This window comes from Ochlerotatus camptorhynchus, unplaced genomic scaffold, assembly GCF_037179485.1.
Source record: "Ochlerotatus camptorhynchus isolate MF236.1 unplaced genomic scaffold, CSIRO-AGI_Acam_v1.1 ptg000442l, whole genome shotgun sequence".
Taxonomy (NCBI): Eukaryota; Metazoa; Arthropoda; class Insecta; order Diptera; family Culicidae; genus Ochlerotatus; species Ochlerotatus camptorhynchus.
In genome coordinates this window covers 15,314-592,029 of record NW_027040928.1, presented here as the reverse complement: position 1 = coordinate 592,029, position 576,716 = coordinate 15,314, and the positions used below count along the sequence as shown (strand labels likewise).

The following is a 576,716-nucleotide window of genomic DNA, read 5'->3' as shown; positions in this document are numbered from 1 at the left end:
CTGACGAGTGACTGTTGACGATAAATGAAGAAAAATTCATCGTAGGCGATTTGTCGATCGTAAATATCGCCTTCCATAGCGCCCACCTTAGCAAGTGAGTCAGCCATCTCATTGCCCGGAATCGAGCAATGAGATGGGACCCATGCAAAGGTGATGACAAAAGATCTTAAAGATAAAGCACTTAAAAGCTCTCGTATTTTCATGAGAAAATACGAGGAGTGCTTTACCGGCCTCATAGAGCGAATAGCCTCGACAGAACTGAGACTATCCGTAAAAATAAAATAGTGATCTGGTGGAAGTGAGGCGATCGTTTCTAGCGTATAATGTATTGCCGCCAGCTCAGCAACATATACGGAACAAGGAGCTTGAAGCATTCGAGAGGCGCTATGAAATTCGTTAAAAATACCAAAACCAGCGAACGACTCTATTAGTGATCCATCTGTGAAGAACGATCTTGCGGAATCAACTTGGCCAAACTTTGCAGCGTAAATTGACGGAACAATCATGGAACGATGATGTTCTGGGATCCCACGAATCTCCCGCGTCATAGATAAATCAAAACTAACTGAATTGCCGAAGTCGGAGAAGCATACACGATGAGGATTATGCTGTGAAGGGCTGACATCCTGTGTTATGTACACGTAGTACAATGACATAAAACGAGTTTGAGGGTTCAGCTCAAGAAGCTTTTCAAAGTTTTCGATTACCAGTGGGTTCATAACTTCGCAACGGGTGAGGAGCCTGAGGGACAATTCCGAGAACCGATCCGATAGTGGCAACATGCCCGCCAACACTTCTAGACTCATCGTATGAGTCGAGTGCATGCATCCTAACGCGATACGAAGACAACGATACTGGATACGTTCCAGTTTGATGATGTGAGTTTTAGCCGCCGACTGGAAACAAAAACTACCGTATTCTAAAACCGATAAAATCGTTGTCCGGTACAACGTTAGAAGATCTTGCGGATGGGCTCCCCACCACGTTCCGGTAATTGTTCGGAGAAAATTTATCCTTTGTTGGCATTTTCGTCTCAGATACTCAATGTGGGATCTCCAGGTGCATTTTGAATCGAACCAGACCCCAAGATATTTGAAGGACATAGAATGAGTGATCGGTTTACCCAAAAGTTGAAGCTTTGGTTGTGCTGGGCTATGCTTCCTAGAAAAAACGACCAACTCAGTTTTCTCCGTGGAGAATTCGATACCTAGCTGAATAGCCCAAGTAGACAAATTGTCTAAGGTATCCTGTAAGGGTCCTTGCAGGTCGACCCCTTTGGGCCCTGTCATAGACACTACGCCGTCATCTGCAAGTTGTCTCAACGTGCAGTTGTCACTTAGACAATTGTCAATTTCTCTGACGTAGAAATTATACAAAAGGGGGCTTAAACATGAGCCCTGGGGGAGACCCATGTAACTAAATCGAGAAGCTGTAGAGTTTCCATGAGAAAAGCTCATATGTTTCTCTGACAGCAAATTGTACAAAAAGTTATTTATTAATGGAGAAAGGCCACAAGCGTGGAGTTTGTCTGAAAGGACTTCAACGGAAACTGAATCAAAAGCCCCCTTGATATCCAAGAATACAGAAGCCATTTGCTCTTTTTTAGCAAAAGCCAACTGAATTTCTGTGGAAAGCAACGCGAGACAGTCGTTCGTTCCCTTGCCCCTACGGAATCCAAATTGAGTATCTGAGAGTAGGTGGTTCGTCTCAACCCATTTGTCCAAGCGAAAAAGGATCATTTTCTCCAACAATTTTCGAATGCACGATAACATCGCGATGGGACGATACGAGTTATGATCTGATGCGGGTTTTCCAGGCTTTTTAATGGCTATAACTCTCACTTGCCTCCAATCATCCGGAACAATATTGAGCTCCAGGAACTGACAAAACAAGTTCAACATGCGCCTCTTAGCGACGTCTGGGAGGTTCTTCAACAAGTTGAACTTGATTCTATCAGCCCCCGGAGCCGAACTGCCACACGAAAGAAGCGCGAGTGAGAGTTCCAGCATTGAAAAAGGCTGGCTGATCTCGTCTACAGAATTCGTCGTTCCGCGAGGAATCATCTGTGCCGGCACGGAATCAGGACATACTTTTCGCGCGAACTTGAGAATCCAACTATCGGAGTACTCCTCGCTCTCGTTGTTTGAAGACCGGTTACGCATCCTTCGCGCCGCGTTCCAAAGCGTATTCATCGACGTTTCGCGCGATAATCCGTCCACGAATTGCCGCCAGTATCCGCGTTTCTTGGCTTTGATGAGGCTCTTGAGTTCGCGTTCAAGAGCCGAGTACGCTTCGAAATACACGGGTGTTCCACGTTTCCGGAAAAGCTTAAACGCGTCGGACTTTTTACGATAAACCTCAGTGCATTGCTGGTCCCACCAAGGGGAAGGAGGTTTCCTACGGAAAGACGTTCCTGGAACCGGCCGAGTTTGAGCTTGGAGCGCGCTGTCCAAGATCAGATTGGAGAGGAAGTTATATTCCTCCAACGGTGGAAGCCCTTCTACCGACGTTAGGGCATCTTCTATCACATTCTTGAACTTTGTCCAATCGATATTACGGGTAAGATCGTACGGGACGTTAACGGATTCCGACGGATTGAACCCACTGGCAATCGAAATTTTGATCGGCAAGTGATCACTACCGTGGGGATCCTGGATCACATTCCACGTGCAATCCAACGATAATGAGTTAGAGCAAAGTGTGAGGTCTAATTTACTTCCATTCGAAGATGGTCCAGCCAAACGTGTTACTTCTCCATTGTTAAGAATTGTCATATTGAAGTTATCACAGAGGTCATATATAAAAGTAGAACGGTTGTCATCATACAGTTCCCCCCAGCCTGTACCGTGGGAATTAAAATCTCCCATAATCAACCGTGGAGCAGGAAGTACTGAACATATATCTGAAAGTTGTTTTCGATTAACAACGGCTCTAGGAGGAATATAAACAGAAGCAATACAAAGGCTCTTACCTTTAATAATAGCCTGACATGCGACAACTTCAATACCTGTAAATTGTGGAAGATTCACTCTATAGAAAGAATGGCACTTTTTGATCCCCAAAAGTACCCCTCCTCCACGCGAATCCTCACGATCCAGTCGAATAATGTTAAAATCATAAAAAGGAAGATCTATATCTGAAGAGAGCCAAGTTTCACAAAGAGCAAATGCATCACAATCATTATTGTGAACTAAAAACTTAAAAGAGTCTAATTTAGGAATAAGACTTCGACAATTCCACTGTAGAATAGTGATCAAATCCCCGACCTCGTTTGGAAAATTATCCATCGAAGGAAATGATTGCTGCAATGAGGGGCCACTTCAATGTCAATTGCTTCAAGAGGGTCTTCACAGTAGGAAGCATTGCCAGAACAATGCTTTTGAGAGGATCAGAAATATTCAGGTACTTGAGAATATCGTCCACAATTTTATCAAATGAGAACAACCCAGATGAAGAAGGGGCTTCTGTTCTTAAAAATGGGACATCAGGGGTTTTGGATGTCCCCGGGAGAGGTGGAAAATCCTGGGTATAGTCAGTTCTTCTGAATCCAGGAGGAGTAGAAACTTCCTTTTTTCCACCACTCCTTGATTTGGGCAAGCTGATTTGGGGTTCTTCATTCTCAACTTTCCGCGAACGGATGCGTTTTCGTTTCCGTGCTGAAAAACAGAAAGAAGTTCCCTCCTCAGCCAAGTCAGAGTCAGTCTCGTCATCTGACAAAAGAGAAAAGGGATTTTTGTCGTTGGTCGATGGCGTGGCCGTCTTAAGCATTTCTGCAAAAGACTGCCGGGAACGTTCCTTAAGTGAGCGTTGTAATTTCTCCCCGCGTTGTTTGTACACCGGGCATGACGAGATACCATGAGGAGTTCCCTTACAGTACACGCATTTTGGTGCGGTAGCTGCACAGGTGTCATCCCCATGCTTCTCTCCGCATTTGGAACAGCGTGCCTTGCTGCCACAGTGGGAGGCCGTATGTCCCAACTGCTTACAGTTTTGGCAGTTCATGACCCGGGGAACGAACAAACGCACAGGTAGTCGAAGTTTTCCCAGCTCGATGTAGTGAGGAAGGGCTGAACCAGAAAAGGTCACACGGAACGAGTCTGTGGGGGTAAAACTCTTTTTACCCTCGCTGACAGATACTGAGCCCAGTTTTTGGACATCCAGTATCTTCACCGGAGGAAGCAAACGGTTCTTGAAACGGCCAACCGCCTGCTTCTCCAAGATCTCGGGGGTCAGACTCGCTTCGGTGACCACACCTTCGATCTCCACATCACGAGCTGGGATGTAAACTCTGTACTCGAGCGTGAAGAGCTGGGAGGCAGCAATCTCGTTAGCCTGCTTCAGGTTAGAGACGGAGACACGAAGTTTATTGTGCCTAACCTTCGTGATTTCAGTCACGGCCGAGTATCGCTTCGTCAGATCATTAGTAATTTGCATTACATTCAAAGGTTTGTTTCTGGGCTGAAAGTAGACAACCCATGGGCCAGTCGAGTCATCTGGATAGGCTCGCGATCGGGGGTTTATCTGAGCCTGTCCTTTGCCAGACTGAGACGATGAACCAGGGAGAGATGACGTACGTTTTCGACCCTTCTTGCCATCGCGTGGCAAAGTGGTGTCATCTTCCGACAAAACGTCCATTTCGTCTTGCGACAAAATGTCCATTTTGCCGTACTAGTGGTAGCGAAAAACGCTCTACCACTGATACGATAATCACTGGGACACAATACACAAAAAAAAAACTACAAACACAGAACACAAACTTAAAATTTAACTGTGGGCGAAAGAGAGAAACAAGAACAAAAACTTATCTGATAATCCTATACTACTACCACCGAGCGTTTAAACGGCAGCAGCGGAGCGACGCGCAGCGTGGATGATCTTCGATCAGCGTGTGCGGGCGGTCTTCGTTGGTGTGTGCTTATGTGAGGGTCGGCACTCAGCTGAACACACGATGATAGATGAGCGGTGTAAATGCGGAGGCAGATGCTGACACTCGATGACGATGATCCGTGTGCAGGTATGCGTTACCACGCACCGATGGTGCGCAAAATGGTTGGCGAATTGGCAATCGTAAAAACAATTTTCCTTCCGATGATGCCGAAAACACACTTTCTTCTCAGAAAAAAAACTCACTTTTAGTTAATTATTTATTTGGGAACTCTAAGCGAGAAAAAACTGACAATTTAAATCAAGCGAATAGCGAGAAAACTTCCAAAATAGCGGAGCGCGAACTAAGTCGACCGTACTTCTTGCTAGGACGCAGTGGGAGTGAGAAACTGACTTGGCACAAACCATTTGAAGTTTATATGGGAATTTCTATGGAGAAACCATAATTTCGGTTCACATCGTTTTAAAAATTCACCAGTTCACTCTACATTAGAAAATGATAGCTGAGATTGTTGAAAATTTTCTCAGCTACAACTTTGTTCAAGACCACTTTTTCAAGTCACTGATGTCTTATGATTATGCTCAATCAACTGTTCAGCAGGCAACATTGGTGTTTATGGCGCGTAGAATAGAGGACAAAAATCATGGCTACTGTGTCACACTGCAGAATACAGTGTTGCCCACAATACAGTTGCTTAATCTTGCCATAAGATTATCAATCTCTTAAACAATTAATAACTATATAATTTGACGTTTGGCTGAAAACCGATTTTCTGCATAGTTGTAGCTGATAAAAATTCCCATAAGAATAGAAATAGAATTTGTTAACAGTACAATATATAAAAAGGCTAGAAGACTTCAAATGGTTTGTGCCAAGTCAGTTTCTTATCAAATGAGTTTAAACTTTCGGAGGCTAATCAGGACCCGATTTGAAACCGTTTGAACACAGTGGAGTGAAAATTTCAAATTTTGCATCAGTCTACTGGCCACCGGTTTGTGAATCGACGGGGTATGGTGCGGAAGATATTCTCGGACAACGGAACAAATTTCGTTGGTGCATTCAAGTCAGCTACGTGCATTGTTCAATGATGCTACGTCGAGAAGTGGAATGGAAATTTATCCCACCGAGATCACCGAACATTGGAGTATTGTGGGAGGCTGGAGTAAAGGTGGTAAAATTGCATCTGGCAAAAACTCTGTGCTGACTAGCATTGAATCGATTGTAAACTCCCGGCCATTGTATGCTTCGTCAGATGACCCGAACGATCCACAACCGCTGCCTTCGGCTCATCTGATGCTTGGAAGACCTCTGGAACCGATACTAAAATCATCTTACGAGGACGTTTCTATCAATCGTCTGACAAGATGGCAGTATCTGAATCAGCTGCGGGACCATTTTTGGAAAAGGTGGTTTCGAGAGTACCTGTCAACACTCCAATCAAGAGCAAAGTGGACCAAGAAACAATCAAATATTGACGTCGACACAGTTGTTCTACTGGCAGAGGACAACCAACCAGTGCAAGTTCACCCAGGGAAGGACGGTATCGTGCGAGTTGCTGATATACAAACAACGTCAAGCAGTAAGCAAGAAGCTAGCTCCGTTGCCGCTACAGGATAACCACCAGAATCTTCAGTTAGAATTGGAATCGCATTTTAACGGGAGCAGAATGTACGAGATGAGCACTTTCTAATGCGTTCCAAGTCAGCAACGCTTTTAGGAACAACAACGAGCAAACAACGTTGTTAGGTTAACAACAGTAACAACGTCGTTAGGAACAGGCTTGTTTCGATCGTTCTTGGTATAAATATGGGACCCCTAAACCGAGCATGTGCGCACGACGACAGTCTCAGTCATTCAAGCGGCACGTTCGGACGTGTTTTTCGCCCGCTCTGAAAACTTCGCGCGCATCGGAAGGAGATGGACATAGATGAGACGCCGCTCGACGCGGCTGGTTTCCACACGGGCACCAAGCCAAAGCGGAAGAAAACCGAAATGCAAACTGCCGTAGACAACGACAAGTTGCAGCAACAGTTGTTGAATAACAACTCATTCATCACCCTGGATCATCAATAGCAGACCACCAAAAGTCAGCCGACCCCGTAAAGGGAAAGGGAAAGGGAAAGGGAAGGCAACCACCCCTGGTGGTTAAGAACATCGATTTCGCAACCCTCGTCGAAAAAATGCACTCGTGCAACGTCACGCCGACGTACAAAATCACCCGACTTGGTACCAAAATCAACTGCACCTCTGCAGAGGATTTCAACCAGGTACAAAAACATCTGAAGCGGAGCGGTTATGAATATTACACGCACGACAAACCAAATGAACAACCCTACCGGGTTGTGCTCCGTGGTCTTCCGCTGGTTGACCCAAAAGAGCTTCTGGAACGTTTGAAGAAGGAACAAAACCTCATCGGCCAGGCGGCTCACATCATCAAAAGGAAGGGGGACTGTACAAACCTCGATGAATCGTTTTACTTGGTGTACTTTGCCAAGGGATACACCAACCTCAAGAAACTGAGAGACGGGAAGCACGTTGCGCACATCATCGTACGGTGGGAAGCCTACCGCAACAAGCGAGCCGACGTAACGCAGTGCATGAACTGCCTTTACCACGGCCACGGAACCCGAAACTGCCACCTGAAGAGCAGATGTAACAACTGTGGCGAAACCCACGCTACCGAGAAGTGCTCGACAAAGAGTGCACCAACTGCAACAAAAACGGTGCCCTCCTGGCAGACCACCTCAGCTCAGGTACGTGTACCATCCACTTTACGGACGAACCTGGCACTCTCGAAACCAGTCACCTACCACGAACTGAGCTCTGACCACTACCCGGTAGTGTGTGAACTAAATTTCAACCCAACAACAGCGCCGGTGACGATGAGACGAGATTACCATCGGACCAACTGGGTGGGTTTCAGACGCCTGGTGGACTCACGACTTCCCGAAAATATGGATCTGCCATCCATCGAAGCCATCGACAACAAACTGGAAGTATTCGAGGAAATCGTGCACACTGCAGAAGAAGCTAGCATCCGCTGGATACCGGTTAGGCAACAATTCACCATGATTGATACCTACACCCGGCAGCTTATACAGCAACGAAACACAGTCAGAAGAATTTTCCAGCGATCCAGATGCCTCCTGAAAAAACAACAAGTCTCTCTCCTCAGCTGCCTGATTAGGGATCGAATGATGTTGATCAGGAACCAGCACCAACAGCATCGAACAACTGAGCGACTACTCGAGGCCGTTCTGGAAGGTGGCCAAAATCATGAAGAAAAGGTCAACAGTAGTTCCTCCACTGAAAGACGACGCCGGAGGTATATCGGTGTTCCCATCGGAGAAGGCCAACGCTATCGCCAACAAACTCATCGAAACACACAACATCGGTGCAGGCATGGTTAGTCCCCACGAAGATACAGTGCAACAAACAATCAACCACCTTGACGAGCAAGTCGACGATGCTCAGTTCGTCGGTTAAGTGACCGAAAATGACGTACGTGCAGCAGTGATGCGCAGCAAGAATATGAAGGCCCCCGGCAACGACGCTATCTTCAATCTGGTTCTGAAGAAGCTCTCCAGCAAAGCATTCCGATTCCTGGGTGCAATATTTAATTGATGCTTCCAGCTAAGCTACTTCCCGACCAGATGGAAGACAGGGAAAGTCATCCCTATTCCTAAACCTGGAAAGGATACAACTGCTCCATCAAGCTACAGGCCCATCACGCTGCTATCAGCAGTCAGCAAAATATTCGAACGGCTCATTCTCCAGCATCTGATGGAACACGTCGAGGAACACCACGTCATCATACCGGAGCAATTCGGCTTTCGGAAGGGGCATTCTACCGTCCATCAACTAGTCCGAGTTGAGAACACCATTCAGCGGAACAAGTCACTCTCTAACAACACAGCCATGGTACTCCTGGATGTGGAAGAGGCCTTCGACAACGTGTGGCACGATGGACTTGTCCATAAGATGGTGCAGGCGAACTTCCCAAAATACCTCACGAGAATGGTAAGAAATTATTTGAGAAATCGAACGTTTCGAGTACATTTTTCAGGTGCCACCTCAGAGCTCCACGAAGGCAGCCTCATCGGTCCCATCCTATATAACATTTACACCTCCGACGTTCCACAACTCCCTGCTGGCTGCAGACTGGCGCTATACGCAAATGACAGTGCAATCATGGCCAACGGTCGAACTCCCATGCACTACCGGTCACGGCTTCAACAAGGTGTAACGGCGTACGTCTCGTACCTGACCAGCTGGAAAATCAAAGTGAACGAAACCAAGAGTCAAGCCATCCTCTTCCGACATCGACCATCACCTAATCTACTACCTCCAGCGGACTGCTTCATCCGAGTGAACAGCAGCCCCGTTGACTGGTCAAATGAAGTCAACTACCTTGGTGTTACCATCGACGACAAGCGACTCTATCGTGCCCACACCGACAAGCTTAAAAACAGGTGTATTGGGCTACTGAAATCGTTGTACCCGTTGATATCCCGACGATCCCGACTGTCGCAACGAAACAAATTGGCAGTATACAATGTGATTATCGCTCCGGTAGTCAATTATGCTATGCCGGTGTGGGGTACGTGTGCTGAGACCCACAAGAAGAAGCTGCAAGTGGTTCAAAACCGGCTGCTGAGGTCTATCCTGGATGCCCCGTCCGACACGAGGATAAGCGAGCTGCATCGTACCGCAGGGTGCAAGACGATTCAGGAGCGCATCGAAGATTCGATCGAAAATTTCATCCAGGGTGCTACATACTCCGAGCACACGCTCATTAGAGCGCTGGTAAACTAGGTTATCAAATTAAACGATGATTCAATTATCATATAAAGGCACAAATAATTCTACACGAAACACAGAAATATACATCATTGATGTAAAATAAATAGGAATTAAAGGATGAAAAAGGTTAACCTGTACCACTTAAAGTGCAAACTTGTAATACTAACAAAAAGATATGAATAAAGAAATACGTTACTACTACTACCGAAGATGTTCAGAATAAAATTGGAAGTCAACCAGTGAACTACAAAGAATTAAAGAATAGAATAAAAAATAACTTGCTAATAGCATCAGTATGTGAATTGTTTGGATTATCCCTGCCTATCCTGCCCTGGAGTTGGTACCCGGTGATGAACCTTGTGCTGTCCGTATCTCCCAGTCCACCGTTCCGCCTATATCGTCGTTGTGTTCGAGGCCGAATACAAAACAGTACCTTTTCAATTGTTGGTTGAATTGGTTCCGCTTTTTGATAGATCGAAATTCTATCCGCCAGACTATGAATTTAGCGACTATAGGGCCCGCGGAAAGCACTATCTCGTGTTTGGCACGAAGAATGCCCAGGTGAACTCCGGTCGGGTAAGCAAACGAACGCTGCAAAATCATGTGATGATGCCAGCTTGGACTTTTCTGAGCGACGCCACCGATTTGTCGCTGAAGGAATGGAAGTCGAATTTTAACAATATGGTGAGTTGTGATAGACATTTTAAACCTTTTAGAAATAACACAAAATTTCCTTTTTTTTAATTCTCGGCGCTGTCTGCGTCTCTTCCGGAGAATATCAACCTGTTGATATTTGAGCACTGGAAGCAACCTCCGACGTACCTGGTGCGATTTTAGCACCTTTTCGAGAAGAACGAAAATCCATAGCATTCGGCTGCCGTAGGTTCTAATCTCAAGGACATCATCAGCGTTCGGGAAACTACCTTGGCTGCAAATCAGTGGAAGTTTTTCAGGAAAGGTGATTCAGTGTCAGATCCGACCATCGCCCATGATTGGTGACAAACTGAAAATCACTATGAATCCGATGGAAATTCGCACGTTTGCTAATCAAATGAATCCGAAGTGATGAGACAAAATAAACACCAACATATCATAATTCGGGAATCAATACAGTCAAAACATTTGTGAAATGCACTCCAAACTGCACACGACCCTTACCATCCATCCATTGCAGTATGGGTTATTAGCCCATAATAGCGTCGATCATAATAATCTTCCTTCCTGAGTCAGCCAATGTATCACATTACGTAAAACGGTCCGAGCTCACTTATCGCAATCGGTCACAGTTTGCAGTTCTGGAATTAACCACTGAGTGGGGTACGCGGCGCAAGATGGACACCCTATGGTTGACAACATTTTTGTATGTAAGAATTGCAATTAATACAGTCAATAATTGTCTAGCCTAGATCTTTAATGGCTGTTCTAGTAACTACGCATTGATACAGATCAATGCATTAAATTTTTGACCCGGGTGCTCATCTTGCCCCGTCTACCACTCAAGAGGTAGGTACCTATGCCTTGCATTTTTTAATTTAAGCAGTGACAGCAATTTGACAAATTAAAATCGGAAAAATAACAACGCACTCATTATCTTTGTAAAGCCATCGTCATCGTCGTCGAAGCCTGAATATTGCGCATTTTGCACCACTTTGGACTCACTCCTGTGCAATTAATTGCTCTGTAAAATTTTCGCACAAGTCAGAACATGGAACAATCAACTTATTTAAAAGTAGTAGCAGCTATTGACATGGGCCTTCCTTAGCTCAGTCGTTAAAGCCGCAGCTACAAAGCATGATATTGGAGGTGGCTGAGTTCGATTTCCGGTCTGGTTTAGGAATTTTTCGGGTTGGAAAATTTCTCGACTTTCCTGGGCATAGAGAATGCCACACAATTACTAATGCAACTTATGCAAACATAGTACATACATCGAAAGCTCTCAATTGATAACTGTGGAAGTGCGTCTAGAACACTAAGTTAGTTGAGAGTACGCAATAAGTTAATATGCAATAAGCAATAAGCTAGAAATGCAAATAATAAGAAGAAGCAGTCATTGGCAAGCTACAGTAATGAATTAGAGCTCTGGAAAACTTTAAGAAGGTCAACATTTGGGTTTTATAACCAGCTCAAAAATCTTACTGCGTACTAATTTTTAACGCAAGAGTCTAACGAAGTGCGAAAGCTGCAATACTTACTTTGAATCATTCATGATAGGGGATGCGGGTATCAGTTCAAGAAGAAAGAGCATCACAACACAATTGATTTGAATTGAAGGAACAATCGCTCGCGAAAAGGGAGAAAGAAGCGAAGCAGGTATCGGCAAAATACTAACGGCCCACCCACCCGCGCAACAGACGTGGATGCTACAGAGCAGTATAATTTCTTTGAAGAGGTCACAAATTACTCAGTTACGATCGAAGGCTCGCCTGGAGTGGTCCTACTCGGGTGTAACATTGGTTTCAAGTGGTTGGAAACAGTAGTGCTATAGTTAAGTCGGACTTTAAACACTTGAGAATTGACGAGGAAGCAGCCGAATGTGCTGCGTATTGAGCGCAATTTTGCTGATCTTTGAACTAAAGAACTCTAGTTGATAGTGAGCGGTATGTGGTGTTTACGTTCGTCGTTGTTGTTATTTGCGTGTTTGCTGGCGGTAGCAGCAGCCCGTCCAGGCCGCCATCATGGTAGTGGATTCATGCTGGAAGCCCGCAATCACTGGAGACATAACGAGCTTCGCGAGGAAGCCAAGTGTGGATATGAGGTGAGAAGATGAATGTGGTTTTGGATAGCTAGAACCCCTTCTACAGCTGGTGTATAGCTGAAATAAAGTTTACAAGCTAATACCTACCTTATATTGTGAATTGGCGGTCTTAGCATGGGTTGTTCTTTGCTTTGGAATTAATTTGATTTCGTTAATGTTTCGTTAAGCAGCAATCTGGACACTAAGTCCATAAATCCAGACACTTTTAAAAGTTGATTATCAATGCGTATTTTTTTTTTTATTAAATCTAAAAGGCCATAAACATCCAAAATGTGTTTCAAAGTGAGTGGAAGTCATAGATAATGTAAGCTTTGTCAATTGGATCTGTTTTGCTTAGAATTCGTAGCTCATAAAGTCCATTACCAACCCGAGCACAGAAATTACCGGAATCCGAATCGGTTATGGAGTCCGTGAGCTTCTGAATTCAAAATAAAACAGATCCAATTGACTTATTTTACTTTATTTAAGTAGAAAAATTTTTCCTTCCAAACCCGTAAAAAATATAATTTTACTAAAAAGAATAGTTTTTCGATTATGTATGACCAGAGTTGCGACCTATCACAATAACGATCGTCAAACAGCTGATGGTAGTAACCACTAGCGTGCACAGGAATCTTGTTAAGGAGGGGCAATTTTTTTTTCTTGGTGCATTTAATCTGGGGATGGTGAATACTCCAAAGTACGTGGTGCACACCCACGAATGTTTCCGTCGACGGATCATTATCAATATACCTGATGACAATCGCAAACTGCTCGTGGTGGCCACAATCGCTCGTCACCTCTGCTGGTTTTCTTCGCAATGCTCCGTAGTTCTAATTTTTTTTTTTAATTTTGACGTAAATGCCAAGGATCATTAAAAAAAATTAAAAAATATGTAACGATTGGACGAAAAACGCACAAAATTATTTTGATAAGCGTGTACATGATTGTTAACGCAATGACGACTTGTGCGAAGGATTGAGCATGTGAACCCTGTCCATAAGTACCGCCAGTCAGGGTGACATAAAATGATGCCGACCATTCAACATGTTTTCAAGATGATATAAAGGACAAACCCGAATTTATTGCAACACATAAACATCTGACCCTTTTAACACCGTAACAAACGACTTGAAATTTTCAGAGAAGATTCTTAGACAAATTCTTAATAAGACAACAATCGACCAAGGTTCAATGGCAAACTAATAGGGTAGAGAACTACTTCACTTAATCACCCATTTTGGGCCTATCGAGCAGAAAACTTCAAATAAATCCATGATTTCAGAGTTAACAAGTCAATTATGCGTTTGGTACGATACTTTAGTTAATAAGCTACCGAATGAAGTCAATGAGAACGCGTGGTATTAAAGTTTGCACCCATTATTCCCAAAAACAAAAGAAGCGCTCCGACCGAATCAATTTTTATCTTCATCCGATAGGCCGAAGTGAACTCACTGGCGTTTCAATGGCGTTTCAATGCGTTAGGCCGAGTTTAGAATCCGTAGGCCGAGTTTGGCGTCAAGAAGCAGTGTTAGACTTTTGACAATATCTCAACGATTGGTTTCTCTTTATCAAATCTTACGGTACGTTCGGAAAGGTAAATAAATTTGGAAGCCATGAGTAATAAGAACATTCCGTTTGGTGCTAAACTGCGCTAGATTAAGAAAGACTATGTGCGGGTTGTGCTTAATAGTCCGGAAATGGGGTAGTTAACCCTACTTACTTTTCAATCAGGGAATCCAAGAGCTGTCTTTAAACTTTGTACAGTTGAGAAAAAGTCCATCCTCAGAATTCCTTGAGGTTCTTTTCGAATTTTTTGGAACTCTATGAGCTCTTTTGAGATTCTTCTCAGAAGTCCTCTGGAATTATTTTTAGAACGCTTCTTGACTTTTACTCAGAACACCTTGGAACTGAAATTCCCTTAGAGCTTCAGAAGAATTTCCTCAGTATTTTCTAGAAATTATTCCCGGAATGAGCTAGAGATTATCGCTACTCCCTTGAAATTTTCCTCAAAATCCCTTTGGAACTCAAAGTTTAATTTTCTCGTTATTCTTTTCGGAATTATCTTGAAACTATCTTGGAATACTCTCCAGAAATCTTTTTGAACTGTTCTCAGAATTCAATATCCTTGAGGATCTTCTCGGATTTTTTTAGAACTCTCCTAAGATCTCTTTTGAAATTCTTCTCAGAAGTCCACTGGAATTATATTTATAACTCTTCATGATTTTTTTCTCAGAACACATTGGAACTGAATGAGCTAGAAATTATCCTCGGAATTCGCTTGAAATTTTGCTTGGAATTTCATTCAAAATTTGATTCTCTAGAAATTATTCGCAGAATTTTCATGAAATCATCACCAGAAATCATTTCTTTTGGAACATGTCTTCAGATTTCAATACCCTTGAGGTTCTTCTCGGAAGTCAAGTTTAATTTGTCCGTCCATTCACCAAAACGTTGTAATTTTTCTAACAGAAATGTGCAATAAAGCTTGCCCCTCCATTTACCAGCAGCATTTGCAGCAGATTGTTGCAAATCTTACACCAGAAATTTTCAAAACAATCTTGCCCCCAGAAAATTTCAATTGACCAGAACGATGCTAATTTTCCACCGTTTAATGTTCAATAAAAAATGGTTCTCCAATCTTCTGATTGGTGCAGATTTCCTTTTTCCATTTTCTACCAGACATTTTCAATATATTTCAGATTTTTCATCATAAATTTTCAGTAAAGCAGCTTCCCTCTAATAATCAGAAAGGTGCAATTTTTACACCAGAAATTATTATTAAAGTTTAATGAGAGAGAAGGATTAGTAATTTCCATTTAATTCCACTACCTTATTTGCTTATCCTTGACAGATACGCGTATTTTGTTTACAATGTGCAGACCTCTTCAGTGTCTTGTACTAATACTCGAGTATTAGTACAAGGCACTGAAGAAGTCTGCATATTGTAGACGAAATACGCGTATCTGTCAAGGATAAGCAAATAAGGTAGTGGAATTAAATGGAAATTACTAATCCTTCTCTCTCTCATTATACAGGTATTCCACTAAGGCGCCCATATGCATCAGGATATTAAAGTTTGTTCATCTATTGAGCTTAAGGATGCAAATTTAATGCCAAACATTTTCCGAAAAGCTTGCCCATCCGTTCCCCAGAACGGTGCAGATTTTCCTCCAGAAGTTTTCAATGTAGCTTAATTTTAAATAAAGCTTATGCCTTCATTTACCAGACCAGTGCAAGTTTTCCACCAGAAATTTTCTGTTCATTTCATTAACCAGAGCAATACAAATTAAGCACCAAAAATTTTCTATAAAACATGCTCCTCCATTCACCAGAACGGTGCACCAAAAATTGTCGGTGAAGTTTGTTTCCCTATGCACCTTTGTGGTGCAATCCCCAGGCACCAGAATGGTGCAAATTTTCCACCATAAATTTTCAATGAAGCTTGCATTCATCAGGACGATGCTAATTATGCACCAGAAAAATTAATTAACCTTGCTTCTACATTCACCACAGTAATGCGAACGTTCCACCAGAAATATTCAGTTAAATGTGCACCTCCAAATTTTTAGCGTGATTCATTTTTTCCACCAGAGTTATTCATTTTGATTAGTCCCTCCATGATTGGTGATATTTTTACACCAGAAATATTCAATAAAAAGCTTTCTCTTCGATTTACCACCACGAAGGTGAATTTTTTCAACCTTAAACTCTTCTTTTATTCCTCCATGAACCACCTTGAAAAAAAAAATTACACCAGAATTTTTTGACCAAAAAACTTCATTGAAGTTTGTCCCTTCATGCACCTTTGTGGTGAAATTTTCAGACACCATCTCAAAGGAATTGACGCAATAAAAGGTTTCCAGTGCCCTTATAGTATGAAATGAAGCTATTTTACCTTCAAATCAAGTTCTCAAGAAATGAAGTTATTTTATATCATAATTTGGAAATGTGGAAATAAACATCTTCCACCTCCCACCTTGCCCCACCCTGTGCACGCCAGTGGTAGTAACGCCTGGTACATTCCTATCAATATGCTTGTCGAAGCACTCTCCATGACAATCCATCAAGTTGACGAAAGAAGTAAAAACTACAAGGGACAGCCCAATGGGGTTGTACGAACAGTTGACGTAGGACTACGCTCACATATGTTAACTATTTTGAACGAACGTTATTTAAAATTCCCGATATTATTATGACATTCGTGAATTTCTTCCGAAGTGTAATAATTGGTCAGTGTCCATTTTTCGTTTAATACTAATAAGATTCATTCTCAGTTCATGTGAAATTATTCTTGTGTTAGAAAACATTCCAAACTAACTCTTTCTTTGAAAATTGTGGTGGCCCTGAAAAGGGTCATTTTGATGGTTTGTGGCTCTGAAAAGAGCCGTTTTGATGTTGCATGGCCCTCAAAAGGACCGTTTCTGGTTCCTCTATATATGCATTTCGATCAACATCCGAAGTCCCTCCTTTTTTACATATTCTACACAAAGTATGCTGTGCAAAATATGTAAAAAGGGAGGGACTTTGGATGTATTTTTTGTACAGAATTCCTAAAAGCGAGGGACTTCGAATGTTAATCTAAATGCATATATAGAGGTACCAGGACAACTGCACTGTCCTCTGTGAACAATTAATGGAGTGAACAATTACGTAGTTTCAAACAACAGCATTGACATATGATGGAAAATTAATGCAGAAGCTTGACAAAATAGTTACTTATCAAAATCAACTCTTTGGTGGTAAAATTAATATTGGCGCCCCGAAAAAGACGATTTTGTGTGAATTTTGTTCAGGCGTTTACTTCCAGAAAACTTATGAAAATTAACTCTTTAAGTGGAATTATTTGTGTCGCCCTGATACGCATCGTCGTCTGTCGAGTGACAAGCAAATTACCCGGCTGTTTGCCGATGAATAACACGCACTAAATCGTGACGCCACTTATCACAGCTTCGTATTCCATCCCAAGGACAAGCGCGACTCCGGGGAAAAAGGCCCTTCATTGGTGGTCCCCAAGTGTCAATTCGGCCATTAAAGCCAGGAGAAAGGCCCTTCGGGCAGCCAACAGACTACCTGTCAACCATCCGGACAAGGAAACAGCACTACAACACTACCGAACGAAGAGGAATGACTGCAGGGATATCATCCGTGAAGCTAAAAAGGGGAGCTGGGAGTCCTTCCTAGACGAGGTTAACCCCAACCAAACAACAGCTAAGCAAAGTCATGGCGATAAGCGGTAAAAGGAGAGCCCGTGGTATCGCCATCGAGCACGACGGAACGACCACACGAAATCCAGCTGAAATCGTCGACATCCTCGGCAGCTACTTCGCGTCGCTGTCATCGATCGACAGGTACGACCCAGCATTCCGCCGGAAGAATTGCCCGACTATCCACTCGATAGGAAACCCTTCCGCATGGATGAACTCGCCCTTGCTTTATCTAAAGCTAGAGGCGCATCTGCTGGACCTGATGAAGTGGGGCTAGAGTTGGTGAACCAGGAATGGATGGGTGACACTTTCCCCGACCAGTGGAAACACAGCTTGACCATCTCAATTCCCAAACCAAACTCCACAGGGCACGAGGTGGACAAATTTAAACCCATTTCAATGACCAGCTGTGCGTCTAAGCAGGTTGAAAGAATGTTAAACAGGAGATTAATCCTGTACCTGGAGGAAGGGAAACACCTGGACCACCGACAGCATGCTTTTAGACCAGGTCACGGGACCAGCACATACCTCGGCTCCCTCAGCGAAGCTTTATCGTCAATGTCCGCAAATAACCATCCCGCTGGATTGGTTGCGCTTGACCTATCGAAGGCCTACAACCGGGCATGGTGGGCCTCATAGCCTAGTCAGTAAAGGCACGGTATTACCAAGCCGGAGGCGGCGGGCTCGATTCCCGGTCCGGTCGAGGGAATCTTTCGGGTTGGAAATTTTCTCGACTTCCCTGGGCATAGAGTATCATTGTGCTTGCCACACAATATACAAATTCATGCATTGGTATTGGCATCGAAAGCTCTCAATTAATAACTGTGGAAGTGCATTTAGAACACTAAGTTGAGAGCACGCAATAAGCTAATATGCGCTAAGCAATAAGCTTGAAATGCGAATAAGAAGAAGAAGACAACCGGGCATGGATGCCAGGTGTTTTGGACCAGTTGATAGCCTGGGGCCTGAAAGGACACGTGTTGAAGTTCATCCAGAACTTCCTCTCGCACCGGACCTTCCAGGTTGTCCTGGGAAACTGTCGATCCAAGTATTCACGAGGTTGCCGGTAGGAATCTTCATTTTCGTGTATGCAGACGACATCGTCCTTATGGCAATTAAGGAGACTGTCAAAGCGCTTCGAAGAAAAAATTTTCAAGCCACGGCCTACATCTCGAATTGGGCATCAAACGTGGGATTCCAGATGTCCGCAGCAAAAAGCGGGTACACTCATATTTGTCCGTCGAATCACCGGATCCTCAGCACGAAGATCAGCATCCAGGACGAAGTAATTCCGTTCAGAAAAACCCTTTGGATACTTGGTGTGCAGTTCGACTGCTCTCTTACATTCAACACGTACATGAATGAGGTAAAGAGTGCCTGCAAACAGCGCCTAAACATCCTGAGGACACTAGCAGGCCGACATCCTAACGCCAACCGGACCTCACGCTTCAATGTTGCGAAGGCTATAGTAAACTCGCGGCTGACCTATGGCATCGAGGCTACGTACCTTGCCAAACCGCGCCTTTTTTTTTCATACAGGGGGGAATCTGCTCACAGACACCTGAGATGGAACTCAGGGTGTGGGGATGGGAGAATTTCACTCCCGACCCACTAAACCTTACCCTGTGCGCTTGGGCCTTGACCTCCCCGGAACCGCCCGAAGGCATTACTTCGTGGGAGGGGCCGCTGTAGCGCTATGGCGCCTCTCTAGCAATACTCTAACGATCTAGTCGGGCAGTAGGTAACTGCTGCTCGGCTCGCCACTGTTGTTGTAATACCGAAACTCGGTGGTACCACACATCCTAGAAACGATGTTATCCGGACTGGTATCCGCTCCGCATATCGCTAGCATAGCGCTCGATACTGGCTTGAAACGTGGACAGGCGAACACAACGTGTTCGGCGGTCTCCTCGACACCAGCACATGTGGGGCAGATGGGAGTACTTGCATGTCCGAACCTATGCAGGTAGCTCCTAAAGCAGCCATGGCCTGACAGGAACTGTGTCAGGTGGAAGCTTACTTCCCCATGGCGCCTGTTGGCCCAGCTTCATACGGAAGCTATCAAGCGGTAAGTCCACCTCCCCTTTGTGGAGTTTTCTCACTCAGATTGCCATCTCGCGGTCGACACAACTCGCGTGTTGTTGCGCACCCCTCGAACGGTCCTCGCGTCATAGCACACCACATCCTCCTTAATGATAAGGCTGATTGGCATCTTTCCTGCTATGACACAACGGCCTCTCTCGAGATAGTGCGGTATGCACTGGCCACCCTCAAGCACATTAGCCTGTGTGTGCCCTCTAATTTCTGCCTGTGGCAGTCAATGTCCAGTACCGCAGCCCATGCAGGGCCGCCGTATCTGAGGATAGATACTACGACCCCAGCGAGGAGCCTGCGCTTACTGGCATTCACTGCCGAGCTGTTTGACATCATACGGGATAATGCCCCCACAGCCATAGACGCTCTCTTGCAGGCGTACTCGACGTGGCAGCCGTAGCTGAGCTTATCGTCGAGCATCACCCCCAAGAGTTTTAGAGAGCGCACAGACCTAATTGTGCTTCCGCCGACTGTCAACGTCGCATGCTGTACTGACATGCGATTGTTGACTACGACCACTTCCGTCTTGTGATGGGCGAGCTCCAGTTTCCTGGTTCTCATCCATTCCTCCACAAGCCTGACGCAGTGGGCCGCTGTCAGCTCTACCTACTCGAGGGATTCCCCGCAGACTACCAGCGTGACATCGTCGGCAAAACCTACAATTTTCACGCCTACCGGGAATTTTATCCTCAACAGTTCATCGTACATGACGTTCCATAACACCGGGCCCAGGATGGAGCCTTGTGGCAATCCTGCGGTGACTCTAACGCATTTTTCGCCATCTTCTGTGTCGTACGTCAACACACGATTCTGGAAGTAGCTTTCCAGAATCTTTTACAGCCCTCCGGGAATTTGGAGCTGGTGTAACGAGCGGGCTATCGCCCCCCCCCCCCCCCCCAGCACGCGCTGTTGAACGCTTTCTTCACATTTAAGGCTAGCACCGCGGAATAGCGAATGCCCCTTCGTTTCCGATGGACCACCTCTCTGTTCCTCCCGAGATTCAGTCGTACGAGCTCGTTGCATCCTCCTTCTTGACGGGAGGCAAGACGCTCTGAGGATAGAAATCGACTCGCTCCACCAGTACACCGGTCTATGGCTATGCCTGGGATAGGCTCTCCTAGGCATGGTTGTATCGCACGCCCTTGTCAGTGCTGCTACCAGTTCTTCCCCCGTCAGATCCGGGGTTATTCGCTCCCGCCTCAGTGCTTCGCCAAAGACCTCTTCCTCGAAGAACGCTACCCCACTCCACCGCCCATGCGTTAAAGTCGCCCACAATGACCACCGGTCTTAGGTCGACAAGTACCGCAGTGACTCTGTCCACCATCTGCGAGAATTGCTCGAACCGTGCCTGGTGAAAAGGCTTACACCAGTCTACCAGCAAGCACTTCGGATTTCTTCCGGACTCCTTCCTGGTACCCCCGGGATCGCCACCTGCATTGAGGGAGGAGTACTCCCCTTCGACCGCCTGATTACCGGGACTATATGCAAACACGCCATCGGGCTGAATGAGATAACGTCAGGTACAGACGAGGAAGGTTCCCTCCTAAAGGAGGCCAACAAGTTCCTCAGGGAAATCTCCAACCGAGCTCTCCCCCCCCGTGTGCAAGACACATTGGGTTGGAGCCAGAGGCTGGAACAAACCGCCAATCAAGACCGACCACACCATCAAACGACACTTCAAGGCTGGTTCCAATCCCTCTGTGGTAAATCAGACGGTATTGGACTTGCAGAGAAGGAAGTACGCTGGATACGCCATCCGTTACTCGGACGGTTCCGTAGCCCAGAAAAGGGTGGGCATCGGCATCTCCAGTGACCTCCTAAAGGAGTGTCACAGGCTCCCGGATGAGTGCTCTATTTTTTCCGCCGAGGCGGCCGCAGCTTTTATCGTAGTTACTACCCCGGATACACGGCCAATCGCACTTTTCACAGACTCTGCTAGTGTAGTCACTGCACTTGAATCCGCAACCAGCAGGCACCCCTGCATACAGGCCATCCAAGAGTACGCGCCACCCAACACGGTATTCATTTGGTTGCCTGGACACTTCGGTGTAAAAGGGAATGAGGAAGCTGATCACCTCGCCGGATCAGGCCGTCGTATGACCTAATATACCCGGAAGGTCCCCGGTCAGGATCTGAAGAAGTGGGTCACCAAGACCGTAGACCAATCCTGGAGCCGGAAGTATACTGTTTATACGGAAGATAAAAGGGGACACCAGCAGATGGGAGGATCCACCCGGTGACTCCGGTCTGGCCACACAAACGTCTCCCACAACTATAAGAGGGACGGACCCTTCCGGAGGATATGCGACCACTGCCACATCCCACAGACCGTCGAGCACTTCATCTGCATATGCCCGAAATACGATGGAACCAGGAGAAGCTACGACATTTCCGGCAACATCCGGGATGTCCTCTCCGATGATCCCCGTTCGGACTGCTACGCTGTTCATCTTCCTGAAGGAAACCGGACTCTTCAATATGATTTAAATTACTCGACCCACGCAACCCTCAATGACTAGCTCCAACTACCGGCATACACCACGATACGTTTCAACCCTGAACCCTGATGACAACTTACCGCAATCCAATTGGAAATCCAACTGAATTAACGCAGATGTACCACGCCAGTTCTTATTTTAATATGTCCTTTATGTTTATACTGATTTGTGATTTATGTTAATGGAGTTAATGGTTATACAAACACTGTAGCAGCTCTTACAAACCTTTTGGAACTCCCTTCTGGAGTTCCCAAGGCGAACCAGCCAATGGCTGAAAGCCTTGTAAAAAAAAAAAAAAAAAAAAAAAAAAAAAAAACGGTTCGTATTCTTCTAGACGCGGCAGGATTGATACACATTACCGGGTTTATCGATCTTTGTCGTGGTTGGAGAATTCTGAGACTTCCACGGATACGGTGAGTTAGTTTGAGCTTGGGTGAGCTTTGACATGACGATAACGTGCTTGATGACGGTGGCCCAAAATACTTTCTCACGATGAGCAACTGTACCCAAACAGTGACTGTGTGGCTTCATCACTGCTTCTCTGTCTAGAGCGCTCTTGCAGGCAGCTTTGGCAGCAAGCTGCTTGTGGAGCCTTTTGAACACGTCTGAAGTTCGAAAGGAAATGCGGCAACGGCTTGATTCGTTTGGAACCAACTATGTGATGTCTTTGTTAGGAAATACACCTTATGATGTAAGCAAATGTATGGGAAATTTTGATGCTACAAAATTGCTGGAGTAAGCTCCCTTCGAATGACATATTTCACACTAATGCTTTGGAGATATATGCGTTCAAAACCTGACCCTTTCGTTACATGCTCATTTTTCGTACTCGCAAAGTGTACCCCCATATAGAAAACAAAGACGTAGTCCTACGTCAAAAGCAACTAGTGAATGTCGTCTGCGGTGGTGATCCATCACCGATCTGGTCATTCCCGACAATCACGACACTCATCTGTGTTCGTTTTGAAGCAGTTGCTGCTCTGCTTGCTTATGTGAGTGTGTTGGAGGGTGAGCCCAACAGCTTGCGTTCAATTTTACCAGCTTTGTTTGTAACTCACACAGTCGCGCCTGCCGAGACAAACTTGGAATGCATAGGCATTGTTTTCATTTTCTTCTGTCGTTTCGCTTCTTCTCGTCGTCGTACTGCAGAAGTTTTCACTGTTTCCGTTGTGCTACATCAAAATTCGGTCAAATCAATATCAACATCAATTCGGACAATTCAACATTCGAACAAAACCAAATGTTGACGATAATTATAAATTTGGGTCAATGCAAAATTCAAAATTCCAAATTCCTCATATAAGCTCCTATTTTAAAATCGTACAAAAATTGTTAGATGCCCCTGGGTTACTTAAAAACACCTTCAAAACGCAATCAATAAATATCATGAAAAGAGATAAGATCTCAACTGTCAGTATGCAGAAGACCACCAGCGAAAGCTGTCCATACAAACAAATATTAAATAACGGTGGATTATCAAACACACCAATTGTTCTCAACTTCTCCTGATAAACAAGAATAGACACTCTTCTCGAGAGCAGATATCTCTATCAGCGAATTGCAAATATTGTTGTCCCACTGAATGACACACTTCAAGATAACCATTTTTCATTAGTCACATTTTGATTGACAATCTTTTTTTTTTGTCCACAGTCATGCCCGGTGCCAAAGGACGATATGCTCAACATCCATCTGGTTCCGCACAGCCACGATGACGTCGGTTGGCTCAAGACCGTAGACCAGTACTACTACGGTAGCAAGAGCAACCATCAGTACGCTGGAGTGCAGTACATCCTGGATTCGGTGGTGGAAGCCCTGCTGAAGAACCCCGATCGGAAGTTCATCTACGTCGAGTCGGCATTCTTCTTCAAGTGGTGGGACGAGCAGACGCCGGAACTACAGAAGGCGGTTCACAAACTGGTACGGGAAGGTCGGTTGGAGTTTGCCGGAGGAGCTTGGAGCATGAACGATGAGGCTGCATCGCACTATCAAAGCTTGATCGATCAGTTCACTTGGGGCCTGAGGCTGTTGAACGATACCTTCGGAGAATGCGGACGGCCTCGGGCCGGATGGCAGATTGATCCGTTTGGGCATTCGAGAGAGCAAGCCTCGCTGTTCGCTCAGATGGGTTTCGATGGAATGTTCTTCGCTCGGTTGGACTGGCGTGACAACACCAAGAGGCTGCAGGACAAGACTGCAGAGATGCTTTGGAAGTCGAGTGCAAATTTGGAGGATAGTGATATGTTTACGTCGGTGCTGTACAATCACTACAGTGCACCGCCAGGATTCTGCTTTGATATACTGTGTAGGGATGATCCGTTCGTGGATGGACAGTATAGTGTCGAGAACAATGTGAAGCAGAAGGTTGATGATTTCTTGGCATTTGTTACGAACATGTCTGCACGTTACCGATCGAACAACTTGATCATCACCATGGGAGATGACTTCAACTACATGGATGCCAACATGAATTTCGTAAATATGGATAAGCTTATTAAGTGAGTGTTTTTTTTTTAATATTGAAATCGCGTTGATCATAAATTTAACTGTCTTCCAGGTACACCAACGCCCGCCAATCTGCTGGATCCAAAGTCAACGTATTTTACTCAACCCCGACTTGCTATCTAAAAGCCGTTCACGACACTCAACTAACCTGGCCGACCAAGACCGATGACTTCTTCCCATATGCCTCGGATCCACATGCCTACTGGACTGGATACTTCACGTCCCGGCCGACCTCGAAACGCATGGAACGCCACGGCAATCATTTTCTTCAGGTCTGCAAACAGCTGACCGCTCTGAGTCCATCTAAGGGTGGTGAAGAACACCTGACCGTCCTGCGGGAAGCGATTGGTGTGATGCAACATCACGATGCCATTACCGGAACGGAGAAACAGCACGTTACCGATGACTACTCGCGAATGCTCCACGTTGCGATCGAAGCTTGTGGGGCAAACACCAATGCCGCCTTGCAGAGTATGACTAAGAATCCCGCGACATTCGAATCGTGCCATCTGCTGAACATCACTCAGTGTGAAATTTCCGAGACCAAGGAGAACTTTGTGGTCACATTGTACAATCCACTAGCCCATGCCAACTACCAATACGTACGTCTACCGGTTACAGGAAACAGCTACTTAGTCCGAGATCATTCAGGACAAGAACTATCTTCGCAAATGGTTTCCATTCCCGAACCGGTTGCTAACCTTTTCTACCGAGTTGGCCTATCCACTCAAGAGCTGGTGTTCCTAGCAAATGATATCCCTCCCATGGGTTATCGATCGTACTACGTATCGGAAACGTATGACGATAGTCATACTCAGAATGATGAACATCCATCCAAGAAGAAAACCGTGTCCATTGCAAACAATCGCTTGACATTGAACTTTGACGAAAATGGTTTCCTGAGCACTATCAACTTTGGAGAGGAAAGTCATCGATTGCAGCAGGATTTCCTGTATTACGAAGGAGCCTACGGTAATAACGAAATCTTCGAGAATCGTTCTTCTGGGGCTTACATATTCCGACCGAATAGTACCGAAAAGCACGCAACTTCTTTGGTTCGATTGACCGTCATCAAGGGTGACCAAGTCCAGGAGGTTCACCAGCAGTTCAACGAATGGGTCAGTCAGGTGATTCGTCTTCATGACAATGAAATGCACGTGGAGTTTGAGTGGATGGTGGGACCGATTCCGATCGATGACGGTAAGGGTAAGGAGATCATTTCCAGGTTCTACACGGATATCCAGTCGGATGGAGTGTTCTGGACGGATTCGAATGGCCGGGAGATGATAAAGCGAGTGAGGGATCAGCGGGAAACTTGGGATTTGGAATTGGTGGAACCGGTTGCTGGGAATTATTACCCGGTGACTACGAAGATTGCCTTGGAAGACGATAACCTGCGGATGGCTGTGTTGAACGACCGAGCTCAGGGCGGAACCAGCATGCAGGATGGAGTTGTCGAGCTTATGGTTCACCGAAGACTGTTGCGAGACGACGCATTTGGGGTTGGTGAAGCTTTGAATGAGACTTCTTACGGAACTGGGTTGATTGCTAGGGGAAAACATTTCTTGGTGTTTGGAACGAAGGGTCCTCAGATGATGCCCGTTCAAGTGAGGGAACGCGTCATGCAGAATCACGTCATGATGCCGGCATGGATGTTCCTGAGCGATGCCACCGATTTGTCATTCGATGAGTGGCAGTCCAACTACATCAATATGGTAAGAATAGTTTGACTGTTTAAGCTAAATAAATCAACCCAAACTTTCTGTTTCACAGTTCTCGGCGATGGCGGCATCACTTCCGGTAAACGTTAACCTCTTAACATTCGAACCTTGGAAGCAACCCTCGACCTACCTGGTGCGATTTGAACACCTTTTCGAGAAGAATGAAGATTCACTGTACTCATCACCCATCACCTTCAACCTCGAAGAGGTCTTCTCCAAATTTAGCATCTCCAGCATTCAGGAAACTACTCTGGCGGCAAACCAGTGGAAGGAGGACATGTCGCGGCTTAAGTTCTACGCAGATCCGGTCCCAGTGCCCGAGCAAACCTCCAATCAGATCATGGCCAAATCCGGCGACGTCATGGAAATCATATTGAACCCAATGGAAATTCGCACTTTTGTCATTCAAATGGATTTTAAGTAGAGAATAGAACTTTTTCAAAATACACAAATCCATTGCTTTATTAAGAGTGGTTTTAAACCGTGCGACTACTCTACCATCAACTTGAGAAATATAACAGCTCCTACATACATAGTCTAAGGCCTTGAAGTTTCTACACTCTACTGATCACTATTTCACTAGAAAATTTGGATAAAGCTCATCATTTACTGCGTGTTGCGTCATCGTCGCGCTATTATTGCTCATCGATTTTGTTTTGCTTGGTGCGTTTAGAAATCTCCATCCCATCCGGACAGTTCATCCGGCGGGATGTGCGTGTCCTCAGGGAATATGTCAAAGTTAGACAAATCAAGCGGTCCCCTCAGTTTCGGTAGCAAGGGAGATTTGAGCGTTTGGTTTGCTAGACCCTCCCAGTCGAAGCCTTGGAACCATCTGGAAAAGGAAAATGGACGATTGATCAGATCTTCCAATCGAGCATGACCTTGCCGCGGAGGAGCTTACTTGTGTTTCTTAATATCCTGAATGCCACCCCGTTGGTAGCCCAATCGTTCGGAGGGAACATCCCGGCAGAGTCGTTTGATCAGGCTGACCGCCCCACGGGACATGTGTTTCGGGAAGTTGACCATGTCGATGCCCTTCAAAATGATGTTGTACGTTTTCATCGGGTCGGCTGCGGTGAATGGAGGTCTGTAAAAACACAATGTGAACAATCTATTAGGGCTTGCATTGCGATGGGCTCCGGGATAATCGTTATTTAGTTCTCAAGATATTTCTGGGAAATCTGGGGTTTGCAGACTCAAAACGCAGTCTCAAAACTCAAAAGATCTGGCAACGATCCACAGAAAAGTTTAACGGACCTTGGAATAAGGATCTCAATTGCCTAGTTAGTAAAGGCACAGGAAAACCAAGCCAGAGGCAGTGAATTCGATTCCCAATTCAGTCCAGATCCTTCTCATTGTTCTTCATCAGCAGTTCGTTCGTTCGATCGATGCCTCGTCGACTTTGGAAAGTAATCGTTTCGTGATGAGTGTGTGATGACTGACCACGTTTTTCGTCCACTGCTGCAATGGAAGCGTTCTGCCCCCCGTTGGTGATACTGCCATACAATGAAATCACTGGAAGCGGCTCCCATTATGATGGAGGAGGCTTATTGGATAGCGGAAGATAAAATGTTTATTGTGTTGTACTTTTGGACTATATAATATAGTGAACAATAATCCTCGGCTCTGTAAAGTTAATTCGGTTGAGCCTCGCCAAATAAATTAATAAACAACAAAACCTTCAAGACAAGTTCAGAAGATCATTTAGAAAAAATTTGCTACTAGGGTATGCTATGTAAACCTCAGGAGTAATTTCAAGGCTTGTCTTAAAATAATCCAAAGCCCCCTTAAAAAATGCCAAGGAGATCTAGGATCATGTGTAATTGGACAATCTAATGGTACTTAATGGTACATCCGAAGTGGTCAAATTAGTAGCAGTTAACAGGACTCCAAAATACTACAAGGGACAGCCCTATAGGTGACCTAGGACTACGTGTTCTTATATAATTAATCTTATTTGTTAACTGCAGCATGAGCTTGTGTTTTGTAAAGGAATAGGATTTTGAGCGGGGTTCTCTCTGTTTATACGCTTTAGTTTGACGCGCTTGACATAGATGGCCCACAGCGACTAAAGAAGAGCTACTGATTTCGATCAATAGCGGTGCGGTTTCTCCATCCTTCTATGGATGCTCATGTGGGCTGCAGCTCGCTGCTTGTAGGCAGCCTTTCGTTGTGTACTGGAGAGCAATGTTTAACGCCACGCGCCGAAAGCACTGCTGCTGCTGCTGCTGATGCCCACGACCAGACACCAGCACACACGGTGATTGGAACTGAATCCGATCAGCGGTTGTGGGCAGCCCAGCTAGATGCTTGCGGGGAGCCATTCGTAGTGTACTGGAGAATACCACCACTGATTGAATAAACACCGTTTGGTGAGACCGGATGAAATTCAACTTTGAAATCTGTGTAAAGGAAATCGCTGTTCGCAGGCAATCGGTGATAATTTTAATTATCATGGCAACAGTTGCACATTCGTGTAATTTTCAATAGTGACATTTTGAAAACGGATGAAGTATTAAACTTAACCGATGCGTTGAAGTATTTCCGATCGATTGGTGATAAAATTATTGAAATTGGTCCAGGGGCAGCTGAGTTATTAACGTTCAAAATATTTCATAATGTTGTTACATGTTTCATTTTCAGTTTTCACAAAGTGTTCCCCCATATAGAAATTACAGACGTAGTCCTACGTCAAAACAAATTCACCCTGATACGACCGATGTTATGTCCGAAGGACTTCTGGAGATAATTTCGTATGAAAACCCTACCTGATCTTGCTCCTATAAGATCTTCTGACTGGCTTACGAATCCTTTAAACATTAATCTGTTATATTGATCCAGAGCTATAATTTCATCGGAATTCCGACTGGGATTTATCGGAATCCCAACTGGGATTCACCAGAATCTCGACTGGGATTCACCAAAATATCACCGAAATACAACAGAATCCAGGCTAAATTATAAATGCTTCCCTCTAGGATTAAAATCCTGTTTAAGAGTAATCTGAATACAACCTGAAATTAACCTTAATCCAACCCGGCCAACTTAGGATTCATAAGATTAATAAATCTAGCCTATCTCAAATAACCAAAAGTTCTGATAAAAGGCTATTTGTGGCTTACGCAGTTTGGTTGAAGGTGGTCTATAGAATTCTAAGCAGCCTTATTTTTAAGTCGTTATTAGAACTTGAAAGTTCCGGTACCATAATTGAAGGGCAGCTTCTGGTGGAACTTGAACGGAACTTTTAGAAGATAATTTAAAAAAAAGGTTTATGTCCTTTACATCAATTCTATATTTCTCGATTACTTTTTCGAAGGGACGTATCAGCTTTTGCAAACAATGCCTACTAGATCCGTCAATCGACGATCAAATGCTTACCTTACCTTACCAATCAGGCTAAGGCCTTGTTGTCCTCTGCTGTCCGAAGAAGTCGTCTCCACTCTACTCGATCCATGGCCACAGTTCGCCAGCCTCGTAGTCTGCGAAGGGTCCGCAGGTCGCCTTCTACTTGGTCGATCCACCTTGCCCGCTGCGCGCCTCTTCTTCTTGTTCCTGTTGGGTCGCTTTCTAGAACCATTTTCACTGGGTCGTCGTGCGGCATTCTTACGACGTGCCCAGCCCACCGTAGTCGCCCAATTTTTGCAATGTGGACGATGGATGGTTCTCCCAGCAGCTGGTGCAATTCGTGGTTCATTCGCCTCCTCCACGTTCCGTCATCCATCTGCACTCCACCGTAGATGGTACGCAACACCTTCCGTTCGAAAACACCAAGGGCGCGTTGGTCCTCCACGAGCATAGTCCAGGTCTCGTGGCCGTAAAGGACCACCGGTCTAATCAGCGTCTTGTAGACAGTCAACTTCGTGCGGCGGCGAATTTTATTCGACCGGAGCGTCCTCCGGAGTCCAAAGTAGGCACGATTCCCTGCCATAATGCGTCTTTGAATTTCTCTGCTGGTATCATTTTCGGCGGTCACCAGTGAGCCCAAATACACGAACTCATCGACCACCTCGATTTCGTCACCGTCAATCTGAACTCGGGGTGGGAGGCTAACATTGTCTTCCCTAGAACCTCTTGCTTTCATATATTTTGTCTTTGATGCGTTGATGGCAAGTCCAATCCGTCTAGCTTCAGCCTTCAGTCTGATGTACGTTTCCGCCATCATCTCAAAGTTCCGTGCCATAATGTCAATGTCATCGGCGAAACCAAGGAGCTGGATGGACTTCCTGAATATCGTGCCACTCGTGTCTATCCCAGCTCTTCTGATCACACCTTCTAACGCGATGTTGAACAGCAGACACGAAAGTCCATCACCCTGCCGTAACCCCCTTCGAGATTCAAAGGGACTCGAGAGTGTCCCCGATACTCGAACAACGCACGTCACTCGATCCATCGTCGCCTTGACCAAACGCGTCAGTTTATCCGGAAATCCGTACTCGTGCATAATCTGCCATAGCTGATCTCGATCGATTGTGTCGTATGCGGATTTGAAATCGATGAACAAATGATGTGTGGGCACGTTGTATTCGCGGCATTTCTGCAGAACCTGCCGAATCGCGAAAATTTGGTCCGTGGTAGCGCGGGCACCCATGAATCCCGCCTGGTATTGCCCCACGAACTCTCTTGCATATGGTGACAGACGGCGGCATAGAATTTGGGAGAGTACCTTGTAGGCGGCGCTCAGCAGTGTGATCGCGCGGTAGTTGCAGCAATCCAACTTGTCGCCCTTTTTGTAGATTGGGCATACGACACCTTCCATCCACTCCTCCGGTAATATCTCCTCCTCCCAAATCTTGGCAATTACCCAGTGCAGCGCTCTAGCCAGTGCTTCACCACCGTATTTCAATAGCTCACTTGGTAGTTGATCTACACCAGTTGCTTTGTTGTTCTTCAGCCGACCGATCTCCTCCTCAACTTCTTGAAGATCAGGGGCCGGTAGCCTGTCGTCTTCTGCGCGTGCTCCAAGGTCTGTTGCCGTGCCACCTTCGTTTTCTGCTGCTTCACCGTTGAGGTGCTCGTCATAGTACTGCTTCCACCTCTCAATCACCTCACACTCGTTCGTGAGAAGGTTACCGTCCAAGTCCTTGCACATATCGGCTTGCGGCACGTAGCCTTTGCGCGAACTATTTAGCTTCTCGTAGAACTTCCGTGTGTCGTTTACGCGGTACAGATTTTCCATCGCCTCGCGATCTCGATCTTCCTGCTGACGCTTCTTCCTTCGGAAAACCGAGTTTTGTCTGTTCCGCTCCACATTCAATCTCGTGCGGTGTTGCAGCATTCTCGCCCGTGCTGCATTCTTCTCCTCTACTAACAGTTTGCATTCGCCGTCAAACCAGTCATTTCTTCGGTCCGGGATTGCAGTACCTAGTGCCGCTACAGCAGTACTACCTATGGCTGAACGGATGTCCCTCCAGCCATCTTCAAGAGAAGCTGCGCCAAGCTGCTCTTCCGTGGGTAGTGCAACTTCCAGCTGCTGCGCGTAGTCCTGGGCAACTCCGGTGTCCCGTAGTTGCTCAATGTTGGGTCGTGGCGTTCGACTTCGACGTGTTTTATGCACCGTCGAGAGTTTTGAGCGCATGCATACTGCAACTAGGTAGTGGTCCGAATCTATGTTCGCACTGCGGTACGTGCGGACGTTGATAATGTCGGAGAAGAATTTCCCGTCGATTAGAACGTGATCGATTTGGTTTTCTGTGTGTTGGTCAGGTGATCTCCAGGTGGCTTTGTGGATATCCTTGCGGGGGAAAAAGGTATTTCGAACTACCATACCCCGAGAGACTGCAAAGTTCACGCATCGTTGGCCGTTTTCGTTCGATACGGCATGCAGACTTATTGGCCCGATTGCCGGTCTATACATTGCCTCCCGTCCTACCTGAGCGTTCATGTCGCCGATGACGATTTTGACGTCCCGTTGCGAACAGCCGTCGTACACCTGCTCCAGCTGCGCATAGAACGCTTCTTTCTCGTCGTCGGGTCTCCCTTCGTGTGGGCATAGCACGTTGATGATGCTGTAGTTGAAGAAACGGCCCTTAATCCTCAACTTGCACATCCTCGCGTTGATCGGCTGCCAACCAATCACGCGTTGGCGCATCTTACCCAGCACTACAAAGCCGGTTCCCAGCTCGTTGGTGGTGCCACAGCTCTGGTAGAAAGTAGCCGCTCGATGCCCGCTTTTCCATACCTTTTGTCCCGTCCAGCAAAGTTCCTGCAGTGCTACGACTTCGAAGTTGCGTGGTTGAAGTTCGTCATAGATTAACCTATCGCAACCCGGGAAGCCGAGCGATTTGCAGTTCCATGTTCCGAGTTTCCAATCGTAGTCCTTATTTCGTCGCGTAGGTCTGTGCCGATTGTTCCGATCCGTATTTCTTTCTTCGGTATTTGCAACTTTGTTTTTTTCCAGGGCGGCTTGTTGGGCCTGCCCCAACCCCCTGTCTCGCCGGGGGACCATCGCGTCGCACCTCTTCACTTTGCTATTGCCGGACTGGCAACATTGCCCAGGCTACGCCAACCAGCTGTGTCCATGTTTCAGCTGGTAGTCTTTTGTTATCATATGACTCGAGGAGGCGTGAAGTAGGAACTTGTGAGGACCAGGGCTAGGTATTCCGCTCCTTCCAGGTTGTCAACTCACCATTTTGTAGCCCAAATGCATTGTTTACAAATAAGCTGATACGTCCCTTTGAAAAAGTAATCGAGATTTAGTGCACCCTTTTATGAAAGTACATTTCTAAAGTCAGGTCATTATGAAAGTTATTTCTAAAGTCAGGTATTATTGTGTATTGATTTATCAACATTAGTAGTAGCATTGAATCTGTTCGAAGAATTGAACCCAGTTCTTGGTATTTGCCCACGTGGTATTCCAACACGTTAGTAGATAATATGTCGAATACACGGGTTCGAATCCAGGAAATTGCTCTTTATTTTTTATGTTTAGATAGAATGTTGATGCGCTGCATAAATATAAGAATTATGATTTATTTGAGCCACTGATCATTTGATATTTACATACATTTAATTTTGTTACAAATAAAGACTTGTGTGGATTGCTTCATGTGGGCTATGACGGACTTATTTAGAAACTTTGAAGTTGGCAAGAAGTTGCGCAGGGAACTTTTAAAATACTTGAAAGTTGCTAAGAAGTTCCGCTGGGAACTTGTTCGGAACTTTGTTGTGGCCATGTTTTCAGCCTTGCCTGAAGTTCCTAAGAAGTGCTTAGGGATGCTTTTTGGAACTTGTTTTGAACTTCAAGTTGCTAGGAGTACGCATCGGAACTTCTTAGAGCCTGAAGTTCCTCGTGTGCTTTCTATAGCTTCTAAAGTAACCTGAATTTTGTGTTGATACTTTATATGCACTTTATGGAACTTGAAAGTGGGTTTTATCGTTGAATGCGAAACTTTTGGTTGCTTGGGAAGAAAGTTCTGCCGGAACTTTCTTTGAACTTTATGGAACTTGAAAGTTCTGTCAGAACTTCATTCAAACTTTATGGAACTTGAAGGTTCTTTCGGAACTTTATTTGAACTTTATGGATCTAAGAAGTGAGTTTTATCGTTGAATGCAGAACTCGTCTGGGATTTGACAGAATCCTGGACTTTAAAACGAAAACCACAGAATCCTGCGTTTGAGTGTACAGAATCGTTGCTGCTATTTAACTGCATTTTGCTTGCAATTTAACAAAACCCTAGCAAAGATTCACCTCAATTCAGCATGGGATTCACCCAGGGTGGCCAGATTAAGATGGCTTTCCCGATACTTGAAACTTGTGTGACCCTGGGGGGGGGGGGGGAGAGACTCTGCTCCAGAACAATACACTGTCCTTCAGTTCTTCTGCTTTAAACGTATCTAAATCAATATTTCTAATTCTAATGCTAATTCTGACTACAAGGAAAACAAAACATTTTTTCAATATTACTAAAAATCTATGATTCTCGGTAGGAAAACTGAAAAATCGTTAGTTTTTAACGTTTCGTCTGTGAATCGGTAGGCATCCTGAAAATCGGTAGGACTACCCATAAATCGTTAGGTCGGGCCACCCTGGATTCACCTGAATCTAACCTGGGACTGGGATTTTCATAAGAGTTCTGCCTAAGATTCATCAGAATACCACCTTGAATTCATCATAATTTGTCTGACTGGGATTAATTTGAGTACCGCTTGGGATTCAATAGAAACCGACTTAAGAATCTCATCTGGAATTCGAAAGTATTCCGTCAGGGAGTCAAACATACTCTGGGAATCAACAGAATCCTGTCCGCGATTCGTAAATTTCCCGTCTGGGATTTATCTGAATACAGGTTGACTGAAGTTTACTAGAATTCTGCCTGTATCTGAACTTTTCAGATACCTCTTGGGACTTATCAGAATTTCACTTGTATCCCGCTTGAATCCCTCTGAATCCCACAACAGAATCTCTCCTGGGAGGACTTAAAAGAAATTCTCAGGGGTGTTCGTAAGCATTTCACCAGGGACTCATCATAATCTTTCCTCGGGTTCAATAGAATCCCGCTTGAGCTTCAATAAAAGGTTGCTTAAGATTCATCAAAAGCCCGCCTCAGACTCGTTAAAATCACACTTCGGATTCAACAAACACCTAGCATTCAGCAGAATTCCGGCTGCAATTCAGTAAACACACATCTGTGACACGCTTCAAAATCCCGCCTTTGATTAAAAACTACAAGGGACAGCCTTATGGGGTTGTACGCAATGGTGACGTAGGACTACGTGATCTTATATAATGGATCTTATTTGTTAACAGCATCAGGAGCTTGTGTTTTGTGTAGGAATAGGAATTTGAGCGGGGTTCTCTCTGTTTATACTCTTTAGTATGACGCGCTTGACATAGATGGCCCAGTTCCAATCACCGTGTGTGGTGGTGTCCGGTCATCGGCATCAGCAGCAGTACTTTCGGCGCGTGGCGTTGAACATTGTTCTCCAGTACACAATGATAGGCTGCCTGCAAACAGCGTGCTGCAGCCCACATGAGCGTCCATAGAAAGAGGAAGAAGCTGCACCGCTATTGATCGGAATCAGTAGCTCTTCGTGAGTCGATCAATAGTGGTGCAGCTTCTTCCTCTTTCTATGGACGCTCATGTGGGCTGCAGCACGCTGTTTGCAGGCAGCCTATCATTGTGTACTGGAGAACAATGTTAAACGCCACGCGCCGAAAGTACTGCTGCTGATGCCGACGACCGGACACCACCACACACGGTGATTGGAACTGAATCCGATCAGCGGTTGAGGCCAGCCTTGGTAGCTAGCTGTTTGCGGGGAGCCTTTCGTTATGTACTGGAGAACACCACCACTTACCACGCAGTGATTGAATAAATACCGTTTGGTGATACCGGATAGAATTCAACTTTGAAATATGTGTTAGAGAAATCACTTTTCGCAGGCAATCGGTGATAATTTTATTTACCAAAGTAACAGTTGCACATTCGTGCAATTTTCAATAGTGACAAAGTCTTAATTTTAACAGATTATTAAGAATTAAAATCCATCATCTCTGGAACAAAATCAGACCAGTTTCATGTTGTTAGATTTAAACATATCTAGATAGAGCTAGAATTACGCGTAACAGCTTTTGTAAACAATGACTTCTCTCGATGATTTTTAGGAATTCAAGGCACGCTCACGCAAACCAACATTCCTGTCAGGTAGGGGAAGTCTCACTCTACCTGATGGTGATGTTGATTTGCGTGGGCGAGCCTTGACTTTCAAGACATCATCGAAAGAAGTTATTGTTAACAAAAGCTGTTACGCTCTAATTCCAGCTCTATCTTGATATGGGAACTGACATCCGATTGACAAATGTCAAAAAATACTCTTTCACAGATTTATGAAAAAGACCGTTTTATCGTGATGGTTGAGGAATGCTGAGCTATTAGGTTGTTAAACACAGATTGGGCTGGTAAGCTGTATGTTGTTTGCAGTGTTGGGAAAATATCAAAAAATCAAATCTCCCCAATGCCCATGATCACGCTTGATTTTCGTAGACAAACATCAACAAGCATACAGCTGCGGTTGATTTTGCAAGCTGTGATATCGCAGCTCGGAATATCAAGCTAACGAAACTCACCAGCTGCAAATCTCAACAAACTGTGGTGAGATTGAGTTTAATGATTTTTGCTTAAAACCCGAACGCAACCGAAACTTCCATAACGGCTGATAGCAGTCACTTCGTGTCTGCCATTGGTGAACAGTTAAAAGAGATAGCATACTCTCTTTCTAAGAAAACGATGTGCAACGGAATGGTTTTTGTGTCTAGTCAACTCTCCGCTTGATTTTTGCACGTTGTGAATAGTCGAATATCGAAGGAGCTTGTAAAATCAATATCAAGCATGACATTTTGTTCCATGAACGTATGAGAGCGGAAAAATATAAGTTGATTCATGATTTTGCCAACACTGGTTGTTTGGAACGACGGTGAAGCGCTTGGCATCGATGGCCCACAGCGACTCACCAAGAGCTACTGATTGCGATCAATAGCTGTGAGGCTTCTTTATCTTTCTCAATATGCTCATGTGGGCTGCAGCTCACTGTTTGCAGGCAGCCTTTCATTGTATACCGGAAAACACCACCACTCACCACGCGGTGATTGAATAAATACCGTTTGGTGAGACCGGATGGAATTCGACTTTGAAATCTGTGTTAGGGAAATCGCAATTTTGAAAAAATGATAAAGTTTTAAATTTAACAAATGCATAGAAATATATCTGATGGATTGGCGATAAAAATAATGAAATTGGTCCAGTGGCAGCTGAGTTATTAACGTTCAAAATCTTTCATAATTTTGTTACATGTTCCATTTTCGGTTTTCACAAAGTGTACCCCCATATAGAAATCACAAACGTAGTCCTACGTAAAAAAAACTCCACTAACTTAAAAGAATCCCGCTAGGTGATTCTGCCGAATTCCACATGGGGCTCAACCAAATTTTCCTTGGGAATTCAAAAAAATCTTTACTGTGATGCATCAAAATCTAACCTGAGCATAATTCCGCCTGGGATTAACACCAACGCAGCAAAAGAGGTTAGGTTCGCTAAATTGAAATTATTTGAAACAAACTAGAATCACTTCACTTACATCCCCGTCAGCAGCTCGTGGATCAACACTCCCAACGCCCAGTAGTCCACCGAGCGGTCGTGACCTCTGTTCAGCACTATCTCCGGTGCCACGTATTCCGGCGTTCCGCAGAAGGTCCACGTCTTGTTGCTGTAGCCGATGAATTTGGCAAACCCAAAGTCAACCTAAAATCAAATTTCGTTACTGCTCCGCACCCAGCAATACTTCATCCCCATGCCCATACCAATTTCACATATCCTCTCGAGTCAAGCAGCAGATTTTCCGGTTTCAGATCTCGGTACACGATCCCCCGCACGTGCAGAAATTCAAATGCCTTCAGCACACAGCCGACGATGAATTTTGTCGTTCCATCCTCGAAGCTGGACCTATCCCGGAGAATCGTCCAAACCTCCCCACCCAGGCAAGCCTCCAGCAGCATATATACGAACTTATCATCCCGATAGGTCCGGTACAATCGACAGATGAACGGACTGTGGCAAGCAAGCATAATCTTCCTCTCGCTAAATACGTGCTCCTGCTGTTTGGTGTCAACGATATGCTTCTTTTTCATGCACTTCAGAGCAAACACCTGCACCACTCCATTTCGCTCCAGTTTGACTAGTTCCACTCGTCCGAATCCACCCACTCCCAGCGTTCCAACTACATTCAGATCGGACATCTCCACGTCCATCAGTTCTGCAAAAAAAGACAAAACTCGTCATAAATCCCTTCCAATTAATCTCATCCGAAGCTCAAACCAACCGGGTTTAACTGCATCCAACGACGACGGAAGGTTGTTATTTTCCAAATTGCGGAACGCCAGCACCCGCTGCTCGTCGCCATAGTCCTTCTCGTGCAGTTCGCACAAATCCCCAATGTGTTTGGTGAAGGACTCTCGGTCCAACGTGAGGCACTCCACTCCCGGTGACATTGCTATGATGTTGGCCGTCCGTTTGTCCTCCTTGATGAGGGCCTTCTCGCCAAAGTACTCCCCACGGCCGAGGATTCGTATCTCCTCCTCGATGGAGCATCCTTGTGGAAAAAAAAGAAAAGAAAAGAAGTGAATCGTGGTTAATTAGGCGACACTTGTAATGAAGGAAAAGTTGACACCACATACCTGGTAAACGTTGGGTCACCTTCACCGTGCCTTGGCTGATGAGGAAGAATGAATCACCGGCTGCTCCCTGGCGGATAATATACGCTCCCGCTGGGTAGAATTCCTGAGATGATAATGTTGAATTAGGGTGATCGATATAAATGCATAACTTTAGAACGGAAGAATAAAAACTGTGTAGCAGAGCCCATCGGTCGGTTATAAAATAACCAAAAAATATAAACAAACCAAGGTGATTATTTAATTAGCTTCCGTAACTATCGTGGTTGGAAGAAAATCATGTTCTAGAAAACACTCCTCCAAACACCTCCACACTCAAACGAGCAGAATAAACACGTCACTGATTGGCGCTGAACAGCATGACACCACTCTCTCACTCTAGCACTAGTGGCCACTACTCACCACTTCCAGCACGTCGGCAATCTTGGTAAGTACGTCATTACTCAGATTCTTCAGCAACGGCACCGACCGAAGAAAGTTGACATTCTCCTCTATCCGTTGCATCCCGGTTCGCATCATTATCTGCTGGAAGACCCGTCGGTCCAACACCCACACCCGCGAGTCGCTTAGCACTGTGAGATAGGAAAAAGAGAGACACCGTCATAAATCATTCACTCACAATTCTCAATTCAATCACCTTACCTCGAATCGAAGCCGTGCGGGTGCAATTGTACAGGATGGCCAGTTCGCCGAACGCCTTCCCGGGGCCCATCAATCCGAGGAACTTGTCGTCCTTGAGCACCTCGAACTCTCCGGCAGCCGAAACGTACAGATGCGATCCGGCCTGTCCCTCGTGGATCACGTACTCCCCGGCACGGAACTCGCGACTGTACATCGAGTCGACGATTTCGCGAATCTGCAGCGAGTCGATGTTCTTGAAGAAGTCATTCTCCAGAATGGCATCCTTAATGAGCTGCTTCGCACTGTTTCGTGGTGGGGTAGAATGGTAATCATCGGGTGCATGGTTTCTAACAAAGACTGACTGAGCTTACCTGTAGTCTTTTTCGTATTTCGGAATCTTGATGTCCGAATGGCTGCCCATCAATTCGCAACTCTCACCGGAAACACCCTGTTTCTTCATGGCCATCAGCGTGACCCCTTTGTTAGACCGGAAAGAACCATCGTTGGTTCCGATTCCGGCCGTATTGCTCGAAGGGGACAGTTTGAAGCCCTTGCCTGTTATGCCGTACAATTCGGACATGAGAAGCTGCTGTCCGGCCATTACGTAGTTCGTCTGAATACTGGACAGCAAATCGCCCTCGACCGTTTGCTGTTGTACCTTGGGACTGGACATGGGTGCCATTGTACCCGGACCACCTCCTCCTCCTCCTCCTCCGCCTCCTCCACCTCCTCCAGCATACTGTGACCGGTCTAAACTGCTCGTTGCCGTCTGCTGGAGTACGCTCTGTCACCGGCAAGAAGGAAGAGAACGAGAAACAAAAGAATTATGAACAAACTTGTCGTAAACCTCAATTGCGTCTGAGTTGAAATTAGTGATTCTCATCACGCAACTACTATTGCAGTTAGCGCCGTTGATGGTCCTTGATGAGCCGAGCACACCCCACGCTAGCGTCCAGCTGCCGTGCATCATTATGAATGCAAACACGAATCGATCACCTTTAAGTTCCATCGATTGATTGGTGTGCCCCCAAACTCAAAAACTCACAACCCACCTCCCCTCGCCTTCCGGCAGGCCTTACCTTCAGCTTATCGATCTCCCGTTTGAGTTTACTGATTTCCTCATCGCGAGCTTTGAGCTGTTGTCGTAGGTAGTGGATTTCGTCTTCGAGCGTTTTGCTCTTGGTGCCACTGCCGAGAGTCGGTGTGCTTCCGTACGATTGGAAACTATCACAGTTGTTTTCCGGTGGGATGGACTTGCGCCGATCGTTGCCCAGCAGGTTCGTGCGTTTGCCGAACAGCATTTTGGAGTTTTTGCGAATCTGCGAATGGAAAAAAGGGGGAGGATCAATAAGGAAAGCAGTCAACTGGCTCAGAACCAGGTGCGATGATGCCGGTTGGGTTGAGGAATCTCAGGTGTGAATTAAATAATGCTGAGTGCAATGCTAACGTAATTTAAAATGGAGTCCGGCCATTTGGTCGTTTAGTTGAATACTTTTCTCTCTTTATTTACTCTGATACTAACGAGCCAAGGGATGGCACAGCGAATGAGCTATATTGCCAACTATTATAGTTTTGAGTCGTTTCAACTTTTCCTGCTAGCTTTCTGTCTAGCCGAATACTTGAAACGAATTCTCCAAATTTACATTTAATTTATTTGGAAGGCTCAATCGCGTAAGTTTAACGGGGCCAATACAACAATTCTTCAATTTTCGAACAAAACTCGGTTTGAAGAAATTTTACCGTTACGTTTTTACTGCAATTTTGAAGAATTTCATTATCCAAGATTAAGAGGAATATTTAATATATTTGATTATATAATTCTTAAATTTTGTCAGATTCTAGAGCTTGTAATACAATCAAAGATATTCTATAACTCGATATTTTCTATAACTCGATGGATTCTGCAGCCCCATCATTTTCATTTTCGTACTTTCCATAAATCGATGCCTCCTTTGGTCGATGAATGAATGTAGTGTTATTTTGATTCTTTAACTGTATGTCATGGTATGGTATGGTATGTCATAGATAGAGCTTCTGATTTATGTGATGTTGATGTTAAAATCAATGGAACTTTAAATATACGATAACTGGTGGTCATATTGAGTATGAAGGACCCATCGACCACATCAGAACATGTTCCTGGTGTTTCGGGGAAATGGCCCGTACCTTTAATTTATACCAGGACCTATTGAACCACTTATGTATTGGTAACTGAACCACTTCAGAAAAGGTAGGATTCCGGTTGGAAAATTTAAGCTAAAAAAAGTGTCGGTATCCTTCGGGTAACTTTCTACAATTTAAGGAAAGCTAGATGACCTAAACAAGATTGTATTCTTGCCAAATGCCAAAGAATTTAACAAAAATCTGGGCACTTCAGGAGAGCTTTGACAACTTTAAAAAGGATTGAATAACATAACAGAAATGTTTAGACTCAATTAGAAAAATGTTGATGACTTATTCGAAAATTTGAACTCACTTGACAAAAGAAAAACTTGATATTTGTTCCGGCCTTATTGAACATCAATGTTTTGACGTAGGACATACGTGATTTATATATGGGGGTACCGTTTGTGAAAACCGAAAATGGAACATGTAACAAAATTATGAAAGATTTTGAACATTAATAACTCAGCTGTCCCTGAACCTACTTCAATAATTTTATCACCATTCGATAAGAAATATTTATACGCATCAATAACAATGCTTCTGACTGATGATTTTTAACAAGAAACTATTGAAAAAGTCGTAATGTCAAGCATTGTCCAATGTACAATAAACTGAAGAAGTCAGCACATTGTAGACGAAATACGCGTATCTGTCAAGGATAAGCAAATAAAGTAGTGGCATTAAATGGAAATTTCTGATCCTACTCTCTCTTTTTAAAAAGGTGATAATTTTATCACTGTTTTCATGGAATAAACGTTTTTTTTTCCCAAACCCAGTCGTCATAATCGAATACCACTTGGTTGCACATCATTCTGGTTTAACCTGAAAAGATATAAAAGAGCGCTACTGTCTAGCCTCAACTCATGCGAGATGGAACATCAGCTGCCGGCTACTACCAAGCTTCCAGCTGAAAACTATCGAAGCCATCGGAGTTTAGGTGAGCACATCGTTTGGTCCAATCACCATCATCGCGGTCTACTGCCCCAAGCAAACTAACATTAGGGACGGCTCGGCCGCAGACCCCCGAAGAGACATCATCAAGCTACTAAGACGGCGACAAAATGTCATCATCGTTGGCGACCTGAACGCGGCGAAACCAGAATGGCACAATCTTGTACAACGATCTGCAGGAAGCCAACTACAACATCCTGTGTCCGGACACTCCCACCCGGTTGAGTCGATCCGAAGCTCATGCCACCATCGACATCTTCATCAGCAACATTGGCGATAATATCTCTCAACCTATCGTCTATCAGGAACTGAGCTCGGACCACACTCCGGTGGTGGCCGAAGTAGGTTCCTCGACCAATAGGTTTCAAGTTTCCCAGCGAAATTACCATCGTGTCAACTGGCAGCAGTACCAGCGCTGTGTGGACACAGCAATCAACTACGACGTCCTACTGGAGTCGTTCGAAGAAGTCGATCGGTGTCTGCAAACCATTGAAGAGACGATATCCCATGCCAAGGAACAACACGTACCAGCATTCAGACAGGCGAGTCATACTCTGAACCTTGACAGCCCAACCAAAGATCTTATCAGGCTCCGTTACACCAGTCGTAGGCAGTTCCAGCATTCTGGGCGGCCCCATTAGAAGACCAATGTCAATAGACTAACCAAAATTATCCAGGCCAGGATGGTGGAACTCAGAAATAACGATTTTGCCAACAGGATTCGCTCTCTCCCAGATTGTGCAAAACGATTTTGGAAGATGACCAAAATTTTGAAAAAATAAGTCGAGACCGATCCCTCTGCTTTCTTCTGTTGACCAGAACTTGGACCCATCCCTACTCATAACCTCTGTTGAAAAGATCAATGCTCTTGGCCAACATTTTGTGATTTCACATAATCTTGGCCAAACCATGGTGAGCCCCCATGGGCCTGGTGTACTGCAGTCAATGTCTAGAGTCGGTGACACCCCCGTAGTAGTGCATGATGATAGTAGAATATCGGCTGATGAGGTGATAGCAGCTGTTAGAAGCACTAAAAACATCAATGCCGCGGGTATGGATGGTGTAGTCAACCTCGAGTTGAAAAACTTGAATATTGACTTATTCAACCATCTTACCGTTATCTTCAACAAAGGTTTGGAGTTTGGCTACTTCCCTGAATACTGGCCCGTTCAGCCTCTTGTCACAGGAGTGGAACTTCAAATCAGAAAGTGGCTCCACTGGTCATTTGCGAACACTAGCGCACCTAGCGGTAGAAGGCATCTTCGGCCTGTAGTTAAGATAGGCAGCATGCTATGATAGTGTGAGTGCACATAGAAAGCCTATGTGGAACGCTACCACATCACATCGCTCGTTGAGCAGAAAAACGAGCACTTTTTGATTCACCGATTTGTTTGCACTTCCCCTTCTGTTCTGTGCTCTTGTCCTCCATCTCGAAGCTATTCGAAAAGTTGATACTCAGCCGTTTGCTGGTGTTTTCAAATGATAATAACATCTTTCTCAAAGAGCAATTCGGGTTTAGGAAAGGCCACTCTACCATCCACCAACTCGCACGGGTTACTAACATCATCAAGCGGAACAAGTCCGTTTCCAAGACATCTGCCATGGCATTGTTGGACGTCGAGATGGCGATCGACAATGTCTAGCATGATGGTCTAGTGTACAAGCTGTATCGATACAACTTTCCGATCTACCTTGTGAAGATCATCAAAAACTACTTGTCGGGCAGATCATTCCAGGTCGACTTGAACAATGTCCCCTCTGATACGTTCAACGTTGATGCAGGGGTCCCTCAGGGTAGCCTGCTTGGGCCTATCCTATTCAACATTTTCACGTCAGACGTTCCGCCCCTGCTGGGTGGTGGTATCCTGTCAATGTTCGCAGATGACACCTTCATCATCTATAAGGGTCGAGTGATCCGTGCTCTGGCGAGTAAACTACAATCAGCCCTGGATGTTCTGTCCGACTATTTCAAGAGCTGGAAGATTTGTATCAATGCAGCTAAAACACAAACCCTTCTGTTTCCACACTCGAAATCACCTCGGCTTGTTCCACCTGCTAACGTCAAGATCCATCTTGATAGCACCATTGAATGGTCGTTAGACTGATGCAAAATTTGAAATTTTCGCTCCACATTGCTTAAACGGTTCCAAATTGGTACCTGCTGAGCCTCCCAAAATTTGAACTACTCTAGTTAGAAACTGACTTGGCACAAACCATTTCAAGTTTATCTGGGAATTACTATGGGAAAACTTATGTTTTTGTTCAGATCTACCGTGCCGATTCAAATTTCAGACACTTAAACTCGAATTTCGGACACTTTTAAAAGTTGATTATCTCGGTCGAATATGATCCACATGTCTTGTAAATTTTAAATTTTTTTGACCAGTGCCCTCCACGATCATCTAACATTATTACTTTGTTTCTAACTGGATGTAATATTTAATTAAAAATGAAAGTGTCCGAAATTTGAATCGTCCGAAATTTGAATCGGAACGGTATCTAACAATTCACCACACCACTATGCTTTTGAAAGTGATAGCAGTGGTTGTAGAACATTTTCTCAGCTACAACTGTGTTGAAAGCCACTTTTCAATCAAATGCAAGGAACAAAAGTTATTATTGATTCAAGTCACTGATGTCTTATGATTATGCTCATTCAACTGTTCAGCAGGCAGCATTGGTGTTTCTGGTGCGAAGAATAGAACACAAATAGGGTAAATTATGCCTTCGGCACCCATTGACTGTGTTCGGCAACCGAAATTGAAACGTTTATTTCACTGTATTTGCCCATCAAAACTCTTCGCTGAATGTATTAAGCCGATTCCTTACCTTTTCAGCTTCAATCTGATTACATTTTTACGACTGTGAATTCCTGTTATACCATATTTTTCTTTAAATGAAATATACATACTACAAAATACGGCTGATTTCGAGTTGCCGATAATAGAACAGCTGGTTAACACGCAGTTCAAATGGAAAGAGTGCCGAAGAAAAAGAGACTGCCGACAATAGTCACTCTCACCTGAGAAGTTTGGAGCGTTGTAAAAACATGTTCAACCCGTTTTGATCAATTCTGTCGGTTGGAATTGGTAGAACAGTAAGCAGCAGATAAATGTCAACAAACAAACCTGTCATGTATGTGTGTGACGCTGAAAAATTGCTAAAAGAAGTTCGGACGCTGCTTAGATTGACGAGAATACGTAAATTCCCCTATCATGGCTACTATTTCACACTGCAAAATGCAGTGTTGCCCACATAACAGCTGCTTTATCGTGCCATAAGATTATAAATCTCTTAAACAATTAATATCATTTTAATTTGACATTTGGCTAAAAAACGATGTAACGCAAAGTTGTAGCTTAGAAAATTTCCCGTAGGAATAGTTTTCGAAAAAGCAATATGGAAAATGGGTAGAAGACAATGCACAAAAAGTTTGGTTTTCTTATAGTAATTTCCATAGTTGTGACCTTCTGAAAGCAACATTGACAAATTGTATGTGTCATATACAAACTTTACCACCTTTTCTTTTATCTTACAAATAAAAATTATCATTATAGTATCCCATTGTTTCATAATACCGAAAAATAGCATTTTAGCTGTAATGAGCAATTGCAAGCCTGTTTTTGTCTATATGGAAATCTTTTAAATATTTCCTGCTGTCTAGGAAGGATGTCTGAAAGAATATCCTGTAACTTATGCAACGTTTCCTGGAAATCTACAAAACTCTCTTCAGTAAATTTCCTCAACTTCTACGAAGTTCCCTGAATTTATTCCAAATTCGATATTTTGTCAATCTTTCTTAATTTTACGAAGATCTCTGAACATCTTTGAACTACTGGAAAGGCACCTATCATCTACAAATATTAGTAAAGTTCTCTGATTATTTTTTCAGGACTTCAGGTTGATCAAGTGCTGAGGATCTCCAACTGTTTAAAAGTTCAATGTTCTTTCAATATTGTAGGTTGTTCAGGAAGTACCAAAATCCGGGCGAAAACTGATCACCGGGTGAAATTGATCATAATGCGTTGTACTTTTAATTGCCACGTCGGTCAGTGATAGATATCAAGAGAAATCTTAAAAGTATATCATCAAGAGATTCCAATGATTCCTAGCAAAAAAATGATTGCATCAATTTAAATTTTATAGAGCTGACGTTAAGTAGTATACATTATCAACATCAAACAAACGATCATAGGACTGGAACGATTGATGTCATTACCATTCAAGTATCATGTTTTAATGAATTGCGGTAAAACGTTTCAAATATCACGAAATCTAGGGCTTTTCGTAAAATGACCACAGTTTTGAATGGAATTGCCTACATTTAGGCGCAACTGTGCATTTAAGACATCTTTTTTGGCCTGAAAGCATTTTTCACACATGGGTTTTAGAATCTGAATCGGACTCAAGGAACCAACATTTAATAAGAACAATTACTAGAAATCCCAAGTAACATTGCAAGTTTTATTAAAAAACCGGCCACTACAAGTCTAAATCACGGTCTTCCGAACCCTTATAAAACCATAATTGTTACTTTGGATGCACTGGGAAGCCATTTGAGGGGTTGATCAATTTCAACCCATATCGATATTTTCAAATTTAATATTTCAAAAATTTCCTAAAAATTAAAAATAATATTATAAGAAATCATGCAGGACGATGGAGCCCTCATAGCTACTGATTTAAATACCATTAGTTTTTCAACTTATTTTATTGTAGAAATTTATTTATTTACTTTAAATAGTGATCAATTTATCCCCGGATAACGGTATTCAAAAGTTTTACAGCTAATGGAATCTGATGGAATCTTGAAGGATGAATCTAGATTTTATGGACATGTTTGTACATTCTCTATAGGGAAGACCCGTGCCTTGGTGATTTAGCTATATTGTTAAGAATTAGCACTCCAGCAGCTGAATTCTGGGCATACATTTTAACGAAGAGATAGAAATTTCTACATATACACTCCCGATCATAAGTTTAAGGACACCCCCAAAAAAACATGACAAATTTGTTATGTTCATATCTCTGTCATGTTACGTCCAATTTTCGTTCTCTTTAGATCATTTGAAAGGTATTGAATGGAACTTTTCTCGTAGGTAAATTGTTCAATATAATTTTCAAATTTTGTGTGCTAAAAGCTCACCCAAAGTTACAATATTTTTCAAAATTTACTCTGAAGAATCGTGATTGATTTTCTCAGAATTGGGTTGCCCAAATTTTGAAATAAAAGTAGTAGTAGAACACTTATGCTATACCATTCATACCATTCAAATAACCTTTGGAGATCATTGAACAACACATATTTGCATGGTTTTTTGGGGGTGTCCATAAACTTATGATCGGTAGTGTATCTAATATGTATAAATTTCTCTCTTTTCGATGAAATTTATGGCCGGAATTCAGCTGCAGGATAGTTTGAATGCTTAGCACAAAAAAAAATCCATGTGGTAAAATAAATCAAGAACACTGAAAAAGTGCGTGTAAATAATTAATTGGTTCCAAATGGGTGTAACCAAAACAAAATTCATCTATAATAAAAAAAAAATCCAACACTTGAAAACAATAAATAAAATAATTATCTAGTTACAAACAGGGACACAATCATTCAAGTTTCAAGTTTATTCCTTTTGATTAGAATTAAAGATAAATCTTTATTGACTCCGTAAGTCCGAAGCATCGAATAAAAAAATGTTCTGAATAAATGCTTTATTACTTTCTTTTCTCTTCAAATATCAGAATTATGACAAATTATAACCAGACTTTCAATATTTTTCGAAATTTTTGAAGCTTAAACTTGATCATTTTTAAGTCCAAAATGTATGAAATTTATTCTGTGTGTACTTTACTTCAAACTCCTAGAATTTAATTATGGTTCCTTTACCTGAGATTTAACTGATGATGAAATTTTCAGTATTTTAAAAAATACTAGATTCAAAATTTATGGAATTACCTTACTCTGAGCATTTTATTAAGTTTAAGATGCTTAAATTTGGGATCCGGATGCTATGTTATTTCATTACAAAAAGCATGAACAAAGGATCATTGCTTGTTCAAATTCAGTAAGCTCTAGAGGCTCCCCCAATCAAGGTCCCAATCATTGCTATGAAATAAATATAATCAAGTTTATTGTTTCACCATTAAAATAAAAGCAACCCTCAATGTCATATTATTGGTCACAGAAAAATGTACCCAAAAACAAGCATCTTCGCGAGTTTTTATTTAACCGTAGTTTGGCAAAATTAAAAAGAAAATCAACACGCCCCCTCCAGGTAAATTCTCTAGTTACGCCAATGAGCACCCAACGTAAAATTGGTTTGAAATATGAAGTTATAATTTTTCACTACTTTTCGGAAATCACCTATTCGACCAAAAGCTATAAAGTTGAGTAATTAAGAAATGTGAATGATTGAAAAATACCCGTTGAAACAATTTTGAGCATCTCGAACTTCAAATGTGTTTCAGATTCTAAATCTTTGAAAACCTATCAAAATTGAAATCTCAAAAAACTAGAATTTGAAAAATTCTCAAGGTTCAATTGTTAAAAACAATTAATTAGAGTCCTGCCAACAAACAACAGCTTGTAGGGGAAATTAGGGTAAATTACCCATAACAGGTAAAATGCAACCTCCTTATATCTCAGTTGCTAGTTAATATGGTGATTGCTGCTATACGTTGAACTTTAAACGTAATATTGAATGGAAACAACAAAACTTTTATGATAAGAGCTTTTAAGAAAAACCATGCAAAAATAGTTATTTCTTGAAACAGTTGGTATCTATGTATATTTTAAAAGATAAAGATGTAATTAATACAAGTTGTTATAAACATTCTTCTTCTTTCGGGTCAATAGGTCGAATGGCATGTTTATTCAAAAAATAGGCTTTTCAATTTTACCAATTTAAACAATCAATCCAACAAATAGATGGTATTGCACTTAAATATCAATTTACTTTGTGGAATAATTAGGAAATTTTACCCCGTCTCCTCTACAGGCAAACATTATCTTGTGCAGCTAGTTTTTGCTTGCATATTCTTGCTATTCTAAAACTAATATTGATTGTTGGGTCCATCCTAGCTTCAGCATTCATAAAACATCAACAGCACTTCGATCTAAACATTTCGAAATCACCTCCTCACCGTCAATTCATTTACCAAAGCTCTAGCTATTGGTACAGTGATTGGCTCATACATAATGGGATCGATCCGGTTTGTCATACCGGCCTGAATGACTTGCTAACGACACATAACGAAAGGGAATTTGGTATTCCACATTTCAACATCAACAGAAACATTTAAACGTTCAATGTTTATCTGTGCCCGCAACGCAATCAACAACGACGCAGTTGTACTGCTAATTGTTGACGTGATCTCGAGGGAATTCTGATCCCCACCGCCGAAACGAACCTAATTTGTCTCAATTCGAATCAATCTATCGATATCACGCGTATGCTCACGAGTCGCTTTAAACGGTTAAAGATTCATTCGAAAGAGCCCCACACCATCATCATCATCATCATCATCGATTAGTCGAACGCTGACTGCCACTGACTGTATTGAACAAGTCAATTAGCGCCGTGGCGATACATTTACATGGCTATGGAAATTTCGCTCGCGGTCACTCAAAACTTACCCTCTCCTTGACCGGTCCATCCACGTTCGGCACGATCTTGGAGGTCTTTCGCATAAGCACCGACGATCCATTGCCCATTGGTCCGAGAATGCCCGACTGGATGAAGAATTCCTGCGCCGAGCGATCAACTACCGCCTGCGGTGGCGATGTGGTCACAGATCTCGGTGCTGGGGAGCCAAGTACCCGAGTCAACTGCTGCAGCAAAGATGGGGGACTTTTGGGACTGCTCCCGGAGCTATTGCTAGGATTACTAGAATTGTCACTATCACAAGCACTGTCACTACAGCATTGGTTATTCTTATTGCAATTGTTTTCCTGCAACTGAACGTCACATTCACTGACGATGTCTTCAGGCTTTGTTAGAGGTTTATCGACTTCCTGGTCGTTGTTTGTACTGCCACTGATGCCGGCATATTTGAGCGAAAGTTGCCGGATATTGCTATTGCTAAACGATTCCCGAGGTGGTTCTGTGTTTGCACTAAACGATATGTACGACAAGTCCTGAGAACTGGCTAGCTCTTCACTACTTCGGCGGGTTCCGAGCTCTTCCTCTTCGGTGACTTCGTCTACACTGGAAGAGGCGGAATGATTGTGCGCTAGGGATGTGCCGATCGAGTCTACGCTACTTCTGGAAGGGGACAATCCCGGGTAACTCTTGGAGCTTTTCTTCAGAACCGCCCTCCTCGACGATGGAATGCTGATGGAGGGTGTCTGTCCCTCCTGACTGAGTCCGTTGGATCTCGGTGAAACCTTCTTGAGCACAAATTCCGGATGAAAAGCGGCACAGTCGGTGCTAAAGTTCGGCGTTGACAGCCGCTTGGAATGTGTCGAATGGAGGATTTCGAACTCCCCGGATTGGGCGGACGTTATCAGAGCTCGCGTCGGCGATTCGCTGATGTTATTCGCGTATTTGTTTTCATCGGTAAACACGGTAGTCGTGTCCGGATGAGAGAACGCATGCAAAACCTTAATCTTCCGAATGTCCTTCTCTGAGGTCGAAATGGGCCTAGTGCGATGATGCTGACTGTGCCGTGAGCTAGCGATGCCTTTGGCAGTTCCGTCCCCTGGCGCTGCCCCCGATACCGGCGATCCACTCGACGAGACTTCGTTACTACAGCTACACTTCACGTACAAACTGCCACAAGTGTTCGATTTGCGGAACCACGCGCGTAATCCTCCCGAGCTGTTTGACGACTGTGATGGCTGCGAGTGAACTGATTTTTCGTTTTGGGACGTCTCGTCTCGCACCTCGAGAGGGGTGCCCATCGTCATCGTCACCGCCGTTGCCATCGGCGCTAGTGGATGTATTAGTGCGGCAGCTGCTGCGACGGCGGCGGCCACCGTCGTCTTCGTCTTTGGTCCACCATTATCACTTATTTGTATATTTTCATTCTTAATCGTTGCCATTCTGATGCGTGTTGTGTTGTGTTACGTTGTATATCGTGCCCTTTTTCTACAGTACTACAGAACTACTTTGGTGTGAATTGAGTAGTGATTGAGCTTTCGGTGCTGGGTGACCCGTTTTCTTTTCTTTTGAGGGTGGTGATTTTACGTCCTTGTTGCCTTCTTGGTTCCCCAAAAGGTGATGACTTTGTTTTGGTCTAGATTTGCCCGATAATAACCATCACCTACGGCTGATGAGGGGGTGGTGGTGCTGCTGGTGGCGCGGTGCAGGTCAATGTGGAGCACACTCAGTGGCGGGTGGTTTCCTGAAAGTAGAGAACACACAGCGAGGGTTGTGGTTAGCGATGGTGGACAAAGAGGAATCTTGATTTGATTGTAGAATGGATCATGTCGGAATGTTAAGGAGCGTCTATGAGTGCGGACTAGGGTTGCTTAAAATGTTGTAATATGTTGTGATGGAGTTTTTTTTTTTTTTTTTTTTTTATTTCAACTGCTTATTTCTCATTACATGTTTGTGGGTAAGGAAACGTACATAAATGAGGTAACTTTATGGGAGGGGGTTTTCAGATGTTGTGACTGACCATGTACAAAGTATAGCAAATTACGCTACGAGAGATAGTCTAAAATAGTTCAAACATATACTACGCATACTTTAACTTCAATCATGTGGACTTTTACACTAAAGGATGTTCCAAATTTTGCATTACTGGTTAAGTATCTCCATCGTGATACAATAATTGATATTTTGCGATTTTTTAACGGACATTGAAATTTGTTTACATATCTTATATTCTAATAAATAATATGGTACGTGTATGTCACATCTTCGCGCATTAACCACCGAATTGAAAATTGAATTCTTCCAACTTTTTTCTTTCGTTTGTTGATAATTTAGGTAATGTCCTGCGGGATAATGCAGCACAAAAAGAGACATATTTAAGCTATAAATAATTAAAGGGTTCGATAACAGATTACGCATGGCTATTCAGGCTTTTTTTAAAGGCTTTATTAAAGAGATTTTTAGCCTTAGGCTAGTTCATCTCTAAGGCTATTCAGGCTTGCAACTGCTCATTACAGCTAAAATCCTATTTTTCGTTATTATGAAACAATGGGATACTATAATGATAATTTTTATTTGTAAGATGCAAGAAGAGGTGGTAAAGATTGTATATGACATATAAAATTTGTCAATTTTGCTTTCAGAAGGTCACAACTAGCGATTAGCTGTAACGATGAGCAACGCGATGAGCGAGCAATCAGTGATCATAAAATCGCTAGTTGTGACCTTCTGAAAGCAAAATTGACAAATTTTATATGTCATATACAATCTTTACCACCTCTTCTTGCATCTTACAAACAAAAATTATCATTACAGTATCCCATTGTTTCATAATAACGAAAAATAGGATTTTAGCTGTAATTAGTAATTGCAAGCCTGTGGCTGTTAGAGGGTCCTGTTTCCCGGGTTTGGAAAAATCCAGGGATTGAGGATTTTATTTTTACAAACCACGGGCAGTCTTGGGATCCCGGGAAAAATTTCAAGATGCTTAAAATTGACCATACTTCCAAAAATTAATACATATATATTCAATATTGAAGCTTGAGAAAAAGTATTAAGTATTATTGGACATATTTCTCTTAGAAGCCAGTTTTCAGAGCGATATTAAGAAGCAGCATTGATTTTTGCTTTAATCGTCATGTCATTTAAGAGCAAATTTTCGGGGAATTCGATAACATAAACTCTCTTACTATCCGATAACGCAGGCTTCATACCAGATAACACGATTTTCAAGCCGTGTGTCAAGCCTCCAATCAACTCATATAGAGCTTTTTTTTAATAAACTGCATCTACCGTTTATATTTAACTAGCCCCAGTAGATTATGGGTGGATAACTAGTCCTCGTAAATTGATGTGGTTCTTGTTCAGTTTAATAGCTTTTTATCGTTTTTGTTTGTCGGAAGTCAATGAGTTGACAGATTTTTTTTTTGTGAACTAGAACCAGCCAAATCTTCCATTGTTCCAGTCAATCCATCCATTGTTAAATATCAGGTAACATAGCAGAACTCAGGGTGGCCAACGAACCACAAAATTCGGGAAACCTAAAAAAAAAATCAATAAAACTCAATATACGGTAAAACTGTTATGCCATATATTCAGATTATAAATTCTCAATTTTGGGAGAATCCCGGGATTCGGGATTTTTGTCCTGGAATTTTCCAGGAAGGACTTTGTAATGGCTATATCAAGCTGATAAGTTTTGTATTTTTAACTCAATTTTCTTTTTAATTAATGGCTGACTTTGTTTATTCAATTCAATTCCGGACATTTAAAAAAAAAATCATGTCTTGAAAATGTATCGTTCTGAGAAGTTTTAAGCTTATTCATTGAAAATTATCCAGAAAGTACAGGTACAAATCTGGCCATGAGTTTGTATTGTCAAAAACGGGAAGGTACTGTAAATGAATTCCCCCAAATTACTACATAGGTCTTGCACCCCAAAATGGTGAGGACCATAGGGGAAAGAGCGTCCAACATAACTCTGCTCTTCACAAGCTCCTACCTCACGCTTCCACGTGTCGGATGATGACAGCCAGTATCTGCCCCGTAACGTGGGTAGATCACCTTTTCGTGGTACGTTACGGGATGTAAGATCTACCACCGATTCCTAGTCCTGACTACTTCAAACTAGGGGAACAGGATTTTTTAGTAATCCAAGGAACACATCTTAGTCCTTGTTACTTTTTATGCCTTGTTGGTAGTGACAAGACTCGGCTTTGTCTACCGAGGATGATCTTGAAACAAGGAAAAAAAAATGAGTTAGTTGTCTTCATCTATGTGATTACTAATCTTCTATTCGTTGTTCCCTAGTTTGAAGTGGTTAAGACTAGGGTTCTGATGCATGGTCATTATCGGTGTCATACCTTAATTTTGTTGCTAAGGAATTCAATTTTGACTGACAAAGGGGCGCGCCTTTGGAGGGTGTTTCAACACTCCGAAGGGTATAAATAGCGGGACCTTTCAATTAGAGTCGCATCCTTGCGATAAATGCGAGAGTGGCAACTGTAAAAAATCGAATACTTCATCATTTCACAATAGCGATGGAGTAATACGACATGCACTAAACTAAGGACACGGGATATACTACAATAGATCAATTTACTGGTCGCAGTAGTGTTAGGTCCCGAACAAAGGAAAAAAAATGCCCATATATGTGCCGATAACCCATATCGTGAAGATAGAAAGGCTGAGGAGGTGCAAATCGTCGAGCGTCTGTCCACCAGGAGGTGCGGCTCGAACAGCGTCTGTCTGGGATCGAGCGGCTGAAACAAGAAATGTTGAATCGTGAACCATATCAATATGGATGTCAAACTTCATGTTTTTGCTTGCCAATAACTATGGAAGGTCGATCAGATCCACAGCTTGCTCTGGTTATCTTGGAGCATGTTTTGGGTGCCCCGGGGGATGTGGTCAATTGGGGCCATGACCGAAGCCATATCAATATGGGTGTCAAAATTCATGGCTTTGCTTGTCCATGTCAATGGAAGTTCGATCAGATCCACGACTTGCTCTGGTTATCTTGGAGCAGGTTCTGGGTGCCCCTAGGGATGAGGTCAATTGGGGCCATGACCAGAACCATATCAATATGGGTGTCAAACTTCATGGTTTTGCTTGCCTATGACAATGGAAGTTCGATCAGGTCCACGAATTGCTCTGGTTATCTTGGAGCATGTTCTGGGCAGTGCTGATATTTGTCATTATCATTGACAAACTTTCGGCTGATATTGACAAAATTGTTCATCACATAGTCACTGACAGACTTGATCTTCCAAAAAACCTCTGTCAAAATCTCATTCATTTTTTCGACAATGTCAGAGATTAGCCTGGTAACAAGAAGTATAATTTCGGGCATTCTGAGTCACATTATTGTTATCGAAACAATTCAGGACGTAGATGCTTCCGCACTTTAATGGCTCCATGGAAGTGTTTTGCTCAAGTCATTTTTTTTTACTCTTTATTTGTTCCAAATTCAAAATAAATTACATTTCATTTTAACCTAGGTGCTCCAGCTACTGCAGTAACGTACCAGCCTTAATTGTTATGATATATATCTAAGTGTTTTTACATTGTTCATGTCTTGGCAATTCAGTATTTTAAACAGGTTTTTTGATGATTACAACGATTTTTGCCTGAAGTTATTAATTATTTTGTTGGACATTTGTTCTAAAGTCTCAACATTCGAAATTCTATGTACTTCGGTAGTACTGTACCAGGGAGGCAACTTCAAAATCATTTTCAGAACTTTGTTCTGAATCCTTTGAAGTGCTTTTTTCCTGGTAGTGCAACAACAAGACCATATTGGCACAGCGTAAAGCATGGCCGGTCTAAAAACTTGTTTAAATATTAGAAGTTTATTCGTCAGGCAAAGTTTGGATTTCCTGTTTATAAGAGGATACAAACATTTTATATATTTGTTACATTTGGCTTGAATGCCCTCAATGTGATCTTTAAAAGTTAATTTTTGGTCAAGTATGTTGTATGTATGTATGACAAGATATTTCACTTGCTTTAACCAGGAAATTGGAACTCCGTTCATAGTGACTATGTGACTACTACTAGGTTTCAAAAAGGAAGCTCTAGGCTTATGTGGAAATATTATAAGTTGAGTTTTGGAAGCGTTGGGAGAAATCTTCCATTTTTGTAAATAAGAAGAGAAAATATCTAAACTTTTCTGCAGTCTGCTGCAAATAACACGAAGACTTCTTCCTTTAGCGGAAATGCCTGTGTCATCAGCGAACAAAGATTTGTAGCAACCCTGAGGCAAATCAGTGAGGTCCGAAGTGAATATGTTATACAATATAGGCCCAAGAATGCTACCCTGAGGAACTCCTGCTCTAACAGGTAGTCGATTAGATTTGAAATTTTGATAATTTACCTGCAGAGTTCTTTCAGTTAAATAATTTTGAACTAATTTCATAATTTTAATTTAGCAATCAAACCTTCATGCCAAACACTGTCGAATGCTTTTTCTATGTCTAGAAGAGCAACTCCAGTTGAGTGGCTTTCAGATTTGTTAGAACGAATTAAATTGGTACCTCTTAAGAGTTGATGAGTAGTTGAATGCCCATGGCGAAATCCAAACTGCTCATCTGCAAAAATTGAGTTCGTATAGATGTGAAGCATCATTCTATTCAAAATTATCTTTTCAAAAAGTTTACTTATTGAAGAAAGCAAACTTATTGGACGGTAGCTAGAAGCTTCAGCTGGAATTTTATCCGGCTTCAAAATTGGAACAACTTTTGCATTTTTCCATTTATCAGGAAAGTATGCCAAATGGAAACATCTGTTAATTAATTTTACCAAGAAAGACAAGGTACTCTCTGGGAGTTTTTTGATGAGGATATAGAAAATTCCATCATCACCTGGAGCTTTCATATTTTAAAACTTTTTAGTTATAGACCTTACTTCGTCCAAATCAGTCCCCGAGGAATCATCAAAAATATTTTCCTGAGAGAAAATATTCAGAAAATCCCGAGCAACCTGATTCTCAATAGGACTAGTAAGACCCAAACTGAAATTATGGGAACTCTCGAATTGCTTAGCAAGTTTCTGAGCTTTTTCCAAATTTGTGATCAAAATTTTACCACCTTCTTTAAGCGCTGGAATTGGCTTTTGAGGTTTTTTCAAAATTTTTGTGAGTTTCCAAAAGGGTTTGGAACTCGGGTCTAATTTAGAAACATTATTTTCAAAAGTTTTGTTCCTCAGGGCAGAGAATCGCTTTTTAATTTGTTTTTGCAAATCCCGCCAGATAACTTTCATGACAGGATCGCGTGTTCTTTGAAATTGTCTCCTACGGACATTTTTAAGACGGATCAAAAGCTGAAGATCATCGTCTATTATAATTGAATCGAATTTAACCTCGCATTTTGGTACTGAGGCAGCTCTTGCTTCAACTATAGAAGTAGTCAGAGATTCAAGAGCAGAATTAATTTCATCTTTGGTTTGCAAAGGAATGTTTGGATCGAAGTTATATTCCATAAATGTTCGATATTGCTCCCAATCAGCCCTATGGTAATTGAAAGTAAAGCTGTTGGGATTAGAAATTATTTCTTGGGATATTTCAAAAGTTACTGGAAGGTGATCAGAACCGAAGTCAGCATGGGTAACCAATTGGTTACAAAGATGACATGAATCAGTTAAGACCAAATCAATAGTTGAGGGATTTCTTGCAGAAGAAAAGCATGTTGGGCTGTTTGGATATTGAATAGTGTAATAACCTGCAGAACAATCATCAAACAGAATATTACCATTGGAATTGCTTTGAGCATTATTCCATGAGCGGTGTTTTGCATTAAAATCACCAATAATGAAGAATTTAGACCTATGACGGGTAAGTTTCTGAAGGTCACCCTTGAGAAAATGCTTTTGCTGGCCTACGCATTGAAATGGCAAATAGGCAGCTATAAACGTAAGTTGTCCAAATTTTGTTTCAACAGAAACTCCCAAAGTTTCAACTTTGGTTTCAAATGAAGAAAGAATTTTATGTTTGATTCGTCTATGAATAATGATGGCAACGCCACCACAGGGTCCATCAAGACGATCATTTCTATAAATCAAGTAATTTGCGTCCTTCTTAACCTTATGGTCAGGTATAAGGAACGTTTCAGTTATAACGGCAATATGCACGTTATGAACTCTCAAAAAGTTAAATAACTCGTCTTCATTATCTTTAAGAGATCGAGCATCCCAGTTTACAATATTTAATGCTTTAAAATCCATTACTGAATTTTAAAGTCATGACAATATTATTTGCAAATTTTACTCCAGTTTGAATAGCATCAAACATGGAGTTAGATTTAAGCTTATCAGAAATCATGTCAATTAATGATTTCTGTAAAAATTCCATTTTAGGGGCAGTAATGCTTCCTAAGTCAAAATTGTCAAAATTTCCGTTAGAACGTTGGTTAGTATTTTGATTTCTACCCGCTGCAATAGCAGCATAGGTAGCTCCATTAACTCGCTGAACATTGTTAGCAGCGAGGGGAGTAGGTACAGATGAAACATTTGAAGCAGGGGAGATATTTGTACCTACGGGTCCGAATGTAGAATTTGTTCCTCGCTGACCGTTGTTAACAGCGTGGAGCGCTTCCTACCTGACGGTTAGAACGAAATTGTAGGATCGCTTTGTGAGTCTTACATTCCCAAAAATTGGATTTGTGGTTTTCACCACAATTTGAACATTTAAATTTCTTAGGATTTTCCTTCACAGGACAGTCGTCCTTTGCGTGAGAGGAATCACCACAATTCATGCATTTAGCTGGCATGTAGCAATTTTTAGTTCCGTGACCCCATCCCTGGCACTTACGGCACTGGGTGAGGTTTTGGAAATTTCCTCCAGTCTTCCTGAAGTGTTCCCACTTCACTCGGACATGGAGCATAAGGCTAGCTTTTTCTAAGGCCTTAAGGTTGTTTAGTTCACTAGACTTGAAGTGAACTAAATAAAAATCATTAGAAATCCCGTTGCGCGAATCGCCAGGACGGGATTTCATTTTCATTTTGATTACTTGGAGTGGCACAACTCCAAGTAATTTTGCCAGTTCATCTTTGATCTGATCCAGGGATTCACCACTGGGCAGTCCTTTCATGACAACCTTGAACACACGTTCAGTTTTGGTGTCGTAAGTAAAAAATTTGTGCTTCTTTTCAGTAAGATACTTGAGAAGACATTTAAATCCGTCCAAGGTTTCAGCCAATACACGGCATTCACCCCGACGTCCAATTTGTAGTGAAAACTTAACTTTCACGAAATTCAAAAGTTCCATGCGAAGTGCATGGAAATCGGAAGTGGTTAACACAATAGGGGGAATCTTTTCCTTCTCGGCATTAATCCGGGAAAGTTTACTAGAATTTTTCTTGGATGATGGATCATTCTCATCATCCGTGAGCAAATCAAATTGATTACTCAAATTAATTTCATCAGAAGGGGGGTCAAGAGTTTGCCCCTTTCTTTTGCGTTTAGGCGCCATGGCGGCAGTAAATTTTTATCCAAATCGACTTCCAAGCAGATTACTATAAGAATCTTAAGGATCGAAGAGGAATTTTCCAAATCGATATCCAAGAAGGATTACCTCGGGTAGGGTCCAAACAAGGATCGAAGAGGAATAAGAGTTGAACAAGGTAGAAATTTTTTTACAAGTTGAGCACTGAAAAGTGCTGTTTAAATTTGTTGTAGCTTTAGGTAGTAGTAACACTTCCTTCAGCAAAAAGCAAATAGATCCGCACGGCAAGAGAGCACGATGCGGACTGGAGCTCAAGTCATTTAATTTCGTTTCAAATTTAGCTAATGAAAAAAAATTGCACATGTTTGTCACTGATAATTGACATCGTTTGCCTTGACGATGACTGTAAGCTAAAATGAGTGACCGAAGCAGAATTTTGAATATCGCCGTGTACTGTCGAGATTTCACAGCATTGGTTCTGGGTACCCGAGGGATGTGGTCAATTGGGGCCATGACCAGAACCATATCAATATGAGTGTAAATTTCTTGATTTTGCAAGCTCATGTCAATGGAAGTTCGATTTTGTCCACAGCTTGCTGGGATCACCCTAAAGCAGGGTCTGATTGCCTCAATGAAATAGGCCAATGAATATGGATGTCAAATTTAAACACCATACAACACCAATGCACAGTTGTCCAGAATGCAGATTTAGGTGGAAGGATATGTTTTGAGTCTGGAATTGAAACTTTAGATTGAAAATCTCTTCTTCAAAATTGTTCCTTATAGTTAGGCCCTCATTTTTATTACAATGAATTCTAGGCTGGTTTTTATTATCATTGAAATCAGAAATCTAGCTTTTTTGTTTGAAGATATTAAGGTATACATTTTCAGCAAAATTATACTGCCCATAAATGCATAACTGTCCCATATGAATAGGAAATCAAGCAAAGATGGGACAAATATGCGAGTATCGGCAGTATAGCTGTGTGCTAATTTCAAGCAACTTTTTTAAACGGACTTTTTTGTATCTCTTAAATTGACCAGTTTTGAGCTATTTTCCTGAATTCTGTTAGGGTGTCTCTAAAAACAGTTGTTTTGCTCTAGTTTTCTTATTTCAAATTTCTCAGCAAAGTTGTCATCAAATAACTTTTAGATTTTTTGAAGGGGCACATTTTTACTGCACAAAGCTTGTCGACATCTTTTGCTTTTCGGATATGAAGGTGATAATTCAGTTAATTAGGGAGAAGCATTTTATTAATAAGGAGTGGGTCCACCATCTGCCTAAGAACGGCCTGAATCCTTCGTGGTATAGAGTCGTAAAGGTTCTGGATGTGGTCCTGTGGTATTTTGTGCCACTCATCAACTAGAGTTTTCTCTAATTGTTTGAGTGACGAGGATCAACCAGAGTTCCCGGTAAAGTAGGAAATGCCACTATATATCGACATAATTTTACACTTTACTTAAAGTATATTACTGGAAATTGATAGTACTAAGTATATATGATATAAAGACACCATATACGTCCTCAGGGAAACTCTACTGGCCTAAAGGAGGATCCGGAACGATCGATAAAGTGGCCACATTAAAAAAAATGTCCTAGAACCTTGTAATTTTTTTAGAATCAAGAAATCAAAGCGTGTTTAATATGGAAACTATATGTTGGGTTATAATTGCCATGTTCCGGTTCTCCGGATAATCTGGATTGACCGATGAAGTGGCCACATTATAAAAATTGTGCTAGAACCTTGCGATTTTTTCGATGTTTGTTCAGAATCATGAGATCAAAGCGTATTTAACTTGGAATAAATATTTTGGAATAAAGTGGCCATATCCTGGTTCCCCGGATAATCTGGATTGACCGATAAAGTGAATTTCGTTCAGTGGGCCATCCGCTCAGCAGCCAAAAAATCAGTACGAGGACATCCTGCCCTCACTCACCCGGAAGTGAAGTTGGAAGCCAGGTGAACTGCAGACTGCCTTGAACAACATTTCAAAGTACAGGTTAACCGTCCAAAACCAGGAGGAAGCGGTACTTTCAATAACGACAACCTTGCCGACCGTTTGCTTTCAGAGCCTGAAAGATTTGCCAATATTTTAAAAATTAGTAAGAATATGATGCAACATTTGAGACTGATCAGCAATTTGGCGCTTTCGTCACGGAAGCTGAATGCTGAAAAGGTGAATTTGCTGTACGAACGATTGGAAAAAAAGTGTTTTGGAGGAGTTCCCGTTCATTAAAGCATTACCACCTTCTTTGCACAAATACAAACATTTAGCAGATTATATCGATCAATTAGTAAGGTAAACTAACTAAGCTATTCCTAAAAATCAAATTTATCATTTATTATTTTTCAGCCATACACCATGAATTTTGTGGATGAGCAGGCTGGAGAGCGAATGCACAAGCGCTATAAACTTTACAGGTCAAACCTTGCTAGAAAAATGTCTCCCGAGGCAAATTTATCAGATATGATGGCAACGGCATTAGCATGGTCCGATCCGAAGCTATCGTATCTAACATACCACAATGAAGGTTCGAAAGTAGCATTTGGTAGTTAGGACGTGAAATACATGGAGGAAGTGGCACAATATTATATGGATAGTCTTTTAATTTTACACGTATCACAATATCTAAATTGATTTTTTTTTTCCCAACTGAAACCGTCTGGCAGCCGAGATATTCAATTAAGTCGCGGTTTTGTAAATGTTTGCCCAGTGTGCAGTGATTGGAAACAGCGTTGCGTTTATCTGCGGACCATAGTTTTTTTTTATTGAGTACGCAGGAGGATGGGGTTCTTAAATTTCTAGTATATACGTAGTTTGTGAACAGCCCATTCTAAGGCAGATTCAATTTTTTTTTTTTTAAAAGGCAAAGAAAACAGCAATATTCAAAACAGTTTTTTAAATTACACTAACATGCGTTGTAACCATGTTGTCTAGCCGCATAGGAGTATTGAGCGAAATCCCAAAAATTTTTAACTCCATAATTCAAAAACAAAGAAAAACCACATCGCTGATTTTTTAATATGTTGTGTAAATGGTTCAAAAGTTATGAATTTTTCAAAAATAAAATTAAAAAAAAACTCGATTTTGTTGGACCAGTTTAACATGAAAACAACGACAACAAAAAATAACTGTGAAAGTGCATCTAGAACACCAAGTTGAGAGCACGCACAAAGCTAATATGAGATAAGCAATAAGCTTGAAAAGCGAAGAAGAAGAAGAAGAAGAAGAAAAAGAAGAAGAAGGACATACAATTAAGATATGATTTGCATCAACCTAACTAACCCTTAACATGTTATTTTGTGTTGCTTAATTTTATTTTATTTTTCAGATCGAAGGTAATATTTATCCAGACATAGGGGAAAGGATGTTATGTCGGCCTCAATGCCCCTAATTTGGGCTCATACATAAATTCAGCAATCGACTAAATTTTCAATAGCGACAAAAATAACCGTTAGTACCGTCCCAATGACGCGTTCATCTACACACCAAAAAATTATGAATTTTACTAGCGATGTAAACAACCATGCATGCAAACATTCATATATGTAAACTTCCTTTTCATGTAAACTAGCAGCTTGCAAGAAATGTTGCAAACAAAAGTGGACAGTTGCATACAATATATGGAATATTGCATGACATGTCTCATAAATTTACACGATCTATAATCTAAACTTGTATGATATATGACGCTCCATTTATGTGCATCATAGTAACGGAAATTTACACTACTTTTTTTTAGCTGTGTAGATAAAATTGATAAATAGCAGATGGGTCCAATCTTATATCCATAGGCCAACATTAGAGCTATTTCCTCTTAATTAATTCGGTTAATTTCCAGTGCAAAATTTATCATTCTAGAGCGGCTACTGAATTCTAGAATATGAATCTTGAAAAGAGTTTTCAATTGATAGCAGAATCCGAACCATTTGCGTTTACGCGGCAATCTCTGACACTTACAAGTTCTCCAGAATTACACTGGAAGACAAAACGGTAACTGTTTTTGTGCTTCTAGGATAATTATCAACCATCTGTAGTTTTACAAAGAGCCATTCACAAAAGAGGCCATATATAACCAAACCGTCGTGATTGGACTAAACAAGGTTTATTAATTTAAATGTTAAATCGGAAGTGTGTTTTCAAAATTATACCGCGAGACAAACAGAATCTACTATAATTCCTGTAAAAATTCGGAATTGCTAGCATGACCTGAATTCAGTCAATTCGATGACAAATTACAATTCCAATGACCGTTACCGAGAAACGATGATCTCTCACTTCCCGGCAGCAAACAATCGGAAGTAAACGTTTACCATGCATTCGTCAAATCAACCATGCAAGCGAACAACGACGACCGCTCTCAACTTTCAAATCAATACGGTCCACAACGTTGCACACAAATTCACACAAATCGCATCGAGTCGAGAACATACGATCTCGACCGTGCTGCGAAAAAAAAAAAATTGCTGGCACAAATCGCACATCCTCGTATTTTGATTGATAATTTGCAGATCAATAATTGAATTAGCACCGAGCCCTAACCTTATGTTTACGGTTGCATGCGGTTACCCTCACATCCACATAGTGATACTCAATCGACGAAAGAATTAGAGCGAGAGAACACGTTCATCTGCTCCGGGGAACTCACCAAGTTTGTTATCTTATCAATTTCATCTTTCCGTGGCATGCGTTGAGCCTACCTTCAGGATGATGAGCAACCCTAGCGTAGGGTACGCAATCAAACTTGGATTGACCACATGCGACCACTTTCGTGCCATCAAAGCACTTCTCAACCGACAGCGTTCCGACCCGAATACAATGACGTAGTAAAAAAGGGTGTTTTTCTTATTATCTTAGAGTGTAACGTAAAAGTCAGCTTTACGACAGTTTTGCGTGTCAGAGGTGAGTTTCTGACGATCGGACGTAGTTTCGAACGTACTACTACTGCTGGTCAGCAGCATTCGTGGGTGATGGAAGATAAGCAGAGCAAAACGTAGACAGACGCTTTTGTGACATTATGATTTTGAATAAATTCAAAACCGTTGTTATCTTGCATGGGGAGTACCTATCAACAACAAAGGTGCAAGCTCGTGGGTCGATGTAAGACTCTGCTCTTATCAATGTCTCATTTGCATGATAATGCAATCCCTGCTTGTGCCTGGACAAAGAGTATGTAAACTTGAAATGATTTTAATATAAATTGCTCAGCTGACTACAGGAGCATTTGCAAACAACCAGAAGATGACGACAAAGTTGTGAACTGCTGAAAAGAATTTGCGTCATTTCGTAGTCACTGTCAATGAATCTCGCGGGCAATGAATTTTGGATTTTTATCTCTTCCATGAACCACGTGAAGATATAGAATCCGGAAGAAACTGGTAGGATGTGAGATAATATTTGCTTTGTTTGATGACAGTGGCTGCTCTGCAAATGGTTTGAATTTACAACTGCCGCAAAAACATACATGAGAGATGCTGTATCAGTGTTGACAGAGGCAACAGTACGGTTGAATTTTATATAATGCGAGGGTGTAGGCTAGAACTCATTGGGATAAATGGGTCATTCATCTGGATGAGAGAAAGTGGAAGAGTGAACGTGAAAATTCGTTTGGAAAACTTGAATTTGAAACAAATTAAGCAACTAAAATTATGTCTCATACTTACATAAAATCATACATAGGATAGAGCGTTACTTCGTCGTAATCGTCCATTTCCGTTCTAACAAGCAGAAAACATCAGTATAATCAACGATTTCACCGTGCACAAATCAATTATACGTTTGTACCGGTGCGTTAATTCACAAGCTACAGCACAAAGCCTATTAGAGCTGTAAATATTTACACCCATTGTTCTCAAATCAAAAGAAGTGCTCCTATCGAACTCACTTGTTCTACCTTCATCCGTAGGACGAAGAAAATCCATTGGTGTTTCAATGCGTTTGGACGGAATTGAAACTCGTAGGCCGAATTTGGAATTCAGAAACAGTGTCAGAATATCTCAACTATGTGTGGGTCTTTATCAAATTCAACGGTACTTATGAAAAGGGGAATAAATTTAGAAGTCATCTTTGGTAGAAAAATTTCATTTATTGCTAAAACCCGTTTAATAAAGAGAAGTAAAACGTGGGTTGTGCTTAGTAGAACGAAAATTAGATCAAAACCCCTATTAATTTTTCATGAGATTGCATCAATTGAGAAAAAAAGGTTTCATTTTCCTTAAGATCCTGGGATACTCGAAATTCAAAGTCACACAGAACATCATAGAGATCTCAAACGTATTCCAGGTTCTGGCATTATTTTAATGAGTCCATAAGTTTGAAAAATTGTACAGGCTCTGAAAAATATTCCGTAGGTAAAATGATGATGATGATAGCGGTCTATCACCCGTTGTAGCACGGATACTAAGTTCAGCTCTCTGATTGTCTTGATCAAGCTTAATAACCTCTGATTGCCCTGATCGATAGGCAAAGTCGCCTATTCGCATATACGGGAGAGTAAAGAATCTACTTCCAGCAACATGATCGCACAATTGGTCAAAAAAACGACCTCCAAACAGGTGGATGCCCCAATGAGTGGGGAGAAGAGCCCACTCTTTATCCACGAAATGTTATCAACAGGGAGTTGGCATTCCCACTCTTCCCGTCCAACTCGCTTCAATCGGGTGCTCTGATGATCCGTCCCAGTCCCACCGCCCGTCGAAAACCCAGCAACGATATCTTCATAGCAGCGCCAGTGGTGTAGTGGTAAGCGTGATTAACTCTCACCCCTGCAGGCCTGGGTTCAATCCCAGTTGGCGCCACCGGGATGTTCTGAGGCATAACATCTCTGATCACGCCTTCCTTCGGAAGGGAAGCAAATGTCCTCGGCTCATGAGTTAATGGGTCGATAGGTAGGGTCTATGTGTGGGAACTGCCTCCCTGGCGTCAGTAGCATTGGTGCTCAGCACGAAAAACAAGATCGACGGAAAAACAAATCAAGGAAAAAAACAACGATTTCTTCATCGACCGCGCAGCTGTACCGAGAACGAATCAACTGGAAGTTGTTGGCGGCAACCTTGTCAAGATACACAGCTAAAAAAAAGTAGTGTAAATTTCCGTTGGAGCGTCATATTTCACACAAGTTCAGATTATAGATCGTGTAAATTTATGAGACATGTAATGCAATATTCCATATATTGGATGCAACTGTCCTCTTTTGTTTGCAACATTTCTTGCAAGCTGCTAGTTTACGTGAAAAGGAAGTTTACATGTATGAATGTTTGCATGCATGGATGTTTACATCGTCAGTAAAATTCAGAATTTTTTGGTGTATAGTCAAAACCACGTGCAACTCTAGGCTGCGGATCTTGAAGATGCTCGAAGATTAACTTCCGCGAGGGCAACGCGATTCTCTGAAGTGTATCGAATCGGCAATCGTCTCGCCGCGACTTATCTACGGTATCGGGCTCTTCATTAGAACGAAGGATTCGGTGGTGCAAACTCTAGCACCCATTTACAACCGGATGGTCCGGTTTGCCTCAGAGGCGTACGTCACTAGTCCAATTCCAGCGATCATGGATGAAGCAGACACATTGGCATTCGATCTAATTTTTTTTTTTTAACTTGTTCGTTTATTTACTAGGCTCAGTCGTGTGTGACACTTTGCGGAGCCAAATTCAGTAATGTTTGATTTACATTTTGAATAGCAGTATTTCTAAGTTAGTATTGGGTACCAATTACTCGTGGCGGGCTCGAGGTTAATAGGTAACAATTTCAATTGGAAGGATCTAGGTAGGAAACTGGTTTCTGAAGCCTCCTTCAGATACTACTCTCGGACGGTTGACCAAATCCTGGCTGGGCAGGGGCAAGTAGCACAGGAACAGGAGGATAATAAGACTGGGACACAATGGCGGGAAATTGTTTAGAAAGGAGGGGATAGTCACATCAAACTCTAACATCAGACAAACAAAGGAATTCGTAGATCGCTTGCATGTAGGGAAGATCACGTGTTCCCAATACATCTCTTACTTCACGGAAGGGTTGTCTACCTCGGGCCACTAGGGTATCCAATAGTCGTGCTCTGGAGGCGTCATTACCCGGGCAATACCAAACTGCGTGATCGATGTCATCATAACCGGTTCTGCACCTACATATATTGCTGTCAATGAGGTTTATTCTATAGAGATGTGTGTCTAGCGAGTAGTGGTTGGACATAAGTCTTGACATCACTCGAATGAATCCCCGACTTACATCCAGACCTTTGAACCACGCTCTCGAAGAAACATTTGGAGTAATGGAATGTAACCACCGCCCAAGAGAATTATTTGTCCAATCGTTTTGCCAACTTAAAAGAGAACTCTGACGTACTAATAAGAAAAATTCATCATGTGAAATTCTTCTATCATAAATCTCGCCTTGTTGTGCGCCCACCTTTGCGAGAGAGTCTGCCTTCTCATTGCCTGGGATTGAGCAATGTGAGGGGACCCATACAAAGGTAATCATATATGATCTTTCGACCAGCAAACTCATCTGTTCCCTTACCTTTGAAAGGAAATAAGATGAGTGCCTACCTTGTTTCATCGACCGAATAGCCTCAATCGAACTGAGACTATCCGAGAAGATGAAGTAATGGTCTATGGGCATATCGGAAATCATCCCCAATGCGAAGTTGATTGCTGCTAGCTCAGCAACATAAACGGAACAAGGTTCCTGAAGTTTCCGAAAGGCGGTTGAGTATTCATTGAAGACGCCGAAGCCAGTGGATCCATCAATGCGTGATCCATCAGTGAAAAATCTTCTATTGCAATTGACTTGTTGGTACTTCTCAGCAAAAATGCGGGGATCTAATGACCAAGCTATAATTCGTGTTGCAATATATCGATCTTTCAGTTATGGAACGAGCTTCCGAGGCTCTAGGTGCGAGAACATAGTTGGAGCAGGTGTATTTAGCAACAGCATTCAGCAAGCAATAGGTCTTCCGTCACAGTGTAGCGTGTTTTCGGCGGAGGCCTTTGCAATCAACGTGTTATCATTCTGTCTGATTCTACCAGCTGTCTTTCGACCAGAGTTTGCAGATCGCAGCATCCGTGGATCCAGGAAATCGAGCGCTTATTACATAGACGGCCAATCCACTTTTGTTGGATCCCTGGTCATGCCGGAATCAGCGGTAACGAAGGAGCAGACCGACTGGCTAGTGAAGCACGAAACAGTCCACAAATAAACGTCACCGTACCAAGAAATGATGCCTTCAAGAACACGTTGGGCACAATTGACCGATGTCAAGCTGAAGGAGGTCAAAAGAGAAACGAAGAAGTGGATCGATCAGTACAGTTTGACTCACTCGTCTGCGCATCGGTCATACTAGCCTTACGTATGAGTTTCTACTGAAGAAAACATCTCCGCCAGCATGAGAATGTTGTGGGACTGTTGTTGACGTTCTTTAAATTATTCTGCACTGCAGTAAATTTGAAGCAGCCACGATGAAATAGGAAATCGATTCCACAAGCCTTACGGCGTTACGAAACGACGAAAATACTGAGAATCCGTTGCTTGCTGAAGTTCCTGCATGAAACCAATGTTTATCGAAAACTTTGAAGGGCGAGGATAGAAAGGAAAGGAAAGTGCAGGATGTAGGAAGAAAACGAAGCGGAGGAAGGCTGCTGAAATCATGAATGAAGACAATGAAGACGCGGATCCAGATAAAGAAAAAGCAAGCGATGCAGAAGAAGAAAGAAAGTATGTGTAATGAATGAAAGAAGATGCCGGGGAGGAAATCGAAGAAGATAGAGTGAAACATGATGAAGATGAAGCAGAAGCGGAAAGTGCGACAGCAGGCGTGAACGAGTATGAAGATGCAGAAAGATGAAAATAAAGATGGAGCGGGGAATCAAAGGATCAAGAGAAGCATAAATCCGAGAAGACGATTAACGCTGCTTTTATGAGCAGAAGACGACGGAAAATAATGAATGTACTAGAAGCAGGAAACGAGAAGATGATGGTGAAAAAACAGAAGAAGGTGAAGATGGAAAAAAGTTGAAGATATATGGAAAAGAAGATGAGAAAGTGAAAAAGGGAGGCAAAATTACCAAAAGTGTGAAAGACTAGAAGTAGAAAGAAGAACAAAATGCAGCAGAAGTGCAATGAAGAACGAAATGACAATATCTGGCCTGGCCAGCAGAGAGCTAGGAGACGAAAGCTAACAACAACAACAACAACAACAACAACAACAACAACAACAACAACAACAACAACAACAACAACAACAACAACAACAACAACAACAACAACAACAACAACAACAACAACAACAACAACAACAACAACAACAACAACAACAACAACAACAACAACAACAACAACAACAACAACAACAACAACAACAACAACAACAACAACAACAACAACAACAACAACAACAACAACAACAACAACAACAACAACAACAACAACAACAACAACAACAACAACAACAACAACAACAACAACAACAACAACAACAACAACAACAACAACAACAACAACAACAACAACAACAACAACAACAACAACAACAACAACAACAACAACAACAACAACAACAACAACAACAACAACAACAACAACAACAACAACAACAACAACAACAACAACAACAACAACAACAACAACAACAACAACAACAACAACAACAACAACAACAACAACAACAACAACAACAACAACAACAACAACAACAACAACAACAACAACAACAACAACAACAACAACAACAACAACAACAACAACAACAACAACAACAACAACAACAACAACAACAACAACAACAACAACAACAACAACAACAACAACAACAACAACAACAACAACAACAACAACAACAACAACAACAACAACAACAACAACAACAACAACAACAACAACAACAACAACAACAACAACAACAACAACAACAACAACAACAACAACAACAACAACAACAACAACAACAACAACAACAACAACAACAACAACAACAACAACAACAACAACAACAACAACAACAACAACAACAACAACAACAACAACAACAACAACAACAACAACAACAACAACAACAACAACAACAACAACAACAACAACAACAACAACAACAACAACAACAACAACAACAACAACAACAACAACAACAACAACAACAACAACAACAACAACAACAACAACAACAACAACAACAACAACAACAACAACAACAACAACAACAACAACAACAACAACAACAACAACAACAACAACAACAACAACAACAACAACAACAACAACAACAACAACAACAACAACAACAACAACAACAACAACAACAACAACAACAACAACAACAACAACAACAACAACAACAACAACAACAACAACAACAACAACAACAACAACAACAACAACAACAACAACAACAACAACAACAACAACAACAACAACAACAACAACAACAACAACAACAACAACAACAACAACAACAACAACAACAACAACAACAACAACAACAACAACAACAACAACAACAACAACAACAACAACAACAACAACAACAACAACAACAACAACAACAACAACAACAACAACAACAACAACAACAACAACAACAACAACAACAACAACAACAACAACAACAACAACAACAACAACAACAACAACAACAACAACAACAACAACAACAACAACAACAACAACAACAACAACAACAACAACAACAACAACAACAACAACAACAACAACAACAACAACAACAACAACAACAACAACAACAACAACAACAACAACAACAACAACAACAACAACAACAACAACAACAACAACAACAACAACAACAACAACAACAACAAATAACTTCAAATAATAATAAAGACTGTACTCGAAAAAAATGCAACAGACAAAAATGATCACCAAACATTAATGTTAGGCCAGATATTTTTAAAACTCTCACGGAATAAATAATCACACATATTTGCTATGTTTTTGCAAAGTTGGTTTATACAACTTCTTCTCCTAGGTTCAATGTCCGCATATTGGACATATCGCTACCAAACAAATCCTCTGCAACACTGGCGCCATTTTTCTTACACACTTTCATCTACTTTTTCTTCAAATCCTTGTCGTTTCCGACATAATCACCCAGAATTTTTCTATTGAGTGAAGTTCTGGCGAGTTTGCTGCACCCACGGCGATATGTACTAAGTACTAAGTACTTCTTGGTAAATTTGTCGACCTTCTTCTTCCAGAACATCTCCGGAACATCAAGCCGGGACTTTCCGAAGAAAAACTCCAGGCCGGGGATCTGCTTGGCGTCCGCTTTAATGTACGTCTCGTCGTCCATTACGATGCATTTCGGCTGCCCTCGCGGTGCAGCTTCCTGGCGCGGAATTTGGCTACCGTATCCTGTTTATCGGTTCGGTTTGGCGCCTTCCTTACCTTGAAGACATGAAGTCCGGTCCGCTTCATTGTCTGCTGGACAAACCAGACGGAAGAATTGACCTTCTTGGTCACGACCCGAATCGAAAGGTTCGGATTGCGCTTGAAGTAATACCTCACCATCCTTGCGTTCACGGGGTCAGTCGTCTTCGTTCTTTTCCACTGCCAGCTCGCCGCTGGGTCGTCTGGGTCTCCTTGAACGAATCAACCACACGGAACACGATCGAATTGTCGATTCCAAACTATTTCGCGATCCACCTGTGTGGCTGGCCTGGATTTTCCACAACAGCTTCCATAATTGTTTGTCAAAGCACTTCTTGCTTGGCAGCCATCTCGATAACCGCTTGACAGATTGTGACGAGATTTTGCACATGTTAACATTACATTCTAAACCAGTTTTACTCAAAATTTCATCCATTTTTTACCCATTCAATAAAAAATTATACACAAAAGAAAGTGTTGAATTTTTTTTCGAGTAAAATCTTTAGTTAAGGAATAATTGATAATGGAAAAAAATAAATCATTAAATCTGAAAATATATTTAAAAAAAGCTGAAGTAAAAAATTTATGAATTATATAAAAATTTAAACGAAATTAAAAGTTAGACAAAGATCATACATATTCACAACAACCATTGGAAAAACACAAAATTTATTTAGGTGCTTCCTTTCTTTATCCAATGTTTTGATGGTGATACTCTGACCTCTTACCCCTTCAATGGTTTGAGCTGACAGTTTTATCTATTAGTTAACAAAGTAAAATATCTCAACTAGATTAGCAAACAAAACAAACTGGTAACAGTTACAGATACAAATTTCCTATACAGTTTACAGTTGCTTCTCAGGAGAAAAAAGGCGGAAGTGAAGAACAAACCCGAGTCCTTGAGAAATATCCATTGGCGCAAATTTGAAATGCCAAGCCTCAAATCTATTCATAGCTCAACCCAAAGAAGGAAATTGTGCCACATTCTGATAAATAATGGCCTCAATCGCGTATGCAGGGGCAGGGCCATGGCAGTCACTAGCTGCTTTCTACTTTTGTTTCAAAGAATTTATGTGTATCCTTAAATAGCTAAGCATACCAATACCAGAAGAAAAGGAAAACATGGTTCCTTCAATTCACCACTAACCACTCAGTATGCATTGGGGACAAATTTCGGTTTCCACTACTCCCATACAGAAACCGCCTAGCTTCATTTCCGATGCACGATGATGATTGATTAATGATTCCGCTCCGATTTGTTTCATTGATGTAGTTGAATTACACACGTATTCACAGGACCAGGTGGGCAGCAGCAGCAGGTGCACGTGGCGCCCCGAACCTATTCGTTGGGACAAAGTCCATATTTACACAACGGTCTAGCGTGGCGTGGATGGATTAACTAACCTCTGATATCACCGTACGGTTTATTTACCATATTGTGCCGGGATTTTCTCAACCTTGCCGGTGACCGACAGCGGGTGGTGCTAGCGATCGGCCTTCACCTCTGCACATGCAGGGCTCACTCTAGCACCACCAGCTATGTCGCCAATCTGTCATCATAAATTTGGACAAAGCATACCGTATTGGTATTAGACTGGTCAACTGGTTCGCAAAACATAATTTACTGCATTAAAGGTTCATGAATCGTGTTTTTTTTTCCTTGATTTGTTTTCCGTCGATCTTGTTTTCCGTGCTGAGCAGCAATGCTATCGACCCATCAGCTCATGAACCGGGGACCAACGGCTTTTCTTCGTGATCACATTAATAGTGTTGCAAATGACCACCCTAGGTACCTTGTCAAATCGATCCACTTGGTCTGTCAATCGCTGACTGTTTCTAAATTGTGATTGATTTATGCACAACCAACGCCACTTACACACACACACACTCACACAGCCAGCGGAGCATATTGGCTTCTCATCGGTTATCGCCATCGGAAGGTGTTTTGCTGATAACCCTAATCAGTCAATGAATAGAGTAACGGTGGTAAAGCGCGTTCGGAATCCGCTTCGGAACCTTCTGGCGGCATATCGCCATTCCTAATTAATTCGCAAACAGTTTGCCAACGGTCGGAAGTATTTTTAACAGTGACGGATGTTGCGATAGGTCCCACAATCTTTTGCTTTTCACACTCGCAACCCGAGTCGGGCAGTTTGCTTTAACGTCCGTTTTGTGAGGATGAAACACAAAACTCGGAACAGGTTGTTATTTATTTTTTATCGCGGATAAGAAGTCAACAAGGAATCAGAAGATTTCAATTTCAGCAAACCACACTGGGTGTGATTTACAAGGTGTAATGCGTTGCGCGGAAAAACGATGTGGCGAAAAACAAAGCAGAGGTTTAAATCGGTCAAGGTTGTGAATCATTGCGAACTGTAAACATATGATATGCGTGAACGTTTACGGGATTTTCGCTCGTTAAGACGTTTATGGTGGAATGTTTCAATGGGGATTATGTTTTATCAGCCCCGTCTAGCTGAAATTAGAATAATTTAGTTTAGCAAATTACATCCAATGTGGCGGAAGTCTTCATTTTACTTCAATCCACGGTTCACTTATACCATAAGGAATAATCTCAATACGATCAAAAATAGAGCAGGAAAAAAATCGCCTAGAAACAAAATTGAGAGGAAAACTATTTTTTTAAATCAGATTCTCTCATAATGTCAACTCGTTAAGGGTCAGAGACCTTCAGAAGATCGACAACGAGTTCGAATTATGGAAGAATCTATATATAAAAATGAATTTCTATCTGTCTCGGAAACTACTGAACCGATCGGCGTGAAAATTTGTATGCAGGGTTTTTGGGGCAGGGAAAGGTTCTTATGATGGTTCGAGACCCCTCCCTTCTCTGTAAAGAGGGGCTCTCAAACAAATGGAACGGAAATTTCTGCATAACTCGAGAACTGATCAAGCAAATGGAACCAAATTTGGCATGTGGAGGTCATACAGTCTGGAACGCGCAAAAATTGGTCAACTTCAAATTGGTGTTTTCTGAAATGCTGCATTTGGAAGTTGAATGTATATTCACTGGTTGCTATGATGAGTTTTCACCGTTTTCTCTCCAGTTTTCAAAAGGACATCCAAGCAAGAGGATCAGCGTGTCAAAATTTTGCTCGCGCAGCAAGAGAATCCGACCGTGACAAACGTTTTAAAAGTGTTCGGGGAGCGTCTGTCGACCGCCAGGAAGCCTGGAAGCAGCGGAAATCGTAATCCGGACGTGGCAGCAACGACGAAGAAGGTGGCGGTGAAATATAAGCGGAATCCTAACCTCTACATCCAGGACGTCACTGGAAAGCTCAATGTCTCCCATACTACTGTGCAGCGGGCCAAGAAACGAGCTGGGTTGTCAAAGTTTAAGAAGGTGAAGGTGACGAACCGAGATTACAAACAAAAAACGTCGGCAAAGCAGTGGTACCAAAAGCTGTATACGAATCTGCTCACAAAGTTTGACTGTATCGTCATGGACGACGAAAGTTATGTGAAGGCGGATTTCAAGCAGCTTCCGGGACAGGAGTTTTATACCACATCAGTCGCGTTCCAGTCTTTAGGGGATAGCCCTTTAGATAAGAGGGGGGGTACGTACAATATAGCATGCTTTTGACATAGGACTACGTCTGTGATTTCTGTATTTGTGAAAACCAAAAAAAAAATAGCTCAGCTGTCCCTGGACCAACTACAATAATATTATCACCAATCGATAATAAATATTTCTACGCATCAATAACAACGCTTCTGACTGATGATTTTCAACAAAAAACTTTAGAAAAAATGGTAATGTCAAGCATTGTCCAATGTACAAATAAAAGGTGATAATTTTATCACTGTTCTCATGAAATAAACGTTCTTCCCAAACCCCAGGGCTGGCTGCTGTCAAAAATAGTGATTTTAGTGACCATGTTGAAAACAAAAAAAGTTGCCAAATAGTGACTTATAGTTGTAAAAATAGTGACTAAAAAGTGACCTAAGAGAAAATAAATGTTTGATGTTTGAGACTTATTCAACATATGAACATACGATATGAACCTTTAAACGCAAGATTCATTAGAAAGCTTATTGCCAAACCCACGGTATTAGTCAGGGCGTCTACTAACTTCAAAACCCTGGAAAACCGGGAATCTTCAGGAAATTTATTTTTTGTTTAAAATATCTGGAAGGCTCAGAGAATTTAATAATTATCTTATCAAGGATATTTAAATAAAATAATGAATTTTAAAATAAAATCATTTGATGGTTCTCGTTATTTACATTCACACTTTGAACTTTACAGATCCACAGTGGACTAATATTCAGTAACAAATAAATTTAAAAAAACAGAGGCTTGATTTTTTTTTTGTTTGTAACATGCTTGTTTTCTAGAAATTTTAAATGTGAACTAGTTCTGGACTTAAAAGCTATAATACTTATAGACATTTTCAAGAATCTGGAGGCAAAATCCATGCACAGTTTTAAAAGCTTGTGAAATTTTATTACAATTTCTAAGGTCCTTATTTCAAGGAAGTTCTGGGAAAAAAATCTTTCAGAAAAAAATCAAATGAAGGAATTTTAGATTTATTGTGAAGCCAGAAAGATTTGAGTAGAATTTCAAGAAACCCTGAATTAATTTCTAATTTTTGCTAATTTTAATGAAAACTCAGAAAATTTCGGAGGAGCACAACTCCTTCAGAACAAAATTTCAAGGGCCTTTTGAGGAATATTTTATAAAGTTGTGGGAGAAAACAAATCCGGAGCATAAGTCCTTGGAATCTTTTTGAAAATACTAAAAGGAGGATTACAATTAAATCTGAGAATAACTCCAGAACAGGTTCAAAGGAATTCGGAAAATAAATTCAGGAGGGTTTGCCATACAAATTATGAGAATAAATCTAAGGAATTTGTGAGAAGAAATGCCACCGAATTCTTAGGAGACTTTCAATGTGAGCAAAATTCCAAGGAGTGAGACTCAAAAAGAGAATTTCAAGATAATTCCGAGGAAAACAAAAAGAAAATTGAATTAGGAGGATAGTTTTATTGAAATGTTGAGGAATATTTCCCTAATTTTTCCTGAAGTTAATGTAGTTTTGTAGTTTGAGAAACTAGCCGGACACTCACAATACTTCTCATCAAATTCTTAAACTTCCTAGAACTTTATAGAACTTCCTAAAGATTCCTCAATGTTTCTAACATTGCCTTGAAGTTTCGACAATTTTCTTTAAGTATTATAAGCATTATAAACGCTCACTTATTTTCCCTGAAGATTTCTATGGTTACCTGAAGTTCTCTAAATTTGTTTAATGATCCGGCAAATTTTCTGATAAATATATTCATAATTCCCTGACGTTTCTGACGTTTTCGGATCAATCATAGAATTTATGGAACACCCCATAATTCCTTGGAACTCCTTGTAAGTCGCTGCAAATTTGCTTAAGTTAATGGGATTATTCTGAAGCTATCTGATCGTCCTAGAAGTACTCGGAACTTCGCTGAATATCATGAAACTTTCTAAATTTATAAGAAGTTCTCTGGAATTTCCTGAAGATATCACTGCTTGCTAAAAGTTCTCGCATTTTTTTAATTAATTGAACTTCGTTGATTTTCTCTAATAAATTTAACTAAAGTTTTGCATTTTTTAAGTTCTTGAAATCTCCATAGTATAACACGCTTAAAATACTCTCTCGTTTTCCAGATGTTCATATAATTTTTATCACGTTCAAGAATTTTTTCCGAAGCTTTGCTGAAGTTTCTGGAAACTCCTTAAGTTTTTCGCAACTTCTCTAAGGTTTCTACAATTTCCTTGAAATTATTTGAACTGCCCTTTGATTCTCTAATCTGCCTTGATGTTCTCGATGCTTTCCTAAAGCTCCCAATTCTATTTAAGATCTCAGTTCTGCTCGGAAATAAATGGAATTCCCGTCAACACCTTCTGTTAGAGTTAATACATTAGAAATTTGAATTTATACATAGTAACAGTTTCAAATGACATGGATTGTAGTTTTAATTGAATTTGTGAGCACAGAGAGGGAGAGTGTATTATAACGACGATTGCCGATGGTCAACATTTGGATAGGTAGATAAGGGGTCTGCACAATTTGTAAATAATCCAGTAACAATATACACGTTGAAGAGCACAGTACGGCCGGTTTGGTGTCTCATTTTTTCTTTGGTCCTTCGATGACTGAATCGGTGTGTTTGAACGACAAAGTCCTCCCGTAAAAAGGGACTTGGAAGAATTTTGTGTGGTTAGTGAAGCATTTCTAGAGAGTGCATTTTTCGGTGCTAGTTCACTTGGCTAGTGAAGAAAGACCTTCGAGTACGGCAAGGCGAGTATCGTCAACACCTTCAAATTTCCCTGAAATTCTCTGGACTTCTGTGAAGTATCTGGAAAATTTCTGAAGTTTTCATAAATTTTCTGAAATTCTTGGAACATCTTGAGGGTTCCGATTTTTTTCAGCACATCATGAAACTATCTTGATTTCCACTTTTTTATTTCTGCTCCAAAAGTCTGGACTAAAGCTTCAGAAACTGCTCTTAAGATCTGAAATTCCCCAAAAATCTCTAGCTTTTTTGAGGTACTTAGAACTTTTTAAAAAAATTGCCTATACCCCTCATGTTTTATATATTTATCAAGTTCGCTTGACACCTGTGAAGTTCTCTGAAATTCTACGAACTTCATAATAGTTCCCGAAAATTTTCGGATGCTTAAAGAACTGCTTTGAGGTTCTTGAAGCTTCCAGTAAGTTCCCCATATTTTCAGCGTATTAACTTCTCTCATGTTCCTGCAGTTTGTTTATGGAGCTTTACTGAAATTCTCAGCATTTCTTTTTATTACTTAACTTCTCCAAAGTTCCTACACTTACGAACGTTAAAAAAATCATTTATTTTTTTCTTGATTCTGGAGCTTTCAAAATTTGTAATATCTTGAACATGTAATACGAAACTTCAAGATATTGAAAAATTTTAGATCGTAGACTTACTCAAATTAAGTAAGTTTTTTTTTAACTTTATTAAGTGAGAAATTAAGTAAATGTTAAACTTCAACATTCAATGGATTTGTTTGAAAAGCTGTTTCTTTGACACTGATTTCCATGTCTTAAAACAGTTAATGTGAATTGCTGTTGTTTTTGATCTACAAAAAAAAACATATTTTTAACGCATTTAAAGAATAGCTTTCTTATTATAAACATGGATTTTATCCGGTAAAGTACTAGAAAAACCTGGAAAACTCAGGTAAGTCTGTTTAGAAAAATGAGTATACACCCTGTAGATAGAGAAAGACGATTAAACGCCACAAAACAAAGAATGATCAATCTTGAATAAATTCACGCTAAAAAAGTTGGAAATAGCGACATATTACAATAAAAAGTGACTTTAGTGACTTGGCCTTAAAAAAAGAGACTTTTTAGTGACTGGCTTGAAAAAAGTGACCAAGTCACTAAAAAGTGACTCGCTACCAGCCCTGCAGTCGTCATAATCGAGTACCACTTGGTCATTCTGCTTTAACTTGAAAAGATATAAAAGAGCGCTCCTGTCTAGTCTCAACTCATTCCAGATTGTGCAAAGCCCTTTTGGAAACTAACCAAAATTCTTAAAAATAAGCCAAAACCCATTCCACCACGGACCCCTCTGGATAGTCACGGTGACCCACTGGTTCATCTGATAACTCCTGAAGAGAAGGCTGCCATGATAGGTCAACACTTCGTCAGCCCTCATAATCTAGGACAAAACATCGTCAGCCCTTACGAAGCTGAGGTTGCTGAAAACGTAACCAACCTCCATCAGATTCCCAATATTTTTTCCGAGGAATCCTAGATTACGGCTGACGAACTGTTAGCCTTATATCAAATCATGTATTTAATGAAGGCCCCAGGTTTCGACAGCATCCTCAATCTGGAACTCAAACACTTGAGTTCCAGATTCTACAACCATCTGGCACTGTTTTTTAATCAGCACCTCAGACTTGGCTACTTCCCCTCGTGTTGGAAGTCAGCTAAAGTCATACCCATCCGGAAACCTGGGAAGGATCCGTCCTCTTCTTCAAGTTATCGACCAATCAGCCTTCTCGCAGGGTTATCAAAACTGTTCGAAAGAGCAGTCTCCACCGGCTCCTAACATCTGCCGAAGAAAACAACTTGTTACTCGAGTAACAAACATTCTCAGACGGAACAAGTCTGTTTCGAAAACATCTGCCATCGCGTTGTTGGACGTTGAAAAAGCGTTAGACAATGTCTGGCATGATGGCTTGGTGTTCAAATTGCAGCACTACGGTCATCCAATCTTCCTAGTGAAGATAATTAACAACTACCTTTCGAACAGGACGTTCCGAGTCTCTCTGAATGGCATCACATCGGATGCTTTCAACATCGGTGCTGGGGTTCCACAAGGAAGCATCCTTGGTCCCATTTTATTCAACCTGTTCACCTCCGATATGCCGGCTCTCCCTGATGGTGGATCGTTGTTCACAGATGACGCATCCATTGTCTACAAGGGTAGGTTAATCGGAGCTCTGACTGCCAAACTTCAGAGAGGCCAGGACGTGGAAGGCTGGAAGATACGTATCAACGCGGCAAAGACCCTAGTCATCATATTTCCACACTCTAAATCTCCCAGACTTATTCCGTCGGTGAATAATAAGATCTGCCTGCACGGCACAGTGGTGGAATGGTCGAAAGAGGTAGTCTACCTTGGTTTAACACTAGACAGCAAGCTGATTTTCACTTGCTGTTTACAAACAAATCATCCTTCCCGTGATAGAATACGGGATGCAATCTGGGAGAGCCATCACCTTAAACTCCGCAGGATCCAGAAAAAGATCCTTAGGATGGTCCTAAACAGTCCCCGGCGGACTAGAAATTTTGAGATCCACTTCCTGGCTGGAGTTCATACATTAGAAGAACAGAGAGTATTCATCCTGGAAAGGTTCAGGGACACCTGTCTGAGATCAAATCATCAGATCATAAGATCACGTATGCACGTTAAGTTAAGTTAGGCTAATCAATTAAAATGTTAAATCAATGTACTAGGGGAAATGACGGCTTCGGCATGCCAGACTATTTTCGGCAACCCAAATTGAAACACTATTTTCACTGGATTTTCTTACGAAAACACTTCGCTGAATGCATGCAAGCCATTATTTATGCTTTCAGCTTCAATTTGACTATATTTTTACCACTGAGAAAAAGCAATTTAGCAAGGTTTTCTTGAAATGAAACACGCGCACTAGAAATTGTAGCTGATTTCGAGTTGCCGATAATAAAACAGCAGATTTACATGCAGTTCAAATGGAACGGTTGCCAAAGAAAAACTGGTTGCCGACAATACTCGCTCTCACTTGAGAAGATTGGAGCTTTGTAAAAGCGTTTCAAAACAGTTTTTGACAATTCTTTCGACTGAAATTGTTAGAGCAGCTGGCTGCAAAAGATTGTAAACAAACCAATACTGCATAAGTGTGCGTTCCTTAGAGAAAAAGGCTATAGAAAGAAGGTTGCTGCTTATGTTGCCGAGAATACGTAAATTCCCCTACCATAATCAACAAAAATAAACATAATTTTACTACTAAGTAGTAGTAAAATTATGTTTATTTTTGTTGATTATGGTAGGGGAATTTACGTATTCTCGGCAACATAAGCAGCAACCTTCTTTCTATAGCCTTTTTCTCTAAGGAACGCACATACTACTAGTACTAGCCTCAACTCATTTTCGCTGCGGACGGCGTGGTGAGCGGGCAGCAGATGCAGCAGTAAGAAAGTGGTGGCAGGTTAGGTATTTCACTCTTCTACCTAACAAGCAACAATGCAATGACTGGTCGTGGCAAAGGAGGAAAAGGTCCTGGTAAAAGAGGCACCAAGCGTTATCGCAAGGTTCTTTCCCAAGCAGGATACTTCCATCGAAATAAGTTGCTGCAACTTGATTGTGACTGGAATAAGTTGCACACAAGTAACCACAATTGTTCAGTGACATGTGTGCTGCTAGGGTCGTAAGAACCGACATCCGTCGTCTGTTTCGCTGTGGTGTTGTCAAACGTATCTCCGGTCTGATCTACGAGGTGTGCTGATGGTGTTCCTGGAAAATGAGATCCGTGATGCTGCCACCTACACTGAACACGCCAAGCGTAAGCAGCCATGGATGTCGTCTATGCTTTGAAGCGACAGATACGCAATGTGTACGGTTTCGGAGGTTAAAACATCACCAACTTTGGCAACAAAACGACCCTTTTCATGGCCAATAAACTTATTACAGTAAAGAGTTTGTTCCGTCCACTAGTGGTCCTACGTCAAGCTTTCGTTCGTGCCCCTAGGCACAGGCCCTTCTACTTTTTCTTTTAATCGGCGCACAAACAAGCTAATATTGAATCCCGAGCAAGGTCGGGCACACTCAGCTAGTATAATATAAAACAAAGTTTGTGCACTCTATGCTGTTTATTCGTATTTTTTCTGGAAGCTGTACCGAGTGTGGCTGACGGAACAGAGATGCGTTGTGATGGACGACGAGACTTACATCAAGGCGGACACAAAGCTGTTGCCCGTGCAAGAGTTTTACTTTACCACATCACGGGTTGGCCGTTCCTGAGGAGGTGAGGATGAAGAAGGTGGGTAAATTCGCCAAAAAGTTCTTGATTTGGCAGTCCAGCTGTGGATGCGGCAAGATGAGCCAAGGGTACCATTAACGGGTAAATCTACCGGAACGAGTGCCTCCAGTAGCGCCTCCTACCCTTCCTACGGATTTGGCATCCTGCCACTACGCGCGGCCGACGTTAGACTGGTACAGAGACAACAATGTTGTTTTTGTACCAAAAGTTAACCCACCGAACTCGCCGGAACTTCACCCGATTGAGAAGTTTTGGGTCATCATGAAGGCCAGACTTCGTAAAACACCTTAGGTGTTGGAGATTTTTTATTTTTTTTTTTTCAAATTAAAGCACCCTTCTATGGAGTCGGGTCGGTGTCGGAGGCATCTTAGAAGTATCAGAAATATTCTTACTATTCCACTGGTAAAAGCGCTACCGTAATGCACCAAATGCCAAACGGTTCGTTAATCGAGACATTTAATTTTTAATCAATTATTAAATCTACTTTGCAACACAATAGACATGTGTGACGATTTTGTATGATGACAGAAAGTGCATTGATAATCATCTTTAACGAGTGTCTGGAGTCAGATTTAATCGAAAATGCTTCCATCTCCAACCCGTCTCGGCAGCCTTGGAAAGATCCCAAAAATACCGTTGGTATTCTCCTCTAAATTTGCCTCAAAATTATGTTGTAATTCTCATGGAATTCTCCCCATACTACAGGATTTCATAGAGGCTTTCAGTTTGAGGTTGGTTCATTCTGCAGGAATTCTTCCAAAAATTTAAATTCTACTTGGAATTCTATTGAAACTCTGTTCAGATTCAGATCACCTTGGAATAAATCGCAATTCTCATGGAATTCATGTCACCCGAATTGTGGGCAGAAATTCGCTTAAAATTGTAATCTGAATTCTCCTGAGACTTTCTTTGAGATTTTGCTCCTTTGGAATACCACTGGCCCTGAGTTTTTCCAAGCAATTCCAATAGAATTCTCCTCATAATTACCATGTACTTTTACTCATACCATCTTTTTTTGACGTAGGATAACGTCTTTCGGCGACATATTGGGGGTGCAATTTCAAAAAACCCAATTCGTCGCATTACGAAAAGTGGTCAGGTTTTGACCACTTAAAGCTCTGTCAATAGCGGATGGATTTGAATTCTAAACCTGCCAATCGATTGGAAATTTTTCAACAAATCTGGCAGAATCAGTTTTCAATAAGTCACTAATGAAAATTACACAAATGTCCAACTATTGCAATGGTGACACAGTTTTCAAAATCGAATTCCATCCAGTCTCGCCCAACGGTGCTTATTCAATCGCCGTGTGTGGTGGTGTCCTGTCGATCAGCAGCAGCAGCAACAGTGCTTTCGGCACATTGCGTTGTACATTTTTCTCCAGTGCACAGCGAAAAGCTCCCCGCAAGCAGCTAGCTATCAAGGCTGCCCACAAGAGCGCTTGATTCACCGAAGAACGAAGAAGAAACCGCAATGCTACTGATCGGATTCAGTTGCTCGTCGCACGGAGGGGTATTTGTTCTACGCTAGCTGGACAAAAGTCGATTTCTCAAAATGAGCCAAAACAGATTCTGAATGCATGTATTTTATACTTCGGAGAGAGGGTAACATTGCCCTGTACTCATTATTTCTTTTTTCTAAACTGACCACGTTGTGGCATCAGGTCAAACTTTCCTATTGTTGAATCGTGTTGGTTTGGTAGAAAAAATCGTTGCGCAGTGCCATTGTTTTCGTGTCTCTACTTATTGTTGGGATAATCACATTAGTTTGCAAAAATGGATAGTGATCAAGCAGGTATTGAAATATGTATTCCACATGACATCAGCTGATTTCACTTAGTTTTGACTTCGTAGAAACAGTTTATGAAAATCTTGTCTTCAAGTGCTATTTAAACTATAAAATAAATGTATCGTGATAAAAAAGTTGACTTATCCTGTAATATCCTGTAAAGCCGTATATGAGGCATTATATGTACATGTGTATAGAAGATTATAGCAAAAAATCAGCTGCGATTATTTGCGATCTTTCGAGACATTGGAAAATGAAGATGGCGTGTCCATATAGGTGAATTTATCAAAAAAAGTACACAAATGCAAGTTATTGATATTTTCATTCATCATATGGCGTTGAAGGCGGCAACCTAGGCGGTCAAGGCCTTGTTTTGGATGGGGGAAGGGGGGAGGGGTTGCCTTTCAGGTATATTTTTCTTGTTTCATAATTCCATCAGGTGCGTGTGTATATGGATTCTGATACGAGTGTGTTCCACAGTTGAGAATAGTTTGTGGATCCAATGCAAACATAGTTTGGCAAAACACAACTCCATCTTCACTTCGCTACTGTCGCCCAATCCGCATAAGGTTTATCAAGGAATCATCTGAGGTAATTAATGAAGACATCAGATATAATGATATAGTAAAATGGCAAGTAATTCACTATTAGACATACTTTTATGCTCACTTTGGTTGGTGGGAATGCGTGTAATGCTGCAGCTGAAATGACATTAACAATGAAATGTTATATATGTGGCGCAAATTCAAAGCAATACAATAATCTTTCAAAGGAAATCAACACAGATTCTTGAAGGTCTCGTTCGGATTTTCCATTTTTCAGGCCAGGATTCGTACTTTCGAGACAATTTTACATCTTTCTTACAAGTTGCCGATCAAAAAATGGCGGTTAACTGGCAATGAAAAGCAAATCGTTAAAGAAAGAAAAGAACACATTCAAGAAAACTTCAGAAAAAAATTGGGACTCCTTGTGGATTTTACAAAATCAGGCTTTGGAAATTCGGATGGCAACACTAGTCTAAGATTCTTTGCTGATCCGGAAACCGCTGCTCAAATAACAGGTTTGGTTTTAATTTGATCTACCGTCTTAAAGTTACATTGGAGACACTAGCTAGTGGTTTTAAAATTGATACGGAAAAGTTTGAAACATTTACTCAAGTAACAGCGGAGACATACATAAAATTTTAATCCACAGTTATAGAATATGCACTACTACCAATAGGGCAGTTGTCAGGAGAAGCTATACAACATGGATGTACTGAATAGACTGCTGCTTAGTTCTGATCCTAAAATCACAGGTAAACAACGTTATTATTATCATACGTGAAAGTAAATAAATATTCTTCAAGGATTAATAAAAATCCCGCGAAAAAAGTCAAGGGTTTCGACGACTGAAACATTGCAAATGTTACTCTCAGAGGACTTCATGCAAGAAAGCGAAGATAGGCTGGAAAAAATTAGAGATGAAAGAAACATATGAAACAGACGTTTCTAATGAACAAGAAAATGTCTTCTCAAATTCGGAATGAGGTTTTTTTTTCGTCTAATTTCATTTGTTTTTTTACTTGTTGCTTTGGAATTGTTAAATATGTTGTTCTGTGTAATACTAGTGGTAATATAATTACTTTCTTAAGGTGGAAGTTGATGGAATCCACAAATGGCCGATATTTTGTTTATTTTGCCTTACCACTTCGAATTTTTGGCACCTCGAATCTCAGAAACTACAAAGTTACCGTGCATGAAATTGTAATGCAGTTCAGTAAAAGAGTGATTATAATTTGGCACACGAAATTCTTTTAGCTTCTGAGATCTGTGCCGCCAAAAATTCTAAGTGGCAAGCCAAAATAAAAAAAATAGTGGCCATTTGTGGATTCCATCGACTTTCACCTTAAATCTTAAATCTTAATATAAATATCTTGTTCTTTTTTAGCTGAACTTATTTTACAATTACTGATTGTAAAACGTCAAAAAAATCTTCAATATTTTATTTTCTTATAAATTTTTACACCTGCAGCCAAAAAAATAGCAGCATAGGCGGATTTTCATGTAAATTAGCCAAATTTTGTGTAATTTTGTTTTGTTATATTCAATTAAGCTAATATTGTTATGCAGAACCAAAGTATGGTGAATTTTGCGTGTACGAAAAATAATTTAATATAAGGATCTTGACATATTTCGAATATCAAAAACGCTATTATTTTAAACATTTATAACCATATCGCCAATTTCTCCAGGAGTTTCATAAAGTTTAATCTTTTGTTCACGGAAAATTCAGCATATTGGTGGTTCCGTGTCAAAATGTCAGGTCAATTGATCATAACAGAACAAAGTTACAACATGTCGAATTCGGCAAATTTGTAAACAAAGTTCAGCCTTTCGTGCTTTTTTATTGACCGCAGGTGTAAGTGTATTTTTTATATTTTTTGTTTAAAGTATTATTTGTTCCCAACATTTCATCCTTTGACGGTAACTAAATCCGCAGAATACTTAACGACTTACAAGTTTAAAAAAAAACATCATTGTAACATGACCCTACCCCCCTCCAAAACATGACTTCACCCTTTTTTGACCAAACAATTTTATTATCCTTGAATAATAAGATGTATGTGACAAGATAGAGTGGTTTAATATTTTTGGCCAGCTAGAATTAATAAATACCCCACTGTGCGTCGTGAGCCGCTGTGGGTCATCTATGCCAAGCCATCTATACAGCTCACCAGCCTCACCCGTGTTGAACACCCTTATAGCCCAGCATTACATCACGACAAAACGGTTCTTTTCAGGACCACCATAAATTGTTGTTGTTCAAGAGTTAATTTTAATTAAACTTTCGCTCGCTTTGCTGCCAGCCACATCATCCCCAAAGCTCTTTGATAATGTACTCAGCAACCAAACCTTTATGGTCAAATGCGTTCAATACTGTTACATACAAATTCTCGCGATGACCGAATACCGCATGGCCTTGTCATTCTCCGTGCGTTTTGTACACGAGATGCGTTATTTTGTCAAGACAAGACGTTTCCGTGATGGGAAAAAGGGGTTTCCCTAACACAGTCGCCGAACATTGATGCCGAGCACGTAATCCTACGTAAAATCTACGGTCGTGGCTTGAATACAAACTCTTACTTTTTTCCTCTGTTCGGGACCTAACACCACTGCGACCAGTAATTTGACCTATTGTAGTATATCCCGTGCCCTTAGTTTAGTGCATGTCGTATTACTTCATCACTATTGAAAAATGATGAAGTATTCGGTTTTGATACAGTTGTCATTCTTGCCTTCATTGCAAGGAATCGATTCTAATTGAAAGGTCCCGCTATTTATACCCTTAGGAGTGATGGAACACCCCTTCATCAGTCAAAATTTTTGATTCTTAAGAAACAAAAATAGGCAAGGACACCGATAAAGACCATGCATCAGAACGCAAGTCTTAACCACTTCAAACAAGGGAACAACGAATAAAAGATTAGGAATCACATAGGTGAAGACTAACTATTTCATTTTTTTCTTGTTTTAAGATCATCCTCGGTCCAGATAACTCGAGGACTTATCACTATCAACAATGCATAAAAAAGTAAAAAGGACTGAGATGTGTTCCTTTGATTACTGAAAAATTCTGTTCCCCTTGTTTGAAGTAGTCAAGACTAGGAATCGGTGGTAGATCTTACATCCCGTAACGTACCACGAAAAGGTGATCTGCCCACGATTTAAATTATCCAAATAATTTACCTGAAGTTCTCAGAGTTGGTTGGAAACGCTATATTTATATCAACATGAAGCTTTAGTGTGATAATTTATTAACTAGAGAAAGTTCTGAAGAGGATAGGTTGATAATTCCGAAAATAGAATAGAAGTAGAAATTGAGCGAAGGGCCATTTTAATGCGACAGTACTAGTCAAACGCATACCTCTTTAACTCATACATTGATGACGAAGTTCTCCTCTCAAAGCCCATGGAAGAATAACCTTGAAGTTATCGATGGATTTCCAAAAGAATACTTTCCAAAATACCCGTGGAGTTCTCTACCGAAAGCCCTTGAAATTACGCTCATTGGCCGTTTCCTCACTACGGCGCTGGTCTTATTCAGCCTTCCTCCTATTTAAATGTTGCGGAAACCTAGCTAAGATGCACACCTTAACATAAGAAACAAAAATCTCGTTTGGTCAAATCCCTTAGATTTTTTAAAAATATTATAAGATTTATAAAAAAAACCCCTCTATTTCAAACATTGTGCAAGCTGTTACCGCCCCATGGAAACTACTTAGCAAGAAGTTCTAGCATTGTCATCCTCCTAGGCTGTGATCTCCCAGCTGGCCAGCAAAATAAAAGTGCACTTTACAAAAACGGAAATGCTTGTCAGCGTCAATTGGCTCTCAACGCAAGCATGCGTCGGTTTCTTAACTCACCTAGCGACAGACTAGGTATATCATCGTTTCACCCGGTGCAGGGTGGGTGTATTTCATTGCATCGTTGCTCTAAACAAGCGTTATCAAAAGAACCTACTGAGCAATGTCCAATGACCCGTCCGCGGCCCATTGTGGTTGCCCAGCGCACGGGTGTAATTGATGATCCCACCCCCGCACTCTCTCTCTATTTTGCCGGACACCGACTGCCCGAGATGAATGGGTTCAACAAAACTGATCTCATTTTGCTTTCTATCGGGCTGAGCAGTTTTGCGCAAGTACCCAATCGTGCAAAGTGACATACGTCTGTCCTCAGGGTTGACGACCAATTTTGTGACACGCGTCTGACATTACATACCGCCACGGAATGTATTTACGAAAGTTGGATTTGGCTAGACGAAATGTTTCGTTTCTTTTGACAGAAGAGTTTTTTTTTTTTTTTTTCGCCGGAAAATAGCACCGACGCCAATGGACTGCATACTCGCTTCAGTTTATATTTAACGACCACAATGTATTTTCTGAATGGAGCTAAAAATATCCAGAACATATTTTTGCCCATTCGAGGAGAGGTTAATTGTTCGAACGCTTTGATCTCCGCCAGACCAGATGATCAGCGTATCATCCTGGCCACACGTGGTTTATCCCAAACTACATTACGAGGCAATGAAAGTGCGATCGTTTAGTTTAACGATCCAATCCATTTGCATGTTGTTTCAAAACATGCAAATACCGATGTTTGAACAACTTGTGCTTTCCACTGGATAACGTGACAAGATGCTGCCTGTAATTGCAATCGATCGATGAAAAAAAGCACCACCGCCTTAGTAGGATACCTCGAATGAATTAGCGTCAATTAAAGCATCTTAATGTACGAATGGCGGCGGCGGCGATCGGTAATGTCTGTCACCACATGGCAGCACATCAAATAGCTATTTATTGAAAATGTAAACAGCTCGTACGTGATCGATAAAGGGTGCGGGCAGAATTCTACTTTTCGTGGCGATCGTGGTGAGGGGAACGGGTAACGTGGTGAAATAAACAAAGCATACAGACACCTGTTAAAAGAGATATCAAAAAGTGTGATGTCTGATGTTCCGTTTATCTGTTAAGAAAGGAAGTCCGTCACTGAATTATATTTTGAGTCGTTAAAATTGTTTGCGATTGTGTCTCTGCTGTTAGGGACCATGCATAAATTACGTACATTTAAAAAGGAACTGCAAAAGCTGTGAATGGACATGTATTAGACGTAGGAAAATTTGCTTTCATGTGTGGAGAATCTTTTAAAAAAAAATGGAACGTCAATTAAGCATGACCCCTGAAGGTGATTTATTACAGCACGCGAAGAAGCAACCACATGGATGACAGTAGTAAGAAAAAAATTTCACTTTGTGTTTCATTATCAGTGTCAAACCGGGAGACGACCCATGCTTAGGTTGAAAATCTCGATAATAAAAAAAACAACAACAAATAAAAAGTATCCATCCGGATGTGAGATTACACGCAGTAGCACTAAAGTTTCGCGACAAACATGAAGATTGAGTAATTTATTTTGGCTGTCCAATAGACATTAGCAAGGTTTGATTTTATAACCCATTAAAAGACTCTGAATGTTTTCGAATGTAAATACGCTATATCAATGATTCAAACAACAGGACTTCAGACCAACGTCACACGGTTTTAAAAGTTTCTGAAAACATTATCTGAATTTAAAATCTGGATGAAAAAATCTAACTTGAGCGATCCACCATTTGGAGGACTGGCGAGAGGATGCAGCATGGAGAAACAAGGTTCGGACGTACCTTTTTTTTGGGAGGGGAGTAAAACCACTGTGTCCATTATTTGAACTTTTGTGGTACCCCTGTTTGCCCTATCCTATTTTTGGTACCCTTATACATCTTTTCCCAGTCCGGTATAATATGGTTTATAAAATCAACTTCCTTTCCAGGATTTGCAGACCAAATTTAACTAGGTTGTAAGCGAATACTTCCAAGAAATTTAGATCTATGCTTGTGTAATGCACCACAACTGCAGAGCAGATGTTCCGAGGTTTCACGTTCCAAATTACAGAAACGACAGATATCACTCTGAACCCGACCAATGTTTTTCATGTGATATCTACTAAGACAGTGCCCAGTTACTAGGCCAGTGTATATACTAAGAGCTCTTTTATTGAGCTCTAAGAGCTTTTTGGTGTATGTTATATTAGGAGTTATAAATCTTTTCGACTGGGTGCAGTTTGTGACAGTAGTCCAATTGGCCATCACCCTTTGCTCTTTCCAGCATTTGAGTTCCACTTTTACCGTACAGTATGATATTCCACAGTATGGTTCTGGGACGGTATATTTTGGCTTGACGCGATCTGGAGTTTATGCAACTCATATATGTTTTCTTTAAGAATATTAACCATATATTGTAAGTTTGATTAACCTTGTGTTTAGTTTGTATTTTGTCTGTGTGTGTGTGTTTTTTTTTTTGTTTATTTGTTTCTGTAATAATTGTATAATAACAGAGTTGATATAATGTCGATAGGATTAAGTATATTTTTTAGAAATAGTGAATTTTTTTAATCATAAATCATAATCCAAATCTCCTTTTCCCTCTCCCGATCCAAACCATTTTCATCCACTTACCTCGAGAAGACTGCGAGTAATCGGTCAAATCCTTTAATTTTAGATTTAAGACATTTATAATGTATAAAGAAAATGATAACTTGGCTCTGTAAAGTTTATTCGATTGAGCCTGTACAAATAAAGCAATTAACAAAAAAAAAAGGATGGTTTTGGGCCAAAAAACTGTGAATTGGAACCTAACTTTGCTAGGTCATCAGTGCCAAGTACTCAACACCACTGAAGAATCCAGTGTTGAGTACTTGGCACTGATTTTTTTTTTTAACCAACGGGTTCATTCGCCTCTTTAGAGAAAATTCGATTATATCTTATCATATAGCTTACATTTTTTTCAGAAATTTTAAAGCCTTTTTTCTTCGTTCCAATTGTTTCCTAATGTAATGCTTAGGTCATTTTTGATTCCTATTTCTTCGCGAATAAGATCGTATTTTACACACTGCAATAAGATATGCTCGATTGTTAATTTGGTTTTACATACGTCGCAGTACTTTGAAACATTTTTGTTGAATAAGTGCTCTTTAGTTAGTATAGTATGACCTAATCTTAGTCTAGTTAATACGCGTTGCTCGCAAGGATCTTTTCTATCCATCCACTTTTCAGTCGATGCCTTGCATCGTTTGAGAAATGTTGGACGATGGAAGTCCCAAGCGGCTTGTAACAGTTTTCTAACCCAGTTGAGGATATCGGATGCAGGAATAACATTTGCAATTCGACGGGTGAGCTTTCCCCGATCTGCAGCACGATCAGCATCTTCATTTCCAGTAATTCCGGAATGTCCAGGAATCCAGCAAAAGGTGATATCTTTGCAAGCTGCCTCTTTTTCGATCGTTTGAATGAATGGGTGTTTTGGTTTCCCTCTATCTAGGGCTGAAATGCAGCTTGCGGAGTCAGAGAGTATGATGGTAGGGTTTTGTGTTGCGATGTTAGCAGCAGAGGCTAAGGCAACTGCCTCAGCGGAGAATACGCTACACTGAGGTGGGAGACTGCCTTCCAATATTATATTCGGCCCAATTACTCCCAAGCCTACCTTACCGTTATTGTTAGAACCATCAGTATACAACTTCAACTGTTTACTGTATTTGGTATTGAGATGATCGCGAACGATAATCTGTGCGTTTTTGATGTTTTGTCCTTTTTTAAATGCTTGCTTAATCGACCAATCCGCTTTGATTTCTCCGTTGTGCCACGGTTGATTAGCAACACGATGAAGCTTGGTTTCGTCGAGAAGTGCTGAATTCGGTGCTTCGCGAAGGTTTCCATGGTTTAACTTTGATTTCTCTGCTATTCGGGAATATCTGCGTATGAGTGTTTCAGTCGTACGCAGATTGAGTGGTAGTTCCCCTGCTTCAACAACCAGGCTGGTAACTGGTGACGACTGTATTGCTCCTAACGATTTGATTGAAGGTTGTTTTAAAAGAGTCGCACAGCTTGAGACCGAACAGTTCAATTCCATATAGTAGTTTGGACATGCATGTGGATTCTACGATCTTCCACAACGATGATCTAGTGGCTTTTGGTGCTATGGCTTTTATGTATTGTATCCGATTTTGTAGAGCCATCTTTGTCTTCGCTGCGTGGGCCGAAAAATCTCCCTTACGATTGATCCAGACGCCAATGAATCGTGCAAGGTTGACTTCCGGAATGGTTTCATCGCCGATTTTGATATCCTCGCGAGAGTTGCGCCATCGATGCCTTTTTCTCGTACATATGTGTATAATTCAAGATTTTGGAGCAGACAATGAGAAGCGAACACTTTTAGCCCAAGCATTGATAGAGTCAACCGCATTTTTAAGAGCATTTCGGACCCTGGGGAGATGCTTTGACGTTGCCACTAAAACGATATCGTCGGCGTAGACGAGGACGCGGACGTTGTTCGTCAAACATTGGATTAATGGCCAGCAGGAACAGTGTTACAGCGAGAACAGATCCTTGAGGAACTCAATTTTCCTGGATTCGTTCAGTTGATGAAGATCATCCGTAACTAACGCGAAAGCGACGATTATCGAGGAAGTTAGTGATACAGTTTCGCATTCGGTGTCCAATGTTGAGCTCACCAATATGTTTAAGGATATTTGGCCTTCTTGGCACTGATGAAGTCTGCAAGTAGTAGACGACATACGCGTATCTGTCAAAAGATAAGCAATTATAACGGAATTTAAAGGAAATAAACCAACCCACTCAAAGCGCTTCATAAAGGGATTCCGTTAAGAGGTTCGACAAATTTAAAGGGTTTGCTAGGTCGTCTGCCCTTTCATTCCCTTCAATGCCACAGTGTCCTGGTACCCAATATAAGTTTACTAAGTTCCGTTGGCACAGTTGCCGAAGCGAGAGAATACATTCCCAGACGATCTTTGATGTACATTTGTAAGCACTCAGTGCTCTCAGCGCTGCTTGACTATCAGAAAAAAAAATATAAATATTTACACATCTCTATTTCCTCCTCAGACAAACATGTACACATTCAAGTATGGCTACAATTTCCGCTTGAAACACCGTTGGAAAATGTCTAATCGCATCTGAAATATTTGTCCCTGGGCCAAAGATTCCTGCACCAGGTCGTATTCCAATTTTTGAGCCATCTGTGAAAAATATGATTGAGCCTTGACGAACGTTAGGACCACCAGTTTCCCAATCCGAACGTGCCGTTTCACATACGTTGAAGGAATTTCATAGTTGTCCTCTGGTTTCATCCAGCCTCCATTCATACTCATCACTAGTCCACTTTGGAAGTATTATTTTGAGCCTTAGAGCACTTCTTTCCGCTTCTAGTTGCACACGTTCATGCAAGGGCAGCAGATTGAGGATTGCTTCTAATGCTTTTGATGGGGTGCTACGCACCGCACCAGTTATTGCAATGCATGCTTGACGTTGAAGTTTTGCTAGTTTCCTCTGTGCAGTAGCCTCTTTTGATTTTGGCCACCACACTAACGAAGCATACGTTACTTTCGGACGGATTATTGATGTGTAAATCCACATTGTCATTTTTGGTTTCAAACCCCACTTTCTTCCAATAGTTGTTGTGTTTACGACTTCTGAGCGGGTGCAAAAACTCAGACAGTCTCGGATAGCTCAAGGGCAATGCGCCAAATTTGTGTTTCTTTTCCCCACCGATCAGCAAAAGAACCCATTCATTGTGAGAGTAGTGTATTGATTACGTTTATATATTCTCGGTCCATAGTGACCACCTGACCTGTCCTCCTACCATCCTGTGGATTTCTTTCCTGTGCTACCTCAAGGTTCTTAACGACTAGTACTCAGAGATTTTCACGGGGCCCGACTTACATTCCCTTCGCATTTCATTCGCATTGCTAGTGCTGCAGCACACCAACTCCTTTGGGCCACACCGAACCTCGCATGGGCTGGTCGAAACCACCACGCCTTCACGCCGCTCCTACGATGTACACCACTGCACTGAATGTGCACCGACGTTTGATGCTGGATGATCCGTCCTACGGTGTGCTACCGAACGGCTGGGTAGCCTCCGAATCCAGACGTAGTGGAGAAAAAACGCCCTATGAACAAATTCTTATAAGAAACGATATCACGGTGGTGGACTAGGTTTACTCACTCCTGTTGGGAGGTGTTTTCGCTCGACTCTTGCTTGATCGGGTACCTACGATCGTTACCCGTGGGGTGGGTTCTATCGTGCAAATGTCTTCTTCTCAGCCGTTCGTTTTCGGTGCATCGATCTGATGAAGGCCACGGTTCAAACAAAGTGATGGTTTTGCATGCAATTCGACAGTGAGCATGCATAAGGGCGAATACGCGATGATCGATTCTCTTCATCGATTTTCTCTTTGCATTACTACAGCTAAGCGAAACAAAGCGGTAGCTCGTTCAGTTGACCAAATCGTCCCCTTTGCTCTCAATGAAGATGTCCACGATTGCAGCTCGTGCGGAGGAATATAGCGGTCGTTCGTGTGAACGGAAAAAAACGTTTCACGTGCCCTCCGCTTCTACTCGTCGGTTCCCGGGCGTATGATCGATATGTTGGCTCTTTTCCACTGTCAACTGTTCACGCACGAACACGCCCGAAGTACACGCACAAACACACCACGTCACGTCACTAGTTCTATTCTCTGGGAAGTTTCGTTGCAAATTTCTTTGCCTAAACGAGTTTGCACGCGACCGCGGCAATTTTCACCGTCCGATCCTACGACACGTTCTTCCCGGAGTGATGGCGGTGAGTCTGTCTGCTTTTGTGTTTCTCGCCGTCTGCTTCTGCCTGAACGTTTTCAAGCTAACTGTCAAACGTTCTTATGCGCAGGGTTGGTTTGAATGCGGGCGGTGTGGCCTGTTCTACTATACCTACACACGGTTACAAGTGTCTACTCATTTTTCACTTAACTAACTGGATTCAGGAAAACTACTCATACTTATTATTTTAAACGTAACATAGTTTTGAAGCATGCCCACAGGGCACTGGTTGCTTTTTTAATCACACAATCAAGCTGAGCATTCCAATTCAACATGGTGGCCAAAATAACTCCTAGGTATTTGACCTGGATGGATCTGCTCTCCTCCAAGATTGAATTCTTTTAGGTTAATCTTCCTCTTTTTAGTAAAGGGAATGATACGACTTTTGATGGATTAATACTTAAGCCCTCTTTAATGCACCAAAACTGGGTAAACTTTAAGACCTCTTGCATTCTTTCAGAAATGTTAACGTCAAACTTTCCTCTTACTATAATGACTATGTCATCCGCAAAGTCCACAACTTCGAAACCTTTTGCTTCCAGGCTTCTTAGAAGATCATCTGCAACTAAAGACCACAGCAGTGGTGAGAGAACTCCTCCTTGAGGACAGCCTTTCGTTGCCTTTACTGTTATAGATCAGCTCAGAAGTGATTTCCCATTTTGCAAGCGTAGTCTGAATCCAGTTGACGATGCGCCTATCGAAGTTCCTTGCCTTCATGGTGTAAAACATAGAGGAATACGATGCGTTATCAAAAGCTCCTACAATATCCAAGAAAGAGCAGAGTGCAATTTCTTTAACTGAAAGGAGAGCAGTAACTGTTGACTTTCCGCATTGATATGCAAACTGAAAATTAGAAGATGTAAGTTGAATTGATGAAATCATTCAACACCTTTTCCATAGTCTTTAACAAAATTGATGAAAGGTTGATGGGCCTGAATGATTTTGGATGCGTTTTGTCGCGCCTCCTATTTTTTCGTATGAATATAACTCTTACCAATCTCCATTTTGATGGAATATAATGTAACCTTATACTTGCCTTAAAAATCTTTTTGAAGTAGCGCCGGGAATATTCCGTCAACACCTGCAAATTTAAAGGGCTGAAAAGATCTCACCGCACTTTCTACTCTACTCTGGCCTCGGTGATGATTTCATCAGCTATATCTGGTGTGGTGTATCCTGTTCGTTGAGACTCCAAAGAGGTTTCCGTAGAACATATTTTATCCACAAAATCAAAGTTAGTTGATTTCTCACACAAGTCTGATCCTGGAAAATGTGTTTCCATCACTAAATCTAAAGTTTCAGAAGTTGATTTGGTGAAACCTCCATCAAGACCTTTAAGATTACCAAGTTCTGTCGTATGATCTTTCGAAAGAGTTTTTTGTAACCTTGCCACTTCCGGAATACTGTTTATGCTTTCACACATTCGAATCCAACACCGCCTCTTAGATTTCCTTATTTCTTGTACTGTGTCCAATCAGAAGTGATTTTCGCCTTATTGAACATCTTACAAGAAGTTTTCCGAAGGCGTTCCAAATTCGAATTCCACCACGGTACATCCCTGCCAGAGATAATCCTGATAATCCTTTCGTTTACCTTTTGATTCCAACTGTTGAATCGATTCAATTTTAATATCATTTGTAAATATGTCAGAATTCAAGCCACTGTGCATAATGATCCCAGTTTGTTTTCCTGTCCACGTAAAGTTATTAACCTTTTACGTTGGACCTGCTCCTCACATACCTACAGCCTTATGAGTTTGTAAAAAAAACAAAAGTGTGGGGATGTAGCTCAGATGGTAGAGCGCTCGCTTAGCATGTGAGAGAGAGGTACGGGGATCGATGCCCCGCATCTCCAGGAAATTTTATTTTATCCTTGGATCTGTGACCAATCCACACAGGGTGCGATATCAAATCATTTAACTTCACTTTGATTCGGCGCACACCTTGCGGGACTAAAATCCGTAGAATTCTTGATTTTATTGTGCCTTACGAAAAAAAACATCCGTGAGTAAAAGTCTTGGACAATTCGTAATTTTTTTTAGGTGTCACCTTTGCAACGAATTGGTATATTATTCAAAATTTTAGTCATTTACTGTCAATCTAAGCATGGGAAATTATTGTAAAGAAAAGACCAATTATAGAAAATAAATCAAGAAGCATTTATCTAGAACATTTGAAATCGCTATTTCGATGGTTCTCCCCTCATTTCGGTGATATTTGTCACCACCGTATTGCAAGCTCGCTAGCCTTGTTCACGCCCGCAGGACGGTACAGCTTCATAAAGAGAGCAGTACATACCAACAAAACGTGAAGTGTTGGAGCAAAAGAATCTTCTACTTATTAGGGTAAAACGCTAAAAAATGATTGTGCTAGAAAGTTGCGTTGCACAGTATTACTTATTTACTTTTACTTATTTATTTCGTCAACCAACGTAGACTAGTACAACTAATACAGTTTTGGCTTCCTTAAATATATATTTATATAAAAAAAGTAGTGTCAGCTTTCTGGTCTTTTCTTTTATGAGTTGTTATTTCTTATGGAATAAAAATATTGCTTTAGTTTATGCCGAGACATTGTAAAGTCAATGGTTTCGCAGTATTTATTGTAAGAGGCCATCATGCGGTTTAATGGCCCATATTTTGCATAATTTGTGCGATGATGTTTTATGGCAAATAAATTCCGATTTCGGAGTTGCCGAGTGGGTGCATGGAAATTTAATTTTGATAAAAGTTCTGTTGAGTCAATTCGCTGCGAAACGATATCATTTACAAATGAAACCATTGCATATTCACGACGCTCTTTTAATGTTTGTATGTTTATAAGCATGCAGCGTGGTTCATATGATGGAAGAGGAAATGAAGTCCAACCTAATTTACGAAGAGCGTATAATAGAATTTGTTTTTGTACTGATTCTAATCTTTCTTCGTGCGTGATTGAAAATGGAGACCATACAATGCTGCAATATTCCAGTATTGACCTCACATAGGCAATATATAGAATATATTATGTGTAACAAGTTTTGTCAGTTTATGAAAAGTTATTGTCCAAAGATAAACAAAACGTCGAAAGTGTAGATACACAGGACACCAATCATATAAATCAACGCTAATCGATTTACATCATTGGTGCCCAACCCCTATCCATCAATCCCGTCCAAGTCTCCATCTATCAATCCTGCATGATAAACCTACGAAAAAGTTTTGTAAATGTCATGTTCCCTTAGTGTATAAAACATAACACGAAATCTCATGACCTTGCACCGCGTAAAAGTTTGACCTTGTAGTAGCAAACAAAGCACTCTGATTTCCAATTCACCCCAACCGAGCGGATACAACAAAAAAAGCACAACAAACAAGGCAGTAAATCCACAACAAGCATATAGGGTATGTGTACCACTTATGGCCATACGTTCCTAATATGGTTATTATTCCCATATGGAATACTTGGACCACCCCATAATACGAACGTAGAGCCAAAACTGGAACACCTACCCTACCTACTCCAGTTCCATGCCTTTCCTTTTCCCGCGCACCCCACCGAGAGTGACTGGCGGCTATCAATCGTTTACGCCGGGACGAGACCGCCACCTATTTTTAGCCCCATACTAATGCAGAGAGAATAGATAAACAAGCAACTCACAATTTTATTCAATCGGCGTAATGTTGCACTCTTTTGTTTCGTTCTCCTCGCTTCTACATTCGGAAGCATTGCCAGGTTGTGGGACACTTTTACTCGATTCTTGAACGAATACATAAATTAGAGTTATGACAAATGACTAATAAAAGTAGCTTGAATTTCTTTTGGCTTTCCAACTTCCTACTTCCTGGCTGCTCGTGATGAGTCGATGTCATTTACTTTATGCTATTTACCCTTGGTTTAGTCACCGCAACGCGCTCACAAACAGACGGACGATTGTTTGTTTCTTGTAATGTTTGCCCATTACTATCATTGCATTGTGCTCTGAACCGGCCGGATGTACTTATGCATGTCGCGGGTGGCGCATGCATACGGTTTTGAACAGCAAACAACAACTGCGCCGCACCATTATCATCAATACAACAGTAATAGGAGGCCAAATAGAGTCTCGTGTGAATCATAAATGCATGGGATCGGATTTGGTTTTTATTCTGGCCAAAGGTAGGCAGCAGGTGCACTTCTGTCTGGTCTAAGACTTATCTGAATTGAGACTGGGTTTGCAATGGAAGTGTGTCTCGAGGGTGTGTTCAAATACAGTAATGACCCGATTTTGTCAGCCACATCAGATTTTTATTTTTCAATTAGCTTATGCAACCGTCGTACCAAATAATTCTCATTCATCCTCAAGCTCGTTGTTCAAGGTATATTTGGGTGCAACAAGACCACTGAAAACGCGCATGGGTTTCGGAGAACCACAGATAAACAGACGTGACTCTTAATTATGGAGCATCGTTCACGCATTTAACGATTGATTTGAACATAATTATTTCCGGGAACTGCTCATCGCAGCGCTGGCATCGGATCACTCTAACGTTTCTATAAATATATTCTGTTTAGACCTGTGCGGCGCCGCGCCACAAACCCCGCCGCCGCACACTGGGGCAGATCAGTGATTTTCTCGGAAAAAATTAATAACTTTTGTACAAAGCATCTAATCAGAATACTGTCTTCGGTAAAGTTGTTTGTATTAGTTATGCGCTACTTCTGAATAAATTAATTAGTTCGCAACTTGGTCGTAGAGATGGCGCGTGAATCTAACTTTTGAATAAAGCATCCTAGACGAATGGTGTTTTGAACAAAGTTTTTTATCTATTAAAATGAAGGAAAGTTGCAGAAGACATAAAACTTCCATAACCTTTAGTTTCAGAGATATAGGGTGTATTGAAAAATATGATGCCAAAATTCTTATTTGTAATTTTTTTGTATATTTTCATATGTTTGCTCTGGTTTCTGCATTTATTCCAACGAAAACAAACTAGGTGCGAATTTTCATTGAACTATTTGTGGAATTTATAGTGGTTTTAGTGAAATATTCTCGAAAAACATGATATTTTGCCTCTATTTTAGGTGGGTGGGATTCTCGAAAGGGCAGCTAAGGGCAACTGGACTTTGTCTCTTTTGCTAGCTCATGTCATTGTCTAACATATACCAGAAAACTGAAGACATGATATTCGATGATTTTTTTAAATTTCACTTTATATATACCGATAAAAACATCCTGTACATTGAAATGAACTGTTTCACATAATGAAAAACATTATATAAATTTTTGACATGTCACCATTTTTAAATACTGTGCTGAATTTTGAGATTGTTTACTTATTATGAGCTGCCAGCGAACCAGGGGCCTGGCTGGCGGCCATGTTTTTGGTGCTATCATCTGCTTTTGACTCTCTGCTTACTACACGATTATCCGTCCCTTTCCACCATGTATACGTAATCAGCTGCATTACCCAGGTAAAGTTGTATATGTGACATCATCGTACAAGCTGTGTGCTGCCATGCCAACGTGATCGTGTACAACGTACAATTATCGATTACTTTTTCGAAGAGACGTATCAGCTTTTGTAAACAATGCATTTGATCGTCGGTTTGGTGTAACTGGTAGCTCATTCACGCATACTAACACCACTATCATGGTGGTAGTGTTAGTATCTGATGGTAGTGTTAGTATACGTGATACGGTATCCATAAGCGTGAATTTTTTTCTCGTCTCAGTTCAGTGATCAATTTCCGGTGTTGAGCAATAATCCACAAAGTTGCTATAATGGATTCACCTTCAATGTAAATTTTCAACAGTTGTTTATTCTATGCCATATGCTCAACATGCATTTCGTTTCGTGGTGTCTCAAAATTAATTTTAGTAAAGATAATAGATCACACAAGCACATCAAACTATTTTTAAACCAGATCCATTAATTACAAGTCTGCGAAAAAGACCGAAGAAAAATTCAGCCCATTTAATAAAAAAATAGCGAGGTATTGGCATTATTACAACCACCGAATTCATTTAACAAATAGTGACAATTAAGGACAACTGATTTCTAAATACTTCAACTTAAGTGATAGTTTAATCTTTAAACCATTACTGCTTCTACAATTTAAAAAGTTTAACGAATAAAAATTATACATAACTGACAGGTTTCCTTATTAGTAAAGATACTTGTAACGGTTTACAAAAGGTGAAATAAAAAAAAATCATCGAATATCATGTCTTCAGTTTTCTGGTATATGTTAGACAATGACATGAGCTAGCAAAAGAGACAAAGTCCAGCTGCCCTTAGCTGCCCCTACGAGAATCCCACTTACCTAAAATAGAGGCAAAATATCATGTTTTTCGAGAATATTTCACTAAAACCACTATAAATTCCACAAATAGTGCAATGAAAATTTGCACCTAGTTTATTTTCGTTGGAATAAATGCAGAAACCAGAGCAAACATATGAAAATATACAAAAAAATTACAAATAAGAATTTTGGCATCATATTTTTCAATACACCCTATATCTCCGAAACTAAAGGTTATGGAAGTTTTATGTCTTCTGCAACTTTCCTTCATTTTAATAGATAAAAAACTTTGTTGAAAACACCATTCGTCTAGGATGCTTTATTCAAAAGTTAGATTCGCGCGCCATCTCTACGACCAAGTTGCGAACTAATTAATATATTCAAAAGAAGCACTTAACTAATACAAACATCTTTACCCAAGACAGTATACTGATTGGATGCTTTGTTCAAAAGTTATTAATTTTTTCCGAGAAAATCACTGATCTGCCCCAGTGTGCGCCGACACTTTTACACTCGCTGCCGCCGCTGTCGATTTTGAGTCGGCGCGCAACCATTGATACGCCACCGTTAAAATATTTGACACACCGGCAATAAAAATATGTGTTTTTTACTTCAAAATTTTAGAAGACGTGTTTCTTGGCAACCACTGCACAGAATTATACAAAAAGGACTAAATTAATTGTATTTTAACTATGTACCAGATTTTAAGAATCGGTCAACTGGTTGCGGAGATACGGACAGAACATGTTCAGGTTAGTATGTATCCAAAAACTTTAATATGTCACATGAGAATTCAAACACAAGATTAATGGAATTCATAATGAGTATCCAAAACTACTTTGTTCATATTCAGATATGTTGCTGGTACCTTTGAGCATGTGGTCAGACTTCCTAAAGAATAGTATAGTAAATCCACCGTCTTCGGCTTGATGATACCGTGCCTTAACTAATTAAGCTATTTAATTCAGGCTAATTATAATTACTGTAAAAACCACCGGTTACGAAAGATAGAAAACGTTGCAATATAACCATCATAGTAAAGGCTACTTCACACTGGTGCAATTTATTCGCGATGGCAGTGGTAGCGAATAAATCGAGTTTATCGCCAGCGTTGCCAGAATGTTTTAAAGCTTATTGGTACCACAGGTTTTAAAAAATCGGTATATATCGGTATGTACTATTTTACTTAATTTTATAGTTTTGCTGTTTTTGAAAGCGAAAATCTTGACTTTTGGACTATGATCGGAAAATTGAGGAAGAAAACTCCGGGGAATGTTTGAATTAGCTTCTGGAGGAAGCTGAAACAACTTCCTGAGAAAGAAGAAAGAAGCTCTCCTGGAGAAAATTTTAGGAAAGTTCTGAGAGAAGTCGGAAAAACATCCGCGGAACTTCCAAGACAAAAATTGAGAAACTTTAAAGAAACTTTCAGGAAAAAAAATCGGATTTCACAGTCAAAAGAAGGCTGAAAAGTTTCGGAATTCGGAAGTATCCAGAAGTAGCCATTTCCAGGGGAAGTCAGAAGAAGCTCGGAAAAACCTTGCAATAGAAGTCAAAAAATCAACTGGACAAAATTCCAGAGCTAGACGAAAGAAATTTCTGGGATAAGTTTAATTGAACTTCCTGGAGAAGACGGAAGAAACTTTCTGGAGTCGCTGGCAGAAACTTCCTAAGGTAGATTGGAAAAAAAAAATCTAGAGGAAGTCGGAAGCCAGAGCACTAACGGAACATTCCAAAGAAACAAGGGCATCACTCCGGAAGAAAGAGCTCTTGGAGGGTGTTCAAATGAACCGGAAAATTTCCAAATGGTCATAAAACATCCCTGAGGACCCCGCAATGTCCTGAAGTTTTTGGAACATTCCTGAAATGTACTTAGGAATATTCCATATTTCCTCGGAATTCCATAAAAGTTCTTGTTATTTTCCTTAAGTAAATAGGGCTATTTTTTAGTACTCTGATCATTTTTGAAATACTTGGAACTTCCCTGATTATAATGAATACTACCGGAATATCTCCAATCAACTTAGAAGGTCTAGAGACTTCCTTTAAAATTACGAAATTTCTTAACATCAGCATTGAAGTTCTCTGATCTTCCCGATTTTTTCTAATTTTTAAAAGTTATCGACACTTCCATTAATAAGCACGGAACTAACGATAAAATGTTCTCACAATGTGCTAATGTTCATGTAACTTCCCTTACGTTTCTTAAAATTGCATGCGCCCCTCGGAACTCCTTTAAAATTTCAGCAATTTCCTTGAAATTTATTGAGCTGTCCTGATGTTCTCGGAACTTCCAAAAGTTCTCTCAATTCTCCTGAAACTTAACTGTCCTGAAAACCATTAAATTTTCCAGAAGTTCTTTGGACTTGTGAAGTATCCAAAATATTTATGATATTCCCTTAAGTTCACTGGAGTTCACTGGAGTTTCCTGAAATTTCTAAAATTTTAACAGAAGTTATTCAAACACTCTTTAATTTATCGGAACTTACTCAAAAGTCTGGACTTTTCTGAAGTTTCAAAACTTCTTGAAAGTTCCTTCAGATCTGCAATCAAAATCTGGAAGCATCTCTGAAGTTCCGGGAAAGTTGAAAAAAAATGCCGGAGAAGATGGAAGAATCAGTCAAGCGAAGGCAGTGAAATATGTTTCCGAGAGGAATCAAAAAATAATTTACGATGTAAGGTGGAAGAAAATTCAGGAAGTTAAATAATGTTTAAAAAGATTTCCCGATTCCCCCAGAATTACCAGAAATAGCCATCGACTGTACATAGATTCATGGGTAGCCAAAAACGGTTAGGAAATTGAAACATTAATCGAAAGTTTAATGGATACATAAGACATTTTTTTGTTAGACAACAAAAAGTTACAAGTCTTTAACAATAATTTTCTCTGAAATTCGAGTGCGGGCAGGCAAGTATCATTTCGATTATTTAATAAATTCGGTATTCTGAAGAACCTTATCTGTGTATCGGTATCTAGTTAGGAAATCGGTAAAATTACCGATAAATCGGTATATCTGGCAACGCTGATTGCCGCAGCAGTGAAATTCACGCAGGTACCCACATCTGGGCCAGCACATGACCAGGTGTAGCCAATGTAGATTGATGTGTCGCATGATAGATTTTGGCTCATGTCAGATTTTGGCCACATCCAGAATAGCACCTGGAACACAGGGCCTTGTTAACGTCCCCAGTTAACCAAAGCCAATTTTTTACAGTTTTTAAACCCTGTTCAACCATTCACAACAATCACGTCTTTCAGATATTCCCTCATGATACCAGGTTACTCAGAAAATATTTTGAAGATTCAGGTGATCAAAGTTCTCCATAGATTCCTCTAGATATTTTTGTAAGACATTCCCCTGCAAGGATATCCACAAAGCCTGGAAATACCTGGAGATCACCTGACCAACACACAGAAAACCAAATCGATCACGTTCTAATCGACGGGAAATTCTTCTTCGACATTATCAACGTCCGCACGTACCGCAGTGCGAACATAGATTCGGACCTCTACCTAGTTGCAGTATGTATGCGCTCAAAACTCTCGACAGTGCAAGTCGAACGCCGCGACCCAACATTGAGCAACTACGGGACGCCGGAGTTGCCCAGGACTACGCGCAGCAGCTGGAAGTTGCACCTACCCACGGAAGAGCAGTTTGGCGCAGATACTCTTGAAGATGGCTGGAGGGACATCCGTTCCGCCATAATTAGTACTACTGCAGCGGCACTAGATACTGTGATCCCGGACCGGAAAAATGACTGGTTTGACGGCGAGTGCAAACTGTTAGTAGAGGAGAAGAATGCAGCAGGGGGCGAGAATGACAAAACTCGGTTTTCCGAAGGAAGTAGTGTCAGCAGGAAGACCGAGATCGCGAGGCGATGGAAAATTTGTACCGCGTACACGACACACGGAAGTTCTACGAGAAGCTAAATAGACGACAGGCTACCGGCCCCTGATCTTCTACTACTACGGTACCAAGTGAACTATTAAAATACGGTGGTGTAGCACTGGCTACAGCGCTGCACTGGGTCATTGCCAAGATTTGGGAGGAAGAGATATTACCGGAGGAGTAGATGAAAGGTGTCGTATGCCCAATCTACAAAAAGGGCGACAAGTTGGATTGCTGCATCTACCGCGCGACCTCACTGCTGAGCACCGCCTTCAAGGTACTCTCCCAAATTCTTTGCCGCCGTCTGTCACCATTTGCAAGAGAGTTCGTGGGGCAATACCAGGCGGGATTCATGGGTGCCCGTGCTTCCATGGACCAAATTTTCGCGATTCGGCAGGTTCTGCAGAAATGTCGCGAATACAACGTGCCCACACATCATTTGTTCATCGATTTCAAATCCGCATACGACACAATCGATCGAGATCAGCTATGGCAGATTATGCACGAGTACGGAATTCCGGATAAACTGACGTGATTGATCAAGGCGTCGATGGATCGAGTTGTTCGAGTATCAGGGACACTCTCGAGTCCCTTTGAATCTCGAAGGGGGTTACGGCAAGGTGATGGACTTTCGTGTCTGCTATTCAACATCGCGTTAGAAGGTGTGATCAGAAGAGCTGGGATAGACACGAGTGGCACGATCTTCAGGAAGTCCATCCAGCTTCTTGGATTCGCCGATGACATCGATATCATGGCACGGAACTTTGAGACGATGGCGGAAACGTACATCAGACTTAAGGCTGAAGCTAGGCGGATTGGACTTGCCATCAACGCATCAAAGACAAAATACATGAAAGCAAGAGGTTCTAGAGAAGACAATGTTAACCTCCCACCCCGAGTTCAGATTGACGGTGTCGAAATCGAGGTGGTCGATGAGTTCGTGTATTTGGGCTCACTGGTGACCGCCGATAATGATACCAGCAGAGAAATTCAAAGACGCATTATGACAGGGAATCGTGTCTACTTTGGACTCCGGAGGACGCTCCGGTCGAATAAAATTCGCCGCCGCACGAAGTTGACTGTCTATAAGGCGCTGATTAGACCGGTGGTCCTCTACAGCCACGAGACCTAAACTATGCTCGTGGAGGACCAACGCGCCCTTGGTGTTTTCGAACGGAAGGTGTTGCGTACCATCTACGGTGGAGTGCAGATGGATGACGGAACGTGGAGGAGGTGAATGAACCACGAATTACACCAGCTGCTGGGAGAACCATCCATCGTCCACATTGCAAAAATTGGGCGACTACGGTGGGCTGGGCACGTCGTAAGAATGCCGCACGACGACCCAGTGAAAATGGTTCTAGAAAGCGACCCAACAGGAACAAGAAGAAGAGGCACGCAGCGGGCAAGGTGGATCGACCAAGTAGAAGGTGACCTGCGGACACTTCGCAGACTACGAGGCTGGCGAACTGTGGCCATGGATCGAATAGAGTGGAGACGACTTCTTGAACAGGAATTATTCTAATGTCCTTCAGTTGGTTAAATACCTGCATAATGTTCTCTGGATATTTTGGCAATTCTTCTAGTTGATTAATGATAATCTTGTCATGTCTCTTAGATATTCTTGCAAGATAGCAGGTTGATAAAGAATCATTCCAAAAACGTTCAATTGATCAATGATCTTCATAAAGTCCTCTGGATAATTATTAAAGACTACTAGTTTATCAGGTATTATTTTGAAGATTTTCAACTATTCTGTCAACTGAATAATTCTTCTGGATATTTTGTCAAGTCATCAGGTTGATCAGGAATTATTTTAAGACCTTCAGTTAATCATTGATCTCCCAGAAGTTCTTTGGATATTTTGTCAAGAGTTCAGGTTGATAAGGAATTATTCTGAAGATCTTCAATTGTTCAATAGCTCAAATAAGAGACATCTCTTAGATATTTTTGTAAAATAGCAGAATAGTCAGAAATTATTCCATAAGCCTTCAATTTTTCAAAGGTCTGTGCAAAGTACTTTGGATATTTTGTCAAAACAATGAATGGCCAGGTATTATTCTGACGATCTACAACTGGTCAATAATTCAAATCATGTTTCTCACCCAATTTCTCTGGATTACAGGTTCATCAGCTATTTTTTCACAGACTTTTGACCAAAGACCTGCATTAAGTCCTTTGAATATTTTGTGGAGACTTTTGGTTCATCATGTTTTATTCTGAAGATCTTGAACTATACGAACATATCAAATCATGTTTCTTAGAAAGTATCACAAGATAACAGTTTAATCAGGAATTATTTGGATATTTGGTCATGACATCAAGTGGATCAGGAATTATTCTGAAGATCTCCATCTGTCCAGTTTTTCAAATGTTCCTAAGGTATTTCTTTCAGAAAGCAGGTTGTTCAGGATTTGGTTTGCACAGATCAAAATACACAGTGGCACTGTCCTCTAAATCTTATGGCAAGCAAGACTTCATGATTTTCATGTTGACCAGACAATATTCTGAAGATATATATTGTTCAATATCTACAATAACGGCGCCGGTGGTGTAGTGGTAAGCATGATTACCTCTCACCCCAGCAGGCCTGGGTTCAATCCCAGTCGGCGCCGCCGGGATGTTCTGAGGCATAACATCTCTGATCACGCCTTCCTTCGGATGGGAAGTAAAGCCGTTGGTCCCCGGTTCATGAGTTGATGGGTCGATAGGTAGGGTCCAGGTGTGGGAGCTGCCTTCCTGGCACGTCGGTAGCATTGGTACTCAGCACGGAAATTTAGATCGACGGAAAAAACAAACCAAAGGAAAAAAGAGACCTTTAATTGATTAACCATTTCCATAAAGTTTTTTGAATAAATACAGAATTCAGGTTGATAACATATTATTTTTAAGATCTAGATCTATCCAGTTATTCAAATCATGTATCGCAAACATTATGTCAAGATAGCGTGTTGATCCTCAGTTATGCCAATGGCCTTCAGTTGATCAATAATCTTTTTCAATTATTCATGTTGCACTAGTACTGTTCTGAAGATCTTCAATTGATTAAAATGAAAATAAAGATTTTAAGATATTATTTCAGACCTTGCTTGTTGATTAGGGCTTATTCAGAGGTTTTTCAGCTGATCAATGAAGACTATTGGCACGGATCGACAAAGCATAGCAGTCAAAGAACAAATACCACGCTTTTTGGCAATGCACATCATCAAAACATCAGAACAGATACCTCACTTCTTCGACGGCAAAAACGCCGCGTTGTTTTGAGTACTCCTATAAGCCGCCATGCATTTAAAACGCAGTGAATTTTCCGCCGCGAATAAATCACGCCAGTTTGGGGGAGCTTTAATACGCCAATGCAAGCCACCGCCGCCGCTGATCAAGGTCAACGGCGTCACGCCACTACCCCACCGCCGCCGAGGCAAAAAAGGTTTCCAGGTCGCCGCCACCGATGAATGGACCGGTGCACAGGTCTTATTCAGTTTACCTTGCATGCAACATTGTTAGCAATTTAGCGAGCAAGCTTGTTTTTCGCAAGAAGCTCGAGAGATGTCGTTACTGATGTCCTGTTTATTGAGGAATAATGTTTTCAAGAAAATGAGATAAGATTAGAAAAGATTTCCAAAAAAGGGGGCTGAAAAATCGGGTCATTACTGTATATAGATTTTTTATGATCCTTATTCAACTGATAAATATTTGGTGAAGTTAAAATTGTTTACCATTGGAGATAGCAACCAACCAATATGGTTGACGTTCGCACTTTATTGTTAACCTAACTGACATTCAGTTGTGCAATCATAGTCATTAATATTGACTCGCTCAATGCTTAGTGGCTACACTGGTTTAAAAGATCTCCAAATATGCCTGCACCATCAAGGGATCATTTCTCGCCTACTTCTTCTATAAATGATCGATATACCTACGTTTGGTTTAAATTCATTCGAAGCCCCCTTTTCCTTCAACTATACAGTGGATCAAATCCCCAACCTTTGGAGAATTTGTTCAAGGTAGCGACCAAAAGGCACAAAATGTTTTCACACCTACGACTCCCCGAGTCAAACCACTTTGCGATTGCTTTATCCCACGCTTCGTATCGATAATAACCCGTATCAATAAGCAGGTAGATGTGTATTTTTTTATATTCATCAATTTCCTGCTCGTTGCACGTGATCGACGTGACTTTGATGCGACTGATTGCGAAAAAATCACCCTCTCCCAGCCCCCATTAGGTTAAATGAGTGGCAGCGAGGGGTCAGACTGCGCAACATGGACGACACCTTGAAGTGACCAAGAATCGCTCCTCGGGTGCAATCCACTTGTAGCAAGATGAACGCGATATTCTTTGGATGACAAATCGGAGAAAAGATACGGACACCCGAACAAGCTGATTGTGTGTACTTTATCAATTGATACTGCGAACGGGGTGTTGATAAACAAGATTGCCTACTACAATGTTCTTGTCGGTTTGACGAATGTTCAAAAGTGCTACACTACAAGACTATTATCAAAATAATTGCTTGGGAATTACCTAATTAAGGTGAATATCAAAGTCTAAATTGTGGAATAACAACATCGCATGAAAGAATAGTTGGTTAAATATTGTCAAATCAATGCATCCATTTAGGTAATTACATTATAGAGCAAATCGTGAAATACTCGCTCAGCAAGAGATGCACTTGCCGATCAATATTCATGTCACATGGTCCGATTCAAATTGGCTGAGTCCACACAAACACGTCGCTGGCGATGATGGTTTGATTTTTCTCCCCTCAATTGCATTATGACCAATGTTGTCTGCTGATTTGATTGTTTGATTTCACTTACTCCAGTCAATAGTGTCGAGCTATGATTTGTTCTTATAGCAAACCCATTAACTGATTAGATGTCAGTAGGGATGTCCAATTACTTCTAGATTTGTCGAGCTTATTGAGTTTTTTTTTGAAAAACTCGAATATGCCGATGCAAATATTATTTTCATTTTATGTCTGGCGTCACTCAAATAGTTCAAAGGGCATACAATTAAAAACAAGCAACGAGAACATTTATCCATTTAATAATATACTCATATAAATCAGCCATAATACAATAATTTGTGTAGTTTTTGGATTAAACCGAAGACAATAAATCAAGAAGACTCTGCCATTTTCTCGCAACTCTTTCATTTTCTCGTACGTTGAGATGAACTAGCCTTAGGATAAAAATCTCTATAATAAAGAATTTAAAAAAATATCTCGTAAGAACGCTACACGCTAACTTCAAAGTACCCATTAATGAGTAAAATTTTACCCATTTCGAAGAAAATTACTCATCAATGAGTATTCGACTAGTACTTCATAAAATGGGTATTTTTTAGCCTTCGTGTTTTTTTGGCAATGAATAAAAAGTACCCATTATTTTAATCACTTCATAGGGCTCTTAACTAACAGTAATAAATACGTCAGAGGTCAACTTAAGTTCAACAAAACACTTTATTTATTTGAATGATGAAACAATGGCACATTCAAAACTCCAAAGCATTAAATAAAGTCAACCGCTTGTGCTGAGCTGGAAATTATTAAGGGATTTTTGTATCGGTAACTTTTGCATCCTATTCTTCTACTGTTATTTTGGCTTACTGATGTATATTGGCATGAAATCCTGCAAAATCATCTCGTACAGCTATCCAGGGATGACAAATTAGGATGGGGGCCATCACAGCTATAAATCATTGAGCCACATAATTGCGGTTTAGAAATAGGATAGCCTGTAACGAACAAGAGCATCATATGATTTTCAGAAAAATAAAAATAAACTAAAAATATTCTTACCTTCTATTTTTTCGGATTGAAAGTTTCACTTCCGCACTGAGCTTGCTTCTAGCTTCTGCTCTTTGAAAATATTTCCCATTTTAACTGCATTTTAACATATCAAAAATGAATCAAAATTACCCGCTCTTCATTTTATGAAAATACCCCTTTTTTGACAGCTCGGAATGAATACAAAAAATGAGTACAAGATACTCATTTAATGGGTACTTTGAAGTTAGCGTTTATGAGACAGGTACAATCGCGTCATCTGCCGCTCAAAGGTAAACGGCTTCGAACGAATTTGATAGCAAAGATTGCATCCTCAGAAGAAGGGTTTGTGTATTTGCTCATTTTTCTATGCGTTGCTTCGACCTTCACTCAAGCGCAGCGCTATTGTATCTGTCGCTTGGATTCTGGCAAAGTTGCCAGTCTTCTTGATATGATGTCTTCGATTAAACGCAAAGTAACTGTTTGGAATTAGGGAATTTTGTAATATTTGAGAATAAAATTTACACCAGCCTTAAGGGCTGTTCATAAACTACGTAGACATTTGGGGGGGGGGGGTTGACAATTATCCACGGCCCACACAAATTAAAAAAAAATATTTGGAAAATTGTCTACGCAAGGAAGGGGGGGGGGGTCAATAATCCCAAATAACTGTCTACGTAGTTAATGAACAGCCCCTTATTAGATTATCAATAAACATGTCTTCAATTTCATTCGATTGTGTTACTGATTGATTGATTATCGCTGCTGAACCCATTAACGCCCAGTGATATATTTATAGATCGGTCACATTTTGGATTACTGTCGAGAAATTTGAGCTCAAATGTTATACATCTCTTCACCAATATTGTTCTACAAACCAATCTCTTGAAAACGGTTTGCAATTTACCGCGGAATTGACTCACTAAGTGGTGTTAGTTTCTGTATAAAACATCGTTTTATCAACTTTTATAGAATAAAGTTCTCATGATACGTGTCAGATAGAAGGATGCGGTCTTCTGCAATGTTATTGAGATTACAAAGGCCAACATTACAGGGTATTTTTTCGTTCAGAATTATCTCACTAGGTGACTCTAATACTCATGTGAAATGTGTGTACATGTAATATCTCATGATCCAGGCTATACATAAAGTTGCTGGTTTCTGCAATATTGTTCAGGAGTCCAAGATCTCTTGAATCATGGACAGTTTAGTTCAGAATTATCTCACTAGGTGGCACCAATGTTCTTATGTTATGTACAGCTGTTTTCTGAAATGTTGTTCATGAGGCTAAGACCTGTTGAATTGCGGACAGTTTAGTTTGAAGTTCTCTTAGTAAGCGACACTAGTGTTCTTATGAATTTTGAGTAAATGCTGGGTCGATATCTCGAGATCCTAGCACCATACAAAGTTGTGATTTTCTGCATTGTTGTTCAGGAGGTCAAGCATTAGCATTAGCATAGAACAAGTTGTACAATATCACATAACATATGTGGAACTCGGTCATAAAAAATCGACCCCATTTCAGTGATTTCAAGTGGTATAGTAGGACATCGATCTGTCAAACTGATTATACCAGCTTTAAAATAGAGATTGTTGACGTTTATAGTACGCACACTACATCACGTATACGTGTACACAAAATGTTTTCATCAGAAAAAAAGCTTCATAGTGGAAATTTTTCCCGTTTAAATCTCTATGAGAAAGGAGATCAAGGGAGTAGTCAATTCTATTAAAATATTTCTAATGTTGTTTATAATTCTATGTCTTCATAGCGCTCTTGAACTCATGTCTTTGTATTGCCATAATAATTAACGTTCTTTATTTTTAATTATGTAGCTTAATTTATAATTATAAATTATCGTTTGCATAAAAAAGGAAACATTTTTTGAAGATATTTTAAGCGCTGCCACCTAAAAAATGTAATTTTAAGCTGCCTTAATCCTGTTTACAATTCAATTATGATAGCGATGCGTATTGGAGAAACTCCAAGCAAATACTTGTTTATTTCTTTAAATTTGCGTGGGTAATTTTTTCAATTTTCTTTCTCTATGATAAACTTAGACAATAAATGTATACACTTTTTCTGGTTGGATTTCATTTCATAACATATAAGGAAAAAACGACCGCACAAATTTGGAGTTTGATGCATACAGTTTAAAGCAGCAACATTTTGCAACAAGTGTCCTGGTTTATATATAAGTATTGCAAATCGTAAGAAGCTGTCAAAGTTCTACCGCCAGTATAAAAAAGAGCTGAATATTGGAAATAAAAAAAAAAAACATAGTTTTTTTTTTTGTATATTAATTTATTTGATAAGGCTCAACCGAATTAACTTAACAGAGCCGAGGATTCATGGTCACTATACAATAAATCTTAAAGCTATAGTCAAAAGGTACAACACAATAAACACTTTATCTTCCGCTATCCAAAAAGCCTCCTCCATCAGAACTGGAGCCGCTTCCAGTAGTTTCATTGTATGGCAAATTGTTGTACGCCAACGAGGGTCAGAGCGCGTCCATTGCAGCAATGGACGTAAAACGTGGTCAGCACTCACACAATCATCACGAAACGGTTGCTTTCCAAAGTCGACGACGCATCGACCGAAAGAACTGCTGATGAAGAACAATGAGGAGGACCACACAATGGTTGCTGCCGAGTAAACAGACGATCGCGTAGCACACATCGAGAGTGGCCTGCTTTTGTCGACAGCCGAGTGAACACCTAAAAAAAAAAAAAAAAAAAAAAAAAAAAAAAAAAAAAAAAAAAAAAAAAAACATAGTGTGCGTTGAAAAATTGAAGTATATTTTCTGGCGATTCTTTGAAGCCTTGTTCATTTGATAGCTGTAGTGGAACTCCTTCTTCTTGGAATTAATACGAAAAACAGACATAAATCTCTTCATATTGTGGAAAATATGCAGTGTTTTCAGCTAACCTTGCATCTTTCCATTCATAAGAATTTTGCAAGAAGGATGACAAATGAAATCGAGTGCTTATCGATACCTGTAACACCCAAGGTTTCAACCCTTTCTATGTTTCTCAATAGCGTAAAATTGAATGTTTCTGTTCAAATCTCAACAAAAAAAATCTACTGACTGGTTATCTACAGTATGACTGGTTAACAATGCGCTTGATTGACTTCTGATCGACTTGAAAACACGCGTTAATAAATCCTTTGATAGGCCTCCTGTGCCCCAGACAGAGCTAGTCTAAAAAAGAATGGCCGCATTACCTTGACAATTAGCCTTTTCGGTCACTCTGTAACTCTTAACTCCCATGGTAAAATCCCATAAGCAAACGTCAGTCTGTGCGAGAAACATGTTAGACATTACCTTACCCTTTCACTCCAGTGAAAAATCTCATAAGATCCTGTCAATCTTTGCATGAAGAGACGGTGGCTCGCTGGTGATAAGACAACATCCGCTAGACTTCGGGATTTTACCATAGGAGTAAAGAGCTAGAAAGCCACCGTCAAAGTCAATACTTACACGTTATTTCAAAACTACTCCAATTTGGATAGAATCCTCCCAGATCGGTCACAACTGAACCTACTCAAAAATGGGTATACTATGTTGGAGTGACAAGCTGACACACGAGCAACATTGGCATGGATCTGACCGACGTTGTTCAATTGTTAAACTGTCACTCCCAACATAGTTTATCCACTTTTTGATAGATTCAGTTTTGACCGATCAGGGTGGATTTTACTCAAATTTGTGTAGTTTTCAAATAGCGTGTACTGAGCATGCAACCAAATATCTGAATTTCTTTTATAAGGGCCAATGTCACAAACGTTAACACTGACATTTCCACGAATTTCTTGAGAATGAAAACTCGCTCAAGTAAGCCACCACGATGTTTGTGTATAGAGAAAGTCCCCATAGCTGCTAGAATTGCTGAGTTACATGGATTGACTTTGAATTACAAGATATTTACGAAAGAAGCCATTGTTTACGTTTCCGACATTGGCCCATGTAAAGACTCAGTGTCGAATCACGAAAATTTAGAATTGATGTCCAACTACATATACCAGTTATACCACTGAGGAAACACAAAAAAGGGGTCAACTTTTAGTCAGCAGTTTTGCATGAAGTTCCACATATGTTATGTGACAATATCGTAGGTGGTAAGAATTCAAAACTATTTAGAGCAAGACATATATCTATTACTGGACAAATAGTAAGTAGGAAATAATTACTATCCAATGTTGTTCAGGGGGTCAAGGTCTTTTAAACTGTTGACAGTTTTGTTTGGAATCCGCTCGCAAGGTGGCACTAGTGTTCTTATGAATTCCATGTACATGCAGGATTGACATCTCGAGATCTTTGCTATATACAAAGCTACTGTTTTCTGCATTGTTTTTCAGAAGGTCAAGACTTTATGAATTGTCGACAGTTTAGTTCGGAAACCTTTCGCTAGGTGGTACTAGAGATCTAATGAATTTCATGTAAATTATGGGTTGACACCTCAAGATTTGCTATATGCAAAATTGCTGTTTCCTTTATTGTTGCTGAGGAGGCTAAGGCCTTTTGAATTGATAGCAGTTTAGTTTGGAATTCTCTCGCTAGGTGGTTGTATTTTTAAAAACTTCGTGTACATTTAGGTTGACATCCCTGTTGGATACAAAGTTTCTGTTTGCTGCAATCTTGTTCAGGAGGTCAAGGCCTATTAAATTGTTGACAGTATAATTCGGAATCCACACGCTAGGTAGCACTAGTGTTCTAGTAAATTTTGCGTAAATGCTGGGTCAACATTTCGAGATCTATGCTTAATATAAAGTTGCAATTTTTTGCATTGTTGTTCAAAAGGCCATGACCTTTTGAATTCTGGACAGTTTAGTTCGGAATTATCAAGCTATGCAGCTCTAGTGCTTTTTAATACTTTCTGTAGTAGATATGGTTAGTGTGGAATAAAGAATGAGTAGAATCTAGTGAGCGTGAAGCGTGATTGACCGTATGTAGACAAAATCTCATTGGTTCGAGCATTTTAGCAGGTATAAATATGAGGTACCTTAGCTCGTGGACAGTGATAACATCACTGTATCCACTCATTAACAGTAGGTCTACCCTGTCCCTGCAAAACAAGCTTGCTGTCTTCAAACAAATCATCCTTCCCGTAATAGAATACGGTATGCCAATCTGGGAGAGTTGCACCAAATGTCATCACCTTAAGCTCCACAGGATCCAGAACAAGATCCTTAGGAAGATCCTAAACAGTCCCCCACGAACTAGAAATTCTGAGATCCATCTTCTGGCTGGAATTCAGGCATTAGAAGAACGGAGAGATTTTATCCTGGAAAGGTTCAGAGACATCTGTCTGAGATCAACTCATCAGATCATACGTGATCTAACACGTAAGGTTAAGTTGTACTCGTAGTTAGGTAGGTTATCACTTTTTTTCAATTCTAACATAACACATAAGGGGTATTCTGTAGACTAGTAGAAAAACGTGAATACGTAAATTAGAATAATAAATTAAACAAAGATGAAGAGCCTGATAGGCTGATCAATTAAAATGTTACAACAATGTAAAAACATAAATAACAGAAATAAACTTAATTTTACTACTTTACTGCTCGTGGACGGCATTCTTGTAACGAATTTTGGAGGAGACAGCCGTGCAGAAGGAACAGCAGCATCAACAGCTGCAGAATTGGAAGCAGCCGTAGTGGTGGGTGCTGCAACATTAATTCGTGTAATCGTGGCCGAGGTTAGAAACCTCGGTCCGGTCACGACAGCTGATCTTTTGCGAGCATTTATGAAAGACCAGAACGACAATGGGTTTTCTTTGAAGCCAAGGTGCATCAATCACACCGAGCTTCAATTCAGGTAACATTCACAGCGTGGAAAACTACCGACCTATCTCGATCCTTAATTGTCTGGCCAAAGTTCTAGAAAGTCTTCTGCATGACAAGTTGTATACAGCTGTGCAATCTATTATCTTGGAGTTCCAGCATGGATTCATAAAAAAGCGCTTGACGATCTCCAACTTGATGCCCTGCAACAACACTCGTATTGGTAGCATAGAAAAGCGTCAAAGCTTTCTTTTCCGTACGTGAATTCGGGGTTTCTTCGGCGTCTTCTCCACTACAGCGTTACATGCTTTCTCCGTGGCAACTTTCAGTGCATTTTCGGCTTTTTGATCCCGGTCCGTCGCTTCTACCTGATTTGATACCTGGCAATAGTGACCTGATCTTATGATGTACGGTGTGTTTATTCATATGAGTTCAGTTCAATTTTCTTTTTGACCTCCATTTGTTCTCCCAAACTGCAGTTTTTGTTGCTCGTCTTGAGGTTTGCACATCTGGCTGAAACCAGGGTTAGCTGCTCTGCTTCAACTAGAACTCTTCGTCACCACCTGATTCGACACTGGTGAACTCTATAACGTCCTGCTTTTTGCTTCAGTATTCAATGTCCAGCGTATGGCCGTCGTCATTAACCTGAATTGTATTATTTTTCTCTCTATCTGTGTGTGAATGTGTGTATGTGTATGTGGACAAAGGGTTGAACGAAAGTTCAGGGTATAATAGGTTGAATGGATAAAATAAATAAATGGGTGAAATGAACAAAAGGTCGGCAAAAGTTCTTAATGAACTGAAAGGTTGAATAAACGCTGAGACCACAAAAGGTTTCATGGAAAACATAGACAAAAAGTCGAAATGGACAAATTGTTGAATTAAAACTTAGAACACAGAAGATCGAATGGAACAAATATATACAAAAAGTCAAAATAGGCATAAGGTCGAATAAAAGCTAGGAGGACAAAAGGTCGAATGGACAAAGCAGACAAACGGTATAATTGAAAAAAAACGTCGAATGAAAGCCAGAAATACTATTAAAAATTTGCATGGGCAAATGATCAAGTTGACCAAATATGAATAAACTGCCCTATTTATAACAAGAAGTTCTTTCGGAAGCTTTGTCGATTTTAGTTGTCTTTTAAAACATTTCTGCCAAGCCACTTTTAGTTACTGTCGACTTTCACTTCATTTTGACCCATTGTCTCTTTAAATTTTCTTTGACCTTTGTTCATTTTGACTTTTTTCCATCTCAACCTTTTCTCCATTCGATCAATCAACCCATTTCGACCTTTTGTCCTTTCGATATTTTGGCCCTTCGATCTGTTGTCCTTTTGACCTTTTGTTTGTTTTTGCTCCACTAACATTTATTCGAGCTTCGGTCCCTTCGACCTTCTATCCTTGCAATATTTTGACCTACAAGCTGACGTAGTAGGGAAAATGGCTCTAATGTTGGCCTATGGATCTAAGATTGGGCCCATCGCTAAAAGTCTGCTATTTATCAATTGTATCTAGATGATCGCGTCATTGGGACGGTACTAATGGATATTTTTGGTTGCTATTGAAAATTTAGTCGATTGCTGAATTTATGTATGGGCCCAAATTAGGGACACTTAGGCCGACATTACATAAATTTCCCCTATCAGTTAAAACTATACTCAGACCATGTATTACCCTATAAAGACCTGTTAAGCATCATTCGTTAATACTACGACTGATATTGTGTTCTATTATATAATGTTATTCCTAAAAATAATTCCAAACATCTATTTTCCCTTAATTCGAAACGTGTCTTCCAGCTTAACACAACACAATCACGCTAATTCAATCGGCCATCCTAACAAAAAAAAAAGACTCCAAATCTTGTTGTGATCATTTCTGGGCAAAAGTGAATGGAATTTTCTCTTGGTAAAAATTATTCTTCCATTAGTCTACGTTACCTTACCTTGTTAGCGCTCAACGATCCGACTGAGGAAGAGTGATAATGTGTTACCATAAGTGAGTGTATGTCACGAAACTGGATCGGATAAGACAAACAAGGTCTCGAAAGTGCAGCTGGGCAGAGCAAGCAACAAATGCGCTCTGTCTATTAATACTCCTGAATGGGTCATCTCTCTTCGTCAGTGGTTTTAAAATAGCTTGTTTGGATCATTGGGGGTAACAATGAAACTACAGTGTTGTCCCAGTTAGGTCAGCATAGTTTTACATTTTTGTTGTGCGGACTTCGTTGGTCACTTTTCAGGTGTATTTCAACATGATTGTGGAAATCTGATTTAGAATAAAAATAAAGGTTTAGTCCAAAAGATTATTTTTGCTGCTCCATTAAATAATATAAATATATTATTAATTAATAACAAACTAAATGGTTTAGAAATTTAGCTCCGAAATGAACAATTCATTATATTTTTTTTAATTAGGCGGTTGCTGAATAAATCCTAGGATGAAGATTCAATTTTTGAAACAATAAATATGGAAAACCACCGGTCGGATCGGATGATATTGGGTAGGAGCGGATAGCTTAATACAAGAACAGGTCGTTGAAGAAGTGAGCCTCCATCCACCTCTATCGCTGGTTCTAAAGGTGATCACGCCGTCCGCCGCGAGGAAAATGATTCTGCACGATGGCAGAGGGAAAAATTTCACCTTTTACCGTTGACTTGCTGCTGGTACCACGCCATCCGATGCAAAAACGAGCACAGGGCATAGTAATTAGTAGTAAAATTATGTTTATTTCTGTTGATTATGATAGTACATTGATTTAACAGTTTAATTGTTTGGCCTACCTGGCTCTTCATCCATGTTTAATTTGATATTCTAATTTATGTTTTTGGCGTTTTTCAACTAGTTTTCAGAATACCCCTTTGGAGGTGTGTTTTGTTTGAATTGAAAAAAGTGGAAACCTACCTAACTACGATTATAACTTAACCTAACGTTCTAGATCACGTACGATCTGATGATTTGATCTCAGACAGATGTCTCTGAACCTTTCCAGGATGAATACTCTCCGTTCTTCTAATGTCTGAATTACAGCCAGGAGATGGATCTCAGAATTTCTAGTCCGCGGGGGACTGTTTAGGACCATCCTAAGGATCTTGTTCTGGATCCTGCGGAGTTTAAGGTGATGGCATTTGGCGCAACTCTCCCAGATTGGCATCCCGTATTCTATTACGGGAAGGATAATTTATTTGTAGACAGCAAGCTTAGTTTTCAGGGATAGAGTAGACCTCCTGTTGATGAGTGGATACAGTGATCTTATCAAGATGTTACACTTGGTTTTGGTTTTATAAACGTGCTCTCTGAAAATCAGCTTGCTGTCTAGTGTTAAGCCGAGGTAGACTACCTCTTTCGACCATTCCACCACTGTGCCGTTCAGGCAGATCTTATTATTCACCGACGGAACAAGTCCGGGAGATTTAGAGTGTGGGAATATGATGACCTGGGTCTTTGCCACGTTGATACGGATCTTCAAACTGTTGAAATATCCAGACAGGACGTCCAGGCCTTTCTTAAATTTTGTTGGCAGAGCTCCGATGACCCTACCCTTGTAGACGATGGATGTGTCATCTGCGAACAGAGACAACGATCCACCATCAGGGAGAGCCGGCATATCGGAGCTGAACAGGTTGAATAGACTGGGGCCAAGGATGCTTCCTTGTGGAACCCCTGCACCGATGTTGAAAGCATCCGATGTGATGCCATTCAGAGCGACTCGGAATGTCCTGCTCGATAAATAGTTGTTAACTATCTTCACTAGGAAGATTGGAAGACCGTAGTGCTGCAATTTACAGACCAGGCCATCATGCCAGACATTGTCGAACGCTTTTTCAACGTCCATCAACGCCATGGCAGATGTTTTCGAAACAGACTTGTTCCGTCTGAGAATGTTTGTTACTCGAGTCAGCTGGTGAAGGGTCGAACGACCTTTCCGAAAACCAAACTGTTCCTCGAGTAACAAGTTGTTTTCTTCGGCAGCTGTTAGGAGCCGGCTCTTTCGAACAGTATTGATAACCCTGAGAGAAGGCTGATTGGTCGATAACTTAAAGAGCATAGTAACGAGAGCAGCGCTCTTCAAATACGCCCGCCTGCGAGAGAATGTTCAGCACGACGGCAGAGAGAGGGAGAAAATCCACCTTTAACCGCTGACTTGCTCCTCCTTGCTACTTGTCACGCCGTCCAAAACGGAAATATGCAGAGGCATGACAGCAGCGCTGTTTTATAATTTTTCAGGTTCAAGCAGAACGATGTGCAACCAAGAGGTACTCGATTATGACGACTGGGTTTAAAAAAAAAGTTGACAAAAGCTAGTTAAACTAAAAATTTAGCCTTTTTTCTAGATACAAGAAACCTGAAAAAATGTATTTTGCGGCTACCTTCTAGCTACGCTTATGCCGTGTAGGGTAACCATTGATATATTAGGGTGATCCAAAATTCGATTTATTTCAAATAGGACATTTTACAAAAAAATCCTATCTTTTGAACCACTGACCAGAATTCAAAAATCAAAAAATCAAATGAAAGGTTATTAAAAATTGTTTTAAGAAAAAATTATAGAAATGTTAAAAAATTGCCATTTTTTGAAAACAAACAGATTTTTCTACAAATTAAACAGTCCATTGGCATGGTGAGAAAAGTTGGCACTATTTTCGTATCCAATCGGACAATCGGATCAAGAACCGCTTCAAAGCAGGGGATGCATCCGTGATTTTGCGCAAATCGGTCGCCGAGTTACTTGGGTCTAACTATGCCGACCACATACACCGGTACACCAAATGGCACCCGATCGATAAACGGAGTAGGTATCGGGATTTTCTGAGACGGTATTGCTGAAAGCAGCAGTCTTCCTCCACATTGCTCGGTTTTCTCGGCCGAGGCTGCAGTGATTTTCCGTGCCTCTACGACGCCAGCCAACAAACCGATACTTATATTAACAGGCTCACACAGCGTCGTTCAAGCGATCACCTCGGAAGCACCAAAATACCCATGGACCCAGGCGATTATAAAGTACACCCCACCGAACACCGTGTACACATGGATTCCCGGACACTGCGGAGTGCCAGGTAACGAGTCTGGTGACCACCTTGCCGGAGCCGGTACATCGAGTCCCAGACTCACCGACAAGATACCCCTACAGGACGTCAGACGGTGGATCATGCGGACCATTCGAGCGGCATGGGAGGCCGAGTGGTTCCGCAACAGAACTGCCTTCATCCGCAAAGTCAAAGGATCAACTGAACCATGGAGCGAACTGGACAACCTGAGGGATCAACGCGTGATTTCGCGGCTTCGGACCGGGCACACCAAACTCTACTATAACTATGGTGGCCTGCCGTTCCGCAGAAGCTGCATCATCTGTGGGGTACCCTACACCGTCGAACACATCTTGGGCAACTGCGCGGAGTTTAAAAATCTTCGGGAGTCACTCTGTCTAACTTCCAGCATCAGCGATCTGCTCGGGAATGATACTTCGGCCTCGGCACCACTAGTAACCTTCATAAAAGAAGCCAAAATCTACCACCTTGGTATAGCAGGAATTTTTTTTCGGCCGTCGGGACATCTCAGCTGGATGGACTTTCATTATTGGACCCATGCCTGAGCTCTGTTTTGTTTGGATTATTCGTTTGTAGCTATTCACTGTTTTATATATATATATTTTTTTCTATTTCACTATTTTATATATTGTTATTTTTCTATATAAGTTGAAGAGCCAGCAATCAAAGTTATTTACAAAATGTTAATATACCATGTATTTAGAGGTTACTCACCATGAGGCCTCTCCTTTCTCCGGAGATGAACTAGCCTTAGGCTAAAAATCTCCATAATAAAGAATAAAAAAAATCAAACATGAAAATGGTCACCCTAATGACAAAATAAAAAGTACAGGTCTAATATTTTGCGATAAGAAGCAAAACTACAAATTTTTACGAAATTCTTAGAACCACTAAAGGGTGATACGGTCAAAATTTGGTCAAGGGAAAACGCGTGTAAATCGGTGAAATCGTTTATTTAAAAAATCAAATTAAATTTCTTTTTCAAGTTCAATTAGTATAAAATTCAGGAAAAATATTCAGTTAGGCTTCCGCTTTTCCAAATCCGAATTGCCGGGCCTTACGCTTGACCCCTGCCATCAGATTTTGTACAGCCACCTTGTCCATCTTCTTCGCCGCAGAAAGCCAGTTTGCCTTGAACTGCTGCTCGCCCTTAGCAGTTTTTTTGGTCTTCTTTAGGTTCCGCTTGACAATAGCCCAGTATTTCTCAATTGGGCGGAGCTCTGGCGTGTTGGGAGGGTTCTTGTCCTTGGGAACCACCTGCACGTTGTTGGCGGCGTACCACTCCATGGCCTTTTTACCGTAATGGCAAGATGCCAAATCCGGCCAAAACAGTACGGAACAACCGTGTTTCTTCAGGAAAGGCAGCAGACGTTTATTCAAACACTCTTTCACGTAAATTTCTTGGTTGACAGTCCCGGAAGCTATGAAAATGCTGCTTTTCAAGCCACAGGTACAGATGGCTTGCCAAACCAGATATTTCTTTGCGAACTTTGACAGTTTCATGTGCTTGAAAACATCTGCTACCTTTCCCCTTCCTTTTGTCGTATAAAACTCCTGTCCCGGAAGCTGCTTGTAGTCGGCTTTGACGTAGGTTTCGTCGTCCATTACCACGCAGTCAAACTTCGTCAGCATCGTCGTGTACAGCCTCCGGGATCGCGCTTTGGCCGTCGTATTTTGTTTATCATCGCGATTTGGAGTCACTACCTTCTTGTAAGTCGATAGTCCGGCTCGTTTTTTGGCTCGATGCACGGTTGTAGACGATACACCCAGCTTATTTGCGGCATCTCGGAGAGAGAGGTTAGGGTTTCGCTTGAAACTACCGGCAACTCTCTTTGTCGTCTCAGCGGCTTCCGGTTTTCGATTTCCCCCCGATCCAGACTTCCTGGCTGTCGACAAACGTTCCCCAAACACTTTAATTACATTTGTAACGGTTGATTTGGCAACTTTTAGCGATTTTGCCAACTTTGCGTGCGAGTAGCTCGGATTTTTTCGCGATGCGCGAGCAAAATTTTGATACGCTGCTCTTCTTGCTTGGACGGCATTTTGACAACTGAAGAGTGAATTCCAAAATCAAAATAGGAGCAACATTCTACACACACACACCTTCAAAATGAGGGGTGTTCAGGTTTTTTAAATGCAAAATTGAAAGAAATACGTCAAGTTGATATTGACCAAATTTTGACCGTATCACCCTTTATATCGTTTTGCTATGGAATTGCTCATTAGGGTAGGTGTTCCAATAATAGTGATGTAGTGAAAACTCATAATTGCGGTATGGGGTTTATGGCAGAACAATGATGGAAAACCAGATAAATGTATGTTTTATAGGTAATTCTCGTTAAATAAAGTATATTTGCATACTTGAATCTTGAAATTAGCCCAAAAATGACGGAAAACAATTAATTTTCTTTAAGATTTTGACTCCTTTGCGACTATGTGGCAGTGTTACTATAATAGTGTAATCCATTGGAAAACAATGCGTTCCACTGCTATAGGAACCAAAGTTAGCAACTACCACAACTACTGGAACAGTGTTCCTATTAATGGAGGACGAGTTTAAAAAAAAGCTTATACAATTTAATTACAATGTCATCTTTTTCTAGAAAAATAGCTATTTGAAATTGAAAGCTATAGATTGACGCCTAACGTATTCGTAGCGGACCTAGTGGTTTGTAGGCAATAAAATTAGGGGTACGATGACGTAGTGGCGATCGTTTCGATTTTTGAACTGGAGTTCAATAGCTCAATCCGAGACTAATTTGTTTCAAAGAGGTGTCCAATCTTTTGGTTCGAAACATGACTACATGATCAATTTATTAATTCCATTTGGATACCGTGGTGAAAGATTTGGCTCACTATGTAGATGATCGTGGATTTTAGCCCATGCTTCTTAATATTATTGAGTTGAAAGGGTCCCATAATTTGCTAATCAAGTCTCAAAAGATCGCAAATCATATTCGCGTAAATATCGGATAGCAATTTATCCAAACTATAATCACCATCTCGGCAGCTCCATCCACCTAGTTGTACTGGTGTCGAACAACTGTGGGTGTCCATTAGACTGTTGCAAAATTTGAAATTTTCGCTCCACAGTGCTTAAACGGTTCCAAATTGGGTCCTGCTAAGCGTCCAAAATTTGAACTACTTTAGTAAGGAACTGACTTGGCACAAAGCATTTCAAGTTTATACGGAAATTACTATGGAAAAACTTATGTTTTTGTTCATATCTATCTAACAATTCACCACATCCTTATGCTTTTAAAAATTATAACAATGATTGTAGAAGATTTTCTCAGCTACAACTTTGTTCAAGACCACTTTTCAATTAAATGTAAGGAACAAAAGTTATTAATGATTCAAGTCACTGATGTGAGTGTTCACTCGGCTGTCGACAGAAGCAGACCACTCTCAATGTGTGTCACGTGATCGTCTGTTTACTCGGCAGCAACCATTGTGTGGTCCTTCTCATTGTTCTTCATCAGCAGTTCTTTCGGTCGATGCGTCGTCGACTTTGGAAAGCAACCGTTTCGTGATGAATGTGAGAGTACTGACCACGTTTTGCGTCCATTGCTGCAATGGAAGCGCTCTGACTCTCGTTGGTGAATCTGCCATAGAATGAAACCACTGGAAGCGGCTTCCGTTCTGGTGAAGGAGGCTTATTGGACAGCGGAAGATAAAATGTTTATTGTGTTGTACCTTTTGACTATAGTTTTAAGATGTATTGAATAGTGAACAAGAATCCTCGGCTCTGTAAAGTTAATTTGGTTGAGCCTTATCAAATAAATTAATAAAAAAAAAGTCACTGATGCCTTATGATTATGCTCTTTCAACTGTTTAGAAGGCAACATTGATGTTTCTGGTGCGAAGAATAGAGCACAAATATCATGGCTACTATGTCACACTGCAGAATACAGTGTTGCCAACAGAACAGCTGCTTGATCATGCCATAAGATTATCAATCTCTTAAACAATTAATAACAATTTAATTTGACATTTGGCTAAAAAACGATTTGGAGCAAAGTTGTAGCTTAGAAAATTTCCCGTAAGAATAGTTATAGAAATTTTCGAAAAAGCAATATGGAAAATGGGTAGAAGACAATAAACAAAAAGTTTGGTTTTCCCATAGTAATTTCCATATAAACTTCGAATAGTTTGTGCCAAGACAGTTTCTTATCAAATGAGTTTAGATTTTGTAAGGCTTTCGTCTGTGTACTGTATCTGCCCCCGGGCCGCCTTGGAGATTCCGAGTTGATTGATCAACACTTAAACTCTCTCTTGTGGATCATATCCTAGATGAATGCAAATGACGACATCCTCGTAATTGGTGATTTCAATCTATTGTCTATCAAATGGTCCTGGCACTGGCGTCCCGGAGCCTCACTTTTTACCTGTGCACCAACTTTCAAAACCAAATTTAATGACATACGCCACTGGGTCCTGGAATGAGGCCGAGTTCCTCCATCCTCAAGCCAGTTGCTCAAACATTGCACCCTTGGCAGCAGCTCTTCTGGACAGCTACAGTACGGCTGATCTAGGGGGCTGTTCATAAACTACGTAGACATTTTTTTTTGGGATTCTTGACCCCCCCTCCCCCTGCGTAGACAATTGACCATACAAAAAAATTAAAATTTGTATGGGCCGTGGATAATTGTCAACCCCCCCCCCCCCTAAACTGTCTACGTAGTTTATGGACAGCCCCTAGGTTACTTCTAGTTGCTCGATTTATGAGGCGCCTGTGCCACTAGTTATGTGTTGTAGGCAATATCCACCTCTGCAGATATCATTGAAATTAAGCCAGGCATTTCGTAACACTATGGATAGCATTCCATATGACTACTGGAAGACTGACTTCGATGGAATGACTGCCTTTTTCGAGAGCATAAACTGAGATGAAGAACTGCGTGATCATGACGTAATTATTTCCTCGACTATTTTTACGAATATTGTTGTATCGTACTGAAGAAAACCCCAGTCATACCAACTCACCCTCCATGGTCAAACCCTCGTTTGAAGCGTCTTAAATAATCTAAACCGCCTTGAAAAAGTTTTGCAAACTCCAAACTGACGTATCGAGAAAGAAATCCATATGCATTAACAAGCAGTACAAGCAGCTCCACAAGCAACTCTACCTAGAACACCAGCGTCAACTACAAAATAAGCTCAAAACTAATTCTTAAAGCTTATGGAATGACGTGAAAGATCAACGAAAGGAATCAGGTCTAACCTGCACGATTTTTTTTTCCTTGATTTGTTTTTCGTCGATCTTGTTTTCCGTGCTGAGCACCAATGCTACCGACGCCAGGGAGGCAGCTCCCACACCTGGACCCTACCTTTCGACCCATCAACTCATGAACCGGGGACCAACGGCTTTACTACTTCGGCGGAGCCGACTGGGATTAAACCCAGGCCTGCAAGTGTAAGAGATAATCACGCTTACCACTACACCACCGGCGCCGCTACCCTGCACGATGTTCAACGGGGATCGAGAAATGTCTAATGTGGATGGTATCGCGGATCTATTCAGGTCACATTTCTGCAGTGTTTTCGTCAACGAGGAACTCTCTGACGAACACGTTTCAGATGCAGCAATTGAGGTTCCCAAACGATCAGCTGTTGAATCTCATCCACCTTTATCGAGAGATGACGTCCAAAGAGCAGATCTTCGCTTAAAAAATCTTCCGGTATTGGCCCTGATGGAATTCCATCCGTGGTGATTAAAAACTATATAGGAGTCTTGAGCACACCACTAGCATTGATAGACAACCTCTCGTTGAATGCTGGAATCTTCCCTGAGACGTTTTTCCTGTCTTCAAGAAAGGCGATAAACAGTCAGTAATCAACTATCGAGGCAATGCGGCTTTGTGCGCAGTTTCGAAACTTTCTGAGCTGATAGTTTTGCAGTATTTTAAACACACTTGCTCTATTTACGTTGCCTCCGAACAACATGGATTTAAGCAGAAGAGATCCACTGCATCAAATCTTGTGCAATGCACATCTTTTATAATTCGCGAGTCTGAACAAGGCGAACAAGTTGATGCTATCTACACGGATCTCTCTGCTGCGTTTGATCAAATGAACCACAAGATTGCTGTTGCCTAATTAGAGCGATTAGGCTTCCATGGTCCCCTTCACCGGTCATCAAATGTCAGTGAAAATAGGTGACCGTATTTCTCAGTCGTTTCCGGTTCTTTCTGGTGTACTCCAAGGTAGTCATATTCGGCCGATTGTATTTTTGCTGTATTTGAATGACATTCACTACACAGCAAAAAAATAATTTTGATATCACATCAAAGTGGATGCACTACAATCATGTCGAAAATTTCATGTAATTTTTATGACCACATAAATAAACAAATGCAGTAAAAGCAGCGTAATGTCAGTTCATGCATTGTATTAATGATAATTTTGTCCTTTTTAGCAAGTAATATTACACCATGATTGTAGTGCATCCACTTTGACGTGATATCAAAATTATTTTTTTGCTGTGTATTCAATCAGTTGTCCGAAGCTATCTAATGCGGATGATTTTAAACTGTATTTTGTCGTAAAGGATTGTAGTGATTCAGTTTTCCTTCAACAACAGCTGGACGTTTTTGCTATTTGGTGTCGCAAGAGTAGGATGGTATTGAATGCTTCCAAATGCACCAAATGCACCCAATGCTTTACGCACAGCCTTCATGGTCAGACACTGAATCGGAAGACTACAGTCAAAGACTTAGGAGTCATGTTAGATTGTCAACTAACCTTCAAGGAGCATGTGTCATATGTCGCCAGTAAAGCATCTTCTCAGCTTGGCTTTATTTTTCGCTTTGCTAAAGATTTCAGAGACACTTCGTGCTTGAAAACGCTTTATTGTTCACTAGTCCGTTCGACACTGGAATACTGTTCAGTAGTTTGGATGCCGTTTTACAACAATGCCACGAATCGACTTGAGTCTATTAAAAGGAGATACTCTGGAAAGACCCTGTAAACCTCTCTAATTATGAAAATCGATGTAACTTGCTGAGCCTACAACTTCTCAGTGTTCGCCGTGACGTCGCTAAGGCTGTTTTCATCGCCGATCTCCTACGGTCGTACATCGACAGCAGTCCACTTTTACAACAGCTTAACATTAATATAAGACGAGTCAACTTGCGAACCCACTCTTCCTTTACGATCCCGACTTTTCGCACAAGCTATGGTGCAAACGAAAATTTTAAATAGATATTATAACTTTTTTGACTTCAATGTTTCCCGTGCTAGCCTTAAGTATTTATTCTATGATGTTTTATCATCCTGATTAAGTAAAGATTAATGATTCCTGATTTAGTTTAAGTATAAATGTATCTGTAGGATTTTATGTTATCTGATGATGATAATGATGGTCCCACCTCTTACCCCTACAAAGGTTTGAGCTGGACGATTTATCTTCAAGATTCTTAAATATGACATTTTAACCAGGTTAGCAAACAAAATCGAACTGCAGCAAACCGTTAACTACTTAAAAAATGAACACCATATTCAAATATACGATTCTTTGCTTCACCGACAACCATTGTAAGGCGTCTAGCATCAAAGTTGAGGAAGTGAATCTATTACATCTCAAAATCAAACGCATTATTTTATCCGTTGTAATCTCGATATTTGTGTTTCATTGGCCAGAAATAAAATGGATGGGCAAAAGTCTAGATGAGGAGAGATGATTGATTTGTATAGCTGTATTTACTGGCAATAGTTAAATCGTTTTTCAGTCGACATAGAATTCCAAACTTCTTGGCAATTTTCTTGATGACATTGTCAATGTGAGAGTTGAACTTAAGTTTGTCATCAATAATCACGCCAAGATATTTAATCTCCCGAACGCAATCAATAGTCTCAAATCTTCATTCAAGTGTAAAACGGCATCTAAATCATTAGCTGCAATGAATAACACAGTATCGTCTGCAAAAAATTAATGTCGCAAAATCGTAAAACACGTCGCAAGTCATTAATATACATAATAAATAACAGTGGCCCTAATACACTTCCCTGGGGCACTCCAAGGGTATTCCCCACGGGACTGGAAACAGAATCATTAAAAACAGTCCGTTGAGTTCTGTCAGACAAATAGCTTTCAAACCATTTATATGCAGCACTCGTAATTCCAAAGCGTTTGATTGATTTCAACAATAAGGGCCTAGAAATTGCTTCAAAAGCGCGTTTTAGATCAAAAAAAAAAACAGCAACAATCGTATTTTTATACTCCAAGTTATTTTTCCACTTCGTTAATAACAAATTTTACGTGGTTTCACAAGAATGACTTCCCGATACCTCGATTGTTCTGGTATCAACAAACTATAATTATTTAATTACTCCAAAAGCTGGCCTTTAACAACAAGTTCTAAAATTTTCATCTAAGCTACCAGCCGCGATTGCAACGCTCCTCTCAGCAAGATTCGAAACAACTTGGTTCGAATATTACCTCCAGCACTTCAATTTTACAAAATTTTCGTTATCGTTAACATGGTCTAAGACATTAACCACTAAGGTCTCATGATCGGTTTTTTTCAAATCAGTATCCGTAACTGAACAAATGGAATGAAAATTGGAATAAACGTGGTCAATTAAAATTCTACTGTGCCTGGAAATACGCGTCAACTCATTTACCGTTTGCTTTAAATTAAAAAAAAAACTCAGCTAAACGCTTCAAATGATTCGAATTATGGTTATCACGCCAATTAATATTAAAATCACCAGCCAATATATTTAATTTACTAGAATGTTGATACGAATGTTGATACGAATGTTGATACGAATGTTGATACGAATGTTGATACGAATGTTGATACGAATGTTGATACGAAAAGAAGAAGTTTTCCACCCACTTGAGAAGGGGCAAGGTAAGTCCTTCTAAAGTGGGCGTTTCCCTCTCAAATAAATAAATAAATAAATCACATAGGGGAAATGACGGCTTCGGCATGCCAGACTATTTTCGGCAACTCAAAATGAAACATTATTTTCACTGGATTTCCTTACGAAAACACTTCGCTGAATGCATGCAAGCCATTATTTATGCTTTCAGCTTCAATTTGACTATATTTTTACCACTGAGAAAAAGCAATCTAGCAAGGTTTTATTGAAATGAAACACGCGCACTAGAAATTGTAGCTGATTTCGAGTTGCCGATAATAAAACAGCAGATTTACATGCAGTTCAAATGGAACGGTTGCCGAAGAAAAACTGGTTGCCGACAATACTCGCTCTCACTAGAGAAGATTGGAGCTTTGTAAAAGCGTTTCAAAACAGTTTTTGACAATTCTTTCGACTGAAATTGTTAGAGCAGCTGGCAGCAAAAGATTGTAAACAAACCAATACTGCATATGTGTGCGTTCCTTAGAGAAAAAGGCTATAGAAAGAAGGTTGCTGCTTAGGTTGCCGAGAATACGTAAATTCCCCTATAAAGGTGAATTTTTTCTTTTTTTTTCTGCTTCTAGGCTTCTTACGCTTCTGTAGCGAGCGATTTTCTGGCTCTCAACGTGGTGTTCTAGACGCCAACCAAAGGATGAATTTGTGTATTGTGTAGCAAGCAAAGACAGGGAAGTCGAGAACTCTTCCAACCCGTAAGATGTTCTAGACTGGACCAGGAATCGAACCCGCCACCTCCGGCTTGGTAATAGCAACAATCAATTCGAAACTAACGATTTTAAATTGGCTCACTACTTGACTAGCCTATTGGTCCCAAGCAAATCGATTAACGTATCCCATTCTAGTATAAATTCCAGTACTACACTACGTTTGTTTTGATTCGCTATGAAAGCTTAACAGATAAAATGAGGGGTTCGTGGATTTTCCAATGTTTTGAGGGGTGCATCGATCAGCTTGGGACCGAAGATAGTACCAGAGCTGAACCAAAATGTTGAGCTCGTTTCTTTGGGACCTTCCGGTCTTACCTTGTCTTTACTGACTAACCTAAAAAGAAATTTTTGATTTCAGAGCTGCATCGAATGTTTGTGGCGAAATCACGATCGGAGTTCATGAATTTAATCATCAGCACAGGGAGAAGAATCTTTCCCAAACAAACTGCGGTCAAGGCTTCCAACTATTGCCACCAGGTGCGCTGCAATAATCAACTGGCTCCGTTCAGATTCTAGGTGGATCAGATTCAGCTGTCGCACTCGTTGCATCATATGTTTTTTTGCAATAACCCCAATGGAAATAGGAAAAAGCAATCACATACTCGTTTGTTGATTCTGGTTATTAGCGGAAAGTACTGAAAACGTAATGGATAAAGTTAATCCCAAGTGATCCAATTCGTAAAAATAAAAAAATAACATAAAATACAGAGCAACTGAAGGTGTGAAAAAGCATTTCCGAAAATGAGCAAATATACTGTGTCGTTGCAAGTACGCCGACATTGTATTCACTCAAACGGAATAGTTTTTGTAGTTCGAAGCTTATGAGAAAAGATAGATGCCTAAATTTTCTAGGAGATTCACCATACACCATACCATGATTTATTTGATTACAGAGATTCTAGACACTACTGTGCAATATGAAACTGTAAGCACTACATAAACTGCTTTCTAAATCATGGAAGTAGGTTGAACGCACAATCAAATTAACAATACACTTACCTTAATCGTCTCAAATCACTGAATCATTTGAAGGCTACAGATGATCTCCAGCAGCATGATACGCCAAGAAAGAACACTCTGTTTTCATGTCATCTGGTTTCAACCGTCATATTACACTCTTCCACAAGCGAATATGTTGCAATGTCAACGCATTGAATACCACCTTCGCCGCCGGATCGTTCACTTTTTTATCTTGACATCCACTGCTTGGCTGCGAAGGTTGGATTAAAATCTTCCTCATTCAGTACGCCTCTTCCTACGGCAAATTCACCGACCACTGAAAAGGGGGTCACTTCCTCTCTAGACACTCGTTGTTTCTTCTTGACAGTTCAATTAATCACTTCCTATCATATACACATGCATGCCTACCCCGTTCACAATGTCTTCACGTTTGTTCTTCTCTCGGCACAAGGTTTTCTCTAGTAGTACAATAACTCTTATTTTCCCTTTGATCTAATACACTTACTTTGTGATCTCACCTTGCTTCAATTTGACACCGCCGAAACAGAACTGCCTTTCTTCCACCCACACCGCCGCAAAATCCAACAACGAAATTTATGCTGAATTGATCCGTTGCTCGTTGTTGCCCGGTACACTTGACATTGAGATGCGTACCGATGGATGCGACATTGTTTTTATGAGACTTTCGTACGCGCACCTTCTAGTGCCGGCCGATAATCCACGCGTCGCCAATTTCACGCTGCGTTACCGTTCCGGTCTGACTTCGACAGTCAACTAAGAGCCCTGGTGGAGCGGTGCGCTCTGCTCCGGGCACGCAGATAGCTCGCATGTAGTAAGACCAAGTCGAGGCTGTGTGTGCGGTCGGTCGGCAGTGTGATAAGTAATAACAGAAATTGGTCTGAGCTTTGTCGAGCCAGTCGGAGTAGGTATGTAGGTACTACACCTTGCCCGATGATGCGGTCGCCCGTTCTCCATGTGTGGATATGGCGACTCGGCGCTACTGTATCGTGCGAGGGAGTACGAACCTACTCTAGGGGCACTGTTTTTAACGAGCGAGTCAAACAAGCGGAAAATGAACACATGCTGCGCGGAGCTTGCCATGTGCTGTCGGCGAAGAAAGTGTTTTTGGAAGAGGTGCCAGATTAATTTAAAGGAAATTGAATGTTCTTACTTGTGAATGCCTAGTTAATTTCTGTTTTCTCTTTAAAGTACTAACTTGTTTTTTTTTATATATTCTACTATTTCTTGCTTCTTGTATCTTGTTTCTTAATTACGGATTAGTTACTTTATTAGGCCCTTGATTCTTATATGTTGTTTCTATTGTAAGTGTCTCAAATTTCTGGTAAGGTACACCGGGGGAAGTGGATACAAGAAAATGCATAGTTCAACTTCAACTTGATGTGTAACTCTTAAAAATGCATCGATTTTTATTCTGTTGATTTTAAAATGAATGTGGAAGTGTTGTGCATAACACAATATAAAAACAAAATCATTAAGATTACTCGCTAGTGCTCACCAAAGATTTAAAAAATTGACTCGATGGTCCACTTACCCCGGTGGTTCGGGGTAAGTGGAACAGCGATATGTTTGTAATCATAATTGAGAAATAACGATTGTGATTGATATAAAATGCATTCAGAATATCTCAAACACGCTTAAATGACTTATTTCTTATGAAATCATTTATAAGCACGTAATAAAAATTAAAATAAAGAAAGAAAACCCAGTTCTTAAGATTTTTTTTTTAGACTTTATTAACGAGATTTTTAGCCCTTAGTTCTTAAGAAGTACACCGATGAAATTGGAAAAAAATACAATACAAAGTTCGACTTCTACTTGATGTGCAACCGTCAAAATTGCAATATTTTAGGTTTCTTTACTGTAAAATTAATGTGTGACTGTTACATATAACATACACACAATATCTCAATGATTGCATTAGGGTCTGCTCACATATTACGTAACGCAAGAGCGTGTAGCTGTAGAAGGGTATCTGACAACGGGGTATATGTCATGAATTAGCTGATATGAAAAAAGTGACGAGCGAGTATGGGAAGTATTCAAAATCTCACCTTTCAACGTTAAATAGTTTATGAACAAGCCTTTATACACAAAAAATACGAGATTTTTAAAAGCTGACTTGCTCATGCATTTACATTGACGATATGGGGTAATTGGTTCATCGGGAGTTTGTTATCATTGAGATTGTGGAAGAAATAATATACAATTAGAATTAAAATATCTCCAAACACCTTTATTGACTTTTAGCAAATCAAATTATTTTTCTAGTCGATAAGCAACTTGACAATAAAAAAAATCCTATCCTTAAATCAAATGTTCTTCAAAGGGAGACCGCAATAGTGTGCCGATTATTATTTGAACGTTCCAATACGCTTCTTCGCAGAATCTTTGATAGTCTTCTTTGAGTTTTTCAATGTCTCCAAAGCATCTGATGAGGTGATTACTTCGGCTCCCGCGCAGATCTTTCGTCGTTTTTCTTTCGAGGCTGATGAACTCTGCTTAACATATTCCAATAAAACTTTTTCAAAAGATTCATCAGCTGCAGATGCGTTTTCTACCTGCACACTGGCATGTTGTATGTTTACTTGGCATGTTAATTCGTTCGTAGCAGATGTTGTGGCACGTTGAAGTCGATTAAACCTTTCAAGTGCTCCTGGTTCGTACTTCTCATCAGGAATGACTTTGTCAGAGAATGGGAAAATCCCTGCTTTCTTGAACCCGCTGATAATGTTCGTCTTATCGAATTGGTTCCACGCTTGAGAAATAAGTGTAGAAAATACTGATTTTGAAGCCTTAACTCCGCAGTTTTTGCGCTGCCAAGCAATTAAGAGTTCGTCAAACCTTTGCTTAAGGGATTTGAAAACGGAAAGATTCATGGGTTGAAGCAAATGGCTTGTGTGAGGTGGAAGTTTCAATATCACCACTTGCTCTTGCAACGCTTTTTCAATCAGCCTGAGACTGGTGTGGGACGAATGGCCGTCATAGATTAGAACAACGGGTCGTTCTTTCGGGATCGCATTTAAAAATTGACGCTCGAAGTAATTGTTAAATGTCTCAGTATCCATCCATCCGTTCGGCGTAGATGCGTAACTTAGGCCGGGAAACTCGTCCTTTTTCGAGGCCATCCAGCTGGTCCAAACGTTTTTCGCTTTAAATATGATCAGCGGAGGCAGTTTCCCACCTACTGCATTGGCACCCATCAATACAGAAATATTCTCCTTAGCAGGTCCTGCTGTAACGCGATGTGCTGCTGTCCCCTTTGCTCCAACAACTTTCACGCGCGTTGGGTCAAGACAGAAGCTTGACTCATCCAAATTGTAAATACGATCGGGAGGCACTCCCCGAGTTATCTTCTGGAGCAATTGAAAATAATCAGCCATGATAAAAGGATCAATGCATCTCTTGCGGGCGACCTCGACAGCTTGAGGCTTCTTTTGAGACAAACCATGGCGTTTCTTGAAGCTGTAAAAGTATTCGTCTCCAGGCATCGAATTCTTAAAGGGGTTTGGAACATCATTTTCTTTTAAGTACCGTGCAATAGCCTGCAGTACTTCAGACTTGGATAAGCCAAACCCCCACTTCTCCATGGTTTTAATGCATGAGGCAATTTTGGCTTCTTCGTCTATCGGAATCGCAGTGGATCTACCTCCCGTAGTACTTTTTACGCCTCTTTGGCCATTCACTCGCTTGTATAGGGTTGATCTTGGGATTCCATAGCATCTTGCAGCATGTGACAAAGTCATTTGTTTATTTTTCACAGATTGAATGGCAGCATCTAACGTAACTTTAGAATATGTAGATACTGGCCTTTTTCTAACGTATGTCCGGGTCATTGTCGCTGAAATAAGATAAACAATAAAATAAATAATCAATTACAACAATTAGCATGAGAAAAACCCACAGACAATGGTCCATTTTTATGTAAACACAGCATGTCCCACTTCCCCCAGGGCTATCAAACATTGGGGGAAGTGTATCATTGCAAATTTAATTTCTTTGATAGTTTGAAGCACTGAATATTTGTAGTGATCCCAACAACCACATCATAATAGTTACCAGCAATACGAAACAACTGCAAAAACTGGTGGTTGAAAACTATACGAAGCTTTTTATTACGATGTGAGCCAACTTTTTGCGGAACTGAGAATGGCGTATCAAGGAATTAGCTACGTTAGTGTACGTATGCTCTCGATATTATCGTAGTGTTGGTGTTAGTAGGTCACTAGGATCCAATACATCTTTATTATGCAATTATTAGTACAAAATTTCAACAGTAGATTTTTATAAAATGAAATGTTCCACTTACCCCGATGGTACACTTCCCCCGTTGTACCTTATTTGTTTAATGTTACAAACATTATAAGGTTATTTTAATCCAACATAATTAGTCCCCAATTTTTCCGCCCACACTGTCGGCCACGCCATGAATCATGCTTTGAAAAGCTACTGTTCCAAACTATCGTTCGTTCGTTCGTTGATACACCTGCATAGAATAAATACCTACTTCACGCTTGCTCTTCTCTAGCGAACCATTCATTCGAATAAAAGAGAAAGAGCGAGAGATGGCGCGCAAAAATTTGAATTTCGCGTTCCCTCAATTCACCGAGAATTATCGCCCATCCGCTACAATCTAATGAACTCTACCTCACGTGGATGGCTGACCGTTTTTCTTCACTCTCCGCATTGGATACAATTCATAAACAACAACAAAATTCATTCTACTCAATCCAGGCAAGGTTGTATACGACGAATGAGAGTGCAAAATAAAAAAAAACATTCCTCAGCGGAAATGAACATATTCGAGCGGAATAATTTTCGTAATGACAACGGAGCGGGAAAAAGTATAGCGACTGGAATTCTACCGTGTCAAGCTACTACCCCAATTTGTGTAAATGGGGTGGCATGGTGGGTGGTGATCGGAAGCAGACCCTCTGTTGGGGGTGCAAGGTGAAGGCGAATAGAAAAACGTCGGTGGTTGAATACAATAAAAACAAATCATGCAAATGTGGCGCGGAGTTCTCCGGACCGGATGGGGGCGGACATGAGATATATGAGGAAGGTGTAGAAAAAGCGACTAAAATGCTGCAGGGGGGATTCCCAGTGTGCCATATAGGTAGCTCGTCGAACAAAACTGCTTGTCATTGTGGATACTTTAGGTGATGTCCGGTGGAAGGGTGACACAATGTAGGTACATAGCGATGAAGTTCGTTTAGGTATTTAAGCTCAGAAGTTTGTTTTGAAATTGAACGAAAACACACTCGCCGATCAATCATCTTATAATGGTGTGCATTTTTCTATGGATGGATTTTTGATAGCAATAATAGTTATGCATTGGGCGGTACCATTTTTCGAACACACATTTACCTTGACATTTCGAGGAAACTTCATGGAAAAATGTCCAGATTGGGGCGCTTTTAAAATGTAGAAATTTATATTCCTTCGATGAAAGTATGCCCGAAATTCAGCGGGAGGTGTGAAATTGGCTTCCCCTGCACCGGTGATTGGCATTGGCTTGAGAAACAGAGACTTACGTTAATCAAAGGGTGCATTCCTGGGAGACATAGCTGTGGAGTCCGATGTGAAGCCGGGTCTGACTATTCTGATTTGGAATCAACGGACTTTGACTTCGATTCAAGTAAAATACAATTATTTCAAGCACATACCTTTAAGAATAAAAAGAGTTTGTAACCAAGATACGATCGTAGATTTGACGTAGGATTACGAAAGGTAGTTTTGATGTCACGGCAAAAGTATTGAAAATATTAAATTGATTTCACCTCGTTTTCAGATGAATAAGTTGCGTATTTTCATGCACAAAACGCAAGAATTTTTTTGGCTTATCCAATAGATAATAAGAAAAGCGAAAATTGATTGGAGGAAGTTCTTTGCTAAATTTTTCAAATATTATTCGATTTCGAATGTTTTGCTTTTTTCTGGCGTCCTAGAGAAAGCCTTACCTTAATTTGAAGTGTTTCTGGCCAATTGACATGGTCATGTGGTATTCGGTTTTTATGGACCACTTCAATACTGTTACGCATTTGACTACAAACTTGTGATTGCTGGGTAAATTATCAAAGAGCTTTGGAGGTGATGTGGTTGGCAGCAAAGCGACTGAACGTTCAATGCACATTAACTCTTAAACTATTCAACACAGATGAGGCTGATGAGCTGTATGTTGTTTGGAACGAGGGTGACGCGCTCGGCATAGATGGCCCGCAGCGGCTCACGACGAGCAACTGAATCCGATCAGCGGTTGGGGGCAGCCTTGATAGCTAGCTGCTTGCGGGAAGCCTTTAGTTGTGTACTGGAGAAAACCACTCACCACACGCCGTGATTGAATGAACAGCGTTCGTTGAGACCGGATCGAATTCTATTTTGTTCGGGAAAGCGGGAATTTCCTATCGACTTGCGTATTCAGAATTAAAATCCATCATCTCTGGATCAAAATTAGACCTCTTTCATGCCGCGACCTATTTTGGTTTTTTTGACGTAGGACTACGTCTTTGATTTCTATATGGGGGTACACTTTGTGAAAACCTAAAATGGAACATGTAACAAATTAAGAAAGATTTTGAACGTTAATAACTCAGCTGCCCCTGGTCCAATTTCAATAATTTTATCACCAATCAATCAGAAATATGGTTACGCATCGATAACAATGCTTATAAATGTATATTTTCAACAAGAAGCTATTGATAAACTGGTAAATGTCCAGCATTGTCCAAAAGCGTCGAATTAACTAACAAATCCACCAATTACCTACATGCATATGCTGCTTCCCCAGCACAGTCGTCAGTGAGTAGTAAGTAGACGAATAGGGAGTAGACGATCCTCGGGCGCGTGCGAATAGGGAGGATGGAATTGCGTAATATTTTGCAAACTCATCGCAATATTCAGAACCAAACGCAAATTCTTCAAGACAACCACCATCCGTCGTCTGGCTTGCCGTGGCGGTGTCTGACGTATCTCCGGTCTGATTTACGAGGTGTGCTGAAGGTGTTCCTAAAAAATGAGATCCGTGATGCTGTCACCTACACTAAACACGCCAAGCGTAAGCGGCCATGGATGTCATCTACGTTTTTAAGTGACAGAGACGCACTCTGTTTGGTTTCGGAGGTCAAATCATCACCAACTTTGGCAACAAAACGGCTCTTTTCAGGGCCACCAAGCTTGCCACACAATCATATCAATGCAAGAATGGTACAGGCATCGAAAGCTCTCAATTAATAACTGTGGAAGTGCATCTAGAACACTAAGTTGAGAGCACGCAATAAGCTAATATGCGATATGCAATAAGCTTGAAATGCGAAGAAGAAGAAGAAGAAGAAGACCACACAAAATGCTCATGTAATCAAACTGGAAGCAGGGCTACAAATTATTTTGATCAACCTTGATCAACTTTGAATCGCCACGGCCGGATATTTTCGATGGAAGAAGAAAGAATCTAGCATCTAATTCGACGAAGACGGCAGGAAAAATTTGTGAAGCCGAGTTATTTACGAAAGAGAGTGTCGATGAAGAGAATCGATCAATGTAGATAGGACCTATTGAAAAGTGACGCGAGATTTGTTTTGCGTACTGAGCTCCAAAGCTACCGACGCCAGGGAGGCAGCTCTCACACCTGGACCCTACCAATCAACCCATCAACTCAACCGGGGACTAACGCCTTTACTTCCCGAAGGAAGGCGTGATCAGAGATGTTATGCCTTAGAACATGCCGGCGGCGCCGACTGAGATTGGACCCAGGCCTGCTGGGGTGAGAGGTAATCACGCTAACCACCGGCGCCGATACCTTTCAAGGTGATATCACGGCGAATGAGATCGACCCAAGTTTGAGTTTATTTATCTCAGAAATAAGAAATAAAGTGCAGGAACTCAGCGATGAGTAAATTTGCCTCATGTTTTCCCAGGTTTTTCCAGGATTTTCCAGGGAAAAATTTCCGAATTTGAGAAAAGTAAAGATTGGATTCACTCAGTCTATTGGTTCTACTCCGAGACTGAATAAAATTTTCGTCAATTTCCTCATTTTCCGACAGATTTTTTAGGTTTTCCACAGGAAACCATGAGACAAATTTACTCATCGCTGAGTTCCTGCACTTTTGGCTATTATGAGTGAACTAAACTCAAATTTGGGTCGTTCTCATTCACCGTGTACGCAAAAGGAAGAGAGCCAGTATCGCTACTTGATAGAAAACTACTCATAATGGGAGGAGTCTTTGTAGTTTGTATACCATTTGGTTGCACATCATTCTCCTTTAACATGAAAAGATATAAAAGAGCGCTGCTGTATGGCATTAGCTCATTTTCGCTTCGGACGGCGTGGTGAACAGCAATAGCAGCAGTAGGAAGGTGGTGGCTAGTCCACTCCTTCACACCTAACAAGCAACAATTGACTGGTCGTGGCAAAGGAGGAAAAGGTCTGGTAAAGGAGGCGCCAAGCGTCATTGCGAAGTTCTTCGAGATAACCGCCATCAGCCGTCTGGCTCGCGTGGTGGTGTCAAACGTATCTCCGGTCTGATCTAGGAGGTGTGCTGAAGGTGTTCCTGGAAAATGAGGTCCGTGATGCTGTCACCTACACTAAACACGCCAAGCGTAAGTGGCCATGGATGTCCTCTTCAATAAAACGGCCCTTTTCAGGGCCATCAAACTTAGATCAGTAAAGAGTTGGAATAGAATTTATCTGTGCTTGATTGTCCATATTCAGAACCACAAGCCCCCAACGACCACACAAAATGCTCTCCAGAGTTGTAATCTTGTAACCAAACTTGGAAGCAGGGGTGCAAGTGATTTTGATTGATTCTCTTAATCAACTTTCTCTTTAAAAAAAATTACTACAAATTTGGTACGCCTACAATTCAAAAACGGAAAGAGTTGAAATAATAGATAATTGATCAATTAAACTGCTCTTCACATTTATTCCGTCCACTAGCGGTCCTACGTCAAGCTTCCGTTCGTGCCCCTAGACACAGACCCTACTACTTTTTTTTTTTGAAATTGCACTATGGGGGCACTATGTTGCCAAAAGACGTAATCCTACTTCAAAATATCTTTTAAATGAACCTTCAATTTTCTAAAGTTAGTGGTACCTGTTGATATTGGTTTGAATAGAAGTTGGAAATTGAAATATAATGAGTTATCTTTTGAAATGATGAACATATTTAAAGTTTAAAGTCAATGTTACCTGCAATACCGGACCAAAGAGCTTTAGTTCCGCTATGCTGCAATCCTCGCTGGCATATGAGCACGTATATTCGGAGCAATAAATTCAAAATTATGATGCCTCGCATGTATACGTGTTTAAATCTAATTCGATTTGGCGTATTATATGATATCATTACTCCGCTAGCTGAAACTGCTTAGAGTAGTGCAGATTGCACTATTCAATCTTGTTCTGCATGATATATGACTTATTCGGTTCCTTAGTGCAAATAATTTCAAGGGCGATAGAAGATCATCTTTGAAGTAAAAAATTGTCCTTCTCATATGATCAAATCTCAAAGATAACTGAGTTATTGAACTGTTTCTGTTTTGCGGCCATAAATTGGCTCTAACTGAAAAACTATGCCATTTAGCACAAACCTCTTGCCTGCATTGGACAGCTTGGTAAACTTCCGACTTAAAAGTGTCATTTTTACTTTAAGTAAGCTGCATTAAGACACATTTTAGGGATAAACGAGTCTAAAACTTGTGTTTCCCTACGGGTTTTCTCTTATTATATAAAAAATACGTATTAAATTGTATTGTTTTATTCAACCAAAAGATGCCTCTCAATGAGCTCTACAACTCTCTCTTTGATATAAATTTTCTATCTTATTTAGTTTTGTCGCAATTTTGTACTAAATATATCATGTTGGGTCGTTAATTAACGGCTGAGATTAATTGACTCAGAAAATTTTCTTCCCATACGAAATTTACTCAGATTTGGAATAAACTGCAGTTACTCATAGCTTGTGAGTAACTGCAGTTTATTCCAAATCTGAGTAAATGTCGTATGGAAAGAAAATTCTCTGAGTCAATTAATCTCAGGCGCTGAGTTGGTATGATTGGCCAGCACGGCCAAATTTGTGGTTACTCTCGATTTTTTCTTGTGCTTTGCAGCAATCGGCTGTATTCTCCATTTTTTTTTTCGAATACGTGTCATTTTATTTTTAATCACAAAGGTATACATTTGGCTGTTACTGTTTCTTTTGTTATGGTCCAATATATTGTTTTGACAACTAACGATATAACTGAAACTGATCTTATTTACACATATAAATGATCATCAACATTTTTACAATAGAACGCGTTAAGCAATTTTAACCAATTTGGAATTGCATCTTATGAAACTTCAACTTGATTTGGATATTTATACGATTTTAAACGAACATTCTTATACGATTTGTGGTTTTCTGGGGCCTTTTTGAAAGTTAACGCGAGAAGTGTCTAGAAAATACTCTTTAAAAAAATTATGGTGGTCCTGAAAAGGACCGTTTTGTCGTGATGGTTGAGTAATGCCGAGCTATTAAGGTGTTAAACACAGATAAATCTTGCGAGCTGTATGTTGCTCACGACGAGCAACTGAAATCCGATCAGTGGCGGTGCAACTTCTTCCTCCTTGTTCGGCGAATGAACCGGTCAGTGGGCTGCAGCTCGAGCTTTTCATCGTGTACTGGAGAACATTCTATAACGCCACGCGCCAAAAACACTGCTGCCGTTCGGTGCGATCGGAGTGAATTCGATTTTTAAATCTGCGTTAGGGAAAGCGCTTTTCGCAGTCAATCGGTGATAATTTTCATTATTATAGCAACAGTTGCCCAATCGTGCCATTTTTAATAGTGACTTTTTGAAAATTGATAAAGTGTTCATTTTAGCAGATTCGTAGATGACATTCCAATCGATTGGCTTGTTCAGAATTAATATCCATCCGCTATTGACAGAGCTATAAGTGGTCAAAACCTGACCATTTTTCGTAACGCGGTCGATTTTGGTTTTTTGAACTTGCACCTCCAATATGTTGCCGAAAGACAAAATCCTACGTCAAAAATCATGGACATTCATTTGGAAATTTATTTATTGATTTTTAAAAGATATTTCAGACATTCTTGATCACTGATTTAAATATTTGCTGTAAGACTATAAACTGATACAATTTTACTTCAAATAAATACAGTAATCCATTCAACGCATTTAAGAATATCATGAGAAGATGTTTCAATAGTTTTGTTCCATGGATATTGCTAAAAACCTTGTTCACAAGTGAACATGATATTTTTATGTGTATGTGTGTATTCCTTCTAACCCCCACTGGCCGGCAGTGTTATTACGGAAGAACTCTCTCTACAATGCCGCATTTATGGTCATTGTAGACAGCTTTAGTCCGGGAGTTAGAAGGTGATAGCTCTATTGCAGATCTAGCAAACCCATTTCAAAATGTCTGGAGAATCACACTCATTCCGAAAAATATTCTTTTCAAACCTAGCGCGTATTTAGATTAATTTGATGTTTAATTCATAAATAATAATTGGATTGGTCTCACAATTTTCCTCTGGTCTGCCGCCATTAATTGCTTCTTTTTTAATCCCTTGTACTTTTTCTCTAACGCTTCGTATCTCATTCCGCGCTTTACCGGCAATTTCCTTCCATAGATCGTCCTTGTTCGGTTCAGACATTATTCCGTCTTTTTCGGGTTTTTCTTGTTTTCCGAGGGTGATAAATCCGCACTAATTTCCGTACCTGGTTCGATGTTTATTCTTCCTCGCTGGTTGTTGTGGTCGATCTCATGTCCACCATCTGTTACTGTATTGGCATGGCCATCTGGCATAAGGCTCGCGTCTTAAGTCGCTGCCCAGGTAACAAATTGATGCTTAACAAGTGTTCTTTCAACGATTTTAATTCAGACTTAGTTTTAATAATTGTTGTACATAGACCATTTTAACCTTTGTTCAGCTTTTAAACATCTAAATCTGGTGATTTTAATCAGCCCAAAGCTTAACAGCAATCTAAATTATAAGCTAATCAAGGCATTAACCAACAGTCTTTTCCAACCCTTGTTCAGCCTTCATTTTTTTTATTAAAAAAATATAATGGAAGACCGCTTCATATCTTATATTTTTTATGAGACTGCTTTAGAATGTTGCTGATTAATTGGATTTACATATTTATATTGTTATTAAATATCTAAAAATTACCTTTACATTTCGGGATTCAAACCAGCAGTCACTGATTCACAGGCGTCAACTATACCCACTCAACCACATAAGCATATATGAGGCCGAAGGTAGGATCATTAACATGAAGCACGTCAAAATTAAGTTGAATAATAGCAACCGGAAGAGTATTATACAGCAATGCAGAATTGTAAACAATAAATTGTGACAGTAAAACATTCTTCTCATTTCAAGTGCAGTAAACGCAATGTGGACACAAGTGCGTGATGTATTTCAATGCTATTTTAGTGCTATAATTGAATTCTACTTTTGACATGCGGTATGAATGGTTTCGTTTGTGAACGATATAGTATCGCATCGAATTGACTCAGTAGAACTGTTATCAAAGCTTAATTTTTACATACCTTCTCGGCAACTGCGAACTCGAAATATATTTACCACAAATCACTATCGCACAAATTATGCCAAATTTGATCCACTAAATCAAATTATGACTGCTTACAATAAACATAGTGAAGCAATTGATTTTATAATGACAAAAACCAGATTAAAGCAGTACGTTAATTCTATTCGTAATTTTAATACATGACTTGTAACTTGTAAAAAATGTTCTACATATGATTGACGACAAAATAAAATAAATAAATAAATAAAATTAAATGCAATTTAAAATGCTGAACAGACAAAACACAGGAATACTAATGTTAATACTTCCGACGTCGTCGCAGTCCACTTCTAGGTGGAGCTATCCTAAAAAAAAATCCTCTTCCTTGTCTCTACTGCTGGTGCTGCTTGGGATTAGAAAGGTAGGCAGTGAAATAAGAATAACTAAAATGTTGGAAATGCAACAAGTCATATTATTCTATCAGCCTATTTGAAGCGCATTGCTGGTTTGTGGAGTAGTATTAAGCTTAAATAAGTCTTGTTCAGTCTTTATATCAGCTAACATACAGAGGTTGAATTATGGGGATACAATTCGCTTCATGCACTACTAACCAACTGTATATTCAGCCTGGTGTTAATCAGCTTCGTACACCTTAAATCAACCAGTAATCAACTTTTTGTTCTTACAATTCAGCTTTAATTGTTACTTGGGTGGTCCAACGAATTCTCGGGATGAGTCATTGAATCAATGTATAGTCAATAATATGAGATGATGTTATATGCAAAGTGCGAAAAGAAAATGAATGGAATACGAAAGGGATTAGTTTCAAAAAAAATTGTTTCATCAGATTCCCCTACCAACCATACTGAAGCAATTAAGTAAATACAAGCTATATCACGACTTAATGGTACTTGGGTACTCATATGGCCGTCAGAATAGTTCATCGGTTGTGAAATGAAGAATCCTGAAAGTGATGCGTTATATTTCTCAATGTTTTGATTTTATCCTAACGTTTCCTCAATGTTATATCACAAACAAACAGACACAACACATTAAACATTTATTATTGTTAACCCTACCGCTATCTGTCATATACACTGTGATGGGCAATACACTAAACAGATGGCTGTAGTGTGTAAACGTCAAACGCAAGGAAATTGATTATGTGCGCCACAAGTGGCGGTACTATCAACTAAGAAACATTTAAATTGACTGTTATTTGCCTGACTATTTCGATGAACATCTTAAGCACGTTGTGTCTGCTTGTCTGTGATCATACTTTCACTATCGCAACTCCGGGTAATCCGCGAAAGTGCTTGCTTGATCTAAATGCAATCACTCTCTCATACTCGAAATGTGCCACGACCAAATTGGCACAACGACGCCCTATACGCTCTCTGACCAAAGTGCAGGAAAGTGAACTTGATATTCCTATGTGCACTGTTAATGGCCTCTAGGATGATTGGCAAAGATTCTCTCTTAACAATGCTGAAGATATCGACTAGGTACATATCTTCACCATCATTTTGGAAGCAATCCCGTTTCCTTAAAATCACTCTCTAGTTCACACAAGAAAGGAGATACAATGTTACCCATCGGTGCTCCTTTCGTTTTTTTTTTTTTTTTTTTTTTTTTTTTTTTAACTCTTTATTTGTTCCAAATTCAAAATAAATTACATTTCATTTTAACCTAGGTGCTGGTGCTCCTTTCGTTTGTTTATAATAGTCACCTCTGAATGTAAAGTAATTCGCTTCCATACACAGTCTAGTCAATTTTATGTATGTCCGTAGTTAAGTTTTCCATGTTGCATCACAGTGTTGTCGAAGTAACAAGTATTCTATTAGATGTATGGCTTCTTTGACTGGTTCACTGGGAAAAGTAAAACAAATCATAATTTCGTTGTCTTTAATGTGACCTGAATCTTGTAGTTTTTCTGTGGATTCAAACTATCGAAGTTCCCGAAAAAATATTTCATCTGACAGGCCATATGGTCTAACAAGCGGCATTTTCATTACAACGGGAACCATCTATCAAGAGATCTACGTCCAGGAGTGCCTGAGAAAACCGGCTGCTACCATTCCTAAAGCAACATAATAGACGTGTGCTGTTCTGGCCGGACTTGGCGAGCTGCCACTATGAGAAAAAGGCAATCGAGTGGTACGATACAAACAACGTGGTTGTGATACCCAAAGACCTCAACCCTTCCAACAGCTCAGAACTCCACCCTATCGAACGATATTGGGCCTTGGTCAAACGGAATCTAAAAAACAAAAAACTTATAAATCCATGGAAAACGAGCAGCAGTTTAAATCTAACGGGCGTTCGGCGGCGAATAAGGTCGATGAGACCACTGTGCAAAATTTAATGGAAGGGGCTAAGCGGAAGGCACGGCAGTTCAGATTTGGCAAACCAAAAGAATAAATGAGCATTTTTTCCATTAAATATATGAATTGAACTACCAAAAGAAAAAAAAAAAATAAAAAAATTATATGAATTTTGACTGAAAGAAACGATTTTTTTGTTGAACAATTTTTGCGCGTTCCAGTCTTTACTTGTCTTGAATCTGTTTCTGGACGTAGGACGTGGACGTTTCACTATTTCTGATAATGGGTCTTTTCTTAGTTTTCTGTATACTCTGTTGTTGAGTTTCTCTGTCATTGTGTTGTCATAGTCTGTCTTGTCTACAATGACTATTGCGTTTCCTTTATCTACTTTTGTGTAGTATACTGATTTGAATTTTAATCTTTATTGATTTAATTTTTGTTAGGTAAACACATTTTTATAACAAATGATCAATTGGTGCAATGGTCAAAAAAAGTCGTCTAATTTGGCATGCTTTAATATCTACTTCGGCACTTTGGTTCTCGCAACTTATGTTCTCTCGTGGACGTTCAAAATGAACCATAAACTAAAGAAATTAATCCAAGTTTGAGCACTAAAAAATATACAATTTAATATAATATAATATGCTAATTAGTTGGTCATTTTCAACCAGTCCGTCAATTTCTAGCAAGCGCTTCCAATAATTTGATATTTCGTACACGCAAAACTCAGCATATTTGTAGTTCTGTGTCAAAATTTTAGCTCATTTGATCATAACAAAACATAGTTGCAACATGCCAAAGTAGGCTAGTTTGTATAAAAATTCGCCTATTGTGCTAATTTAAAGGCCATCACTGTAGGTATGATCAATAAATTTGACATATATTTTTCGTATTCAACTATATTTTGGATTTTGGATCCATACATATTGGAAAATTGCTCCTTTATTGCGTAGCTACTCACATTTACTGTCCTGTCTGTGTTTTTTAGTCAGAAGCTTCCAAAAGTGCGTAACCCCATTTTCAAAGAAATCCTACTCAATTATGAGTTAGGGCAGATGTACCGTATTATGGCTATAGTCTTATAATGTTTTCCAATACGAATAACCACAACTGATACATCTATCCTAGTCAGATCGACCGTGTGAGCATTGTAGATAAAATACTTGTATGTCTCAAGGATAAGCAACATTTGATAAATTGTCTCTAAATGTTTCTTAAATTATTACTGATTTACTATCAACCTAAGTGGCAAAAAATATCAGCGAGGGGGCACCCGGGTTTGAACCGGGGACCTCTCGATCTGCAGTCGAATGCTCTACCACTGAGCTATACCCCCTTCGGTATAAATTGACCAAGCGCACATCTTCGAAACAAATTTACTGCTGCTAAGAAGCCACACATTCAAAAAATGAACAACAACCAACCGGATCGCAGCAACAACAACAACCATGTATAAAAGCAGAGGTAGGCAAGACAACGTAAAACGGCCGACATGGCGTCATCATCATCACATTTTGACTGCGACGCGGAACGCGAGGCACAAATAGAACGCGAGAATGTGGGCAGCGCGCCGACGACGGCGACAGCAATACTATACATCCCAAGAGTGATGAACGTTTTATACAGTGTCATCGAATTACATCGCACCGCGACGGGACCATTAGCTAAGAAGCGCATTAATTAACTTGATCTATTACTACTGAAGTATGGTCATTTCGCTGTAAAATTGTTTGATGAGCAATTCATATTGGATGTGATTGACTAGTTGTCACTCACACTGCGACGGGGTTTTGTTCTCTAGAAATTTCCTCCGATTTCCCAATGGAGGTCAAACTTTTTCAGGATGAAGGAAAATCAATCCGTATTGATTTCTGTCCAACCGCAAGAACACACCTGACCCTAGTGCGACGAAAGCGAGCCTAGGCTTTAGGTGAGTTAGCGTAGTTCGTAGTAAATTCCTTTCGATGAGTGGTTGGCATTTCGCTGTGGGGAGCGAGATTCCACAACAACAAAAGGGCAGTGATGTATTATTAAGTTTTCAATTAAAGCATAAACCCCTCTCGCCGAAGCTTCGGTTTATTGATACGCATATCAATTGATTGCGGCTCGTCAGGTGCGTTTTGAAATCTGTAGGCAATTAATGGTTCACTAGACCAAATGGCACCTGGATTCGGGTGAAATGGCTTCGCTAATTGAGAGGTATTTAATTCAGCAACCAGTTTCCTATTGATTCAAGGCTATCATCAGTTATCTACTTCAATTGGAAGATAATTTGAGCACTACGGGTATGCTTTCTGCTATCTATGTCGCGAAAAGGTATCGACATTATTGGCAGCAAGCTTTATGGCACCTAATTCGAATTCGGCCAGACTGCGTTATTAACCTACATTCTGAAAGCTGTTCGATTTGGTCGAGCTGTTTGAGGTGGAAACTGGTTGTTAAAATCTCGCAGAGTTAATTTTTAAATGATATGATCTTCATTCTTATAGCGTAGAACATGAGTAATTAAATTAAACATGTGATACATACATAAACTCAAACATAAGTGTTCCTTGTTTCATCAGGGAACAGGGGCAGCCGCACATAATATGGCGATTTGAACATTTGTGCCACAACATTTCGAGAACATTACATTTACACTCAAACCAATTTTCAGGGGATTTTCTTAATGCATCTTGTTTACACAAATCTCACATCAAAGAGAGATATGGTGGTATTTAAAATTATGTTGACAGTAAATTCCGTAAACTCAGAACGAGAAACGAGAGTTAACAGATTCCATGATCTGACTTTACTTCTTTGTAAACGGCTTTGATGTTTATTTTTTATTTTTATTTTTTATTATGGGAACCTCATCTCAAGTGGCTCAATGGTCTAGGGGCATGATTCTCGCTTTGGGTGCGAGAGGTCCCGGGTTCAAATCCCGGTTGAGCCCAGATTTTGTTTTTTGGACTTTTCGGATACATTTATAATAAAATATAGTACAGCTTTTGTTAATGGCACATTTAGAACAGTCAGAACACTTAATTGCAGCTAAGTTTGATGATTATTTCGTAGACAGTGTTTCATTGATTAATCAATCTATTGAATTGGTCGATGAACCTGACAAAATAAAACAGCCAGTTAATAGTAGTTGTAGATTTGAAGTTTTTCACCCAATCACATTAGATGAACTTAGAGTTAATTGGTTTTCATTAGGAAAATCAGCTGGAGTAGATAATGTTAACGCTAGAGTTATTCAAGATTGCTTTCATGTCATTGACCACATCTTGCTGGACCATATTAAAGAATCATTGCAAACTGTACATGTGCCATACATTTGGAAGGAATCCTTAGTGTTGTACACAAAAAAGAAAATTTTAGAACTTGTTGTTAAAGCCAGCTGTTGGAGTACTTAAATAGTAAAAGTTTGTTGATACCAGAACAATCGGGATATCGGGATGGTCATTATTGAGAAACCGCGTTGAATTTGGTATTAGCGAAATGTTGAAGCGTAAAGATACGATTGTTGCTGTTTTTTTGGATCGAAAACGCGCTATTGAAACAATTTCTAGGCCCTTATTGTTAAGATCAATCAAGCGCTTTGGAATTACGAGCACTGCATATACATGGTTCGAAAGCTATTTGTCTGACAGAACTCAACGGACTGTTTTTCATGATTCTGTTTCCAGTCCCGTGGGAAATAACCTTGGAGTGCCCCAAGGAAGTGTATTAGAGCCACCGTTATTTATTATGTATATTAATGACTTGTGACTAGTTTTACGATTTTGCGACATTAATCCTTTTGCAGACGAAACTGTTTTATTCATTGCAGCTAAGGATTCAGATGATGCCGTTTTATACTTGAATTAAGATTTGCGTTACCTAAGTAGATGGTTGAAGTAAAGGAGTTGAAATTGAGTCAAAGTAAAATTAAATTTATTGTAATTTCGCGGAATCGAGTAAATGAGAACGTCTCTGTTGTAATTGATGATGAGACTATTGATTGCGTTCGGGAGATTTAATATCTTGGCGTGATTATTGATGACAAACTTAAATTCAACTCTAACATTGACAATGTCATCAAGAAAACTTCCAAGAGGTATGGACTTCTATGTCGATTGAAAAACGATTTAACTTTTGCCAATAAAATCCAGCTATACAAATCAATCATCTCTCCTCATCTATACTTTTGCCCTTCCATTTTATTTCTGGCCAATGCAACACAATTATCGAGATTACAGCGCTTGCAGGGTAAAATAATGCGTTTGATTTTGAGATGTAATAGATTCACTTCCTCAACTTTGATGTTAGACGGCTAACAATGGTTGTCGGTGAAGCAAAGAATTGTATATTTGACTATGGTGTTCATTTTTAAAGTAGTTAACGGTTTGCTGCCTCGATATTTGTGTGGTCGAATTGAAAGAGGAAGTGACTTTCATAGATATAATACTAGAAACGCGGCTTAAATAGGAACACCACATTTCTTGACTTGTGCTTCACAAAATTCATTATATTATAAAGGAATAAATGTTTTCAATTCGATGCCTAGACATATCAAACGGTCAGCAACACTTACAGAATTTAAAAGACACTGCATTTCACACGTTAAAACTGTCTTTTGAACAGTTATCCAGTGATTTTTTTTATGAATTGACAAATTATGTATCTTGACGAAGTTATCTCTAACGGATTATTTTATATGGATAGCTGTCATATCGACTTTTTAATAATTATTGTAGCACTGCAAAAACTATTTTGCTCGCCACGATGGTGATGATGGATTTTTGATATTTGATTTAATAGTAGATTAATTTATAAAAAAAAAAGGTAGCCTACAAAGGTTTGACCCTCGCGCGCGTATTACGGATATAGAGGACTGATAAAAAAAAAAAAAATGCAATTTTGAAGCTTATTTGGAAAATACCTTGACTTAGTAGTAAGTTTTCTGGCAAATGTTGGGGGTTCGTGAGCATTCCTGACATTGCTGAAAAGTATGATAGCATCAGATTGCGGGGTTGCTAGTGTAATAGGATGCTTTGTTGATTGTTCATTAACTCTTGATTGCTTGTAATACTTATGAATATTTTAGGTGGACAAAAAGGCGAACTAAGAGGTGGACGCCTGAGCTTTTCCACATTTATATCGCTGTGAAGCAACTGTAAACTCTAGAGGGAATTTATATCTGTAACTGAAACCAGTTCGATTTTGTTTACCAACCTGGTTAAAATGTCATATTCAACTATCTTAAAGATAAATCGTCCAGCTCAAACCTTTGTAGGGGAAAGGTGGGACCATCATCATCATCATCATATGTATTGTGAAGAAAAAAACCTACTAAGATTTTGATTTTTCATATTCTAAAATATATAAAATAAATCGGAATCTGATGTCAATCGCCACGAGGGCCTCAGGCAAGTTTTTTATTCTTACATAAATTCAATTAAATTAGCACCCTTTCATCTGATGCAGTCACCACCACCGATCGAAACACGGGGTTCGATTCATCCTGTCTGTTCACCAACAGAGGTCACTGAGAAGTCACCCGTCCACCAACATTCACGTTGAAGCAACAACGTCTTAGCAGCAATTGGAAGTCCAACCCTGGCCCTTCGCTCATTTTCAACTTCCATTTAATTTTCATACTGCCGTACTCTAACGAAACATCTACCTACCCTCTTCTAAGACCATTCTCTGGCTAATAAATTATCACACTAAAGCTTTATGTTAGATAGCATTTCCAACCAACTTTGTATAGATCCGCTATTCGAATGCCAGAAGAGACAACCAATGGTGGTTAAAAAGGCACTGCTAACACATTTCAATAGGATTCTATTGGGGTAGCATGTTAATATAACGATCGTGTGAACTTACCTAAATCGTCGGTTGACTGCACGCTCCTTCAATGTTACTCAAAAGTGAGTAAACATCTACTCTCTTTCGGTAAAAGTGGAACTACTCTAAAGAGAGTAAACCTATAGCTACTCACTTTTGAGTTGTGCTAGCATTTGTCAAAATCAGAGTAACTTGCACTCAGTTCTGATATGCGGTAAAACAGCATATCTGAGTAAATGTTACTCAGTTCATGAAAATTGACCGTTTTTCAAAATGAGTAATAAATTGTTTTAATATTAATAATATTTATATGAAAAATCAAAACGATAGAACAAATAATTTTATTAAAAGACAAAAGAATCTGCATTTCAATTATGTCCACGACGTCCGATGTATCATCCCATCACATTTTCTAGATAACCCTCTTGTTCCTGTTCCAATTCCGGAGGATGGTTCATAATGATGTTCAGCTTCAATGTTTTGAACCGGGTGTGTAAAGATCCACATTTGGAGTATTGGAACGGTAAATCAGCACTACTGGTATTGAAATAATGATCATGTTGATTGTGGGATTTTAGTTCTGCTACATATCCTGGAACAAATCTTTGACACACGGGGAGATGGTAACCAAAACGTTCTAAAAGGATTCAATTAGGTGCTTTAATTTTCAAGTGCTTCATTATCTTACCTTTTTAACTTAGAGAACGAATCCTAACCTTCAACCACTTGATCCATTCCTTTCTCCTAAATTTACAATCATGAATGGGAAATCGGAAGTTCCATCACCGACGAGATTTTTCACTTTTGTCCAAGCTTTTGTCACAAGCATTTTACATAAGCACAGTGAGGCAAATTTGTGCAGGATTACTCAAAAGTGAGTAAACATTGTTTTTAAACAAACAGAGTAGTAGGGTAGTAGTTACTCACTTTGCTAAATCAATGTTACTCAGATTTTGACATTTTGTACAAAAATACCAAATTGAGTAGAAGTTACTCACTTTTGAGTAACATTGAGCGAGCGTGTGGGGGTGCTTTGTGGGTTGTTATTGTCGTTGCCTCGGACCGACTTCGTCGCCAGAATCTAACTGAATTCGGAGAAGTCTGAAGGAACTAGGTCTTCTGTTTCACTATCCCAGTCAGAGTCGCTGCTAGTCTCAAATTCCAACTCCACCATGCTACTATACAGAATTTTAGTGGTTTGTTTGAACTTGCTCCTTTCTTGTGCTATATCCTGCCATACTTCAATGGGAATTTTGCTCTTCTCCACGTCCTGTCGAATACATGTTTTCCAAGTATATGCCGGTCTTCCAATTTTCTTGGGTTCTGGTATTCTGTACTTGAGTGCCGTTTTAAAAATTCAGCCTGGATCCCTCCTAAGGATGTGCCCGTACTAGTTGAGCCTTGACATTCTTATCTTGTTGTTTATTGTATATCCACCCAGCCACTCTGGAAAAACATGGCCACTACTACTACTCTCTTGTGGATGCTCTTCGTGATTATTGTTCCAGAAAGTGAATGGATCATGCCCTCCCCATGGACATGGAGATTGACGGTACTGAAGCAAAGGGTTATGTTTAATTTCTTTATGTTTGCAACAATGATGATTTCCTATAGTGACACATATCACCTTCTTAATGCTTCAGCTTTCCCAGTTTGATTAGAAGTTTCCAAGCTAACGCATGTCTACAGACCTAATAGAAAGATAGGCAGAAAAAGTGTATCATGAAGAATGATAGCATGCAGGGTTGCTTCCACTCCCTTGCTATAGATGAGTGATTTTCGGAGTTTTATTCGTTGGATGTTGTAGTGGAGATTTGTGTTGTTGGATGCGGGAGGAGATTGGAGGGCGGGTGTTTGACGCATAGAGCCTGTCAATTTCGCTTTCAGAGTGGCGCAGTCAGCGTTTTTATGATTCGTGAGCGTTCGCGACTCGTAGAATCGTTGATTGTGACTGCAAGTGGATTTGGTGGGTTTTGTGTGACGGACGCTTGCTTTTTGGCCTCTTCTTGTGTCTATCATGTGCAGAGTATCATTATAGCGTCTAATGGTTTTGAGATTCCTGGTTGCGTGAAATATATTTGTAAGAATATCTTTTTAAAATTTTAGTAGTCACGTTTTGTTTGTAGTTTATATTTTAATTCTTTCATGTAATTATCGTAAATAAAGGGTTATACGGTCAAAATTTGGTCAAGGGAAAACGCGTGTAAATCGGTGAAATCATTTATTTAAAAAATCAAATTAAATTTCTTTTTCAAGTTCAATTAGTATAAAATTCAGGAAAAATATTCAGTTAGGCTTCCGCTTTTCCAAATCCGAATTGCCGGGCCTTACGCTTGACCCCTGCCATCAGATTTTGTACAGCCACCTTGTCCACCTTCTTCGCCGCAGAAAGCCAGTTTGCCTTGAACTGCTGCTCGCCCTTAGCAGTTTTTTTGGTCTTCTTTAGGTTCCGCTTGACAATAGCCCAGTATTTCTCAATTGGGCGGAGCTCTGGCGTGTTGGGAGGGTTCTTGTCCTTGGGAACCACCTGCACGTTGTTGGCAGCGTACCACTCCATGGCCTTTTTACCGTAATGGCAAGATGCCAAATCCGGCCAAAACAGTACGGAACAACCGTGTTTCTTCAGGAAAGGCAGCAGACGTTTATTCAAACACTCTTTCACGTAAATTTCTTGGTTGACAGTCCCGGAAGCTATGAAAATGCTGCTTTTCAAGCCACAGGTACAGATGGCTTGCCAAACCAGATATTTCTTTGCGAACTTTGACAGTTTCATGTGCTTGAAAACATCTGCTACCTTTCCCCTTCCTTTTGCCGTATAAAACTCCTGTCCCGGAAGCTGCTTGTAGTCGGCTTTGACGTAGGTTTCGTCGTCCATTACCACGCAGTCAAACTTCGTCAGCATCGTCGTGTACAGCCTCCGGGATCGCGCTTTGGCCGTCGTATTTTGTTTATCATCGCGATTTGGAGTCACTACCTTCTTGTAAGTCGATAGTCCGGCTCGTTTTTTGGCTCGATGCACGGTTGTAGACGATACACCCAGCTTATTTGCGGCATCTCGGAGAGAGAGGTTAGGGTTTCGCTTGAAACTACCGGCAACTCTCTTTGTCGTCTCAGCGGCTTCCGGTTTTCGATTTCCCCCCGATCCAGACTTCCTGGCTGTCGACAAACGTTCCCCAAACACTTTAATTACATTTGTAACGGTTGATTTGGCAACTTTTAGCGATTTTGCCAACTTTGCGTGCGAGTAGCTCGGATTTTCGCGATGCGCGAGCAAAATTTTGATACGCTGCTCTTCTTGCTTGGACGGCATTTTGACAACTGAAGAGTGAATTCCAAAATCAAAATAGGAGCAACATTCTACACACACACCTTCAAAATGAGGGGTGTTCAGGTTTTTTAAATGCAAAATTGAACGAAATACGTCAAGTTGATATTGACCAAATTTTGACCGTATCACCCTTTAATAGTTACACAGCTAAAAAAAAGTAGTGTAAATTTCCGTTACTATGATGCACATAAATGGAGCGTCATATTTCACACAAGTTCAGATTATAGATCGTGTAAATTTATGAGACATGTAATGCAATATTCCATATATTGGATGCAACTGTCCTCTTTTGTTTGCAACATTTCTTGCAAGCTGCTAGTTTACGTGAAAAGGAAGTTTACATGTATGAATGTTTGCATGCATGGATGTTTACATCGTCAGTAAAATTCAGAATTTTTTGGTGTGTATAAGTAGATAGTTCATCCCTATATTCGTACTTTGACGCGAAGTGCTGTGGACTATGAGATGCTCGATGTCCCTGGAGGGATTGATTTTGCTTACTGAGCAGAAAATCATGGGTTTAATCTCAAGCTCTCCATCTTAAAATTCATGATCACTAAACAAAATCAATATGTTCTTTCGATAGCCGGCTATCGAGAGATTAAATAAACAACATACATACTTTTGGTTGCATCACCAACTTGAGGTAAATCCTAACCGAATACCCTACCCAACCCTCCAACTCCGTAGCACTTATGAGGGTGTCGCTAAGTCGGTGGCCTCTCGTTAAGTAAGTACTACATCATCATTTCCGTCCCTATCCCTAGTTATGATAAAGATGGGCGAGGCCGGGAATAGTGACAGTCATGCTTCTGTTACTCTTGTTTAGATTGGAACCAATGTTTACTCTCCAGCATTATTCCTGAAAGTGAGCGGTTCCACGAACAAGTGGGAAATTTTTCCAGTTTTTATTTTTTGTATTTTTTGATTTGCATGAAACCTTGCATACAAGTTTTTGGGGAAGAAAAACGCCGTTTTGCATACTTGGTTCGCCATTTTGAATCTAGCCTTACTTATGAGAAGGGCCTATGAAAAATGCACATGATATCTTCAAAAAATTGTATCTCGGAAACGGTTTGTCCAATTGGTTTGGTGTCTTGGGCGAAGTTTTAGACAATTGTTGGTGTTATATGGAGAAAATATGCACGGTAAAAAAAAAGTTTGGTATTTGTGTTTTGAACTAAAATATAAATTTTCCCTTTAAAGTGACATGTCAATAATTTTTTTATTATCCTTATGTTATAGCTGACTAAAAATGCAATCTAGTACACAGTAGGTTGTTCTGGAGAAAAATAGGTTACGATGAAAAAAATTGTTTTTTAAAAAAATACAATTTTCAAAAAAGCTATTAAGAAAAGTCAAAAAAGTTTGTCACCCTAATTTTATGAAAGTACATCAAATTTGCAAACAAAAAGTACTTCGGTAACATTTTTCTAAGATGCACCGTTTAGAAGATATTACTGATTTAATATTGTTTTTTTTTATAACTTAATAAGTTTTGGCCCTTTTCGGATGTACTCCGTGTTTTTCCAGTTTCAAAAGTATTTTTTTCGGAAAGATTGGGAAATTTTAAGTAAAATGACACTGACAGCTTAAAGATTCGAGTGAAATTCTCTGCCTTAATAGTATTTTGAAAAACAAGTTACAAAATCCCACTATCAGGAACAATGATTTCTTCAAATGATTTTTGGTGCGTTGTGCTGAAAACGTGCTAACAAGTATTAGATACAGGTAATCAGATACCAGTTAGCTGTACTACGTACAGTTGGTGATTGTAAACATGGTCTTTGTTGGAACTAGTCCACCATGGCCACGCTGGCCATAACGAGGCTAGCTCCGTCGTTGACCGTTCCTTAATAATAAATAAAAAGAACGCAGTAGTCACCTTCCATCAAACTAGAGGGATGCCGACTGATACCTCAATCAACAACCGCCGCACTCTTTATTCATTCCAGGTATATACAATTTACAATCTTCTTCAATAACAATATACCTACGCCAGCAAATCTACCTCGCTCCAACTCTCCAAACTCGTACCTGAAGGTTCGACGATACCTGAGCGTTCAACTCTACCTATCTTCCAACAGTCTTTACCCAGCATTCTATGATTTCTACCCGTGAGCTGTATAATAATGTCTGACTCGGTTCTGAATTCATCCAGTATCTACTAGGGAAAACCAAACAGTAAATGCAGAAAGGTTGCTAGTAGCATAGTGATTATAGTAATTTCAGCTCATAATCCTGTGTTTTTGAACGAGATCCAGTGTTGTTTGATAACATAATAATTGTAAAGGAAAGTGTAACACGTTTTGGTGCAAAGGTAAGTTTTAAATACACATTTTAATTATATGTTTTGTGATATTTTCGTACAAAACTAACAATTGGAAAATATTTTCTATGTTACAGATTACAAAATGAGTAAAATAAGATGTATTCGCCCATTCAAAGACATTCAGTGTTCGAAAGAGCTGCGATAACTCACGGATGGTATCATCCAAAAACTAAAATCAATTGGATTTTCCAAGGTATCCACACTGAACACCAAGGATTTTCGTGTTTGTTCGTCTTGCCGTCTACATATTGATTCAAGAGCTCACCCAAAACGAGGAACAAAGCGTAGCCGGCGGCTCAAGGATGCCAACTGTTCAGACCATACCTGATGTACCTGATTCGCAAAGCTATGAAAGTTTGGTCACAATACCATCAGAGTCAACGCTAAGCACAATTAAATCAAATGAAGACTTCACGATGCCTGTAGACGTCAAAATATTCAACCGAGGAATAGCAGCTATTCGTGTTTCGCCTATAGATTTAGGTAAGGTTAAAAATGTTCACTATCCTGAAAAAAAGTGCGCTGAAATCGTCAAAGGTGTACGAAGAAATCTTTTTAAATTAGACGCTAAAACAGAAAAAGCAAACGAGTTTGATGAAGTCATAGAAAATATGAAAATTAAATTTTTAAATTCAGCCACAAGGCAAGAAAAACTATCAATTTTATCATTGTTGCCAAAATCATGGTCAGTACAAAAAATTGTAGACGAATTTAAAACCAGTAGAAATATGGCATCAGATGCAAGAAAGGAAAGAGATAATGTATTTGATTCATCTCAAGGTTCAAGCTCTGGAAAAGCTTTGAGTAATGAAACAAAAGAACTGGTTTTGAATTTTTTTGAGGACGATGATATAAACCGTGCAATGCCAGGCCAAAGAGATTTTGTTAGCGTAAAGACAGGAAATAAGAGATTAGCTGTTCAGAAAAGATTGTTAATGATGACATTGAGAGAAGCTTTTAATCGCTTTAATGAAATGTACGTCAATGTAAAAATAGGGTTTTCATCATTTGCAAGCCTCCGGCCAAGGCAATGTAAACTATTGACTATCACACGAACACATAATGTTTGCGTTTGCACTACGCATGAAAATGTCAATTTAATTCTACATAGCTTAAAAAAATACAATGTCTTGAATGATCTAAAAACATTAACGAATAGATTACTTTGCGAAAATAAGACAACTCATTGCCATCTACGAAGATGTAAAAACTGCCCAGATACCTCAGTTTTAGAAGACAGTTTATTGAAACAACTGGAAGAAAACTTTGTTGAAAAGCTTTCATTCGAACAATGGGTTACCACTGACAGATGTGATTTAGAAACTATTGTAAAGCAAACCGATGAGTTTGTTTCATTTTTCAGCTCAAAATTAGAAAGTTTGATTCTGCATGATTTTGTAAAAACCGAACAATCCAATTTTTTGAAAACTACACAACAAAACTTGCAAGATGGTGAATTTTTAGCTATTTGTGACTTTTCTGAAAATTACAGCTTCGTTTTGCAGGATGAAGTTCAATCACACCATTGGAACGTGCAACAGGCCACAATCCATCCTTTCGTAATATATTATACTGAAAATATGCAAATTAAACATTTTAGCTTCATTATAATTTCTGAAGAACTAAGACATGATTCAGTCGCTGTCAATTTGTTTATTGGTAAAATGATAAACTTTTTACAAATTGATCAAAATAAAAACATAAAAAAAAATTATTTTATGTCAGATGGTGCTGCTTCACAGTATAAAAACCGAAAAAACTTTTCTAGCCTTTGTAAATTTAAGTCAAAGTATGGTATTGACGCTGAATGGCATTTCTTCGCAACATCGCACGGAAAAGGTCCATGCGATGCTATTGGAGGTACGATAAAACGCATGGCTACCAGAGCAAGTTTAGCCAAAGAACGCGAACACCCGATAAAGACTGCAAGAGAGTTGTTTAATTGGGCAAACAAACGAAAAGAAGAAGAACTTACAAAGTTGTCATTTTGTTATTCTACTACAGAAGAATACGAAAATATGTCTTTGCAGCTAAATAATCAATATAATAATGCAAAAACAATTCAAGGAACTCTAAAATTCCACTCATTTCTTCCTCTATCAGAAAATACAATAAAGGCAAAGCTTTATTCAAACTGTCCTGACAATGATGCCAAAATATTCAATATTGTTAAGAAAGTTGTGTAAACAATAATTTTATAAAAATACAGGAATAAAAATAAACTGATGATATCCACCATATAATGTTATTTTTTATTGCGCACAATCACCATCCCTGAAAAATAAGCTTAATTCGCTCTTTTGAATCTTGCTAATTGAGGAGCTCACATTTGCAGTTCTCAAAAAGGTGTATCTCGAAATCGAGTTGTCTCATCGGTTTGATGTCTGTGGCGATGTTCGGCAATAGAGAGAAAATATGCACAGTATAAACACATCCAGTTTAAATGGATTAAACTGTTAGGCGATATGCAAGAGTTGAATGCACATTTTCAGCACAACGCACCAAAAATCACTTGAAGAAATCATTGTTCCTGATAGTGGGATTTTGTAACTTGTTTTTCAAAATACTTTTAAGGCAGAGAATTTCACTCAAATCTTTAAGCTGTCAGTGTCATTTTAACTCAAAATTTTCCAATCTTTCCGAAAAAAATACTTTTGAAACTGGAAAAACACGGAGTACATCCGAAAAGGGCCAAAACTTATTAAGTTATCAAAAAAAACAATATTAAATCAGTAATATCTTCTAAACGGTGCATCTTAGAAAAATGTTACCGAAGTACTGTTTGTTTGAAAATTTGATGTACTTTCGTAAAATTAGGGTGACAAACTTTTTTGACTTTTCTTAATAGCTTTTTTGAAAATTGTATTTTTTTAAAAAACAATTTTTTTCATCGTAACCTATTTTTCTCCAGAACAACCTACTGTGTACTAGATTGCATTTTTAGTCAGCTATAACATAAGGATAATAAAAAAATTATTGACATGTCACTTTAAAGGGAAAATTTATATTTTAGTTCAAAACACAAATACCAAACTTTTTTTTACCGTGCATATTTTTTTCCATATAACACCAACAATTGTCTAAAACTTCGCCAAAGACACCAAACCAATCGGACAAACCGTTTCCGAGATACAATTTTTTGAAGATATCATGTGCATTTTTCATAGGCCCTTCTCATAAGTAAGGCTAGATTCAAAATGGCGAACCAAGTATGCAAAACGGCGTTTTTCTTCCCCAAAAACTTGTATGCAAGGTTTCATGCAAATCAAAAAAGATGAAAATTACTCGTTGCTTTAATGATATGGAACCGCTCAAGTAGTCTAACTGAGAATTTCAGAAGAGACATGAGTGTCGCTAGTATCCAATCTACGCTAACGCTAACGATAGAATTTCCAACCAACTTTGAAAATAGCAAACTTCGCGTATGAAGTAACATGAAAACACTTTGAATTTCATCAGGTTTCTAAAAAAAATTCTGATCTTGTAGAAATTTCTTATAACTTAAACGCAAACACTAAAGCTTCATGTTAGGTAGCATTTCCAACCAACTCCTAAACGCAATGTTTCCTGAACATCTGCAAGATTCCCATAGCTTCTAGAAAATTACCTCAACTTCTACAAAGCTCCCTGAACATCTTCTGCGCTCCATTTTTTAAGCTTTCTTAATTCTACCAAAACCACAGAACATATTTGAACTTTTCCGAGCTTCAAATATACCCTCAAGTTATTCTACGAGAAAATCTTGGGTTCTGGAAAATTTTCTGAAATTATATAAAGTTCCCAAAACTTCCAGAACGATCTTCGCGTTTTTTTTTTAAATAAAGTTCCTGAAAAACTGCTATAAAATTAAAAAAAAAACAGAAGCGGAGATCGCTGAAATTCGAAGAAGAGCTTTAAATACAAATTCTTAGTACCTCAAAATGTTTGCTGAGCATTTAGTTGGATTATTAGGATTGTTGGTAAAATTGTTGTAATTGGAAAACGTATAAATTTGTGTTAGTAGAGCTTAGGTTGAAATCGATATTTCTATAAACAAAACTGGGCGAGACAGAATCGAAAGGGTGTTGTGATCAACTGTGAGAGAAAACTTAACAGGAGAAGGAGATGATATGGATGGGTGGTGACAAGCTACAAGGAAGGACAATGGAGGAAATAGTGAACGGATTGAAAACTGGATGAGAAAAAGAGGGCTTTTGATATCTGGGCTAGTCAAACATTGCTCACAAGTTATCCGGCGTTCGTGCCTACAAGACATGATTTAAAATAAGTCAGTACAAAAAATGAACCGAACAAAGTGCCGCAAAGTGCAGTGAACGACCTTTTTCTGTTCCTGGTGTTCGTTTAGGTAACTGAGTTTGACCAAATTGGATTTGGACCTTCCACTCTCCGCCTTGATAATCGCCAGAAAGGAGAGCATCCTCGGACTCGGATGTCCTAATCGATAAAGAGGAAAGCCCTTCTCGGCTCGACCAAGGTGGCCTTGTCACGGTCAGCCTATATTCGCCAACGAAGGGAGACGCCGTTGACCCAGAAAGGCTACTTCGGCAGATGCACAGGGATCGCTACATTCCCTGGTTGCAAACCGCTATTGCAACGCGCAAACCCAAGCCTCCAATCCGCCATTGTTGTGACCACAGCTCCAGTCACCAGGAGCCATCTTCCAGACCAGTCGAAACCACGGATCAACCATTTTCCATGGACTGATCAAGCCACGGACCGCCATCGCGGCCTCCACACAAGCACCATCCGCGAGCGCCATGGCGACATCGTCCAGCAAACACCACCGGTACGTACCAAAGCAGCAGAAACCCATAGAACACCCCACAATAGCCCTATAATTCCTCAAAATCCGCACTTTTTCCACCCACACTTTAGCTTTCAATTCATTTCACCATCGCAATAGAAATTCCACAGTTTCTGCACACTTTGCTCCGCGTAGCCCCTCCGAATTACCCAGTTGACACAGTTCAGGGGTCTCATGTTATTGAGCTAGTTACTCGGAAGTTTTGGTCTCGTCTCGTCTAGTCTCAAAACTAAACAGTGTCCCCTAAACATCTACGAAGTTTCCCAATTTTGATGAAAGTTCTCATTGATGTTTTCTGAGCGTTTGCAGAGTTGCCTAATTTTAACAGAAGTTTCCTGATCTTCGATCAATTTTCCCGAAATTCTTTAAAACCCACTAATTTTCTAATAAAGGGTGATACGGTCAAAATTTGGTCAAGGGAAAACGCGTGTAAATCGGTGAAATCGTTTATTTAAAAAATCAAATTAAATTTCTTTTTCAAGTTCAATTAGTATAAAATTCAGGAAAAATATTCAGTTAGGCTTCCGCTTTTCCAAATCCGAATTGCCGGGCCTTACGCTTGACCCCTGCCATCAGATTTTGTACAGCCACCTTGTCCACCTTCTTCGCCGCAGAAAGCCAGTTTGCCTTGAACTGCTGCTCGCCCTTAGCAGTTTTTTTGGTCTTCTTTAGGTTCCGCTTGACAATAGCCCAGTATTTCTCAATTGGGCGGAGCTCTGGCGTGTTGGGAGGGTTCTTGTCCTTGGGAACCACCTGCACGTTGTTGGCGGCGTACCACTCCATGGCCTTTTTACCGTAATGGCAAGATGCCAAATCCGGCCAAAACAGTACGGAACAACCGTGTTTCTTCAGGAAAGTCAGCAGACGTTTATTCAAACACTCTTTCACGTAAATTTCTTGGTTGACAGTCCCGGAAGCTATGAAAATGCTGCTTTTCAAGCCACAGGTACAGATGGCTTGCCAAACCAGATATTTCTTTGCGAACTTTGACAGTTCCATGTGCTTGAAAACATCTGCTACCTTTCCCCTTCCTTTTGCCGTATAAAACTCCTGTCCCGGAAGCTGCTTGTAGTCGGCTTTGACGTAGGTTTCGTCGTCCATTACCACGCAGTCAAACTTCGTCAGCATCGTCGTGTACAGCCTCCGGGATCGCGCTTTGGCCGTCGTATTTTGTTTATCATCGCGATTTGGAGTCACTACCTTCTTGTAAGTCGATAGTCCGGCTCGTTTTTTGGCTCGATGCACGGTTGTAGACGATACACCCAGCTTATTTGCGGCATCTCGGAGAGAGAGGTTAGGGTTTCGCTTGAAACTACCGGCAACTCTCTTTGTCGTCTCAGCGGCTTCCGGTCGTTTTCCCCCCGATCCAGACTTCCTGGCTGTCGACAAACGTTCCCCAAACACTTTAATTACATTTGTAACGGTTGATTTGGCAACTTTTAGCGATTTTGCCAACTTTGCGTGCGAGTAGCTCGGATTTTCACGATGCGCGAGCAAAATTTTGATACGCTGCTCTTCTTGCTTGGACGGCATTTTGACAACTGAAGAGTGAATTCCAAAATCAAAATAGAAGCAACATTCTACACACACACACCTTCAAAATCAGGGGTGTTCAGGTTTTTTAAATGCAAAATTGAAAGAAATACGTCAAGTTGATATTGACCAAATTTTGACCGTATCACCCTTTAAGTTCAATACTAAGATTTACAAAGTTCACTAATCTTTTGCAATTTTCGTTGAACTTTTTCCAAATTATTTGCACTGCTACAAAGTTCACTGAAACTCCATCAAGATCGCTGAGCTTCTACAAAGTAAACTGAACTTCTATAACATTTGCTGCAGCTCTGGAATGTTTCCAGATTTTCTGCTCAATTCCCTGAGCTTCTATGTAGTTTTACGAACATAAGTCTACTCATCACGCGAATGAATCAGAAAAAGCCTTGAACAAGATCTAGAAAATGTCTTCACCGCCGGGTGAGAGGGGGCATTCCATCTTAAAAATAAATTTACAGGACTTTGAAATTTTCAAAAGTTTCGGAAACTACCAAGAAAACAATTTACCAAATAAGAGGTCTCATCAGAATTTTCAAAAACTGGTGTAGTTAAAAATTGGCGTATACAGTTAAAATGGTTTGTTAAGTTGTGTACAGCCAAAAGTGCAATTTAACTTTCAAATGGTAACTTGGGTAAGGGACAATCCAAAAACTAAGATGACAATTTAGGAAGGGTGGAGGTTTGGCTAGTATCAGCGTAGTTTATGCACTCTTCTTAAGATCACAGCAAATTAGTTTAAATGAAATGGCGTTGTTCTGTGTTATATTTATACTTGGGTGAATTGCTCGGTTCTGGGTCGCCACTAAAACCGAGATTCAAGATGTTATTTTGACGAGCAGCTCAATTCCTGGCGCAAATGGCCATCATCAGCAACGGAAGATCATCCATTCGGAACTCAGCGAGTGTAGGTACATCGACGATGTGCAGGACCTACAATATCTCCCAGCTTGTTCCTGGGGCCGCTGTCAAGCCACCAAACCCTCAACGTCCCATCGTTCAGTGCGATCATGTTGCCGAGGTAGGACTTTCAAGTGTCAAGTGTTTCAAGTGCCAGAAGCTTACAGCTGACAAACGTCGAATGGAAATCATTGAGATCATTCCATTACACTATATTTTATGTAAAGGGTGTCCACGATGAAATTGCCACACACAAAATTGATTCGCAAAATTCGAGTTTTCATCCGATTGCCATCAAATTTTCAGGGATTGAGAAATAACTATTAAACTTCATTTTACCATTTTACTCGTATTTTATTTACAGTCCATACGCAAATGCCCGCACCTTGGCCATAAGATTCTGCACAACCTGTGAATCAACCGTTTTTTGCATGTAAACCCATACTTTCTTCAGTTCCTCGACTGTCTTCACTACCTTAGGTCGTTTAAGAAGGTGCTGCTTCATAATCGCCCAGTACTTCTCGATGGGGCGGAGCTCCGGAGTGTTGGGAGGGTTGAACATTTTCGGCACGAAATTGACCTTATTGTCCGCATACCACTTCAGCACGTCCTTGGAGTAGTGGCATGAGGCCAAATCCGGCCAGAAGATTGTTGGGACGTTGTGGGCCTTCAGGAGAGGAAGCAGCCGCTTCTGGAGGCACTCTTTTATGTACACCTGTCCGTTCATCGTGTCCTGGGTCACGAAAGGTGCACTCCGCTTCCCGCACGTGCAGATGGTTTGCCAAACCAGGAATTTCTTCGCAAATTTGGACATCTTCTGAGTGCGGACATGCTCCGGAACGCTGAACTTATCCTTGGCCGTGAAAAACAGGTTGCCGGGGATCTGTTTGAAGTCGGCCTTCACATATGTTTCGTCGTCCATGATGCAGCATTCAACTTTCGTCAGCATGTTGAGGTACAACTTCCTGGCACGGGTTTTGGCGGACTTGTTCTGCTTCTCGTCGCGATTAGGGGCCTTTTGTACCTTGAACGTTCGAAGCCCAGCCTTAGTTTTGGCCTTCTGGAGGTGCAGCTTCTTAGCCACATCCCTAACGGAGGCGTTCGGATTTCGGTTGAAGGCCCCAACTACGCGGTTGTGATTTTTGGTGTTGTACGGAATACTTTTTCCTTCACTTCTGGGCTTCCGATCGGTGGTCAACCGTTCTTCAAACCGCTTAATCACTCACGACACCGTGGAATTCGCGATTCCCAACGTTTTAGCGATGGAACGATGCGAGAGATCCTTGTTCTCGTGATGAATGCGCAAGATTTTATCACGCACGAGCTGTTCTTTCAACTCCATTTCCACGAGTTTTGATCACAGGACTTTAAAACTTGCAGGATGTAAATAATGCACTATGAACTAAATCCACCCAAATTTTCATTAAATTCTACCCAACGGTTAAAAAGTTAGAGCAATTTCATAGTGTGGCAATTTCATCGTGGACACCCTTTACCATTCATTACGTTACATATTACTGCTACATTCACTCATAACCTAACTCGGAGCGTTTGGTACGGTGTGTCCACGCATCCTTACTCCCCTGAAGATTCACGAAATGCATCGCTGTTTAGATATACCATGCTAGGAACCATATAAGACGCGTTCATAATGATGACTCACTCGTCTTTTTTGACAAGATATTTTTTTAAACCTTGCAACACCATCATCCTTAGGCACTGAAACTAATATTTGCCGAAGTAACATTTCAAAAATAATTATTTAACATAGTCGAACGTTATGGAGTGCGTCAATTTAGGAACTGCTTCGAATATGGTACGGTTTATTTAAACTCGAATCAATTCACAGAATCATCTTTACGGCAAATGCAACGCAGTACATAGGCCTGGCCGTTTTGATGTTTGTGTCATATTTCGTTCGCTGCTGGGATACTACCAGAACGTCGGTGGCATCAACACCTCCATAGTAGACTATCAGCTTGCCTGTTCTGATGCCTGCTACGACTGGTATGCCTTCACCGAAACTTGGCTGAATAGTAGCACAACCTCTCGGCAGATTTTTGACGACTCGTTTACCGTCTACCGTCAAGACCGTTCCCCGCTCAACAGCCATAAGCGTACTGGTGGAGGTGTTCTGCTAGCGGTTCGCTCCAGCTTGAAAAGTCACCAGCTGTATCCACCCAGCACATCTGAAATCGAGCAAGTGTGGGTGCAACTATCGTTCGAGGGCATGTGCATTTTCGTCTGTGTCGTTTACTTCCCTCCGGACCGCATCAACGATGATGAACTTATCGACAAACATCTTTGCGCGATTGATTGGGTCGTCTCACGTATGGACGCTAGAGACAATATTCTCATCCTCGGCGACTTCAATCTGCGTGAAATCAGCTGGCGAGTCGATTCGAATGGATTTTCGTACCCCGATTGCCGTTATTTGAATTTTGGACGAACAACCACATGTCTTCTGGATGGATACAGCACCGCTAACCTGCAGCAGATAAATGTGGTACCTAATAGCAACAACCGCATGTTAGACCTCGCATTTGTCAGTGAAGACCTCCGACCCAATTGCTCTGTAACACAAGCTCCTCATCCTCTAGTCAAAGACTGCATGCATCATCCAGCTCTACTGCTGTCTCTGAACAACTGCACTAATTGCCAGTTTCAGGATACTACCGAAGAGGTGCTTTTGGATTTCAACAAAGCTGATTTCGATGGCATGAATCTTTTCCTATCGAGTATAGACTGGAACACTACGTTTCGTGATTGTGACACCGATTTGGCGGCGTCGACCCTTTCGAACATCGTATTCTACGCTATTGACCAGTACGTGCCGACAAAGACCAACCCTGAGAAGGCTTTCCCAATCTGGAGCAACACACGCTTGAAACGTCTCAAAACGGCTAAAAGGCGTGCCTTAAGGAAGTTCATTCGACACCGAACCGCAAGAAACAGAGCACGCTACACCAAAGCAAACAAACGCTACAAGATCCTTAACAAACGCCTATTCAATTCTTATCAAGAGAGGTTGGAGCGAAGTCTCAAACTCAATCCTAAAAGCTTTTGGAAATACGTAGATGGCCAGCGGAAAGAAGTGGGACTTCCCTCCACTATGCGTAATGGTGACACAGAAGCTTCTGCCCTTGACGACATCGCTGACTTGTTTAGGAAACAATTTAGCGGAGTTTTTTGCAATGACCCAACTAGCCCGCAGGATATTGTTGATGCCGTGAGTAATGTGCCTGTACTTCCTCCGCTTGGTGAACTTCCTCCGATATCAAGTGACACGGTGCTTTCCGCTAGCAGACGATTGAAAAATACTACCGGAGTCGGCCCAGACGGTATCCCGTCTATAGTGCTGAATAAATGCATCCACTCTCTTTCAGCACCTCTCGCTACTGTGTTCAACCTCTCATTGGAATCAGGCGTGTTCCCGACTATTTGGAAGGAATCGTACGTGTTTCCTGTACATAAGAAAGGTTGTAAGCAAACAGTTTCAAACTACCGTGGCATAGCCGCTCTATGTGCAACCTCAAAACTCTTCGAGCTGATTGTTCTGGACTTCCTTTCACACGGCTGCTCGCACTACATCTCGGAAGATCAACACGGCTTTATGCCCAAGCGCTCTACTACCACAAACTTAACCACGTTCACTTCATTTCTTGCTCGCTCGATAGAGCGTGGCTGCCAAATTGACGCAATCTACATGGATTTGTCAGCAGCTTTTGACAAGATGAACCACGAAATCGCTCTGGCCAAGTATGATAAATTAGGCGCTGATGCTAGGCTACTCAAATGGCTACGTTCATATCTGATGGGGCGTAACATGCGTGTACGGCTCGGCAACCAGTTTTCAACTTCGTTTCCTGTTACATCCGGTGTACCGCAAGGAAGTCATCTGGGGCCATTTCTGTTTTTGTTGTTTATGAACGACGTCAACTCAGTTCTAAGGTGTCACAAGAAATCCTATGCAGACGACTTCAAGATTTATGCGATCATCGAGAAACTAGACGATGCCGAGTTCTTACAACATCAGTTCGAAACGTTTGCTGATTGGTGCAGAAGAAATCGTATGGTATTAAACACATCCAAGTGCTCAGTGATTTCCTTCACTCGCAAACGTTCACCGCTCATCCATAACTACAGCTTGTCCGGAGTGTCTCTAGCACGAGAATCCTTGGTTAAAGACCTGGGAGTGCTTTTGGACTCGAAGCTAACGTTTAACGCTCATCTGACATACATCATCTCGAAAGCATCTTCCCAGCTAGGCTTCATATTTCGCTTTGCCAAGCACTTCAAAGATGTATACTGCTTAAAGGCCTTGTACTGCAGCTTGGTGCGACCCATACTTGAATACTCCTCCGTTGTTTGGAGTCCATACTACCAAAATGGAATTCAACGCGTTGAGAAGATTCAACGGAAATTCATCCGTTATGCTCTACGACACCTTCCCTGGACTGACCGTCTGGATCTTCCTAGTTACGAGAGTCGTTGCAAACTCATTCATCTGGACCTACTCAGTGTTAGACGTGATGTTGCAAAAGCTTGCTTTGTCAGTGATCTGTTAACGTCTCTCATCGACTGCCCTTCGCTACTTACACAGCTAAACATAAACATTAGGAGACGTCAGCTACGTACACACGCCTTTTTGTTCATCGATACTTCCAGGACAAATTATGGTTTGAATGAGCCAGTTCGTAGCATGTGCCGTGTGTTCAATCATTGTCAACATGTATTTGACTTTAGTTTTTCACGTGCGTCCAATAGGCAGAATTTCTTGAGATTTATGTCACAGTAGCAATAGTGCGATAGTTCTAAGTTTTAATTGTCATTTGGGTATTTTAACCTGTTGACTGTAACAAACTACAAATAAATAAATAAATAAACAAATATTTCAGATATGCTGCAAACATCAATGTTGACCAGAAAAATGATTAGGTCTTATCTAACCTAATGACTTTCCAGAATTCTTTCTTGTACTGGCTGCGATTGTGTTAGATTAGATTAAATAAGATTAGATTAGTTCTTAAGATCGCAGCAAATTATCCCAGTAGGAGAAATGGATGTAATATCGGCCTAAATGCCCCTAATTTGTGCCCAAACAAAAATTCTGCAATCGACTAAATTTACAATAGCGACCAAAAATATCCATTATTACCGTCCCAGTGACGCGTTCATCTAGATAGCGGATTTTTAGCGATGGGCCCAATCTTATAATCATAGATCCATAGGCCAACATTAGAGCCAATTCCCCTAGCATCATATGTTTTTTATATATTAGATTTCAAAGCTTTAAAATATTTCTCAATTTAAAATTAAGTTTACTTATTGGATCATCGAATTTTGTTGAAACTGATGAACGTTATTTACCAATTTGGGCCATTTAAGGAAGAATAAAATGTAATTGCATTTTTTTTAAAGAACTTTTTAACTACAATTAATTGAGGTCACGAAAAGATGAAACTGCGGAACTCATCAAAAACTAAAATTCTGTGGTTTAATATGCACACAAATGTTGAATGTTGCAAAATCCCTAAATGTAGACCATTCTGCAAGAATCCAAGCCTGGATACATTTTCAAGGTGCTGACGAACGAAGATTCAAATTTTGGATTTTGTAAGTTTTCCGGGAACACAGATTTGAAAACAGAATTACAATTTATTAGGGCTGATTGAAGTAGTTTGCACTGGAATGTTGACGCGTTTTTGGTCTGCTGCTGAGTATCATTTTGTGATTTTAACCATTTTAACCATGTTTAAACGAACTTCCGATTGTTCAAAATCTCTCATGCAACGGATCGAAATAGATCAGACTAAGGCGGATGATAAGTGAAAGAAGGAAGATTCAGGATCGGTGATTGTTGGGAGCTGTGTTAGCTCATGGGCAACAAATAACCCAATGTGATCGCGATGGTGTGAATCCAGCAGGCCAACGACCAGCGGCTTATAGTAATATTGAGAGATGCCGGACTGTTGTTTTCGATACATCTCTTTTCGACGGCTGGCAACGGGTAGCAGTTTTCCTTAGTCAAGATCAAAGATATCTTTCGGACCATTAACTGCATTCGGGAGCTTGAAGGATTATTCCGGTGAGATCTTTCCTTTTTATTTATTTAGTTCGGGACATTATGTTCATTAATACAGTACTAAGAAAACAAATTGAGGACCTCAGTTAGCAAAACGGCAGCCGCTTTTGCTTATTGATCTGAAGATCGTAAGTTTATTTTCAAGTTCCACCCAAAAACAATCATATGTTTTTGGACGTATCGCCAGCTGGAGGTGTATCCTGACCTAATACCGTATACAATTCTGGAACTCCGTAGTACTTATGAGGGTGTCACTAACATGCTTGGCATACACAGTTGTACACACCACCTGCTCATTTGTTAATAACTTTACACAGAGTTGACGAAACATAGTTCTTTTTGAAGCAGTAGATAGAATATAGTTTATGCGTGTTAGATACATAAAACAAAGTAGAATTTAATTCTAGTAATAAATTGTATTTGTTTTTGCGTTGTAAAAATGAAGTGAGAAATGCTCGCTGCACATCTCGGACTGTAAGAATGAAAATTCATTGGTGTTGTTTCAAATGTTAAGATGTATCTACTTTTTGCATATCTATAGTAAGCTATGATCCTAATCTATCAATTACTTTAAAGAAAAACAAATTTCAACAACTGAGTAAAAAGTTATTAACAAATGAGTTGGTGTGTACAACTGTGTATGCCAAACATGGTCACTAAGTCAGTGATCTCTCGTTAAGTAAGTACTACATCATATTTTCATTCCCTATCCCTAGTTACGGTAAAGATGGGTGGGACTGGCAGTAGCGACTGTCATTCTTTTGGTATTCTTGTATCGATTGAAAATAATTTTTACTCCCCAGCATTATTTCTGAAAGCGATCTGACTAAGAATGTCAAAATATCCGTGAGTGTCACTAGTATCCACTCTACGAAGTATACCGTGACAACGCTGACGTTATTTTTTTTAAATTTATTTATTTATTTGGATGGAAAAGCCAACACAAGTGGACGCAAAACCGCATAATTTCAGTACCAATAGATGAAATCCTACAGATACATTTGCTTGAACTAAGTCCTAAACATAGAAAACGATAATAATGATAACACAAGGGATTGGTCACTCTACACAGTGTGCCATAATCAAACTTGGGCACACCTGGGTGCAGTCATTGGCGCTGTTTGGCACCCATGGTTACAATTTGTATGATCTTTAAAGTTACTGGCAACACCGAACTTTTCTGCGCCTGCGCAGTGTACATGTGTCAACATTTGATATTGATGTTGCCAAAATACAATCCAATTTTTACAAACCACAACCGTGAATCTCCATCAAGTCCCAAAATCGAATCCACAAAGTACAGTCAGCGCACATCCTATTGCCTGTCCGAAGATGTAGGTTCATGAAAAAATCAGGTCAATCGCTTGCATAGCAACACCACTCAATCAATCTCAACATTACCAGCTCCAGCTCCGTTATTCAAAACTATGGATTCAGTCCGAGCGGGACAGCTGTTCCGACCGAATAACTTCGTTTTCGGACAGTCCGGTGCTGGTAACAACTGGGTCAAACGACACTACACCAAGGGTGCCGAACTGGTGGATGTTATCCGTAAGCAATCCGAGGGTTGCCATTGCCTGCAGGGCTTTCAGCTCGGCTCGCTCGGTGGTGAAACTGGTTCAGGTAAATTATAAATGTTTTGTATCGTTGGTGGAATTCAGTAGCAAAATACCTTTCTCGATACTGATCTCGAAGATTCGAGAAGAATACCCAGATCGTATCATGAACCCGTCGATCCATCGCACAAAGTTGCTTCTACCGTCGTAGAGCCATACATACGTTTGAAAGTGTCGTCCACCTTCATTGCCGATTCAGGAAATTTTCAAACACATCGTCGAACAATTTACGGCCATGTTCCGCCGCAAGGTCTTCTTACACTGGTACACCGGCTAGGGAACGGACGACATGGAGTTCACCGAAGCCGAGAGCAACATGAACGACCTGGTTTCGGAGTACCAGCCAGCAGTACCAGGAGACGACGATTGACGAGGAAGGAGAGTTCGACGAAGAAAAGGAAGGTGCCGACGAGTGGTAATAGATGCACTTGGTTAAAATGGTTGTTTTCATTATGCTACCATATACTACTGTTAATAATTGCTGTAATAAAATATGGTTATATAAAAAAAATACCACTATTATGTTTCAAAAAAAGTGCAGCAGCATGCACCACAAACACAACGCGATTGGCATTTTTTTTTCATCGAAAGCCCCCTTTTAGCATCCCACTAGGCAAAGAATACATTGACTGTTTGTCCAATGCTTCCGCCCGTAAGATGGCACAGGAAATGTGCCCTCTTCATGTGAGTTAAGGAAATTAAGTTGAGGTAATCTGCCTTCCGGAAAAACTTGCCCGGAATCTCCAGCAGTAAATCTGCTTTCAGTGGCTTGCCATAAGATGTTCCCAAATGACTGGATCCAATATGGTGCACGATCCGTAGCTGAACGAATTTGAAGCTTTCCTTAACGAGAACATGCGACCCATGATGTCCGCATCTTTTACCGTCCTTAAAATCTTCCGGAAATCGCCCAATCTTGAATTTCACCTTCACCTCGCTTAGCATCTCTTCCACCTGCAGCCGGAACTAATTCGAGTGGTAGACATATTCCGTTTCCTTCAACCGATTGATTTCCTCTACCGTCGGCGGTTCGTACACCTGCTTCATGGCTTTGATCTTCCGTTGGTGTTCTTCGTCTGTTCGTCGCTTGGAATGGCGACCGCTGTCGCTTTCGTCGTCGTCAAATGAGTTCTCAGGTTTCGAAAAACAAAACAAAATCAAGAGTTGTCAAAATAACGGGTTGCCAAACAATTCATTATTCACAAGCAAACAAAAGTCAGTACAATTACTTCTCGACACTGCCGTGCCAGCTGCGGCACACTGCGGTACACTAAGAAAAAAGTTGGCACAAAACAAGTGTGTAGTGACCACCCCATGTGATAACATAATTTACTGAATTGAAGTACAGAAAACATAAACCGTCAGGAAGTTAAAAGTGCATTATATAACAGATTCTTGCACATGCTAGTTAACGGCTCATTAGCGCCGTAGTTTGTGTGAGAAGCCGTTATGTTGAAAAAATAACAAGAACGTAAGTTTACTCGTCTGATATTGATATTCAACTGCTGCAGAAGTGAACCGCAATTAATGTCCGATCATAGAAGATCAGCGGTGAAGGTAGCCTTAGAGACGCCTCGGCGAACACTAAGTAATTGTAGGGACATCAAATTACAGCGACTTTCATAACTAGGGAGGTTAAAAGGATCACTCCAGTGTAGCCAACGAACAGCGAAACGTACAAACCTTTGCTGAATGGCCTTCAATAATATTCACCCCGTTGCTGTGAAAAGGAGCCTGTACTACGGAACATTACTCTAATGAGGAGCGGACTAACGAACAAAAGAGTGTTTTTAAACAGAAAATATCCCTAAAGACTTTGGCTAACGTGTTGATCGAAAATCTATATAAAATCCTTCTTAATAGCAGTTGTTGTTGTCGTCGGTGAGGTTGCCTCCGGGATCGAAATCTAGTGATAGCAAGTTGAACGGGGACTTGATCGTAATTGTTTTGTGATATAAGGAGCTCGGTGGCTTTGTGGTGACTAATTTTGCTTACTGAGCAGAACATCATGGGTTTGAACCTCAAAATCTCTCACATTATAGAGTTTAAATGTAAATCGTTATTTTGTATTAATGAATATCAGTTAGAGGAACGAGTACGTAAAAGAAGTAATATTATATTCTTAGGAAAGTCGTGTTGATTAAACATCCATAAGAAATCCTTCTCAAGAGCACCCTAATTAAAATTCGACTGGTTATCATCCACACCATGTGAGGATTAGCTCTATCATTTGGATTATCGTTCGGGTATGGTATTTTTTAATAGGGTCGTTGCTATCGTCATCGGTGAAGTCGCCGCTGGGATCAAAACCTAGTAACAATAAGTTAAACGGAAAATTGATCGTAATTTGTTTGTGCTATAAGGAGCTTGGTGGTCTAGTGACGACTGATATTGCTTACTGAGCAGAAGACCGTCGGTTCGAACACAAGCTCCTTTGCGCTATTTTAATCTTCAGGACATCCATTCAGCATATCGTTTACCAAAACGAATCCTGCTGCAATCCCAACTCTTTTATCCAACATCCCAATGATTTCTCGTGGAAGTGCAGAGGTGTTCTCTGCTTTAATTAAAGCGAGTATTACGTCAACATATTCCTACCCATTCCTTTCTTGGTCAATATTCGGACGTGACCGGCGCTAGTTTTAGATCTCCAGTATTTACACATTGAGGATGATTGCTAGCCCCAGCCAACGTTTATTGGTTATCTGTGTATTTAAAGCTGATCTGGCAATAACATAGTAGCAACCGTGGGAGGTCAATCATGTTCAACACAGATTTGAAAACAGAATTATAATTTATTTTAAATATTTTGACCAGCTGTATCGTGGTCGCCCTGAAGACAGATCTTGGAGGCGGCCATGGCTCGAGTGCACGGGAGCTGACTTCATATCCTGAATGGTAAGATGAGTACATTTTTAATCAACCCAAAGGGACCGTAGAATGAAACACTTGTCATCGAATTTTCTCATCTTTTATTGTATATTTTTTCTTCTCGCATTCTCCACTCAGAAACAGGGTCTTGACTTTTTTTTTATTATTTTCGACTTTTCATATATTTTCATCAGTTTTCCTTGTTCAGTTTTGGTAATTACAAAATTTGTCAAAATTATGTACTAAATAGAATTTGGCTAGTTTTTACTTTTCATCAAATGCAACATGTTCTTTTTTTTTTTTTTGTTTACCAGTGTGTTTTTCTTTCTGTTCTTAAACCTTTCATATTAAATTCAAATATTCACAAAAACTTAACTTAAACAACGCGTGGGCTTTGCCATTTTGCACTTTCGCCGGTTGAAGGAATGAATTTACGGTTGAGAAAACGTCAACATAGGATAAATCTCTTGATCGCTGATAAACAAAATGTACAGTACCGCTATGCATCGAAAGGATCTAAGAGTGATTCGATCTAGATTTTGCGTGGGTGTGTGTGTGTCTTTTTTTTTACTTGTTCGACTGAAATTTGCTAGTTTGCTATACTCTTCCATTCGTTTGCCATCCATTTTACTGAGTGATAACTGATAATTTGATAATTTTGTTTATCTATTTTGCTAGGCAAAAGTTTGTTTTGGATTGTGGGTGTGAGTGTGACTGCTGTAATTGCTGTTTCTTTTTGTTTTAGTTATTCTATTCTTCCATCCTGCTCTATCTGTATTCGGTATTGATCTCGATTAGTGTTTATCTATTTATAATGTACTTTTTTTTTGTTTACTATTCGAAAAAACTTATGAATCTCTGCTTTCATGGAACTGACGACTTCTAGATTTCTTTCACGTTCTATATGTTGCTTGTTTGTTTCGTTTATGAGGAACAGTACAAATCAGTTGCTGACTTCTTTCACTTTTGGCTTTTCTCTCTGTTGCTCTCGAGCAGCTTTCAAAAAATCGGGAAAATAACGACGAAAATCGATGCTTGATGAAATGGGTTCGATAATTTAACTATTACCTTTCAATTAAATACTATCAAGTGCTCCGATTTCTTCTTTTCCTAAAGTTAAATTTCAATATTTACACAATCACAATTATTTCTCTGGGTTTTCTCAATTTGAGTTTCAGAAAATTGCCATTTGCTTTTAGATTTTCTTCTGTTTTCATTGTTTTTTTTTTCTTCTTTATTCATTTATTTATCTCGTTGCAACACGAGGGCTGTGAGAATCTAGAGCTAAGACGAGAAATTACTTGCTTGCTTATTGTTCTCTTCTTCGGGGGAATTTTGTGTGAATGGGTAGGCGTTTATTAGAATTTGGAATGTGATAAAAGTTTTGAGAATGTGATTTTCAATCCGCTAAGTTTTTTTTTGTTTTCGATCTAGTTTAAAGTGTGGGTGGCATGTGATTTAGTAAATGAAAGGAAGGTGCATCGCGAATATTTTGTGATTTTTTTTTGCTTTCTAGATCAGTCCAAGCTGATTCTGTTCTCTCAATTAGATTTTTTTTTGTCGTTATGGAATGGTGTGGAATTGTGTTAGGATGACTTTCTCATTTGTTTACTTTTAATTATTTTTATTATATTTTGCTTTAAATTTGAATTTTATAAATGCTATATATCTACAGATGTCACTAGCAATGGTTTGACGATAATGGGATGAGAATGCATAATGTTCAAATTTGAATTTGCTATTATTGCTTAGTAAGAGTTTCTCAGATGAGGTGGAAATCAGTGTAAAGGTGACATAAACTAGGTTCCTATCAAGATGGAAATGGATATAATGGTGAATAGAATCTCATGGGTACTGTAGAGTTGACGCCACTAGATAGAAAGATTTGATGTTTTATTCTGCATTGTCATACTGTGGAAATGACAGCTATGGAAATGTACATATCAGAAGTGCATCAAAATGTTACGGCTTCAGAAATACCTTTACCTTTAATCGTATGGGGATAAAGGAATTCCTTGATGTTTTAGAGTATGATCGTTTGATCAAAATTGAGCGCCTAAAGGTATTTCAAATGCCATAAATTACCCTATGAATCTCATGGACGAATGCCGCTTCCATGGATAGAATAAGCTATTGGAATTAATTCAGACACTTCACTAACAATAAACTATTCAGTTTATAAAAAATTCTGAAAAGTATGCTCAGTGTATTCAAAGGTATTGAACACTGACACAAAAGTAGAAGGGTCTGTGCCTACGGGCACGAACGGAAGCTTGACGTAGGACCGCTAGTGGACGGAATAAATGTGAAGAGCATTAAGTTCTTTTAATTGATCAAATCAGGCATAACATTTGATAACGGCACAAAAGGATTTGTAAACAAACATTCTAAGGCCCTTTACACGCGAACTAAAGTACGCCGGTTTTGAATTGTAGGCGATCCAAATTTGTAGTAATCTTTTTCAAAAAGAAAGTTGATTACGAGAATCAATCAGGGTGGCCAGTGAATTTTCATTTTGAAAATCCCGGTTTTCCCGGTTCAAATCTTAAAAATTCCCGGTTGTTAATATGCAACAAAAAAAAAAAAACAAAATTTACTGATAGGATAAAAAAAATGTGATTTAAGAAGATTCCCAAGATTCTGGAGCTTTGAAATTTGTGTAGAGTCTGAAACTAGAACTTTTCTTCAAAATTTGTGATTAATAACATGCTTCGTGATGCAAGATTTGGAAAAACAATAATTAAAATGTGAAATTTTGATTTTTTTTCAAGAACACAGATTTATAAAAAAAAAAAAAAACATCATACTTATGAGTCGTGGAGTCATAATTGTCACGCTCTGAGACTTGGAAGCATTTTAAGGGTAATAACAAATTACATAGCAATCTGTAGAATCTGGCGGACAAACCCTGGAATTTTTAGTAAAATTTAAAAGAATTCAAAGTGTTGATTAAAAACAAATATTGAGAAGGATTCCCACACAGTTTTCGAAGGAGAAGAGCAGATTTCCAGAATTATTCTTAGAATTATTTATGAAATCCATAGAAATTGTTAAATGAATTTGGAAGGATTTCTTTGGAGAAGAATGCAAGTTCTAAATTAAACTGTTAGGTAATTTTATTAGATTTAAAAAAGAATTGTGAAAATAAAAATAAAACATTGCAGAAAATTCCTACGTGGTTCTGATGAGATTTGTATGCGCATCGTGAGGAACATGACAGATGAATTTTAATAAGAATTCCAAGAGAATTATGATCGGAATTCAACAAGAAACAGAGTTCTTAAAATGTTCTGGCAATAATTTCAACCCTAGTGCGAATGATTCCAAAAAATTTGCTGATAATTAGAAAGAAATTCTTTAAAATACTCCAAGGGGTTTATAAATTAATTTTCGAAAGATTTCTTTTGTTTTGAATAGAGTTAAAAGAAATGTTTGAAAAGATTTTTAAAGGAATCAAAGTCTCCTGATAGGCGGGAACGGAAATTATATGAAGGATTCCAATAAATTCTTAGAAGGGGTTGGAAAAAAATTCCTAAAAGAATTCAACAGTAATTATTACGCGGAGTGTTTTCTGGTTTATTTCAGAACAATTTCAAGATAATTCAGAGCAGAATTCCAAGTTAATTCTGGAATTCATCATGAGAATTTTGAACAACGAAAAATTAAAACCCCGGAAAAGAATAATTCAGTTTCGGTTTTTACAAATATTTGTTTCCAAACTCCAGCATCTTCAATATTTTCTTTAGAGGACCATGCACTTTACACCTGAAATTGAAACGACAAAAATCAATTTGCAATATTGCTGAGTGATTAAATTCTAAAAACAATAAGACGGTATACTGAAGAAAATTATGCAACAAATAGACCAAGACATTCATTTGCTAAAGAATCACTCTGTTTTAATGGTTTATTCTGAAATTCTGATGTAAAAATTTGTTCCTGATATGGTTAATTTATTTTCCCGGTTCTCTTGCAGAATTCACGGGTTTTTCCCGGTTACTTTGCAAATTCCTGGATATTTCCCGGTATTCCCGGATTTCCCGGTTTGCTGGCCACCATGAATCAATCAATCAGAATCACTTGCACCCCTGCTTCCAAGTTTGTGTGGTCGTTGGGGGCTTGTGGTTCTGAATATGGACAAACAAGCATAGATAAATTCTATTCCAACTCTTTACTGATGTAAGCTTGATGGCCCTGAAAAGAGCCGTTTTATTGAAGAGGACATCCATGGCCACTTACGCTTGGCGTGTTTAGTGTAGGTGACAGCACCACGGACCTCATTTTCCACGAAAACCTTCAGCACACCTCGTAGATCAGACCGGAGATACGTCAGACACTGCGACGGCGAGCCAGACGACGGATGGTGGTTACCTCGAAGAATTTGCGATGACGATTGGCACCTCCTTTGCCACGACCAGCCACGACCTACTGCTACTGTTGCTCACCACGCCGTCCGAAGCGAAAATGAGCTGATACCACACAGCAGCGCTGCTTTATATCTTTTTAGGTTAAAGCAGAATGATGTGGTATAAAAGCTACAAAGACTCCTCCCATTATGTGTAGTTTGCTATCAAGTAGCGACACTGGCTATTTTCTTTTTGCGTACACGGCGAATGAGAACGACCCAAATTTGAGTTTAGTCGCCAAAAGTGTAGGAGCTCAGCGACGAGAAAATTTATCCCATGGTTTCCTGTGGAAAACCTAAAAATCTGCCAGAAAATGAGGAAATTGACGAAAATTTTATCCAGTCTCGGAGTAGTACCAATAGACTGAGTGAATCCAATCTTTACTTTTCTCAAATTCGGGAATTTTTTCCTGGAAAATCCTGGAAAAACTTGGGAAAACATGAGGCAAATTTACTCATCGCTGAGTTCCTGCACTTTAATTCTTATTTCTGAGATAAGTAAACTCAAATTTGGGTCGTTCTCATTCGCCGTGATAGATATCGGCACCGGTGGTTAGCGTGATTAACTCTCATCCCAGCAGGCCTGGGTCCAATCTCAGTCGGTAGCATTGGAGCTCAGTACGGAAAACAAATCTCGCGTCACTTTTCAATAGGTCCTATCTACATTGATCGATTCTCTTCATAGACACTCTCTTTTGTAAATAACTTGGCTTCACAAATCTGGATCACCAATAGAAAAGGGCCCATCAGCATTTGTAAACAAACCGTTCCAAAGCCCATTCCTCATAAAGCGAAGGCCACCCACACAAACCAACACCATCATCGGATAGGGGAAACTTCTACCTACACGATGATGGTGTTGGTTTGTGTGAGCGGCCTTCGATTTGTTAGGAATGGGCTTTGGAACGGTTTGTTTACAAATGCTGATGGACCCTTTTCTATTGTTGATCCAGAAATGTTTCCTGCCGTCTTCGTCGAATTAGATGCTAGATTGTTGCTTCTTCCATCGAAAATATCCGGCCGTGGCGATTCAAAGATGATCAAGGTTGATCAAAATAATTTGTACCCCTGCTTCCAGTTTGATTACACGAGCATTTTGTGTGATCGTTGGTTCTGAATATGGACAAACAGGCAGAAGAATTCTATTCCTACTCTTTTTTGTAATAAGCTTGGTGGCCCTGAAAAGAGCCGTTTTGTTGCCAAAGATGATTTAACCTCCGAAACCAAACAGAGTGCGTTTCTGTCACTTCAAAAACGTAGATGACATCCATGGCCGCTTACGCTTGGCGTGTGTACGTCAGACACCGCCATGGCAATCCAGACAACGGATGGTGGTTATCTTGAAGAATTTGCGTTTGGTTCTGAATATGGTGATGAGTGTGCAAAATATTACGCAATTCCATCTTCCCTATTCGCACGCGCCCGAGGATCGGAGGCGAATGCCACTTCGACTTGTTTCGTCTACTTACTACTCTCTGACGACTGTGCTGGGGAAACAGCATATGCATGTAGGTAATTGGTCAATTTGATAGTTAATTTGACGGTTTTGGACAATGCTGGACATTTACCAGTTTTTCAATAGTTTCTTGTTGAAAATCAACATTTAGAGGCATTGTTTTCGATGCGTAGCCATATTTCTGATCGATTGGTGATAAAATTATTGAAATTGGACCTGGGGCAGCTGAGTTATTAACGTTCAAAATCTTTCTAAATTTGTTACATGTTCCATTTTCAGTTTTCACAAAGTGTACCCCCATATAGAAATCAAAGACGTAGTCCTACGTCAAAAACTATCTGTCTGAGATCGATTTTTGAAACAACGAGTCATTGGTGAACTGTCAGCTAATATAGGAACAACTTGCTCTGCGAACTCATATCGATTGCAGTAGTGAGCTTCAGTATTCACGATCCAACCCGCTATCTCCATGATTCTTGCTTTTTTGTGGACTCCCGGGCAGTGATGTAAAACATCATGACTCTCACGTGACACTCGTTTACGCATCAACCGACTATCGCTGACAGAAAGTTTTGTCACGCAGTGAGAGGTAGAGCAAACATGGCAAACAACAATCACCAGCAATGGTCGCTGCTCACAAGCAAAACGTTACACTCGCTGCTGATGTTGAAAAGCACAACGAAAACAGTGAAGACTTCTGCAGTTCGATCATCCCAATGCCTACGTATTCCAAGTTCGTCTCGGCAGACGCGGCTATGTGAGTTACAAACAAAGTAGGCAACATTAAACGGAAGCTGTTGGGCTCACTCACCAACACACTCAAATAAGCAAGCAAAGCAGCAACTGCATTAAAACGAACACAGATGAGTATCGTGATTGTCGGGAATGACCAAATCGGTGATGATTCACAACCGAAGACGACATTCACCAGTTGCTTTTCACTTCATTCGTCAACTTGATGAATGGTCTTGGAGAGAGCTTCAACGAGCACATCGCTGGAATGTACAAAGCGTTACTACAGCTGTTTGATGATCGTGATTGTGATCGGTCGCAACTCTGCTCCCGGGCAACTCACCGCTTTCGGTTGAAATAATCCTCTTGATTTTCATTACAATAGTAGTAGATTTGTTTAAAAAAAATGTACCAGTACAGTCTGTATGGCAAGTACAGTATGGATAATCTGTCAATGATGGTGAATCAAATAAAATATATTTTAGGGTTGGTAATAAAAGTAAATGACTTTTGAAAGAAAACTGATCTTGATCTTGCTCATATATATGACTGTATGTGAAATGTGGTACGAATGAAGAATTTTTTTTTTTTTTAGAAGTTTACCTATTTTAACCCTTATGTGGGTGACGGGGTAGTTGTCTCATTTTGATGTTTGAAGTGAAATAAAATCATGTGATGTTTATCGCTATGAAGCTTTCTGACATCTTGTAAAATGCTAACACAAACGATCTGGTGAAATTTCAAGAGATGTGGGTGAAGGAGAGGCTGAACATGGTCCATGTACTGTTTATATACCTTAAACGGGTGATGGGGTACACGCTTTTTATGAAGCTCAGACAATAAGATTGAACCAAACAATGTTCTACAAAGTAGTAGGTTTGATAAGAACTGAAAAATGGCGTACATGAATTCCAGAATGGACCACCCAAAGTCCCTGGAACCGGTTCCGGAAACCTTGGAAAAAATGGCCAATCTTTGATTTCTACAGAACCAGACATGCAGTTCATCCAAATTTTCAGAAATTGATGAACATTCCATTAGACACCATCTGTAATGGCGTGATCATTAGCAAATTGATACTTTTCCGCTCTCATACGCTCTCAATATCAAGCGCTTGATATTGATTTTACAAGCTCCTTTGCTATTGCGAGACTATTCACAACGGGTAAAGTTTAAGCTGACAGTTTAATCGACGCAAAAATGATTCCGTTGCTCCTCGTTTTCTTAGAAAGTGAAAGTATAATAATGCCATCTCTTTTTTCTCTTCACCGCTGGCAGACACGAAGCGGCTGCTGGCAGCCGTTATGGAAGTTTCGGTTGCGTTCGGGTGTAAAGCAAAACTCATGAAACTCAATCTCACCACAGTTTGGTGAGATTTGCAGCTGGTGAGTTTTGTTAGCTTGATATTCCGAGCTGCGATATCACAGCTTGCAATATCAACTGCATTGCATGTTGATTTTTGTCTAAGAAAATCAACCGTGATCTTGTTTTTTGGTGAGATTTGATGTATTGATATTTTCCCAATACTGGACAGCACGCTAATTGCCTAGAGTGACAATGGCCACGCAATGTCCCTGAAAGCCTCGGAGGAAGTGGCCATCCTCTAATTTCAACAAAAACTAACCATGCGACATATCAAAATTTTCAGAATTTGATGGATATTTCATTAGAGACTATACCAAATGACAAGAGTGATGGCCACCCTATGTCCATGGAACAGGTTCCGGTAGCCCCGGTAGAAGTGGCTGATCTCTGATATCAACAAAGCCAGGTGCGCGGTATATCAAAATTTTCAGAATATGATGGACATCGCATTAGAGACCATGCCAATTAACTGGATTTATAATGGCCACCCCTTGTCTCTGGAACAGATTCCGGAAGGTCCACAAGAAGTGGCCAACCTCTAATTTCATCAAAAACTAGTCGTGCGGACATCCAAATTTTTATCCTTGGAACAGATTCCGGAAGCCTTGAATCATGTGGCCAATCTCTAATTTCAACAAAAACTAGTAATGCGGCATATCATAATATTCAGAATTTTATGGACATGTCATCAGAGACCATATCAATTGACAAGAGTGACAAAGGCCATCCTAAGTCCCTGGAACAAATTCTGGAAGCCCCGGAGGAAGTGACCATCCTCTAATTTCATCAAAAACTAGTCATGCGGCATAACAAAATTTTCAGAATTATATGGACATGTCATTATAGACCATGCAAATCGACAAGAGAGACAATGACCACCCAATATCCCTGGAACAGGTTTTGGAAGTCCTGGAGGATGTGGCCGACCTCTAATTTGAACAAAAACTAGTCATGTGGCATATCAGTATTTCCAGAATATTATGGAAATGTCATTAGAGACCATGTCAATCGCCAAAAAATACAATGACTAAACAATATCCATTGAACAGGTTCCCGATGCCCCGGAGGATGTGGCCAATCTATGATTTCAACAAAGCCAGGCGTGCGGCATATCAAAATTTTCAGAATATGATGGACATCGCATTAGAGACAATGTCAGTTAACTGGATTTATAATGGCCACCCATTGTCTCTGGAACAGATTCCGGAAGCTCCGGAGGAAGTGGCCAACCTCTAATTTCATAAAAAATAGTCATGCGGTATATCAAAAATTTTCTTAATTATATGGACATGTCATCAGAGACCATGCCAATTGACAAGAGAGACAATGACCACCCAATGTCCCTGAAACAGGTTCCGGATGCCAAGGAGGATGTGGCCAATCTCTGATTTCAACAAACCATATCAAAATTTTCAGAACATGATGGACATGGCATTAGAGACCATGTCAATAAACTGGATTTATAATGGCCACCCATTGTCTCTGGAACATATTCCGGAAGCCGTGGGGATGTGGCCAACCTCTCATTTAATCAAAAACTAGTCATGCAGCATATCGAAATTTTCAGAATTTTACGGACATGTCATGCCAATTGACAAGAGAGACAATGACCACCCAATGTAACTGGAATAGGTTCAGGAAGCCAACCTCTAATTTCAACAAAAACTAGTCATTCGGAATATCAAAATTTCTAGAAATGCATGCATAATTCATTACAGACCATGCTAATTTACTAGAGTAACAATGGCCTCACTATGTCTTTTAAACATGTTCCGGAAGCCCCAGGGAATATGTATGCAATATGCCACAAGTGAATTTCCATTTTAAAATTCATAGGTTTTCCCGGTTTTTTGGTCAATAATTAAAAAAATTGTGTCTTTAGAATATAATAGATTTTTAAAAATATTGAATTTTATGGAGATTCCTTGCTCCATAATTTTTCGCATTACACATCAAATTTTCAAAAGCCACAAATATTAAAGTTTTTGAGAATGTTCGTAGCTGAAATCACTGCTTGTTGTTTGTTCCGAAGATGCAAGTAATTTCTGAAATACACAGTTTTATAAACCTCTTCAATCTTACGGATTGAGTTTCAGAAATTGTGAAGTGTTATATGATTTAGCCTGGTTGTAAAAAGCACAGTTTCTTATATAAGCACAATTGTGATCACAACATGATTTTAATGTCAGCTAATTTTTAAGATATTTTTAAATATTTTTTTTAAACTGTGATGTGATGTGAATGGACCCACCATCAGCGCAAGGATTACCAATGCCTGCACCAATGTCTGGCCATCTGTTATCACGTGACAAGGGACTGGCAAATCCTCGAACCCTCGTCCAGTCAACAAATCCTTTGATTCCCTTTGGCTGCCCACCCAACCCAGTATATATGATTTACAGTAAAGTTCCACCACATGCTCAAAAATGTACAGACAATCCATTTGGCTTTCAAAGATGATTTCAAAACACAAAAAAAGGGATGGATCCTCCGGCTTGGGATAAAATATGATCGGCTGTAGTCGATTGCTGGATCCGAGTGTAGGGAACCAAGCAACATGCGATTCCTTGACGCAAATACGACGAACAATGGAATAACTTGGTTCCAATAAAGTTTCCTGTGGGGGCGACCCCGGCGTAGTGGTTAACATCCATATCTCTCACGCCAAAGTCACGAGTTCAAATCTCACCCCCGGACGAGTCACGAATGACCCAAGAGTGTTAAAGTGACTATAATAAAAAAAAAAAAAAAAAAAAAAAAAAAAAAAAAGTTTCCTGTTCGTTTTCGAAAACGTATGTCAGCGGCAAATCGCAGCCAATACAGCAGCAAGACATACAGCCAGTATCTCTTGAGGGATGGGATGCAGTTCTCGCAAGGCTTCTTCTGCATAGATGATGTGATACCTTTTGAAATGGATAATCACGTTCTTGGCCATCTTCGAAAATGTTAACTGGATTAATAATCAAAAAAGCATAAAATACTCCGAGAAAAACAAAACGAACGTCATGTTCATTCACATGCGCAGCCTACTCTGTTAATTTTTTTAACTCATGAAAAAATCAAACTTTTCTTAAATTTTGAAATTGTCAATAAAAATCGTAAAATATAAAATTTTGGAGAATTTTTTAAATTTTATTTTCTTTGTCGAAACATTTGAAATTTTTCGTAGAAAACGAGTTTAATGACTTATTTGAAATTTTAAGAACTCATGCTTGTGAGTTCGGGTGACTATTACGGTGCTGAGACTGGCCATTTCCTCGGAGCTTCCCAAATCTGTTCCGCCCTTTGTTACTCTTGTCAGTTGGCATGGTCTCTAATGACATGTTCATGACATTATGAAAATTTTGAAAAGTCGCATGACTAGTTTATGTTACAATCCGAAAATAGCAACTTCCCCGTGGGCTTATGGAACCTGTTCTGGGGTCATCGCAATGCCATTTGTATACAACGCAAAAATGTTGTACGAAAGACTATGTGTGATTGTGTGCGATAAGAAGACATTTCCTTTCAAAGAGCTTTTATATCTAAGAACACAACCTGCTCATCTGCTAAAGGGAGAGCTCAATTCTATCACCTGAAAGGTGTACTGCGCGTCGGATTTTGTGTGAGAACGTTATTTTCGGAGGCCACAACATTGGTGCCGTGACCAGGATAGCGTTTCTTTGGAACTTACCGACGCCAAGAAGTCATTGGAACCAGGGGTTGAAACTGTTGACGTTTTTTACGACACTCGCTTCGTTGTCATGCGTGACAGTCTGTTTTTATTCATACTCTCATGTTCTACCGTCGTCTCTCGACCACTTATAAGACTGATTGGAACATCGGACAATTGGATTGGCCCCATTCTCGATCGCTACAAAGGTATGAGGCGCCATCACGATCATTGAGCACGTGATTTCACTGGGCGCGAATTTCGTACACATGGATAACTGGGCACAGCCATAACGTTTTTTGGAATTGAAATCAAGGAGAGATTGAATCATTATACAAGGCTTATTAGACCCTACCTTCCGCTTCATCTCTACTCTCCTCATCGACGGAGGATTCGGTGGCCGTAAAGTTTTTTTTTTTTCTGAAATTCCTTCGTCCAATTGGACCACGGGTGGCCTCGGTAGATTACCTTGAGGACCAACTTGGTGGAAACTAAGCGCTATAGACCATACGTGGAAGGTACTGGACTGACTGGGGTACGCAAAACTAAAAATATAAGCACCAGCCATGAGAGGCAAGCAGATACCACGATAATTAAATACAAGGCCTGATTGACAGGCTCACCAGGTGAGTCACTGTCCAAACATCTTATTATCTGTTGGAAGGTGCTTCTCTTGTTGTCGTTTCACAGAATAGTGTATTCACTACCGGGTCCGTGCTGCATGACGTCATCACAGACTGGATCATATCGTACCTTTACGGCACGGTGGACGATTCTAGGGTCGAGGAAAGCCTCTACGTATTCTTCCCTACTAACGGTAGCTGTCGCTGCTCCAGAGACATAATTTTGAATACAAGGCCTATTTGACAGGCTCACCAAGTGAGTTCCTGTCCATCAATCCATTTCATTCTCTGGAAGGTGCTTTGCTGGTTGTTCTTTGCAGTTTATGTCGGTTAGCAGAGTGGCATTTCATTACGATAGTGTGGCCTGCTCTTCGTCTTGTTTGAGGACCATGTCGACGTCGAAGAAATACAAGAATCTTGTACGCAGCAGGGACAGCATCTTCAAGTTCATAGAATTGATTGAACGATTCCTAAAAATACCAAGGAGTTCGATAAGCAACCAGTCAAAATTCGATTTGAGAAACTTGAGCAAAAATGGAACGAATTCGAGGATCTACAGAGTGACATCGAAGGCATGGAGGACAACGAAGAGAGCATGCCAGAACATCAACAATTAAGGGCTGATTTCGAAGAGAAATATTTCGAGGTAAGGGCAGGGTTGGTGAAAAAATTACCCCAAATGCATGCGACACCAAACACTTCTACTGCACACACAAGTCACGCTTCAAATATAGAAGCTTCCGTACGACTTCCTCAAATAAATCTACCAGAGTTTGACGGTAACTTCCAAAAGTGGTTGCCGTTTCACGACACTTACGTGACCTTAATCGATTCTTCAACAGAACTAACCGACATACAGAAGTTCCACTATTTGCGTGCTTCCCTGAAAGGCGATGTTCTGAAGTTGATCGATTCTTATTCAATGAGTGAGGTGAATTATAGGGTTGCTTGGGATGCTTTGGTAGATCGGTTCTCTAACAGCTATCTTCTCAAGAAACGTCATTTGAATGCCTTGTTCGAGTACCCCAGGGTAAAGAGGGAGTCAGCAACTGGCTTACACGAACTCATAGATTGTTTTGAGCGCAACACGAAGATCCTGGACCAATTAGGAGAAAAGACAAGCGGTTGGGGATCGATGCTAGTGCATTTGATGGTTCCGAAACTGGACAAGCGGTGGGAGGAGAATGTAGTACCAGAAAGGAACCGTCGTTTGAATCATTGGTCGATTTCCTCAAAAAGCAAACTCGAGTCTTGGATGCGGTATCGGTCGATCAACATATGTTCTCAACGACAACGTCGTCTAGTGGTAGTAAAGTCCATCCAGCTAAAGTTTCGGTCAACATTCCCTCAAACTGCTTCGTTCGAAGAAACATAATTCGTTGCTGCATCCTGGTTTCCCGGGTTCTGGTTCTAATCCCACTCCTACCTCCACTCTAGCTGCGAATGAAAACGTCAATACTTCTGCTCCATCAACAACCGGCGGTGCTTCGAACTCTGGTGAATCGGTTTCTAGTTCAGTGGCATCGGTTTCATCTAATGTGGCGGTGAGGCAATCAAGTTTTCTGCTTAGTTAATATGACCTTTAATTAATTGTCTATGAAATTATGAAAATTTTGATACGTCGCACGACTTTTTTTTATAATAAGAGACTGGCTACTTCCCCGGGGCTTCCAGGGCCATCGGATGGTGTTTGTCGCTCTTGTCAGATGAAATGTCCATGAAATTATGAAAATTTGTATATGTCGCATGACTAGTTTGTGTTAAAATCAGAGATTGACCTCTTGGCTTCGGAACCTGCTCCAGGGCCATGGGGTAGACTTTGTCACTTTTGTTGGTTGACATGGTATCTAATGACATGTCCATGAAATTCTGTACATTTTTAAATGTTGCATTGTTAGCTTATGTTACAATGAGCAATTAGCCACTTCCCCGGGAGCTTCTGGAACCCGTTCCAACGACTGTCTATGTCACTTGCCTGGGGGCTTCTGGAACCTGTTCCGGGGTCATCGCGTTACCATTGTTATTCTGCTTAGCTGGTATGGTCTCTAAATAATAGTCTATGAAATTCTGAAAATTTTGATACGTCGACTGATTTCCGATGCAATAAGAGACTGGCCACTTCCCCGGGGCTTCCGGAATGTGTTCCTCCTTCTTGTCAGTTCACATGGTCTCTAATGACATTTCCATGAAATTCTGAACATTTTGATATGCTGCATGACTAGTTTTTGTTAAAATCAGAGTTTGACCGCTCCCCCGAGGCGTCCGGAACCTGCGCTTGGGACAATGAGCGTTCCATTCCAAAATTTATGGTAGGCCATATTTTAGTTCTTATCTAAACCTACAACTTTGATTCGAAATAAGCTTGGGTGCCAGGGTACCCCGTCGCCCTTTTACGGGTGGAATAGTCGTCATGCCCATAAGGGTTAATATCTTAACGGAATTTTACTGTTTCTATGTGCTTTCTATCGAAGACTTCAAATCAAGAAGACTGGCAACTGTTCCCTTCTCCCATAAAAATGTCAAACGTCGCTGATAACAGCGCCTCTGGCAATCAAAGGTGGAACTTTGAAGCACAAGTGTTAGTGAGACTTCTCATTGACAGTGACTGTGTGAATAATCAATAATCGTAACACGGTACTCGTTGTTGTTTTTGTTTTGCTCTACAAAATTTCATGGCAATTTGTATCCTGATCACAGCAAGCCGGTGGTTTTCCAACTCCAAACCGAAAAACTTGTCATGGTGGATCAAGTAGAGGATTGAAACTCGGATCGTGTACGGACTTGTGTACGATGAACCGAAATATTGTTTACTTTGCCTGTAGGAAGCAATCAAATATAAGGAATTGGCGGCTTCCACCTCTGTTGAGTGAACTACCGTCATTCGAAAGCTGCTGAAAATTCAAGGATTCAAAAAGAAGAACGATCCGGTACCTACATCACGGTCCAACGGAGGATCTAATGTTGGAGAAAATTAAAATGAAAGGTTGAAGGACTACAATCCCAAACGGTACGTATTAATAAAGAATATATTTCAATTTTAGATGTTGTCAGAACATGAAATCACCGGATAGTGATCCTCTGTATGCTTTAACAATTCTTGGAATCGACCAACCCCTTGCAGATAATGATAACAACAGTGTCGGATTGGCCAGTGACATTCAAATGGTCAGCGAGTACTGTGCCAAGTTGCCGAGCGTCACAACTTAACTCCCCCGTTGTGGCCAGGAGCCAAAGCCATGCGGAACGGGCATGCATTTTACTAATACACCATACGAATGCCCATAAATGCATCACTAGAGGGCTTATTAGGAAAATTTTACTCGTGAATTAACATTACTCGTGAATTAATACACACCATCACACACAGATTCCACTTTTGTCCAGAAGAGGCGTTGCCGTTACAGTCTACTGATTTTTGGCAGAGTAGCCAGTCTTTTTGATTTGTAGTCTTCGATTATATGTAAGTGAATTTTTCATCGGAAAATTTCAACCTTATCGTTCAAGAAAATTTTTGTTAAAAATAAATGAAATAATGCTGAAAGTAGCGATAACGAGTAAGTGAAGACGTAGTCTTCCTTTGTATTAATTACTTACACTGCCTATAATCCCATATCAGTCCCATATGGAAAAAAGTAGGCATTGAGGAAATGGCAGTTAAAGTTACGAAGTTCAATTCCCATGTAAATATTTGAAACATCATAGTAAATTAAAAGAATTTTTTAAAGTTAAAATCAGTTACAATGAAGTTTTCATGTTTTGTTATATCAGTGAAAAATATTGCGATCCAAAAAGCATAACTGTAACTTGACCGCTAGATGACCGAATGTCATGATGGGACTGATAAGTGATTACTTTGCTTAATGGGACAAACTGACTTGATGTTGTTTTCACATTTTGCATGATCGAAATTCTTAGTTTTATCACGTAATATGAAAGTAGATGCCAATTGATAATGGATAACGTTATTATCTTAAAATTGACGAAATTTCCATATAGGACTGCTATGCGATAATACACCACTCAATTACAATTGAGCCTTGCTGCACATTACTTGCAAGCTTACTTCACAACTCATATTTGAACACTTTCATATAGCTTCTTATTACTCATTTCGCTCAACTATTCATGTTTTTAAGACGAATATTAATCTAATTTACCATCAGTGGTTAGCATTAGTGTCACTGAGAGTGTCAAGTTTCAATCCACGGCAAGTGGCGCTCATTAGTGAAAAATTTCGCTCTACATAATACTTACGCACTACAACTATGCTGAAATGGTGATCAAACACAGATCAGTGTAATGTCATGATGGCCATCATGCGTTGAGTGACTTCTCCTAATTCCAAAGACCGTCAAGCAGCAAGAACCGTCAAAGCGATAGAGAACATGCATGAAAATTTACACGTGCGTGTATCAGTACATATACTTCAGTGCAACATGGAAAATGACAGTGATTTAACCATCGCGTGAAAAATGAAAATCAATAACGAATGAGATAATCATCCCTACGCTTTCGTTTCAGATGCTTGGTTTTCCATCTGGATCAGGATCCCTGGTCGAAAATGCACGGCACTGGACAGATTGAAATGAAAATCGCATCAACCGGATTGAATCATGCGCTATATCCATCAGTCAAATTGTTGACCGAAAATGTACGGGTGTTTCTCATTCTCTCATCCTGGAATTCTCACTAGATGTTTTCTTAGTTCATTTTCTCATTCTCCCACTGTATCACTAACTTCAATTTCCTATTTCGATCGAAACGGATTTCTTACTTACTTATCCATCACAATGTTACGCCAATTCATTAGGTCCGTGGCTGCTTGTCTCCAATATCTTGACCGTCCCACACTTCCAAGATCCTGCTCCCTTTGGTCTAACCACCTTGCTCGCTGTGCTCCTCTTCGTCTTGTACCGGTCGGATTCGAGGCAAACACCATTTTTGCGGGATTGTTGTCCGGCATTCTTAAAACGTGTACCGCCCATCGTACCCGTCCAGTTTTTGCAACTTTCTGGATACAGGGTCCGCCATTGAGTTGCGCCAGCTCGTGGTTCATCCTTCGCCTCCATACACCGTTCTTACATACCCCGCCAAAGATGGTCCTAAGCACTCGTCGTTCGAAAACACCCAGTGCTTGCAGGTCCTCCTCGAGCATCGTCCACGTCTCGTGCCCGTAGAGAACTACCGGTCTTATCAGCGTCTTGTACATGGTACATGTAGTACGGAGGTAAAGTTTACCCGACCTCATTTTCTTGTGGAGTCCGTAGTAAGCACGACTTCCAGCAATAATACGCTGACGAATTTCTCTGCTGCAGTTGTTATCCGACGTCACCAATGATCCGAGGTACACACATTCATCCACCACCTCGAATTCATCTCCGTCGATTGTCACGGATTTCTTACTGTATGGAAAATTTGATTTGATCAAAATAGGAAATAGGGGAGACCAGCTCAAAAACGGATATCGCATTAATTACCCTTATTTCCCTGGCCTGCAACGAACAAATCGTTAAGGCAAAAACAGTCCATAATACACCCATGGGCGGTTTTTGCTGCTTTTCCATGACTATGGGCCAACATTCTAGTTCAAATACTGAACATGCAATACTGCCCGTTAAGTTCACGAATTTATAATGGGAAAACTATGAAATACCACGCGGGGTCATTTTACCCTTCAGACAGTTCTACCATATTAGCATTTGACGCACAGCCAATGACGGCTTCAGCAGAAACAAAACATCAAATCTGACCGTGTCGTGGTCCGCATCTATAGTCTGATTAAGTGAACTGTGGACAGCAAGTTACGCAAGCATGGAAAGTGAAGCAATGGCAAAACGACATTCAAAAATCGATGACAGATAAAACGGGAAGGGCTGGAAAGGTTCAATCACATAAAAGGTATATAGACGTTTCACTCCTATAGGATGTTGTCTTCGGTTTTAGTCTAAGTGTGTATGTGTGTGTGTGTGTGTGTGTGTGTGTAGATGAGTTGAGTAGTTCTGTGTGTTTGTGTAAGTGTGTTATTCTGCGAAATTCTCCCTGTTTCGATAATTCTTCTATTGTGTATTCTTCTTCCATTTGTGTGTGAGTGAGAATGTATGTGTGTGTGTGAATGTTCTCGTTTTAAGTAGGAATCTATTTAGTGTCTTTTTTTAAGGTGTACTTCTGTTTTAAACCTTCACTTGTCGACGTTTCCGTCGACTTTTGCGTCGCATTTTATTTATTTATTTATTTTTTTGTTAAATATTCTCTTGTTTTTTACTGGTTTGGCTTCACTAATTAAAATATTCACATTTATCAAATTGATGTAAATTGCGTAGAAAATTTTCCATTCCCGTTTGTTTTAGGTTCTTTCATGTATTTTCTTTTGTTTTTTTATTAAGGATTATTCTCACAAAACAGTGGAATTAATGTACAGGGTTAATACCTTTTACTCGTTTTTTTTTCACCATCTTCTTGTTTTAATTCAACGTATTTAAATTTCGTCGATGCTACTGCGATTCCGCTTTCAGCTAGGGGCTACTTTTGTTCGGTGCCTGTGTGTGGGTGTGTTTCGGTATTAGTGTGTAAGTGTGTGTTTGTTTGTGTGAGGGATAGAATTCGTACTGTTAAGATTGGCTCACTCAACGGTTAAAACGAATACAAATACATTTGGCGGGATATCGGTTTTTCGATAACATCAATCAAAAAATAGTTTCGTTCAGCGCATTTTCTGGTGGTTGGGTCAGTGTGAAGTGGGATTCAGTGTTCGGCGGTATTTATGCGTTTAAAATTAATCTAATCGTTCGCTTTTCACTTAATTCGTTGGGGTGGTGAAATTAACACATTCGCAGTCTCTACGGACAGTGGCTGTTTGTGTAAGTCTGTCTATGTGTGGGTGTGGTCGATTGCGTACGTTCGGTGTCAGATTGTAGGGAGCTTGTTTGCCGATTTGAAGGGACGAGAGATTCAACCAAAAAGTTCTAACCGAAATGCTCTAGAAGCAATTTTTCGCCGGCTTTTATCGCTCGATCAATTTAGTTAGTTGGTTTGTTCTTTAGACTCTGATATGGTACATTTTAAGTATCTCTCCATGATAGGTTTAATGATGCAATTTCGCTTCGCTTCGTTTCATTTGTGGTTTATTTAAGTTTCGATTTTTTAGGTGCACTGACTTTGGCAACGTGACGAATTTTTTTAAGATTTTTCTTTTAATTTCTCGGGATTGAACATTTTCCTCGCTTGACCGCCTTTGAATTTTTAGTTCTCTTTTTTTTAAGTTCCTTTCGAAAAATTCGCTCACTCAATTATGGTTTCTGATTTCTCTCGCGCTCTCTGTCGTTCTCGTGTTGTAATTGATTAATAATAATTAAATTGTTTACCTCTTATCGTATAGTCAACTTTACAATTCGATTTACTGTGTACTATTTGAAAATTCATAGAATTTCGTAAATACTTCCTCAGCGACGCTTTTCCCGGAAGTCCCATCCAGCGGCGACAGCAGTTGCCGTTCGGGACTCCCTTGATCGTAAAAGCTCCTGTTGCGCTGATTTGTTTATTTTTTTTTGTGATGTCATACTCCTTACAAGGGGGGGTTGGCAAAATATTATCCTTTTTTATCTAATCGCTTACTGTCTTATTTGGTTTCAATTAACTACCACTTACTTATTAATTGATTTAAATTGTATCTTCTTTTTTTGTGCTCAATTGTTTTCAATCATTGAATGTCTCATCCGTTTTACCTGTGGTTTCTGGTTGCCGCAGCCTGCGGGTGCATTTCATCCGGGAGATGGTTTATTATTTGCTGTTCTGCTGCTACATTACGATTAGTTAAACTATCCGAGAAAATCAATCGAAAGTTAGTCTCTAGTCACATTTCGCGAAGAAAAATCAAATCTGCTCACAAACAATTAAATCACCATTACAAATCAACGCGGGAAACTTCTGCTCTGTTTTCTTCTTGGCATTTGTCTCTGCTGCTAACGTTTGTGTGTGTGAGTGGGTTGAATGTGTAAGTGTACTTGCCAGTTTTAAGTCAATTTTGTGTACGTTTTTTTTTTCGTGTTTGCTTTGTCACCTTATCCCAATGAGTTCCGTTTTTTTTTTCTTATAATTTGTTTACATTTAATAAGAAATGCGACTTTTTTTGTTTCGTTTATTTTGCTTTTCTTTTTTCCGCTAGCTTCAGTAGTAAACAAGCGCGGCTGAGTGGGATCTCGGAAAGTAGGTCGGAACGAATTGGCTGCTAAGAATGGAGCTGACAGGGATGGAATTGGTTGGTCAATCATGGAAATCGGAATCTTTTATGAAGAGGCACAAATTTACATGATATTCCAGGTAAATTTTTCGCAAAATATCACTTCGGTTGACACTTTTGTGTTCAAATTGCAAATAAACTTTTATACCATAGGGTAGAGCGCTATTTCGTCGTAATCACCCATTTCCGTTCTATCGATCAGAAAAGATCAATAATATCAATTATTTCGAATTGTACGAATAACTCCTTGTAAATTCTAAGGAGAATCCCAAGTAAATTATTGAGAAGAATTGCAAGATAGCTCTGAGGGATTGTGTGGAGGATTCCAGTGGAATTTTTAAGTTAAATTGATGGGAATTATGAGTATAATTCAAAATTCCTACAAGAAGTACATGTAAATTTTAAGATCAGTAAAATCTGAGAAGAACTTAATTTAAATTCTGGTGAATGTTTCAATAGAATTCAGATAATAATTTCAAATATGTTATGAAGATAGATCGAGATGAATTATCAAAGGAAACTTCAAAGGAACGTCTGAGAGAATGCCAAAACCTACCATGAGCATTTAGGGAATCCTGAAGAAAATTATTTTATACAATGAATAATTATAACTTAAACTACATAACACATCAAGTGTTTTTAAGACAAGTTAACACAAAGTAGTAGAAGAATGCTAGGTTGATTCTGGAAGAGTAAACCAATGAAATTCTATAGAGTATTTGGTCAGTTTACAGAGTTAGTTGAAAATGTTAGATAGCTTAGCTGTAGTATGATAATTTATTAGCTAGAGAATGGTCTAAGAAGAGGGTAGGTAGATAGTTCCGTTAGAGTACGGCAGTATGAGAATTGAATAGAAGTTGAAAATGAGCGAAGGGCCATTAATGCGACAGTACAAAGTCAAACGCAAACTTCTTTGCCTAACCCGTACGATGTACGCGGAGATTTGACGTATGTCTTCCAATCTACAGGCAAAAAAGTGCGCGCCCGCCTTTGCTCATATACTGTCTGCCAACATGGTAATCTCAGAGAGAAAGTTGGTGGTAAACAGTGGTAGATTCTGTTCGCTCTGGTTCATCATGCATAAGAGATACAGGTTTGAGTTAGTTAGAAAAGATGTAGCCAACATCAAAACCTACAAAAGATTTTTATGTCATTTTACAAAATTCTGTTGTAGAAAAAAGATAGAGGTAAATGAATGCACGAAATGGATGTAAATGATTTTCCATGCCTGCTGGTAGTCATTGAAAACACAGCAATTAAATTGGTGTTTATTTGGTAATTTCAGAACATTGAAGAATTTTCCAGGCCGGATTTCCCTGAAACCGACCTGGCAATGCTGAGTACAAGAGTGTTAAGGACTATACATAAATGACGTAGCATATTTTTGACCGATTTTAAACACCCCCTTCCCCTTCGTAGCGTATTTTGCTATACCTAATACATGGCTGGTCACAACTTCTGCAGACACTCCTTTCCACCGCCCCCCCCCCCCCCAACAAATTCTGCGTCATTTATGAATGTTAGTAAGCGCTCAACTTTCGAGCCGATCAGTTGATGTTTTCGGACGAGCAGATCTCGGAAGTCGTTCACAGACTATATAGTACACGGTAAGAAAAAAGTACCCAACGGAAAGTTCACTTTTACCTACTTTTGACTAGTTTGTCTCCTTTTCTCCTTCTAATGTTGTCAAAAATGGAGGAGCAAAACCACCCAACACGGGTAGTAAAGTGTGGGAACCCAACGTTGGGTATAATAATATTTACCTACTGTTGGGTACAACTAACTTACTTTTGGTTAAAAAGCTAGTGGAAAATTCCATACGAACTGCACACAAGTAAATGAAAATTACTTTGACCCGCTTTACCTCCTTTTGGGTTCCTGCACTATAGTGCCGAGATGAGTGAAAAGAACTTAATATTGGGTACTTTTTTTTCTAACCGTGTACGCTTTTTGTCAGTTTTCTTTTTCGACGTGTCAAGTATCGCGTTCGCGCTCGTCACGACGTCATATTCCACGATGCCTCGCCGCGAGAATACGTTTCACGTCGATTGCTCACAGTTTCCGAAGCTTCTCTCCCATGACGAGATCCATAAGTTCATCGCGAAAGAACTCGGTCTTACTCGCGAAAACGTGGTTCTACTCCAGCCAAGCAGACGGCTAGGATGTACCTTCGTGAAGGTTATCAACCTCGAACTAGCCGAGAATATCGTGGAGCAACACGACGGAAAGCACGAATTCGTGTTTGATGGGAAGTCCTTCAAGCTACGGATTACGATGGAGGATAGAGCGGTGGAGGTGAAGTTTTTCGAGCTACCCGAAGGCGTCACCAACGATCAGATTGCAGTTTTCCTTGCCGAATACGGAGAAGTTCGTGACCTACTGTGGGAGTGTTCGTGACCTACTGTGGGATGACCGATACGGATCTACGAAAACCGCATTCTGGGCAGAATAAGGCTTCGTTTGTATCCGAACAACTTGGCGCTTCGGGTCTGTCTTCAAATCTCCTTGGTACAAGTGAGTCACGTACTGTAGCAACACAACAGAAAAACACGATGCAGCCCCCGCTGTACCTGTTACAATGCAAAAAAATCCTCCACAGCGCAAGCTGTCATCCAGCTTTCACCAATTTCCATCCCAATCGGCACCATCACATCACATTGTAGGACTAATGGGAACGAAACGGACAGCTCGCAGACTTCAAACAGCAGCCGACGCTCGCGTAGACAACCGCCAGGCAAGAAAATGCGACACGAAGAAACCAACACCAGCACCGAACACGAACACGAACACGTCCAAATTTCCGATGAAAACATGCAACAATAATGGAGTACGTCTGCTGTAACATCGAAACCATCAATATCAACACGATCACCAACCAGACCAAGCTAAACGCCCTCCGCACGTTTGTTCGCACGATGGAGCTTGATATCGTTTTCCTGCAGAAGGTTGAAAACGAGCAACTCACCTTGTCCGGTTATAACGTTATCTGCAACGTTGACCATGCAAGGAGAGGAACGGCAATCGCTCTTAAAAACCATATCTGACTGTTGTCTACATGAAATATCTTAAAAACTATACCATTCATGCGTTTCTAATACGAGTCAAAAAGCGACCAGAAGGTTCCCCAAATTCAAACAATTCTTCAACAGCCGTGAACGTACGCATCATAGTTGTTAGTGGTTCGTTGTAACCGAATGCTGTTCGATGGTATCGTGGTTGGAGTTTCCAAGGGTTTCCAAACTCAGCAAATTGCAGCGATCAGAATACAGTGGGAGATTTTGAGGATCGCGCCACTGTAGGTTACGCAATGCCATTCTGATAAACTTTCGCTGAACACCTTCGATCCTCAAGTTCAAGGTCAACTGATGAAGAAACCAGACCAAGGAGGCGTATTACAGGATAGGTCGAACAAGGGAGCAATAAAGAGCTTTCAAGCAGTGTGGGTCAGAGAAGTCTTTTGATATTTTCGACACGAATCCTAACTGACGGTTAGCCTTGGTGATCACAGCAGTACGGTGGAGGTTAAACGATAATTTATTATCTAGTAGAACGCCTAGATCGCTGAACTGGTCGGTTCTTTGCAGTATAACACCGTTGATGGCATAATCGAAAATAATCGGCTGCTTGATGCGGTAAAACGACATTACCATGCATTTTGGTATGCTCACGGTAAGCCTATTCCGATTGCACCAACTAACGAATAGATCCAATAGCGATTGAAGACGAATACAATCCTCAGTACATCGCACAACGAAATACAGCTTTAGGTCATCGGCATACGCAAGCCTGCAACCATCTCCAAGTACAAGCAATACGTCGTTGAAGAATAAAAGAAACAACAACGGGCCAAGATTGCTACCCTGTGGTACACCCGACGGGTTCGTAAAAGACGAGGAAGTACTGGAATCAAGTTTAACCCTGACCTGCAAGTCAGGTACGAGCAAAACCACGATGTCAACCGATTTGATGTGCCGAGTTTGGATAGCTTAGCCAACAGAATATCATGGTTGACCGTATCAAACGCTGCTTTTAAGTCCGTATAGATGACGTCTACTTGCGCCCCATTCTCGAGTTGTTCGAAACACGTCGTGGTAAAATCCAGGAAATTTGTAGTAATCGAACGTCCTGGCATGAAGCCATGTTGGTCGCAGGAGATGTAAAATTTATACGCTCAAGAATTACCCCACTCACAATTATCTCAAACAGTAGTAGTAGCAACATCAATACGAAACTAACGATTTTAAATTGGCTCACTACATGACTAGCCTATTGGTCCCAAGCAAACCATTAATGTATCCCATTCTAGTCGAAATTCTAGTACTACGCAATGTTTGTTTTGATTTGCTATGAATGTTTGACAGAGAAAATGAGGGGTTATTGGTTTTTCCTATGTTTCGAGGGGTGAATCGATTAGCTTGGGACCGAAGAGAGTACCAGAACTTAGCCAAAAAGTTGAGCACGTTTCTTCGGGACCTACTTGTCTTAGAGTTACCTCTATGGTAGTAGTCTCTGTAGTTTTTAACATCACGTTTGTCTCCTTTCTTGTGTACTGGAACCATCCTGGAAACATACTATTAAAAAAAACATTTGCTGAGTTGGATTGCCTGCAGGGACGAGGGGGACGACTCTATCTACGATGCAAAAAAGATTGTAATTTGCTGTGGCTAGCTGCGCGCACGCTGAGTAGATAGAAAGAAGATTGATGACGATTCTAAAGATTTCCTGCAAAAAATTGATGAGCGATGCAAGTACATAGATGCGACAAATGAAAGAAAACCGGCGTTGGTTAAAATTTACTCAACTATTGAGTAATAATAAATGAAGTCAAATATAAGTTTATTTTCATTGACGTTGCTCTTATGCGCCTTTAACATTCCTCACAAGCGTGATAGACGAGTGGTCAACACACGGGCCCTGTAATCTCAACGTCCATGGTTCGGTTGCAGTCTGCTCCGTTTTATTATTTTTTTTGTCAACTTGGTCAACGTGGATTCATGATCAGGATTACTCAAAATTGACTTTTCTTCTTTAACTTAATATTACCTAGCTCCACGGAAGCCACGTGATGAGTGAAAGGAACTCAATTTTGGGTACTTTTTTCTTACCGTTCTATAGAGAACGGCTCACAGCACAGACAAATAAAAACAAAAATAGGAGTTTTTGGTTTGCACGCTACTTAAAGACTACCCAAAAATGGGTAAACATGACTTTTCCCTAAATCTGGGTAAACGAACTTGCGACAGAAACTGGGTATCGGTGACTCAGATGTTGACATATTAACATGACATGTTAATAGAATTTTGTTGATATAATCGCTGCAGCAGCTCTATCAAACATAACTTTACCCGACTATAGCTCATCTCTCGGCTCATCTAGCCTGTTAATGATGGTCGCAAAAATGTATTACTTTGAAATTTGAAATTGATTTTACATAAGTTTTATAAACATCATAAACATTTGTCATCGAGAAGAGAGGCACAGAATTTCTGGATAACCTAGAATAATAATGAAGTTCAAAGTTCAGAAACTAACAGTTCCGCAGCTGTATCATTTTGTCCGTCAGAATTGTATATTTTGAACAGAATACATTTCACTGGCAGCACAACAATCTCCTTTTCAAATCTGCGCCATGTTTAAGTTTGGGAAAATTTCAATTAGAACCATTTACCCAGAATCTGGGTAGATTCTACTCATCTGAACAAAACTAGTTTACCCAGATTTTGACAACTCTTTACTGGCTACAAGACTGGGTGCCATCTACCCAGTTACCGGGCGGATTCAAAATAGTGTGTGCTCTTTGCGGTTTTCGCTCTTAAAAAAAATCTTGAACAAGCAGCGTTGGCAGTATTCCAGATTTATCTGGTTTTTCAAAGTTTTTTGTCAACTTGTCAGACACACAGACAGATAACTTAAATTTCCATATTTTTTAATGTTCCAGATATTCTGGGATTTTTAAAACATCTTGTTTTCAAAATTTCACTGCTATTGATTCACCCTCTTATTCAAGGAAAAATACACAAACTGAAACTAAAATGCTTAAAAATTAGATGACTAAGTGGCGAAACCACTTCTAACTTCCTTTAGAAAAAATCCTATACAATATTGCAACATCGTTCTTGAAGTATCTACCCAATGAATAACAGCAAACGTTGGTTGGAAATGCTATCTAACATGAAGCTTAAGTTTGATAATTATTAGCTAGAGAAAGGTCTGAAGAGGGTAGGTAGATGGTTTCGCTAGAGTACGCAGTATGAAAATTGAATAGAAGTTGAAAATGAGCGATGGGCCATTAATGCGACAGTACTAGTTAAACGCACTCTTCTTAACCTAACTCATACATTAATGGATGAGACGACTTGAAGTATTTCTGTAGATTTGAAGAATGTTTTAATGTTGTATGCTTCGTGGGAGCTGATATCTGCGCTTTTTATGTTTGGAAATGATCAATACATCAATCAGAAATTAGGTCTCCTCGACGATTCACCTTTAAATGTTTGTTTGGTTTGAACAGACCATAGCTTTAGGTATCAAAAACTGAAGAGGTTTTGCGCAATGATGACTACGTGGTCTTATAAAATAAATCTTATTTGTTAACTGCAGCAGGAGCTTGTGTTTTGTGTAGGAATAGGAATTTGAGCGGGGTTCTCTCTGTTTGTACTCTATAGTATGACGCGCTTCACATAGATGGCCCACAGCGACTCACGAAGAACTACTGATTCCAATCAATAGCGGTGCGGCTTCTTCCTCCTTCTATGCATGCTCATGTGGGCTGCAGCTCGCTGCTTGCAGGCAGCCTTTCGTTGGGTACTGGAGTACAATATTGAAAACCCCGCGCCGGAAGCACTACTGATGTCGACAACCAGACACCACCACACACGGTGACTGAATCCGATCAGCGGTTGAGGATAGCCTTGATAGCTAGCTGCTTGCGGAGAGCCTTTCTTTGTGTACTGGAGAACACCACCACTCACCACGTGGTGTTTGAATAAACACCGTTTGGTGAGAGCGGATCGAATTCAACTTTGAAATCTGTGCTAGGGAAATCGCTTTTCCCAGGCAATCGGTGATAATTTTAATTATCATAGGAACAGTTGCATATTCGTGCAGTTTTCAATAGTGACATTTTCAAAAATGATAAAATCTTGAATTAAACAGATGCGTGGAAATATTTCTGATCGGTTGGTGATAAAATTATTGAAATTGGTCCAGGGACAGCTGAGTTATTAACGTTCAAAATCTTTCATAATTTTGTTACACGGTCCATTTCGGGTTTCACAAAGTAAACCCCCATATAGAAATCACAGACGTAGTCCTACGTCAAAAAATGATACTCGAGTAATTGTTAGGAATTATTCTATAATTTTAAACACGTAAAATCTACTCGAATGGTATGTATTATTGCTTTAAATTATATGAGCGTAGCCAGAGAGGTAGGAGCGTCTTCATAATTTTGATATTTTTCTCAACCGTAAAAATTTGTTTAGATTGAAGAAGGTAACTATTTTTCTTAAAAAAATCTCTAAAAATTTACATCCCGATGAATATAAAAAAACGCAACTCTTGAGTTAAAGTACCACGCAAAATCAAAAATTAAACTATTTAAGGAATCTTGAACCGTTCGGTTTGTTTGACAGCGTTCGGTAATTTTTGAGTAAACCGATGTTCGGTTATTCCTGCTTTAATTTATTTTTCGTCAACCGAGATTTTCGGTAACTTTGACAGATTGTGGGTAGCAAAAAGAACTAACGACAGCTCGGTTATTCCTCTTTGAACCGAACAGACTACCGAGCGTTCAGCAGATAAAAACTCGTTTGAAATCAAACCGGTAATATTTTCTAAGTGTGTATGAAAAGAGAAGGTCGGTGAAGAGAATCGAATAAAGTAGATAGGACCATTTGAAATGTTCATCGAGCAATGGTTCATACACACTTAATCTAGCTCGGTAAAATCACCAACAGCCGATTACCTCGGTATTTACTTTGGCTGATATATCTGCAAAATATCTGTTTGTTAGCTGAAATCTCAGCAAAATGATATTTGTTAGCTGAGTCTCGGCAATTGTTTTACTCAATTTCAGCAAAATAAATTGCAGAACTACTCGGCTGTTGGAATCTCGGCGAAAAAAATTAAGTGTGTAGAGCCAGCGTGAATGCTTGCTTTTGTTTTTAACTGGGATTAGCTCAAATTCTCAAGTCGACCCTACACGATTACTTTTATTAATAATAATCGTATTGTCAATACATTCTATATTTATACCAATACATCGATATTGACAATATTTCTGCATTCAGATCTCCAATATTATTGTCAATAATTCCCCTTCACGTCAATATATGATACGTGTTGGGTTCGTTTCAAGCAAACCCATCAAGCATCAATATATTGACGCGAAGGGGAATTATTGACAATAATATTGATGATGTGAATTCAGAAATATTGTCAATCTCGATGTATTGACGTCAATATAGAATGTATTGACAATACGATTATTGTCAATAAAAGCAATCGTGTAGGGTCCACTTCACCGATTGCTTCAATTTATCTCTTAAAGCTCCGTCACCACGATCCTCTCGGCCCACCGCTCGATGCTATTTCCTTCCGAATTCCAATCCAGCGCTTGCCTACAGATTTCGTTTCACGCTCTTTTGCTGTGTGTGGTCGACCCCACTCCAATAACGTACCCTAGCTTCTGTATGAAATCAGTTTCTGATAACATCGCGGACGGATCTCAGCATTCGGGATCCAGTTGAAAGGCCACCAAATTCGAATCATACACCACAGGCATCAGTTGATGAACACCTGCAGCTATTGAGCGTTCTCCTCTGATATGAACTAAGTTTCGCTGGACTATGACAGCCCAGATTTCACATTGGAATTGCAAATTGCGATTTTGATGCTTTTACCAATCTGATTTGATCGCCATATATTTCGTTAACCAGCAAAGGAAGACCCAGACTTCTTGATTCGAGCACCTATGTCACTCTTGGTCCCATCGTCTGCCTCTATCTGGCTGTCAAGATATTGGAAACATTTGTGTGATTTGCATTCCAAAATATTGTGATGACTGCCATTATCATTACCGTAACCATTCATTTAAACTCTCTCGGGCACCACAACAATACAGTATTCTCTTCCAACTGTTATCTACTCCCTAATAGGCACCACCTCTACCAAACCAGAAACAGCCTGCACCTTATTCAAATGTTGGGAAAAGTCTTACCAATGTCAATCCCATATAGCAAACGATCATGTTGAATGTTGCTTGAGTAAATGGTGCCTCCGAAATTATGCTCCGAACTGCAGTCCATTGAGCCCAAATGGACTGTAGTTAACGCCCGATAATAGCAGAACCCCATTAAATGTTGTGCCCCTTACATGCTACTATTTACATTTTTTTTTAAATTTGTCAATCATGAAATATTTCATCCGTTTATCATTCCTTGGTACATCTATCTGGAAATGGCGAGAGATACTTGATTCGGTGTTGGTTTCAGTTGGAAGAGTTGATCGAGATGTGGCCCATGTGTGACTTCCTAAGCAATTAGATCATCTGCTGCCAAGCATTCAAAATATGTTGATGTGCAAATCACACGACAGTTTCCAAAATCTTGACAGCCAGAGAGCTGCAAACGATGGAACCAAGAACGACATTGTTGCGTGAATCAAAAAGGCTAGGGCTACCTTTGCAAGTTTTCGAAATATTTGGAGATCAATCCAAATAAGTCAACGCACCAAACTCCGAATATCCAACTCCAACGTAAAATCTGCACTTTTATACACCGGCGAAACAAGGTGCGTATCAGCGGAGAACACTTAAAAGCTAGAGGACTTCACCAAACGATACCTGTGGTATATAGTTCGTACTTGTTGGCCTCACAACGGAATTTCGAATGCTGAGCTCGATCGACGATGTGACCGGAAGCCGATATCAACAGAAATTCGAAAGCGTGAGTGTAGGTGGGTCGACCACACACACCGAACGGGTGGAAATGAAAACTAAATTGGAACCCGGTAGGACTTCACAGCAGATATAAACCAAGGGGATCACGAAGGAGGAGCCTCAACAAATAAATTGAAGCAGTTGATGGAAAAATCGACCTAGGAGCCTACCCAATCTTAGCTGCAGCTTAGGCTGTACAGGCTAAAAATAGCTGCATAATACAATTCAAAGCAAAGGGCAGCAATTGCCCCTGGATGGAAATCTTACACATTGGTCTTAGGTAGCACCAGGGGTCCAGAAGTGATGGGCTTATTGGCTTCTTTTAGGCAACCATTTTTCAAAATCAAAATATCATTATCATTGAAAATAATGAATTGGTCTTCTTTTTCATAAAATCTTGCACCCATACTTTATATGGAGGTACTCATCTGTTTTTATGCCAGTTTATTATTTCAATATCTTTCATATGAATGGTGTGTACAGCACTTTTTATAACATCGTATATTTCTTTGACTATTTTTGTGAAATTTTAAAACAATTTCCGGCAACACTTTTTTATGCTGTACTTGTATTTTTGTTTTGACCTGCATTAAATTTGATTTCTCTTCGTTGCAAACGTGCCCGTAATAACCGAAAGCTAGTGCCATTTGCCCACTTGCACCTGTTTGCCATTAAATCTAGGCAGGTAGAAATAAAGAATTTTGAGAAGTTCTGAGTTGGCTTGAAAGTGGTTCGTTATTTCGCACATCAACAATACGTCACCGCTCTGCCGTTCCACGGCAAAGTCTCGCCGCAAGTTTTCTTGTCCGAAGTTTATGCTGAATATACAGCATACCTACCAAGTCTATCTGATCCTGCACCATCCGTACGACAAGAAACAATATTCCAGCATTCCAACTGGTTACCGCCCAATTTCATCATCATTGCAACATCCATAGCTCGATCGCCTGCGCTGTTCACAGTATGCATCGCTGACAGGTGAGGCATTATAGTGTGGTGCAGAGACGATGCTAAAGAGACGCGCGAAGACTGAAGCCAAAAGTTCCAATCGAACCGTCAAACGTGGTTCCAATCAGCGTTGCCAGGTCATTTTCAGAAAAATCTGGACCAGGTAAAATATAAAAATCTCTAAAAATCTGGAATGCTCTAAAAAATCCTCTTTTTAACATTATGCTATTTAAATCAAAGTGATGTACCAATCTTCCGTGAAAATAGGTCAGTATGATCATCTGGAATTTATTTAAAGTATTGCGCATTTCACACCAAACTGGACTAATAAGTGCGTTTTCATTTATTAAAAAGTGTGATTAAAGTGCGAGCTTCCGTCTAATCGTATTGGTGTCTTCGGTGTACTTATTTCTTAAGATGCAAGCAATAAGTGCTCCGAAGACATCAAAACGATTTGACGCAAAGGTGCACTTTTATCACACTTTTTGCATTTTTGGGGCAGTCCAGTTTCAGATGCAAACAGCAATACTAGAATGGTTAAATAAATTAAATAAAGCAAATAACTAGTTAGCATTGCTAAAATCATCCAAAAGTTGAAAAGTATGGACACGGTGTGCCCAAAAAGTTCAAATAACCATTACGCAGCATTTCAAATATTGAGTTTAATGTGGGTAAAAACAGCAGAAAATAAGGTTAGAATTGTTTTTTAAACTGTAACTTTTTTTTAAAAAGAATGAGAAGCAAAGAATCAAGGAAATTTAATGGGATGGACTTTTTGAACTAACAGTCGATGTAGTCCTTACTATTTTAAGCAGTACCAGAATTTAAAGATTTTATTAGTTCTTAATAATTCTAATATTACTCTGAAATTGATCAGATTAACAGTTTAATTGATGACATCCTATAACACACAACACCCAGCAGACCAGTAGGTAATTTTATTTTGAAGCCAAATTCACCTGGCTGAAGTTGGAATCAAAGCCTAACATCGTGGAACTAACACACAGTTTACCTAAACTACGGGTAACTGCACTATTCGCATGACCATTATGCCAAAGAATATTTTTATTATATTACTAAAATGAAAGTCTTATAGCTTCAGGATCAGTCTCAGGATCTTGCAATGATTCTAAATTCTGGAATTTATATTTTTCCTACGTCCCAGATCATGAATTTTTTTGTTAGTCTGAACATACTTGGAATTCTTCAAAGGATATCTTCGCCTTTTTTTTAGTTCAATTCGAATCATCCTAGAATTCCATCATATTCTGAGAGTTCTTAGCATTACCTCTTGAAATCTCTTATTAATCACTCTCCAATTCCACAACTCCCTCAAATTGGTAATAATTCCCAAGAATTGGCTCAATGTTGTGTTCATTTTTTTTTCTATGAAATTTTTAAAATATTCTTGACTAATTCCTTGGTACACTTCAGAATGACCGTCACACTCTTTTCAGACTTATCCGATAGTTTTCTGTAACTGCTTTGTAGGTAAGGTTAGAATTGATTTGAAATCCTTTTCAGTATTACCTAAATACTCAAGTACTTTGCCAAAATGGTTTTGAAAGTCTTCCAGAAATTGCACTTAAAATTTTATTAAAATTAATCTCCATAGAAACATTAGACAGAATTCCATTGAAATTATTCTCACGATTCGTATCAGCATACTCCTTATGTTTCATCATAAGAATTTTCTATGATTTCTCTTCCGGATTGTATTTCCTTTATTGACAAAATCTCCACCAGAGTTGACGACACAATTGACACCGTCTTCAACCAGAGGTTGCACAGACTGAATACTTAACACGGGCAACACACCACACCCATTAGATCAGTAGGAACATTTTCAGGTTGCCAAAATTTGCACCGACTGGAGCGGGAATCGAACCCTCACGTCGTGGCACTCACAATACGCCTAAATGATGGGTGACGCCACACGACCCCGAAGCCCACAAAGATGGATGTAATTCTACTCAGAAGTAGCTTGAATCTCCTTTGATTTTATAAAGAATATATTTTCAGAATTACCTTAAAATTCCAATAATGTCCAACGTTGTTGGCCTTTAATAATTAAAGTAACAAGTTTGGCTTTTTATTTTTTCATTAGAGGGTAAAAGTGATATTTTTTAAGCTACATGTTTAAAAAATCTGGGAAAATCAGGAACATATTTTAAAAAATCTGGAAATAAACGTGGTCTGTCTGTGTATCTGGCAAGACGACTAAAAATCTGGAAAATCCAGATAAATCTGGAATACTGGCAACGCTGGTTCCAATCGAGCAATGTAAATAAACACGAGCTGTATTATCGTTATGTTCTCACGAAATATTAGCTCCAGCACAACGAAATACATCTACACAGGCTCTGTAAAGGCCCAAGCGCAATGCGGAACGGCAACGGCAGCGGAAAAGCCCGATCTGAGTAGCTCAACTTGTCGGATTGAAAACTTGTTGGAACCAAATCGACTACGGTTAGGCATCTTGATGTCATTTGTGACAACTGTCAAATTTTATGTTTCCGTTTCGCTTCCGTCCTCATTGATTTTGGGCCTTAACAAAGATCAAGGCGTTTCCGGTGCAATTTTTCAAGATAGTAAAATTTGTGAAACACTTAAAAAGAGATTTCACTTGTACATGATAGGAAGCAACAATTGCAGATTGAATAATTTTGTGCAACGCTCTGTAGAATATACCCTCCAATGTGGTATATTTGGTTTCACTCAGAGTTGTTAAAAATTGAGTCTTCAAATACTTCCATTGAATAGCGATACTACCGATACGGTTAAAAAAGTATTCATTTTACTGTCATGCTGAAGCAGACGACAGTCGTTCAAATTAAAAGTCATTTGAAGTAAACACAAAACTGCGGGTTGCCAAATCTTGCAGAAAAATAAATTAGTTGGCCGTGCAACCAGATTAACGTTTATTCTCTCCGCGCGCCTCCTATATAACATCGTCTCTGGTGTGGTGAGACCTTTGCATAGTGATGATACACAAACACGTCACTCAGCGTTGCCAGATTGTTTTAATGCTTACCGGTATCAAAGGTATTAAAAAATCGGTATTTACCGGTATTTACTATTTAATTAATTTTATATTTTTGCCGTTTTATGAAAGTGAAAATTTTAATGATGGTGACGACTGGGATTTGGGGGAAATTATTTTGTTTAACGGCTTTCTCAGTCTTAAAACACTCTATGATTTTTAAATTTAATTTTTTAAATTATCGTTGTCCTCAAGTGGTGATCAAAATTTACCTGATATTCATAAAACATCACTGAAGACTCCGCAATTCCCCAATTCCGGAACATTCCTGAAATGCTCTTTGGAATATTCCATAATTCCTCGAAATTCCTTAAAAGTTCTTGTAATTTTCCTGAAATCAATCTTCTTAAAATCTTCTTTCATTTCTCGCATCTACTTACATCGCGCATCATCTTTTTGCAGGAATGCTTCAGGATCGTCATCAATCCTCTTTCTATCTACTCAGCGTACGCGCAGCTAGTCACAGCAAACCACAATCTTTCCTGCATCGTAGATAGAGTCGTCCCCCTCGTTCTGAGGAACCTTATCAGTATATCGGTATCTAGTTCGGAAATCGGTATAAATACCGATAAATCGGTATATCCGGCAACGCTGCCGTCACTATCCCGTCATCGACACCGTTGGTGGTGCCATCTGTTTGTTAAAACCTGGACTACATTAAGAGCATCTCCACCGGTGGTTCATTTCCAGCTGAACCGATAAACCTTGCTGCATCGGAAGTTTGTCACGCAGCATGACCGCTATAGAAGTTGTTTGCGGCGGTTTCTACAAGGTTGTATTTCACTGCAGCTGTGCAAAAATAACGGAGGAACTGTAGCCCAGCCTGATTGACGAGAATAAACAGGAGAACCAAACAGGGTTTAACAAGCTTTTCCCAGTGCTACTATCTCCTCTTCCTCGGATTTTCAAGATTGGTAAATCCAACACGCCAACAAGAAACCGTGATGATGAAATCACTTCATCTGATCAACCAGCCAAAATTCTACTTGGCATCGGTCCAACGGCGGTCAACGTGTCATCAGCCCCTCTAGATAAATCGGCAGACAAGTTCTGGGTCTCCCTACCAAAATATCACCCGACGTTTCACAGTCAGACATCGAGAAACTCAGCAAGGAATCTTTGAATGTGGATGAAGTTGTTGTGAAATCGCTGATACCAAGAGGTCGGCCATTGTCAACACTGTCTTTCGTATTATATAAGGTTGGAATCAGCCTCGAATATGGATCCTTTATCTTGGCCACAAGGAATCGAATTACGGGAGTTTATTGAGGATGATACAAGGACCCGGCATTTTTGGAAGCCGGTGCTGAACGCAGATCCGGGTCCGTCGAACAGTAATTAGCGCCAGCCGTAACAATTACCTCTTATCCTGCTCTCGCCAACACTCGTGCTCATTTGGCCGTGTACTGTCAAAACGTCCGTGGTTTGTGGACTAAAACGAATGCTCTGTGGTTTTCACAGAAACGTGGCTTCATACTGACATCGCGAATGCTGAACTGTCACACTTTCTACCGCTGTGACCGGAATTACCGCACAGGTGTACTACGACGTGGTGGTCGTGTCTTAAATTTCGTGAAATCCGTGCTGAATTGTAAAGCCGTGCATCCGGTCAACTCGACATTTATACCAAGCACGCCGAATTCGTACCACAGCTCCTTGAAATGCTGCAGCATGCTCATGATACGAATATAGTTATAGGTGATTACAACCTGCCGAATCTAGCTTGAGACTTTGATGAGGATGTCCAAGGATTCTTACCTCTCAATGCTTCATCTGAACAGGAATTTGCTGTAGTCGAGACCTTACTATCTGCAAGACTTAAGCTAATCAGCGATCTGGTCAACGCGAATGGTAAACTTCTCTTCCTGGGGCTCGTCAGTGATTCAGATCCTAATGAGCTGTATGAACCACCATCTGCCATTCTGAAAGTTGGTCGCCTTCATAAGCCGTTAGTTTTGAAAGTTGACATCCGTTCGAGCGAACATCCTTCATCGTATCCAGTAGCACGCTATGAGTACAATTTCGCACGGTTTGATTTCGATGCTATTAATGCGAGCATCTCAGTGTTGGATTGGGTGCAATTACTTAACTTACCTACCATTGATGCCGCCGTGTCCGAATTCTATGACAATATTTATCAAGTAATCCATAATACTGTTCCAATAGTGGCTCGTAGACCTTCTATGCATTCGCCCATAACCGTGGTGGAATCCGCAATTGCGTAATCTGCGTAACCGTCTGCGTAAGGCCCGTAAACGATACTTTCGCTCCAGGACTGCTGAACACAAGTATGGTGCGCAGCTTGCAGAAGCCAAGTATATCGATAACATCCAGAGTGGCTTCAAAGAAAACCCATCGTCGTTCTGGTCTTTCGTAAACGCTCGCTGGTATTCCGACATACGTCACCTACTGTAATTGAAGCTCCTTCACCGATGCGCTACACTTCTGCAAACCTCTTCGCTGGTTTCTTCGAAAGCGTTTTCGAACTCGATCAAACTCCTCCGCAGCAGCAGTACATCGACCAGTTACCGAACTACAACATTCGGCTGCAGCAGCTTAGCTTCAGTCATGACGCTATGTTCAAACCCCTTTGCTCGGTTGATGCATCGAATGGCCCAGGTCCGGATCATACAATCAGCAACGTTGGCCACACCCGTTATGTCTATCTTCAACCGTTCACTCCTTACCTTACCTTACAAATCAGTCTAAGGCCTTGTTGTCCTTTGCTATTCGAAGAAGTCGTCTCCACTCTACTGGATCTATGGCCACACTTCGCCAGCCTCGTAGTCTGCGAATGGTCCGCAGGTCGCAGGGTCGATCTACCTTGCCGGCTGCGGGCCTCTTCTTCTTGCTCCTGTTGGGTCGCTTTCTAGAACCATTTTCACTGGGTCGTCGTGCGGCATTCTTACGACGTGTCCAGCCCATCATAGTCGCCCAATTTTTGCAATGTGGACGATGGATGGTTCTCCCAGCAGCTGCTGCAATTCGCAGTTCATTCGCTTCCTCCGTCATCCATCTGCACTCCACCGTAGATGGTACGCAACACCTTCCGTTCGAAAACACCAAGGGCGCGTTGGTCCTCCACGAGCATAGTTCAGGTCTCGTGGCCGTAGAGGACCACCGGTCTAATCAGCGTCTTGTAATCAGTCAACCTCGTGCGGCGGCGAATTTTATTCGACCGGAGCGTCCTTCGGAGTCCAAAGTAGCCACGATTCCCTGCCATAATGCGTCTTTGAATGTCTCTGCTGGTATCATTTTCGGCGGTCACCAGTGAGTTTAAATACACAAACTCATCGACCACCTCGATTTCGTCACCGTCAATTTAAACTCGGGGTGGGAGGCTAACATTGTCTTCTCTAGAACCTCTTCCTCTCATGTATTTTGTCTTCGACGGGTTGATAGCAAGTCCAAGCCGCCTAGCTTCAGCCGTTTCCGCCATCGTTTCGATGTTCCGTGCCATGATGTAGATGTCATCGGCGAAGCTAAGAAGCTGGATGGACTTCCTGAAGATCGTGCCACTCGTGTCTATACCAGCTCTTCTGATCACACCTTCTAACGCGATGTTGAATAGCAGACACGAAAGTCTATCACCTTGCCGTAACCCCCTTTGAGATTCAGGCAAATTCCTTGCATGGATTCCTGTGTCGCAACGCTGTGCAATTCGATGATGTGCACGCTTTGAAAACATTGTACTGCTCCTTGGTTCGTAGTGTTGTTGAATATGGAGTACAAATCTGGGGTCCATATCTTGTCCAGATTCGCCTTACGATAGCTTCCATGGACCAATGCCAATAACCTATCACCATTCGAACACAGATGTGCGCTTATTGGACTGCAAACACTATCGAGTCGCTGAATCTTCCTGCAGAGACTATTTATTATTGACATGATTAGTAATCATATTGACTGCAGTAGTGTGCTCCGGGATATCAACTTCCACGCTCCAGTCCGTCGTCTCCGCAATGCATACCTCTTGTAAACTCTTGGACACCGTACTGGCTTTAACAATCCACTCAAAAAATGTTGCAGACTGTTCAATGATGTGTGTGATGCTTTTGATTTTAATATTTGTAAACTATTTTTTTTTTTTAATTAGAATTAATTCCAAAGATGGCGATTCTAAATAAACACAGCGATATTATCCGCCAATGGAACAACGCTGGATGTAAGCTGTAAGGTTGCATTAAATTTGGTATCAATTTGAGATCTCACGATGAAAAATAGAGGCGAAAAAAATCGCGTCAAAACAGAAACGGAAGACCCAATCCCATTCCTCTCAATCGCAAACATTCCGCAGCTTTCCGAACAGATCCGAATGTCCCGAACCAGCGAGACCCCATTCAGCAATAGCGCGCTCTCGATGATGCGCTAGCTCTCCGGGAGAGAGGAAAACCACCCGAACGGCTCTCCCAATTTTACCCAAAACGCTCGCGTGGTGGCTGTTGTTGCATTTTGTCTTATTCTCCTTCCCTAACGTGTTCGCTCTCTCATCTTTCTCTCTTCTCACCGCACCACACTAATCAATAATTACAGTACGTTTAATCAATAATTATTTAATAATTAATAATAATAATTTAAATATACTTTTTTTTTATTATATATCACAGTCGTGCTGCTGTTGATAAATTTTTTACTTGACTTTCAATATTTTCCTCCTTTGCTAATTTTGCTCCTTCAACTTCGATTTTTTTTTGTTCTTTGCTTTCAGTTTGCTGCACTATCCTGCATGGGTCCTTCGGATGTTTGATCCACTTGTGTGTCCTAAAATTTATCGCTATCGCTTCCTGCTATCCGCTTTTCAATTAATAACGCTACTACACAAACTCGAAAGAAGCTACCAAATACAGGATTGTTCTCCCTCCTCGCTCGTCCGTTACTCTTGCTCTCTTTCTTTCGTGTTCGCCTCTGTATTGGTACAGGATTCTTCTCTGTTTTTTTCTTAAATGATTTTCTGACTTAGATTTCCAGTAAGAGATTCGCAACTTTTTCTTTTTTTTTTAATTTCTTACCATTTGAGCGAAGATTTCTCTATTTCAATCACTCTCGCGTCGATTACTCCCGCTCGCACCCTGGCGCGTGCGAGTGAGTCTTTGTCTCTTGCTCTCTGATTTATTAATTTAGAAATTTCACTTTACTCGCTTGCATCCTTTCGGCCGAACCTGCCGCTTCCGATTTCAAGTTCGCTCGCCACTCGGGCCGGAATTCGAAGCCGGATGCCGTTCTTGAAAAGGTTGCAATTCAATAATAATCGCTTCAACTAAAACAGAATGAGAACGATAAAGATTTATGTAACCTCTTAATACGACGATCGCATGCGACTTAGTTTTTTTTTTGGTTTAATTTTTTTTTTCAATCTTCGTTTTTATCAAATAATAACTGAAAAAGTTTACTTTTGTTCAATTTCTTAAACATCTTAAATTTAGTTTTTTTTTCATGCTTTTTCTGTCTTATTTTTTTTTGCTAGAGAAAAGATTTTGGTTTCTTCGTTTTGTTCACCTAGAAATTTACTTCTTTGAAATTGGAAGTTTTAGCTACGTTTTGCCTTTGTTTGACAGTTTTGCGCGGGCGTCGGTATCGTCTGTGGTCGGCGTTGACGATAGACTCTGTGTTTTTTTTCATGTGATGTTCTTTTAAGGGCTATGCCTTGCTCTAATGTACAGTGCGTTAGATGTGTTGGAATGTTTTTGGCTTTCATATGCAAACACTATTAGACGGGCACAATTGCGACATCTGCTGCTCAGTGGTCAAAACTCCGAACGAATTTGATAGCGAAGACATCAAGCACAAAAAAGAGTTTATCGTATTTGCTAATTTGTATATGTCTAAGTGTGGTTACTTACCCGTCCATTCAGAATAAATCATGATGTAAATTTCTCATACAACTGAGTAGAAGTGATTCTCTCCCTCTCTGAGTTACTCTCATTGATCGAGTATATGTCCCTAGAACTATGGACGAGTTACCAATCTTTTTAATAAGTTGTCTTGTATTGAGTGAGAGAGAAGTATTAGTAGTTTCCATTTAATTCCACTACCTTATTTGCTCATCCTTGACAGATACGCGTATTTCGTCTACAATGTACAGACTGTTTCTGTGTCTTGTACTAATACTTGAAGTTGTCTTGGCATAAATTCTAATACAGCCCACTGATTTTCAATCAGTCACAACTGTCAGGGTATTTCAAGAGGAAATTTTTGTAATTCTTGGGAATATTCTCAGATTTTTTAGAGTACTCCTGTTCATCCTGGATTGCTCTCATAATTCCATTAAAACAATGTAAAGAACATCAGATCAGAGTTGTTGTTGTGTTGTTCTTCAAAGTAACTGCTCCCGAAATTTCTGGTGCAACACATCCAACAAGATAATCCATGAAACAAATTGTGACCATTCTAATTCTCGGTGACACGTTTTTGGAAAAGACATCTGAGTTAATTAAAATTTTCAGAATTTTGTTAAGCTTTTTGAACCTCGTGAAACAGTTTCCACTTAGCAAACCTCAAATAATCCAAGACATACAACGCAAACTGCAATCCGCATCCAGCTGCATCCTCTGACGTCTCCGATGGTTCGTTTCCTGTGTCTCTGTTAGTATAGAGTTGGGCTGCATACTGCTTGCGTCTTATTGCTTTTGACGATCCTGACTCTAGACTGCTAGCAAAATTTCTACGTCCCGAAAAAAATATATAACCGCCCCAAACAAACTCGACGATTTTCCGTTTGCGCTTAAATTAATACTCACTAGCGATGGGAACTTATCAGCAGCTATATTGGTTTTTCGCGATTTTTTAAACTCCATAAACGAAAGATTGATCTGAAGTGTATTCTGATTTTCTAACTCCCTATGGATGGGAGATTTTCGGTGGAAATGACTCGATCGAATAAATGGAATGCTAGACGCAATAATTGTCAAAAAACTTTGCCTTTTCCTTGTTTCGATTTTTTTTTTTACTTTCGGTTGTTGTGCTTGTTTGTTTTGTTTTACCGATTTTCTTCACTTTTCTAGCGTTTTTTTTCTTATTTTTTTTTATTTTTTTTTTCTGTATTTTCGTTCTAACGCAGCACCATTTCGCTGTTCCGCTTTTGTTTGCTTCAATGTTTCCTTAATAATCTTTTCTCCATTTTTTTTTGCGTTTCCTCCAATTTTCTCTGATTACACACTACCCCTTTTGTTTTGCTTAATGTTGTTCACTTGTTGGTTTGAAATTTATTTAAAAAGTCTCGACAATAATTTAATGAATAACAAATTGATTTTATGATAAAACCAATAACAATAACCTTTTCCATGTGGCTACGAAACGATGATGTGTGGTGCCGAAAATAGAACAGCTACGGTTGCCACTATTGTGAAAAACGTGAAAATTATAAGGCACAATCTATCAACTACCATTGCTGCGAATTTCCATTCCTTGGCGACGTCGCTGTCCTCGTCCTCTTTTCGTATCTAAAAATAGAGAATAGAGTGGATGAGAACTACCGGAATAGGTGCAATCGGAAATAGAATTAGTTCAAGTTTGTCGGCTGGCAATGCAAACTTGAGTCACAACTCGAAAACAGTGCCAACACCGCCGGTTCAGAACAAAACCTATTGTTCTGCCTTCTTTGCTCGTAGGCTTGCCGAAGACGACGACGATGGCGACGGAGACGAGAAAGACGCAGGAGACTTTGAAGAATGGTTTCTGAAAACAGAGAAGACCGTTTGTTGGAGTGCAGAAGAGGCACAGCCATACTCAATTTAATTGCCCACGGGTAGTACACGTGTAATTGTGCACAGGAGGAGGCAGTTATTCTATGATGTCGTGTGATGTGTGTGTGTGTGTGTGTGTGTGTGTGCTCAAGGTATGAAAGCAAATCAGAGGACTTAAATCGTTCGATCCTGGGAGCTAGGCTAGGGTTGGTGTATCAGTTATGGCTATAGAGCAGTTCCAGCAAAATAACAAAAACAACATTTTTGACTCGATCTTCTCCGCATTGCATGAAGCTTTGCATAAGCGATTGTAACATTTTGTACTTAATTTTGGCCATTTTAGATCTTGTTTACTTTTTCAAAATGGTATCTTTACCATTTTTCTTTAAATTGTAGCTCGAAAACATCTCTTCTGATCGAAATGCTTAGTAAGTTGGGTGTAGAGTAGAGCACAACAAGAATCAAATCTAACCGAATTTGTATTATAGCCGTAGATGGACGCCATAATTAATCAAAGACAGATTTATGTAAAACCACGCATACACTTAACAAAAAAAAACGTAGCCTCTGTAAGCTATACAACCAGTACCTATCCAATTTTCTAAATCCTCTTAATTGTAGAAATCCTTGAAAATGATGAAATATATCACCGAAACGTCGGAGAGTTGAAGCAATACAACGTTTTTGCTGCAGTAAAAAGACTGAAAGAGCCGTTAAACCCTTCAATCAATCCCTATAACACACCTGTCGCAAGCTCTCAAACTTTCGTTTTAAACAAAGTTTTAGGGAGAAACAAATTCTTTTTAGGAAAATATGCACCAACTTTTTTTTAAATCAATTTATTGTTTTAACTAAAAAAATAATTTAAAATTTAATAACTCAACATATCTTGGTTTAATTTTCATATTTCGATTTTTTTTTTTTGATGCTGGATTCAAAGGGAAAATTCACCGACAATTTTTTTTTTCAGTAGAGGGGTGATGCACGTTTAATATCTAATCACCCCCCATTTAAATTCTCTCAGCTGTCAACCAGCGTTGCCAGATATACCAATTTATCGGTATTTATACCGATTTACAAACTAGATACCGATATACAGATAAGGTTCCTCAGAATACCGATTTTTAAGATTTTATACCGATTTATACCGTTTTTTTTTAAATAATCAAAATTATCATCGCCTGCCCGCGCTCGAATTCCGGGGAAATTTTTTGTGAGAGACTTGTATCTTTTTGAATACCTCATATTTTATGAGCCTTCAAAATTCTAAACAATCATCTCTAAAGTTGCCTTATGCTTGATAAAGGGTGTCCACGATGAAATTGCCACACACAAAATTGATTCGCAAAATTTGAGTTTTCATCCGATTGCCATCAAATTTTCAGGGATTGAGAAATAACTATTAAACTTCATTTTACCATTTTACTCGTATTTTATTTACAGTCCATACGCAAATGCCCGCACCTTGGCCTTAACCCCGGCCATAAGATTCTGCAAAACCTGTGAATCAACCGTTTTTTGCATGTAAACCCATACTTTCTTCAGTTCCTCGACTGTCTTCACTACCTTAGGTCGTTTAAGAAGGTGCTGCTTCATAATCGCCCAGTACTTCTCGATGGGGCGGAGCTCCGGAGTGTTGGGAGGGTTGAACATTTTCGGCACGAAATTGACCTTATTGTCCGCATACCACTCCACGTCCTTGGAGTAGTGGCATGAGGCCAAATCCGGCCAGAAGATTGTTGGGACGTTGTGGGCCTTCAGGAGAGGAAGCAGCCGCTTCTGGAGGCACTCTTTTATGTACACCTGTCCGTTAATCGTGTCCTGGGTCACGAAAGGTGCACTCCGCTTCCCGCACGTGCAGATGGCTTGCCAAACCAGGAATTTCTTCGCAAATTTGGACATCTTCTGAGTGCGGACATGCTCCGGAACGCTGAACTTATCCTTGGCCGTGAAAAACAGGTTGCCGGGGATCTGTTTGAAGTCGGCCTTAACATATGTTTCGTCGTCCATGATGCAGCATTCAACTTTCGTCAGCATGTTGAGGTACAACTTCCTGGCACGGGTTTTGGCGGACTTGTTCTGCTTCTCGTCGCGATTAGGGGCCTTTTGTACCTTGAACGTTCGAAGCCCAGCCTTAGTTTTGGCCTTCTGGACAAAACTTCGGCTTAGGTGCAGCTTCTTAGCCACATCCCTAACGGAGGATTTCGGATTTCGGTTGAAGGCCCCAACTACGCGGTTGTGATTTTTGGTGTTGTACGGAATACTTTTTCCTTCACTTCTGGGCTTCCGATCGGTGGTCAACCGTTCCTCGAACCGCTTAATCACTCGCGACACCGTGGAATTCGCGATTCCCAACGTTTTAGCGATGGAACGATGCGAGAGATCCTTGTTCTCGTGATGAATGCGCAAGATTTTATCACGCACGAGCTGTTCTTTCGACTCCATTTCCGCGAGTTTTGATCACAAGACTTTAAAACTTGCAGGATGTAAATAATGCACTATGAACTAAATCCACCCAAATTTTCATTAAATTCTACCCAACGGTTAAAAAGTTAGAGCAATTTCATAGTGTGGCAATTTCATCGTGGACACCCTTTACTCTTTCGACTAATGTTTGCATTTCCTCACCGTTTGGCTACCCATCAATCAAGAAATAGTCGATGGCTCTTTCCACATTTTTTGAACATTATACATCTTCCGGAAGTTTTTATTCATTTTTAAACTTCCTGAAGTTTTGTCCAACTTTACCCTGGAATTTTCTTCCACCTTACCTTGGAAGCTTCTTCAGCCTTCGTTCGAATGATTCTTTCATCTTCTCCCGTCAGTTTTCAAGGATGCTATCAGATTTTTATTGCGGATCCACACTAGCTGCAGGTATATTTAAGAAGTTCTGAAACTTCAGAAAAGTTCAGACTTTTGTGTAAGTTACGATAAATTAAAGACAATTTCATTAACTTCTGTTAAAATTTGAAAGCCCAGAAGTTTCAGAAAAGTCCAGCAAGCTCCAGTGAACTTAAAGAAACATCATAAATATTTTGAAAACATCACAAGTCAAAAGAAGTTCAGGAAAATTTAATGGTATGCTTTGCTTTGCTTTTTAATGGCAGTGTCGATTAACTTTTTAAAATTAAAAAAATCGGGAAGATCATTGAACTTCAATGCTGATGTTACAATAAATTCATGAAAATTGTGAGAGCACTTATGAGTTTTCGTAATCTTCAAGAAAGTCCACAGACCTTCTAAGATGATTAGAAATATTCTGGTAATCTTATTATAATCAAGGAAGTTCCGAGCGCTTCGAGGATGACCAATAAAATTCAAAACAGTCCCTAATTTCAGAAAATTTACAAGAACTTTTAAGGAATTTCGAAGAATTATGGAATATTCCAATTTCCGAAAACTTCAGGGAAATTTTGGAGTCTTCAGGGATGTTTTTTGAACATCAGGAAAATTTTCAGGATCATTAGAACATCCCCCAGGAATCTCTTTCATTCGGAATGTCCTTGTTTATTTCGACTGTTCCGAAAACGCTCTGGCTTCCGACTTTCTTCAGATGGTTCTTCCAATCTACCTTAGGAAGTTTCTGCCACCGTCTCCAAGAAGTTTCATTCGTCTTCTCCAGGAACTTCAATTAATTCACCTATAAATTTCTTTCGTCTTCTTCTGGAAGTTTGACCATAAGCCAAAGGTTTTTTGTTCGACTTCTATTGGAAGGTTTTTCCGAGCTTCTTCTGGCTTTTCCTGGAAATGGCTACTTTTGGAAATTTACTTCTGGTTTCCGAAACTTTTCTGGATTCCTTTGGATGTGACATCCGATTTTTTCCGATAGTTTATTTAAATTTTTGCCACTAATTTCTCAATTCGTGTCCTGGAAGTTTCCCGGAGGTTTTTCCAGCTTTTCTCGAACTTCATCCAGGAGAGCTTCTTTGGTCTTTCTCTGGATGTTTTTTAACTCCATTCAGAAGCTAATTCAAACATTCCCTGGAATTTCTTCCGGAGTTTTCTTCCAAAATTTTGCTTTGATGAACAGCTTTCTCAGTCTTAAAACACTGCAACGACTACGATGTAATCTACCCGACATTTCAGCCATAGGCTTTTTTCAATGGAAAATATTGTTTTAGTCGTTATTGTCAATAGTTTAGTCGTTGTTGTGGCTGATTATCCATATTTTGGTTTCGTTTAGTGATATTCAATTGAAAAAACTACTTGGTCACAATTTCGATCACCACTTGAGGACAATGATAATTTTAAAAATTAAATAAAAAACATTAAAGAGTGTTTAAGACTGAGAAAGCCGTCAAAAAAAGCAATTACCCTCAAATCCCAGTCGCCACAATCGTTAAAATTTTCGCTTTCAAAAACGGCAATAATATAAAATTAAATAAATAGTAAATACCGATAAATACCGATTTTGTAATACATTTGATACCGATAAGCTTTAAAACAATCTAGCAACGCTGCTGTCAACTCACATTCAAAACAAAAACAAATTTCACGATCAGATTCTGTTTTGTGTTTCGCTCTGAGTAGTTGTATGCGAAATTACCTGATATAATATTGATTATAAAGGTAATTATAATACAATTTTGATTATAATCAGCTCGTATTAAATTGAATTTTCCTGATTGCAGCATGTGTGATGAGCGAATTGAAAGAAACGAGCAGACTTCCGAAAAGGATCAAGCCAGCAATGACCCGGATGACATACATTTCGTGGATGTTGAGTTCCTGGATCAGAAATCGCCGAGTTTTGAAGATGGAACACCCAACTCAACCCACGACGATAGAACATCTGAAGGTTCCCAGGATGCTAGCACTGCACCTTGCTCCGAGCCTGGTTCAAGTAAACATGGGATTGGCGAAGACAGATCACGAATGAACGTCACCATCAACTTATCGGCCAACGAGTTTAAAAATGCTCAGTTTCACTTCACCGGAATACTGTTTGTCGGATCTTTCAAGAAGCAGCATCTGGCAGACCCTGTGTGTTCAACGAACAGCTCCATGACGGGCTTACTCAAGTGCCTTTGGGAGAATGTTGAGTATTATATCTCCTTAGAGGTCCTGGAAAGATTCTCCTGACTTGGTGAAATTCATTCTATTGAAGCACGGGAAGTCTAAGAAGATCTACACGATGGACGAGTTACAAGAAAACTCTAAGCTGCTACCAAGTTGGCGAGGAAAGGAAATACAGGTACACATTTTCAAGTACTCTACTTCGATTACGTCCCATTTTCTGTAGCAAATCGTCAACAAACAATTGCTACATCCAGGAAGTAAAGACAGGGCTGGAGCGCCATTGACGGAGGAACTTGTGGGTTGTGTGAACCACTTGAAAGATACACACTCGCATTACACAGCTCTGTGGTCATCGTGGGAAAAATGGGCTAATTTCATCTTGGCAAAGCCTGGTGATCAGAGAGACAAGCTGATGACTGAAGCCCCACCAGACGATTATCTTCACTTGTTCCGATCACCAGCAGTGCCTGAAGCTAACCAACTTCAAGTTACTCGCCTAACAAAAAAGAAAAAACTGAAACCAATTTGCGAAATAAAACAGCAAAAAAGTTTATCTTCCATTTAATTCCACTTAATTAATTTTGGTATCCATGACAGATACGTATTTCGACTACAATGTGCAGTCTTCATCAGTGTCATTCCCACTAAAGAACTTATCAAAATCTAACCCCCTTAAGTACTCATCCCCTAGGTCCCCAGTACTTAAGGGGGTTAGATTTTGATAAGTTCTTTAGTGGGAATGACACTGATGAAGACTGCACATTGTAGTCGAAATACGTATCTGTCATGGATACCAAAATTAATTAAGTGGAATTAAATGGAAGATAAACTTTTTTGCTGTTTTATTTAGCATTCCGCTAACAACCCAATTTCATTACTTCATTACTTCAATTTGCGAAACTATCACAACTTATGCAACCAATTAAATACAGCCATCAACTCTAATCTTCTAGAATATGTATCTTTCATTATTAAAGCGTTGGACAGTGGCAAGCACGTTGAAGCGCTATACACCGACTTCAGTAAAGCATTTGACCGCATCGACATACCATTATTAATCCTCAAATTGCAGAAAATAGGAATGGAGCCTAGACTTTTGAATTGGCTTCAATCATACCTAACACATCGTATTTCAGTCACCTCTGGGGTACCCCAGGGTTCTCATTTAGGCCCACTTCTTTTTATTTTGTACATAAACGACATTTCCTACATAGGGGAATTTACGTATTCTCGTCAATCTAAGCAGCGTCTGCACTTCTACTAGCATTTTCTCAGCGTCACGCACATATATGATGTGTCTGTTTGTTTACATTCATCTGCTGCTTGCTTCTCTATCCATTCCAATCGACAGAATTTTTCAAAACGTTTTGAAAGCGTTTTTACAAGGCTCCAAACTTCTCAGGTGAGTGTGACTATAGTCGGCAGCCTCTTTTCCTTCGGCAACCTTCCCATTAGAACTGCGTGTTAACCAGCTGTTCTATTATCGGCAACTCGAAATCAACCCCATTTTGTAGTGCGTATGCTTTATTTGAAGAAACATGTAGCATTACTGGATTGCTCGATCGTTCAAATATAATCAGATTGAAGCTGAAAGGCTAAACAATCGTTTGGATACATTCAGGGAAGTGCGTTGATGGGAAAACATAGTGAAATTAACGTTTAAATTTTGGTTGCCGAAAACAGTCAATGGGTGCCGAAGCCAACATTTACCCTACTCAAAAAAATAAAATTGCTTGTATATGCAGACGACATGAAGTTCTTTATGGAAATAAGTAATTCTAGCGATGCAGAAGAATTCCAGAATGAAATCAATATATTCCACACCTGGTGTAGTAAAAGTCTACATCAACTGAACGTAAAAAAATGTACTGCAATAGCATTTAGCAGAAAAATTGAATCACCGCATATTGAAATATCATTAGGCAACCAAATAGTAGAAAAAAGCAAAATTGTAAGAGATCTAGGTGTAATCCTAGACTCCAAACTAACTTTTATAGAACATTATAATACTATCATTAGTAAAGCAAACAGAATGCTAGGCTTCATCAAAAGGTTCAGTCATAATTTCGAAGACCCATACACTATTAAGCTATTATATACCACATATGTAAGGCCAATTCTGGAATACTGCCACCTAGTATGGAATCCATACATTTCCATACACGAAGAACGCATAGAATCTGTCCAAAAACAATTCCTTTTATATGCTTTACGTAAATTGAATTGGACTGCATTTCCATTACCATCTTATGAAGCGCGCTGCATGCTAATCAATATACAAACACTTAAGGAGCGCCGCCAATTTGCAATGCTTTTCTTCATCAACGACATTATTTCAATGCGCATAGATTCGGCAGAAATGCTCGCACAATTAAACTTTTACACACCTTGTCGATATCTTAGAACACGGAATTTATTTTCAGAAACATCGTACAGAACAAACTATGCAAAAAATAGCCCAATCAATCGAATGATGCGCCTATATAATTTGCATTGCGGAACTATTGACATCACTATGTCCAAGCAGCAAATAAAAACAAAGCTAAAACAGAATAGAATTAATGCATAGTACCTATGTAAGTAAACATTATAATAATCATTGTATGTAGTCTACACTGGCTTGACGAAATGGAAATAAAAGATTGCATACAACATCAATGACAGTCTGCTGGTGACAGTAAACAAGTTATGTGAGAAAGTTAATTCTTTGGTAAAAGGTGTATCTGATATTCAAATTCAGGTGCACGAGTTGAAGGCGGAAATTTGCAACTCAAGATCGCTCTTGGATGCAATGCAAACTTCTTTTCCACTTGAAGAAACAGAATACAGCCGTAGGCTTGCCTCTCGAGTAACCGATTTGGCTGACGTCGATAATGCAGATTGATTGGAGTGTAGCTGTATGGTTTGTTATACCTTCAAGGATCAACGATATGATGATAGGGATGATAGACGACGAGTTCGGATTTTGAATAATCGTTTAAATATCTGATTTGTTTCTTTATTCCTTGTAATAAAACCACATACATTCGACCTACATTCAGAATCAATTACTTCAATTATTCACTGGTTTGTTCTTACTTGTGCATCAAACTTTCCGTTTGGGAAATAGCCGCATTCTTTGAATAAGTTTGAGCAATTATAATTCGTAAATTTAGTTAGAGCTGCTCCAGCCACAATAGGTAGGGGAAAAGTTGGCTTCGGCAATACCTTAACCTATTATCGTCAGGGGGGTAAACAAAGTCCTAGAGCACTCAAATTTGGCCAATAATTGCTTTGAAACACAATGTAACCACATGCCAAAATTGAGCTCTCAATGACGTTGTTTACCCCCCTGACGATAATAGGTTAGGTATTGCCGAAGCCAACTTTTCCCCTAGAAGCGTTTTACCACAGACAAACAGACGTAACTCTTTGACAAAGTTTTTCTTGAAAACATAGTATCTCAAAACACAGGACCTCAGTACCGACATCTCTCGGGCTTCTCGCGGAAAACAAGCTTGCTCGCTAACTCGCAAACAATATTGCATAAAAGTTCTACAGAATGTATAGAAACGTCAAAGTGATCCGATGCCAGCGCTGCGGCGAGTAGTTCGCGCAACTGATAATATTCAAATCAACCGTTAATTGCGTGAACGAAGATACACAATGAAGTGTTACGTCTGTTTGTCTGTGGTTTTACCTTCTTCCACATAATGTCGCTTAAGATATCGCTTAACCAATCCAAAAACGATCTCGATGGGATTATAGAAGGGGCAATACGCTGACAAAATTTTTGTATGATTCCCAATGATCTTAAATACAAAATTATGTTCTTATCACAATGAATGCGTGCCTCATCCATAATCCACACCGAGTATCAACCAGGATAGTTTTCCACAACACCACTTAGAAGAGCCATTTTGCGGCAGCACTCAAAAAACTTATGTCTCGAAAAAGTTCCCTCAGTTTCGAACGACTCAACAATGCCTGCTTGTCCCAGAATTCATAGATTGGAGACCCGTGGTTTTCTTCTAAACTCGCCACGATAAATTAGGCTCTTTCCCACCATCCCGTAGCCACGATCACGTAACATTTCACGGTTTGCAAAGGCAACTTCGTCCAGAAACAAAAGCTGTTCAAATCCCCACATAAAGCTAGCCATCTCACTTGAATAACGAAGCATATCATCCTCACGGATCTGAAGAGCTCGCCGTTCCAGAGCTTTCCTGGACATTTCGTATGCATGTAGGATGTTACATATGGAGCAGGCACTGATGGACACACCGAAATGGTTAGTAAACCGCTGGCGGGCTTCATCCAAATATAATATCGGGCACTTTCTGTACAATTACGGCAAGTGGACTTCGAGATAGGCCCAGAAAGTAATGCCCGTAAAGGCAAAGATATTTAGTGTTGATACTAGCTCGTTTTTGCAGGACATTTTCCAGTATGGTGTTGTTCCATCCATTGTAGATTGAAAGATGAATAAATACGTGAATGGCAATCAACTTCTTGTAAATAAAAAAAAATCGTTTGAATAAATAACAAAAACCGCTGAAAGCTCCTATATGACCGATCCAGTTTGACAGATTTTAATGACGTTCAATCGAATGGCTATTTGAACCGAGGGGGGCGACACATCTAAATCTCAATTCTAGATGCTCAAAAAATCTCCCACTAGCGAATCAATCTTCGAAAAATCATCTTTCATTTCTCGCATCTACTTGCATCGTACTTCATATTTTTGCAGGAAATCTTCAAAATCGACATAAATCTTCCATCTATCTACTCAACGTGCGTGCAGCTACCCACAGCAAAACACAATCTTTTCTGCATCGTAGATAGAGTCGTTCCCCTCGATTTGAACGACCGTTCTAGCGAACGGCGATTTCGAACGCCCGGGTCCATTAATGAAATCCACGCACAATACATTTTCTTTTTTGAAAAAAGCTCATGAAAAATGCAAACTTTTGATACATTGAAAACCTTGGACACTTGAAAATTGATGATAAAGCTTCGAGCAACTGCTTTTGGTCATGTAGCAGCTGTCACCTACCTCATGTACTCGCTGAACGCTTTCAAATCGACCACAGGCAGGTTCTCTTGATGCAGCGCCCAGCCGGCAGTTTATGCACGAGCTCTTGTAGAAGGATGAGATTGAAGAGGTAGTTGTCCATTCCAACAGCTTGCAGGTGGCCACACAAGTTTTGGACCGCCAAACCAAAATGGATCAACGTCTGAAGCCTTTCTACTTTGGTAGCGGATGTACCTCGAACTTTGGCGACTTGGTTGTGCATGATCTGATCTGGTCTTCCGTACAGCGTGTGCAGGGTTGACAGAACTTGCGGCACGGTGGATGGATGGAGAAGAAAACTGCTGACGGCTTCCTTAGCGACTCCTTTAAGCGACCGTTGCAAACTAAACAGATTTTCTGAGTCGGTGTAGCCACACGCCATGGTGGAATGGTTGTAGCTACTAATAAAGACTGGCCATTCGATGGGATCGCCACTGAACATCGGAAGCTTTCTGGAGATAACTTGTCTCGGTGCCGACTGTTGAGGCGTCGGTCCCTACTACAGAACTTGATACTAATACAATTTTTACAGAACATATGACCGACTACCTACGAAGGATGTGAATAGGCCTAGGGCTATAAATACATATTATAATATAATAATGAATAACTACTGCTCACAACTAGGCTCACTAATCATTACTAAGTAATAATAGGAATATTTAATCAATATCACCAAGCTCTCAATTTGTGTTCATAATTTCACAGCCAAATAAAAATCAACCCGTAGACGATCCTTTCTCTTAACATATAAATTATTGTAAAATAGCAGAGCAGTGATTTATTCTTGCTTTGGCAACCGAACCTGAGGATGCACTGCTCATGCATTAGTCAGTTTCGTACTTTCTGGAACTCCATATGACAACCACAGATATGGCAAAATAATTTAAGTTTAATTATCATTAACATTAACAGTGAGTTTACATTACAACGAGATATTGAAAGTTGAATATGTGTTTATTTTCATTTTCGGATTACTTTTAAAAATGTTTATCATTAGAGCAGAACAATTTTCGCCTGCAAACTCTCGGCTTCTTTTTGAGCATCTTGAGTTTTCGGAATCGAGAGCTTCTTTCATACGACGATCCTTGTCTACATGGAAAGCAAATGCGATTTTTCGAACTCGCTGAATAAGTTTATTCAAAATTTGTAAGTTTTCCAACCCGCCTGCATGAGTAACACCATCATAGATCTAACGTCGCGCTACGACTGAAGGCCCAAACGCAATGTGGGCGGAAGCGGAACGGAAACGGAAAGTTTGAAAATTGTCACAAATGACATCAAGATGCCTAACCGCAGTCGATTTGATTCTAACTAGTTTTCAATCCGACAAATAGGCTTACTCAGATCGGGCTTTTCCGCTACCACTTCCGTTCCGCTGTCATTGCGCTTGGGCCTTGACTCTTCCCTATGTTTTCAAAAAGATATTCTGCATTTACCGAAAAACCTCTCTCTGCATTGGCGTTGCCATGCAATAAGCAGCTAATCATTATCACAACCAACAATAGTTCTGAATACGCCGACCAATAACCTGTGCCAAAAAACGTCCAGTCGTTCCTTTTTGCGATCTTATTGATCAAATTGAACCTAAGACCTAACACTTATGTACGATATGAACCTTTAAAGCGACATATTTAATAGAAAGTTTATAACCAAACCCACGGCATTAGTCACGGTGTCTATTAATTTCAAAAAATCTGGAAAACCGGGAATCTTCAGGAAATTTTTTGTTTCCTTAAAATACCTGGAAGTCTCAAAGAATTTAAAAAATTCTTACTAAGGAAAATTTAAAGAAAATAATTAATTTTAAAATACAACCATATATTTAATCTCGATATTTTCATTCCCACTTTGAACTTTTAAGATTCACAGTGGATTAATCTTCAGTAAGAAATAAATTTAAAAAAATAAATATATTTTTTTTTGGTTTCTGAAGACCACCGTTTTTCTGTAACGTTTCCGAAATTTTTCTAAATTTATGGAACTTTTGTGCTCCCGAAATTTTCATGGAATTAGAACGAAATTATAATAATATATTTCTCTGATTTTCACTGAAGTTCTCAAGATTTTTCTGAAGTTCATAAAAGTTCCCTTAAATTATCGACACTAATTTAAAACTTCTTCAATAGTCTAGACTTTCTTGGTGCCTAAACGATAACTGATTTTCTTTAAAGTTCTCTAGACTACCCTGAATTTATCAGTATTTTTAAGAACCCGGAACTTTACTGAAATTAATTAATTTGCCTTGAAGTTTCGACAATGTTCCTTAAGTATTATAACCATTATTAACACTCGCTTTTCCCTGAACTTATCTATGCTTACCTGAAGTTCTCTAAATTTGTTTAATAATCCAGCAAATTTTCTGATACATATTCATAATTCCCTGACGTTTCTGACGTTTTAGGATCAAGCATAGAATTCTTGAAATACCCTATAATTCCACGGAACTCCTTGTAAGTTGCTGCAAATTTGCTTAAGTTAATGGGATTATTCTGAAGCTATCTGATCATCCTCGAAGTACTCGTCGGAACTTTACTGAATATCATTAAACTATCTAGAAATATCTAAATTTAGTTCTCTGGAATTTCTAGAATATATCACTTCTTGCTAAAAGTTCTCGCTTTTTTATTAATGGAACTTCGTTCGAACTAACCAACTAAGCTAAATTTTCACATTTTAAAAAATTCTCACGTTTTCCGGATGTCCATAAAATTTCCAGAAATTCTCTAGGAGCTTTGCTGAAGTTTTCGGAAATTCACTAAGCTTCTCGAAACTTTTTTAAGGTTTCTAATATTTCCTTGAAATTATTGGAACGGCCCTTTGATTCTCTGATCTGTCTTGATGTTCTCGAAGCTCAAATTCGTACATGGAATACGAAACTTCAAGACATTGAATATTTTTAGACTTTGGACATACTCACTTGGAAAACTGAGGTAATTTTATCCAGAAAAATGAATAGACATCCATACATAGAGAAAGACGATTAAACTTCACAACGTAAAGAATAATCAATCTTGAAATAAATTTACGCTAAAAAAGTTGAAAATAGTTACTTATTACAAGAAAAACTTTAGACTTTAGTGACTTGGCCTTAAAAAAAGAGCTAAAAAGTCTAACTGACTTGAAACAAACGACCAAGTCACTAAAAAGTGACTCGCTACCAGCCCTGCCTCTGAACAGCAGCACTATATTTATTCCAACCATTCGGTGACCGCAAAACTTTAACGGGAACATGGTAGATCCAGAATACATCGTGATAAACGCTCGTCTTGCTGGTACATCTTTGAAGATATTGTAGATACCACGCAAATATTGGACAACATCCCAACTGATACTGCGAACACTATCCTTGAATGCATTATGCAAAATATACAGCCCACAGCTTCCCAGATCTACCAGCTTCTCGCCACCTTTTTGTACCTCTAGCTTCAATTCACATTGGGCCCATCCATGGACACTTGCAGCAACTTGTTCGAAGAGATACCGGCAAGGGCGTCCATAAACGCAGCAAGTAGATCTGATGCCCGGGATCTTCCCAAAAAGATTGACGTCATGCACTGATAAAATTTCAAAGATTGTTTTTATGAGTTCCACACATGATTTTTTGCAATGTGATCAACATAATTTTTTTCCCTCACCTACACTAAAATTCCCTGACATTCCCTGACTTTCCAGATCATAAATAGAATTCCCTGACATTCCCTGACTTTCCAGGTTTTTTTTTCCAGGTAGTCGACACCCTGTCCCAAGTTGTTCCGCTGAAGCGCGCAGGTTCACCACCGAGTGATGATTGTCTGCCGCAGAATGCAGTTGCGCCGCCTGACGCTCTTCTACGCTTACCCGCTGTTCCTAACGGTAGAAGAGGGACATTCGCTTGAGAATCGGCACGCCGTTGTTGCTGTCCGAATGGTTCCTTCGCGAAATCGTCTTCGATCCCCGGACTGTCCCCAATTCAAATACTGCCCGTGGTGCGAGGGATCGATTCCGTAATTCCACTTCCAACCACTTTCTGTTGGCTGCTTGTCTGACTCCGACTGCTTCGTCCACTTCGCACGCTTGCCAAATTATTGTCGTGTTGGCGCAGTGGCTCGTGCTTCCGTACCAAATATTCTTTTTCTCGTTGCAGCTTCTCGTTCATCGTCCTCTCGATTAGCAGTTTTTCCTTTTGCAGCCGCTCTTCTTCCAGCTGTTCCGGTAAACACATTTCAAGAGCCACATGTGAAAAGGGCATACAAGCTTTTTGTAAACAAACCTTTTTAGGCCTTTGTCACTATCGCTTTTGGGTCGTTCGTGACTTGTCCCGGGGTGTAGTTTAAATTTGAAATGGCTAGAATTTCTGATAAACATTTTCAGGGGAAAAAATGATTAAAATCGTAAAATTTGGAGCTACTAGTGAAATCACTTCAGAAAAGTTTGGACTCACTTTGAAAAATGCTGAACAACTTAAGGTTCAATTTACTTTGATGCTTTTTGGAAATTTTCAAAAGCAGTTTTTTTCGACGCATTGTTTCAGATTGCAAAAAGCTCGCGTCATTTTGTGTGAAATATCAAAAGGAATCGAATAGTGCGAGCTTTTTGCAATTTGAAATAATGCATCGGAAAAAACTGCTTTTGAAATTTTCCAAAAAGCATAAAAGTAAATTGAACCTTAAGAAATGTTTTCAATCACTTCGGAAAATTCTGAATCACTTCCAAATGTATTAGAAATGTTCAAAGTCACTTCGAAACGCATTGAATCGATTGAACATAGATTGGAATCACTTAAGAAAGTACTGAATCACTTTAGAAATGTTAGGAGTCACGTCACAAAGCACTGAATAAGTTCAGGAAAGATCAAAAACACTTCAGAAACATTCTGAATCACTTTGGAAAGTACTGAATCATTGCGGAAAGTTCACTTCGGAAATAATTGAATCACTTCGGGAAATGTTGCATAACTTCAATCACTTCCGCAAGTACTGAATTACTTTGGAAAGAGCTGAATCACTTATGAAAAGTTTGCAATCAATTCTGAAAGTACTGAACCTCTTCAGAAATCCTCGGAATTTCTTCGGATAGTATTCGAACAGAATCACTGCACAAAACCTCGGCAAGTACTGTATCGATCAAGAACTGAATCACTTTGTAAAAACGGAACCACTTCGGAATAGTTTGAAATCTCTTCAGAAAATATTATATCACTTCAGAAGAATCCGAATCACTTTGTGGAGCACAGAATCTTTCATAAAAAGTTGGAAATCTCTTCGGAAAGTACAGAAATATTTTAGAAAATCACGGAATCTGTAGTACTGAATTACTGCATAAAAGCTTGAACGCACTTCAGAAAGTGCTGAATCGCTTCGGTACTTATAGATGTAAGCAAGCATGTGGTTGATACTCCGTTATTGTGTTAGACAGAGAAGCAACAAACGATGCTTGGAACTAGCATGCATCTGCGATGTGTAAAAACTGGTGATCTCACACTTTACAATAGGCAATCACACCACCGGCCGAGTCCAAATGTAGGTCAATCAGGGAATGGAAAGGAATGTGTTGACATGATTCTTTTCATTTTAATTTCAACAGGATTCACTTAAGAGAGTATTGATTCTTATCATTAAGCCATATTAACACTCAATTGTGATACATCGAAATAGATCTTGATTTTAGCAACATAGATGAAGTATAGCCAAATCTCCACAACTCGATGTCCACTAACTCGATATTGAGTTGTAGAACTGTAGTAAACATGAATATCAGGGGTACTGGGATAGCGAATTTGTATGGGATTGTTATTCTATAACTCAATTATTCTATAATTAGATGGCCCCTTCAAGATCGAGTTGCAGAGAGTGCACTGTAGTCATGTTTCCAAAAATGAGGTCTATCTGTACTGACATTACATTACATTAGGAAAGCTTAGAATCAATTTGGAAAAGTTCAGAATCACTTCAGAAAGTACTGAATAACTTGAGAAAAGCTGATCACTTTGAAAAGTACCGAACCATTTCAGACAAGCTAAGCACGTACAGAATCACTTTGAAGAGTACTAAACTTTGCAAAAGTTTGGAATCACTTCGGGAAAAATTGGAAACACTGGATCCATGTATTCAGCTCAGACATTGCTTAATAACTTCAGAAAAGCTTGAGTTCAGTAGGTTTAATATTGAATCCCTCAAGGATAGACTCACTTCCCAAAGTGTTACATTTTTTGGACTGATTTAACACTTAAGGCAGTAATACCAAACCATGGTTACTCCCATGAGGTCTTGAGAACTTCTGAAACAAGAACCTGGAATAAACGGAAAAACCTGGCACTGAATCAGTAAACGTATTGATTATTAAGGTTTCCAACGGTTACATCACAAACATCAAAGAATATGGGGTTTTTCAGAACTTTGTTTTGCCCGAGGGGGACGACTCTACCTACGATGCAGGAAATATTGTGTTTTGCTGTGGCTAGCTGCGCGTACGCTGAGTAGATACACAGAAAAAAAAAGTTGTTGAATATTACATCCAAACTGCTGCAACCAGGTCAATCCATCGGTTGTGTAATATAACGTTGTACGATGTACATCGATTTTGCGAACAAAATTACATCCATTGATGTAATATTGTATCTACTTTTTGCTATTACATCATTATTTCATACATCAGCTTGAATTACATTGATCGATATTACATTTTTTTTTGCTGTGTAAAAAGAAAATTTATCATGATTTTGAAGATTTCCTGCAAAAAGATAATGCGCGACGCAAGTAGATGCAAGAAATGAAAGAAGATTTTTCGAAGATTAATTCACTAGTGTGAGATTTTTTGAGCATCTAGAATTGAGATTTAGATGTGTCGCCCCCCTCGGTTTTGCCCACGAAAAATTTCTTGAAATTAATCACATTTTTACCCTTCTTACAAAGAAGGGTATAGATATCACTTGAAAAACCGACTATCGATCCGAGGCCCGGAGGGCCGAGTGTCATATACCTTTCGACTCAGCTCGACGAGATCGGAACATGTCTGTGTGTGTGTGTGTGTGTGTACGTGTGTATGTGTGTATGTAACGAAATGAATGCGCTCACGTTTCTCAGCAACCGCTCAACCGATATGGACAAACTCGGCGCCAAATGATAGGTCTTGGGGTCCCATTGAACGCTATTGAACGGTTTTGGAATCGGTGAACCGGTTCCGGAGATATGGCCGGAATAAGATCCGGTGAATATGGACCTTCACGCTGGATTTAACGGAAAACGTATCAAAACCATCATGCGACACATCAAATTACTACAGAATTCAAAAATAAGATCAATGCAAGTCGTGTTAAGTGTTCCAGACCACATTGGACACACTTGGACATGTTCCGGGTACCCCGGGGAAGTTGCTTGAATATGAATTGAATTAAAACCCCTTAAATCACATTAAAATACGATGATAAGGTGATTCGTAGTCTCACCAAATAGACTACACCCGGATATATTCCGGGTACCCCCAGGCAGTGGCGTAGCGTCACTGGATGACACGGGGGTGAGGGGCTTGGTCACTGATAATGACAATAAAATAAATAAACTTGAATAAGTAAGAAGGGTCTGATCACACCATAGGTGGATAAATTCGGGTTTTTTTTCTGAAATTAGAAGAAAATCGAGTATGATATGAGATAAATAAGAAAACAAAAATGATGTTGCTTGGAAAATTTTGAAGGAACTTTTAGAAATTAAGATTAATTTCAAGGAGGATAAAGAAACTTTGAAGATGTTAAAGGAACCGAATTCCACCTTGTATGGTGCTGCTTATCGTGCAACAACGGTAAAGCGCAAATGTTTTGCAAAGTACCATATCAACTAGATAGTACACTATTTTAAACAACGTCATCATTGTTATTTTAAGCAGATTTTCATTTCAAGGGCGCAGAGTGGGTTGGGTGCGACTGCTTAGCTCAAATTTTAGGAACGCAACACTGGGCATGATAGAATAACAAAGTTAACTTACATTTGGTCTCGTAATTGGTAATTTAATTTCAAACTTTGTTTATACTAGTGTAATTTAGGATTTAAGCTGTTATTAGTTGGCAAAACAAACAAATTTTAATTTACTTCAAATCCAAGTTGCTTTAAAAACAATAATATTCTTATCAATGCTTATCACCGACTTTGACCATTCGTATTCGCATGTATATAGCATTGGGCGATCTTGAGGCAAGAATCGATCTTAGTGAATTGATTCATTTTTCAAAATGGCACCTAAATGTTTCAAATATAACGGATCATAGGAAAGTTGGTGAAAATTAAGCCAAGTTCAGTCTAGAGTTGATATAACGTTACATAAGCTATCTTTTTATGACATTTCACCTATAATAGTCTCACCCAGATATCATATAGACATAAATTGTATAGTACGTACGCAGGGAATGTTGTGAGTGCAACATCACTGCTGGTCATTAAAATAAGTGTACGCAAAATAAATGCGAAATTTTAGGTTGTGTTCATTCAACTTCATTTTATTCGACTTTATAGTTGAGCATTAGGTAGTGTAACAAAAATTAAGTAATTGCACGATAAAACTCAAAATTAAAACACTGAACGACTCACTCATTAAAATCATATATAAAATATGCCTGATCAGTGAAATAGGTGTGTTGCATAAAACTATAGTATAGGAATCTTGAAAATAATCGCATACGTTTTATTAGACTAATGACGCTTAGTAACCGCTGTGCCCTCCATTGGTAAGTAGAACCTTGTTCAATCTTTTTGGCACTGACTCAACCAAGCACTGAAAAGTTTCCCTTTGGTATAGCATACTACTCTTTTTGAACTGTGGTCCATATTTGATCCTTATTTGAAAATGCTTGACTAGATAACTTTCTTTTAAGCTCGTTCCATTAATTTTCCATGGGGTTGATGTCAGGATATTGGCTAGGCCATTAAATAATCGACACTTTGTTTAAACGAAACCATTCCTTTACATACTTAGAAGTGTGTTTCGGATCGTTGCCTTACTGAAAATGTCATATAAGAGACATGTTCTTTTCGGTATAAGGGAGCATAAGGTATAAAATGTTCTCCATGATTTCTTTGTATTCAAATTTGATCATGATGGAATTAAAACACAAAATGGGACCTACTCCATACCAAGAGAAACAGCCCCAAACCATGATGCTACCACCTCCATGCTTTACCGTGTACCGCGGATCGTACTCTTTACCGGATGGTCTACGTGAGAATATAGTAAATTACTATTTTGATTTCATTTGACATGTGGAAGTTTTTGCTCCGGATTCTTGATTAGGTAAGTGATTTAACAGGTTATAATATTCGTTTTATTGGTATTAAATAAACTATTTAAAAACCGAAAGATTTATATATGAAACAAAACGATTAGATGGTCGGAGTGTAAAAGCAGGTAAGTACTTAAGGGGGTATTCCCAATCTTTTGCCTTTTTTCGGCCTGTTTTTCAATTAATTTTTTTTTCAAGGAAAATGAATAGTAATGTGCCTAACTCTTTGGGATTCTTGTTTATTGAACATTAAAGTTTACAAATAATTTTTTTTCGACATAAAAAAAGACACAAAAATGGCGGCAAACAGACCCCTGTTCGCCGAAAACGCCTGGACGGGCAAAGATTTTTCTCTGGAACGGCTTCATCTGAAACCGATTTCGTGATGAAATTAATAATCTGCATAAGATTCTCTGGAGCTTCTCCCGTTGGCAGCAAAAAATCTTGCAAATTAACAAAATGGCGGCCATATGAAAAAAAACAGGCGATTTTTAGCCCGCTTTTTTGCAGCTTTAAGGTGCTTCAAACAATGTTAAATGTTAATATTTTTGGCTGAAAGTGGGAGAAGCTCCAAAGAATTTAATAAGGAACAAAATGCGCAAAATTCAAGTCAATATCTCTTATAGTTTCTGAGAAAAATCTTCGCCCGATAAAAAAAAATGTGGTTTCGAGAAAAACGCGTTTAAAGTTTTGACTTTATTTAAAACCATTTTGGGGGTTCTTACCATTAGTTAGCTATGCCTGGACACCAAATTCACTGATCGGAAAACGGCTTGGGGGGATGAAAGTATATAGTCTAAAGTACAAAAAAACGTGAAAAAAAAATTTGATTTTTTGAAAAAAAAAGATCGGGAATACCCCCTTAATTCAGATATCCCAAAACTAATCGGAGAGGGATCCCAAGAAAGCTAATTGAGCCATGCGTTTTTCATTGAGCCGATATCGATTCTGGGTGGTTTCAACAGTTTTGATGGAACACTTGTTACCATTCTTGATAAATAGTCTCGAGCAATGGGGTTTTCATGGCGATATATACTACGGATTTTTTCCCATCATAGAGAAAGATCGACAGAACGTGGGAAAACAGGCTGATGCAAGAAATTTTGTAATCCTGCCGATATGCCCCCATGGCGATCCAGTTCTGACATAGCAGATGACTGATGAACCTGAAATATGTCATAAGAAGTGAATGTTTGTACATATGTAGATTAAAAACTTTCTTTGCCATTTCGTCATGAATATCCTACAGGCCTCCGGTTGGTTTTGGTGGGGGGACAGATGTGTGCAATCATCGTAGAATCTTTCGGTACTATAGATCTGCTCAGACACAATTTTAACTGCCCGAGCGTGAGCTGAAGACTCCAGGTACAGGTCAATTATTGAATTTCAAATGCAAATGCACTGACATTTTTTCGTTGTTTGATGGAAACAAAAATCGAATGAAAAGGAACGGTCCAGTCGATTTTTGTCGGGTTTGAGATCGATTCAAAAAATCGATTAATCGAACCAAAAGAATCGATCTTGTGTTTCGATCCAAGATCGCCCATTGCTAATGTATACGTCCTCACTGAACCAAAACATCCGCAATACTTCGAATGATTATTGCATTGTTCGAGCCCTTTAACAATATGCATTCGAATTTCGGATGATTTTCTTATGGTTGAATTCGTCGTCAGATGATGAACATCCATATGATTGTCATCCAAATACAGGATGATTTTCGTTTGAAAATTAGCTATAAAACATACGGCACTCAGATGACAAACATTTAAGAACAGTGTGACATGCAAGTGGTTTTAATTAGATTTATAATTTGATTATGTACAATTCCATACTGAATAGCCATAATAAGTCATTCCATCATGGATACCAAAAAATTTCGTGGTGGAGGAAACCTCCTCCACCACAAATTAGCTAAACATTGGTTTTCATCCTTTACCTTTGTTCGTAACAGCTCTGATAGCGATGCATATGCTTCCACCTCGTTTGTCAGCTCAGATCAGCAAATGACGTTCGATAGAATTATTTACATCATCGTTTTGAATGATTTGCGTTATGGGGCTGAACCAATACCATATGCATTTCCATTTAGTATGACAGCCTTTCTGCAGAGAGCATTACACATTTCAACAGAAGGCCCTATCCCTTCTCATAACAAGTTTCATCCAGTATTCGGAGGAAAATCATCTGATTTCAAAACATCCGGTCATCCGGTTGCAGCTATCATTCGAAAAAGCGATTTCGGTCTTTTGTTTTGAATGGTCTGAGGTTTCATTCGGTCAGAGGATGATGTTTGTGTACAGTATACTCACACTGTCGTGTCCAAACGGTTGAAGCTTTCGGGGGGCGCATCGATACACGCATTCGTCGCAACAAATGGCACCAAAAATGTGCAAAATATTGCGCGTTTCACACCAAATTGGACTAATAAGCGCGTTTTGACTTATTAAAAAGTGTGATAAAACTGCAAGTTTACGTCTAATCGTCTTGGTGTCTTGGGTACACTTATTCCTTATGATGCAAGCAATGAGTGCTCCGAAGATATCAAAACGATTTGACGGAAACGTGCACTTTTATCACACTTTTTGCATTTTTGGGACAGTCCAGTTTCAGATTCAATCAGCAATTATGATTATTATTTTGCATTTTAATCTAATCAAAAATAAACGTCATGTGAAATGCTAGCTTCTAGTAAGGGTTGGGTATAAATCCCTGCTGCCGAATTGTATTTTGTTTTCTCCGCCCATCTCTCCCTCTGAGTATTTCTAGTGCTTACCGAGTAGGGTATTAAAATTTAATCTAGATATATGAAAATCTGGATTAAATCGCGTATCATCTTCAATGAAATTACAGAAACATTTTGAAAACATTGGAAACTTTCAAAAAATTCCGTCAAACAACTCATTACTGAATACTATTTGCAATGTTTATGGATAGCAATGTCTGTATGAATCTTTATTTTATCCCCAATGTCTGTAAAGTTTTTGTTGTAAACAAGTGAGCGAGTACAACATGCAATGTTGAACGATTTTTCCCATGCCTGGATCTAGCTCTCTCTTCCATAACCATGCTTTCGCTCTTGTTTGATATTGAATTTTCAAGATTCAAAACAACTTCCCTCGTTGCAAATCTTACAAACCGAGCAAAAGCTATCAGAGCTCACGTTTCCCCATCTTGGTTGGATTAAGGATTTTAGTGACGCTCCAGCAACCAAACGAAGCACAGAGAATAGTTTTTTTTACAATCAGCTACGGTGAGTCTCAGCGCACAAAGTAATGGAATTATCGTGCTGGATTTCTTTTTCCCCGGCTTCTAATTCAACGGAAGTAACGTGATATATGTGAATAGCCCCCGCACCGCTGCTGCAGCTGGTGGAATGATGGTGGACCATCTGTGGGGGTGGTCGGTGGCAAAGGAAAGGATTTACTTTTTTGTGAGCTCCCGGTATAGTTACTTTCTGGCGCCGCCACCATTCGGTTTTTATCTACTTCAAACCGGAAAGTGGATTTCCTTCTGGAAATGAGGATGGTTTTTCTCGCCCTCGCCTACGCTATCTCTGAGAGGGCGCGCGCGTTGCGTCACCATTTTACTGGGTACTAAAAACCGGCAACGAGTGAATTTTCCAACAAGTGCGCGCTTTTTACGACGATGCTACTAAGTCTGCATCACACGAGAATTGGAGCAAAGATCATCCCCCTCTGATAGTGCGGGCCAGGGAAGTCATTGTATGATTGCAATTCCGAAAATTCCATCGACTTCAATCTCGAACTCAGAATCAGAAGAAGCCAAACACAAGCAAAACTATGCGGTCAGCAAAAGTTTCTCGTCCATCCGCTCTAATGATGGAAACCGCAAACACATTTCCTCGTCGGATTCAGTCACATATAATGGCGGAGGTCGTGAGTGACTTGGCCGGAGGAAAATTCTCTTTCTGTTTTCACAAACAAAGGTCTCATCGTATCTGGTATGAACGAACTGGCGTGATTTTTTTTTTCGTTATAATTCAGTTCTCGTCTTTTGCTCTTAATTAGTGCTAAAATAAACACTTGCGAATCCATGGTTGTTTGGCCAGGATTTGTGCAGGCAAACAGTCGGTCTTACAGATCCCGATGGAACTACCAGAAGAGGATTACGGTCTCTATTGGAAACAACTGCACCACACTGTCCCAGCCACCCACTCACACTGTCCAGTGGGATTGATTCAATTTAAAGAAAAACGCGAGGCAATTAGTGTGAATTATTAAACCGAAGGATCTCAATGGTTCGAGCTTCGAGAAAGTCGGCTACCTAATGAATGAATCTTGAATAATAAACAAACCTCGGGCGGTACCTATTCCACTTCGACGAATTTCTGCTGGTCAAATCGTTTCTTTTCAAGCTCCCCAAGGCCGGTGACCACACCAGCACCGGGAAAACTCGAGGAGGAGCCAAATGTATCAAGCTGACAGGCAGTAGACTGTGTAATGAATTCTGCCTTCCACCGTCTCCAACATCGTCTCGGTTATCTCATTGTCTTCGAATTAAGTGTACTTAATGACAGGCCGGAACAATGGAGGCGTACGCAGTTTGTATCCTGAAGGCGTGGGAAATACTCTGAATCGTGGTCAAAGAGAGTAGATCCTTCTTTTCGTAGGAAAACACCATCGCTGAATGTGATCCGTGCAATTTGTTGTTGCGATCATGATCCTCTGGAAACATCGCATTTCCCTCCCCCTATATTCCCGGTCCTGACTCCGTAACTGTTTCAGACACCATCCCTGATAAATTTTCGCCACGTCTCCTTTGCCGACGTCGTATTCGTCGTCGCCGTCGTCGTCATCGTCGTTTCAAGTAATTAGCTACTTAATAATTTAGCGTGTTGACCGACCCGAACATGCACCGAAGTAGATACAAGCTTGTAAAAGAACGATGACGAGATGAAACTGGCAGAAATTAATTACCTGATCGGTGATAAAACGTATCTCTTTTAATATTAAAGCTAGTTCGTAATCAGCGGATGATGTGAAACACGTGTGTGGTGGCGCAATTGCATCTGGCATTCGATTGCTTCCGATCGGTCCCATACTCCCATCATCGCTACTGCCGCCGCCGGAGAACGGATGGTGAACGGGTGGATGACCAGAGATGAGAATAGAAAAAAAAAAAAAAAAACGGAGTTAGTGAGTGAGTGATGTGGGGGCATTTTATGATGAAAGTGTGCTAACACGTTCGCTAGATTCATGATCGGGGTTTTTACGGGAGGATGAGCTGTCGAGATTAGTTCCGTGTTCGATACGGAAGATGTAAGAAATATGCTAGTGCTTTTACGTACCTATAAACAGTCCTGAAATATGTTGGATTATGTGGCAGTGTACCTCCGGGGGTTAGTGGTCTACAGTTGTGACGAAAGTCATCGTCTATATCTAATACGTTCGCTAGTAACGACTTCGATGATCTGTTTTTTTACCGGGGGAGTTGAAGATTATTATTATAGCCCCGTAAAGTTTGCGTGGTAGTAAAATGGAATAATCAATTAATCAATAGTTTTAACCAGCCATCAGATGAACCAACTTACCGCTCTTTCAGTTCGACGTCCTGTATGTGCGTTTTCCGTTCGGAACTATCCGACGTTGGCGTTGTCGGATATTCCTCCGATAATGCTCTACCCGGTCGGCTCATTCTTAAAATACATGGCAGCCAATATAAAAATATGATTCTAACCTGTTGGGGTGAAGGAGATAATACAATTGTTAAAATGATATGATTGCCTAGTGATTAAAATGACATATCCGGTGATCCAGGCAAGTTTGTAAGTTTTGTTAAATATGATATTTACCACTAAGTGTTTCTTTGTAGAGTCAATTTTTCCATCACACCTCGCAATCTCAAGAGCACACAACTCAAGATATACGAGGTTTATGCATCTGCAAATGTCAGACGTTGCTTGCTTCGTCGCAGCAAACAACAAGTAGAGTTCACTACCCCATTTCCGGCCTATTAATCACAGCCCGCACTTAGTCTTTCTTAATCTAGCGCAGTTTAGCACCAAACGGAATGTTAATATTACTGATGGCTTCCAAATTTATTTACCTTTCCGTACGTACCGTAAGATTTGATAAAGAGATACCAATCGTTGAGATATTGTCAAAAGTCTAACACTGCTTCTTGACGCCAAACTCTGCCTACGGATTCTAAACTCGGTCTAACGCATTGAAACGCCATTGAAACGCCAATTAATTCACTTCGGCCTATCGGATGAAGATAAAAATTGATTCGGTCGGAGCGCTTCTTTTGTTTTTGGGAATAATGGGTGCAAACCTTCATATCACGCGTTTTCATTGACTTCGTTCGGTAGTATCGTACCAAACGCATAATTAACTTGTTTACTCTGAAATCATGGATTTATTTGAAGTTGTCTGCTCGATAGACCCAAAATGGGAGATTAGGCCGAAGTAGTTCTCTACCCTAGTAGTGTCAACTACGTGCATTCACTGAAACCTTATTATTTTTACATGTGAAATTGCGAAGTGTAACATGAAAGAGGACGCAACAGGGAATCAGCTTAACAACGATGAGCAGATTTTTTTGGAAATTAAATATAAAAACTACAAGAGTTGTACGCAATGGTGACGTAGGACTAAGTGATCTTATCTAATAAATCTTATTTGTTAACTGCAGCTGTTTTTTGTGTAGAAATAGGAATTTGAGCAGGGTTCTCTCCGTTTATACTCTTTAGTATGACGCGCTTGGCATAGATGGCCCACAGCGACTCACGAAGAGCTACTGATTCCGATCAACAGCGGTGCGGCTTCTCCTTCCTTCCATGGATGCTCATGTGGACTGCAGCTCGCTGCTTGCAGGCAGCCTTTCGTTGTGTATTGGAGAGCAACACCACTCACCACGCGGTGATTGAATGAACACCGTTTGGTGAGACCGGATGTTATTCAACTTTGAAATCTGTGTTAGCGAAATCGCTTTTGGCAGGCAATCGGTGTTAATTTTAATTATTATAGCAACAGTTGCACCTTCGTGCAATTTTCAATAGAGACAAGTCTCAATTTTAACAGATTCGTAGAAAAAAATCGTATCGATTGGCGTATTATGAATTAAAATCCATCATCTCTGTATCAAAATCAGACCACTTTCATGCCGCGACCGACTTTGGTTTTTGAAATTGCACCCCCAATGTTGCCTTAAAGTACATGGTATGTTTGATTTAAATATGTCTTAATAGATCTGGAATTATGCTTAACAGCTTTTGTAAACAATGACTTCTCTCGCTGATTTTTAGGAATTCAAGGCACGCCCACGCATACTAACATTACCGTCGGGGTCGTGCCCAGGGCTGAAAGTCTCTTTAATAAAGATATAAAAAAAATACCGTCGGGTAGAGGAGGTCTTACCTGATGGTGATGTTAATTTGCATAGGCGAGCCTTGACTTTCAAGACATCATCGAAAGAAGTCATTGTTTACAAAAGTTGCGACACCCTAATTCCAGCTCTATTTTGAGATGGGAGCTGACATCCGATTGATGACCTTGACAAATGGCCCAAAAAAACCTTTTACAAATTTATGGTGGTCCTCAAAAGGACCGTTTTGTCGTGATGGTTGAGTAATGCTGAGCTATTATGGTGTTAACCGGGGTGTGCGGCTTCTTACTCCTTCTAGGTATGCTCATGTGGGCCACAGCTTTCGTTGTGTACTGGAGAACAATGTTCAACGCTACGCGTCGAAAGCACTAGCTGCTTGCGGGAAGCCTTTTGTTGTGTGCTGGAGAACACCACCACTAACCACGCGGTGATCGAATAAACACTGGATTACTCAATATGGCGCGTCATGAAGGCCAACGCCTGTTCTAAACGCCTCCCTAGTACAGCAAGCCTCAGACAAACATTGACTGGTACCTGGAGAGAAATGGATGCAGACTACATTATTAGAACTTGCCATGCATTCCGGAAGCGTGTGGAGGCCTTAATTGCAGCAAGTGGAAACTCAATCGATTATTCACATAGTTTAAGACTCTGAGAAAAATCCCCTTTAAATAAATTAAAAAAAAACTCGAAAACGAAATTTTTGAGAATTTTTTTAATTTTGACATTGTTCAATGGTGCAAACATTATCACGCATACGGTAATGCATAACAGAAGCCTACTTTATTATGTGTAACACTCGGCTTATCAACCAGACATTTCTCGCATAAGTTTTTGTATCCTCTTATGGAAAGACATTGGTAAAATTGTAGATGAGTAGGATCAAAGCAACTGATTTTTGAATTTTGATAAATTCCGGGTAAACCATCATGCGGAATACTACAAACGTAATAGTTCTTTTAAAAAACGTTCTGTTTTCGAAAGTTCCTCCTTATCCAAATATAAGAGGTCTCCAAGCCTAATATTCAAAGGAAGGAGCCAAAATCCATCTTGGCTGAACATAAAAACCAAATTTTAACAAAACTACGTACTTTTATCAATTTAAACCTGAATTCAGTAAGGTCCATTCAATAAAATACAAGCATAACTTTCAAATGATGGTATCAAAATCGAACCAGGCAGAAAAGGAAACCCAAATTTCTAAAAATATTCTTTTCGAATTACACAGCCGGTTCAACATTCACCTATGGATTCAGCAAGGTCCATTCAATAAAATACAAGCTTATTTTCAAAGATATGAGCCGAAATGCAATTTGGCAGAACCGAAAAACCAAATTTCTATGAAAATGCAGACTTCCTGCACACGCACATCAGTTTCAAGTGACGAGAACATTTTTACTCTATCTCGCCACTTTTCTCTCTATTAACGTTGCGCCCGGGCATATCACATACGAGTTGTTTTTTGCTCTTTTGCTTCTCATTCGTAAATAATTGTGAGGTGTTCGAGAATGTCTCGTCGCTTTCCGACACGAGAGAGGTATTTGTGCTGCATGCATGGTGAACTATGTGAAGTAAACGAACGAGGCACAAGGGAAATGAGTGAGCCTTGTATACAAGGCTCGCTCATTTCCCTTGTGCCTCGTTCGTTTACTTCACATAGTTCACCATAATTGAGATACATAGGTACGAGATTAGGTAGCGCAAAGCACACTGTCTCTTCTCTGTGCTCACGAGATTTCAGGAAGTCTGCTTTTGAGAATTTAAACCCAGTACCATCACGTATGGATTCAGCAAGGTCCACCCTATAACATCTAAGCCTATTTTTCAAAGGACGGAGCTAAAATCCAGCTTCGCTGAACAGGAAACCCGAACTTCCATCAAAATATGTATTTTTGTGAATTTAAACTCGGTTTTCAGAGATTTTGGGTGTCTTTTTTTTTGACAAGTTACTTTTTATTTTTATTGATTTTTAAGAATGTCTAATTTTCATTTTCACTAGAAGAAAAAATTTCTAGAATTTATATTTAATTGAAATTTAACCGATAGAATTATAATGCTCGATTCAAAGTAAATCTGGACGCACGGTTTAATACACCACCGCGCGCTCCTGGTGGTTGGAACAAAAAATATTTGACAGGCATTTGTTGATGTGTCATTGACGAAGAAATTGGTGAAAAGTTTTCTCGATTGATCAACGCATCCCGAAATTACGGATCATGGAACTTGAGAAAAGAAAATTAATTGTGCACAAACATCTAGAAAACCCTTCGTGGTCTGCCTCAAAAATAGCAAAAGTGTTAAAATTCCCAAAGTCAACGGTGAGTCTTGTAATCAAACGTTACAAGGATACTCTGAGTGTGGATAGAGCACAGCGCATCTATCATAAAAGTGGCACTAGGGACAAAGAGCTGAGGAGAAAGGTGTTGAGGTACGTGAAAAGCAACCCAGGTGTCTCCATACGTGATTTGGCAAAGAAATACGATTCCAACTTTTCCACCATGCGTAACATCCTTTCAAGAGAAGGATATAAGTCTTTTTGTGCCTGTTAACATCCGAATCGCTCCCTGAAACAAAGTTTAGTGGCCAAAAAGCGAGCACGATTACTATACGAACGAGTTTTGACGAAATAGGATGGCTGTATTTTAATGGATGACGAAATATATGTCAAAATGGATTATAAACAAATCCCCGCACAAAAATTTTACCTGGCAACTGGTCGTGGGGATTTCCCTTCCAGGTATATATTTGTTTTTGCTGATAAGTTTCCTCGGAAACTAATGATTTGGCAAGGAATCTGCAGTTGTGGCCTTAAAACCAAGGTTTTCATCACATCTCACACAATGACGTCGAAGGTTTACATTAAACAGTGTCTGAAAAAGCGGATTTTACCCTTCATTCGGCAACACAAGACCAACTTTATATTTTGGTCCTATCTAGCCAGCTGCCACTACTCTAAGAAGGTACTAGAATGGTATGCTGCAAACAATGTTAATTTTGTCGCCAAAGAGATTAATCCTCCGAATTGCCCTGAGTTCAGACCGATCGAAAAATATTGGGCAATTGCCAAGCGAAAACTTCGAGGTTGCGGTAAAGAAGTGACAAATGCACAACAAATGCGTTTAAAGTGGAATAAGTTCGCCGGTACAGTGTCACCAGCGACTGTGCAGATCATGATGGCATCGATCACAAGTAAAGTGCGACAGTTCGTTCGAAACGGTGAAACGTAAAAACTTGTTATATATCATTTGAAAGCTGTATAAATACCCTTTTGTTTGACGTTTTGATCAACCGCGTATGTTGTTTAATTCTTGAGTTATGATCACTTGAATGCGTTCAAATTTACTTTCAATCGGGCTTTATGACGTCTTCGAGCTCTTCAAATTGTCCAAGAGTTCGGGATTTATCTTTAACCTCAGGGAAATTCGTGAAACTTCAAGGACTTCTAAGAACTTCAGAGAAAATCGAAAAAAAAAAACGAAACGTTGTAGAAATTCTGGGAACTTCATAGAGCCTCAAAAAACTCAGAGAGCTTTGGAAAAGTTCAGAAAACTGTGTAGAAGTGGAAACGCTCTTTAAGTTTTGGGGTCTTCAAAGAAGTTTAACATTATTTAATTTCAGAGAGCCTCATTATTGTTAATATATAATTTCAGAACACTTTTTTGACGTAGGAAAACGTCTTTCGGCAACTTAATGGAGGTGAAATTTCAAAAATCCAAAATCGACCGCGTTACGAAAAGTGGTCAGGTTTCAATAGCGGATGTATTTTAATTCTAAACACACCAATCGATTGGAAATTTTTCTACAAATCTGCTAAAATGAACACTATATCATTTTTACAAATTACACAAATGTCCAACTGTTGCAATGGTGATCAAAATTATCACCGATTGCCTGCAAAAAGCGCTTTCTTTAACACAGATTTCAAAATAAAATTCCATCCGGTCTCGCCGAACGGTGCTTATTGAATCAACGAGTGTGGCTGCCCGCATTAAAGGGGCCTCATAGCTTAGTCAGTAAAGGCACGGTATTACCAAGCCGGAGACGGCGGGTTCGTTTCCCCGGTCTGGACGAGGGAATCTTTCGGGTTGGAAATTTTCTCTACTTCCCTGGGCATATAGAGTATCATTGTGCTTGCCACACAATATAAAAATTCATGCATTGGTATTGGTATTGGCATCGAAAGCTCTCAATTAATAACTGTGAAAGTGCATTTAGAACACTATGTTGAGAGCACGTAAAAAACTAATATGCACTAAGCAATAAGCTTGAAATACGAATAAGAAGATGAAGGTTGCCCACATGCAGCGAGCTGCAACCCACATGATCACCGAAGAAGGAGGAAGAAGCCGCACCGCTACTGATCGGATTCAGTAGCTCTTCGTGAGTCGCTGTGGGCCATCCATGCCAAGCGCGGCACCCTCGTTCCAAACAACATACAGCTCGCCAGCCTCATCTGTGTTGAACAACCTAACAGCATTACTCAACCATCATGACAAAACGGTCTTTTCAGGACCACCATAAATTTGTTAAAGGGTATTTTCTGCACATTTGTTAAGGTCATCAATTGGATGTCAATTCCCATAAGTAACCATGTATTTTCAAGGCAACATTTGGGTCAAAACCAAAGTCGGTCGTGGCATGAAAGTGGTCTGATTTTGATCCAGAGATGATGGATTATAATTCCTAATACAGCAATCGATAAGAATGGTTTTTTCAAATCTGTTAAAATTAATGCTTTATAAATTTTTAAAAGGTCACTATTGAAAATCTAATGAATATGCAACTGTTGCTATGATAATTAAAATTATCACCGATTGCCTGCGAAAAGCGCTTCATCCGTGTTGAACACCCGCTTAGCTCAGCGTTACTCAACCATCACGACAAAATGGCTCTTTTCACTATCACCATAAATTATAATTGTTTAAGAGCTAATTTTCATTGAACTTTCACTCGCGTTGCTGCTCGCGACATCACCCCCCAAAGCTCTTTAATAATGTAACGTTTGGTTGCTACGTTTGTGGTCAAATGCGTAACAGTATTGAAGTGGTAGGTACATAACAATTCTCGCAATTACCGGATACCACATAACCTTGTCAATTAACTAGAAACACTTCGAATTAAGGTAAGGTTTTCTGCAGGATGCTAGAAAAAAGTAAAGCAATTTTGAATTTATATGAATGACAACGAATATCTCGGGAATGGAAAATTTCAGCAATCATTTCCTCCAATCAATTTTCACTTTTTTATTATCTATTGAATAAACTAAAAAATCCCGTGCGTTTTATGCACTAAAATGCGTAATTTTGTCATCAGAACAAGGCGTTTCCGTGATGGAAAAAAGTGGTTTCCCTCACACAGTCGCCATAATCCTGCGTCATAGCTACGGTCGTGTCTTAGATACAACCCCTTTCTTTTTCTCAAAAACAAAAGAAGCGCTCCGACCGAATCAATTTTTACCCTCATCCGATAGGCCGAAATGAATTCGATGGCATTTAAATGGCGTTTCAATGCATTAGGCCTAATTTAGAATCCGTAGACCGAGTTTGGGGTTAAGAAGCAGTGTTAGATTTTTAACAATAAGGGAAATGGATCTAATGTTGGCCTATGGATCTAAGAATTGTGCCCATCGCTAAAAATCTGCTATTTATAAATATTATTTAGATGAACGCATCATTGGGTGCTATTGAAAATTTAGTCGATTGCTGAAATTATGTATCGGCCCAAATTAGCCGACATTACATCCATTTCCCCTATCTCATCAATTTGTTTCTGTATATCAAATCTTACGGTACGTACAGAAAGGCAAATAAATTTAGAAGTCATCTCCTGTGAAAAATTTTCCATTTTGTTAAAAAAATCCACTCGAAAAATGGAAACAAAGAGCAGGTTGAGCTTAGTAGGTCCAAACGTTAAACCCACCGCCCCTAGTTTGGAATGCTTTTTGACTAGGCTATCGGAAGGCCTTGCCTGACCTTATAATGTTTCAAATGTTCGAACAGGTCATCATGATCATTTCACTATTCTAAACCTAATCCACTTGTTATTCCGTGAAAGTCAACGAGCCTGAAAAGCGCACACATCGATCCTAGTCAAACGCACGTGCCAAAACATCTCATCATCAACCGACAGGATAATCTCCCCTTCCATACGGTACATAAAGAATCCAGTTGTTCTGGCCAACCGGTAACGCACTCAACCGCACCGCACTGCAATAATCAAAAACCACGAGGTGCAAAAATTGACACTGCCATCAGCAACTGTCATATCCCTTGTCCGCCGTCTGTCGATCGATGCAAATTGTATGCAAAACTCTAATTCTATTAGCATACGTTAAACAATTTTAATTGCATTGCCGCTTCGTTCCTGTGCCGTGGGTTAAAGTTTGTGAAGCACGTTCATTGGGATATGTTTCAAATTCGTCCGGCAGTTTGCTTCAGAGGTAGTAGGATTCTATGTTGAATGGCTCAGCCACCGCGAATACGACCGATCAAATTCGATTGCGAGCGTGTTCTATATAAGCAAGTCATATCCCGCCGAAAGTGGTGGGTTCAATTTTCAGTCCAATCATGGCATTTTTCAGGTTGGATTTTTTTCCAGCAACCTTGAGCACAGAGTATCAATGTATGTGTTTGGCACACAATATACGAATTCAAACATGTTACATACAATAGTGGATAGTTGAGAGTAGGCGAAATGTTCCTGTTGGGCCGTTATAGCCAAAAGAGATGTCTCCGTTGATTGATCACTGTAGCGTCTGTTTGGCAATAATTTCGGATGCGCACAGATGAATTTGTGCGGCCAATGTTTGACCCAATTAATGTCAGTTGACAAACTGTTATCCCAATGGATGATGTGTCGATGTGATCCATCGCATGGGATGGTAAAATATCAGTTAGTTATGATCCGATATTTTCCTCAAAACTCCCAAAGCACTAGAAAGCAATTTTCCACCCAGAACGTTCTTGAGAGCGCTCGGTCTACCAACTGAATGTGGTTTACTTTGATGTTCGATGGAAACTCGCTTCCTGTGACTTTTTACTCAAATTTGATTTCGCTGAAATTGATGCCTCGAATCCAATTAAGACAATGACGTTCATCAACCCGAACCTAACTGGAACAACCGCATCTCTGCAGCGGTCTGTGTCAGCGTTGTCAATCCGAGATTCCTGTTTTCGGAAAGCGTTTTCATCCAACCAAAAGAGCTCCTACAAGTAAATTAGTTCCATCTATTTGACTCATCGTTCGCACCTAGAGCACGAGTGCCAGGTCAAATCTAACCCGAAAAATGTGAATCAAACACAAGATCACATCTAACTACACACAACCAACCGGCTGCGTCATTTCCGAATCTCAATAAAGACCATCCTATTCATCATCACAATCAGCGTGCCGTTCCCAAACCTAACCTAGCCTAGTCGTTCGTTGTTGTCATTGTTGTTGCGTTGGAAGTCGTTTCCTTTTTCCTCTACGTCTATGGCTGAGCTGGAACTGGGACAACACCAGTCGAAAATGCAAAAGAGACTTTCATTTTGGAATGCGCTGAGACTGACAGGTTTTCCACATGCTGACTTTTGAATACGAACCGTCCTGGTTACCTCAGCAGCTGGCAGTTGGTCATAAGTATTCATTAAAATGGTGATTCTACTGACAACCTACTGTTGGTAGGTAGCCATGGACCACCGGATGATGACTATGATGGTTAGTTAGTTAGTTCGTTCGTACAAACGCACAATAACAAACGACAGAATGGCATCGGGACGTTGGGTATACTCACCCAATCAGACATTTCGTGTGTGTCCGCATTTCTATGATGATAATTTAAAATTAAAATTGTTGAAACAACGGATGATGCAACCATAAACATGATGCAGTTAAAATATGTGCCTGTGAACGAGAAAGAGAAAGGATATTTTCAGTTAAAGGATCAATTGTATCATGAGTACGTATGAACTGTGGGCTGAAAATAATAAAATCAAGTTTCAAGTCGGTACCTAGTTTATTTAGAGAAAATTGAAGATCTGTGAACAACATAAAGGGTGTATTCGATAAAAATGGCATACACCAAAATTAAATCGGATAAATCGGATTTTCTTGAAATTTTCAGGGAATGAAAAACTACTAATGAGTTATGATTTACAATCTTATTTTTTTATTCAATTTCGTCTCCCATCCCGAATTCCCGCACTTTTTTTTTTCACTCCACCCAACAAATTTGGTACAGTCAATTTTCCCAGAGTTTTTGTTGTTTTTACACAAGTTTTTGTTCAATCCCAGCTCTGTTGTAATAGTTTTGGGATGTTCGCTAAGTAACGTTTTCATAATAGCCCAGATTTTTTTTATTTGGGCAAAATTCCGGTGAATTTGGTGGGTTCATATCTTTTGGCACGAAATTGACTCCATTGACTCGGTACCACCCCAACACGTTTCGAGTGTAGTGGCAGGATGCTAGATCAGGCCAAAACAGAGTGGATCATTTGAAATTCCTTATGAATAGCAAGAGACGCTTCTTAAGGCACTCTTCCGTGTAAATCGCACCGTTGATTGTTTCGGAAGTGATGAAGGGAGCGCTTATTTCACCACATCCACAAATCGCCTGCCAGATCAGGAACTTCTTTGTAAATTTCGATAATTTATTCTTTCAAATATCCTCCGGAACATCGAACTTAGACTTGCGAAAGAAATATTCTTGCCCAGGATGTTGACGGAAGCCGCCCGTGTAAAGTTTCCAGGCGCGGGTTTTCGCAGTGATGTTTTGCTTTTCATTCCGTTACACCTTGTAAACATGTAACCCAGCAGCTTCATGGTTTTCTGCACAAAACCGACTGACACCTTGAACTTTGTAGCGACATCTATAATTGACATGTTTGGACGGTTCTTGAACTGTTGCACCACTTTCCTGGCCATTTTACTGTCCATTGGACCACTTTTACGACCACTCGCATTCTTCCTTCGGGCACTCAGACGCTCTTTGAAGGTTCTTATCACACGAGACACAGTTGTATTTGCAATTCCAAACTTGACAGATGTAAACAATACACTATAAATAAGATTTACTCAACTTTTCAGGTTTTTTACTCATACGGTTACATAAAGTTACAGAAGATTTTGGGTGTGCCATTTTTATCGAATACACCCTTTAATCCAAACGGACGATAGATTGGTTCGAATTGGTACTGATAAAAAATTGTTGTGTCTAGAGACTTTGAGTGCAGGGTTTGATGGCCAATGTTCACTCGACTGACGACAGAAGCAAACCACTCTCGATGTGTGTCAAGTGATCGTCTGTTTACTAGTCAGCAACCATTGTGTGGTCCTTCTCATTGTTCTTCATCAGCAGTTCTTTCAGTGGATGCGTCGTCCACTTTGGAAAGCAACCGTTTCGTGATGAATGTGTGAGTGCTGACCACGTTTTGCGTCCATTGCTGCAATGGAAGCGCTCTGACCCCCGTTGGCGAATCTGCCATACAATGAAACCACTGGAAGCGGCTCCCGTTCTGGTGGAGGAAGTTTATTGGATAACGGAAGAGCCTAATCAAATAAATTATTAAAGAATAACAATTGCCAGATCAGCTGTAATTACACAGAGAACCAATAGACGATGGTTGGGACTAGAGTTCATCCTCAATGTGTAAAAACTGGTGATCTCAAACTAGGCAATACCAGCACCGGCCGTGCCCGAGCGCAGGTCAAGAAAGGAATGGGAAGGAATCTGCTGACGTGACACTCGCTTTGATGGATGCCGAGGAGTCCTCTGCACTTCCACGAGGAATCACTGGGATGTTGGGTAAGAGAGTTGGCTTTGCAGCAGGGTTCGTTTTGGTAAACGATAAGCCGAATTGATGTCCTAACGATCCTAACGATAACGCGAAGGAGCTTGTTTTCTCCTAGGCAAACGAGCTCCTTTTTAATCATCGAGGTGCTGTTTTGACCATGTAGTCATACAGCAATTCCATAGAAAAAAGTAATAGTGAGTCTCAGAAATTCGGAAAAATTCGTATAGTTCTTCCTCATCAAACAATATAAAACTCGTATTTTTCTTATTCCGCCATAACGGTGACCATTTCCTAGCTAAGATGGTCTAAAAAATCTTTTTTTTTAATTTTTTTTTTAATTTCGGGAAGTATACGAGGGAAACTAGGATCTACAATGTCTGAAAATTGGTATACGTGGTTTATGGACAGTCCCCAGGCTGAACTGAATGTTGCTTCCAGCTTGTAAGTTACTCATAGATTTCGTTAGTTACAGCTGCAGGCATTGTGACTAAAGACTGTACTCGAAAAAAATGATCACCAAAAATTAAAAAAATAGTTTTTGCTTCCAGTCGGCGGCTAAAATCGTTGTCTTCGTATCGCGCTAGGATCCATACACTCGACAAATACGATGAGTCTTGAAGTGTTGGCGGGCATGTTGCCACTCTCTGGTCGGCTTTCGAAACTGTCCCTAAGGCTCCTCACCCGTTGTGAAGTTATGAACCCACTGGTAATCGAAAACTTTGAGAAGCTTCTTGAGCTAAACCCTCAAACTCGTTTTATGTCATTGTACTACGTGTACATAACACAGGATGTCAGCCCTTCACAACATAATCCTCATTGTGTATGCTTCTCCGACTTCGGCAATTAAGTTAGTTTTGATTTATCTATTCGTGGAATCCCAGAACATCATCGTTTCATGATTGTTTCGTTAATTTTCGCTGTAAAGTTTGGCCAAGTTGATTCCGCAAGATCGTTCTTCACAGATAGATCACTAATAGAGGCGTCCGCTGGTTTTGGTATTTATATCGAATTTCATAGCGCCTCTCGAATGCTTCATGCTCCTTGTTCCGTATATGTTGCTGAGCTGGCGGCAATACATTATACGCTAGAAACTATCGCCTCACTTTCACCAGATCACTACTTTATTTTTACGGATAGCCTCAGTTCTGTCGAGGCTATTTGCTCCATGAGGCCGGTAAAGCACTCCTCGTATTTGCTCATGAAAATACGAGGTCTTCTAGGTGCTTTGTCATTACCTTTGCATGGGTCCCATCTCATTGCTCGATTCCGGGCAATGAGACAGCGGACTCACTTGCTAAGGTGGGCGTTATGGAAGGCGATACTTACGATCGACAAATCGCCTACAACGAATTTTTCTTCATTTATCGTCAACAGACACTCGCCAGCTGGCAAAATAAATGGAGTGAAGGGAGTTTGGGACGATGGCTATATTCGATCATCCCTAAGGTGTCGAAGTATCCTTGGTTTAAAGGGTTGGAGGTGGGTCGAGACTTCATTTGTGTGATGTCTCGCCTCATGTCCAATCGCTATTCGCTAAGCGCTCACTTGTTCCGTGTGAGGTCAGATGCTGAGCACCGTGGAGTCAGATCCGAGTTGTACGATTCCCGTCGGGCTCGATGTAGTCAACCTAATGTCCTAGTTCGGGATATTTTGGCTAGACGCGATCTTGAGTTTATGCAACTCATCAAGCATGGGAAGCGCTTCTGGAGACATTCTTCTCTATATATTTGGCCGTTGATGGTGCCGGTCGTTATGAACGGCTTGCTGAATTTGCCGTACCCACAGATCGCATATCGACCTTCTTATTCCGGAACATCCAGGCATGACTTGCCGATGAAAAACTCCAGGCCGGGAATCTGCTTGGTGTCCACTTTAATGTAAAGGGCGAACACGAAATTATTGCGACACATTCAACAGGGCATAACTTTTTTACCATTGGGTAAAAATCAACCAAATTTTGCACACTTTCTCATTGATGTGTATTGTGTACATGCTGTCAAACTCGAAGTCGTGTTTTTCGATTAAACGAAAATGGAGGTGAACCAACGCGAGTTGAGAGAACAAATTCTTTCCAAACACCTGGAATTTCCTGACCTGTCGCACCGGCAGTTGGGAAAAATGTTGAACATTCACCATTCAACCGTCTCCAGAGTGTTGAAGCGGTTCCAGGAGCGGTTGACGTTGGACCCCGGCAAAGTAGCTGAAAGAAAACCGGGACCGGAGAACAAAAAGACGGAGGGAAAGGTGAAGCGGATGATTAAAGCAAATCCCAACGTCTCAAGCCGTAATTTGGCTAAAAAGATCGGCATGTCGCAGAGCTACGTCCAGAATGCAAAGAAGAGAGCTGGACTACATACATACAAGGTACAGAACTTCCCAAACCGCGATGAGCGGCAACAATCGACGGCTAAAACTCGGGCACGGAAGCTCTACGAGAAGATGCTGACAAAATATGGCTGCCGTGTGATGGACGACGAAACGTATATAAAAGCTGATTTTAAGCAAATTCCGGGGTTGGAGTTTTTCACTGGCAAGAGCAAGTTCGATGTGGACGACAAATTTAAGAAGAAGAAAATGTCGAAGTTCGCCTCCAAATATCTCATTTGGCAGGCCATCTGCTCTTGCGGACTGAGGAGTGAGCCTTTCGTGACAAAGAGCACAGTAAATGGCGAGATCTACAAATCTGAGTGCCTCGAGAAGCGCCTTTTGCCGTTCTTGCAGCAGCACGACGAAGCTCCGCTATTTTGGCCAGATTTGGCATCATGCCACTATTCTAAAGGGTGTCCACGATGAAATTGCCACACACAAAATTGATTCGCAAAATTCGAGTTTTCATCCGATTGCCATCAAATTTTCAGGGATTGAGAAATAACTATTAAACTTCATTTTACTATTTTACTCGTATTTTATTTACAGTCCATACGCAAATGCCCGCACCTTGGCCTTAACCCCGGCCATAAAATTCTGCACAACCTGTGAATCAACCGTTTTTTGCATGTAAACCCATACTTTCTTCAGTTCCTCGACTGTCTTCACTACCTTAGTTCGTTTAAGAAGGTGCTGCTTCATAATCGTACTTCTTCGATGGGGCGGAGCTCCGGAGTGTTGGGAGGGTTGAACATTTTCGGCACGAAATTGACCTTATTGTCCGCATACCACTTCAGCACGTCCTTGGAGTAGTGGCATGAGGCCAAATCCGGCCAGAATATTGTTGGGACGTTGTGGGCCTTCAGGAGAGGAAGCAGCCGCTTCTGGAGGCACTCTTTTATGTACACCTGTCCGTCCATCGTGTCCTGGGTCACGAAAGGTGCACTCCGCTTCCCGCACGTGCAGATGGCTTGCCAAACCAGGAATTTCTTCGCAAATTTGGACATCTTCTGAGTGCGGACATGCTCCGGAACGCTCAACTTATCCTTGGCCGTGAAAAACAGGTTGCCGGGGATCTGTTTGAAGTCGGCCTTCACATATGTTTCGTCGTCCATGATGCAGCATTCAACTTTCGTCAGCATGTTGAGGTACAACTTCCTGGCACGGGTTTTAACGGACTTGTTCTGCTTCTCGTCGCGATTAGGGGCCTTTTGTACCTTGAACGTTCGAAGCCCAGCCTTAGTTTTGGCCTTCTGGACAAAACTTCGGCTTAGGTGCAGCTTCTTAGCCACATCCCTAACGGAGGCATTCGGATTTCGGTTGAAGGCTCCAACTACGCGGTTGTGATTTTTGGTGTTGTACGGAATACTTTTTCCTTCACTTCTGGGCTTCCGATCGGTGGTCAACCGTTCCTCGAACCGCTTAATCACTCGCGACACCGTGGAATTCGCGATTCCCAACGTTTTAGCGATGGAACGATGCGAGAGATCCTTGTTCTCGTGATGAATGCGCAAGATTTTATCACGCACGAGCTGTTCTTTCGACTCCATTTCCGCGAGTTTTGATCACAGGGCTTTAAAACTTGCAGGATGTAAATAATGCACTATGAACTAAATCCACCCAAATTTTCATTAAATTCTACCCAACGGTTAAAAAGTTAGAGCAATTTCATAGTGTGGCAATTTCATCGTGGACACCCTTTAAAAGTGTCCTGGAGTGGTATGAGGCCAATTCTGTCCATTTTGTTCCAAAGGACATGAATCCGCCAAACTGTCCGGAGCTGCGCCCGGTGGAGCAGTACTGGGCAATAATGAAGCGGGAACTTCGGAAGAGCAAGAAGACAGTCAAAGACGAGAAGGACATGTTAAGAAAATGGAAAAAAAAAAACTGAGAAACTGGTACCGGATGACACTGTAAAGACTTTGATGGAGGGCATCAAGCGAAAATGCGTTCAATTTTACACTCAAGGCTCCATCGATTAACTTTTCTTTTGAGTTTTGAAATATATGTACAAAACTACCCTAAAATTTTGGTTTGATTCTAAACATTATAAGAAAATTGGCATGACATTTTCGGTGTCGCAATAATTTCGTGTTCGCCCTTTACATCTTGTCATCCATTACGATACATTTCGGCTGCATCAACCACTCGCGGTACAGCTTCCTGGCGCGGGATTTGACCACCGTATTCTGTTTATCGGTTTGGTTAGGAGCTTTCCTTACCTTGAAGACATGAAGTCCGGCAAGTTTCATTGTCTACTGGACGAACCAGACGGAAGAATTGACCTTCTTGGCCACGTCGCGAATCGAAAGGTTCGGATTGCGTTTGAAGTAATCCCTCACCTTCCTTGCGTTCACGGGGTCGGTCGTCTTCGCTTTTCTTCCGCTACCAGCTCACCGCTGGGACGAACGATTTTACCACACGGGACACGGTCGAATTGTCCATTCCAAACTGTTTCACGATCCACCTGTGGGGCTGACCTGGATTTTCCACGACCGCTCCCATAAGTTTTTGTCTAAGCACTTCTTGCATTCATTTACATTCATTTGCCACTAACTTTTTTCATCAACAGCATTCCGCAAAATTATGTATAGAGCTTTTGTAGAATTTGTTATTTGCTACAACTTTTGCCCATAATTTAAATCTGTATCTCTTATGCATCACGAATTAGAGCGGGCAGATCTTGTTACTGTTTTTCAGTGAATGTAAAATACATTCATTGAAAAACAGTAGTGTATTCTGTTCGCTCTGGTTCGTCATGCATAATAGATGCGGATTTGAGTTGTGAACAAAAGTTGTAGCTAATAACAAAAACTACAAAAGCTTCATACATTTTTTGCGGAGATCTGTTGATACAAAAAGTTAGGGGCAAATGAATGCAAATGATTTTCCATGCCTGCTTGGAAGCCATCTCAATAACCACCAGACGATATTTTGCACATGTAAACATTACACTCTAAACTTGGTTTACCCAAAATACCATTAATTGTTACCAATGCAATAGTTATACACAAAAGAAAGTGTTGCATTTTTTACTACTACCAAGTCTCGTCACTATTAACAAGGCATAAAAAGTAACAAGGACTAAAATGTGTTCCTTTGATCCTGTTCCCCTAGTTTGAAAAATCCTGTTCCCCTAATTTGAAGCTGTCAGGGCTAGGGGTTTTGGGAGGTAGATCTTATACCAATAACGCATCACGAAAAGGTAATCTACCAACGTTACTCGCTTCCGTAATTTTTGTCATAGAAAACTAGTATTGAAGCATTTTATAAAATGGTTTGTAGTAGACTGTAGTAGACGCTTTTTAGGAATAATTGAACTTCAACATATTTTAATGATGTCGATAAGTAAGGTAGTTAAGATTCCATGGAATATATTTGATTAAACATGTGATATATAGTTGATGATAGACTTCAAAAATTCAACCATACACGGTATAGATTATGAAAACGACGTAATCAAGACATGAAGTCGACCACTTTCACTTTCAACTCATATATGTATTCTTGAACAATATTAACCTAAGATTGTAAGTTTGTTAAGGATGCATTGAAATTCTCTGTAAAGTCTCGTTTTTTCATGGTTGTTCTGATTTCCCGGTTAACTTCCTCGGTTCAGAGGTCAACTTGGGGGCCAACTCGGGGGCCAGACAAAATGTTCAAAAATTGAATTTGAATTGATGGTTGTAATATTTGTTTGTGATTAGGTTTTTTATACATCAAGACAATTTTTTTAAATGTATAAAAACTAAAAGGGGAGAGGGAGGGGCAAAAGTATATTTTGCTCCTTCAGAAAATTATTGGGAGAGTGAAAAATGACAAAGTCCCTTTAACTTGCCGCCTACACTGATAAATTAAACTATTCCCATTTTGCTTGAAATTTAATCAATTTGACATTTAACTCAGTTTAATCAACAATCAATACAAAACTAACGATTTTAAATTGGCTCACTACTTGACTAGCCTATTGGTCCCATGCAAACGGTTAACGTATCCCATTCTAGTCGAAATTCTAGTACTACGCAATGTTTGTTTTGATTTGCTATGAAAGTTTGACAGATAAAATGAGGGGTTATTGGTTTTTCCTATGTTTCGAGGGGTGAATCGATTAGCTTGGGACCGAAGAGAGTACCAGAGCTGAGCCAAAAAGTTGAGCACGTTATTTCGGGACCTTCTAGTCTTAGAGTTACCTCTGTGGTTTAATCATACCGAATGATTAAAAATTAATACTCTCTTTCTAAAAAATAATCTTCTGATGTTAAACCCAGTTTAATAATGGTTGATTAGATTGAAAATTATATTTTTTTTTAATAAATTTTAATCATTTTTTAATCAAAAAATATGTGTGGTGAAGTAGTGTTAGGTTTTGAACGCTTGTTACTTTGTCATTTATAGATGAAATTAAAATCCGAATACGCCAATCGATCGGGTTATGTAATACAAACCTGCTGAAATAAATATTTTTCAAATTTTTCTATAATAAAACTTTTGAAAAAAGTACAAATGATAATGAAGTAATGAAATTGGGTTGTTAGCGGAATGCTAAATAAAACAGCAAAAAAGGTTATCTTCCATTTAATTCCACTTAATTAATTTTGGTATCCATGACAGATACGTATTTCGACTACAATGTGCAGTCTTCATCAGTGTCATTCCCATTTTTTTACAAATGATAATTTTAGCACTGTTTTCATGAAATAAGCGTTTTTCTCAAACCCAACCATCATAATCGAGTACCATTTGGTTGCACATCGTTCTGTTATATCTTTCACTGCTGTCGCGCTTCTGCTCATTACCGCTTCGTACGGCGTGGCGCTTGGTCCTGCAGTAAACAGGAGCAAGTCAGTGGCTAAAGCTGACTTGGTCCCGTTCACCTAAGGGGCTGTTCATTAACTACGAAGGGGGAGAGGGGAAAGAATCCCAAAAACTGGTCAACGTAGTTAATGAACAGACCCTAATACGAAACGCGGAAAAGTTATTTATGCAAAACACACCCCCTCCTCCCTTATAACGACAACCTGAAAAAAAAACATGGACTTTAACGATCACTTTTTTCCGGGAAATAATTGTTAGACAAACTACAATGTAGTTTAAAAAAGGTTTAATTCCGTTAATATTTTTACCCAACTACTGCCCAGAGAGCTTAGAAATTGAGAAAAGAAAAAAACCGCTCACAACATTTTCATGTTATTCTGTGGGTGATTTACCACCAACTGACTGTAAAATTTTAGTTTAGTTTAGTTTAAATGATCTTTATTTTAGTTTAACTTGGACGATTACCATATAAATTTTTACTAAGTGATTTAATTGCTTTCTTCATCTTTAGGTATGGGCAAAATTCAAAATTTGTTTTACAGGATTAGTCCTAGACTTAGTACACGGTCGACCACCTTGGTGGGATTGGTTTGTTTTGTTTTTAGAATTTGAAGAGAAACTACTTAATACTACTATTTACAGCTTAAAACTAACCTACTCTACTATATACACTTAACCTACTATGTACAAATTACTTATTAAAGCATGTTCAGAAAGATTGCATTTTTGAATAAATTTAGTTGTCATATCATCAATTTTGGAATCTACTTTGGGAATTTCTGCCTCTTGATGGAGGTCTGCTATTCTTGTGTCGAATGGACGATCTAGGATCATCCTCAACACTCTATTCTGTGCAACCTGGATTTTGTTCCTGTGGGTCTGAGCGCACGATTCCCACACCGGGGCGGCATAGAAGATCGCGGGGGCTATGATCTGTTTGTAAATAGCCAGTTTGTTTTGCCTTGAGAGGCGGGATCTGCGGCAAATGAGCGGATACAAACACCTAACCAAGGCGGAGCACTTAACTAGGGTTTTCTCTATGTGCGAGCGGAACAGGAGCTTCTCATCGAACAACATCCCGAGATAAGTAACATCAGTGGACCACTCGACCCTTGTACCATCCATTATTACGGTACAGGAGGGAGACGGTTTAAGTTTTGGTGATTGTCTGTGAAGGAACATGATCGCTTGGGTTTTCGAGGCGTTGATTTTGATTTTCCACGAGGTGGCATAATCAGTAAAGGTGTCAAGGCATCGTTGCAGCTTGTTCGTAATTTCACGAGGCATCCTACCCTTGACGGCTATCGCGGTGTCATCTGCGAACAGAAAGAACACGCAACCGTCTCCTAGAGGAGGGATGTCCGACGTGTAGATGCTGTAAAGCAGTGGTCCCAGCAGACTCCCTTGCGGAACACCTGCTGGGATCGGAAATTGTCCCGAAAGGGAACTATTCAACGACACCCTGAACGACCTTTGCTGGAGATAGTTACGGGTGATTTTCACAAGGTATGGTGGAAAGTTGGAGTTACAAAGCTTGTATATAAGTCCGTCGTGCCAGACATTGTCAAACGCCTTTTCGACGTCTAACAAGGCCATGGCTGTGGACTTGGATACAGCATTGTTACTTCGGATGTTATTCATCACCCGCACTAGCTGATGATTGGTGGAATGCCCCTTGCGGAACCCGAACTGTTCCGGAAGAAGAATGTCATGTTCCTCCACAAACTTGTTTAGTCGGCTGAGGATCAATTTTTCGAACAGCTTGCTCAGCGCTGAGAGCAGGCTAATCGGTCTGTAGCTTGACGGTAGTGAAGGGTCTTTCCCAGGTTTGCGGATCGGGATGATTTTTGCCACCTTCCAGATGCTTGGAAAGTAGTGCAGCTCCAAGCATCTGTTGAGGATGGCAGCCAGCAGCGAGTGGACCCTCGGGCTGATATTTTTCAACGCTAGGTTGAATATTCCGTCAAACCCGGGAGCCTTCATGTTTTTACTATATTTCAGCGCTGAGCAAATTTGTTCCTCTGTAATCCGTTCTTCTGGAGGGACGGCACAAGGGGAGGTATCTAACGTCTGGACGCACTGCACAACCTGGTTCTCGAGTGGACTTGGGATTGTAGAGCCAAGCAAATGCGATTGGGCAATGTGCTCCCCAATTGCATTGGCCTTCTCTTCGTTGGTGATAAGCCGTTCGTCATTGACTCTAAGTGGTGGAATGGGCTTGGGGTGAGACTTCAGCACCTTGGCAACCTTCCAGAATGGTCTGGAACGGTCGTCCAGGTTCTGAACGAGCCGCCCGAAACTCTCGTTCCGGATTGAGACCATTCTGGAAGCGATCTGCCGATTCAGATCGACCATTTCGTATTTACGCTGCAGATCCCCAGTCCGCTGAAACTGGCGTCTACGAACATTTCTGAGCCGAATCAAGAGTTTGGTGTGGGAATCAATTGCTTGAAACTTACCCCTCACAGGAACTCGTCGAACGCACTCTTCGTCAGCCACGGATATGGCTTGATGGAGACCCTCCAGAGCCCGGTCGATGTCCTCCACTGTGTCGAGTGGTGGGTTGTCGTCGATGTGGCGGTCGACCACGCGTCGAAACTGGACCCAGTTGACTCGATGGTAGTCCTTCCGCTGGCACGGTGCAGGGGCCACGTTGTAGCCCAGCTCGGTCAGCACCGGTTGGTGGTCCGAACTCAGGTCGTTGACGGCAACCGGCTTGGCTAATCTGGTGTTTGCCAAGAACAGGTCCAGCGTCGATGGGTTGCCCGCCGGTGATGTGAAGGTTGGTTCGTCCGGAAACCAGACGGAATAGAGACCATGCTGGGAATGGTCGAATAGCAGGCGGCCGTTTTGGTTCTGCTGGTAGTTCCGCCAGGCCTCGTGCCGGGCGTTCAGGTCCCCTCCGATTACGAAGCGGGCATTGGTGTGGGTTATGATGGCAAGGTCGTTCTTGAACTGCTGTGCTGTACCATTGCTAACGGTACATTGCCGGGGGCAGTAGACAACGATGAACCGGACGTTTCCGGTCGATGTTTCCACCTCAACGCCGACGGCCTCGATGATGGAAGTGCGGTAGTGGGGTAGGGTGCAGTACTTGATGCCTTTCTTGATGATGACCGCGACACCGCCCCCCCTGGAGCTGGTGCGATCAAGCCGGACAATGCTGTGGTCGGGCAGCCAGAAGCTGTCACCGGTCTTGAGGTGGGTCTCGGTGAGAAGGCCCACGTCGATGTCGTGCTTGCGGAGGAAGTCTGCAAGCTCAATGTTTTTCGCCCCTACGGAGCGAGCGTTCCAGTTGGCGATCTTTATGGGTTCACGGTCCATAATTAGCGACGAAGGAGATGATAGCTTGGAGCTGTTGTGTTCTTGTTGCGCAGGTGCGCTTGATGATGATGGCCTGGGCCAACAGTGTGACGATCTCATCCGTTGACAGCGGAGAATCGTCTGTAGCTTCACCGGTTGTACCGGCCAATCCCGGAGCAGGGGGATCCGTCGATGGGCCGGAGGCTTGACTGGGTACTGCAGCGGCAGCCGACTGGGCAGCAGCCAACTGTTGGTTGAGCGGGAGCGGCGCCAACACTGGAATTGGCCGTGGTTGGACCGGTGATAACGGAGGAAAGTTCTGCGCGTTGTTTTCCGGGACCTTCTTGCGACCGGGCTGGTTGTTGGACGAGGCCTTCTTCCGGATCTCGGCGTATTCGGCCCGCTTCGGACAGGCCTTACTCGTGGCCTTGTGGGCAGCACCGCAGTTGGCGCATGTGGGAGCGGCTTCCTCGATGCTGTCGCAGTCGTCGATCTTGTGGTTTTTGCCGCATTTGATGCAGCGGCTGGCCATGCGGCAGTTCCTGGTGCCGTGCCCGAACAATAGGCAGTTCGAGCACTGAGTGACGCCACGGTGGGTTGGCTTATACCGCTCCCACTTCACTACGATGTGGAACAGTGTGCGTGTCGTATGGAGATCCTTCACGGTTGTGGAGTTCTTCTGCAGATGGACCAAGTAGAGCTGGTCACGATACTTGATGGCCTTGCTGCGGGTCATCTTGTGGATTTCGACCGGCTTGAGGCCGTTCGCCTTAATCTCGTCCATTAAGATGGTGGTGTCCATGTCGTGGAGCCCGCGCAGCACCACTTTCAGCGGCTTGGTGGCCTCGACGTCGTGGGAGAAGTACTCCAGCTTCATCCTGTCCAAGAGGGCCTGGACTGCGTTGTAGTGATTTTCGGCCGAGACCATCAGTTTGTAGCCTTCCGTGCACCGTTGAATGGTGCAGCGAAGGCCCTGCTTAATGTAGAAATCCAGCTGCTCCCATAGCCCGGGAGGGAAGCCCTTCACATAGAAGGGTGGCAACTTAACTTTTTTAGGCACCATCTCAGGGTCCGACTGCGGCTGGGCTCCGTTCTGCAGGGCGGAGAACGGATTGTTGCTCAGCAGCTTTTTTGCTGCCGATGCGGTGGCGCTGATGTCTTCAGGTCTGGGTCGTTTAGTTCCGGGAGGCCCCGGCTGCGGGTCCGCAACGCCTGTCGGGACGGGCAATGGGGTTTTCTTCTGCTTCTTCTGAGCTGGCTCGGTGGTCGCGCCGTCTCCTGGGAGAGTCTGTTTTCCCGGTAAGCCGGCACTCGCGTTACCGCGCGATTTCTTACCCATGGCTGGGTCAGCGAGAGCGTCACTATACAACGCGGAGCTAATTCGACTTGCGAACGAACGAACGAAACTAGAGAGAATTCAAATCGACTGAACTGCTCAACAGTCTGGCAGCGAATGATGAATTGCACTGAGCTGACTGTAAAACATATCTGGTACCTCTATATATGCAATTAGATAAACATCCGAAGTCCATCCTTTTTTACATATTCTGCACAAAATATACTACGGACTACGATTAAATCTACGAAAATCTCTAATAGTAATGCATACCAACCACTGCACCGACACGGACAACGAAATTGGAATTCTCGTAAACAACACATTACCCATAAACGATATCTCTTCGATGTCAACCAATAAGCAGCTTGGGGGAGGGGAATGTGTAGTACCCCCCTCACTTGCTAGGATGGAAGCGAGTCTAGATAGGGAGGCAGTCCGGGACGTCTTTCTCCTACCCGTTGATTGCAAAACTACTAGCTCGGCTGCTCTCAACGAAACCGGAGAAACAAGGCCCCAGCTTCAGCCAACAACCAATGGAACTAAACTACACATTGAAGCAACAAGAAGGCATAGTGCACCACGGCCGCTTCCTACAGCTGCCTTCAACGATTCCGAATCATACGATCGTTATTATAAAATGCGGATTCAACCTTCTAGCAGCAGACAAATCGATAAAGCATCTAATGTATTTCCTGTTCTTTCGCCCTGACCAGGGATGTTCCGGCTCGATCCGAAGAGCCTCTGGCGGCAGTTGACGTGGGCTACTCATCCCCCTGGGCAAGTACCCCCACACCTCTAGTACCTTACGATCAGTCATACCCCATCGTTCTGTCCAACAATCTAGGAATCTACGGCAATACTGACGCACCAACTCACCACGAACGATCAAATACAAAAAACGACGACAGTAGCAGCAGCTCCCCCACCGACGAGCGCAGCATGAAGATGCTGTTCTTTCAATGGAATATCCGCGGTTTGTGGTGTAATCATTCAGAACTACGACATCTTGTACTCCAGAACCCTCCTATTGCTATTGGTTTGCCAGAGATGATGTGCAAAGATGCAAACAGAGCCCTCCAAAAGCAATATACTTGGAATCTTGGTAATAGACATTATAATCAAGGCGCTGGTGCAGCAGGGCTCGGAATCCTAAGCGGAGTTCCCCATCACGTTATTAACACAAGCTCTCAAATTCCTGTGTGCGCTGCCCGTCTGCATAGTCCTTTCAACATTACTATAGTGTCTATCTACATTCCACCGAACAGCGCTGATGCAGACATCATTAACACTCTCGATGACATTACAACCAACATGGAACCACACTATATCATTGGCGGTGATTTCAACGCTGCTCACGAGGCCTGGGGCAGCCCCAAGTCAACACGCAGAGGTCTAAGACTACTAAGCTGGTTCGTCCATAATCAACTAGTGGTCATCAACAACGGAGAACCCACATTTATAAGCTCTTCCCATGGCAATGCATCTTGGATAGATCTAACGGTGGTTTCAAGAAATCTCGCGAGCAAATTGAATTGGTCGATCGCAAATGATACACATGGCAGCGACCACTTTCCTATCAAAGTATACTCCCAAGACCGAGTCTCCGAAACAGGACACCGCAGACGCTGGCTATACAAGAACGCCGATTGGGCCCAATTCGAGAATACCATTATTGATTCCTTGAAATCAGACACAGATCTATCAATTGACCAGATAAGTGATGTTATCATTGAAGGCGCTGAAGCTTCTATACCAAAAACATCTAGCCGACCCTCCAGGAAAGCAGAAATCTGGTGGACTGACGAAGTAAAAGTTGCAGTCAAGGCACGTCGGAAAGCACTACGTAACCTGAAGCGAACCTCAGCAACAGATCCCAATATGGAAGAAACCCGGAAAAATTTCAACAAGCTCGGATTGCTGCCAGGAAAGTGATTGCAGAAGCTAAACTTAAATCTTGGAATGCTTTCTGCCAAAGTTTCAACCCACATACGTCAGCCGACATCCTTTGGAACAACTTCAATAAACTATGTTGCAAAAAGAAAACAGGACAAAGAGGCTTGGTGATAGACAATAAACATGAACAGGATCCTGCAGTCATCGCTGAACAATTCGCAAATTACTTCCAGGAAGCATCAACAACAACAACTCCTGATTTGGATGGTACACCAGACGACGAGGACACGGATTCAAGTTTAGAGACCGAGGAAGATGTCGCTATGAACGCAGACTTCACAATTCAAGAACTTCTACGAGCCATCGACTCGGCTAAAGGGTACTCTACTGGCAGCGACAACGTTGGATATCCAATGATTCGCCATCTCCCTATCACTGGCAAACTGGCGATGTTACGATGTTTCAACCGTATCTGGGCCGAGGGTAAGTTCCCACAACGCTGGAGAGAAGGTGTAGTAATACCCATACCAAAACCTGGCACTTCACAAAGCTCTGTCGAAAACTACCGTCCCATCACGCTCCTGAGCTGTATTGGTAAGATATACGAACGCATGGTGAACCATCGGTTAATATCATTCCTTGAAGACAATAATATCCTACATCCCAACCAGCATGCCTTCGAGCTGGTCGTGGAACGTCAACATACTTTGCCGAGCTAAGAGAAATCTTAGAAAAGGCCAAACGCTCAAAACCCCACCTGGAATTCGCACTATTGGACATTCGGAAGGCATATGATCAAACTTGGCGCCCACATATATTAAATCAACTTAATCAACTCAATGTTGGGCGCCGTGTTAAAATGTGTATAACTGAATTCCTTAAAAATCGACGATTTTGTGTCAGCTACGGTGGTTCATATTCATCAGAGAAAACTCAAGACAATGGCGTCCCTCAAGGCTCGGTACTAGCAGTAACGTTATTTTTACTACCCATGAATACAGTATTTAAAGTTGTGCCTAAGAAGATCCGCATTCTAGTATACGCTGACGACATTGTTCTGGTTGCATCGTGAAAACAACTACCAACGGTACGTCGACATCTTTCGAATGCTGTTGACGCGGTGAATACATGGGCAAAATCTGTAAATTTTTCTCTATCGGCCTCCAAATCATGCCTTCTGCACGTCTGCCAAAGATCCAGACACAGATGGGCTAACTCGAGAACAGCGATAGTTATTGATGGTGAAAACATACCAGAGGTCAACGTTGCTCGCTTCCTGGGAGTATGGATTAACAAGAAAGGCCAGTTTACCATTGATGGCGCAAAAACAAAAGAAATCCTTCGCAATCGAATAAACTTCATCAAGGCTTTGGCACCGAGGGCAAGCAGGTCCTCTCTATGGAAAATTACAAACGCTGTGTGTATGTCAAAGCTAACATACGGTATTGAATTATTTGGAACAGAACTTACCAGTCTACTGCAGCCTATTTTCAATCAGTTGATGAGAGTCTCATCAGGAGCTTTTAAATCCTCCCCCATCCTTAGCTTGTCCGTTGAAGCTGGCGAACTCCCACTAGATTTACGACTAGCCGAATTGTTCATACGCAAATATTGTCGATTAGCAGAAAAAAGCAACCACGAATACCCACACTTCCGTAGAGCTGCAAACACTATACTCTTTAATATTTGCGGAGAAAACATCCCAACTATAGCCAAACTTCAACGCATTGGTTGCCGTCCCTGGAATCTTCCTCGTACCAAGGTGGATTGGACCATCAATAGGGCCTTCAAAAAGGGACAGAACACGAATAACGCCAGGATCATCACTCGAGAGCGCCTCAGCACCAAATATTGCGAGTACACCAAAATGTATACGGATGGATCAAAAACCTATAACGAAGTTGGCATTGGAGTCATCGGACCCGGCATTCTTGTCGAAAGAAGCCTTCAATCTCAATGCAGCGTCTATACTGCAGAATCTGCAGCCATCTTAGCCGCTGCGCATTACGCTCCTAGGACACCCACAGTAATCTTGTCAGACTCTGCCAGTTCCGTCGCTGCCCTCGATAGCGGCGAACTTCATCATCCGTTTTTACAAGCATTCGAAAAAGTAGCTGCAAAAAAAAATGTGGTTTGCTGGTCACTCAGGAATTCCAGAAAACGAAAAAGCAGACCAAGCAGCAGAACGAGGACGGACTGCTAGAACGTTTTCCCTATCAGTTCCTGCATCTGATGTTTCGCAATGGATCCAAGGGCTTTTCCGTCGAAGGTTTTCAGAACAATGGATCACTCAACGGACTACCTTCCTTCAGAAATGTAAGCCATCGGTTGAAAATGGACGGACAGGGACGACCGACGAGAACAACGAATTTTACCCGGCTTCGCACAGGACATACATGGCTGATGAAGAAACATCTATTCGATAGAATCAGTTCCCCCAATTGTGAAATATGTAACTCTGAACTCTCCGTTGAGCATATACTGGTTGATTGTATAAAATTTGATCATATCAGGGAAGAAATAGGATTAAGTAACAACCTCCTAAGCAACGCGAAAGAAAACGAGACAAAATTACTGAAATTCATAATAAAATGTAAACTGTTCAATGCACTATAAGAATTATGAACTAAAGTTTTAATCAGAGGCAAATGAACCTTCAGGTTTAAAACCTCTAAAATTAAAAAAAAATGTATTCTTGAAGAATATTAACCTAAGATTGTAAGTTTGTTAAGGATGCATTGAAATTCTCTGTAAAATCTCGTTTTTTCATGGTTGTTCTGATTTCCCGGTTAACTTCCTCGGTTCAGAGGTCAACTTGGGGGCCAACTCGGGGGCCAGACAAAATGTTCAAAAATTGAATTTGAGTTGATGGTTGGATTGAAATTTTACATTGAGATAGCATCTTATCTGTAATATTTGTTTGTGATTAGGTTTTTTCATATATCAAGACAATTTTTTTAAATGTTTAAAAACTATAAGGGGAGAGAGAGGGGCAAAAGTATATTTTGCTCATTCAGAAAATTATTGGGAGGGTGAAAAGTGCCATAGTCCCCTTAACTTGCCGCCTACACTGATAAATTAAACTATTCCCATTTTGCTTGAAATTTAATTAATTTGACAGTTTAATCGTACCGAATGATTAAAAATTAATATTCTCATTCTAAAAAATAATCATCCGATATCAAACCCAGTTAAATCACGGTTGATTAGATTGAATGTTATCTTTTTACCCTTCTTACAAAGAAGGGTATAGATATCACTTGAAAAACCGACTATCGATCCGAGGCCCGGAGGGCCGAGTGTCATATACCATTCGACTCAACTCGACGAGATCGGAACATGTCTGTGTGTGTGTGTGTGTGTGTGTGTGTGTGTGTGTGTGTGTGTGTGTGTGTGTGTGTGTGTGTGTGTGTGTGTGTGTGTGTGTGTGTGTGTGTGTGTGTGTGTGTGTGTGTGTGTGTGTGTGTGTGTGTGTGTGTGTGTGTGTGTGTGTGTGTGTGTGTGTGTGTGTGTGTGTGTGTGTGTGTGTGTGTGTATGTGTGTATGTAACGAAATGAATGCGCTCACGTTTCTCAGCAACCGCTCAACCAATTTGGACAAACTCGGCGCCAAATGATAGGTCTTGGGGTCCCATTGAACGCTATTGAACGGTTTTGGAATCGGTGAACCGGTTCCGGAGATATGGCCGGAATAAGATCCGGTGAATATGGGCCTTCACGATGGATTTAACGTAAAACGTATCAAAACCATCATGCGACACATCAAACTACTACAGAATTCAAAAATAAGATCAATGCAAGTCGTGTTAAGTGTTCCAGACCACATTGGACACACTTGGACATGTTCCGGGTACCCCGGGGAAGTTGCTTGAATATGAATTGAATTAAAACCCATTAAATCACATTAAAATACGATGATAAGGTGATTGGTAGCCTCACCAAATAGACTACACCCGGATATATTCCGGGTACCCCCAGGCAGTGGCGTAGCGTCACTGGATGACACGGGGGTGGGGGGCTTGATCACTGATAATGACAAGAAAATAAATAAACTTGAATAAGTAAGAAGGGTCTGATCACACCATAGGTGGATAAATTCGGGTTTTTGAATAAGTTTGAATCATTTTTGAATCATTTTTAATAATTTTTGATTGAATTTTAATCTTCTTTGATTATATATTAATATTCAAAAGGAATAAAATTTAATGCTGGAAAGATGAATTCGAATCTGATCATGCATGACTACTGCCAAAGTAATCATGGTTCGGACTCAATAAGGTGAAGCGGGAATCTGCATACTTTTTAAGCTTTTTTGATTTAATTTAACGTTGAGTGTATGATCAAGTTTCAAATCTATTTATTTTTTTGGAAATGCTCTCAAAGGAAATGTTAAACAATTTCAGCCCACAGTCGACCAACTCCGAATACTCACCTAAAAGTGGAACAGCATCCGACGTGGCTGGCATTGTTTCAGCAACCATGTTTAAAAATACAGTCAATGATAATAAAATTGTTACACCTGGATGGTCAAACGAAGAGGGTCGTATTTGTTCCATTCCATTCCGTTCCGTTCGGATCCCCGAGTGCACCGTATAAAAAGAGGATAAAGCGCGCGCATAAAATTGAAACAAAGATAACCGGAGAAATGGAAGCAGACAGAAATACGGGTAATTAATCCTCGGATGCTGGAAAAGTGAGGACTGAGGACAGGATAGGAATGGAGAGGAACGCCATCGTCATCGGGGTCAGCTGCAGTCAGGTTGGGTCAATTATCGTCAACGGGGAAAATGCTTGCACAATATGTAGGTATCTAGGTATAACGAAAAAAAATATCACAACAACATTTCAATTTGATGCTTAAACCATAAAAGACGCAAAAAAAGCACTTTCCGACTGACGACACTTCGTGGAACCGAAAGCAATTTCCAGCTGCCCCGATTCAGAGTGCTCCCCCGGGAGAAATATGTGCATGAACATTCAAGCGAATCGTTCTGATCAGATAATGGAATTGTTTAAGGGAGGGGTGATGGATGCCCACACTGTCCGAACCTAATGATAACTTTTCTCCGGAATCCGGCGGTAGTGTGAATCCGAGCAGTGCCATCGACGCTATCAGCACGCACGGGACGATCAAATTAAAAAAATAGTACAACGTCCGCCGCCGAATGATGATGGCAAATGTGATATCTATGTAAGGCTCCGGACAGCAGTTGTAGTAGATTTCGTTACGCTTCCCAGGGACACCTGCAAGAAAAATAAAGAGAAAGATGATTAAAATCGTTAGCTGGGGCAATTTGAGATGAAGTGCAACTGTGGTGTTGATTTCCGCCCAGGAGTACACTTTTCACTGCACCAAAGCGGTAAACATGTGAAGGAGCTGCAGTTGAACGCTTAGCCCTTTAACCTCCTTTGATGTTTTGTTTTTCATGGAAGCATCTCAAATTTTCTCAGAAAATATCCTCTTCTTATCAAGGAAATTCCACCCGAAAATTTTCTCAGTATTTCGGAGTTTGGACTTGAACAAACATAATTCTTAAGCGCAGCTATGAGAAAACATTAAAAATGTTTATTTCTCGACACTTAATTACAAAATACCTTCATCCATCTTCCTTAAATACACCAGAGACAAATGTTTAGTTTTACCACAAACTTCATTTCTCCGGAATAATACAAATCCTTTCGAGACACATCCCAAACCGTATCGGTTTGCGGTTCCAAATCCATTAAGATTTTTTCATCCTTCCTTCCCATCATCCATTTACAAGCCGGTCCGAAAACCCGGACCTGTCACAAGCAGCTCACCACAGTCGGAATTTAACAGGCCATCGTGTTACAACCTTTTTTTTTTGTTCTTTCTGTCCATTTCCGTTGAAGCTCGTTTGCGGAGGAATCAGCTACGGTAGGTGAAACGACGAGGTGATGAAATTCAATTGAAACAAAATGGTTGAAATCCTCGACCGACGACCGTGGTGATCTTTGCTCGTTGACGTCGTCCGTCGTTTCTAGTCTTCACAGCTAATACATCCGTGCCCAGCAGCAAGAAGCAAAGAATCTCGGGGAAATGGGTGAGGGAATTGGAACAGTTTCGTTACTTTTGCTGAGATGACAACTCAGTAATAGCAGCAGACCAGATCCAGCGCTAGCCAGCAGATTTGATTATCGGAAAAGCGATTCCGTTTGAAATGGTCGGAATTTTGTGCCTTGCCCTTTTCTCGGTGTGTTCCTATAGGTGACGTGGTGTGGTTCGTTTTGCTTACAGCACACAATTGTCATCGTCGCCGTCGCCGTCGAAGCAGATGTGGTGAATCATTGCTGTGAGTTTTTGGCCTGTCGTTTATTTTATTTCGTTTTTGGTTGCAGGGCCGTATCCAGGGAGGGAAATTGATGATGAGTGAAGGTACTGGACGCAACCCTGCCTACCATGGGTGTTGTTTTACGATGGGTGGTATCGATTGCTATCCTCTTCAATGGTTGAACGGTTGACGTGTTTTAAATTGGAAGAATCGCTTTGGATGAGGAATTTTGTGACGATTCTAATGAAACGTTTGAGTGTTGAGTACACAGGGATGGGGAAGGTGAGGGATTTCAAAACATGGGAACAATGGATAGCTGCCAATGGGACGCAATCACACTTTGGAGCAACGTTAATTCTTCTTAGATTAAAAAAAATACGTTGCACTCAATTTAATGTTCTGTTGATCCAATCTGCACTGGCAGCTGCTGCAAAGCTTTTGAAAATTTCTCTACCACAGTTTGGTGGAATTTGAATAAGTGGATCACATTTAACGATTTTCAATTCGTTGATACATTCTTTGGCAGAAATTCCAAGCATCTGCTAATTTTCATGGAAAATCCTTAAGTTCCATAGACTTATATGAAATCCTCAAAATGTTTCTGAAGATCTCTGTATTTTTAAAGCTTTCGAAGTTTTTTTTTCTCAAATTTCTATTACTTCCTCAAGCTCCCGAGATTTTCTTGGATATAAAAACGAAATAATTACTATAGTTCTATGATTTTCATTGAAGTTTCAAGATTTTGCAGAAGTTCATGGAACTGCCCTTCTATTATCGACTCTAATTCGTAGCTTCTTCAATAGTCTAGACTTTCCTGACGTTATTAGATTTGTCCCAAAGATTTTTGAATGCCCTCAAAGTTCTTAATTTCTCAATTTTTTTTTTTTTTTTGAAGTGCTAGCTTTACTGAAATTAATTGAATTTCCTTGAAGTTTCCTTAATTTTTCTTAAGTTTTGAAAACTTTACATACGCTCACGGAACTTTGCTTTAATGATGTGATGATGTTTTTATGCTTGACTGAAGTTCTCTATATTTGTTTAATTTTCCGAAAAAATGTCTGGAACCGTAAGTGGGGGTGACAATGGGCCAAATAATCAAAAAATTTCGTTCCCATCCTTACAACATTCACAATTTAGCAAGGAAAACAATTTTAAGCATGTTAAAATATGACTCCCCTTTCCTTGGTTAGTTTTTGCACCTTGCTGCTGGTGGGCGGGCTTAATTTCATGTTTCATTGTTGGAGACGGTAAGTTTATGGCCGGCGTTGCTGGCTCATGCCGCAATAGAATGGCGCCACGGGCAGGCAATGGGGATTACTAAGCTTCCCCTCTCTGATGAACCACTACATGAGAAAACCAAAGATCTAGTCCAGCAGTGGGGATTTTTTCATAACTTAAGGAGCCCTATCTACCCTGAAAATATGTAAAACCCGGAACCAAACACCCTGTATAATAAATCTTATTTGTTAACTGCAGCAGGAGCTTGTGTTTTGTGTAGGAATAGGAATTTGAGCGGGGTTCTCTCTGTTTATACTCTTCAGTATGACGCGTTTGACATAGATGGCCCACAGAAACTCACGAAGAGCTACTGATTCCAATCAATAGCGGTGTGGCTTCTTCTTTCTTCTATGGATACTCATGGCTGATTGCATGGATACTCGCTGCTTGCAGACAGCTTTTCGTTGTGTACTGGAGAACAATGTTCAACGCCACACCACTTGCCGAAAGCACTGCTGCTGCTGATGATGCTAGCTGCTTGCGGGGAGCCTTTCGTTGTGTACCGGAGAACACCGCCACTTACCACGCGGTGATTGGTGAGACCGTATGTAACTCAACTTTGAAATCTGTGTTAGGGAAATCGCTTTTCGTAGGCAATCGGTGATAATCTTAATTATCATTGCAACAGTTACACATTCGTGCATTTTTCAATAGTGACATTTTTTAAATGATAAAGTATTAAATCAACAGATGCGTAGGAGTATTTCTGATCGACTGATGATAAAATTATTGAAATTGGTCCAGGGGCAGCTGAGTTATTAACTATCAAAAACTTTCATAATTTTGTTACATGTTCCATTTTCTGTTTTCACAATGTGTACCCCAATATAGAAATCAAAGACATAGTCCTACGTCAAAAAACTTTCCAAACCAATCGCACTTGGACAAAAAAAGACACCCACATTTGAGTTCAGATTACTCAAAATCGCTAAAACGTAGGTCACTCATAGTTTGAGTAAATTTTCCGTCACTTTCCCGGGGAAAACTTCTCGAATATGGAGAAAAAAAATAAGAAAATTGTACACAGGTTAGAAGTGTTCTAGTAGGCAGACTAAAACCACAATCCATTTTCCTCATATTCGAGAAGTTTTCCTCGGAAAAGCGTCGTAATTTAATCATTCTATGAGTGACGTACGCTTTCGTTGATATGAGTAACCTGAACTCAAATATCATTTTTGAGTCGTTCTCATTGGCCGTGCATGCAGAATTTGTTTACAAAAGTATGTCAAGTGCGTGTTGGTGGAGTCGTATGGCAAAGTGTTACAACCCTTTTTCTGCTGCATCACCGTTGAGGTGTTCGTCATAGTAATACTCCCACCTCTCAATTTTATGGAGTGACCATTTTACGGATGTTGTTGATCTTCCGCACGACGGTCCCATGGCTATCTATCATATTTAAGTTCCCAGACAACCAGAAGTCGTATAATAATGTACAGACAGTATCGTAAATTGCTACAGTTTTAGTCAAAATCGCATATAAGAATGGCATACCTCGCATTATGTTTAAGTTAAATCGTATAGAATGCGAATTTGCGACCGATATGCGATGACTCCTTTTTCCATAGTACTGTATCTCAAATTAAATCGGATTACATCGTAAGACTTTTCAAAATGAATTTGTTATTACAGATTAAATCGTATATGATGTTAAATCAACTCGTTTAAAATTAAATTAAAATATGCACGTATATGGCCTCCACTTTTGTACGTATAAGTCATTTCTTTGCATTATATATGAATTGTTTGTTTGTATATATGTTTGTATATCACGAAAACAACTTTGAATATACGTGCATTCTGGTTGTCTGGGTTACGATCACAAATTCATTCTTATATCACAGTTCCTAATGTTTTTGAAAAAAAAACTGCGGAGCTCTAGGATCAGTTTCATTGATTAACCTCTCTTATGGATATTCTGGACTTACCAGAGAATGGCCCCATGGCCATTTGGGTCCATGTTTATGTCATGACCCCAAAATATTTCTTATATCGCAGTTCCACATGCTTTCGAAAAAAAACCGTAGAACTCTAGGATCAGTTTCGAGGATTGACCATTTTTAAAGATGTTCTAGATCTTGCGAAGGACGGTCCCATGGCCTTCTGGGTACATGTTTATGTCACGACTGTAAATTAATTTATATATGACAGTTCCAAGTGTTTTCGAAAAAAAAAACCGTGCAGCTCTAGGATCAGTTCCATACATTGACCACTTTTTCGGATCTTCCGGAGGACGTTCCGATGGCTATCTGGGTCCCAAAATCATTCTAATATCGCAGTTCCTAACGTTTTCAAGAAAACCACGGAGTTCTAGGATCAGTTTCGTTAATTTTCCACTTTCACGAATGTTCCGGATCTTTCGGAGAACGGTCCCATACCCACCAAGAACCATGTTTATGTCACAAGCCTAAATTCTTTCTATCATCACAGTTCTTAATGTTTTCAAGAAAACCACGGAGCACTTTTACGGATGTTCCGGATCCTCCGCAGGACGGTCCTATGGATATCCAGGTTCATGTTTATGTCACAAGCCCAAATTCTTTCTATCATCACAGTTCCTAATGTTTATAAAAAAAACGCGGAGCTCTAGGATCAGGATCGTGGATTTACCACTTTCACGAACGTTCCGGATCTTCTGTTGGACGGTCCGATGGCCATCTGGGTCCATGACCCAAATTCATTCTTATATCACAAATCCTAATGTTAAAAAAACACGGATCTCTAGGATCAGTTTCATGGATTGTCCACTTTTACGGATGTTCCGGATCTTCCGAAGGACGGTCCCATGGCCATCCAGGTTCATGTTTATGTCACAAGCCCACATTCTTTCTATCATCACAGTTCCTAATGTTTATAAAAAAAAAACGCGGAGCTCTAGGATCAGGATCGTGGATTTACTACTTTTACGGATGTTCCTGATCTTCCGGAGGACGGTCCCATGGCCATCTGGGTCCATGACCCAAATTCATTCTTATATCACAAATCCTAATGTTAAAAAAACACGGATCTCTAGGATAAGTTTCATGGATTGTCCACTTTTACAGATGTTCCGTTGTCTCCAGGATCCATATATAGAAACCATGACTGTATTCTGGCTAATTGTGAACATTTGTGCCCATTAATCTCAATTACAGATCTTGCACCACTGGCAAAATCCTACAAACACACCTTTCAAAAAAACGTGTAACAACTCTTTTCGCTTTTTAAAAAAGTAGACGACTCTATTTTCAAGTTTTTTGCAATCAAAATCATCTTGCCGTTACACGTTTTTCGGAGGCATCGTATTCAGAGTGTTAAGTATGAGAAAAGTCCACCATTACATAGTATTAAAAAGCAATCTGTTGCATTACGTAACATTTTAATGGGCGATAGCGATAGCGATAGTTGATAGCGATAAATGATATGCTGGAATTAGTCTGATACATATTTGAATGTAGTCATATAACTTTTTTTTTAATGTATTTGACGTAGAATCCCGCACAACTTGGACCTGTCAGAGATTCAAAAAATTGCTCAAATATTATCGTGTTGTTAATAATAGTCACTTATTCACCTACCTATCCGAATGCTTCATTCCTATGTGCTAGATCGAGAAAGTGCGAACAAACGTCCAAAAACTAAATGACAATCACTGCACCACACACAAGTTCTAAGTTCACCGCGTTCAAGATGCATTTTACCGAAAAGATGCTACGGATTTTTTCATTTCACATAAATTTATTCGGCGACATGAAAGATTTTACTGCGGCGGCGCGCCCAATCGATGGGCACAATCTTAAACCCATGGCTAACATTAGAGCCATTTCTCCAATGTACAGTGCATCTCAAAATGGAGTGTACAGCTGTTCTTACATTTCAGAAAAACAACTGTACAAGCACAACTTCAAAAGATAGATTTCTAAATTTTAAGCTGCTGGCTCATCAACCATTTATTGGTTATTAGTATAGTATTGGGCTTATTTGGTGGAGTGTGTAAGAAGTTAGAGCTATTTTAGAAAAACTAGATTACCTAAGAAAAGCACATTTTCTTGAAATACAATGAGCCAAACATATTGAATTTTTTGCTAATCTGTAGTAATAATAAAGATCTTCAAATTGCCGCTAGTTTTACTAAAATCGGCCTACTATGAAAAAAGTTGAAAATCGACCGTTTTATTGGAATTACTAAAACTTCATACACACCCTGCAAATAAAGTCCAAAGCTATACTGATAAATCGACAAATAGTTAGTTGTTCAACCACTAGCCAAGATTTCAAAATTCTTTCTACTCACAGTTTTTCAAAAAATTGCCCAATGTTTATATACACTGTATATATCATTATTATCACAATTGCATGTTATACTCTTTTCCCAAAAAAATTGGAATTTTTTATACAACATATCAAAAATTGAATGATGTAGGGTTACGGTATGTAATGTGGGTCTAGTCCTTTCATTCGGCCTATCACGCAAATAAATAATTAATTAAGGAATATTACACAAAAAATAAGGAAAATATTGATCACTGATGGTTGATAAATGTGTACCACACACAAATCAATTTATATCACAACATTTCAATACATTTTCAGCTCTCGTAAGTAATAAAACTGGTTGAGAATATCACTCTGTTCGGAGTTTTTAGCCGCCATGACTTCTAAGGTTAAGATGGGAAGGTTGCACTGACGATCATCAAATGGCCTGATTATGGCATTTATTGAATGGAATTACCTGATAATACACACTAGACGTAAAACTCACAGTTACTGTTTGAATATTTTATGTTTATTTTAATTGTTTAACAACGTTTTCACAAGTAAATCATGGACCCAACTTTAGGGACACATTTCTTTTCTATGTTCCTAACTTTGGCCCATGAAATTCATTTGACAGCATATAGCAATAAGAGTAACGTCAACAATGTGGTTTGCATTTGGATGATAAGGAACGAACAGGAAGGGAGATTTTTTCTGCCAAATCTGTATAATGAACATCACAATGTTTTGATTTAGATATTCTGCGGTTGAAAGACGATAAGCGAAATTTTTAATTTTTAATTTTTAACTTGAGTGATTTAATGTAGTTTTCGTAAAATTTTCTCTAAGAAATGTTTTGAGGAATGAAGAGTATTAAGTTAACAGTGATAGTGATAAAAAAAAATACATAAGAAAACGTTACCAAGAGCGTTTTTTTTGAGAATCAAACAGGATAGGACGAAGTTGCATCCATAAATAGACCCAATTTGGGGACAATAGACCGATATTACATACATTTCCCTGGTGAGTTTTTGTCTTAAAAAAAGTAAGTTTTTCAACTTTTTGCGGTTCCTGATAGCAAACGACATGATAAGCATATCTAAGCATACCATTTAGCAGTAGAATATCGTTTGCAGGTAAATTAATTGATGAGTTATGATTAAAAACGTAATCTATGGCTGCATATTAGACCGAGGTTAGGGACGTATACCCTACAAACTTAATCTTTTGATAAATCGTAGCTCAGAATTCTAATGCTAGCAGCTGAAGGACTACCAAAAGACAGAAATCTCCTGCACGAAATTTTCCTGGACGTCCATGAAGAACTTGGAATTACTCGAAACGACGCCTTGGCAGACCTGCAATCCTACCGTACATTCCTGTCCAGTGAACGCACGCAACGGCTACAATCTACTAGGGAGGCCGCCCTCAAATTTTACAATCCTGTAAATTTTCAACGCCGCTGACGCACCTTGAGGAAGACTCATTATTTCTATATAACGATGCTCGGCATGAGACTGAGGTAACTAATAATAACAATGACCATACTTTATCAACCAACGTATTTCCAACCATTTCTTCACACAGACAGAATGCGACTGAAATTTTGATTTATTGTCAAAATTTCAATCGCATGAAAAGCCCAGCTAAAATTGAGGAAATTTATCAACATTTATTATGCTCATGCTTTTCGGTCATTCTGGCAACTGAAACAAGCTGAGACGAAAGCGTAAAAAGTGAAGAAATCTTTGGAAATGCCTTTAATGTATTCAGAGACGACAGAAATTTTCATGCAACACAGAAGAAGTCAGGTGGTGGAGTTCTTATAGCTCTTTCGGCCAATTTTAACTCAGAAATTATCTTTACACCAAAATTTACAGAATTTGAGCATATTTGGGTGAAATCACACATAGCCGGTGAAACGCACGTGTTCGCCTCAGTGTATTTTCCAGCAGACCATGCTCATAAAAGCACTTATGAAGCCTTCTTCCAAAGTGCTGAACAAATTCTATCTGACCTTCCTCCTGAGGTTAAAGTTCACATCTATGGAGACTTTAATCAACGCCATGCTGACTTCATTCTGGACTCTGAAAATGAATGTATCGTCGTTGGGGATAATGAAACATTGCAGTTCATTTTTGACAAAACTGCTAATTTAGGACTGAACCAAATTAACCACATCAAAAACCAACAAAATTGCTATTTGGACTTTTTACTAACGAATATTTATGAAGATTTCTGTGTGACCGAATCATTAAATCCACTGTGGAAAAATGAAGCGTTTCACACAGCAATCGAATATTCTTTATTTATGCATGAAAACCAAAGACCCAACGACTGTGAATACGAAGAAGTCTTTGAATACAAATTAGCAGACTACGAAAAAATAAGATTTAAATTAAACAGTGTCAATTGGCAATTAATTTTAAGGAATGTAGGAAATGTCGAAATTGGTATAGACGTGTTCTACAAAATTTTAACAGAAATAATTTTGGAAGAAATACCTTTGAAGAAAAAAAGACGTAACAGAAACACACAAAATCCAGTCTGGTTTAACAGACAAATAAAAAACTTGAAAAATCGGAAGCAAAAAGCACATAAAATTTATAAAAAACACAATAGTAGTAATAATTTATTAATTTATTTGGATCTATGCGATCAACTGAATTTTGCTATCAGTACTGCATTTGAAGAATATAATGCAAAAACTGAACGTGAAATAAAGTCCTGTCCGAAGAACTTCTTTAATTACGTAAAAACGAAATTAAAATCTGACAATTTTCCTTCAATAATGCATCTAGACGAAAATGTCGGTGATAGTTCGGATAAAAAAAAACTGTAATCTATTCGCAAAATTTTTTCAAGAAATTTATACGACATTTTCTGAAGAAGATCGTGACCGCGATTATTTTGCATTTTATCCAGAATTTTCAAGGGACATTGGCCTCAATCAACTTCAAGTGCAGGACATTTTGCAGGTTTTAAAAATTTAGATGCCTCAAAAGGTCCTGGACCTGACGGAATTCCTCCAGTATTTATTAAATGTCTAGCAATGGAACTCACTGCTCCATTGTTTTGGCTTTTTAATATGTCCCTGGAATCCGGAACCTTCCCTAAAATTTGGAAAAGCTCATTTCTAGTACCTATCTTTAAATCTGGTCGAAAATCTGACGTACGTAATTATCGTGGTATAGCCATTATCTCTTGCATTCCTAAGCTTTTCGAGTCAATTATCAGCGAAAAATTATTTCTCCAAATCAAAAATAGAATTACTGACATGCAACACGGCTTTTTCAAGGGTCGTTCGACCTCGACCAACTTACTTGAATTTATAGACTATTCATTGAATGCAATGGATAATGGAAACCACGTAGAAGCTCTCTATACAGACTTTAGCAAGGCATTTGACCGCATTGACATACCAATGTTACTCTTTAAACTGCAAAAAATTGGAATTAAGTCAGGGCTCCTGAAATGGCTTGAATCATATTTAACTAACCGCCAACAAATAATTAAATTCAACGGAAAGAAATCGAGCCCAATTCAAGTCACTTCAGGCGTCCCCCAAGGCTCTCATTTGGGACCTCTCCTTTTTATTCTATACGTAAACGACATATCTTACATTCTTAAAAAACTTAAATTGCTTATTTATGCCGACGACATGAAGCTCTTTTTGGAAATAAGAAATGAAGAAGACATCAATATATTCCGGAATGAAATACACATATTCTACATATGGTGCAAAAAAAGTCTACTAGAATTGAATGTAAAAAAATGTAACTTAATATCATTTAGTAGAAAAAGAACAACTTCAAACATTTCAATTGCATTAGGAAATCAAACTGTAGACAAATGTGAAAGAGCTAGGGATTTAGGAATTATCTTAGACTCTAAGCTAACTTTCATAGACCATTACAATAGAATTATTCACAGGGCAAATAACATGCTAGGCTTTATCAAGCGCTTTTGCTATAACTTTCAGGACCCTTACACAATTAAAACACTATAGATTGCCTATGTGAGGTCAATACTGGAATATTGCAGCATTGTATGGTCTCCATTTTCAATCACGCACGAAGAAAGATTAGAATCAGTACAAAAACAATTTCTATTATACGTTCTTCGTAAATTAGGTTGGACTTCATTTCCTCTTCCATCATATGAAGCACGCTGCATGCTTATAAACATACAAACATTAAAAGAGCGTCGTGAATATGCAATGGTTTCATTTGTAAATGATATCGTTTCGCAGCGAATTGACTCAACAGAACTTTTATCAATATTAAATTTCCATGCACCCACTCGGCAACTACGAAATCGAAATTTATTTGCCATAAAACATCATCGCACAAATTATGCAAAATATGGACCATTAAACCGCATGATGGCCTCTTACAATAAACACTGCGAAACCATTGACTTTACAATGTCTCGGCATAAACTAAAGCAATATTTTTATTCCATAAGAAATAACAACTCATAAAAGAAAAGACAAGAAAGCTGACACTACTGTTTTTATATAAATATATATTTAAGAAAACAAAACTGTATTAGTTGTACTAGTCTACGTTGGTTGACGAAATAAAAATAGAAACGAAAAAATGTACATCGCTAAATTTTGGATGTGTTGTGTAAAAAAGTTCAAATTCTAAAGAAAATATATAACACGCAATAGTGCTTTTGGTACCGAGACCATGAAAATCATGATAAAAGATTATAATGAATGTTTTTCAACGTAAAACCATGTTCTTATTTTTCCTAAAATCAAATTTAAATAATCTTTTATTTGACATTATGATTAAAAATTGGTCAAGCGGTTCAAAAGTTTTGATTAATAAAAAAACAAAAAAGATGCTGATTTTTCGGACCACTCTAATACGGAAAGCACTACCCTAAAGGCGAAATAATTTAAAATTGATGTAATAATTTTCAATAAGAAACAAAATTACTAATTGCTACGAAATTCCAATATCCACTCTAAATTTTTGTCTTCGAAACGCCAAGCTCATCCGTGCTGCAAGCCCGCTAATCTCATATACGCCTGTAATGCAATACTGCATCATAAGTGAATAGTTGTATCTTTAAAACGTGACGTGATAGGCAAGCATTTATTCTTGACATTGACTTATACCCTGGACAGACTATGGCTTAAATCATGTAATATAAGCTGTCTTGCAATAAGCACTCATACATCTAGTTTTCACTGGAAATCCTATGTATGAGTGCTCATTGCAAGACAGCCTATAGGGTAACCAACTTGAATTGGACCCCTACATATTTTGGACCCTTTTCATATATTTTCCTCGCTTACTGTCTAGTTTCTTCAAATTCATCTGGGTTTATGTTGTAATTACATTCTTTCAATTACTTGCTATGTCTCAAGATCATTAGTTCACCTCAAATTGCTTACAATTGCTCAATTTATGCAGTTTTAGAAAATGTTATCGAAAAAGTTTCATGTTTCGACGTTTGTCAAGAGGAATCGGCGTTAGTGTACTTGTTTTAAATTTGGTCTAAAATATACAATTCAATGATTTTTTTTTATCAAATCAGCTTATCTGACTTTGGAAGATGTATTTCACGTGTTTATAAAGATTTCACCTTAAGATTTTACTTAAAAAGTATTAAATAAAAAGTGTCCAAAAAAGATCGTAAAAAAATGTTACCAACTTATTTTGGACACTTATCAAATGAGAATCATCAAAAGAGCGACAAAAAAATTCCTGTTGGTCGATCGTGCTATTATCTCAGATTTCTGATTAAATTGGTAAGTAAATCAATCAAAATTATATGAATTCATTGTTTTTAAATATATTTCTTGTTTATCAGGCGATTCAAAATGGGAAAAACGGCAAAACACGTAAAGTGGTCCACTCTGAGTTTTCCTAGTTTTTCTAGTTCCTAGTTTTCCACAAAAGTTTTCCTATCTCCCAAACGCATTTAACTAAGGGGCTGTTCATAAACTACATAGACGCTTTAGGGGGGTGGGAGCGCTTGGCAGATGTCTACGGTCCATACAATTTTTTAAATTTTGTGTTTGAGACTGTCTTCTACGGATCCTAAAAAAACTTGCTTTTAACTAAACAAGCTAAATATTTATTACAGTTAACCCCCAAAATATGCGGATAATAGAGAAAATGTAAATGGAAACCGCGTAAATGGTGTGAAATGTGTAAATGTGAGAAAATTCTGAACTATTCTACACCAAGCAATAGACTTTGACCTCCTGAACAACTTTTTCAAAGACAGTAACTTTCTATTTGGTCAGGTGGTGAGAAAATTCTGAACTACTGTCTACCAGTCGAAAAGTCTTGACCCCCTGAACAAGTTTGCCCAATACAGTAACTTTCTAGCTGGTCAATAACTCGAGCTATTGTATATGCGAGAATTACACGTATATACTAGCGCCTCGTAGTGTGAAATTTCTGAACTACTCCACCAACGAAAAGAGCTTGACTTCCTGAACAACTTTGCTGAAGGCATTTACTTTCTATCTGGTCAGGATCTAGAGATATTTTATACACGAGAATTTCACATGTATACTAGCACCACGAAGTGAGATAATTCTAAACTATTGTACACTAAGAAATAGGCTTTGACCTCCTGAACAACTTTGCCCAAGACAGTAACTTTCTATCTGGTCAGGATCTCGAGATATTCCATGTTGTAACCAATTAAGTCAATCCCACGTAGTATGGACACCGTTTACGCGGTTTCCATTTACATTTTCTCTATTATCCGCATTTTGGGGGTTAATTGTAATCAAAGTTTAGCTTCTTTAGTTCAAAACAAGTTTTTTGAGGAATACAAGTTGGTTTCAGATCGATTGGCAGCAACAAAATGGCAATGGAAAACTCATATGTGTTGCACAAAGTACAACAACGCGAGTAACGGGGGGTTAACTTTTATGCATACCGTAAAACGGGGTGTAATTGATCAGCGGGGCAAAATTGATCGCTGAAATTTCTCGTGATATTTTTTCATGTGTAACATGTTTTTCGTTACTAAGCGTACGAATGTATCTTTGTATACATTGTAAAAATATTATGCATAAGTACAATATTGGGTATACTCAGCGATCAAATTCACCCCGCTGATCAATTTCACCCCGTTTTACGGCACCTTCTTTGAAAATTTTCCCACCTAGACGGACCTAACAAATGCGAGATAGGAAGAAGTGACCGTCGTAATTAATTTTAGGCTCATAGGTTGAAAGAACTTCAGCATGTCCAAAATATATTCGTTCCCATTCAGTGTGTCCAAAATATATTATGGACACTGTCCAAAATCAAGTGGAAGGGTCCAAAATATGTGAATATCATGATGTGAAAAGAATTATTTTTCGAGTATATATCAATAAATAAAACATCTAGTGACGTTTTACATCCAAGATGAGTAGCTTTCGAACACAACCGCATGTAAATTGCATAATAATAATAAACAAATAATATTATTTTGACTTAAACGTGATCTCACTTCCTCTAGGGGTCCAAAATCAGTTGGTTACCCTATTACATGATATAAGCCATAGTCTGTCCAGGGTATTAGAGACCATAGCAAAGACAAATATGGCTAAACTTCTCTGTTCTGAAAAGTCATGTCATTGCTGTTAGTAGTGCAAGATCTTGCAAAATAACCCTTTTATGAATGTGCACCGATAGAAAATCGATATTCAAAAACTACACGAAAATGTTGTCGGTGGAATTTTCACCAAAAGAAAATATAAGAATAATCATTTTCTTGTTCGCTCTGCGAGCTCTTATTCGCTTTCAAAGCAAGCAAGAACAAGATCATTTAAGTATTTTGTTTTCGAACGCCAAGGAATACTTTTGAAATCAGTCAACTGATTCTGGAGACATGGCTTCCGATCAAGGCGGGCTGCTTTCCAAGATTAATTGCTTCGGTTTTTTGATCTTGACCTTATTTTTCACTCTAATTTGTTATTTTTAATCGTGATGCCTCACTTTCCCCTTTTTACAATTCTTGATTATCCCCTTTCAATAAACTTTCCGGCTCGTTAATTCTCTTACAGCCACATTAAACTAATGTGCATTGCCAACCCAAATTAGGATGGTTTTATAACGTCCTAAAGTACCATCACCTGTGAACCAATAACCAAATCCGTAGCTACCTTTAGTGTATGTGGATGAAAGCGTAAAATATCGTCAGTATAACCTCGTTTCAGTGAGATTCTAATAGTCGTTGTAAATAATTTCAACTAGCACAGCAACAGCAGCATCAAAAACCATCTCGCCCGGCCGGGTTAGGAGAAGACACTCCCTCTGGGGTGCTGTGTAGAAAGGCTGTTTGGTTGGAAAATTCAAACAACAACAACAACAACATCAACAAAAAAGGCATTAGTCCGCCTCCTTCCGTGTGCTTTACCTCTACCGATTATGTTTATCTTCTTAATGTGCTTCGTCTACTCAGCTGAGCGGGTGAGTAAGTGGGGGAGTGGGCAGCAGCGGTAGTAGAGATAAAGGTGCTCGTGTGTTAGCGCTCACGCCACTGAGATATAGAGAAACCTTAACAGGAAGAAGTGATTAAAGTGATAATAATAAAATGATTTTAAATCGGTCTCCATCTATCCCATGACCGGTTGAGATCTTGGGACCAGTACCTGCCGGCAAAGCCGGAGTGACCGGGATTTAGAATGGTTATCTCCGGTCGGATGAATTTTACATGTGAATCCATTTGCTAAAATCGCTGTCGTGGTAATTGAGAGAGCTAGCTCTAGATTGGCTGGGACTTTAATTGGGAGAGCACAGCTGGGAAGTGGGAAGCCATTCGCTCTATTCTTACTTGAAAACAGCCCCGGGAATAGCGTCGTTCGGAACGGTGAAAGAAGAATGGTAATGGGTTTGTGGCCGATTTTACTTGCGCGGTACTTGAGTACTAATGAACTGCTGAAATAATTAGCTGATTGAGGTGAAGTGAGTGGGGGAGTATAAAGTGATAAGTGGGTAGCGAGTGCGAATGTGATGAAATTGAGTTCATTAATGTAGGCAGCGTGGCCGAGCGGTCTAAGGCGCTGGTTTTAGGCACCAGTCAGAAATGGCGTGGGTTCGAATCCCACCGCTGTCAAGTTTTTTTTTATCATCGTTAGCACGAGTGCCACCCCACCACAAGATGTTATAATATCAATTATTCACAACCACGTCTGTTCTTTCGGAAATTTCACCAAGAGCGTATCACTTTTCATTTTTTCCATACAAGAGTTACCCCCTTTGAGTAGCCGAGAAGCATGTTTGCCTTTTTACAACTATTCAACATTTTTAATGACTCCGTGCGGGCTGCATCTCAAGATCACGTCACTCCAGAGCCCAGGGCTTAATGTGATGTGCGAAGCCGGTCGGTTGGGCGGGGCTCCATTTTCCAAGCCATAAAATATTCACCATCAAACCCCGGGGAAGACGGGAGCCATTTTTAATTGAATTAATTTCAATGAAGAGACCATCCATGCCGGTTGCTTTCCGCTCGTAACTCGTTATACTCCACCGACACACACACACACACACAAAAAGTGGTCAGGGAAGAGGGCTTTAAGAAAGTATGAGTCAACCCTGACAAGGCAGTTACCTTCGTCAGTGCCAGATATTTTGCCAATTCGGGGTCATTTCCGCTTCAAGATGTTTGAAGAAAAAAGGAGGATCGAAAAGGATGCTCTTTTTTTTTTGGTGCTTTAAGGAGCTATTGAGAATCAGCTACAAAAAAGGCAGAGTCATGATTGTATAACTTTAATCATTGTTTAATTGATTGCGCTTTCAGTTTAAAGTTATGGGTGTTTGTTTAAGAGTGGATCACTCATTCCAATTTCTAGCATCTTGTTCATTTTTGTGTGGATGGAATGTTTATGGTATTGCATTATTTGAATTATTTGCCCTACAAAGTGTAAGTCTTATCTTCTACGATTATGGTATATCAGACGTCTGCTACGATATTTTTCGGTAATCATTACGTCAGCATTTAGGGAAGGATAATCTTTTTTTTTTGGACGGCGTTATGCATCAACTATGACGAACCGGATGCGGCTGGTAATGAATCCATAGTTTTAAATAATATTGTCGAATCTGATGATATACCAAAAATTTCCTCTGAAACACATTCTACTGAATTTATTGTTTATTGTCAGAATGTCAATCGCATGAAGAGCGCATCAAAAATGAATGAATTGTATAAGAATATATTTAGCTCTTCTTTTTCGATTATAATGGGAACTGAAATAAGTGGGAATCATTCCATTAAAAGTGAGGAAATTTTTGGCAGTGTTTACAAAGTTTTCAGAGATGACCGCGATTTAGTTTTAACTCAACGAATGTTAGGTGGTGGAGTTCTTATCGCAATCTCATCAAAATTTAATTAGGAAGTAATTGTGTCATCGAAATCTAAAGAATTGGTGAAAATAAATATAACTGGTGAAACTCATATCTTTGCCACAGTGTACTTGGCACCAGGTTATGCTTGTAAGACTTCATATGAAATAATTTCCTCCTGAATTTAAAACTCATATCTACACACCTAATCTAGTTCGGTAAAATCTTCAACAGCCGTTTACCTCGGCATTTACTTTTGCTGATATCTCTGCAAAATATCTGTTTTTTAGCTGATATTTCATCAAATATTTGTTAGCTGAGTATCGGCAATTGTTTTACTGAATCTCAGCAAAATAAATTGTAAAACTACTCAGCTGTTGGAATCTCGGCGATAAAATTTAAGCGTGTATGGCGATTTCAATCAACGGAATGCTGTTGTTGTTGTTGTTGTTGTTGTTGTTGTTGTTGTTGTTGTTGTTGTTGTTGTTGTTGTTTATTACCGACACTTTATATCTGCTGATGCATTCGTGTCTTTAAAAAATGTTAGTGTACAGTGTGTTTTGTGTGGTGTTAGTGTTAGTTGTTAAGTTCACACTTAGCTTCTTTACTGCTCCGGTCCAGATTTCATCGTTTCTGCTACTGCTGTATCTTCTTTTCCTTGCTTCGTTCCACTACATATTCATCACTTCAGATACAATTCTTTGTACTTCTTGTTTTCTTCCCTATTTCATTAATTTCTTCACCATCATATTATATACAATTTTCTTCCTCTCCGTCTGCTGCTAATTCCCTTCGTCATCTCATATTTCTTACTTCTTGTATTCCTATCCGCTACCATATTCTTTTCCTCTCCGAAAGCTTCTGCTTCTCCTCCATCATCGTTTCATTTCCTGCCTCTTGGATTTCCATCCGCTTCAATCTTCTTTTGATACCCGGTTTCACCTTCTTTATCGCCATCTTCTTCATCCGTGTTTGTGCCTGTATTCACCTTTCTGTCTTCTTTCACCCCTTTTCGTTTTGCTTTGCGCTCTACTTCTGCTCCCACTTTGTATGTTTCTTCTCCATCATCCTCTATTTTCTTCTGTTGTCCTTAACGTTCTCTGAATCCGCTTATCTCTTTTCCTTGTTTTCACAATGTTTGATAGATATTAGCATCATGCATGCAAGAACTTCAGTAACCGCTTTTCACTGTCATCATCGTTGCATAGTGCCGTATAAAGACGATCCAACTAGTCTTTATACGGCACTATGCAACAATGATGACAGTGAAAAGCGGTTACTGAAGTTCCTGCATGATCTCATGTTTCGTCCTAACTGCTTCAAATTTCCTGAAGTGTAGAATTACGTACCGGACATCCATAACCATTCCACAGCATTCGCATGTCGGTGGCGATGATTTCTTTAACAGAAATTCGTGTGCCTGGTATGGCCGATGCGCAAACGAGTGAGTACTCGCTGGTCGGCAGTACTTTTCTGATCAATCCACTTTTTCGTGTTACGTTTTACCTCCTTGAGCTTGACTTCTGTAAGTTGCGCTCATCGTGCCTCCCACTGTTCACTGACGGCTTGATTCATTGCCTTAATGGCATCTTTTCTTGGAATACCGATATTAATTGGCGGATTATTTCGTGCTTCTCTGGCGAGTCAGTCCACTTCACATAGATGCCGGCGTGGCCGGGAACCCAAAACAAGTGAATCGGACGGTTTCGAAGCAGACATTCAATTTCTAGAATCCAGGGATGCTGCGATTTGCCACTCTCTATTGCTGAAAGACAGCTAGTCGAATCGGACAGAATGATTACGTAAATTATTGTGCTCGCCTCGTTAACACCCGATTTGATCGCATACCCAAGTAACACTTGCAACATCTTGCATGAAAAATTTAAAAAAAAAATCCAGTTGTCAATAAGTTATATATCAATTGCTTTTAAAACATTCTGTTTTAGACGCGTTGTATTGTTGTTTGTGAAGTATTCTATCTTTCTGACAAGCACTTGTTATCTTGAAGTTATAATTCGATATTGTATGTCTCAATTAACAGTTTATAACACATATATAACTGATTGTATTTGGTGAAAACTGGCTAGCCTTATGTACAACATGTTTTCATATGTCATTAAATATTAGAAACATGAATACATCTGAGATATAACTTATTGATGACATGTTATTAATAAGTTATTTTTAAGTTGTACTCATGTTTCCCAAAATGACAAATGAAAACATGTTGTATATAAGGCTAGCAGGTTTTTATCAAAAACAATCAGTTATAAGTGTTATAAATAGGCAATTGATAGTTGCCATACCTAATTATAACTTCAATATACGATACAAGTAATATTCTTGTTTTTCGTGTTATAAACATGTTTTTATAACAATAATAAAATTTCTCAATTCATTCTACAAGCTGCACTACAATATGGCTGACCAATGAAGCAATGTATAGAATGAAAAACATTTAATATGTGCTTTCAACATCACATGTAAGATAATTAAAAAAGAAAGTTGGTATTGTATTTGTTTTTTTTTTTTGCAATGTTGGGGAATTTTATCCAGGTTTTTTATGCAAATCAACTTATTACACACTGGAACCTCCATTTACGAACCAAAACGGGGGTTCGTAAATCGAATTAGTGCGTAAAAAAAACCTCGTTATTTGGGATTTACTTCGTAAAAAGAAAACTCGTTATTTGGGATTTACTTCATAAAAAGAGGTTTTTGAAAATATTGTTAAATACCCCACAATATGGGTATTTTTGGAATCAGGGTGACGTGTATGGACCGGAAATCGATGTCTGACGCCATTTTGAAATCCAAGATGGCGGCTTCCGGTTACAGAAAAACTTCAAAATTCTGTCATATACCACACAATATGGGTATTTTTGGAATCGGAGTGACGTGTAGGGACCGTAAATCGATGTCTGACGCCATTTTAAAATCCAAGATGGCGGCTTCCGGTTACAGGAAAACATGTAAATTCTGTCAAATACCCCACAATATGGATATTTTCGGAATCGGAGTGACGTGTAGGGACCGGAAATCAATGTCTGACACCATTTTTATATCCAAGATGGCGGCTTCCGGAAACAGAAAAAATTGGAAATTCTGTCAAATACCCCTCAATATGCGTATTTTTGGAATCAGAGTGACGTGGAAGGACCGGAAATCGATGTGTGGCCCCATTTTTATATCCAAGATGGTGGCTTCCGGTAACAGAAAAACTTCAAAATTCTGTCAAATACCCCACAATATGGGTATTTTTGGAATCGGGGTGACGTGTAGGGACCATAAATCGATGTCTGACGCCATTTTGAAACCGGATACAGGAAAACAGAAAAATACCGTAAAATACACAACAATATGGATATATTTGGAATCGGGGTGAACTGTGAGAACCGAGAATCCATGTCTGACGCCATTTCGAAATCCAAGATGGTGACATCCGGTTACATAAACACTGGGAAATACTGTCAAATACTCAACAATATGGGTTGTTTGGAATCGGGGTGACCTATTAGGACTGAAAACCCATGTCTGACGCCATTTTGAAATTCAATATCGCAACTTCCGGTTACATAAAAACATAAAAGTAAAATTACATAACCTACAATATGGGTATCTTAAGAATCGGGGTGACGTGGTGGTATTTGCCAATTTTTCTGTAACCGGAAGCCGCCATCTTGGATTTAGAAATGACTTCACACATCGATTTCCGGTTCTTAGACGTCACTCCATTTCCAAAAATACCCATATTGTGGGGTGTATGACAGAATTTCCAAACTTTTCTGTTACCGGAAGCCGCCATATTGGATTTCAAAATGGCATCAGACATCGATTTTCGGTCCCTAAACGTCACTCCGATTTCAAAAATTCTCATATTGTGGGGTATTTGGCAGAATTTCCATGTTTTTATGTAACCGGAAGTTGCATCTAGGATTTCAAAATGGTGTCAGACATTGATTTCCGGTCCCTACACATCACTCCGATTCCAAAAATACCCATATTGTGGGGGTATTTGGCAGAATTTACAAGTTTTTCTGTAACCGGAAGTCGCCATCTTGGATTTCAAAATGGCGTGAGACATTGATTTCCGGTCACTACACGTCACTCCGATTCCAACAATACCCATATTGTGAGGTATTTCACAGTATATCCCAGTTTCCCAAAATCACAAAAAAAACTCGTTATTTGGAATTTACTTCGTAAAAAAAACCTCGTTATTTGGGATTTACTTCGTAAAAAGAGGGACGTTAATTGAATACTGTGTAAAAAAAGACTTCGTAAACGGAGGTTTCAGTGTATTATATTAAATTTTTCTAAGAGCCAATGAGTTTTTCAGAAGTAGAATGTATAGATTTACCATAAATTTGCAACCGCATAAATGTTTGCACTACGGAATTTCAGTTTAGGCACTTTATTTGCACGATAAAATTCCTCAGAAGAATAAGTTGTGAAAATTAATGATAAACAAATTCCATTCGTAGGAAGGATGAAATTAATTTACAACATGTCCAATAGAGTAGGTTGCGTTATAGTCATAAATAAGTTTTGCAAGTCAAGCATATGTTATATATAGATCCCACCTCTTGCGCTTTTTTCGGTATAAATAAGTTGTATATAAGTGAATAGACGTAAATGTTTACCGCTGATATTGTCATAAATAAGTTATGTAAAACCGTTAATGACAAATTGTATTGCTTGGGTAGGCCTCCGCCGAAAAAACGCTACATTGTGACGGAAGGCCTATTTCTCTCTGCACGCTGCTGCTGATTTCATTCCTGATTCAGAAAATGAGAGTATTCTCTGTTGGTGAAAATGAGACATTGCAGTTAATTTATTACTAACAAATACGCATGAAGATTTCTGTGTAAATGAATCTGTTTCTCCGTTATGGAAAAATTGAAGTGTTTCACACAGCAATCGAGTATTCTATATTTGTGTATGAAAACCAACCCAACGACTGTGACTACGAAGATGTTTTTGATTACAACAATGCTATTTATGACAATATTAAGTTTAAATTGAGTAGAATTAATTGGAAATCAGTCAATGTCAAAAGAATGTCGATGGAAATCAAAAGAATGTCGATTATGTAGTAGAAAAAAATATTGGAAATTAAACAAGAGGAAATTCCTTTTAGAAGACGACCACGTAGTTATCGCTCCAAAAATCCGGTTTGGTTCAATAAGCAAATCATTAATTTGAAGAATCGGAAACAAAAGGCTCACAAAATATTTAAAAAATCAAGGTAATTTGTAAAAGTATTTGAATATTTGTGATCAGCTTAATTTTGCGGTTTCTTCTGTACTTAATGAGTACAACATAAAAACTGAAAATGAAATTAAATCGTGGCCAATAAACTTCTTCAATTACGTTAAAACTAAAATAAATTCATGCAAAATGAATAATGACTTTAGACGAAAAAGTAGGAAATAATTCAGAAGATATATGTAATCTTTTTGTAACATTTTTTTTTTCAAGAGACGTACTTCAATTTCTGGGATAATGTTCGTGATTATGAATATTTTTCATGCTTACCTGACTTTTCTAGTAATGTTGGTGTTACAAATATTTATGTTCAAGATATTTTGACAGCTTTTGCTAGTAAAAATCAAAGATATTTTGACAAGTGTAAAAGATTTGGAAACCACTAAAGGCTCAGGACCAGATGAAATCCCACCAGCCTCTATGAAAAATTTAGCAATTGAGCTCACAACCCCTTTATACTGGCTGATTAATGTGTCACTTGACTCTGGTGCATTCCCGCAGGAATGGAAAAAAAAATCGTTTTTAATACCCATTTACCCAGACAACTAGAATGTACGTATAATCATAGTTGTTTCTGTGATATACATACATATATACAAACAAACGATTCGTATAGAATGCAAAGAAATTACTTATACGTACAAAAGTTGAGGCCATATACGTGCATATTTTAATTTAATTTTAAACGATTTGATTTAACATTATATTCGATTTAATCTGTAATAAAAAATTCATTTTGAAAAGTCTTACGATGTCATCCGATTTAATTTTTTATACAGTACGATGGAAAAATGATTCACCGCATATAAGTAGGAAATTTGCCTTCTATACGATTTAACTTACACATAATGCGATGTATGTCATAATTACATGCGATGTTGACTTATCTGTTGTTATTTACGATATTATATGTACATTGTTGTACGACTTCTGGTTGTCTGGGTATAAATCTCGTAAAAAATCTGATATCCGAAATCATCGTGGGTTTGCCATCATCTCGTGCATTCCTAAACTATTCGAATCAATCATAAGCAAAAATATTTCCAGCCAAATGAAACATAGAGTAACGAAGTTTTTAATGGTCGTTCTACCACAACAAACCTCCTGCAATTTGTTGATTACTCATTAGCTGCAATGGACAAGGGAAACCAAATAGAAGCTCATAACATTGACTTCAGTAACGCGTTCGATAGACTTGACATTCCAATGTTGATTTTTAAATTAGAAAAAAAAATGGAAATTGACATGAAACTCCTCTCCAGGATTAAGTCATATTTAACGAACCGTCACCAAATTGTAAGATTCAGCGAGAAAAAAAAACTAACCCAATTCAAGTCACGTCAGGAGTTCTACAGAGCTTGCTCTTGGGACCTTCTCTTTGCATTTTGTACGTTAACGATATGTTTTTTTATTTTAAAAAATCTCAGAGTGCTTATTTATGCTGATGACATGAAACTGTTTTTAGAGATAAGATTTTTTTTATATAATCCATTTTTTTGTCAAGGCTCAAATGCGGTAGCTTCGCGGAGCCAAATTACTTTACATGTAATTTTAGATAATAATTTCTTACAACTAAAGTTAGTAGAATGGGGGCCGAATTCTCGCGGTTTACTCGAGGTTAATAATTACATTTATTTAAATAATTGTAAGGGGACATAGGTACAGGGATATTGGTTTATATTATTTTTTCTGCTTCGACGGATGATTGTGCATGAAGCACTGAATTGGCGAGAATGTGCTGTGGATCTCGAAGCATTAAAAGCACAGCTATAATGATACAAAAATCAGTACTTTTAAAAAAATCGTAAATAAACCTCATAAAATCGAGATCACGGCAAGCCAGAACGCCTCTAATTGGTGCATTAGGTTGTTTTCCTCGGGCCCTGAGGGATTCAAGTAGTTCGGATCTCGCTACATGATGTGAGGTGCAGGACCAGAAAACATGCTCGATGTCGTGATAGCCGTTTCCACAGGCACACACACTGCTGTCTACAAGCTCTAGACGGTAGAGCTGTGCGTTCAACGAGTAGTGATTGGACATGAGCATGGGTTTGATCGACACCTGTAGGAGGATCGAATGTAACCATCTTCCCAGATCACCAGCATGCCACTTTTGTTGCCAGTTGAAAAGGACTTGCTGACGAGCAATTGTGAAAAAATCATTGTAGGCGATTTGTCGCTCGTAAATTTCGCCTTCCATAGCGCCCACCTTAGCCAGCGAGTCGACTTTCTCATTGCCCGTGATAGAGCAAGGAGAAGGGACTCATGCTAAGGTGATGATATATGACCTGTTTGATAAAGCACCCAGTGACGATCGTATTTCGTTCAGGAAATACGTCGAGTGCTGCATCGGCCTCATTGATCCCATAGTCTCCAGAGAACTTACACTATCCGAAAAAATGAAATAGTGATCAGGGGGAAATGAGGAAATCTGCTCTTACACCTACAATCCAGAACGTATACTATTTGAAGCTAATATGAGGCGCTCTAAAGATCATTGAATACACAAAAACCAGTAGTGGACGCATTTATTGTGAACCCATCAGTGAAAAATCTCTTCTCGGCAATGATGTGGCAGTATTTGTGCGCGAAGATAGATGGTACAATCAGGGGTCGATGGGGCTCTGGTTTTCCTTGAATTTCCTCCCTCATTGTGAGATCGAATCTTACGAAAGAACAACTTAACTCGAGGGATACTTCATTGGTATTGAACAAAGAGGGGCTGATTTCCAGAGTCATGTACTCGTAGTACAAGCTCATGAATCGTGTTTGCGGATTTTGCTCAAGCAGCTTCTCAAAATTCTCGATCACCAACGGGTTCATGACTTCACAGTGGATAAGGAACCGAAACGACAATTTCGCGAATCGATCTGGTAATGGAAGTACGGCCGCAAGTACTTCCAGGCTCATTGTATGCGTCGATTACATACAACCTAGTGCGATTCGAACACAACGACATTGAATCCGTTGCAGCTACAATATGTGCATGTTCACCGCCAACTGGAAACAAAAGCTACCATACTCTAAAACCGAAAAAAAATGGTGGGTTTGTAAAGCCTTGTCAGATCTTCCGAATGGGCTCCCCACGAAGTGGCGGTGATACAACGAAGAAAATTGATTCTTTGTTGGCACCTCTGACAGATATGCAACGAGTATTTGAACCTCCATCATCAGATGATGACGGTGTGCCCTGCCGAGAGAATCGAAGAACAGGATCAAGGATACATGAACTTTGAAGTCCACTACAACGAGACGTGTGTGTTAGTCGAACGAGCGATCCAAGCAAGGTGTAATGTTCCCGTGATACAACCTGTTGAAAGCCCACGTATTATCGTCCAGCAGCAGCCACTGAAGGCCCCCATCCCGACCTTCAATGGTAAACCTGAAAACTGGCCTCGCTTCAAGGCCATGTTTTGTGATGTGATGCGGTTATCCACCGATTCGGATTGCATCAAGCTCTACTACCTCGAGCGATCCCTAGTAGGAGGAGCTGCTGGCATTGTCGACGCCCGCACTCTCAATGACAACAACTATGCCCACGCATGGGAAATACTCAAGGATAGATTTGAAAATAAACGTGTTGTCGTGGATACCCACATTAAAGGATTGCTGAATCTCCGGCGGCTGAGCCGGGAAAACCCCAAGGAGCTGCGAGAACTAATCGATGACGTGACTCGACACGTCGATGGGTTGGCTCTGATTGAGGACGAGTTGGATGGAGTCTCCGAAAGATTTGTGGTTAACCTGGTTGCTGGAGCCTTGGACAAGGATACCCGGAAGGAGTGGGAATCATCCATCCCACACAAGGCGATATCTACCTACGATGATACTATCGAATTTTTGAAGAAGCGTTGTGGCATCCTGGAACGCTGCGAAGGGTCAGCAAAATTTCCATCCATGAAGCCTAATGTTCCAGTCCTTCCAGCCTAGTGAAAGGCGGTCAAGTCAAGACGTATGCTGTTACTGGAAATACCGAAACAACCTGTGAGATTTGTGCCGGTGCACATTCCAACTTCAAGTGTGAAGTCTTCCATACGATGTCCATCCCTCAACGTCAAGCGAAGGTACGAGAGCTGAAAATGTGCTACAATTGCCTGCGGAAAGGCCATCTGAGCAGTTCCTGTAGTTCATCTCGCACTTGCCAGAAGTGTCAAGGTAAGCACCACACACTTTTGCACATAGAAAATGTATCAAATGCGAATACCCAAGCCCCAACTAATCTTCCGGTTAACGTTCAACCCCATGAACAAACACCCAACTTCCCTGATGTGAAGCCTGTTCTCCCAGTTACCACCTCTTGTTCAGTAAGCAACACTCCCCGTCCACTGTTGTGAATATTGTGGATAGCAATGGTAAATTCCAATCATGCCGTGTTTTTTTGGATTGTGGATCCCAGGCTCATTTGGTCTCGAAGAAGTTGATTGATGTATTGAACCTTCCGCGCATCCCTACCAATGTTGAAATTATTGGGGCCAATGGCAAGAAGTCCACTCTTTCAGAAATGGTCGTGGTGCATATTCGGTCTATACATTCCGATTTCCAAACACAGTTGGAATGTCTCGTGACGGATCAGATCACGGGTGTGATGCCATCTCGCAAATTCGATACACAATCATGGCTCCTACCACCTGGATTACCGCTTGCAGACCCAACCTTCCATACTCCCGGAGAAATAGACCTCTTGATTGGAATCAAGCTCTTTTTCGAGTAATTGATGCCCAGTCAGCAGAACTTCCCATTCTTCAAGAAACTCGCCTAGGTTGGGTTATCACCGGTAGTGTTGATGACGTAAATCCATCCCACAGTCAGCTGCAATGCCATATTGTCGTCCTTGAACCACTAGCTAAATCTATGGAAAGGTTTTGGTCCCTGGAAGCTGTTGAATCCTCCCCAGTGCTGACTAACGAAGAACAGCAATGCGAAACGATATATCGTTCCACAACCAGTCGTGATTGGAGTGGTCGCTATACCGTCCAGCTACCATTGAAGAATTCAGTGTCCAATCTGGATAACAATCGTTCCCTTGCCCTCCGTCGATTTTTCATGCTTGAGCAGAGGTTCCAGAAGAATCCCGAATTGAAGCAGTTGTATTGTCAGTTCATCGACGAATATAAGCATCTGTGTTTGAGTCTGATGATTCGTCAAACAAATTGACATATTATCTACCCCACCATGCGGTCCTAAAACCTTCAAGCTCCACGACTAAGCTCAGGGTCGTATTTGATGCCTCAGCCAAATCATCTGGCCTTTCTCTAAATGAGATGTTGGTGATAGGCCCGAAGGTCCAGGATGCTATTTTTTCGATCCTTTTGAGATTTCGTAGGCATCGCTATGTCTTTACTGCGGACGTTTCCAAAATATACAGTCAGATCCTCCCCTACATCAGCCAGACATCTCTATTGCGAATCTTCTGGAGGAAAGAAATAACTAATCCGCTGGAAGTGCTAGAACTGTTAACTGTCACCTACGGGACATCTAGTGCACCTTTTCTGGCTACCCGAACTCTGAAGCAGCTGGCTAGTGACGAGGCAGAACGCTTTCCCATCGCGGCAAGGATTGTGGAAGAAGACTTTTACGTTGATGATGTCCTTTCTGGTGCCGATATCGTTGAAGATGCTATTCGATACCGAACAGAGTTGACCGAGTTATTGAAGTGTGGTGGATTCCCAATCCACAAATGGTGTGCCAACGAGGAGGCTATTATCCAGACAGTGCCGGAGGAGGAAAGAGAGAAGTTGCTCACCTTTGAAGATGCTGACGTCAACCAGTCCATTAAAACTCTGGGGTTTCTGTGGGATCCAAAGGATGATGTTTTCCTTTTCATTCCTCATTCGTTTTCCTCCCATTCAAAGCCTCCTACCAAACGCTCTGTCCTTTCCGAAATTGCAAGGCTTTTTGATCCCCTTGGTCTAGTGTCTCCCGTAATAGTGATGGCAAAGGTTATAATGCAGCAGATATGGTTGAGTCAGTTAAACTGGGATGATGTGCTCGATGGAAAACTTCTTCAAGATTGGCAAACCTTCCGTGAATCTCTCCATAAAATCCAACAGATCAGAATCCCAAGGTATATGGCATTCCCTAACGCTGTCTTTTACGAAGTTCACGGTTTTGCCGATGCGTCAAACCTAGCATACGGAGCATGTCTTTACATTCGTGCTGTCTCATTTCAAAGCGTTAAGGTTACGTTAGTATGCAGCAAGTCTAAGATAGCACCGATCAAGGGTCTTACAATACCAAGACTGGAACTTTGTGCAGCACTGGCGATTGTGCACGATTGGCATCCATGGTTATTCCTGCCCTTAAGATGGATTTTCGACAGATCACGTACTACTCCGATAGCCAAATTGTCCTTGCCTGGCTGAGAAAGTCACCAGACCAACTGAATTTGTTCGTCCGCAACCGTGCCACGGAGATTAATAATCAGACACAGGATGTACAATGGAAATATGTACGCAGTGAAGAGAATCCAGCCGATGTGGTATCTCGTGGACAGCTACCTGAGCAGCTTGCCAAACCCATTTGTGGTGGAATGGACCAACATTCCTTCACAGCGATGAATACTATGTGAATGAACCCGATCCCATTCCAGATGATGAGTTGCCAGAATGGAAGTCCACTCTAATTGCTACACCTGTCGTTCGTCCTGAGACTCTTCCATTTATGACCAACGTTAGCTCGTTCCGAAAACTTCAGAGAATTGTCGGATACATTTTAAGATTTGTGAAGAACTCAAGATTGCCTAGGTCTCAGCGAACTTTTTCGAAGTCTCTCACTATTCCTGAGCTGCGGCATTCCATGGAAATTATTGTCAGACACGTCCAACACATCGAACTACTGGATGACATAAACGCCTTAAAATCTGGCCAACCTGCTCGTCGACTTGCTGAGCTTTGCCCCACTCTTACTAATAATATTTTGCGAGTTGTGGGTCGATTGCAAAACTCCCAGCTGCCCTATGATGCCAAACACCAGCTTGTTCTACCAGATAAGAATTCTATTACGGAGTCCCTTGTGAGAGCTTTACATGAGGAAAATTTGCACGTTGGTCCGTCAGGTTTAATTTCCCTGATTCGTCAAAGGTTTTGGATTCTCAATGCTTGGAGCACCGTGCGTAAAGTAATAAGGTCCTGCATCGTTTGCTTTCGGTCAAATCCAAAATTGCTTCAACCAACAATGGGAAATCTGCCAGAAGTCAGAGTTGTTCCCGCATCTCCCTTTGCGAAAACAGGAGTTGACTTCGCTGGACCGATCTTCATTCGTCAAGGAGGACGGAATTCGAAACTGGTAAAAGCCTACACCTCGCTGTTCATTTGTATGACCACAAAGGCAATTCACTTCGAGGTTGTGTCGGATCTATCTTCGACTGCGTTTATAGCAGCACTCCACCGTTTCATTGCTCGGCGTGGTCTTGTTGAAGCGTTGCATTCGGACAACGCAACTAATTTTTGCGGCGCTAAATCTGAATTGCACGATTTGTACTTGTTGTTCAGAGAACATCAAATGCGAGGAAAGTTGAACGATTTCTGCCAGCCACGAGAGATTACATGGAAATTCATCCCACCTCGTGCTCCGAACTTTGGTGGGTTATGGGAAGCCGGAGTAAAAAAGCACTAAAACACACCTTAAGCAGATTCTACGCCATGCATCACTGACCTACGAAGAGTACTACACAATTATGACCCAAATCGAGGCTATCCTCAATTCCCGTCCCCTATTTTCTCATTCCACTGATCCCACAGAACCTGAAGCGATTACCCCCGCGCACTTCCTCATAGGGCGTCCACTTACCGCTATCCCTGAACCTACACTGGAGGAGATCCCAGTAAATCGACTGATTTTTCAAGACCGAATAAGAGTTTTTGAACTTTCTTTCGAGGTTGAGCTATCACCCATCGAGGCCTCAGTAATCCGAAAACTCCACCAGTTCCTGCAATGGTCAAGGATTGATCAGCAGGCTCAAGAATTTTAATGTGTAAAAAGATAAAAGTCTCTCACAATAGTTTCCTCTGACAGTTCAGCACGGGCAGGCAGTAATCATTTCGATTATTTAAAAAAAATCGGTATAAATCGGTATTAAAACTCGAAAATCGGTATTCTGAGAAACCTGTACCTGTACATCTATGTCAAGTTTTAAAATTGTTATAAATACCGATAAATTGGTATATCTGGCAACACTGCTAGGTATGAAAACCAATACGTTAATTTTAAAGTACCCATACATGAGAAGAAAAAAACTACATTGTCACAGTAAGTCGATGAAGAGAATCTGTCAATGTTACTTAGGACATAATGCATTGTTAAGCTTGAATTGACATGATTTCCATAGAATATGATCTTTAGCTCGAGTGAGTGACGAAAGCTATTTTGTCAATTTCGCAGTGTAAGGTCAATACTATGCCGCACTGCCTAAGACAAATTAATTCAAGAGTGAATTCTCGCGTTGCTTTTCAAATAGATCAATTTAAATTGATCGATTCTCTTATTCTGCTCCCTCTTTCGGCTACAAAAACGTTTCCTGTCTTCTTTGTCGGATTAGAGGCTAGATTGCTACTTCTTCCATCGAACTGTGTGTCAAAAATATCCGGAAAGTCGATGAAGATAATCGAACAATGTACAACATATTGACGTAGATGATCCGACGTGACGTGAGAATTCTGCTTCTGTGAACAAAGATTCAAATGTCAATTTGTCGAAATTCTTAGCTCATCTACGCTAACACCACCATAATGTTGGGGAAATTTTACCCTACCTGATGGTGGTATTAGTTTCCGTAGGCAAGCTAAGAGTGTCTACAAATTGACTTTTGAATCTTTGTTTACAAAACCAGATACGGCTATTTGAAAATTCAATATTAAATTATTGAAGTGAGATCTGGTCTTAACTGCTCCTAGATAGCAGTTAAGATTCTCAAGCCATTTCAATTTCCGAAGGTATATATAAGGCCTCAATTCTGAATGACATAAATGAAATCAAGTAATGACATTAACAGAGGCAACAATCCAATATCGAGAGACATAAATCAGCACCATAAATTCTTCCCACACTCATAAATAGACATCAACAGATTCCAAAGAAGTTCATCTTGTCAAACATCGCCAAAACACCCAGAACTAATGAAACCACATACCGCAATTTATATACTCAACTCGAGATTCATAAAACCCTACAACTCCGCCTGCAGTCGTCTAGCACACTATCTTAGGTAGCATCTTCAGCACTGTGGTGCGACATAACGACGGATCTGTTGAATAAACATTATCGATTATTGATTCGGTTGCTGCACGGAGCGCGTTGTGTTTCGTATGTGACACATTTTCATCCATCGTATGTGTCAGATGGGAAGAGTGCAAACGATGCTTAAAAGGTCTCGGTGCAATAAGTCCACGACGACGACGACGACGTTGATGATGATGAAGCCGCCGCCGACGACGACGACGACGACGACATTGATGGGTGCTTGATTTGACTTGCACTTTACGCTGGGATTTTGGCAGCTGAATGCATTTTCTTCGAGCCGTGTGATGATTGCGGCGATGGAGCCTTAATTAAGTTGGACAAGGAATGTCTCTCGAATTGGCAGCTCATATCTTTCGGATTAAGGGCACTCAATCAAGGTGTCCTGAAGGGTAAACACACAACCCATTCAATGCCCTATCCAAACATTTTTCCAATCGATTGAAAGTCAATTGAAATTGAAGCTCCTACTCAGTTAAGATGATCACATCGGAAGAAGGGACTGTAGCAGAATAGTCCTTGAAGGTGTACGGCCTAGTTCAAACATCGTTCCGGAAGGGAAGAACGTTTACTTTCGTTCATGTTCTCTGCATAGCAGCTTCTTGTGTCTACAGTCAGGGCCAGAGACAGAAGGTACGTACTGAGCAAATCTTGGGAGCTGTCCCATTGTCCTCGTCGTCACACTTGACTGCTGCATTGTACCGGTGAGAGTTATGGTTCAATTGTGCGAAGGAGACATTTCGTAAATATTTTCTAATCTTCCCAACCTGAAGGCAGTTCGGGTTGGGAACAATGTAGCAGATTCAGCAGCAGCAACAGCAGCAGTAGACGTGCACATACTGCAACAGCTGGTGAAAAACAAGCCCACACAATGTCTATAATGGGCGATGAAAGCGGTCCCAATCGAGCAGTATGCTACAGCATGCTGCAGCTATTTTTGCCATCTCGTCTTTGGAGGGTTTAAACTGAGCAGAGCTCTGAGCCGATGATGATTTATCATCACGGGATTATGGCATTGATTTTCTATCAAAATATAATACAAATATTTAAAGAGTGGGTTTGCTGTATCTTAGAAAGGCTGTGTGCCTGTGGATTTTTCTGATGGCTATATTCATGGTGAAGTCGAAATGTTTAATGAAGCACTCTAACCTCAGGTTTCTGCATCATAACCATACACATTTGTATCGTTAAAAGCTCTCGTCAAAAGTCGAAACGGCTCCTAAGTCTACCCTAAGCAATAATTTCCCATCTGCAAGCTCCCCGTCGTTCGTGTCCTTCAATTCTAAAATTGCACAACCGATCCCAAATCCCCTTTTGTTTGAATCCTCCCGAGAGCCAGAGTATCATTGATGACGGTGCAATCATATTTGCTCGGGAATAATTTAATTATAATGAGACCGTTGAGGGCAGTCTTTGAATGCTATATAAAGCAACTGCATATGGATTGCGTTCGACTGTTGGCCAGAACAAAAATGACTCTTTGCGAACAGAACAAAATGTGTGTGTGTGGCTGCCTTTCTCATCGAAAAGTCAAACACAACCGGAAGCAAGCAGGCGTGCTTCCAAAGTGGAGAAGTTTTGATTGAATGTGAGGACGTGACCCAAGTTTAAATTGAACGGGGCTGGTTGAGGTTGAAGCCGAACGGTAGGTTGAATAAGGTGTAAATGATTCTGTGGAAATTTAGAGCGCTGCTTAAATTAGAATTCAATCGAGAAGGAATTTCATGCTTTCTGCATTTCCACCAGCAAAACGGAAGAATAAATTAGAAAAGTTCCAGACTTAAGCACTTTGCAAATGGATGCGAAAAGTTTCCGATTCCCAAAAGTCCCGAATTAATTAAACTACTTGAACATAATTGGATTTAAGGCACCAAAAATTGGCGCCATCTTCCGAGGCTACAAAAGAAGACCCGTTCTCCCAGCAATTCCAGTCCCAGCAGGATGGAGGATGCACCCAAATTGAAGGAAACCATCTTTTCTACCCAGGTCGCACAAATTAGCTGCTTCCCGTTGTTGTTCCCACATTTGGTTGTCGATGGTTGAAGGGAAAAAAAGGGATCGCTTCCTGACTGGGCTACGAGTATGCTGCTTCCACGTCCGGAAGCTTGATCCAATTAGGCAATGGGAAATTTGCGGGTGAAAGTAGAAAAACGGCCGTCCCTTCCGCACCGGAAGGTGTCATAATAAAAACTTTACAATGGTTTTCGAAATGAGTGGAATGGTTTTGAATTTTTTGTTTTTTTTTTCATGCTGGGTTGATGGAATGCAGTCTCCCTTAAGCCTTCGCGAAAAAATTGAGTAGTAATTGACGAATTTCACGCTAACTGGACAATGCACAGTGGTCCAGAATGCAGATTTAGGTGGATGATATGTTTTGAGCCTGAAATTGAAACTTTAGACTAAAAGTCTCTCCTACAAAGTTGTTCCTTATAGTTAAGCCCTCATTTTTATGACAATGAATTCTAGGGTGGTTCCTATTATCATTAAAATCAAAAATCTAACTTTTTTGTTTGAATAAATTAAGGTATACATTCTTGGGCAAAATTATATCTGAGCTAATTTCAAGCAACTTTGTGCAAAATAACTTTTTTGTATCTCTTGAATTAGCCGATTTAGAGCTATTTTCTTGAATTGAGTTAGGGTGGCTCTTAAAAAACAGTTTTTTTTTATCTAGTTTTCTTATTTCGAATTTCTCAGCAAAGGTGTCTTCAGCTAACTTTTAGATCTTAAGAAGGCGCAAATTTTTGCTCCTCAAAGTTTGTCAATATCTTTAGTCGATCAAGAGTTATTGACGTTTTTATACTAAAAATATGCACTTTTCAAATGTTAATATCTCTGGTTTGGGCAAACAAAAAAAAAAGTATTTTACGGCATTTGAAAGGGCTCTCAATAATATGAAAAAATTGGAGGTACGTTATTTTTTAAACTCGTATAATATCAATTTGAATTTATTCATATTTTTTACTATATTTGGGTATATCTTTTTTATTAGAAGAGATACAGGCAACAAATTCAAATACAAAACATTCGCCTTAGAGAGTTTTTAAATTCTCTTGAAGATAACTTTCATGAGAAATTTCAAATAAAAAAGTTATTGCAAAAAAACTATTTTTTCCAGGAACACCCTGAGTCAACTCCGAAAAAATACTCTAAAATGAGAACGCTAAGAGATAGAAAAAAAATTTCTTCGACAAAGTTGCTTGCAATTAACTTAACTACAACTTTTTTAAACAAAACATGTTTTTATTGTGTAAAACAAAAAAGTTAGTTTTAAAAATTCCCTAATTTGAGGACCACCCTGACGTTTGCAAACACCAAAAGAAGGGAATTTTTTAGAACAAAAACTTCTTCGAAGACATTAAATGTCCAAATGTTGAAACAAATGTACTAGCACATTTTATATAAATTTGTCATTAGAGGGGTCCTATGAAATCCATCTTTTGCCAATAACTTTTTTATTTGAAATTTCTAATGAAAGTTATCTTCTAGAGAAATTTAAAACTCTCTAAGACAAATGTTTTATTTTTGCAATAACTTTTTTATTTGAAATTTCTAATGAAAGTTATCTGCTAGAGAAATTTAAAACATTCTAAGACAAATCTCGATGAACATTTCAAATGGTCCTATCTGCTTTGATCGATTCTCTTCATCAACTTTCTCTTTCGCTAATAACTCAGCTGCAAAACCTTTCCCTGTTGAATTTGACGTTTTGGACGCTAGATAAGAACCTCCTTTATCAAACTATGTGGTAGAATTAGCGCGAAATCTGTTTGCATAGCAGTGGTTATGAAAAGAGAAAGTCGATGAAGAGAATCGATCAAAGCAGATAGGACCATTTGAAATGTTCATCGAGAAATGTTTTATAGCTGAATGTGTTGCCTGTATCTCTTCTAATAAAAAAGATTTACCCATATATAGTAAAAAATATGAATAAATTAAAATTGATTTTATACGAGTTTAAAAAATAAAATACCTCCATTATTGAGAATGACATACGCCCTTTCAAATGCCGTAAAAAAACTTTTTTTTTGTTTGCCCCAACCAGAGATATTAACATTTGAAAAGTGCATATTTTTAGTATAAAAACGTTTATAACTCTTGATCGGCTAAAGATATTGACAAACTTTGAGGAGCAAAAATTTGCGTCTGAAGACACCTTTGCTGAGAAATTCGAAATAAGAAAACTAGAGCAAAAAAACTGTTTTTTTAAGAGCCACCCTAACTCAATCCAAGAAAATAGCTCTAAATTGGCCAATTTAAGAGATACAAAAAAGTTATTTTGCACAAAGTTGCTTGAAATTAGCTCAGCTATAATTTTGCCCAAGAATGTATACCTTAATTTATTCAAACAAAAAAGTTAGATTTTTGATTTTAATGATAATAGGAACCACCCTACAATTCATTGTCATAAAAATGAGGGCGCAACTATAAGAAACAACTTTGTAGAAGAGACTTTTAGTCTAAAGTTTTAATTTCAGACTCAAAACATATCATTCCACCTAAATCTGCATTCTGGACCACTGTGCAATGGTTGGCAGCACCCTCTCAATGAAACTTTGTAAGTGTATGGATTTCGTCTACTTAAACAACTTTGCACGCTTATTTTCTTTAAAAAAAATTTTGACCAACATTTGGAAAGGGCAGAACTTTTTTGTCATCATTTCCTTCTAAAAATTTGTAACTCAATAATGTCAAGTCCTAGAAAAATGTTGCCCAAGGATGATTTGTAGAGAAATAAATGAGCTTTTGTAAAAAAATATAAAATAATTTAAGTCTTTTTTCTACACTGAAAATAATAATTTTTAAAACTTAAAAATGGGAATTTTCAAAAAACCTTGTTTTTTTAATCTGAAACTTTTTCTAAAGATTTTCATACCATTAATCTACAACTCGTTGATACATCCCAAGATGGGCACTAGACTGATGCAAAATTTGAAATTTTTGCTCCACAGTGCTCAAACGGTTTCAAATCAGGTCCTGATTAGCCTCTAAAAATTTAAACTCATTTGGTAAGAAACTGACTTGGCACAAACTATTCGAAGTTTATATGAAAATTACTATGGGAAAACCAAAATGTTTGTTCATTGTTTTCTACCCATTTTTCATATTGCTTTTTCGGAAATTTCTATATCTATTCTTACGGGAAATTTTCTAAGCTACAACTTTGCAGAATATCGTTTTTCAGCCAAATGTCAAATTAAATTGTTATTAATTGTTTAAGAGATTGATAATCTTATGGCATGATCAAGCAGCTGTTCTGTGAGCAACACTGTATTCTGCAGTGTGACATAGTAGCCATGATATTTGTGCTCTATTCTTCGCACCAGAAACACCAATGTTGCCTGCTGAACAGTTGAATGAGCATAATCATAAGACATCAGTGACTTGAATCATTATTAACTTTTGTTCCTTACATTAGATTGAAAAGTGGTTTTCAACTAAGTTGTAGCTGAGAAAATTTGCTACAATCACTGCTATCATTTTTAAAAGCATAGTTATGTGATGAATTGTTAGATAAATATGAACAAAAACATAAGTTTTCCCATAGAAATTCTCATACAAACTTGAAATGGTTTGTGCCGAGTCAGTTTTTTACTAAAGTAGTTCAAATTTTGGGAGGCTAAGCAGGACCCAATTTGGAACCGTTTAAGCACTGTGGAGCGAAAATTTCAAATTTTGCATCAGTCTAATGGGCACTTTTAAAGGAAAAAAGTTATTCAACAAAAACTTTGTCGTGTTTGCACTGAATAAAATCTATGGTTTTTTTCAGGGTGGGAACGACAAATTTAAAAATTTTAGAAAGATGTGTTTCACGTCTACCATGTCTACCATAAGATTGAGTTAAACTCCAAATGAAAAATAAAATGATCTTTTATAAAGCTTTTGAATATTAAGGAAGGGTCAATTTATTTTTTAGATATGGTCGGAATATGTTATGGTAAATATGGGTGTCGATATATCAAATCACATAAATCGCAAACAAGATATTTTTAACGAGTGAGAAAACCAGTTTCAATGTCATAAAATGAATCTTGAAAATATATATTTTTTCCCGTTAAAGATGTAGGTACAAAAAAGGTTCGAAGTAGGTACGACCACAGGCCTGTCTGTAGATATACATTATTTGCTATTTAAGTGACAATTTAGATACGACCCTATTCAATGTAGTGTTTAAACAGTGACAGTGAGAAAGTAAATTACTGTAACGTTTAATAATAATTATTCTCATGGATGCCGTAAGAGTTTTTAAATGCAGTGCTGGTATTTCGAATCCCAATTTTTTCTATCTCATCATGAAAAACCGAAAAGTCGATGTATTGTGGTTTTTTGAGTCAAACTTTATGCCACAATGACAAATATTTTTGTACGTGAATTTTCTTTGAAAACTAAGAAAAGATGTGATTTTTTTAGATTTTTGATACCTTTTTTCAATATTTTTAGAAAAATCAAAACGTAATAATTTTTTTTGGAGCGGTGAACTGCCCCTTAACACCAGCATTCATTCAAAAAATGTAATCTATGGGAAATACTCACCAACTGAATGTACAGATGCGCATTTGTAAGTCATGCCGTGCATTGGTTCAGAACAATAGATATTCATCCAAAAAACTGCGCTCGGATCTGTGCGATCCACAACCATCCACAAGTGGGTATGAACCACGAACAAGTGATGAACAACCATCAGAAAGTGACCACCAACCTGATGATATACCAGGTAAGAATACTCAGATTGATAATTCAAATGTACACCTTTTTTATTTGTGGGCTAAAAAAATACTTGTTTAAACCTTGCACACTTATTAATTCATGTTTTACTTTTCTTGTCTTACAGAAGTACCGTCAATTCCATCATAAGAATCAATTGCATCAGCGGTTGGGCAGTTAAAAAAACAGGAAAAAGCATCACAAAATTGAATTTCTGTTATATATCTACTGGGCAATACGAAAAAATGATTTGTTTCACCACGCAAAGACGATATCTAGTTCACAAAATTTTCAGTTTTCAGCCTATTACCGATAATCAAATTGCAGCTAAAAAATATTCTAATTCAACGGGGCATCATAAAAAAATACTTTGTTTGACAATGTTAAGAAATAGTATATATATAAGTTATTATCTAAATAAGATAAAATAAAAAAATATGACATAAGAACACCATTTTTCCATACTCTGCCAATTAAACATAACATTAAAATTACATTTTCTATATCTATCTTACATTCAATATCTTTTTTGGTGCACCTTTCATTTGGAGCTTGTTGAGTGAAATCCGGTTGAGTGGTAGGTTTCATATGAGTCTCAACATTTCAATATTTTTCATGTCTACGCTAAATAACTTTTTTTTTCTTTAAAAGTGTCCATCTTAAAATATATGAACGAGTTATATATAAATGGTCTGCCTATCTGTAGAAAAATTCCGATTTTTAATTAATTTTATTTTTGAGAAATCCTAATTTTAAATTTTAAACATTTTTTTCTTCAGTTTAGTAAAAACGTTTTTAATGTTTTGGTATTTTATTATGTAAGCTCATGTATTCATCTAAAAATCATTTTTTGGGAACATTTTTGTAAGATTTGATATAATTGAGTTTTAATTTTTTGAAAAAAGTATTAATAAAAAAGTTCCACCCTTTTTTAATGTTGGTCTAGCGTTAAAAAAAAAAGTTTGTAAATTTGCTGAAATAGACGAAATCTACACACCCACAAAGTTTCATTGAAATCTGAGAGGGTGCTGCCAATTCCCTTGTCGAGTAAGCGTGAAATTCGTCAATTGCTGATTTAAATTGAAACTGCATTAGAATAAATGTTAAAAACAGTGCAAGTCAGTGGTTCCCAGATGGTGACCCATTTTGAGAATTATCATAAACTTGTGGTCCATCAAATTTAACAACTGTTAGTGTAAGTAAGAATGTTTTCCAATATAATGGCCTAAAAGCTGCAAAAATAGCTTTAAAAGAAATTCAATAAATGCACAGAAGAGTAGTCTCATGAAAGTCATCTTCGAGAGACTGTTGTAACTGTCATAAAAACATCGCCTTTAAGTAGAAGTTAAAAAACAAAGCATTTCTTTAATTTTTGATTTAGGGGAAATCCATATGGATCTAAGATTGGGCCCATCGCTAAGAATCTGTTATTTATCAATTTTATTTAAATGAACGCGTTACTGGGACGTTACTAACGGAAATTTTTGGTTGCTAATGAAAATTTAGTCGACTGCTGAATTTATGTATGGGCCCAAATTAGGGATACTTAGTCCGACATTACCTGCATTTCCCCTAATATAGCTCTTTTAAATCCCGTCAAAATATATAATCTATGTTTGCCCCAATCTGAGATATAAGCATTTAAAAAGAGCATATTTTTATAAGAAAAAAATTAAGAGGTTTTATCCAAGACACGACCGAAGATTTGACGTAGGATTACGTGCTCGGTATCAATATTTGGCGACTGTGCTAGGGAAACCACTTTTTTGCAGGCAATCGTTGATAATTTTGATAACCCTTGCAACAGATGGACATTTGTGTAATTTTCAATAGTGACCTAAGGCCGGAACAAATCACAAGTTTTTCTTTTGTCACTCGATGCTCGCACCATTCGAGGGGGGGGGGATGAAAAATAAACCAAAAAAAATAAAGCATTTAAAATTCGTTTTACATTATATCTAAACCAGGCTATATTTCAAACGCTAACATTTTTTCTTAGCCTCCGCTTTAGCCTTATACTTCTTTGAAGCCGTGATTTTTGACACATATGCCACAAATGTTGACTTTATTATGTGTAACACTCGAGTTACCAACAAGACATTTCACGCATAAGTTTTTGTATCCTTTCAAGGAAGAACATTGGTAATAATGTAGGTAAATAGGATCAAAGCAATTGATTTTTAAGTATTGATAAATTCCATCAATACCATCAAGCGGAATACCACAAACGTTACAGTTCTTATGAAAAAAAAAAAAACGTTCTGTTTTCGATACCTCCTCCCTATCCAAATATAACTCAGTTTTCTCAACAATTGTTCGTGCTTCAAAAAATCTTACTAGACGTATGGATTCAGGAAGGTCTATTTAACAAACTCCAAGCGTAATATTCAAAGAAAGGAGCTAAAATCCATCTTGGCTGATCATAAAAACCAAATTTTAACGAAAATACGTAGTTTTGTCAATTTAAACCTGGCTTTGGGTGTGCTTAAAAAAATAATCATCACATATGAACTCAGCAAGGTCAATTCTATAAAATCTAAGCATAACTTTCAAAGGACAGTATCAAAATCCAACTTAGCAGAAAAGGAAAACCAAAAAAAACCTTTTCGAATTACAAACCCGGTTCAACCTTCACGTATGGATTCACCAAGGTCCATTCTAAAAAATACAAGCCTATTTTTCAAAGATATGAGGCAAATGCAATTTCTATGAAAATACGGAAGGATTTAGTAATTTGGAAGGAGCCGAAATTCAACTTGGCTGAAAAAGAAACCCAAATTTCTATTAAAAAAAATACGTACTTTTAAGAATTCAAACCCAGTTTTCTAAAAAATTGTGCATGCTTCAAAAAATTTACCATCACGTATGGATTCAGGAAAGTCCATTCTATAAAATTCAAGTCTATTTTCAAAGATCGGAGCCGAAATTTAACTTGGCAGAACAGAAAATCAAAGTTTTTATGAAAATACGTACTTTTGTGAATTTAAACTCGGTATTCTCAAAAATTGAAGAAATTCAACCCTCACGTATGGATTCAGCAACTTCTTTTAAAATACAAGCCGATTTTTCAAAGATAGAAGCCAAAATTCAGTTCGGAAAAACAGAAAAATTAATTTTCTATGAAAATACCTTCTTTTGTGAATATTAACCAAGTTCGTCCTTGCGGTATTCAGCAAGTTCCATTCTAAAAAATCCAAGCACAAAAAGATTGAACCGAAATCCAACCTGGCTTCAAAAAAATCTACCATCACGTATTAACTCACAAAGGTCTATTCCATAACATCCAAGCCTGTTTTTCAAAGGACGGAGCCAAAATCCAACTTGTCTGATCAAGAAACCCAAATTTCTACTTTTGGGGATGTAAACCCAGTTTTATCAACAATTGTGCTTGCTTTAAAAAAAATCTACCATCAGGTATGAACACACGAAAGTCCATTCTTTAAAATCTAAGCCTAATTTTCAAAGGATGTGAATCTCACAAAAACGAGGAAGGGATCTAAGGGAGCGGAATCTACGTTAAAAGTTATGTAAATCACTTCAGAAAAGCTCAGACTAATATTCAATATAATTCAATCACTCAACAGAAAAGTTTGAACTTCCTGAGGAAGGTTTTGAACCACTTCAGAAAAGGTTGGACACCATTTGGAAAATTTAAGCTCAAAAAATTGTCAGTTCACTTCGGAAAACTTTCTACACTTTCACTAAGCAAGATTGTGTCAAAGCAGTGCCAAATGCCAAAGCAGTTAACAAAAATCTGGAGCTCACTTAGGAAAATATCAAACCCGTTCTGACTAGTTTGGTTTCAGTTCGGAAAAAGTTGAATCAATGCAGGAAACCTTGGATTCATTAAGGAAAAGGATTAATCAGCTAATGTTGCCTCACTTCAGAAAATGCGAAACCAATTCTTTAAAGATTGGATTTGGAATATGTTGAATCACTTCAGGAAAGTTTCGACAACTTTAAAAAGGATTGAATAACATAACAGAAATGTTTACACTCAGTTTGAAAAATATTGATGACTTATTCGAAAGTTTGAACTCATTTCAAAAAAGTTCAGACTCAGTTTTGAATCTGATTTGAAAAGTGTCACCTCACTTTTACAAATTTTAAACCAATTTTGAAAAGATTGGATTAAGCTCGAAAATTGTTGAATCACTTTAGAAAAGAAGTGAATCATTAAGTATCATTGCAGAAGGTTTGTAAGTTAAGAAATGTAGATCGAATGTAAAAATCTGGCGACTACGGTGGGCTGGGCACATCGTAATAATGTCGGATAACGACCCACTGAAAATGGCTCTTTGTAGTGATCCGACTGGGACAAGACGAAGATGTGCGCAACAAACACGAGGGATCGATCAGATTGAAGGTGGCTTACCTAGTGAGTTGCCAAACAAGATTAGGAATGATGTTCGATAAAATCCGTTTTCAACAACTGAAACCGGCTGATCCGATTTCAAGGACCTGTCATGCCGTACGGGTCAAGTACCAATTTATGTGAAAATTCTTTAAAAGAACAAGGTGATACAACAACAACAACAAAATAATAAAATCTAGCAAAGGGAGTATCCATACCCAAATGAATTTGCGAAAAATAAATATTCACTGAAAGTTTTATTTTGTTTTTTTTTCCTTGGTTATATTCTACAATTTAGAAGGGGGGGGGGGGGGGTGACAAAAGAAAAACTTGATATTTGTTCCGGCCTAATAGTCCATTTTAACAGATTTGTGGAAAAATTTTCAATCGATTGGTTTGTTTAGAACTAAAATCCATCCGCTATTGACAGAGTAATAAATGGTCAAAACCTGACCACTTTTCATAACGCGGTCGATTTTGGTTCTTTTAAATTGCACCCCCAATACATATGTTGCCGAAAGAAGTAATCCTACGTCAAAACTTCAATAACTCTTAATCGGCACGGAAAAAAATGCGCCTTTAAAAGTTTTAAAAGTAATGTGCAAAAAAAAAATTTAATAAAAACACTACTTTTTTAGAGAAACCCTAAGTAAGTTAAGGAAAATTGCTCTAAATCAGTCAATTCAAGAGATGCAAAAAAGATGTTTATCTAAATTGTTTGCAATTAGTTGAGCTACAACTTTATCGAATGATAAGGAGCTCTTACTGCGAAACTTCAGAGATGCTTTGATGTTTTTGTTGTTGTTGTTTCTTTATTAAGAGAACATGCAGTTCAAGTTACGTACACGCTATTGCAAAACTACCCTAATTTGGGTAGAATCCACCCAGATAGGTCAAAACTGAACCTACCCAAAAATGGGTAAACTATGTTGGGAGTGACAAGTTGAAAAATTAACAACGTCGATCGGATTAATGTCAATGTTGTTCATTTTTCAACTTGTAACTCCCAACACAGTTTACCCATTTTTGGGTAGGTTCAGTTTTGACCGATCTGAGTGGATTCTACCCAAATTTGGGTAGTTTTTAAATAGCGTGTAGTTGTTTTTAAAGAGGCTTGGATATCCTGTCTGAATAGTTCAACAACTGGAAGAACCGTATCAACGCAGTAAAGACTCAGGTCATAATTTGTTCAAATTCCCAATCACCTAGACTTGTTCCGTCTAAAGGGTGTCCACGATGAAATTGCCACACTATGAAATTGCTCTAACTTTTTAACCGTTGGGTAGAATTTAATGAAAATTTGGGTGGATTTAGTTCATATTTTTAAAGTCCTGTGATCAAAACTCGCGGAAATGGAGTCGAAAGAACAGCTCGTGCGTGATAAAATCTTGCGCATTCATCACGAGAACAAGGATCTCTCGCATCGTTCCATCGCTAAAACGTTGGGAATCGCGAATTCCACGGTGTCGCGAGTCATTAAGCGGTTCGAGGAACGGTTGACCACCGATCGGAAGCCCAGAAGTGAAGGAAAAAGTATTCCGTACAACACCAAAAATCACAACCGCGTAGTTGGGGCCTTCAACCGAAATCCAAACGCCTCCGTTAGGGATGTGGCTAAGAAGCTGCACCTAAGCCGAAGTTTTGTCCAGAAGGCCAAAACTAAGGCTGGGCTTCGAACGTTCAAGGTACAAAAGGCCCCTAATCGCGACGACAAGCAGAACAAGTCCGCCAAAACCCGTGCCAGGAAGTTGTACCTCAACATGCTGACGAAAGTTGAATGCTGCATCATGGACGACGAAACATATGTGAAGGCCGACTTCAAACAGATCCCCGGCAACCTGTTTTTCACGGCCAAGGATAAGTTCAGCGTTCCGGAGCATGTCCGCACTCAGAAGATGTCCAAATTTGCGAAGAAATTCCTGGTTTGGCAAGCCATCTGCACGTGCAGGAAGCGGAGTGCACCTTTCGTGACCCAGGACACGATTAACGGACAGGTGTACATAAAAGAGTGCCTCCAGAAGCGGCTGCTTCCTCTCCTGAAGACCCACAACGTCCCAACAATCTTCTGGCCGGATTTGGCCTCATGCCACTACTCCAAGGACGTGCTGAAATGGTATGCGGACAATAAGGTCAATTTCGTGCCGAAAATGTTCAACCCTCCCAACACTCCGGAGCTCCGCCCCATCGAGAAGTACTGGGCGATTATGAAGCAGCACCTTCTTAAACGACCTAAGGTAGTGAAGACAGTCGAGGAACTGAAGAAAGTATGGGTTTACATGCAAAAAACGGTTGATTCACAGGTTGTGCAGAATCTTATGGCCGGGGTTAAGGCCAAGGTGCGGGCATTTGCGTATGGACTGTAAATAAAATACGAGTAAATGGTAAAATGAAGTTTAATAGTTATTTCTCAAAATGAAAATTTGATGGCAATCGGATGAAAACTCGAATTTTGCGAATCAATTTTGTGTGTGGCAATTTCATCGTGGACACCCTTTATGAATAATAAGATCTGCTTAAACGGCTCAGTGGTGGAATGGTCCAAAGAGCTTGTGCAAGCTCAATTCAAAATTAATTTAGTTGCTGTCGAAATGACACTCACAATTTTTGTAAATAATGCTTAACTATAACGTTATCTAGAAAAGTTCCGCAGCGCGGCGCGTCATGTACCAAGTTTATTCTTAGAGGAAAAGTAGGAGCTGTCAAATTGCAGCAATGCACTAGAGTCAGTGTATAATGAGTCACGCCAAGAGTGAAGCCAAGTCTACCTATTGAACTGTCAAACCAGCTACCTATCGAGCAAAATAAACAAACATTACGATGCTATGAAAGGACCACGAAAGGTATTGCAATAAAATATAAAATATAATCGAAGAAATGATCATAAATACGCAGTGAGCATTAACTTGTCATGGGATACGTTTAGTAATGACCAGTAAGGGCCCATGCATTAATTATGTTACGCTAAATCGAGCAAAAAATTACCCCCTCCCCCCTATCGTGACGTTTTTCCTATACCTAATGCATTGTTTGTCACAAAATCTTAGACCAACCCCCTCCCCCCCTTAGAGCGTGACATAACATATGCATCAACCCTAATGAGAATTTCTACTATTTTTTGTTAAGATAATTTGACAAAATCACTGATATCATGATTAACTACAGCCGCTATTTTTATTTATGGCTAGAAGTCATTTGAAGTTGATGTAGAAGTCTTCTGTTGCCATGTGAAAAGAAAGGGGATCTTTCGAAAATCGTGATGCGAGTTAAACTGTTTTTCTCTTGGCGTGACTCATTATACACCGACTCTGCAAAGCACCAGAGCACCAGAGAAATTTGGCTTCACTCGAGTTGTTCGCAGATGACAGGCGTTGCAGTCCTTTGCTTGACTGCCGCTTGTGGGTCGTTTGGTCTACTTACACTTGTAGGAGGCGCTGATAATACGAGCAACGTGGTTTGAGGTATTTAGGAATGTTAACACACTTAGCGCGGATTACACACAAATTTATATTCTTCTGGTAGCTGTCGATGAAAATGAAGAATATTTTGTTCATGATGATAATGTAACCGAAAACTGAAATTATATTGAATTGTAATCATTTTACTATGCCAAATTATGTTTTCTATTAACAGATGACTTGTTAAAACAAATAATAATGTTTCCGAAAATAAAAATTTGATAACCTTATAAAATATATATTTTTCACGCAGATAAAACACTGAGGCGTAAATTTACAAAATTTACATATTGTTATTATTTAATACGAAATTTCTATTTGTTTCAGTACACTAAAAAGATTCAAATAAATGTAGAAGTTCATTTAAATCAAATAAATAAAATTGTTTAAAACTGTTTTTATAGCCTTAACAAAATAATTTTTAAGTGCACGTTTCCAACTTTCAGCCTGTATCGACATCGTTGCTATTTATAGTTGAAAAGTTCCTCCTTATGTAAGTTTTAGTTTTAAAAATTATGTCGATTAATATAGTTACTCGACAAGCAATCTATTAACTTGCATTTTAAATTTCAGCGCTGACTTGCGATAGGGCGAAATAAGGCTACACTGTTGATCATCGACGAATTCGTTCTTTGGCAGTGCATATGCAGTACCCCTGTGTCTCACCGAACTTCGAGGAACAAAATCTAGCGAACTTCAAGCTACGTCTGCACAGATAAAAATTCTGAATTTTAATTGTTGTTCATTCACGTCGACTTGTATTACATTTCACGCAACCGAGCAACTTGCAAACAATATTGTTTACAAAGATGGGCTTTTGTATGCAATATTTGCTACATTGCATGAAATGTGTAAGAACTTTACATGATATATAATGTAAACATATATGATATGTGACGCTCCATTTATGTGCATTATATTGAACAGACATTTGCACTACTTTTTCGAACTGATTCTTATGTCAAAAGGCCCGCTTACATGTGTCGGTCTCAGTGAACCGAAATTTACATGACTTTTTAGTAGTGCACAGTTCGAAAAAGTAGTGTAAATTTCTGTTCAGTATGATGCACATAAATGGAGCGACACATATCATATAAGTTCACATTATATCCAGCTTTCCATGCTCGGTAATGGCGGCCTGTTTGTATGAATAAATGTATCCTTCACTGTGCTTTTTGACACTATCTAGATGTTCGAATTTCAACCCCTTCCCTTTCCCTCTCCCAGGAACAGAAGAAAATGGAACAACATACGCCCTCCAGTTAGTGTCAAAAAGCACAGTGAAGGATACATTTATTCATACAAACAGGCCGCCATTACCGAGCATGCACATTTCATGCAATGTAGCAAATATTGCAAACAAAAGCTCATTTTTGTAAACAACATTGTTTACAAGTTGCTCGGTTGCGTAAAATGAAATACAAGTTTATGAGAATGAATGTTTACATCACTATTAAATTGATGAATTTTTATCTGTGTGTGTACAACTCATTCACGCAGCAAATGGTGCAACGCAATAGGCTAATTGATGAATAAATAAATAAATAAATAAATAAATAAATAAATAAATAAATTAATAAATAAATAAATCAATAAATAAATAAATAAATTAATAAATAAATAAATAAACAAATAAAAAAATAAATAAATAAATAAATATATAAATAAATAAATAAATATATAAATAAATAAATAAATAAATAAATTAATAAATAATAACTAAATAAATAAATAAATAAATATATAAATAAATAAATAAATAAATAAATAAATAAATAAATAAATAAATAAATCAATAAATAAATGAATAAATTAATAAATAGATAAATAAATAAATAAATAAACAGTGGCTCAGTAAGTAAATTGTTTTTAACCATAATTGAAAAATATTGGTTCATTTTTCAATAAAAACAAGCTAAAAACGTTAATTACTATAAATAATGCTTCAAGTTGTTGCAAGCAAACATTTTTTCGAATAAAAAATATATAAATAAATAAACATAGAAGAATTACTTTAACTCAATGTTTTTGAATTACTCCATCAATTTTATAGATCCATATTCTATTCAAAATTTTGTTAAAAATGATACGAATTTTGTTTGGTTGAACTAAGTTTTTTTTTTCTGCGTGTTGCATTCAAGTAACAATTTTGGTTTTATGAGGGTTCTGTAGGCCATGGCTTGACTTGTAGAATGCTTTAAAACCACGATAAAACTAACAATGTTATTTGGGCATCTGCATAACATACGCCATCGAATTCTGTTCATTTTTGTTTCATTCACGTAAACTTGTATTTGATTTCATGCAACCGAACAACTTGTAAACAATATTGTTTACAAAGATGGTCTTTTGTATACAATATTTGCTACATTGCATGAAATGTCTCAGAACTTTACATGATTTATGATGTAAACTTATATGATATGTGACGCTCCATTTATGTGCATCATATTGAACAGAAATTTACACTACTTTTTCGAACTGTATAATTACTAAACCAATGCATTACGCCTGTTTTCAAGCGGCGTTGTCACCATGCACCGTTCGAAAAATTCATGTTAATTTATCCGAGATATAGCGCACCTTAAATTAAAGCTAGATTTGGCATAAATTTACGCGATATTTCGTGTAATTTTAAGCGCAATATCGCATAAATTAGTAATATTGTATGCAAGCTTGTAAACGGTTGCGCTGGTTATGCCAAGTATAGCTCAAAATTAAACAAAGGGAGGTTTTACGCGTTAGTTAAAATTCAGAAAATTTTTCAGTGTGCGACATGTAACGTGGGAAAGCCGCAGGGCGGTTTCTCTCTTGATCATTTCTCTCCCTCTCTTGGTCGATCTATGTGTATCGATCGCTGATTGACTAGCAAATACATCGACAGTGAGCATGCATAAGGGCGTATACGCGATGATCGATTCTCTACATCGTTTTTCTCTTTGCATTGCTCCATTTTGTTCAATGCAGAGTTGTAAGAGGTTGTACTGGCTATCAAAAGTAACAGCAACCGTACCGATGAACGTTAAATCTAGCGAGTTAATAACAAAAGAGAAAATCGATGAAGAGAATCGATCGTCGCTTATACGCCCTTATGAATGCTCACTGTCGACTCACTGTCGACATAATGTTTAGGCTAAGTTAAATTTGAATAATAAAATCAATCTTGCATAAACCATCAACGAGTGAAGTTGAATCTTTTAATGAGAAACACAAGTGACAGATAGCAGGATACTTCACACTTTGTACAAAACCAATTCGACAGTGAGCTTGCATATTGCATAAGGGCGTAAACGCGGTGATCGATTCTCTTCGTCAATTTTCTCTTTTGTTAAGGTGATACTCTAAGGAAGCCTTAGCGTGAAACTTTAAAGGCACAAATGTCAGCTTCCGGTGTTCACTCGGCTGTCGACAGAAGCATACCACTCTCAATGTATTGTAGGCGATCGTCTGTTTACTCGGCAGCAACCATTGTGTGGTCCTCCTCATTGTTCTTCATCAGCAGTTCTTTCAATCGATGCGTCGTCGACTTTGGAAAGCAACCGTTTCGTGATGAGTGTGTGAGTGCTGACCACGTTTTGCGTCCATTGCTGCCCTCGTTGGCGAATCTGCCATAGAATAAAACCACTGGAAGCGGCTCCTGTTCTGATGGAGGAGGCTTATTGGACAGCGGAAGATAAAATATTTATTGTGTTGTACCTTTTCACTATAGTTTTAAGATGTATTGTATAGTGAACAAGAGTCCTCGGGTCGGTAAAGTTAATTCGGTTGAGCCTTATCAAATAAATCAATTAGAAAAAAAATGTCAGCTTCCACAAAACATACAAATTTGAAATTGCTGCTCCTTGTTTGCTGAGCTACTACAAACAGAGAGCAATTTCAAATTTGTATGTTTTGTGGAAGCTGACATTTGTGCCTTTGAAGTTCCACGCTAAGGCTTCCTTAGAGTATCACCTTAATAACTAGTTATAATTAACGTTTCTCGGCGCGTTTGCTGTTGCTTTTGATAGCCAATAAAACCTGTTACAACTCTGCATTGAATAAATTCTAGAAAATTGTTTCGCTTAGCTTTAGCAATGCTAAGAGAAAATCTATGAAGAGAATCGATCATCGCATATACGCCCTTATGCAGGCTCACTGTCGAATTGTTAATCATCTATGTTTTCATGTTCAAATTATTTTCCAAGATTTTATTCTTTGAAATTAAGCTTGAAGCTGTAACCGTGAAATGTTCAAATATATTTATTCTAGAACATATTTTAATGAAAAAAAGCCAGAAAAATTCCTGAAATTACGATAACATCATGGAAATAGTGCATTGGTGGATAAATAATTCAATTTTTTTTTTTGCGGCAAATCAATAAATTCAACACCACAATTAGACTTTGCTTAAATAATTCAATCATCAAATATATTTAATTTTCAGTTTTACTTACCCAGCAGGTCCCACTCCCCATTCGTCACGAAACTACTGATATCCCCACCCGTTTCATCTTGCAGCTGTAAATCTAGCTGTTGGGAGGATCGACCGAATGATGTCATCATTATTGTAGTGGGTGGTTACGGGAAAAGAGAAGAAAAGTTTGCTCGTTAGTAAATGCAGTATGCTGTCCATGTAGGGTGTCTTCCTGGCATAAATTTTTAGGATGTTTATTCGTCAGGGATACGAGAGTGTAGAGGGAAAGTGGGCAAAACGAATGAATGAGACGGTTGATGAACTAGTTTCCAATCGCAATACTCGAATGCATAGGAACGTAAAAAGAAGCGGAAATTTTTCGAATCTCTTTCCCAAATCATGCAAATACCCGGTGGTCTGTTGAATGAATGATTGTTTGTACATGGTGGGATGAAATTAAATCTCGTAAAATGGTCAAACGTTGCGGAGCACACAGAACGGAAAAAAACACAACATCTACATGATGGCGTTGTCCAACTCCTGGAAAAATGTTGTCTTCCTGTCACATCGCGATGCTTTCCGTTTCAATCAAACACAGCTATAGGGAAAATCTCCGGGTGCGTTCGAATTCCTAATCTAAAAGTGCTTTCCGTAGAATGTTTTTATTTTGCGGGAGGGGGAGCGTTGTCAGTTTTTTTTTTGTTCTTCTTTTTTACATCGTTTATTATTTTCAGAATGGCCATGATATGAGGTCGGGATCCCGTTCGATAGTTTCTATGATGGTTTTTCGTTTGATTCTCGCTCCTTTGACAGGCTCCGAATCGCCGAAGTCTTTTTCGGAGCGCACCTGGCACGGCTGACGCAATGTAGTCCGCCACGTCCAGCGTCCAGAAGCAAAGCCGAAAAAGTCTTACGATCGTCGGGGACATTGTCGCGTGAGGTGTGAGGTTCGTTCGATTTTTGTTTGTTTACGAAGGCAATGAGAGTTGAACTATGTTTAGGGGTTGAATGAGAATCGAAGAATGAAACGGAAAATAAAAGTGACGATCATGATGAAGATGAGGGTAGGCTGATGAAATGACGAGGAGGGAAAGGAGCTTTGGGTTGAAATTATTTACAAAACTAGGTGTGCTAAAAGAATAAAAAACTTATACAGTTAAGGTAGACTAAAATAGCTAAATTCTTCGGTAACCTAGAACGTCGCCTTAATGGCCTAAACAAGATGATTGATAGTTAAGCTCTGACAGATAATTGGTTGTATGGTTAGCTTTTTTTCCGTTTTTTCCGTAGAAACTGTTTTAAGGATGTACGTTACAGAGGAGTCATGTAATTTTGAGATTTCTTATCTTATAGCATTGTCTGGAATTATTCGAAGCAAACAACTCCAATCAATGTAAAATATTTCGACTTCTGCACAATGCTATGCTATATGCTAAAACGCATATGTTAAACGATTGAAGCATCACCTTAAATGGATAGGCTGTTAAAACTTAATGCTTTCTGTATCAAGCATAAAGCTTCCTGGATATACTTGGGAAGTTTCAAGCAACCGCTCGTAGACATTGCCTCAAAAATGAGCATAACTTGATTCATCATCCTAGTTTTTCAAAACTTCTTCATATTTTTAAATGTCATGAGCAATGATGGTAGATAGGACTGGTGACCCTCCAAGGTAACCAGTTATTTAAAATGCAGATTATTTTTTCTTCATTTCTTGAATGGCATCTTATAGCTTCTTACTTATTCCAAATTTCCCATCACTGCACAACGCACAATGGTCCCAAAGCTGTATTTAGGAAGACAAAAATATTTGCGCCCATACTATCACTTTTAGGTATATATTGTCTTCGGGAAAAGTTACTTCATATTGTTAGGCAGATCTTTCTATTTCAAAGAAATTAGGGTGGTCCATAAAATAAGTGAATTGAAAATATAAACTTTTTTTTATTTGAGATCGATTAGTGCAATGTTCTAAAAAATTGTACAACATCAACTCGAAGCAACTTTGCTGAAGACACCAAATTTCTATCTCTTATGGTTCATGAGTTATGATTTTTTTAAACAGCAGCTTAGGGTGGCCTCTAAAAAATCAGTTTTCTATTAATATTTATTAATAGCTTCATTTCTCGTAAAAACGTTATTCTAGACACTATTAGAACTTTGATGACGTATTTTCTTATATGAAAGTTAAAGGAGCTTTTCCTCAAAAGAATGTCTCTTATCTATTGTCAATATCTCTTAATGGAATAAACCGATTGTCAAACTTTTAATTCAAATTGAAAGATCGTTTTTAATTCATATTTCGTGGAAAAATGCGAGAGCATTTTTTGAATAAAGCCTTTAATTTAATCTTAAAAAAGTCTTATTTTTCAGCAAAAACTAGCCAAAACATTTCAAATAAAAGAGATAACAACTTAGTTGCTTCAGCAAAAATATGCATCATAAAAAGTTCTAAAAGTATTCAAAACAATTTTTTACGAGCAATGAACGCGTAAAAAGATATTTAAAGAAATCCGATTTTCTGGGGACCACCCTGCCCTGCATACTTAAAAAAATCATAACTCATGAACCATAAGAGATATAAATTTGATGTCTTCAGCAAAGTTGCTTTAAATTGATTGTACTACAACTTTTTACAACACCGCATTGGTCTATCTAAAATAATAAAAAAAAATGTATTTTCAATTCATCAACTTCATAGACCAACCTAATTTCTCTGGCATAAAAAGATCGGTCAAAAATATGAAGCAAATTTTCCCGAAGACACTATATATCTAAAACTGACGGATTGGGCGCACACATTTTTGTCTTGCTAAATACGGGTTTATGACCATTTTGTAATGGGCCAAGAATTAAATATAGCAGGAAATAAATAATAACGCTCTGGGATTGCATTCAATTGAGTTGAAGTCTTGAGTGAATTTTCTTGGATTAATTAGGACTATAATTTGATGTATGAAAATAGTTCAAGTTTGGCCGCAAATATGGCGCAGCGATATAAGATTTTTTATTTCACAAGATAAATGTTTGCTGTCTCCGGCAAAGTTGTTGGACGTACAATTTTATGAAAAGGTGCCGAAGATATACAAGCTGTACATCTTAAAAAAAAACTGAAATGTACCAAGTTTTAAAAAATTGCCTGAAATTAACGTTTGTGGTATTATACTTTGATCAATCGTTCAAAAGAATACTTTTATCATTTTTCCTCGATCGGTACTGATCAATCCAATCTTTTCCAGATCAATGCTAAAATATTTAGAGTGCTCAAAAATATATATCATATGAAATTAAAAAAAATCTGGCTTAATTTGCTTAACACGCGCAAGTGAACGCAAAATGTCATTAACTTTTGAAAATTTAAATCAAATACACTTTAATTCCTAAAAATATCTCAGAGGTAATGGAATCTCCATTGACGAACCAAACTCGTTATTTGGGATTTACTTCGTAAAAAGACGTTTTTGGAGAAAAAAAAAATGTCAAATACCCCACAATATAAATATTTTTGAAATTGGAGTGACGTGTAGGAACCAGAAATCCATTTCTGGCACCATTTTAAAATTCAAGATAGCGGCTTCCGTTTACAGAAAAAACAGAAAAATACTGTCTAATACCCCACAATATGGGTATTTTTGAAATCTAAGTGACGTGTTAGAACCGGAAATCCATGCCTGGCACCATTTTGAAATCCAAGACGGCGGCTTCTGGTAAGAGAAAAACTTGGAAATGCCGTCAAATACCTCACTATATGTGTATTTTTGAAATAGGAGTGACGTGCAAGGCCTGAAAACCCATGTCTGAAGCCATTTTTAAATTCAAGATGGTGGCTTCCGGTTACAGAAAAACTGAAAAATACTGTTTAATAATCCACAATATGGGTAGTTTTTGAATCAGGGTAACGTGTAGGAACCATAAATCTATGTCTGACGATATTTTTGAATCTAAGATGGTGGCATCTGCTTAAATAAAACTTGGAAATTCTGTCAAATACCCCACAATATGGGTACATTTGGAATTCGAATGACGTATAAAGACTGAAAACCCATGTCTGATGCCATTTTGAAATACAATATGGTGGCTTCTGGATGCAGAAAAACATAAACATACTGTTAAATAACCCACAATATAGGTATCTTTGGAATACGGGTTTCGTGTTAGAATCTGAAATCCATGTCTGACGCCATTTTGAAATCAAAGATGGTGGTTTGCGGTTACAGAAAAACAGAAAAATACTATGAAATACTTCTCAATATGGGTATTTTTGGAATCGGGGTGACGTGTCGGAATGAGAAATCCATATCTGAAATCTGTTTTAAATCCAAGATGGTGGCATCCGGTTCTCAAAATACTGTCGAATACCCCACAATATTGGTATTTTAAGAATCGGAGTTACGTGTAGGGACTCAAAACCCATGTTTGATACCAGTTTTAAATATAAAATGGTGGCTTTCAGTTAGAGAAAAATAGAGAAATACTTTCAAATAACCCACAATATGAGTAATTTTTTAGAATCGGAGTGATTTGTAGGAATCAAAAATATATATCTGACGCCATTTTGAAATCCAAGATGGCGCCATCAGCCACCATCAAAACCAAAATCTAAATAGCATCAGATATGGATTTGCGGTCCCTAAATGTCACCTGATTCAAAAGTACCCATATTGTGGGGTATTTGACAAAATTTACAAGTTATTCTGTAACTGAAAACCACCATCTTGGATTTCAAAATCACGTCAAACATCGATTTCTGGTCACGTCTACACGTCACACCGATTCCAAAAATACCCATATGGTGGGGTATTTGACAGGATTTCCATGTTTTCTGTAACCGAAAGTTGCCATATTGGATTTCAAAATAGCGTCAAACATCGCTGTCTGGTCCTTACACTTCACACTCATTGCAAAAATACCCATATAGTGGGGTATTTACCAGAATTTTCATGTTTTTCTGTAACTGAAAACCACCATCTTGGATGTACAAATGACGTCAGACATCGATTTTCAGTCCCTACACGTCACTCCGCTACCAAAAATACCCATATTATGGGGTATTTAACAGAATTTCCTTATTTTCTGTAATCAAAAGCCGCCATCTTGGATTTAAAAATGGCGTCAGACATCGATTTTCGTTCCCTACACGTCACTCCAATTCCAAAAATACCCATCTTGTGGGGTATTTGACCGAATTTCCATGTTTTCTGTAACCGAAAGTCGCCATATTGGATTTCAAAATGGCTTCAAACATTGTTGTCTGGTCCGTACACGTCACAGCCATTCAAAAAATACCTAAAAAGTGGGGTATTTGACAGGATTTCATTTTTTTCTGTAACCGAAAACCGAAACTGGATTTAAAAATGGCGTCAAACATCGATTTCTGGTCTCCACACGTCATCCCGATTCCGAAAATACCCCTACTGTGGGGTATTTGAAAGAATGCCCAAGTTTTTGTGTAACTGAAAACCACCATCTTGGATTTACAAATGACGTCAGATATCGATTTACGGTCCCTACATGTCACTCCGCTTCCAAAAATACTCATATTGTGGGGTATTTCACAGTAGTTCCCTGTTTTTCTGCCGAAGACAGCAAACCTCTATCTTGTGAAGTAAACAAGTTTGTATCGCTGCGCCATCTTTGCGGTCGAAAATTGAGCTGTTTGCATCCACCTGATTCAAGCTGAACAATGCATTAGGTCCTAAGTAACATAAGTCGATCTTTCGACTTTTTCTTTCGTTAATAACTTGCGTTCAGAACCGTTTCTTGTCGTGTTTGTCGTATACAAAGCTAGATAATAGCTTGTTTCATCGATCTGTGTGCTGAAATTATCTGGAAATGTATTGACGTGGCCGTGAGGATGCAAAGAGAAAGTCGACGAAAAGAATCTGTCAATGTTACTTGGGACCTAATGCAATGTTCAGCTTGAATTGTAGTCCAAATTAATCTAACAAAATTTCACTGAAGACGTCAACCCAATTGAATGCAAAACCAGGGTGTTATTAATTTTTTCCTGCTGGATTTAATTCCTGACCCACTGTGCACTGGGCATAAGTGATTATTCACTATTTTTAGATACAAATTTTTACTCTGGTTAAAGTTTCAGTTATAAATCAAGAAGACTGGCAACTCTTCCATTTTCTCAACCGAACGCTATGAGACAGGTACAATCGTGTCCAGTACTGTAAATTCTCAAAATCATTTGAACATTTTTGATGAAAATGAGAAAAGTAGCTATTAGAAATCAAAGGGGACCTCCTCCGAATGGGTGATATCAGTTGCTTAGTCATTTGACGAAGGCATGGATCATTCTCATTTGAGAAACGCTATATATCATTCGATTGAGTGTAACCTACACGGCGAATGAGAACGACTCAAATTTGAGTTTAGTTCACTCATAATCGCCAAAAGCGCAGGAAATCAGCGATGAGTAAAATTTGTCCCATGGTTTCCTGTGGAAAACCTAAAAAATCTGCCGGAAAATGAGGAAATTGACGAAAATTTTATTCAGTCTCGGAGTAGTACCAATAGACTGAGGGAATCCAATCTTTACTTTTTTCAAATTCGGGAATTTTTCCCTGGAAAATCCTGGAAAAACCTGGGAAAACATGAGGCAAGTTAACTCATCGCTGAGTTCCTGCACTTTTGGCGATTATGAGTGAACTAAACTCAAATTTGAGTCGTTCTCATTCGCCGTGTACACACAAACGGAGCTCTGGTCGACATTTCGTGTCATCTGCCACTCAAAGGTAAATGAATCGAACGAATTTGATAGCAAAGATTACATCCTCAGAAGAAAGGTTTGTGTATTTGATCATTTTTCTATGCGTTGCTTCCACCTTCACTCAAGCGCAGCGCTATTGTATCTGTTGCTTGGATTCTGGCAAAGTTGCCAATCTTCTTGATATGATGTCTTCGGCTATAGCATAGAGGTAACTCTAAGACCAGAAGGTCCCAAAGAAACGTGCTCAACTTTTAGGCTCAGCTCTAGTACTATCTTCGGTCCCAAGCTAATCGATGCACCCTTCGAAATATAGGAAAATCCACGAACCCCTCATTTTATCTGTCAAACTTTCATAGCGAATCAAAACAAACATTGTGTAGTACTAGAATTTTGACTAGAATGGGGTACGTTAATCGATTTGCTTGGGACCAATAGGCTAGTCAAGTAGTGAGCCAATTTAAAATCGTTAGTCTCTACCGGTTGCGTATAGTCTGGATTCTCTGGAATATACTATTGAACGAACACGTCACCCTTTTTAGGTACCGCTCCCTATATGAGGCTGTGTCACCCTTTCTTGTTAATTATTTGTTATTTTAAATTCAATTTGAATCTTTCAAATCAAGTACAAAGGGTATATGTTCCTAATCTCGGTCTAAAATCAAACCGTTAAGTAACGTTTTTTGCCGTATATTATGTAATAATTGAACTGCAGTCGATAATTCACTATCAACATGCAAGTTTAAAATAACTTATTATTTTGAGATTAGTTAGCCACAACTGAAAATTGTAAAAATCATCGTTTTAACACGAAAGCATTCGAGGTACGTAGATGTAATGTGGATCTACTGTACCCTGGTTGGGTCTATAAATAGATGCAACTTCGTCCTATCGAAGATAAACCTCGATCTATAAAGGTTCGGCATGTGAAATAGCGCTCTCTCCTTATCATTCATATGTAACCACATTGTTTACGTCACCCTCATTTCTCGTGTAAGAACGTATGAGGAAGAAAGGGTCAGTGTTTTCTTCCCGGTTGATCCAGGTAACAACCTGTCAGCAAGCCGAACAATACATTAGCTTCTAAGTAATTTTGACAGATTCTCTTTTTAGATTTTCTCTTTGCATCCCTACAGCCACGTATAGACACTTCCAGCTATTTTCAACACATTGTACGATAAAAGAAGCTATTACCTAGCATCTAGTACGGCAACATGGCATGAAACGGTTTTGTAGCCAAGTTATTAACGAGAGATAAATTCTACGAAGAGAATCGATCAATGTTACTTTGGACCTAATGCATTGTTCGGCATGATAGCTATTTTGGAAAGGTCTACACGGTAAATTAATCTGACTGATATTAGAATCCCGTTCACTAAATTTAAAAAAATCCGTAGGTCACTCATAAAAAGGGTGATACGGTCAAAATTTGGTCAATATCAACTTGACGTATTTCTTTCAATTTTGCATTTAAAAAACCTGAACACCCCTCATTTTGAAGGTGTGTGTGTGTAGAATGTTGCTCCTATTTTGATTTTGGAATTCACTCTTCAGTTGTCAAAATGCCGTCCAAGCAAGAAGAGCAGCGTATCAAAATTTTGCTCGCGCATCGCGAAAATCCGAGCTACTCGCACGCAAAGTTGGCAAAATCGCGAAAAGTTGCCAAATCAACCGTTACAAATGTAATTAAAGTGTTTGGGGAACGTTTGTCGACAGCCAGGAAGTCTGGATCGGGGGGAAATCGAAAACCGGAAGCCGCTGAGACGACAAAGAGAGTTGCCGGTAGTTTCAAGCGAAACCCTAACCTCTCTCTCCGAGATGCCGCAAATAAGCTGGGTGTATCGTCTACAACCGTGCATCGAGCCAAACTATCGACTTACAAGAAGGTAGTGACTCCAAATCGCGATGATAAAAAAAATACGACGGCCAAAGCGCGATCCCGGAGGCTGTACACGACGATGCTGACGAAGTTTGACTGCAGGTTAATGGACGACGAAACCTACGTCAAAGCCGACTACAAGCAGCTTCCGGGACAGGAGTTTTGTTTTCAAGCACATGAAACTGTCAAAGTTCGCAAAGAAATATCTGGTTTGGCAAGCCATCTGTACCTGTGGCTTGAAAAGCAGCATTTTCATAGCTTCCGGGACTGTCAACCAAGAAATTTACGTGAAAGAGTGTTTGAATAAACGTCTGCTGCCTTTCCTGAAGAAACACGGTTGTTCCGTACTGTTTTGGCCGGATTTGGCATCTTGCCATTACGGTAAAAAGGCCATGGAGTGGTACGCCGCCAACAACGTGCAGGTGGTTCCCAAGGACAAGAACCCTCCCAACACGCCAGAGCTCCGCCCAATTGAGAAATACTGGGCTATTGTCAAGCGGAACCTAAAGAAGACCAAAATAACTGCTAAGGGCGAGCAGCAGTTCAAGGCAAACTGGCTTTCTGCGGCGAAGAAGGTGGACAAGGTGGCTGTACAAAATCTGATGGCAGGGGTCAAGCGTAAGGCCCGGCAATTCGGATTTGGAAAAGCGGAAGCCTAACTGAATATTTTTCCTGAATTTTATACTAATTGAACTTGAAAAAGAAATTTAATTTGATTTTTTAAATAAACGATTTCACCGATTTACACGCGTTTTCCCTTGACCAAATTTTGACCGTATCACCCTTTTATGAGCAAATTTTAACTCAAATGTCAGTAAATGTCACTATAATATGAGTAAATATCACTCAAATATCGGTGAAATTGAATCATAGTTGATACAATATTTACTCATTCTACGAGTGCCCAACGCTTTTGCGAATTCGAGTGAACGGCAGTACTGTAAATTCTCAAAATCATTTGAACATTTTTGATGAAAATGAGAAAAGTAGCTATTAGCAATCAAAGAGGACCTCCTCCGAATGGGTGATATCAGTTGCTTAGTCATTTGACGAAGGCATGGATCATTCTCATTTGAGAAACGCTATATATCATTCAATTGAGTGTAACCTACACACAAACGGAGGTCTGGTCATCATTCCAGCGAAAAACCTAAGCCAACCCGACACCAACCTGACTTCTATCAAACTCCAACCCGATGTTGAACCGACATAAACCCAAAATTGACCCAACAACAACACGACATTGGGTCGACATCGACCTTAAATTAGCCTTACATTGATCCGACATCGGGTCGACTTGTCGGTTCGGAACCATTTTGCTGTGTTTTTTCATACTCTACTGTCGTATATCAAATGATACTGAGTGACTCAATTGACAGTGACAATGAGCTTCGAATGAGAAAGGGGCTCTTCAAATTATGGTCATGTGAGAATTCGTTTACACAGAATTGATTGAATGGTTGTAGTGGTTCATCTTCAATCGAATGATATGAAAATTTACAGCACTGGTGAACGGTACTCAAATATGAGTCAGTTTCATTTGCCGTGAAGTTTGTTTTGACGGCAGGATTTACTGCACGCTATTTCTAAACAACCCTAAATAGGGCTAGCCTAATTTGAGCAAACAAAGCTAGAACTGACAAGATGTCAAATGAACAACATCGTTCGGATTCTGGTCGATGTTTTCCATTCGTCATCTTGTCAATACCTACTTTTTTTTATTCAATTTTGAGTAGCCCTATTTGTGACGGATACGAGTCAGGATACTTGCAACCCCATATTAGAGTCAGTGTATAATGAGTCACACCAAGAGAAAAACAGTTGAACTCGCATCACGGTTTTCGAAAGATTCCCATTCTTTTCACTTGGCAACAGAGGTCTTCTACAACAACTTCAAATGACTTCTAGCGAGAGAAAAAAATATGGCGGCTGTAGTAAATCATTATATCAGTGATTTTGTCAAATTATCTTAACAAAAATCCGGAGTGATTTGAGATTTGGGCGTAATTGCATTTGTAAACAAACACGTCAATCGCCGATTTCTCGCGGATGAAAACTCAATTTTGAAAACTAATAACACTACGAGGTGAAGGAATTAATCCTCTTTCATTTGACATTGCTTGTTTATGAGATTGAGGTTTTATTCACGAGAAATCGGTGATTGACGTGTTTTATTACAAATGCAATTACGCCCAAATCTCAAATCACTCCGGAAATAGTAGAAATTATCATTACTAATCATTACCGAGCGTATCCCATGACAATTTAACGCTCACTGTGTGTTTATGCTCATTAGACTGATGCAAATTTGAAGTTTTCGCTCCACAGTGCTAAAACGGTTCCAAATTGGGTTCTGATTAGCCTCCCAAAATTTAAACTGATTTGGTAAGAAACTGACTTGGCACAAACCATTTGAAGTTTGTATGGAAATTACCATGGGAAAACCTTACTTTTTTTTCATTGCCTTCTAGCTTTTTTCCATATTAAACTGTTAAATAGTTCTGTTGCTATTCTAACGGGAAATTTTCTCAGCTACAACTTAGCGCAAGATCGTTTTTCTGCCAAACGTCAAATTAAATAGTTATTAATTGTTTAAGAGATTGATAATCTTATGGCATGATCAAGCAGCTGTTTTGTGGGCAACACTGAATTCTGTCGTGTGACATAGTAGCCATGATTGTTGTGCCCTAATCCAAGCGTCAGAAACACCAATGTTGCCTGCTGAACAGTTGATTGAGCATAATCATAAGACATCAGCGACTTAAATCATTAATAACTTTTCTTCCTTACATGTTGTCGAAAAGTGATCTTGTAGAAAGTTGTAGCTGAGAAAATTTCCCAAATGCTCAACTTTTATGTTTTAAAGCAGAGGGATATGGTGAATTGTTATATAGATATGATCAAAAAAATTGGTTTTCCCATAGTAATTTCCATATAAAATTCAAATGGTTTGTGCCAAGTCAGTTTCTTACTAAATGAGTTCACATTATGGGAGGCTAATCAGGACTCAATTTGGAACCATTTGAGCACTGTGGAGCGAAAATTTCAAATTTGCATCAGTCTAATGCTCATTTCTTCGATTATATTTTATATTTTATTGTAATACCTTTCGTGGACCTTTCATAGCATCGTAATGTTTATTTACTTTGCACGATAGGTAGCCGTTTTGACAGTTCAATAGGTAGACTTTGCCTCACTCTTGCCGTGACTCATTATACACCGACTCTACCCCATATCTATCCTATACGTTCGACAGTTGCAAGATCACGGGCCTTATTCAAATACGTATACATGGTAGAAAGAGACGGAAAATCGTATTATAAGCAGAAAGACAAGAGCAGATGATAGTATCAAAAAATATGATCGCCAGCCAAGCTTCTGATATGAGTAGATCCTACACTCAAAAAATTCCACACGTCATCATCATGTGTCTCACACTTAATTTTGCACTTATTGTGAAACACATCCATTTCACGTGTGAATCTTTTTCTTTTAACCATACGTCAACACTATTGGTTCGAATTGTGACACACTTGGAGTCTATGTGTGTCACATGGTGATATCAATAGCTTTGCACGTCATAGTACAATGTTCAAACAATATTCTACTTTATCGACTTCTGCTTAACCGAATCCAAAAAATTGAAACGACAAATATATAAACAAAGCTGCTAGAGGCCAGAGCTTACACATGCCTTTTTTAAATGGGTCTGATTAGCGAATTGATCCTGTACTGTTGGGATGTGCTGCTGCCGTTGTCCACGTACGATCTCACTAGGCCACGGTTGGTTGATAAGGATGAAGCCACAACTCATGTGTTACATGATTACCTTGCAGAAAAAGCAATTCACATAGCATTGAAATGCAAAACACTTCAAATCCATCTGTTATGAACAGTAGTGCGATTCAATGTACAATACACTTGAATTGATAGAGAAAGATTATCAATATTTAAAAGTTTGAAACACTTGAAATCAACGTGTAGAACACATTGAACCATGGTGAAATACAGTTAAAATAAATGTGATGAAATCAAGTATTTAAACGCTACGATCAGAGATGTGGACTTTCTTGAGTGTACTCAAATTTGAGTTGTTCAGAAATTACCGTTTCGAACTGTCCTTTCCTATAGATCAGTGCACGGTCCCTAACCTCACTTTTTGCTCCCTATCATTTTGCTTCTGAGTAAAAAAGATAGCAACGAATGGGAGCCAAAACAAACCACCCAAAACTGTCAAAACTTACGGGTGAGAGAAGAGTGCGGCAAATCTTCGTGAACTGATCAATGGGGGAGGTGACTGTCAAATACGAACAATCGTTGCCTACCTCGTATAACTGGTTCCAAACGACAACAAAGCCGCAACGATGGTTTGTTTATGTTTGGAAACAAATTAACGTAGGAAAAATCGATGAGCGTAAACAGGTGAGGCGCAGTAAATTTGTCGTCTCTTTCGTTCCCCAGCTGATAAAATGGATGACTTAGTTTGACGTCACACTCCTTGAACCGTTTGAACAGCGGGAGAACGAAAGAGATAACAAACTCAATGAGCCTTACACATTTACATTAGAGTCGGTGTATACTGAGTCACGCCAAGAGTGAAGCCAAGTCTACTTACTGAACTGTCAAACCGGCTACCTATCGGGTAAAGTAAACAACAATTACGATGCTATGAAAGGTCCACGAAAGGTATTGAAATAAAATATAAAATATAATCGAAGAAATGATTAAACACGCACTGAGCAATAAATTGTCATGGGATACGTTTGGTAATGATCCCTTATGAGAATTTTTACTATTTTTGGTTAAGATATTTTGACTAAATCACTGATATAATGATTTACTACAGCCGCTATTTTTTTTTCTCGCTAGAAGTCATTTGAAGTTGATGTAGAGGTCCTCTGTTGCCAAGTGAAAAGAAAGGGAATCTTTCGAAACCCGTGACGCGAGTTCAACTGTTTTTCTCTTGGCGTGAATCATTATACACCGACTCTAATTCAAGAGCAAATTTTCATTATGTCGTAAGTAACATTCGCACCGATCCGAGAAAAATAAAGTTTTGTTTTGATGACCGAAAAGTTATTCCCATTTCGAATTAAACACATATAGTCTCAAAGTGATAGCAATGTTTAACATATTTAGCCGGGTTTTAATCATTCAAAGGCAAATCGCTAGCTCTCATGCTAAGAAATACTGGTTTTTGAGTCAAAAGTTATTATACGTCGTTTGGTGGCCCCTATTGTTACTTAAGTCAAAGTGTATTTACCAGGATATTCGGGAGAATTATCAATTACGTCTCCTTACGTACAGCCCATTCATCATTTTAAGACCACCGAAATCATCTTAGCAACAAACAGTTCGATTTATTCACTTTAATAATGAGAAAGCGAAACGACGAAAGAACACTTTTCACGGGTTTCTCAGTGCTGTTACTTAAGGCAAACGGCATCTCCATAGAAATCGGGTGACTTAAATAACATCGAAAACACATCGACAGGTAAATAAATTTAAAAATGGGATGTGATCCTATATTCGGACAGTATATAGTGTAATAGCAGGAGCATCGATTGACACTGATAGCTCGACTTTGTTTACCTTTGTTACATTCGACGTAATGAAAATTTGCTCCTGAATTGACAAATCATTGATGGATTTTCAGTTAGCCGATTTGACTGCACGTCCCACGCATAGATATTGCTAAAGTGTGATTGTGTCAGTGATTTGTTTTCATCTGGAAAAAATTTCGCTATGAAGTGTTTTTTCCCGATGAAAACATTAGGCGTATTCGTATACGTGACGTACACACTTAGATTTTTTTGCCGAGATGGGCACCACCGAGCAGCTCGGCATTTTATTTTGCTGGATCTCAGTGAAAAACTTGCCGAGATTCAGCTAACAAACGGGAATTTTGCCGAGATCTCAGCTAACAAACATATTTTTTGCTGAATTTCCAGCAAAATAAAATGCCGAGCTGCTCGGTGGTGCCCATCTCGGCAAAAAAATCTAAGTGTGTAGTGTGCATACGATAAACGTCAGCAAACTCAGTGGTGTGAAAGGATAAGAAACGATCCGCTATGTTTCACGAAATTTTAAAATTGCCAATAGGGTTTCCCTATAGGAGTGATCAGTTGCAGAGTCGTCGTCAACGCGAATGGTTTCACCAATACCAAAACAAAGTTATTCAATAAAGTTCGTAGGCCATAACTAGGAACACGTCTCAAAATTACGTCCCCAATGTTCGGCCTATAGTAATAAAGCGCGATGTAAAGTTACAATAAGAGTGAAAAGTGTGAAATTGATTTTTAGGGCTATCATGTTACATAAAGGTAAGTCATTTCAATTCATGAAATTATCAGGTTTTTTATGACCACTGCAGTGTAGATTTTCGTTAGTGCAATAATACGGCAAGATCATGGCGCTTTTAAATCTAAAAATATGAATATTTCGCAAAACTTTGTCTTTGGAAAAGAGCAATATACGTTCTCAATTGGTCTCAAAAATAGGCTATTCATTTACGGATTACAATTTCACAGCAGATGTGGTATTAGATTTTCATTACTATTGTGTATTATTGCTGAATCAAATGAGTTATTTGGTTGATAGGCCAAAGTGAGGAATTAGGCTGACATTACATCCCAGAACTCTATCTATTTAAGGTGAAAATGGTCCTCAAATTTCTTTCAAGACCGCTTTCCAGCTTACTCTTAACAGCACTACGGCTAAGTTAACCATCCTTCCACGCACAGCCATATCAAGCTCCGGAAAACTAAATTTCAAATCAGCCCCAAAATCCACTTGATCCTTTATCTACATGGGGAACAACAAAACAAACGAGTAAGCTCTCCTCTAAGAGATCAACCTAAAGCGCAGTCAGTCAGCAGCCACTTGCTTGCCTCTAAATCGTTAGCTCGATAATCTACTATAGAGCGCTTGAAACTTCCTAAGGAAGTTTCCAAAATGGACGCGAAAACCAATCATTCCTCTAAACTGACTAAAGAAATCACCTACCTAAACAAAGAAAAGGAACAATCAGGGTGAAATCAACAATAGAAGAAATGACGGAAAACATAAATCTTGAGAATAGTACGATGACTGGAAAACAAGAATTGGAAATAGATCGATGTCAATGACTTGAAAACAAAAGATTATCTCTCTTGTTTGTTTTTTTTTTGTTTTATGTGTTCATAGTTCTCAAATTTACCTGGAAACCATCATATGTCCAACTACCAAACTTCATTTCACATCTTTGATCATCAAATGGAAACCACGTTATATCTATTTTACATGTTGATTTGAAGATTCCTGGTGGCACATATAAACAAGAACCATTATTACGCACGACTACATTTGTTGGATATGTGCCATCAAAGCCTTCATCAGCACTAAAATATAAATATACGGTAATGATGAATTTTCCAACTGCTGTCCACTTTCATTTCAGTTTTGGGGCTATAACTAGTGAAGAGGTGTGTTTAAATCTGTCTAGATTAAAGTAAGATTAGTATTTTCTTGGTAGGTTAAATCTTTTCTTTTTTTTGTATGTAAAGGAACAGTCCTAGTTGGTGGTTATTATATCATTCTCATGGATACAAAACAGAAGGGTGTTTGTAGCTCGTTTTTTGGTTTTGAATTTTTCCATTTGTATTTGTATGTTTGTGTGTGTGTGTCTGTGCGGATGTATGAATTTGAATTGAGTGGTGATTTTTGATTCAACTACAAGTGAGAGGCACATTTTTAGTGAGGATTGATTGATTGATTGATTGTTCTTTTTACGATCGTCAAGATTTCCACGATAGTTCAATCGCAACGAAATTCGCTGTTCGCTCGCCCCTGCACTAGTGGGGATGTGCGAGGGGGTGGCGTCCAGTCAGCAGTGGGATAATTCGGCCGAAACGCGCACGGGCAGGTCAAGCGGAAATTACGGTGCCCTGGTGCACGGAAGCGAGATAGCGAGGAGTTGGTGGGACGAACTGGTTGTCACAGGGCAGACGACTGTGACATGTACCCAGACAACTGAAAGTCATGATGGTGAAATTTTGAGCATATGTCAAGCAATCGTTCTATTTTAAACTTATTCCAGTTGCCTGGGTGGAAAATAGTCGGACAGGATCGCCGGAATAGAAAAGCGGGATCACAGAGGGGAGTCCTTTTTTCCGTTATCTAAGGTGCGTTCAATGAATGTGTGTGTGAAAGAGTATTTTCGCATATGTGTGAGTAACAGTCTGTAGATCAAGCGTGCAGCACACGGTGAATTTCTAAAAAAACTTTCTGACCACGCAGTTTGCAAAAATTATCTCGCTGTCCACCTCGCCTTGTTCGAGGATTATCGTTTTTTTCCTCGGCTTTCATTTGTTGATGCTGTGAGCAACAAGCGAATTTCGTTACGGAGTGGGGGGTTTTGGCATAACTCCAATGTTTGACAGGCACACACAGGTTCAACTGGTGGTGCGTTTTTCGGCCGTGGAGTTTTCGCCGGAAGCGGTCGACGACGACGACGAGGACGACGAGGAGGACGGCAAAAAGAGTAGCGGAGGGTGCAATTATTGCATTATGCTCGCCACCGTCGTTTTCGTTGTCGTTGTCGTCGTCGTCGAAGTTGAGTTGGACCGGAGCAAATTGGGTGTCATTTGCGGTGTGGTGGTTTCGAAGTGGGGTAGCTGGTCCTGTCAGCAGAGTAGTGGAAATAATTCAATTTCTTTTTTGTCGTTAATTGAAGGGGTGGACGTGGCAACAATTGACGTGTGTTATTAAATTTTCCGAAATCACTTATTACGTGTCATTAAAATTGTAAAGATTAATTCAGTACGTCGTTTGATACGTGCAGAACATGGCAGCGTTGTGAGGAAAAAGTTCAACGGCTCTCCGATTTTTCAAGAGATATATGGAGAAAGAATATTTTTAGCATAAAAAATTCAATCCAATTTAGGAAGTATTGGAAAATGTAATAATTAATTAATTAAATCGTTTCTCGCTTTTATGGATAATTATTTGTAGATAATGCAATTAATCTGACACGAATTATTAAATAATAACTCCAGACACGCTAAGAAAACATAGCGATTCAATAAGAAACTAAGCGGATTCAAACTCCAGGGTCGCATGGATATTTCTGAATTTAGATCTCAAAATGACTTGGTTGAAAGAGATTTTCGGGATAAAAATGTAGAAAGGCTGCAACCTCGAGGAACAAGTGAAAAGAGCCTAAGTACCAAATCTCAACCATGACTTGAAACGTCCGTATTTATATTTTTTCAACACTTTCTTTAATGGGGGGGAGTATCGTGCTGGTAAGCAGGTATCAACGTAATCTCGTTCAGCAACTTATACTTTACTGTTACATATACAATCCATAGGCAGATACAAAGGGATGATGTTACGTTTTGCTGTTTTCATGGCCATTTTTCCAAGTATATACATTAGGGTGGGTTGCTGCTTCGACAAAGTTGTTTGGTATAGTATTTTCCAGCTAAGTCCGAGTTTTGGTGAAACTTGAGCAATATTTGGGTTTTGTAAATGGATCGTTCCGTTTCCCATACATTTTCCCATACACAATTTAAAAATCTCCCACAAATCGAGATTATAACCATATTCGATCACATTTTGCCCAGTTGTTGGGGACCTGAATAAGCATTTAAAGAGCAGTGGGGAACCCACCCTAATGTAAATTATTGATCTTTTAAATTTGTCGAACCTATTAACGGAATCCCTTTATGAAGAGCTTTGAGTGTGTTGGTTTATTGCCTTTAAAGTCCGTTATAATTGCTTGTCTTTTGACAGATACGCGTATTTCGTCTAATACTTGCAGACTTCATCAGTGTCAAAGCTCTTCGTAAATTATTGGAAAAATGGCCATGAAAACAGCCAAACGTAACAAAACATTGAAGTACTTTATTAGAAAATTAATAAGGCGTCCCCATGAATAGTACATGGTACAGTAGGGTATAAGTTGCTGAACAAAATAACGTTGAGATCAGCTGCTAATACCTGCTACCCTGCCTCTTAAAGATAACGTTAAAACATTATAAAAACGGACGTAAATCCTTGAAACGAATATATTGCGTGGGAAGTTTTATAAACTGCTCGGAAGTTCTATGATGATCTCGGAAGTACCATGCTCATCTTGGAAGTTATATGAGAGTTTTGGATATTCTATAAACTCCTCGGATGTTATATAAACTGGTCAAACATTCTATGATCATCTTGGAAGTTCTATGAGGATCCCTGAAGTTCTATGAACATCTCGAGAGTTCTGTGAACAGCTCGGAAGTCCTGTGAACTGCTCGTAAGTTCTATGAATATCTCGGGAGCTCTACAAACATGTCGAAAAATCTATGGGTTTTTCGAAAGTCCTGTGAACTGCTCGTAAGTTCTATGAACTAGTCGGAAGTTCTAAGAACTGTTCAAAAGCTATGAACTGCTGGAAAGTTCTATGAACTGCTCGGAAATTCTACGATAATCTTAAAAGTTCTATGAACATTTCGGAAGATCTGTAAACATTTCGGTAGTTATGTGAACTGTTCGTAAGCTCTTTGAATATCTTGGGAGTTCTACAAACATCTCTAAAAATCTAGGAATTTCTCAAAAGTCCTGAGAACAGCACGGAAGTTCTATGAACTGACTGGAAGTGCTAGGGACATTTTGTAAGTTCTATGGACACTTCGGAAGTTCTAAGAACTGTTCAGAAGCTCTATCTACTGCTCAGAAGTTAAAATAAATTCTCGGAAGTTCTATGAACTGCTGGAAATTTCAATGAACATCTCGGAAATTCTATGATCATCTAGAAAGTTCTATTGACATTTAGAAGGTTTTGTGATCATCTCGGAAGTCATGTGAACTGCTCGTAAGCTCTATGAATATCTCGGGAGTTCTACAAACATCTCGAAAAATCTATGATTTTCTCGAAAGTACTGAAAACATCACGGAAGTTCTAAAAAAGGGTTGGAAGTTCTAGGGACACTTAGGAAATTCTATGGTCACTTTGGAAACTCTAAGAAATGTTCAAAAGCTCTATGTACTGCTTGGAAGTTTAAATAAATTTTCGGAAGTTTTATGAACTGCTGGAAAGTTCTATGAACTGCTCGGAAATTCTATGATCATCTAGAAAGTTCTATGAACATGTCGGAAGATCTGTGAACAGCTCGGAAGCTCTATGAATATCTCCTGAGTTCTACAAACATCTCGAAAAATCTATGAATTTCTCGAACGTCCTGAGAATACAACAGAAGTTCTATGAACTGGTTGGAAATTCTAAGGACACTTCGGAAGTTCTATGATGACTCCGGAAGCTCTAAAAACTGTTCAGAAGCTCTATGTACTGCTCAGAATTTAAAAAAAATTCTCGGAAGTTCTACGAACCGCTGAAAAGTTCTATGAACATCTCAGAAATTCGATGATCATCCAAAAAGTTCTATGAACATCTCGGAAGATCTGTGAATAGCTTGGAAGTTCTGTGAACTGCTCGTAAGTTCTATGAATATTTCTGGAGTTCTTCAAAAATCTCGAAAAATCTATGAATTTTTCGAAAGTCCTGTGAACAGCACGGATGTTCTATCAACAAGTCGGAAGTTCTAGGGACACTTCGGAAGTTCTATGAACACTTCGGAAGCTCTAAGAACTGTTCAGAAGCTCTATGTACTGCTCGGAAGTTTAAACAAATTCTCAGAAGTTCTATGAACTGCTGGAAAGTTCTATGAACATCTCGGAAATTCTATGATCATCTAGAAAGTTCTATGAACATTCCGGAAAATCTGTAAACAGCTCGGAAGTTATGCGAATTGCTCGTAAGAACTATGAATATCTCGGGACTTCTACAAACATCTCGAAAAATCTAGGAATTTCTCGAAAGTCCTGAGAACAGCACGGAAGTTGTATGAACTGGTTGGAAGTTCTAGGAACACTTCGGACGATCAATAAACACTTCAGAAACTCTAAGAACTGATCAGAAGCTTTATGTACTGCTCAGAAGTTTAAATAAATTCTCGGAAGTTCTATGAACTGCTGGAAAGTTCTATGAACATCTCGGAAATTCTATGATCATCTAAAAAGTTCTATGAACATTTCGGAAGATCTGTAAACAGCTTGGAAGTTATGTGAACTGTTCGTAAGTTCTATGAACATCTCGGGAGTTCTACAAACAGCTCGAAAAATCTATGATATTCTTGAAAATCCTGAAAATAGTACGGAAGTTCTATGAACTAGTTGGAAGTTCTATGAACTAGTCCGAAGTTCTAGGGACACTTCGGAAGTTCTATGAACACTTCAGAAGCTCTAAGAACTGTTCAGAAGCTCTATGTATTACTCAGAAGTTTAAATAAATTCTCGGAAGTTCTATGAACTGCTGGAAAGTTCAATTAACTGCTCGGATATTCAATAATCATCTAGAAAGTTCTATAAATATTTCGGATGATCTGCAAATAGCTCGAAAGTTATGTATACTGCTCGGAAGCTCTATTAATATCTCGGGAGTTCTACAAACATCTCGAAAAATCTATGAATTTTTCGAAAGTCCTGTGAACAGCACGGATGTTCTATGAACTAGTCAGAGGTTCTAGGGACACGTCAGAAGTTTTATGAACACTTCGGAAGCTCTAAGAATTGTTCAGAAGCTCGGAAGTGTAAATAATTTCTCGGAAGTTTCATGATCTGCTGGAAAGTTCTATGAACATCTCGGAAATTCTATGATCATCTAGAAAGTTCCTTGAACATTTCGAAAGATCTGTAGCTCGGAACAGGTCAGAAGTTGTGTGAACTGCTCGTAAGTTCTATGATCATCTCAGGAGTTCAACAAACATCTCGAAAAATCTAAGGATTTCTCGAAAGTCCTGAGAACAGTACGGGAGTTCTATGAACTAGTCAGAAGTTCTATGAATTAGTTGGGAGCTCTAGGCACATTTTGGAAGTTCTAGTGAAACTTCGGAAGTTCTCAGAATTGTTCAGAACCTCTATGTACTGCTCAGAAGTTTAAATAAATTCTCGGAAGTTCTACGAACCGCTGGAAAGTTCTATGAACTTCTCGAAAATTCGATGATCATCCAGAAAGTTCTATGAACATCTCGGAAGATCTGTGAACAGCTTGGAAGTTCTGTGAACTGCTCGTAAATTCTATGAATATTTCGGGAGTTCTTCAAAAATCTCGAAAAATCTATGAATTTGTCGAAAGTCCTGTGAACAGCACGGATGTTCTATGAACTAGTCGGAAGTTCTAGGGACACTTTGGAAGTTCTATGAACACTTCGGAAGCTCTAAGAACTGTTCAGAAGCTCTATGTACTGCTCGGAAGTTTAAATAAATTCTCAGAAGTTCTATGAACTGCTGGAAAGTTCTATGAACATCTCGGAAATTCTATGATCATCTAGAAAGTTCTATGGACATTTAGGAGGTTCTGTGAACATCTCTGAAGTCCTGTGAACTGCTCGTAAGCTCTTTGAATATCTCGGGCATTCTACAAACATCGTGAAAAATCTATGATTTTCTCGAAAGTCCTGAAAACAGCACGGAAGTTCTAAGAAAGGGTTGGAAGTTCTAGGGACACTTAGAAAATTCTATGATCACTTTGGAAACTCTAAGAACTGATCAAAAGCTCTATGTACTGCTCGGAAGTTTAAATAAATTCTTAGAAGTTCTATGAAATGCTGGAAAGTTCTATGAACATCTCGGAAATTCTATGATCATCTAGAAAGTTCTATGAACATTTCGGAAGATCTGTAAACAGCTCGGAAGTTATGTGAACTGTTCGTAAGCTCTATGAATATCTCGGGAGTTCTGCAAACATTTCGAAAAATCTACGAATTTCTTGACAGTCCTGTGAAGAGCACGGAAGTTCTAGGGACACTTCGAAAGTTCTATGAACACTTCGGAAGCTGTAAGAACTGTTCAGAAGCTCTATGTACTGCTCAGAAGTTTAAATAAATTCCCGGAAGTTCTATGAACTCCTGGAAAGTTTTATAAACTGCACGGAAATTCTATGATCATCTAGAAAGTTCTATGAACATTTCGGAAGATCTGTAAGAAGCTCGGAAGTTATGTGAACTGTTCATAAGCTCTATGAATATCTTGGGAGTTCTAATTGCTGAGAACAGCATGGAAGTTCTAGGGACACTTCGGAAGTTCTATGAACACTTCGGAAGCTCTAAGAACTGTTCAGAAGCTCTATCTACTACTCAGAAGTTTTTAAAAATTCTCGAAAGTTCTATGAACTGCTGGAAAGTTATATGAACATCTCGGAAATTCTATGATCATCAAGAAAGTTCTATGGACATTTAGAAGGTTCTGTGAACATCTCGGAAGTCCTGTGAACTGCTCGTAAGTTCTATGAATATTTTGGGAGTTCCACAAACATCTCAAAAAATCTATGAATTTTTCTAAAGTCCTGAGAACAGCACGGAAGTTTTATGAACTGGTTGGAAATTCTAGGGACACTTCGGAAGTTCTATGATGACTTCGGAAGCTCTAAAAACTGTTCAGAAGCTCTATGTACTGCTCAGAAGTTTAAATAAATTCTCGGAAGTTCTATGAACCGCTGGAAAGTTCTATGAACATCTCGGAAATTCGATGATCATCTAGAAAGTTCTATGAACATGTCGGAAGATCTGTAGCTCGGAACAGGTCGGAAGTTGTGTGAACTGCTCGTAAGTTCTATGATCATCTCGGGAGTTCTACAAACATCTCGAAAAATCTAAGAATTTCTATGGAAGCTTCGGAAGTTCTCAGAATTGTTCAGAAGCTATATGTACTGCTCGAAAGTTTAAATAAATTCTCGAAAGTTCTATGAACACCTCGGATATTCTATGATCATCTAGAAAGTTCTATGAACATTTCGGAAGATCTGTAAACAGCTCGGAAGTTATGTGAACTGTTCGTAAGCTCTATGAATATCTTGGGAGTTCTACAAACATCTCGAAAAATATATGAATTTCTCGAAAGTCCTGAGAACAGCACGGAAGTTCTATGAACTAGTCGGAAGTTCTAGGAACACTTCGTAAAAATTTAGGAACTGTTCAGAAGCTCTATGTACTGCTCAGAAGTTTAAATAAATTCTTGGAAGTTCTATGAACCGTTGGAAAATTCTATGAACATCTCGGAAATTCGATGATCATCCAGAAAGTTCTATGAACATCTCGGAAGATCTGTGAACAGCTTGGAAGTTCTGTGAACTGATCGTAAGTTCTATGAATATTTCGGGAGTTCTACAAACATCTCGAAAAATCTATGAATTTCGCGAAAGTCTTGAGAACAGCACGGAAGTTCTATGAACAGGTTGGAAGTTCTAGGGACACTTCGGAAGTTCTATGTACATCGCGACAGTTCAAATAACTGTTTGGAAGATATATGAACCGCTCGGAAGTTCAATGAGAGATGTGCCTTTAATATAGACAATAATAATAATACAAGTTAGTCAAGTATTATTCGGAAGGTCTTCAACTGGAACTAGAAGATACAATGGTGATCAAGAATAGGTTGATCCGATATTATTCTGAAGATCTCCAACTGTCCAATTATTGTAATCATGTCTCCTGAGTACTCTTTCAACATATCAGATTGAACAGGACTTATTCCAAAGCCTTCAGTTGATCAAAGATCTTCATAAAATCCTTTGGATATTTTTCCAAGACTTCAGGTTGTTCAGATATTCTTACAAGACATCAGGTTGACCAGGAATTATCCCAAAGGTCTCCAGTTCAACTGACCGACAATTCAAGTAACGTCTCTCATTTACATTTGTAAGAAACAGGTTTACCCGGGATTGACCAGGAATTATTCCAAATACCCTCAGTTTATCAAAGATCTCCATAAAGTCCTTTGGTTATTTTTCAAGTCTTAAGGTTGATTAAGTATTGTGGTGAAGATCTTTAACTGGCCAACAATTCAAATCATGTTTTCAGATATTCTCTCAAGATATCATGTCGACCAGAAATTATTCCAAAGGCTTTCAGTTGCTCAAAGATCGCCATAAAGTCAACCGGATATTTTTTTCAAGATTTGGGGTTGGGCAGATACTGTTTTGAAGATCTTCAACTGACCAACAATTCAAGTCCCGTTTCTCAGATATTTTTTAAAGATATCAAGTTGACCAGAAATGATTCCAAAGACCTTCAGTTGACAATTATCTCCATAAAGTCTTTTGGATATTTTTGAAGACTTGAGGTTGATCAGGCATTGTTGTGAAGATCTTCAGCTGCCCAACAATTGAAGTCATGTTTCTCAAATATTCTCTCAACATATCAGATTGACCCGGAACTATTCCAAAGGCCTTCAGTTGATTTAAGATCTCCACAAAATCCATTTGATTTTTTTTCAAAACCTGGGGTTGGGCAGATCTTGTTCTGAAAATCTTCAACTGACCAACAATTCAAGACACGTCTCTCAAATATTTTTTACTGAATACAGGTTGCTCCAGAGTTGACTAGGAACTATTCCAAAGACCTTCAGTTGATCAAAGATCTCCATAAAGTCTTTCGGAAATTTTTCAGTACTTGAGGTTTATCAGGTATTGTTATGACGATATTCAACTGGCCAACAATTCAAGTCATGTTTCTCAAATATTCTCTCAACATATCAGATTGACCCGGAACTATTCCAAAGGCCTACAGTTGATTTAAGATCTCCACAAAATCCATTTGATATTTTTTCAAGACTTGGGGTTGGGCAAATATTGTTCTGAAGATCTTCAACTGACAAACAATTCAAGTCACGTCTCAGATATCTTTTAAAGATATAAACTTGACCAGGAATGATTTCAAAGATCTCCTGTTGAAAATGATTTCCATAAAGTCTTTCGGATATTTTTCAAAACTTGAGGCTGATCAGGTACTGTTGAGAAGATTTTTAACTGGCCAGCTATTATTCCAAAGGCCGTCAGTTGATTTAAGATATCCATGAAGTCCTTTGGATATTTTTTAGGACTTGAGATTGATCAGGTATTGTTGTGAAGATCTTCAGATGGCCAACAATTCAAGTCATGTTTCTCAAATATTCTCTCAAGATATCAGATTGACTACGAATTATTCCAGAGGCCTTCAGTTGATTTATGATCTCCATAAAGTCCATTTGATATTTTTTCAAGACTTGGGATTGGACAGATATTGTTCTGAAGATCTTCAACTGACCAACAATTAACGTCTCTCAAATATTTTTTAAAGAATTCAGATTGCTCCAGAGTTGACCAGGAACTATTCCAAAGACCTTCAGTTGGTCAAAGATCTCCATAAAATCTTTTGGAAATTTTTCAAGACTTGAGTTTTATCAGATATTGTTATAAAGATCTTCAACTGGCCAATAATTCAAGTCATATTTCACAAATATTCTCTCAAGATCTCAGGTCGACCAAGTCCTTTGGATAGTTTTTTAAGACTTGGGGTTAGGCAGATGTTGTTCTAAAGATCACAAACTCTTCAACAGTTCAAGTCACGTCTCTCAGATATGTTTTAAAGACCTTCAATTGATCAAAGATCTGCATAAAGGCCTTTGGATATTTTTTCAAGACTTCAGGTTGGTCACATTCTGTTCTAAAGATCTTCAACGGTTCAAAAAGTCACGCCTCTCAGATTAGAACGAAATCACACATTATCATGTGATAGTTATATGATAATTTTCTTTTTGTTCGAATGTTATTCTACTGTTTGTTTGATGTGATAGAGACGGCAGTAGAGCATGAGTGTACGAATACACACATACTGTCACTCTCGACAGCGAAGCAAAGTGTAGTAAAAAAAAACCTCAACCGTTTCAACCTCTGCTCAGAACTCACTTGGAATTAGTTCCCTAGAAATTCGAATCAAATTCCATGAGCCTTGAAATATTTTCTTAGTTGGTTATTTTTTGTTTTTAATTCTGTGATCTTGGTAAATGTTCCATGCCCAACATCATGAATATTTATCTTCGCTTCAGATTCTTGATAATGTTTTATTATTTATAAGAACTGACTTTTAAAAAAAGCATAGTTTTAGTTTAAAATTGGTGAAGAATATATATTTTTTAAATTCTTCATGTGATTTTTAGTCGAAGGTTTAAAATTTAAACTTAAATCCACCATTTTGATTGCCTAATGCCATCGAATAACGATTCCCCTGTCATTTAGATTTTCAAAGAGCATCCACTTGGCGACCGTATCACCGACAAACCGACATGAATGATCACACAAAATATCATCAAATTTCTGATCAAAGCACAAAACTGACATCTGCCACCGTGTTCGCGAAAAATGTGTATCCTAGCCACGAACACACATACTAAATGTATGAGTTGGTTCGTGTCTAATCTATTCCGGGCAAATTATTTTTATCTAGATAACAAATTTCTATGGTTTTGACAAATGGGATCGCTGCACATTTGAATCCGCCGTTATGGATTCTCGATCAAGAGTTAAGTTTTAGTTTCATGTCGGTTTGTCGGTTACCGTATTGCGTTTTTGAACTCCATTTCGTCATGTTCGATTTTCAAATGAAGTTGATGTTTGACATTTATCAATATATGTATACCATGGCGTCCACCAGCTGTTTTCCGTTTCTAGAATTCCACTTCTTGACCACCACCTACCCGCACATTCCGGCACTGTGAGCACATCTACTGAATTAGTTAAACCTCAATCTAATAATTCGATCAACGGGAACTAACCGGACTCCGGAGGAAACCGCAGACCAAGCACCAAATTCCCATGCAAACCACCCGCCTTGCGTCGAGTCCCATCGGGTAGCATCGAATGTCATCAAAAGGGGAAGTTAGGCGAAATTTGGTACCGAGTCTACAGTGTCCAGTTTCGTTCACAACCGGAATCCGTACGTGGGTGTGTTCCTTAGTTCCCGCATCACATAAAATTTTGAAAATCCATCCTTACACTACGGAACCTATTCTACGGGACAGAGGGGGCGCAACGTGGCACCCAGAATCCGCACCGAGTCAACCCGGGTCTTCCATGGGCGATTGCACTCCACGCGTTCAACCCGCACAACCGAGACTTTCTGATTTTCTTCGTTTTTTTTTTTAATTTTAGGTCCACTACTGGTTGACTGTATTGGGTTTGTAATTGTTTTCTTTCGTATTGCTACACACGACTTTTCTGAGATGTGGCTGATGTTGATTGTTCGAGTTCTTCTGTATATGAGAGTGATTTAATACTGAACAGGATTTCGTTCCTTGTTCTGGGTCGTTATTACTGTTGTCGAGTGCTGTTGGCAAGGTGAGCTAATGCGCAAAATTAGCAATGCGAGTGTGTGAGTGAGAGTGTCCAAGTGCAGTGCTGGCAATATTCACGCGTGTCGCGTGGAATAATGCCAGCCCTGACAAGAACAGAGAGCGAGGCCAAAAGCCGTGTTCTGCTAATGCTTGCGCCAGTGTGCGTGTCATTTTTGCTGTCCGAGGCAAAGTCTGTATCTGATTCGTTTGTGTTTAGGTGTATGTTTGTTTGTGATTGTACAGCGTACGTTTAGCGTTTGTTTTAGGTAATGTTAGTTGTAGTTTTTTTTATTAAGATAAGAATGAATAACAACCTGTTGTACATCAAAACATCTGGTTTCCAAATTCGATGCGGTGGTATTCGTAGATCTTTGACACCACCATAGTCCGATGTGTTCCACCTTAAATTCATATCATTCCATTCCTTTTTTTTTTTTTTGATAGATTTATTTTATTTCGAGGGGGTGGGGTCATTCATGGGGAGGGGTTTGGTTGTTCGAATGGTATTTGGTGTCGATGCAAGTAAAGGAGTTTAGTTTGGTTTTCGCATACAAACGGTTTTTCAGTATTGGTTTTTGGTTGGTTTGTGACGGTTTTTTTTTCGAATCGATTCGAAGACGCAAGATGAGGTGAAGGTGGGTAAATAGAAGAAGAGAAAAAAGAAACATATTTAATTAAACAACATACACACATATGGTAATAGAACTGACACACTGAAAAAGAGAATAAAAGAGTTAAATATTAAACTGTTTCAGTTCGATACGACGTCGCATTACATCATCGTGGGAATTTCGTTCGGCCGATAAATCTGTCATCAATCACAACGAACGATCCGTTCGTTGGTGAGCATCCCCCAGCAGAGGGAGATTAGGGATATATCGGACTTTGTTTGTGCTGTAAACCCCCGGGGTGACGACGGCGACGGGGAGGCCAGGATAAAGGTCACCAATATTCAAATCGAATGTGTCCCATTTTTGCACCGGAGGGGAAGAAGAGCTCAATAAGACACAGAAAATTGGTTTGTTGTTAAGTATGACTCTGGGGGACGGGATAGAAGGACCAACATCTGATCTATGAATTATTGATGCAATATTTTCTTTGAGTGATGGAGTTTTCTAAATCGGGAGCAAAGACATAACGGAGACGGACGTCTGGAATGAGAAGCTTTGCATTGTTTTATGGCCCGTGAGCTATGTTGGGGGTTTTGGAAGCAGTGAGTGCTGGCTATTTTAGATCCATCGGAAGCAGAACATGTTTGCTGAAATTGGAATGCTAATATTTAATGTGAGAAAACGGTCTCGAAGGGATTTTAAAATAGAATGGTCTTAGAAGTGTACACATAACAAATCGAGAAAGCATTTATTTACTTGAAATTTGGCACTTTCTCCCAAGAAGCATAATAGGAAAATTTGCTAACAAATATCCCGGAAAGATGTTTTCATATAACATATGCAATGTTTCATAATCAATAACATTACATTACATGGATAATGTGGTACGTGTTATTGTCAAGTGGCCAGAGAATATTTTTCAAGTGTTTTTTTTCCGTTTCACGTCTGCTGCTGACAGTTGCGAATCTAAATTGAAAGGATCACTTGCTTGACAGAATTTCCATTCTTTTGCTACGTTGCATTCTGAAAACATATTTTCGTTATTTCCTTTACGCATAAGATCTCTGATCACGCCTTCCTTCGAAAGGGAAGTAAAGCCGTTGGTGGGTCTGGGTCGATAGGTAGGGTCCATTAGTGCTCAGCACGGAAAACAAGACAGACGGAAAACAATTTAAGGAAAAAAAAATGTCATATGATATTTTCTCTTTGGACCCCCTTTATATAATTAAAGTAGTAATATTTTCATATGATGTTTTCCCTTTAGTCCCCTTTGCATAAGTGGAGGTGAAATTTTTTATCATGATATTTTAATTTCGTTTGCATGATTGGAGCTGAAGATTTGGCATATGATATTTTCCGTTTGGACCCCCCCTTTTGAAAAATTGGAGATGAAAAATTTGCACATGATAATTTCCTCTTTGACCAAAGGAAAATATCTTATGAAAATTTCGGCATCTCCAATTATGCAAAGGGGGATCAATGTAAAATATCATGAGAAAAAAATCCCCTCTAATTATGCAAAGGGGACCAAAGGGAAAATATCATATGACAAGATTTTCACTTCCAACTATGCAAAAGAGGGACCCAAGGGAAAATATCCAATTATACTGAGGGGTAGGAAGTAACCTCCACCTATCCGAAATTTTGCTTCCATCAAACTTCACCAGTCGAAAATCGATCGACGCGACGCCTCATCCCCAATTAATCTACCCCAGATGCTAATCTTAGCTCAACTTGAACTACCACTCGCAACACATCGATGAATTTAAAATTGCCTCCCGTTGAATTCCAAATAAAAATCATTACCTGAAATTAATTTCTTGTCCCCCCTCCCCTTGCCAGGCGAATCATTCGCTCTTTGTAGAAAGTCAACAGCATGAAAGAAAAACACAACTCCTACCAGTCAATCTTTGCCGAAGGAGGAGGGGGAGTGAGGGGGCAATATTCAAAAGAATCTCAATCTCCTTCCCGATCAAGAGTTGAAATGAACCTCGTCCTGTTTCAACCTTGTGCCTGCTTCAGGTTCCTCTGTACTGTGTATTGCTACTATATGTATCGTCTCCGGCGCCGGGTGGAAGTTTATTGCTTTTTGAAAAGAATGAGCCAACTTTTGCCTCCGACGTCGTCGTCGTCGTCGTCTCGAAAGTGTATTTTCAATCTGATGCTAGCTTGTTTGAGAAAACTGCCTTCATCTTTTCGGTTCGTATGTTCTACAACTGCACGAAGAGGGCTTCTAACCGGAGACCGGAAGTTGACCAAAACTTTTTTGCATTCCCGAACAGATATGCTAATGGGACCGGGATTGGTCTTGCTAGTTCCGTTTCGATTGAAACCCTTTTTATTTATATGAAAAACGGTGGTGGGGGACGGGGGTTTAGGAGTGGTCTTTCAATCGGTTGATTTGTTCCGCTGCCTGCCATCCACGGGGACGTTCGTTCGTAATACTTAACATTCCGATCCTGTCTTCTGGATGTTAAAGGTTTCTGTTGCCACAGCTGGAGTACATCTGGACTTTTCGTGGATACCTTTTTTTACGGTGCACACGGTCAGTATTTCCTTGAGGAGCTTACATTCCTTCCCCACCGGCACTACCTAGATTATTGAAATGACGTTGCTTTTTCAGCCTTTTGTCCAAAATTCCGGGCCATTTCCATGCTTTAGTAGAAAGAAGGCAGAGGGAGTGAGGGTGATTCGATGATAAATTTTAAATTATGTTAGTTTAAACTTTTAATCTTCGGCTCGTCGTGACTTCGCGTATTGCTTGCTCCGATCGATGGATGGAAAATTTCTTTGTAAAATTTGTTTCTAGATAAAGGGTGGTGAAAAATTGGTCGACTCAAGTTTGGCGGTTTTTTTAAATCGAGCATTTAAAAAACTTGAACACCCCTCATATTGTACGTCTGTGCGTACGAAATGTTGTCCCTATTTTGTTTTTGCCATTTACCATACAGTTGTCAAAATGGCGTCGAAGCACGCGAAATTCAAATTATTCCCATGCAGATTTTTTTTTAATTTGTTTTCCGTCGATCTTGTTTTCCGTGCTAAACACCAATGCTACCGACGCCAGGGAGGCAGCTCTCACACCTGGACCCTATCTATCGACCCATCAACTCATGAATCGGGGACCAACGGCTTTACTTCACGGAAGGCGTGATCAGAGATGTTATGCCTCAGAACATCCCGGCGGCACAGACTGGAATTGAACCCAGGCCTGCTGAATTCCCATGCAGATCGATTGCGTAAGAAATTAGATTGTGTTAAAATGAACGATGAAATATACGTCAAGGTGGATTTCCAACAGCTCTCAGGTTCAGAGTTTACACGGCTACCGGAAATGGACAGGTTCAAGATAAATTTCAGTAAAAAAAGTTGTCAAAGCTCCCAAAAAATACTTGGTTTGGCAGGCGATTCGCACCTGTGGGCTGAAAAACGAAATTTTCAGAACAACTGGCATTGTCAGCCACGATATTTGTGAAAAGAAATGTTTGCAAAAATGATTGTTGCCTTTTTTGAAGAAACACAGTTGTTCCGCTATGTTTTGACCCGACCTCGCTTCCTGTCACTTCAGGAAAATGGCTCAGGAACGGTATACAACAAACAACGTGCAAGTCGTACCCAAGGATAAAAACCCTCCAAACTCACCGAAGTTGCACCCAATTCAAAAACATTGGACAATCGTTAAGCGGAACCTCAAGAAAACAGTTGGAAATGAGAAACAGTTCAAAGCAAACTGACATTTAGGTTGATACAACAGTGGTGCAAAATCTGGTTGAAACATAAAGCCCGAATGTTCGCATTTCGCATATCAAATAATTTTCGTGTATTTCATGTCATTGAACTTCAAAAATAAATAAAGTTTGATCATTTATACAATAACTTTATCAGTGTGCATTTAATCATGGCTGACCAATCTTTGACCGTTCCACCCTTTATTCTATTGCAACTGTGCCTAACAATCACCGAAAGCGCGCAAAGAATGCTAAGTTCAGAGCAGAGTTCTTCTGGGAGCACGGCATAGCACTGGTGATGGTGATGGACTCTTAGGCCGTATGCCATTAGGCCGAACACCGCCTCGCTGAATGTATAATTAGGCCGAATGGGTCATTAGAACGAAATGTTAAAAGTTTTACGCTTTCACTATACGACATCTGCATTGTTCTGGTTTAAGGCCTAACCATGGAAACACCGGTGGAACACGACAAACAGCAGCATGGTTTTTGATTAATCTTTTGGCAATGTCATTGGCAACCATGTTTCTTCGAGTGACTTCAAATCACTTTTATATAGTGCCGCAATGGTGTTGAGAAATTTTGAACGTTCGACCGGCACTGAATAAAAATTAAGTGCGCAATTGGACACTACCAGTTTGTCTTCACAGCCAGGTTCACACAAGATTGTTTCGAAAATATATTTTCTTTGCTTAGGCTTAAGCAAAAAAGACCAATAGCTCTGCAGTTCAAGAATAACTTAAACCTGCTATCAGTTTCCCAATTCATATCAGAAATTCCAAACAGGTTCAACGATATGCACCTTTATCGAATTTTCCAGTGACAGCAACATTGAGGTAACTGTTCATCGATTGATGATACATTTGTGTAAAATAAAAATAAAAATAAAATACAATAATGAAAACGTGATCCTCAATAAGTTTTAACATTTGAAAGACAATCTATTATCCAAATCCAAAAAGGAGAGAAGGGGAGAAAGAAATTGTAGAGAAGTAATGAGCATTAAATTTAATGTTTAATATCGTGTTTAATGCCATGCTCATTACTTCTCTACAGTAGTGACCAACATTATCTCCCTCTCTCTGCTCGCAATCTCAAAACAGATCATATCATTGTCATAGTAATTCAATTATTCAACACTTAACTAATTGGATTGATATTTACAAAACTATTTCCAAAAATTAGCAAAATTATATTTTTCTCGCTCTTATACGCTCTCAACATCACGCGTGATATTGGAACAAAATATTATGCTTCATATTGATTTTACTAGCTCCTTTGATATTGTGAGACAATTCACCACATGTTAAATTGTAGCTGAGAGTTGATTCAACACAAAAAATATCCCGCTGCACATCGTTTTCTTAGAAAGAGAAAGTAGTACTAGTACTAGTACTCTTCACCAGTGTTGCCACATTTTATTTTCGAATTTCAATCAGTATTATCTGTATCTGGCTGGCAAAAATCTGAATCATTTCTTTGTGATGTTGGTGCGGATCTTCGTAAACACAAAACATACGCGAACACGAGTATTTGTCAAGAATAGTCGCTGATCATACTGCTCCAAAAAAGAAGTTCAAGCGTACTTCAACTACCGATACCTATTCTATTGCGATCAGGGGTGTCCGAATAATTAATCATTTTGTCAAGCTTCTGCATTCATGTTCCATCAGATGTCACTACTGTTGTTTGCGGTGACATCTATCGGAAACTATGCACAATCTGTTTTGCGTTAATTGGTCACAGAGGACAGTGCAGTGTAAAACATGTCTGGTACCTCTATATATGCATTTAGATTTACATTCGAACTCCCTCCTTACATGATTTCCCTCCAATTTTAATGAATGGGGCGGGACAGAAAGTATCTTTTAAGCAGAATATGTAAAAAAGGAGGGACTTCGAATGTTAATCTAAATGCATTTATAGAGGTATCAGACATGATTTACACTGCGCTGTTCTCTGTGACTAATTAACTCTATTTTATAATCTGTGAAAGGGAAATCACAAATCAAGTGTCATTATAATACACGGCATGTTGAGAGATTTAGCTCGTGAGAGAGAATTTTCTCTCCCAAATATGATTTTTTAATTCTCTGAAGGCTGGTATTAAAGTGGTTAAAAAATGTATGGGAAAAAAACCTTTCCTATATATTTGTAGTTTTTTTAATTAGAATTCCCAGGACAAAAGGGAACGGCATAGCCCATAAATTATTTCTTTAGGTTGTCGTCAACCTGAATATGCAACAAAAGCGTATAATTTAATCTTTTTCAAATTTCAGTACCATCTGTGCACACTGGACAAGGAATGTAACACAGAACAGAAGGGGAAGTGCAAACAAATCGGTGAATCAAAAAGTGATTCGTTTTTCTGCTCAACAAGCGATGTATTTTGGTAGCGTTCCACACGGGCTATCTATGTGCACTCACACTATCATAGCATGTTGCCTATCTTAACTGCAGGCAGAAGATGCCTTCTACCGTTAGCACCTAGTGTTCGGAAATGACAAGTGGAGCCACTTTCTGATCCGAAGTTCCACTCCTGTGAATGTAATCTAGCGGAGCAAAATTAATAACTCCGAAACGAAGCATTTTCGCGACTTGGTGTCTCTGTTCAAAGTTTCTCATCATAATAAGAACCATCTATTGACGTAAACAAATAGTTCAAAGCTCTTCCGCAAAGATGGTGCCACAATCTAACTTCATTCTCTGACGTTATGTCTCCGGCAAAGTTGTTTATCTTGACAAAACAAACAACTCCTTTCAAGACGTAAAATTTCCACCGTGTTCTGGTTGTGAGTTATATAGAGTTAAAGCCAAGGCTGGTAAACGTCATTTTCAATGAAAAATCTCACGTGATATTAACAAAGATACTTCTGTCACTATCATCGGATGAGAAAACGATGATATAGATTCTTTTCAAAATCTCATCGAATTTTTTGTCATGACAGAACGTGACAGTGTTGTGGTAATCGTAATATCTAGTTCATTTATTGCTATTAAAGTTACTTGTACCGAGAAAATCTTAAAAATATATTCACTCTACCGATTACATACGGTTTTTTGCTTAAATTCATCTAAATCAGTTAGAAATGTGGATGTCAAAACCGCATAAGAATTATTCTCGTGAGTACTTGATCATTGGAAAATGACAAGAAATCTCGTGATAGGTAGTTCCGTCTCGTGATAGTGAGAGAACCTGTTTTCTCACTGTCACATGACGGCCGTGATATGTACCAGCTCTGGTTAAAGCACAGCAACTGTCCAACGCTCTACTGTGCGAAATCAACAACATTGTCCACGCTCTGCTGTTACGCACACAGTCCACTAGACTATGTTATTGTTCACTGTTCCTCTCCATACGCGATGGCGAACTTGCAACGCACTCCGCCAGCTAAACCCAGTAAAAATACACCATTGACGAACAAGCGACAGCAGGTTTGACGACCAGGACGAGCAAATGACGTATTTGGCGGAAAGTGATGCGAATGCTAATTCGATCACGCTGGAAGGTATGATGAGAACGATAAAGCCAGGCAGCTGATTGACATAGTGAGGAACGAAATCAAAGATGTCAACAGCAAAATTGATTCCGTGAAAACGGAATTGAAGAACCTCATAAAATCAGTCAAAGAAGAATGTGCAGTGAAAATTTTCAACACCACGACGCCATCTTGGAATCGCTGAACAAGAGGATGGACAGTGTGTCCCAGAAAAGATTGTGGACTGGTATGTTTCTGATGAAGAATCGTTGTCAGACCACAAACATATCAGGTTTGATTATAAAGCCGGACCAGTAATTTCAGAAAACTATAGAAACCCAAGAAAAACTAACTGGGACCTCTATCGTTTCCATTTACTGAATAACAATTCTATTAATGACGAACAGATTAGGACGCGCATGCAACTAGAAAGTGCGTCTGATGCGGTCATCAATAACATGATTTCATCATGACATGCATGGTCTGAAGATGCCTATCTGAAAGCTTGTGAAATATTCACACCATCTAGAGTTGAATGGGTGTTGAGTTCCTTGCAACCTTTCAACTCTACCGGGAAAGATGAAAAATTCTCGGCATTACTTCAACAGGGAAAAGAAGTACTCATTCCCCTCTTAACTAAACTTTTTTAAAGCCAGTGTTGCTTTGAGCCACATACTAAAAACATGGAGAAAGGTTCGAGTTATCTTCATTCCAAAAGCTAAAAAAGGGATAAAACGACTCCTAAGCATTTCCTCTGGTCTGTTGAAGACAGTGGAAAAAAAAATGTGGATGACTTCATTAAATCAACAGGTTTAGCAAGGTTACCTCTTAGCAAATTTCAATTCGCTTATCAATCAGGTTAATCTACGACAACGGCATTACAATCGCTGGTTAATAAAATCGAGAAATCGCTTGAAGCCAAGGAAATAGCCGTGGTTGCTTTTCTTGATATTGAAGGAGCATTTGATAATGCATCCTACAGCTCAATGCGTTAAGCTATGGAAGCAAGGGGCTTGGATAACTGCATTATCGAATGGATAATGGCGATGCTCACAGATCGAGAAATTTCTGCTGATCTTGGAGGTGCGCAACTAATTATAAGATCGATGAAGGGTTGTCCTCAAGGAGGGGTACTATCACCCTTATTGTGTTCTTTAGTAGTCGACGAACTCCTTAAAAGTTTAACGGAGCAGGGCTTCGAGGTGATTGGCTACGCAGACCATGTGGCCATTATAGTGCGGGGAAAGTTTGAGAACACGATTTCAAACCGGTTACAAACTGCCCTAAATATGACCTTCCATTGTTGTAGGAGAGAGGGCTTAAATGTAAACCCTGTCATAAACTGTCTTAGTTCCTTTCACCAGAAGGAAAAAAATATGTTGGCACAGCCTACCATACCTTAAATACCTAGGTGTTTCTTTGGATAGGAAACTGAACTGGAACTCTCATCTTGACAAGGTTATCACTAAGGCTACAAATGCACTAGGGGTCTGTAGTAAAGCTGTGGGGAAAACGTGGGGACAACGTCCGAATATGGTACACTGGATATATTCGGCCATAGTACGACGAAAAATTACCTATTCTTCACTGATATGGTAGCCCAAAACAAATGAAATATCCGCTCAAAAGAAGTTTAGAAAAATACAAAGACTTGATTGTATACCAATGACAGGAGCAATGAGAAGCACATCATCAGATGCTTTGGATGCCGTTCTCAATATTTTGCCCTTACACCAATTTGTTAAACTTCAGGCAGCAAAAAGTGCTTTACCGTTTAACCGTCAAAATAAACTTTTTGATGGTGACTTGGTAGGACAAAGATCTTTAAGGATTTCAAGTTAAATTCAGCTGTAAAAACAATAGAAGATTGGATGGTAACAAAGACAAACTACGATGTTCCCCCTCAAAGTGATTAAACCAGGCCGCCATACATGGGAGTCTGGTGGGCAAAACATACGTCCAGGATCTATTGTATGTTACACCGACGGATCGAAGATGGGTGAAGATACTGTAGCTGGGGTCTTTGGCCCTGGAGTTAGCATAATTATACCAATAGGACATGTTCCCACAGTATTTCAAGCAGAAATTCAAGCAATCATAGAATGTGCAAACATCTGTCTAACAAGAAAATACAGGTTTGCCAAGATCTGTATATTCTCGGATTGCCAAGCTGCTCTTAATGCACTTAAGGCAGTCACATTTCGATCGAAGCTAGTGTGGGAATGTATTCTTTCCGTAAAACAATTGGCCGAAAGGAACGAAGTCATATTGTACTGGGAGCCCGGCCATTGTGGCATTGAAGGAAATGAAAATGCCGACAGACGAGCAAGACGAGCTTCTGCATCGAACTTCATCGGTCCGGAACCATTTTGTGGAGTCCCTGAGTGTACTAAAAAGTTGGGGAAACGTCCATAGTAGAATCCAACTGGAACGTCACAGATGTATCCAGACAGGCGAAAAGATTTATAAGACCAAGTGCAGCAAAAGCCCAGATTTTTCTTAATCTTAGTAAAAGAGATCTTCGGGTAATAACTGGTCTGATGACTGGTCACTGCCCTAGTAGATATCACTTATATAAAATATAAAAAAAATCCGTCTAGCGAATGTCGGTTTTGTCAAAAAAAAAAACTGCTGAACATATACTCTACAGCTGTGGAGCACTGTTCAATCAAAGAATGTCATATTAGACCCTTTGAACCCTTTAAAGTTTGGCAAAGCAATCCCAAAATGGTATTTGACTTTATAAGACGAGTTGTGCCTGATTGGGCAGCGTGCAATGTCAACAAATGTCTATTAATTGTGAGAGGATATGTGACTTATTTTGGTGCTATAAAATGGGTCAGACAACAATATTCCTAAGTAATGGACGCAGTTGTAAAAAGGCTCTACAAATAAGAAAAAAATGTCCCAGAAAATCGGGGCCCTACAAAACCGGAACGAGCCCATCATAAGCGCATTCAGAACAGGTGAAAACCTGAACTCAACGTTCAAAGAAATCGGAAGGAATCTAGCAGTGAAAGACAATGATGGCAGAAACCAGACACATGAAATTCGGCAGAAACTCGGACAATGACGGGCTTATCGTTGTCAAGTTAGCACTGAAGACAATACGGGACGAGTTCTAGAGTGCTTATTTGCGGAAGCGAATCCTCAAGCTGAAATACATTGCTTTGGATGTTGATCGCCAGGTATACATCAACGGAAGCTTGACTATCGAAGCGCGCAAGCTGAAGTCGGCAGCACTACACCTGAGGCGGTGTACACTGTTACCAATACACTGGTAATATATCTTTGCAGTCGAATGCTACATCCAGGTGGACATATTAGATGAATTAAATTAAAGTGGAGCTAATACACGAAAAAAACGAGGAGACAGTTTCCAACCACCGGAGAAGACGGATCACGAATTGACCAAGAAAAGAAAAATTTAGCGAGGACAAGGAAGAGGAGTGCAGAAGACTGGGACAGAACGTAGTTCGGAGTGGTACACTCACGTGTGATCGATACGCCCGGGTCTCGAGTGAAGTGGAGAGGACGAACATCCCAACCAACGTTATCAGTTGAGTGGATCCCCGGTGAAGCCATTGCCCGGTTGTTCGTCGAGCCCAGTGCTAGTGGCTGACGGGCGTTGAGCTATTGCCGCACCACACGTTGCGGGTGAGTGGTAACGGACGTTGTCGAGGTGAGGGTTTTGCCAGGTACAAGTGGGTTCGGCCCCGCTGGTCGAATCCAACATCCGATACGTTACCGCCCGTTAGCGAGCACGAGGGACGTCGGACCGAATATACGGATCACGTGGAATCGAGTCAGCCCGTAACATCGAAGCCGATCCGCTAACGAAACAGAAGAAAATGAAGTTATCGGCGAGTCCCGTGCTGGTGGTGGACGAGCGTCGTACTATTGCCGTACCCCACGCGTCGGGTGAGTGGTAGCCGAAACCTTGGAGGTGAGGGTCTAGTGAGGTCTGGCGGGTCCGCCCCCGCTTGCTAGTGCTCAAAATCCGATGAGCTACCATCCCGGAAGCGAGCACGAGTAACGTCGACAGATGTACCAGCATCGGACCGGATCCCCGTCGGAATGTCTGGAAGCCCAGGAGAACCATCAGCCCGTTAAGGTAAAGCCAAACCCACTCTCTCTTTTAACACCACGACCGCAACGATCGAATAAAAAAAAATGCAAATGAGACAATTTGTTGTGTTTGTGCCACTATTCCGCAATAAGAAGTCCCTGCATGTAGACCGACTGTGTTGTTGTTGTTTCCTTCTATTCTTAAGCGGGTTGTGAGCATGCTTGGCATACACAGTTTTGGTCACGAACTGCTCATTTGCTAATAACTTTGGACACAGTTGACAAAACAGAGTTCTGTTTGGAGCAGTTGATAGAATAGAGTTTAAGCTTGTTATAGATACGTAAAAAGAAGTCGAATTAAATCTATTAATAAACTGTATTTGTTTTTGCGTTGTAAAAATGAAGTGAGAAATGCTCGCTGCACATCTCGGAGTTAAAGTGTAAAAATTCATTGGTGTTGATTCAAATGTTGAGATTTACCTACTCTTTGCATATCTATAGTAAACTTTGATCCTAATCTATCAATTACTTTAAAGAAAAACTAATTCAATAACTGAGTGAAAATTTATTAACGAATGAGCAGTTGGTGTGTACAACTGTGCATACCAAGCATGGTTGTGAGTCCACCGAGCAGGAAGCCGGCCTTGAGATATAGGTAAGAGTACCCGGTTTGACCTAGCCGTTACTTAAAACACCAAGCAAGGAGTCGTCTATGTAAAGCCTGCAGTTGGCGGGCCAACCCTCGCTGGATAAATATACTTTACCATAGTTGAAGATGCTGATTTCAAATAACAGACTAGAGTGGTAATTTTTATACGATAGATGAGGAGATGATATTATAGAATTGATAGTTCTGTTTAGAGTACGGCAGTGTGAAAATTTCATATAGAAGTAGAAAGCGAGCTAGAAAACTTTTAAAACTCCTAATCTATCGTATAAAAATTACCACTCTAGTCTGTTATTTGAAATTAGCATCTTCAACTATTTAAATCGTTGACTTCACGCAGAAGTAATACTAAACATGTAGTCAAAATACTTTACCATGTTTTTCGTTCACGTTTGAAGTTATATCTATGCAGTAGTGTTTCAGTTTTTGTATTTTTTGTTGAAGATTGTATGTCAGAGATGTTTTTTTTTTATTCTCCTCCGTAAAATTTTAACCCTCTAGAAATTGTTTCCCCAATTATACTTAATGCTTCCGTCATATAACCACACCTCCTCGAACATTACGGGAGCAGTACTGAATGCTGTTCTTTTCGCTGGAAAGCTTAATATCTGCCACGGAAATGCGCTCGTAATTCCAGCTGGGTGAAGATTTATGAAGTTCGTAACGTCGGGTACCAATGTCGAGGTAGCGTGTTTCCCCGAATCATGGCTAACTTCGTAGAACAGTGATCGCAGCATCGGCATCTCCGGCTACTCCGTTGTAAGGAATGACAGGGCGTATAGGCGCGGTGGAGGAATTGCTGTTTACTACAGGGAACAGCTGGCCTGCTCGAAGGTTTTCAGCACGATGATTACAGCAGAATTGACGGACAAAACTGAATGTTTGGCATTGGAGTTTCGAGTGGACGGCCACAAGATTCCGCTAATGACCACCTAAAACCCTCCTGAAAACGAGCAGTTCGTCGGTCCTATCCCTGGTTTAGAGTAAGGCTATATTCCAGGAACTAGCCTTATGTTCTAGATAAAGAACATCTGACATTATTTACTTGGGACTTCAGACAGTTTAGTCAGGAAGTGGTGGGTTCGAATCCCAGTCCAGCGGAGGAAATCCTTCGGGTTGGATATTTTCTCGACGGCTTGCCACACAATATGCATTTTCATACTTTCAAGCAGTACTTGAGAAAGTTTTGCTAAAATACTAAGTTGAGAGCCACCAAAACGCTCACTACAGAAGCGTAAAAAACCTGGAAGAAGCGAAACATAATTCACTTAAATACGCAAAATTTATGTCGGGGCAAATAATTTTTTGTTCAATTCCTTATAAAAAGTTCAAAATTGAATTCCCCACATACATTTAGAAAAACCTGAATAAATACATCTCCCATAGAACGGATTTACTCGATTCATTCACCCAAATTCCGTCTGAATCGTTTGAAGATGCCTCACTGACTGTCACTGGCTGCCAGTGTCAAGTATAACATTTACCAAAAACCCCGCTCCCTTTGTCTGTAAAGCAAACAAGCTTCCATTTACATTTCCCTTCTCAGCATTGCTGGCTGTCGTCGTCTTTGCTCAGCCTAGAAAAACTCGAATAAACTCCTAAATAGACATGTGTTTGAATTAGCACCGAAGCGAGCCAAAATTTGAAAACTTTCCTCGAAGCACCTGAATTTCCCTTCGCACCAGCAGCGGAGAAGAGAACGAAACTATTTCACCTTGTATGGGGATTAGCGCCTAACACCACCCGCACCCCCTCAGCCGCACGGTGAAGACGAATTATTCCATTCGAGTGAAACTTTTGAATAATGAATCGCGGCAAATGATGAGCTCGCTAATCGCTTACCATCTCTGTTTCGGTGGAAAGTTTTCTCTTCCTGCGGACGCGAAATTATCGGCAGTTGGTAGCTCGGGGGCAGAATTAATCGTATTTTGGCAACATAAAGCAACAAACAAATTTGTTTTTCCCCGATGGTAATGATGATGATGATGATGATGATGATGATGATGATGATGATGATGATGATGGTGATGATGGAACGAATGCCTCCTCATCGATGAGAATTGAAGAATGATTTGGTAAGGAGCCATCCATAAATTACGTCATGATTTTCAGGGAGGAGATAGGGTTCGAAAAAACGTGACAATTTGTGAAGACTTTTTTGGGAGACTAAGATCAAACGTGACATAAAATTTGCTTACGCTGTAAAAAATATTTAACGTAGAATTGATTTTCGTTAGAAACACAAAACTAGGAATTTTAGTGTAATATTTTTTTTTTCAAGAGCACACTGAAAAAAGTTTTCACTCAGCTTCTATTAGGAACGCACATAATATTTTTCCAATAACAAAAATAATGATTTTTATCTGAATATCACATAGCATAAGAAATTCTATATGAGAAATCATATAGATTTCATTGGACACATAAAGTTCATGTGATTTAGCGGTGCAATTTCCAGTTATGGGATCACATGAAAGTTATGTGAAATTCACATGGATATTTTCCACTAGTTATGTGATTTATTTTATGAGTGTACCGTAAGCGAAAATTTTTCGTCCCTTCCTTGCAACATTCACATTTTTAGCAAGAAACACAATTTAAATCATGTGTATATATTCATCAATGATATATTTACAGCTGTCATGGAAGTGGTTCCACTCAAATTAATTAAAAAATAGACCAATAAAAAATGGGGTGGGATTGGGCCAAAACAGAGAGTTGAATGATCACAATGTACTTCGCATGTATGGTCTAAGATCGCGTGTAACCCTCATCTATTCACATTAAAATGTGTTCAAACTTTTGCTGCCTGTGGATATTTTTAAAAACGTGATTTTACTACTATTTATAAGACACATATATGACACTTAACTTTACTCCAGGAGTTCAAGGGAGATATTCTTTTAGTCATTTTCTGTATATTTAATATATTTGCATCAATATCTTTTTTTTTCAATTTTGGTCCAATGTTATCCCGTCAAACGGTAAATAACGGAATCTATTAACACTATGTATTTTTTTACAACTTCGTAGCTCTGATGGTAGACTATAATGATAAAATTTTCTCTCTGCACTATTTCCAAATTGGAAACATTGATACCATTTTGTAGCTTAAGGTATTAGCTTTGATATCGTATAGAGTTTTATATAGTATATTCTACAAAACACACTCAAACAATCACTTATTGAATGTGTTTCCGACAAAACCATCAAATTCAAGGTTGTCTTCTTATTGCTCATGATGTTTCTGATTATATAGGGGAAAATTTGGCTTCGGCAATACCTTAACCTATTATCGTCAGGGGGGGTAAACAACGTCCTTGAGAGCTCAATTTTGGCATGTGGATACATTGTGTTTCTGAGCAACTATTGGCCAAATTTGAGTGCTCTAGGACTTTGTCTACGCCCCTACTTTTTCAAAATTTCATATCTCTTGAACTAAATTGTTTGAGATTATCGAATGTTATTCTACATTCAACGAGTATTATCAAAGTAGCCCCAAAACAAAAAATAAGGGGTTGTATCCAAGATACGACCGTTGATTTGACGTAGGATTACGAAAGGTAGTTATGATGTCACAGCAAAAGTATGGTAAATATTAAATTGATTTCCTAACTCGTTATGAGTGAAAAATTTCGATAGGCTGAAATTCGGAAGGAATTTGAGAGCTTTTTTTTTGAGGTGCTCTGTCGATGTTCATGTAGTACAAGCCAATCCTGGACGATATGTCTTGGATTCAAGCTCTTACTCTTTAGTTAACTCTTTTATTAGCCATTTGTGGTTCTGAAAAGGACCGATGGGTTGGAAGCTTGGAAGCTAGTTAAGAACAATACTGTGGAAAGGTTTCCTCGATGTTTTTGGAAATGATAGCGGTGTGGAAATGAAATATGTAAGGGAAATGGATGTAATGTCAGCCTACATGCCCCTAATTTGGGCCCATACATAAATTCAGCAATCGAATGAATTTTCAATGGCGACCAAAAATACCTAAAAAAAATTTTAAATAGCAGATTTTTAGTGATGGGCCAACATTAGAGCCATTTCCAGGATTGATCCGCGAAATTCGCGATTTTTGAAAAGAAATCCGCGACATCAAATACTAATCCGCGCCAAAAAAAAAATTTCATTGCCTAAAAATAGCATTTGTATACTACTACATGGCATTTCAAGCTTATAGCATATTAGATTTTTGCCTGCTATCAACTTAGTGTTCTTTGAAGAACTTTCACATTTTAATTGAGAGCTTTCTATGCCCGTACCATCCTATGCCCAAGAAAATAGAGAAATTTTCCAAACCGAAAAAATTAAAAGACCGGACGTGAATCGAAATCAGTCGCCTTCAGCATGGACTTGCTGCGCCTTTACCGACTGAGCTAAAGGAGTATCGTTTGTAACCTTAAATTTTTTTTTAATTACATTGTATCATCTTCAGTTATTTATGTATAGTATAAATTCTGAGTAATTAGTGAACATAATAAAACACCCTTACATTATGAGGTTCTATTGAATAATACCGGCCTAGTTTTGATGAAATATTATTTAAAAAAAAAAATGCAATTTCGATTTGAAATGCAAATTTTCTTGACGTATGTTGACGTCCTAAATATTGTAGTTAATTTGGCTCTAGTTTTCTCAATGTTTTACCGACTCAAACCAAACACCCTGCACATAATCGAGAAATTATCAGAGCTTCATAAGTCACACTTGTTGGTCACGTCGCGGTTGTGTATTTACACGGATATTCCTTGGGTTCTGTCCAATGGTGAGACATTTTCATTATTTTTTTTTCTAATATGAACCTAGCACTTTTCGCTGTCAAATCATATCCGAATCGTATATATGTGACTTTGTGGATCATGCACGACTTATTAGTATGTATACCGAAAATTATAGGTTTTTCAAATCGTCCAGGACATCAGTTGATTTGCTCTACTAGATCAAACAAGACTGCAATAATGTCTGTAGTATCGGAAAATGTCCAATAAGATTCAAAGTGTCTATGTGGATCATTTCGATCTATTTTCGAGTAATCCAGGTGTTCAAGGTTCTTCAAATCATCCTGGAGTTCAGATAATTTGATCTACTCCATCAACCGAGATTGGGACAATGTATTTAGTATCGAAATATTTCCAGATAGATGCACAGAGTCTATGTGGATCATGCATGAACTATTGCCATGTATACACTGGAACCTCCATTCACGAACCAAAACGGGGGTTCGTAAATCGAATTAGTTCGTAAAAAAAAAACCTCGTTATTTAGGATTTACTTCGTAAAAAGAAAACTCGTTATTTGTGATTTACTTCGTAAAAAGAGGTTTTTGCCAATATTGACAAATACCCCACAATATGGGTATTTTTGGAATCGGAGTGTCGTGTAGGGACTGGAAATCGATGTGTGACGCCATTTTGAAATCCAAGATGGTGGCTTCCGGTTACATAAAAACAGAAAAATAATGTTAAATAACCCACAATATGGGGATCTTAAGAATTAGTGTGACGTGTAGGTACCGAAAATCGATGTCTGACGCCATTTTGAAATCCAAAATGGCGGCTTCCGGTTACAGGAAAACAGAAAAATACCGTTAAATACACAACAATATGGATATTTTTGGAATCGGGGTGACCTGTGAGAACCGGGAATCCATGTCTGACGCCATTTTTAAATTCAATATGGCGACTTCTGGTTACATAAGAACATAAAAATAATGTTAAATAACCTACAATATGAGTATCTTAAGATTGGGGGTGATGTGGTGGTATCTGCCAATTTTTCTGTAACCGGAAGCCACCATCTTGGACTTCGAAATGGCGTCAGATATAAATTTCCGGTTCTTACACGTCGCTCGAATAAAAAAAAAAACACTTGTTGTGCGGTATATGACAGAATTTCCAAGCTTTTCTGTTACCGGAAGCCGCCATCTTGGATTTCAAAATGGCGTCAGACATCGATTTCCGGTCCCTAAACGTCACTCCGATTCCGAAAATACCCATATTCGTGTGTATTTGGCAGAATTTCCAAGTTTTTATGTAACCGGAAGTCGCCATCTTGGATTTAAAAGTGGCATCAGACATTGATTTCCAGTCTCTACACGTCACACCGATTCCAAAAATACCCATATTGTGGGGAATTTGGCAAAATTTCCAAGATTTTATGTCACCGGAAGTCGCCATCTTGGGTTTCTAAATGGAGTCAGACACCGATTTCCGGTCCCTACACGTCACTCCGATTCCAAAAATACCCATATTGTGGGGTATTTGACAGAATTTCCATGTTTTCCTGTAACCGGAAGCCGCCATCTTGAATTTCAAAATGGCGTCACACATCGATTTCCGGTCCCTACACGTCACTCCAATTCCATCAAGACCCATATTGTGGGGTATTTCACAGTATATCCCAGTTTTCCAAAATCACAAAAAAAACTCGTGATCGCGCACGGGAGGACCCTACTGCGTTGTGATCAGTATATAAAATAAAACTACACCGATTGCTTTGCCGTCCTGCCATGGCGGAGGCATACGAGACACTAATTTATTGTTGCTTGTATATTGTAGTGGTATAGTGGGTAGGGTAGTTGCACATATATATGACATTGCACAAACAACTCGTTATTTGGAATTTACTTCGTAAAAAGAAAACTCGTTATTTGGGATTTACTTCGTAAAAAGAGGGACGTAAATTGAATACTGCGTAAAAAAGACTTCGTAAACGGAGGATTCAGTGTACCATATGTTTTAAGTTCTCCAAATCGTTCTGGAGTTCAGATGATTTATTCTACTAGTTCAACCATGACTGGGATAAAGTCTGTAGTATCGAAATATGTCCAAACAGATTCATAGTGTCAATAATGTTTAATTATTTCCACGTATACCAGATGATCTAGGTTCTCCAAATCGTCCTGCAGTTCAGATGATTTGTTTTACTAGATCAACAAAGACTAGGATAATATCTGTAGTATCGAAATACCGATTTGGAAATCCTAGAACATTTCGCATACACGGAAATAGGTTGGCATGATCCACATAGACACTGCAAATTTGTGTAGGCATATTTCGATACCACAGATATTGAATTAGATTGGGTGATCTAGTAGAAAAATAATCTGATCTCCAGAATGATTTCAGAACCTATAACATCTTGTATACGTAGCAATAGGTCGGGTACAATCCATATTGACACTTTGAATCTGTTTGGATATATTTCGATACCACAGACATTATTGGAGTCTTGGTTTATATAGTAGAAAAAATCAACTGAACTCCAGGACGATTTGGAGAACCTAGAATATCCGGTATACATGGCATTTACTCGCATATATACAATTCGTTTATGATTTGTCAACGAAAAATGCTATGTTCACATTGGAAAAAAAAGGAAAATGACTTGCATTGGACAGACCTCAGGGAATTTCCGTGTAAATCTGGTGTGACCTATTGAATTAAGATCATTTCTCGATTATTTACACGGTGTTTGGTTTGAACCGGTAAAAAATTGAGAGCCAAATGAACAACAAAATTAATGACAGCAAAATAGTCCGGAACGGAAAGGTTACAATGAATTCCACAATTTTTGTGACAGCACATCAATCCCTTCGCGATTTTCGCGACATTATTTAATGTTTCCGCGATTTTCGCGACTGAAAATTCAAATCCGCGACAAATCCGCGAAAATAGCGAAATCCGCAAAATTCGCGAAATCCGCGCCTGTTGTAACAGCCCTGCATTTCCCCTATTAGGGAAAACACATCAATCACAGAATCTGAGTCTATCGGACGGTATCTACGTTTATACTTTTTGAGGCAAATTTTAAACCCATTCTATTAAGAGAATTCGGCAAGGTTTTTTTATTTTTGGCATAATGCTCTTAATAGGAGGGGCTTAAAATTTGCACCAAAAGACATAAACATCCGTACCGTCTGGCATGCTCAGTGCTTGGTATCAATATTCGGCGACTGTGTTAGGGAAACCACTTTTCCCATCACGGAAACGCCTCGTTTCTGATGACAAGATTACGCATTTACGTGCACAAAACGCACGGAATTTTTGTTTTATTCAATAGATAATAAAAAGGGCAAATATTGATTGAGGGAATTTCTTGCTCAAATTTTTCAATAATTTGTGATGATCCTAAAAAGGACCGTTTTGTCGTAATGGTTGAGTAATGCTGAGCTATTAGGTGTTCAACGCAGATGAGACTGGCGTGAGTAGCTGTGTGGCATAGATGACCCACAGCTACTCACGAGGAAACTGATTTCGATCCACAGCGGTGCGGCTTCTACCTCCTTCTATGGATGCTCATGTGGGCTCTGAAGCTCGCTGCTTGCAGGCTGCCTTTCGTTGTGTACTGGAGAACAATGTTCAACGCCACAAACCGAAAGCACTGCTGCTGCTGACACCGACGACCGGACACCACCACACACGGTGATTGAATGAGCACCGTTCAGTGAGACAGGATCGAATCCGATTTATAAATCTGTGTTAGGGAATGCGCTGTTTGCAGGCATTCGGTGATAATTTTGATCATCATTGCAACAGTTGGACATTTGGGTATTTTTCAATAGTGACCTATTGAAAATTAATAAACTGTTCATTTCAGCAGATTGGTAGATAAATTTCCAATCGTTTGGCTTGTTTAGAATTAAAATCCATCTTTTATTGACAGAATTATATGTGGTCTAAACCTGACCTCTTTCCGTAATGCGGTTGATTTTGGTTTTTTGAAATTGCACCCCCAATATGTTGCCGAAAGACGTAATCCTACGTAAAAAATTGATGAGACAAAAAAATAGTCCAAATGCAATGTTTCCTGATCCTCAGTACTTGTTTTTAAAAAAATATATATTTGAAATACATTAATTGCTGTAAAAATATTTAGGATATACTTCTAAACACTATCAAAGTTACCCCGTTCAACGGTATTTCAAATCAGTGAAAAAGTAGGTTGGTGCTAGTAACCCTGCTTTGAGAAATATCAAATTCAGATCGGTTCGAAATAAGTGCATCAAATGTATCTCACGCTGGAAGTCTTGGGTTCGATTCTCATCCCAGGATAAGTCACAAAAGACCACAAAATTGGTTAAAATGACAACAGACAAATCTCCATATCTCAATGAGCATTAGTTCAATTATCACGGGAAAAAATCCGTTCCGAAATTCGTCAACCTCCAGTCACGATTTTCGGAACAAGTTAATTTTTTGATTACGAAAGTACACCATGAATAAAAATCATGGAATTGTGAACAAAATAAACGTAACGCCTGCAAAAGCAACAGAAGTCATAGAATCTAGAACTCTGTAAACGTGCTTTATGTTCATGCGTTGTGATTGAAATCGTGAACTTTGTTCTCGAAAACGGGAACATGGTTCATGGACTGTAAAATGTCATGACATGCAACTTCATTATAATTACCAATATTTAAAATGGAGTGAGGAAGTAGAATGAAATCAACGGAAGCCTTGATGCAGGTTTTACCCGCATCCCAAACTGGCAGCAGGTATCTGTTCAGTAAATGGAATGAACACACTTTCAACCGAGTTTTCCTCAACAAATCAACACCACCTTCGACTTCCATCAGAGCGGCGGGAGCAAGAACACCGGATGCGTTCGGGGATTCTTTTTCTTCGAGGATGGCCAGTATGATGACATGTACCAGCCACTGCCATTGTGCCGGACCACCATTCTGATGATACGGCTCAGCTCACTCAATAATAAGGACTATAAGGATAAAATCAACAACAACTAAAAATGACAGCTGCAGTATTGCATGTGATCCAAGTTCACGATTTCAGAAACGAAAATCACACTTATGGGTTCATGCTTCATCGAAATCATGATTTTATTTTGTGTTTTCTGTAGCGTTATGAAATCGGTTTTTTTTTTTCGTGAAGTGAATTGGGATAATACGTTTCTTTTCGAATAGTCACAGAGAACATTTGTAGCATTTGAACTTCATGCTATATTAACATAATGTCTAATCAGAATACCGCTACACTTACAGTTTAATTCTTTACATCATACAACACCTAGTAGACCAGTAGGCAATTTTATTTTAAACTAAAATTCACCTGGCTGAAGTGGGAATCAAAGCCTACCTTCATGGTACTCACTCACAGTTTACCTAAAGTACGGGTAATTTCACTATTCGTATGATCATTACAAATTATTTTATATATTATATATTATAACTAAAATGAAAGTCTTAAAGCGTAATTTTTTAAGCCTTAGGATCTTGAAATGATTCAAAATTCTGGAATTTTTATTTTTACTGGGTCCCAGTAATTTAGTCTGAATTTACTTTGAACTATTCATATGATAAATATCTTCGTCCTTTTTCAGAGTTCGATCGTACTTCTTTTCTGGAGTCCCCTCAAATAATTTTGATAATGTCCAAACTTTTTCAGTAACATTCTAAGAGTTTTTAGTATTATCTCTTATAATCTCTTATAAATCCCTCTCCGATTCCACAATTCTCTCAAACTTATAATAATTTCCATGAATTCGCATAATTTTGCCTCCATTCCAAATCACCTTAGAATATTCCAAATATCTTCCTTGGTACCCTCTTCAGAATGACCGTCATGCTCTTTTCAGAATCATCCGATAATTCTCTTGCAACTGCTTTGTAGGTAAGGTAAGAATTGTTTTGAAATCCTCTTTAGTATTACTAAGGTAGGTACTTTAAAATAAACTAAATATTATCAGATACCAATAAAATTCTCATTAAATATCTTATGAATTATCATCAAAAATCTCAAGAACAAACTTCAAAGTCCTGGTGGTTGTCCAGATTCAAAGGCCTTGCTAATTTTTCAAGGCTCAATTTACTATTTTCAATGCTGACCAGTTTTGATGTTCACAGAAGGATTACCAGAAATCTTGGTCAAATTGAAAGAACTAGCAAAAAAGCATTATGAAACTTGGAAGAAGTTGATGAATCTTCGTAGAAATTGTACAAGGAAAATAGAGCAAGTTTTCCGCCCCTCAGAATATTTTTTTGTGGCAAATTTCACCTTCGCAACCTTCCGAGTACGGTGTTACTGATGACCAGTTGAGTGATTTATTTGTGATTTTAACCTAAACTACTCAAAATAGCGATATAAAGTAGATGTAGATCGATATCGGGATGGTTTGTAGAACAAAAGATCAAAACACAGAAGGTCAATGGACGAAAAGTCTAAGGGACTTCAAACTTTTTGAAACTCATCCCTTTCGTATTTCTTTCATTCTCTTTTCGCACTTTGCATGTAACACCATTTCATACTAATCTCTACATTGATTCCATGATGTACGGACCGAGTGAGTGAACTCTAATCCATCCGTGCAATCGTCTGTTATAACTTTTTCCAATTCTGCTCCTGGGTGTGGCTTCGTGACCATACACAAAATGGGTAGGTACACTGCCAATGAGAGTAACTCAAAATTGTGTCGAATTTAACTCAACATTGCAAAAGGCGGTGCTACTCAGTGAATGAGTTATTTTTTTTAAATTGAGTTCCTAAATTAAATGAAGAGATATTTCGCTCAATTTAATAGAACACTCCTAGAATGAGTAAAGTGTTGGTCGAATTTCCTCATATTCAAGCAGGTTTTCCCGGAAAAGTGAGAAAAATGTTGAGTGACCCAACTTTTTCCAATTTTGAGTTGGATTCAACTCAGCTACTAAGTTACTCTCAACGACCGTGTTTGTTTCATTTGAGCACATTTTGAAACTTTATCATTTCCATGTCCTGCGCCCTCCCACTGCGATAATTTCGCCCCCTCATTCCCCAGTTCGGATATCACCAAAAGCTCTGCGCCATTGATCATCGAACCTGTATTCACAAAAACTCATTAGCCTGCCCTAGACAGGCGCGCAATTTATCGCTGCTAAAAACCGAAATAAATCTCATAAATCAACCAACGTCGCACTTTACCTGTTTTTCGTGGAAAATCAACTTTAAAACCATCTCAACCGCAGACACACTGAAGTTGGGGAGAACCCTCGTCAGCACCCACCCTGGAGAATATCAATTATCGTTACTTTGAAGTCTTCCCCCTTCGTGCCTTTTTTTCCCTCCATTACTAAACTTTGATCCGCGTTTAACTTGAACGAAACTTCACTAACTGCACCACCAGAACGTGCGAAAAATGCGTGAAAACGAATCACACGGATTAGCACTTTCCTCCAATGCCACCTTCCATCCACTTTTGCTAATACCTGCCTCAACGACTGCTGCAGAGCCAGCCAGCAGCTGGCAGCATTCATTTATCTTGACACCTCGCCGACGACGGTGACGACGACGGCGGCGGTTGACTGATTTGCTAAGCCGAAAATTACATAATTCCACATAATCTGCAAAAATGGTGAGACCTTGAACCGAAACAAAAATCTGCGGACCTAGATTTCTGTGATTCTGTTAGTTAAAATGAAAATCCTATTTTCATTGTAAATAAATCGGCCGAATAATAGGTTCCATTAGCTCGCCGTCACTACTCCGACATGCTCTCAGTCCGAGAAGCAGCTTCACAAGTGGCGTTCTATTTTGCAATCCGCAGCCATCATCACTATTTCTCTCGAGCTTTGCTGCACACACAGCGATGCTGCGAGTCCGCAGAGGTGGAGGGTTTGTGTGAGAATTAGCATGCCTCATCGAACGGTAATCGCTGCGTCGGTTCACGGGGTGATTAATGATGGTGGTTTTTCTCGGTGATGGGCTTCTAGCCGTTTGAATGTGATCTTGAATGTGTTTAATGGATGATATAAAACACAATAACTTGTTATCTTCGGGCTTAGAAATCGTATTACATGAATACCCAGTGAAAATGTGAATCGACTGTATTACTAAAAATAACCCAATGCAATGTACAAGTGTCATGCTGAAATATGTGATAGTCTACCAGCATCATCACCACTGTCCCCCTTTTTTTTGGGTTCCGAGGCCGGTTGGGTAATGTTGATTGCGTTCGCCTAGATAGCAATAGGGGAAATGGCTCTAATGTTGGCCTATGGATCTCAAGATTGGACCCAGCGTGTTTCGTAGCGTACAAATGGATATTGCTAGTGATACATTGTAAAAAAAAATTACCCAATATTAAGCACCTTAACCCTATAACTTCTTAATATTTACGGCGATGCAAGTGTTCCTCTGAAAAGTTTCCCCATTTGCAGTTACATTTCCTGAAATAAAATTCATGATTGACGATAGCAACGTCTTCATTCAACACTTTGGCAATCGCAAATGCTCACACCAGGACATGACCAAGCAGTAAAAATTGGAGAAAAATTACTGACCATTTGACCCAGAAACGTTCCCTGCCCGGTCTCGTTGGGGGTTCTGGACATGATGCTCTACCAGATTCCCCGGCGAGAGCGAGATACGGCCAAATGAATCAAACATCCTTGCATGATATTCTACACAACCACAATACACACACTCCCTCTTCCTCTATCTCTTTTTCGAGAAGCAACAACAAGTTGAAGTGGACTCTTCTTCCGGTTGCTTTGGGTAGCACCATTCAAAAACCGCACATGGTCCGACGTGGCCGAGGAGCTGCCTGGCAGTCCGTCGGTCTAAGGGTGCCGAATGAAAAAAAAAAACGATAAAAATAAAGCAAATAAGATTATATCTCCTCGGAATGAAACGAAATAAATTGCACATCATATTGTGGTTTCGCTTTCATCCCTTGCGCGGCGGCGGTGGCGGTTGGCGTTGATCTGTTGACCGAAACAGCTTCGTTTGAGGGGGTTTTATTCTTTTTTGTGTTGTGCACCCAGATACGGAAATCCAGCCAAGACACTTCTTGGCCTCCTGCTTCACCAGCAGCGGCTTTTCCATTTTATGTCCGTTCGGAATGGGGTTGAAGCTATAAATAAAATCGAATGCGGTTTATACGAATTCGTTCCAGTTTGAAATTTTAGCTCAAACTGGAATGGTGTCCAGTAGAAAATAGTTGAGTGAAGTGGTAAATTTCACTGAAATTCATTCCAGCTTTCAGTAGAAAGATTTGAAAAATTGTTGAGTTCTAATCTGCCCATATTGTTCAATGGCCAAAATACCGTCCAATCAATATCCTTGCTGCAGCTCTAGCAGCCAAAACCAGACCCGAGAACAGGTACGTGATTCGCGCTCGGGTAAAGAAAGTCAAACTGTCGAATCGAATTGCTATCCTCATATTTTATGTATTAAAGCGCACCCCTTCTTTCCTGTCCCGGACGATCGCTCTGGATTGCAAGCCAAGCTTCGGTAAGTCAGACAGCTTCAGCCGAATCGTCCTCGGAGATTTCATGACTAGTTACCTCATCTCATGCCATTTTCAACGGTCGGTGGTTGCACTACTGCTGATGCTGTTGGCAGCAGCTTTCCAATACCGTATGCGTGATAATGTTTGCATCATCGTACAAATAAGGTTCCCGTTTTACCTGTGCATACAATGCCTTGGCTTTCTTTGCATGCACGTAACCTATAGCTCATACCGTAGTAGGCTGTGTATAAAAGAAAATGATTTAATTAGTTTGACAGTTGCACCATGACGAAGTGGCTGCGTATTCGTGATTAGTCCCATGCGCAAATGTCGCAAAAATACATTTCAATCGCCGTGGGAGTGTCCCGGTGGACCGTCAAAAGGGTTTTAGACCGAGAAATGAAAGGACAACTATCCGCGAAGGTGGCCACAGGTCGTCCGAGGTCAGCTCGGGTTCCGAGGGTTATCGCTGCTATCAAAAGGAAGATTCGGGTGAATCCAGTGCGTTCAATAAGGAAAATGGCAAAGGAACACGGGATCAGTAACTTTACGGCACGGAAGATCGTAAAGGAAGATTGCGGGGTGAAGTCTAGGGCACGGAAAAATACTCACATGATTACCAACCGCATCTGGGAGCTACGAGTCGAACGATGCAAGAAAATCTTGAACTTCCTTAAGCGAAAAAATCCGTTAATCTCTCACCGATGAGAGAATGTTTACCGTCGATCCCGTATCAAATTCCAGAACCGACCGGTATATTAGTTCTCTTCCGGTAAATGACGTGGCCGACGAGCACAAGAACGTGTATCTGACCAAGCATCCTGCTAGCGTTATGGTGTTTGGATTGGTGGCTTCCGATGGCAAAAAAATTTACCCGGTGTTCATTCCAGAAGGCGACCAAGTCAACACGGAGGTCTACATCGGGATTTTAAGTAAGTATGTTCTTCCGTGGATCAAAGAACAGTACGGTCCGAAGCCAAATGTTGTATTTCAACAAGATGGGGCTCCGTGCCACACCTCGAACCGCACTCAGAAGTGGTTGCAGGAACATCTTCCGTTCTGGGCGAAGGATATGTGGCCGCCATCCAGCCCCGATCTTAATACGCTGGATTACTCAATATGGCGCGTCATGAAGGCCAAGGTCTGTTCTAAACGCCACTCGAGTACAGCAAGCCTCAGACAAACATTGACCCGTACCTGGAGAGAAATGGATCCAGACTACATTATTAGAACCTGCCATGCATTCCGGAAGCGTGTGGATGCCGTAATTGCAGCAAGTGGAAACTCGATCGATGATTAACATAGTTTGAGACTCTGAGAAACATCCCCCCTTTGAATAAATAAAAAAAAAATACGAAAACGAAATTTTTGAGAATTTTTTTAATTTTGACATTGCTCAATGGTGCAAACATTATCACGCATACGGTAAGCATATATATATACATGTGTATGTTCTGAAGGTGTCAGCAAGAGCTTCGGCTACACCTACAGCCATCCTAACGTTGTTGACTTTCCCCATAATGTCTGGCAGTCAATTTTTGATGCCATTCCCTCCCACCTCACCGACCAAACAACCGTCCAAGTAGGTACAGCACGTTGCAAAAGGGAATGGGTGGAAATCCATGAAAAAGCGATTGGAAAATTGACTGTGAATTCGAAATACCCCACGTCCAATCAGGGAAAAGTTGATTTATAGCTATTGAAGGTGAATTTGGAGCGGGCTGGTTTGCGGAGAGTTCCGAAATATATCTTCTGCATTATGGGTCTTGTACTCATTCGTGGCTAGAATAGATTCCTAGAGGGGTTTTCCAGTATCTAACTTTTACTTTGATTGATATGAGCGACTTCTAAGAAACAAAGCAAACAAACAACACTCAAATGAGTCACGCACATGCGTCCGGATTAGATTGGTTGCGGCAAAATGGCATCTAAATCCATGGTCTGACTGTCAGAATTGTCACAACGGATCCGATGTGGATGCATTATGCGTCGCCCTGGGTGCGTGAAGAAATTAATCCCAACCTGGATTTTTGGCTAATTGCATTTTAATGCCTTTGATGCAGTTTTATAGCGATGTTTTAAAGCTAATTTTAGATTGACGATTTTCCTGAGTTTCCCTGAAGCAGGCTTGTAATTGCTCAATGCAGCTAAAATGCTTTTTTTTTTTAACTCTTTATTTGTTCCAAATTCAAAATAAATTACCTTTCATTTTTAACCTAGGTGCTCCAGTTACTACAGTAACTTACCAGCCTTAATTGTTATGATATATATCTAAGTGTTTTTACATTGTTCCTGTCTTGGCAATTCAGTATTTTAAATAGGTTTTTTTTAAACCTGCATGTCAGTATAACAATTGATAGCTTAAAAATAAAAAACTAAAACTAAATCTTATCTAAGTATAAAGGGAATTAATCGTTGCAATTGAGGATTGCAACGATTTTTGCCTGAAATTATTAATTATTTTGTTGGACATTTGTGCTAAAGTCTCAACATTCGAAATTCTATGTACTTCGGTTGTACTGTACCAGGGAGGCAACTTCAAAATCATTTTCAGAATTTTGTTCTGAATCCTTTGAAGTGCTTTTTTCCTGGTAGTGCAGCAACTAGACCATATTGGCATAGCGTAAAGCATGGCCGGTCTAAAAACTTGTTTAAATATTAGAAGTTTATTCGTCAGGCAAAGTTTGGATTTCCTGTTTATAAGAGGATACAAACATTTAATATATTTGTTACATTTGGCTTGAATGCCCTCAATGTGATCTTTAAAAGTTAATTTTTGGTCAAGTATTAATCCAAGATATTTCACTTGGTTTGACCAGGAAATTGGAACTCCGTTCATAGTGACTATGTGACTACTACTAGGTTTCAAAAACGAAGCTCTAGGCTTATGTGGAAATATTATAAGTTGAGTTTTGGAAGCGTTGGGAGAAATCTTCCATTTTTGTAAATAAGAAGAGAAAATATCTAAACTTTTCTGCAGTCTGCTGCAAATAACACGAAGACTTCTTCCTTTAGCGGAAATGCCTGTGTCATCAGCGAACAAAGATTTGTGGCAACCCTGAGGCAAATCAGGGAGGTCCGAAGTGAAAATGTTATACAATATAGGCCCAAGAATGCTACCCTGAGGAACTCCTGCCCTAACAGGGAGTCGATTAGATTTGGAATTTTGATAATTTACTTGAAGAGTTCTGTCAGTTAAATAATTTTGAAGCAATTTCATAATATAAAGTGGAAAATTAAACTTTTTCAATTTAGCAATCAAACCTTCATGCCAAACACTGTCGAATGCTTTTTCTATGTCTAGAAGAGCAACTCCAGTTGAGTGGCCTTCAGATTTGTTTGAACGAATTAAATTGGTAACTCTTAAGAGTTGATGAGTAGTTGAATACCCATGGCGAAATCCAAACTGCTCATCTGCAAAAATTGAGTTCGTATTGATGTGAAGCATCATTCTATTCAAAATTATCTTTTCAAAAAGTTTACTTATTGAAGAAAGCAAACTTATTGGACGGTAGTTAGAAGCTTCAGCTGGATTTTATCCGGCTTCAAAATTGGAACAACTTTTGCATTTTTCCATTTATCAGGAAAGTATGCCAAATGGAAACATCTGTTAAATAATTTTACCAAGAAAGACAAGGTACTCTCTGGGAGTTTTTTGATGAGGATATAGAAAATTCCATCATCACCTGGAGCTTTCATATTTTGAAAATTTTTAGTTATAGACCTTACTTCGTCCAAATCAGTCCCCCAGGAATCATCAAAAATATTTTCCCGAGAGAAAATATTCAGATAATCCCGAGCAACCTGATTCTCAATAGGACTAGTAAGACCCAAACTGAAATTATGGGAACTCTCGAATTGCTTAGCAAGTTTCTGAGCTTTTTCCAAATTTGTGATCAAAATTTTACCACCTTCTTTAAGCGCTGGAATAGGCTTTTGAGGTTTTTTCAAAATTTTTGTGAGTTTCCAAAAGGGTTTGGAACTCGGGTCTAATTTAGAAATATTATTTTCAAAAGTTTTGTTCCTCAGGGCAGAGAATCGCTTTTTAATTTGTTTTTGCAAATCCCGCCAGATAACCTTCATGGCAGGATCGCGTGTTCTTTGATATTGTCTCCTACGGACATTTTTAAGACGGATCAAGAGCTGAAGATCATCGTCTATTATAATTGAATCGAATTTAACCTCGCATTTTGGTACTGAGGCAGCTCTTGCTTCAACTATAGAAGTAGTCAGAGATTCAAGAGCATAATTAATTTCATCTTTGGTTTGCAAAGGAATGTTTGGATCGAAGTTATATTCCATAAATGTTCGATACTGCTCCCAATCAGCTCTATGGTAATTGAAAGTAGAGCTGTTGGGATTAGAAATTATTTCTTGGGATATTTCAAAAGTTACTGGAAGGTGATCAGAACCGAAGTCAGCATGGGTAACCAATTGGCTACAAAGTTGACATGAATCAGTTAAGACCAAATCAATAGTGGAGGGATTTCTTGCAGAAGAAAAGCATGTTGGGCTGTTTGGATATTGAATAGTGTAATAACCTGCAGAGCAATCATCAAACAGAATATTACCATTGGAATTGCTTTGAGCATTATTCCATGAGCGGTGTTTTGCATTAAAATCGCCAATAATGAAGAATTTAGACCTATGACGGGTATGTTTATGAAGGTCACCCTCGAGAAAATTCTTTTGGAATGACAAATGGGCAGCAATAAACGTAAGTTGTCCAAATTTTGTTTCGACAGAAACTCCCAAAGTTTCAAAAGCATTGGTTTCAAATGAAGAATGAATTTTATGTTTGATTCGTCTATGAACAATGATGGCAACGCCACCACAGGGTCCATCAAGACGATCATTTCTATAAATCAAGTAATTTGCGTCCTTCTTAACCTTATGGGCAGGTTTAAGGAACGTTTCAGTTATAACGGCAATATGCACGTTATGAACTCTCAAAAAGTTAAATAGCTCGTCTTCATTATCTTTAAGAGATCGAGCATTCCAATTTACAATATTTAATGCTTTAAAATCCATTACTGAATTTTAAAGTCATGACAATATTATTTGCAAATTTTACTCCAGTTTGAATAGCATCAAACATGGAGTTAGATTTAAGCATATCAGAAATCATGTCAATTAATGAATTCTGTAAAAATTCCATTTTGAGGGCAGTAATGCTTCCGTTGGTTAGTATTTTGATTTCTACCCGGTGCAATAGCAGCATAGGTAGCTCCATTAACTCGCTGAACATTGTTAGCAGCGAGGGGAGTAGGTACAGATGAAACATTTGAAGCAGGGGTGATATTTGTACCTACGGGTACGAATGTAGAATTTGTTCCTCGCTGACCGTTGTTAACAGCAGAGGAATTTGTACCTGGTCGGAAACGTGGAGCGTTTCCTACCTGACGGTTAGAACGAGATTGTAGGATCGCTTTGCGAGTCTTACATTCCCAAAAATTGGATTTGTGGTTTTCACCACAATTTGAACATTTAAATTTCTTAGGATCTTCCTTCACAGGACAGTCGTCCTTTGCGTGAGAGGAATCACCACAATTCATGCATTTAGCTGGCATGTAGCAATTTTTAGTTCCGTGACCCCATCCCTGGCACTTACGGCACTGGGTGAGGTTTTGGAAATTTCCTCCAGTCTTCCTGAAGTGTTCCCACTTCACTCGGACATGGAGCATAAGGCTAGCTTTTTCTAAGGCCTTAAGGTTGTTTAGTTCACTAGACTTGAAGTGAACTAAATAAAAATCATTAGAAATCCCGTTACGCGAATCGCCAGGACGGGATTTCATTTTCATTTTGATTACTTGGAGTGGCACAACTCCAAGTAATTTTGCCAGTTCATCTTTGATCTGATCCAGGGATTCACCACTGGGCAGTCCTTTCATGACAACCTTGAACACACGTTCAGTTTTGGTGTCGTAAGTAAAAAATTTGTGCTTCTTCTCAGTAAGATACTTGAGAAGACATTTAAATCCGTCCAAGGTTTCAGCCAATACACGGCATTCACCCCGACGTCCAATTTGTAGTGAAAACTTAACTTTCACGAAATTCAAAAGTTCCATGCGAAGAGCATGGAAATCGGTAGTGGTTATCACAATAGGGGGAATCTTTTCCTTCTTGGCATTAAGCCGGGAAAGTTTACTAGAATTTTTCTTGGATGATGGATCATTCTCATCATCCGTGAGCAAATCAAATTGATTACTCAAATTAATTTCATCAGAAGGGGGGTCAAGAGTTTGCCCCTTTCTTTTGCGTTTAGGCGCCATGGCGGCAGTAAATTTTTATCCAAATCGACTTCCAAGCAGATTACTATAAGAATCTGAAGGATCGAAGAGGAATTTTCCAAATCGATATCCAAGAAGGATTACCTCGGGAAGGGTCCAAACAAGGATCGAAGAGGAATAAGAGTTGAAAAAGGTAGAAAATTTTTACAGGTTGAGCACTGAAAAGTGCTGTTTAAATTTGTTGTAGCTTTAGGTAGTAGTAACACTTCCTTCAGCAAAAAGCAAATAGATCCGCACGGCAAGAGAGCACGATGCGGACTGCAGCTAAAATGCTATTTTTCGTAACTATGAAGCTATGAGATATTATAATAATAATTTTAATTTGTAAGAAGCAAGAAGAGGTGGAAAAGCTTGTGGTTGACTTATAAAATCTGTCAATTTTGCTTTCAGAAGGTCACAACTAGCGATTTTATGATCACTGATTGCTCGCTCATCGCGTTGCTCATCGTTACAGCTAATCGCTATTGTGATCCTTTGTTAGCTAAATTGACAGGTTGTATGTGTCATGTACACATTTTACCTTCTTTTCTTGCATCTTGTAAATAACAATTATCATTGAAATATCTCATAGCTTCATAAATCCGAAAAATATCATTTGATATTTGAAGTGCCTACAATTTTACAGAACCATACTATCTCGCAGTCCGTTCAAGAAACTTCTCCTTCTTCTCTCATTCCTTGGAACTTCTTTAAAGTTTCTACGATATTTGTGGATTGCTCCTTGAGTTTCTGGAACTTCCCTGAAGTTCTCGTTACTCTTCTGTTGATGTTCCTGCACACTTAGAAATACCTAATTTTACACGTGATGGAATCCATCTCTGGCATAAAGGATGAGACGTAAACAAACATTATATAAGTGTTCATATCAATTTCTTAAATATCTAGATTCCACCTTATTATATTATATAAGAGGTAGAGAGCAGTGTTGGAAAAGTTCGCGATATTTCACGAAGTTCTCCAAGGGAAAAGTTCGCGAGTCATAGTGATTTTTTGCGAACTTTTCCATCACTGGTAGAGAGGGTATTCAAACGTACATTCTCAGTGACACCTTAACTTTAGACAACACACATTCGTTGACGGAATTCAATGGTATCCATCTTAAATATATTTAGTATAAGTGATGCGAGATAAAATACCGTTATGCACCGAAATCCAAAACCTTAGTCCATAAATCCGGAAACCTATTAAAATTGATTATCAATTCCTAGTATGCTCAAAAAAGTACAAAAAATTTATCTAGACTAACACCGTTCAGAATCACCACACATGTTTGTTATGTTACAAATTAGACGAAATAATAAATTTAAAAAAAAATTCAGATTAGTGTACCGTCCAGTATTCGGAGAATTCCGGTCATATGTTGAAAATGACAAGCAAGTTTGCAAAACAAACTATTTTAAGCCTATCAAACATCATTCTATTCAACATATGTACATATATCTACTTCAAAGTCATACAGCACAGATGCAGGCATGCGCTTTTATACATGTTTTTCCCATCTTTCAATAACTTGAACGAAAATATGAGAAGCAGCACCGTTGCTGCCTCAAACATTCCCAGACCATTCCAATGACCATCTGGTTCAAAAGATCGAAACATTACTTCCCGTTCGGAATTTTCACATTGGTAAAAACTACTACCGTCTTCTTTTCAACTTCAAAGCTCCGGTCCGAAACACGGAACACGTAAAACTTCCTCTTGCCAAGCTTCAACATCTTCCATCTCCTGACTGCAACAACTCTTCGGAACGCTTAGGGAGAAAATTCAATTTCCAACTTCAAAATCCATAAATCATCAAAGAGCATCTGGTTTGACCCACTTTCTGTCCCCCTCTATCTCTTCCGTCTCCCTTGCCCGGCAGAATGTAATGCTTGCACGAAATTCCCGATGATGTAATACGTAACGACCGTTTATTGCGAGAGCGGATGTCTCGTCGAACTTGTGTTTCAAAATGACGCTTCTTTTTTTTTTGTCGCCCGATCACCGTTGACTCCAGCTGGTCCTCTGGTGGCGTGATGCACGCGACGTCATCCTGGTGATAGTGGATTCGGTGGCTAAAACATTTTATACGGGCTGCTGCAGCCTCAATATGCAACGCTCAACTAGCGCGCTGGTTCAGCGTTGTCGTTCGTTTGCAGCAGCCATCCCCTGAGAAACCACATGGTCTCCCGAAACGTTATACTTACTAGCTTCAACCATATGTTAGTAACGAGCAGTTGATTTTTTTCGTCCTGCAAAGAAAATAAAGAAAAAAAGACGATTAGATGCGGCGGGGTAAAACGGCAAAAAGGCAGAAAGTAGGAGAACGGTCAACCGTGTCAATGTGCTATAATCAGCCAGCGTAGCGGACGCTACTCTCTCGTCTATGCCAACACGCGTGAGGTAGCCGATGAGATCGACTCAAAAGAGAGTGGTTTTTCACTCAAAATCGAAAAACCGAAAATCCTTCCATATACTACCCCTTGCCTCAAAAATCTGCTGAGTGACTGAGTGAATTAGAAAAGTTTTCCTGGAAAATCGAGCCGGTCTCTGTAAGTAACCTTCATTTTTGCGAACTTGAGTGAACGAAACTTAAATTTGAGTTGGTTTAATCGACCGTGCACGAGTGTGTATGGTCAACTTTCAGTCAAACTGATTCAACAAAACGAACGAGCGAATGAACGGTGGCATCTTGCTGCTTGTTCTCGTTTGCCGTTTTCGGTGACCCTTATCAAAGACTCTTGTTGTTGTTGTGCCTGACGATGTGCGGTGCTATTTTTTTCTACTTTGTTCGCTTCAGAAGCGAATGTCGTCTATTTTCAGCTTAGATGGAGCGATAAGTGAACGGTTCACGTTTTTTTGAAGCTATTTTTGAGAAACAGCATCATGCGGTTTCCGTGGTGTAGTGGTTATCACATCCGCCTAACACGCGGAAGGCCCCCGGTTCGATCCCGGGCGGAAACAGAAGCTTTTTATTGGCATGACTTTATCCTGATTTTTATCATCTGCCTTGTTCTCGCAGTAGCCATTGCCTAGGTTGAAATAATTCTATTTTTTATTTTAATTAATTTATTTGTACAGGCTTAATCGAATAAACTTTACAAAGCCGAGTTATCATTTCGTTATACATTATTTATGTCTTATATTTAAAGTTAAAGGAACTTGACCGAATACTCGCGGTTGTCTCGAGGTTAGTAGACATTTACAATATTTTGAATGGGAAAAGGGAGAGTTGAAATGTGGTTTACGATACAAATATTTAATTAATCCTAAAACATGAACTTATTTCTATTCATCTTGAAAACGAACATAAAAAAAACACACACTTACAAAATACAAACACAAGGTTAATCAAACTTACAATCTAAGGTTAATATTCTTAAAGTAAAGTTTCATAAACTCATATATGTTTATTTAAAAAAATATGAACAAAACAAACGAAGCACACAAGTTAGGGGTTCTGTTCATAAACTACGTAGACAGTTAAGAGGGGGGGGGAGTGGGGTTGGCAATTATCCACGGCCCATACACGGCACGTAGTTAATGAACAGCCCCTTACTTCCTTTTTTTTAACTCTTGTACTTGAGAATGATTGTAACTCTGTTGACTTATTTACTACTTGTTGTTATAAGTCAGTTTTGGAAACATGAGCAAACTTGATTACAACTGCATTATTACTTACTAATGTCTTTAGTGTAATAAATAAGTTTTGATTACAGTTATTTCACTTATTAATTATATCTACTGTTTGTTTCAAAAAGTTACCAGTGTCGATAAATATTATCAATATGTTGTTTAGAATATGGTGAATATAAATTGTGCTAATCTTATTGTTTGAGAATCGTTATACATTATTAAGAAAGTCTTTGAAATTTTTCTAATTCTGTCACCTATTAAAAAAAAATGTTTTTGATAGGAACTGGGACACAAATTGGGAAAAGCGTACAAGAGCTTCACAACACATTGAGAACTAAAACTAAAATTATACAAATGGGAAATTTTGAAATGTTCCTGGTTCCTGGAATACCAGGGTAGTTATTTATACCATACAGTTCTGTTCGATACAATAGCAGTGCCTGTGCATGATGATTTTTGTACAAAATTGACAACTTGGACCAGTGAGTGAGTTTAGCAAATGGATATTTTTCCACTCTCATACGCTCCACGCTTGATATTGGAGCAAAATATAATGCTTGATATTGGTTTTACAACCTCCTTTAATATTGCGAAACTATTCACAACGTGTAAAGTTGAATCCTCCATTGAAGTATTCATTATCTTCACCGATGGCAAACACGAAGCGACTACTGCTAGCCGTTATGGAAGTTTCAGTTGCGTTCGGGTGTAAAGCAAAAATCATGAAACTCAATCTCACCACAGTTTGGAGAGATTTGAAGTTGGTGAGTTTTGTTAGATAGATATTCCAAGCTTCGACAGCACAGCTTGCAATTTCAACCGCAGTTGTGTGCTTGTTGATTATTATCTACGAAAATCAAGCGTGATTTTTGGCTTTGGTGAGATTTGATTTTTTGATATTTTTCCAACACTGACTTTGACATTCAAAGTGTTTTTTGTAACTTCATAGGTGAAGTTCCAACGAGAGTTGGTTGGAAATACTATACTAATATCAACATGAAGCTTTAGTGTGATAATTCATTAACTAGAGAAAGTTCTGAAAAGGATAGGATGATAGTTCCGCTAGAGCAGGGCAGTGTGAAAATTGAATAGAAGTTGAAATTACTGCGACAGTACTAGCAACCGGTGGAAACTAACGATTTTAAACAAGATCACTACTTGACTAGCCTATTGGTCCCAAGTACATCAATAAGCGTTCCCCATTCTAGTCAACATTATAGCACTACACTTTGTTTGTTTTGATTCGCTATGAAAGTTTGACAGATAAAATGAGGGGTTCGTGGATTTTCCTATGTTTCGAGGGGTACATCGATTAGCTTGGGACCGAAGAGAGGACCATAGCTGAGCCGAAAATTTGAGCACATTTTTTCGGGACCTTCTGGTCTTAGAGTTACCTCTATGGTACTAGTCAAACGCACACTCCTCTGCCACGTTGCCGATAGCATATCCAGGGGATGGTGTGTCATAATGAATTTCTTCTTTACCCCACTATTGTATTGCTCCTCTCGTCATGAGCAACGTAGTCATCTCAGAGAGAAAAGCAGTAGAGTTTACATGTTGTTCCTTCGTTTTTGATCAATTGAGCTGAAACGTTCGCCACAGAACAACAAATATATTCAATTTTACGATTACAAATTACCAAATTTTTTGAAGCACCTGCCGGCCAGTGAATGCAATTATTTTTAAGTATCATGCACATTTGTTAATTTGGTGAGGATTGTTTGAATTTTGTAAAATCAATCACGCAAATTGTTTATTGTTTATTTGGAGGGAAAAGCCCACACTAGTGGGCGCAAAACCTCATCCTTTCCTGTACCAACAGATAACATGGAATCCTACAGATACATTTGCTTGAACTAAGTCCTAAACATATAAAAGGATATTAATGATAACATAATTAACTTAATTTAAGTACATAAAACAGAAACCGTCAGGAAGTCAAAAGTACATTATAAAACAGATTCTTAATTCAGTTATAACATTTGTTGAAAATCTTGCACATGCTAGTTAACGGCTCATTAGCGCCGTAGTTTGTGCGAGAAGCCGGGATGTTGAAAAAATATTAAGAACGTAAATTTACCCGTCTGATATTGACATTCAACTGCTGCAGAAGTGAACCGCAATTGATGTCCGATCGCAGGAGATCAGCGATAAAGGTAGCCTTAGAGACGCCTCGGCGAACACTAAGTAATTGTAAGGACATCAAATTACAACGACATTCATAACTAGGGAGATTGAAAGGATCACTTCAGGGTAGCCAATGAAGGGTGAAACGTACAAATCTTCGCTGAATGGCCTCAATACGATTCACCCCGTTGCTGTAAAAAGGAGCCTATACAACGGAACAGTACTCTAATGTGGACCGGACTAGTGTACAATAGAGTGTTTTTAAACAGAAAATGTCACTAAAGTTTTTGGCGAAACGAAAAATGAAACCAAGTTGAGAAGATGCCTTAGCGGAAACATAAGCCACATGGTCCTTGAAGGTGAGTTGTGAATCAAGTAGAACGCCTAAGTCTTTAATGGTAGATTCACGGCTTAATATTTGCTCCTGCAGGCTGTAAGCATAATAGATAGGTGATTTTTTTTTCCTGGAAAACGTTATAATGGCACATTTAGAAGCATTTAACACCATCCTGTTCTTGTCACATCAAACAGTAAAAACGTCCAGCTGCTGCTGAAGAAACAATGCATCAATTCGATCTTTGATGACAAAGTATAGTAAATCGTCAGCATAATACAGCTTCAGGCAACGGATCGAAAAGTGAACGTCATTCAGATCTAATAAAAATATGAACGGTCCCAGATGACTGCCTTGAGGTTCACCAGAAGAAACAGCGAACGGTTGAGAAAAATGATCTCCAATCTTCACTGACATATGTCGACCGGTGAGGTATGAGCGAAGCCAATCAAGAAGGGAACCGTGAAAACCAAGTCGCTCTAGTTTGGCCACTGCAATCTCGTGATTGATTTTATCAAAAGCAGCAGAAAGATCGGTGTAGATAGCATCCACTTGATGACCTCTTTCCATCTCGCGTATGATTGATGATGTGTATTGAACGAGATTTGTAGCGGTCGACCTCTTCGGCATAAAACCGTGCTGTTCCGTCACGATGTAACTAGAGCATGTGTGTTTTAAATAATCTAGCACCAATAGTTCAAAAAATTTTGAGACTGCACATAAAGCAGCGATACCACGGTAGTTGGACACCGACTGCTTATTGCCTTTTTTGAAGACAGGGAAAGAAAGAAAGAAACCAAAGAGAGGTTGAAGATGGATGCTAAAGGTGCGGCCAGCACTCCAATACAGTTCTTAATAACCGCGGAAGGGATTCCATCAGGGCCAGTGCTGAAAGAATTTTTTAAACGAAGGCCTGCTCTACGAACATCTTTAGTCGAAATAGGCGGATGCGGCCCAACAGCAGAAAGTACTGGAACATCACTTACGGCGGCTACGATGTGCTCGTTAGGTAAATTTTCTTTGACGAAGACACTGCTGAATTGTGACATGAACAGGTCAGCGATTCCCTCCGTATATGATTCTTCTTGATCCGTATTGTACATTGTAGAAGGTAAGCCCGATTCCTTCCGTTGATCGTTCACATGATTCCAGAAGCTCTTGGGATATGCTTTGAGTTTAGTTTGTAGATGGCGCTGATGGGCTTGATAAAGCTGTCTGTTGAGCCGCTTGTACTGTTTGTTAACGAGGTTGTACTTCCTCTTCAATACATCCGTTCGAAGTTTACAAAATGTCTTCAAGGCAGCTCGTTTGGATGATTTCAGTCGCTTGAGTCAGTGGTTGGTCCAAGGAGGGTTACTAGATATGGGTGGAGTTGTCATGGGTACAAACTGGTCGATCGCATACACGACAATATTCGAGAAAATAGAAGAGACAGCATTCGCGTCACGATCTCGGAGTTCATCGTCCCAGCTGATGTTTTCGAAAAAGACTGCCATTCCCTCGAAGTCAGTCCTATGGTAGTCATACGATACGCTGTCCACGGTTACCCGAAAAGTGCAAGCCTGATATAAGTGTAATGATAACTGCAGAGGTGAATGGTGTCTACAACGTTTAACTAGTGGTTCGGGTGCCTCTTGAACCGAGCAATTAGAGGCGAGTTCACGGCTAAGGAAACATAGATCAAGCAGTCTATGATTTTCATTGGAAATCCCGTTCCGTTGCAGAAGATCAGCAGTATTGTAGCAATCTAGGAGAGATGCTATTAGAGGTGTAATGTATGAGCCATTAGAGCGAAGTTTAAAGAACCCTGTTTCATTCGATTACCAGTTGACTGAGGCAAGATTGAAATCACCAACAACAAGGATTTCGTCAGTCACATTCATCTTGGATACAACCCAAAAAAGTGAATCAATGTGTTGATCGATCAACTCAGAATCGCCAAGTCGGTCCGGGGGTAAATACAACACGCAAATGAAGACCACTTTCAACGGTAGGGTAACAGCAAATATATCATATTAACAATATGATCCATTCATGGCTTTTCCAACCTCGCATATTTCGTTTAACTACATCTATCATTTCTGAGTCATTCATCGGAATAGTCATAGATCGAAACAATTTTTCCATGTCATAATAATAATCTTGAAAAGACTCGTTTCTCTGTTGTCGACGTTGATATATTTTTGAGCGCACTAGAGAATCTAACTCTGGATGCACGAATGATTTTCTCAGTTCCTCAACCATGTGGTTCCAGTCTCTCAAATAGCCTTTAGAACTCATCGACATGAACCAATTCAAAGCAGGGCCAGTGAACGGATGGAAGTCTTCATTAGTTACAATTGGCCTGCAAAATATTGCTTCACGCACCATCTAGCGTTGAAAAAGGTCAGCAACAATCATTCAATTACAATCGACAGGTGCGAATATAGCACTTATTACAAAAGTAAGAGTCAAATTATTTTCATTAATTACATTGTGTATATTACTTTAAAAAAATTTCTGACGTGTCACTGTTGTCATCAAATAAAATAAAATGCTGAAATACATTCATTTGAAATATTAAACAAATTTTCATTTGGTTTACCCCTCGTGACGATAAACAAATTCATTGGTAGCCTTTTTGGCCACAGAGGTGCTTTCATCGCTAAAAATTCGGTTCGCCAGCTAAGCGAAAGGGTGGATCATATTGTTAATATAATAAAGGGTGATACGGTCAAAATTTGGTCAAGGGAAAACACGTGTAAATCGGTGAAATCGTTTATTTAAAAAATCAAATTAAATTTCTTTTTCAAGTTCAATTAGTATAAAATTCAGGAAAAATATTCAGTTAGGCTTCCGCTTTTCCAAATCCGAATTGCTTGACCCCTGCCATCAGATTTTGTACAGCCACCTTGTCCACCTTCTTCGCCGCAGAAAGCCAGTTTGCCTTGAACTGCTGCTCGCCCTTAGCAGTTTTTTTGGTCTTCTTTAGGTTCCGCTTGACAATAGCCCAGTATTTCTCAATTGGGCGGAGCTCTGGCGTGTTGGGAGGGTTCTTGTCCTTGGGAACCACCTGCACGTTGTTGGCGGCGTACCACTCCATGGCCTTTTTACCGTAATGGCAAGATGCCAAATCCGGCCAAAACAGTACGGAACAACCGTGTTTCTCCAGGAAAGGCAGCAGACGTTTATTCAAACACTCTTTCACGTAAATTTCTTGGTTGACAGTCCTGGAAGCTATGAAAATGCTGCTTTTCAAGCCACAGGTACAGATGGCTTGCCAAACCAGATATTTCTTTGCGAACTTTGACAGTTTCATGTGCTTGAAAACATCTGCTACCTTTCCCCTTCCTTTTGCCGTATAAAACTCCTGTCCCGGAAGCTGCTTGTAGTCGGCTTTGACGTAGGTTTCGTCGTCCATTACCACGCAGTCAAACTTCGTCAGCATCGTCGTGTACAGCCTCCGGGATCGCGCTTTGGCCGTCGTATTTTGTTTATCATCGCGATTTGGAGTCACTACCTTCTTGTAAGTCGATAGTCCGGCTCGTTTTTTGGCTCGATGCACGGTTGTAGACGATACACCCAGCTTATTTGCGGCATCTCGGAGAGAGAGGTTAGGGTTTCGCTTGAAACTACCGGCAACTCTCTTTGTCGTCTCAGCGGCTTCCGGTTTTCGATTTCCCCCCGATCCAGACTTCCTGGCTGTCGACAAACGTTCCCCAAACACTTTAATTACATTTGTAACGGTTGATTTGGCAACTTTTAGCGATTTTGCCAACTTTGCGTGCGAGTAGCTCGGATTTTCGCGATGCGCGAGTAAAATTTTGATACGCTGCTCTTCATGCTTGGACGGCATTTTGACAACTGAAGAGTGAATTCCAAAATCAAAATAGGAGCAACATTCTGCACACACACACCTTCAAAATGAGGGGTGTTCAGGTTTTTTAAATGCAAAATTGAAAGAAATACGTCAAGTTGATATTGACCAAATTTTGACCGTATCACCCTTTATATGTATTTGGTAACAGCCACCCACACCTGTTCGACACCTGAGCTATTAGGTAGATGAAGTAACCGAGAGATATTCCATGCTTGGTGTCAGAAAAGCCAGTTACAATTGAATGAAAAAAAATGTAATTTAATTACCTTTAGTAGAAAACGAAACAAACCCGATCTAACAATTACTTTTGGAAACCAGATCTTAGAAAAGTGTGATCGAGTCAGAGATCTAGGAGTTATCTTAGACTCAAAGCTTACTTTCACCGATCATTATAACACAATTATTAACAGAGCTAACAACATGATTGATTTCATAAAACGTTTCTGCTATAATTTTAACGATCCGTATGCGATGAAAACGTCGATATTAGAATATTACATATTCAATCACACTCGAACAAACAATAGAGTCCGTTCAAAAGTAGTTTCTATTATATACACTACGCAAGTAAGGTTGAACTGCATTTCCTCTGCCATCTTACACAGCTCGATGTATGCTCATAAATATCAAAACATTAAAAGTGCGTCGTGAATTAGCTATGATTTCATTTGTAAACAATATCGTATCACATCGCAACTATTTGTCATCCTTAAATGCATATACATCCTTAAATGCAAATGCATCTATATTTACTACAAACCGCCATCGTACGAATTATACTAAATTTGGACCCTTTAACCAAATTATGGATACATACAATAAGCACTGCGATAACATTGACTTTACAGTGACAAAAACCAAATTAAAGCAATATTTCAATTCCTCGTGTAACGTCAGCTAGTGGGGGTATTTTTAAATTTGTTTTCAAAACATATTATAATTTATATGAAAAAGATAAAATTGTGAAAAAGCACTTAATGCAACTATTGTAAAACGGTCTACACTGATTGACGACAAACAAATAAATATGCCTTATTTGTATAAATACTTGCTTTTTGTAGACTCTTGATTCGCATGCTATGCAACAATGTTTTTCGAAATTATGAATTCATTAGATGTTATAATGATCATCAGTCTTACAAGTTACAACAATAGGTTGCAAAGTATGTGTTTGACACATCACACCTGCCAATATTGCTTTTAGAGCATCGCAATCAGCGATTTTAAGAATTCGTGAGTGCTCACTCTGAGTGTACGGTCTCAAAAATGAATGATACAATCGCTGATTATGATAGTCTGAAAGCGAAATTGATAGGTTGTATGAGTCAAACACATACATTGCAACCTCTTCTTGTAACTTACAAGTACAACATATCATTATAACATCACAACATATATCGCATCATGTTGAAGCAGCGACAGACAAATTGAAAACTTCATACTCTGTTGGTCCCGACAGATTTCCCGCTTGAAAATTGAAAAGATGTGCAGATGCTCTTGTCTACCCATTACCTGCTTTATTCAATGGTTCCTTAGAGCAACGTAAATTCTCCACTTGTTGGAAATTTTCTGTCATGTCCCCTGTCCACAATAAAGGTGATAAGGCTGATATTGAAAACTCTCGTGACATCACATCGCTGTGTGCTAGTTCGACGGTGTTCGAGATCATTGAAAATGATGCTTTGTTTGCCAGCTGCCAGCGCTACATTTACACTGAACAACACGGATTCTTCCCAAAACGGTCTGTCTCAACGAATCTAGTTCAATTCCTGTCCACATGCCTGCGTAGCATGGATTCTAATGACTTTGACTTGAGATTTTAATTATTATTTACAGTTCCTAGTCCTATCAGGCCTATTTTAAAGTATGACCACCTTGGTGGGATTGGTTTGATTTGAATTGGAAAAAGGAGACTACTTATAACTACTATTTACAACTACAACTAACCTACAACTACTATATACAAATTGCTTATCTAAGCATGTTCTGATAAATTACATTTTTGTGCAAATTTAGTCTTAATTTCGTTAATTCTTGAATCTAGTTTGGCAATGCCTGCCTCTTCATGTAAATTTTTTTATTCTAGTGTCGAAAGGACGAGTAAGAACCATCCTCAGCACTCTATTCTGAGCGACCTGAATTTTGTTCCTGTGAGTCTGTGCGCATGATGCCCACACCGGAGCTGCGTAGAGGATCGCAGGTGCTATGATTTGTTTGTAGACGGCCAGTTTGTTCACCCTTGAGAGGCGGGATCTGCGGCAAATCAGCGGATACAGACACCTAACCAAGATAGATCACTTGACTACAGTTTTCTCCACATGTGAACGGAAGAGGAGCTTTTCATCGATCAACATCCCGAGATAGGTTACTTCGACGGACCACTCAACCCTTGTGCCATCCATGATTACAGTACAAGATGGAGCCGGTTTTAGTTTGGGCGATTGCCGATGGAGGAACATGATAGCTTGTGTTTTGGAGGGATTGATTTTAATTTTCCACGTGATGGCATAATCAGCAAAGGCGTTAAGGCATCGTTGAAGTTTGTTCATTATTTCGCGGGGCATCCTTCCTTTGACGGCTATTGCGGTATCATCTGCGAACAGGAAAAACACGCAACCGTCTCCGAGGGGAGGAATGCCGGAAGTGTAAATGCTGTAAAGCAAGGGGCCCAGCAGACTGCCTTGCGGGACTCCTGCTGGGATGGAAAACATGTCTGAAAGACAACCATTCAACGATACCTTAAACGACCTTTGCTGGAGGTAGTTACGGGTGATTTTAATAAGATATAAAGGAAAGTTGAAGTTACAAAGCTTGTACACAAGTCCATCATGCCAAACATTATCAAACGCCTTTTCAACGTCTAACAAGGCCATGGCTGTGGACTTGGATACAGCTTTGTTACTTCGGATGTTATTCATCACCCGTACTAGCTGGTGATTGGTGGAGTGCCTCTTTCTGAATCCAAACTGTTCCGGAAGGAGAATGTTATTTTCCTCGACAAACTTGATCAAACGATTGAGAATGAGTTTCTCGAACAATTTGCTCAGCGCTGATAGGAGGCTGATTGGTCTGTAGCTTGAAGATAATGTTGGATCCTTACCAGGTTTGCGGATTGGTATGATTTTTGCTACTTTCCAGATGCTTGGAAAGTAGTGCAGTTGCAAACATCTGGTGAATATAGCGGTTAGAAGAGACTGCACTTTCATGCTGAGTCTCTTCAAGATCAAGTTGAATATACCGTCAAACCCGGGAGCTTTCATGTTCTTGGTGCATTTCAGCGCTGAGCAAATCTGTTGTACTGTAATCATATCCACCGGAGGCACGACACAAGGGGAGGCATCTAGGTTTTGAACGCATTGCGCAACCTGATCATCGAGCGGACTTTGGATATTCGAGCCAAGCAAATGCGATGAAGCGACATGCTCGCCGATCGCATTTTCTTTCTCCTGTGGGGTGATTAAAAGCCGATCGTCATCATTTTCGACTTTGAGAGGTGGAACGGGTTTGGGATGATTTTTCAGGACCTTGGCTACCTTCCAGAATGGTCTGGAGCGGTCGTCCAGGTTCTGGACAACACGCCCGAAATTTTCATTTCGGAGTGAGTTCATTCTGGAAGCAATCTGCCTGTTCAGATCGACCATATCACGTTTTGGGAATCAATGGCAATAAACTTACCCCTCACAGGAACTCGTCGGACGCACGCTTCGTCAGCCCGGGTTATGGCTTGGTGGAGTTGGATTCTGGTGCCCAAGTCGACGCTGTTTATACGGATCTTAAAGCCGCGTTCGAACGTGTTGACCATATTACTAGCTAGACTGGTCCAGATCGTACCTAACTAGTCGCACGCTGTGTATAAAAATTGGATCCGAACAATCCGAGACATTTTCCAACACTTCCTGAGTACCCCAGAAAAGCAATCTGATCCATTGTTATTCGTACTATTCATCAATGAAATCGAACTTATGCTGCCACCTGAATGCCGAATGTTTTACGCGAACGACGTCAAGATCTACATCACAGAACAGAAGGGGAAGCGCAAACAAATCGGTGAAGCAAAACGTGGTTCGTTTTTCTGCTCAACAAGCGATGCGTTGTGGTAGCGTTCCATATGGGCTTTCAATGCGCACTCACACTATCACAGCATGCTGCCTATCTTAACTGCAGGCAGAATATGCCCTCTACCGCTGGGTGTGCTATTGTTCGCCAATGAATAGTGGAACCACTTTCTGATCCGAAGTTACACTATTGATCTGTGTCTACATGATAATCAGGAGTCTAATAGATTGTTTCGAGCTGCAGAGGATGGTAAACTGCTTTGAAATGTGATATTCTCGTAATTTCATGACGGTTAGCATTTAGAAATGCAGTATCATTTCGAAAGTTCAAACAGTTTATTTGTTAGTACTCCATCGCAGAACAGCCTCTACAACGAGTAACCCAAATACGAGACTTGGGTGTTATGCTAGATAGCGCTCTTACATTTCGAGTACACTATAGCGATGTAATCTCTAAAGCGAATAGGCAGCTTGAATTCATATTTAAAATTTCTGCAGAGTTCCGGCACTCACTCTGCCTACGCTGGTACGATCAATTTTGGAGTCAAGTGTGGTTTCCCGGTGCCCGTATCATGCCAGTTGGATTGCTAGGATCGAATCAGTGCAGAAAAAATCGTTCGATACGCACTTCACACTCTCCCGTGGAATGATCCTTCCAACTTACCACCCTATGAGGAAAGTTGTCATCTTCTCGGACCAGAGACGCTAGAACGACGACGCTCCATCGCTCAAGCGGTTTTTATGGCGAAAATGCTGAAAGGAGAAATTGATGCCCCGAATATCCTGATCTAAATTAATTTGTACGCACCAGAGAGGAGACTACAACAGCGGGATTTCCTTCGTCTTGTTTCGCGAAATGGTCAATATGGACAGCATGACCCCATTCGATTTATGTGTAGTGCTTTTGACTAAATTTTTTAATTGTTTTTTAACTTCAACTTGACCATAAGCTACTTTCAACAACGACTCTCTTTAAGGCGATAGCTTTTTGTAATACTCTAGTTTAGAAAGTTTTTTTTTTTGTAATATTCTAGTCTTGTGCATAAATTTAACTGTTCATTAAGACCACAAACGAGTCCAATGAATGATAGGTAAATAAACAAAGAAAAAAAAGAGAGAAAAAAAAATATGTTTTTATAGCAAGTGAGTGGAACCAACCCTGCATTGGGTCACTTTCACCTTAAAGCCTTGATAAACCTTGCAATGTTACTTGGATATTCACCTCAATGTCAGATACTGAAACTATACTCCCTTCAGTCCGTAATTCACCTTTTAATTCTGACATACCACACCGGTCCGAACCATTTCGGGTGGTCATCCGGACCGGACTCTGAAAATGAACCATCTGTTCCGGCTCTCGCTGCCGTGAAAAACCAATCCACAGACAGTTCGGTAGCAACTGTTACCCATGTTTTCAAATACTCCGCTTCGACATTAATCCACCCTGGAGCAAGGTTCGCCTTTCGTTATTGAACAATCTCAAGCTCTGGTTCGCTGAAAAGTCTGTCCCATCCCATCAATGTAGAGCAAATAAAACCGAGTTCCCATTTAACCACGGGTAATTCTTCCTGCCGATTTTCCCGGGGTCCAGCGCGCACAGCATCGTGGCGGCGAATGGAAGCCTCAAAGCGATAAAAGTAAATAAAATAATATTTTTATTACTTTCACGTGCGCTGCCACCCTCCGGCTGTGTTGGTCGTAATATCGGAGCTCGGAGTTTTCAGAGGAAAACCAAGTTGCAAAAATTGCTCGACCATGGGAAATATTCCGTTTTCGAGCACACTTGCGGTTGTCTTGGTACTCCTCCGGTGATGGTTCGCATCAGGAATGTGAAAAGAAAAAGGAGTAACGTGCCCGAGACTACCTCATACATCCGAAGCTGGCGACGGCGACGGCGACGGGTAGGCTATCAAAACTGATTTTACATAAACATTTAAGGACTTAAGTGGATTTGGACGACACTTTATGAACAGTCGTGCTCACACGGCCAAATTCCCTGCGAATGACCTGCCAGTCGTTGGCTGCTAATGTTTTCTGCTTTTTTTTTTTTTTTTTTTTTTGTAGGAGGTGGGCAATGATTTCTAAATTGAGTGACTGATTTTTAATTGATGACAGCTGCTGGGGTTGACAGACAGTGCCTTTTACGAGAGGACATGCTCTCGGATGAGAATATGTCCAATTTGAGAACCTATTTTGTTCCATTATGAAGGTAAGTTTAGAAATTTTATAAAATGTGGGGTGCACTACAAGTAATGATCATTTTACCTTGCAAAGTTAAGATTTATATTCGAAATACTAAATTCAATATGAATAAACCAAAACTTGCTGTGAAATAAGTTCAAGCAGTATTTGCATAGGGTAGGTGTTCCAGTAATAGTGGTGTACCTATAGTTGCGGTATGGGGATTGTGCCGGAATAATGAGGGAAAATACAGCAGATTTGCATTTTTCAAACTTGACATTAAACCAAAAATGACGGAAAACAATTGACTTTCCTTAAGATTTTAACTCCTTTGCACCTATAGTTGCGGTAGAGTTCCTATAATAGTGGAAGCAATAAGAACACAGTGCGTTCTACTATTGTAGGAATCAATGTTAGCAACTACCACTACTACTGGAATAATGTTCCTATTAATGAAGGACAAGTTTTCGAAAAATTTGAACAATTTAATTACGATGTAATATTTTTCTATCAAAATATAGATTGAAGGCTACAGTTTGAGGTATGAAAATTGTATGTACATCGTTTATTTATTTTTCATAAATAAATTGTCTAAGCTCCTCCACTACTGGCTCACCAACCCAATTAACTCGATTATCGGGACGAGAGATTTTAATAAATAGAGTCCGATTTTCAACCAAAACCAAAGTTTGCTTATGGCACTGGTTGGCCTTCAGATGGAAGTGTTGCCATCTGCCTTCGTGGCGCAACTGGTTAGCGCGTTCGGCTGTTAACCGAAAGGTTGGTGGTTCGAGTCCACCCGGGGGCGGTATGTTTTTTGTGATATCTCGCATTTGATTAATTTACAAACCACAGCTCAATATTTCCAGCTAAACATTTATCATTACCCCACCCACCAATCACTTCACTCCCCGACAACGACAGATTAGAGTCAGCTAAAGTTCGAATCAGCACGTACCACCTACCTACCGACATTTGTGTGTGCCAATTTTGATTCTCCCCGCTGTCAGCTGTGCGATAAGCTTCCTTCCTGTTCCAACATGCCCCGCCCCTCATCCATGGCATCGCATCGTATCAGCAGACGATGGCAGACAGAGAAATATCATTCCTAATCAGCACTTGTTATCGACAGCCCTCGATGATGGTTTAGCAACAAAACTAGGTAGATGTGACTCAGCGGGAACATCTTTTGTCCAGAGCCATGGCCAGCGTGAAAGCACGTTTACACTACTACTACGGAAGCGAATGGCAACAGCCCGGAAAATCTGATCCCGGAATTTATGAGCAAACTAATAACGCTAAATCATGCCGGAACGATATCTGGCACTGATTTAGCAGTTTTCCGTCTCGTGCACGCATTTCGGTTTGAGGATGGTCGTGATGATGCTGGCGCCTGGAGTAAAGGAATGCCATGGCAGGTGGTGTGAAGATGGCCTCTTTAATTGACGACGCATACTTTCAGGGACAAAAAGTCGTTTGCTAGATGCTAGAACTTGTAACCCTGAACTTTTCTCCTCAAAGCTCAAGCATTCAAAAAGTGGTAGGTTATTGATTGTCATTGGTTTCAGAAGCACCATAATAGAAGGGCCAAGGTATTGGCACTTCCACTCAAAATTACACCCTGAAAATTAATCCCACAGTAATCCAAATCGAATTCAAATCAATAAATCAGCTGGAGAAAAAAAATGGAAAACTCGAGCTATTCAATGGATGCAAGATTTTTCGTGAAGGTTGATTATTTAATTTGAAGCAAGCTAAAAGCCTAAATCTCACGTAACATTTGAAAAGGGCCTTTCCTCAATAATCGATTCTCTTCATCGACTTTCTCTTTGGTTTACCACGGCAACATAAACGAATTTCTCGCTAAGCTCGCAGCACACTTCGACAGAAGATGATGTTAACTTGCGCCTGAATCAACACACTGAATGGGAAACTCATTTCGACAGTGAGCATGCATAAGGGCGTAAAGGCGAAAATCGATTCTGTTTGTCGATTTTATCTTTTGTTAATAACTCGCTAGAATTAACGTTTCTCGGTGCGTTTGCTATTGCTTTTGATAACCAATACAACCTGCTACAACTCTGCATTGAACAAATTCTAGAAAATTGTTTCGCTTAGCAATGCAAAGAGAATATCGATGAAGAGAATCGATCAACAATGATAGGCCCTTTCCTCGTCTTGCGCAAGAAATACTAAATTGAATTTAAAAACTTATATAGTTGTTAGTGAATGTTAATGAAATCCCAAGTAATTCAATAGATCAAATGAAGACCAAATGGAGAAAATTTACTTTCAGACTTTACCCTCTCCGATTTCCATGAAACTTTGCATAATTGTTTGTTATGGGGAAAATTTTCACATTTGTGCTAAAATTTTCATTAAACTGTAGCATGAATACGTCACGTCTGATCGAAATGATGATTCAGACAAAAATGTAGGAAAAAATAAAAAAAAACTTACAGGAAAAATAAACGCAACATAACTTTTTTATAGTATTTTTAGTAAAAATTCAAAAAAATGGTTCAAACTTAGAAATTTAAAAATATCATTTATCAAATTTTATGATTTTTTAGTTAAACTAATAAAAATGAAAGCTTTTGATATATTTCAAATATTAAAACTTTGAACTCTTGAAAAGTGACAAAAATGGTGGAACATCAGCTTTTAGTAAAATTTATGAACTTTTAGTTAGTACGCTTGTTTGGAAGCGAGATTCCCGGTTTGCAACCCTATCATCGTTAACAGCTGACAAATTCTAGCAACCAAAAAAACCAAAGAAAAATTTAAGAACAGCATATATTTATCAGTGGGCCCAATATTTCGATCCATAGGCCAACATTAGAGCCGTTCAATTTTTTTTTAAATCTTTATTAGGGGGATTTTTAGCCTTTGGCTACTTCATCTTCGTAAAAAGCCGTTTCAGTGTTCACTCGGCTGGCGACAGAAGCAGGCTACTCTCGGTGTGTGTAACCCGATCGTCTGTTTACTCGGCAGCAACCATTGTGTGGTCCTCTTCATTGTTCTCCATCCGTAGTTCTTTCGGTCGATGCGTCGTCGACTTTTGTAAGCAACCGTTTCGTGATGAGTGTGTGAGTGATGACCACATTTTGCGTCCATTGTTGCAATGGAAGCGCTCTGCCCCTCGTTGGCGATACTGCCATACAATGAAACCACTGGAAGTGGATCCCATTCGGATGGAGGGTGCTTATTGTGTTGTATCTTTTGTCTACAATATTACGATGTTTTGCATAATGAACAAGAATTCTCGGCTCTGTAAAGTTAATTCTGAGCCTTTTCAAATAAATTAATCAACAAAAAAATTAAAGTCGTTCCACTATTTTTATTTTATTCAATAACATTGTCTCTTTTGTATAATATATCCTAAATCGGAAATGGCAGCCGGACAACGGATATGTTGAGGTCAACTTTGTTCATAAGAAATTCATAAAAAATTGCTCTCAACTCAGCGTCCCACATAAAAAGATTGTTTTACTGGGGTCACTATTTTTACTGGGTTTTCGAACTGCTGAAAACGTCAATAAATTGTAAATAACCACCACACAAAACGATTAACATATTTTATCATCAGTTTATCCATAGTATTTTTTACTATCAGTTTATCCGGACTTCTCCGCAATTTCTACGAAATTCTCGGAATATCCCTGAAATTCACGGAATTTACCTCTAAATTCTCGGAATTGCCCTGAAGTTCTCCTCATCTCCTCATCCCCGAGCTTCTTGGAGTTTCCCCGAAATTCTATGAATTTCCGTGAAATTTCGGAAACCCTCCGAATTCTTGGAATTTACCAGAAATTCTGGGAATTTCTCAGGAAAATCCTGGATCCCGGAAATTTTTGAATTTTCCTCGAAATTCTTGGAATTTACCAGAAGCTCTAGGAATTTCACTGAAATTCTGAATTTTTTTAATTTCCTCGAAATTCTAGAAATTTCCTCGAAAAAAACTTGGAATTTCCCTGAATTTTTTGGAATTTCCCCGGAATTCTCGGAATTTTTCAGAAATTCTTGGAATTTCCCCGAGATTCTTGGAATTTCCCTGTAGTTCTGGGATTTTCCCCAAAATTCTTGACATTTACCAAAAATGCTTAAAAATTCCCCGAAATTCTAGGAATTTCCCCGAGATTCTTGGAATTACTCCGAAATTCTTGGAACTTCCTCGAAATTCTTGGAATTTTCTCGAAATTCTTGAAACTTGCTCGAAATTCTTGAAAATTGCTCGACATTCTTGAAACATCCAGGAAATTTTTAGAATTTCCCCGAAATTCTAAGAATTTCCCCGAAATTCTAAGAATTTCCCCGAAATTCTAAGAATTCCCCGAAATTCTAAGAATTTCCCCGAAATTCTAGGAATTTCCCCGCGATTCTAGGAATTTCCCCGAAACTCTAGGAATTTCCCCGAAATTCTAGGAATCTCCCCGAAATTCTAGGAACTTCCCCGAAATTCTAGGAATTTCCCTGAAATTCTTGTAATTTTCCTAAAATACAAAATGCTTAGAATTTCCCCTAAATGCTTAGAATTTCCCCGAAATTCTTGGAATTTCTCCGAAATTCTTGGAATTTCCCTGAAATTCTCGGAATTTCCCTGAAATTCTTGAAATTTCTTTGAAATTCTTGCAATTTCCCCAAAATTCTTGCAACTCCCCGAAATTCTTGCAATTCCCCGAAATTCTTGGAATTTCCCCGAAACTCCTGGAATTTTCTCGAAATTTCCTTAAAATTCTTGAAATATACCTGAAATTCTTGGAATTTTTCCGAACGTTTCAAAATTTCCCCGAAATGTTCAGCGTTTTCGTGAAATTCTTGGAATTTCTCCGAAATTCTCGTAAATTACCTGAAATTCTTGGAATTTCCCTAAAATTCTCGGAATTTCCCTGAAATTCTTGGTACTTCCCCGAAATTCTTAGAAATCCCTGATGTTTTCAAATGGTTTCCAAAGTTCTCGGGATTTCACTTGGAACTTTGTTGAATTTCTTGGAGCTTCACTAAACTGTTTTAATATTTTCAGAATTTTTTTAAACTTCCCAGAAGTTTTTAGAAATTTGCTGAAGTTCTCGAAACTTTTCTCCAGTTATTCAAACATCACCCAACAAACAATTTGAGTTGATTAACAACTGAATAAGCCATTTTTTCGCTGAATAAGCTTATTTTTGCCTGAATAAGCTCTTATTGAACATGCAATGTTTGTTGGGCACTGAAACTTCATTAAAGATATTTCAGCTTTGCTGAAAATAAATGAACTTTGATGATGTTGTTAAGAGAATATCAACTTTAAACTTTGAAAAAGCTCAAGAATTTGTGAAATGCAGCTAAGCTTCAAGAGCGTCAGCAAGCTTCCTAAGTCTTCCGCAAAGTTCAACACACGTAAGCGAAGATACAAGAACTTGAGATAAACTCCGATATTTCAACATCAGCTGATACATTCCGCGAACTTCCGCGAATCTCCGAGAACTTCAGCAAAGGTTCATGGAGTTCAGCTAAATTCCAAGTCCCAAAAATTAAAACCAAGTTCCAGCGATGTTTTGAAAACTTTAGAAAAATTTGTATATCTGTAGCAAAAACCCCCCGGTCTTCTCTCATTCGCACCAGCCTCTGAAGATCCTCGCGGGCTTGAGACTGCAGACTTTTTTTTTTTAATTTCTTTATTAAGGAGACTTTCAGATTTGTTATCACTAAAGAAACTATCAACTGTCTAAAAGTATTCCCGATGAGTCAAGTCTCCCATCCGAACATACTCGCCAGTAGCATCTAAAAGGGATCAGTACTCCAATTGTCGAATTGCTGCCGGGCATATTTGTAGGTTTATCAATCCCCAGTTTCCAGTTGCACCCGGCTTCTGGATAAAATATTCGTTCCACTCCAATGCTTTTGAAATACATTTCGAAACTATTCGCTTGTAAAGGGTTTTCCAAAAGGGATTTCTTAACTTTGACTTAACTTTTGAAGCTACAAGTGTCAAATTAGCTGTCATTTATTCAGTGTGTCTTACCAAATTACCATGAAAAGTTATAACGTCCAACATCACGTGCAAATGAAAAATTTGTTTTATCAAAGTAAGTGTTCATTGCCCATTTTACGGTCGCAATAATCATCCTACCGAGAGGACTATTCGCTATGTATTGAACAAATTCGAGGAAACTGGTTCGATGAACGCTCAACGACCAGCCGTACGTGAACAGAACGCAAGGTCTGCCGAGAATATCACCGCTGTACGCTATAGTGTGCAGGAGAACCCGCGGCAGTCGATTCCGCGCCGCGCACAAGAACTGGGCCTCTCGCAGGCTTCAACTTGGCGAGACTTGGGTCTGCACCCATACAAAATCCAATTGACCCAGGAGTTCAAGCTCAACGATCGTAGACAGCACCATGTGATCGCGGATTGGTTTTTGGAGCAGAAACAGACCCCGATTTTCTGGATGAACAGGTATGTGAACAAGTAGAATTGTCGAATTTGGGACAAGGCCAATCCACACGAGGTCCACCAAAAGGCAATGCATCCCCAAAAAGTCACTGTTTGGTGTGTATTTTGGGCCGGATGTGAACGATATGTGGTTCCAACAGGACAGTGCACACAGCGAACGAAACAATTGATATTCTGCATGAGCGATTCCCGGGCATGGATAGTTCGCGCGGAGGCCACCAAGATCGTGTGATTTAACCCCGCTAGACTTTTTTCTTGAGGAGTTATGTTAAGTCACAGGTCTAAGTAAAAAAGCCACAAACCACCGATGGCCTCAAAGCCAACATTACTCAGGCCATCAGCGAGATTCAGCCTGATTTGTGCGCCAGAGTGATGGAAAATTTGACCTCTCGGATGCACGCCACCAAGCGAGGCCGAGGCGGCCATTTGAACGATGTAATATTTCATACATAATGGCATTGATAGGCCTTTCAATCGAAATAAAAATCTCGTCAATATCACACAGCTTGTTTTATTCAACTTTAAAGATAGGAGACGCTTAATGGAAAACCTAGTATAAACAGGTATAAACAAGTACATCGGCAAAGTAATCGTTGAATAACCGTAGAGCTCCATCCTGTTCAGGGTGATTCCTTGAAAAGTCCCAAAATGGCCGTTATGATGGCTGATATACCCTATCACTTCAAGCCTTCAAGAGCACAAATCTCGGATACATCGCTTATGAAACTGGAACTGCATGTTTGCTGTATTTTGTGAGAACTGATATTTGAGCTCTTGAAATTTCGAGGTGGTAATGAGATTAATCAGAAGGAAGGATTCAATAGCGATGCACCTTAAATTTGATCGTTTTTCACATAGGGGAATTTACGTATTCTCGGCAACCTAAGCAGCGACCTTCATTCTATAGCCTTTTTCTCTATGGAACGCACACATATGCAGTATTGGTTTGTTTACAATCTTTTGCTGCCAGCTGCTCTAACAATTTCAGTCGAAAGAATTGTTAAAAACTGTTTTGAAACGCTTTTACAAAGCTCCAATCTTCTCTAGTAAGAGCGAGTATTGTCGGCAACCAGTTTTTCTTCGGCAACCGTTCCATTTGAACTGCATGTAAATCTGCTGTTCTATTATCGGCAACTCGAAATCAGCTACAATTTGTAGTGCGTGTGTTTCATTCCAAGAAAACCATGCTAGATTGCTTTTTCTCAGTGGTAAGAATATAGTCAAATTGAAGCTGAAAGCATAAATAATCGTTTGCATGCATTCAGCGAAGTGTTTTCGTAAGAAAATCCAGTGAAAATAGTGTTTCAATTTGGGTTGCCGAAAATAGTCTGTCATGCCGAAGCCGTCATTTCCCCTATATCCAATGTTCATGAAACATTACCTGCTGAGCGAAAGCCAGTTCGTAGAATTTGTCGTATTTCGAGTCCAGATACTTTGCAAACATCTAAGTGTTATTCATTTCAATCAAATTTACGGCTCTTGTTTTTACACTGTGTCGGAAACAAACAATTGACATTTATTTATTTTTACTACGATATGAAGAAGCTTGAATGACAACCACCAGTATGGAAACAGAGACGTACTTTGGCAACGTTCTTGATATCAACAGCCAGTGTCTGGAATGGATCGCTATTATCATTACTTGTTATTAAAGAATGCTAACGAAAATCCACTTGAATTTTCAGTTAACTAATCTTAAAATATACGGTTTAATTATTGCTCCTATCAAAATACAAAATTTCCTCACCTTAGAACCTCACTCTGCGTTTTCACTAATGGTGCACTTGAGGGCGCTCTCGAGTGCACCTTCAGTGAAAACGCAGAGTGAGGTTCTAAGGTGAGGAAATTTTGCATTTTAATAGGGAGATTAATAGCATTGAACTATCTTTTTTTCGATGGATTAACTGAACATCACTGGTCAGTGCTAAAGTGAGTGGCTAAATATAAAAGCAACGCCTTGTGTAATTATAAGAGACACCGAATTAGCAACACATCGGTAGGCTTGGTCTAAATAGGTAAATATAGGAAAAACGTGACGAAAGAGGTGCTAGTTTTCCCTAAATTTTGCGTGACGTTGGTAAGTGGATTTTAAAATATTGGCCAGAATAACAAAAAAAAATATACCGCCCCCGGGTGGACTCGAACCACCAACCTTTCGGTTAACAGCCGAACGCGCTAACCAGTTGCGCCACGAAGGCAGATGTAAACGGAAAATTTTCTGAGCAAGGACTGAGCCATACGCAAGTATATTATTGCAGTAACCACAGCCAAACTCGATTGAATACCACCTATACAAGCAATAAATTTAAAACCAATATGCTAAAATGTAGAACGTTCTTTAGATCGCCATACCATCGATCGCTTAGCAAACACAAGCAAATGCTAGAAAACATCATCACCAACGCTATTCTGTGTACGATCAAACGAACACACCAAACGAACCACATGGCCTTTTCTGCTCTTTCCATCATACGGTAGCGTTCCCCTCTCCCCCCCCCCTTTTTGTGGTGATAGCCACCCAACAAGCTCGTTCTGTTTTGCTCATTTTACTGCTACAGATTTACGCGCTCCGTTCTCAAAAGAGCTGTTCCGTACGAAGCAAAAAAATAATAATGAAAAAGTATGCTTTCAGATAGGCATAGAGCGCTACTTCGGCCTAAGCGACTATTTTCGTCCTATCGAATAGAAGGCATCAAATGTATTTGTTATTTCACCATTTACCACGAAAGGTCGATTTTTGCAATTTTTTGAGCCCAACTTTTTGCCATAACGACTGAGAAAAATATGATTTTACACTTAAAGATTCATAAGAAGAAGAAAAACCGAACGACCATTTTCGAATCATTTTAGAAAAAACAAATCTTAACTTTTCGGTTCGGAAAATTTCCGGCTTAGTCCATATTTTTTAAAAAATAAATGCGTTTGTATGAAACTGATACTTTTAGCTAGACTTTTAGACCGAATTTGGAATCAAGGAGCAGTGATATATTTTTAATTAATTAAAACCATTTTCCTCAAATCCGTCCAGAGAGGTAGAGCACGACTTGTGCTTAATAGGACGTAAATTAGGTCCAAACCCTACCTACGCTACGCTCTACACTGGTGGTGATCAACTGAGAGCTATTCTCTTGCATGTGCTCCTGCTGTTTGTGGCAAAGCGGGCTGCACACATATCAATATTATTGACAATTGCCAATGCTGCCGTCAATCACATCGGTATTGACAATTTGTTTTTTGTCATTACTGTGACCTTACACCATCAATATTACTGTCAATAATTCCCCTTCGCGTCCATATATTGATGCGTGTGGGGTCCACTTGCTGTAGCACGCTGTGATGGAGCGGTTGCGTCGTCATCGTGTGTAGGAGCGAGCCGTGAGTATACTTTTAGGATAGGCACCGCACATGGCGCCGAGCACGTTCTCGAAAGAAAGAATGGAATATGGAATGCTATTCCAAATGGTATTTGTGCCGCCCAATTCCCGGAGGGCATATTGTTTCGAATATTTCACTCGTTTGTTTTACTGCTTGGCTCAACGACTTTTGCTAGTACCTATGTATATCTATATGGGTCGTGGTGGGGCAGCGCACTGTGGATCCATTGAATACAAAAGCTGGACCAAAATGCAAAAGTATTTGAAATTTACTGTAAATATCATCTAAAGCTAATTTTAGGATGTTGAATCCAATTTTGAAATCTTAAATACCTGATGGTATAATAGTGTAAGTCTGCGTCATTAGAATTTATTAATATTTTGGACCTATGCCTATGTAAGTAACAATTAAATATTTAATGTATTAAGATTATAATAAATTGTATTTCCCTCTACGAAGAGTGATTCCTTTATATTTAAATGAGTTAAAATACAATTGATGTACTAGACTTCAGGCAGTAGTGGACTCTAAATTATTTATTGAATTTTACAGCATTTGAAGATAATCTTAGCAAAAAAAGAGATAAACTGAAAAGACTTTTTCGATTCAGAGTGATATTTAATTCGGGTTATTATAAAATTCATGATTGTTAATTTTATTATCTAATTGCTGTCATCCTCTCCAATCTTATAAAGCATTTAATTTCGGCTTTCGGTCTGTTCCCATGCAATGCCCTGAAATTATGGGATCCATCTAAACAAGCAATCCGTTGAATACATCTTCCAAATTTGTCGTCCGAGAACATTTACTGACGAGGATTTGAATTCCGAACAATACAACTGATTGACTAAATTTTCGAACTGCGAACAGTCAGCTGTAAAAATTTCACTTCGAGAAGTACGAGTCGAAAACATATCCAGCCTGAGCATCATACGCTCACATAATAGTGGTGAAGTGAAAGTGGAAGTGTATATGAATCAGTGTATCAATAAGTGGGACAACATTTTTGATCACCAAGCGATGCTTGTAGATACGCTTCACACGGGTTGTCTATGGGCACGCCATCAAAGCGTGCTGCCCATGTAAACTACAGGTAAAGCTAGCCTTCTACCGCTAGGTGCGCTAGTGATCAAAAACATAAATAGAGCCTCTTTTGGATCCGAAGTTCCCGTAGGCAGTTCCAGCGTTTTGGGCTGCCCCACTTCAAGACCAATGTCAATAGACTAACCAAAATTATCCAGGCCCGGATGGTGGAACTCAGAAATAACGATTTTGCCAACAAGATTGGCTCTCTCCCAGATTGTGCAAAGCCATTTTGGAAGATGACCAAAATTTTGAAAAATATAAGTCGAGACCATTTCCTCCGCTTTCCTCTGTTGACCCATCCCTACTCATAACCCGACACCAAAATCCATGTAAATTTCTGCGAGATATAGATATTAACGCTAGATTTGGCATAAATTTACGCGATATTTCGTGTAAACTTAAGCGCAATAACGCATAAATTAGCAATATTGTGTACAAGCTTGTAAACGATTTCACTGTTTATGCCAAGTATAGCTAAAAATTAAACGAAGGAAGATTTTACACGATAGTTAAAATTAAGATTTTTTTTTCTGTGCAGTTGAAAAGACCAATGCACTTGGCCAAAATTTTGTGATTTCACATAATCTTGGCCAAACCATGGTGGGCCCCCATGAGCCTGCCGTACTGGAGGCAATGTCTAGGGTCGCTGACACCCCCGTAGTAGTGCATGATGATAGTAGAATATCGGCTGATGAGGTGATAGCAGCTGTTAGAAGCACTAAAAACATGAAGGCCACGGGTATGGATGGTGTAGTCAACCTCGAGTTGAAAAATTTGAATATTGACTTTTTCAACCATCTTATCGTTATCTTCAACAAATGTTTGGAGCTTGGCTACTTCCCTGCATGCTGGATGTTAGCCAAAGTGATTCCAATTCATAAGGCTGGCAAAGATCCTACCAGTGCCAAAAGCTATCATCCCATCAGCCACTTGTCCTCCATCTCGAAGCTATTCGAAAAGTTGATACTCAGTCGCTTGCTGGAGTTCTCCAACGAAAATAACATCTTACTCAAGGAGCAACTCGGGTTTAGGAATGGCTATTCAACGATCCACCAACTCGCACGGGTTACTGACATCATCAGGCGGAACAAGGCCGTTTCAAAAACATCTGCCATTACATTGTTGGACGTTGAGAAGGCGTTTGATAATGCCTGGCATGATGGCCTAGTGTACAAACTGCATCGATACAACTTTCCGATCTACCTCGTGAACATCATCAAAAACGACTTGTCGGGTAGATCATTTCAGGCACTTGAACAATGTCCCTCTGACACGTTCAACGTTGATGCAGGGGTCCCTCAGGATAGCCTGCTTGGGCCTAGCCTCACGTCAGACGTTCCTCCCCTGCCGGGTGGGTATCCTGTCAATGTTCGCAGATGACACCTACATTATCTATAAGGATCGAGTGATCCGTGCTCTGGCGAGTAAACTACAATCAGGCCTGGATGTTCTGTCCGACTATTTCAAGAGCTGGAAGATTTGTATCAATGCAGCTAAAACACACACAGTCCACCTTGTCCCTCAAAAATAAGCTTGCTGTCCACAAGCAGATCATTCTGCCGGCAATTGAGTATGGTATGCCAATCTGGGAAAGTTTTTCTAAGTGCCACCACCTAAAGCTTCAGAGGATCCAAAACAAGATCCTCAGAATGATCCTTAACAATCCACCGCGAACTCGTAATTCTGAGATTCACCACCTGGCCGGTCTTCAAACACTCGAGGAGCGAAAGACTTCCACGCTGGAAGGTTCAGAGTTGCCTGTCTGCGATCGAACTACCAGATCATTCGTAATTTGGCAACCTAGTTCAAGTAGTTAGGTAGGTTCCTGTGCTCAAGTAGGTAGGTTATCAAGATTCACTCAACCGATGCGCAGCTGGGCAACGAAATCATTTTTTTTTTCTTGCAGGAGTGCCAGATTTTGAAGACATTTTAAATCTCGGAAAGACTTTTATTTTCCGCAGACATTCTGAAGACATTTCATGTTTTGTGAAGACTTTTAAAGACATATGAAGACACTTTGAAATTGATGTAGATTTCAGCTGCATATTTTAACCAACTTTAAAAAAATAGTAATTATGAGCAAGGCTGTAACTAGGTTTCCAAATAGAGGGGACAAAATTCTATGAGGGAAGAGAAATCTGCTTTGAATCATCAATGCATAGTCTCTGAGTCTTAAATAATAATTCTCAAGTCGAACATTTTTAATGTGTACAAATTTCTTAATTTCGTAAATTGTTTTAAATCTCAGAACTTGTTTGAGTTCAGTAGATTTAAATTTTTTAAATGCATGACCTCTAAAATACTTAGAAGTCTTTGACATTTTATGTATGATCTATTAGCAATATTAAAAATACCAGCATTTGAAAATTTCAATTAACCATCAATCTTCAGTACCGTAAGTGGGGGTGCCATTGGACAAAAAAAAAAATTTTTTCTTTCCCTTCCTGACAACATTCACATTTTGGCAAGGAAAACAATTCTAAGCATGTGAATATATTTGTCAATTATATATTTACTACTGTCATCAACATATTCGATTGAAATTGGTTTCTCATTTGACTAAAATTAAATAAAAATTAGACCAATGTAAAATCTTACAGGGGATGACATTGGACCAAACCATAAATTTGGTTAAAATATTCTAAAATATGCAAATGTAACCCTCGTCTATCCACATAAAGGTGTGTTCAAACTTTTGTTTGCTTGTAGGCATTTGTTAAAACGTGTTTTAGCGATTATTTTTGACACTTAACTTTGCAGCACTATTTAAATAAAACAACTGATGAATGTTATCAAAACTTTACTCCAGGAGTTTGAGAAACATGATCCTGACATAATTTTCTGTACATTCAAGATATTTGCATCAATAAACATTTGTTAATTTTGGCCCAATGTCACCCCCTAGGCCCAATGTTATCCCATCCTACGGAATTTTAATATAAGATCTAAACTTTTTATGGTAAAAACTTATCTTTTTCCAAGTCAGATTTATCTTGGAACCTTTCACAGGATTTCTTTGAGATTTGTTCAAGAATTTCTTAAAAATAATCTAAGCAATCCATCTTGGGACTCCAACTCTCTATGGTAATACCTACATAATTTTCATCAAAACACTATCAAAAGAAAACCCTTCGAATTTCTAATAAGTGCTCAAAGTTCTCCTCAGCATTATTTTGTTTTATTTTTCTCAGAATTTTCTTAGTATTCTCACAAAACATCGATGGAATTATTCCTTAAATTGTTTTTGATCTCTGTTCAGGAATTGCAAAAAGTATGCTTCAGAATTTTCGTGGAATTCCACTTTAAGATTTGATGAAATTCTCATACTCCATGGAATTAATTTCAGAAATACTTTGGATACACCTTAAATAAAATTTGGATTTTTTTTTTCAGGCCTCATAATTCTCCTGAAATTATAAAATTTCTCTTCCTAATTCTTTTAAAATTCTCATGTTTTGATATCCCGTTGAATTTCTCCTCAGAATTCAATTGGAATGCTCTCAGAATTCAGTTGGAATTATTCTCACATTTGCATAGTTATCATATTTAAGTAATCTTTTGAGTTTTCTTCTCACCTTGGAATACTAGTAAAAATTAAATTGAAGCTCTTCTCATTTGAATTCTTCTCAAAAATCCCTTGGAAATCTCATGAGAATTTACCATTGAAGGCCTCAAAATTACCTTGCAAGCATTCCACAGATTTTTCTTGAAGTTCTCCTAACAACTAAAATGGAATTCCATTTTGAACTCTCTTAGGATACTCCTTAGAATTCCCTTTAAGTTCGCCTCAAAATTCCAGAACGATTAATATTTTCTTCAAGCCCATCGACATTGAAAATTTTCTGAGATCCATTATATCTGGGATCTTGGAAAACATTTCAAGATCTGAAATCTGAATCTTCGTTCCGGAATCTTGAAAATTTCTTGGATTATTGTGCTAGGTCTTAGAATTGAAAATTTTCTTCATCCCTATAAAATTTTCTTTTTTTTCAGAATCTGAGGAATCTTTGATTTTGAAATTTGCAATCTCACTGTCTTAAGGATTGTTCAATCCATCAAATCTTAGAAATTTGTCTTGGATCTCGATTAATTCAATTCGAAAATGTCTAAAACAATTTCAAACTTTATTCAATTTGTTTGCAAAATTCGTGTTTATGATACCTATTTAACCTTCTTAGTACATAAGGGTCTTTTGTTGACCCAGCGTCACTTAAAAAACTGTAACTTTGTAACGAAATATGATATAGGCCTGAAATTTCCTGACTTTTCCCAACATTCAGAAAAGCAAATTTTGCTGTCAAAAAAACTTTCAGCGACCTATAGGAGTGACACTACAAAAAAGTGACCACTGGTGCATTAGCGGGTCAAAACAGACGCAGACTGCAGCTGGCTCCCAAAAATCAATTTTGGAATCGATTCTTGATCTATTGGGCTCAAATGAAAGATGAAGATTCCTAAGACGGCAGCTTGCCCGGGATTTATTCAATTTGGCCATTTAGGTTACCTGGCATTGGTTTCGATATGGCACTTAAGGACACTTCCAAAACCTCATGTGGTACCGTCCGACTGCTCAAAATTTATGATTTTTTATTCAAGTAAATTTACATCGTGTCATGGCCGAAAGGCCATATCTAGATACCTGAAAGCCGTTCTGGTAGGGCCCCAAAAAGGTTACTTCCAAAACCTCATGTACTGGAACCGTCCGATGGCTCAACATTTATGATTTTTCATCGAGAAGTAAATAGACATCATGCTATGGACCAACAGGTGGATCTGGCCACATCTGCATACCTGGAACCAGTTTCGAGGGGGCCCAAAAATGACACTTTCTAAGCCTAGTGTAATGGAAACGTCCGATGGCTCAACATTTATTATTTTTCATCCAGAAGTAAATGGACATCATGCCATGGACCATGCTAAAGTAAGAAATTAATGACACACGCATAAACAGCTGCAACTTTTAAACCACGTTACCGAATGACTTGAAATTTTAAGTGATGATTCTTTACTCCATACTGCATACGTGTAAGTTTTACAGCGGTCTATGAGATTTTTACTCTATGTTACAGTAGAGTGAACAGACATCTCTAAAAAAAATTGTCTCAGGAATTCAGTAATTTTTATCGCATTTCAAAGTTTTATGATCTGTAAATAAGTTGACAAAAGAATAGGTCAAATAAGCCAAATTAGCTAAAGGTACTTTTTTGCAGCTGGACAAAATGTCAGAGATAAATTTTTGTTTTCCTGATTGAAAGACAGGTATAAGTTTGACGTTGAATGTTTTCTGTAAGTTAAAAAATTTGTTTAGAATCTTCTCTGAAAAATTCAAGTCATTTGCTATCGTGGTTAAAAAGTTACTGCTGATTATGTGTGTGGCATTAATTTCGTGATCATCCTTTACTTTATGACATTGAAAATAATAGCTATTTAAAATATGAATTAAAAATATGGAAATAGGGGTAAACAGGCTAAACAGACTTTTTTTTTCTTTGATTTGTGTGGTAATAGTAGTCTTCACTGTAGTGAACAAGCAACTTTCATATTTTTTGTTTAATGTAAATGCATCATACATTTAGAGTTCCACGCCAAATGACGAATTGGAAGAACTCAACCATCTCCGGATTGCATGAAACTTTGCATAATTGTGTGTAATAGGAAATAATCCACATTTTTGCAAAAAATCGGCCATCTTGGAAACTCAAATATCTCAAAAAGTACATTTTCAAAGATGGTGAAAAAGTGTTAACTTTTGGAACATTTAAAAGCTTTGTATTAGACGTCATTTCGATTAGAAGTGACGTTTTCCTGCTACAATTTATTAAAAAATGTCAAAGATGCCATCTTGAAAAAAAATTTAGATCCAAAATGGCCAAATTTCTACAAAAGTGTGAATTATTGCTATTAACAAAGTTTGATACAAATAGGAGAAAGTCGTGCCAAAAATAATTCAATTTTTTGCTATTTGGCCTGGAACTGTTCTAAGATATATTTTCACAACTGTATACAAAATCTGCTCCTGTTATGATTTAATATAGATTCAGTTATTTTTCATACGCAAGTGAAAGAGAATTTAACACTCCCTGGTACGTATGCTTCTCTTTGAATCATTTAAATTTGACATTTTTTAAATTAACATCAACCAGATGATTCCTAATAGCTTATTTGAAAATCATGACACCAATTGTCAAATAATCCAATGTAGCTTTTGATAATCTCTTCACCACAATTAATCGGTGGCACATAAATTTTCATTTCGTTGATTTATTTTAAAATTATCCAACCATGAAGAAAAAAAAAATTGCCAAACTGAAACCTACTACTATTATTTTGGAAAGTTGACAACTTCCCCTTCAATTTTTAAACTTCTAGTCAAAGGAACCGGCAAAAGGTAGCTCAATCATCCCTTCTCCAGCCAATCTTTAACCACATTTCAGAAATTTGCCCAGAAAATTAATTCCATTGTCGCTGGGAATTTGCCGTAAATCAGCTTAATCCATTACATATTTGTGTCATTCACCGAAACAGCTCAAGTGCTGCTTTTTCCCTAAAGACGACCGCCAACTGACCGAACGGTCACTCTCGAAAAGCGTGTATACTACCGATGCTGGCTTCATAAAACCCACATCAGGACACGTTGTCGTAAATATTGTACACAAAATCCCTTTCGAGAGCCTTATTTGTCAGCTTTTTTCCACGTTTCTATCATCCGTGTATGCAGCCGCATCGTTCGCTCGCTCGGGGACCAAATAATAGTCCTTGTATAAATAAATGGCTGTTGGTCTTTTTCGCCTTCGCTCCGGCTGCGGGACTACATGCACTCACCAGTAGCCCTACATCACCGGGTCCAGTGAAACTGCATTGGAACTGCATTCGGAGGCAGTGGGAAAGTGCAACCCGTATATTCTTCTCAACACGGCCGGTGAGAGTAACTCAGTGACTGAGTCGACTCCGACTCAATGGTGCAAAAAGTGGGGACAGTCAAAATGTTCCTCGAATTTCCAAGAAAAAAGCGAGTAAAATTGTTTAGATTTTCCTCAATATCAAGCAGTATCTCCTATAAAAAAAACTGAAGAACACTCTACTCATTCACTGAGTAACCACACTTTCTGAAAGGTCGAGTCGAATTCGACTCAGTTACTGACTTACTCTCATTGGCCGTGTAGAGCGGTTCTCCATTTTATTTCCGAGCTCGTGCCTGGGAAGAAAATATAGTCTGCGGTAAAAGCTCGGAATCGGAACTGGAGAGCCGTTTTTCCCTTTTTATATTGGACTCCGCAAAAAAAAAAACACAATCCAGCAACATGCTAATGGTTGCACACGTAAGAAATTCCAAATTCAAACAAACGATGCAAACATTCCCGGAGGCAAATAAACACCATCTCAGATTCCTTTCGGTTAACCAACGTTTCCTCGATGTTGGCGTGGAACGATGCACAGTCTTCCAATGATAAAGTTTGATTAAAATGTATACTCCCACATGTTCCATCGTTTCAACCTGAAGGTGGTGCTCTGGTTTGGGTTCCTTTGCTAAGCTTAAGATTACCATCGTGTATGAAAAAATCACGGAAACACCAGAAATCGGCACGTTCCTTGGATGGATGCTGCTGCTATCTGGTGCATATGTGAAAAACATGGATGGTGGATTTTTTACGCTATTCCTGGAATTTATTCTATCCTACGGTTTATGGATTTTTGATTTCTCGCGTTGTGATTTTACATTTCAATAAATTTCATTCAAAGCATATTTTAAATGTATTCGTAAAGAAGTGCATTTTCGCTGGAGAAGTGAAGTTGAGAGGAAATTACTCAACTCAGCCCAAAAGCAATTTCTAGATAAATGATTTTTTTTTCTTGTGTGGCATAGTGCAAACAATGAAAGTTTTCCAGGCAGTCAGTGGAAGGAACCGTGTATATATTTAATGTTCAATAATATTTATCAAAAGGAAAGCAAAAGTAAAGTTAACAGGATTTAAATCTAATTGTCGTCCTATACTAGGCACAACCAGTACAATACTTTCTTTGAACAGATTTTAACAAAAAAGGCAATGCTTCTACTAAAGACTTCTTATTCACTCGACTTTCCATGTGTAACAATTGATTTGATAGAGAATAAACAAACTGTAAAATTATTTAAAAAAATTGACGTATTATTGATTTGTTCACGTTGAAGTCTTAAATAATCGTAGCGCTTTTCTCGTGCCTATTATTGATCATCATCGAAACAGAAAAAAAAACAAAAACTCTCCACTTACCACGTCAATAATTTGCATCAACGTCAGTCCGAAACTGAGCTGCAGCGGATCGGATTCGTTGACCACCGGCCGCTCCAGGGTGTTGTAGGGATCCAGCAGGTCATGCAGCAATTTCTTCTCGTTGTATCCGGCCAGACACACTGTCAGAGTAAAAGGAAACAAGAATACGACACATGTTATCTGGTGATGATGATCGCCAAAAATTGGACACACAACAAAAGTGACAAATGCAAAGAACTTTGTGATCCGCAGAACAAACGGACCCTCGTGTGGTGACGCTTTCTTATCTTTAATCGAAATCATCCCAGCCCCTTCGTAGTGATACTTTACTCCCCCCGCCCCCATCCACCTTCTTGGAAGGAGAGCGGAAAGTGTGAAAGAGTCACTCGGGCGGAAATGTCCACACGCCATTGCCGTTTCCGCAGCAGGCCCTTCAAAACGATGGTTATTACCATTATTGTGCACATAATGGACGAACCCCGACACCGGTGACAACTCGGGCTGGTTCTACCCGGTCCTTGTAGAGCAGTTGCTGGTTGATATTGTGGAAGGTCAAATTGGAGGTAGGTGTGTACGTTGGAAGATGCAAGAATTACCCATTGGGAGGGCAATTGGAAATTGATACCAGTATTTCTGGCACGTCTCAAGGATGAGTGGCTATGGGGAGGTGTGTGTGTGTGTGTATATGTTTGCAGCTAGGTGAGCCTGGGAATTGGAGTATGTAACGCAAAATTTAATAAGCCTCGACGGTCAGCCGTAAAACCAGAGCCATTGAACGGGTCAAGTCTTCCGGTGGCCATAGGCCAGAGGGGCGTTGGCTACGTGCGAAATAATGTTAATTAACTGACAGTGATGTGTAATCGATAGGCCTTTCATTGGTATCTGGTTGCTGATGCTGACCGGAGTTAGGAAATTACGTGGGAACTTCTATCATAGTCATTGCTGTCAGCTTCAATTTAGGGGAGTTTTCACTTCTGGAATGAGTAATCAAAAGTATTGGAATATTACTGTTACAGACTGGATTATTTTAGGCCATGAAAAGATCAAGACAAAAAGCCGTTGGGTAGCCCTTGTTTGCAAAACAAGAGTATGTTGGTTCAATTACTAGGATGTATATATGTGCTCACATATTTAATCTTAAAACTGTTTCATACAATTGCAATGGACGATTTTCGAAATTGTGGTCTACCAAACCCACCTCAAGTGTTCACTCGGCTGTCGACAAAAGCAGGCCACTCTCGATGTGTGCCACGCGATCGTCTGTTTTCTCGGCAGCAACCATTGTGTGGTCTTCCCTATTGTTCTTCATCAGCAGTTCTTTCGGTCGATGCGTCGTCGACTTTGGAAAGCAAACGTTTCGTGATGAGTGTGTGTTGACCACGTTTTGCGTCCATTGCTGCAATGGAAGCGCTTTGCCCCACGATGGCGTAACTGCCATACAATGAAACCACTGGAAGTGACTCCAGTTCTGATGGAGGAGGCTTTTTGGATAGCGGAAGATAGAGTATTTATTGTGTTGTACCTTTTGACTATAGTTTTAAGATTTATTGTATAGTGACCAAGAATCCTCGGCTCTGTAAAGTTAATTCGTTTGAGCCTTATCAAATAAATTAATAAACAACAACAAACCCACCTCAATTCCCACTTCCCGCAAATCAATGGTCTTAAGGCTCAGAGTCATCCGATGTGTCTGAATGCCCCTCAAAGTATTTCAGAGTTATACTACCAGTTAAAAATAGTCCTTTAGATCATTCTAATGGGCTAAAGGGTGGAACAAGCTAAATGTAGTCATCTCAAATTTTGTGCATTTAAAAATATGGTTAACATTGATTTTCAAAGGTGTGTGCATCATGTTTAGATTTGGAATTTTTCATTTAGTTTTTGATATATAGTTACTAAACAAGACAACAAGAATTTTAAAATTCTGCAAGCGCTCTCCTTAAATTCAAATCTTACAATGTAAAAGTTAATTTTAAACAGCTTCCGGCTCAATAATTTTTTGCTGCAAACGAAAGAGATTTGTTTTTCATTGGCGTTACTACGGGTCTATAGCCCTCCTAAAATTAATGTAGCTCCCTCTAGTTACTAAAATAACATATTTTTCTTAAGCATCTAAATCGTTCGCTAATTGCTTAATTGACAAGTTCGAATAATACATATAGCTCCCCCCCCCCCTCTTCTCCCTAGTTACGATCCCGAGTAGATCGACGGATGACCAAATATTCATAGCAAAGTGAGTGACTGAAGAACGATGGAATGAAGGAAAAATTACTTTTGAAGCCAGATAAAAATCCAGCTGAAGCTTCTAGCTACCGTCCAATAAGTTTGCTTTCTTCAATAAGTAAACTTTTTGAAAAGATAATTTTAAATAGAATGATGCTTCACATCAATACGAACTCAATTTTTGCAGATGAGCAGTTTGGATTTCGACATGGGCATTCAACTACTCATCAACTCTTAAGAGTTACCAATTTAATTCGTACAAACAAATCTGAAGTTGCTCTTCTAGACATAGAAAAAGCATTCGACAGTGTTTGGCATGAAGGTTTGATTGCTAAATTGAAAAAAGTTTAATTTTCCACTTTATATTATGAAATTAGTTCAAAATTATTTAACTGACAGAACTCTGCAGGTAAATTATCAAAATTCCAAATCTAATAGATTACCTGTTAGATCAGGAGTTCCTCAGGGTAGCATTCTTGGGCCTATATTGTATAACATTTTCACTTCGGACCTCCCTGATTTGCCTCAGGGTTGCCACAAATCTTTGTTCGCTGATGACATAGGCATTTCCGCTAAAGGAAGAAAGATGTGGAATCGTGTTATTTGCAGCAGACTGCAGAAAAGTTTAGATATTTTCTCTTCTTATTTACAAAAATGGAAAATTTCTCCTAACGCTTCCAAAACTCAACTTATAATATTTCCACATAAGCCTAGAGCTTCCTTTATTATTTTATTTATTATCATATATTGCATTTCACTATATATTTCATAAACATTAAATTTTTAACTTTAATATTCAAATGTATTCTTTAAATTAATGCTGTTTTTAACACCGGCTGAAAGATGTAGCGGCAGCATATCTATTGGAGCTCTTCGAAATCATCGTGATGTCATGGATTCCTTTGCAACATATCGGATGAGATCTTTCCTTTATTTTTCTCGTAATCCTATTTTTTTGTTAGTCATGTTAATTATACATCACGTGTAAAGTGTTACATCCTTACATTATTAGTAATTAGAGATAAAAATATATATTTGCTTAATATAACCTTAAAATTTTAGTGTTACATCCACTTGATATTGTGAGCTGAGGAAACATAGAGCTGCATCTTATTATATGTAAAATAATTATTATTTTCATTGCAGAATATCAACTATTTAATCTATATAAATTTATATTCATTTTATTTCATATTTAATGGTTTGATATATTTCATTTTTCCACAACATATATTTTCATTGTATAAATAAATACTAGCATCAGGGTATCATTTGACCTGGGACTGGACGATGGAGTGGTATGACAACCGGAGTCTAGGAGGGAATAAACACTATCATTTTCTTTATCCTACCGATTCGATTGTGGTGGTGTGAATTCTACTTCAACAGTTTCAGTGAGATTGACGCGCCCTTCTTTACAAACCATCCTGTAGGAAGCTTAATAAGTATTGCGAATTGTGTTATTCGATTTGTTGGATCGTATCGTTGGAAGGAGATTCTTAAATTCCCGTGGATTTCGTGTAAGTGTCTCTGCTTACGGGTCCGCACCTCCGTTTTTGGCCCTTCATACAGCGATATTGTGAATTCAGATCGGTAGCTCAAATTGATCTTGCTATTAAGTGGAGCTGCATACAAGACAAGGGATGGTGGCTACCTTACATACATACATACACATAAGCCTAGAGCTTCCTTTTTGAAACCTAGTAGTAGTCACATAGTCACTATGAACGGAGTTCCAATTTCCTGGTCAAACCAAGTGAAATATCTTGGATTAATACTTGACCAAAAATTAACTTTTAAAGATCACATTGAGGGCATTCAAGCCAAATGTAACAAATATATCAAATGTTTGTATCCTCTTATAAACAGAAAATCCAAACTTTGCCTGACGAATAAACTTCTAATATTTAAACAAGTTTTTAGACCGGCCATGCTTTACGCTGTGCCAATATGGTCTAGTTGTTGCACTACCAGGAAAAAAGCACTTCACTGGATTCAGAACAAAGTTCTGAAGATGATTTTGAAGTTGCCTCCCTGGTACAGTACTGCTGAGTTACATAGAATTTTGAATGTTGAGACTTTAGAACAAATGTCCAACAAAATAATTATTAATTTCAGGCAAAAATCGTTGCAATCCTCAATTGCAACGATTAATTCCCTTTATACTTAGATAAGATTTAGTTTTAGATTTTAGTTTTAAGGTATCAATTGTTATACTGACATGCAGGTTTAAAAAACCTGTTTAAAATACTGAATTGCCAAGACAGGAACAATGTAAAAACACTTAGCTATATATCATAACAACTAAGGCTGGTAAGTTACTGTAGTAACTGGAGCACCTAGGTTAAAATGAAATGTAATTTATTTTGAATTTGAAACAAATGAAGAGTTAAAAAAAAAATTACTATCGTAGCACCCGAGCAATGTCTGAGATCAAATTGAAATCTAAATTTGATGTTGTGATTTCGCTGATAATGATTGCTCAGGTTGCTGTCGTTATGGTCGTTTTAACGGTGAAAATATGAAAATTGAGAGCAAACATATCTTCCTGTGACATCACATTGAAAACTATTTCTGCTATCAATGAGAGCAAACTGAAAACTAAATTTGATATCCGTTTTTCCTGTTGATAACAAAACGATTATTCAATTTGATGTTATGCTAAGGCAATGAAAAAAAAACCCGCAACATCATATTTTTGAAGAACAAAAATATGAAAACAAAATTTTGTATCAAATTTACCAATTTCATAAACTGAAATCAAATTAGGATTTCAGTTTGATGTTGATATCAAAACTTGATTTCAATTTGCTGTCATTTTGATGCTGGACTTTGCTCGGGTAGATATCAAATGTATTAATAGGATTTTGCAAAACTTGAAGGTTCCTCATCATCTTATCTAAAGGGTTTGTAATACTACCAACTTAGAGAAATCCAAAATCATATGGGAGGACTAAGCACGGCTGAAAAGAGTAAAGAAGTGGGAATCAAGCAAGGGAGCCCAATGTCTGTGTTCATTTTCCTTTTAGTTATCCAAATAGAACTAAACAACAAGCAATTTCCGGTGAAGACAAGTATAAAGTAGGGGAAGTGTGTGTAATGTCGGCCTAAGTGTCCCTAATTTGGGCCCATTCATAAATTCAGCAAACTACTAAATTTTCAATAGCAACCAAAAATATCCATTAGTACCGTCGCAGTGACGCGATCATCTAGATACAATTGATAAATAACAGATTTTTAACGATGGGCCCAATCTTAGATCCATAGGCCAATATTAGAGCCATTTCCCCTACTTGGGAATTCATTTGGCGCAATGTTTGGATAGACCGATGACTACGAGACAAAGATGCAAGGATACGATGAAAACTGCAAGGGTGGTACAGGTATACCTCGATATAACGTAACACTATGTTCTGTAAGGGGTCTAATCGAAGCTCTCTATACGGTCCATTGTTAATCTTCGTTGTCATCTGATTGTCGTAATCGTCCTTGTCCATGATAACGACCACGTTGCCCAACTATATATATATACTGCTTATATACAGCTACGAATAGACCCCTTACAGAACATAGTGAAACGCGTGGAGAAAGTGCTGAAGGAGTGCAAATCGATATTAGGAGATGGAACAGGTCGTTTACGGGAATCCAATCCCATCTTACCCAGGATCAAAGGTCTCCCTAAAATTCACAAACCGGGGAGCGAGAGCTCGTGTCTACAGTTGGTTCCTCCACCCACAAACTAGCGAAGTGGCTAGTCACAGAGTTCCAGAGTATGCCGAATCAGTTCCAGGAGTAAAGCAGTTAGTAGCACCCAGGAGTGCGCCCAGCATCTACAATCTTCAGGAGACATCAACGAGGACGAAATTATGGTATCTTTCGACATCACAGCTCTTTTTTTTTCCCAGCGTACCAGTCAAGGAAGCGATCAACCATTTGGAGGATTGGCTTTTAACACAACGAGAGGATGCAGCATGGAGAAACAAGGCTCGGACTATTTTAAGCTAACCAGCCTTTGTATGGAAGAGAACTACACCGTGTCCAATATATTCTCATACAAATTCAAACATCGATTATTTCACATCAGTTATTGAGATTTTATTAGTAATTGTGCTTATTGAAAGGTTATATAGTATGGATCAACTACAGCATATGCTTCGGAATAACACCGCCTTTAACCTTTTTAACCAGCTTCAAACGTTTTTCAAACGCATCGGAAAGTATCGTTTGTGCAGAATATGTAAATAAAGGAGGGACTTCGAGAGATTGAACTCGTGAGAACTAATTTTCTCACAAATTTGATTTTATTGGCTTTCTGGGGACTGAATATACACCCAAAGCGAATTATTTCCACTTCTCTAAAATTCTATATGGATTTTTAACACTTCCTACCAGCGTGTTCTGGAAAATGGTCTGACGATGATTAAACTCACCAATACATTCGGGCCTACAATTCCACACCTTCTATAGAAACCAGGTTGAGCCTTGATAGCTAGCTGCTTGAGGGAACTGATGACCTTGACAAATGTCCAAATAATACTCTTATGGTGCTCCTGAAAAGGACCGTTTTGTAGTGATCGTTGAGTAATGCTGAGCTGAGCACGACGAGCTACTGGCTCCGATTCTAGCCTAGCTGTGGGACTTCCTCCTGCTCTACGGTTGCTTATATGAGCTCTGCAGCTCGCTGCTTGCAGGCAGCCTTTCATTGTTGTTGTTGTTGAAAGCACTCCTGCTGCTGCTGCTACTACTGTTGCTGCTGGACTGGACACCACCACTTACGGTGATTGAATGAGCACCGGTCAGTGGGACCGCATCGAATTCGATTTTAAATGTCTGTGATAGGGAATGCAAATGTTCGATTTTAAATGTCTGTGTTAGGGAATGTAGGTAAGGTAAGTTAGGGAATGCGCTGTTTTCAGACATTGGGTGATAATGTTTATCAACCATTGCAACAGTTGAACATTTGGTATTTTTCAATAGTAAACTATTGAAAATAAACTAAGTGTTCATTTTAGCAGATTGGTGGCTTGTTTAGAATTAAAATCTATCTGCTATTGGTCGAAACCTGACCTCTTTTCGTAATGCTGTGCATTTTGGTTTTTTGAAATTGCGTGGATTCTATAGATCCTGTGAAGATCTATCTAGCCCTGATGTATGTGTTGGTAGAGGGAAAAATGTAAACTTTGCGGGAGACGATGTCTTAACACTCGAAAGCAATTTTGTGAAATATGAAGTAAAACAAATCCTAGCTAGTTCTGCATGATGATTTTGTTTGATTTTATTTATTTGTAAAGTCGCAGGGAAATACCAGCTGGGGATTTGTTTTTTTTATCATAACTCCTTCCTTGAAAACAGGCAAAAACTCACAAACAGGCTGCTTTTTCATGGTATACAGTGTGATAATTCAATAATCAATAAATAGCTAGCTGCTTGCGGGAACTGATGACCTTGACCAATGTCCAAATAAAACTCTATAACAAATTTTTGGTGGCCCTGAAAAGGACCGTTTTGTAGTGATGGTTGAGTAATTCTGAGCTGGGTGTTCAACACGGATGAGGCTGTCGAGCTTTATGTCGTTTGGAGCGAGGGTGACACGCTTGGCATAGATGACCAACCCGCAGCGATTCACGAAGTGCTACTGATTCCGATCCATAGCATAGCGGTGCAGCTTCTTCTTTCTTTGATGGTTGCTTATGTGGGCTCTGCAGCTCGCTGCTTGCAGGCAGCCTTTCGTTGTTACTGGAGAACAATTTTCAACGCCACACGCCGAAAGCACTGCTACTGCTGCTACTAATTTCGACGACCGAACACCACCACACAGTGGTATGGTCGTTAGGAGCGTGTGGTTCTGAGTATGGCGATGAGTGTGCAAAATATTACGCAATTCCATCCTCCCTATTCGCACGCGCCAGAGGATCGGAGGCGAATGCCACTTTGACTTGTTTCGCCTACTTACTACTCTATGACGACTGTGCTGGGGAAGCAGCATATGCATGTAAGTAATTGGTGGATTTGTTAATTAATTCAACGCTTTTGGACAATGCTGGACATTTGCCAGTTTTTCAATAGTTTTTTGTTAAAAATCAGCATTCGGAAGCATTGTTATCGATGCGTTGCCATATTTCTGATCGATTGGTGATAAAATTATTGAAATTGGACCAGGGGCAGCTGAGTTATTAACGTTCAAAATCTTTCTTAATTTGTTACATGTTCCATTTTCGGTTTTCACAAAGTGTACCCCCATATAGAAATCAAAGACGTAGTCCTAAGTCAAAAAATTATCCTCTATACTTCCAACCATTCGATCCAGCAGTAAATGGCCGCCTTCCACCACATGATTCATCGGATACAGACTTTTCCGCTCAGCGATACAGGAATGGTTAAGGAATTACAGTACATCTTCGAAACAGCGACACTCAACGGATACAAGGAGACCACAATCCAGGCAATCATCGATAAAAAAGCAAAAACTCTACAAAGGAGATTATTTACAGCAGCTGAACGCTTGAAACGATTGTTCGTTCCATTTGATCACAATATTACTTGTAAGCTAAGAAAACACAGCTAAAACACTTCGGATTAGATTAAGTTTTCACCAGTAGACACAACCAGTTGAAATCATTGTTAGGATCCATTAAAGACCCAGTATTTTTTTTAGGCAAAGCAGGTATATATAAAATAAGCTGTAATCATTGTAACAAAGTATACGTAGGACAAACTAAGAGAACATTAGCAACTAGATTTTAAGAACATATAGGGTGGGTGAGCCAGTAGTGGAGGTACTAAGCGAAATTATTAATTAAAAAATAAATATACGATGTACACACAATTGTCATACGTAAATCTATAGCTTTCAATCTCTTTTTTAATAGAAACATATTACATTGCAATAAAATTGCATACAATTTTAGAAAACTTATCCTCCATTAATAGGAACACTGTTCCAGTAGTTGTGGTAGTTGCTAACTTTGGTTCCTATAATAGTGGAATGCGTTGGTTTCTTATGGGTTAAACTATTATAGGAACACTACCGCAAGTGAAAATCTTAAGGAAAATTAATGACTTTCCGTAATTTTTGGGCTAATTTTAAGTTTGTAATATGCAAATATGATTTATTTTAGGACAGCTACCGATGAAACATAATCTTATCCGGATCCTCCTCACTATTCCGGCACAACCTCCATACCGCAACTATAGTTACACCACTATTACTGGAACACCTACCCAAGCGGAGGTTAATAAGGCCAAAAAGCAAGATGAAAAAGACCTAACATATGATTTCAAATCAAAGGTTGCAGAACACATCTTCACAGAGGATCACCAACTATCGACGGAGGACATCACGATTTTACGGACCGTATCTACACCATGGAAATTGGATATTGCAGAGAGCCTCGAGACCAACAAGAAACGTAATTCAACTTTACCTAATAGGGATCAAGGAAACGGACACACATGGCTTTTCAAGTTACTACCTAGGACACATCAACGAGTGAGCAGCGGAGTACCTGTTCCTACAAGAAATTAAATTTAAATTTACCTAGCTTCTATGTGAAAATGTACCAGTGTTAATATATATTCGGTAAAATGCGATATTTTTCTTCAGTCGAGTATTAGTACAAGAAACTGAAGAAGTCTGCACATTGTAGACGAAATACGCGTATCTGTCAAGGATAAGCAAATAAGGTAGTGGAATTAAATGGAAATAACTAATCCTTCTCTCTCTTTATAGAAAAAAAAAATGTGTTTCACAAAGTTGCTTGAAATTAACACAGTTACATCCTTTGCTGAATATAATATGTCTTTATTTTAAAAAGCAAAGAAGATAGTTTGGGAAAATCAATTAATTTGAGGACTACCCTAATGTTTACAGTCACCAAAAGAAGGGACATATCAAGCACAAAAACTTCACCAAACACACGTCTAAATATTGAAGCAAAAGCTTTAAGGCTTCTATTCCGTCAACATTCCTATTCTGCACTCTGTGCATTGTCAAATGACTTAAATTTAACAAAACTTCATGGAAGGGGTCAACCGTAAATTCGTTTTGGCAAACAGTAGAGTGAACTTGACAATATCAGGGCTTCATGTGACATAAAACAGATAAATAATTTAACAACATTGATTTTCTACAATTAATGTGGTATGACTATGTACTTGTTGCTCGTTCCACTCATAACGTCACACGGTACAAACATGATTGATTGCAATGCTCATTGTCATACATTCGCTGTTATTTGTAATTGTTGAATAGAAACCGAGCAATTTTCAACGGGTTCGTTGGTCTAGGGGTATGATTTTCGCTTAGGGTGCGAGAGGTCCCGGGTTCAAATCCCGGACGAACCCACAATGATTCTTTTTTTTTGTGTGTCATCTTCATCACTCGCTGAACGTGATGCTACTTCTTCTATTCAGTAGTAGTATTCGTTGATGTATGATGATATGACATCGTCACCCAATTTACTCGCTCTTCACGTTCGCTCATTTGCCCTTGATTTGAAACGTGTTAATTCATCATATCACCATAATCCATTTAGCCTTATCTAGTTCCCGAGTGGCTAATTCCGTCCATCAACTGGTTGCCCTACATTGATTGCCTCCTACCCCCCGTTTCTTGTCCACCACCACTTCTAGGGAGGGAAAACTCGCAAAAGGAACTGTACTCAACAGTTGCATTTGTGACTTGTTCATCCCATCAAACAGGCGAGTGCTAGTTGAAGCGAGAAAAGCTCATCGTGTGCCAACTCCACTCTTCCGTTCTCTACCGCCCCCCCCCCCAGGCCCCCCGCGCACTCTAGCTCTTTCTCTAGCAAGCGAAATCCGAAGAAGACGCCGATGAAGGCAGAAACTTGTCTAATCTCTCAGCCATGCAGACAGGCAGCAAGTCATATCTACCATGCTACACCATCTCATCCAGGCCATCTTCGCCTTCGGGCTCTGCCCAACAGGGATAAGGATAACTAATGAGAAGCTCGTAGCCAGACGAAAACTAGGACAGAGCGTTGTCGTGCTCGTATACAGCCGTCATCGTTGTGTCGACTCGTGACTGCCAAGAACCAGGACCAGGACCGGGACCGACAATACCAAGTAATCCTCATCCGTCCTAGTACGACCGAGCTCAGCGAATAGGAGGCAGGATGAGTGAGATAATTTCTTTGTTTTCCGACCAATATTGGTCGCAACCGTTCGAGTACCGTTCGTCTTATCCTTTCGGGTGAAAAAATCAACTCATCGAGAAGGGGGGAAAAATAAGTGAAGATAGTGACTCTACTCGACCGTACGCGAACCACGCTGAGAGCCAGACCATACCCAGTATACGAGAGCTATTATTATCGCCAAGCACTGATTTTTTTTGTACGCTCTCCCTCGGGATGGACGATAAGATGCGACCTTGTTTGCGTTCTATTTCTGTTTCCCGCGCGTTTAAATTTAATCAACACGTTAGACAGGGGCAGAGGAGGCACTCCGAACACGACGGAGAGACAAAAGAAAAAAATCTTCGTCTTCAACTAACACCCACACCTCGCACAGCGGTGACCTCAGCGTCTCAAGTCGAGCGAAATTGGGTTAAGTTTTCATCTTTGGCACGTGGGGGTGATGGGAGTATCGATGCCTTCTGCCCTCTGGAGTACAGTACAGAGTCATGGGGATGTTTTTTTTTTTTTTTTTTATCTTCGTTCTTGTTTTCCTTAGGGAAAGTCGATTTATGTAAGAGGTGCCTCTGCTTCTCCGGAATACGTGTGGTGACAACAGAGACTTGTTCACGCTGCTCGTTTGAGTACGGTACATGTAGAGTGCTGCAAATGACAAGGGGGCATTCGCTGTGAACAAGAGTTATTGATTAACAGTTTAAGATGTTCTTGTGATGTTAAAATTTGATAGAATTAATTATTAATTTTGCACCTTATAACAACAATTTGCATTTATTTCCCGATTAAAATGTTACGCAACAATAATTTTCCTTGTGAAACGATACCGTAATCCGGGGGCAAAATTGATCACTATTTAACGTAAATATCGATAAAAATTTCTACAAGGAACTAGATTGAAAACAAAAGGGAATTTAAATCAGCAGCTATGAGGGCTCCATCGTCCTGAATGATTTCTTATAATATTGGATGTTTTGTTAATTTTTAGGAAATTTTTGAAATCTAAAATTTTAAAATGTTGAGGGTGGAATTGATCAACCTCTCAAATGGCGTCCTAGTATATTTTAAGTAATTGTTCTTAACAAATGTGGGTACCCTGAATCAGATTCAGATGCTAAAACCCTTGTGTGAAAAGTATTTTCAGCAGAAACGCCAAAAAAAGATGTCTTAAATGCACAGTTGCGCCAAAATGCATGAAATTATAACGTTTGAAAAATGGTCGGTATAATTCGAAATTCTATCACTATGAGCATTTTTTAAATTGTTTAATCTCGTGATCCCGACCACATAGAAAGTTCTAGTCTTCAGCAAAGTTGTTCAAAAGGCCAGGGGCGTTTGAAAGGTAGACAGCTTGATTCGAAATTCTATCACTACGTTGGCGCTAGTGTGCATAAAAAGTCGAGTATATTCATGCACATTTATCTCGTGATTCCGATCTGATAGAAAGTTCGAGTCTTCAGCAAAGATGTTTAGAAGACCAAGGGCGTCCAGAAGATGATTAGTATTGTTACGTGTCGCTAGTGTGTATGCCAAATTGAGCATTTTTGTAATTAGTTTATCTTGTGATCCCGACCTCCTAGAAAGTTCGAGTATTCAGTAAATTTGTTCAGAAGGGCATTGCTGAGTGCTTAGTTTGTTTCAGAATTATGTCACTACGTGGTGCTAGTGGGCATGCAAAAATTTGGAATGTATCGGAACTGCGAAGTTTGAAATCGCTTGAATATGAAGAGAATCAGTCCTGAAAAGCTTGGAATCACTTCAATACGAAGTGATCTGATTCACATCTGAACAGTTTAGATCCACTTGAATGTGAAGTGGATCAGACCTGAAACATTTGGAATCACTCGAAAATAAAGTGAATTCAAACTGAACAGATTGGAATCGCTTGAATATAAAGTGAATTCAAACTGAAAACTTGGGTATCACTTGAAAACACTACCCGTCATAAGTATGGAATCGCTTAAAAAAGTATTGCAACACAGACTAGCATGCACGAATTCAATTAAGTTCAAAACCACTTTTGAAAGTACTGAATCACTTTAGGAAAGTTCTGAATTACTTCGGAATGTACTGAATCACTTCAGAAGTGTTCAAAATCATTAAAAAACTGAATACCCAAGTAACAATTTGATGCTTAACAAGTGTTCTTTCAACAATTTTAATTCAGTCTTAGTTTGAACAATTGTTGTACATAGACCACGTTCACCTTTGTTCAGCTTTTAGACATCTAAATCTGGTGATTTTAATCAGCCGAAAGCTTAAATAAAGTAATATAATTTTTAAGCTGTTTAAGGCCTTACATAATCGTATTTTTCCACCCTTGTTCAGCCTGCTATTTTTAGTTTTAAAAGTCATGGAAAACCGCTTCATATTTTATAATTGCTATGGAACTGTTTGATCTTAATGCTGACAAATTGGAATTACATAAATATGAAAATGAACAAAAAATTGAGAGTAATTTACAAGTAAACTTCAAATGGCTTGTGTGAAGTCTGTTTCTAACCAAATGAGTTGTAACTTTGGGAGGCTAATCACGACCCGATTTGAAACCATTTAAGCACTGTGGAGCGAAAAAGTCAAATTTTGCATCAGTCTAGTGGCCATGTCGAAGGACAAATAGCGACTTACAGATAACAAATAAGTGAGTTAGTAAGTAAGACATTAACACTTATCAAAAATAGATGAAGTAAGATAATGTCGATCAGGAAAGAACAAAGCACTACCATGCTGTACATAAATTGTTTATATGAAAGTTATTCAAAACATCAATTTACCTTGCGCCTGACATCCACCTAGCCAAGCACGTTTTGCACGAACTACATAATACTTTTGGAATCCACGGTTCGTCAAAGTCTCCAGGATCAATTTTAAAATAAAGCCTGTATGCAGTTTGCAACGAACTTTTGAGGATCATTTTTACACTTGAATTCACGTTTTGTCGTATACATCGTTAAGCAATGTTAAAGAAAGAAAGCTGTCAAATTGAGTTGTTTGCGTTAGGTTCTCGCCGAGCGGTCTCACAAACACTAGCGTAAATTATATTGTTGAAAATATCCCATTTAATTTTGCGTGACAGCTGGTAGTGTTAGTGAAATGCACCGTATGCGTACACGTCCGCAGAAAGGCTTACTGGAAGTGGTGCATGAACCTAGGAGCGGGACAACGGCCAATCTTGGAACATTCAATTTCCATGATTTTACAAAAAAAAATCATAACTTCGACAATTTCCAACCGATTTCATCCATTAAAGGCTCATTTTCTCCAGTTTTTAATGGACTTTAAGAATAAATTATGGAATGATTTTTTGAATCTTTTTATCCCATTAAAAATGTTGATTAAAACAAGATTTTTATGGAAAATTCGCAGGAAAAAAAATGCTGTAAATTTTTAAATGACTTCAAAATTAAATTTTAAATCAAGACATAATATTTAAATGAACGATAGCAAATTTATTTAGCTTCATTTTCATAAAAAAAGATTTAAAATTGGTGCACTAGTTCCAAAGATATTGACATTTTAGTAATCGTACTTTTGCCCAAAATTCAAAAAATCAAAAAATTTGTAGATCTCAAAAATGGCTCTACTTTTATTTTTTCTGACCACGGCATTGAATTCAGCGTAGGATTTTGCATTAGAAACGTTGGTCAACCACTAAAGTTCACACTTTTTATGTTGTTTTGTAAACTAGTGTTATGAGCACATCCATGGTCACACTTGTATAGCTTGTGTATAGTTGTTGTATAGTGCTCATAATTATTAAACAAATAATGCTCATGCTCATAGTAGGTCATACAAGTGTATCCGCGGCATAAGTTTTAAAATTACCTCTGCATTTCGGAATTCAAACCGGCAATCACTGATCTACAGGCGTCTACCATACCTACTGGACCACTGAAGCATATGTGTGTGTCAAAAGGTATGATCGTTAACTTGAAGGAGGTTAAATCTAAGTTGAATAATAGCAACCGGAAGAGTGTTGTACAGTAATGCAAAATTGTAAACAGCAAATCTCGACTACTTTTTCAAAGGGACGTATCAGCTTTTGTAAACAATGCATTTGATCGTCGATTTGGAGTAACTGGTAGCTCGCCCACGCATGCTAACATTACCATCCGATAGGGGACCTTTTCCACTACCTGTTAGTGGCGTTAGTAATCGTGTGCGAGCTACCAGTTACGCCAAATGGACGATCAAATGCATTGTTTACAAAAGCTGATACGATTTACTGATGACAGTAAAACATTCCTCTCAATTTCAAGTATAGTAAACAAGTGCGCGATTTATTTAGACTGTCGTTTGGATGCTGATTTAGTGCCATTGTTGGATTATATTTTTGGAATGTGGTCTGAAAACTCAGTTCAATGAGTGTATACAACTAAGTCAAAACACAGAAATACGTCGTTACAGTCCACTTCTACCTGAAGATATTCCTCAAAAGCTCCTATTCCTTGTCTCTACTGTTGGTGCTGCTTGGGATTAGTAAGGTAGGCACAGTGAATTAAGAAAAATTAAAATTGCCGGAAATGCAATGCGTAGAACTGACGACATTTAACAATTTTGTGCAATATATTCAAATTATTCTATCAGGCTATTACAATATTCGTAGCGTATTGCTGATTTGTGGAGTAGTGTTAAGCTTAAATATGTCTTGTTCAGTCTTTAGTTCATCTTACTTATTGAGGTTGAATTATGGGGATACAATTCGCTTTATGCACTACTAATCAACTATATATTCAGCCTGGTGTTAGTCAGCTTCATACACCTTAAATCAACTAATAATCAGCTTCTGTTCTTACTGTTCAGCTTGAATTGTTACTTGGGTAGCTCCAGGAAAGTATTGAATAATTTAAGAAAAGTAGAAGGGTCTGTGTCTAGGGGCACGAACGGAAGCTTGACGTAGGACCGCTAGTGGACGGAACAAATGTGAACATTTAGTTCTTTTAATTGATCAATCATCAATTATCTTAACTTTTTCCGTTTTATATTTGTAAGCGTATCAAATTTGTAGTATTTATTTCAAAGAGAAAGTTGATGAAGAGAATCGAAGAGACTGTCAACTTGAGTATTTTCGATTCATCTTCCCGACTTTAAAAGGTGTATTTTGATTTTTTTTTGTTATTTATGAATTTTTAAGTTTTTGCATTTTGGTATTAAAGTGTATTTAATTCACCCCTCATAGGATTTCCTTCCGAATTATATGAATGGGGCGGGGCGGAAAGTATCGTTTGTGCAGTATATGTAAAAAAGGAGGGACTTCGAGAGATTGAACGTGAGAGCTAATTTTCTCAAAAATTTGATTTGTTTGGCTTGAACACCCAAAGCGAATTATTCCTACTTCTCTCAAATTATATAACACTTCCTACCAGCGTGTTCTGGAAAATGGTCGGACGATGATTAATCTCACCAATACATTCGGGCCTACAATTCCACACCTTCTATAGAGACCAGGTTGAGCCTTGATAGCTAGCTGCTTGCGGGAACTGATGACCTTGACAAATGTCCAAATAATACTCTTAACAAATTTATGGTGGTCCGTTTTGTAGTGATGGTTGAGTAAGCCTTTCGTTGTTGTTGTTGAAAGCACTCCTGATGCTGCTGCTGCTGGACTGGACACCACCACTTACGGTGATTGAAAGAGCACCGTTCAGTGGGACCGCATCAAATTCGATTTTTAAGTCTGTGTTAGGGAATGCGCTGTTTTCAGACATTCGGTGATAATTTTGATCACCATTGCAACAGTTTGACATTCGGTATTATTCAATACTGACCTATTGAAAATTAACTACGTGTTCATTTCAGCAGATTGGTAGATAAATTTCCAATCGTTTGGCTTGTTTAGAATTAAAATCTATCTGCTATTGGTCGAAACCTGACCTCTTTCCGTAATGCTGTGCATTTTGGTTTTTTGAAATTGCGTGGATTCTATAGATCTTGTGGAGATCTATCTAGCTCTGATGTATGTGTTGGTAGAGGAAAAAATGTAAACTTTGCGGGAGACGATGTCTTAACCAGAGGTGGCAACAGTACATTTTTTGCAAAACCATCGTCCAGAGCAAAACAAAACAGCCAGCACACGGGCGGTCATGTATTTCTACATTACAAGCAAATGGTGGAGATAGAGAATAGGAAAAATGTCGTAGCCCATTATTTTTCAAACAGTTTATTGAAATTACATTTTAGCTGCAAGCTTGCGTGTGACAGTAAATTATTAACTACCTTATTTACGCATGATTTTAACATCTAAGCTTATGAGTGGTTAGTATTCGTTCTAATTTCATAATTCCATGCAATGAACATCAAATAAATGCTATAATTGGCCAGAAATCAGCAAAATTCTACATGACATAAATTTATGTCGCACGCGTCGCTGGTCTTGTCTGCTTCATTGTGTGCAAATGTTCTGTCGCCTGCAGAAAACAGTTTAGAAATGTCATGACATTTTTCCGCTTGCCAGTTTGTGTTTGTGTGTCTTCACTATGGTCATTGCGGAAAGTATTAAATGTTATGGAAAAAACGTTAAACTCCAGTACCCGTGCCACCACTGGTCTTAACACTTGAAAGCGATTATGTGAAATATGAAGTAAAACAAATCCTAGCTAGTTCTGCATGATGATTTTGTTTGATTTTATTTATTTGTAAAGTCGCCGGGAAATACCAGCTGGCGATTTGTTTTTTATGATAACTCCTTACTTGCAAACAGGCAAAAACTCACAAACAGGCTGCTTTTTAATGGTATACAGTGTGATAATTCAATAATCAATAAATTATCTCAACATTTAGTGGCAAATCATTCATAAATTTTGGTAACATACAAAAAATTCTACAATCCACATCAAATGTCATATGTAAGCTCCGATTGAAACAATCTTTTCGACGTCACTACAAGGGTGATTGATTAAACGAAAGAAACGAATCGTGCGGAATGAAAGCCGAGAAAAAACTAATTGCACCAATATATTCAGGCCAACAATTCCACACCTTCTATATACAGGCTGAGCCGTGATAGCTAGCTGCTTGCGGGAACTGATGACCTTTGACCAATGTCCAAATAATACTCTTTAACACATTTTTGGTGGCCCTGAAAAGAACCGTTTTGTAGTGATGGTTGAGTAATTCTGAGCTGGGTGTTCAACACGGATGAGGCTGTCGAGCTGTAAGTCGTTTGGAGCGAGGGTGACACGCTTGCCATAGATGACGACCCGCAGCGACTGATTCCGATCCATAGTATAGTGGTGCAGCTTCTTCCTCCTTTGATGGTTGCTTATGTTGGCTCTGCAGCTCGCTGCTTGCAGGCAGCCTTTCGTTGTTACTGAAGAACAATTTTCAACGCCACACGCCGAAAGCACTGCTACTGCTGCTACTGCTGCTACTAATTTCGACAACCGAACACCACCTCACAGTGGTGTGGTCGTTGGGAGCGTGTGGTTCTGAGTATGGCGATGAGTGTGCAAAATATTACGCAATTCCATCCTCCCTATTCGCACGCGCCCGAGGATCGGAGGCGAATGCCACTTCGACTTGTTTCGTCTACTTACTACTCTCTGACGACTGTGCTAGGGAAGCAGCATATGCATGTAGGTAATTGGTGGATTTGTTAGTTAATTCGACGCTTTTGGGCAATGCTTGACATTTACCTGTTTTTCAATAGTTTCTTGTTGAAAATCGACATTCGGAAGCATTGTTATCGATGCGTAGCCATATTTCTGGTCGATTGGTGATAAAATTATTGAAATTGGACCAGGGGCAGCTGAGTTATTAACGTTCAAAATCTTTCTTAATTTGTTACATGTTTCATTTTAGGTTATCACAAAGGGTACCCCCATACATATAGAAATCAAAGACGTAGTCCTACGTCAAAAGTTCGGAATCAATTCAGGAAGTATTGAAACACTCTAGAAAAGATTTCAATCATTTCAGAAAACACTGCCCAACAAACAATTTGTGCGGATTATAAGCTGGATAAGCCATTTTTTTTTAGCTAAAGAAGCACATTTTTGCAGGAATATGCTCTTATTCTGCTTCCAATGTTTGTTGCGTTATTCACTTCAGAAGAGGAAAGCGTTGAATCGATTCAGAAAAACTTATAATTACTTCTGAAAGTACTAAATCTCTTTAGACATGTTCGGAGTCACTTCGGAAAGTACTGAACTACTTCGGAAACGATTGAAATTATTTCAGAATTATCTGAAGAGTTTGAAATCATTTCCGCAAGTACTGATTCACGTTGAATAGAAATGAATCACTAAAGAATAGTTTGGAATCACTTCAGAAAAGTTCGGAATCATTTAAAAAAGTACTAAATTACTTTAGACATTTTGGAATCACTTCAGAAAATATTAAATTATTCCAAAAATCTTTTTTATCACTTCCGCAAGTACTTCATCACTTTGTATAGCACTGAGTAATTCAAAAAGAGTTCACAATCACTTAAAAAAGAACTGAATAACTTCAGAAAAGTTCGGAACAGTGTTGTGAACAGTGATCGGTTAAAAAGCATTTCAATGTGTTTTATTATCAGCATCCTTTTCGTCAAAACTGTTATTAGGCGGTTGGAAAGCTGATTCTGATTGGATTGGAGGCGGATTGTGTAAGAGTTTCTATGAAGGAGATGCAACAGTCTTCCAAGTTTTTGATTCACGGGCAAGCCATCGTTTATTTGGTGAGTTAGTTCCTGTTTATATATTCACCTGTTTCGGTTTCTACAACTTTGTCTTAGACATTATTTTGAATAGCCGCTTTCGTGCTGTATTTTGATGAGAAATCAAATGTCGAGTGCGCTATTGTCAAAGGTTGGGAACGAGTGGGTATGGCCAAGTTCCAACAAAGATTTGCCAATTGGTTCATTCGGCAAGAGAGTCGTCCTAGTGCTTTTTTCTGGTTTTAGACGTTTGATGTTTTGTACCTTAAAGTTCCATTTTTGTGATCATGATTTGTTTGAGAATTTTTGAACTAGTTTGGAAATAACCCGGAAAAGTCTTGGAAGTGCCTTCGGTTCATCAGAAGTGCAGTAGGACAGTAAGAGTACAACATTAATTAAACTGGCTGAGATCTTCCCTTTATTTTCATTTATATGTTCTTAAATTTATAGTCTATTTTCGATCTATTACTCTCTACTGAAATCTAGCTCTAGAACTAACTAGAACTTTTCCTGTAGATTGATTAGATACCCGTTTTGTCAGTTTTTACACAAGGGAAGATAGAACTAGGGTTTCTTCCTCCTTTTCTTTTCTCCTACGGCCTTTTATTCCAATTTTCTCTTTTCAGAAAGCGAGTAATGGCGCTATAACCATAAGCCATATAGAGCTAAGACAAGAGTTAGTGCCTTTGCCCCAACCACTCGAGGAAAATCAAGCATCATTTAACTTTTTTAGATTAGATGCTCCCAACGACCAATCATTTATAGATTACAATACAACGGAACGTACGGTACGAGATGTCCACGTTTCATCCATTTATTGGATTCTGAAGCATCGTGTTTAAATGTTTTTGAATCATCTTGCCCCTTAAATGCTGCACAGTAGGCCTGGCCATTTTGATATATTTTGCGCATCTCTGATGTACAAAATATACCAAATAGACAAGAAAAAGGATGGAGGTATATCTGTCATTTTCCAGGATGCTTTCATGAACCTGCTGTGTTGGTGTTAGATTAGATGTGATTAGACTTCTGGGTGGGGATGGGGGGGTACTGAATCACTCCATACAATTTCGGTATTACTGAGGAAAATACTCAATCAGTTTATAAAAGTTTTTTTTTAAATCACTTCTGCAATTACTGAACTCCCGCTCATCGCAAGTCGGCCCCATTTGCATTTTTGGCAAAACTGATTTTTTTTTTTCAATGAATATGGTAGCTAATCACGCATACATTCATAATACTGGATCAACTCAACAACTTTGTTCTGGAAAAGTTTGAAAAAATTACCAAACGGGTTGTCCCATTGCTTAAGAAGCAATGGTGAGAAGCAAACTTTAAACGCGTTTTTCTTGGCTTGCAGATTTGTGCTATGAGACGGACTTACCATGAGCGGCAGTGAATCACTTCAGAAATTACTGTATCATTTCAGAAAAATTTAGAATCATTTAAGAAAATCCTTGATCTCTTCAGAAAAAAATCGGAAACACTTCGGAAAGTGCTAAATTGCTTCATACAAGTTTGGAATCACTTAAAAAAGTACTTAATCACTTCAGAAAAGTTCGGAATTACTTCGGAAAGCACTGAATTGCTTTAGAAATTTTCTAATTACTTTAGAAAGTATTACATCATTCCAAAAACATGTGTTATCACTTCCGCTAGTACTGCATTATTTCGGAAAGAACTGAATTATTTAAGAAAAATTCTGAATCACTTCGGAAAATACTGAATCACTTCAGAAAAGTATTAATCATTTCAGAAAGTTCGGAATCAATTAACATGCACACTAGCACTACGTAGTGACAGAAATCCGAACCAATGTCCACCCTCCGAATACCTTTGCTTTTATGAACTTCTTCGGTGAAGACTAGAACTTCCTAGGTGGTCGGGATTACGAGATAAAACAAATCCAAAAATGCTAAATATGTCATGTACACTAGCGCCATGCAGCGTCTGAATCCCGAACTAAACTGCCTCCCTTTCGGACGCCCTTGGTCTTCCGAACAACATAGCAACTTCACTCATTGTAATCTATCTTGAGCAGTTGGTGGTCATCATTGAAATAAATATCCTGAGGATTATTTCCACATCTCGGCCAACGAATTTCCCGGATCGAAGTAGGCCACGCTGTGAAAATGACGTGTTTTTATTTTGCTGCGTCGTTTTCGTTCTAGTGAAAATGTTATAAATTTACAATTTCATTTTTAAAAAGTGTTAATTTGAAACTACAGAAGTCATGTTGAAAAGTGCATTAAGTGAAAATTTTCAAATTCCTATGCGTTGCATGTGGTGTCGGCTGTTCTAACCTACGCGTAGCTACGCTCAGCTAAGTTTATTTACCTTTTCGTTCCTCTGTCCTCGATAGGAAATATCCATCTCATTCAAGACGATCATTTTAAAACTTACTAAATACGCGTCAATCAAGTATTGCACTACTGCTTGATTGAACGTTTCAGTACATTATCAATGGTGTATACTTGCATCGATAATGTATTGGAGCGGGGCTTAACATGTGTGAAAGTAGCTTCGGAATGCTTGCGTTCTTGAAATGGGCTATTTAAGCTGTGGTAGAGCTGTCACCTTCTAACTCCCGGGTTCAAGCTTCTTTGCATTCATAATAAATGATTGCAGGCAGATTGTATCCATAATACCACAGACAGTGGGAGTTAGGCCAATGGCGAATCTTCATTCTAATCTACGATTCAACATACTATTAATAATCTTTTACACATCAGAATGAATTGTGCATATTTTTAGGATCAACAAACATGTTCAGGCGCAAAGGAGCAACAGGATCGAGCTGATAACGTTTCTTAATTCCAAAATCTGAAGACTGTTTTGAATAATATGATTAGGCAATGGGCAGCAACAATGGACAGATAAACTACTTACAGCTTCTGTTTATTAAATGCTTGATACAACGTTTGCCAGCAACGCCGGCAGGGCGTATCCTACTAACAAAAATCCACCCTTCCCGTGACACTTATGAGGGGTCGTAGAGTTCCCTGCATCTCTCTTAAGTAAGTGTCGGACTAACATTCCTCGCCTTTCCCCACCAGATGCAAGGACGTGGCCAGGAGAGCTCTGGTCTGTTGGAGCGAGACACATCCTTTATCTAAGAGGTAGTAATTAATCACAAATTACTATCTAATAGCAACGGATGAAGGTAGGTATTTAGCTTTTCACACTCGGTAATGGCGGCCTTCGTGTGCATCTGTCATTATCTGTTCATTTAAATAAAATGTGTATGAGCGTTTACTCACGAGAAATTAGCAGTTGAAGTTGACACTGATTTTAAAACATAGTCAGATCAGCGTACAATATTCCCACCTCTACTATGTTTTATATACACCTTGTATGAAAGTTTCTGTCAAACTCTGTTATTGATCTACACTGAACGAAAACATCCGCAATACTTTGAATGATTATTGCATTGGTCGAGCCCTTTAGCAATATGATTTCGAATTTTGGATGATTGCCTTATGGTTGAATTCGTCATCAGCTGACGAGCATCCATATAACTGTCCTCTAAATAAAGGATGATAATTATTTGAAAATTGGCTGCACAACATACAGTGCTTAGAGGATATCAGTTTAATAATAGGATGCCTTGCAAATGCTTAAAATTGGGTTGATAGTTCGCTTGTTTATATTTCCATATTGAATAGCCAGGAACAGCCAGTCGATACATAATCGATTTGGAGGATTTGCGTTATGGCTGAATCAGTACAATATGCATTTCAATTTGGGATGACAATCATTCTACAGAGAGCATTACGAATTTCAACTGAGGTCCATTCGTTTCTCGTATCAATGTTCATCCTGTATTCGAGAGGAGCATCATCTGAAAAAGCAATTTCGATGTTTCGATTCGAATGGTCTGAGGTTTCATTCGAACAGAGCATGATGTTTTGGTACGGTGTTAGAGAAGAGGAGACAATACGGAGGCGAAAACGAACCACTTTTCTGTCAAACGCGAACCAGCTCGTGATTGGTCGATTTGAAGTGCGTAAGATAGAGATAGAGATAGATATACACGGCAAGAAAAAAATACTCAAAATTAAGTTAAAAAAAAACTCAACGTTGGGTTCTATCATTTGAGGTCCGCCGTTGAGTAAATCAGAAAAGCGGCGTTGGTTAAAATTTACTCAACTATTGAGTAATAATAAATAAACTCAAATATAAGTTTATTTTAATTGAGGTTGCTCTTATGCGACTTTAACCATTTCATTTTCACAAGCGTTGATAGACGAGTGGTCAACACACAGGCCCCGTAATCTCAACGTCCATGGTTCGGTTCCAGCCTGCTCAGTTTTATTATTTTTTTGTCAACTTCAGGATTACTCAAAATTGAGTTTTCTTATTTAACTTAATTTTACCTAGCCCCACGGAAGCCACGTGATGAGTGAAAGGAACTCAATTTTGGGTACTTTTTTCTTACCGTGTAGAGATAGCGATAGCGATAGAAATAAAAGAGTAAGAAGGCAATTGTCTCCTCTTCCTCTTAGTTATTGATATAGGACCAGTGGCTTAGACACATTCATTCAAAGTTTAAATCAGATCGAAACAAATTCACAAAAATGGCTCCGAAAATTCTTAAAGAATTAACTTGTAAGAAAACAATGAAAGAATCAAAATAATGCAACATGAAATGTGTTTCTTAATTTAAAAATCATACTTCGATATAAGATACAATTCGATATAACATACATTCGTGAAATCAAAATGTATGTTATATCGAAGTTAACCGCTTAATCAAACGCACTTTTCATCAAGCAACGAACTGTTCAGTCTCGGAGCACTTAAAATTACAAGGCACGTTTGTTTACGTTTCATATTTTATGTTATAGATGGATTCCATCACGTGTAAAATTAGTTTTTTCTAAGTGTGTACCTCACGCCTCCACTAGTCTTATGATTTCAAACGACTCCCAGCTGAAACATGGACACAGCTGGGTGACGTAGCCTGGGCAATTTCAATCCGACAATAGCAAAGTGAGCAGTTACAAATTGAACACTGGCGTGATAACCCTAGCACGGTGGTAGAGGAAATGCTTCGCCTCCGAGCGTCTGTCCACCACGGAGGTGCGGCTCAAAAAGCGTATGACTGGCATCCAGCGGCTGAATAAGAAATGCTCTTCCCCGAAAGCTACACCTAAGATGGCAGTCCCATCCCATTAGACTAACCACCTACAAGAAGGCCAACAAAAGACAAGAAGGAAGATGGTTATCAGCTAGGTAAGTTACTTCATCATCAAAGGTAAGTCACCGTATATACTTTCACAAAATGATAGCATATGCATATAAAACATTATATTATTATATGAACCAATAAATGATGGGAAGGGAAGGGACAACCAGGGCACCCAATTGAAGCGATTTGGATGGGGAGAGTGAAATTGTCAACTCTCTGTTGTTAACATCTCGTGGAAAAAGGACGGGGCTCTTCTCCACAATCATTGGAGTATCGTTCTTAAGGACGGCTCGTTTTTTGACCAATTGTATGATCATGTGGCTGGAAGGAGATTCTTTATCATCCCGTGGAGGCGTATTGGTTTTTGGCCCTTCATACAGTGACATGTTCAGGACAATCAGAGGTTATTAACTTACTTTACTTACTAAACGATCCTGTGCACCTCCAGGGTTGCAAAGGGCCTTCCTGAAAGATTTCCATCCTGGGCGATTACTAGCTTTGGCCTTGACCTGTGCCCAAGTCAAATTTCGGTCAACGTTCTTAATTTCACTGTTTAGGCTCCGCCCCCACGAGCCTCTGGGTCTGCCTCTGCTGCGATGTCCTGCTGGTTTCCAGTCCAGTGCTTGCTTACAGATTTCGTTTCCGCTCCGTCGTAGTGTGTGGCCGACCCACCTCCACTTCCGTTCACGAATTTCGGTCTCTATCGGATTCTGGTTGCACAAACGATGAAGCTCGGAATTTGAGATCCAATTGTGAGGCCACCAGGCACGAATTATGTACCGCAGGCATCGGTTGATAAACACCTGCAGCTTCTGATACACACCACTGGCGTATAACAGCACAGACTTCACGTTCGAGTAAAAAATTCGGATTTTGGTGCGTTGACTGATCTGATTCGCTCTCCATACATCTCGCAAATTGGCAAAAGTAGCCCTCGCCTCCTTAATCCGTGCACCTATGTCGCTCTTGGTGCCGCCGTCCGACGCTATCTGGCTGCCAAAATATTGGAAGCTTTCGACTTTCTCCACTGCCTGCCGTGAAATTGGAACGATTTTCCGTGTTGACATCCAACGATTTGGTCTTGTTGACGTTGATGGTTAGACCTGCTTCAGAGGAGTGTTCCACAATGTCGTCGAGCTTACTCTGCATGTCAGAGCGCCGTTGTGCTAATAACGCAACATCATCAGCCAAATCGAAGTCGTTGAGATGCTCCATGGTAATAGGCTACCACAGCAACCCACGGTTCGGTACAGAGGTAATTAAGCTTGATCAAATCAAACAGTGAGGAGCGCCCACTGCTATCGGACTAAGTTTCCGTGCTACAATGAGTGGAAGACAATTACCATACATCATACACAAAAACAAATGCCTCCCTCCGCTAGTATGATTCACTCTGATACAAAGGAAATTCCACCTAAAAGTGTAAGTGTCATGTTGGGAGTGTGCCAAAAAAAAGTCTATCGAATTGAAAGCAGGTTCAACAGTTAGCAGAATAAGCATGGCTAATGATGGAAATGTCAGAGTTGGTTGGTAATGCTATCTAACATGAAGATTTAGTGTGATAATTTATTGGCTAGAGAATGGTCTTAGAAGAGGGTAGGTAGATAGTTTCGCTAGAGTACGGCAGTATAAAAATTGAATAGCAGTTGAAAATGAGCTATTAATGCAACAGTGCTAGTCAAACGCATACTCTTTGCCTAACCCGTACGATGTACGCGGAGGTTTGAAGTATGTCTTCAGACAAAAAGTGTGCGCTTGACTTTGCTCGAATACTGCCTGCGGCTGTGGAATATTTCTAGCGACGTTTCATCACTACCTTAAAGCCCCACGTTGTTGAAAGCATTTCCAGTCGATGGTGTGTTATAATGCAATTCGCTGAAACGTCGCTAGAACTATTTCACAGCCACAGGCAGTGTTTGAGCAAAGTCTAGAGCACACTTTTTGCCTGTAAATTTGACGACATACTTCAAATCTCCGCGTACATCGTACGGGTTAGACAAAGAGTGTGCGTTTGACTCATTTTCAACTGCTATTCAATTTTAATACTGCCGTACTCTTAACGAACTATGTACCTACCCTCTTCTAAGACCATTCTCTAGCTAATAAATTATCACACTAAAGCTTCATGTTAGATAGCATTTCCAACTAACTCTGAAAATCGCAAACTTAGCGTATGAAGTAACATAAAATCACTTTGAATGATGGAAATGTGCCATCTAGATAAATGGTGCCCTTCAGTACTATTATTATGAATCTTCAGGATCAAACACACTTACAATTCGCAAATCCCATAACTAATATTTATGAACCTAATAAAAATTATACTTTTCTAATAGTAACCATTCGCCAAAACGATCTCAGATAATCGTGCATTGGAGCATTTCATTTGGGAAGCAAATAGACCACCAGAAAAATTATCCCCTCCAAACAGGCATGCAAAACAACGAATAAAACTGACCCAGTGACAGTCCCTACTAAAAACCGGATGAATCAACTGCACGCTTGGCTGCTGTCAAAAAACGATTCCCAGTTCTGTCGTCCCCGCTTATTCTTACCGAACCCATTTTATGACAAGTACCGTCCTGTACCTACTCCTGTGTGCATCCCATCAACATATATGCCACCATTTTTTAAAGATACCGAACCTAAATCCTCCCGTGTGCGTCAGTCCGAATATTTGAATCCAGAAAGAACCGTACCTAAATCCAAAAGTTTGCGGTTGACACGTCACGTGTGTATGTGTGGGCGGACCTACCATCTTCCCCAACACAGCTTGAGAGCCAAATCTCGGGAATTAACGGGGACGAGAAAAAATGGATTTTTTACGGTGTGGTGAGGCATTTTCTGCACGAGTGGTTCTTCAAAAAAGGATCACGGGATTCTGCACCCAAGAAAATCTAAGCTGAGCTGCTGTGCTTTAAGAGTGAGAAAGGAAGCGCTTCCGTGAATCGCATAACGAACATTCAAACCTAAGGTTGTGTATGCTCCGGTAGGTGGGTGTGGCGATGTTGGTCGTAAATTATGCAATCGAATGCGGCCAGATTCGATTGGGTCAATTTTATTCCCAGATCTGAGCTTTGGAAAACGGACAGAATGTGAAAGCATAGAGTTGAATGATGGAGTTGAAAGAGTGGGCGAATATTCTCCCTCGGGAGGGCTACCGTTTGATGGGAAGTTTATGTGATTGAGTTAGTTTTGCCAAGAAGAAGAACTGTGACGATTGCTCAATTGTGAAGCTCCTGAGTGATGAATGCTTTAAAGTATCACTGAAATAGGTCGACTCCAGTTGTTTTTTTTTTTATCTAGTTCGTTTATTTGGAAGGCTCAATCGCGTTAGCTTTACGGAGCCGATAATTCATTGTTCACTGTGTGTAACAAAATTCACTTAATTCTATGTCTAGTAGGAGTTGGGCCGATTACTCGCGGCTTACTCGAGGTTAGAAGGGTACATTTTCGAAGGATAGGATCAGGGGAGGAGCTTGGGGTAGGGTTTCGTTGTCTCATCAGAGCGTTTTCGCCAGTATGAACGGTAGTGCTGTTCTAGCTTCGTCCGGAGTTCGACCGGCTATGGTGGGTGACCAGTGGGCGACGATGAGACTCATCGAGACGGGGGGACAAGACAAACAAAAACTAATAAAGAGAGACAAAAGACAAAAGGAATTAAATTCTTATACTAGACATTTGAAGAAAAACATAAACGGACTGCATATAGCAGAGATCACGGGTTGCCAACACGTCTCTGATAGGAACATAGGGTTGTCTTCCTTGGGCCTCGAGGGTATTCAAAAGTCGCTCTCTGGCGGCGTCATTATCCGTACATTGCCAAACTGCGTGTTCGATGTCATCGTAACCGTTTCCACACCGACAGATGTTGCTGTCCACGAGGTTTATTCTATTGAGATGAGCATCTAGCGAGTAGTGGTTGGACATAAGTCTACTCATCACGCGAATGAAGTCACGACTTAAGCCCAAGCCTTTAAACCACGCTCTCGAAGAAACATTAGGAATAATTGAATGTAACCACCGTCCAAGATTTCCAGTGTCCCAATCGGTTTGCCAACTCGAAAGGGTACTCTGACGCACTAAATGGTAAAATTCATCGTGTGAAATTTGCCTGTCATACAATTCGCCTTCCTGCGCGCCCACCTTTGCGAGAGAGTCCGCCTTCTCATTGCCTGGGATTGAGCAATGTGAGGGGACCCATACAAAGGTAATCATATATGATCTTTCGACCAGCACACACATCTGCTCCCTTACCTTTGAAAGGAAATAAGATGAGTGCCTACCTTGTTTCATCGACCGAATAGCCTCAATCAAACTGAGACTATCCGTGAAGATGAAGTAATGGTCTGCGGGCATGTTCGAAATCATCCCCAATGCGAAGTTGATTGCTGCCAGCTCAGCAACAAAAACGGAACAAGGTTCCTGAAGTTTGCGGAAGGCGCTAGAGTTTTCATTGAAGACACCGAAGCCAGTGGATCCATTGAGACGGGACCCGTCTGTAAAATATCTTTTCATGCAATTGACTTGTTGGTACTTTTCAGTAAAAATACGTGGGATAATAATAGGTCGAAGTTGATCGGGAATCCCATGAGTTGCTTGTTTCATGGTCAGATCATATTCAATTGAGGAACTGCGATTGGTGAAGTGAACACGGTCTGGAGTATAACAAGGAAGACACATATCCGACGATATGTAGTGGTGGTAGATTCTCATAAATCGAGATTGTGTGTTCAACCCAAGAATTTCTTCAAAATTAGCAATTATAAGTGTGTTCGTCACTCCGCATTTGATTAGTATTCTGAGAGAGAGCTCCCAGAAACGGTTCTGGAGGGGTGTTACTCCTGCCAGAACCTCGAGACTCATGTTATGCGTTGAGTGCATACAGCCTAGAGCAATACGCAGACAACGATATTGAATTCGTTCCAATTTTATTAGGTGACTTTTTCTTGCCGAGAGAAAGCAGAAAGAGCCGTACTCTAGAACAGAGAGAATAGTTGTTTTATAAAGCGTTATGAGGTCTCCCGGATGAGCACCCCACCATGTGCCGCAAATTGAACGGAGAAAGTTGATCCTCTGCTGACATTTTTGCTTCAAATACGTAATATGGGCATTCCAAGTGCACTTTGAATCAAACCAGACCCCAAGGTACTTGAAAGACAATGATTGAGTAATGTTTCTGCCCAAAAGATTAAGATGCATTTGGGCTGGGTACCGCTTTCGAGTAAACACTACCAGTTCAGTTTTCTGCGGCGAGAATTCGATCCCTAGATTCATAGCCCAAGAAGACAAGTTATCTAAGGAATTTTGCAATGGTCCTTGCAAGTCCACGGCATGTGGACCTCTTACGGAAACCACACCGTCATCTGCAAGTTGTCTTAGCGTGCATTGTTCTGCCAAACAGTTGTCGATATCTTTGACATAAAAGTTATAAAGAAGAGGGCTGAGACATGAGCCTTGGGGCAGGCCCATGTAACTAATTCTGGAAGTTGTCAGTTTTCCAAGAGAAAAGTTCATTTGCTTTTCTGACAACAAATTGTACAAGAAATTATTTAAAATTCCAGAAAGTCCACATCTGTGCAGATTGTCTGACAGAATTTCAATGGAAACTGAATCAAAAGCCCCCTTAATGTCCAAGAATACTGAAGCCAATTGCTCCTTGTGCGCAAAGGCCAGTTGAATATCTGTGGAAAGCAGCGCTAGACAATCGTTTGTTCCTTTGCTCTTGCGGAACCCAAACTGTGTATTTGATAGCAAGTTATTTGATTCGACCCAGTGATCGAGTCTCCGAAGGATCATTTTCTCCAACAATTTCCTAATGCACGAAAGCATAGCAATCGGACGGTATGAGTTATGGTCAGACGCTGATTTGCCAGGTTTTTTAATGGCTATTACTTTGACCTGTCTCCATTCAGGCGGTACAATGTTGTTTTCTAGTAAGGAATTGAATAAATCTAGCAAGCGTCTTTTAGCGATATCTGGGAGATTTTTCAGAAGATTGATTTTAATCATATCGCTTCCCGGTGAGGAGTTGTTCGATGAAAGAAGAGCCATAGAGAATTCCAGCATTGTGAATGGTCTATCCAGAGAGCTGCCGCTCGGAGACGCTTCTCGAAGAATGTGTTGTGCTGGAGCTGAGTCCGGACAGACCTTTTTAGCGAAATCGAATATCCATCGGTTGGAGTATTCTTCACTCTCATTGAAAGATGAGCGGTTACGCATGTTGCGAGCCACCCTCCACAAGGTTTTCATTGAGGTTTCTCGTGAGAGTCCCTCGACGAAATTGCGCCAATAACCGCGTTTTTTTGCTTTGATTAATTGTTTCAGCTTTGTCTCAAGCTTTGAATATTCCTCGAAGTAAGTGGAGGTTTTGTGTCTACGAAAAGCTTTGAAAGCATCAGATTTTTCTACATACAATTTTGTGCATTCTTCGTCCCAACCAGGTGTGGCTGGTCTCCTTTTAAAGGGTGCACTTGGAACTTTTCTTTTTTGTGCTTCCAGTGAGCTTTTGTATATCAAATCGGCTAGGAATCGATATTCTTCCAATGGTGGAAGCGCATCTATTGATTCGGCACCGATTGTCACCGCCGTTGCATATTTCTGCCAGTCGATGTTCCTTGTAAGATCAAATGGAACCCGAGATGGTTCTGCAGAGTGAGGGCCACACTTTATTGAAATGATGATTGGCAAATGATCGCTACCATGGGGATCATTGATAACCTTCCACAGACAATCCAATGATAGCGATCTTGAACACAAAGATAGGTCGAGTCGGCTTTCTCGAGTCGGAGGTTTTGCTATACGTGTCGCTTCACCAGTGTTCAAAATAGTCAAATTGAAATCGTCACATAAATCGTAAAAAATAGCCGCTCTATTGTCGTCATATAGATCGCCCCACCCAGTACCATGGGAGTTCATATCACCCAGAATTAATACTGGGGATGGAAGAATCGAAACTAGATTCCAGAGTTGACTACGGCTAATGGAGGTTCTTGGTGGAACGTATACTGAAGCTATGCAAAGATCTTTGTTCTTCACATTTATTTGGCAATTACTCCAGTTGTTAGCCACCGATTTTGGCAATCCAATCACGTAGACTAGCATTCCGAAACGGAACCAAACAAAATTAGAAACATTTCTACTGATCATGTTTCTCACTGCTGCTGTTGCCAGCATCTTTTTTTTTTAAATAACTGCTCAGGATGTGAAAGCCGAAAATGGATGCAACAATTTTTCTATTTTCGACGTGGTTCGATTTTCAGGACTCGTTTCGAGAAGCATGGCGCAACACTCCGCACAAAGAGCTATAATCGAGAGAAAATTACCAAAATTGGTTGATTGCTTTCTTGGCCCCATTCATTCACTTCTATTCGCATTAAAGTTGAACGTGGCTTTTCTTCCTTTAAAGATCGCAAAATGTCGGACCCAGGTCAACTTGATTCGAAGAAAATTACAACCAACAAAAGCTCGAATGCTGATGGCACACCCCACACCACGTGACCTCAATCTAATTCTTTTTCCATCTCTTCGTTGCAGTCGATTTATCCGGAGATTAGGACGTCGGAACGGAACCACTCCATACAGCTGAGGACGGTTGATGCGCCAGGCGAGGAGGTACAAATGACCCAAAAGCATCTCCCAAGCAAGTCATCCTCGTAAAGTTAAGGAGTTTATAGATTTTCATTACGCACGAAGGAAACTGCTCCTGGCTTTGCGGTCGTCGGTTCGTTTTTCGCGTTGTTCACCTTCGTCGTCATCGTCCGAGTGTGCCCGATACCGATATAGTTTCCGTTATTTCGTTGTTCCTTGGAAGGCGAAAAAGGTAGACTGTCGGTTTTACTTTGCCGAGATGGTTTTGACGAAGGTTTCGGGTTAATGTGATAAAGATGGGAGGCTAAAATCGAGCGTTTTCTGGATCCGCCGCAGTACCTTACTGCCGGCGAAGTGTATTATTTCGCATCAGGTTCAGGTATGGGGAGATTGAACTTTGGTCGCTTCATTCGCCGGAAAATAAAAAGGGTGAGGTCAGTCAGACACGTATCGATTTCCTCGGTGAGGCCCGAGCGTAGAAAGGCGTCTGGCAGAAAATGGTGGCAATATTTCAGTTAGTTAATGTATTAGAAAGAGCGTTAACTTATATTTTAGTTAGTTATTTTCTTACTCAGCTCAGGCGTTGTGAGATATCGTAGATCAGGGAGGCCTTTTACTGGACTTATTCAGATGGTTCGTTCGGCTTTTTTAAAGACCATCATCAATTTCTATTTGATTTTATCTCAGACTCTGCTCGGGTTATCAACCGCGATTTTTTTTGCGTTTTAAGCCAGTTTTGGTAACCACTTAAAGATACACGGCACCTTTTTTTCAATGCAATAAAACCAATTGATCACATCATAAATGCAATGGTCCAAGTACTGATTTTTGTCATAACATTTATGTCAAATCGAACTTTACCATAAATTCTATGTACCACTAGGTAGGGTTACCATATGGTATCCTAAAGGAGGACATGTCCTCCTTTTCAATATTTTTCTAGATCCTCCTCATGCCCAAAAATGTCCTCTTTTTTATCCTTGCATTTTTTCCAGTAACATATTCATACAATTGTTTTCAAAGAGCGTTGTTTGCAGAGCTTATTTGTTTAAACATACTACAGCGGTCAACTCCCCCTAAATTTAGGCTGCGGTCCTTTTGGGAATTTTAACTTATATTTGACAGATGGAAAATTAATAAATAAACCAGCTATGCTAGACTTATTTCAGACAAACCAGAAATCAATTTTGAAAAACAATTTCTCGAAAATCGGACGATCAACAACATAGGAAAATTATTTTATTTATTTAGTGTCAATGAAAATTCATCAATTTTTCTGAATTTTTACTTAAATTTGACATTTTGAAAATAAATTATAATGTTCGGAAATCTCTCTGTTATCGATCGTGTGATTTTCGAGTTGTTTGTCAAAATTGATTCCTGGTCTGCCAGAAACAGGTCTTGTACAATAGCAGGTTTATTTGAAAATTTTCTATCTGTCAAATTTAAGTTAAAATTCTCCAAATGGAACACAGATGAAATCTATCATGTGTTCGATTTTGACGTTCTGGTTCTATGGGATTTTAGGTATTTCAAGCATAACTATTCAAGTTGACGTATCTGATTTTGTTAACAATCACTTCAATCGACGATTTGTGGCAACTGCAAGCTCACTCACAGAAACTAACAACACCAGCTAGTAGGCGAAAGTTTCCCCTACCTGACGATGGTGTTTGTTTGCGTGGGTGAGTTAGCAGTTACGACAAACCGTCGATTGAAGAGATTGTTTACAAAAGCAAGTACGACGATTTGAATGGTTACGCTAGATTTGTTTAGGCCGCAGCCATACTGAGAGGAAAGAGGCACGCGAAGCGTTAAATCGAATGTAAGGAATAATATTTATCAATAATAGGAATTCTTTTGTATAGAACGCTTAGCGCGCCTCTTCGCTCCCACCATGGCTGCGGCCTTAGAGTCCTATGCTGAATCAATGGTAAAATTATCAGGTTGCTTTGTACCTTTGCAAATCATGAATTTTGTGATAGCGGACATATTATTAAAAAGTTTGATAAAAACTCATTGTCCTACTTTAATGTTAAGAAAGAAATCATTGTCCTCCTTAATCTACAAACCTCAAATGTAATGTCCTCCTTTTCAAGTTTTTGATATGGTAACCCTACCACTAGGTATCTTCACAATAAATCAAGCTTAACGTTGAATTAGGTCCTAAGTAACATTGATCAATTTTTCTTCGTCGACTTTCTCTTGCGTTAATAACATGATGACAAAAGCGTTTCGTGTTGTGTTTGTCATATTAGATGCTAGATAAAAGCTTCTTTTATCGATCTGTGTGCTGAAAATGCTTGGGAATGTCTTTGCATGGCCGTGGGGATACAAAGAGAAAGTCAACGAAGAGAATCTGTCAATGTTACTTAGGAACTAATGCAATGTTCAGCTTGAAATATGATCATTTTTTAACGAACGATTATATGGCTAAAACCATTTCGTTTATTGTTTTTGTATGGTAAAATCTTGATGATGTATTGAAAACATATTGTTGATGTAGTTTCTTTAGAAATAAATTTACCATAAGATTAATTGTGAACCTCATCTCGAGCAATACAGTTTATAATATATAATTAAAATTAAAGTTCGGCAGTCTGACTTCTGACTTCCGAACTTACTTCCGACCTTTACGGAAATAATGCCAGTCACATTTCTGTAGTCACATTGATTGTCAATTAATTAGCGACGTACAGATATTTTTTTTTATCTAAATGTACAATATCGCTACTCAAAGCCATCAGTAATAAATACGCTTCACGTCCCAATTAGCTTCCCAAAAACATCAACGCACCTGAACAACAAAATTATAACAGTGATAAGTCTTCGGCAATGGGATGTTCCAGGATGTGTACTTTTATGTTCCTGATGATGATAGTTGAGATAACGATGGCTGTTTTTACCTTTTATAATCATTTCACTATTATAAATTAAGTGTGCATCATGCGATAATTGAGTCCGTTATTCAACATGGGGGTATAGCTCAGTGGTAGAGCATTCGACTGCAGATCGAGAGGTCCCCGGTTCAAACCCGGGTGCCCCCTCGCTGATTATTTTTATCAAGCTGTGAATCATTTTTACTCCCAGTCGTAGGTGAAGACGAAACATTACAATTATTATTCGACAAAATATCTTATTTTGGTCTTAATCAAATTAACCATGTAAAAAATCAACAAAACTCATATTTAGACCTTTTATTTACAAATTGTAATGAAGACTTCTATGTGTATACATCATTAGCACCCTTATGGAAAAATGAAGTGTTTCACACAGCAATTGAATACTCAATCTTCGTACAAAATTCTTCTTCCTCCAGCGACTGGGAATACGAAGAAGTGCCGGAATACCATAAAGTAAATTACGAAGAAGCCAAACGTAGACTATGTACAATAAATTGGCAAAATTTAATAAGTATTGAAATGTCGATACTGAAGTTGAAAAATTTCACTCAATTCTTCAAAGCCCTAATTTTAGAAACTGTACCATAAAACATTAAACTACCCGCATGGTTCAACCCACAACTGAAAAATTTGAAGAATAAAAAACAGAAAGCTCATAAACTAAACAAAAAAGAAAAAAACTGAAACCAATTTGCCAAACTATCACAACTTATGCAACAAATTAAATACAGATATCAACTCTGCATATGAGGATGATAACCGCAAAGTCGAAAATAAAGTCAAGTCATGTCCTTAGGACCTTTTTTAAATATGTAAACACAAAATTAAAAAGTAGCAATTTTCCTTCGCGAATGAATTTGGATGCAAATTTAGGTGAGAATTCTTCTGAAATTTGCAATCTCTTTGCAAATTTTTTCCAAGAGGAATACACCACATTTTCCGAAGAAGATCGTGACTACGATTTCTTTGCATTCATTCCTGAAATTTCTAAAAATATCTCTGTCAACCAACTTTCTCAACATGAAGTCCTCAATGCACTAAAGAACTTAAACGCGTCGAAAGGGTCTGGACCTGACGGCATCGCACCCATATTTTTGAAAAACCTTTCTGAAGAACTCGCATTTCCTCTAGAGCGTCTTTTCAAAATGTCTCTGAAAAATGGAAAATTCCCTGAAATTAGGAAATCATCTTATTTGGTACCTATTTTCAAATCAGGTGCAAAATCAGACATTCGAAATTATCGTGGAATTGCTATTATTTCTTGCATTCCAAAACTTTTTAAGTGAATCGTAAACGGCAATATTTTTCAGCAGATGAAAAATCTAATTACAAGTAAACAGCACGGCTTTTTTAAAGGTCGCTCAACTACCTCTAATCTTCTAGAATATGTATCTTTCATTCTTAAAGCGTTGGACAGTGGCAAGCACGTTGAAGCGCTATACACCGACTTCAGTAAAGCATTTGACCGCATCGACATACCATTATTAATCCTCAAATTGCAGAAAATAGGAATGGAGCCTGGACTTTTGAATTGGCTTCAATCATACCTAACACATCGTAAACAAATAGTCCGCTTTCAAAATAAACTTTCAGAACCAATTTCAGTCACCTCTGGGGTACCCCAGGGGTCTCATTTAGGCCCGCTTCTTTTTACTTTGTACATAAACGACATTTCCTACATACTTAAAAAAATAAAACTGCTTGTATATGCAGACGACATGAAGCTCTTTATGGAAATAAGTAATTCTAGCGATGCAGAAGAATTCCAGGCTTTTCACACCTGGTGTAGTAAAAAGTCTACTTCATCTTCTTTCTTCTTCTTCGCATTTCAAGCTCATTGCATATCGCATAGGGTAATTGATTCTGGTTGGACCTATCCAAAAACTGATGATGGTTGGACCTATTTTTTCAATCACTAGTTTAGTAAATTTTCACTTTTTTTTTTTAAAGATCACTTTACTATCATAAAAAAAAACTCTTTTTCTTCAATTTGTATGGGTGTTTTATATAAAAAAAACTTCAAAACAATTGAGTTTCAATGTGTTTTCAAAACAGTTCACTTTCCACGCATTTGCTCGTCATCATGCCTTACTTTCAAACACACAAAAAAGGAATATTTTTTACATGTGTTTTTATTTTCATGCAGTAAAATACTGCTTTAAGGTGTAAACAACACGTTAATACGCCATTTATCCATTGGTTTCACTAAAATGTTTGAATAATTGACCAAATTCGAATAGATAAATATGATCATGGTTTGACCTACGCATAATGATGGTTGGACCTATGTGTTTCCTAAAACGGCCGCTAGGTGCGCTTCGGTTTCTCTACATCCTTCAAGCGCAGCTGATTTGAAATTCGATTTCGTTTTGGCCGAGTGATCAGTTTCTTCGATTGAAAAAATGCTAAAGAAAAGAGTTATACGGTCGAAAATCTTCAAGAGGCTGTTCTTTTAGTAAGAAATAAATCACTTACCGCGTAGGCACAGAAAAGGTACAATATTCCGAAAACGACACTTCACGCAAAAATTAAGGGAAGCCACAAGGCAAGAAATATGGAAGGGAAATAGTGTTGACTGTTGATTTGTGCCAAGACTGCCAAAAAGATCTGGGAAGCTGCTAAAGACCTTGCGTCACTAGTTGGGCGTAAATTTAAAGGAGGAATTCCATCGTCAGGTTGGCTGAAAGGGTAACCACCAATTTCCGAACTACCACGAAAGCGCCGAAAGAATCTGTTAATATGAATTTACATTAAGCACTTCTCATACACCTTCTGTGTGAGAATTAACTTGAAATAAAATGTTAACAAACTAAAAATTGCTAACTGAAACTTATTTTCGAAAAAAAAAACTCCTGGGAGAAAAAAAACTATAAAACCGGAATTAAGTTCTGATATTTTGTCATTTTAAGCCCATTAATTCCCCGGGGGCACCCAGAACATACCCGGAAGTGGCCAATGTGGTCCAAGGCACTCAATTTTGTTATTGATCTTGTTATCGAATGATAGGTTTTATTTCTTCCATGTCAAAATTAGGTCCATGTTCCATATACCTTGGAACTTGTTCTGGCCATGTCTCCGGAACCAGTTGACCGATTCCAAAAATATTCGATAGCTTTCAATGAGACCACAATACCTATAGTTTGACGTTTAAAATTTTCCAAATCGGGTCAATGATTTCCGCGAAAATGAGCCATGATGAATAGCTAATGCGTGGAAAGTGAACTTTTTTAAAAACGAAATTAAACTCAAGTTTCTTGATTTTTTTTTAAATAGCAAATTCATAAAAACTGTATGAAAAGGGGTTTTTTTCATGATACCAATACGCTCTAAACAAAGTTTTTGAACAAATATGGGCTAAACCAGCATTTACAAAAATAGGTCCAACCATCATCATTTTTTAGGTCCAACCAACATCATAATTCTTTGCTGAATAAAAACGTTTTATAAAATCATTTGTTCATAATATTTAACTTTTTATGTTATTATTAGAAACAAGAAAGGTAGATCTTTCCCCTAATCATGCATTTTTTATAATTATATGTTGAATTCATAAAAAAAAATACGACATGAATGTTGACGTCGTGTGAAACCATCATCAGTTACTATTAGCTTATTGCGTGCTCTCAACTTAGTGTTCCAGATGCACTTCCACAGTTATTAATTGAGAGCTTTCGATGCCTGTACCATTTTTGCATTGGTATAATTGTAATAATAGTAGAAAAATGCAAAATTGTAAGAGATTTAGGTAATCCTAGACTCCAAACTAACTTTTATAGAACATTTTCATACTCTCATTAGTAAAGCAAACAAAATGCTAGGCTTCATTTAAAGGTTCAGTCTTTATTTCGAAGACCCATACACTATTAAGCTATTATATACCACATATGTAAGGCCAATTCTGGAATACTGCCACCTAAACAGCAAAAAATAATGAATTTTACATGACAAGTAAACCAAAGCAATTTTAAAATTACATCGCTTTAAACTATGTTTTACTTTAATTTTACATTAAAAATCATGCACATTATATGAGCATGATTAAGCTCATAAAATAACACGTTTATTGGATTAATTTTCTCTTACAGGGTATTATTCTCCACGCGATGTAAAAACTTATCGAAGAACATCGAACTTTCAACGGTAAAACCTATAAATTTAAAGCAACAAACATTGAGAAAGCAAATATGGCGGACGGACCGATTATTCGATCAGTTTTATCTCCGCCAGGTCACTTCATTATTGGAGAATGTCGGAAAAAGTGTAAGTTTTGTGCGCTCACTTTTGTTTATGTGGAACGATTTATCGTGCATTTATAAGCGCGACCACAAATAGAAAATGGATGACAGACAAAATATTGATTAAAGCGGTTTTATACAGAGAGCACTTTTAGTTCGTTCAGAAAATCAAAAATTTAGATACGGAAAAATAGAAAAACATTCAAAAATGCGCTCGTGGTTCCTTTTTTCTCTCGTGGTTGTACTGTGCCGTGAAGGCGGGTTATTCCGCGTGGTTTGGATATGTTTTTTATTAGGTGAAAGAATACTTCATTGATTTTTGGAGAATCAAAAGCAGTTTTTTCGTTCAAAACCTAAATTTTGTTCATTTAAATGTGTTCATTGCATTTTACTTGTCCACAGTGCATTTTCATTGACAAAATTTAGGTTTTAAACGTAAACACTGTATTTATTTTAAAACAGCAAAATGCATTGGATTCATACTTTTCAAGACATTTGAGAATAAAATAACGGCTTACTTTTCCTAACTAAGATATCTGTTCCTAAAAGTGCTAGGGGAAATGACGGCTTCGGCATGACAGACTATTTTCGGCAACCCAAATTGAAACACTATTTTCACTGGATTTTCTTACGAAAACACTTCGCTGAATGCATGCAAACGATTCTTTATGCTTTCAGCTTCAATTTGACTATATTTTTACCACTGAGAAAAAGCAATCTAGCAGGGTTTTCTTGAAATGAAACACACGCACTACAAATTGTAGCTGATTTCGAGTTGCCGATAATAGAACAGCAGATTTACATGCAGTTCAAATTGAACGGTTGCCGAAGAAAAACTGGTTGCCGACAATACTCGCTCTCACTAGAGAAGATTGAAGCTTTGTAAAAGCGTTTCAAAACAGTTTTTGACAATTCTTTCGACTGAAATTGTTAGAGCAGCTGGCAGCAAAAGATTGTAAACAAACCAATACTGGATATGTGTGCGTTCCATAGAGAAAAAGGCTATAGAAAGAAGGTCGCTGCATAGGTTGCCGAGAATACGTAAATTCCCCTACCTTTCGCCACAATTTTGAAAAATAAAAGGAGTAATCAACTCTGCACATCGTGGAACACTGATCGGCACGTCATGGCACACGATGCAGCGTTGCCAGATTGTTTTTATGATTATCGGTATTTATCGGTATTCACTATTTTAATTAATTTTAATTTTTTTCAAACTATTGGACTAAAATCAAAACAAGTACTTTCCATGTAAGTCGGAAGAATTTTCAAGGAAATATTTGAATAAGTCTCTTAATGGTACCGACTAAACTTCCAGAGGAAGAATAAAGAAGATCTTGTGGAGGAAGTTTGAAGGAAGTTCTAAAAAATGTCTAAAAAACATCCGATGGTGATCTTGCAAGACAAATATTAAGAACCTTCTGGCAAAAATATTTTAGGAACTTTCTTAAAAAATCCAGTAGCCCGATAAGTTTGGAAATTGGAAGTCAATCCTGGAGGACCCATTTCCTGGGGAAGTTACAGAAGCTTGGACAAACATTCCAACAAGTTGGAAAAAAAACCTACGGAGAGTGAATTATGGAGAAACTTTCATAGGAAGACGAAAGAAACTACTGGGAGAACTCGATAGATGAATCCGGTAGAACTTCAATTGAACTTCTTGGAGAAGACGGAAGAAACTTCCTGGAGACACTAGAAAAACTTCGTTAAGTAGATTGGAAGAAACTTCTGGAAAAAGTTGCACGCCAGAGGGCTTACCGAACAGTCAGAAAGATACTTCAAGTAGAAGATTTTTTGTTATATCTTTATTAAGGAGATTTTCAGCCCTGGGCTGGTTCGAAGGAGAAGATGGGAAAATATCTGGAAGATTTAGATTTCTTATTTACTCACATGCTCTATTGATCCAGCAATTTTCCTGATATTCATAAAACATCCATGAAAATCCCACAATGTTCCTGAAGTTTTCGTAACATTCCTGAATTGTACTTCGGAATATCCCATAATTCTTCGGAACTTCTTGAAAGTTCTTGCAATTTTCTTAAAGTTAATGGGGATGTTTTGAGGTTCTCTGATCATCCTTGAAGTACTCGGATCTTCCCTGATTATTATGGAAGTACTGGAAAATTTCTTATCTTCTGTAAAAGTCCCTGTAACTTATTTAGCGCATTCATTTTTCTTATTTATTAATTAATGAACATCAGCATTAAAGCTCTCTGATCTTCGCGATTATTTATTTTTTTAAAGTTCTGTAAACTGCCGAAAAAAAATCACAAAACTTCCCTTAAAATGTTCTCACAATTTTCTAATGTTCATGTAACTTTCCTTGCGTTTCCAAAATTTTCAAGAACCTCTCGGAACTTAACTGAATTTTTCGGAAATTCCTTGAGTTTCTCGAAACTCATTTAGAGATTCAGAAATTTCCTTGAATTTAAAAGTCCTGATGTTCTCAGGGCTTCCCTAAAGTTATCTGAATTCTCTTGAAACAAATGGAACTATACGGAAAACTATTAAATTTCTTTGAAGTTCTTTGGGCTTGTGAACATTCCAAAACATTTCAGTTCCTTAAGTTCATTGGAATCCTCTGGGCTTTCCTGACCCGGGTTCTCGGATTTGAACAGAAGTTAATGAAACTGTCTTTAATTTATCGGAACCTACCTATAAGTCCGAACTATTCTGAAGTTTCAGAACTTCTGAAAAGTTCCTGAAGTTTTCCTGAAACTAATGGAACCGCAATAAAACTCTGGCAGCGTTTGTGAAGTTCCGGGGAAAACTGACGGGAGGAGACGGAAGAACCTTTCGAGCGAAGCCAGATCAAGCTTCCAAGGGAAGTCGAAAAAGATTTCAGGAAGGAATCGGAAAATAACTTACAGGGTAAGGTAGACGGTAGCTGTTTCTCGATTCTTTGGTAACCAAAAATGGCGAGGAAATGGAAGCATTAGTCGAAAGAGTATCAATCATAAGACAATTTTTTTAGAGCAGTCTCCAAAATGTTAATTTTCAAAAAGATAAAAATCTCTCACAAAAGTTTCCTCTGACAATTCAGTGCGGACAGGCAGTAATAATTTTGATTATGAGCAAAAAAAAAATCGGTATAAATCGGTATTAAAACTCAAAAATCGGTATTTTGAGAAACCTTATCTTTATATCGGTACCAAGTTTGAAAATCGGTATAAATACCGATAAATCGGTATATCTGGCAACGCTGACACGATGACAAGTCCGGAATAATTTGAGATTTGGGCGTAATTGCATTTGTAAACAAACACGTCAATCACAGATTTCTCGCGAATAAAAGCTCAATCTCGATAACTAATAACGCTATGAGGTAGAGGAATTATTCCTCTATCATTTGGTATAGTTTGTTTATGAGATTGAGCTTTATCTCAAGAGAAATTGGCAATTGACGTCTTTGTTTACAAAATCAATTACACCCAAATCTACAATCACTCAGAAAGTATCACACAAAATATAACATAAAACGACATCACTGTTTTGTGTTGACAATCGTTGCTATACACTGAACAAAGTTTTCACTTAGTTTCTATTAGGAACACACATAGTATTTTCCCAAAAACAAAAACAAAGATTTTTACCTGAATATCACATAGCATTAGAAATTCTATATGAGAAATCATATAGATTTCATTGGACACATAACGTTCACATGATTAAGTGGTGCAATTTCCGATTATGGGATCACATGAAAGTTATGTGAAATTCACATGGATATTTTCCACTGGTTATTTGATTTATTTTATGAGTGTAGAGCTTTTTGACGTTTAATCGGCGCACACTAATGCACCATTTATGCACCAATTGAAGGAGTGCGAGCAAGAGGGAAACAGATTAGTGCGGAAACAAACCATCCATTCGTCCCTGTGTGCTAGATAGAGAAAGACGAGTAAACGTCAAAAAGGTCTATACGCTCATTAATGTTTACTCTACTTTACTTTATAAAGTGAGTAAAAATTAGCATTGGGCGATCTTGAGCCAAGAATCGATCTTAGTGAATCGATTCATTTTTTGAACATCGATTGTTCACCGATCGATTTAAAATCTTTCGAATCGATTCATTTTTCAAAATAGTACAAAAATGTTTCAAATATAAGGGATCATAGGAAAGTTGGTGCACATCAACGCCAAGTTCAATCAAAAGTTAATATTACGTTACATAAGCTTGTTATGACATATCACTTATAAAAGTTATTTAGTGTGATGATTGATATCATTTAGAAAAAAATTGTTTAGTAGGTACGCAGTAAAAGTTGTGAGTGTAACAAACATACATGATGAGAATATAGTTAATCACTATTTTGATTTAATTTGACATGTGGATATTTGGTAAGGTGAGTGATTTAACAGGTTAGAAAATTGGTTTTATTGGTATTAAATGATGTGACAGACAGAAGTGGAAGAGAATCTTTTTTTAAATTTATAAATAGCGGATTTTTAGCGATGAGCCCAATCTCAGATCCATAGGCACACATTAGAGCCATTTCCCCTATACAGTTTGTTTTTGTGATTTTATCTTTTCCGATAATGGCCAGTATTTGCCGCGGAAAAAAACATTGGTTTTTCGTCCGGCGGTAGATTAGGACCCTACGTTGTGATTCCTTGGCGGTTCGATGGATCTACTCCATCGACTCCGGCGACGGATAGTCGATAATCAGGATGAAAGACGACTGTGTGTATTTTCAGATTGTCTTGAGGTTTTCATACTGTATCCTACAAAACGGAACACAATTATTTTCAAAGCTCACAACAATACTTTTGTGATGCAATACTATATGGCTTTAGCAGCAACTTGCATGCAAGTATTCATTTATTCTACTGCTGCATGGGAATTGTATTGATCTGCGAGATTTACCCTTCATTTGTCATTTCAGACATGCACGAGTGCAAACTATACAAAATAATAACAAATTAAATGGAAACGAAATGAAAACAGTGAATCGCAACAGGTGGAAGATCGCCAAATTGGTATTTCGTAAATTTATATCACTTAATACGCTGTAAAAGCAACCGACCAGAAGAACAGCAGCAGCCCTCCGTCAAAGGTTTGGTATTTGGAAATATCCCCAAGATGCGAAATCGATTGCTGCTAGCTTAGCAACATAAACGGAACAAGGTTCCTGAAGGCTCTGAAATGCGGTTGAATAGTCATTGAAGACGCCGAGGCCAATGGATCCATCAATGCGTGATCCATCAGTGAAAAATCTTCTATTGCAATTGACTTGTTGGTACTTTTCAGCAAAAATACGGGGAATTGAGATAAGTCGAAGTTGATCTGGAACTCCTTGAATAGACTTTCATTACACGAGGGGGTTATAGCATAGAGGTAACTCTAAGACAAGTAGGTCCCGAAGAAACGTGCTCAACTTTTTGGCTCACCTCTAGTACTATCTTCGGTCCCAAGCTTGTCGAATCACCCCTCGAAACATAGGGAAAACCAATAACCCCTCATTTTATCTGTCAAACTTTCATAGTGAATCAAAACAAACATTGCGTAGTACTAGAATTTCGACTAGAATAGGGTACGTTAATCGTTTGCTTGGGACCAATAGGCTACTAAAGTGGTGAGCCAATTTAAAATCGTTAGTTTCGTATTGATTGTTGGTTATAGCAAGGAAGGCTAATATCCGATGACATATAATTAAGATTTCTTCGAAGTTTTCAATCACAAGGTTGTTACTGACACTATATTTGATCAATATTATTAATGAGAGCTCCCAGAAACGGTTCTGCAGGGGTTTCACTCGCACTAGAACCTCTACCCGAGCGGGAGAAAATAACTAATGAATACCTAATTCTGAACTGATACCAATATTTGGTATGGACCAGCTTAACATAAGGGTAAAATACCAAAGAATAATATCAAAAAATACTTTGTAAATTTCAAACATTGATATTTGAATACCGAATGAATACATGTGTTGTATCGTTTGCTTGGCATTTGCTTAATTTGGTATTGGAATGGTATTGTGGGAACATTTTCATGGTATTTTTTTCGTATTTTACCTTTTACGTCAGTCTGATCCATACCAATTAAAGGTATCGAGATATGAGACCATGGTGTGAGAACTAGATGGATAGTTAACAATAGTTTACCAACAAGCAAAGTAGAAGTTACAAACCTAGAACGCCGAAGGCCTGATTCAAAATTCCATGCTCGATTCAGTCTCCCTTTTGTATTGGATAACACTTTTTTCATTTAACTTGATTGGCTACTATGATGTTTGTCAAAACATGTTATATGACCAATGATTAGTTTTATAACGCTTCGAAGCTTGTGCTTTTTCAGTTGCATTAAAGTATGAAAAGAAGTTTTTGCAAATCCAATTGAACATTCATATATGTCAGTATTTTAAACAACTTTATGACAAGTTGTGTTGCTTGGGTAGCACTCTACCCTACATAGCGACGAGTAGAGAGAAAGTAGGATTTCTTCACATGGAGCATTGATTTTATCTTCAATCGTTCCATCTGCTCCTGACTCCTGACAGAAATTTCCCATCTTGGATCCGCCCGTTATTGTTGCTCCTTCTTTCCCTTCTTATGATAGTATCAAAAACATATCCTGGCTATTGTTTTATTTGCATATCCAAGAGGTACAAATCCTGTAATAATGCTATTTCAAATATCGAACCTTTCCGTTGAGTGATCCGCATCATCCATAAAGGGCATAAAGCGAAATTGGAATTTTAATATCCACTTCCGTACACTCCACTGACAAGTCAGTCAGTTCAGGCTTCATTCGTTCTGCTACCTACTATCTTACGTTTTTACGGCTACCTTCTGTTCTTCTGCCACATTAAGCAAATTCATTATTTATTCATAAATTTCAGAACCGTAGTAATAATACTCGTGTGGTATGCCATTTTCCATGTGCTTTTCGCTGACACCCGTTTTGTGCCGAACGTCGTCACCGTCGGGATCGGTGCTACTCTGGATCTTCTAATTCACCGTCGTCGTTTGCCAGCGAGGCCTGAGTGGCATGCCTGTATGACGATTCTACATTATTAACAGGCTCGCCTTTGTGGCTGCTGTTGAGCGTTGACTTTCTTGAGATGTTTTTAGAGCTGCGTCGCTGGGGGTTTCCGGTGAGTCGTTTGCTCATCGGTGGTGGTGGTGGTGAGCTGTAAATGCATATTTGGTGAAAAAGCGGAGGGTGATGCCACAAAAGCAGTAAATGCATGTTGAAGATGCAAACCTGAGCTTCCCGTACGTTGTATGTTATTATCTCGGCTTTTGTGAGGCAGATGCTAAGTAAACGTTTGAATAGCAAATTGAGGTAGGTGTTGGAGTTTTATGGGGGGTTTGAATTGAGAAGCATACAGGCTTGTAAAAGTGCGTTTCGTAGGGGAGGAAGTCTTTCTGAATTTAAAATTTAAGTTTAATCTTGTCATACAAATTTTATGGCAGCGGAAGTTTGTTACAGGTGAAAAAGTGTGTTTTGAAGAACAAGACTAATAAATGTTCATTCAGTATACCTCAACTGATGAATTGTACCTTTGGCTTTTCAACCAAAGTTTTTAACCAATCGGATCAATTTCGATTCAGACACGTAACGACAGTAACAAAAGTCTCATTTTTCATTTGTATTGTATCTTCATCCACACTGAATACACACTATCAATTAACTAGAAGATACAACGACTATCATTTTGTCATTTTTTTTTTGTGGATGGATGGGGCGCAGGATCGTGCCAGAGTACCAACTAATGAAACTTGACCATGTCTTCTTTCGCAAACAAAAAAGGCTCCCCGGTCGTACACCAAGCCCACCCCAGACTGAAACTACTCAATCCCACACTCAAGTCCGTTGTATCTCTTCGTGAACGGGCATACATTTTGGCCCATATTTTATGGCTGTCTCGCATCAACTCTCGCCCATCCAATGACAACCATGTTTACAAGGAGTTTGTGTTAGCACCCATTACACCCACGTGGTGTAACATTGTACCCAAACAAAACTCCTGCACATTGCGATTTGTCTCCAAAAATTACACATCCCAGAATAGAACTTTGTTCATAAATTACAATCAACTCAACCCCTCAACTACAGCCACCGGGATGCGAATTCATCACCAACTCAAGCGAGGGAATGTGTATCAACTAGTAACTCCCCCCTTCCTTAGCACCATCTGACCAGAAAAACGCAGAGAGAGAAAGGGGGGAAACTCTTGGCTATGGATGGAATGTGGCTGAAACTAGCACACTGCTACTCGCTATGACTGTCGGTCGGTCGGCCGCATGTGATGATTGATGAGAGTGATTAATAATCACTCAACGGGATCTACGAGGAGCAACAAATACACGCATACGTGTACATTTATAAGGATGCTGGATCAATATGTCCCACTCAGATGGATGGGAACGCGATTATGGCAGCAACATTAATAATCCAAATGGTCGTTTTTCGAGTTGCTGGTGGGCGACATTAAAGGATGTGATGGTCCCCATGTGGAAAGGCAAAAACACACTAGTGCTACGTAGTGGGATAATTCTGAACTAACCTTTCCACCAGAAGTTACCAGAACAACTTTGCCGAAAACATAAAATTCGCAAATGGTCTATTTCTAGACTGGAGGTTCATATGAAAACTAGTGCTGCGTCGTGAGTGAGTTTTTAATTAATCTGCCCACCATCCAAAACGCAATAGTTACCTAAACAACTTTGCCGACGATAGCAATCTCCCAGAAGGCTAATAAGATGAACTAGCCAACTGGCTAAAAATCTCAATCATAAAAGTTAAAGTTAAAAAAAAAAAACTTCGTGGAAGGCCAGAATTTCGAGGAATATTACATAAGGTACACTGAAGGAAGTGAGACTTGGAGTAAGTGGGATCATTGGCTTGTGTGACAGAAGTGTGACCTGATTTCCACTATAATGAGAAAGTTCATGTTGAATTCCATCTAATGATGATGATGATGATGATGGTCCCACCTCTTACCCCTACAAAAGTTTAAGCTGGACGATTTATATCTAAGATAATTAAATTCGACTATTCAACCAGGTTTGCAAACAAAATCGAACTGGTTACAGTTACAGATATAAATTCCCTCTAGAGTTTACAGTTGCTTCACAGCGATATAAATGTGGAAAAGCTCAGGCGTCCACCTCTTAGTTCGTCTTTTTGTCCACCTAAAATATTCATAAGTATTACAAGCAATCAAGAGTAAATGAACAATCAACAAAGCATCCTATTACACTAGCAACCCCGCAATCTGATGCTATCATAATTTTCAGCAATGTCAGGAATGCTCACGAACCCCCAACATATGCCAGAACACAATTGGATTTTTTGACGTAGGACTACGTCTTTAATTTCTATACTGGGGGTCACATTAAAAAAAAAAATCATAATTCAGACATGTAACGAAAAATCCCAAACACGGATTTAACGATGGAGCGCAAATCGAATATACGACACATTGCGCGTGCAGTTGACCGCTCACCATTTCACCAATGAATGGAAGGGACAAGAAAAGCAGCGGTAAGAAAAACACTTCCCAAATCGTTTTCTTCGTCATTTGCTTTCAAATCAAACACACTAAGATTATTTTACAGATTTCTGTAAAATTTTACCGAAATCTCAACAGCTGAACGTTCGGTAAACAATTTTACAGTTTTCCTGTAATTATTTACAGATATCTGTGAAAAATTGACAGATAATTGTGAAAAATTACAGGAAATCTGTGAAACTGTTTACCGAGCGTTCAGCTGTTGAGATTTCGGTAAAATTTTACAGATTTCTGTAAAAATTTCTAAGTGTGAAGGAAGGATAATCGCAGTGATGCCGCATTTTTTCGAAGTTCAATCTGTATTTTCATCGCAAAAATCTTATTAATCTGTATCTGGCTGACAAAAATCTGTATAATTTCTATATTATGGTCTCAGAGCGGATTTACGAAAATCTCCATTGAGCAAATTCATAGTTCAGAAGGAGTTCAACAATCTTGAACAATCTTGATTTTTTGTAATCTTTTGCATCTCTACTACTGTCTAAAAATACAAAACATTAAGTACCAGTTGTAAGAGACATATCTGTTTCCAACTGAAAATTTCCTTAATGAAGTAACGTCGAAAACGACGACGAATGCACCCACATTAACCGGAGGAAAGACTTCCCATGATAGGCAGCATGACTGGGCCGCCGTTATCCGGCCGGCATCGACTTTCACTGGTGTGAAAGAGTCAAATAGCGGTCGGAACACGGGTTGGTCTGGTGTGAATGCTGCCATATACTTGCAACTAGGAACGCTCTGACGAAAAATACTCCAAAAGGGATGGGCATAATTAGCTATTCTGCAAGCATAAAACAGACTGTAACTCAGTGAACGTGATCAGTTGCAATTCCATTAGCTGTGAGGGCAGTCGTCACAACTAATTTCAAAGACCCAGAAAGTGGACGCGGACATCGAAATGAGAAGCATTACCAACGGCAACGACATCGTTCCAGCTGAGTTTGACTACAATGATCACCTGCGTAAAGCTGCTGCCAGGAAAGCCAACTGAGCACGCTGTCTTTGGAGATACCGAAGTACACTAGTTTGTTCGCTTCGATCCAAAATGGCAGTTTCATTTGCGACGGAGATGGTCACTACAAATTTGGTAGGACCCTGAACGACATGGGCATCGGAGGCTCTCTGAGTAGCTTCACCACCTTTCGGACGTTCCACTGCAGTCGTTCCGTTAGGCTGACTACAACATTGATCACCTGCAAAATTTCAACCGCTGTGCAATGGTGTAAGCACGCCATTCCGAAAGTAGCAGCATATGGATCCTAAATAACCGTTTCCAGGGCCACTATATTTCTACGCTATAGAATTTATTTTAAGATCTATATATGGTGGGTAAAACAGGTTCACACAATTGAAATATTTTTGAACCATGGAGAATCATCAATCCGTGCCAATAGCAGTGTTCAGAAAATCACTATCAGCTTTGGGTCATTGAGTCTCCGTGAGAGAATAAACTTGCGTAGGTCATCCAGCTCTAAGCCTTCCCGCAGACGTCAATTGGTAGCACATTTATGCATTTCGTGTTAGTTCTCCATCCAAAGAAGCAAATACAACAGTAATATCAATAAACAGCGCCAAAATAAAACAACGATTTGTACCTATTCGTTCCGTACCCTCCAACTCCAACAACTCTCTTGATGGACACCAGGAAAAATCAACAAACGGTCCTTTTCAGGGCCATCGTTTGAGAAACAAAAGGCCCTTTTTAGGGCCACCAATTCAAATACAGAAGTAGTCAAGATAATAGATTTACGAATAATTTAAAGAACTAAGAGCAAACACGTGTATTCCGACCACTCACGGCCTATACGCAACATATTCCATATCTTAGATGTAAAGTATTCATCACCTATTTCTCTTACCATCGGCCTATACCTAGTGATATAGGTAAGTAGTAATATCATAATTCAGAATTAAATGTCACAAAAAACTTTTAAAATTACAGGTATCAATAATCACTACTTTTTCATTAGCTACACGGTAGCCGTCCCAAACGATCAAAAGGACACTAGAAAAAAAAAACAAATACCACCATATAATGAGAGAGAGAAGGATTAGTATTTTCCATTTAATTCCACTACTTTATTTGCTTATCCTTGACAGATACGCGTATTTCGTCTACAATGTGCAGACTTCTTCAGTGTCTTGTACTAATACTCGAGTATTAGTACAAGACACTGAAGAAGTCTGCACATTGTAGACGAAATACGCGTATCTGTCAAGGATAAGCAAATAAAGTAGTGGAATTAAATGGAAAATACTAATCCTTCTCTCTCTCATTATACAGGTATTCCACTAAGACGCCCACATTCATCAGGAAATACCACCAATTCAAAAACCGAAAGAGTTAAGATAATAGATAATCGATCAATTAAAAGAACGTCCACTAGCGGTCCTACGTCAAGCTTTCGTTCGTGCCTCTAGGCAGTTTTCAGTTTTTCAGTCAGTTTTTCTGAATGTATAACGAGATATGAATTACATATTCACATGAACACATTCCTTTATGAACAAATTTTAAATTCAGTCCTCTATATCCGTTATACGCGCGCGAGGCTCAAACCTTTGTAGACTACTTTTTTATAAATCTACTACTATCACATCAAATATTAAAAATCCATCATCACCATCGTGGCGAACAGAAATAGTTTTTGCAGTGCTACAATAATTATTAAGAAGTTGCTATGACAGCTATCCATATAATATAATTTGTCAATTCATAAAAAAAAATCACTAGATAACTGTTCAAAAGACAGTTTTAACGTATGAAATGTAGAGTCTTATATATTCTGTAAGTGTTGCTGAACGTTTGATATGTCTAGATATCGAATTGAAAACATTTATTCCTTTGCAATACAATGAATTTTGTGAAGCACATTTCAATAAATGTGGTGTTCTTATTCTTTATTCTTTATTGGGAGCAGGGAAAAGCCCATTTGAGTGGAGCTTATAAAAGCTTTTTTTTTCTCAAATGGGCATAAAACCTCCTCATCTTTTCGCATCAACAGAACAGTACATTCCAAATGATACATTATTAACTTAAGACTAAACAAAATACGACCTTATTCTATTTCTTACTACTACCTATAATTTACTAACTGAGCACTTCACGGAACCTATTTTTATTAATGGAACATGACAGATGAATGTCGAAGACATGGTAACAACGGTTGAACACACGACACATACTACTAAAAGGCTCATTATAGCCATAATTAGTACGGAATGTCGATATACGCATAAATTGATGAGAACGGAGAGTACGACGACGAATATCAAAATTCAACTCACGTAACACTGTAGGACAATCTATCCCAAGTAACATTGCAAGTTTTATAAAGGTTTTAAAGCATGCTACAAGTCTAAATCATGGCCTCCAAAACCTTCATAAAACCAAAATTTTTACTTGGGATGTGAGATTGAACAACATCAGATATGAAACAAGCCTTAGTGACATTCCTACGAACCTCCAGAAGGTCAAGGTCGATTAATTTACAACGATCTTCATATCTAGGGAGATTATATGGATCATTCCAAGGCAAACGTCGAAAAGCAAAGCGAATAAACTTATGTTGGATAGCTTCTACTTGCTGTACGCTGTTCTGATAGTAAGGAGCCCAGACCACAACTGCATACTCCAATGTAGAGCAAACTAATGAACAATACAGGGTCTTCAAACAGTGAATATCCGAGAATTCTTTTGCAGCACGAAAAATAAAGCCCAGGCATTTAGAAGCTTTGGAGGTTATACATCCTACATGATCTTTAAAAGTAAGTTTCGAATCTAAGAGAACACCCAAATCCTTAACAGTAGATTCTCTCTTTAGAGATATTCCGGCAATGGTGTAATCAAATGAAATGACAGAACGTTTACGTCCAAAGGAAATTACTGAGCATTTGTTGGCATTCAAGCTCATACGATTAGTTGCGCACCATTTGGAAAAAAAGGTTAAGTTTTTTTCTGAAGGAAATGTGCATCTTCTTCACAGGTTATTACATAATAGAGTTTGAAGTCATCGGCATCCGAGAGCTTAAAACATTTGAGCACTAGGTTGACGTCATTCAGGTACAACAAGAATAAGAATGGTCCAATATGGTTCCACAGGGCGTGGAACACCAGATGTGACATGGAATGGTTCTGATATAGTATTACCAATTTTGACCGACATTAAACGACCAACCAGATAAGAGTTTAGCCAATCTAGCAACGAACCAGAGAAACCAAGACGTTCAAGCTTTGCGATCAAGATTTCATGGTTGATTTTATCGAAAGCAGCTGAAAAATCAGTATAAATGGCATCGACCTGCTTGTGAGCTTCTATAGTCTTGATGATAAAGGACGTGTATGGAACCCGATTGGTGCAGATGGATCTCTTCGGCATGAACCAATGTTGTGTCGCGGAAACGTAGTTTAGACAATGATGCTTGAGGAAGTCGAGGACAATCAGCTCAAATAGTTTAGACGTAGCACATAGTGCAGCGATTCCTCTGTAGTTTGAAACCTCTCGTTTATCGCCTTTTTTGTACACGGGAAAAACGAATGATAGGTCTTCCATGTTTTAGGAAAAGATCCGGATGAGAGCGAGCGGTTGAAAATAATAGCTAGAGGATGCGAGAGAGCAGAACTACACTTCTTCAAAATGATAGATGGTATGCCGTCCGGACCGGGGTTTGGTGAGCATTTCAACCGAGCGCAAGCTGATTCAACAGTATTATGTGATATACGTGGATGAGGACCATTGGCAGAGCGGGGAGGTACAATAGCTGCAGCATCAGTCACCAGATGTAGGTCAAATGATTCGTCAGTAAATACTGCTGAGAATTGTTCTTTGAAAAGGTCAGTAATGGCCGGAAGAGAAGAAGCTTCTTTATGGCCGAGCTTCATCGTTGAAGGTAGTCCTATTTCCTTCCGCTGTTCGTCGATATATGACCAGAACTTCTTAGGATTGTCTTTTAAATTACGTTGAATTCGACGCAGATAAGTATGAAACTGTATCTACTGTTGCAGGTGAGTTAATACGACCGTATGTAGGAGTTACGATTCTTGGACAGTTTTTTAAGAGCCGATCTTTTAACCGACTTCAGGCGCTTAAGAAGGCTGTTGGACCAGGGTGGGTACACAGGATTTTTACACACTATTTTGGGGGTGAACTGATCTATGGCGTAAGCTACGACGAAATTGAAGACTTCAACTGTTGTTTCGCCGCTCAAATCATGCAACATGTTCTCCCAACCGAAAGAGGATAAAAATAGATTCATTTTCGAGAAGTCAGTTTTTCTGAATGTATAACGAGATATGAATTACATATTCACATGAACACATTCCTTTATGAACAATTGAAGAGGCGGATGATGGCGACATTCCTTAACAAGAGGGGTTGGAGCTTCAGAAACAGTAGTATCGTGATTGAGACCTTGGCTAACAAAACAGAGATCAAGCAAGCGATGGTTGGAGTTACAGACAGAGTTGAGCTGGATGAGTCCCGCTGTACTATAATCATCCAGGAGTTGATTTTGAACTAGGTTCATCGATGAGTGCGCAAGGTCGGGATGCAGGTAATCCGATGAACTTTGAATCCAGTTCACAGAACGCATGTTAAAATCACCCAGGATGAGGATCTTGTCTGCCAAAGACATGCGTGAGGTAATCCAAGTCAAAAATTCACAATGTTTAGACATCAAAGTTGCATCGGTGACACGGTCAGGAGGTACGTAAATGACACAGATGAATAATATGAAGCCAGGGACGAAAAGTTCCACCCATACCTGTTCGATTCAAGTTAAATTCAAAAATGTTCTTAAACTGTCCTTTGGCAGATCTTCCGTAGTTAATAATCCAGCATATATTGTTTAGAAAGCATCTGAAAGTACTTTCTTAGAAGGCGCGTTGGTTATTCAATTGTCAACAGCTTTATAAGTCGCTGAGTGATTTTGATCATCAATACTACTGCTAGATGACTGATCATGAACAATTCTGAGTATGTCATCGTCAGTCAAAGGTTCTCCTTCACTAAGGTCGTCGTCAAAAGTCACGTAGTCTGGAATACACAAATTTCATAAATAATATCATTGAAACTTTACATACATGTTTACACCTCCAAATGAATCAAATTTTGATTGAAATAAACTTTCTTCAGTAATATCATTTTCAATGCTATTTTCATTAATACATATTAAATTGTTTCGGTTGACAAAACCAGCTTTGACGAAGCAATTAAGAATTGTGGATTGTTTAACGTTGTTATGCCATGCATCAGCTGTCATGTTAATGCACTGTAGTTAATCAATTTTCAATGATTCTCCATTTTCAATAGCATTCAGTTGATAATTCAACTGATACCGCAACTAGCTTCAAAGACTTGATTCTGCCAAGATCAAGTGGTTGGAGCACAGAGGTCATATTTGGAAGAAAATATGCCAGTTTATGTTTTTCATCTTTTGATGAATGTTTGGATGGCTGGGACAGTTATCGATAAACAAAATTATTCGCCTTCCTTCAATCATCATTCTTTCATCAAGTTTAAGCACCCAATATTCGAACCAATGATCAGAACCTCCAACTTATCTGATCTGTCAATATTTGTGACAACAGCAACCGTAATTCGCTCTTTATAGTATTTTCCCCCATGACATTTATCACTTTTGAAATAGTATGTTCTATTGGGTAAACATTTGAAAAATAGACCCGTCTCATCCATATTAAACACATCTTGTGGACTGTAGTTAGCAAACAACCGTGGCAACGTATCAGTTATGAATCGCCCAGCTTCATCAACATTTACAGCTCCACTTTCTCCGCTAGCAATTTTGAACGACAATCCTTCCTCCTAACATCCATCCATCGCTCGCTTTAAAAGAATCGTGTTTCATTTTATTTGCCAGTTCATTTCTTTTTTTTTATAATCACGCTTTATAATAATAATTTTGTTCGAAATCGCTTGCTGGCCAAATAACATCAGAGCTTTTTCTAATGGAACACACTGAACCGACAAACGGGCCTGTAGCAATCAATATCCTTACGTTTTTCTGAATCTGTTCTTTTTTTTTTTTTTATAGGGTAAATGTTGGCTTCGGCACCCATTGACTGTTTTCGGCAACCAAAATTTAAACGTTAATTTCACTATGTTTTCCCATCAACGCACTTCCCTGATTGTGTCCAAACGATTGTTTAGCCTTTCAGCTTCAATCTGATTATATTTGAACGATCGAGCAATCCAGTAATGCTACATTTTTCTTCAAATAAAGCATACGCACTACAAAATTAGGTTGATTTCGAGTTGCCGATAATAGAACAGCTGGTTAACACGCAGTTCTAATGGGAAGGTTGCCGAAGAAAAAGAGACTGCCGACAATAGTCACACTCACCTGAGAAGTTTGGAGCGTTGTAAAAACGCTTTCAAAACGTTTTGAAAAATTTTGTCGATTGGAATGGATAGAGAAGCAAGCAGCAGATGAATGTAAACAAACAGACACATCATATATGTGCGTGACGCTGAGAAAATGCTAGTAGAAGTGCAGACGCTGCTTAGATTGACGAGAATACGTAAATTCCCCTATGTCGGATGGAATAATATTGTACGGCACTTTGAATGCTTCGGATAGTGTTTTGTTTTAAACACCATTTTCAAATTTTTCGATTATGTCTTGTTTGTTATGTAATGTTAATGCTTTTTTAGTTTTTGAACTCATTTTTTAAAGCGATAGCAATGCACTTTTACTTGACATGAACTTTAATGCATCGGATTATTAATAAAAACACCAAGCAACGATCGTCCTTCCGTAGATGCATTGCAGTCTCACATCTCTGTTGCTTGCGCCTCGTTACTCGAAGGCTTCAATCTGCATGGTCTGTATCAAGTTAAATATATTACTAATCAGAACATGCGAATCTTGGATTTCGCTTTGGTAAATGAAGCAACGCTCTTTCGATGCCAGATTGAAGCAGCTGTAGAACCACTCTCTTTTCTTGATGCCGATCATCCCGCTTTTGAAGTAACTATCAGTCTCGCACAGCCTACTGAATTTGAGAGTCTCGCGGACGAACATCGACTTGACTTTCACCGCGCTGATTTTGGAGGATTACTTGAAGCGCTTCGCCAAACTGACTGGCACATCCTTGAATCCGCTGAAGATATTGACATTGCTGTAGAGTACTTCACCAGTGTGTTGAAGAGTTACTTGGTTGATTTTGTTTCACTGCGCAGGCCATCTTCGAAACCACCTTGGGGAAATATACATTTACGACGACTCAAACGTCTAAGATCCAAAGCACTCCGATCCTACTGCCAGTCTCGTTGTCCTTTTTCCAAGCAACATTTCGCACGTGCTAGTAACAATTATCGCACGTATAACCGTTATCTGTACAAATGCTACTGCAAACGAACTCAGGAAAATCTACGCAGACATCCACGACATTTTTGGAAATTTGTAAACTCTAAACGGAAGGAGAATGGGTTACCCGTTGAGATGTTTCTGGGCGATGAAGTCGCCACCTCCGCTTTGGAAAAGTGCAATTTGTTTGCCACTCACTTTAGAAGGACATTTAATGATTCTACGTCGTCTGCACGTCAAATCACAGAAGCTTGTAGAGATACACCTAGTGGGGTCTGTTCTCTGAGAAGCTTTGCGATCACGTCTTGCGACACTTTTCAACATATCATAACAGAAGCGTAGTTTTCCCACAAGCTGGAAAACACCGATCATGTTCCCCGTTTTTAAAAAGGGGGATCGACAGAACATCGCGAATTACAGAGGAAAAACTTCGTTGTGTGCTTGTTCGAAGGTTTTCGAAATCATAATAAATGATGTACTTTTCGACTCCTGCAAGAATTATATTTCTACGGATCAGCACGGTTGCTACCCCAAAAGATCAACATCTACCAATCTCGTCCAGTTTACTTCGTTTTGCATACGCAACATTGATGCTGGTGCTCAGATCGACACCGCATACACTGATTTGAAATCAGCTTTCGATAGAGTTGACCACGGAATATTACTGAAACGTCTAGGAAGAATTGGTGTCTCTGCGGATCTTGTTAGCTGGTTTGGATCATACCTTACGGATCGTAGCCTCACCGTTAATATCGGATTTTCAAACTTATCTGGCGTGCCACAGGGTAGCAACCTGGGTCCTTTGTTATTCTCACTCTTCATCAACGAGCTTTCTCTCGTACTACCATCTGGCCGACGTGTGTTTTACGCTGATGATGTCAAAATATACATGATCATTTAAGGTATCGAGGACTTCTATGCTCTACAATTGCTACTGAATAGTTTTGCTGATTGGTGCACCCGGAACATGCTGACGTTTAGCATCCCCAAATGTAACGTTATATCGTTTCATCGCAAGCTCAACCCGATTACGTATGATTATTTAATTAATGGTCAGTCCTTTGAGCGTTGTCTTCAAGTTCGTGATCTTGGTGTCATCCTGGATTCAGCGCTGACCTTCCGATCACACTACAATATGGAGATCGATGCAGATTATTGGGACTGCAGACGCTTGAGCAGAGACGGAATGATGCCCAAGCGGTGTTTGTAGCTAAACTTCTCATAGGAGAAACTGACGCACCGGAGCTACTAGGTCAACTTAACCTTTACGTTCCTGAACGAATTCTTTGCCAACGGAACTTTTTGCTGCTTGAGCCCCGCAACTCCTTGTACGGCCTTCATGATCCTGTCCCCTTTATGTCGACTAGGTTCAACGAAGTCTACATCCTCTTCGACTTCAACTCTACTGTGGCAACATTTAAGCGTAGACTGACTGAATTGCATTAATGGATCGAGTGAGATTCGTTATTGTGAAAGGATTGCTTCGGATGATGGATGTCCAATGGAGCTGATAGAATAATATTTTTTTTTTAAGTTTTTGACTACAGTTGATATTTTCAGCCATGTTCACTTTATGTTATGTTCACGGATGTGCTTGTTTTGTAATTTTTGTACTGTATTGTGAAAATATATGGGGTTTTTACGCCATTTAGATTGGCTTTTCCCCATCACATTCATTAAGACGACAAAAAGTCAGATGGATAAATAAATAAATAAATAAAATAAATAAATAAAATCTTTCAGTGCGTCACAATTAGCGATTTTACGATTCGTGAGCGCTCACTCTGAGTGAACGCTCACGAGTCATAATTTCGCTGATTTTGACGCACCCCAGATAATGAGAAACCGTGGGATAAGTGGGATCACGCGAGAAATGAAGCTTTTACTTAAACTTTTACTGAATATAAGTTGTGTGCGTTGTAGTATAGACACATTAAGCATGGATGAACATGTAGAATGTCAAAAACTCATTAAAAAGTAACACATTGTCAGATTTAGTTAGGTTTTAGGATTGATCATCCCTGTTATAAAACGCTTGAATGTATACTATCTCCTACTTTCGCATAGAATTCCGGAGAACTTTGAGAATTTGGGCGTCATTGCTTTTGTAAACAAACATGTCATTTGCCGGTTTCTCGCGAATTTAAGCACAATCTCACGATCAAACTATACCAAATGATAGAGGAATCATTCCTCTATCTGTTTGTGTTGTTAGTTTTTTTTAGATTGAGTCTTAGTTCGCGAGAAATCGGCAAATGGCATGTTTGTTTACAAAAGCAATGACGCCCTAATCTCGATGTTCTCTGGAATTGCACATTCTCTATTTAAATGTTATTTATTTTTCAACAGGAATTATTCACACGATAAAATTTTCTTTTACTGTAATGTGATTGAAATGCAAACGTATTTGACAGACATATACGTTTTACCATTGTGGAAATCCAATGCAGGAGTCCAATGGTTTTGTCCCTGATAGGTGGAATAGTTTTCAACTTCTGTGATTCAAAGAGAGTTTGTCCACCTTATTTAATGTAATGTACCGTTTTGATACCATTAAATTATTGATCCAGATCATGGCAAGTCATCAAAACATGTGGTCCCACACAGGTCGGAAAAGAAGATTAAATTTCTGTTCAATATGATGCTCATAAAGGGAGCGTCACATATCATACAAGTTTACATTATAAATTGTATACAGCTCTAAAACATTTAATGAAATGTTACAAATATTGTAAGCAGTCGTCCATCTTTGTAAGCACATTTCTTGTATGTAACTTACAGACCCTCCTGGTCTCGTATTGTATCCGCCAATAAGAATTACCCATTCGTGCTAACGTTCCTCGGTCTAGCTACCCAGCACCATGTTTGAGTTTAATCTTATGTTACGCAAATGTTCGGTTCGATTTCTCACGATTAATTTTATTTTTGTCGTATTAAAGCAAATTAAACCGACAGGCTTGATGCGCCAATTTGGGGCGATTGAAATATGACATCCACAATTTTTTGGATTTTTTACCGCCCTATGTTTTTCCCCATACCATTTACACGTACTGTCACAAATTGTAAGACCCCCGCCAGAGTGGTATCTTCGCCAAAACCGCACTTCATCGGAACCCTCATCTTCGCACAACAACCTTTTATCAATTCGTACCCGCATAATCCCCATTATTCGCCAAAAATAGCACCATGATCTAATTTTTAAATCCATCCCCTCAACAAAGCAAAGCTATCGCCGGTAACGGCGCATCAAAAGACTCCATTTGTGCTGCTGCACCAACCAGGGCAGCATTCGTCGAAAATGAAATCTTTCGTCGGATGGCAGACGGCACGGCAGCTATGCAGGTATTGGAAAGCTGACAGAAGTATCCAATACGAACGGAAGATCACGAAAAGCTTTTCTGATCCCACCATTTCTTGAAATCAGACAATGCCAAATGCCATTCCAAGCTGCGCTTTTAGCAAGAGAAGCTCCAGGAGAATAAAAAACGTTTGGCCTTCGTGTGATTGCTGGTGGTGGAGGTGTTGCGAGGGGGATGGCGGGAATGAAAATCTTTACAAGAGTGAACCATTTGATTTCTGTTTATTTATAAGCCGTAGAACGATACGCTGCTACCAAGGATGAAGCCATATTTCGAAATTAGGGGCTTGTTTTTGGTAATCATTATATCATTATATCGAATGCCTTCAGACAGAATACCAGTGAGTGGAATGAAATTAGGCCTCAGTGGATCATTCTGTAACTCGGAAAAATTCCAATTTTTTGGACTTGAAAAATCTTCCCAAATTCTATGAGTTTAAACAAAAAAAATAAACTTAATAGGGGAAATTATGGCTTCGGCACCCATTGACTGTTTTCGGCAACCGAAATTGAAACGTTAATTTCACTGTATTTTCCCATCAAAACTCTTCGCTGAATGTATTAAGCCGATTCCTTACCTTTTCAGCTTCAATCTGATTACATTTTTACGACTGTGCAATCCTGTTCTGCCATATTTTTCTTTAAATGAAATATACACACTACAAAATACAGCTGATTTCGAGTTGCCGATAATAGAACAGCTGGTTAACACGCAGTTCAAATGGAAAGGGTGCCGAAGAAAAAGAGACTGCCGACAATAGTCACACTCACCTGAGAAGTTTGGAGCGTTGTGAAAACATGTTCAACCCGTTTTGATCAATTCTGTCGATTGGAATTGGTAGAACAGCAAGCAGCAGATAAATGTCAATAAACAAACCTGTCATGTATGTGTGTGACGCTGAGAAATCGCTAATAGGAGTTCGGACGCTGCTTAGATTGACGAGAATACGTAAATTCCCCTATAATCATATAATAAAACAAAATCAAAAACTTTTATCATTTATCAAATGTTTTAAAATACTGGTTGTCAAATGACATCTGAGCGTTAAAGTTAGTACTTATCCTGAAATCATTTAGTCATTTCAAATGCAGGCCGGAACCTATTCAAGCGATCGAAGAAAAAAAAAACGAATTCAAAACGAATTAATTCTTAAGCAATCCCTTTTTTATGGATTCGATTCTCCTCTGATCTATCCTAACTTGAGATGGAAAAATGAAATCAAATCCGATACCGGATGGCTAACCAGGCAGGGGATTCCAACGGAAAGCATTTTACCTTTCATCCAGAGATAATCATTATGTGCTTCTCAGACAATTGCTGTTATTTATTCGAGTTTTGTTGCACCGGGAATGAGCCGAAAAAAAATTCCAGGATTGAAAAAACCCACCCTCCGCCGTCCTCCAAAGGATCGTACCAACCCATCTCCTTCCCAAAACTGTTTTCCATCAGTCCGGGGGATCGCGGAGCACAAAGGCACCGAAGAAAATACGCTATTTACGTAAGAAAGGCAAAAGGATTGCAATATACCGACCCTTTGCCGGCGGAAGTGAACAGCAGACAGCAGATAAAAGCTAATTAATCTTATCGCCAGTTTTAGCCCCGGTCTCCTCAACTCGTTCGTGTCGTCCTGCAAAATAATAGTCGTCCTTGTCGTGCCGTGGGATGACTGTTCTCTTTTGCTGATGCTGAAAAGGGATTCCGATGGGAGCAGCCGCGGTCGTCTTCGTTGGCAAGGTACTTCTCCCATTTCCAATTTCCTCTCGGGCTCATCTCGGATGATAATCGCCTTAGCGCTGTCGTGCTGTGGTGATGTTCTTTTCCATTCTGTTTTCGGCCTTTTGAAGCAGGTTGTGGACATTTTTGCGTGTTTTTTTGTTTGTGATGTGCTATATTTTTTTCGAATTAAATGCCATTTCCGGTGAAGAGCAAAGAGGAAGATTCGTTGAGAATAGAATCGGTTTGAGGAATGTCGACCGAGGTATTTCAGATCTGTATGTTTGTTTATTATGTATGATTTGAAGGTTTGTTCTTATCACTGGTTGAATCAATAAAGTCTTGCGAATTGAGATGGGGGAAGTGGTGATGTTCTATAGTGTAGAATTATTTTATTTTATTTTGATGCATCGAAAATTGTATGAGGGTAGAGAACTGTTTCGGAATGAGCAGTTATTTTCGTCATCTCGTGCAGAAAACATCAAATACATCTATGAATTCCACGTTAACGAGTCAACCATACGCTTGATACCAAGCTTGGCATGCACAGTTGTACACACCAACTGCTCATTTGTTAATAACTTTTCACTCAGTTGTTGAAATTTAGTTTTCTTTAAAGTAATTGATAGATTAGGATCATAGTTTACTGTAGACATGCAAAGAGTAGGTATATCTTATCATTTGAATCAACACAAATGAGTTTTTACACTTAAAGTCCGAGATGTGCAGCGAGCATTTCTTACTTCATTTTTGCAACGCAAAATCAATTACTCCTTTTTTTACGTATCTATAAGAAGCTTAAACTCTATTCTATCGACTGCTTCAAACAGAACTATGTTTCGTCAACTCTGTGCAAAGTTAATAGCAAATGAGCAGTTCGCGAGCAAAACTGTGTATGCGAAGCATGCTTGGTACGATACTTTAGCTCAAAAGCTACTGTACAAAGTCCCTAAGACTGCATGGTATGAATATTTACATCCATTCTTTTCAAAATCAAAAGAGGCATTTCTAGCGAATACATTGTTTTAATACCTTTATCCATTTTCTGAAGTGCATCCAAGGAAGTTTCAATGTGTTTGGATGAAATTGAGTTTGAAATTTTTAACAAAATATAGGGGAATTTACGTATTCTCGGCAACCTAAGCAGCGACCTTCTTTCAATAGCCTTTTTCTCTAAGGAACGCACACATATGCAGTATTGGTTTGTTTACAATCTTTTGCTGCCAGCTGCTCTAACAATTTCAGTCGAAAGAATTATCAAAAACTGTTTTGAAACGCTTTTACAAAGCTCCAATCTTCTCTAGTGAGAGCGAGTATTGTCGGCAACCAGTTTTTCTTCGGCAACCGTTCCATTTGAACTGCATGTAAATCTGCTGTTCTATTATCGGCAGCTCGAAATCAGCTACAATTTGTAGTGCGTGTGTTGCATTTCAAGAAAACCCTGTGGTAAAAATCAGTGGTAAAAATATAGTCAAATTGAAGCTGAAAGCATAAAGAATCGTTTGCATGCATTCAGCGAAGTGTTTTCGTAAGAAAATCCAGTGAAAATAGTGTTTCAATTTGGGTTGCCGAAAATAGTCTGGCATGCCGAAGCCGTCATTTCGCCTATTACATCCAACATAAATTTATTTTGAAACTCATCTTAAGTAAAATTATTTCATTTCCTATTGATATCAATTCGAAAAGAGGTTGCTCGTCGAAGCTCTCTCCATGATCATCCATCAAGCAAGGTTGCAAAAACTAATTTCAGCTAAAAAAATGTTTTTTTAAATTATGAATTAATTAGATGCTATGATCATATTTTTAATTGGCAAGATACAAGAAGCGGTTGCAAAGAATGTGTTTGGCGTATTAAACCTGTTTATTTCACTTCATGAGAGTCACAATCAACGATTTTTCACACACTCACTCACTCACTCAGCGATCAGCAAATCGCTGATTCTGACTCATAGAAAGCAATATTTACAGGTTTTATGTTTCAAACGCTTACTTTGTAACCGCTTCTTGTAAGTTACAGGAAAAACATGTCATCATACCATCTTTTGGATTTATTTTTCCGAAAAACATTATTTTAGCTGAAATGAGTATTTGCAACCTTGCCATCAAGTTGACGAAAGAAGTAAAAAGCAACTGGTGAATGTCGTCTTCTGTTGTGATCCATCACCGATCTGGTCATTCCCGACAATCACGACACTCATCTGTGCTTGTTTTGAAGCAGTTGCTGCTTTGCTTGCTTATTTGAGTGTGTTGGTGAGTGAGCCCAACAGCTTCCGTTTCATGTTGCCTGCTTTGTTTATAACTCACACAGTCGCGCCTGCCGAGACGAACTTGGAATGCGTAGGCATTAGGTCGTATGAATAAAAGCGTTTACTTTACTTTTCCCGTAAGAAAAACACGGGAAAGTAAAGTAAACTCTTTTTATTCATACGGCCCATTGTTTTCATTTTATTCTGTCGTTTCGGTTTTTCTCATGATCGTACTGCAGACGTCTTCACTGTTTTCGTTGTGCTTTTCATCATCAGCAGCGAGTGTAGCGTTTTGCTTGTGAGCAGCGACCATTACTGGTGATTGTTGTTTGCCATGGCTGTAACTCTCACTGCGTGACAAAACGATCTTTCAGCGATAGTCGGTTGGTGCGAAGACGAGTGTCACGTGAGTGTCATGATATTTTGCATCACTGACACTAAGTGTACCATGTACAAGACGCTGATAAGACCGGTAGTACTCTATGGGCATGAGACATGGACGATGCTCGAGGAGGATCTGCAAGCACTGGGAGTTTTCGAACGACGCGTGCTTAGGACCATCTTTGCCGGGGTATATGAAAACTGTGTTTGGAGTAGAAGAATGAACCCCGAACTGACGCAACTCTATGGTGAACCCAGTATCCAGCAATTCACTAAAGTTTGAAGGGTACAGTTGGCGGGACACGTTGTAAGAATGCCGGATAATAATCCCTCAAAAATGGTGTTTACCTCAAATTCGGCTGGAACAAGACCCAGAAGAGCGCAGCGTGCTAGGTGGTTGGACCAAGTGGAGCAAGATCTACACACTAAAAATATTTGAAAATTAAAGACGACGTAATTTATAATGTATCCTAATACATATTTACGTAATGCTTAATATTACACAATTTTCCATTCAAATATGTAACGGAGTTACAGACAAATATATTTACAATGATATAAAATTAAATTCAAATGTACAGAACTACAATGGGACAAGTCTCCTCGAGCACGTTGGTAGCGAGTAGCGACAAGCAAAAAAAAATCATGACGTTCATATGGGGTTACATTCAACCAATAAAAAACGAACACGTCCTCGCGGTAGAAAGTACAATAGAACCCAAAAGGGGTTTGGGAAAAAAGTTAATAGCATAGTTCTCAGTCCGGTTTGATCATTTCGCTAGAAAGGGTGTAAGTGGATACAGTAAAAAACGTGGTGAATTTTCTCAAGCAAAGAACAATCAATTTTATCTTAAACTGTAACTAATTGCGTGAATAAAATTGAAACGATTAAGTGAGTTTAAATAACCTGATATCAATTTTACAAAACCTAAACATTGTAATAATTTGTGTAGTTAGAAATTAAAGGCAAGAAATTATTGTGCGAGTAGTGCAAAACGTTTATCCGGTAATTCTTTTGATAAAAATTACACCAAGTGTTAGATTTTAAAGTACATTCGTCGTTTAAAGGTCACCGGTTGGGGCATAACCTGGATTTCCACCGGAAGCCACCACGTGCGAGATCTCACCCTTGAAAATCGGAGAGTAGTGTCAGGGAACGATCACGTCGTATACCCGTAATTTCCATACGACAGCCGTGAGAGAAGGATTGTTACATCCCCGGAAGCACGCCATCGGTACGGTACCCTGTACTCCACCATTCGGTCCGTTATACTACTGTACGATACTGAAGGTATCCAGTGACGTCACGATTTCAACCCGTGCTTCCCTTCTCAAAAACGGTATACAAGGACCTAATAAACGTCCGTATACACCGAATCGTAGAAAATATTAGCGGTCGAGAAAACGGTTACCTGCTGTACTTCGACCGTCAAGCACCGCCCACTGCCAGCACAAAACACTCGTCTCGTCGCATCGTACGCAACGCTACACCTCCGGAGTCATCGAGTGTCACCAGCCACCTACGGTTCATCAGCCGCTGGAAAATCCAGTTCATTCAGGTGATGTACTAGATTATAACACAATAAAGGAAGAGGAAACCAATCCAATTGGAATAGACGTGTTAGGCTGAGTAGTATAATCAACCGGTGGAAACTAATGCTTTTAAATTGGCTCACTACTTGACCTGGAGCCTATTGGTCCCAAGCAAATCGATTAACGTACCCCATTCTAGTACTACACTATGTTTGTTTTGATTCGCTATGAAAGTTTGACAGATAAAATGAGGGGTTCGTGGATTTTCGTATGTTTCGAGGGGTGCATCGATTAGTTTGGGACCGAAGAGAGTACCAGAGCTGAGCCAAAATGTTGAGCACGTTTCTTCGGGACCTTCTAGTCTTAGAGTTACATCTATGGTATAACTATAGAGGTAACTCTAAGACCAGAAGGTCCTCAAGAAACGTGCTCAACTTTTTGGCTCAGCTCTGGTACTATCTTCGGTCTCAAGCTAATCGATGCACACCTCGAAACCAAGGTTGCAAAGACTCATTTCAGCTAAAACAATGTTTTTCCAAATTATGAAATAATTAGATGCCATGATCAAATTTTGAATTGGTAGGATACAAAAAGAGAATGCAAAGAATGTGTTTGACATATTAAACCTGTTTGTTTCACTTCATGAGAGTCACAATCAGCGATTTTTCATAAACTCACTCACTCACTCACTCACTCACTCAGCGATCAGCAAATCGCTGATTGTGACTCATAGAAAGCAAAATTTACAGGTTTTATGTTTCCAAAGCATACTTTGTAACCTCTTCTTGTAAGTTACAAGTAAAACATGCCATCATACCATCTTTTGGTTTTATTATTCCGAAACACATTATTTTAGCTGAAATGAGTCTTTACAACCTTGCTCGAAACATAGGAAAATCCACGAACCCCTCATTTTATCTGTTAAATTTACATAGCGAATCAAAACAAACAAAGTTTAGTACTAGAATTTCAACTAGAATGGGGCACGTTAGTTGATTTGCTTGGGACCAATAGGCTAGTCAAGTAGTGAGCCAATATAAAATCGTTAGTTTCCACCGGTTGGTATAACCGTAGGGGAACGTATTATGCGTCTTGACTAGACTGATCGAGAATATAGGCTATAAAATTCTAAACTTTGTTGGGCTGTCGTATTACTCGTATTAGTGATTTCAGTTAGAATTCTGGGCTAGTTTCTTAGATATTTGGTTGCACGTGTTCTAGGTGTTCGGAAGTGATCATACCAGCAGTCTCATCGGGCATTTGTCACATCGCGGATTTTCGACATATATCTTTGCGCGGAAGCGGATTTGGCTGTCATGTTTTTGCTTCGGTTATAATTTTCCCTTACAGCCGTTGAATTTAAGTAAAAGTTTACAATACTGTTTCGTGTTACCACCATATCCTGTGTTCGGTAGTTGGTAAAGTCATATACGCGAAAGTGTTTTTAAATAACCGGAAGAGGAGGATCCATTGGAACTGCGGCACAGCAGTCAAGGAGAGAGCAGCCGAGAACATCGCGGATTCGTGTAGCCGTGACCGAGGCTGGAAACCTCGGTCCGGTCACGACAAAAAGGATAGAGGAAGAGATGAAGAATGTATTTCAACTCTCGGACTCTATCACTGGCATTGCTGCTCAGATAGACATCGCGTTCAAGAGCGGGATTGTAGACATTAGCCGAAATGTAAATGGTATTGAAAAATTAATTTGTGAGGAATTGGACAATATGAAAAACTCATTTTTCAAATTACTGCGGGAAAACAATTAGCTGTAATGAATGGAATGACCAGTGCAGTGTATCTAGGACGATTTAGTATGAATCGGACCAAAATACCGGATGCAAAAAACGTAAATTAGTTATTAGTAATAGTGATAATGATGATGATGATTTTCAAGAAAATGCGAGTTATGCGGATGTTGTAAATAGACATAGTCGTGCAAGTAAAAGTAAAAATATTAGTAACAGTAACAGTAACATTAACAAACAGAGAAATCGAAAGACTCGTCCGGTCATTGTGATTAAACCAAAAGAGTCCAAATAAGCTAGCGAAGAATACTCGTAAGTTTTTGAAAACACACCCAACAAACATTAGAAGCAGAATAAGAGCTTATACAGGCAAAAATATGCTTCTTCAGCTAAAACATAGCTTATTCAGCCCTTAATCAACACAAATTTTTTTGTTGGGCAGTTAGATCCAAAAACACACAATATCAATAATTTCAGGAATGGTAAAGATGGCTCTATTATTGTTGAGTGTGCAACAGGAGCTAATCTAAATGATATAAAAACTGGTATTGAAAGCAATCTGGGTGAAAAATATAGTACTGTTGTTCCCACTTCGGTGCCAAGATTGAAAATAGTGGGCATGAGCGAACAGAATTCCTCCGATGTCTTCATTGACTACTTAAAAAGTCAAAATGAAGACATCGTTATAAATGATGCAAAAGTAGTTAACATGTTTGAAAATCCACGCTGATGTTTGAAAGTTTAGTGTTGTAATTGAGGTCGATGTCGATGCGTATAAATGTTTGTTATGTGCGAAAAAAGCAAATGTAGGGTTTGATCGGTGCTCGATAGCTCCCGCGATTAGTGTGTTGAAATGCTTCAAATGTGGAGAATTTGGGCACAAGAGCATGGTTTGCAATAATTGTGATAGATGCTCTTGGTGCAGCCAACAACACAAAACATCAGAGTGTACGTCAACTGTATTGAAATGTATTAATCGTATGAAAATAAATAAAGAACGTAAAATGAACATGGACGTCAACCATGCCGCATTTAGCTCTGAATGTTTGCTCTGTAAAAGACTTTTGGATCAGAAGACAAGCAGCTTGCGTTTCAATAAATAGCAGCTTAGTTCCAGGAATGTGAATCAATTCGAGTTTTTATATTTTAATATTACGGGGTTGTCAACAAACTACGAAGCATTACGTCAGATTGTTGAGGAAAAACGTCCTCTTTTAGTTTTATTATCTGAAACTCATATTGTAGAAATTGAAGCTTTTGATCAATATAGTATTCCGGGATATATTGTTGCTGCTTGTTTATCACATTCTAGACACACTGGCGGTGTTGCTATTTATGTCAAAGAATCAGTTCAATTCAACCTTCGTACGAACGAAGTTGTTGATGGCAACTGGTTCTTGGGCATTACAGTTGTGCGTGGCATGAAGATGGGTAATTATGGTGTTTTGTATCATTCTCCCAGTTCTAGTGACCAGCGTTTTGTTGAAGTTTTAGAGAACTGGCTCGAGACATTCCTTGATTCTAGTAACTTAAATATATTGGCTGGTGATTTTAATATTAATTGGCGTGATAACCATAATTCGAATCATTTGAAGCGTTTAGCTGAGTTTTTTAAGTTAAAGCAAACGGTAAATGAGTATACGCGTATTTCCAGGCACAGTAGAACTTTAATTGACCACGTTTATTCCAATTTTGATTCCATTTGTTCAGTTACGGATACTGATTTGAAATTAACCGATCATGAGACCTTAGTGATTATAAGACACTAATGACACCATGTTAACGTTAACGATAATTTTGTAAAATTGAAGTGCTGGAGGAAATATTCAAAGCAAGCTATTTCAAATCTTGTTGAGAGGAGCGTGGATTTTCCATTCGCGGTCGGTAACTTAGATGAATCTACAGCTGTTCTTAATAACGCTTTGAAAACGTGTAACAATCAACTAGTTGAGCAAAAGTTTTTTTCTTTGAAAAACTCGAACAGCTGGTACAATTTGGATCTTTTGCGTCTCAAACGGAAAAGGGACAAATGGTACAAAAAGTTTTGTAGATCTTATAATGACAATCATTGGACTAGGTACACAATCGCGCGTAATAAATATTCACAATCGATAAAGAAAACTCGTTGTGAATATGTTCAAAGGAAGATTGATCAGCATCAAAACAACAGCAAAAAGTTATGGAAAATTTTGAAATCTTTATTAAAACCTAGTAATTGCAAACCGCGGTCCATAACTTTTAATGGCACATTTGAACAGTCAGAACAAGTAATTTAAGCTAAGTTTAATGATTATTTTGTCGAAAGTGTTTCATTGATTAATCAATCCATTGAATTGTTCGATGAACCTGACGAAATAAAACAGCCAGTTAATAGTAGTTGTAGATTTGAAAGTGTTCACCCAATAAGGCTGGAGTAGATAATGTTAATGCTAGAGTTATTGAAGATTGCTTTCATGTCATTGACCACATCTTGCTGGACCTTATTAATGAATCATTGCAAACTGGACATATGCCATAAATTTGAAAGGAATCCTCAGTGGTCCCTATTCAAAAAGTTTCCGGAACGATTAAAGCCGAAGAGTTTCGTCCCATAAACATGTTGCACACAAAAGAGAAAATTTTAGAACTTGTTGTTAAAGCCAGCTGTTGGAGTACTTAAATAGTAAAAGTTTGTTGATACCAGAACAATCGCGATATCGGGATGGTCATCGGGATGAAACCGCGTTGAATTTGGTATTAGCAAAATGTTGAAGCGTAAAGATACGATTGTTGCTGTTTTTTGGATCGAAAACGCGCTATTGAAACAATTTCTAGGCCCTTATCAAGCGCTTTGGAATTATGAGCACTGCATATACATGGTTTGAAAGCTATTTGTCTGACAGAACTCAACGGACTGTTTTTCATGATTCTGTTTCCAGTCCGGTGGGGAATAACCTTGGAGTGCCCCAGGGAAGTGTATTAGGGCCACTGTTATTTATTATGTATATTAATGACTTGCGACGTGCTTTACGATTTTGCGACATTAATTCTTTTGGAGATGAGACTGTGTTATTCATTGCAGCTAAGGATTCAGATGACGCCGTTTTACACTTGAATGAAGATTTGCGTTACCTAAGTAGATGGTTGAAGTAAAAGAGTTGAAATTGAGTAAAAGTAAAATTAAATTTATGGTAATTTAGCGGAATCGAGTAAATGAGAACATCTCTGTTGTAATTTATGATGAGGCTATTGATCACATTCGGGAGATTACATATCTTGACGTGATTATTGTGACAAACTTAAGTTCAACTCTCACATTGACAATGTTATCAAGAAAACTTCCAAGAGGTATGGACTTCTATGTCGATTGAAAAACGATTTAGCTATTGCCAATAAAATCCAGCTATACAAATCAATCATCTCATTGTACCTCCAATAGCGTCACATGTACGGTCGACTTGTTTCGCGCTCCGTTGTTTTGGAAGTTTTCTCGGTATTCGCTTGATATAAATTATCAGTTTTTTCTCACTAAGTGACTCCTGGCATAGTTCCCGGTAAATTGATCGAAAAGTGAGTTTTTTTTGTAGTAGAAAGTGTCATTTTCGGAACGATTAATCCGTGCTATTGGTAATTCGCAAACCGATTTGGGCATCATCGTTGCGTGGTCACGCATACGCGCTCACGCATACCCGCTTACGTATCATCATCATCGAGTGTGAGCACCCGTTTCTACATCTACATCGTTCATCAATCATCGTGCGCCTGTGTGCGCTGAGTACCGCGCCTCGATCAAGTGCACCACAGCGAAGGTCATCCACGCAGCGCGTCTCTTCCAGCCATCTGTGTAAACGCCTACACATATAACGCTCGGTGGTAGTAGTATAGGATTATCAGATAAGTTTTTGTTTTTTTCTTGTTTCTTTTCCTCCCCCATTAGTTAAATTTTCATTTTGTATTTCTGTGTTTGTAGTGTTTTCTGTGTATTGTGTCTGTGCGTTCAGTGGGAGAGCGTTTTGCGCTCCCACTAGTTGAACAAAATGGATGTTTTGTCAGAAGACGACATGGATGACCATTTATCTAAGAAAATGATGATGTCATCCATGGTTCGTCGTCTCAGTCTGACAATGGGCAGGCTGAGAAAAGCTCCAGATTGCGGGCCTACCCGAATGACTCGACTGGCCCATGGGTTGTCTATTTTCAGCCCAAAAACAAACCCTTGAATGTTGTTCAGATATCTGATGATCTGACAAAGCGATTCTCTGCCGTGACCGAAATAACGAAGGTTAGGCACAACAAACTTCGTGTGACCGTCGCTAACCTGAAACAGGCTAATGAAATTGCTGTTTCCCAGTTTTTCACACTGGAATATAGGGTGTACATTCCAGCCTCTGATGTGGAGATCGAAGGCGTGGTCACTGAGGCGAGCCTGAACCCCGAGATACTGGAGAAGCAAGCGATTGGCCGATTCAAGAACCCCTTGCTTCCTCCGGTAAAGATACTGGCCGTTCATAGAATGAAGTCAGTATCGCTCAGCGAGGGTAAAAAGAGTTTTACCCCCACAGACTCGTTTCGGGTGACCTTTTCTGGATCTGCCCTTCCTCAATACATCGAGCTGGGAAAACTTCGTCTTCCTGTGCGGTTGTTTGTACCTCGGGTCATGAACTGCCAGAATTGTAAGCGGTTGGGACATACGGCCTCCCACTGCGGCAACAAGGCACGCTGCTCCACATGCGGGGAGAAGCATGAGGATGGCGCCTGCGCAGCTACTGCACCAAAATGCGTGTACTGCAATGGAACTCCTCCTCATGCTCTCTCGTCGTGCCCGGCGTACAAACAGCTCGGGGACAAAATGAAACGCTCCCTTAAGGAACGTTCCAGGCGGTCTTTTGCAGAAATGCTTAAGACAGCCAAGCCATGGACCAACGAAACAAATCCCTTCGCTCTTTTGTCAGATGACGAGTCTGGCTCTGGCTTGGCTGAGGAGGGAGTTTCTTTCAGTTTTCCGGAAGGTTCTGCCCGGAAACGAAAACGCATCCGTTCGCGGAAAGTTGCAGATCAAGAACCCCAAATCAGCTTGCCCAAATCAAGGAGTGGTGGAAAAAAGGAGACTTCTACTCCTCCTGGATTCCGCAGAACTGATTATACCCAGGATTTTCCACCTCTTCCGGGGACATCCAAAACCCCTGATGCCCCAATTTTAAGAACAGAAACCCCTTCTTCATCTGGGCTGTTCTCATTTGATGACATTGTGGACGGTATTCTCAAATACCTCAACATTTCTGATCCTCTGAAAAGCATTGTCCTCACATTGCTTCCGACTGTGAAATCCTTCTTGAAGCAATTGACTTCAAAATGGCCCCTTCTTGCAGCTATCATCTCCTTCGATGGATAATTTTCCAAACGAGGTCGGGGATTTGATCACTGTTCTACAGTGGAATTGTCGAAGTCTTATTCCGAAATTAGATTCGTTCAAGTATTTAGTCCATAACAATAATTGCGATGCATTTGCCCTCTGTGAAACATGGCTCTCTTCAGAAATAGATCTCCCTTTTTTTGATTTTAACATTATTCGATTGGATCGTGAGGATTCACGTGGAGGAGGGGTACTTTTGGGGATCAAAAAGTGCCATTCCTTCTATAGAGTGAATCTTCCCGAATTCCCCGGTATTGAAGTTGTCGCATGTCAGGCTACCATTAAAGGTAAGAGCTTTTGTATTGCTTCTGTATATATTGCTCCTAGAGTCTCTGTTAATCGCAAACAACTTTTCGACATATGTGCGGTACTTCCCGCTCCATGGTTGATCATGGGAGATTTTAACTCCCACGGTACAGGCTGGGGGGAGCTGTACGATGATAACCGTTCTACTTTGATTTATGATCTCTGCGACAACTTCAACATGACAATCCTTAACAATGGAGAAGTAACACGTTTGGCTGGTCCATCCTCGAATGGTAGCAGATTAGACCTCACCTTTTGCTCCAATTCACTATCGTTGGATTGCACTTGGCATGTAATCCAGGATCCACACGGTAGTGATCATCTGCCGATCAAAATTTCGATTGCCAGTGGGTTCAACTCGTCAGAATCCGTTAACGTCGCGTATGATCTAACCCGTAACATTGATTGGACTAAGTTCCAATCCGCGATAGACGATACAGTATCGTCAGTGGAAGAGCTTCCGCCGTTGGAGGAATATAATTTCCTCTCTAATCTCATCGTCGACAGCGCACTTCAAGCTCAAACACGACCGGTGCCGCGATCGTCTATTCGTAAGAAAACACCATCGCTCTGGTGGGATCAACAATGCACGGAGGTTTACCGTAAAAAGTCCGACGCGTTTAAACTTTTTCAGAAACGCGGAACACGCGAGCATTTCGACGCATACACATCTCTTGAACGCGAACTCAAGAGCCTCATCAAGGCCAAAAAACGGGGTTACTGGCGGCAGTTTGTAGACGGATTGTCGCGCGAAACGTCTATGAATACGCTTTGGAGTACGGCGCGAAGAATGCGTAACCGGTCTACTAACAACGAAAGCGAGGAATGCTCGGATCAATGGATTCTTAAATTCGCGCGAAAAGTGTGTCCGGATTCCGTGCCGTCGCAGTTGATTCCTCGCGAAACCGCGAATTCGGTAGACGAAATCAGTCACCCTTTTTCAATGGTCGAACTTTCACTCGCTCTCCTTTCGTGTGGCAATTCTGCCCCGGGATCTGATAGAATCAAGTTCAACTTGCTGAAAAACCTCCCAGACGTCGCTAAGAGGCGCATGTTGAACTTGTACAATCAGTTCTTGGAGCTCAATATTGTTCCCGACGATTGGAGACGAGTAAGGGTGATAGCCATTAAAAAGCCTGATAAACCCGCGTCGGATCACAATTCGTATCGGCCCATCGCGATGCTGTCGTGTATTCGGAAATTGATGGAGAAAATGATCCTTTTTCGCCTCGACAAATGGGTTGAGACGAACCACCTTCTTTCAGATACTCAATTTGGTTTCCGTAGGGGTAAGGGAACGAACGACTGTCTCGCGTTGCTTTCCTCGGAAATTCAGTTAGCATTTGCTAAGAAAGAGCAAATGGCTTCTGTGTTCTTGGATATCAAGGGGGCTTTTGATTCAGTATCCGTTGAAGTTCTTTCAGAGAAACTCCACGTTTGTGGATTGTCTCCATTAATGAATAATTTTTTGTACAATTTGCTGTCAGAAAAACATATGAGCTTTTCTCATGGAAACTCTACAGCTTTTCGATTTAGCTACATGGGTCTTCCCCAAGGCTCATGTTTAAGCCCCCTTTTGTACAATTTCTACGTTAGAGAAATTGACAATTGTCTTAGTGACAATTGCACGTTGAGACAACTTGCAGATGATGGCGTAGTGTCTATCACAGGGCCAAAAGAGGTTGACCTGCAAGGACCCTTACAGGATACCTTGGACAATTTGTCTACTTGGGCTATTCAGCTAGGTATCGAATTCTCCACGGAGAAAACTGAGTTGGTCGTTTTTTCTAGGAAGCATAGCCCAGCACAACCGAAGCTTCAACTTTTGGGTAAACCGATCACTCATTCCATGTCTTTCAAATATCTTCTGGTTCTGGTTCGATTCCAAATGCACCTGGAGATCCCACATTGAGTATCTGAGACGAAAATGCCAATTAAGGATCAATTTCCTTCGATCAATTACCGGAACGTGGTGAGGAGCCCATCCACAAGATCTTCTGACGTTGTACCGGACAACGATTTTATCGGTTTTAGAGTACGGTAGTTTTTGCTTCCAGTCGGCAGCTAAAACGCACATCATCAAGCTGGAACGGATCCAGTATCGTTGTCTTCGTATCGCGTTAGGATGCATGCACTCGACTCATACTATGAGTCTCGAAGTGCTGGCGGGCATGTTGCCACTATCCGTCCGTTTTTCAGAGTTATCTCTGAGGCTCCTCACCCGTTGCGAAGTAATGAACCCACTGGTGATCGAAAATTTTGAGAAGCTTCTGGAGCTAAATCCTCAAACATGTTTTATGACTTTATACTACCTATATTTAACACAGGATGTCAGCCCTTCAAGAAATATTCCCAATCGTGTAATCTTCTCCGATTTCGGCAATTCAGTGAATTTTGATTTATCTATGACACAGGAAATCCGCGGAATTCCAGAGCATCATCGTCCTATGATTGCTCCGTCATTATACTCTGCAAAGTTTGGCCATGTTGATTCTGCAAGAACGTTTTTCACAGATGGATCTCTAATAGAGGAGTCCGCTGGTTTTGGTGTATTTAATGAATTTCATAGCGCCTCTCGAAAACTTGAAGCTCCTTGTTCTGTGTATGTGGCTGAACTGGCAGCAATTCACTACACTTTGGAAACTATTGCTTCACTTCTTCCAGCCCACTACTTTATTTTTACGGATAGTCTCAGTTCTGTCGAGGCTATCCGTTCCATTAGGCCGGTAAAGCACTTCTCGTATTTTCTCTTGAAAATACGAGAACTGCTTAGTACTTTATCCGTGCGCTCTTTCATCATCACCTTCGCGTGGGTCCCTTCGCATTGCTCAATTTTGGGCAATGAGAAGGCGGATTCACTTGCAAAGGTGGGCGCTATGGAAGGCGACATTTATGATCGACAGATCGCCTATAGTGAATTTTTCTCTATTTATCGTCAGCAGTCGCTGGTTAGCTGGCAACATCAATGGAGTGAAGGGAGCTTGGGACGATGGCTACATTCAATTATCCCTAAGGTGTCGAAGTTTGCATGGTTCAAAGGGTTGGACTTGAGTCGAGACTTCATACGCGTGATGTCTCGTCTCATGTCCAATCACTATTGTCTAAACGCTCACTTGTTCCGTGTGGGGTTGGGAGACAGCAATCTCTGTGAATGTGGACAAGGTTACCAGGACGCTGATCACATCCTTTGGTCTTGTGCGGAGTATCGTGGAGTCAGATCACATTTTTATGATTCCCTTCGCGCTCGAGGTAGACAACCTAATGTTCCAGTTCGGGATATTTTGGCTAGACGCGATCTGGAGTTTATGAAACTCATATATGTTTACTTTAAGGATATTAACCTTAGATTGTAAGTTTGATTAACCTTGTGTTTAGTTTGTATTTTGTACGTGTGGGTTTTTTTTTCAATGTTTGTTTTCAAGATGAATAGAAATAATTTCATGCTTTAGGATTAATTAAATAGTTGTATCGTAAACCACATTTCAAACCTCCTTCTTCCCTTTTCCCATCCAAAAAATTGTAAATCTCCACTAACCTCGAGACAACCGCGAGTACTCGGTCCAGTTCCTTTAACTTTAAATTTAAGACAGTAATAATGTATAACGCAAAGGATAACTCGGCTCTGTAAAGTTTATTCGATTGAGCCTGTACAAATAAAGTAATTATATAAAAAAAAAAAAAATCAATCATCTCTCCTTATCCATACTTTTGCCCTTCCATTTTATTTTTGGCCAATGCAACTCAAATATCGAGATGACAGCGCTTGCAGAATAAAATAATGCGTTTGATTTTGAGTTGTAATAGTTTCACTTCCTCAGCTTTGATGCTAGACGCCTTACAATGGTTGTCGGTGAAGCAAAGAATTGGTGTTCATTTTTAAAGTAGTTAACGGTTTGCTGTCTTGATATTTGTGTGATCGAATTGAAAGAGGATGTGACTTTCATAGATATCATACTAGAAACGCGGTTAAAATAAGAACACCACATTTCTTGAATTGTGCTTCACTAAACATATCAACGCTTCACTAGACATATCAACTGCTACCCGGATTGGAAAGCAACAGCGAATTGTTAAGAAATTAATTGCCTCACTTTCGAACCATGGACCGTCGCTAGACCACAAAAATAAGCAAATGCAGTAAAAGCAGCGTAATTTCAATTCATGCCCTTGATTATTGATAATTTTGTCCTTTTTGGCAAGTAATATTACACCATGTTTTTGACACGATTCAAGTGCATCCACTTTAATGTGATATCAAAATTAATTTTTTGCTGAGAATGTATAAAATCATAAATCATTCTTGGTATTGGTAATGGTGAACGTTATAGTTTATTTCGCAGTGCTGTGATAAATATTTAATTAATTAAGTGTGAAATTGTGCTTGTGCCGCGGTAGAATTGATCCTACGCGTGCCCCGTAGTGATAATTTATTGGATAAGTAGGAGAACGGTAGCTGTTGCCGCTGGTTCTCGTTCATTTTTTGTATTTTCCTTCGCCCGGCAAGCTAATTGGTACCCTTTTAGTAAGCTACGGCATTGTAAATTTTTGCTTTCGTTCGTTTTTACTTGTGTCTCTGTAGTGTTGCATGTACAGTTTATGTGTATAGGTGATATATATGGCTGAGTGTGCAATATGTAATTTGGGGATTTTGGTAAGTGATTTGCCGGTTATCTGTGTGGGTAAGTGTGCTCGTGTATTTCATTGCAAGTGCACTACACTCACGCGGACTCAGGCAAAGCTTATCACAGATAATGCAAATGTTCTATTCAAGTGTAGTAATTGTCTGTCAGATCAGAGTTGTGACGAGCAGAATGTATCGGTTTCGGATACCAAAATGCTGGGGGAAGCAATGAAGCAATTGTCTTCTGTTGCTGACTCTATCACTGGTATACGAAACAACGTTGCTGCTCAGATAGACAACGCGTTGAGAATTGGCATGGAAAAAATGCAACAAAATATGAACGATTCTTTAAGTTGCTTTGAAAAATTAATTAGTGAGAAATGGAATACGATGACTAGTTCATGTTTTGAAATTAGTACGGAAAAAAATTTAGCTGCAACGAATAGTGCATCTAGGACGGTTCATTCTGAATCGGACCGAAATCCCAGACGCAAAAAACGTAAATTTCAAAATAGTGACAACGATTCGACTGATGATGTTTTTCAAGAAAATGCGAGTTTTGCGGATGTTGTAAAAAGATCTAGTCATGCAAGTAAAAGTAAAAATATTAGTAACAGTAATAGTAACATTAACAGTAACAGTAACATTAACAGTAACAGTAACAAACAGAGTAATCGTAAGACTCGTCCGGTCATTGTGATCAAACCAAAAGAGTCCAAACAAGCTTGCGAAGATACTCGTAAGTTTTTGAAAACTCAGTTGGATCCAAAAACACACAAAATCAGTAATTTTAGGAATGGTAAAGATGGCTCTATTATTGTTGAGTGTGCAACAGGAGCTAATCTTAATGATGTAAAAACTGGTATTGAAAGCAATCTGGGTGAACAATATAGTGCTGTTGTTCCCACTTCGGTGCCAAGATTGAAAATAGTGGGCATGAGCGATCAGTTTTCCTCCGATGTCTTCATTGACTACTTAAAAAGTCAAAATGAAGACATCGCTATAAATGATGTTAAAGTAGTGAACATGTTTGAAAATCCACGCTTCACTTACAACAAGTTTAGTGTTGTAATTGAAGTCGATGTCGATACTTATAAATGTTTGTTATGTGCGAAAAAAGCAAATGTAGGGTTTGATCGGTGCTCGATAGCTCCCGCGATTAGTGTGTTGAAATGCTTCAAATGTGGAGAATTTGGGCACAAGAGCATGGTTTGCAATAATTGTGATAGATGCTCTTGGTGCAGCCAACAACACAAAACATCAGAGTGTACGTCAACTGTATTGAAATGTATTAATCGTATGAAAATAAATAAAGAACGTAAAATGAACATGGACGTCAACCATGCCGCATTTAGCTCTGAATGTTTGCTCTGTAAAAGACTTTTGGATCAGAAGACAAGCAGCTTGCGTTTCAATAAATAGCAGCTTAGTTCCAGGAATGTGAATCAATTCGAGTTTTTATATTTTAATATTACGGGGTTGTCAACAAACTACGAAGCATTACGTCAGATTGTTGAGGAAAAACGTCCTCTTTTAGTTTTATTATCTGAAACTCATATTGTAGAAATTGAAGCTTTTGATCAATATAGTATTCCGGGATATATTGTTGCTGCTTGTTTATCACATTCTAGACACACTGGCGGTGTTGCTATTTATGTCAAAGAATCAGTTCAATTCAACCTTCGTACGAACGAAGTTGTTGATGGCAACTGGTTCTTGGGCATTACAGTTGTGCGTGGCATGAAGATGGGTAATTATGGTGTTTTGTATCATTCTCCCAGTTCTAGTGACCAGCGTTTTGTTGAAGTTTTAGAGAACTGGCTCGAGACATTCCTTGATTCTAGTAACTTAAATATATTGGCTGGTGATTTTAATATTAATTGGCGTGATAACCATAATTCGAATCATTTGAAGCGTTTAGCTGAGTTTTTTAAGTTAAAGCAAACGGTAAATGAGTATACGCGTATTTCCAGGCACAGTAGAACTTTAATTGACCACGTTTATTCCAATTTTGATTCCATTTGTTCAGTTACGGATACTGATTTGAAAATAACCGATCATGAGACCTTAGTGATTAATGTCTTAGACCATGTTAACGATAACGATAATTTTGTAAAATTGAAGTGCTGGAGGAAATATTCAAAGCAAGCTATTTCAAATCTTGTTGAGAGGAGCGTGGATTTTCCATTCGCGGCCGGTAACTTAGATGAATCTACAGCTGTTCTTAATAATGCTTTGAAAACGTGTACCAATCAACTAGCTGAGCAAAAGTTTGTTTCTTTGAAAAACTCGAACAGCTGGTACAATTTGGATCCTTTGCGTCTTAAACGGAAAAGGGACAAATGGTACAAAAAGTTTTGAAGATCTAATAATGACAATCATGGGACTAGGTACACAATCGCGCGTAATAAGTATTCACAATCGATAAAGAAAACTCTTTGTGAATATGTTCAAAGGAAGATGGATCAGCATCAAAACAACAGCAAAGAGTTATGGAAAATTTTGAAATCTTTATTAAAACCTAGTAAGTGCAAACCGTGGTCCATAACTTTTAATAGCACATTAGAACAGTCAGAACAAGTAATTGCAGCTAAGTTTAATGATTATTTTGTAGACAGTGTTTCATTGATTAATCAATCCATTGAATTGGTCGATGAACCTGACAAAATAAAACAGCCAGTTAATAGAAGTTGCACCCAATTAGGCTGGAGTAGATAATGTTAATGCTAGAGTTATTGAAGATTGCTTTCATGTCATTGACCACATATTGCTGGACCTTATTAATGAATCATTGCAAACTGGACATAAAGGGTGATACGGTCAAAATTTGGTCAATATCAACTTGACGTATTTCTTTCAATTTTGCATTTAAAAAACCTGAACACCCCTCATTTTGAAGGTGTGTGTGTGTAGAATGTTGCTCCTATTTTGATTTTGGAATTCACTCTTCAGTTGTCAAAATGCCGTCCAAGCAAGAAGAGCAGCGTATCAAAATTTTGCTCGCGCATCGCGAAAATCCGAGCTACTCGCACGCAAAGTTGGCAAAATCGCTAAAAGTTGCCAAATCAACCGTTACAAATGTAACTAAAGTGTTTGGGGAACGTTTGTCGACAGCCAGGAAGTCTGGATCGGGGGGAAATCGAAAACCGGAAGCCGCTGAGACGACAAAGAGAGTTGCCGGTAGTTTCAAGCGAAACCCCAACCTCTCTCTCCGAGATGCCGCAAATAAGCTGGGTGTATCGTCTACAACCGTGCATCGAGCCAAAAAACGAGCCGGACTATCGACTTACAAGAAGGTAGTGACTCCAAATCGCGATGATAAACAAAATACGACGGCCAAAGCGCGATCCCGGAGGCTGTACACGACGATGCTGACGAAGTTTGACTGCGTGGTAATGGACGACGAAACCTACGTCAAAGCCGACTACAAGCAGCTTCCAGGACAGGAGTTTTATACGGCAAAAGGAAGGGGAAAGGTAGCAGATGTTTTCAAGCACATGAAACTGTCAAAGTTCGCAAAGAAATATCTGGTTTGGCAAGCCATCTGTACCTGTGACTTGAAAAGCAGCATTTTCATAGCTTCCAGGACTGTCAACCAAGAAATTTACGTGAAAGAGTGTTTGAATAAACGTCTGCTGCCTTTCCTGAAGAAACACGGTTGTTCCGTACTGTTTTGGCCGGATTTGGCATCTTGCCATTACGGTAAAAAGGCCATGGAGTGGTACGCCGCCAACAACGTACAGGTGGTTTCCAAGGACAAGAACCCTCCCAACACGCCAGAGCTCCGCCCAATTGAGAAATACTGGGCTATTGTCAAGCGGAACCTAAAGAAGACCAAAAAAACTGCTAAGGGCGAGCAGCAGTTCAAGTCAAACTGGCTTTCTGCGGCGAAGAAGGTGGACAAGGTGGCTGTACAAAATCTGATGGCAGGGGTCAAGCGTAAGGCCCGGCAATTCGGATTTGGAAAAGCGGAAGCCTAACTGAATATTTTTCCTGAATTTTATACTAATTGAACTTGAAAAAGAAATTTAATTTGATTTTTTAAATAAACGATTTCACCGATTTACACGCGTTTTCCCTTGACCAAATTTTGACCGTATCACCCTTTATGCCATAAATTTGGAAGGAATCCTCAGTGGCCCCTATTCAAAAAGTTTCCGGAACGATTAAAGCCGAAGAGTTCCATAAACATGTTGTACACAAAAGAGAAAATTTTAGAACTTGTTGTTAAAGCCAGCTGCTGGAGTACTTAAATAGTAAAAGTTTGTTGATACCAGAACAATCGCGATATCGGGATGGTCATCGGGATGAAACCGCGTTGAATTTAGTATTAGCGAAATTTTGAAGCGTAAAGATACGATTGTTGCTGTTTTTTGGATCGAAAACGCGCTATTGAAACAATTTCTAGGCCATTATTGTTAAGATCAATCAAGCGCTTTGGAATTACGAGCACTGCATATACATGGTTTGAAAGCTATTTGTCTGACAGAACTCAACGGACTGTTTTTCATGATTATGTTTCCAGTCCCGTGGGGTGCCCCAGCGAAGTGTATTAGGGCCACTGTTATTTATTATGTATATTAATGACTTGCGACGTGTTTTACGATTTTGCGACATTAATCCTTTTGCAGATGAAACAGTGTTATTCATTGCAGCTAAGGATTCAGATGATGCCGTTTTACACTTGAATTAAGATTTGCGTTACCTAAGTAGATGGTTGAAGTAAAGGAGTTGAAATTAAGTAAAAGTAAAATTAATTAATCAAGTAAATGAGAACATCTCTGTTGTAATTTATGATGAGGCTATTGATCACATTCGGGAGATTACATATCTTGACGTGATTATTGTGACAAACTTAAGTTCAACTCTCACATTGACAATGTCATCAAGAAAACTTCCAAGAGGTATGGACTTCTATGTCGATTGAAAAACGATTTAGCTATTGCCAATAAAATCCAGCTATACAAATCAGTCATCTCTCCTTATCTATACTTTTGCCCTTCCATTTTATTTTTGGTTAATGCAACTCAAATATCGAGATGACAGCACTTGCAGGATAAAATAATGCGTTTGATTTTGAGGTGTAATAGTTTCACTTCCTCAACTTTGATGCTAGACGCCTTACAATGGTTGTCGGTGAAGCAAAGAATTGGTGTTTATTTTTAAAGTAGTTAACTTTCATAGATATAATACTAGAAACGCGGTTGAAATAAGAACACCACATTTCTTGAATTGTACTTCACTAAACATATCAACGCTTCACTGGACATATCAAACGTTCAGCAGCACTTATAGAATTTAACAAACACTGCATTTTACACGTTAAAACTGTCTTTTGAACAGTTATCCAGTGATTTTTTTTTTATGAATTGACATATTATGTATCTTGACGAAGTTATCTTTAACGAATTATGTTATATAGATAGCTGTCATAACGACTTTTTAACACGATGATGATGATGGGAGGGAATTTATATCTGTAACTTTGTAGGGGTAAGAGGTGGGACCTTCATCATCATTATTTGTTGAAAATATTTCCTACCAAAGGATCGAAATCAAGTGCTACCCGGATTGGAAAGCAACAGCGAATTGTTAAGAAATTAATTGCCTCACTTTCGAACCATGGACCGTCGCTCGACCACAAAAATAAGCAAATGCAGTAAAAGCAGCGTAACTTCAATTCATGCACTTTATTATTGATAATTTTGTCCTTTTTGGCAAGTAATATTACACCATGTTTTTGACACGATTCAAGTGCATCCACTTTAATGTGATATCAAAATTAATTTTTTGCTGAGAATGTATAAAATCATAAATCATTCTTAGGTGTGAGTTCTTGGCAATTTCCACCGTTTTAAACCACAAGTGTTTGCATATTAAGAGATCTGCAAAAAAAAACGCGCTTCATATTTCACAACCCCTGTAATCAAGAGTACATGGGTGTTGGCCATGTATTCTTGATTACAACCCACACGTGAAGCTGAAAATTGCCCTCCGGCTTTCGAAATGCAATCGCTGAGGTTTTCCTCTATTTACCATTCTTATGGTGCAGTTTTGAATGAGTCTCATTTCTCAATCCAAGCGAAGGATGCTGTTTTTTTTTATTCTGTGGGAGGCTAAGGTAACTAATGACTTTAGCTCAGCCCGCCGGCAGTTTACTACTATAAACTGCTACCCTGCTATCTCTGCTACCGCTGTTGTGTTGTGCAGTGCATGATCCGGGTGAAAGCGCCCGACGGAATGGAAGCTGATGGAAAATGGATCGTGGTAATGAGGTGAAGTTTTCATTTCCTCCCCTGTTTCGTTTCCTTTCTCACATCAGGCTTCGTGCACAAATGACGTAGCGCATGGAAGAAGAGGGGAAGAGCTTACGTAACTTGTTGTTACATAGAAGGAGAGGGTACGGGGTATTGTAAAACGTTACGCAACAGATTGACCAAAGCGACATAAAATTGTAAGGTAAAAAACAATTCTTGAATAAATCGAGAATTGTTTTCCATGAACTTGCCAAAATAAAATACGCTTCAAACTGTTACTTGCAATAATTTATTCCTTCATGAAAAAAGGGAGCGTTAGCTTTGCGTTAAGCAATTTTCCGAGTATTGCCAATTTATTATTACATCCTATAGAGGAGAGGGGGATTCCAAAATCCAGATTTTTCACGCTACGTAATTTCTGTACCATGCCTCACGACTCGGCACGGCTCGGTTGTGCTATCTGACAAAGTATTTAATAATGTACATGTCACATATATTACTTTGCCATTATCTGGTGTGACCTAGCCAGAGACAGAGAGTCAGTCAGTCGGGCTTCCGCTAATGGAAAAACGTGAAGGGAAAAGGGATGGCCTGGAAAGTGAGGAAAAAGGGGAAATAAGTTTACTTTTTTTTTTGCTCTTCCGTTGCCTTGCGGTGGGGTTATGGGATGAAAATGGCGTTTTATTTATAGACCACAACGACGTTGACGACGACGACTAGTCAGTTATGGAAATCAAGCTTAGGGCAAGGCGTATGAAAAAGTCATTATTTATCTGCACATTTTTTCTTAAACAACTCCCCGGAGCTCGTGGCGTCATCATTTTTATTAGGTCGGAGCCAAGTCGCCTAGTGCAGGCTCATATATGTAACATTTAACCACATCGATCAAAATCTTGTTTGAATAGGGTCATTTTGTTAAACCCGAGTATTCGCTAGAAAACAGGACCCTACTTTAGTGATCCGGAAGGACAATACCAATATTGACCAACAATCCTTTCCTGCAAAACTTTCCATATACTGACCATCCGTCGAGTTGGGAGTCTTCTGAAAGAAAGTTTCATTAGTCAAGCCCATCCATCGTCATTGTCATGGTCGTGTGCAGGATTACTTCATGAGGAGGGGCTTTTCTCGTTTGGATTAGTAGTAGTTGATATGTGTCAAAATGGCTCCTGCTGTGTACCAGCTTTCACTCTTTATTCTACCCATCCAAAAGCAACCGTATGGTCCCGTTCATATTTCCGCCAAATTACAAAGAAAAAATTTGCCCCAAAATGATTCGAAACGTACGTTTCCCCGTTCGATTATTGCGGGAAATGTTTCATGATATTGAGTTGTTCTTTTCATCAATTCCACTTGGTGTCCCCTCTTCCCCCCTCCCACATTCCCAAAGCATACACATTGTCATCGATAATCTGAAGAGCGAGTCAAGTTTGGCCCCTTCGCCGCCGCATGACCCGGACCAAGAGAACCAGCTTCGACTGCCTGTTGAAACGATGGCCGTGTCGTGAATATGGATGGAGTGCAGACTAGACGGCCACCGTTCAACTGGATGACCCTTTTCGGAATATTTTGTTTTCTTTCTTCCTTCGAGCCGAAAGAAGTCAAGGAAGGCCTCTCGCCAAGTCGCCAAAAGAGTCCAACATCGCATGTCTTTTCCACTTCAGTTGAGCTCAATTGAAAAGGGATTTATGATGGGATATCAACTCTCTCCTTTCGGGGGAAGTATTGCGATCTCGGTCATGCCAGTGTGAGTGGATTATGAGTGTAGAGGAAGCTGAAGCGGCTAGCGTTTGGATCCCCTCTTTTTGTCCTCGCTGGGATCGATGTTCGATGCGTATGGAGTTGCGAAGGGTAGTGCAGAGCTTTGATTAGCGTAATCCAGTTATAAATCAATCGAGGTATTATAAGTGCTTCACTTCCGATATGGGCCGAATTCGCTTGAACGGTTTGGGAAATTCGGTGTGACAGTCGATGGGATTGGGTTGATTGTTATGCATTCTTACATGATTGGGCTCGGGTATTCCGGACGAATGTGGATACCCGAGCAGATCAGGAGATCAAATCGAAAACTAAATTTTGACGTTGTGATTTGTTGTATTATTTATTACTCAAGTTGTTCTCATTTTGGTCGTTTTACCGGTTTAAATAACAAAGTTGCTGCAAGCAAACTGAAGATTCTTTTATATTTGAGAGCATTTCCACGCCAAATAGCAAACAAACAAAAAATTCAGACACGACCTTCTACGATTTGCATCAAACTTTGCATCATTGTTTGTTTGGCTCAATCATTCATCATTGTTTGCTCATTTTGGAAGTGAATTGCTCACATTTGTTTTTGATTATGAACAGGATCTTCATCTTCTTAGGTTGTATTACTGGGACTTTACACCGGTCCTCTTTGAGCACGTTCACAGTTGTTAACTGAGAGCTTTCTAGCCTGTACAATTTTTGGCATTAAACAGTATGATTGTGGGGCAAGTGCAATCATACTCTACACAGCAAAAAAATAAATTTTAATATCACATCCAAGAGGAGGCACTTCATCCATGTCGAAAATCTCATGTAATTTTTATGGTCACACAAATAAACAAATGCAGTAGAAGCAACGTAATGTCAGTTCATGCACTGTATTAATGATAATTTTGTCCTTTTGGGGAAGTAATATTACACCATATTTTCGACATAATTAAAGTGCATCCACTTTGATGTGATATTAAACGATTTTTTTTTGCTGTGCATTACCCAGGCCCAGGGAAGTCGTGAAATTGTTCAACCCGAAAAATTCCTAGACTGGACCGGGAATTGAACCCAGTCGCTTCCTCCAGCATAGTCTTGCTTTATAACTGCGTCTATACCGAAGCCCACGATTTTAATCGCTTATACTGACAGTCTAGAATGCTGCAGTCTTCAACAAACTTGGTAAGGTGGACTGCCCAAGTCACATTCTTGGTTTTATCATGGTTTTCAAGAAGTTTAATAATAAATAAGTTAAGAATACGACATGCAGCCTAGTGTGCGTGTGATCCTCCTGTTCAGTCTATAATTTTTTTTTTTAATCTTGATCATTAGCTGTCTTCTTCAAAATAGTTGAGATTACCAAGGCCGCAGGGTGACAGATTAGTGCAGAATTCCTCACTACGTGGTTCATGTGATGCTTGTGAAATGCTTATGTTGATTGTATGTGAAGATGTTGGTGAACATTCTCTGTAAACGTCTTCTTTTGGAAGGGTAGTAAAATCCCATGAGCGTGTTCTTTAAATTCATAATCTTGGCATCATCCCGGATTCAGCGCTGACCTTCTTATCGCACTACAACACATTCTGTCTGTAGCTCGGATTGACAGCTGGGACTTATATTCAAAATATCCTGTGAATTTACGAATCCTCTCTGCCTTCGGTTTCTATTCTGTAATCCAACTCTGTAGTATGATGCCCGTACCGGTCAACTTGGACTGCTAGGATCTAAGCAGTATACCACAATATGGAAATCGATATAGATTGCTGGGACTGCAGACGCTTGAGCAGAGACGAAATGATGTCCAAGCGGTGTTTGTGGCTAAAATTTTCACAGGAGAAACTGACCAGTTAATAGGTCAATTCAACCTTTACGCTTCTGAACGATTGCTTAGCCTCGGAACTCTTTGAACGGTCTTCATGATCCTATCCGCATCATGTCGGCTAGGTTCAACGAAGTCAACATCCTCTTCGGCTTCAACTCTACTGTGGCAACATTTAAGCGTAGACTGACTGAATTGAATTGATGAAACGAGCGAGATTCGATATTGTCAAAGTTGAGTAATATTCCATTGCTCTTAAATTGTAAGTATTGTGCTAGCTGTTTTTGACGTAGGACTACGTCCTTCTTAACTATACTGGGGGTCACATTACGAAATCTAAAATGAAACTGAAACGAAAATGGGGGTGTCTTCAAACGCATATTTCTCAAAACCGTTAATCGGAAATATGTCATCATCTTCTTCCTCGCATTTCAAGCTTATTGCGTATGGCATATGTTAGCTTATTGCGTGCTCTCAACTTGGTATTCTAGATGCACCTCCAGCATGGTCTTGTTTTGAAGCTGTGCCTTTACCGACTGAGTTAAAGGAGGCCCCGAATTATGTCATGCAATATATCATTCAACGTAGAACTTATCCAGCAATTGTTTGGTGTATAGCACAAATAGTGAAAATAGTTATACAATTAGAAAATTTAATGAACAAAATAAGAATATTTCGCGAACAAATCAGAATAGTGGACGGATGGGATGAATCTATATTCTCTCGCATGAACATCACTTTCCAGCTAGTGCGCAAATTTGCCTTCCACAATGCTTTATGGCAAGACGGTCGGATCTGATCACAGCTCGGAGAAAACAGATTACCCATAAATAGTGGAAAAGGAAGAGCAGTCAAAATGTTCGTCCACAAAAGGTTCTGTCAAATCGCTTCCACTATCAGTTGCTACCAGGTATTTATACAGACAATTTATCATACATACATACTTCATACAGAGTACAGACATTATACAGATATAGGTAACAAGTTACAGATTTATACAGACATTGATAATCATCCATCAACATCCAAAAATAGTTTCAATAAATAATCGATTCGCTTAAAACATACATTTATTGTACAGCAGATATTTGCCAAAAAGCTGGGATGATTCTAATACTCGGGTGACACGAGTTTAGTGATTTGTGTGTGTGTGAATAGATTTCGCTTGAATTCCTTTCAGATTTTGAGACTGGTGTGAATTTTGCACGGATTGATTCTACTTAGCCTGAATTCAAATATGTTTCAATTGTAAGTTTTCCGTAGGTCCCCTAAGTTTTCAGAACTTTTATGGAGTTCCCAGAACGTATCTGAACTTCTCTGGAGTCTGCTAAACAGCTCTGCAATTGGCAGATCCTCTATTATTAAATTTTAAGATCTTCGAAGCTCACTGAATCTATATACAATTCGTCAAAGCTCTCAGGAGTTTTTCATGCTTGCAGCTACTTCGTTTGATAATATCCCTGATTATCTTAGAATTTATCTGAGAAGTTCAGTCAACTCCAGATAAGCTCAGAGAGTAGCATAGAAGTTTGATGCACGCCAGGGAAGTGTTGCAGATTTTTAATAAATTTCCTGAATTTCAAAGAACGACTGCGACCTTCTGATGAATTCAGTGAAATTTGGAGAAGCTCAAGGAACTTCATTGTAGTTTGAAAAATCTCAGATATACTCCCCTAGCAGCACACTTGTCGCAAAACGGATGTAGCAACTCGTATGCAACATATTCCGGTCTCAACCAAGTTGTCGCAATTTGTCGAGACGAAAGTGTATTGCTTGTATCAGGAAATTCCTAAATTATGTTTGAGTGAATAACATAAGAGTTTAGTGGATTCTCTTTAAATTTAACCCAAGTAACCAAAAGTTCTGATAAAAGGCTATTTTTGGCTTAAGCAGCTTGGATGGAAGTGGTCTATAGAATTCTAAGCAGCCTCATTTTTAAGTCGTTATAAGAACTTGAAAGTTCCGGTACCATAATTGAAGAGCATTCTAAGCAGCCTCTGGCGGAACTTGGACGGAACTTTTAGAAAATAAATTAAAAAAGGTTTTTGTCCTTTACACTAATTCTATATTTAGTTCGCACTTTTATAAAAGTTATTTCTAATGGCAGGTATTAATGTGTATAGATTATCAGCATTAGTAGTAGAATTGGAGCTGTTTTAAGAATTAAACCCAGTCCTTCTGCGCGAGAGCCCCAGCACGAACCGCTGCGTCATCTGAGATATAATAAAGTGAGCTGTTGTCCTGCCTACACGGGTTCGAAACCAGGAAATTACTTTTTTTATGTTTGGATAGACAATGTTGCATAAATTTAAGAATTATGATTTATTCAGGCCACTGATCATTTCATATTTACGTACATTAAATTTAGTTATTAATAAAGACTTGTGCGGATGGCTTCATGTGGCTTGAAAGTCCTGTCGGAACTTTATTTGAACTTTATGGAACTTGAAAGTTCTGTCAGAACTTTATTCGAACTTTATGGAACTTGAAAGTTCTGTCGGAACTTTATTAGAACTTTATGGAACTTCAAAGTTCTGTCGGAACTTTATTTGAACTTTATGGAACTTGAAAATTCTTTCGGAACTTTATTTGAACTTTATGGAACTTGAAAGTTCTGTCGGAACTTTATTTGAACTTTATGGAACTTGAAGGTACGGTCGGAACTTTATTTGAACTTTATGGAACTTGGAAGTGATTTTAATTGTTGAATGCGGAACTTTTGGTTACTTGGGAAGCTTCAAAGATATTCAGTGAACTATGAAGAAGTTCAAGCAACATTATTGTATGTTAGGTAATACCATAGAGGCTCAAGGAACACCTCAAAGCAGTTAGGCAAAACTGTAGGATTTTTTTTTATTAACCTCAGAAAGTCTCTTCGAAGACGTTCAAATGATCCTCAGTCAAGCTTAGAGTAATTTCAGAGAATTTCAAATCAACTAAAGAGTAGTTAACAGTGCCTTGAGGCAAGTTTAAAGAACTTCTAAAAAAGAATAGAAATCTTGAAGATGCTTAGGAAATTGCTATAATGATCTAAGAGACACTGCTAATTACTGGACATTTCAATTTGCCTAGCGGAACAAAACAAAACTCAAAGAACGTAAAAAATGAATCAAGAGCATAAAAAAAAAACTTCAGGAAACCTCATAATAGTTTAGAGAATCTCATGAAAGTATATGACCCTTTGTGGAAGTTCAGAAAGTTCTGGAAAAGTTCATGATAGACTTATTTAGGTACTCAGAACTTGCACAACCCAATGAGATATTCCTTGTTGAAAATACCTCATTACAAAGTTTATTTTAAACCTTTAAGTTAAAGTTAAAGCGGATTTAGGGCTGATTTTCCTTAAAATTTTGCGTTATACAACCTTGAAACTGACAGCAATTCACAATTGGTAATTATTAAAAACAATATGTGTTAATGCGAACTAAGCATTTGCAACCTAGTTCTGAGATACCACCTCCACCCCACCATCCCTATTCAAAATCACTGATACAGACAAATGCAGACATTTCCTTAGCTTCCGTACAGACATTTTGCAAAAGTATCTGGCATCCCTGGTTGCTGCCAGATAGTCTAGCTGGTCGGAGGTAGCGGATAACGTCCGAGTAGGGGGAAAGGAGAATCAGCGGAACATCCCCATCCGGAAGCCTAGGAAAGATCCATCCTCTCCTTCAGACGGAACAAGTCTGTATCTAAAACATCTGATATCCTGTAAATTAGCGCTAAACGCAACCATCACATTAGAATAACCAATTAACTAGAACAAAGATGAGGCTAACCAATTGAAATGATAAACCAATGTTGAAACATAGAAAACCAGCAAATAAACGAATATTTTACTACTACTTCTACTCAATGCGCATCAGTTGATGACGAATTCAACCATAAGGAAATCATCCGAAATTCGACAGCATATTGTTGTTGACTCGAGCAATACAATAATCAGTCGAAGAATTGAGGATGTTTTCGTTCAGTGTAGGCACAGACTCTCCTACTTTTTTTTCTCGTGGTGAAAATGTCCAATGATGTCCAATCGAGCTGATTGAATTAAAAGTTGTTATGCTTTGACTACAGTTGATATTTGTTGCCATGATTACGTATTACTTTATGTTATGTTCACGGATGTGCTGTTTTGTAATGTTTGTGAAAAGATATGGGGTGTTTAACCAATTAGATTGGCTTTCCCCATCACATTCATCAAAACGGCAAAAAGTCAGATGAATAAATAAATAAAGCCGGTGTTCCAGATTCATGTGCTGCTGATGGGTTTGATATCTAGGCTCCAGGTGTCGCCTCTCTGACATCGTTGATTGACGGTAGTAATCCTATATATAGATATTCACGGAAGCGGCCATTTTGAGCCAATAGAGCAGCGAAAACCGTCAAAATGTGAGCCAAACGAACATGTTTATCGTTTGCCAGAATGCTTCAGTTGTGAAATAAATTCAAACAAAATATAAAATAAAAATATATAGCAGTGAAAGGCGTATGCTAACATTAAAGAGTTTTTGATATGGTCGGTCAAAGCATTGTAGCGTCAAATCACGGAATGATTTTTGCACAACATGCATTTGGTACTGATGAACCGATGAACAAAACACACCCCCAAGGGGTATTCTGTTAACTAGATGAAATACGCAAATACTAAATTAGAATATCTAAATTAGAATATTAGAAGATGAAGAGCCAGATAGACTAATCAATTGAAATGTAAAATCAATGTACACATCAAAATCAACAGAAATAAACGAAAATTTTACTACTACTACTACTCGGCTACTATGAACCGGGATTGCTCCAGGCAGTTTCCCACCTTATATAGCAAAACACAATTGCGTGGGCACGCAGTGGTACTGGAAAAGCCATTACATTTTAACTAGATACCACCAAATAAGTATCATTGTAACACACTCTGCCTAAACGCGAAGAATCCCCTAGGAAAAAATCCGACGATAGTCCGCAAAACTCCAGTCATTTTTTCGAAGTTTAGCGTTTTTCGCAAACTGGAAAATTCTCATGGCAATGCACTTAATATTCAATAAACGTTATTCGAAATTTAATGAAACATAGATCACATAGTTCACAAACCAGTTCACTGAGAATTCAAACAACGTAAACAAACTCGTAATGTAGAAAATGATAAAGTCACGCACAAAGCTGAAACATTTGGCTCTGCGGCAGGTGTTGGCAGCTTTTACAAAACAAAATTTTACATGTTGCCAAATCGTCTGATAATATTTTCGCTTATCTCTGTATATAGGATTACTGATTGACGCTATTTGTGGGATACAGAACTCGCGGAGATAGACAGAAATTGAACAATAATGAAATAGTCCAATTAATAATTTTCCTTGCTTCGGGATTCCAAACAAATTTCAGGATACTTCGTTTCGGGCAATTGGCCCCTGCCCTTTGGTTCAGTGGGTTAGGGCGTGTTCTACCAGGTTGTTCGAGGCAGATTTCATGTGTGAGTAAGTGGTGAACATTGTTATGTTCAATTAACTTTAAAAGGTGCGTTTCATATTTCATCACATGTAGTTCCAAAGAGCCTGAACGAAATGTGGCGCTTGCGAAGATCACTTGAAGATACGATATGACGGAATATTGATACTATTTTTTTCCCTTGATTTGTTTTCCGTCGATCATATTTTCCGTACTGAGCACCAATGCCACCGATGCCAGGGAGGCAGCAGCTCCAACACCTGAACCCTACCTATCGACCCATCAAACTCATGAACCGGGGACCAACGGCTTTACTTCCCTTCCGAAGGAAGGCGTGATCAAAGACGTTGTGCCTCAGAACATCCCGGCGGCACCAACTGGGATTGAACCCAGGCCTGCTGGGGAGAGAGTTAATCACGCTTACCACTACACCACCGATTGAACATTGATACTAATGGTATAAAACACAAGTAAATTTAAATACTTTAAATAGTGTTAAATTTAAATGTTCCCTCATTTCACGTCCGTTGAACCATTCTGAACGGCCATCCTGTAGTGAGTATATCACATCATTGCTAATAATTATCTATATCTTTTCACGACCGCAAGTACTCAGTTCAATTCCTTTAACTTTAGATTTTAACTTTTGATTTAAGATATTAATAATGTATAACACAAATGATAATTTGGCTCTGTAAAGTTTATTCGATTGAGCCTGTACAAATAAATTAGTTTTCAAAAAATATCTTTTCCGGTACCAACAAAGTAAGACGCGGTATGGTTTTATAAGATGCAACTAGAAACTCAAGATTATTATACTAATTAATGGACGTCGATATATAGTGGACATCAGAAATGACACGGGAGACGTTCAGGAACTAGCAGTGATGCAGAGAAAGACAATGCACATTAAAATTATTTCACCGAAATCTGTGAAATTTTACCAAAACCTCAACAGCTGAACTTTTGGTAATCAGTTCGGTGATTTTTCACAGATTTCCTGTAATTTTTCACCGAATGACATGACTCCAGAATCCAGTTGGTTCATCGGGCCAGATTTCCTGCGGGAACCGGAAGAAGCATGGCCATGTCAAATAGCGAAAGGAAGCAAGACAGACACTGAACTTCGTCCCTGTCTGCTAACCCATTTCACCGTGCCAGATCCACCGATCAACGTTTCCAGCTGGAAGCGGATGGTCAAAGTAGCTGCCTTTGTGCATCGTTTTGCGGCAAATTGTCGCCTAAAGAAGCAAAAGAAACCTGTTCATTGTGGTCCACCTTCCGCAGAGGAACTGCAGATCGCCGAGCGCTACGTGATACGCCAAGCCCAACGAGAAGCCTACCCGGACGAAGCAGCTATTCTGAAATCGGTGAACGGATCGCCGAAGCCCATTCCCAAGACCAGCCCGTTGTTTAAACTGACACCCTGGCTGGACGAACACGGACTGATGAGGATGCGGGGAAGAATTAGTGCCTGTACGCTAGCCACCGAAGATGCTAAAAACCCGATTATCCTCCCACGTGACCACCACACTACCAATCTTATTATTGCACACTATCACACTAAGTACCACCACCAAAACCATGAGACCGCTATAAATGAGCTCCGACAGAGGTATTGTATACCTCGACTACGAGCGACCTACGCGAAAGTACGCTACAACTGCCAACACTGCAAAAATCATCGCGCAACCCCACAGCCTCCAATAATGGCCGATCTTCCTCTAGAGCGACTTGATGCCTTTGCTCGACCCTTCACCCATATTGGCGTCGACTATTTTGGACCAATCGAAGTCGTCGTAGGTCGTCGAGTGGAGAAACGGTGGGGAATGTTGGTCACATGCCTGACCACTCGTGCGATCCACATCGAAGTAGTACACACTTTGAGTACCGACTCCTGCATCATGGGCCTCCGAAACTTTGCAGCACGCCGCGGAATGCCCAAGACGATCTATAGTGATCACGGTACCTGCTTCATTGGCGCGAACCGCGAATTGGGAGAGGCAGCAACGGCGATCAACCAGGACGAGGTGATGAAGGAGTTCAGCGGTACCGAGACCACCTGGAAGTTCATTCCCCCAGCGTCGCCGCACATGGGCGGCAGTTGGGAACGCCTTATCGGTATAGTGAAGCGGAACCTCATGGAAATCCGCCCCTTGCACAAGCCTAACGACGAAGTGCTACGAAACCTTCTAACCGAGATCGAATGCACTGTTAATTCTCGGCCGCTTACACATGTTCCGGTTGATGATGAATCTGCACCTGCTCTCACCCCGAATCACTTCCTCCTGGGGTCATCCGACGGAACGAAACCGATATGTACCCTCGATGACAGCGGAACAGCACTACGGCGGACCTGGCGAATGTCTCAGCAGCTAGCCAACCAGTTTTGGAAACGTTGGCTAAGTGACTACTTGCCGGAGATCACTCGACGAACGAGATGGTATGCGAACACGAAGCCGATAGCGATTGGCGATGTGGTGATCATCGTTGATCCGAAGCTGCCCCGGAACTGCTGGCCTAAAGGCAAGGTCATCGGAACTTACATCAACAAGAACGACAATCAGATCAGGGCGGCAACCGTAAGAACTGCGAACGGTGTGTTCGAGCGCCCTGTGGCCAAGCTGGCTATATTGGATGTACGGCGCGACGGACTGTAAGGCGATCAGAGGATCGGCGTACCCGGGAGGAGTGTTGAGTACGCCCCTGGCGCAGATGCGCACCTTCCCATCCAAGACACCTTGCCTACACAAACATCAACGCACCCAGATATAGTACGCACCTTCTCTCCAAAGACGTTGGGCAAACGTCACGGATAAATAATTGATAGTAGGCAAACACAAAAACATAAAACAACAATTTAACGTGCGGCATCAATGAGTTTGCGGTCTAAATTTAGTTAGTTTTTTTCCATTGAAAATTCAAGTCATTAAATTAAATTACTAGTGTAAAATCAGCTAGGTATAATTCTATTTCTAAAATTCGTTAATATTATTATTTACAATTAATACCTTTTCCATTGTGTTTGATAAAAACTAGTGAACTTATCATAACCTAAAATCTACTTACATCCCTACCTACAGTGAAGGTAAAATTTATAATCTAAAATACTAAGTAAATACATAAATCTAGATTGCTTTAGTACGGTTTATAGGATTCAGTACGGATAAATTGTTTGCTAGATTGCCTGTTACGACGGCCACCGACAAAACGAGACGATCTCGTGCGACCCGTAATTCCGATCGCTTGCAAGTGTAGCACAACGGGACTAAACGTAAGTTACAAAAGAAAATTACTAATGGACTAATATTAAGATGCAAACATGTTCACTAACGTTACATCCTTCCTGAACCTTTTTCCAGGAATATAATAATATAATTAATGAACGTAAATCCCACGTCTTCGGTAGTTCTAATATTATTGTATTGAAAATCTCCCTGCGTAAGTTGGCAAATTCCCAACAGACATGTTAAGAAAATGGAAAAAAAAACTGAGAAACTGGTACCGGATGACACTGTAAAGACTTTGATGGAGGGCATCAAGCGAAAATGCGTTCAATTTTACACTCAAGGCTCCATCGATTAACTTTTCTTTTGATTTTTAAAGTAAATATATGTATAAAACTACCCTAAAATTTTGGTTTGATTCTAAACATTATAAGAAAATTGGCATGACATTTTCGGTGTCGCAATAATTTCGTGTTCGCCCTTTATTCGGTTGTCCCCAGTCACCCGAACAAGTTCATCGAAAACTGCAACATTCTAGACTGTCACGATAATCCTCGAATACTTGACCAAAAATCAGTCAAGATTTCATAAAACTTCATGGACATCCGAAAAAGTTAAACCTCTTTGAACATTTTCGCAAAAAATAAAAAATCACGATGTTATATATTTATGTACGATGCTGTATTCTAGTTGAAACAGCATTGAATTGATTTTGAAAATCACACACACAAAACGCTGTTGATAATAGTATCTCGTGGCGCGTATTAGCTGACCTACCCTATCTTCCGCGATTTGGCAGTTTGGCAGTGGCGTTGACTTATCTGGTTTGATCTCCACATGTTTCGTTAGCTCGTACGTAAATGGGGGGTCATTCTCTGCTTGTACGTCAAGCAGTACAGTTCGGTCTTTGCTCGCTCTGTCGAGTTGTTCTAAAGTTTCTAGTTTGTTCCAAACATTCGCAGTTTAATCGCGTCGTCAGTAGTGTCGGTCGCTTCGTGTGATGGGAAGACAGCGCTCCCGGAGCAGGCTCCGAGAGAAAACGGAGAAGAAGAACAGCGGTGAGGGTAGCTTGAGTGTACCTATTTCGAATAGGTACGCTACTCTTCCCACCGATGTAGGGAATACCACCTCAGCCACGGTGAAGCGGTCAAAGAAGAGGAAGAAAAATCAAGGCCAGTCCGATGGTGCGAGTGGACGGGACGATGCCACCGCGACGAACGTCAGCGTCATTGGTGATTTCGGCGACGCCGTCGACAACGAAACTGCTGCCACCCCGAGTGCAGCAAAAATGAAGCTTCCTCCACTGGTGGTGAAGCAAGTCCCACTCAACACGCTGATTGGCGATCTTTCATCGCTGGGCGTTGCAGCTGAGTTTAAGCTCGGCAGGATCGGCACCAAGGTGATGCTCCGAACAAAAGCGGAGTACGAAGTGGCCGTGAAATATCTGAAGGATACCAAGGCGGAATTCTTCACGCACGACATCCCCGGTGAGAAGCCCTTCAAGGTAGTCATCAGGGGTCTACCAAACTTCGACCCCAAGATGGTCGAAGCTGAAATCAACCGGTACAAGCTTGCCCCAATCGCTGTCTTCCGAATGACAAGGAGAGACGAAAACGTGAAGACGTACCCGGATTGTCTTTTCCTGGTGCACTTCCAGAAAGGGACGGTGACGCTCAATGCGCTACAAGCCATCCGATCAATCTGCTCCATCATCGTACGGTGGGAGCCATACCGTGGCGGCCATCGTGACGTAACGCAGTGTATGAGGTGCCTCAATTTTGGACACGGTACCCGCAACTGCAACATCAAGCCACGCTGCAGCAACTGCGCTCAAGAACACGCCACTTCCAACTGCCCTGCGGATGGAGCCGTGGCGATAAAATGCGCTAACTGTGGTGGTGCACATCAAGGCTCTGACAGACAGTGCTCCAAACGCGAGGACTTCAAACGCATCCGAAAGCTGGCGTCAAGCAACAATCAACCAGGACGAAAGAAGGACAAAACCCCATCATTCAGGACGGAGGATTTTCCGCCTCTTCGTGCTCCCCAGCAAAGGCAAGCGAATTCGCGGGTGCAACCCACCCCCCCTCAAGAAGCTTCCGGTGATTCTGCTGGTCAAAGCTCTCCATCCCCCCCTGGATTCTGGAGACAACCAACAGCGCAAAACAACAACCCCGATCTTTTCTCAGCGGATGAACTGATGGAAATTTTCGTCAACATGTCCGGTGCTCTTCGTAAGTGCCGCAATAAGCCCGAACAGATCCAGGTGCTCGGTAAGTTCATCATCCAGTATGGCGTCTAAACCGCTAACTATCGTCACCTGGAATGCTTGCTCTGTAAGAGCAAAAGAGATTGAGCTTGCCGACTTCCTCCGCAAGCACAGCATCGACGTGGGCCTTCTAACCGAGACCCATCTAAAGTCCGGCGACAGCTTCTGGTTGCCTGACCACAACATTATCCGGCTTGATCGCACCAGCTCCAGGGGGGGTGGTGTTGCGGTCGTCGTCAAGAAAGGAATAAAATACCACACTCTGTCCCATATCCGCACCTCTATCATCGAGGCCCTTGGTGTGGAGGTGGAGTCGTCGACTGGATACGTCCAGTTCATCGCCGTCTACTGCCCTCGACAGTGTGCCGCCAGCAGTGGACTAGCGGCAAAATTTAAGAAGGACCTGTCCACCATCACCCGTACCGGTTCCCGCTTCGTTGTTGGAGGAGATCTGAATGCTCGTCATGAGGCATGGCGGAACTACCAGCAGAACCAGAACGGTCGTCTGCTGTTCGACCATTCGCAGCATGGGCTGTACTCCGTTTGGTTCTCGGACGAGCCAACATTCATCTCACCGGCAGGCAACCCATCGACGCTAGACCTGTTTCTTTCAAATACCGGCTTGTCCAAGCCGGTAGCCTTAAATGAACTCAGCTCCGACCATCAACCGGTGGTGGCTGAACTGGGATACAACGTAGCTGCTGCTCCAAGCCTGCGCAAGGACTACCATCGCGTAAACTGGGCCCAGTTTGGACGCGTGGTAGACAGGCACATCATCGACAACCCGCCGCTTGACTCCGTGGAGGACATCGACCGAGCGTTGGAAGTACTCCACCAAGCCATAACCGTGGCTGACGAGGCGTGCGTCCGACGAGTTCCAGTGAGGGGTAAGTTTATTGCCATTGATTCCCACACCCAACTCTTAATTCGCCTGAGAAATGTTCGTAGACGCCAGTTTCAGAGGACTGGATATCTAGCGAGGAAACGTGAAATGGCCAATCTGAACAAGGAGATTGCTTCCAGAATGGTCTCACTCCGGAACGAAAGTTTCGGGCGGCTTGTCCAGAATCTGGACGACCGCTCCAGACCATTCTGGAAAGTTGCCAAGGTCTTAAAGACGCACCCTAAACCCATTCCGCCACTAAAAGATGAAAATGATGACGATCGGCTCATAATCACCCCTCAGGAGAAAGCAAATGCGATTGGTGAGCATATTGCCAAATCGCACTTGCTTGGCTCCAACATCCAAAGTCCGCTCGAAGTTCAGGTTGAGCAATGCGTACTCAACCTTGATTCCTCCCCTTGTGCCATCCCTCCGGAGGATAGAATCACAGTGGAACAGATTTGCTCAGCGCTGAAATGCACCAAAAACATGAAGGCCCCCGGGTTTGACGGAATATTCAACCTAGTGTTGAAAAATCTCAGCATGAAGGTTCACTCTCTGCTGGCTGCTGTCTTCAACAGATGCTTGGAACTGCAATACTTTCCAAGTATCTGGAAGATAGCGAAAATCATACCTATCCGCAAACCCGGGAAGGACCCAACGCTAGCTTCAAGCTACAGACCAATCAGCCTCCTTTCAGCGCTGAGCAAATTGTTCGAGAAACTCATTCTCAATTGTTTGCTCAAGTTTGTCGAGGAAAATAACATTCTCCTTCCGGAACAGTTTGGATTCAGAAAGGGGCACTCCACCAATCACCAGCTAGTGCGGGTGATGAATAACATCCGAAGTAACAAAGCTGTATCCAAGTCCACAGCCATGGCATTGTTAGACGTTGAGAAAGCGTTTGATAATGTCTGGCACAATGGGCTTGTATACAAGCTTTGTAACTTCAACTTTCCATTACATCTGGTTAAAATCACCCGTAGCTACCTCCAGCAAAGGTCGTTTAAGGTATCGTTGAATGGTTGTCTTTCCGACACGTTTTCCATCCCAGCAGGAGTCCCGCAAGGCAGTCTACTGGGCCCCTTGCTTTACAGCATTTACACTTCCGACATTCCTCCCCTTAGAGACGGTTGCGTGTTTTTCCTGTTCGCAGATGATACCGCAATAGCCGTCAAAGGAAGGATGCCTCGCGAAATAACGAACAAACTTCAACGATGCCTTAACGCATTTGCTGATTATGCCACCACGTGGAAAATCAAAATCAATGCTTCCAAAACACAAACAATCATGTTCCTCCATCGGCAATCACCCAAACTAAAACCGGCTCCCTCTTGTACTGTAATCATGGATGGCACAAGGGTTGAGTGGTCCGCCGAAGTAACCTATCTCGGGATGTTGTTTGACGAAAAGCTCCTATTCCGCTCGCATGTGGAGAAAACCGTAGTCAAGTGTTCCGCCTTGGTTAGGAGTCTGTATCCGCTGATTTGCCGCAGATCCCGCCTCTCAAGGGTGAACAAACTGGCCGTCTACAAACAAATCGTAGCACCTGCGATCCTCTACGCAGCTCCGGTGTGGGAATCATGTGCACAGACTCACAGGAACAAAATTCAGGTCGCTCAGAATAGAGTGCTGAGGATGGTTCTTGATCGTCCTTTCGACACTAGAATAACAAATTTACATGAAGAGGCAGGCATTGCCAAAATAGATTCCAAAATTAACGAAATTAAGACTAAATTTACACAAAAATGTAATTTATCAGAACATGCTTTGATAAGCAATTTGTATATAGTAGGTTAGGTGTACATAGTAGTTGTAGGTTAGTTGTAGTTGTAAATAGTAGTTATAAGTAGTCTCCTTTTTCCAATTCAAATCAAACCAATCCCACCAAGGTGGTCATACTTTAAAATAGGCCTGATAGGACTAGGAACTGTAAATAATAATTAAAATCTCAAATGTACCAAAGTTGAAAAGACGAATCTGTGTCACTTAACAAATTCATACATGTAAACCACACAATCACAAGCAATAAAGATCATTTAAATGCAATACGTAAATGGGGTGTTTACATCTGTGCGAATTTACTCGCGCTAGTGTACTCGCCAACTAGTACGAATTTCAGTTGCTCCTGAAATTTCATGCTGATAGACGCTGATGCCCTGTTTACATTATGCTAGTGAGATTTTTTGCTAGCAGCTAGCTCATTAGCGCTAGTGAAATAGCATAAGTGTAAACACCCCAAAAAGCAGCTATCTTTATGCGCTTCTAAAATCCATCAAAACCAGCCCGGAGGAAGTCAAGCTCAGGCACAGCCGTAAAACATTTAAGGGGCTGTTCATTAACTACGCAGACAGTTTAGGGGGTGGGGGAGTTGGAAATTATCCACGGCCCATACAAATTGTAATAATAGGACAATTGTTTTGCAGGGGGAGGGAGGTGCAATCAAAAAAAATATCTACGTATTTAATGAACAGCCTCTAAAGGCAGTGCGTTGGGATTTAATCGTTTCCTCAAAAGCGGAATGATCAGCATTAATCAGAGCAAGTGGTTCTACCGCTTTTTGAATCCGGCATCCAGAGATCTTAATCGAATCGATTGCGTTACACAAAACCAAACCGAGAAGCAAACACCATTCAAGTGCAATGCTCCCCCCGAAGAGGGCACTCATCCAGCGAACCCTTCATTCTACCTCAAATATCATATTATTCACTCGAGTCCATTCGTGTTCCATCCAGCATCCATCAAGCTTAAGCAAACCGTGAACTCTAAAGTATGTACTTCCCCTCTCCCTGTCTACAATGCGGTAGCCGTCTGAAAAGAAAACACTTTTCTCCCAAACCATAAATAAACAGTAATTCATCCTTCGCCTCATTAACACTCTATGTATTCATGGTGCACCTGCATAGGTCCCTCCTCACCGCCGGTGCATCTTCTAGTTGGCTACTTGTTGTCGGTTTGCTGGCTGGTTGCTTCTGCCAAACAAAGAAAAGCACTTGCCACCCATCTTCAACCGGAACTTCATCTTTGTGCGGAATAGTCTCTTGGTGCAGTCAGTCAAACTTGGGGGCGTGAAAAGTCCATACAACGCTGCCACTGCCAAACAACCGGCTGTGTTGCACCACCGAACCACCGTGGGCCCAAGCACATTTCATTCGCCTGAAAATCGACTTTCATCAACCGCAATCGCTTTGATCTGCAACAGAACGCACCCATGCGAAATGGACCTACCCCGGACTGGCAACATTGGCCGGGTTCTACAAAAATAACCGTGAGCCAAGCCTATGCCATGGCAACACCGGAAACATCAACAGGATGAGGTCATTAAACTAATGATCCTTCAAAAGGTTCTACCGACCCACCCCACACCGATACGCACGCTCTCCACAGTCATAATGTGAGGCAAAAGCGAAACATGCAAGCACAGAAAGTTGGCATCATTGCGGTTAGGAACGACGGGCACGGGGCACTGGAAAGCATCATCCGGCAACCAATCCACTAGCCGTGAAACGAGAAAAACGAAGGCCGACTTCATCACACGCAACAGAGAAACAGTGGCACGGATGATGATGACGTTCCCTTTTCACGATGTAAGTCCTCTGATGATGGTGCTTCGGCTCTGCTGTGCCAAAGACAGGAAGAAAATCTGGGAATACCATGTCAGCGTCGTCGTCGTCGTCGTCGACGATTCACAACCCGGAAGGGCTATTGCGAGGAGAGAGGGTAGGATGCTCTGACAGGGCATTCTATCAGGATTTAAAACTCTGACTCGGTGCCGCTGCTGCAGACCGGGGGATATGTTTTATTTACGAACGAGCTGCCACCACCGAGGTTGCAACAGAGTATGATGAAAGAAGTAATGAAACTCTTTGCCCAGGTAGTTAATGGAGATTTTTCCTGACGACATGACCCGCATGCATGCAACGTCATCACTGACTGGCGTCGGGCGGGGGTGGGGGTGACGGCTTCTATGTGATAAAACAAACTGAAATGTCCGAGTCAATATTGGCGCTGAGGCTGGGCTATTATCTGTGTGAAAAGTCTACTGCTGTCGTCGTGGTGGACGGGGTCAAATATGGGCAAATGCCAGTGTACGGACGGCGAGGTTGTCTACACTTGTGGTGATGTGAACGTACTCCTAGAGATTGTGGCAATCTGAGCTGATGCTATGCATGAATGATTTCGGCATCATCATGAGGGGGAAACGATCGATACTTTTTTAAGCATAAATTTTTGTTTGTTGTTTTATCTAGGAGGTTTTCGGATGTGACGATGTAGTTGTTTTAACATTTCTTAGCCGATGCACTCCCACACTAAGGTCACCCTTGAAAGAATATGTAAATGTTTTTTGCTCATATCTCTGCCATTTTACGACTGATTTTCGATATTTATAGATCATTTAAAAGGTATTGACTGAAATTTAATTTGTATTTAACTGGTTTAAAACATTTTTTTTTTTTTTTTTTGAGTGTTCACTCGGCTGTCGACAAAAGCAGGCCACTCTCGATGTGTGCTACGCGATCGTCTGTTTACACGGCAGCAACCATTGTGTGGTCCTCCTCATTGTTCTTCATCAGCAGTTCTTTTGGTCGATGCGTCGTCGACTTTGGAAAGCAACGGTTTCGTGATGAGTGTGTGAGTGCTGACCACATTTTGCGTCCATTGCTGCAATGGACGCGCTCTGACCCTCGTTGGCGTACAACAATTTGCCATACAATGAAACTACTGGAAGCGGCTCCAGTTCTGATGGAGGAGGCTTTTTGGATAGCAGAAGATAAAGTGTTTATTGTGTTGTACCTTTTGACTATAGCTTTAAGATGTATTGTATAGTGACCAAGAATCCTCGGCTCTGTTAAGTTAATTCGGTTGAGCCTTATCAAATAAATCAATAAACAAAAAAAAAAATAAAACATTTTTTTCAATTTTTGTGTACTGAAACTTGTCCTAAAATTACAATATTTTCAAAAATTTCAACATTAAATATTTGTGACAAATTTTTTTTTTTCAGTATTGGGTTGGCCACAATTTTAAAATGAAAGTGGTAGTAGAACTCTTATTCTATACCCATCAAGATAAATTTGAGGAAATTCGGTTTAAAATTTTAAAATGTGCTATAAATCAATAAAATATGATCAATCTTTTAATTTGGTCAATCCTCTTAACAGAATCCCGTTATAAAGAGCTTTTTGAGTGTGTTGATTTATTTCCCTTTAATTCCGTTATAATTGCCTACCTTTTGAACAGATACTCGTATTTCGTCGACTACTTGCAGACTTCATCAGTGCCAAGGCTAAAGCTGGGCAAATTTTAATAATGTAAAATCAAATTTTGTGACCGTAATTTTTCTACGGTGTGGAACTGCGATTTTTTCATTTGGAAAACTTAAAAGCAAATAGCCTGAAATGACCCCCTTTTTAAACTTTAATGGCGCCAAAGTGTTCAGCAGACATTTTTACACAAGAATAACAAATCGAAAAAAATCGATATGTTTCGATTAGGAGATATTGAATTTCAAAGATAACAAGTTTTTAAAAACGATTCATTACACCAACATTCTGTTAGTATATTCTTTAAAGTTGCTCAAAACGAACAAATCGTGAGTATGCTCAAGACCATCGTTTTTTTTTCTGCAGTGTTGCCATCTTGTGATTTAAGCAACTATTATTCAGTAATTCACTTTTTTTTATTATTTTGGGGTCTTGAATGCCTTGACTTATACATTTTAAACTCAAATTACATAACTTTTACGGTTTATTAAATTGCCTGGTGCATTGTATGTGCTAATTATTGTTTTAGTTTTGTAAAATATTCAGTTTTTGGAAATAAATAAAAATGTGTGAACTTCTCTTGGACTTACACTTAACTTTTATTGAAGACATTTCATTGACTATATTAAATTTCAAGAATAATTTCATGAATCTTTTAACAAGATTAATTTTGACACATGTTGAATCAAATCAAAAATTTGTATCCGCATCTGAACATGACAACGTATTCAAATCAACCCTGTTCTCGGCTGTAGTTGTCGCTGAATTCTTTTCACGATTTTCAAGTGTTGCATGATTTTCAATCATAAAACACTAGACAGAAATTTGAAATGATCCCATTAGTGAGATGAGAGCTGCTGAGATTATCCAATGGATCACAGCATTTCCTACTATATGGTAGTGACTGCAAACCTAATCTGAGCTTATTTTGACACTACTCAAAATTCTCTCTTAATAAACCTTTCTGTTATCAAGTCAGTCATGATAATAGTTGTTTGATTAGAAAATTTTAGTGGCGCTTCCACGTAATTTGCATACTTTATTTTGATTGCCTAAGTTTCAACTGCCGATTAGTTCTGCATATTTTTGTGTGATTATGCTCAAATTTAAAGTTACTGTATGTATAAGATATACTATATGCCGAAACCTGCATCCTTTTCCAGTATCCTGGGCATGTTAGTATTATTATATGAAAAGTAATTACTAGGATGTTAGTTATTGACTATCAAAAAATTGTTTCCTTCTTTACATGGCTACACGTTTTTTTTTTTGATTTATTAATTCATTCAAAATTAATATTTCAAAAATTACAAGATGGCAACGCTGTAGAAAACATCAGATTTCACCATTTGCTAATACATGAAGTCTACTAGATGTGTCTGATCTTCACCTTATACACACAGATTTGATCGTTTAGAAACAAGTTTCAAAATTATACCAACATTCTATATCGAAGCGTTTTGAGATCGCAGTAGGCCGCGCGTAGAAGCTGACGTGTTTTTCTTTTGCTGCGTATTTTTTGTAAGCGAATTAAACACATTTTGGCTTTAAATTTGTTAATTTGTGTGCTGAAATTTAGTTTCAAAGTTATCATTTAGTGATATATCGTGTTTTGCCTGTGTTTGCCTTGAGCGGCTCGGTTGACCTTGAATCTAACCTCCAAAATATACAACACAGATTCAGTTCAATTGTTCATTGCCTCCTGGGAGCCCAGTTCTCCGAGTTTGGATGTTACACTTTCGTTGTGTAGTTCTATTGAGAGATAGGTCCGGTTGGTGAATTAACCCGGAAACGTGTTGATAATGTGTCCGTCGCGAGTTTTGGTGGTGATACGGTGGCCGACGTTGAATCAACAAGTTTTTCGGTTGCAAAAGTGCTCGGCTGCTGGTCTCTCGCCGGTGTCGGAGATTGCGAGCAATATGAAGTGTTCCTTGGGAAAACACTAGACGCGAGCCTCCTCCCTGACCATGACAAAGCATGAAAATTTGTGTTCGTTAAAGGAAGTATTATGACAAAGGTACATCACGAAATTAGATGCAAAGATTAGAGAAAATCAAAATTACCTATGGATTAGAGGATCAAATTTACATGGTGAGACCAGTCCAAACACATTTCACAATTAAAAAAAAAGTATATAAACTAAATTCGTGCCAGGTTTGAAAAGAATATTTTCGAGCTTGGAAGCGTGTACCGTATGCGTGATAATGTTTGCACCATTCAGCAATTTCAAAATTTAAAAACAAAAAATCTCAAAAATGTCGTTTTCGAGTTTTTTTTACTTATTCAAAGGGGGGATGTTTCTCAGAGTCTTAAACTATGTTAATCATAGGTCGAGTTTCCACTTGCTGCAATTACGGCCTCCACACGCTTACGGAATGCACGGCAGGTTCTAATAATGTAGTCTGGATCCATTTTTCTCCAGGTACGGGTCAATGTTTGTCTGAGGCTTCCTGTACTCGGGTGGCGTTTAGAACAGGCCTTGGCCTTCATGACGCGCCATATTGAGTAATCCAGCGGATTAAGATCGGGGCTGGATGGCGGCCACATATCCTTCGCCCAGAACGGAAGATGTTCCTGCAACCACTTCTGAGTGTGGTTCGAGGTGTGGCATGGAGCCCCATCTTGTTGAAATACAACATTTGGCTTCGGACCGTACTGTTCTTTGATCCACGGAAGAACATACTTACTTAAAATCCCGATGTAGACCTCCGTGTTGACCTTGTCGCCTTCTGGAATGAATACCGGGTCCATTTTTTTGCCATCGGTAGCCACCAATCCAAACACCATAACGCTAGCAGGATGCTTGGTCAGGTACACGTTCTTGTGCTCGTCGGCCACGTCTTTTACCGGAAGAGAACTAATATACCGGTCGGTTCTGGAATTTGATACGGGATCGACGGTAAGCATTCTCTCAGCGGTGAACAGGATTAACGGATTTTTTCGCTTAAGGAAGTTCAATATTTTCTTGCATCGTTCGACTCGTAGCTCCCAGATGCGGTTGGTAATCATGTGAGTTTTTTTTCCGTGCCCTCGACTTCGCCCCGCAATCTTCCTTTACGATCTTCCGTGCCGTAAAGTCACTGATCCCGTGTTCCTTTGCCATTTTCCTTATTGAACGCACTGGATTCACCCGAATCTTCCTTTTGATAGCAGCGATAACCCTCGGAACCCGAGCTGGTCACCTACGCGGATAGTTGTTTTTTTCTTTTCTCGGTGTAGGACCCTTTTGACGGTCCACCGGGACACTCCCACGTCGATTGGAATGTATTTTGCGACATTTGCGCGTGGGACAAATCACGAATACGTTGCCACTTCGTTATGGTGCAACTGTCAAACTAAGTAAATCATTTTTTTATACACAGCCTACTACGGTATAAGCTATAGTTTACGTGCATGTAAATAAAACCAGGGCATTGTATGCACAGGTGAAACGGGAACCTTATTTGTACGATGGTGCAAACATTATCACGCATACGGTATTTTCAAAGGAAGGCGCCAAAATTCAACTTGGCTGAACAGGAAACACAAATTTCTATGAAAATATGTACTTTTGAGAATTTAAACCCAGTTTTCTAAAAAAATGTGCATGCTTAAAAAAATATACCATCACGTATGGATTCAGCAAGGTCCAGTCTATAAAATTTAAGTCTATTTTTCAAAGGATGGAGCCAAAATCCAACTTGGCTGAACAATAAACCCGAACTTCCATCAAAATACGTATTTCTGTGAATTTAAGCTCGGTTTTCACAAAAATTCAAAAATTTTAACCTGATGTATGCAAGATCATTTCTTTAAAGTCCATGTTTATTTTTAAAATATCAGAGCTGAAATTCAACTTGGCAGAACAGAAAATCAAAGTTTCTATAAATATACGTACTTTTGTGAATTTAAACTCGGTTTTCTCAAAAATTGAGAAATTCAACCCTCACGTATTTTTCAAAGATAGGAACCAAAATTCAGTTTGTCAAAACAAATTTCGATGAAAATACCTACTTTTGTGAATATTGAGCAGGTTGGTCATTCACGTATGGATTCAGAAAGTTCCATTCTATAAAATCAAAGCACAAATTTCAAACGATAAAAACGAAATCCAACCTGGTTTCAAAAAAAATCTACCATTACGTATGAACTCACAAAGGTCTATTCTATAAAATCCAAGCCTGTTTTTCAAAAGACGGATTAAAAATCCAACTTGACTGATCAAGAAAACCAAATTTCTATAAAAAATACGTACTTTTGTGGATGTTAACCCAGTTTTCTCAACAATTGCGCTTGCTTAAAAAATAAATTACCATCAGGTAAGAACACACAAAGGTTCATTCTTTAAAATCTCAGCCTAATTTTCAAAGGATATGAACCTCACATGAACGAGGAAGAGGTCTAGGGGAGCGTAATCTATGTTAAAAGTTAGTTAAATCACTTCAGGAAAGCTCAGACTAACATTAAATATAATTCAATCACTCAACAGAAAAGTTGGGACTCCCTAAGGAAGGTATTGAACCACTTTAGAAAAGGTTGGAAAATTTAAGCTTAAAAAAGTTCCGGTTCTTTTCGGAAAACTTTTTACTCTTTTAGGACAGCTAGATGACCTAAACAAGATTGTGGCCTAGCCAAATGCCAAAGCAGTGAACAAAAATGTGGGGCTCACTTAAGAAAATGTCAAACCCATTTGGTTAAAGTTTGGATTCAGATCGACAAAAGTTGAATCCATGCAGGAAACCTTGGATTCATTTAGGAAAGAGATTAAATCAGCTAATGTGGCCTCTCTCCATAAAATGCGAAACCAATTCTTTAAAGCTGAGGTTCGGATGTTGGATCACTTCAGGAAAGCTTTGACAACTTTTTTAAGGATTGAATAACATAACAGAAAGGTTTAGACTCAGTTAAAAAAATGTTGGTGACTTATTTGACTCAGTTTTGAATCTGCTTTGAAAAATGTCACCTCAATTAGGAATTTCCTCAGCGGCACAGGTGGTGTAGTGGTAAGCGTGATTACTACGGGGGAAGTAAAGCCGTTGGTTCCCGGTTCATGAGTTGATGAGTCGATAGGTAGGGTCCAGGTGTGGGAGCTGCCTCGCTGGCGTCGGTAGGCATTGGTGCTCAGCACGGAAAACGAGATCGACGGAAAACAAAACAAGGAAAAAAAAATAAAAAAGAGGAATTTCCTGAATCGTTTCTGATTTGATCTCACTTCTAAAAATGTTAAACCAATTTTGAAAAGATTGGATTTAGCTTGGAAATTGTTGAATCACTGTAGAAAATAATTGAATCATTAAGTAGCATTGCAGCACGTTTGTAAGTTACGAAATTTATATCGAATGCAAAAATCGAGCGACTACGGTGGGCTGGGTACATCGTAACAATGTCGGGCAACGATCCAATGAAATTGGATCTTGGTAGCGACACGACTGGAACAAGACGAAGATGTGCGCAGTGAGCAAGGGGGATCGATCAGATTGAAGGCGGCTTACCTAGTGAGTTGCCAAACAAGATTAGGAATGAGTTTGATAAAATCCGTTTTCAACAACTGAAACCGGCTGATCCGGTTTCAAAGACCTGTTATGCCGTACCGGCCCAGTACCGACTTAAGTAAAAATTCTGTAAACGAACAAGGTTATATTCTACAACATAATAAAATCTAGCAAAGCGAGTATCCATACCCAAATGAAATAGTGATGCTCGAAAAAGAATAAACACTGATTTTTTTTTTATATTTCCCCCTTTGTGATATTCCTAACTTTTAACAAAAAAAAAACTTGAGATTTGTTCCGGTCTTAAAGGAATAAAAAAAATCTATATCAATCTTAACTGGCCAATATGTTGGCCTTATTTTTGCAATCTGAAAAGTACCCTAAGATCGTTCGATCTAATGACCTTCGAAAAACTTTCTGCAACTCAAGGAAATTATAACTTGATGCTAGAGCATTTTTCAAGAATCCTGAAAACAAAAAACAAAAAGAAAAGAAAATTATTCTGTTGCTGGTTACATTGCCCTGCCTGCGACTATGAACAAACATGAAAATAACATCTAAATTTTCAATTGAAACCCTGTGATGGGAACAAGGCACTCCTCACAGTATGGGAACGGAAATCAGCCTCATGAATTCCAGCCCAACCCGTTGCTTTAATGCCTCAACCGAAATTAATTATTTCCATTAGACCCTCAACCTTCCAAGCCTTTTCCGCCGTGCAAATCCCGTCATTCATCTTGCCCTCCCAGACCGGATCCACAATCGAGTATTTTGCATACTTTCAACCTAGGCGCCCGCGAATAGGAGCGAATTAAAACACGTCGCCTCGATGGTACTTGTGCGTTGTTTGTTTATGTTTTAATTATCGTAATGAGTGCTGCTGCTGGTGCTATGGGTGCCATTTTGGAGTTGTTGTGTTACTAAACCTTTCAACTTCCCCGCTCGTTCCTCATGCCCGACATCTTCAGTCCGTGTTGGAAAACAGAAGTCCCTCCATAGTTCACGACAAACCAAAGGAGTCTGTGTAAACTTGTTGAGATCCTGCCACCGCGGAGCAACCACAGACTGAGACCTGAGCTGTGAAACTCTTTACGCACACTCTGTACCGGTCGTACCTTTTGCACCCCCTCAAGGGAAGAGCTCCTAAAAAAGATTGTGTTAGCAAAACAAGCTGCAAACAGCACGATGTTTTTTGCTTAATTGAAAATTCTGTTGTTTGGCTGACTTTCCACAAGTCACGAAACGGCATAGTGTGGCGAGAGCACGTTGCCCATTTGGTATTGCTATGCGTGTTGAGGGGCGCAAAAGATGTATACGACGGAACGAATGGTTGGAATTATGTACATTTTCCAGCATTCACATTGAGGGAAGGAACGGAGCAAAGGAATATTGTCGAATTTGAATTTCGATTCGGGTTTTCTTTGCTAGCTTAATCAACTAGTGGACAATCATTAAGGGACACAAATAAAATCTGTTCCATTTAGGATTTGGTCGCACAAAATGGGTCGTTTCTTCAAGAGGAAATAGAATACAAACGCTACGGGTATCATTTTGTAGGTTTTTAATTTAGCTTTAAGGGAAAATACAAGAAAAACTAATCGTCAGCTTTTCGAATGAATTTTCGAACTTTTCGCTGAATACCTCCCATCATGTCTGGCACAGTAGTCAACATTATCTGCCATCTTCTTCCACCACTTCTCCAAATAGTATGATATTTTGATAGATTTGCCACATTTCTTCAATTTACGCTTAATAATTACCCAAAAATTTTCGATTAGACGAAAATCTGAACAATTCGGAGGGTTAATAATGTTTTCAATAAAATCGATATTATACTGCTTATACCATTCAATGACATCCCTGCTGTAATGGCATCTGTTGTTTTCCCGTTCTAAATCTCCCTAGCTTTGATTATTTAATGTGTTTGACATCACCCCGCGTTCGTGTAAGTTTTTCGTTGCCCAACCTCTTGTCGAGTTTGAATATAGGGAAGTACGTTCCACTACCATATTGGGGAGACATTTAGTGGCAGGCGACGGGACTGGCTAATGATAAGAAGTTCTCTCTCGTAGAGTTTTAGGGTATGCGTGAGCTCTACCATTACTCTGAGTGACTTTCTTGAGTGTGAATTCATGGGTATAATGGGGAATTCCCGTTTGGTCGTTTAGTTGAAAGCTGTCTTGAACGATTCTTTCTAAGAATTAATGGACTCGCCCTTAGGAGAGTCTCATCCGGGCAAAGTAACATTGGTATAGTCTCCCTTGTGGAGTGGCGCTTAAGCCACGCGTATTTAAGGTTTCGCCGTCCATGGATTGACCACTTCAGGTTTTCGACGTGGATGTGCAGGATCAATTTTCTTTTCTTGTCTTCCGAATCAACTATTTTAAAACTTCCACCACTGAAACACGTGTACTTTCAAATCAAATCTCTGTCAAAACATTTCAAATCCTACCACTAGAGCCGCTGCTATAGAATAAATAAATTGTCCGGATTCCAAGTGGACCAGACTGTATAAAATGGCCGGTATTTCTGATTGCAATATTGTTGTAATACCCATGATAATTTCAATTCCAAGATTGCAGATTATTTTCAAAATGGATTATTCAAGATGTCTGTAGATTTCTAAAATGGTGGGTCGTGGATAAAATGTTCGATCTTTTTGAAAGAAATGTGATTGCAATTGCAATGAATATTTAAATTAGAAGATGGTGGCTGAACTTCAAATAAATGCTGGATGAATTTCAAAATGAAGGATTCATGATAGTGGGTCTTTGATGAACATGTCAATGCCATGTTGTTCAGTGGTGCTATTTCAATGACATTTTAAATTCCAAAATACTGGATTAAAGATGGCCGGTCTTATACAAAATGGTCGATCTTTCTGACTGCAATATTGATGTAAACCATGGTCCACTTAGTAGCGGAACAAATTGTTTTGCTTATTACAGCACTTCTAGTGGATGTTTTTGGAAGCTTTTGACGTCTGTTTGTTGACAACAACAATAAAAAAATTTCTCAATTCATAAAACTTTCTTGTTTTGGAGACAGTCACCATGCAAGATGAACGTAGAAAAAACAACAAGGGACAACCCTATGGGGTTGTACGCAATGGTGACGTAGAACTACGTGGTCTTATATAATAAATCTTATTTGTTAACTGCAGAAGGAGATTATTTTTTGTGTAGGAATAGGAATTTGAGCGGGGTTCTCCCTGTTTATACTCTTTAGTATGACTCGCTTGACATAAATGGCCCACAGTGACTCGAGAAGAGCTACTGATTCCGATCAATAGCGGTGCGGCTTCTTCCTCCTTCTATGGCTGCTCATGTTGGCTGCGGCTCACAGGCAGCCTTTCGTTGTGTACTGGAGAACACCACCACTCACCACGCGGTGATTGAATAAACACCGTTTGGTGAGATCGAATGGAATTCACTTTGAAATCTGTGTTAGGGAAATCGCTTTTTGCAGGCAATCGGTGATAATTTTAACTATCGTGCAATTTTCAATAGTGAAATTTGGAAAAATGATAAAGTCTTAATTTTAACAGATTCGTTTATAAAGAATTAAAATCGATCATCTCTGGATCAAAATCAGACCCCATTTTGATTTTCAAATTGCATCCCCAATGTTGCCTTCAAGAACATGGTATGTTAGATTTAAACATATCTATATAGAGCTGGAATTAGGCGCAACAGCCTTTGTAAACAATGACTTCTCTCGATGATTTTTAGGAATGTAAGGCACGCCCACACAAACCAACATTACCGTCGGGTAGGGGAAGTCTTGCCCTACCTGATGGTGATGTTGATTTGCGTGGGCGAGCCTTGATTTTCAAGACATCCTCGAAAGATGTCATTGTTTACAAAAGCTGTTCCACCCTAATTCCAGCTCTATCTTGATATGGGAACTGACATCCGAAAGATGACCTTGACAAATGTCCAAAAACTACTCTTTTACAAATTTATGGTGGTCCTGAAAAGGACCGTTTTGTCGTGATGGTTGAGTAATGCTGAGCTATTAGACTGTTAAACACATATGAGGCTGGACGCGCTTGGCATAGATAGCCCACAGCAACTCACGAAGAGCTTCTGATTCCGATCAATAGCGGTGCGGCTTTTTCTCCTTCTTTGGATGCTCATGTGGGCTGCCGTTTGCTGATTGCAGGCAGCCTTTCGTTGTGTAAGTACTGGAGAACAATGTTGAACACCTTGCGCCGAAAGCACTGCTGCTGCTGCTGATGCCGACGACCGGACACCATCACCCACGGTGAGTGGACTGAATCCGATCAGCGGTTGAGGGTAGCCTTGATAGCTAGCGGGTAGCCTTTTGTTCTGTACTGAAGAACACCACCACTCACATCGCGGTGATTGAATAAACATAAAATCTGTGTTAGGGACAGTGTTGGAAAAGTTCACCAAAACTCACTATGACTCGCGAACTTTTCCCTTGGTAAACTTCGTGAAATATCGCGATCTTTTCCAACGCTGGTTAGGGAAATCGCTTTTTGCAGGCAATCGGTGATAATTTTAGTTATCATAGCAACAACATTCGTGCAATTTTCAATAATGACAATTTGAAAAACGATAAAGTCTTAAATTGAACAGATGCGTAGAAATATCTCTAATCGATTGGTGATAGAATTATTGAAATTGGTCCAGGAGCAGCTGAGTTATTAACGTTCAAAATCTTTCATAATTTTGTCACATGTTCCATTTTCGGTTTTCACAAAGTGTACCCCCATATAGAGATCACTGACGTAGTCCTACGTCAAAAACCGTGCAGTCACCCGAAAAATCCATCGTGGTCCGCGTCCAAGCTGGCTTAAGTGTTGAATTTTCCTAGGCGCGTGCTCAAAACGTACAGGGCAAGCTTGACGACGAATCGGAAGCCTCAAGGTAAACGCCGGAGTGGAACTGCCAACCTTCAGCTCCATAGAAAGGTCATGAGGTCCATCAGAAGCAACCCAGGTGTGTCCGATAGCGATTTGAGTTAACAGTTTGATGCCTCCCATAGTACAGTGCAGCAAATCAGCTCCCGCGAAAGCTAACAGACATACCGCATCAGTAGCCTACCAAATCGATCACTCAAGCAGAATACTGTAGCTAGAACCCGTGCTCGAAAGCTATAAGACAACCTGTTGATCAAGTTATGAGTGATGAAACCTATGTAAAGACTGACTTTGGACAGCTTCCATGACCAACATTTTACAAGGCAGGTGGTGAGGTGACCGAGGAGGTGACCCTGCAGATTCAAATGTGTTTTGCGGATAACATCGCACGCAAATATATGATCTGACAGGGAATTTGCAGCTGCGGGCAGAAGACAAGGGTTTTCATCACTGAGAAAATGATGAACTCGGAGGTTTACAAAACTAAATGTCTTCAGAAGCGAATTCTATTCCAGTCACATGATGGTCCAGTGACATTTTGGCAGGATCTTGATAGTTGTCAATACAGCCGGGAAGTACTACAATGGTACAATAGCAACGGAGTCCAGTTTGTTCCGAAAATTCTCGAAAACGCCCAATTGTCCCCAGTCATCAAAACGGTAGCTCAGATGAAAAATTTGTGGGATAAAATCGCCAAAACAGTAGACGAGACCGTTGTGCGTCGCTTGATGAGTGTATCAAGGAAAAAGTTCGAGAATTCCTATGAAACCGCGACGAATAATTGGTTTCATATTTTTTTTTTTCTTGAATAAGGAATAGTATGCACTGAAGTGAAAAAGGATTTAAATCTGTTAATTCACCGAAAATAGCCCAAAATAACCCAAACTTTAATTCTGAAATGGTGGCTGATCTTCAAATGTCAATACAATTGCAATGACAATTTGAATTTCAAGATGGGGATTTATTTAAAAATGGTAGTTTCAATATGGTGATGCTGGATTATGTGATGGTAGTCTATAAATAGTTAAATGTATCTAATTAAGAATAACCTCAAACAATTCTGGAACGATTCGTTAAACTTAAGGTTCAAGTTGATTTAAAAAATATGTCATTTAGAAATGGCAGCCGGATGGTTTCGAAAATTGTTAGATTTATCTAATTAGATTTAAAACTACTCAACTTCATAAAACTACCTCAATCAAATGGGCTGAAGTTCTCACCATGGTTCTTTGCATTTGTTTCTTAATGAGCTTTTATCATCGAGGCCACAATGTTCCATCAAAATCTTCGTGCTATTATTTTTTTTTTTTGGGAAAACTATGGATTCGATGCAATATATAATACAAATATCTACAGATCCTGAAAAAGTCATGGTACTCACCCATCACCGAGTTCGCCACCAGCATTAACACGATAATCCACTTGTACAGCCGCAGCTGCTTGTAGCACCGGAAGTTGTGATACCGGCTGAGCATGATGATCTTGGAGATCATTTTGATCATCTTGATCACGATCACCAGAATCTTCTTCATTCCGGTTTTATAGTTGCTTTTGTTGTTGCTGTTGTTGCCACGTTGTTGGTGACAGCGTAGTAACGACTATGACGACGATGACGACGACGACAATGAAACGACTTGATGACGACCAACGACGACGACGACAGTGACGATGATGATGAATGGCGAAGTTGTGAAAAAGAGAGAAAGAGAGAGAGACTTCTCTGAACTACGATTTCCGCTTTTTCTTTTTCTTCTTTCGAGTCAGTGTTGCCGGATTGCTCTAGTAGTAGTAGTTGTTGTTGTTGATGTTATTGTTGCTGTTGTTGTTGTTGTTGTTCTTTGTTGCCTACTGTTAGCTACTAGTAGTTGGTGATTGTTCCTCTAAATCCTTTTGTGATATTTCGTTTTTTTTCACCGGAGTGGTTGCTTGTTGGTTGTCTTTTTCTTTTCCGTCGATGCCGGTTGTTTTTGGGTTTTATCAAATTTGTTAGTTTTACGCTACTGATATTAGTACTTGTCCTTAAGTAGTGATGAATCGATTTTTTTGGTTGGTTTATATACTTTTAATAACAATATGCTATTAGTTGATGTTTATTTTTCATTGATAAGTTTCTCTGTTTATTATTGAGTTTTCCAAACATATTATTCGAACTTGTTTTTTTTGCTTTATTATTAAGATGGATTAAACTTCCTGTTCCTTTATGGTTATTTTTTTTATTAATATTAATTCAATTTGTTGAAAATTTGTTAAAGTACTATTGATATTATTATTATTGAATTGCAGCAAACTTGTCTTTGTTTATGAAACTTTATTTTTTTCAATCTTTACGAGTAATATACTATTCTTGTCTCTTGCGTTTACTATTTATCAATATCAATTACTTTTTAATCCAATTAAGGTTTACTATACAACTCTCAAACGGCTTCTGCGTTTAAGATTATCGGTAGAGAGTGAGAGTTTTTTAATCGCATGATGTCCAAATTGTGCTTCGATTCTGCTTTCGAGCCCAGCTTCGGTGTGAAGTTTTGGACAGTGACCGAACGTGGTAGAAGTTGATGCGAATTTTTCCAAGATCACCTTCTCCACAAGACTTTTGCTCTCTTCTTGCTCACTTTGGTGCTGATCTATCCCGAGACGTCACCGTATTCTAGTGCGAAACTTTCCGTGCGTGAGCGAACTCCTGCTTCTTATGCTTGATTCACGAAAACTGAACCAGTAGGATGTTAGTAATGGGCTATGAGCGTGTTTGTGTGTGTATGTCTCCTTAAGGCGTAGAGATCCGGGGACCAATTCCAAGTTGCCTAGACGGATCGAAGCGTGGCAGTACGATTTGTGTGCTTTGTAAGTTCGAGACAGACCCAAGACCTTGTGAGTCTGCGTTCTGTGCTAGTATCGAAAATCTACGGTAGTAGTGCCTTGTAGTCTGTACGTGTTTTTCCTATGCGGCATAAGTAACTTATCCGCCTTTAGGCAATTTCTGTGACTTCAGTGAAACGATTATTCCGAGCGTGACCCTTTCAGTTTCTCTCGAAGTAATGCACCGATTGATCTATTATGCCGTCCACCGGTGATGATTCCGTCGTGGTAGCTGTTGTTGTTCCGGTTCGCATAGCAATCGTTTCCGAATGGTCGAATTTTCATGATTCCAAACCAGACCCATTCCCTAGTAATCCAACCCGGCCCGGCAATAGTCGATGGAAGCGCGAACTCCAATCGATTCTACTGCTCTGCCACCGACCGTGATGACTGCTGAGTCTCCAGCAACAACTATTTCCGCTGGGTCCGATATTTCCGACGCTAATTATCACCCTAGGGTCGATGCTGCTGCTGCTATCAGTTTTGACGTCGGAGATGTTGCTGCTGCAGCAAGTTGTGGTGGTGGATCTGCAGCCACTGTCACCGGATGTGTTGCATCGAATGAAAACGCACATTGGAATACCGAATGTTGGCCGCAGGATTTTTTTTTTTGTCACTCTCGCTTTTTTTTTTATTTCGGGTGTCAACACGATGTTTGATGTGCGATATTTTTCACGTTTGCCTGGCTCAGCTTTTTTATATAGATGGTGGTATTATTGTTGCTTGTTGCTCGTTCTACTCTGCATGTTTCGCTAAATTGATCGTTGATGACGATTCACTGCATTCGATCTAAAATTGAAAATCAATGGAGTGAATTAGAGTGTGACATTGCAGTGGGGCTAATTGTTTGTTATAAAATATATATAGTCCTTCTTGAGCCAGCTACGAAAAGTGTCCTTTGACGCAATGAAGGTAAGTTTTTGGTTTTCTATTCGGGTTAATACATACATTTTTTTATATATTCAATAATTTTCTAAATTCATTTAGCTGTTAAAAAATTGATTGACAATCGGTTTTTGCGAAACAAATTGTGCCCTGGGGCTTGGTACGATGCTTCTATTCAATAGCTGCAAGACAAAGTGTTGAAAAACATAAAATAATATATCGAAAACAAACACTTCAATACAAAAGGTGCACGCCAATTCACTTTTCTTTCCGTTTGATAGGTCAAAGAGAATCCCAATGGTGTTTCAATAGCAAATAGACCCAACAAAAAAACCCGTAGGCCCAGTTGAGCCGTTAGAAGCAGTTTTGCATTTTCAACACTAAAGGAATATTTCGCGAACCCTTATCACAACTAACGGTACATATGGAAAGGTAAATAAATTTGGAAGTCATCTGTAATAATAACATTCGGTTTGGTGCTAAACTACGCTCGATTAAGACTAAGTGCGGGTTGTGCTTAATAGGCCGGGCATGGGGCAGTTAACCCTATATCCGAACAAAAAAATATCCCAGAATTAGGAATGAAAAAGCTATGAAACATCGTATCGGGTGTTTCACCTAGGATCAGAGCTGATAAATATAACGACAGTCATGTGACACTGAAAAAACAGGTTCTCTCACCATCAATTGTAATTGCCCAATGATCAAGCAAAGATCTTTGACATCAACATTTCTAACAGATTTTGATTAATCTAGGCAAGCAACAGTAGGTAATCGGTAGAGTAAATACATGTTTAATATTTCCGCGGTACAAGTAACAATGATATCAATAAATGAGCTAGTAATTGTGATGGCCACAGCTCTGTCAGATTTAAAAAAAAAAATGTTAAGGGTACGTAGGTATGAGATTTTTTTTTTTGCTGCTCCATTCAATAATAAATGAATACCTAACAAAATAAATAGTTTAGAAATTGAAAACTAAACTAAAAAAAAAAAACAATTTGTTTAAACATGGTGGTTATTGAGTAAATACCAAAAAGCGCATAGCCATTTTCACAAACATTCTTCAGAACACTATTCAAAGGTCTGACATAATAAAGTTAATGTTTTGCATGAGTCATGTCATAACTATGTAATTTATTTATTATTATTATAGTCCATCTCACTTGATAGTCTCAATGAAACACTTGAATCTAAATGTAGTCACTAATTAAAAATTCAAAATTAACCGACAGCAAACGATGACGAAACCTGGAGGCACTGATGTCAAAGTCAAATAGGTCAGAGGCTTCGTTGAATTGATGAATCATGGCGACAAAGGAACTGTTTGCAGCATAGTTGGTTGCATGTACTACTTCATGTAGCAAGGTTCTCGGACGGAGTGTTCGGACAGGAGCATATAGATTAATTTTGGCCAGTAGCTCAGGAACATCATATTCTACGAGCAAAACTTTAGCAACGAAGACGACCTGCGATATGTTTCGTCGCTTAGCAAGAGTATCCAAACCCAGTAAACGACAGCGGTCAGCATACGGTGGTAAAGTCAGCGGGTCACTCCATGGAAGATAGCGCAATGCGTATCTGACGAATTTGCGTTGAACAGCTTCAAATCGTCCACTCCATACTGCTTGGTAGGGATTCCAGACAACATACACGAATTCCAGTAGTAAGCGTACCAATGAACAGTAAAGGGCTTTAAAACACAGAGGATCACGAAATTCCTTAGATATCTTGAACATGAATCCAAGCTGACGATTAGCTTTGTCGATCGTGGTTGAGAAGTGGAGAGTCTATGTGAGCTTTTCATCCAACATGACACCGAGGTTTTTAACGTGATCGACACGTTGAACTGCAGTCCCAGCAACGTTATAATCGAACAAAATCGAATTAAAGATTTCAAGAAGGTTTTGTAGTTCTAAACAGTCGGCATAGCCTCGAACGACTAGATTACATCGTTCACAAATAAAGAGAAGAGCACAGTGGTCCCAAAGTGCTACCCTGTGGAACTCCTGATCTGTTCGAGAAACAGTACGATGAGTAGTTTCCGATGCATACAGTAACTTCACGTTGTACGAGGTACGATCTAACCCAGCTGCAGAAGGAAACAGAACATCCAATTTTTTCAAGCTTTGCTAGCAGAACGTCGTGCACAACTCTATCAAACGCAGCTTTAAGATCAGTGTAGATGGCATCCACTTGAAGTTTCTTGCATACATTTTCCATACAGAACGACGTAAATCTGACGAGATTAGTTTCCACGGAACGGCCAGGAAAGAAACCATGTTGACATGTACTTATGTAATGCTTGCAGGAAGCAAACAATCTCTCATTTATCAGCGACTCAAACAACTTAGATTCAACCCCAAGCGAGGTAATCCCACGGTAGTTTTCCACATTGCGTTTGCCTCCTTTCTTGAAAACAGGGAACATAGTAGAGCGTTTCCATAGGGCGGGAAATTTCCGTTGACGAAGTGACAGGTTGAAGAGCAAGGACAACGGAGCAGCTAAGATATACGAGCATTTTTTTAGGACAGCAGATGGAATAACACTCGGACCTGGTGAAAATGATGATTTGGTTTTACTCATCACAGAGATAACTGTTACGTATTTTGGGATCTTGGAAGTATAGAAGACAACCTCGAATACTTTTTAAAAACTTTTATTGTCTGGTTTAATAGTCGAACCGACTAAAATGAATAAAACGATTACCGACGAAAAGGCGATACTATTTTTTAATATTTACATTTGATAACTGAACGGCAGTGTTGCCAGAATGAATATAGTTCGATCGTAAATTATTTTACATACACAACATTTCTTCCCTCCTTTCGAACTGAAACATCTACGGTGAGTATTTGCGGGGAGGGCGGCGTTCTCTTGTCGAACGACGCACTATGAAGGGAGAAGAATTTGCATCTTGATGAACTGGGCTACCAGATGGCGTATGAAACTCTGGAGTAACTGGTTCGGCAGGAGCACCTCGAAGATTCCTTGGATTCAGCGGAGTTGATGGTGCTCTCGGAACTGCAACACCATTATCGGAGAACTGAACAGTTACACGTCGTGGCACATCCTGCTGGCTTGACTTTTCTGCTTCGGGTGCTTCAACCATGAGATGACCGTTTGCACCGAGCCTCGAACGAATTTGATCGATGTGACGCTTGAACCGTTTTCCAGCGTAGTCGATTTCGTAGTGGAGATCTCCTAGTCGATCTGCAATTACACCAGGAATCCACTTGCCCATACGGGAATTACCGGAAAGAAAATAGATAGGTTGACCCGAGCTGAATTCACGAAAAGTTCGGTCAAAATTGGTTTGCTGCTTTGTTGTGACTCTCAGGTGAACATCTTCAGGCTTAAAGAGATCTAAACGCGTTCTGAGGTTTCGCCCAAGGAACAATTTGGACGGTGATTCTCCCGTGGTTGCGTGTGGAGCTAAACGATACTTCTGTAAGAAAACGTTCAGGTTTGAATGCAACGTCGACGCTATGGTTCCCATTGCCTTCAGTGCATCCTTCGTCGTCTGAACGTAACGTTCGGCCAGACCATTCGTTGCGGGGTGGTAGGGGGCCGACAACTTGTGGTACTTGACTCCACTTTTCTGCAGAAACTCCTTGAATTCCGCGGCCGTAAATTGCGGACCGTTGTCTGAAACAACAGTGACTGGCGCTCCATAACGGGAAAATAGCTCGTGCATAATCCCAATCGTTGCTGCTGTTGTTGTAGAGACGGTGACCTTGACCTCCAACCATTTACTGTACGCATCGACTACAATCAGCAGCATTGAACCTGCCACTGGACCTGCATAATCAATGTGTATTCTCTCCCAGGGGCCTTTGGGATACTGCCAGTGATGTTCGCTGAATTCGGGTGGAGCGTGCGCTTGACGAGCACACTCACAGCAAGATTTCACCGTTCTTTCCATGTCCGCATCGATCCTTGGCCAGTAAACAAACGAACGTGCAAGTCCTTTCATTTTCACAATACCAATGTGTGCTACGTGAAGATCGTTTAACACTGACGTACGGAGAACGAACGGAACTACTACTCGATGCTCAAATAGCAAACAATTTGCAGCAAATGAGTATTTTGCCTTCGGTGCTTTGTAGCCAGATCGTGACAGATCGGTGCCTGCTTCCAACAGTTGAACGATCTTACCAAGGCTAGGATCATTACGCATTTCACGAGCGATGTGTTCAGCGCGAATTGGTAGTTGTGCGATTTAGTGAAGGGCAAACAGATCGAACTCGTCGTCACCAATATCTCTTCCCTCACAGAAAGATAGTTTGTTTACTTCGTTGGTAGCTGGTTGTCGTTTAATTCGAGAGCTGTAGTCTGCATTGACGTTCTCTTTCGTTGATTTGTACACGACATCGTAATTAAAGTGTGCCAAATAATCAGCATAATTAGGTATAGGTAGTAGAAAAACTTCTTGACTGCCCATACGATGGCGAGACCCTCCTTATCAATCTACGGGTAACGTTGTTCCGTGGGAGACATGGAACAGCTAGCGTATGCTATCGGGCGTTCCAGTCCATTTCCCAGTCGGTGTGAAAGAACCGCTCCCAAGCCGGTTTTGCTTGCGTCCGTGGCCAAAATCAAAGGACGTTCTGGATCGTATTGCATCAGCACCTGCGGCGAAATGAGGGCTGATTTAATGTCTTCGTATGCTGTGACCCACTCATGTTTCCACACAAAAGGTTCCCCTTGCAACATGTCGCGCAGACAGCGAGCTCGAGTGGAGGGATTGGGAATGAAAGCGTTGTAGTATGTGGCTTTTCCCAAAAACAGCTGTAGCTCATCCGGATTTGACGGACGAGCTGCATTACGAATGGCTTCGATGTGTTCGATTTGTGCAACCCGTTAGCGTCAATTTTGTGGCCCAGGCATTCGAGAACCGGGGTGGCGAAAACACATTTTGAACGATTTAGACGTAAACCGTGATGCTTCATTCTTTCGAAAACTGCTGTGAGGGCAATCAGAAGGTTTTCGAAACAATCTGCAAATACTATAACATCGTCATAAAAATTGATGACATTGGACAAACCTTGAAGCACTGCTTCCATACGACGTTGCCAGATCGCAGGGATGTTGGCTGCACCGTAGACCGCTCTTGTCGGACGAACCAACCCATGTGTCGGTGTGTTGAGTGTGAGGACCTGTCGAAACTCGGGTGTTCGTCGATGATCATCCGGGGATTTACCGTAGGCTTATAATTTCCGGTGATACGTAGATTTCCATTCTTCTTCACTACGATGTGTGTGGGGGATGCCCATTCGGAGTAGTCGACTCTCTCGTACACACCTGCTGCAAGCTTCTTGTCGATTTCTTGTCCATACTGGCTCTTCAATGCCAGCGGTACGTCTCGAGCTTTAGCAAAAACTGAAACTGTACCTGTTTTCAGATGCACGGATGCAGGAGGTCCTATCAGCTTACCAGGAGTGTCGCTGAAAACGTCCTCGTAGTTTTCCAGCAGCTTCGATAGAGACTGGCGTTGATCCATCAGCAACGTAGAAGGGGTAGACACCAACGATTGCACCGCACCACTTTGGGCGAACAGCTCGTTCAGATTCACTTCTCTCGTCAATTGTGCAATCCACTCTCTACCTAGCTTATTGGTTGCCTCTGGAATCAACGATGATCTTGCCGTTCCTACCTCCTTGATCGTGTTGCGGGTGGCCTCGAGTGTGTGTGCAACTTCAAAAGCCGATTTGAACGTTTCTGGCTTCTTGGCCATAATCTCGTCAGACATCTCGCGCGATTCAAGGCCGTGTAGGAGCTGCTCTATTAGCATCCTATCTAAAAATTCACCATACTCGCAATATGCAGCACCTTGCTTGAGCCGGAGAACAAAACTGGAAACTGATTCGCCTTTCTGCTGCACTATTTCCCGGAATTTGATGCTCTCAACGTACTTGTCCTTTGCCTGGTCAAAGTGGTCGACTAATGCCGTACGGAGCTCATCGTATGGGATCTCTGCCGGATCGCGGGGACTCACTAGGAACTTGATGGCGTTGTTCAGTTCCGTACCCATATGCTCTCGAGCATAGTGTGCGTATTGAGCTGCAGGAATATTGCTCAATTGCAGAGCCCACTCAAAGCGGTTGAAATAATCCAACACAGACGTGTTATCCGTGGAACGATACTCGGATACTGAAAACGAGGGTGTTTTGACGGTAGGCACTGTTGCTTCTCTAGCGGGGTTCACTTGTCCCAAAGTTTCAATGGAGGATTTCAAGGCATCGGCTAACATCCGCGTGAGATATTCCATTAGCTCTGCAGTAGCCATTTTGCTTTTCGCGGGACCGGCAGTGTTGCCAGAATGAATATAGTTCGATCGTAAATTATTTTACATACACAACAATAACCATTTGTACATCTACGGCAAAAACATCCATGTTTACGACGTCGGTTGGCACATCACGGACGGCTCGCTCAATTTTTGCTTGCGATGGGGAGTCATTCAAGAAAACGCGTAAGAAATGCCTAGCAAATAGGCTGCATTTGTCCTCAGTTGTCATTGCCTAAAAACATTTTTGACGGTAGCCCAGTTTCCTTCCTCTTCGTATTCACAAACGACCAGAATCCCTTTTGGTGGCATTGCAGATTATGTTGAGTACGAATTGCATACCTCTTGTAAAGAAGCTTGTTGTAGTGGCGATAATCATTGCTGGCAATTGAAAAATTTCTCGCACTCGTTTCAGGTTGCGGAGAGTAGCGTTAGAGCAAGGCGGTTTTCTTGGAGGTTGGCACTTCGGTACTGAAGCACAAACACAGTCGCGCAAAAGGCTTTTATAGCGAGCGGCTGCTGTATCGATATCAAGGTCATTCAACACGTTCCAGTTGATCCGGGACAAGGAACGCCTCAGCAAACGGAAATCGGTCTTCCGGAAATTGAGGCGAGTGGCAGTCATGGTTTCATCAAAACGAATTTGAGATCCGTTCGCGATAGATATATCCAAAGCAGGGTGGAAATTGTCAAGAGGAACGATGACATCAGGCGCTTCAGCGACGACACAGTCCAGAATTGCACTTTTGCTAACAAAAATTAAGTCAAGAAAACGAGACTGGAAATTGGGAACAAGGTTTATCTGGCTCAGTCCATGAAAAGCCGTGCCATCAACAAGCAAGCAGCTGACAGGAGTAGTTGAAGATGCAATCGGATCTGGAAACGCATAACCCTGGCCTGAGGGTGACCAGCTAAGCCCAGGCTGATTAAAATCACCAAGCAGAAGAAGCACATCCGTTATATCAGCCATGGACGATGCAAATTCTGTAGCATCCAGATGAGGCTGCATTGTGCTGCAGTCATGTCGACGTTCAGGGGGAATATACACCGCTCCAATGAGGATGTTCCACGAAGTGAGGCTGACCTTAACCCAAACCGCTTCAATTGTAGTAAATAGTTCGTTGGCGATTACGCAGGAGGCGAATTCGTTGGAAACAGCGATGAGCACACCACCACCGCGAGTACGAATGCTGTACGAATGAATGGATGAATTACGGTCTAATCTGTAGACAGTAAAAGAGTCACCAAACAGTTGCACTGAATTGATCCTCCCATCGAGCCAAGTTTCCGTGAATACGTAAACGTCATATTCCCCGTCAAGTGCAGCCAGATAAACATCGTCCAATTTAGTCATGAGCCCCCTGGTGTTCTGATAGTAGACTCGTAAGCCGCTAGAGGGTTCGGTGCGAGCCGTGTCAATGGTAACTTGACCAGGATCCGAACGAGAGAACGGTGAACTATCAGGCAGCGAAAGATCACCTGGCGTAGAAAGGCTCGAAGTGGTGGCCATAAGCGAAGATGAACTGAAACCAAGTGGCGGATCAACAGTTGAATTCACTTGGACGAGCTCATACTTGCCGTAAACGAGTGGTTGGTAGACCCCTTCACCAAGCCCGCACACAAGGCCGGGACGGCTGCAGGTTGCTGGCGGGAATGGCTCGACTGTGGCGGGGGGCTCGGGGGCTTCCATGATGCCAAAGGCAGTGCGTCCCAGTAAACAAACAGAAGTTGATTCATCATAATGGTGTAAGTCGTCAATCTTCGGCAGGACTAGATCAGAGGATCTGGATGCTTCTTGCGGTAAATTTTCTGTGAAGCGTCTCGGCTTCTGGTATGGTGGGGCTGGTATACTATTAATGTCATCGTCAGACCACAATTGTCGAGTAGCAGACATATACAATGGCACTCTGGAAACCAAGAATTTTTCAGACAGAGCAGTTGTTGCTTGCTGATTGTACTTGCCTACAGTTGGAGTTTGGAAGACCCCCTCTCCTATCTCAAACGCAGAGCTGGGACGACTGTTGAACGCTGGTGGCATAGACTCGACTGCGATGATAGGATCAGGGGCTTCCACAAGGCTAGTTGCAAGTGTGCGTCCGAGTGTCGAGTTGAATAAAGCAGGTTGTGGTTTTATCGGAAATGATCGGCTGTAGGCATAATACATTTCAGGAAATGGATTGTTCGGAATAATGTCGTACTTGCCTGAGATAGGGTTTTGGGTTGTTCATTTTTCATATTTAATCGTGTATTGACACTTTGACATGATTTTTTTTTTTAATTTTGGAACGAAATTCATATAAGTGCAGTGCTTTTTCATTTTCAAGACTACCTGTAATACATACACCATGGTTAATTGTCATTTTGTGTTGACGTAGTTGGATGTGCGGTCACGTGGAGCGTGGTCTTGTTAAGTGAATCAATCATACAGCAAGGTAAATTCTTAGATGAAACAGAACGCAGATTAATCACTGAGTTGAAGGATATCGGATTGAACAACCATGCCATAGCCAAAAGAATCAACAGATGAGAAACAGTGATAAGAAATTTCTTGAAAAAAGGTGAAACTATGGCATGAGAAAGAAAAACATAGGCAACACCAAAATTTCCAATCTACAACGAAATCGTATCATACAACTTGGTGAGACCGGGAAGCTCAATTGCTCAGAAATAAAAGAGGAACTTGACGTTCCTATCACAACGCAGCAACTACAATGAATTTATTTTTCAACGGGACAATGCTGCAATCCACGTGAGCAAGAAGGGATTCTGGCAAGGCTACAGTGGTGGCCGGCAGTTTCCGACCATTAATAGCAGTAATAAGGGATGAAAGGCGTAATATTCCATAGAAAATTAAGCTGAACATTGCATTAGGTCCTAAGTAACATTGACAGATTCTCTTCGTCGACTTTCTCTTTGTATTCCTACGGCCATGTAAAGACATTCCCAGGTATTTTCAGCATACATATTTATAAAAGAAGCTTTTATCTAGCATCTAATAAGACAAACACAACAAGAAAAGGTTATATGCTCAAGTTATTAAAGAAAGAGAAAGTCGACGAAGAGAATCGATCAATGTTACTTAGGACCTAATGCAATGCTCAGCTTGAAATGTTTGAACACCTCGTTGATTTCATACCGAAATCAATTTATGAAACAGTTCTGAAAAACGGCAAACAAACCAAATACTAAATATAACTACTTGTAATCCATTGGTTTACAACAGTTTGAATAATAAAAAGAAAGCTGTGCTTATAAGAATTTCCATCCTTAAAATTCGTTTAATTATCCTAAGCAAATATTGAGAAAAAATATGAAAGCGTCTTATAGCAGAAATAACCAATCGGTCTAACTCTAAAAATATCCTAAGTAAAGAAAAAAAAAACACGATTGGTCCAACATCTTCTATCTACAATACTAAAGTTTTATTTTGAACATGTTATTTAAGCTTGCAACCGAAAAATGCCCTTGCGCTTATAGGAAAGTATGGCACTGTATGACAGACAATCGGTTTACAACTAAAACTTATTCAAGTTAACTTAAGACCACATGTTAAGCGATGGTTTAGGTTCATTATCCGCAACGCCTGGAACCTTGAGTGGGCTTCCACAAGGCAATATTTTACTCGGAAGGTGAAAGGAGACTTCCAAATGGCAGGACACCCCAAGTCGACAAGACACACGTGCTACTCACAACATGGGCTGCTCCTCCAATTTCCGGAAAACTTGTGACACTTGCAACCTTAACATGACAGTGGAATACATTTTGGTAGATTGCCCAGTGTTCAGCAATATAAGAAGTCTCTACGGTATACCGAATAGCATAAGGAACGCCCTATCGAATGAGCCATCAACCGGAGCAGCAGTCATCTGCTTTATTAAAGACGCCAATCTTTATGAAAGTATTTAAGCCCAAGTACTGACACGACCACCAACAACCCGCTATCGACACTGACTACCGACTACGACAAATTACTTCTACCTAAACCACGCCAGCAACTGTGACGCTACTCAGCTATTATATGTGTAGTATTGTTTGAACCTGAACTCCGAACTCTAAAAAAAAACTCTGTATTAGGGAAACCTCTTTCCGAGACCCACTTTCTAGTCGGGGACCCAACTCTGTTATTTGGAGCACCCCCTTCTGGGGTTGCCAGAGATGAACCAGCCGATGGCTGAAAGTCTCTTTAATAAAGAAAGATTGGATAAGATAAGACCACATGTGCTCAATTAAAAATCTATAAAATATCAAACATCTCAATTGAATAGGGGAATTTACGTATTCTCGGCAACCTAAGCAGCGACCTTCTTTCTATAGCCTTTTTCTCTAAGGAACGCACACATTTACAGTATTGGTTTGTTTACAATCTTTTGCTGCCAGCTGCTCTAACAATTTCAGTCGAAAGAATTGTCAAAAACTGTTTTGAAACGCTTTTATAAAGCTCCAATCTTCTCTAGTGAGAGCGAGTATTGTCGGCAACCAGTTTTTCTTCGGCAACCGTTCCATTTAAACTGCATGTAATCTGCTGTTCTATTATCGGCAACTCGAAATCAGCTACAATTTGTAGTGCGTGTGTTTCATTTCAAGAAAACCTTGTTAGATTGCTTTTTCTCAGTGGTAAAAATATAGTCAAACTGAAGCTGAAAGCATAAAGAATCGTTTGCATGCATTCAGCGAAGTGTTTTCGTAAGAAAATCCAGTGAAAATAGTGTTTCAATTTGGGTTTCCGAAAATAGTCTGGCATGCCGAAGCCGTCATTTCCCCTAAATTAAATGTCAACTTGACTGTTTCATTGTAGCAATAACTCCCAATAGAATGTGGCAGGACCCCCAATATAGCAAAACAATATAGTGGTTCTAAGAATTACGTAAAAAAATTTAGTTTTCCTCCTTATCGCAAAATATTAAAACTGAATTTTTGACGTCTGTGATTTCTATATGGAGGTACACATTGTGAAAACCGAAAATGGAAACTGTAACAAAATTATGAAAGATTTTGAACGTTAATAACTCAGCTTCCCCTGGACCAATTTTAATAATTTTATCACCAATCGATCAGAAATTTTTCTACGCATTTGTTAAATTTAAAACTTTATCAATTTTTAAAATGTCACGATTGAAAATTTCTAGAATGTGCAACTGTTGCTATGATAATTAAAATTATTTCAAAGTTGAATTCGATCCGCTCTCACCAAACGGTGTTTATTCAATCACCGCGTGTTGAGTAGTGGTGTTCTCCATTATACAACGAAAGGCTCCCCGCAAGCAGCTAGCTATCAAGGCAGCCCTCAACCGCTGATCGGATTCACTCCAATCACCGCGTGTGATGGTGTCTGTTCATCGGCATTAGCAGTGCTTTCGGCGCGTGGCATTCATTATTGTTCTCCAGTACACAACTAAAGGCTGCCTGCAAGCAGCAAGCTGCAGCCCACATGGGCATCCATAGAAGGAGGAAGAAGCTGCACTGCTATTGATCGGGATCAGTAGCTCTTTGTGAGTCGCTGTGGGCCATCTATGCCAAGCGCGTCACCCTCATTCTAAACAACATACAGCTCACCAGCCTCATCTGTGTTTAACACGCTAATAGCTCAGCATTACTCAACCATCCCGACAAAACAGTCCTTTTCAGGGCCACCATAAATTTTGTAAAAGAGTATTTTTTGGACATTTGTCAAGGTCAACAATCGGATGTCAGTTCCCATATCAAGATAGAGCTGGAATTAGGGCGTAACAGCTTTTGTAAACAATGACTTCTTTCGATGATGTCTTGAAAGTCAAGGCTCGCTCACGCAAATCAACATCACCGTCTGGTAGGGTAAGACTTCCCCTACTCGACGGTAATGTTGGTTTGCGTGGGTGTGCCTTGAAATCCTAAAAATCAATGAGAGAAATCATTGTTCACAAAAGCTGTTGCGCCTAATTCCAGCTCTATCTAGATATGTTTATATTTAACATACCATGTTCTTGGATGCAACATTGGAGGTGCAATTCACCATCCATCCACCAACCAAGGTGGGTCGCGGCATGAAAGTGGTCTGATTTTGATCAAGAGATGATGGATTTTAATTCTTAACACTCCGAATACGAATTTTTCGGAGGACCGGATACTTGCTGTTACACGTTTTTCTGAGGTTTTGTAGTCGGTGTCACCGTATTCGGAGTGTTATTACGCCAATCGAAAGGAATTTTTTCTACGATTACGTTTCAAAATGTCACTATTGAAAATTGCACGAATGTGTAACTATTGCAATGCAAATTAAAATTATCACCGATTGCCTGCGAAAAGCGATTTCCCTAACACAGATTTAAAAGTTGAATTCCATCCGATCTCACCAAACGGTGTTTATTCAATCACGTGGTGAGTGGTGGTGATCTCCTTCTCCAGTTTAAAATCAACGAAAGGCTGCCTGCAAGCCATAGAAGGAGGAAGAAGCCGCACCGCTCAAGGCGAGTAAGAGATGTGACACAGTCGGAAGAAGTGTTAGTTTGTTTACTAAAATGAACCGCCCATTTTGTTATGGCAAGATTTGCTATAAGAAAAGCTCCTCGTGTTTATTAGCGAAATTCACATCAAAGATTGATTAATTGCGTTGGAAATCAGTTTGGCACGGCATTTGTGACCAGCATACACCTTCCGGTCGTACGAAACAGGTCAAAAACTGTCCAAATCCACAGATAAATTTTTTTGTTTTGAATTTCTGTATGGCAAAATAGTGAACTTTTCGTGAACATTAACGGCAAAGAACTCACCAACACTGAGAGACCGTGAGTTCCTGCCCACCTGTCTTAAAAACATCTCGCGCACCGCTATTGATCGGGATTAGTAGCTCTTGGTGAGTCGCTGTGAGCCATCTATGCCAAGCGCGTCAGAGAGAACCCGCTCAAATTCCTATTCCTACACAAAACACAAGCTCCTGCTGCAGTTAACAAATAAGATTTATTAAATAAGACCGCGTAGTCCTACGTCACCATTGCGTTCAATCCCATAGGGCTGTCCCTTGTAGTTTTTGGTTTTTACTGAATCATGCAGTTTTAAGGGTTATTTTTAAATTTTCAAGTTCTTCTGGAGTGTTTAAGGTTATTTGGATCCTACAACATCTGTATGCAATATTGGTGGGTCGTGAGTTTATGAAATATCTCAAAGTGAGCCAAAATCATTTAAAATTAGAGAACGGGTATTTGTGAGTATTAATGAAGTAACGTAAAGTATTTCTATAAGATCCTGTGAAAAAAGTGCATAAAATTTTTAATTTTTCCGCAGCGATGTATTTAAAATTTAAACAAAGGATCAAGTGTGTCCATTATGCCGTAATTAACACTTGAAAAAAGGAGTCATGCAGTTTGTAGAAGGAAAACTAAGTTTTTAAATTTTTCTCAAAATAATTCATTTGTTGCGAATAGCTAAACTAGTTCTCAGTTATATGTTTACAGTGTGTGATCATTATAATTTTTTGAATAGGCATATAAAAATACCATCACATATGTTTTTTGTAAGGCGTTAAATTCACTGACATGCTGATTAACGGTTAACAACGCTACCTTTTTGGTTAACGGTACAGACCACTGGACATGACCATGTCCGGTGTAGGAATTTTTCAGGTTGGAAAATTTCTCGACTTCCCTAGGCATAGAGGATTGTACTACTTACTAATGCAAAGAGAATACAGACTTAGAAAGCTCTCAACTAACAATTGGCGTTGACGGCACCGTCGAAAAATTTGCTCTTCCAGCAAATTTAGATAGTTTCTTATGGGAATTTTCGGTGGAGTGAAAGGATAGTACAAAGTCCGCCATGTTTCACGCACAGTCTGACGTTTGCTTATGGATTTTCTCATAGGAGTAAAGAGCTACAGAGTCGAAGTCAACGCCAATTGTGAAATTGAGCACTATGTTGAAAGTTAACGTAAAGCCGTAAGTGAGGACGTAATAAAGCCAGAGAGGATGAATGAGATTTTGCGATATCTGTTCATCTAAGTAGAGAGACGGACAAAATCGCTATAATTGTGTTACTAATTTTTTTTTTCAAAATTGGACAGTTTGGAAAAAATTCCATTGATTCTGAGACATTTAGAAATTGTCGAGATCCTACATGTAATTTCAAGGTTTTGGTTTAAACACAGAAACAATCTCAAGATGTAAAGAGATTTGGAAATATTAAAAAGATTATGGGATCAAGGACTCCAACAAAAATTATTCAAATTCCTTGGCAACAACACCAAAACCCTAAAGTTGAACATGCTGTGTAAGCTGATCTACATTGTTTATTTGCAAGAGATGTTTCGAGTCACTTCATGAATTATGAAGGCTTTTGACCTGGAAACACAAACTGTATTCGTTTAATTTTATTCAAACTCGACTGGATTCCCATTAAATAATTTTAACACAACCAAACCAATTTGATCATCTCGACTTACCAGGATAACTTTACATTGCAGGGGAAGGCGAAATCGTCCAGTTAGCAGATACTACATCGCACATTAATTACCGTAATTAGCTGAATCGCGATAATTAGTAGCACGAAAACGCTCTTTCCTCGCTGAATAAATTGTGTTTCTACCTTTGCATGGTAGCTTTCGCACCCATCGCCTTCCCCACCGGCTTCCACCTCTCTAGCACTGTTCCACCGGAAAAGGTTTCACAATCAGCCCCTCACTATAAGCCCGAAACATTACACGCCAAAAGTAGGTACGTATCGTCGTCCTATGGAATTACATCCCACATTTCAAGTGCAAAACTTCACCAACCAGCACGGCACACATTCTTCGCCTCCTCCGGAAAGAAATTTTCTTCCACATTTTCCATGCCAGTTGAAACATAGTGTTTCATTTGGAACATCATGAAAATTGTCACGGTGGTGTCCAAACCACCATCAGAACGCCCTTTCCCCCCACACTTGCTGCCCCCTCACTTCCCCCACAACAGCTGAGTAAATATCATTCAAGACCCTTAGGTATATACATTTTGTCTTACTCCGAAAGAGCGCAGTGCGAGAAAAAAAAGTCCTGAAAACTAAACCCCATTTTCGCATTCCACCCACATACAAACTCGCCGACCGGGTCCTTATCTCCGCTGCCACCCGCACAGTTTCATATCTTTCACGCTCATTTTCCCTTTGACGCGTTGGTCCTCCTACCGAGATACCTAGCGTATGTTGCTGACTGAAACCATTATTGCTGTTGCTGTTGTTGTTGATGATGATGTTCTTATGGAACAGGGAAAAAAGAGTGTCCTTCAACACACTCTCCTACACAGCTACTCATGCGGATCTCCAAGCAAACATGTCATGGACGGAAAAAGAGGAGGAAGAAGAGGGAACGGGCACAGCATGGTACACAATGAATAACATATGTGTAAAGTCTTGTTCCGTATGTTCTTTCGTATGATGGAGCCCGATTTGGACAGTAGAAGGCGGTGCTTGAGTGTCACTGGAAAGATTTTGTTTTATGAAGAGGCTTTCTTGAAAATCGAATGGAATCACTTGGCTGTTGCATACATTTAGGCTGATGGCGAGCTTATTAGCAAAAGGAATAACAATTATTAATCGAATATTTTGTCCGTAATTTATTTTACCATTTCACGGGCACACATCTGGCGATCTACTTAATGGACAAAATTCAATATTGATCTACATGTCTGCTGCAGAGAAGCAAGCATCTCATTTAATGTTCAGGTCTGTGTGCCTTCTGGATGGCAAGATCAGTGCCAATGAAAACGCAAAGTTGATAGATTCCATGAACTTACACCTTGATGATTTACTAAAATTAATTATAAGTACTTCGGTCCCACCTGGTCCAAAAATCCAGGCAACTGTTAAATGTTTTTGTTTAATCATTTTCAACAATTAATCTTAAAACCTTAAAGCTTGAGTCATTTACTATCGGAACGCACTGTTTAAATATTTTAATGCAGTGCTCCTAGCGGTCGAATCTGTTATGTTTTGACAGCAGTTTGTTTTGAAACGTTTCCAATTCATTTTGTTTAACCCTCTCTCAGAGAGTGAAGCACTTTTGCTCAGTTGAATGGAGAAATTTATAAAACCGTACACTCCCAATCATAAGTTTAAGGACACTTAAATTTTCGTTCTTTTTAGAACATTTGAAAGATTTTGAATGGCAATACGAAAAGGCAAATTACTCAATATCATTTTCAAATTTTTTATACCAAAAGTTTCAGCTAAAGTTACACTATTTTTCAAAATTTACTCTGAAGAATCATAATTGATTTTCTCAGAATTGACTTGAAAAAAAAAGAAATTAAAAGTAGTAGTAGAACCCTTATGCAGGGTTACTTCCACTCACTGCTATAAAAAATGTTTTTCGAAATAATGAAATCATGAGATGATATAATGATAATTAGTACTTGACACATAAAATCTGTCAATATTGCTTTCAGAGGGTCACAATCAGTGATTTTACGACTCGTGAGCACTCACTCTTCTTGTTACTTACAAGTACAACACATCATTAAATCATCTAATGATTGCATAATTTCGAAACATATTTTTGTATAGCAAGTGAGTGGAAGCAACCCTGCCCTTATGGCTATACCATTGATACCATTCAAATGACTTAAAGAGATCAAAACTTGGACGTAAAATGAGAGAGCTTTGAACAAAACACATTTGCATGTTCACCATCCGGAAGAACTTTGCCGCATGTACAACTTTGACGATGACAGTTACTTCCTGAACTTAAGCTATAGAATATACAAATATTTTACATGCACACTAGCGCCGCATACCGAAAATATTCTGAACTATTTACTGTTCACCAGTCAAAAAGCTTTGATCTCCTAAACAACTTACTGTCCACCTATGAAAAAGCCTTGACCTCCTGAACAACTATGCCAAAAACAGTATCTTTCTATCTGGTTGGGAACTCGAGATATTTTATATTATTAATTTTGGACACCCGCTTGGAAAATCACGAAGTCATTGAAATTGGCTAAATCGACTGTGTGCAGTGTTCTCAAACGTTTTCGTGAGCGGCATACTATCGATCCCAGGATCGGTTAGGGCAAACCCAGGGCTGTTTGATTATGTTATCGCCAAGAAATTGCCTACAAAAAAGCCGACCCAGAGTGTGGTTAGAGTCACTTGTGGGCTGAGCGGGCGCAACAAAAGGGATTGTTACAACATTCAATGCCAGCCAAAGCACCGTCAGAAGAATTCGTCAGCGATCGATCTTTTCGGGCCAGTAAGCAACCAAACAGGACACTGAAGCAGCATCTAGTGGTCAAAAGACGTGCCCAGAAGTTGTACAATGAGGTTCTTACAAAGTATGAAGGATGCATCCTCATGGACGACGAAACGTACGCGAAGATGGATTGTAGGGAGCTTCCCGGACAAAAGTTCTATAAAGCCACTGGTCAAGATGATGTCCCTAGCAAGTTCAAATTCGTTTTTGTCGATAAATTTGAAGAAAGCTTATGATCTGGAAAGGTATTTGCCGCCTGCGGACAAAAACAAGACTATGGATTTCAAAATGTACTAGCAGCAGAGCCTGAAAAAAACGTATTCTTCCGTACATTATGGCTCACAATGGACCTGTAAAGTTTGACCTTATTGGCATGCTGCCACTACAGCGGAGAAGTTATACAGTGGTATCGAGACAACAGGGTAGATTTCTTCAAAAAGGGCATCAATCCACCCAACTGCCCTCAGTTCCACCCAATTGAGAAATATTGGGCAATTGTCAAACAGAAGTTGTACACGGTAAAAAAAAAGTACCCAAAATTAAGTTCTTTCCCTCATCTCGGTCTCGGCACTATAGTGCAGGAACCCAACAGTAGGTAAAGCGGGTCAAAGTAGTTTTCATTTACTTGTGTGCAATTTGTATGGAATTTTCCACTAGCTTTCTTTCCAAAAGTAAGTAAGTTGTACCCAAAAGTAGGTAAATATGATTATACTCAACATTGGGTTCCCGCACTTTACTACCCTTGTTGGGTGGTTTTGCTCCTCCGTTTTTGATAACGTTAGAAAGAGAAACGGAGACAAACTAGTCAAAAGTAGGTAAACGTGAACTGTCCGTTGGGTACTTTTTTCTTACCGTGTAGAAGAGTGGAAAGGTGACTCGGGATGCGACAGAGATGAAGAGATGATGGAACAAAACGCCCGCACCGGTTAGCCAACAGAATATCCAAAATATGATGAGTTGTATTCGAAGAAAAGATCGAGATTTCATCAAAACCAAATGGGAATAGTTCTTTTGCTATTTTTCCATTAAAGTGCAATAAATGACCATCATTTTAAGTACTTAATATTTTTATTTCTTTAAGATGGTTCCGAGATACATCTGTTGTTTTGCGTCCAGATATAAATGAGTCAACCTTTATGATAAAATAATATTTAATTATCCTCTAGAATTATGTTGCATGATCGATGGAATATTGAATAAAAAAATATCAAAAAAAAAATTATAAAAATGAGTCCACAACGGTAGGTATCTGATCTGACAGTTTGAATACTTTGTTTGCACGAAATTTCAATCAATAATTGAATTGTTGATCGAGACATGAGGTTGGCTCAAAGAAGCATTTTCAACGGGTTCGTTGGTCTAGGGGTATGATTTTCGCTTAGGGTGCGAGAGGTCCCGGGTTCAAATCCCGGACGAGCCCACGAAGTTTTTTTTTTGAGACGAGACGGCTTTCATGCCACTAGGAATCACAACCTGTAACACCATGTTAAATAAAGGAATGAAGAAGAAGAAGAAGAAGAAACAGTTCCGGTTGAATACCTTTCCCTGCAGAACATCGTCCCCTAGATAAAGAAACCACAAACGATGGCTGCACAATATCGCTAGCCACGTACAGGGCCATAACCTGGAACTATCGGAAGTGGAAAAGAAGCACATCGTGCTGGCCATCAAGGAGGTGGCATACCAGACCGGTTTTGGATGACATTAACACCACCTTCAGTGTAGTAAATGCCTTCGACCTACTCCGGTTCCGTTACAACGAAGTGAACAAAAAGTTCCTGCCAGACAGTGGGATCCCAACCCTGCTGCCGGGGCCCAGCTATCAAATAGGAGCACACCCGAGACTGGTACCAGATTTCATCCAATGGCGATATTAAACGGTTGACCCTGAGAAAGATCGAAACCTTGCCATAGGGCTGATGAGACCGTTTGCTAAGATGAACAAGAATATAATTTGAAGAGGTGCTTTCTGACACTACACACTTAGAAAAAATGATGTAAACTTAGGTGCTCTGAAACTGACATATACGAGCGTCAATTTTGACATAAAGTTAAGTCATATTAGACACGAAATTCAGCTAAATCAAACGTACTTTCGAACTTTCAGTCTCGGAACACTTAATTTTACATGACATCTTTGTTTACGTCTCTTCCTTTATGTCAAAGATGGATTCCGTCACGTGTAAGATTAAGTATTTCTAAGTGTGTAGGTGAGATCCGATGTTAGTACCGTCGAGTGAGGATCACATGGCAGCTTCTCGCGCACATCGCTTCCCGAGCAAAGTCGGTTAACAAAATGAAAGCAAATTGATATTAAAGTTTGCAGTTCCTATCATAATGAAAACTCATTTTGATTTCAACTGTCGCGACATAAGTCTGATATCATATTGTGCTTTCATTATGCAGTCAAAACTTTTTAAATGAAAGCAACTTAACTTGAAGTTTTGCTGTTAACGTCTTGTTTAAAATTTAATTTAAGTTCATCTGTCGTTGAACTAATGATTATTGTTTATTTGTTTTGTTTAACACATTTTAGGTCATTCATGACTTGCCCGTGGTGAGATTTGAGCTCAACTCTTTCAGCGTGAGAAGCATGGATACTAACCATTTACGCCACGCCCGTATTCAGTTAAACATCATGAATGCAAAATCAGTAATCAAACTGATTTCATTGAAAGCAAGATTAGTTTTCCGTTTGATTCAACAGTGTAAAATTTTGCTCTCATTTTTGCTGTGTTAACCGTTAAGTCAACCAAAATGAGATCAACTGGAGTATTCAAAATAAGTTAAATCATAACAGCAAATTTTGATTTCAATTTGATCTCCAGCTTTGCTCGGGTTCTGGAATGCCTGATCAGAGAAACGCTACTGCAGTATTGCACCCAACAGATCATAGTCTGCCGGAGGGCTATGGTGACAAAACTTTGCTGCAATACGATCCACTTTCCCCAAATTATTTTTCACTCACTCTCATCAGCCAAGGAATTCTGGTACCGCTCTATACACACCAATTTTTTATCGCTAAAAACCAGCAAAATCTTACTGAATGTTGCCGAGCTGAAAGTTCAGCAATCCATCCAGCAAAGTGTTTTTGCTGAACAACCAGCAAATTGATCCAGTGCCTATTTGACAGCACTTAACTGTTAAATCCGCAATGTTTACTGTTTTTTTTCAGCAACACGGAAATTGAATCATTTTGCTGGAAGGATAGCAATTTTAGATTATGTATACATATGTTTTAATAGTTTAAAAAACACATTTTATTACATATGCACCGATTACATCAAATCGACTACAATTTTGAGTCAAAGGAGTAAATAAACTCTTGTTGAGGAACTTTTCATGGGCGTCCCTGGGTGAGTTTTTAGGTGAGAGGACTATAAAAATGAAAATAAATGAGCTTTTCAAGTACGTCGACAAAGTATAGAATACTTACTCCACGATTCCAGCAAAATTTACGTCATCCCAATGATAATTTGCCAGCCGAACGCTTCTAAGACTGTAAAATATTCAAAACCGCAAACCAGTCATTTACCAACCAATTTGATACAATTTACTGGAACATCCAGCAAAAGTTTTCAGATTACTGATTTCACTAGTTTACAAAACAACATAAAAAGTGTGAACTTTAGTGGTTGACCAACGTTTCTAATGCAAAATCCTACGCTGAATTCAATGCCGTGGTCAGAAAAAATAAAGTAGAGCCATTTTTGAGATATACAAAAATTTTGATTTTTTGAATTTTGGACAAAAGTACGATTACTAAAATGTCAATATCTTTGAAACTAGTGCACCAATTTTAAATCTTTTTTTATGAAAATGAAGCAAAATAAATTTTCTATCGTCCACTTGAATATTATGTCTTGATTAAAAATTTAATTTTGAAGTCATTTAAAAATTTACAGCATTTTTTATTATTTTTCCTGCGAATTTTCCATAAAAATCTTGTTTTAATCAACATTTTTAATGGGTTAAAAAGACTCAAAAAATCATTTTATAATTTATTCTTAAAGTGCATTAAAAACTGGAGAAAATGAGCCTTTAATGGATGAAATCGGTTGGAAATTGTCGAAATTATGAAATTTTTTGTAAAATCATGGAAATTGAATGTTCCAAGATTAGCCGTTGTCCCACTCCTAGGTTCATGCACCACTTCCAGTAAGCCTTTCTGCGGACGTGTACGCATACGGTGCATTTCACTAACACTACCAGCTGTCACGCAAAATTAAATGGGATATTTTCAACAATATAATTTACGCTAGTGTTTGTGAGACCGCTCGGCGAGAACCTAACGCAACCAACATGGTAGTGCTTTGTTCTTTCCTGATCGACATTATCTTACTTCATCTATTTTTGATAAGTGTTAATGTCTTACTTACTAACTCACTTATTTGTTATCTGTCAGTCGCTATTTGTCCTTTGACATGCCCACCATATGGATTGTTATTTCTGCTTGACAAAAGTTAAGCAACAACGACGTCACAAAACAGTTGAGTATCCACAAGTGGCTTCTATGACAAAACCTGTTCCACAGTCAAGTTCGGTCCCGTATCCTGTTTATCCAAAGCGGAAACGAGCGCTCTCTGTTGAATCGACCGTTACAAAAAGTGAGGAAGAATTCAAGGAGGAATGCGAGGAAGACTTCGAGGTGGAATTGGAAAGAAACCCAAAACTGTTTACACAATCCGAATTTAATGATTTGGTGCGAGATCTCGACTTATCGAAGGAGAAATCCGAATTGCTGGCATCACGCTTGAAAGAACACAACATGCTGAGCAAGGAGGTCAAAATTTCTTGTCACAGGAATCGTCACAAGAAATTTGACAAATATTATTCTACAAAGGACAAGGCATGTTTTTGCCATAACGTAAACGGCTTGTTTGAAGAGTTTGGTGAGCCATATGATCCTGCTGAATGGCGTTTATTCATCGATAGCAGCAAGTTGAGCTTGAAAGCCGTTTTACTGCATCAAGGGAATGAGAAACCTTCTATTCCATTAGCTCATGCCGTTAATATGAAGGAAACGTATGAATCAATGGCTCTATTGCTCAATTTGATAAATTACAATCAACACAATTGGAAAATTTGTTCCGATCTTAAAGTGGTTGCCATGTTGACTGGATTGCAACAGGGATACACAAAATATATGTGTTTTTTGTGTAAATGGGACAGTCGAGCTCGTAAGGAACACTACGTCCGAAAAGATTGGCCAAAACGGGATAATTTCACAATTGGTAAAGACAACGTTAGAAATGATCCTCTTGTGGTAAAAGCACGCATAATACTTCCACCACTACATATAAAACTTGGGCTATTCAAAAATTTCGTCAAAGCGTTGCAAAAAGAAGGGCCGGCATTCCAGTACTTGAAATCAGTATTTCCAAATTAATCTGACGCAAAGATAAAGGAAGGTGTATTTGTTGGCCCACAGATCAAAAAACTGCTCAATGATTCCGCATTCAATACAGTTTTGACACCAGATGAGGAAGAAGCGTGGAAATCGTTCCAGCGTGTTGTCACAACCTTTTTAGGAAATTTCAGAAGCCCAGATTATGAGGAAGCCGTCGAAGAATTGCTCAAAAAGTATGAGAAAATAGGTATAAATCAAAAATATTGTGTTTGTTACATATAATTAATTTCAAATCCTTTTATTTCACTGAACACAGGTGTGAATATGTCTTTGAAGATACATTTCCTACATTCTCATATGGATTTTTTCCCGGAAAATCTTGGTGACGAGAGTGATGAGCACGGCAAACGTTTTCACCAACAAATGAAGATGATGGAACGTCGTTATCAAGGGTTTTGGGATGAAGCAATGATGGGTGACTATTGTTGGTTTCTGATTCGAGAAACAAGTTCAAAACATCGAAGACAAAGTCATTCGATTCTCAATCATTTTTAATAAAACCTAAATAAATTTCTTTTGTATCAACTCGGTTTTAAATCCTGATATGCCTTAATCAAATTGATATGTAGAGAAAAGAATCTCCCATAAAAACTTTACATGCGATTTGGATGCTTACAACGACACCTAGAAAAGGAACTCTAAAGCTGTTGTATTTCAGCAACATTTTTAAGTGTTTTACAAAAATGCTCATAACTTCGACAATTTCCAACCGATTTCATCCATTAAAGGCTCATTTTCTCCGGTTTCGAATGGACTTTAAGAATAAATTATGGAATCATTTTTTGAATCTTTTTAACTTATTAAAAATGTTGATTAAAACAAGATTTTTATGGAAAATTCGCAGGAAAAATTAAAAAAAATGCTGTAAATTTTTAAATGATTTCAAAATTAAATTTTCAATTAAAACATAATATTCTAATGAACGATATCAAATGTATTTAGCTTCATTTTCATAAAAAAAGATTTAAAATTGGTGCACTAGTTCCAAAGATATTGACATTTTAGTAATCGTACTTTTGTCCAAAATTCAAAAACTCAAATTTTTTGTATATCTCAAAAATTTAATTTTTTCTGACCACGGCATTGAATTCAGCGTAGGATTTTGCATTGGAAATGATCATCACCTTACCGAGTTCAAAAATGCTGTAAACTAGTGTTTCCAGTAAAACATGATTTTGCTGGACATCAAAATTTGGTGTGTAAGATTGCCCTCCCCTCCACTGGAATTTTATCCACTACCAGATTTGATCTGACCCTTCCCGTGAAAGTTATGAGGGGTCGTAGAGTTCTCTTCATCTCTCTTAAGTAAATGTTGGACTAACATTCCTTTCCCATCCCCAACAGTTTCAATGACGTGACCAGGACTGTTCTAGTCTGTAGGAAGAAAACACATCTTTTACCTAAGAGGTAATGATTACTACCTAACAGTACTGAATGGAGCTCCTAGGTGTGTCTTCATCTTAACAACAGATTGGTGCTCGTACCACCTACCCATTTGAGCAACTCGATCTATGCTACAAACTTAGAAAAAATCATGTAAAAAAAGGTGCTCTGAGACTGACATATACCTACGAGTGCCAATTTTGACATAAAATGGAATCACAATAGACGCGCAATTCAACTCAATCAAGCGTACTTTTCGTCGAGTAGCGAAGTTTTCAGCCACGGAGCACTTAATTTTACAAGAAATATTTGTTTACGTCTGATCCTTATGTCAAAGATGGATTCCGTCACGTGTAAAGTTACACACTTAGAAATACCTAATCTTACATGTGACGGAATCCATCTTTGACATAAAGGATGAGGCGTAAACAAACATGCCATGTAAAATTAAATGCTCCGAGACTGAAAAAATCGAAAGTACGTTTCATTGGGCTGAATTTCGCGTCTATTATGACTCAATTTTATGTCAAAATTGATGCTCGTATATGTCAATTTCAGAGCATTTAAATTCACATAAATTTTTCTAACTCTGTAGTTATGTCTAAGTGTGTATGCTATGTCACCACTTACGGTATAAAGAATGTGAATCAATATGAGCGAATTTTGTTATGGATTACTTTTCGTTTTATACTATGGTACAATTAATTATGAACTTCTGTGTAGTTTAATATCCATAAATAATTAAATAAATTTACCAATGTAGGTAATTTTTATATTTTAATTTAGTTCGGTAGATTTTTTTGAATTCACTTCAGAATGTTCTTCCGGAATTTTTGGAGAAATTTATATTCCAACTTTGCGCAATTTCTTCTGCTTTCCTGCAGGAGTTTCTTCTAACTACCCCCGAAAGTTTGTTCTGATTACCTCTGAAAGATTCTTCAGACATCCTCTGGATTTTTTCTCAACTAACTCCGGAAGATTCTTCCAACTTATCCTGAATTTTATTCTGTAGCCCCTGAAAGTGTTTTGTTATTAACTCCAGGAATGTTATTGTATTTTTCTAGGAATATTCTCCGCAACCTTCTTCCATCTTTCTGCGGTATCTTGATCCAGATTTATTAGGATGATTTTTACGACTTCCTCTTGAAGGTTCTATTGACTTTTCTGGAAGTTTCTTCTGACTTCAACCGGAAGATTCCTGCCACTTCTCCTGGTAGTTTGTTCCGATTTTCCCCAGAAGTGCTTCTGGGTTCTTCGTGTAGTTTCATCAGGCAGTTTCTTCCAGACTTGCTCTGAAAGTTTCTTCTGACTGACACTGGACCATTCTTACTATTTCTTCTGGAAGCTTCTTCAGAGTTCCTCCAGATGATCTGCTGACTTGCCCCGGAAGTGTCTGCTGACTTCCTCTGGAAGTTGATCTAAGTTTCAATTGAAAGTTCTTCTTCTGACTGTTCCTGGATGGTTATCTTACTCTGGAAGATTCTTTCAACTTTCTCCAGAAGTTTTTTTTTTCTGATTTCTCTGGAAGCACTTTCCAACCTCTCCAAAAAAATTTCATCAGATTTATGTAATTTTCTTTTAAATTATTGAAAGTTCTATACATAGCCATTTGCTCGGGAATAGTTTTCTAACACAGTCGGTGTGGGCTATCTATAGTGAAAGCTTATATTAAGCATGCCTTTTTTTGCTGTTTCCCAGAAATTCCAAACAAGCTTCCTTAGAACTGAGAAACGTGATTTTTTTATTAACTTAGCGAAAATTGGTTGTCAGGATGTCACTGGTATTTCAATTAAATATTGTTTTTTTTATGTAATCACGGTGATTCCATCCACCTCAAATCCCAGGCATAAATCCTGGGAGCGAAACTGCTTGATTCCGTTGAATACGAAAATAGTTACAAATCTTTGATATATGGTACCATCATAAATTTCCTTATTATCAAAATATTTATGTTATAATAATCGACAGATAATTACTTTCCTACCACCCAACACGGATAGAAAACCCTTGCTAGTAGCAAACATCAAAGCTGCTCATAAATTATCCATTAAACGACCCCTTTTGCAATCCCCAGGGTCTATCGTTCAATCGGGCTCCATCTGGCCATTGTTTCCTTCTAAAGCCAACCGCAACAACTACGTACCGAACAAGCTTAACCAACGAACGAATGAAGGAAGGTACGAATGGCCAACAGCATCACATGATTCAATTATACAAAACTTCCCCCATTTCCGGATTTGAGTAAGTCCACCGGAACCGAGTAAACGTAGACCGACCAACCTAAGCACAACGGACCGGCAGACTCAGAAAACCGGCCACTGGAAAAACCCATATCCGTTTATATCCCTGCAGCAGCTCATTTCGTTTTCACATTTTTATTATACATACTATAGATACCGAGCATCCTCCCTCACCCTCCCCAACAAACGACTTTCTGCGTATCACTTTATGCTACCCGCAATACACGTGCATATTTGCGTTATCGTTTTCGCTACTTTTTTTTTTTTGCTCCTGGCTTCCAGGATATTCTGCAACCTTATGTTGCTACTGCTGCTGCTGCTGCGGTTGAAGTTTATACAATCTAATTAAATTGAACATCCACCAGACCGAAATAATGTTGTCTGCGATCGTCCAATTCCACCCTTCTTCCTCAACATTACCCCCCGCAGCGATTGAAGCTTCTTCGGGATGTGCAACAATCTTTTTCGGTTTTTGAGCGCGGGGGGGGGGGGGGGGAATTGGAATCTGCCTAGAAACATTCGTTCGCCACAGAATGCAGGATGAAAACTGTCACCGGCTCGTGCACGCTCAAAATTCCTATCATACCTATTATGCCCAAGATTTGGAAGCTTTCTCCTTCGGGATGACATGAGCTGGTGCAGTTTATGTGCAAACATGTTTGGAGCTCCTCGGGCAAGGATACGGAGCGGGGACTGAATTGCCTCAGATGCCTTCGTTAGGCAGGACAGGACAACGGAGATAGAGGAAAAGTTTTTGTGAGTACAAACGAGCGATGTTTTCTTTGGGCGTGTATAGTTTTCGAAATTGCAAAAGTTTTCACGGGATTTTTTTTTTGCTATGAAAGGAATCTGGCTGTTTGCGGGAAAAATCAAGGCGAATTTGCTGTTGGCAGATGCTAGAGATTTGGGGAGTTTTTTTTGCTATTGAAGATTTAACACTGAGTTTCATCATAATGCACAATGGTCCCAACGCCGTATTTAGAAGGGAAACGTGGTTTACGCCCTAGCCATTTATTGTTGGTAAGTAATGGCTTATAATTATAGTTATAGTAGTTTCTATATTTGTAGAATAAATTTAATTCCATTTGTTTTAAGCGATCTTATGGCGTGAGCGTAATTGGGGTACTCCCTTCGGTTAGTAAATTCGAGATAGTTCGGCACAATGTTTGAGAATATTGTAGAAGATTATATTGAAGCAACTTTGCCTCTCACCCCAGCAGGCCTGGGTTCAATCCCAGACGGCGCCGCCGAGATTTTCCTTAGGAAGGGAAGTAAAGCCGTTGGTCCTCGGTTCATGAGTTGATGGGTCGATAGGTAGGGTCCAGGTGTGGAAGCTGCCTCCCTGGCGTTGGTAGTGCTCAGCACGGAAAACAAGATCAACGGAAAACAAGTTCAAGGAAACAAAAAAGCAACTTTTCCCTTAAGAACAATTTTCTATCTCTAAAGGTTCACATTTTGAACTGCTTTTCAATAAAGCTTGGTCCAGTAAGACTCTGAACGCAGAATTTTTATTATAGTAGTGATTGGTTCTGGAATTTTTTGACAGCAGTTTGTTTTCCCTTTGTTGTGCTGAAAGTTTCATCACGACTCGTGCCGATTTAAAAGAGTTATACCAGATGAAACACGAGAGAAGAAAATATTCTAAGAGGCTCTCGGAATTTATGGCAAGCCCTCGAAAATTCTGGAAAGCTCTCGGAACCTATGGGAAGTTTTCGAAATTTTTGGGAAGTTTTCGCATCTTCTGGGGGTAGTTTTCAGAAACTCTAGAAAGTTCTCGGATTTTCTGCGAATTTCTTGAATCTTCTGGAAAGTTTATGGAGCTTTTTGAAAGCTCTCGGAGTTTTTGGGAAGTTTTCGGAATTTGTTGTAAATGCACGGACTTTTTTGAGAAGTTCTCAGATCTTCTGAGAAAATCTTGGAAATTATGGGAAGCTCTAGAAAATCCTGGGAAACTCGAGAAATTTCTGGGAAGTACTCGGAGTATTTGGTATTTTTGAGAAGTTCTGAGATGTTCTGGGAAATTATCGGATTTTGACGTAGGATTACGTCTTTGATTTCTATATGGGGGTGCACTATGTGAAACCCAAAAATGGAACATGTAACAAAATTATGAAAGATTTTGAACGATAATAACTCAGCTGCCTCTGGACCAATTATAATAATTTTAACACGAATCGATCAGAAATATTTCTATGCATCTGTTAAGTTTAAGACTTCATAATTTTTCGAAATGTCGCTATTGAAAATTGCACGAATGTAGAACTGTTGCTGTGATAATTAAAATTATCTCCGATTGCCGGCGAAAAGCGATTTCCCTAACACAGATTTCAAAATCGAATTCCATCCGGTCTCACCATACGGTGTTTATTCAATAACCGCGTGGTGAGTGGTGGTGTTTTCCAGTACACAACGAAAGGCTTCCCGCAAGCAGCGAGCTGCAGCCCACATTAGCATCCATAGTAAGAGGAAGAAACCTAACCGCTATTGATGGGAATCAGTAGCTCTTCGTGAGTCGCTGTGGGTCATGCATGTCATGCACGTCATACAAAAGAGTATAAACAGAGAGAACCCCGCTCAAATTTCTATTCCTACACAAAACACAAGCTCCTGCTGCTGTTAACAAATAAGATTTATTATATAAGACCACGTAGTCCTACGTCACCATTGCGTACAACCCCATAGGGCTGTCCCTGATTGTTTTTTGACGTTCGATAACGTCTTTCGGCAACATACGGGGGTACAAAATTGAAAACAGTCATTTTGGATGCGTTACGAAAAATTAAAAGATTTTGAACGATGATAACTCAACCGTCTCTCGATAGATTTACGAGATAATGGCATCAATCGATTGGAAATATTTCTAGCAATTTGCTTAATGTTTCAAAACTATTGATTTCATTCTGTAAACTATTGAAAAATGGTTAAAAGTAATCCATTGTCTAAAGATAGTGAAAATCGATTGATTTTTTTATATTCTTATACTTTCTCCAACCGAGACATCAGATGCGAGTATCTGACACCTCTGATATTTTCTGTTCTACTATATAAGCGTCCAACAAGGTCGCCCGTTCCATCATTGTCAACAACATCAGCCCAACAAAACGGCCCTTTTCAGGGCCACCAAACTTTCGCAAAAGAATTATTAAGGAATATTCCTAAAATATAATATTCACAATTAAGTACAACACATAACAGACGTTATCCAACGCCAAACCTGCGGTCGTATCTAGTATACAACCCTTCAAACTTTTTTTTTTTAAAGTTATAGTAAGTTCTGATAAGTTCTTGGATCTGCTAGGAAGTTCAAAGGACTTCTGGGAAACACTTGGAATTTATGACGTTTCGAGATCTAGAAGATCTAGATCTAGTAGTAATCGGAATTTGCGAGAAGTACACAGAACTTCTTGGAATTTGTTGGATATTCTGTGAAGTTCTCAAAATGTATGGGAAGTCCTTGGAACTTCTGTGCAGTTTCCAGAAGTTCTTAGTATTTACCGAATATTCTGAAAAGTTCTCTAATATTATTGAATATTTTTAGAAGTTCTCGGATTTACTTGGGAGCTCTATGATTTTTAGAAAAGTTCTCGGAAAAAATGTCAGGCTCGACTTTGTCCGATTTGCATGAAATTTTTTATACGTTTTTGTTAGGTCAATCATTACCATTTGATCAGTTCCAAGCCAAATAGCTTTTGACTCGACCTTCCACAATTTGCATGAAACTTTGGATAATTGTTTATTAGGGGCAATCAATCGCTTTTGTGCTTAAATTTGTCCATTTTGAATAATACAATTTTTTTTTCAAAATGGCGTATTCAACACCTTACAATAAATAGTAGCATGAAAACATCACTTCTTATCGAAATGACGTCTGAGACAAAGTTGTATGGAAAAACAAAGTATTTACCGAAGATCTTTCTCCTTAATTAGGGCTTAACTGTATTTCTAGACATTCAATTTTAGTCTCTAAATGCATCTTTCTTGCTAAATTTCCATTATGAACCACTGTGCATCAGGGTTGCTTCTACTCACTTACTATAAAAACATATTTTTCGGAATTATGCAATCATTAGATGATATAATGATATGCTGTACTTGTAAGTAACGAGAAGAGGGTTTAAAGTATGTGTTTGTCAATTTTGCTTTCAGAGCGTCACAATAAGCGATCTTATAATTCGTGAGCGTTCACTCAGAGTGAGCACTCACGAGTCGTAAAATTGCTGATTGTGACGCACTGAAAGCAATATTGACAGATTTTATGTGTCAAACACATACTTCACGTCCTCATCTTGTAACTTACAAATACTAATTATCACTATACCATCTCATGTTTTCATAATTCTGAAAAACATTTTTTCATAGCAAGTGAGTGGAAATAACCCTGCTGTGCATTGTATGATTTGATGTTCATGACATATGTTTTGAGTGTATAAATGACCAACATTGCAGCTTATTTGCTTGAGTTAAGTTCTACCACAAAAATACAAATTTTTCGAAAACTATCCAAACTTCTAAAGTGACTCAGTGAATCAAGCCACAATTATTACGATAAATTATGATTATTTGACCACCTAGCCATGACATCAAAAACTTCACATTTACATCAAGAATAGTTACTGTTCTCCGAAAAATTTTCTCGATGCTTTGGCCGGTATTTTCCGTATGACAATCAGAATTTCGCACCGAACATCCATACAGATACCAATACCTCAATGCAGAGGAGCTTAAGAAACAACACAATTTAGAAGAATAACCCTAAGCAACATCGGAAATAAAATTTATGCTAGGTGGTTAGTACAAACACTTCGTGAATACGCTGGAGATCCGGGTTACCATCAGGCAGCGTTTACAAAGGGTAGGTCGACTGATGACCAAATGTACTATGTGAGGCGATGTATGGAGTAAAATTGGAATGGAGGTAAAAAGGTGATCATAGCATCGATAGATATTAAAAAAGCTTTTGATTTTGTAGATATAACAACGGTTTTGGTAAACGATAAGCTGAATTGATGTCCTAACGATCATATAACGCGAAGGAGCTAGGGACTAAACCCTCGATCTTCTGCTCAGTAAGCAAAAACGTTTGCCACTAGGCAGACGAGCACCTTTTTAATCACCGAGTTGCTTTTTTTACCATGTAGTCATATTAACAAATAAAACGATTGACGAATCTTGAATGTGGATGGGCCTGAGATTAGACTCATGATGTTCTGCTCAGTAAGCAAAAACGGTTGCTCTAAGGCCACCGAGCCCCTCATATCACATAATACCGTTGCTCAAATTTGTGTATCCATTCAAACCCGGAACCAACGACAACAACGAGTTTCGCAAAATACACGATACACAAGCGATTTTACCATAAATCTCTTTGATATGTAAGGACCTGGGACACCGTTTTTCTGCTCAGTAAGCAGGCCACTGTAACCGACGATCTTTCAAATCCGAAAACTAAAAACTACGAAAAAGTACTTAGGCCTTCATTAAGTTCCACTTTCACGCGACGTTCAATGACAGGGTCCTATCCAGGATTACATCTGAAAAATCCAAATCTGGCCAACGCCCACCCTAAACCTAAACCTGTTTTAATCCACCTGAAATGACTAACGAATGGAAGACTTTGACTACCCAGCCATGCAATAGTCTCATTCCGTGCCTTATGGCAACTTGATGATTCTATTGCGCTCATCCTTTGGCACCACCCAGGGGAGACTAAGTCCTGTACCCAATGCTTAACTTATCTCCATTCCACTCAGCTACTCGCAATTTCTTGTGATATAGTGGGCGGAATATTATTATATGAGACAATTCAATGCAGACGTCTTTCCAAATTTGGCAGATCGACAGGTAATCGGTGAGTTATCACGATAGTTGCTATTCAACTACTCGACAACGTCCCATCGTCAACGCCTGCTATGAGAATTTCCCATTGCAGACGCCAACGAAATTACGTCATCGAGCTATCGATCAACTACCCTGGTTATTGCCTGGTACCTTATAGCACGATGCTAGGAGGCGAACCGGAAGAATCGATGAGCTACCTCTCCCTCTATACAAAAAGTGCTTAGGGAATTAAAGAAAATGTATCATAAGGCTAATATTTTAGACGATAATAATGGTAGTTAACCAGTAATAGTAGTGTTAGCAGATGATGTATTAATAATAGCAGAAAATATAAAAGATATAGAAAATGAAATTAAAATACTAAAGGAAGAGTTAGGTAAAATAGGGTTAGAAATAAATAGTGCAAAAAGTAAAATTATGATAAGGGAACCAAAAACAGATAGGAATAAACCTAAAACCATTAAAACTGACGGAGAAGAGCTAGAGGTAGTTAATAATATGAAATATCTAGGTACATACTTGACAGAAACACTAGATAGGCCACAAATGACAAGAAAAAGATGTAAACAAGCAATAGGTAGTAGTAAAGTTATGATAAAAATTTTAAGAAGGTATAAACCACCGTGAAAATTAGCTAAATTTATGTATAAGACAGTTATATCACCGACAATCACGTACGGACTTAAGGCTGCCACATTAATTACAAGAAATAGGAAATTAATCAGCAAATACGAGATGCAGATATTAAAGGATATGTTGCAATATTGTAGAGATAGGCCAAAAGGTAGATTAACAGTGTCAAAGCTTTTAGATGGAAAGACAGCAGTAAAAAAAACTCAGGGTGATGAGAATCAATTATTGGGGTCACATTTAAAGAAGACCTGAAGGACATCCATTGAAGGTAGCACAGAAAATGAAAGAAAATACTAAGAAAAGAGGAAGACCAGCCAAGACATGGAATGATTGTATAAAAGAAGATAAAAGTAAATTAACAAATACAACAGAAGAAAAGTGGATAACATTAGCTAGGGATAGGGATAAGTTGAAAAGGAAGGCAGAAGAAATTTATAAAGTATTAGGTAGTGAGGAAGAATCTGAAACAGATGTAGAGGATTAAAAAGTTAACAGGTTGTTGATAAAAATCAAATCAAACGCATGCATAAAGTGACGGGTTATTGAATAAAAAGAATATAAATCAATGTTTTGCACAATTATATTAAAATAATATATATTTCAGATGATAATTGAAGATGATAGATGAAGACAAGGAAAAAAAAAGAGAGAATATAAAAATGGAAGTAAGTGCTGCCAGCAGATGAATCAAGAGGTGTTCGAAACAAAATTGGTAAGAAATGTCCATTAAAATCGATTTACTACAGATGAACAAATTTCAAAACTATATACATGCCAGATTTGGAAATAATAGCTTTTGAATCTGGAAGTGTGTTTATGATACCATTATCCATTTGATAAAGGTAGAGTGAACATGCGGGGCTTATTGTAAGAAAAAGTGACCCCGGAGTGGTCGTGAATTACCAGGCATTCTGAAATGGGTCAATAGAACTAACACCTTCTAGCTCCCGGACTAAACCTGCTTTAATTTAAGAGTAATAAAAAGCAGTTTTCTTCCATAATATCACTGCCGGACAGTGGGGGTTGGATTGTACACACACACACACACAATCAGAATTTTGCACCGGCAACTTGAGGAAAAAGTTCTCTCAAACATAAAGACGCATGGTACATCGCCCTTTTTTTAAGAGTTCAAAGCCTCACTATCTGCCATATCGCAAAGTTTGCAAAATGAGTATCAATTTATGATGGCATTTCTGGTTCTTGACGCTGCGGTGATCAATATTCAAGATTGAATCTATGCTTTCAAATAGAACTAAGAGCATATTTTTAGATTAGATCTGTAATTGGCTGACCGGAAATTTGTAAATCATCACCCTCTTAACCCACCCGAAAGAGCAATTGGGTTTGAATGTGATAGGCAGTGGTTTGTCCTCTGTCTAGGGTGGGTTGGTTCAGATTTTGCCTTCTTGTTCCGAACGGCTAGAAACATGTTTTACCACAAAAAGCTTTTTATACAACTCACCGAATGGGTTTCCATCGAATCTAGAGTAGCTTGTTTTGTTGACAAATGCATACATTCCTACATGTTCGTACAGGATTGTTGTTCTCGTGTAGCATGTGAAAAGGACGTATTCTCGTTGATCGATTCTCTTCATCGACTTTCTCTTTGGTTTACCACAGCAACATAAACGAATTTCTCGTTAAGCTCGCAGCACAGTTCGACAGAAGATGATGTTAGCTTGCGCCTGAAACAACACACTAAATCGGAAATTCATTTGCAGTCGGGTTATTCGCGAAAGAGAAAATCGACCAACAATGATAGACCCTTTCCTCGTGTTGCGCGAGGTTTCGCATTTTTCGTTACCGGCAATATGTCGGAAAATATTATTCTTTCATGCATCGGAATCGAATCGAAGCCCCGTTCACGTCAAGAAGAAGAATGAGGAGATGAGATCGTCTTCTCCCAGCTTTTCAATCATCCAGACCGCGTATCCTACGGTGAATAAATTTAGAATATGACATCTGATAGCATTGTTGGTGCGTTGGTGCTTGTCGAAGAGGAAATTATCAGACACACCCACGCACAGAGCAAATTCGGATGAAATATGATCCCTCTTGCTCTCGTCGTCGTCGGACGGATAGAAGAAAGAATGTGACGGAAATATTTTTCAATTTATTTCGAAAAATTGCTCCAACAAACGACGACAAAGCGGAGAGCATGCAATTGAAACAATTTCCATCGGGATTAATGGTTGATTCTCATTTACATCTTCTCTGTTGTCTTACGTTTGCCTGCAGGCAAATTGAAAAACATTGAATTCTTTTGTGAAATGGAAACTCTCTGTGCTAACAATCAAGTTCAGCCGGGAAGAGTCAAGGTTGGTTCTGAGAAGTTAAACAGATACCTTAGTGGCTTTCGTTCGGTTTTTTTGCTGACTGCTCAAGCTTCTCGGATGGAACGGAAGAAATTTAGTTCAATCAATAGCAGTTTAGAAAACTATGCTAGCAAAAGTTCAAAGTAATCAAGTAATTGAAGCAAAGTGTATTCTTAACTTCAACACTCATATATTGTTTCGAATGATGACGAAAATAGCATCGGCCAAGCACCTGGTAGTTACCAGGACGCTGATCACATCCTTTGGTCTTGTGCGGAGTATCGTGGAGTCAGATCACATTTTTATGATTCCCTTCGGGCTAGAGGTAGACAACCTAATGTTCCAGTTCGGGATATTCTGGCTAGACGCGATCTGGAGTTTATGAAACTCATATATGTTTACTTTAAGGATATTAACCTTAGATTGTAAGTTTGATTAACCTTGTGTTTAGTTTGTATTTTGTACGTGTGGGGTTTTTTTTCAATGTTTGGTTTCAAGATGAATAGAAATAATTTCATGCTTTAGGATTAATTAAATAATTGTATCGTAAACCACATTTCAAACCTCCTTCTTCCCTTTTCCCATCCA

The 576,716-nt window shown here is 39.6% G+C and overlaps 4 protein-coding genes and 9 non-coding genes across 14 annotated transcripts; 8 read left to right on the top strand and 5 right to left on the bottom strand.

Moving 5' to 3' along the window:
* The first annotated feature begins 12,158 nt into the window (after positions 1-12,158).
* Positions 12,159-26,905, top strand: LOC135711779 (lysosomal alpha-mannosidase-like). Its single transcript, XM_065234746.1, has 4 exons — positions 12,159-12,443; positions 23,875-24,719; positions 24,779-26,441; positions 26,500-26,905. Exons 1-4 carry the CDS (start codon positions 12,288-12,290, stop codon positions 26,869-26,871), a joined length of 3,036 nt encoding a protein of 1,011 aa, XP_065090818.1. The 5' UTR covers positions 12,159-12,287; the 3' UTR covers positions 26,872-26,905.
* A 22-nt stretch (positions 26,906-26,927) lies between these two features.
* On the bottom strand, positions 26,928-51,420 carry Pkg21D (Protein kinase, cGMP-dependent at 21D). The gene is made up of 11 exons (XM_065234743.1): positions 49,985-51,420; positions 40,314-40,553; positions 39,606-40,018; positions 39,256-39,536; positions 39,016-39,185; positions 38,617-38,719; positions 38,262-38,531; positions 37,744-38,195; positions 37,521-37,684; positions 27,349-27,534; positions 26,928-27,279 (listed from the first exon to the last, which is right to left on the bottom strand). Exons 1-11 carry the CDS (start codon positions 51,389-51,391, stop codon positions 27,117-27,119), a joined length of 3,849 nt encoding a protein of 1,282 aa, XP_065090815.1. The 5' UTR covers positions 51,392-51,420; the 3' UTR covers positions 26,928-27,116.
* Positions 51,421-148,804: 97,384 nt separating this feature from the next.
* On the bottom strand, positions 148,805-148,876 carry TRNAC-GCA (transfer RNA cysteine (anticodon GCA)). Its single transcript has one exon. It is a non-coding gene; the product is annotated as a tRNA-Cys (tRNA).
* Positions 148,877-150,403: 1,527 nt separating this feature from the next.
* TRNAP-UGG (transfer RNA proline (anticodon UGG)) lies at positions 150,404-150,475 on the top strand. Its single transcript has one exon. It is a non-coding gene; the product is annotated as a tRNA-Pro (tRNA).
* Positions 150,476-216,811: 66,336 nt separating this feature from the next.
* On the bottom strand, positions 216,812-538,795 carry LOC135711780 (neuronal acetylcholine receptor subunit alpha-7-like). 2 transcript variants are annotated; one of them, XM_065234748.1, is made up of 13 exons: positions 538,467-538,795; positions 420,755-420,894; positions 387,621-387,665; positions 352,686-352,795; positions 340,403-340,583; positions 324,651-324,726; positions 274,134-274,328; positions 273,517-273,603; positions 253,370-253,479; positions 243,800-243,945; positions 243,557-243,679; positions 243,186-243,324; positions 216,812-218,680 (listed from the first exon to the last, which is right to left on the bottom strand). In XM_065234748.1, exons 1-13 carry the CDS (start codon positions 538,615-538,617, stop codon positions 218,528-218,530), a joined length of 1,656 nt encoding a protein of 551 aa, XP_065090820.1. In that variant the 5' UTR covers positions 538,618-538,795; the 3' UTR covers positions 216,812-218,527. The 2 variants fall into 2 exon arrangements, with proteins under 2 accessions (XP_065090820.1, XP_065090821.1); XM_065234749.1 differs by having other exon boundaries at positions 243,186-243,321.
* TRNAL-UAG (transfer RNA leucine (anticodon UAG)) lies at positions 289,893-289,972 on the top strand. The gene has a single exon. It is a non-coding gene; the product is annotated as a tRNA-Leu (tRNA).
* On the top strand, positions 388,305-388,377 carry TRNAV-AAC (transfer RNA valine (anticodon AAC)). The gene has a single exon. It is a non-coding gene; the product is annotated as a tRNA-Val (tRNA).
* On the top strand, positions 402,340-402,413 carry TRNAN-GUU (transfer RNA asparagine (anticodon GUU)). The gene has a single exon. It is a non-coding gene; the product is annotated as a tRNA-Asn (tRNA).
* TRNAN-GUU (transfer RNA asparagine (anticodon GUU)) lies at positions 410,166-410,239 on the bottom strand. The gene has a single exon. It is a non-coding gene; the product is annotated as a tRNA-Asn (tRNA).
* TRNAP-AGG (transfer RNA proline (anticodon AGG)) lies at positions 431,249-431,320 on the top strand. The gene has a single exon. It is a non-coding gene; the product is annotated as a tRNA-Pro (tRNA).
* On the top strand, positions 456,518-456,589 carry TRNAC-GCA (transfer RNA cysteine (anticodon GCA)). The gene has a single exon. It is a non-coding gene; the product is annotated as a tRNA-Cys (tRNA).
* A 4,873-nt stretch (positions 538,796-543,668) lies between the features above and the next one.
* LOC135711774 (uncharacterized protein K02A2.6-like) lies at positions 543,669-544,802 on the bottom strand. The gene has a single exon (XM_065234740.1). It carries the CDS (start codon positions 544,800-544,802, stop codon positions 543,669-543,671), a length of 1,134 nt encoding a protein of 377 aa, XP_065090812.1.
* A 14,852-nt stretch (positions 544,803-559,654) lies between these two features.
* TRNAP-AGG (transfer RNA proline (anticodon AGG)) lies at positions 559,655-559,726 on the top strand. Its single transcript has one exon. It is a non-coding gene; the product is annotated as a tRNA-Pro (tRNA).
* Positions 559,727-576,716: the final 16,990 nt, after the last annotated feature.

What these genes read in the sequence shown, in the direction of transcription:
- LOC135711774 (XM_065234740.1), bottom strand. Translation starts at nt 544,802, where the DNA reads ATGAAAGGACTTGCACGTTCGTTTGTTTACTGGCCAAGGATCGATGCG.
- LOC135711780 (XM_065234748.1), bottom strand. Translation starts at nt 538,617, where the DNA reads ATGAAGAAGATTCTGGTGATCGTGATCAAGATGATCAAAATGATCTCC. An exon ending in CACACGAAATGTCTGATTGG is followed by an intron (nt 243,946 to 253,369) that starts GTGAGTATACCC and finishes TCACCCCAACAG; the next exon opens with GTTAGAATCATATTTTTATA. An exon ending in GACGTCGAACTGAAAGAGCG is followed by an intron (nt 243,680 to 243,799) that starts GTAAGTTGGTTC and finishes GTAAAAAAACAG; the next exon opens with ATCATCGAAGTCGTTACTAG.
- LOC135711779 (XM_065234746.1), top strand. Translation starts at nt 12,288, where the DNA reads ATGTGGTGTTTACGTTCGTCGTTGTTGTTATTTGCGTGTTTGCTGGCG. An exon ending in AAGCCAAGTGTGGATATGAG is followed by an intron (nt 12,444 to 23,874) that starts GTGAGAAGATGA and finishes TTTTGTCCACAG; the next exon opens with TCATGCCCGGTGCCAAAGGA. An exon ending in AGTCCAACTACATCAATATG is followed by an intron (nt 26,442 to 26,499) that starts GTAAGAATAGTT and finishes TCTGTTTCACAG; the next exon opens with TTCTCGGCGATGGCGGCATC.
- Pkg21D (XM_065234743.1), bottom strand. Translation starts at nt 51,391, where the DNA reads ATGGCAACGATTAAGAATGAAAATATACAAATAAGTGATAATGGTGGA. An exon ending in CGAGAGGATATGTGAAATTG is followed by an intron (nt 37,685 to 37,743) that starts GTATGGGCATGG and finishes ATTTGATTTTAG; the next exon opens with GTTGACTTTGGGTTTGCCAA. An exon ending in CACGAGCTGCTGACGGGGAT is followed by an intron (nt 27,535 to 37,520) that starts GTAAGTGAAGTG and finishes GTGTTTTTACAG; the next exon opens with ACCTCCATTCACCGCAGCCG.